At 52.2% G+C, this 448,346-nt stretch overlaps 18 protein-coding genes, 1 long non-coding RNA gene and 2 pseudogenes across 29 annotated transcripts; 11 read left to right on the top strand and 10 right to left on the bottom strand.

The window, feature by feature from the left end:
* Window positions 1-9,666: 9,666 nt before the first annotated feature.
* On the bottom strand, window positions 9,667-19,375 carry SERTAD1 (SERTA domain containing 1). Of its 2 annotated transcripts, XM_088671262.1 has the most exons (4): window positions 18,735-19,375; window positions 18,392-18,536; window positions 15,010-15,134; window positions 9,667-11,515 (listed from the first exon to the last, which is right to left on the bottom strand). In XM_088671262.1, exons 3-4 carry the CDS (start codon window positions 15,069-15,071, stop codon window positions 10,780-10,782), a joined length of 798 nt encoding a protein of 265 aa, XP_088527388.1. In that variant the 5' UTR covers window positions 15,072-15,134; window positions 18,392-18,536; window positions 18,735-19,375; the 3' UTR covers window positions 9,667-10,779. The 2 variants fall into 2 exon arrangements, with proteins under 2 accessions (XP_088527388.1, XP_034974430.1); XM_035118539.3 differs by lacking the exons at window positions 15,010-15,134; window positions 18,392-18,536; window positions 18,735-19,375 and adding an exon at window positions 13,691-13,786.
* Window positions 19,376-23,193: 3,818 nt separating this feature from the next.
* LOC118086640 (cell division cycle 7-related protein kinase pseudogene) lies at window positions 23,194-25,766 on the top strand (annotated as a pseudogene). Its single transcript, XR_015950357.1, has one exon. The product of XR_015950357.1 is annotated as a cell division cycle 7-related protein kinase pseudogene (transcript).
* A 3,226-nt stretch (window positions 25,767-28,992) lies between these two features.
* LOC132592273 (uncharacterized) lies at window positions 28,993-32,916 on the bottom strand. The gene is made up of 2 exons (XM_060275440.2): window positions 32,576-32,916; window positions 28,993-30,696 (listed from the first exon to the last, which is right to left on the bottom strand). The coding sequence occupies exons 1-2, from the start codon at window positions 32,692-32,694 to the stop codon at window positions 29,742-29,744; spliced, it is 1,074 nt and encodes a 357-aa protein (XP_060131423.2). The 5' UTR covers window positions 32,695-32,916; the 3' UTR covers window positions 28,993-29,741.
* Window positions 32,917-35,895: 2,979 nt separating this feature from the next.
* BLVRB (biliverdin reductase B) lies at window positions 35,896-47,403 on the bottom strand. Its single transcript, XM_035118543.3, has 5 exons — window positions 47,283-47,403; window positions 40,450-40,611; window positions 40,264-40,353; window positions 37,848-37,979; window positions 35,896-36,802 (listed from the first exon to the last, which is right to left on the bottom strand). The coding sequence occupies exons 1-5, from the start codon at window positions 47,365-47,367 to the stop codon at window positions 36,639-36,641; spliced, it is 633 nt and encodes a 210-aa protein (XP_034974434.1). The 5' UTR covers window positions 47,368-47,403; the 3' UTR covers window positions 35,896-36,638.
* A 1,164-nt stretch (window positions 47,404-48,567) lies between these two features.
* SPTBN4 (spectrin beta, non-erythrocytic 4) lies at window positions 48,568-157,839 on the top strand. 2 transcript variants are annotated; one of them, XM_035118507.3, is made up of 37 exons: window positions 48,568-48,704; window positions 53,776-54,034; window positions 56,223-56,374; window positions 56,956-57,129; window positions 59,571-59,662; window positions 63,256-63,336; window positions 63,464-63,579; window positions 66,316-66,428; window positions 69,005-69,192; window positions 72,482-72,599; window positions 73,899-74,057; window positions 75,032-75,334; window positions 78,880-79,030; window positions 85,580-86,453; window positions 87,516-87,653; window positions 91,005-91,385; window positions 92,922-93,297; window positions 101,823-102,025; window positions 107,854-107,944; window positions 110,466-110,627; window positions 119,827-120,090; window positions 125,156-125,380; window positions 128,105-128,194; window positions 129,219-129,497; window positions 130,749-130,879; window positions 133,564-133,768; window positions 135,410-135,787; window positions 138,660-138,904; window positions 141,629-141,767; window positions 142,008-142,092; window positions 143,679-143,875; window positions 146,952-147,601; window positions 148,295-148,376; window positions 148,547-148,830; window positions 150,638-150,811; window positions 152,391-152,433; window positions 154,701-157,839. In XM_035118507.3, the coding sequence occupies exons 2-37, from the start codon at window positions 53,860-53,862 to the stop codon at window positions 154,863-154,865; spliced, it is 7,683 nt and encodes a 2,560-aa protein (XP_034974398.3). In that variant the 5' UTR covers window positions 48,568-48,704; window positions 53,776-53,859; the 3' UTR covers window positions 154,866-157,839. The 2 variants fall into 2 exon arrangements, with proteins under 2 accessions (XP_034974398.3, XP_088527373.1); XM_088671247.1 differs by lacking the exon at window positions 48,568-48,704 and adding an exon at window positions 52,963-53,031.
* A 3,998-nt stretch (window positions 157,840-161,837) lies between these two features.
* Window positions 161,838-177,288, top strand: SHKBP1 (SH3KBP1 binding protein 1). 2 transcript variants are annotated; one of them, XM_035118520.3, is made up of 18 exons: window positions 161,838-162,026; window positions 162,219-162,272; window positions 163,135-163,180; window positions 164,052-164,125; window positions 165,264-165,322; window positions 165,608-165,688; window positions 165,917-166,087; window positions 166,383-166,473; window positions 166,599-166,789; window positions 167,335-167,450; window positions 168,698-168,785; window positions 169,544-169,660; window positions 171,209-171,379; window positions 171,700-171,855; window positions 171,950-172,046; window positions 172,952-173,130; window positions 174,788-174,920; window positions 176,402-177,288. In XM_035118520.3, exons 1-18 carry the CDS (start codon window positions 161,962-161,964, stop codon window positions 176,778-176,780), a joined length of 2,268 nt encoding a protein of 755 aa, XP_034974411.1. In that variant the 5' UTR covers window positions 161,838-161,961; the 3' UTR covers window positions 176,781-177,288. The 2 variants fall into 2 exon arrangements, with proteins under 2 accessions (XP_034974411.1, XP_034974410.1); XM_035118519.3 differs by having other exon boundaries at window positions 176,399-177,288.
* A 9,046-nt stretch (window positions 177,289-186,334) lies between these two features.
* Window positions 186,335-193,564, top strand: LOC148685502 (uncharacterized). The gene is made up of 3 exons (XR_015950394.1): window positions 186,335-186,464; window positions 189,619-189,732; window positions 191,632-193,564. It is a non-coding gene; the product is annotated as an uncharacterized LOC148685502 (long non-coding RNA).
* Window positions 193,565-197,375: 3,811 nt separating this feature from the next.
* On the top strand, window positions 197,376-252,705 carry LTBP4 (latent transforming growth factor beta binding protein 4). Of its 3 annotated transcripts, XM_088671249.1 has the most exons (33): window positions 197,376-197,566; window positions 200,883-200,953; window positions 205,564-205,741; window positions 206,999-207,153; window positions 218,780-219,010; window positions 222,476-222,708; window positions 226,734-226,839; window positions 227,143-227,217; window positions 227,437-227,559; window positions 228,758-228,922; window positions 229,268-229,444; window positions 229,881-229,967; window positions 232,324-232,455; window positions 235,053-235,178; window positions 235,270-235,395; window positions 239,405-239,530; window positions 240,582-240,707; window positions 241,119-241,244; window positions 241,343-241,468; window positions 241,773-241,898; window positions 242,144-242,266; window positions 242,358-242,489; window positions 243,356-243,487; window positions 243,617-243,742; window positions 243,941-244,084; window positions 244,223-244,447; window positions 245,444-245,518; window positions 245,676-245,804; window positions 246,843-246,992; window positions 248,308-248,460; window positions 249,834-250,220; window positions 251,227-251,376; window positions 251,497-252,705. In XM_088671249.1, exons 1-33 carry the CDS (start codon window positions 197,391-197,393, stop codon window positions 251,643-251,645), a joined length of 4,866 nt encoding a protein of 1,621 aa, XP_088527375.1. In that variant the 5' UTR covers window positions 197,376-197,390; the 3' UTR covers window positions 251,646-252,705. The 3 variants fall into 3 exon arrangements, with proteins under 3 accessions (XP_088527375.1, XP_034974402.2, XP_034974403.2); XM_035118511.3 differs by lacking the exons at window positions 197,376-197,566; window positions 200,883-200,953; window positions 205,564-205,741; window positions 206,999-207,153 and adding an exon at window positions 208,667-209,239; XM_035118512.3 differs by lacking the exons at window positions 197,376-197,566; window positions 200,883-200,953; window positions 205,564-205,741; window positions 206,999-207,153; window positions 241,773-241,898 and adding an exon at window positions 208,836-209,239.
* A 236-nt stretch (window positions 252,706-252,941) lies between these two features.
* On the bottom strand, window positions 252,942-263,151 carry KCNK6 (potassium two pore domain channel subfamily K member 6). Its single transcript, XM_035118535.3, has 3 exons — window positions 262,696-263,151; window positions 255,581-255,976; window positions 252,942-254,040 (listed from the first exon to the last, which is right to left on the bottom strand). Exons 1-3 carry the CDS (start codon window positions 263,003-263,005, stop codon window positions 253,805-253,807), a joined length of 942 nt encoding a protein of 313 aa, XP_034974426.2. The 5' UTR covers window positions 263,006-263,151; the 3' UTR covers window positions 252,942-253,804.
* Window positions 263,152-272,871: 9,720 nt separating this feature from the next.
* YIF1B (Yip1 interacting factor homolog B, membrane trafficking protein) lies at window positions 272,872-278,068 on the top strand. Of its 2 annotated transcripts, none has more exons than XM_088671261.1 (8): window positions 272,872-272,944; window positions 273,062-273,267; window positions 274,220-274,324; window positions 274,535-274,613; window positions 274,764-274,821; window positions 275,370-275,525; window positions 275,784-275,877; window positions 277,390-278,068. In XM_088671261.1, exons 1-8 carry the CDS (start codon window positions 272,902-272,904, stop codon window positions 277,543-277,545), a joined length of 897 nt encoding a protein of 298 aa, XP_088527387.1. In that variant the 5' UTR covers window positions 272,872-272,901; the 3' UTR covers window positions 277,546-278,068. The 2 variants fall into 2 exon arrangements, with proteins under 2 accessions (XP_088527387.1, XP_034974438.2); XM_035118547.3 differs by having other exon boundaries at window positions 272,872-272,950.
* A 509-nt stretch (window positions 278,069-278,577) lies between these two features.
* Window positions 278,578-282,484, bottom strand: LOC118086655 (uncharacterized). Its single transcript, XM_088671263.1, has 4 exons — window positions 280,573-282,484; window positions 280,280-280,413; window positions 280,096-280,176; window positions 278,578-279,190 (listed from the first exon to the last, which is right to left on the bottom strand). The coding sequence occupies exons 1-4, from the start codon at window positions 280,901-280,903 to the stop codon at window positions 279,101-279,103; spliced, it is 636 nt and encodes a 211-aa protein (XP_088527389.1). The 5' UTR covers window positions 280,904-282,484; the 3' UTR covers window positions 278,578-279,100.
* A 483-nt stretch (window positions 282,485-282,967) lies between these two features.
* SPINT2 (serine peptidase inhibitor, Kunitz type 2) lies at window positions 282,968-294,831 on the bottom strand. Its single transcript, XM_035118538.3, has 7 exons — window positions 294,752-294,831; window positions 290,216-290,380; window positions 288,278-288,328; window positions 287,996-288,052; window positions 287,712-287,879; window positions 286,113-286,187; window positions 282,968-285,229 (listed from the first exon to the last, which is right to left on the bottom strand). Exons 1-7 carry the CDS (start codon window positions 294,819-294,821, stop codon window positions 285,063-285,065), a joined length of 753 nt encoding a protein of 250 aa, XP_034974429.1. The 5' UTR covers window positions 294,822-294,831; the 3' UTR covers window positions 282,968-285,062.
* A 3,017-nt stretch (window positions 294,832-297,848) lies between these two features.
* On the bottom strand, window positions 297,849-299,781 carry LOC148685501 (NSFL1 cofactor p47-like; annotated as a pseudogene).
* A 2,731-nt stretch (window positions 299,782-302,512) lies between these two features.
* On the top strand, window positions 302,513-309,243 carry PPP1R14A (protein phosphatase 1 regulatory inhibitor subunit 14A). The gene is made up of 4 exons (XM_035118545.3): window positions 302,513-302,771; window positions 307,031-307,111; window positions 307,975-308,007; window positions 308,797-309,243. The coding sequence occupies exons 1-4, from the start codon at window positions 302,550-302,552 to the stop codon at window positions 308,932-308,934; spliced, it is 474 nt and encodes a 157-aa protein (XP_034974436.1). The 5' UTR covers window positions 302,513-302,549; the 3' UTR covers window positions 308,935-309,243.
* A 5,741-nt stretch (window positions 309,244-314,984) lies between these two features.
* Window positions 314,985-317,303, bottom strand: LOC118086649 (cdc42 effector protein 2-like). The gene has a single exon (XM_035118540.3). It carries the CDS (start codon window positions 317,035-317,037, stop codon window positions 316,348-316,350), a length of 690 nt encoding a protein of 229 aa, XP_034974431.1. The 5' UTR covers window positions 317,038-317,303; the 3' UTR covers window positions 314,985-316,347.
* Window positions 317,304-324,584: 7,281 nt separating this feature from the next.
* Window positions 324,585-348,439, bottom strand: ZC3H4 (zinc finger CCCH-type containing 4). Its single transcript, XM_035118513.3, has 14 exons — window positions 348,006-348,439; window positions 337,932-338,148; window positions 337,281-337,394; window positions 336,397-336,613; window positions 335,622-335,764; window positions 334,773-334,869; window positions 334,442-334,581; window positions 333,229-333,342; window positions 332,420-332,531; window positions 332,020-332,129; window positions 331,442-331,809; window positions 330,871-331,136; window positions 329,729-329,980; window positions 324,585-328,867 (listed from the first exon to the last, which is right to left on the bottom strand). The coding sequence occupies exons 1-14, from the start codon at window positions 348,182-348,184 to the stop codon at window positions 327,366-327,368; spliced, it is 3,831 nt and encodes a 1,276-aa protein (XP_034974404.3). The 5' UTR covers window positions 348,185-348,439; the 3' UTR covers window positions 324,585-327,365.
* Window positions 348,440-348,610: 171 nt separating this feature from the next.
* On the top strand, window positions 348,611-372,239 carry SAE1 (SUMO1 activating enzyme subunit 1). The gene is made up of 9 exons (XM_060275443.2): window positions 348,611-348,819; window positions 354,922-355,033; window positions 363,425-363,598; window positions 364,147-364,289; window positions 364,567-364,666; window positions 367,079-367,184; window positions 370,572-370,716; window positions 371,615-371,684; window positions 371,968-372,239. The coding sequence occupies exons 1-9, from the start codon at window positions 348,656-348,658 to the stop codon at window positions 372,058-372,060; spliced, it is 1,107 nt and encodes a 368-aa protein (XP_060131426.1). The 5' UTR covers window positions 348,611-348,655; the 3' UTR covers window positions 372,061-372,239.
* Window positions 372,240-373,119: 880 nt separating this feature from the next.
* Window positions 373,120-375,952, bottom strand: BBC3 (BCL2 binding component 3). Its single transcript, XM_088672867.1, has 4 exons — window positions 375,798-375,952; window positions 375,329-375,536; window positions 374,051-374,322; window positions 373,120-373,757 (listed from the first exon to the last, which is right to left on the bottom strand). Exons 2-4 carry the CDS (start codon window positions 375,528-375,530, stop codon window positions 373,641-373,643), a joined length of 591 nt encoding a protein of 196 aa, XP_088528993.1. The 5' UTR covers window positions 375,531-375,536; window positions 375,798-375,952; the 3' UTR covers window positions 373,120-373,640.
* Window positions 375,953-389,742: 13,790 nt separating this feature from the next.
* Window positions 389,743-403,348, top strand: CCDC9 (coiled-coil domain containing 9). Its single transcript, XM_035118521.3, has 14 exons — window positions 389,743-389,985; window positions 390,167-390,271; window positions 390,866-391,021; window positions 391,129-391,386; window positions 391,468-391,551; window positions 391,669-391,848; window positions 393,087-393,286; window positions 394,031-394,077; window positions 396,234-396,372; window positions 396,521-396,614; window positions 398,156-398,513; window positions 398,701-398,883; window positions 398,981-399,045; window positions 402,767-403,348. Exons 1-14 carry the CDS (start codon window positions 389,743-389,745, stop codon window positions 402,785-402,787), a joined length of 2,133 nt encoding a protein of 710 aa, XP_034974412.3. The 3' UTR covers window positions 402,788-403,348.
* A 1,189-nt stretch (window positions 403,349-404,537) lies between these two features.
* C5AR1 (complement C5a receptor 1) lies at window positions 404,538-408,984 on the top strand. 2 transcript variants are annotated; one of them, XM_035118532.3, is made up of 2 exons: window positions 404,538-404,637; window positions 407,440-408,984. In XM_035118532.3, exon 2 carries the CDS (start codon window positions 407,459-407,461, stop codon window positions 408,554-408,556), a length of 1,098 nt encoding a protein of 365 aa, XP_034974423.1. In that variant the 5' UTR covers window positions 404,538-404,637; window positions 407,440-407,458; the 3' UTR covers window positions 408,557-408,984. The 2 variants fall into 2 exon arrangements, with proteins under 2 accessions (XP_034974423.1, XP_088528992.1); XM_088672866.1 differs by having other exon boundaries at window positions 404,588-404,637; window positions 407,337-408,984.
* A 5,506-nt stretch (window positions 408,985-414,490) lies between these two features.
* Window positions 414,491-433,321, top strand: DHX34 (DExH-box helicase 34). Of its 3 annotated transcripts, none has more exons than XM_088672865.1 (17): window positions 414,491-414,602; window positions 414,928-415,567; window positions 417,253-417,564; window positions 419,199-419,456; window positions 419,656-419,758; window positions 422,063-422,280; window positions 424,049-424,223; window positions 425,120-425,319; window positions 426,436-426,537; window positions 428,836-429,054; window positions 429,234-429,407; window positions 429,517-429,634; window positions 430,910-431,016; window positions 431,240-431,509; window positions 431,847-432,026; window positions 432,242-432,395; window positions 433,017-433,321. In XM_088672865.1, the coding sequence occupies exons 1-17, from the start codon at window positions 414,565-414,567 to the stop codon at window positions 433,145-433,147; spliced, it is 3,399 nt and encodes a 1,132-aa protein (XP_088528991.1). In that variant the 5' UTR covers window positions 414,491-414,564; the 3' UTR covers window positions 433,148-433,321. The 3 variants fall into 3 exon arrangements, with proteins under 3 accessions (XP_088528991.1, XP_034974405.3, XP_034974407.1); XM_035118514.3 differs by having other exon boundaries at window positions 433,014-433,321; XM_035118516.3 differs by lacking the exon at window positions 414,491-414,602 and having other exon boundaries at window positions 415,426-416,424; window positions 433,014-433,321.
* The last annotated feature ends 15,025 nt before the right edge of the window (window positions 433,322-448,346 follow it).

Here is a 448,346-nt window from a genome sequence, read left to right as displayed (position 1 = left end):
GGGTAGGGGCAACTCCAGGGGAGCAAACCCCCCCCCACTTTCCCTTCTCCCAAGTCTGCTACCTCCCCACCCTGCCCCCCAATTCCACCTTACCATAACTGGCTGCTGGGGACCAGGAGACCCCAAACACCCGGGCAAAGCACTCGCACATCTCTGCCTTGCTCTCCAGAACCCCAAGCTTCGTCCCACAGGGAAGCACCCACAGCACTGGGGCGGGGGTCGATGCCGTGTGCCGAGCTGCCAAGCACAGCGAAATGCCGCCCAGCCCCCCAACACACACTGAGGCATGAAAAGGGAGTCAGCCAGCAGGATTAGTGCAAGGCCACCATCAGCAGTTTGGGCAGCCTCTGAAAAGCATCCCCGCATTGTTGGACTCAGTGGACACCCGGCACAGACAAAAGGGAGGCCCCCCCACCCATGTCCCGTCTGCCCCTGGACGGGCCGCTCGGATGGGAGGGCAGTGAGCCAGAGGAAGCCATCCGAGCGCCGGCCTCTTTGTCCCCTGCGAAGTCCAGCAGTTTTAGACCTCCCTGAGACCCAGACTCCTGGGCCACCCAGTGGAGCAACAGTCCAGTCCCAGAGGTTTGGGCGATTTAGTTGTTTGAGTTAGAAATGTATACATCACTTGACTGTAAGAAGAAACCTCAAAGAGCTTTGCGAAGAGAGGAGAACATAAGGAGAGCCTGCTGGGTGGTGGGCTCTCCTTCCTTGGAGGCTCTTAAGCAGATATTGGACGGCCACCTGTCGTGGATGCTTTATTTGAGGTTTCTGCATTGCAGGGGGTTGGACTAGATGACCCCCTGGACCCCTCCTGATTCTACAGTTCCATGATTCTGTGGATCAGGCCAATGTTCCCAGCACCCTGTTCTCACACTGACCAACCAGATACCCCCAATGGAGGAGTGTGCCTTTGGGGGTGAAGTCAAACCACTGGAGAGTTACGGCACCTGCTGTGGCTGTAGAGACCGATAGGGGAGAGGTGTTTGGTTGCAGCCGGGATAGAGGAAGGCACCTGGTTGTGTTGCTGCAGATGCGCCAGGGCATTTCTTCTCTCTGTCCTCCCAGCAGTCATTCCTCCTCTGGTCACTGCTGTGGATACACGACCTGATTGCTCCATGAATTTTTCTAAAAGAACATTTAAACATTCAAAGATCACAAGCATGCATCAGAAATGGAACTTTTGGTGTTCAGTAAAGGAGAGAGTCCGTGTGGTGTTAAAAAAATGTACAGTAGTATAAACAGCAGCAATTGGGAAACACTGGCCTGCGAGTGTTTCAATTGGAGAACAGCCTTGACCAAAGGTGTCATGGGCTTTGAAGACACTCGAACTCAGGACGCAAGGGAGAAACGTGCTAAGAGGAAGGCACATTTGGCAGATCCACACCGTGATCAACTCCCGTGCAGAAACCCATGTCCCCACAGTGGAAGGAAGTGTTGATCCAGAATTGGCCTCCACAGTCACTTACAGACTCACTGTTAAAACTGTGTTTATGGAAGACAATCTTACTCGGCTACGAGGGATAGCAGAAGGAGAAGGAGAAGGAGAAGGAGAAGGAGAAGGAGAAGGAGAAGGAGAAGAAGAAGAAGAAGAAGAAGAAGAAGAAGAAGAAGAAGAAGAAGAAGAAGAGGAAGAGGAAGAGTATGTCAGATGAGGACCTGGGAGACATGGGTTCAAATCCCCACTCAGCCATGAAACTCACTGGGTGACCTTGGGCCAGTCACTCACTCTTAGCCGGACCTACCTCGCAGGGGTGTCGTGAGGATAAATTGGGGAGGGGAAAAGAATGTATGCTGTCTTGCACTCCTTGGAGGAAAGATGGGATATAAATGCAACAAATTCATTCATTCATTCATTCATGGAGGAGAAGGCTGCAATGATGTTCCACTACCAGTTGTTGGCAATCACAGGTGGGCAGGATCCTGCTTGTGGGCTTCTTCCTATTGGGGCATCTGGTTGGCTGCTGTGAGAAGAGGGTGGTGGACTCAAGGGGCCTCCGGCCTGATCCAGCAGCCTCTTTTTCTGTTCTTATGTAGCATTTTGCAGCCCGTCTCAATCGCCAGACATGGACATTGTCAGAACTATGGACTAGCCAGGGGTCAGCAAACTTTTTCAGCAGGGGGCCGGTCCACTGTCCCTCAGACCTTGTGGGGGGCCAGACTATATTTTGAAAAAAATATATGAATGAATTCCTATGCCCCACAAATAACCCAGAGATGCATTTTAAATAAAAGGACACATTCTACTCATGTAAAAACACCAGGCTGGCCGCACAAATAACCCAGAGATGCATTTTAAATAAAAGGACACATTCTAATGTAAAAACATGCGGATTCCCGGACTCTCCGCGGGCCGGATTTAGAAGGCGATTGGGCCACATCCGGCCCCCAGGCCTTAGTTTGGGGACCCCTGGACTAGCCACAGTGCAAGATTTGATTATTTGGAAAGAGGGGTGGCCGCTGTATGCTAATCGTAGAATCACAGAATGGTATGAGTTGGAAGGGACCCCAAGGATCATCTAGGCCTTGCAATGCAGGAATCGCCGCTAGTCAGCAAGGAAGTTCTGGAAACTGGCAACCACTGAAAAAGATGCAAGTTGGAAGGAGGGGTTGGGAGTTTGGTGGAACTGCAGGCCCCCTTGCACCCCATGGGTTGGGCCTGGCCTCCCAACAGCAGTGATTTATCCAGCACAAGCCACCCCCTGGACAGCTCCAGGACTTGGAGGGGGCTGAGTCAGTGTCCACAGTTGGGAGCAGAGCGCAGGAAGAGGCACCCAGACTCTCTGGGCCAAGGGTGAAAAGTAAGCCTGTTCCCAAGATAGCACAGGGAGCCGGAGCTATATTTGAGCCCTATTTGGAATAAGACTCCGGCGCTCCTTGCATCCGCCCCCCCCCTTCATGGCAGCAGGTCAAGCACCAGGAGGATCCAGAATAAACACCGGACATCCTCATCAGAGGGGACTTCCTTGAGGTGACGGAGAGAGCCAGAGGCCACGCCTGCCCGCCCCGCAGGAGAGCACAAGAGAATCCTGGACTGCATCAGGCCAATGGCCCCTCCAGTCCAGCCTCCTCTTCTCCCAGTGGCCGACCAGAAGCAAGAAGGATCCGAGCACAAGAGCCACTCTCCCCTCCTGTGGTCTCCAGCAACTAGGATGCAGAAGCACGATTCAAAGTGTTGGTGCTAACCTTTAAAGCCCTAAACGGCTTCGGTCCAGTATGCCTAAAGGAGCGTCTCCACCCCCATCATTCTGCCCGGACTGAGGTCCAGTGCCGAGGGCCTTCTGGCGGTTCCCTCACTACGAGAAGCCAAGTTACAGGGAACCAGGCAGAAGACTGTATGCTTGTGAAATATGGACCACTTATAAACACCATCTCCAACTCCTTGAAAGATTCCATCAATGGTGTCTCCGAAAAATCTTACACATCACTTGGGACGACAGGCGAACTAATATCAGTGTACTGGAAGAAGCAAAGATCACCAGTGTTGAAGCAATGATTCTTCAACATCAACTTCGTTGGACTGGTCATGTTGTACGGATGCCTGATGATCGTCTTCCAAAGCAACTATTCTGAACTTAAAAATGGAAAGCGTAATGCTGGTGGTCAACAAAAGAGGTTTAAAGACTGTCTCAAGGAAAATCTTTAAAAATGTAGTATAAACACTGACAACCGGGAAACACTGGCCTCCAGTTGGAGAACAGCCTTGACCAAAGGTGTCATGGGCTTTGAAGAAACTCAATCTCAGGACGCAAGGGAGAAATGTGCTAAGAGGAAGGCATGCTTGGCAAATCCACACCGTGATCAACTCCCGCCTGGAAACCAATGTCCCCACTGTAGAAGGATGTGTGGATCCAGAATTGGCCTCCACGGTCACTTACGGACTCACTGTTAAAACCGTGTTTATGGAAGACAATCTTACTCGGCTACGAGTGATCGGCAAAGAAGAAGACTCTTGAGAACCCCCTGAAAAAAAGCACTGAGCCTAGCCAGAGGGGCTGGGAGTCCTCCATGGTCCTCTCTTCCTCCTCCATGAATTTGTTTCTAAAGCCATCCATCACGGCCTCCTGCAGGCATTCATTGATTTCCATTTGCGAGGGCATCCCAGGCTCTCTCAATGCTGGGAAGCAGCGTCAGTCATGACTTTGTGGGGTAACTTAGACTCTCCCAACATGTTGCAGATGAAAAGAGTAACTGTCTTGCAACCTTCTCTCTTCTGGTCCCAAAAGGACTACGTATGGCCTAAATCCCACCTGCCTCATCCTGGCAGCAACCCCCAAGCACATGGATGGAAGTTTTGATCCATTTACTCTGCTTGTGATGGCCTGTCCTACACCAGCTTCAGAAACCCAAGAGGCATTTCCGTTAGAAGTGTGCATGTACACAAAAGCTCATAACAATAACAAAGTTAGTTGGTTATGAGTGCTACTGGAAGGAATCTTTTTATTTTGTTTCGACTACGGCAGACCAACACGGCTACCTACCTGTATCTAGGAAAAGCATGGCCACCTCCCACAATGGGTGGTTATTAGCAGTGCCCCTACAAGCTAAACAAGCTCTAGCTCTCGGAGGGGGGGGGCAAAAAATTTAAAGGGAAAAAAATGGATGTACATTTCCAAAATATAAGATAATAAGCAAATAAAATAAAACCTACATACAACAGTGTTTTGTGTTGTGGAGGCTCCTACGAGGTAAGTCATGGGCCCCGCCTGCTACGGTAGCCTGCTCCCTAAAATACCACTATCAAAATGCTTCAAGCCCCATGTTGGGTAATAATAATAATAATAATAATAATAATAATATATTACTTATACCCCACCCATTTGGTCAGGCCTCCCCAGCCACTCTGGGCAGCTTCCCACAGGCTATTAAAAACACAATAAAACATCAAACCTTAAAAACTTCCCTAAACAGGGCTGCCTTCAGGAGTTGGGCTAGATGGCCTCGTGGTCCCTGCCAGCTCTACAACTCCATGAATCTAAATTGGCCTCTGCTCCATGGAGACGCGTGTTCGAGAGAGATGGACCATGTCCCCTTGCTAATTTACAGCGCCCTTTGAAGAGCGTAAGAAGAGCCTACAGGATTAAGCCCCTGGCCCAGCTAGTCCCGCCTCTTGCTCTCACAGTGGCCAACCAGATACCTCACTGGGAACCCAGCAACCAGGAGGGCTGCCTCAGACTCCTGCGGGAGTGAGTTCCGTAGTTTAACTATGCAGCGCATGAAGAAGGACTTTCTTTTATCTGTCCTGAAGATGTGAAGGAAGTGATGCTCCTCAGTGTTGTTTTTTCCCGGGGGGGGGGGAAGAGAGGGATGATGCATACCCCTAACCATTTTGTGAATCTTTGTACTTTTGTCCATTAACTGTATTTATGTTTCCCGATTTGAACTATAAAAATGGTGATTGTTTTGAGTCAAAATGAGAGTGTTTTTTTTTTTAGAAAAAAAGCATTGCTCCCTCTAGTTCGGATTAAGTCTTACTTCTAGTCCAGATCGAGTGCAGAGAGGGCTCAGCACCGACCCAGCACTGCCCTCTTGTGGCTTGTTCCATAAACGCCGTTCCGGAGCTAGGCATCCCATCCCTCCTGTCTTTGCCCGCCCTGCCCCTCTCTCTGGCTGCCCTTCTGTTATTACTCCTCCATTCCTCTACTCCCGAGGAGCTCTGGAAGAAACAGGTGCCCCTCTTGCTCCTGGAAGAGGCTCTGAGCCTTTAACAGGTCCATAGCACTGCCCTATGAAAGCGTCATTCAGAAAGCGTCATTCAGAATTGCCGTTTGCACGACCCACGAAAGAAGACCACCGCAATAATACTGTACTCGAAACAGTAACAAACTGATTTATTCAAAGTCCAGTTGAATCTATTTACTTTAATTCCACCAAACGAATGGTCTTGATCTGGTGGTGCCATCTTTGCAAAGTCTGAGAGGCTGGGCAGAGAGGGCTCCGTTTTTGTTTTTAAATAGCTTTTATTTTTTTATCTATGTCCTTTTAAATTGTGATTGATATGAATGTGTATTCTGTTTTAGATTTTATGATCTATGTGGAAATTGTTTTCCATTTGGCTGTGTACTTTTTGATGTGTTTTGTTTATTGTTTATGACTTTTTATGTTGGTAATCGTGTAAATCTTGTCATGTTGTAAACCGCCTTGAGCATTGTTTTAACTATGAAAAGGCGGCATACACATAAAATGATGAATCAATGAATGTACACCTCCAGCTCCCCCTTTGCCCCCCCCATGCCTCTTAGCATCTCCCCAGGGAATCCCACCGCCCCCCAAGAGAACCACTCCTATAGTACAGGGGTGACCAACTCCCAAGAGACTGTGATCTACTCACAGAGTTAAAAACTGGCAGTGATCTACCCCCTTTTGGGGGGTTCAGGTCAAAGTTGTTGAGGTTTTTTTTTACGAAGGAAAGCCCTTTTTTGGGGGGGGGTTCATGTAAAAGTTGTTGAGCTTCTTTAGTTAGGAAGGAAGCGATAATGAGCTTTTTTTTAGGAAGAAAAGCCGTTTTTGGTGGTTCAGGTCATTTTAGGGGTGCAGGGCAAAGTTGTTGATGTTTTTTGGGGGGAGCCAAAGTTTTTTAGCTTCGGGGGGGGGAGCCACTGATCTACCGGTGATCTACCACAGACATCCAGTGATCTAGCGGTAGATCACGATCTAACTGTTGGACATGCCTGCTATAGTACATTCATCTTTCAGGTGCCCCAAGGACGGAGCGGGATGGATCAGCAGGGGCACTGGAAAAGGGGTCAGAAAAGTTGGGCAGCCAGGTGTATGAAGGCGCCTTCCTTTCCCTTTTTTCCCAGGTCCTGCCTCTATCCTCTATGCCCGCCCCCAAACCAGCGGGCGATTAAGGCAGGATGAGTCGGCCTCTCCACAGGAATCTAGGGCAACGGGGCAGGACCCATGGGGTGGGGGCAGATGCCAAGGGAACATGAGTCAGGCCAGCAGAGTCGACATCATTTCCTCCCTCCGCTTCCTGCCCAGCCCCAGACTTCAAAACACCTGCCCCAACATACGGCTCCTTGCCGTTCAATGCTGAAGTCTCCACCTGCCAGAGCATCACCCCCACCTTGAAAGGACGGGGAGACTCATATTCGCAGACAGCCCTGTTCAGGGAAGCTTTTCAAAATTTGATGGATTATTGTATTTAATATTTTGTTGGAAGCTGCCCAGAGTAGAGTGGCTGGGGAAACCCAGCCAGATGGGTGGGGTATAAATAATAAATTATTTTATTAATTTTTATTATTTATATTACTTCCCCTTGAGAAGTGGACATTCCACGCCCGCCCCCCACACGCCAGCGTTCACCTGACTCTGTGCTAAAGCCCCTTGCTCAGCACAGCAGTTATGGGGCACCCTCTCCACACACCCCCACGTCCTCTTTCAGTCCACAGAATTGGGACCTGACCCTGGAAGGGCAGAGTGGCTTCCTCGTTCCCTGGTCTCCGATCTCACAGCGGGGATTCGAGGGTGAGACCACCTTCAGCTGTAGCCCCACCTATTGGGAGAGCCCCCCCCCCCCCCGAGGCGCAGAGGATAAGTGCATAGTTAGAAAGCAAAGTGGGATGGAAAGAGACTTTCCCTCTTTTATTTGCACACCGCAGGATTCCCTCCCTGGGGGAACCCACCAAACCCCTTTGGAGAACTTCAGAAACTCCCTTATCCCCTGGCTTTTGATGACCGATGTCATGGTTCTTAATTGCTGTTGTATTATTTCCAGCTTTTGAAGGAGGAGCTCTCATGGAGAACACTAGCAATGGTTACATGGCCAAGCTCTGCCTCCACGGCCAGGGGCAGCAATGCTTCTGAATCCCAGTCGCTAGAGTCAGGAGGGGAGAGTTGCTCTTGCGTTCGAATCCTGCTTGGTTTCACATCATGGGACTCTGGTCAGCCATTGTGAAAACAGGATGCTGGACAAGGTGGACCACTGACCTGATCCCACAGGCTGTTCTTATTATTATAATTATAATCTTATTATTTATACCCCTACCCATCTGGCTGGGTTTCCCCAGCTACTCTGGGTGGTTCCCAACAGAAGAATAAAATCAGAATAAAACTACAAACATTAAAAACTTCTCTAAACAGGGCTGCCTTCAGGCCTAAAGACAGTCTATCACGATTCTTAGGAGTATTGAACTGCTGTGAGAACAGGATGCAAAACTGATCCAGCAAGCTGTTTCTTCTTATGAAAGCTACTGGGGAGGGGAGAGAATGCAATTTTGAATGCAGGATAGGAATGATTGAAGAAAGAGGGTGGCGTAACGGTCAGTGCCAGACTAGTAGAACCTGGGAGACAAGGGTTTGAATCCCACGGCTATGAAGCTCACTGGGTGTCCTTGGGCCAGGTGCTGTGTCTCAGTCAAACCTACCTCACAGGACTGTCCTGGGGGTAAAATGAGGAGGGGGAAAGTCCCGTGGAGAAAAAAGTGGGATAGAAACGCAACAGGCACAGTGTGATGCATGCCCGCAGATACAAAGCAACAGTGTTCTGTGTTGCCTACAAATGGGCCAGGCGTGTGCCCAGCCTTTGAGGGTCCCCTTCCCAAAAACCGCTCAGGGCTCTTTTGGAAAAAGACATTTAGAATGATGGGAGGAGCAGCTAAAGTTCTCTTTAACGACTTTTGCTATGCCATAAATCAGGCGTCCCCAAACTGCAGCCCTCCAGATGTTTTGGCCTACAACTCCCACGATCCCTAGCTAACAGGACCAGTGGTCAGGGATGATGGGAATTGTAGTCCAAAACATCTGGAGGGAGCCAAAGTTTGGGGATGCCTGCCATAAATCATTGCCCATCACACAATACAAAGACACTCCTGGGCTCAGGTGAGGCAAACTGATGGAGGAGCCTCACCCCCCCCCCAATGCCAATTAACAGAGCCTCCACATACAGGGGCGATATACCTGCAGGTGCCAGGTGTTGTAGGCAAATGAACCCCCCCCCTGCTGTCTTTGTAGCCTTGGTTGAGTGGGGGCTTCCTGGCGGCAGCTGGCTGGCAACTGTGCAAAAGACGTACTGGGGGAGGGGTTGGCACTGAGCTTGGTCTGAGTGAGCATTTCATGGAAGGGCCTGGAGGAGACAAATGCTATGGGATCCCAGCAGAAAAACCTGTTGCAGCCCAAGACCCACCCAGTTCTGGACACCACAACTTAAGACAGATATTGACGAGCCAGAAGGTGGTCAGAAGAGGGTGACCAAGATGATCGAGGGTTTGGAAACCAGGCCAGATGAGGAACGGTTGAGGGAGTTAATCATAAGAGTTGGAAGGGACCAAAAGGGCCATCTCAGCCTGGAGAAGAGAAGACTGAAGCGTTCACCTGACAGCCATCTTCAAATATCCAAAGGGCTGCCCCATGGAAGACAGAACAAGCTTGTTTTCTGCTGCCCCAGAGGGCGGTACCGGAACCCATGGCTTCAAATTGCAAGAAAGGAGCTTCCAGTTGAACATTAGGAAGAACTTTCTGGAGGTATGAGCTGTTGGGCAGTAGAAGGGCCTCCCTTGGAAGGCGCTGGCCTTTCCTCCATTGGAGTTTTTAAAGCAGAGGTTGGATGACCATTGGTCAGGGATTCCAGGGGGTTAGACTGGATGACCCTCGGGGGTCCCTTCCTACTAGGGTTCTACCTTTTCAGGTCCCTCAAGTGAAATGCACACACACACACACAGAGAGAGAGAAAGATAAATTTGGTCATTTAAAAAGTGATATGACACATAAACAGTACATGGGATTGCCATGTTTTGAGTCCTCGGCACTCAGACAATAAATTACCCTCCCAGACTCACAACCGTTTGCCGCTGAAGGCAGCTCTCAATACACCAAACATTTGTGTGTGAGCGCACATATGCAAGGATGCAGGTGCAAGGCAGCTCCGGGTCCTGCCTTTCTTGCCCTTGCCACCCAGAGGAGTCAGCCGAGGGGTGGAGGAGGAAATGGAATGACTGCATTCTGGAGAAGGCGGGGCGAGCTCAGCAAACAGGCCCTTCAGGACGACCGAGACTCAGGTGCTTCTCCTTTGCAAACAAGTCAGTCAACACCTCAGTCAAAATCTGACCCATTGGGGTTTTTTTGGGGGGGGAGAAGCCCCCCACAAATGGAAAATCCCATCCCCCTGCCCCTGGGAAGCAGGAGAGCCATTCCTGCCTTTAAAAGCCGTTGCAGAACCTTGTTGTATCAGATACAGTGGTACCTCGGTTTATGAACGTAATCTGTTCCGGAAGTCCGTTCTTAAACCGAAACTGTTTTTAAACCAAGGCCCTAATGAGGCCTCCCACCTCCGGTGCCCTTCCACCATTCAGCTTCCGATCGTAGACCGAGGTAAAGTTCGCAAACCAGGACACTACTTCCGGTTTTGCGGAGTTCGTAAACCAACTCGTTCGTAAACAGGACTGTTCTTAAACCAAGGTACCACTGCAATCTGTTTGAGCCTCTCGGAGGTGCCCAGATTCTCACGGAAAGCCGGACTCTGACCTCCAGGCATGTCAGGGGGGCCGCAGAGCCCGTTCCTTTGTGCGATTATCTCATACAGGAAGTTGAGGGAACAGCTTCTCAGAAGATGTAAACGGGGCCATTTTGCATCTTCATGCAAGGCTCTGGCTTTTTTGATGCAGTCGGTCTACCTGGAGGAAAACTCTCGAGCTGAATACAGCCTGATGCTAACTGCAATGCCCCCATTTCCCTATGTTGCCCACTTGCGACCCACCCACCAGAGGTGCCCCCACCCCAAGGTGAAACTCGGCTCCTACAGGAACATCCACTCTCCCCCCCCACCTCTCCCCACTGCCCCGGTCACAGCTCCTGTGCCTCCACCAGCATGTCCATGAGATAATCGAGGTCCGCCAAGCCTGGCCGCTCGTCCTCCGAGCTGGGAAAGGCCTCCTTGAAGCTGGGGAGGCTGGTGGGCGACCACAGCTCACAGTCGTACATGGTGGTGTCAATGTCTTCAAAGATGCCCTCCAGGCCGTCCTCCAGCAGGTAGGTGCTGGGGCCCAGGGTGTCCAGCAGCGGGGTGGAGGAGCACGGCTGCGACGTCCGTTCCGGCTCCGAGCAGAGCAGGCCTCCCTCGGGCTGGGCGGTGGGCGGGTGCACGGCATCCCCAAACCCTTCCAGGCCACTGAGGTCCTCCAGGATGGTGGAGAAGACCGAGAGGTCCATGCTGGAGAGGAGCAGCTCGTCCACGTGGGGGGCGAGAGAAGGCGGTGGCGGAGGCAGCCTCCTGCCAGGGTCCTGGAGGGCACAGGGCAGGGCGCCCCCAGGGCTCTCCCTGCAGACGGAGCTGCCAGCGGCGGCTGCAGGAGGGTCTGGCTGCTGGAAGAGGGCCCCCGCGGCCGGCTGCATCTCGTCCTGGATGCGCCGCAGGGTGTTTGCCACAAGCACCAGGTGCCGCAGGTTGGGCTCGCTGTGCTGGAGGCTCTGGTGCAGCTTGGAGACAGAGAGGCTGAAGAGGGAGCTGGTGGGGCCCGCAGACGGGGCGGCCTCGTCCCCCTCGATCCGCTTCCGCTTCGTGCCCTTGGCCAGCATCTTTCTGGAGAAGGGAAGAGAAGAGGGGAAGGGGGTCAGGAGGACTCTGTAGGGGAATATGCAAGGCCCAAGGCAGCAGATGGCACAGTCTCCCCAGCGTGGCAGCAGGAGTAGCAGCCCCTCCCCTTGAAACCCTGCCCACCTGGGCAGGGAGGCCCTGCCCCTTCCAGTGCAAAGCCTCCCCCCCCCCAAACACACACACCAGGCAAAAACTGGAGCAGGAGGAGCCTCACCAGCTCACCTGCCCCATTGGTTTCATAAACCCACCCCCAGTGCCCCCTACCCTGTCAGAAGCAAGATCCAGAAGAGAGGTCTGCACCAAGGAAGATAATAAATAGCACAACAAAAGTCAAAGCAGTAACAATCAATCGCACGTCCATTCAGAAACCGCCTGAAACTTATTTAGCATCAGTCTTTCTCAAGTTTGGGTCCCCAGCTGTTGCTGGATTTTCAACTCCCATCATTCCTATCAGGATCCAAGGTCAGGGATGATGGGAATTGTAGCCGAACAACGGCTTGAGAAAGGCGGGTAAAATGGATTCAGCAAAACTGGTGAACGGGGTCCAGCGATGCCAGAGTCTGTTACCCCTCCAGTGCCCCCTGCCACCCTCTTGCCTCTTAACTCCCCTCCCCCCCTGGTAAATCCCACCCCACCCCCAGGGGCCACTTTGAGAGCCTTGATCTAGATCAGCCTTTGCTAGCCAGCTGCCTTCCTGATGCTCTGGACTACAACTCCCATCAGCCCCCACCAGCCCAGCAGCATGACAGAGCGGCTGATGGATAGGAAAAAGTATCTGGGGGATCCCAGGACTCTGGGGAGAGTCCTGTATACCCGATATTCCAGCTGTATTCCATATTACTGCATTTTTTACAGGGCTGGTTTGAAAACGTCATTTATTGTTTAAGTATCTGTACCGATCTATAATTTTTTTTAAAAAAAAATGTCTGTGTGAGATGCTTCAAGAGGCCTGAAAAGCGGGGATTAAATTAGGAAATGAAATAATTAAACACACACACAAGCTGTGAGGCTACAGTGGTACCTCGGTTTACAAACACAATTGGTTCCGGAAGTCTGTACATAACCTGAAGCGTACTTAACCTGAAGCGAACTTTCCCATTGAAAGTAATGGAAAGTGGATTAATCTGTTCCAGACAGGTTCGCGGAGTACTGTGGTAAGAATTTTAGCAGATTTTTGCTTATTACAGTATTTTGCTTATTTTTGCTTATTACAGAACTGAAAATACTCAAACCAAGGCGTACTTAAACCGAGGTATGACTGTATTTGGAAGCTGGTTGTTGATTTTTAACCCCCCCCCCAAACAACAACAACAACGCAACACTATTTTTGGTTTTGGTGTGAAAATATCCAAGGCTCTGATCCAAGAAGTGCCCCCCCCCGCCCTCGCAGTTTATGGGGTGGATCCGATGCGAACCCTACTCAGAGGAGACCCACTGACGTTTAAAGAACACGGCCAAGTGAGGTCCGTTAATGTCAATGGGGCTACTCTGGAGTAAAGCCTACATACGGCGCCCATTAAGAAGAAAGGTATCTGAGTGAAGCTGTGAGCCGGGAAGGATCTCCACTTTGGACCCATCTCTCCGCCAGCTTGCAAGGAGGGTCGGATCCTTCCCCGCAGTTGAGGTGAGGGCGGGGTTGCCGGGGGGATCCACCTCCCGCCGCCAGGATGGGTGGGGTTCGCGGCGCCCAGGCCCCACCCGCGCAGGGCTTCCGTTCTGGATCCGGCCGCTCTGTACGCAGCGCTCCGCCCAGCTGGGCTCCGGGATCCAACTGCCCTGGAAGAGGGCAAGATCCGGAGCCCCCCCCCCGCCTCAGGAGATCCCTCCTCCCAAGTAACCGCCCTCCCCCAAACTCTCTGGGACGGGATCGGCCAAGTCTCGCCTGGCCCGGATCCCCGGCTCCCGTCCCGCATCTGCCCCGCGGTCGCATTTTGGGAAGCCCTCGCGCCCGCTGGTGTCCGTCCGGGCGGGGGCGCGCAGCTTCCTCCCAGTCGCGGGAGCGGAGAGTGACTCATGCGGAGGCGGCGGAGGCAGCTTGGAGACAGAGTCCCCGGCCGGCCGGGCAGCTCAGTCCCGGAAGCCGCCGCCCCCGGGATCCAGCCAGGATCCTACGGAGCGGCGGCCCAGCGAGGGACCCCCGAGACCCCTCGATTTACATACCCGGCTCTTCAGGGGCCAATCAGCGGGGTCTGGAACGCGGAGCACAGCCAATCAGGCGCCGGCATGCTTCCTCTCCGCGCTCCGGGCTGGAATCCCGCCGTCGCTGCCGGGAGTGAAGGAGACATTCGCCCTGCGGGGGCGGGGGGAAGGCGCCGGCGCTGGCCAATGGTAAGGCACGCAAGGCGCCTCATCTGCATACAAGGGGGCGGCGCCGGTCACGACTCATCGTTGCGGGGAAGGGGGCGTGGCGGGTTGGAACAAACAAGCCACAGGCCCCTCCCCTCCCCGCGCTGATTGGCTGCGGCGCAGAGGAGCCGGCCGTAGTCGCTCCGGATGCGAGACGTTCAGACGAGCGCGGAGAGGAAGGGGCGGGAAGAGGCTTTTGAAACGGAAACCGAAATGTCTCCTCACTTTTTGCTTAAAATATAAAGCTATAAAATTATCACTTTGTAGACCCATATGAAGGATTTTGTTTTACAGTCAAGCCGTGAATAAATTTTATTAACTAAATGAAAATTTCCAGTTTAAAAATAGCGCCCCCCCTTTTCCCCGGCGGGAGCTGTGGCTGTAAGGAAAGCTCTGAAAATGGTCCGCTACTAACGAGCCGGAGAACCCCACAAAATCATGCAAGTCAAGGGGGTCCAACCTTCAGAACACACGTGAGACGGCCCAGGCTACCAAGGGCATGCACAACCGGAAAGCTACCAAGCACTTGAAGGATGTGACCCTAAAAAAACAGTGTGTTCCCTTCCGTTGTTACGATGGTGGCGTTGACAGATGTGCCCAGGCCAAGCCGTGGAGCTGGGCCAGCCATCCCCAAACTCGGCCCTCCAGATGTTTTGGGACTACAACTCCCATCATCCCTAGCTAACAGGACCAGTGGTCAGGGATGATGGGAATTGTAGTCCCAAAACATCTGGAGGGCCGAGTTTGGGGGTGCCTGGGCTGGGCACAGGGGTGGGGGGGGGAAAAAGAGTGCTGAGTTCCTCCTGCACATGCTTAAAATGCTGAGAGCAATGCTGAACTCAAGGGTCTAGGTGTGGACTCTGGTTATTGAGCACATTCAAGTTAACAAAGCTCGCAAAATGCACAGGCGAACCTACAGGGCTCATGGTCACATTAACCCAGGGGTCAGCACCCTTTTTCAGCCGCGGGCCGCTCCACCAACCCTCAGACCTTGTGGGGTAGGGGGTAGACTATATTTGGGGGGGGGTGAACGAATTCCTATGCCCCCACAAATGCATTTTAAATAAAAGCACTCATGTAAAAACACCAGGCAGGCCCCACAAATAACCCAGAGATGCACACATTCTACTCACGTAAAAACACGCTGATTCCCGGATCGTCCGCGGGCCGGATTGAGAAGGCGACTGGGCCACATACGGCCCCTGGCTCTTAGGTAGCCTACCCCTGCATGAGGTCTCCTTGCCACATTGAGATGATCCTGTTATAAAATCATATGGGGGGGGTTGCAGGACACCATTACTAATGAACAGAGAGGGGTGACCGAACCTGACAGCTGCAGTTACCCAGAATCCCTCGCAACACCACCTTCTTCGCCTCTGCTCCACTCCAGAGACCCACACCCCTCCTGCTCGGATGCAACCCTGCCCTAAGGATCAGCATATGCAAACATCTCCCAACGATGCCATAAACTCACACATTCCCCCTCTCCACCTCCCCTCCGCCCAGAACAAAACAATGTTTCCAGAAGAAGGGGGGGGGGAAAGCCGCCCAAAATCCAAAGCGACACTTTTCTACTCAAGTTAATAATACAGCCTATTATATGTTCTCTCACCATGAAATCTCTATCCGCTGCCTCTGTATTAGAATTGCTGTTTTATATCTTAGAACTGTATATGTCAGGACTGCTACCTTTTAATTAGAAATCCCTGTATTAGATATGTCTTCCAGGTATATTTTTTGTATGAACCCTGTATGACCCCAACCCACCTGAACTTTGCCCTACTGCCACCCTATACCCATTCAAGGACACATGGACAACAGAAGGATTAACTGGGACAGTTTATTCAAACCTCCAGAAGTGTCACCCTTTACATAATCCCAGGGATCATCCTTGCGTGACCTGGGGGAAAACACCTGCCGGGCGGACTTCCACTCCACGGAAATCGCCAGGAACTGGCCCACCTCTGCACCCATCTCGACTGATTGCCCCTCCTGCCAAACAAAGGGAAACCCATCAACAACGGGAGGAGAACGATTGACATCTCACCACATGAAGAAATACCGGGTAGTCGTCTCTGCACCCAGTTAATCCCATCACCACCCATCCTCCTTGTCCTTCCCCTCCCTCCCAGTAAAGGGATTTTCACGTGGGGACAGGAGGGTATAAGAGGGAGCTTCACCATTTCCCGGGGTCCTTCCTATATTCTTTGAGGCAGGAACCCTACAGCTGTAGTTCTTTCTTTTCTGTAATAAAAGGATCAGTTTGTTTTTCCTGACAGCATGGTGTGGTCTCTGTCATTTTCCCGGCGGAGCTGAACTTAGTGCAAATTTTGGAGCTTCCGACCCGTGTCTGTCCTTCTTAAAAGGCAACGCATTTTGGGGTACATTTTTCATAACAATCCTCACAGAGAAGGAGCAAATTGTCCCTAAGCCAGAAGGGGAAATTGCTCAAAAGAAGAAGATATCTCAAAAGAAATAATAATAATAATAACAACAACAACAACAACAACAATAGTGCCCCCAAACCAAGAATGAATTGGAACGCAAAGCAAAGTGAGGAGTTATGGAAAGAAGCGCCAACTGTGCCCTGAAACCCCTTAAAAGCTCTAAACTGCAACTAAAAGCAACTCTTAACACGCTTGGAAGAAACTCTGCACATGCCTCGAGGCATCCCTAAAGGAAGCCCAGACTGTGGAGCAGGGGCAATACGCCACACCAAGAGCACCTCTTGTCCTTGAAGAAATCTGACCTTTTCTTTCAGGGGCAGGGAGCCCCCAAGGTCCTCCAGACGGCCCTGCAGCTGCACTCCACCTCCCATCAGCTCCTTAGGACCTACTGAAGATTGAGCAACCCCAAAGGGTTTGGTTATGACCTTTTTGTGTGTTTGAAAGAGCTCCAGGTGATACAAGCAGCCCACTTCCTTTTTAGTCCAAGGGGCCAGACTAGATGACCCTTGGGGGACCCCTTCCAACTCTACAATTCTGTGGCTGGGGCCAAGACCTGCCATGGGGTTTTCCAGCTGAGAAGGGGTGCTGCAGACCGAGCTCCCACCTCCCAAGCTTTCTAGCGTTGTACCCCCCACCCCCACCCTATTCCATCATTTGTAGGAAAGAAGTAGCAGCCAGCTAAGGGGAAGGGGTATCCCTGCCTGCTGAAAAGGAGCCCCCTCCAAAAGCCAAAAAAAATGGGGGGGGGAGCTTTTGTCACAGGGCTTTATAAAAACCCACAGGCAGAGTTCCTGGCATGATTAATGTCTATGTCACATTCTGCTAAACAAAAGTAAAGCGGACTGTATTGCCAGAGTGGTGCACGCTCTAGTTATCTCCCGCTTGGACTACTGCAATGCACTCTACGTGGGACTACCTTTGAAGGTGACCTGGAAACTGCAACTTATCCAGAATGCGGCAGTTAGACTGATGACGGGGAGCAGCCGCCGAGACTACATAACACCGGTTTTGAAAGACCTACATTGGCTCCCAGTACGTTTCCGAGCACAATTCAAAGTGTTGGTGCTGACCTTTAAAGCCCTAAACGGCCTCGGCCCAGTATACCTGACGGAGCGTCTCCACCCCCACTGTTCTGCCTGGACACTGAGGTCCAGCTCCAAGGGCTTTCTGGCAGTTCCCTCGTTGCAAGAAGCCAAGTTACAGGGAACCAGGCTGAGGGCCTTCTCGGTAGTGGCACCCGCCCTGTGAAACGCCCTCTCACCAGATGTCAAAGAGAAAACCAACTACCTGACATTTAGAAAACATCTGAAGGCAGCCCTGTTTAGGGAAGTTTTTAATGTGTGACATTTTAATGTATTTTAATCTTTGTTGGAAGCCGCCCAGAGTGGCTGGGTACAAATAAGATATTATTATTATTATTATTATGACCTGAATCATCTAAATCAGTGATTCCCAATTAACTAATTACTGAGGACCCCCTATTTTTCAAAAGCCAAGCCACAGACCCTCTACGTTTGAAAATACTACTATGGTAGTTACTTCTGCAAAGCAATGTGGGGTAGCCCCCTAATAAGCAAAGGATTTTAGGTTGGTACTAAAAAACAGACTAGGGCTGAGCAATATCTGGATTTCAACATTGTGATGTATCAGTAGCTAAACATCACGATGTTCCGATATATCACAGTGTCTGAAGTTAGAGATCAGGCTTGCGGCTGAGGGAAGCAGCACCAGGGAGATCAGGCGGGGGGGGGGGAGGGAGCGGAGTCACCTCCAGGGTTTGGGAGGGGATGGGGGGGACATCACGCCACCTTCAGTGGGGCAGCCAGCAAAGATGCTCGTCCTCTGTGGCTGCTGGTGGTTTGCTGCTAAGAAAAACTGCCTCCGGCCAGGGGAATGTAGTGCCATGGCGAATGACAAACAGTTAGTTGGGGGGGAGGCAAGGGATGGGGTAATGGACCCCCCCCCGGTGTGTTCTGCAGATCCCCAGGGGTCCCCGGACCCTTAATGGGGAACCACTGATCTAAATCATCCTCTCCTAAGCCCCCTCCCCCCAGCATCATTGGGCTACCTGCAGTCCCAGCTGGCATAAGTCATACGATGCTGAGACAGGCAGACAGTGGGAGGATGTACAGTGTTACTTCGGTTCTCAAACTTAATCCGTTCCGGAAGTCTGTTCCAAAACCAAACCGTTCCAAAACCAAGGCGTGCTTTCCCTTAGAAAAAGGAATGCAAAACAGATTAATCCGTTCCACTTTTAAAAACAACTCCTAAAGCAGAAATTTAACATGATTTTTCTCTCTCTAACGAGACCATTGATCCATAAAATGAAAGCAATAATCAATGTACTGTACTATAAAATAAAAAAGACAGTATGGTAGATGATGAAAATAAAATTTATTTTTTTCCCTTACTTGCTCTGATGTTTGGAGGGGGGACTTTTCTCCATTTCCACAGTTCACACAATCAATCAATCAGCTGAACTGGGTTCCACACAGTCACAAAAGCAAATGAACCGAAAAAGCCTCAAAAACCAAAATAAATAGCAAAACCAAAAGCGCCGAATACAGTGGTACCTTGGCTCTCAAATTTAATCCATTCCGGAAGTCTGTTTGACTTCGGAAACGTTCAAAAACCAAGGCGCGGCTTCTGATTGTTGCAGGTGCCTCGGAAACAATAGCCAACAGCCACATCGGACATTCGGCTTTTGAAAAACATTCAAAAACCCGAACACTCACTTCTGGGTTTTGGGGACCAAGGGGTTTGAGAACCAAGGTACCACTGTAGTCCAAAAAATCCTGGAGGGCACCAGTTTGAAGAAGGCTAGTCTGAAAAATACACAAATAGGACTCTATGACAGATTAGAAACAGGTTTTTTTTAAACATTCTGTGGCGGATCCTTCAATGCCGAGAGATGGTGAGAGGGGCAGAAATATTTTATTTTGCGTTTCTCAACATGGCTTCTGTTCTGCCCCCTCTCCCTCTTGCTTGGGATGTTCAGGAGTGGGCAGTTTCTTTCCCTCTCCTCCTTTCAGGGCTCTCAGGCTGGACAGGAAGCTTTGGCAACACCCAGAGGATCACAAGCGGGGAAAAGCATGTGACGTAAAGGCAAGTTAAGAAACGAAACTGAACTGTTGCTTGCCTAGGATCCAGGAAACGTCCTGCCAGCCAGCCTGCCTGGAAAAGCCCTTTTACCCACAAAATGTGCATGTGGCGGTTGGGTGACACCTCCAGAGTGAAAGGGGCATTCTGCAAGTGCTCAGAGGCACTGCTGTTGCTGTACATAGTCCAGGGCTTGGCTGGCAGAGTCTGAGAGCCCTTCTGTTCTCATTGAGCCCAGTTGCTTTCATGGAATAAATGGAAAGTGTCACTGTTAAGAAAGCCTGGTATAATGCAGCTGCCAGAGAAAACTCAGGTCCTCACCTTGAGCGGAGGCAGGAATTTTAGTCCCTCAAGACACAAGCTGCATTCATGTCAGCTACCTTCACCACCTACCAACCCAGGAGTTCGAAAGCATACCAGTGCAAGTAGATAGATAGGTACCGCTCTGGCGGGAAGGTAAATGGCGTTTCCGTGCACTGCTCTGGTGTCAGCGGCTTAGTTATGCTGGCCACATGACCCGGAAAAACTGTCTGCGGAGCGGACAAATGCCAGCTCCCTTGGCCTGTAAAACGAGATGAGCACCACAACCCCAGAGTCGTTCGTGACTGGATTTAACTGTCAGGGGTCCCTTTACCTTGACCTTCAATTTAATGCCCCTTCGGTGGGTGAAAGGAGCAGAATGCTAGAAGCAGCCTCTTGCGAGGGCATTTATAGCGTAGAAATTCACCTGTGCTGGGGTGCGGCACATGCAAGAGCCAGGAGGAAAGTTATCCACCAATAGGAGTTCTCAGCAATTCAGTTGCTCACCTCTCCTTCCTCCTTAAAATCTAAGCACCATAACAGCATACAGTGTGCAGAGGAGGGCAGCCAAGATGATCAAGGGTCTGTAAACCAACCCTGATGAGGAACGGTTGCAGGATCTGGGTATGTGTAGCAATGGAAAAGGGGAAATTGAGAGGAGATATGGTAACCAGAAGCTTTCTTATTGGGTATAGTGGGTAAAGAGATACTGAGACAAGATAAAAAAAAGTTCTTATATGCAACAACTGCAGCAAGAACTTTGTTAGCCCAAAGAGGGAAACAATAGGAGTTACCAACATAAAAAGAGTGGCAGATGAAAATGATGGACTTTGCAGAACTGGCGAAACTGACGGGAAGAATCCGGAACCAGTGAGACCAAGCATTCCAAAAGGACTGGAACAAATTTATATTATATTTGAAAGACAACTGTAAGCAATTACCATCACTAGCAGGGTTATCAGAAGATTTGTAAGTTGAAATTACTACCTATTCAGGTTGAGTAATATAATATCTTAGGCAGGCACCCCCAAACTGTGGCCCTCCAGATGTTTTGGCCTACAACTCCCATGATCCCTAGCTAACAGGACCAGTGGTCGGGGAAGATGGGAATTGTAGTCCAAAACATCTGGAGGGCCAAAGTTTGGGGATGCCTGATCTTAGGTAATGATATAACAAGAATAGGAAAGGAAGTGAAATGCAAAGATGTAGAATTTAAGTTTGTATATCACTAGATTGGGGGTGGGGGGGAGTCGATAGGCTCAGCTGGGCCAGAGAGTTATAATAAGAAGATATGATGTTACATAATGTAATTATATGTAAAACTAATAAAAATTATTATAAAAAAAGAAAAAGAGAGGAGATATGGTAGCCATCTTAAAATATCTAGAAGGCTACCCCATGGAAGAGGGAACAAGCTTGTTTTCTGCTGCTCTGGAGGGCAGGACCCAAACCAATTGATTCAAATTGCAGGAAAGGAGATTCCCACTAAACATTAGGAAGAACGTTCTGACAGTAATACCTGTTTAACAGTACTTTAAAACATAGGCAAGTTGAAATGCTAAAACAGATTAAATTTGCTTCAAGTTTTTAAGCATCTGGACAGGCTTGTCCAAGCAAGAATGGTTTTCGCAGGTGCCAAAAGAAATGTAGCGAGCACAGCTGCTTGATCTTAATAGGCAGGCCGCAGAGAGTTCCAAAGTGCAGGTGCTGCCACACTAAATGATCTTAGAAATCCGGTGGCATCTGTAGTTGTGCCAGTTCTGCCAAGTGGTCAAATGTGGGGTCAGGCAATCTTGCAAGGAGACAGTAGAAAGGGCTCGCTTGAAAGGCGGTGGACTCATCTTCCGGGGGCCGGGCATCTGTCAGGGATGCTTCAGCTTTACTGGGCCAAAGCAAACAAGATGAATTTTAACAAGGAGAAATGTAAAGTACTACACTTGGGCAAAAAATATGAAAGGCACAAATACAGGATGGGAGACACCTGGCTTGAGAGCAGTACATGTGAAAAGGATCTAGGAGTCTTGGTAGACCACAAACTTAACATGAGTCAACAGTGTGATGCAGCAGCTAAAAAAGCCAATGCAATTCTGGGCTGCATCAATAGGAGTATAGCATCTAGATCTAGGGAAGTAATAGTACCACTGTATTCTGCTCTGGTCAGACCTCACCTGGAGTACTGTGTCCAGTTCTGGGCACCACAGTTCAAGAAGGATACTGACAAGCTGGAACGTGTCCAGAGGAGGGCAACCAAAATGGTCAAAGGCCTGGAAACAATGCCTTATGAGGAACGGCTTAGGGAGCTGGGTATGTTTAGCCTGGAGAAGAGAAGGTTAAGGGGTGAAATGATAGCCATGTTCAAATATATTAAAGGATGCCATATAGAGGAGGGTGAAAGGTTGCTTTCTGCTGCTCCAGAGAAGCGGACACGGAGCAATGGATTCAAGCTACAAGAAAGAAGATTCCACCTAAACATTAGGAAGAACTTCCTGACAGTAAGAGCTGTTCGGCAGTGGAATTTGCTGCCAAGAAGTGTGGTGGAGTCTCCTTCTTTGGAGGTCTTTAAGCAGAGGCTTGACAGCCATATGTCAATAATGCTTTGATGGTGTTTCCTGCTTGGCAGGGGGTTGGACTGGATGGCCCTTGTGGTCTCTTCCAACTCTATGATTCTATGATTCAGCTGTGATTCCTGCATTGCAGGAGGTTGGACTAGATGCCCCTTGGAGACCCCTTCCAACTCTACAGTTCTATAATCCCTCCAGCCCTCAAACAGCTGGCTCTCAGGACTTCGAGCAACTGCCGATTCCAGGCCTTTGGGATTGGGGCCAAGTTTGCAAACACAGCCCCCATTTCTTTCCTCAGGTGTTTCCTCCCCCTCCAGTCTTAAGACTGTCCCACAGAAAAAACGATAGAGTTAATAAGAAATCAATCAACAAAGTTAAAAAAGAATGGGAATGTTTTAATAATTACTTAACAAAACAAGGTTCCAAATAATAAGACTTGGCTGAGTCTTGAATAATTTCACAGGTAGTGAAATATTTTCCTCTTCATTCCAATATGAGGATAAACAATTAAATACAGGGCAAAAAATAGGAATACAGTACTCGAACCTAAAATGTAATGAGGTAGAAGGAAGTCAACAACATAATAAATTGAAAAGGGATTCAATCCAAATCGAAGGTTATAATGTACAAAAAAACACTATTATTCGTTTGAATTATATGAAGTATTACTTTACAAGAGATAGGTATTTTCATTGTCTAAGTTGTCATTTTGAATTTTTTTCTTAGATACCGTATTTATTGTATTGTATGCTCGCCTTCCTCCCAGCACCGAGAAGGGCGGCGCGTCAGCAGCCTCGCCTAGCCAATCCCCCTCCGCGTTTTTCAAGGCGGCGGCTGGATTGGCTGATCCGACCGATTCGCACGGGCGCTGGGGATTGGCCGCCCAAGAGCAGGCTGCGGAAGGCGGCACAGTCAAGCGACGGACTTCGGCGCGCGTGCGTGAGGGAGGAGAAGCGAGAGACCGGCCCGTCTTTTCCTCGTTCTCAGACTGACAGATGAACAAAGAAGTCACTAAGCAGGTTATCAAGACTCGAGAACATCCTGTGAAAGGTACATGGTCTGAACACCCCGATGTGAGGGTAGTTTTTGTGATGGATGCAGATGAACACCCTCCCTTGCATTGTGAAGACTCTCGTATGAAATACGACCACAGCAAGAAACTGTCAGGAGCAAGTGCAGATATTGAACAGCTTTATCGAGCAGTGCCACAGCTTGCAAATTTGTTCAGAATTAAGGGGAAAATTGGTGAAGGTACGTTTAGTTCTGTTTACCTGGCCATAGCCCAGCTACCAGGAGGCCATGAAGAAAAAGTGGCTTTGAAGCATTTGATTCCTACCAATCATCCTGTACGAATTGCTGCTGAAATTCAGTGTCTTGTAATAGCAGGGGGGCAAGATAATGTCATGGGAGTTAGGTACTGTTTTAGAAAAAACGATCATGTGGTTATTGTTATGCCATACTTGGAAAACGAATCCTTTTTGGACATCTTGAACTCTCTCTCCTTTGAAGAAGTAAGAGATTATATGTTTAATCTCTTCAAAGCTTTGAAGCGTATTCATTACTTTGGCATTGTTCACCGTGATGTCAAACCCAGTAACTTCTTGTACAACAGGCAAATGAAACGGTATGCCCTGGTCGACTTTGGTTTGGCGCAAGGAACTCCTGACACAAAAATAGAACTTCTCAAAGTTATCCAGTCGGAAGCCCAGCAGGAGGGGCCTGAGAGCCTTCATGTTCAACGCTCTGTCTTTGGGGAGAGGAATTTCAATGTCCGCAGTTCTGCGTCTCAAGGCAATTCCAAACTCATAAAGCAGCCTAGGGTGACAGATATTGCAGCTAGAAAATTACTGGCGAAGAAGACAACTTCAGCTGTGACTAATGGCTTAGTGAAGAAAACTGCCAGCAGTTATCCAACTAACATGACCTGTGACTGTTATGGAAAAGATAGAGTCTGCAGTGTTTGTCTTTCAAGGTGTCAGCAGGTTGCTCAAAGGGCTGGTACACCAGGATTCAGAGCACCAGAAGTGTTAACCAAGTTTCCAAATCAAACGACAGCAATTGACATGTGGTCTGCAGGAATCATATTCCTTTCTCTGCTGAGTGGCCGGTATCCATTTTACAAAGCAAGTGATGATTTAACAGCTTTGGCACAGATTATGACTATTCGTGGATCCAGGGAAACAATTCAAGCTGCTAAAACATTTGGTAAATCAATACTGTGTAGTAAAAATATCCCAGCGCAGGATTTACGAATGCTCTGTGAAAGGCTGAGAGGAAGCAAAACCAGCTTTGACATCTCGACAGGTGATGGGCAGATCAACCTTTCTCAGGAACCTCCGTTACAAGCTGAAATCTTCAACATTTCAGAGCCTGCACTTCAGACATCTAAAAAGCACCTACAGTATCAGAAGCCAAATTGTCATGAACGTGATGGCCTGGTTATTAGAACTTCTGAAAAGCCAGCTGATCTGGAATGGGACAAAGTCCCTGATGAGGCCTATGATCTTCTGGATAAACTGCTAGACCTAAATCCTGCTACAAGAATAACTGCAAAGGATGCCTTGCTTCATCCTTTCTTCAAAAATATTAAGCAGTGAAAAGATGCTCGGCTCTGTACCACCAGAAGCATTGGAAGTCACAGTTTCCTTATCTTTTAACGAAATCAAAATCCTTAGAGGGACATTGTTTCCTCTAAATTGCTTCATAGCTACATCCAACTTGAGGAAACAAAACAAACAAAAACCTTGTCAGCTATTAAACATACTGAAGTCCAAATCAAAGGCAGACTGGAACAAATGTTTCCCCATGCTCTTACACCATACATTTCTAAATGATTTTAATTTTGTCGTGTCGCTGATGGTGCAATCTGCAGATGCACTGAACCTCCATGAACCAGCTTGCAACCCACAGTGGTCCCAGTCTGGCCTTGGAACGATACCTGCATGGGCTTCCTTTGGGCTGCCTTGTTCTTGACTTCTAGGAGCACCGCTTCTTCTTAATCAGCTCCTAATACCTGTACAAATGTGCCTTTACTACCGGTATGTGAAGGGTGCTAATGTGAGACTGTGATAGAGAAAAGATTCCCGCTGTACTTCTAGCCTCGCAGACCGATAAGTATACTTGAAAACTTGTCCTAGTCATCAAAACACTTTGGAGGAAGAAACAGACAATTCTGAAGTTTTGAGAGCCCACAACAGTAGTTTCTAAGGGCTTCGGACTGCAGCTTTTGAATGCATGCATTTTAGGTGGAACGAGAAGCAGCTGTAAACATGGTTACTCTAGTGCAGGCATTCCCAAACTGCGGCCCTCCAGATGTTTTGGCCTACAACTCCCGTGATCCCTAGCTAACAGGACCAGTGGTCAGGGAAGATGGGAATTGTAGTCCAAAACATCTGGAGGGCTGAAGTTTGGGGATGCCTGCTCTAGTGTGTCCTAGCCAACTTAAAAGACCCACGTTTCCCTTCTTTCCAGGAGCTGGCAGGTGGGGAGTGATGCCCCTGCAGATGCGGCCTCCCAGCCTCAGCCTTTCTGTCGCTTACTGGAACATTTCGGGCAGAATGGTGGTCAGGACAGGGCAGTGCCAGCACCCCGGTGGAGCCAACCTGCCACTCCTGCTGGTGCAGCCATGCCACTCTGTGCTTGCTGCTCCCTTGCCTCACCCACATCAGCATTACTGATGCCAGCTGGCCAGATCCGCAGTGTTGCCCCTCCCTGCCAGCCGTTCCTGTTCCCTATCCATGTCACTATCAAGACTGAACAATTTTCATATAATTAAATGGCCATTCAGCCTAATAAGGCTTAGTGCTTGCCGTAAAGATTTGCCCACCCCGCCCCCCGAATTTTTGGAGTTTAAGGAAAATATGGATTGTGTTCTTGTACTCTTTGAAAACTTCCACCTTTCCTCCCTGCTCTGCTAGCATTTGAGATGGGTACCAGTTGCTCCGCACTGTGTGCCATAATATCTACATATGCAAGACCTGTGTATTTGTCTGCTTGTCAAGCACTAGCTTACGTTATTTTGTATATGTACGATTGTCGGAACAATTTGATTTTCCTAGAATGACCAAAAGTAAACTTATTCCTTCAGTAGCACCTTAAAGACCAACTAAGTTTTTGTTTTGGTATGAGCTTTTGTGAGCTTCAGGTATCTGAAGAAGTGTGCATGCACATGAAAGCTCATACCAAAAGTTGGTCTTTAAGGTGCTACTGAAGGAATTTTTTTATTTTGCTTCGACTCAGACCAACACGGCTACCTACCTGTAACCAAAAGTAAACTTATATTTCATACACTAAAAAAAAGAAAAAAAAGATATTGTATCGTATAACTACATGAGTATATAAATCTTAGATTTGTAAATAATTTCATTATATATAAGTCAAGATCTATATCAGTCTAAGAATATCTGAAGAAGTGTGCATGCACACGAAAGCTCATACCTATGACAAACTTAGTTGGTCTCTAAGGTGCTACTGGAATGATTTTTTTTAAAGAATAATCATTGTAAGATTGCTTATTTTTTATGTATGCCTTTTTCTGTTTGTTTGCTTTTATGTATGTTTTTGCTAATGAAAAAACAAATTAAAAAAAAAGACGGCCCCACAGAAAGAGAGCTCTGTTCCTGCCCCACAGCCTGTGGGGTTTCTGAAAGATGAAGCCTCCCACCCCCAGCTCTGAATCCAATCTGCTGGAAATGGCAGGAGGGGAGTCGCCACTGCACTTGGGTCCTGCTTCTCCACTTCCCGTCATGGGTCTATGGTCGGCCACTGGGATGCTGGACTTTGGCCTGACCCAACACTCCCAGGTTCCTATGCTGACTGGATCTGGGTTGGTGAAGGAGGGCAGAGGGCAAAGGTGCAGGGCAAGGTTCCGGAGGTGCTCAGTTTCAGCTCTGAGCCACATGCCAGCAGGAGGCCAGGCTCCCCCCCACCCCCACTGCCTTTCTTGGCTGGAGGAGATTTTTGGGGAGTAGAAAGGGAGCTGCTCTACAGAAAACCTTTTGCCACCCAGCCTCCCAAGGTCTCACTCAAGGACTCCAGGAAAGAGAGCCACAACAAGATTACTGGGGGAGGGGGAACAATTTATTTGCAGACAAAAACAGGAACTTTACAAAAAAGTTACTTGCATAGACTATGGCTCTGGTGCCAGAACCTCTTTCGTTGCTAAAACATGCCAGGGACCAGGAGGGTGAATGACGTCGAGTCTGGAGCGAGAAGAGATGTAGGGAGACTGAATGTAGAATGTCTCTCTCTTCCTGGCACATTCAGGGCATGAATTTAGGCACAAGGATAAGTCAGAGGTGCCATGTATTGTACATATTGCACTTAAGAGGATTTCATATCACATTTTCCAAGGAACTAGCTGTATAAAGTCTTCTGGCACCATAGAAGTGAATGTATTTTAAAGCACTTTTGGCCCTCCAGATGTTGTTAAACTACCTCTCCCATCAACCCTAGCAAGCACAGTCAATGACTAGGGATTATGGGAGTTGTAGTCCTGCAATATCTAGAGCAGGTTTCTTCAACCTCAGCCCTCCAGATGTTTTTTGCCTACAACTCCCTAGCTAGCAGGAGCAGTGGTCAGGGATGATACAAATTGTAATCTCAAAACATCTGGAGGGCCGAGGTTGCGGAAGCCTGCTCTAGGGGGCCTACAGCTGATGCCAGAATGTGTTTGTCCTTAAGGTGGCATATGAAGGAAAGCCAGGCTGTTCCTCGTATTCACAGCTGGGGATGGAAGGAGAGGCATCTCACCCTGGAAGTTGCCCAGGAGCACACACCCCAGTCCTTTGCCTTCCCCTTTAACATATCAGGCAATAATTTACTACATTTATAAATAACTTATTACAGACATCAGCACTGACCTGAGAGCTTAACTTTTTTGGTTAGGTTTTAAAGAAGGAATGCAATATTGTGATATCTGCACCGCAGCGGGGTTGGGCTAGATGATCCATGGGGTCCCTTTCCAACCCAACAATTCTGCGATTCTATCAAAGCAACACAGCTTGTCTTCTTCAAGTATTTATCGAAGGTGGGTAATTCAGAAGTCTAGAAGGGACACTTGCAGCCTGATATTGCCAGTTCACTGTGGGGCTCCCAATCCATGACAGATTTTAATTTGCATCATGCTCACTGGAACAGGACTAGCGAGCCAAATCAGCCCACTCCAGGGCACCAAGTCAGAGGCTGGGCAAATGGTCCAAATGTCTGCCAAGGCAGGAATGAAGCTCAATAAGTTTCTTTCTGGGGTAGCCAGAGAAATGCAGAGATTAACAGATCATGGGTGCTCCCCAAATTCAAGATCCCAGGAAGAATGGCTCTTGGCACATCAGCAGTACATTTCCAGGGCAGACGACCACAATGCGCATGTGTTTGGGGAACCACAAAGCAGGTCTAGCCAAGCGTCAGAAGGCGGCGGTGGCAGCAGCAGCCCCATTGCTGGGATGCAGCCCCAGTTTGAAGAGGTAGTCAAGATGCAATTCCAGGGCTGCTTCAGCCAACTGGCCACATGCAGCTTGGAAGAGGTAGCAAAGGAGTCGTCCCCCCCCTGAATTGAGCCGGCAAGAGGAAAGGCTGGCAAAATATACCCACCAGGGGTGGCAGCAGCAACTTTGCTTCAAGGAAAATGGGCTTGAGTACAGAAAGAGAGTTGGACTCCAACTCCCATCAGCCACAGCTAATGGTCAGGGAATGATGGGAGTTGGAGTCCAACAACGTCAGGAGGGCCCGAGGTTCCCAATCCCTGAACTAGGGAGAAGCCACCCCACCCCACCTGAGACAATGCTTGCCCTGCTCCCAAACCCCTCCCTCCCTGGCTACTGAGAGTCTACCTGTCAGAGCTCTGACAGTGTGGGGTGGAGACAAGAGGCCAGGGCATTGACCCAGGAGAGGGGGCTGGTGATTTATGGGGTTTGGCGGTGCCCATGAGGCAGGAGCCAGAGCAGAATAAGAGGAAGGGTCAGAGACGGAGATGGGCGGGCAGGACGTGTCAGAGGAAGAGGCTGTTAAGGTGAAGGACGGGCCCATCAAATCCCCACCATCTCCTTCCCCCGTGGTCTCCTAGAACCAGGAGGGGCTTGAAGAGCAAGAATGCTTTCCATGGAGGAGAAGCTTCCAGTTGTGCCCACAGTTGCTGCTACCACCTCGCAGGGCTCAGACCTGGCGAGTTGCTGAAAGGGCACACTTTTGTCCATAAAGTTAACTCTCAGGCCTGGGCCCTCTTTGGCTGGGGCAACGACAAACGTTTCCGCTACTCTAATAGACAGGATTTATTGCACTTGCAGCAAATGAGAGTTTAGTCACTTGTTTGCACCCTTTCAAGTAGAATGGAAAATGTCATATTGCAAGGTTAAAAAAGCTAGTTGATTTAGTCCTGCAAAACCCACGGAAGTTGTGACCAATTGACCCATAAATTTAATGATGGCAGAACCTTGAAATCCGTGGGACCCGGAGTGGAGCCTTTCAGGAGAGGAGGAGGAGCTCCTGGTCGTAATGGTCGAGGCTCCCCATCCTGCTGCTCGCATCCTGACCGGGAAGAGGCGGTGCTTCAGCCTGGGGGGCGTCCTCAGCGGCAGCCTGGCCTGCCATGCCGATAACCGTGGGCTGCCCATTGCTCGGCGAATCCCACAGGATGCTCTCAAACTCTGACATGTCAATGTCCGCGAAGAAATCCTCTGCAGGGATGTTGCTCACATAGCTGGAGGCCAAGATCTCGAAGCTGCCAGGCAAGGGATCGCGGGGTTGCTCCTCGTGGCAGGGGGCACCCCAGGCCCCAGCCTCCTGCACTGGGCTGGCAGCTGCACTTTCAGAGGGCCAGGCGGAATCGGTTCTGGGGCCAGCCAGAGACAGGCAGGCGTCATTGCCAACCTCCTGTTGCTGCAGACTTTCCCAAAAATACAGGACTTCACTAGCAGTGCAGAGGAAGGAATCCAGGAGTGGGTCAGCAAGGCTGTCTTCACTGGTCACCTGTCCTGCATCTTGACAGGGGCTGGAGAAGGCAGGTGGTGCCCACATGCTGATGCCCACATCAGCTGCTCTTGCCTGAGCATTGCCCACGGCACTCAGAGGCTCATCTGTTGGCTGCATTGGCAGAAACGCTGTGCCTTCGCTCTCTGCTGGGGGACCCTGGCTTGTCTCTTGCCACGGTGGGGCACCCTGGGGTGCTGCCAGCCCGAGGCCCGTTTCCTGGCTCCCTCGTCTGGGGTCTTGGAGGTGCAGGATGGTGTTCTTGAGGAGGACGCTCTTGTGCAAGTCTCGCACGTAGGGCTTGATCACCGTGGCGTATTTCCCCTGTGCCGCGCGCAGGAAAGAGCAGCGCTTGTGGTCTGGGATGTGGCAGCAGCGGCGCTGCCTCCTGGCAGAAGCCCCGTCCTGCTCGAGGCGCTGGCATCTCAAGCTGCTGGGAGCCATTGTCTCCCTGGAGAGAGGGGGGAAGAAGGCACAAGTCAGGATGGAGCCAAGCAAGGTCAGGGCTCAGGAGACGGGGAGGCAAACCACACTGGCCACAGCACAGAGGTGGCGACGGTGTGCCAAGTGGTGGATCTTGTAGGCGGAGTGGGCCCTAAGCAGAAGGGGTGGTTCTCCCAGTGCTGCTACTAGCCACGATGGAGGCAGCCATGCTTCTGAATGCCAGCTGCTGGAAACTGCAGGAGGAGAGAGTTGCTCTCATGCTCAGATCCTGCTTGCCAGTTTCCCAGAAAAGGCACCTGGTTGGCCACTGTGAGACCAGGATGCTGGGTTAGATGGGCCATTGGTCTGATCCAGAGGACACATTCTTCTTAGGTTCTTATGGAACCTCCAGGCCCATCTAGATGCCTAGGCTCTTAGGGGTATTTTGCCACTGTGAGAACGGGATGCTGGGGTAGATGGCCTGATCCAGGCATAGGCAACCTTGGCTCTCCAGATGTTTTGGAACCACAACTCCCATGATCCCTGACCACTGGCCCTGTTAGCTAGGGATCATGAGAGTTGTAGTTCCAAAACATCTGGAGAGCCAAGGTTGCCTATGCCTGGCCTGATCCAACAATCATGTTCTTTTCTTGTTCTCACAGTGACCCACCAGATGCCCAATTGAAAGAAGCCCACAAGCAGACCTTAAGTACAACAGTGACCCCCCCCCTTTGGATTTCCCCCAGCAACTGGCACTCAAGAGGCATGAACTGCCTCCAGCACTGGAGGGTAGTAGAACACAGCCATCCTGGCTAGTAGCCCTCAGAAGCCCTCTCCTCCTCCATGAGTTTGTCCAATCCTCTTTGAAAGCCATCTAAATTGATGGCCATCCCTGCCTCCTGTGGCAGGGAGTTCCATAGTTTAATTCTGGGCTATATGAAGAACCCCTTACTTTTATCTGCCCTGAATCCTCCAACATTGGAGGTCAACAAATTCCAACTTTTTCGTGCAGTCCCCGTTTTCTCCACAATCCTGCACCTTCCTGCCCCCACCAAGGAAACTGGGAGACACAGACCAGGAGAGCCCAGTGTTTACCCCTCACGTGCAGATGGTAGAGTGTTGAATGGATGTGATCCCTGGAGGGGAAGGTTGTTTTTTAGGGTTTTTTTTTTAGGCTTAGGGGTTTGGTTTCTTATTTGGGGCTCAGACTGAGTGGAGACCTTGCCCTCAGTTTCTTGGGGAAACTCCTGCTTTTTGTGACTAGGCAGGTCCCAAAAGGAGCAGAGGTTTCGAAGTGGTGCCTGGATGGGTGGCTCCGGTTCCTAAAGGAGCCCTGGACTCAAAAAGGTGGCCAATTCCTGCAGGCCTAAACTGTGCCGCCGCCCCCCCCCCCAATAGCCAGGTAGCTGCCCAGGGTTCCCTCTCCATTGCGAAGTTGCTTCCTGGAGAATGATCCTCCCCTGTCCGCTCACGAGCCTCTGCCCATGACTCACCCCCGCCCCGAGCCATTCACACACCCAGGCCGGAGTTTTCGCCACCTCTCCCCTCCCCAGCCAGGAAATGGACGTGCAAACTCCAGCTAGCAGGATAGGTAAAGGGCGCGCAAAGGACACGCCTGCTCTCCCTGCAGAGATGGGGGCGCGAGACGGAAAATTGGGGAGTGGGGGGGGGCTGGCTGGGGAAACAAGCCTCAGCTCAGCCTAAATCCGAAGTCCGCGAGCCTCGCCGCGGACTAGAGAACTACCCCGGATTAAGTCATGGGAAAACCACGGGCACACTCTCCAGGGCTGCGAGGCGAGCCCTTTTCGGGGGTCTCCTCGCCAAGGTCATCTTACCCCGGAGTCAGCGAGCCAAAGGTTGCAGATCCCCTCGCTCTTTGCCCAGGAGGAGAAGGAGGGGCTGCTTACCTGGCCGGAGCCTCTGCCGAGCTGCGGGAGCGCCGAGTAGAAAACGCGGCACGTTTCGGGATTCTGTTCCGCGGCGATCTGCGTTCCCAGCAGCGGCTGGGGGCCAGCTCCGCGCCCATTGGTGGGCTGGTCGGGAAGCAGGCCCTCTCATTGGCCGGGGAGAGACCCTCACCTGGCTGGCAAGGTCCAGGTGCCGCCTCTTGCGCTCCAGCGGCGCTGCTTCGCTCCGGCTTCCAGGTGGCGCTGCAGCCTCCCTCGTAGGTCTCAAGTCCAGCGCCGACGCCACCCGGACGCCTGGGTTCATTGGAGCCCTGTGAGCAGCGCCGGATTGACGTATAAGCTAAACAAACTCTAGTTTAGGGCCCCGCTCTCTTGGCCCCCCCCCAAAAAAATATAAAGGGGAAAAAACCCCTGGATGAACATTTCCAAAATGTAAGATAAAAAAACAAATAAAATAAAACCTGTATCCAGCAACAGTGTTTAGTGTTGTGTCCGCTCCTAGGATGTAAGTCATGGGGGCCCTGCCTGCTAGCCTGCTCCCTAAAATATCACTTGTTTGCTCATTTCTATATATATAGGGTGCCCACATTCTGCATGGACTGGTTGCATGGCAACACGGGTAAAGGGCTTCTGATACCTATGAGGTCCATAAATTACCAAATAGCATATATTCAACACAACAAACAGCGACCATTTGTTGTTGACAAAGGACAGCTGGACATAGAAGGGGCCCCATTACCTTCAGGAGCTTAGGGCCTCATGAAACCTAAATCTAGCCCTCCCTGTGGGGGGGGAATCTAGTTCCACAAGTTTAACAGGCTGCTTGGAATTCCAGAGGGGCCGTGGGATAAGGAATGACCATAATAAAAAGAGGAGGCATCTTCCCACAGTGCAAATTCAATTAAATCCCCACCATGAGAGGTGAATTGCAGTTGATCAAAAAGCCTGTGCATTTGCGTTGAATAAAGGCAATGGCCGAAACAGGTATTTAAACCCAACCTGCACACTCCCCCCCATTATACCTCTGTGTACTGCAACGGGTTGGAGCCTTCAACCCAACAGTTCTGCAATTCTAGGCACCTGCTGGCAGAAACCAACCCTTTCATGCTTCGGATAAAGTGTCTCCTAGGCCAGGGGCTCAGTTTAGCTTTCCAAGGTCTTCAGCCCAAACCCGTAAGAGGAAGGGATGCAGGCCTAGGAACGAAGGAACTCTCTCCCAAGCCCCAAGCCCCAGCACTGGGGCCTCAGGTGCCCCTGTGTGTTTGTGTACTTATCATGTGGATCCAGTTGAAAGGCAGGTGATCCTCCAGGGCAGGCAGCCCACCCACCCACCTCCCCGTCCCAAACTCTCCCCACCCCTCCTCTGGCTAATGGCCTGTCCCAGAGACATGCTTGACCAGGAAAGCAGGAGGCTCAGATGGGGAGCAGCTGCAGGGCTGCTAAACAACACAAAAGCAAGAATCATAGGATTCTCTAGTTGGAAGGGACCCAAAGGGTCACTAGCCCACCTCCTTGCAATGCTAAGTTAATTCTCCCAAATACGTACTACAGTGGTACCTTGGTTCTCAAACATAATCCATTCCGGAAGTCTATACCCAAAACCAAAGCGTTCTACGGTAAAACCAAGGCACGTTTTCCCATAGGAAGTAATGCAAAACAGAATTATCTGCTCCAGACTTCTAAAAACCACCCCTAAAACGGAAATTTAACATGAATTTTACTATCTAACACAGGGGCAAGCACACATTCTACTTATGCAAAAACATGCTGATTCCCGGATGTGGCGGATTTGAAACTGTTATGTTATGTTTTTGTTTCGCAACTGACCTATTGAAGGGTTAACCCAGACTCCTGGTTAACTGACAGCAACATTCCATGGGAGGCGTGGCCTGCATGGGGTTTAAATGGAAAGGGGAACAGTTATGTCAGTTGGCGGTTGGGGGTTTTTTGTGGGGGAGCTTGGGTGGTTGTGGAGAAGGTAGATTTTAGAGTAGATGAAGTAGTGGATAGGTATTCTGTTATTTGATTACCAAGAACGTTACCTGTGAAATTAAGTTTGTACCAATGTTACCAGAAAGCAACCATTAAGATTCAAGCCAATAAATATCCATCTTTAAAGTGTCACATTAGTAATCGTCTATTTCATTTTCCAGCTAAGGTACCCAGGAACCCAGGTGGTGGGGAACTCTTTTAAACTGTCAAAACTTCCTTTTAGAGGAGAAAGGTTAGTTTGTGGCTGAGAGTGCACCAAGAAAGGGGGGGGGCTAAAGGAGGAGACAGGTTCTGAGTGATAATAAAGTTACCTCAGGAAGGAGGCTAGCTTTACAGTAAGGGAGGTTCTAGTGAAGGGAAACCCTTATCTGAGCGCACATAGGAACAGTCTTATTTATAGCCCCAAGTCTATATAGGTACCTGGTCACGTTTAGGCTGGAAGAGGACTCTCTTTTATTTTTGAAAACCCACAAGTGCTAGAGGGTTTAAAGAAAGGCTAGAGGGATAAGTGGGAGGTTTTATTTACCTCAGAAATCCCTGCTAGTGCTTTTAATAATTGAGAGGTCAGAGTTATAAGACGCAAAGTGAGAGGGACTTTCGTCGCACCGGACTATCTGCGGGTCGGATTTAAAAGGCAATTGGGCTGCATCTGGCCCCGGGGCCTTAGGTTGCCTACTCCTGATCTAACAAGACCATTGATCCACAAAATGAAAGCAATAAACAATGTAATGCAGTCACACAATCAATCAATCAGTAGCTGAACTGGGTTCCACAAAGTCACAAAAACAAAACAAAAAGAGCCACAAATACAAAAAACAAAATAAATAGCGAAAACAGACAGACCTCAGCATAATACTCAAATCGGAAGCGTAACACTCAAAATGGAGCATGTTCAGCTTCTGAGAAAAGTTCGCAAACTGGAACACTTCTAGGTTTGCAGTGTTTGGGTTCCAAGTTGTTTGAGTACCAAGGCGTTGGAGAACCAAGGCACCACTGTAGTTGCTGACACCTGCAGGAGGGAGAGCTGCCCTTGTGCTCAGCTCCCGCTTGTGGGTGTCCTGCGATGGGCATGGGGCTGGCCACTTTGAGAACAGGATGCTCGACTAGATGGCTATTGGCTTGATCCGGCAGGCTTGTCTCATGTTCTTAAGCCTCACAGGCCGCAAGTAGAAGGCGAGAGCCTTACCCACTTTCTCTGCCCACTCAGCCTTGCCGTCTGAAGTAACAGAGTGCTGCACCGCTTTCAAGGGTAACACAGGTGTAGAAGTTGCATCCAGACAACTCTTATCTGGCTCCAAGTGGTAACATCAGAACCCGAAGGATTGAAATAGGTCAAAATATACTTTTTATTTGACTAACTTTTGTTAACAAGTACGTAAGCTTTCCCGTTACACAGAACTCTTCAGCAAGGAAGAGGGAAGGAGGTTCCGCAGCCATAGAGAGAGAGAGCAAGGTTACTCATTAACATTAATGCAAATACTTTATGATTTAGCCACTCCCATTCCAAACCACTCTGCAATGGCTAGTAATCTTACCCTTTAAAACATCTATCAATCCTTTTTCAGCTAAATAACGTCTTACAATACAAAAACCTCACTGCTGCTGTTCTGCCTAATAGTTCTGTGCACTCCTGAAGCTTACACATCCCTGACCCCAATAAGAGACCTCTTGCACCAAGCAAGCAGCATCTCGCTCACCCCTAGGGACCCCCTAGCCTTGTTCCCTTCTCTTGGGATGTGGCGGGGAGAACACAGCAGCTCAGAATCACTGCACAAGGACAGCAGCAGGGGGAGAGCGGGAAGAAGCACAGCCGCTGTTTAACACAGGAAAACACAGGCAAGCAGCAACACCAGTCAAGGCGCCTTTGTGGCACGGAGGGTGCTGGGTGGGCAGCTCACCCCCCTCCATGGCTCATGTTAAGGGGAGAAAGGCACTCATTATAGCACACGAGGCAGAGAGAGGGTTGGGTGGATGGAGGGGGCGGCATCAGCAATGGAGAATTTCCCTTTTGTCAGTGGGATGAGGCTTCATCATTGAACTTCGGAGAGAGACAGAGAGAGGGAGGCCGGCCTCATTCCTTAGGGTAATGCCTGGAGAGGTAGACGTTCTTCCCATCGTACTCGGAGGTGGCCAGGCACTTGAGGAAGAAATGCCCGAGGTCGTGCTTGGAGATGACTCTGGAGCCGCTGGACGTGTCCACCGTCACGGTGTAGTCGCCTGTGAGCGGCTGGTCACCTGGAGGAGGAGGAAGAGAGCCCAGGTGAGCTGGCCCCAGGGAATGGAGCCTGTGAGGGATCTCCCCCCAAAGACCCCGGAGGCAACAGCGGGTACAGAAATCCCACCCACCCCCCAACGCAAATTAGGCTTAGGGAGCTGGGTATGTTTAGCCTGGAGAAGAGAAGGTTAAGGGGTGATATGATAGCCATGTTCAAATATATAAAAGGATGTCATATGGAGGAGGGAGAAAGATTGTTTTCTGCTGCTCCAGAGAAGCGGACACGGAGCCATGGATTCAAACTTCAAGAAAGAAGATTCCACCTAAACATTAGGAAGAACTTCCTGACAGTAAGAGCTGTTCGGCAGTGGAATTTGCTACCAAGGAGTGTGGTGGAGTCTCCTTCTTTGGAGGTCTTTAAGCAGAGGCTTGACAGGCATATGTCAAGAATGCTTTGATGGTGTTTCCTGCTTGGCAGGGGGTTGGACTGGATGGCCCTCGTGGTCTCTTCCAACTCTATGATTCTACGATTCTATGAAATTTTCCTTCCCCTCCTGCGCCTTCCTAGTTTCTTTGATGAATAAAAACAGGCGTGTAGTTTCAACGGTCACGGTGTTTCTTTTCATCTGTGTCCCGTGCTGCCACATTTTTCAGGGTTCCCCTGGTTTTTAAAAACATTTGGGGGTCAAGCTTCCTTGGTTGGGAACACAGAACCAGTGTGGTGCGGCGGTTAGAGTGCCAGACCAGGACCTGGGAGAGGAGGGTTCAAATCCCCCCACTCAGCCGTGAACAGAGCTCAATGGGTGACCTTGGGGGCCTCTCAGCCTCGCCTGCCTTGCAGGGTTGTTGGGGGGATTAAGTGAGATGCAAACCCCCTTGAGCTCCTTGGAGGGAACATGGCGGGATAGAAAGGGAAGAAAGAAAAGAAATGCCGATGGCCAGAGGGGTGCCTTAGACAGACACCCACCCACACCAAGGAGGAAGAGCTGCTCTCCACCTCAACACCTGGGCAGGGAAGCTGCGGAGCCCACCCTCCGACCCCCTCCCCACAGCCCAGAGACGCACCCGCGATATGGGGGGGCATGACGTAGACGCAGTCCAGCCCCGACTCCTTCAGGATCTGCTGCATCCGGATGTGGTCCTCTGTCACTGGGCGCAGCTTGGCCGGCACCTTGTCCAGGTCCCACATCAGGAAGGCTGCAAGCAAGGCCAGAAAAGGACAATGGAGAGCTGGGCGGCAGGATCAGACCCTGCAGCAAGTGCCCCCCCCGTCTCTCTCCCAGGGCGGGGGACAGAGGCCAAGGCTGCTCTCCACCCTGCACCCCCAGTCAGGGAAGGCTCAAGAGCTGCGGGGCAGAGAGGGAGAGTTTGCACCTGATCTTGGAGACCTGAGTTGAAACCCCACCTGGGCAAGAGTCATCCGCAAACGGGGAATGGAAAGAAGGGCAGAGGTGTGACTGTAAGAATTTGTAAGAGGCTTTGAAAATCTAAATTCAGGTAGGTAGCCGTGTTGGTCTGACGCAGTTGAAATAAATAAAAAAGTTTAAAAAATTGTTCAGTAGCACCTTAGAGACCAACTAAGTTTGTTCTTGGTATAAGCTTTCGTGTGCATGTGAGTATATGAAGAAGTGTGCATGCACATGAAAGCTTATACCCAGAACAAACTTAGTTGGTCTCTAAGGTGCTACTGGACATTTTAAAAAAAACCTTTTTTATTTATTTTGAAAATCTAAGTAATACTCAATGCTTTGGGAATCTTTAAGGGGATCTTAGAGACCCTAACCCAGCTGTCTCCAAACTCCATCCCCCCCCCATTGACCACTCAAACATTGGTCTTGGTGAAGATTTTTCTGCCTCTTGCAGTGTTTGCAATGTGCTGTGCTAGATGCTGGTGAACTGTATGTCTACAGACACACCACAGACCACCTAGGTGAAGGCTGTGGACTCTTGTTAGGGAACCCCAACCTTTAACACAGTCACCCCATCATATTGCGACTAAACTGCTGGCCCTGGCTCCTCTATGTATCTCATTGAAGAGTTGCAAGTTGCTGGCATCCGCCCTCGCTCTAACTATTAGGCACACTTGGCTTATCTCCTCTCTATGGCCCACTTGACCCCTGGGCTGGCGTCACAGGAAGACAATGCCAATCTGCCTTTGGGCATTTTCCCTGCAGGATGCAAGCAGAGAAAGGCGCCCCGAGATCTCCCCCTTACACAGGGGTTACGTTCCAGGCCCCACACACATAAGCAACATGCACCTACGTGGGACGAGGGTGATTTAAGAGGTATCGGAAAGACCTTTGCCTCCAGAGCACCAGAAAGGGCAGAGAGCAGCTCGTCTGAGCCCAAGGCAAGACAGCTTCCCACACAACAGCTGTTGAGTGAGGCAGTGAGACAGCACCAAGAGATCCCAGGAGCCATTTCGGAGCCCATAATTTCTTTTTTCTTTTAAACGTTTTTTCTGGACTTTTGGCTCACTGACGGCGTCTTTCCAGCTCTCTCCCACCATCTGATTTGATCAATTTCCTGTGCGGTCACATGCAAAAGTGTGGTTTTTTTTAATGTGTGTGTGGGGGTGCCTGTATTTTAAAAGATTTGGTTTTTAAAATATTGCTTTAATTCCTTTTTAACAATTGCCTTTTATACATGCTTAACTTTCTGTATCTCCTCTCTCTGGTTTTAATTTGCATAAGGTGCCAATCCAGGAAAAAGTCAGGAGATAAATAAACATCCTATTAGTATCTGTCATATTTTGGGCGCCATCTCCAACTCCTTGAAAGATTCCATCAACGGCGTCTCCGGAAAATTTTACACATCACTTGGGAAGACAGGCAAACCAATATCAGTGTACTGGAAGAAGCAAAGATCGCCCGTGTTGAAGCAATGATTCTTCAACATCAACTTCGTTGGACTGGTCATGTTGTGCAGATGCCTGATGATCATCTTCCAAAGCAACTACTGTATTCCAAAGTTATAAATGATAAGCGTAATGCTGGTGGTCAACAAAAGAGGTTTAAAGACTCTACAAGGCAAATGTAAAAAAGGTAGTATAAACACCGACAACTGGGAAACACTGGCCTGCGAGCGCTCCAGTTGGAGAACAGCCTTTACCAAAGGTGTCATGGGCTTTGAAGATGCTCGATCTCAGGACACAAGGGAGAAACATGCTAAGAGGAAGGAACGCTTGGCAAATCCACACCGTGATCAACTCTTGCCCGGAAACCAATGTCCCCACTGTGGAAGGACGTGTGGATCCAGAATTGGCCTCCACAGTCACTTGTGGACTCACTGTTCAAACAGTGTTTATGGAAGGCAATCTTACTCGGCTACGAGGGATCGCCAAAGAAGAAGAAAGATTTTGGGTGGGAACTGAACGGGACTTTCTGGAGGCCAAGCACGTGTCCTGCCATGGAGCTATCCTTCTACACACACACACACACAGCCCTGTTGGCTTAGAGACGTCCTGCCTGGAGCAGCTGACCTGAGAGACAAACCACCACTTTGCGGATGCCGTGGGATTTCATGGCCGCCACAATGTTCCGGGTTCCTTCAGACATCATGGTGGTGGGACCTGATGGGAGGGAGAGAGAAGAAGGAGAAGAATCAGCTGAGGGTTGCGGGAGGGGGCAGGGCAGGCGGGGGGAGGGAGGGGGGCAGCTTCGCTTACTGAGGTCATTGCGGGTGCCCAGGATAACGATCACGGCATCCTGCCCCTTCACGGCTCGGTCGACGTCCTCCGGGTTCAGGACGTCTCCCACCACCACCTGCGCTGGGTGGGGCTCCGGGGGCAGCCGGACCGGGTCCCGCACCAGCACCGTCACCTGGTAGCCTGGAAAGAGAGGCAGGATGAGGCCTGTGGGGTAGGAGGCAGCCAGGAAGGGGGCAGGAGGAGCCCAGGACTCCTGGCCTCCACTGTCAAGCTCTGGAGGGGCAGTGGGAAGGAAGAACAGAAGGAAAGCCGTAGAATCATAGAATTGTAGAGTTGGAAGAGACCCTGAGGATTGCCTAGTCCAGGCAGGTCCAATTCTCTAGAGACTGTGATCTACTCCCAGTATAATGAAACTGGCAGTGATCTACCCACAGGGTGGATAAAATCAATGATTTTTTTAAAAAAATAAAAAAAAAATCGGATTTTTTTATTTAAATCAGTTTTTTTTATTTAAATCAGATTTTTTTAAATAAAATGCTTTTTGAGGAAAATATATTACCATCCAAAGGTTATTCCATCATGAAATAAAGATTAGGTTTTTTTAATTATGTAGAATAAGGTTGTATATGTTTAATTTTTTTGGTAAATAAATTCCATTAATCCATTCACAATGTCATGCTCTTCCAGAGGTTTTTGTAAGATTATTGGGCAGTTTCTCTGCCTACAAGATATTATCACAGATGCTTGGTTTACTTTTGCAGTTCTCAAAACTGAATTTGACTCAGCAGAGATCACATGCCTCTTCCTCACAGCAAAAATGTTATAACATGAACAGAGTTGAGAAATAGACCTTAATCCTATTGTTCTACAAACCTATGAATACAGAAACAACCCCTTCAGTGCTAAGTTTCCAGAAGTTCAGTGAACAGAATAGAAACAACATTTTTCTGATTGTTTGGAGTGGACAGTATTTAAGTTTTTCATGTGTAGGCTGGGCTGACAGTCTAAGTTTCTTAAAATATATATATTTTGTTTTTGTTTAGCCAGATTAGTTAACAAACATGGATGTTTGTTTAAACAAATAACATATGCTGTAATGTTATTGTTTCAGTTGAATAAATCTATTTAATTTGTTATTATTAATGTAATGATTATTTTTCTCCTTCCTAAGTACAACAGAAAAGTTGTCCAAATACAGTATGAATGATTAACCTATTAAACTGGGGATAAAAAAACTAATATGAAAAGTTGTTATTCTAAAAATCTTCATCTACTTGCATATTAAAGTTGTACCAGCAAGAATTAGTCTTTATGTAGAAAACTATGATTTAAATCAAGCCTTACTGACTAGTGATTTAAATCGTGATTTAAATCAGATTGATTTAAATCAAATCTACCCTGTCTACCCATTGTCAAGCTTTTTGCGGGGAGAGTTGCCCAGAGTTGCTGAGCATTTTTTGGGGAAGGATTGGCAAAACTTCTTCAGCTTCTGTGCAAGGGGGGGGGGAGGATATTCACAAAATCGCTCATGCAACAGCCTGCCGCCCTCCCTGATTCCCCCACTCTGCCCCCGCCCCTGGGAATATAAGTTTTCTCAGCTGCGGCAGCGATGCAACATAGGGCAGCAATCCATCAGGCGAACACTTTTTTTAATTGCTGCAATTGACCTGGAACACACCCGCGATCTACCTGTCGATTGCGGTCGACCAGCTGAACATGTCTGGTCTAGTCTAACTCCCTGCTAAGCAGGACTATGCAGCTGTCTCATACAGGGACTGAATCTGCAGCCTTGATGTTATCGGCACCAGACTCCATCCAACGGGAGAGTCGAGACTTCACCAGGAAGGCCTCCTTCCACCTGCCTTGCCTCACCCTCCAGTTTCCGCTTCTCAATTTGTTTTGTATTATTTTATGCACTGCTACTTGCCGTTGTTCTTATTGATTATAGTTTAGAAATTATTTACTGTAATTGTTAAAGAGTGAATTTCTGTTTAATTTTTACAAGCTGATAATATTCTATTCCAATGGGTTGTTGAATGTTACTTTATTTGATATAAGTTGCTTATTTTAAAGATAAGTTTCATTATCGCATTTTGGTATTGGATTAGATGGTTATAAGGTCTACATTCTTTGTTTTTGCAGCTTGTAAACGACCTTGGGTATTGTAAAATAGAAAGACAGTATACAAATTGTAGTGTAGTGGGTCTTCAGTGATTTCAGCTCAGTGCAAATAAGAAACAGGAGGTGAGGATCTGGCACAACATCTCTTTACTTCAAAGAACAGGTAAGAGCCAGAACGCCGGGAATGGAGAAAACTGGGGCTTGTATAGTAACAGAGAACTAGCAGGGGATACATTTTGGCGGGAACCAATGGCAAGGATTCCCTCCGGCGGAAACCAATCCGGCAGTGGATCCAAATCCTGCACTCTGAACCAGCAAATGATAGACGTTCCCGCTGGAACTTGTACATTCAAATAAACTCTGTAATACACTACAATAAACTCTATATTACAGTACATACTTGGCTGTGCTATTACTTTAATACACAACACAAATTAAAAGTGAAGTGAAATGAAATCCAGTCCTGCTGAACCAGGCCAGTGCCCCCCCCCAAGTCCAGCCTCCTGTTCTCACAGGGGGGCCCCCAGGTGCCTCTGGGACACCTCCTGCAAGCCAGGCCAGATTGAGGTTTGATGAGGCCCTCAGCTCCTGAAGGGAATGGGGCCATTTCTATGTCCAGCTGTCCCTTGCCAACAACAAATGGTCACTGTTTTTGGTGTTGAATATATGCTAGATGGTCATTTATGGACTGAATAGGTAACTCAAGCCATTTGCACATGTTGCCCTGCAATCAGTCCATGCAGAATGTCGGCACCCTATATATAGAAAGGAGCAAACCAGGGATTTTTTTTAGAGAGCAGGCTAGCAGGCGGGGCCCATGACTTACATCATAGGAGCCTACACAACACAAAACACTGTAGGTTTTATTTTATTTGTTTTTGATCTTTTGTTTTGGAAACGTTCTCCCCCTCCCTTTAATTTTTTTTTGGGCCCCCAAGAGAGTGGGGCCCTAAGCTAGAGCTTGTTTAGCTTATACGTAAATCCGGCACTGGAGGATCCTAGCAGCAGAGCCCTCTCTCCTTCCAGCAGCTGGGACTGAGAAACGCTGCAGCCTCCCCTCTGGAGGCCGAGAGCAGCCGCCCTGGCAAGGAGGAGCCCTGGGCAAGGCAGCCCCCTCCACTTCTGCCCGCCCTTAGCTGATCTCCAGTCCAAGATGCAGGGGAAAGGAAGAGGCGATTCCCCTCTTTCTCCCTCTCATTTCCCTTTTTCTGCCTTCCAGGGACCGGCTCTGCTTGTGAACTGCTCAGGCAGGAAGTTGCTCCATCCCGGGGTGTAGCATGGGGGAGTCATGTCCCCAGGCACACAATTTTTGAGGGCAAACCAGCCGCCCCCAGCCCAGTGCTCCTCTCTGCCTGCCAAGCATGGGAATAACCAGGGGGACAGCTGCTCCTCGGATAAAGTAAAACAATAGAAATACTAAACTAACTGACCAATCATATTGATCCCCCCCCCACAATCCTGACTATGCTCATGCTCCCAAGGGCCATGTTGGCCAGCCAGGTTCCCCCTGCAGGGGTTGGCAGGCAGCTCTGGATGGCCCCATTTTGCTCCGGTGGGGGTGGGGTCACTTTGGCGGCAAGGGGGGGCACCAGCCCCCCCCTGCCCGGCACCAGCCCACCCACCCTGGGCACCAGAAACTGACGCTATGCCACTTGCTCCATCCTCCATTTTGTTCCTTGCCCACTTTTCTTTAACCCTGCAGGAGAGACTGAGCTTATTTAAGGAAGAGCTATATCCTCTTTGAATCAGCAGAAGCATTTTCTCTGTCCTTCCCCTGCAGTGCTCCTTTCTCCTTTTGGCACCTGACGGCCCCCCTAGTCACGCTAAAAGCAGGAAGGCAGCAGCCGGGGATTTTGACAGACAGTCAGAAAGAGCCACAAGCCCCACCTTTAAGCTATTCGCTCCTCAAATCCCTTCTTGCTTAGCTAGAAAAACTCTGGTTGGGAATTGGTCCATAGATTGTAAAAGACAACAACAAATATTGCACCTATGCATTTAGTTTTTATATTGCTTGTGCTGTTTTTAAAGTAGTATGTCCTTATTGCTCTGCTTAGTCCTACTTTCTTGACTTTGCTATTTAACCATGCTGGCATCTTCCCCCGGGCTTGCTTCGCCCCTTCCAGCCCGCACTCTGCTCTCCAGACAGGTTTTCCCAGTTGCATTAAGGGTTTTCACCCCTCTTCCCACACACACTGCCTCTCAACTTTCTTTCAGCTAATCCTCTTATTTCTTTCCTGAGAATTTTTTTCCTTTCATCAGGCTGAATTCAACATCTTAAATCAGTATTAAATTAGGAGTCTCTGCCTCTCCTCTCCTTGGTCCCCAGGACTATTGATTGCAAAGAGCCATTGTTATGTGTATGTCAGCATTTTGGAAAGTAGCCGAGGGCAAAGGCCGAATCCTGCTGCATGTGCTGTGCCAGGCCAAAGAGGAAGGCTGGGGCCCTTGCCCCAGGGTGACCCCACAGGCTGTGCTGGTGGGGCAGCGCTTTCAAGGGGAAGTGGGAAAGAGAACAGGAAGGTGGGAGGGGAGGGCGGCAGGACAAGATCTGAACCAACAAATTCAAATCGCAAGCAAGGAAGAACTTTCTGAGGGCTGGATGACCCTCTGCCAGGGATTCCTGGCTGAGAGTCCTGCACTGCAGGTGGCTGGGCTGGTGGATCCTTGGGGGTCCCTTCCAACTCTATGATTCTATGGTCCCATGAGGGTAAGCAAGAGGATCAAGGGTTTGGAAACTAAGTCTTATTGGTGAGGAATAGTTGAGGGCTTGGGGATGTTCAGAGTGGAGAACAGAAGATGGAGGGGAGCAAGGGAGGAGCCAAACCAAGGACTCAAATGACAGGCAGGGAGATTCCGTCTCAGCATCAGGAAGAACTTTCTGACAGCAGAACAGACTCCCTCCAGAAGTGGTGGACTCTCCTTCCTCGGAGGCTTTTAAGCAGAGGTTGGGTGGCCACATGCCATTGAAGAAGAAGAGTTTGGATTTGATATCCCGCTTTATCACTACCCTAAGGAGTGTCAAAGCCGCTAACGTTCTCCTTTCCCTTCCTCCCCCACAGCAAACACTCTGTGAGGTGAGTGGGGCTGAGAGACTTCAGAGAAGTGTGACTATTAGCCCAAGGTCACCCAGCAGCTGCATGTGGAGGAACAGGAAAGATTCTGAGCCTACCGCTCTTAACCACTACACCACACTGGCTCTCATTGAGATTCCTGCATTGCGCGGGGTTGGACTAGATGACCCTGGGACCCTTCCGACTCTACCATTCTATGATTCTTGGCCCACCTGATCACCCCAAGCATTAGCTTCTCGGAGATGGATTCCTCCCCAAAATAGTTCCCACAATTGTGGCAACCCAGGCTGGCCAGAGGAGCTTCCCCTGGCTGTCCTGGCACAAGCATTGGAACTGCGGCAGCAGGACCTCTTGGCAGCCACCCAGAGGATCGAGCGGAGGGAGCCCTGGCTGAGGGTTTCTGTCAAGAGAATATCAGGTTGAGCAAGATCCGATCAAGTCCAGGCAAGGTCTCCCCACCCACCTGCTGCTGTTGTTTGGGTTGTTGCCGTGCTGCAAAGGGAGCTTCTGCAGAATCCCAAGTTATTTGGGGTCCTTTTGGGCAGTGCGGCCACTGAAGGCCAAAAGGAGCGAGGCAGTGGGGGGTGGCCCAGTTGGTCAGCCCAGGGGCCAAGGAAGGGGACTTAAACTGGACACTCTCCTGGCCCAGGACACAAGGCCTTCCCATCCAGGGTTGTCGTTGCTGCACGAAGGAGCTCAGCCTTGCCTGGAAAACAAAAGTTCGCCCGCAAAGGCCCAGGCTCCTCTTGCGGCAGGGGCCGAATGTGCTCCTCCTCCCGGCCCTCCAGTAACACCAACAGCAGCAAGTCCCACCCGTCTCCTGGCCACTCCCGATAACAACCCCACCTTCTTCTTATCTCTCAGCGCACAAGGTGGGCGGGAACAGCTGGCTGGTTAAGGGGGTGGGGAAAGAAAAGAATTCTATTAGGAATACTGGGAAGCAGTGTGGCATAGTGGTTAGTGTGTCAGACAAGGACCTGGGAGATACACCAGAGTTCAACTCCTTCCCCACTCCTACTCAGCCACGAAGCTCAACTGGCACCCAGCCCCTGCTTCTCTCAGCCTTAGCCTACCTCACAGGGTTGTTGTGGGGATTAAATGAGGGGTGGGAGGGGTGGGAGAATCCTGCACACCACACTGAGCTCTTTTGAGGAATAAGTGGGGATATAAATGCAGTAAGGAAAGGATTGAATCCTGGGGGCTTTCCCCCAGTTGCAGGAGCACAGAGTCCAAGCCACCCAGTGGGTGCGCAAGGGGCAGCGACCGCCTCCCATCTCAGCCAAGAGGGCGCTTCTCTCTCTTTCCCCGACAAAGCCTACCCTGCAGGGCTCTCGCCAGGAGGACAAAAGCGGCGCAGCAATTTGGAAATTATTAACAACAGTTGGGGAGTTTGGAGGAGCCGGTTCGCGCTCTCCGCCCCGGCGCGAGTCGGCTGCAGCTGAGCTCCAACCAGCGGGGGCCGTGGACGGCTTCTGCCCGGCCCGTGGGCGGCAGGGTCCACCCACGGGCGCCCCGTGGGGCGGCAACAGGGCCACGTCGCCAGGCTGGGGGGCTGTGCAGGCGGGACGAGGTTTCCTCTCTCCGCCGCCCTCCCCCGCCCCCCGTGGAGAGAGAGAGACATGACAGCGCCCCCCCCCCCCCCGCTCCCCGTCCTCTCACCAGCCTCGACGGCTTGCGCCAGGGTAGCCAGGCCAGTCATGCCGGTGGCGCCGAAGATGGCGATCCTTTTGCAGGCTGCGGCCATGCCGGACTCCTTCTCTTTTCGGAACCGTCGGCCGTCCGCCTCCGCCCGCCCAGCCCCGCCAGCGGCCAGCCCTTCCGCCCGGAGCTCCGCCCGGGGAGGCAGGACGGGAGAGGCCGGGGGCGGCGCGTCGCTCGCTCGCTGAGCCTGGGGGCCGGGGCTCCCTCGACGGGCGCTACGGGAGTTAAAGAAAACGGGGCTCCCTGAAACAAGCCCCCTGGCCAGCTTTCTGCCTCGGCGTTGCTCTTGTGCTTTCAGACGGCTGTCATAAGAAATGCCAAGCAAGGGGGAGAAGCCCGCCTCTCTCTCCAGATCGCATGAGCCGGTGCGCAAAGCACAGGAGCACAGCTGGAGGGGGGAAGTTGGCGACCCTCTCCTCGCCCCCAAAATGCGGGGGTGAGGAGGTGAGTGTGAGCCCCCGCGAGGGCTGCTGGGAGATCCGCCCCACCATGCAAAGCGAGCCTAGCGCCGGTGGGTGGGGCGCGTTTCGCCAGCTTGCGGGTTCCGCGCTCGTGTGAAGCGTGACAGGCGCGGCTCGCTGGGCTTGGCGCCGGCCTCTCGGCAGCGGGGCGGCGGGCACGCCCTCCTCCACTGCCCCCTTCTCCCAAAAGGGACTCCCGGGCTCCCTTGTCGTAAACCACTCCGGCAAAGACCCCCAGCAGCCTCCTCCTCCTACCGACGACCCTCCGGTACCTGCCTCTCGGCCAGTGCCGGTGCGAAGCAGCCCTAGACGAGGAGAATCCCCGGCTGAATCAGACACTCAGCCCTCCCCACCGGCCCTCTCTTCATCAAAGACCCCCTTCTCCGCCCCCCCACTCTTTGCAGCGCGCGGCTCCAGGAGGAGGGGCCGCGATGCTCGCCGGTGCCCGGGCAGAGGGAGTGGGAGCCGCTCGGCCGGCGAGCCGAAGGACGGGCCCAAGGTGACCGCTCGCTCGGGCGCGCCCTTCTCGCCGCCGCCTGGGCCCCCAGCCCGGCGCGCCCTTCTTTGTGCCTTGGTCCCCCCGGGGCCGCTTCAGGTGGGGCCGGCCGGGCGCGCGCGCCCCCCGCGAGCATCTTTGGGTCCGCGCCCGCGTGCGCGCCTGTCTCCCTGCCTGCCTTCCTGGAAAGCGCTCCGGGCAGCGGCGGGGCGAGGCGGGCGGGCGCGGGACCGGGCCGGAGCGGAGCCCCGGGATTGGCTGCGGCGGCAGCGGATGATGCTGCGGGGCTGCGCCGGGGGCCTCCGCCGCCGGCCTCCGCCCGCCTCCTGCAGCCACTGAGCATCGCCGCCGTCGCCACAACCGGGCACCGGGCGCGGCAGGGCCGTGGGACGCTTCTCCGCGGCGTCGGGGCACCCTAGGGAGGTAAGTCGCGGGGGGCCCTAGTCATGCAAAGCGCTTCCATGCGAAGGGGATCCAGAAAGGGAGTTAGACACCCGACCCCCCCGCCACCCCAAAATCGCTCTGTTTCGGTGGGTGGTGGGGCTGGCCGGCTCTATACAGTATTTGGCGCTGGCCTTATCTTTGGGGACGGAGTGGGGTCTGGTCCTCCGTTTGGGGCCGAGAAGGGTCTTGGGGTGATGGTTTTGGTCTGCCCGAGGGAGGGCAGGGGCTGCAGGCTCTCTCCCCCCCACACATCCCGCCCCCCAGTTTTCTGCTCCCGGCGGCGGAGGAGAGGCCCTCCCGGCTGGACCAGCGCGTGCTTGGCGGCATGTCCGCGCGCCTCGGAAAGGCACCGGCGTCCCCAAAAAACTGTGGCCGCGAAAGGTCAGCGGACACCTCTCCCTCCCTGCCAGATAGAAGGGCAAAGCCGGAGGAGAAGGGCCTGCTCAGTCCTTGCCCCCCCCCGGCCCCAGCCCAGCAGGATCGGCGCCCAGAAGCACCTGCAGTTCTCGGGTCAGTGCCCAAAGATGGTGCTGGGATGGAGGTGCGTCTGCAGCGCTGCGGAAGGGGGGAAAACAAGCTGCTCTTGCCACCCCCTCTTCTCTGTGGCTCTGCCCGCCCTTTCTAGGGATTGTTCCTGCCCCCCGGATCCTCCAAGAAGCCCAAGCCCCACTGGGGGGGGGGCTCCTCTGCTGCGATCCTGGGTGGCTCCCCAAGGGTCGTGCAAGAGGATCGTGGGTCAGCCCTCCCTCTTGGGCCCAGACAATTTTGAGACTTCAGCGTTTTAAAAAGCTGAGCTTGAAGTTCCTGAAAATAGCAGTGCTTAGAAGCTGGGCTCTCTATTATTCTGGAAATATATGGGGTTTTAAAATAGCTAAATGGGTGAGCAGGCTGCATCCTACCCGCCAAATTCCCACAGGGATGATGTGGTTGGCCACTGTGAGTACAGGATCCTGGAGTAATGGGCCTGATCCAGCAGCCAGGCTTTTCTCCTCTTGGGCGGAGCCAGGATTTTGGTTGGGGGGGGGAGGACTTTGTTGGGCAGAACCAACATGATTGGTCATTCAATTTAAGTATGGTACTGGTATTTCTGTTGTTTTACTTGATGGGGAGAGCTGCCTCCCCCTTGGCTATGCCAATACTTTTCCAGTTCTTACAATTACTTACTTGCATCAACTGTTAGATAAGTTATTAACTGAAGTCAACACAATTAGATCTGGACTTTGGTCAACCTGGGGGGGGGGCCCTCCAGATTCTTTGGACTACAATTCCCATCAGCCCCAGCCAGTCAGGTCCTGCATGATGGGAGTTGTAGTCCAAAGCATCTTGGGTCTGCTTGAAGGCTGGCCAGGCCCTTTTCCCTTCACCCAAGGTGCCTGGAGCTGTTAAAATTGGCTGTTCGATGGGCAATTGTAGTGTGTGTGTGTGTGTGTGTGTGATATGGTAATACAATACAATACAGTATAATATGAAAAAAGAGCTTAGAGGTTTACTGTACAATCAAGCAGTATGCCATCTACAATCAAGCAGTACTGTACACAGTATAGAAATTTTGCTAATTAAGTAATAATTGGCAGCATGACTGTGAGTCCTGAGACAAATTACGATTCTTTATGACTTTAGACGAGCTTCAGACTGGTCTACCTTGCAGAGCTATTGTGAAAGCCTCTCTCTGCCATGCTCCCCCCTTGCCTCCCTCCCAATGCCTTCTCCTCCTGCCTCCTGGACATGCCTCTAGATCCCAGTTGCTGGAAACTGTGGGAGGGAAGAGGGGTTTTGTGCATGGATCCTGCTTGCAGGTTTCTGGCCAGCCACTGTGAGAAGAGGTTGCTGGACTAGGTGGGCCACTGGCCAGAGTCATCACTGTTGCCTTTGAGGCTTCCCTTATGTTGGACACAGTATTCCAGGTGTGGTCTGGCTAAGGTAGAATAGAGTGGGACTCTTACTTCCCTTGATCTGGACACTAGACTTCTGTTGTTGCAGCCTAGAATAGTGTTACCCTTTTTTTTTTGCTGCTGCTGCATCACACTGTGGACTCATGTTCAGCTTGTGGTCCACCAAGACCCAGAGATCCTTTTCACATGTCCTTCTAGTAAGCCAGGTGTCCCCCATACTATATTTGTGCATCTGGTTCTTCCTGCCTAACTGCAGAACTTGACATTTGTCCCTATGGAAATTCATTTTGTTAGCTTGCACCCAGTTCTCCAATCTGTTAAGGTCATTCTGTCTTCTGCGGCATTAGCTACCCCTCCCAGTTTGGTGTCACCTGCAAATTTGATGAGCACCCCCTCAGTTCCTTCATCCAAGTCATTCATAAAGGCGTTGAACAACAACAGGCCCAGGACAGAACCCTGCAGCAGCACCCCACTTGTCACTTTCCCCCAGGATGACGAGGAACCATTAATGAGTCCTCTTTGGGTTCAGTCAGTCAACCAGCTACAAAATCCACCTAACAGTTACCTCATTCACCCCACATTTTACCATCTTCCTCATGGGGGACTTTGTCAAAAGCCTTACCGAAATCAATATACACTATGTCCACAGCATTTCCCTGATCCAAAAAAGAGAGAGATTGGTTTGGCATGACTTATTTTTGAGAAACCCATGCTGGGTCTTAGTAATCACAGCATCCTTTTCTAAATGCTCACAGACCAACCGTTGTATTATCTGTTCTTGGACCTTCCCTGGTATAGATATCAAGCTCACTGGTCGGTAGTTACCTGGGTCTTCCTCCCCCCCCCTTTTAAGATGGGGACAACCTTTGCCCGCCTCCAGTCTGTAGGGACCTCACCTATTCTCCAAGAATTCTCAAAGATCATAGACAAAGGCTCTGAAATCAAGCTCCTTGGATGCAGATCATCAGGCCTTGGAGATTTGAATTCATTGGGGTCACGAAGAGTCAGACGTGACTAAATGACTAAACAACAACAAACAAGTATCTAGGTGTTCCCTTACTATCTATTTTCCTATCTTGGGCTGCAGCTCCCTCCTTACAATATTTATTCTGTTATCACCAGGTTGGGCAACGCTTTCTTTTTGGGTGAAGACAGAGGCAAAGTAGGTGTTGAGGAGTTCCGCCTTTTCTCTGTCACCCAAGAGCATTTCTCAGTCTTCCCCACACAGAGGACCTACCACTTGCCTGTTCTTCCTCTTACTTCGGACATAGCGAAGAAAACTTTATTATTATTTTTTACCTCTCTTGTAAGCCTGGGCTTATTCTAAGCTTTAGCCAGCCTGACCTTCCCTCTGCAACTCGTGAATATTCCTCCTTTGTGATTTCCCCTTTCTTCCATTTCTTATACATGCCCTTCTTCAGGGCTGTCTTTAGCAGGTGCGGCGCTGGGGTGCAAATTTCTGCCCAGTCTTCCTAAATTACCATGGATAGTGTTGGGGTGGCCATACTTGCGCACTGCCAGCCATATGGTTGGCCGGGTGCAGCTTCCATCCTAAGCCTTTGCGGGGATCACTCTCCTCCCGAGGAGGCTTGGGAGGGAAGCTGCTCGTCTGCCAGCCTTATGGTTGGTGGGGCACAGTTGTCAGGCGTCCAGGGAAAGGGAAGGCTGTTGGCAAAGCCGCCCAGCTCCCTCACCTGCTGGGGTGCCCCTGAGAGGCCGGCGCCCTGGCGCGATGCACCACTAAGCCCTATGGGAAAGACGGCTCTGCCTTTCTTAACTCTCAGCTCATCTGTAAGCTCCTTATGCAGCCGCACTGGTTTCCTTAGATGCCTCCCAGTTTTCTTCCTTCCTTTTCTTCCTTCGGATTCCTGGGTGCCCCCCATGAAATATCCCACTCCGTCTCTTCTGGGGTTCCCCTGCCTTCTCTCCACCTGGGCGTTGGCTCCTGGCCAGTGATGCAGACTGTCCAGCCTCCTCCCTCACCTTGGGAGCCAAATGGGCTGGGGAAGGGGATGGGGCAACCCGGATCCCGACTTGCCAGGAGGGCGAGGCAGAAAGCAGGCCTTCTCAGCCCAAAGCAAGGGAGTGGGAAGGGGGTTCCTTGCAGACAGCACTCCACGTTAAAGAACCAGCCCTGCAGAACCCTTGGAAAATAGTAACGGGCTACTGTCTGCTTTCTAGGGCAAAAGCTCCCCCTCCTCATTTCATTTCTTCTATTTCTATGCTGGTTTTCATTCAAACAAATCCCAAAGCGACTTACAAATAACCAGAACAGAACATCACAGCTATTGTGTGCATCATATTATATGATTAACGAATCATCCATAAAACCAGGGCTTTTTTTCAGCCGAAACTCCCCGTTCCAGCACCTCCCCTGCCGTTGCTATTCTAAGAGAACAAGGGAGGTGTTCATGGTGAGTTCTGGTTCCTCTTTTTCTAGAAAAATAGTCCTGCATAAAACATAATATATAAAACAGTATTTAAAAAAACAACAACTAAAAGTTAAGCGAAATCCTATTATGTTCGCATACTCCTCTCTCTTAGAACTCTTCCACCCGCTTCAGTTTCTCCAGTTCATTTAAATAAACCCATCCAGGGTCCAAGGGGGAAATAACTTACAGCAGGCATAGGCAAACTCAGCCCTCCCGATGTTTTGGGACTACAATTCCCATCATCCCTGACCACTGCTGCTAGCTAGGGATCATGGGAGTTGTAGGCCAAAAACATCTGGAGGGCTGACTGTCCTCCAGTTTGCCTATGCCTGACCTACAGCAACAGAGCAATACTTTAGCTCAGTGTTTCCCAACCTTGTGCCTCCAGCTGTTTCCGGACTACAATTCCCATCATTCCTGACCACTGCTCCTGCTAGCTAGGGATCATGGGAGTTGTAGGCCAAAAACACCTGGAGGCACAAGGTTGGGAAACACTGCTTTAGCTATAAAGCAGGATTTATGTCTCATGGGGTGCTGGGAGGAGCTGCTGCTTTGTACAGAGTTAGGCCCTTGAGGCTCCATCTGGCTCACTGTTGCTTACACTGACTGGCAGCAGCTGTCTGGCCTTTCAAAACTGTCCTCTCCTTGACTCTCAAACTCTGCCTCCTTCAAAACTCTGCCTTTGCATTGCGTCCTCTCAGTTGGTCTTCTGTGCCATCTCCGCAGGAGGGCTGGCCGGGGCTCCAGGCGCCCATGAGGTCCTTCTGCGCAGATCCGTAAAGGAGCCTTCCTCCCGGCGCCAGGGGCAAGATGGCAAATGTCACGCCAGCCAAGCTGGACAACCTGGAGGCGCAGCAGCAGCAGCAGCAGCAGAATAACAACACCCGGTGGGAGAGCACTGAACACCACCACCACCACCGGCCCTGGGATGAGGCCACGGCCACGGCCAAACTCTTTGAGTGCTCGCGGATCAAGGCCTTGGCCGGTACGTCTTGCGTGGTTCTTGCCGGCCTGCAAGGATATAAACGGTTGGACAAGGGGAGGCTGAATTGCAGGTGGCAGGCACAACATGGGTGAGCTTGGTTGGGATTTCAGACGCCCAGGGTTGGAAGGGACCCCCAGTGGACATCTAGTCCAACCCCCAGCAATGCAGGATGTGCCAGAGCACAGGGATGTGGTCTGACCCCCCCCTCCCCCCAAGATCCCGCAGGATTGCTCAATAAGAGACGGAGGCACAATTGCAGGGAGCAAGGAGGCCAGCTTTGTCGGAGTCAGGGGTACTAAAAAAACTGCTTAGCCCCACCCCCCACCCCCCAGTTCCCTAAACTCGTCGCCAGTGACCGCTTCCCTACCCTGCAAAGCGCATTATTCAGAATAGCGCCTCGCACAACCCGCTAAGGAAGATAACAGCGTGGTGAAATTCAAAATGGGAGCGATTAATTGCACATTAATTCCAAATCCAATAAAGTCTGCTTAATTAATTCCGCAAGATGCGTTCCCGATCTAGCACGCCAACGGGGCTGGCAGCTGAATCTGACTTTGGTACTGACGATGGGACAGTGCCCCCTTTGCTTGGGGGGGGGGGCAGCAGGCTAGCTTGCCTGGGGGGGGTGGAGGGAGAGCAGAATCTCGAGGATTCTTGGCGATTCCCCCAGTGCCAAAGGGTCTGTCTGTCCCTCCCGTCTCCCCGGCAGCCTCTGAATAGTGAGAGGCTCCTGCCCCCCCTGCCCAGCCTTATTCTGCCAACCCTGAGCCCCTCTGGCACCCAGAAGCCCCCCTCTCCCCCGCTTTGAAAATTGCTTGTGGGGCTCATATCAAAGACAGCCGCAGAATAGCTGGTGGAAGAATAAATAGGGAGGAGAGCTGGGTTCCACCCAGTTCAGCCTTGTCTACACTGACTGGTAGCAGTAATGCACATGGCGGCAGTTTCCTTCATCAATGAGAAGCTGCCTGCCTGCCTGGGAGGGTGGGAGGGGCCAGACAGACAGCCGAGTCAGCTGTCAATTTGCCGGGTCAGTTCATCTGTGAAGCTGGGGGGGGGGGAAGGGGGCTCTCTCTAGGAGAGGCAAGGGGGCTTAAGCTCACTTTGCTGGTGGCGCTGGGTTAGAAATCGGCCCCAGCATATCATTGGAGACAGACCCTTGCTGGAGTCTCCCTCATTGCCTGGGGTTGGGCTAGATGACCGCTTGGGGTCCCTTCCAAGTTCTTATTTTTATTTTTATTTACACGTTTAAAATTACACAAATCAAACACACTTTTCTGTTATGAAAGAAAAGAAGGAGAAAAAATAGAAGAAAAAATAGAAAATAAAGTTAAATGAAAAATCTCATTAAAGACATACAGTTTTTTAAGAAATACAAACCATCATCGACATTATTATAAACATATATTTCCAGTAAGAGCTCCTTTTATCTTCACCTTATCAATTTCTCCTCACTACTCTTATTTTCTTACCTATGCCTAATCTCTGGTTTTATTCCCTGACTTGTTAATGACTTCCTTCCACTTCTATGCCATGGGTAGGCAAACTAAGGCCCGGGGGCCGTTTCCGGCCCAATCGCCTTCTCAATCTGGCCCACAGACAGTCTGGGAATCAGCGTGTTTTTACATGAGTAGAATGTGTCCTTTTATTTAAAATGCATCTCTGGGTTACTTGTGGGGCATAGGAATTCGTTCACCCCCCCATATAGTCCAGCCCCCCACAAGGTCTGAGGGACATGGACCAGCCCCCTGCTGAAAACGTTTGTTGACCCCTTGTATGAAGTTCATAATTTCTCATTTCTAAAATTTCCTGCCTCTGTTCTTGTTCTACGAAAGACCATTCTCTTAACTCTGTGGGATTTAGTGTATGCTCAACCACGAGTCATTGTTGGAAATGTATTTCATCATGTTATTTTTAAAAACACCCCATTCTAAAACATCCCATCCCATTTTAAAAACACCCCAATGATTTCTGATGGATTCTGTTGGTTTTGCTAGTCCAAGATATTCACATCGCTGTTTTGACTCGGGTCCCTTCCCAGTTCTATGGCTCTGCAGCCGGCAAAGCGGGTGGTCTCCGGGCAGAGTCCTCTGGGTGATCTTGGGGTGGGTGCCCTGGTGGGCAAAGGGAGGGGACTGGGGGTACCCTGGGGGGCTCCGCCTACTCAGCTTGACCCCCCTCTTCCTGCCAGACGAGCGTGACGCTGTGCAGAAGAAGACCTTCACCAAATGGGTGAACTCGCACCTGAGCCAGGCCTCCTGCCGCATCAGCGATCTCTACACCGACCTGCGGGACGGATTCATGCTGACCAAGCTGCTGGAGGTGCTCTCCGGGGAGCAGCTGGTGAGGAGGGGCTTTGGGGCGAGAGGAGGCTAGGAGTGTCTTGGGGGGGGGCTTCGAAAGAGGAAAACATGGGCCCAGACCTGTGGATTTCTGTGTTGCGCTGATGAACGCACTCTGCACATGGTCAGGGGCGTTTCCTTCTTCACTCCGACGCCACTGGCTCCAGGATTTCTGAGGTTTTGCTCTGGGGGGGGGGCAGGAGAAGGGCCTGATGCGAGATGCATTTGCAATACAGAATGCACTCTGCAGATGGTCAGGGGCGTTTCCCTCTTTGCTCTAACCAGGTCTGGAGTTTCTGGCGTTCAGAGCAGGCTCTGGGGTTTTGCTCCGTGGGGGGGGGGAGAGAAGGACACAATGTGGGATGCGTTCTGTGTTACAAAAGAGAGTGCACTCTGCACATGGTCAGAGAATACCCTCCTTTGCTCTCACACCGCCGGCCTCAGAGTTTCTGGCCTTCGGAGCAGATTCTGAGGTTGAGTTCTGTGAGGGGAGGAGAAGGGCCTGAGGTGGGGTGTGTGTGGCTTTCGGGGGGGGGAAGAGAGTCTCTCCCACACACACCTGTCTGCTTCCGCCCCCGTCAGCCCAAGCCCACCCGTGGCAGGATGCGAATCCACTCCCTGGAGAATGTGGACAAGGCCCTGCAGTTCCTGAAGGAGCAGCGCGTCCACCTGGAGAACGTGGGCTCCCACGACATCGTGGATGGAAACCACCGCCTGACTCTTGGCCTCATCTGGACCATTATTCTGCGCTTCCAGGTAGGGCCCGGGGGGGGGCGAAGACCCCCGCCCATAGCTGCCAAGTCTCCCATTTTTCACAGGAAACCCCCGTATTTAAACCCGTTTCCCGCTGTTATCCCGAATAGAGAAAAATCCCGTAAATCCCCCGGATTTCCTACCTGCCAGGGAGGCTCCTTCTGCGCATGTCTGGACATGCGGAGAACCGATTTCGGGTGCCGCTCTGCCCATATCTGGGCACCGGAAGTTGCTTCTTCACATGTCCAGACATGTGTAGAAGCGACTTCTGGTACGACAATGCTGCTGATCCCGGATTTTTCTTACCGGGAGTTGGCGGGTATGCCCCTGCCGCACATCTGGGGCTCTGTGGGGCTCTAGGGCTTCCTGTTGGCCGCTGAGAGTGCGAATTGTGGCTGTTGGAACACACTACAGTGGCACCTTGGTTCTCAAACGCCGAAAACCCGGAAGGAAGTGTTCCGGTTTTCGAACATTTTTTGGAAGCTGAACGTCCGATGTGACTGTCGGCCATTGTTTCCGGGGCGCCTGCACCAATCAGAAGCTGCGCCTTGGTTTCCAAACATTTCGGAAGTCAAATGTTTGATTGTTTATGTGACTGCGGTAATGGATAAAAGCCCCCCATCCAAACAATGGCTATCATCAGTGCAGGTCAGAAAAAAACAGTAATTTTTATTTTTATTGTCCACCATACTGTCTTATTTATTTTATAGTACAATACAATAATTATTGCTTTCATTTTAGGATCAATGGTCTCATTAGAGAGTAAAATTCATGTCAAATTGCTGTTTTAGGGTTTTGTTTTGTTTTTAAAAAAGTCTGGAACGGATTAATCCATTTTGCATTACCAAAAAGCGTTTGAAGAACCAAAGTTTGAGCCTGCTCTGAATTGTTGGTATTTGTTTCCGTTCTTGTTCTTACTATGCATTTTGCGTTTACGTTTTATATTTTACTATTATTAAATTTGTATACTGCCCTCCATGCGAAGATCACAGGGCAGTTCACAACATAAAAACACAAAATGAAAACACAAAAGGCAAAAGAAGAACAACAAGAAGAACAATAACCCCGAACTGCCCTGTGCTCTTTGACTGAAGGGCAGTATACAGATTTAATAGATAATAGAACGATAGCACGTCCCCAGATTTATTTATTTATTTTACAGTGGTACCTCAGGTTCAGTACTTAATTGGTTCTGGAAGTCCGTACTTTTTTTTAAAAAAGCAATTTATTAAATTTTTCAAATAAACACTTTAAACAAAACAAAACATTCAACAACAAACACAAACACAACACACACAAATTTTCTCTTTTTTAACACCTGTTCATCTATCTCAAATTCCCAATGCTCTGCCGAGCTTTGACTTCCCTCCCTCCCCTCATCTGGTTTTCTTATCAACTCTTATCTCGCAGTTCCTTTACTCCTTCTACTTAAAGTCATTTCGTAGGATTTATTTCAGTCCTGCAAGTGTCTTTAAGCTTCTACAATTCCTCTCCATATAGTCCACAAATTTACTCCAGTCTTTTTGGAACTTTGTCTCTCCCTGGTTTCGGATCCTGCTAGTCAGTCTTGCTAATTCAGCATAGTCTATCATTTTTGTCTGCCACTCTTCAATCGTCGGTAACTCCTGAGTTTTCCAGGAAGTCCGTACTTAACCTGAAGCGTACATAACCTGAAGTGAACTTTCCCATTGAAAGTAATGGAAAGTGGATTAATCGGTTCCAGACAATGAAAAACACCCCCTAAAACAGCAATTTAACACAAATTTTACTGTCTAATGAGACCATTGATCCATAAAATGAAGGCGGTACCTTGGGTTAAGTACTTATTGGTTCTGGGGTGCCATTTGCACCCCGAAAAGTACTTAATCCGAGCGGCGATAGCACGTGTGCGTGAAGCGACGATAGAGCACTTCTGCGCATGTGCGAACCGCGCAGATCGCTTCTGCGCATGCGCGAACCACGCAGATCACTTCTGCGCATGCGCGCATGGCGGAACCCGGAGGTAAACACTTCCGGGTCCGCGGAGTATTTAAACTGAAAGTACTCAAACTGAAGCGTATTTAACCCGAGGTATGACTGTAGTTCCTATAATTTACACCCTGCTTGGTTGCCAAAATGAATGAATAAAAGAAAGGAACCTCAAAGCAATGAGAACAGGATTCGAACTATGAGCCACAGAAGGAATGAGAGGTGATGGTCTGGTGGTTGTGATGCAAGGGAGAGAAGACAGGGTTCTGCAAGGGGGAAGAAATGAGAAACGGGAGGCGAAGTCGGGGGGAAACAAATAAAAATTTATTATGTTTTGGAGTGCATATGTGAAATTCTTGAAATTTAATAAAATAGGAAGGAAGGAAGCTGAATGCGGTTTGCAAAGAGATAAAACAAGAAACGCCAAGGGCAACATGTTGCAAAAACTGAAACTGCTAAAACGTTGAAATTTGCAGATCCAGGTGATCAAAATAGAAACGGAGGACAACCGGGAGACTCGCTCCGCCAAGGACGCCTTGCTCCTCTGGTGCCAGATGAAGACGGCCGGGTGAGCAGTGAGCGAGGGCAGCTCCCCTTCTCTTTTTATTTTATTTTATTGAATTTATTTACAACACATACACACACACTTGTCAAACTAAACATGAGAATAATAGTACAGAATCAAAAGAAAAACAAACAGCAACAAAACAAAAAACAAATAATACAAAAAAGACATGATAACCTACGAAAACTTACACAAAACGAATAATCAATTATATATATATCAATTATATATATTATTATATATATTATTAATATTATTAATATATTATTCTTATATATATTATTAATATATATTATTTTATATATATATATCAATTATATATATAATTGATTTATAATGGGAATCAGTGTGTTTCTACATGAGTAGAATGTGTGCTTTTATTTAAAATGCATCTGGGTTATTTGTGGGGCATAGGAATTCGTTCATCCCCCCCCCCAAATAGTCCAGCCCACCACATGGTCTGAGGGACGGTGGACTGGCCCATGGCTGAAAAAGGTTGCTGACCCCTGGTCTATATCTTTAACATTCTTTTTTCTTTCTTTCACTTGGTGTTTACTCAAACCCTGCTAATGAGTCTAATTCTTTACAACACTTCTGCAAATATAATATAAATGTATTCCAGTCTTTTTAAAAGTCTTTGTTGCCTTTATCTCTTAACCTTGCCGTAAATCTCGCCATTTCTGCGTATTCCATCATTTTAAGTTGCACATCGAAGCTCAATCAAGACCTGCCAACGGCAGGCTTGCAGAGAGTCTCCCCCCCCCCTTCAATTCAGGAATATGCAGATTTTGTTAAGTAAAATAAATTGGAAACCTGCAGAGGCAGCTTTTGTGTGAAATGTGGCCTTGAAGAGAAAAATCCATCGAAAGCTAAGGGAACAGGAGCAGCACAAAATAAATCAGAGCTCAAAGCAGCAGTAAAAGCACATTAAAACAGACTTTTGTGGTTGCTGCTCTCACCTCTCCCCCCCCTTTCATCCTCTGGGGAGCTCTGGGCAACCGGGGAGATTCTTTAGGGAAGTTTTTTTTTAAAAAAAGATAATTTTTATTGGTTTTATATATGCATCAGCATCACACAAACAACAGATATTAAAAAGAAAAATAATATTTTTTAAAAAAGAAAAGAAAAGCAAAAAACAAAAAAAGAGAGAATACAAAAAACATGGAAATAAGAATACATACAAACAAATATCAACTTATTTCTATTTTTACAACCATTATTTCTTGAACTTCCCCAGATCCCTTCTAACTGATTTTCCTTTCCAAGTCATCTTTAGCAGTTTCTTACTCATTACTTCAAATATTAATCATCATATTGTTATTCCTTCCATTTTTACCTCAGTCCTTTAAATTTAATTCATTTATCTATTTTCCTCCCATCTTTTTCTTCTTTAGGGAAGTTTTAAATGTTTGATGCTGTATCGTGTTTTTAATATTCGGTTGGGAGCCGCCCAAAGTGGCTGGGGAAACCCAACCAGATGGGCGGGGTAGAAATAATAATAAATTATTATTTATTATTCTCAACAACAACCCTGTGAGGTAGCCTAAGCTGAACAACAGCGCCTGGCTCACTGCCACCCAGTGGCTGAGTGGGGGAATTGGAAGCTTTTGGGGTTTTTTTGGTCCATGCCTTTATTTATTAGCTCACCTCCTGGATATGTTTTAAGCGGCAGGGGGCATAGATTTTTTTTAAAAATAAGCATAGCCGGGGGTTGGACTAGATCAGTGATGGGCAACCTTTTGAGCTTGGTGTGTCAAAATTTGCCAAAAAAACGAACATAACTCGGGTGGTGTCTCACTTCGAGGAAGAAAACCATAATTTTGCGATATTTATAGTTTAAACAACAAAAATGTATAATTGTAATACATAACTGTATTTAATAAACCAAAAGCTAATTATTTAACCAAACCAAAAACCCCTTATTTATCACAACGTGCCCAGAATTGTTGAGCTTTTTTGGGGGAGCTGCTGACCAAAGTTTTGGAGGTTTTTGGGGGGGGGTGCAAAAGTTGCTTTGCTTTTTTTGGGGGGTGCTCCAAAGCTGCAACGCTTTTTTAGGGGGAAAGGGAACAGAAATAAACGTCGAATAATACCTTCGCTGGAACTAACACGCAGCACCGACATAGTCTGCCAAAGCGCCAAAAAACCCAGCACAGAACGGGTTAAAAAACGAACGCTGTTACACCCAATCATCGTCTGCCAAAGCGCCAGAAAAAAACAGCACAGAAAGGGTTAAAAAACCAATCTCTGGATCCGGTAATTGGGGGGGGGAATAGCAGTGTGAATGGGCTGATGGGGCGCGTGCCAGCAGTGAGGGCTCTGCGTGTCACATCTGACACGCGTGTCATAGGTTCGCCATCGCTGGACTAGATGATGCCTCGGGGTCCTGTTTTGTGATCCTCCTTGTGCCCCCAGTTAGAAGGGGCATTCCACTCACCTTTCTCCGGGGTGCCAGGCGAGGTTGCAGCCCAGATCTCCCTCCCAAAGATTTGATCCAAAATAAACATAAAACACTATCTAAAATCGATATTTTACTCCTTGACTGGGAGGTCAAGGAGGAAGAAGTCAAATCCGTAATGGTGAAATAGAACAGGGATCTCGGCTACAACATCTATATGGAAAGTTGGGAGAGACTCTGGAAGGAAGACATCAAATTTACAGCATGTTTTGATTTAAAAGAAAATTGCATGAAAATGCTTTACAGGTGGCATTTAATGCCTCTTAAGCTAGCCAAAATGCTCAGGTCTAGGACAAACATTTGTTGGAAATGCAGGGAGGCACATGGATCTACCTGTGGTGGAACTGTAAAAAGATCAGACAACTTTGGGAAATGATTTACAACGAGCTTAAGAAAATATTCAAATGCTCCTTCTCTAAGAAACCTGAAGCCTTCCTGCTAGGAATTCTGGGTAATGAAATCCCAAAAAAGTTCAGGAGAGTCTGCGTGTATGTTACAGTCGCTGCCAGAATTCTAATCGCGAAAGGCTGGAAGGGAGAGGATATTCTAAATTAGACTGGCAGAATAAAATAAGAGAGTACACTGAACTGGCGAGATTATCGGCAAGGTTAAGAGACGTTACAGATGAAAATTTATCAGAGTGGGATACATACAGAGTCTATGTAAAAGAACATCGTCCAAAGATCAATCCGTTGGCAGGTCTTGATTGAGCTTCGATGTGCAATTAGGATAATTTTATAAAATAAAATTGATAGTAAGTTAAACAACATACAGAAAGTAAAGTCTACTAAGCGCATATTTAAGGAATTTAATTTGGGAACGCAAGGGGAAGATCGGAGGTCTTGTCCAATTTAACCACAAATGGATGTACAAAAGCCAGTATTAGTTAAAGAACGAAGAATTGTTTATTTCTTATTTTGCCTATAACATCTATTGTATGTTTTTGTTATAAAGTTTTCAACCAATAAAGCATTTAGAAACTGGGGGGGGGGCGACAAAAAGCCGTTTCTGGTCTCCCTCCCTGGCCAGGTCTGGCAAGTCTCTCTACCTATGCTGCTTGCCAGGTGTGGGGCGGGAGGTGGAGTCGCCCGGTCAGGTGCAGAACGGCCTGCGCCCGCTGACTCTCTTCCCTGCGTAGGTACCCTGAGGTCAACATCCAGAACTTCACCACCAGCTGGCGGGATGGCCTGGCCTTTAACGCGCTCATCCACAAGCACAGGTGCGAGGGGCTGCCGGGTGCTGCACCCCCCTGCAGCAGAGGGACCCAAGGGGATTGTGACCCCCCACCCAGTGGGAAATGTAGTTTGTTGCACGGACTGACTTCTTGCACCCATTCTCTTTGCCAGGCCAGATATCATCGATTTCAAGAAGCTGACCAAATCCAATGCGGCCTACAACCTCCAGCAGGCTTTCAATACGGCCGAACAGCAGCTGGGGCTGGCCAAACTGCTCGACCCGGAAGGTAAGAGATCCCGGAATGATCCCTGGAGCTTCAGATCCATGGCAGAGGACATGCTCTCGGCATCCCAAAGGCTTCCGGCGGACATCCCTGACCGCCGTTCCCCTTAAGAGGAAGGCTTTGCTCCGAGGCCTTGGAGAGAGAGCCAACTTTTGCCAACCTGGTGACTGCTGGGGGGGGGCAGGTGGGAGTTTCAGTCCAAGACAGGTGGAAGGCAGGGAGGGACGGGACAGGGAACGCAGTGCTGATCTCACCCCCCCTCCATTTTTGCTCACCTGTCTCCTTCCCTCTTTCGGGGGGCACGATCCAACCCGGCAGCCCGGTGGGGGGTTGCGCTCCGCCATGGTGGCCAGGCCGGGGGGGGGGGGCGCAGTGATCCGGCCCCCCTCTCAGGTATGGCACCCACCTTGCTCCGCCTCTGGTGGAAGGGGGCGCAGGTTGTGGCGGATGATGGAGCGAGCCCTGGGTGAGACGGATTCAGTACTTGTTTAATTTCATATACTTTATACACTATTTGAGTGTTGAAAACCCCTCGGAGTGGTTTATAAAAAGGTAAACCGATAAAATTGCTACTAAAAACGATTAGCAATCCTAATTTAATAATTTTGAAATGTTAAAATCACAGACAGAAAACAGATTATGGCTTGCACCAACTTTCTAAGCATCTAGAGTGGTTTCAAAAAATGTTTTCAGTAGGCGCCGAAAAGAATACAGTGATGTCAAGAGGCAGGGAGTTCCAAAGTATAGGTGCTGCCACACTAAAAGTTTAATTTCCCACAAATGCGGAAGGGGTCTTTAGGTGGCACCTGTAGCAGTGCCAATTCCACCAATGGAAGTGGTTGATTGGGCACATATGGGGTAGTTGATCTCACAGGTAATCTGGTCCCAAGTTGTTAAGGGATTTGTATAGTGATCGTAACCCCTTGACCCCCCCTGGCCTGGTAGGATTCACATACAATCTCCTCCCGGCTGGCTGATCTTGTGGCCCCCAGCTCCTTGCATAATTAAGAAGGCTGGCATGGGGCTGGATTTGCGATTGTGGAAGGATCCCAGCACCCAAACATTTAAGGCTGGTGCCTTGGGCCCCCTGTTGCCTCCTGAGACCCCCTCAGGGCCAAATCCAGGCAGGTTCACCCCAGCGCCTGAGCTAGAAAGAGAGCCCAGGAGTTCGGGCTCTGGGACATGAGCTCTGCCAATAATCCGTTGTTTTCTCTGCTGCCTTACGGATCCTGCCGCCTCTCCTGTGCTTTGCAGCCTAAGCCCATTTTGAGCTGCTTACTCTAATCAGATCTCCCTGATCTAATTTGTTTTAATCTGAAATCATTCTAATCGGGCCTCTCTTTAACATTGCGTGTGGCTGCATTTAATTCTAGGCTCTCGCAGCCGCTTTGCTCGCAAGCCTTCCTTTCCAGCGATTTCCCTCTCTGCTTCTCTTGCTCTGCAAAATGCTGAATCGGTTGGTGCCGCTGCATTATTCGCCGTGGACTCAATTGGTCACCTTCTCGGCGGCGGTCAGGTGCATCTCTCCGCATCGCCATTGTGCCACCTGGGAGTGGCCTTGAGACGTCAGCACCACGCAGCCACCTCTCCAGCCCATCCTTCGCCATTTGGCAGAGGAAATCGTCCTCTCCCAACCTCAGCCGATCCCTTTTTTTTGGGGGGGGGGGTGTTACTCAGTTCTCCAGCATGACCTGTCCTTCCTTTCCTTGGTTCCCACTTCACAGAGTTGTGAAGTTGGAAGGGTCCCCAAAGCATCATCTAGCTCACCCCCAGCCCTGCTGCTGCGGGTATTACCTCCCAGCAAAGCCAGCGCTGGCTTAGATGAAGAGGAGGAGGCGAAGGCTGAAGATGTTTGGTGGGAGCAATGCCTTTGTGCACTGGCCACGTGAGGAACCGGGCATCCCGCTTCCCATCTGACAGCAGACCCCACCCCGCATTTTCCCAGGTTTCTCACCTAATACACCCCACCCCGTCCTTAATTTTGTGATTTCCCTGGAAGGTTGCCCCCCAACACCATCCCTGGCTTCTCTGCAGTCCTCCATCCCGGCTCCCATTAGTGATGCAGAAGAAGTCCCGCTCCTTTCTCTCAATCCATCACCATATTTTCTTTACCCCCCTCCCCCCAAAATGAACCCCCTGTACAGCTGAAGCCTCGCCAGAGACTGGATCCCAAATAGCCTGGGATCTGTTGGCCACTGATAAGCTGCTTTTAAAATAATATTTTCCCCTGCTAGCCTCACCAACCCAAATTATGCCCCTAAAGAAAATAAAATTTAAAAAATCTAGGCCACCCCCAGCAATGAAGGAATCTCAGCTAAAGAATCCCTAGCCACCCAACCTCTGCTTAGAAAGAACCATTGAACATCTCTTACTGTCACAAAGTTTTTCTATATGTTTAGTCAGGATCTCCTTTCTTGTAACTTGAAGCCATGGGTTCGAGTCCTACCCAGCAGCAGTGCAGGAGAAAACAAGCTGGCTCCCTTTTCCATGGGACAGCCCTTGAGATATTCGAAGATGGCTCTCCTATCTCCTCTCAGTCCACTCTTCTCCAGGCAGAACATACCCAACTCCTTCAACCGTTCCTCATCAGGCTTGGTTCCCAGGCCCTTCATCATCATCTTGGTTGCCCTCCTCTGCACACCTTCCAGCTTGTCAATACCCATCTTAAACTGGGGTGTCCAGAACTGCGCAGGGACCTCCACTTGCTCCTCTTCCTGCCCTCTCTCCTTCCCTTTGCAGATGTCAACATGGAGCACCCAGACGAAAAGTCCATCATCACCTACGTTGTCTCGTTCTACCACTACTTCTCCAAGATGAAGGCCCTGGCTGTGGAGGGGAAGCGGATTGGGAAGGTGAGTGGGGTGGGGAGGAGAAAGGAAGGAAGGAGGGAGGGAGGGAGGGAAGGAAGGAAGGAAGGAAGGAAGGAAGGAAGGAAGGAGGGATAGAGGGAGGGGGCGGCGGGAGGGAGGGAGGAGGGAGGCGGTGGGTTGGCTGTAACCTTGCCCCAGTGGCAGGGAGGGCTGAGTGCTGGACCTGTGGGCCACTTTTAAACTCCCTACGTCTGAAACATTCACACTGGACCTGGAGGAGATGGTTAGACAAAGGAAGGGGGGGGGAAGCACATAGCTTCCAAAGAAAGGCAAGGGGGAATTTATTTTCATTTCCTTTTTGTTATATAGTTTCATTCATTTTCAAAAATAGTGTTAATAGAAATTTGCAAAACTGGTACACCAAGATAGAAAAGAAGCACAGGTATTAGTCACAGTCATTTAATGGGAAGTAAAATAACAGCAGGACGCAGGTGGCGCTGTGGTCTAAACCAGTGGTCATCAACCCCCGGGCCATGGACCGGTACCGGTCCGTGGATCAATTGGTACCGGGCCGCCCAAGGAACATTAAATACAATTAAATTAAAATTATTAAATCAAAACAATCTAAATAAAATATAAACAATCAACGTCCCCCCCCCCTCAGCGGGCCGCAGTAAAATTACCAAACGTTGACTGGTCCACGGCGATAAAAAGGTTGGGGAGCACTGGTCTAAACCACAGAGCCTAGGGTTTGCCAATCGGAAGGTCGGCGGTTTGAATCCCCATGACGGGGTGAGCTCCCGTTGCTCGGTCCCAGCTTCTGCCTACCTAGCAGTTCAAAAGCATGTCAAAGTGCAAGTAGATAAATAGGTACTGCTACAGCGGGAAGGTAAACGGCGTTTCCGTGTGCTGCTCTGGTTCGCCAGAAGCGGCTTTGTCATGCTTGCCACATGACCTCGAAGCTGTTTGCGGACAAACGGCAGCTTCCTCGGCCTATAGAGCAAGATGATCACCGCAACCCCAGAGTCGTCCGCGACTGGACCTTACGGTCAGGGGTACCTTTAAAACCACAGCAGTAAAACAGATAACCATTTTTCTCTAAGACACACACAAAGGGCAAAATCACCTTTTATTAGAAATTCAAAAGCAGTGACAGTCCATTTTCCATGGAAGACAAAGAGACTAGATGGGACTGAGATATCATATGAAAACAGGATGGGAGTCAAATTAGGTTGACCCCAGCCCAAATACCCCTAGGACCTGGGAATCCACAAGCACATAAGAAGATTCTGGCTGCTGGATCAGGCCAGGGGGAGCCCATCTAGTCCAGCATCCTGTTCTCACAGGGGCCAAATGTCTCTAAGGTCCTCGGAATCTAGATAGACTGCCTCTGGACCTGGAGGCTCCGTAAGAACATAGCCATGCTGCTGGATCAGGTCGTCTCGTCCATCATCCCGTTCTCACCAGATGCCTGTGGGAAACTACCATCAGGATTCGAACATTGAGCTCTCCCCTCCCGTGGCATCCAGCAAAAGGGATTCAGAAGCACTGCTGCCCCTGAGCCTGCAAGCAGAGGGTACCCAATGTGGCTACTCTCCAGTAGTATTCAGTAGTGTTCTCTTTTAAAGACACCTGAGTTGGGGCCATCACTGCTTCCTGTGGGAACCTCAGGGTGAGGGTAGTCTGCTTGTGCTCTGCACCCGACCTTACCCCCCCTCCTTGTGTGGGAATGTTCAGGGTGGCAGGGGAGTATATGTTGTTTATTAATATCCTTCCTAACTTGCGCCAGCAAGTTTCTTTACGTAGCAGAGTTACATCCCCCTTTTTACATGCACAGTAGATAGCTGGTTGCAGGCTCGTGTGAGCCTCTCACTAATATACAATTCAGTCTGTCTCAGATTGAATTTCACGTTCCTGGTAAGTTCCATTGAATCCCTCTTAAAAGAATAACGATGCCACAATCTTATTCAAAGTCAATAAAAGAGGTTTACTCACATCAGTTCACATTTGGATTCCTGAAGGCAGACTTAGTTACAAATATGTACATGTGGATCTACCCCAAATGGGGGAATAATCCCAGTGCTAGAGCAATCCTAGCTAGAAGCTGGTCAAATGAAGAAGGAAGTCAAAAAGAGAGAAGGGTGCCACGTGACTTGTCCTTTTGTTACCTGGACAGGTGAGGTCATGCCCACTTCTATCACATGCAAAGGAAGGATGCTCCAGCCAGGAGGAACAAGAAGTTTTGACTGGCTGGACCATGGGTAGGCAAACTAAGACCCGGGGGCCAGATCCGGCCCAATCACCTTCTCAATTTGGCCCGCAGACTGTCTGGGAATCAGCGTGTTTTTACATGAGTAGAATGTGTCCTTTTATTTAAAATGCATCTCTGGGCTATTTGTGGGGCATAGGAATTTGTTCATTTCCCCCCCCAAAAAATATTGTCTGGCCCCCCACAAGGTCTGAGTGACAGTGGACCGGCCCCCTGCTGAAATTTTTTGCTGACCCTTGGGCTAGACGAACATCCCCCTGCATGTCCATTCTAGGAAAACAAGGAATGTTGTACGGTATTTGACTGCTCCCAGGGGATTGCATCCCACAGCCTGGTTCCTTTTCTGCAGGTGCTGGACCAGGTGCTGGAGATTGAGAAGATCATTGAGCGCTACGAGTCTCTGGCCAGCGAGCTCCTCGAGTGGATCGAGCTCACCATCGCCATCATCAGCAACCAGAAGTTTGCCAACTCCCTGGTGGGCGTCCAGCAGCAGCTGCAGGCGTTCACCGCCTTCTGCACCCTGGAGAAGCCAGTCAAGTGAGTGGGGGGCACAGGGTGGGGCAGGGGGAGCAGAGGGCAAGGAGGCTCCCGGGGCTGGAGGGAGGGGGGTCTTCAGTCGGGCAAAGGGGGCAGCAGGGCAGGGACTGGTGGGCAGGGACAGGGGGTTGCCAACCGAAGCCAGAGGTTTTTTTTTCTGGCCGCCACCCCCTTGACTCCGTAAAATACAAAATACAAACAACAAAATTAATAATAAATAAATAAATAATTTCTGCCCCATCCATCTGGCTGCATTTATTTATTTTATATTTACTTGTATATGTGCAGACAAACATTATTACAGTGGTACCTCGACATCCGAATGACTCGACTTACGAAGGTTTCGACTTACGAAGTCAGCAAACTCGGAAGTCTTTTCACCGTGCACGCGTTCTGCGCCTGCGCAGAAGCGGCGGGTGCGGCCGGCGCCTGTGCAGAAGCGCAAAACCGCGCTTCGCACATGCGCAAAACAGACGCTTCGACAACTGAAGGATTCGACTTACGAAGAGCGCCGCAGAACGGATCGCCTTCGTAAGTCGAGGTACCACTGTATCTCATATTAAAAGCTGGGACAGCCCTCTAGTGTACACTAGTGGCCAAAATTGTGGAACCTTCTGGGAAAAAAGTATTTCTGAGGTTTGGGGACACAGGGAGACACATACCCCTAAACATTTTGTGAATTTAACAGGAGAAGAAATTCACTGTATTTATTTTTCCCGGGGTGGTAATTTTTGAGTCAAAATGACAGTATCCCTAAACATTTTTTTACAAAAAAACCCCCACTGAGTTATACCATAAAATTATATATCAATGGAAAGATAATTTAATGAAGGATGCAACGCAATAACTTTCATGAAGGATTATTTATTACAATAGCAGTCATTAAGAAGAAACGTGAAACACAGAAAAAATGAGAAATACAGGTTCAATTGCTGTGTTGGAACTTGGCGATAAATAAGTGGGATTTGGGTTGCAGTTCGGGCACTTGGTCTCTAAAAGGTTCGCTATCACTGCCCTCTAGTCCCCTAGTTCTATCACTGAGATCATTTGCCGGAGCATCTCTCGTTGCTCCCCAAGTTGATAGGGCTCCTTGGATGGCAATGAGAAATCCAGCCTGTCGTGTCCTTGGTCCAGTCCGGTGGAACTCTCTTCTACTGGAGATTCAGTGGCAACTTTTAAACACCTGCTGAAAACTTTCCTGTTCTGCCCAGTTTATGCAGGCAATCTCCCACAATCTTGTTTTTAACTGTTTCTTTTTCCTTTTAAGTTGCTTCTGTGCTTTTAGTGTTAAGTTTGTGTTCCACCTTGATATGTTTTGTGCTTTAGTGGTATATAAATACTTTTATAAATGAATGAAATAAACAATCCCCGGTCCCCCGCCCTGTAAAAAGCATATTCAGGAGAGCAGTTGCCACGATCCACTAAGGAAGGTAAAAAATTACCAATGGAAATTGCATGCCCAGGCAACCTTGCCCAAACAAAAGTGTTTTCTGTAGGCCCTGGAAGCTAAGCAGAGGCAGCTCCTCAAGTCAATGGGCAGGGAGTTCAAGGGGGGGGGGAGAAAAAAGGCAATACCCGAATATAAGCCACTCCCTTAAAATTCTGCAGGCACTCACACCCATAAATGGCAAATATAGAAGAAAATCCCACGGGTACTAGAGAGGACTTGCAAGTTGGTTTAACACCTGTTTGTAGCACCGTAAATGCAAATAAAAAATCAATACTACACTGTAAAATACGGGGAAAGCGATGAAGGACATTAGAATTAATTGCACAACAGTCTCAAGCTCGCAGATCGGCAATAAAGCAGTGTTTTGTTCCGTTTTACCGTATGTCTGTTTCAGCAGCGATATCGTAAAAGCCAATTTTTGTAAGGTTGCGAATTTAAGCCACACTTTAACTTTTCACAGTCAGGATTTGGGAGGAAATTGTGCCTTATATTCAGACCAATACGGTAGGCAGGTCAGGCAGTCCTTCTTGTAAAGTGGTCCCGAGCTGTTGAGGCTTTTACCATATATACTAAAATAAACGCCTCATTTGCAAAATACTGTGCAGTGACTTGGTTTTGTGCCTCTGGGAAGCACAACAACAACAACAACAACAACAAAACAATAATAATTTATTATTTATACCCCACCCATCTGGCTGGGTTTCCCCAGCCACTCAGGGCTGCTTCCAGCAAAATATTAAAATACAATAATTCACCAGACATTAAAAGCTTCCCTAAACAGGGCTGCCTTCAGGTGTCTTCTAAAAGTCAGATAGCATCCTTAGCAAGGAAGGACAGAGCAAGTGCCCTTTAGGGCCTCTTTTGGCCTTCGGCACCCCACCCCTCATCTCCACAGCCAAGGAATAATCTCTTTATTGCATTTCTATTCCACCTTTGTCTCCATGGAGCGTACGTGGTTCTCCTCCCCCTCCTCTTTTAATCCCCACAACAGCAGCCCTGCGAGGTAGGTCAGGCTGAGAGGCAGCGGCTGGCCCCCAGTGAGCTTTGCGGTTGAGGGGGGATTTAAACCCTGGTCTCTTGAGGGCCATGGGAGGCTGATGCTCAAGCCACTCCTGGCCCTTGGAGCTGTGTGCCTCTCGAGGGGCAGCTGACATGGTCCCTGTGAGAATGTTCAGGGTGGCAGGAGAGGATATATTGTTTATTAATATCCTTCCTAACTTGCGTTGCAAGTTCCTTTACTTTGCAGAGTGCATTCCCCTTTACACAGCAGATAGCTGGTTGCAGGCTCGTGTGAGCCTCTCACTTTTATACAATTCAGTCTGTCTCAGATTGAATTGCACGTTCCGGGTAAGTTCCCTTGAATCCCTCTTAAAAGAATAAAGCCGCCACGATCTTATTCAAAGTCAGTAAAAGAAGCTGACTCACATCAGTTCACAGCTGGATTCCTGAAGGCAGACTTCGTTACAAATATGTATATGTGGATCTACCCCAAATGGGGAAATAATCCCAGTGCTAGAGCAGTCCTAGCTAGAAGCTGGTCAAACGAAGAAGGAAGTCAGAAAGAGACAAGGGTGCTGCGTGACTTGTCCTTTTGTTACCTGGACAGGTGAGGTCATGCCCACCTTCTATCACATGCAAAGGAAGGATGCTCCAGGCCAGGAGGAACAAGAAGTTCCCTCGCATGTCTTCTCTAGCATTACAAAGAATGTTGTACTTGACTGCCTCTCATGGATCACATCCCACAGTCCCTGCTCCCTTTGGGGGGGGTGTGTGTGTGGATGTGCTCCCTTCTCTCTCTGGGGCTGGAGGCTGGCTGATCCCTCTGTCCTTGGCCCGCAGGTTTCAGGAGAAGGGGAACTTGGAGGTCCTCCTCTTCTCCATCCAGAGCAAGCTCCGGGCCAATAACCGGAAGCTCTACATCCCCAAGGAAGGCAAGGGCATCTCCGACATCAACAAGGTGGGTCCCAAGAGGGTCTGCATTGGGCAATAAAGCAAACCGTCTAATTTGTCAGTGCCTAAATGATATCGAGCGCCAGAACCACTTGGCCACAATAAGGAAATTTGGTCCATGGGATGACTATTTTCCACCTTCCCATTTCAACTCTCTGGCACCTGATTTGCATAACCTAGCAATCCTAAAATATAGTTGCACTTTGGCTCTCGCAAGATTGAATGTAATGCCCTCAGCTGGACTTGAGGGACGATTCCAACAGATTCCACATTAAAAACGCTTATGTCTCTGTAGAGATGGCAGTCCTGAATCGGTGGCACATGCCCTTCTGGCTTGCACTCTTGATAAAGACTTGAGGAATGAGGTTATCACCCCTCTTTTATTGTCCATTCCAGGTCGCCCAACCACTGCCACAGTGTCCTCTCTCTTGGCAGATCAAGATGAGCAGATGACAGCAAAGGTGGCAAGGTTTTTAGCTGGGCTAATCAGAATAAGACCCACTATTTGACTATTGATTCAAAACCCTAAAATATATTTGATATAATTGACATTTTATTTTTATTCTTTGTATATCATATTGTTTTATCGCTGTGGCTGATGGCTGACACAAATAAAGATTCATTCATTCATTCTGTGAAGGGCAGGACGGCCTGGGGGAGTGCCGAGTCCAGGGGGGTGGGACCTAGCGGGTCTCGGTGCTTGCAGACCAAGTGCAGAGGAGGGAGACGAAGATGGTCAAGGACCTGTAAATGGTTCAGAGAGTTGGGGAGGCTTAGCCTGGGGAAGAAGAGGCTGAGAGGTGGAATGAGAGCCATCTCCCAATATCACTGCCCCATGGAAGGCAGAGCAAGCAGGTTTTCTCCTGCTCTGGAGGGCAGGACTCGAACCCATGGCTGCAAGTTACAAGAAAGTAGATTCTGACTCAATGTCTTGGATGCTTGATTTGAGATCCCTGCCTTGCAGGGGGTTGGACCATGTGACCCATGGGATCCCTTCCAACTCGACCATTCTATGACTTTGTCGAGATTCCCAGCTTGAAGGGGGTTGGACTAGATGGCCCTCGGGATCCCTTCCCCCTCCACAAGCCTATGATTCTATAAACCTTAGGAAGGACTTTCTGAGGGGAACGGACTCTGCGGGAAGCTGGCGGGATCTCCTTCGCTGGAGGCTTTTAGGCCGAGGTCTGAGCGCCCTCCATCTGGGATGCTTGGACGGTTGCTCCTGCATTACAGGGGGGCTGGACTGGATGACCCTCGGGGATCCCCTGCTGCTCTGTGACTCTGTGCCCCTTCCTCCTCTCGGCAGGCCTGGACCCGGCTGGAGAAGGCGGAGCATGAGCGCGAGGTGGCGCTGCGCAACGAGCTGATCCGCCAGGAGAAGCTGGAGCTGCTGGCCCAGCGCTTTGACCACAAGGCCGTCATGCGGGAGACCTGGCTGAACGAGAACCAGCGGCTGGTCTCCCAGGTAAGGCGGGCAGAGACACGGGGGGGGGGGGAGCCTGGGGATCAGGGGATCAGGGGAAGGGGAGAAAGGACCTCAGATGATAGAGGAATCCGCTCCCGTGTTGCATTATAAGAAAGAGGATGTGCGCTGCTTCCCTGCAGAATCTCTTCCTCTATACAGTGGTACTTTGGTTCTCAAACTTAATCCGTTCCGGAAATCCGGTCCAAAACCAAAGCGTTCCAAAACCCAGGCGCGCTTTCCCATAGAAAGGAATGCAAAACAGATTAATGTGTTCCAGACTTTTAAAAATGACCCCTAAAACAGCAGTTTAACAGGAATTTTACTATCTAATGAGACCATTGATCCATAAAATGAAAGCAATAATCAATGTACTGTACTATGAAATAAATTAGATGGTACTGGAGATGATAATTTTATATATATATATATATATATATATATATATATATATATATATATATATATATATATATAACCTGCGCTGATGATAGTCATTGTTTGGATGGGGGCTTTTCTCCATTTCCGCAGTCACACCATCAGTCAATCAGTAGCTGAACTGGGTTCCACACAGTCACAGAAACAAATGAACCGAAAAAGCCACAAAAAATGCAAAATAAATAGCAAAAACAAAAGCGCCAAACTTAATCCATTGCGGAAGTCCGCCTTACTTCCAAAATGTTCAAAAATCAAGATTGGTGCAGGCGCCCCGGAAACAGTCGCTGACAGCTGCATCAGACGTTTGGCTTCTGAAAACCATTCGACATCCAGAACACTTACTTCCGGGTTTTTGGCGTTTGGGAACCAAGGTACCACTGTATTCCAAATTGAGAAAGTGGGGGAGGGCTTGTGGTTTCCTGGTGCGTGAAAAGCATTCTGCACATGGGCAGACGCCTCACCGTTCTCCTTAGATCAGATTACATTGGCTGCCTCCTTACTACCTGGTCCATCCCTTCCCCCCACCTCCCTCTCGCCAGGACAACTTTGGCTACGACCTCCCTGCAGTGGAGGCTGCCATGAAGAAGCACGAGGCCATCGAGGCGGACATCTCCTCCTACCAGGAGCGCATCCAGGTGGTGGTGGAGCTGGCCCAGGAGATGGAGTCGGAGGGCTACTACGACAGCAAGCGCATCAACGCGCAGAAGGAGAACATTCTGCGCCAGTGGAGCCTCCTGACGGAGCTGGTCAGTGGCCGCCGAGCCCGGCTGGAGCAGAACGTGGCCCTGCAGAAGGTTTTCCAGGAGATGGTCTACATGATCGACTGGATGGACGACATGCAGGTGCCTGGGGGGGGGCAGGGGGGGCACTTGGCCGGCCCCTGTGAGGACAGGGTGATGGCCTGATCCAGCAGACTCTTCTCAGGTTCTTCCCCTTGCTTCATCTTAAGCAGAGGTTGGGTGGCCCCCTGTAGGAAATTCTTCAGCTGTGATTCTGGCCTTGCAGGGGGTTGGGCTGGTTGACACTCAGGGCTCCCTTTCAACTCTACAATTCTTTTTTAAAAAATATTTTTATTAAATTTTCTACAAAGGCAATAATAAAAAACAATAACAAAAGAAAGAAAATATATACACAAAAATAGTATAAAATCCATAAAATGGGATTCTTCGGACCCTGTGATATCCCCCCCCCCCAGTTCCCTAAGTTTTCACCTGTATATCATTTCTACTCGAAATTATTTTTTTTAACCTCAGATTTCCTGTACTATTTCTAAAATCCTGCCAATATATTAACCTGTTTACGAGACTTTTGCAAATACATAGTAAACTTTTCCCATTCTTTTTTTAAATTTCTCGTCGTCTTGATTTCTGAGCTTTCCAGTTACTTTCACCATTTCAACCTAGTCCATTAACTTGGTTTGCCAATCTTCTTTGGTCGGGACTCCTTCCTCTTTCCATCTTTGGGCTAATAGTATCCACGGCCATCATAGCATACATAAACAATTTTTTCTGATATTTTGGAATCTCTGCTCCTAGAATACCTAATAAAAAGGCTTCTGGTTTTTTTAAACAAAGGTTGCTCTAAACATTTTTTTTTGTTTCATTATAAATCATTTCCCCTTTTTTTTAACCACCTTGCATTTCCACCACATATGATAGAACATACCCTTATCGCCAAGTTTCCAAAACTTATTAGTGTCACCCTTGTAGGCGGTGAGCAGGAAAAAACTTAAAGATGTAGCAGAGTTCAGCAGAGTTCCCAAAAAATAGACCACAATCAATTGAATCCAGCAGAGTTGATTGAGCTTACTGATTCAGAAGGCAAATGGACATAATGGTCACAAATCCAATGCAATCAGGATTGGCCCCGTCCGTAAGAAATCCAGTTGCAGCACTTATAATAAGACTTAACCTTAAGCATACAGAACAGAAGACCAGAACAAAGTGATAGAAAGGGGAAGTGAGTGAGAGTGAGACCCAGGCTTCTCCTGGTCTGACTCTTATAGTCAATACGACCTTGACAGAAGAGATAAGAGGACCAGTTTAAACCATCTGTACTCAGCTTCCCAGCAGAAATGACCAAAACATCAGAAACCTCCTTCCTGTTTCTCACACACAGAAATAAACCTTCTAGAACGGTCCTGAATCAGAATAGCAAAGATCTCTACGCATCAGATTAATACTTTCTGTACTAAGAAATGAAAACTGACAAATAGATCTTGTTCTGTACATTTTTGCTCATTTAACCAGGGTTAGAAACCACCGGCACATCATTTTACACAATTCTACAATTCTGTGATTCGTTTATAACCGCAGCTTTAGGAGCAAGCAAGAAACAGGTTCTGCTGCTTCTCCCTGAGCTCCTGCCCCTGTTCCTTCCTTGAGAAGACCCCTTGCCCCTCCCCCCTGGGCACCCCCCTCCTAGCTTGACCAAATGCTCAAGACCACCAGCCACATTGAAGCTTAGAGTTCCTCCTGGACACAAGGCCACCGTTTCGACAGCCTACGTGATCCAGCATTGGACACCCCCAAAACCCACCCCGTGATCCTCCTTTCAGATCTTAGAATCATAGAAGGGTGGCGTGGGAAGGGAACCCACAGGGATCCTCTAGTTCAGCCCCCTGCAATGCAGGAATCGCGGCTCAGGAATAAAGAAGACTGGCAAGTTAAATTAATGGAATATGCTGAAATGGCAAAATTGACTATGAAGCTAAGAGGAAGAGATGACCACGAATTTAAGGAAGAATGGAAGATGTTTATTGGATATATACAGAAGCACTGTACATAGGTTAATACATTAGCAGGGTTTTAAGATGACTTGTAATTTTGTTATGAATGGATAATAGGTGATTTAAATAGGTTACAAATTTAACAATGGACATTCAGTATCTTGATAAAGAATGGAACCAAGGAAGGGATTAGAGGGAAGTCAATTTGTTCTGTTTTTGTACTGTTGTTGCTTTTTATTTTTGTTATTTTTGGGAAATCAGTAAAATAGTATTTTTTTTAAAGGAATCCCTGACAGATGGCCACCCAACCTCTCTGGAATAGCCTCCAAGGAAGGAGAGCCCACCACCTCCTGAAGGAGACTATTCCCCCGACTGGGTCATGTGTGGACTCTGTAGGCTGGCTGACTGCCCACCTGAGCCAAGGGATGCTCTTGCCTGCTGCAGGGCAGCCTGGGCGCATGCCAGGGCCATTCTCTCTCTCGCACATCCTGCAGCAACTGGCATCCTCCTGTTCTTTGGGGACATGGCCTGGCCCGGCCTGTGCTTGCTGCATTTCAGGGGGGTTGGACTCGATGAGCCCCTTCCAATCCTGTGACTAAGTGTCTGGCTGGTTTCAAGCAGGGCCCTCTGGGGGACCCCCCCCATCCCTGCTGCTGCCCGTCACCCTGTGGGAATGTTCAGGGAGGCAGGAGAGGATATATTGTTTATTAATATTGTTCCCAACTTGTGCTAGCAAGTTCCTTCACTTAGCAGAGTTTCACATTCCCCTTTTAAACGCACAGCGGTTAGCTGGTTGCAGGCTTGTTTAAGCCTCTTAATATTGGGTTCCTGGTAAGTCCCCTTATCTCCTTCTTTAAAGAATAAACACGCCACAATCTTGTGAAAAGATCTTGTGCTCAGATCTTTTAAACACACAGCGGGTAGCTAGTTGCAGGCTTGTGTAAGCCTCTCCCTATTAAGTTCCTGGCAAGTTCTCTTAAAAGAATAAACACATCACAATCTTGTTTAAAGTATATAAAAGAAGTTTACTCACATAATCAATTCACAGTTGGATCCCTGAAGGCAGACTTAGTTACAAAGTATATACATGTGGATCTATCCCAGGGATCGGCAAGCTTACCGGATGATGGGCCAGAGGGTGCGTGCATGCTATTTCCGGCGCTCCTCCGACCCGGACGTGCGCCGGAAAAAGCGTGTGCACATGCACGCGGGTGCCATAAACCCATAGGTCAGTCCCCGCACTGCTCCGCACCACGCCAGTAAGAGCAGGCGGCAGGGATGGCAGGGGTCACCATGGGCCGGTTAGACAACCCCCCTGGGACACTACAGGCCCATGGGCCTTAAGTTGCCGACCCCTGATCTATCCCATGTGGGTATAATCCCAGTGTCCTCTGTTGGCTAAAGCTAAAAAGCTGCTCCAACGATGGAGGAAGTCAAAGAGAGAGAGAGTGCTGCATGCCTTTTCCCTTTTGTTACCTGGACAGGTAAGGTCACGCCCACCTCTGGTCACATGCAAAGGAAGGATATTGCAGCCCAGGAGGAAACAGGAAGTTTTCGACTGGCTGGACAAAACATCCGTTTGCATGTCCACTCTAGGAAAACAAAGAATGTTGTATTTGACTGCTCACATCCCACACACACCCCTCTCCTTCCCGGCAGGCCCAGCTGTCGTCCAAGGAGTATGGGAAGCACCTGCTGGAGGTGGAGGACTTGCTGCAGAAGCATGCGCTGCTGGAGGCCGACGTCTCTGCCCAGAGCGAGCGCGTGCAGGCGATGAACGTGGCCGCCCTCAAGTTCTCAGAGCTGACAGGTAAGCCGATGGGGCAGGGACTCTCTCCTTCTGTTGCTGTCAGGGGCTGGACCGAAGAGGAATGGTGGAGACTGCTTTCCCTCCTCCTGAACCTTCCCGAGAAGAGGAGGATAGTATAGATTTACAACACTGGTTTCCAGAAGGTCATAGTTCAGAGGCTTCAGAGAGGAGAAGCTGGGAAATATTGGGAGAGCAGCAGAAGGAAGCAGCAGCACCAGGGGAGAGACAGCTGACAGACTCTGTGCCCTTGGAAAGCATTCCTGACCCTCCTTCTCCCAGGACCTGACATCAGTGCCGGATTTAGGTATAAGCTGAACAAGCTCTAGCTTAGGGCCCCACTCTCCTGGCCTCCAAAAAATTTAAAGAGGAAAAAAAGCTGGATGTACATTTCCAAAATATAATATAAAAAACGAATAAAACAAAATCTACCTACAGCAACAGTGCTTTGTGTTGTGTCGGCTCCTATGATGTAAGTCATGGGCCCCGCCTGCTAGCCTGCTCCCTCAAATATCCCTGGTTTGCTCCTTTCTATATACAGTGCTCCCTCGACCTACGAACTTAATCGGTTCCGAATGCACATTCGTAGGTCGAAAAATTCATAAGTCAAAAAGCGGTTTCCCATAGGAAAAAAAATATTCGGGAAAATTTGTAAGTCGAGGAAACCGCATTTAAAATTCGTAAGTCGAGGAAACCGCATTTAAAACCGCCAACGGTTTCCGTTTGTATCTAGAAAAATTTGTAAGCGTGCGGCCATTCGTAAGTCAAAAACATCGGATGTTGAGTAATTCGTAAGTCGAGGGACCACTGTATAGGGTGCCCACATTCTGCATAGACTGTTTGCAGGGCAACATGTGCAAATGGCTTTAGGTACCTATGAGGTCCATAAATTACCATGTAGCATATATTCAGCACAAAAACCAGCGGTAATTTGCTGTTGACAAAGGACAGCTGGACATAGAAAGGGCCCCATCAAGGAGCTGAGGGCCTCATCAAACCTCAATCCGGCCCTGCCTGGTGTGCATTGAGAGTAGGAGAACAGAAAGTATTAGAGGTTCCCGTCCACACACTTTTGCTGTGCAGAAGAGGTTGTTGTTGTTGTTGTTGTTTAGTCGTTTAGTCGTGTCCGACTCTTCGTGACCCCATGGACCATAGCACGCCAGGCACTCCTGTCTTCCACTGCCTCCCGCAGTTTGGTCAAACTCATGTTGGTAGCTTCGAGAACACTGTCCAACCATCTTGTCCTCTGACGTCCCCTTCTCCTAGTGCCCTCAATCTTTCCCAACATCAGGGTCTTTTCCAAGGATTCTTCTCTTCTCATGAGGTGGCCAAAGTATTGGAGCCTCAGCTTCAGGATCTGTCCTTCCAGGGAGCACTCAGGGCTGATTTCCTTCAGAATGGAGAGGTTTGATCTTCTTGCAGTCCATGGGACTCTCAAGAGTCTCCTCCAGCACCATAATTCAAAAGCATCAATTCTTCGGCGATCAGCCTTCTTTATGGTCCAGCTCTCACTTCCATACATCACTACTGGGAAAACCATAGCTTTAACTATACGGACCTTTGTCGGCAAGGTGATGTCTCTGCTTTTTATGATGCTGTCTAGGTTTGTCATTGCTTTTCTCCCAAGAAGCAGGCGTCTTTTAATTTCGTGACTGCTGTCTCCATCTGCAGTGATCAAGGAGCCCAAGAAGGTAAAATCTCTCACTGCCTCCATTTCTTCCCCTTCTATTTGCCAGGAGGTGATGGGACCAGTGGCCATGATCTTGGTTTTTTTGATGTTGAGCTTCAGACCATAATTTGCGCTCTCCTCTTGCACCCTCATTAAAAGGTTCTTTAATTCCTCCTCACTTTCTGCCATCAAGGTTGTGTCATCTGCATATCTGAGGTTGTTGATATTTCTTCCGGCAATCTTAATTCCGGCTTGGGATTCATCTAGTCCAGCCTTTCGCATGATGAATTCTGCATATAAGTTAAATAAGCAGGGAGACAATATACAACCTTGTCGTACTCCTTTCCCAATTTTGAACCACTCAGTTGTTCCATATCCAGTTCTAACTGTAGCTTCTTGTCCCACATAGAGATTTCTCAGGAGACAGATGAGGTGATCAGGCACTCCCATTTCTTTAAGAACTTGCCATAGTTTGCTGTGGTCGACACAGTCAAAGGCTTTTGCATAGTCAATGAAGCAGAAGTAGACGTTTTTCTGGAACTCTCTAGCTTTCTCCATAATCCAGCGCATGTTTGCTATTTGGTCTCTGGTTCCTCTGCCCTTTTGAAATCCAGCTTGCACTTCTGGGAGTTCTCGGTCCACATACTGCCTAAGCCTGCCTTGTAGAATTTTAAGCATAACCTTACTAGCGTGTGAAATGAGCGCAATTGTGCGGTAGTTGGAGCATTCTTTGGCACTGCCCTTCTTTGGAATTGGGATGTAGACTGATCTTCTCCAATCCTCTGGCCATTGCTGAGTTTTCCAAACTTGCTGGCATATTGGGTGTAGCACCTTAACAGCATCATCTTTTAAAATTTTAAATAGTTCAGCTGGAATATCATAACTTCCACTGGCCTTGTTATTAGCAGTGCTTTCTAAGGCCCATTTGACTTCACTCTCCAAGATGTCTGGCTCAAGGTCAGCAACCACACTACCTGAGGTGTACGAAACCTCCATGTCTTTCTGGTATAATTCCTCTGTGTATTCTTGCCACCTCTTCTTGATGTCTTCTGCTTCTGTTAGGTCCTTACCACTTTTGTCCTTGATTATGGTAATCTTTGTACGAAATGTTCCTTTCATATCTCCAATTTTCTTGAACAGATCTCTGGTTTTCCCCATTCTATTGTTTTCCTCTATTTCTTTGCATTGCTCATTTAAGAAGACCCTCTTGTCTCTCCTTGCTGTTTTTTGGAAATCTGCATTCAGTTTCCTGTATCTTTCCCTATCTCCCTTGCATTTTGCTTGCCTCCTCTCCTCCGCTATTTGTAAGGCCTCGTTGGACAGCCATTTTGCTTTCTTGCATTTCCTTTTCCTTGGGATGGTTTTCGTTGCTGCCTCCTGTATAATGTTACGAGCCTCCATCCATAGTTCTTCAGGCACTCTGTCCACCAAATCTAAATCCTTAAACCTGTTCCTCACTTCCACTGTGTATTCATAAGGGATTTGATTCAGATTGTATCTTACTGGCCCAGTGGTTTTTCCTACTTTCTTCAGTTTAAGCTGGAATTTTGCTATAAGAAGCTGATGATCTGAGTTACAGTCAGCTCCAGGTCTTGTTTTTGCTGATTGTATAGAGCTTCTCCATCTTTGGCTGCAGAGAATATAATCAATCTGATTTCGATGCTGCCCATTTGGTGATATCCATGTGTAGAGTCGTCTCTTGTGTTGTTGGAAGAGAGTGTTTGTGATGACCAGCTTGTTCTCTTGACAGAACTCTATTAGCCTTTGCCCTGCTTCATTTTGAACTCCAAGGCCAAACTTGCCAGTTGTTCCTTTTATCTCTTGATTCCCTACTTTAGCATTCCAATCCCCTGTAATGAGAAGAACATCCTTCTTTGGTGTCATTTCTAGAAGGTGTTGTAGGTCTTCATAGAATTGGTCAATTTCACTTTCTTCAGCTCCGGTAGTTGGTGCATAAACTTGGATTACTGTGATGTTAAAAGGTCTGCCTTGCATTCGTATCGAGATCATTCTGTCATTTTTGAGATTGCATCCCATTACAGCTTTTGCCACTCTTTTGTTGACTATGAGGGCCACTCCATTTCTACTACAGGATTCTTGCCCACAGTAGTAGATACGATAGTCACCCGAACTGAATTCGCCCATTCCCTTCCATTTTAGTTCACTGATGCCCAGGATGTCTATATTTATTCTTGTCATCTCATTTTTGACCACATCCAGCTTACCTCCACTCATGGTTCTTACATTCCAGGTTCCTATGCAATATTTTCCTTTACAGCATCGGACTTTCCTTTCGCTTCCAGGCATATCCGCAACTGAGCGTCCTTTCGGCTTTGGCCCAGCCGCTTCATCAGCTCTGAATCTACTTGTACTTGTCCTCCGCTCTTCCTCAGTAGCATGTTGGACGCCTTCCGACCTGAGGGGCTCATCTTCCAGCGTCATAACTTTTATATGCCTGTTGTCTTTGTCCATGGAGTTTTCTTGGCAGGGATACTGGAGTGGCTTGCCAGTTCCTTCTCCAGGTGGATCACGTTTAGTCAAAACTCTCCACTATGACCTGTCCATCTTGGGTGGCCCTGCATGGCATAGCTCATAGCTTCTCTGAGTTATTCAAGCCCCTTCGCCACGACAAGGCATTGATCCATGAAGGGGGCAGAAGAGGTAAAACCTCTTTTCAACTGTTTTGCAGAGTTTACCTTCTTTCTCTCATGGAAGTGGTGAACAATGACAAAGTTGTTGTTTTAAAGATGACTCACAAACTGTGAAGTCTCAGTCAAGAGGTTTTATTCCTGGACCGGGTACGAGCATTACAGTAGCAAAGATATTTTCAACTGTTAAAGTAAACAGCAATTAACAGTACGCTATCAAACAAAAGTCTTGTATTATCTCCCACACATCGGAAATTACAGGAACGGCCCTTCAGCAGAATTTACAGGCAATACCCTTCAGACAGACGTTTCCTATCATGCGTCTGCAAAAACGAAGACAAGCTAATGAAGCTCAGAGTGCCACTCCCAAATTTAAAGGAAAACTCTGGAACAGTGATGGCCAAACTAGACCCTCCAGCTGTTTTGGGACTACAACTCCCATCATCCCTAGCTAAGAGGACCAGTGGTCAGGGGTGATGGGAATTGTAGTCCCCAAACAGCTGGAGGGCCAAGTTTGGCCATCACTGCCTGGAACCTTCTAGAAACTTTCTCCTTGATTCTGGCAGAATGATTCCCTAACAGAAAGCTATAAGGCAGAAAGCTCAGATTAGCCGACATAGGGATGATGTAGAATAGGAGAGACAGAGGGGGTTGGACTTCATCTGGAGCAACGCCATTATTTTAGGGAGGCTACATTCCTTTGCATCTCTCTGTGAACTATGGAATAAATTACTTGGTAAGAAGTAATCCTCTTGTTTATCTGCTTACTGGCTGTAACTGGGGAGGGTTTGACTCTCTCTTTTGCCTCCTGCTTTGTCTCTCTTTTTTTTAAAAATACTTTTTATTAAATTTTATAGTTTTATCAGTCACAATCAACATTATTTCAAAAACAAAATGCAATATAATTCCCCAACCCCCTCCACCACCACCCCGAGACTTCCCTCAACTTCCTTTTCTGGGTCTTAAATACTTGCTTCCCCTGCTTGTTTTAATTTACCTTAATATTACAATCTTTAATTTAAATATTACTATATTCTTAACCTTTCTATAGCACATTTATTTTCATATTTCCTCTAACGCTTTATTATTTTCCAGTTTTCACCTCTTAATTTCTATGTTATTGATAGTAAGTGTTTAGTCAAACCCTGCTAGAGAGTCCATTTCTTTATAGTTTTTCTGTCAGTATAACATAAATGGTTCCCAGTCTTTTTAAAAGTCTCTATAGTCCTTGTCGCTAAGTTTTCTCGTTAACTTTCCCAATTCAGCATGTCCATCAGTTTTTCTTGCCATTCTTCTTTAGTTGGCATCTTGTTGTCTTTCCATTTCTGGGCTACTAAAATCCTAGCCGCCGTTGTTGCATACATAAATAACTTCTTCTCTCTTTTTTGGCAAGTCTTGACCCGTAACGCCTAACAAAAATGCTTCTGGCTTTTAAAGAAATGTGGTCTTCAACATTTTTTTTCATTTCATTATACAGTGGAACCTCTACTTACAACCACAATCCGTTCCAGAGGTCCGGTCATAACTAGAAACATACATAAGTAGAGGCGCACCTTTCCATAGAAAGTAATGGAAAAGTGAATTGATCCATTCTAGACGATGAAAAACACCCCTTAAAACAGCAATTTAACATGGATTTTACTGTCTAACAAGACCATAGATCCATAAAATGAAGGTAATAATCATTGTAAAGGTAAAGGGATCTCTGACCATTAGGTCCAGTCGCGGATGACTCTGGGGTTGCGGCGCTCATCTCGCTTTACTGGCTGAGGGAGCTGGCATACAGCTTCCAGGTCATGTGGCCAGCATGACTAAGCCGCTTCTGGCAAACCAGAGCAGCGCATGGAAACGCCGTTTACCTTCCTGCCAGAGCGGTACCTATTTATCTACTTGCACTTTGACGTGCTTTCGAACTGCTAGGTGGGCAGGAGGCCCCAGCGCTGCTCCACAGCCGGCCGGCCGCACTCCAGGCTACTGGCAAGGCCTCCGTTCGTTTCTAGAGGAAAGTTCATAAGTCGAAGACCTACTGGAGGTCGTAACTGGAATCATACATAAGTAGAGCCGTACTTAAGTCGAGGTTCCACTGTAAATCATTTCCCCAAAACTTTTGATTATTTTGTTCCACCACATATGAAAAAAGTGCCGCCTTTTTCTTTACACTTTCAACACTTCTTGGAGCTCCTCTTGCTTTGACTCTCACCCGCCCCTTCCTGCTCCCCCTTCCTTCCCCTGCAGGCTACCAGCCCTGCGACCCACAGGTCATCTGCAACCGGGTCAGCCACGTCCAGAGCTGCCTGGAGCAGCTGCAGGAGCTGGCGTCCAAGCGGCGCCAGGAGCTGGAGGCATCCCGCCAGCTGTGGTCCTTCTTCCAGGAGATGGAGGAGGCGGAGGCCTGGGTGCGCGAGAAGGAGCGTATCCTGTCCTCCCCTTGTGGCTATGGCAAGGACCTCAACAGCGTGGCCAAGCTGCTCAGCAAGCACAACATCCTCCTGGGCGAGCTGGGCGGGCGCCGCTCCCTGCTGCAGACGGCCATGCGCCGGGGAGAGCAGGTCCTGCTCCGTAGGCAGGGCGCGCCGGGCGCCATCCAGGACAAGACCCGTGAGGTGCGCCAGCACTGGAAGAAGCTGGAGGAGCTGGCGGCTGCCCACCTGCGGAAGCTGCAGGAGGCTCTCGGCTTCCACCAGTTCAGCGCCGACACCGAGGACCTGGTGGTGTGGCTGCAGGACACTTACCGCCTGGTCTCCAGCGACGACTTTGGCCACGACGAGTACTCCACCCAGTCGCTGGTCAAGAAGCACAAGGGCGTGGCCGAGGAGATCGAGCAGCACCGGGGGACCGTCCTGGCGCTGCGCACCCAGCTGGCCGCCCTGGCGCCGGAGTACCATGAGCTGGTGGACGTCCAGGTGCGCATCGTGGAGGTGGAGCAGCTGTACGGGGAGGTGGCCGAGGTGGCCGTCCTGCGCCGCCAGTGGCTTCAGGACGCACTGGCCGTCTACCGCATGTTTGGCGAGGTCAACGCCTGCGAGGTCTGGATCGACGAGAAAGAGCAGTGGCTCAACCGCATGGAGGTGCCCCAGAAGCTGGAGGACGTGGAGGTGGTGCAGCACCGGTAATGGCAGCGGAAGGGGGCGCCATGGCCGGGGGGGAGGAAACGGGATGGGAGGGCAGGTTGTTCAGAGAAAGCCTGGCTGTGGTTCAGGGGGCAGCACTTGCCTGGACCCTCATTTTGTCCCATGGCACCGTCCCTGCTGCTGCCCTTCATCGTGTGGGAATGTTCAGGGAGGCAGGAGAGGATTTGTTGTTTATTCATATCCTTCCTAACTTGCGCTAGCAAGTTCCTTGACTTAGCAGAGTTTCACATTCCCCTTTTAAACACACAGCGGGCTTGTGTAAGCCTCTCCCTATTAAGTTCCTGGCAAGTTCTCTTATATCCCTCTTAAAAGAATAAACACATCACAATCTTGTTTAAAGCATATAAAAGAAGTTTACTCACATCATCAGTTCACAGTTGGATCCCTGAAGGCAGACTTATTTACAAAGTATATACATGTGGATCTATCCCATATGAGGATAATCCCAGGGTCCTATGTTGGCTGGAAGCTAACAGAGCATCTCTAGCTAAAAAGCTGCTCCAATGACAGAGGAAGCCAGAGAGAGAGAGTGTGTGGCAGCATGACTTGTGCCTTTTGTTACCTGGACAGGTAAGGTCACACCTACCTCTAGTCACATGCAAAGGAAGTATGTCCCAGCCAGGAGGAAACAGGAAGTTTTCGACTGACTACTAGACCAAACATCCCCTTGCATTTCCGTTCTAGGAAAACAAGGAATGTTGTACTTGACTGCTACTTATGTATCCCATCCCACAAGTGGATGGATATGGGGTAAGGCCCCTCGCAGATAGACTGGTCCTGAGTGGTTATGGGCTTCATATCTCAATGGGTTTCTGATGGGATTCTGGAGGCAAGGAGAGCCAGGAAATGGCCTGATGGGGTGGAGGAACAGAGCTGTCCTCTGGGAACGACGCCACGGCCACCTCCTGGGATAGACTGGAAGGCCAGAGCTCCTGGGCTGGGGGCTACCCTGCTGCCCCCCTTTCTGCCCCCCTTTCTGCCCTTGGCTCCTGAGGCAGCTGCCTCCTGATGGGTCTCCCCCCCCCTGTCTTCCTCCGCAGGTTTGAAAGCCTTGACCAAGAGATGAACAGCCTGATGGGCCGGATCCTGGATGTCAACCAGATAGTGCAGCAGCTGGTGGACGGGGGCCACCCCAGCTCCTCCGAGGTCCGCTCCTGCCAGGACCACCTGAACAGCAGGTACAAAGCATCCCTTGCGCTGAAGGGTATGGGCAGCTTACCGGAGCATGTGCAGAGTGCCTTGCTCAGAGGAGGCTCAGCCAGCCACAGAGACTGAGCGTAGGGCTTTCCTGACTGGGGGGGGGCGGCACTGGGCTTTCTGTAGCCCAGATGTGGGCTGGCAGTAAGCAGGGCAAACTGGCACCATTAAGGGGTGCAGACTGGCTTCATTCGCCTGGCTGGACCCCTGAGATGGTAGAGTCCCCTCCCGCTCCCCCCACAAGCCTTGGGTCGGGGCTGCAGAAGGGGTGAGGGAGGCCTGTCCTTGGAGAGCCCCCCCCCTGTTCTCTTTAGAGGACTGTCCTGTGTCCCCTTTGCCACCTCCACCCTGGGGGGGCCTCGAAAGCAACCACCTCTCATTTGGCTCATTGCTGCTTCTCGTTTGGCTGCAACCCTGAGGGGCTCGTCGTTCTACGAAGATAATTGGATGTCCGTCCACCCCCCACCCTCTTCGCTGCAGCAAAATGTCACAGCGTCGCTGTGCGCAAAAGGGCACATGGGACCCCTGAGGGAGCCATCTCTCTCTGCCACCTGCCTCTCCCCTTGCGAGGACCCTGGAGTTGGGCCTGCTGGTGGAGAAACGCTGCGTGTGTTGCCTTTGCAAGCACCTTCCCAGTCCCCAATCCCCCCTTCCTCTCTCTTTCCCCTTTCTCCTGAGTGGGGCTTAAATCAAAGACCCCCCACAAAGCTGCACACAGGTCCCCAAAAGCCCCCAGCCCACAGAGGCATTGACTTTTGTGGACTGAAAAAAAGAGGAGAGAGAGAGAGAGCACATTTTTGCCAGGCTCCCCTGCTCTGGTCACTTGGAGGCTATTCCAACTCGCCAGAGGCGACCAGGTGAGAGTCTGCTGACCAGCTTTGCCTGATGCCCCTGCACTTGATCCCCTTCTTGATCAAGGGATGGGAAGAAAGGTTGGGGCTTTTGAGTTTGGAGAAAAGGCAAGCATGAGAGAAGTTTGCAAAATGAGTCCTGGCCTGGAGAAAGCGGAGAGAGGAAAGTTTTTCTCTTAACACTAGAACTCGGGGACATCCCATGAAGGTGGAATGAGTGAATGAATCTTTATTTGCATCAGTCATCGGCCATAGCAATAGAACAACAATACGCTATACAAAGAATAGAAATAAAAAGTCAATTATATCAAATACATTTTAGGGTTTTGAATCAATACTCAAATAGTGGATCTTATTCTGATTGCCCCAGCTAAAAACCTTGCCGCCTTTGCTGTCACCTGCTCATCTTGATCTGCCAAGAGAGAGAACACTGTGGCAGTGGCTGGGCAACCCAAAATGGACAATAAAAGAGGGGTGATAACCTCATCCCTCTATAAAGAGTGCAAGCCAGAAGGGCATGTGGCACCAATTTGGGACATAAGCGTTTTTTGTGTGGAATCTGTTGGAATCTCGCCCCCCCCCCCCCCAGTACAGCCGAGGGCAATACATTCAATCTTGCAGGAGTAAAAGTGCATCTGTATTTTAGGATTGCTCGGTTATGCGGATAGGGTGCCAGCAGGGGCGTTGCTAGCCGCTTTGGCACCCGGGGCGTCAAAGCAGAGGCACCCCCCGGGGGCGGGGCGCCGCTCCACAGCGGTGCCCCTCGCTGGCATGCCCCTCACCTCCGTCCAGGGAGAGAGAGCGCCGCAGCAGGAAGGGAGAGCGTGCATTGGCTGAGCAAGCCCTGCAGCGCTGTCACAGGCGCGGTAGCGGCTACTCTAGAGTAACGACTCCTCCAGGCGTTGTCTTTTCATTCTTTTATTTAGTGCTGATTATTTACAGTGCAGAACAGTACTATGTACATGTTGTCAGTTAGGGGTCAGAACCTCCGAATGGAGATTCGCGCGTTTTCTTCCAGCAAAGTAGTCTAGGCATACTGAATCTCCGCCCCCGTCGTTTCCTGCGCAGTTCCGGGGTCGGCGGGATCGGCCTTCTTCCCTTGCCTCCCACTTCCCTTCCCACACTGGACATGGGCTCCGCTACCTTGCCTGAGCCTCGGTCACCACTTCCTGAGTCTCCGCTGGAGACCTCTCCCTCTCCACTAGCACTCGCGCTGGGAGACGAGCTGCTACTTAAGATGGGAGGGACTTGCCTGTAACTTCTGTCCCTCACAAGCGCCTAGCGAGGTTTTCACTGGACAGCTGCCGGGACTGGCTTGCTCCCTCGGCCGACACGCGCTCTCCCTGCACGGAGTCGAGGGGCGGGCCGTCGAGGGGCGTCACAAGCGTCGCTTTGCCGGCCTGCCCCTCAACACCCAGGGAGAGTGTGCGGCAGCAGGAAGGGAGAGCATGCGTCGGCCGAGGGAGCAAGCCTCGCTAGGCGCTGCAGGGGCTTGCTCAGCGAAGGCACGCTCTCCCTGGATGGAGGCTAGGGGCGTCAAGCCACCCACAAGCGTGACACCACCTCGCGTGCATTTTGTGGCGGGGTGCGTGTTTTGGGGGCAGGGTGGGCAGCCATGATGGCACCCCTGGGATCGCGCCGCTTGGGGCGGCCCGCCCCCCCACCCCTATCTTCCTACGCCCCTGGGTGCCAGAGAGTCAAATTGGTAAGGTGGAAAATAGTCATCCCATGGGCAAAATTTCCTTATTGTGGCCAAGTTGTTCTGACGCTTGATAACATTTAGCTGCCGACAGATTAGACTGCTTGCTTTACTAAAACTCAAAGTGAGTAGCTGTTGTGGTGATAAACTGCAAGAATGAAGTTTTTGGTAGACAATTTTAGTTCAGCTGCTCTTGTGACAATCTTGCAGCACTAGGGATATTAGACCGGGGGGATTTGAGTTTAGACGAAGCCAAGAGTTAAGTGTCCTATGCTAGATCCGTAATTCTACCGAGGGAAGATCAGTCTCTAGGCGCAATGATGCATTTGGGAAACAGGGTGGGACAGAGAGAATTTGCCTTAAGATTGGACAGCTTCCGTAGATGCAAGGGGCATCCCATGAAGGTGGATTTTGAGGAATAGTTTATTCCAGGCTTCCTCAAACTCTGCCCTCTAGATGTTTCGGGACTACAATTCCCATCATACCTGACCACTGGTCCTGCTAGATAGGGATCATGGGAGTTGTAGCTCAAAAACATCTGGAGGGCTGAGTTTGAGGAAACCTGGTTTATTCACACAGCACAGAGTTAAACTGTGGAACTCCCTCCTGCAGGTTTTAAAAGAGGATTAATCCAATTAATGGAGGAGGAGAGGGCTCTGCTCCACCTCCAACCGTTGGGGGCTTCCTTGCTTTCTATGCTGGAAGCCCTGGAGAGCTGCTTGCAGAAAGCCCCACAATTTGCCCCCCCCCCAGGGCCTGATCCAGCAGGTTATTCTTTCCAGGTGGAACCGGGTGGTGGAGCTGGTGGAGCACCGCAAAGACCACCTGAACTCCATCCTGAAGATCCAGAACTACCTGCTCGAGTGCAACGAGATCAAGTCGCAGATTCGGGAGAAGAGGCGAGCCGTCGAGTCCACGCAGTACAACAGCGGCGACCTGGGCAGCGTCCTGTCCCTGCAGCGCCGCCTCTCCACCATGGAGGCCGCCCTGGTGGTCCTTGAACCCAGGCTCATCGAGCTTCAGCAGGAGGGGGAGCTGCTGGCCAACACCCACCCGGGCCAAGCCATGGAGATCCTCCTGCAGTTCGAGGAGATCAGCGAGGAGTGGGAGGCCCTCAAGCGGACCCTGCAGGGCTGCGAGGACTCGCTCACGGTGGCCAGCAGGTCAGCCAGGCTCAGAGGGGGGAGAAGGGAGGGTCCCGGGGGGGGGGGTGAGTCCTTGGGGGCAGGGGGAACGGAGGCCTCTGGAGAACATCTCAACCTACCTGGATCCTGAGACTTCTGAGACTTCTGAGGCCCTTCTTCGTGTGCCTCCTCGAGAGGTCCGGAGGCTGGCAACGCGAGAACGGGGCCTTCTCTGCAGTGGCTCCCTGTCTGTGGAATTCTCTCTCCAGGGTAGTTTGCCTGGCGCCTTCATTACACAACTTTAGGTGCCAGGCAGAAACGTTCCTTTTTAACCAGGCCTTTGGTTGACCTTATACTCTTTTAAAATGTGGGTCTTTTGGGTGGGTATTATTGGGTTGTTGTTTTAATTTTGATTATATGTATTGTGGTTTTTATGTTGATTATTTCTGTGAACCTCCCTGAGACCTCCGGGTATAGGGCAGTGTATGAATTCAATAAATAATTAGAAATAATAATAAAAAGAGAGCCTGTTGGGTCAGGCCAATCTAAGCCAGCATCCTCTTCTCACAGTGGCCCAATCATACCCTGTTTCTCATATTTTAAGACATACCCATAAAATAAGCCATAGCAGGATTTTTAAGCATTCAAGGAATAGAAGCCATACCCTGAAAATAAGACATAGTGATAGGCGCAGCAGCAATGCTGGCCATGGCAGGAGGAGGAGGAGGAAAAAAATAAGACATCCCTTGAAAATAAGCCATAGTGTGTTTTTTGAGGAAAAAAATTAATATAAGACATGTCTTATAATATGAGAAACACGGTAGAGCTGGAAGGGACCCCCAAGGCTCATGTAGCACCCTGTCCGGTGCAGGAAACTATTTGCCCAACACGGGCCTCGAACCCATGACCCTGTGAGTCGGAGTCTCAGGATCTACCGAGCTGTCCTGTTGGTATGCCAGTAAGATCTAAAAATAAAGATACCAAAGATTAATATTGATAATAACAAAAGTAATATCTCCAGAATTAAAATATTGCCCCTCAATGATACCCCAGCCCTAGAATCTGTGGGCGCCCTTAGAGGCAGGTCAAGTTCCCTTGAATCCCTCTTAAAAGAATAAAGACTCCACGATCTTATTCAAAGTCAATAAGAGAAGTTTGCTCACATCAGTTCACAGTTGGATCCCTGAAGGCAGACTTAGTTACAGATATGTACATGTGGATCTGCCCCATATGGGGGAATAATCCCAGTGCTTCTGCTAGCTGAGAGATAGCAGAGCAGTCCTAGCTAGAAGCTGGTCAAATGAAGAAGCGAGTCAAAAAAGAGAGAAGGGTGCTGCGTGACTCGTCCTTTTGTTACCTGGACAGGTGAGGTCACGCCCACCTCTAGTCACATGCAAAGGAAGGATGCTCCCGCCAGGAGGAAACAGGAAGTTTCGACTGGCTGGACCAAACATTCCCTCGCATGTCTTCTCTAGCATTACAAGGAATGTTGTACTTGACTGCCTCTCACGGGTCACATCCCGCACCAGCCCAGGTGTCCCCTGCCCCCCTCCTGACCCTCTCCTTCCCTGCCAGGCTGCAGCAGTTCATCCAGGACCTGGACAGCTTCCTGACATGGCTGGTGAAGACGCAGGCAGCCGTGGCCTCGGAGGAGCTGCCAGGCAACCTGGCGGAGGCTGAGCGGCTGCTGAACCACCACGCCTCCCTCAAGGAGGAGATAAACCGCTACGAGGAGGACTATGCCAAGATTCAGGCGGTCAATGATGTCCTGGCGCTGGAGGAGGCTGACCTGCCCTACCTCTCCCTGCAGCAGTGGCTGCAGAAGCTGGACGTAGGCTGGAACAAGCTGCTGGACATGTGGGAGAACCGGCGGGAGGTCCTGGTCCAAGCCCACATCTTTTTCCTCTTCCTGCGGGACGCCAAGCAGGCCGAGGTCTGCCTCTACAACCAGGTAATACTGGGCTCCCAAACACACAGTGCCTGGAGCTTTGCAAACAAACAAATCAAAAGAAATGTTATTGTGTTTATTTGCTGCATTTAAATCCCGCCTTTTTTCCCGGGAGCTCAAGCTGCTGTGCCCATGGCTAATGGATTCAGGTTGAATCCTGGCAAGACAGAAGTACTGTTGGGGGGGGGGGATAGGGGGCAAGCAGGTGTGGGGGACTCCTTGGTCCTGAATGGGGTAAATGTGCCCCTGAAGGACCAGGTGCACAGCCTGGGAGTCATTTTGGACTCACAGCTGTCAATGGAGGTGCAGGTCAATTCTGTGTCCAGGGCAGCTGTTTATCAGCTCCATCTGGTACGCAGGCTGAGACCCTCCCTGCCCACAGACTGTCTCGCCGGAGTGGTGCATGTTCCAGTTGGACCACTTGGACTGGGGGCAGCCGCCAAGACCCCATAACTCCAATCCTGAAAGATCTTGACTGGCTCCCAGGACGTTTCTGAGCACAACTCAAAGTGTTGGTGCTGACCTTTAAAGCCCTAAACGGCCTCGGCCCAGTATACTTGAAGGAACGTCTCCACCCCCATCGTTCTGCCCGGACACTGAGGTCCAGCTCCGAGGGCCTTCTGGCAGTTCCCTCACTGCAAGAAGTGAGGCTACAGGGAACCAGGCAGAGGGTCTTCTCGGTGCTGGCACCCACCCTGTGGAATGCCCTCCCACCAGATGTCAAGGAAATAATCAACTAACTTTTAGAAGACATCTGAAGGCAGCCCTGTTTAGGGGAATTTTTAATGACTGGTGTTTTAATGTATTTTTAATCTCTTATTGGAAGCCGGCCAGAGTGGCTGGGAAAACCCAGTCACATGGGCAGGGTATAAGTAATACTGTAAATTATTATGATTAATATGATGTCCCCCGTCCTCACAAAATCCCCACAACAACCCTCCCCACAACAACCCTGTGAGGTAGGCTAGGCTAAGAGATGCAGTTGCAGGCCCCCAAGGTCATACCCAGGGAACTTCATGGCCATGTGTGGGGATTTGAACCCAGGTCTCCCAGGCCCTAGTCCGGCACTCTGACCACTACACCACTGTCACCACCCCTGTCTCTCCCTGCCCACGGGCTGCAGCTTGGTGGTAGACATTGCCTTCCATGCAGAAGGTGCCAGGATCCGTCCCCTGTGGTGCTTCCAGGGAGGGCTGAGAGAGAGACCCCCACCCATTTGAGACCCCCAAGAGTGCTGCCAGTCAGTGCTGAGAGAATACGGAGCCTGCGTCCTGACTCTGCACAAGGCAGCTTCCTATGATCTGACTGCCCAGTGGTTCTTCTCGAGAAAAACGAGTAGTTCTGGGCACTGCAATTTAAGGATATTGACAGACTTGGGAGGGAGCATAAGAAGCTAAGGAGAGCTTGGCTGCTGGATGCCAGCGAACCTCCTAAACAGATTGAAAACCAGGTGTCTTTATCTATATTTGGTTTTAAAACCTTTTAAAACTTAATTCAAAGCATATAATTTTCCATTTAAACCATGTTTTCCCAGTGCTAACATCGTAGTGGATAGAGAATAAACAGTTGTGCCATCATGCAAAGACAGGTTTCTGTATTCTGTGAACGAGGAAGAAATAGCTATGGGCGCTGGGGCTTTCTGCCCCCATGGTTAGTGTCATCATTGCTTCACAGGAGATGGGGCTGAAACTGCTCAGTTTGGGAGTGTGTTGAGGTCATCAAGGATCTAGATGATCTTATGCCAGCCTGAGAACAAGTACTTAATTATCTGCTATTGGCAGCAACGTTAGGAAATCTTAGGGAACCGGTGGCAATCCAAATGGATTGGATCAATATTAAAATGCACTTATTAAACATGACGTACATGTCCTAGACCTAGGAGATGTAGGCTATGTTCTTGCAGCATCCTGTTCTTGCAGGGGTCTTGCAGGGGTCAAATACCATTAAGAACCTAGGAAGCGAGGTAGACTGCCTCTGGACCGGCAGGTTCCACGAGGGCCTAAGAAGAGCTTGGCTGCTGGACCAGGCTGGTGGCCCATCGGGTCCGACCTCCTGTCCTTGCAGTGGTTCTGCCCTCCTCCTGGGACAGCTGCTTCCCTCCAGAAGTCTGTTTAGGGAAGCTTTTAATATTTGATGAATTATTGTATTTTAATATTTTTCTGGAAGCCGCCCAGAGTGGCTGGGGAAACCAAGCCAGATGGGTACCGAAGGGTATAAATACTGTAATAAAATTATTATTATTATTATGACTGCAGCCCCACCAGCCCCAGCCAGCAGGGCTGAGCTCCTCCCGGCATCACATGCCTGGGGCTGATGGGAGTCCAAAACATCCAGAGAGCACCAGGTTGGCCAAGCCTCTTCTGGGGCATTGGGAACGGATGACCACGAACTCAAGCCCTCCTGCCTTGAATCCGCTGCGTAGAGATTATTCGGGCTCAGTTTTTCTGAGCAGCAAAAGCTCCTTTTGCAGATTTAGCAGGCAGCTTTCAAGTCGGCTTTCAGGCCCAAGTACAGTGGTGCCTCGCTTAACGAATGCCCTGCTTAATGAAATTTCCGCTTAACGAAATGATTTTTCGAGCGGAGGTTGCTTTGCTAGACGAATTTGTTTCATGAAAAATTCGTCTAGCGAATCGCGGTTTCCCATAGGAATGCATTGAGATTCAATTAATGTGTTCCTATGGGCAAAAAGAACTTCAAAAAAAATTCAATGCATTCCTATGGGATTCGCTAGACGAATTTTTCGTTATAAGAAAAGACCCGTGAAACGAATTAAATTCGTCTAGCGCGGCACCACTGTAGCAAGATTTATCTGGCTGCTTGGGACTTGAGGTTTGCAAGGAGGCCGTTTATCAATCAGCTGCTAATTGCTGGCAGGTAATTGTTTGACTTTTCATTCCCATTAATTAGGCGTTTGGGTCAGATGATGACCAGCAATTATGGTTAGTCGTAAGTTCTTTGTACAGAGGCTGTCAAATCACAAAGGAAATCTTCTGAGCATCACAAAGGGGGAGGTTCTCCTCCAGGGCAGCCCCTTGGAGAGGGGTCTTGCAAGAACTTTTCAGCCTGCATTTTTCAGGGAGGTTTGCACAGGAGAAAGACTGAGCCTGGAGGTTTTTAAGCGGAGGTTGGATGGCCATCTGTCATGGATGCTTTAGCTGAGATTCCTGCATTGCAGGGGGCTGGACTAGAGCAGGGGTCAGCAAACTTTTTCAGCAGGGGGCTGGTCCACTGTCCTTCAGACCTTGTGGAGGACCAGACTTTATTTTGAAAATAAATAAATAAACGAATTCCTAGGCACACTGCGAAGGGGGCAAGTAGTCCTCCTCCCCACCCCAGCCCCCTTCTCGGTTTGCCGCCTGCCTCAATCGCCGAAGGGCTGGCGGCTGTGGCGCGAAACAGGCTTTCTCCCCGCCTCATAGCTGCCAAGTCTCCCGTTTTCTCCGGGAAACCCCCGTTTTTCCGGCTGTCCCCAGCCGAAAAAACAGATTTTTTTGTTTTTCCCCTGTTTATTCTGGCGCGATGGCCATTTTGGAACTGGGCGGAGCATGCTCAGAAGCGACTTTTGATGCTGCTCTGCCCAGTTCCAAAATGGCTGCAGCGCGACTTCTGGTGCGGCAGCTATTTTGGAACTGGGCACAGCAGCATCAAAAGTCACTTCTGAGCATGCTCCACCCAGTTCCAAAATGGCCGCCGCGTTACTTCCAGTATGCTAATTTCGGTCCGGTCCCTTATTTTTCAGAGAGGAACTTGGCAGGTATGCCCCGCCTAGAGAAAGAGGGCACTGCGCTTACCTTCGCAGGGGTGGCCGCTGCCACCCCCACCGCTGCTTCTTCTTCTCATGAAGTGGGTAGGCAGAGCGAGCTTGTCTGCTCCGCTCTCTGGCCCACAGGAGCACCAGGGCAGCGGTGGAAGGAGGAAGAGGCCAAGTGGCAACAGCTCTGCCGATCAAACACTGCGCCTGGTTTACCTCAGTGGCGTTTGATTGGGAGAGACGCCGCCACTTGGCCTCTTCCTCCTGTCGCCATCGTCGGGAGTTGCGGCTTCACGGCACGGGCCTGATCTGGCCCGGGGTCGTAGTTTGCCGACCCCTGGACTAGAGGACCCCTGGTGTCCCTTCCAACTCTAAGATTCTATGATTCTATGACCCTGTGGTTACTAAAACAGAAGTCAGCTGGGTGGGCGCCTTAGCAGTCATCTAGGGCTGGATCTACACACAGGGGGGGAAACGCTATAGATAAGCCATAAATTAAATGGTTATAGCAAAAGAAAAAATACTCTTATGTAAAATCGCATAGACAAAGTTTTGTGCTCTACAGTGCCATCTGGTGCCACATGTTTATAATGCAGTTAGAGCATTGTAACATGGCTAATGTAGCTGAGTCCTAGGTCTTGCAAGCAGCTAATTACATTTTTAATTAATTTCCTAGTTTTTATGCCCCCCCCAAAAAAAACACTTGCAGAAAGAGTAAATGTCTCTGGCGGTTTGAAATGTCCAAGAAATAGAATTTTAAAATTTATGTTGCTGCTGTTGGAGAAAGATAAGCACCTCTTAATAATAATAATAATAATCTCCTATTCCCCAGACCAGGACTCAAGGTAGCTCTCAAAAATCAAAACAACACAAATAAAATACAAAAAACTAAAAAGTATAACATTTTATTTATTCCTTCATTTTTATTTTATTTATTTGTATACTGCCCCATGCCTGTAGATAAAAGGTAAGTATTAAAAAGTCACAGAATCATACAATCTTAGAATCATAGAGATGGAAGGCACCCGAGGGTCATCTAGTCCAACCCCCTCTTGCAATGCAGGAATCTCAGCTAAAGCATCCCTGACAGATGGCCATCCAACCTACGCTTAAAAACCTCCAAGGAAGGACTCTTAATAGAATTAAAAACAATATAAAAACAAATCTCTTAAAATACAGATAATAAAAAGATCATAGCACTATTAAAAGCCCTTATACGTAAATCCAGCTTATGGGGTGGCCCTTCCTGAGCCTCGGCTGCCCTCTCTCCCCCTGCCCCCGGCCCCTCCGGCCGTCTCTGGCTTTGCAAAGCGGAGCTAAACGGCGCATCCTTCTGCCCGGGCGCATCTCAAAGGCTCGTGGCTCCTGCAGCCGCCTTGCTGGCCGCACATGCTCTCATGCACCATTGAGCAGGCTTGGCTGTCACTTTGCAGCTGGGGCTCGGCGGGAGCTGGCGCCAAACGCCACGAAGCCGCCCAGGGAGGCAGGCGGTCAGGGGGAAGCAGAGAGCGCCTCGGGGGTCGCCCATCCCTCAGTTGCCTGGGGCTCAAGCGGCACCTTCCCCTCCCCCCCCACCTCCAGCTTTAGCCCAGACACCTTACTATAAAAAAATGAGCCTCTTCCACCCCCAGCCCTAGATGCCCCAAAGGGGCTCTGCCAGTCCATTAGCTGTCACTGATGTATTAAGCAGTTGGAGCCCAGGGGGGCAGCAGCATCCCAAAGACCCTCTTAGGGGCAAGAAGGGGATTCAAATGGCAAGAAAGGAGATTCCGACTGAACCTCCGGAAGAAATCTCCGATGGTGAGAGCAGATCTGCGGTGGAACGGACTCCCTTAGGAGATGGCCTCTCCTTCCTTGGAGGTTTTTAAGCAGAGGTTGGATGACCATTGGTCAGGGATTCCAGGGGGTTAGACTGGATGACCCTCGGGGGTCCTTTCCTACTATGTTTCTACCTTTTCAGGGATGTTTTAGCTTCATTTCATTTTACTTTCAATTTGTATTCTATATCACTTTACGCAAGGCAGCTGACAGCAAAACAGACAGCAAAGATCACACACCTATTTATCCGATACGGTAGAAGAAAGTATTTGAAATAAACAACTTAAATAAAGTAATGTTCAATAACCCATTAGCACATAATGTTATTGTTGTTGTTTAGTCGTGTCGACTCTTCGTGACCCCATGGACCAGAGCATGCCAGGCACTCCTGTCTTCCACTGCCTCCCGCAGTTTGGTCAGACTCATGTTGGTAGCTTCGAGAACACTGTCCAACCATCTCGTCCTCTGTCGTCCCCTTCTCCTTGTGCCCTCCATCTTTCCCAACATCAGGGTCTTTTCCAGGGAGTCTTCTCTTCTCATGAGGTGGCCAAAGTATTGGAGCCTCAGCTTCAGGATCTGTCCTTCCAGTGAGCACTCACTTATATTAGCGTATAATAAAGGTAAAGGGACCCCTGACCATTAGGTCCAGTCGTGACCGACTCTGGGGTTGCGCGCTCATCTCGCATTATTGGCCGAGGGAGCCGGCGTATAGCTTCCAGGTCATGTGGCCAGCATGACAAAGCCGCTTCTGGCAAACCAGAGCAGCGCACGGAAACGCCGTTTACCTTCCCGCTGTAGCGGTTCCTATTTATCTACTTGCATTTTGATGTGCTTTCGAACTGCTAGGTTGGCATATAATAGCAAACAGTAAAATTAAATATCAGCAAATAATAATGAAACAGTTTGCACTTAACTGTTACAAGAATTACTAAACTATACTCAGCAAGCCACAATGCATAAAATATCACAAAACATACAAAACCATGTAAAGGGATCAAATTGAAGAACAAGCACCCACAACTTGTAAAATTACGTATTTTTAGTTGTGATTCCTGCATTGCAGCATGTTGGACTAGATGGCTCTTGGAGGTCCCTTTCAACTCTGTGATTCTATGAATGCCATTTAGAACCCTTTATTTGCATGGGCAGGTCTTTCTCCCGTGTATCTGAAGGCCTCACAGCAGTCCTGCAGGACCCCAACATCGCCAGCCCTGGTGCAACCTACTTGCCCTGGGAACTCCCCTCTTCAGGGGAGGGGGGAGAAATGGGAGTCTGGGCCTCTGCTCTTCTCCTGCCTTGCTTACAATGGGGGAGGGGGCAGCTGCTTTCCCCCTTTGGGTAAGTGGGCCGAGATGTGGGCTCCTTGGCATCCTCCCTGCCGCTCGCACAGAGCAAGGCAGCAGCTGTCGCTCGCCTCCCTCGGCACAGATGGCCTCTGCGTGCAGCAGGGAAACTGGGGAGGAGGGCAAGGCAGGTGGGGTCCAGGCTGCCAGGGAGCCCCTGGGATCGTGCCGGGGGTGGCACAGAGGGTCACGGCCAGGGCAGGAGCTGGGGGGGGGACTGCTGGGTTCTCTTGCCATGGGACTTTTCAGCCGAGAGAAAAGGCAAGTCAGGGGTGGCATGGCAGGAGTTAATGATGCGCAGCCTAGAGGGAACTTGTCACCCTCTCTCCCAAGACGAGAACTTATGGATGTACCAGGAAGGCGAACACTGGAAGGTCCAGGACAGATGAAAGAAAGTCCGCCTTCACACAGAGTTAAACTCTGGAACTCCCTCCCACTGGAGGCAGCGAGGGCCCCAACCTGGGTGGCTTGAAAGGAGGATGGGGCAAATTCACATGGAGGCGGAGAGGGCATTTGAAGGCTCCTAGCCTCTTTTAAAGCCCCAAATGGCCTCGGTCCAGTATACCTGGAGGAGCGTCTCCACCCCCCCCCCATCGTTCAGCCCGGACACTGAGCTCCAGTACCAAGGGCCTTCTGGCGGTTCCCTCATTGCAAGAAGCCAAGTTGCAGGGAACCAGGCAGAGGGCCTTCTTGGTAGTGGCGTCAGCCCTGTGGAACGCCCTCCCATGAAATGTCAAAGAGAAAAACAACTACCAGACTTTTAGAAGACATCTGAAGGCAGCCCTGTTTAGGGAGGCTTTTAATGTTTAATAGATTACTGTATTTTATTTTTCTGTTGGAAGCCGCCCAGAGTGGCTGGGTTTCCCCAGCCAGAAGGGCGGGAAATAAATAAATAAATAAATAAATAAATAAATAAATAAATAAATTATTATTATTATTATTATTATTATTATTATTATTATTATTATTATTATTATTGCTGTGCTTTGGAGGCAAAAACGGTTCCAAATCCCAGCTTCTGGAAACCACAGGAGCGGAGAGTTGTGGGAGAGTTGATGCCCATAGAGTTGATGCCCATAGTGGGCATCTGATCGGCCACTGGGGGGGGGGCAGGATGCTGGGCTAGATGGGCTCTGGCCTGATCCACCAGGCCCTTATTGTGCTTTTATGTTGGTGTTGGGGCAGGAGGTTTCGGGACGTGACTCTTCCTCATTGCCCACAGTCTGTGTTTGTCACAGGACCCTCTCCTAATGGCTTTCCCTTTCTGCTCACAGCCCTGGGTCTTGGGGTCGGTGGGTGGGAATGGCAACTGACAGGCTATCTCCAGCAGCTGGAAGCCCCAGAGGCCCTCCTGCTGCTCTGGGGTCCTTCTCAACAGCCCCCGCTTGCTGTTATTTACCTGGCACTTCTTTCATCCTCGTTTCCGACTTTTTGTTTATTTCATAAAAGTTTTACGCCGCTCGACTGCGGAGAGAACCTCGAAGCAGTTAACGGAAAAGGCGAAGCGATAAAATGATGGGTACGGAAAAGCGAGCAGCGATCGTTTCGGACATTTGGCAAAGTTAAAATAGCAATAGACTGGGGTCCGATTGAAACTCTTGCCTCCTTTCTTGCAGGAGACCACCCTGGCGCACACAGAGCTGCCCTCGACGGTGGAAGGGGTGGAGAAGGCCATCAAAAAGCACAAGGACTTCACGACCACCATGGACCTCAACATGCAGAAGACCACGACAGCCCTCAAGGCGGGCGAGAGCCTCATCCGCCAGGGCAACATCTATGGCCAGAGGGTGAAGGAGAAGATGGACAGCCTCCGGGCAAAGTAAGGCACTGAGGGGGGATCCGTGGGGTGCTGAGAGCTATATATATGTGTGTATATTTTAAGATGAGAGTGACAAGCGCACAACTGCTGCTTGCTGGTCTTCACTATGGTTTCCTGCAGATCTCTCGGAGCACAAAATGTGTCTGCCTGAAAGTGGCTGCAGGAGCAGGGGCAGAATTAGTTAAACTGTGGAACTCACAGCTGCAGGAGGTGCCGATAGCCACCAACCTGGGTGGCTGGAAAAGAGGGTGAGACAAATTTACGTGGGAGAGGCTGATGCATGGCTCCAAGCCAGGATGGCTCGGCTCTGCCTCCACCTCCAGAGGAAGCATTGCTTCTCTTGGGCTCAGATCCTGCGTGTGGGGTTTCCCTAAGGGGCACCTGGTTTGTCACTGTGAGAAGAAAAGGGTGCTGGACTAGGTGGGAGCCCTTTGGCCTGATCCAGCAGGCTCTTCTGGTGCGCTTAAGTCACTTAAGTTAAGAGGCAGAGAATAAAACTGGACTACACTGCAGGGTTTCTTGTAAGCAGTTTGTGTGTGTGTTTGTGTGTGTTTGTGTGTGTACCACCCTATACCTGAAGGTCTCAGGGCAGTTCAAATAAAATATCAAATACATGAAATCAAAATAAAAACAACAACCCAATAACCCCCCCTCCCAAAAAAGGAGTCAGCATTTTAAAAAGGGTATAAGACAGGCACCCCCAAACTGCGGCCCTCCAGATGTTTTGGCCTACAACTCCCATGATCCCTAGCTAACAGGACCAGTAGTCAGGGATGATGGGAATTGTAGTCCAAAACATCTGGAGGGCCGAAGTTTGGGGATGCCTGGTATAAGATATAGATCAGGGTCAGCAAACTTTTTCAGCAGGGGGTCGGTCCACTGTCCCTCAGACCTTGTGGGCAGCCAGAGTATATTTATTTTTTTGGGGGGGGAGAACAAATTCCTCTGCCCCACAAATAACCCAGAGATGCATTTTAAATAAAAGGGCACATTATACTCATGTAAAAAAATGCTGATTCCTGGACTGTCCACAGGCCGGATTGAGAAGGCGATTTTCCTGCCCCCCCCAAAAACTTGAATCTGAAAGATCACCAGCTCCTATGGTCAGTGCCAGTTTCCTCCATGGCCTCGAATGAACAACCTTCCCAGCCCCACCTGGAGATGCCTTGGGTTCTTTGCATGCAAGCCAGGTGAGCTACGGCCCTTCCCTAAAAAATAAAACCAAGATTCCAGTCCTCATGGTTCCGAATCAAGAGATGGTTTCCAAAGGAGCACAGGAAGAAGCTGTCTTCTGCTGAGCCAGAACATTGATCCTTCTAGCTCAGTATTGTTATTGGCAGAACAGGTCAGTTGCCTCTTGGGAACCCTTTACATATGCAGAGTGAGCTGTGTTTGGCAAGTGAATCTTGGTTAGAGAGCAGGCTCATAGCTGTCAAGTTTTCCCTTTTCTTGCAAGGAATCCTATTCGGCATGAGGGAATTTCCCTTAAAAATGGGGAAAACTTGACAGCTATGAGCAGGCTTTGCCTGCTGCAATCACACAGACAAAGAGAGGTAAGAAAATAATAAAAGTTGTTTATTGCAGGAAATGCATAACTTGGATGTTTATTGTTTATTAATATCCTTCCTAACTTGCGCTGTAGGGACATGGGTGGCGCTGTGGGTTAAACCACAGAACCTAGGGGCTTGCTGATCAGAAGGTTGGTGGTTTGAATCCCCATGACGGGGTGAGCTCCCGTTGCCCGGTCCCAGCTCCTGCCCACCTAGCAGTTCGAAAGCACATCAAAGTGCAAGTAGATAAATAGGTACCGCTACAGCGGGAAGGTAAACGGCGTTTCCGTGTGCTGCTCTGGTTCGCCAGAAGTGGCTTAGTCATGCAGGCCCGGAAGCTATACTCCAGCTCCCTCGGCCAGTGAAGCAAGATGAGCGCCGCAACCCCAGAGCCGGTCACGACTGGACCTAAGGGCCAGGGGTCCCTTTACCTTTATCTTTAACTTGCACTAGCAAATTCCTTTACTTAGCAGAGTTACATTCCCCTTTTTATATGCACAACGGATATCTGGTTGCAGGCTCGTGTGAGCCTCTCACTATTATACAATTCAGCCTGGCTCAGATTGAATTGTATGTTACTGGTAAGTTCCCTTTAACCCCTCTTAAAAGAATAAAGACGCCACAATCTTATTCAAAGTCAATAAGAGAAGTTGACTCACATCAGTTCACAGTTGGATCCCTGAAGGCAGACTTAGTGGTGCCTCGCTTAACGAATGCCCTGCTTAACGAAATTTCCGCTTAACGAAAGGATTTTTCGAGCGGAGGTTGCCTCGCTAGACGAATTCGTTTTACGAAAAATTCGTCTAGCGAATCGTGGTTTCCCATAGGATTGCACTGAAATTCAATTAATGCGTTCCTATGGGCAAAAAAAAATATCAAAAAAAATTCAATGCATTCCTATGGGATTCGCTAGACAAATTTTTCGTTATAAGAAAAGACCCGTGGAACGAATTAAATTCGTCTAGCGAGGCACCACTGTAGTTACAAATATGTACATGTGGATCTACCCCAAATGGGGGAATAATCCCAGTGCTTCTGCTAGCTGAGAGCTAGCCGAACAGTCCTAGCTAGAAGCTGGTCAAACGAAGAACAAGTCAAAAAGAAGAGAGAAGGGTGCTGCATGCCTTGTCCTTTTGTTACCTTTTGGACAGGTAAGGTCATGCCCACCTTCTATCCCATGCAAAGGAAGGATGCTCCAGCCAGGAGATACAGGAAGTTTTCTCCTGGCTGGACCCCGCATGTCTTCTCTAGCATTACAAGGAATGTTGTCCTTGATTGTGCTCAGTGCATTGGATTGGAAGGTTTCTAGTTCTCGAGGAAGGCAGCTCTCTCAGAGGAGAACTGCAGGATGAACTCTCCTCTTGAGGTCTGAGAAAGAAGTGGGAGAAGAAGGAGGAAGTTGTGAAACCAGATGCAACCTGATCAGGACTAACAGTCTGACATCAAAGAAACAGAGAACTCAGCCCAAGAGGTTAAGGGTACAGGGATAGTTTGGGAATTTGGAAGTCCCGAATGCTATCTGTCTGAACCCCACTTCTGCAAGCTGGGTTGCACCCAGACTTCCAACAGTTGCCTACACTGACTGGCAGCAGCTGTCTGGGGTTTCAGACAGGGCCATTCCCAGGCCTGTTGTGTAGATGCTGCCAGGATCAGACTTGAGGTGCTCTATCACGGAGCTTCAAAATGAACCAGGAAAATCAGCCACAATGATCCCTGACTATTTCGACACTTCTATTTAGGTGTCCAAAGTGCTTGATTTTCTGGGGCATTATGCAAAAGTTGTGCCTCCCCCCTCCGCCGCCTGCCTGCCTGCCTGCCCCCCCCTCTCTCTCTGTGTGTGTGTGTGTGTGTGTGTGTAAGATCATAGCAAGGTCCAGCCCCTTGGCTTCATTCTAGATTCAATTTTTGCAAAAGCTGGGATTTTTAAAAAGCTTCCTCTGGGTCCATTGCAGCCTTGCACCTTGTATTTGAAAAGAATGTGAACCTCTGGGGTAATCTGGGCTACTTACCGCATACACTTATCATGGGGGGGTGGGCAGAGGAAAAATAGTATTAGCTGGGGGGGGAGACCACAAAACCTTTCATGAATCAGAACAAAGTCAAGTCCACTTTCCCTCACACAGCAGAGATCAGTCATGGAAATTTGTCTCGAGGTCTCAGCATATTTGGCGGGCGGGGGGGGGGGGAGGGGGAGAAGGGGCTTGGGATTTTGAAAACAACTGCCGCTGCCATGTGGAGCCAATTAAGGCCCCCGCCTTCCCCTAATGCAAAAGCAGCCACCTTCCTTTGAAGTCTCCCTTTCTGAAGGACCAGCTGCTAATTTCGCCTGACGTTTTAATTGGTGTCAGATCCTTAATATATTTATCTGCTCCAGATAGATAAACCAGCTCTGCGCTGTGTGTAATTGTTATCTGAGCTTAAATTGGGGTGGGGGTGGGGATGCTGAATATTGGAATTACGGCTATATCTCAAATGCGATGCCTGATCCTCCACGTCTTGGCATTTTTTTCTCTGGGATTTGGGGTGGGGGGGTGGGGGAGAGTGAGTCAGTCCCTCTCTGAATGGAAGTCACGCAAGTGGAGCAGCTTGCCTGTGCCCAAACTCACAAGCTGCCACTCGAGGAGAAGCAGGAAGGCTGAGCAAAGCTCAGAAGCGGTCTGGATCCGAGGTGCCATGAGGCAGCCCTCGCTGAGCCTCACTGCTCGTGGGTGGATCTGGTCCACGTGAAGGAAGGCTGTGATTTTTGCTGGTGGCTGGTGGACCCCATGGACTGCATGTGCCAGGAAAGAGGGCCTCTTGTAAAATAAATAAATAACTTAAGCCATGTTATTTTTCTCCAATGCCGATAGTCGTGTTTGTTTTATAAAAACCCTCCTGTGTCCTGTGGCTCCTTTATATACCGATTCATTTTGGCTTCCAAGAGCAAAGTGATAATTTTACAGGGAACCAGGCAAAGGGCGTTCTCGGTGGTGGCGCCCGCCCTGTGGAACTCCCTCCCATCAGATGTCAAGGAGATAAACAACTATCTGATGTTTAGAAGACATTTGAAGGCAGCCCTGTTTAGGGAAGTTTTGATGTTTGGTGTTTTATTGCGCTTTTCATATTCTGTTGGGAGTCGCCCAGAGTGGCTGGGGAAACCCAGCCAGATGGGCAAGGAATGAATGAATGAATAAAAAAAATATTATTTCTCCCGTTCTTAATTTTACTACTTTTATACCTCACCTCTCTGGGATGCAGGTGGCGCTGTGGGTTAAACCACAGAGCCTAGGGCTTGCCGATCTGAAGGTCAGCAGTTCAAATCCCCACAACTGGGTGAGCTCCCGTTGCTCGGTCCCAGCTCCTGCCAGCCTAGCAGTTCGAAAGCACGTCAAAGTGCAAGTAGATAAATAGGTACCGCTCCAGCAGGAAGGTAAACAGCGTTTCCGTGTGCTGCTCTGGTTGGCCAGAAGCGGCTTTGTCATGCTGGCCACATGACCTGGAAGCTGTACGCCGGCTCCCTCAGCCAATAACATGAGATGAGTGTCGCAACCACAGAGTCAGTCACGACTGGACCTAATGGTCAGGGGTCCCTTTACCTTTACCTCACCTCTCCACCAAGGAGTTCAAGGCTCTCCCTCGCCCCATGTTATCCTCCCATTTTATCCTCCCAATGAGGTCGGCTAGGCAGTGACTGGCCACCTAGGTCTCATCCAGGTAGCTTTCTGGCTGTGGGGATTTGAACCCTGTTCTCTCCCAGGCCCTGGTTTGACATTCTAACCGCTGCACCGCAGTGGCTCATTGCAAACCGGCCGCTCCATAGAAGAGCTTTGCAGAACCTGTGCAAGAGGTGGAACTTTACGAAACCAGAGTGGCAGCCGGAGTGTGGCTGGACCCTCGCTCCTTTGCCAGCCAACCAAGCAGGAGGCCATGAGGTTCGAACTGACGAAGGAGTCATGAGGTCTCAAGTCCACTGTCCAGCCTAGGCTGAACTGGGGAGCACAAAGCAGGGCTGTTTTTTCATGGGATCGTGCTCCTTCTTGGATCTCTCTTCTCCATGTTGGGTCACCCATAACAAGAGGCCATGACGGCCACCAACCTGGCCATTCAGATGGAGCCTCCATTTCCAGAGGCAGTGTACCTTGATACCAAGATGCTGCTGTCCCTGGGCAGTCCCCATACTGTCATTAATGAGAGTGAGAACGAGGCTTGGGCATGTGAGAGCTCTTCTTCCTCCCCTCCCTAACCATCCCCACAGGCAGCCCCTGCCTAACCCGTCTCCCTCCTCTTCCTCCTCCCTAGGAGCCAGCGCAACCTGCAGCTTGCCCATGCCTGGACGCAGCGCCTGAACGACCACCTGCAGTTGCAGCACTTCTTGCAGAACTGCCACGAGGTGAGGGGGCCCGGGAGGGGCAAGGCATTCCTTCCCGTCCCTGGGGTGCATGGAACAGTGTGGGGTATAAAAGACGCACCCGGCCACTCAGGTGGGGACCCTGGCATGATCTTCCTGTCCGTCAGGAGTGCCCTAGAAGGAGGGAGAGTGCAGCCTGCGTTCTGCAGTGAAGATTAAGCGGAAGCCTTCTCCTGAGAGGCTAGTCTTCTAGGTGCAGGGAGGCCCTTTTTATTTTTGCATGCACATTCAAACATGCTCATGGTCTGAGATGGCCATCAACCTAGGTGGCTTTAGAAGAGGATTGGCAGATTCATGGAGGAGGAGAGGGCTACTGATGGCTCCTAGCCAGGATGGCCCTGTTCTGCCTCCACAGCTTAGAGGCCGTGATTCTTCTGAACGCCAGTTGCTGGAAAACCCAGGAGGGAAGGGAGTTCTTGGGCTTGTGGTTTCCTGCTTGTGGCTTTCCAGTAATGGGAATCTTGTTGGCCATTGGTAGGAGACTGTGATGGCTGGGGAGGCATCAGAGAAGTGTGCGCCCCCCCCCCCCTTCATGGAAATGCAAGCTTCTTTTCCCTCCACAAGGATTCCAGCTGTCATCCAATTTGCATTTTTGGCCCCACTCACTAACACATCTCCATTTCTCCCTAATTAAGGTAGCTTTCATGTTCCCAGGGTGTTCCTCAGTTGTGCTAATTAATCCTGGGTAGGCACACACTCCAGGTTAATGATGTGTCCTGGGGGAAGAGGCTACCCCCCCAATACACACAGCTTGGACCTGAATGTGCCCACACAGAAAGCAGTGGCTCCGTGTTGCAAACGAATGTTTTGCCCGGTTCTTGAGGGCTGGGCAGGAGGGTGGCTGCCCCAAGGCCTGGGGGCCTCGTGGGAAGGGTGGGGCTGAGGAGTTGGTGTAGGTGGGTCTGGGTCCTGCCCCTTTGGCCTGCAGCCTCCCTGTCTGGTGAACACTGCACAGTGTTACACCCAGGAGGCAAGCATTCCCGCAGGGGCTGCTCTTTCCGCTTCTGGATTGGGGCCCTCTTCCTTGGCCTTCCTCGAGGACGCTCATGCCAGTGAAGTGTGCCTTGAGAGAAACATAAGAGTCTGACGGATCAGGCCAATGGCCCATCAGGTCAGGGGGTCAAGCAAATGTCTGAGCCTTCTCCCCTCCTGCGGTCTTCCAGCAACTAGTCTTCAGAAGCCCTGTCCTCTTGAAATCTGCACCCCAGATGCTGTGGGGTGGTGGGAATTTTGCCCTCTTAATTTTAAATGTTGTTATTTAAAGCCGTTGCCCAATTATTGACCCGGGCTGGACTCGGTGGGCCCTGGGAGCCTCACGTGGATGTGTGTTCTTCTGGCTTGAGCCAGCTGCCGTTTGAAATTGCCTCCAAAAGGGAGCTTCCAGGGGTGGAGTTTGCGCCTCTGCTGTTTGCGAAATGGGCTGAAGAGGAGCAAGGGCGATGGGGGGCGGAGAGAAAGAGCAGCAGCGGCAGCGGCGGCAGAGAGTGAGGAGGCTGCGGCTCAGCCTGCAGTAATCAAAGGGAGGGAGGGAGGGAGCGAGCGCCTCCCCCCCATCCTCCTGGCGAGGGGTCAACCGAGCTGGGCTCGTCCCTCCCTGCAGCTCTGACCGTCCTCCCGCTTCCCTCGCGGTCCCTGGACGGGGCTCCCCTCTTCTGCCTCCCACCTGCAGTGACCCACTTTCTCTGCAGCGCTCCGAGGCGCGCATCCCCAGCTGCCCCCCGCCGCGGTCCTAGGCGAGGTTGGAGGAAATGTTCCTGGGGAGGAGGCCTTCTCCCCCAAGAGAAAAAGGTGCCCCCCCTTCCCACGGGAGTGATGCGCTGACTTTGCCCTCTAGGCAGGGGTGGGCGGGGGAGGGAGATACGTTTTGAAGGGCGGCCCAGAAGAGTCAAGAGCGGAAGTTCGGGGAAAGGGTAGCGGGGGGGGGGAGCTTGGAGGGTGCCTCGGTTTGACCCGAAGGGGAGCCAAGCCGGGAGCAGGATATTAGCGTTCCCGCTTCCTCCGCCTCCCTCCGAAAGAGAGGACCCAGGCGTCCGGGCTGGCGGGAGGCTAACTGAGGTGAAGCGGGCTTGGGCGCACGTGAGCGCGCCCCCACTCGCCGCCCCCACTCGCCGCCCCCACCCCACTCCGCTGGGGGTGGGACCCAGGCGTCCGAGGCCCGGCCGCGCGGCTTTCCCCCATAGCCCATTCCCGTCGTCCTCCCTCCCTCCCGCTCCCTCCCTCCTTCCTTCCCGGTGACGCGTTCGGAGAAGGGAGGGAGGCGCTCGGCTCGCCCGCTGCAGCATCCCGGTCCGGTCCGGAGCGCGGGGCTGGGAGCGCGCGGGGTGACCGGTGGCGGGGGGTTCTTGTAGGCTGGAGTGGGGGGGGGAGGCTGGAGGCGCGCGCCCTGCGGCTGCGGCGGGAGGGGGGAGGCGGCCGAGTGGAGGTGGGTGGCTTTCCCCCCTCCCGCCGCCCGGCTGACGCTCGCCTCCCCCTCTCCCCTGCCCCCCTCCCTCTCCGCGTGCAGCTCGATGGCTGGGTGGCCGAGAAGGAGGCGCTGATGGCCGGCGAGGCGCCCCCCCGAGACAAGGACGCGCGGCACCAGCGGGCGCCCAAGCGATGGCTCCGGCACCGCGCCTTCATGGCCGAGCTGGCCCAGAATAAGGAGTGGCTTGCCAAGATCGAGAAGGTGAGTCCGGCGCGCCGGGTACAGCACCGCCGCGGGTTCAGCACCACGGACAGCGCAGCGACTGACTCCGCGCCCGAGGCAGGAGATGAACGGACGGCATCTCTGCCCCCCCCCCAAGTGCTTTCTCACGACTCACCGCCCCCCCCAGCAGCGCGTGCATGCGCGCGCCTCTCTCCCCCTCTGCACGTGTTGATGTACACATCCGTGCTGTGATGCGAAGCCCCCTCCTCCAAAGTCCGGGCTTTCTCCCGCCCCCTCCTTTCAGATCTGCAGTTTGGCCTGTGTCTATTGAGATGCGTAGGGGTGCGCGTTTGCTCCCCTCCCCCTGCCAAGCAGCACCCTTTCATCCCCTCCCTTGATCCCAGGGTCCTCCTGCCCCCATCTAGGGCCTGGGTGGTTCAGCCTGGGGTCTCCCCGGCTTTTGCCTGGTTTGAAGGGCCCTGGTTTTTTTTTGGGGGGGGGGTGAGAGTTGATGCTTTCTTCCTTGATGGCTGGCCACAGGACTCATCCAGCTCAACCACCAGTGGGGCCCAGCTCCAGAGCTTCTCTCCCTCCCCAAGAGACATATTGACCTAGGGAATCGGGGGTCCTTTTGATGCCCTGGTTTGTGGAGGAGGTGCAGAATTGGGGGGGGGCAGTCAGCCTGGAAGCTAAAAAAAACACAAGAAGCCCCTTTTCGTAATTTATCTGAACTGTTTTAATTTGTGTGAGTCCCAGTCTAGGGAAATGTGATATAAATGGTATGATTTGATAATGATGAGAGTTGCCCGAGGCCTCAAGATTCCAACTTTGCTCAGAGAGATGCCCTTTGGTGGGGAGGGATTTCCCCCTTGGATCAGTGGGTCAGTGAATGCTTTCCTTCCCCTCTGCTGCCTTTACCTGTGGGACGTGTGTTTTTGTGGGGGTCTGGGGTCATTTCCCCCACCTGAGGCCCCTGGAAGCAGTTTTCCTGCTTTCTCGCTATGGCGCTTTGTGGTCTGCATTGTGTGCCTTGATCTGGGGCGCAGGTCAAGATGTGGCTGGGCGTGTGGTCCTGTTTTGTGGCAAGGAAGTTGCTTGAGTTCTAGATCAAGGGGTGTTGGGTCTGGATCCTGTCTGGGGAGTCCCAGTCGTGGCCCTTCTGCTTGGAAGGCAGGTTGTGGTTAATCAGTGGTGAGTGAACAGCACTCTGCACATGTTCAGATGTGCTTTTGTCATTGCGCACGTTGAGTTGACTAACCTCAGACTGTGTCCCCCCGCCCCCATACAGTGGCAGCCGTGACCCCTGATGCCTGAGTTTTGTGTGAGGAGGGGCTTGTTTGTTTTGGTACAGGAGAGCATCCTCTGTTGTTGTTGTTGTTGTTGTTGTTGTTGTTGTTGTTGTTGTTGTTGTTGTTGTATGACGTGAGCCCCAGCTCAAGGGGTCCTGCTCAGACAGAGGTGGACCATCTCAGTGAGGACTTAGCTACTTGGCATTTAACTGTCTTGGGACCAAGGTTCATTCTGGAGCTGGTTCCTGGCTCAGACAGAACCTGTACGCAGTTCTCATGGGGGTGGTTGCCATTCTGCCCCCCTGATACTGAGATTTGGAGGGAGGCTGCATCTCAGCCATGGCTTGGGCAGGGGCGGCCTTTGGTCATACGATACCCTGAGTCAGGACAAAATTTTGGGTCCCCAAATATTTCTTATTTTCATGCCCCTCTCGTCTTCTGCTCTGCACCCCCTTGGCTTGGATCCCTGTGCAGAGCAACTGCCCACAGTGCCCTAAATCTGGCGTTGGCTTGGAGTGACCTGGGAACTGCCTCCTTTCTGACCTGCTTTCCATCGGCTGGCCCTTGGTTGGCCCTGTTGCCCAAAAGATCAGCTTGTTTCCAGAGTGGTGAGGAGAGTGAGGAACAGCTCCTTGCACGCTTTGTCCTTGGCATCTCCAGGGGCAAAGGTTTTGGGGGACTAGGAAAGACACCCCCCTCCGGTTCTTCCTGAGACCTTGCAGATGGACTGATGGTCTGTTTTTGTCCAAGGCAGCTCCCCATCAGGCCTCTCTCTCCAGCCTCCTGCTGGAAGGAAGCCTTTGTGGCCCTGAGGAGGTGATGTTCCTCCTCTCTTCCTGTGCCTCTTCCTGGCACCAAGGATTTCCCTCTTTTTCCGAAGCACCAGATTTAGTGGGGTTGCAGAGCAAGGAGTTTCCACAGGGCTGGCACCTTCCTTGTTAAGAAGTTCTTGGTGTGCCTTCCATTGTCTCCTGCCATCCAGCCCAGGGTAGCTGAGGGACCATATTTCCTCATACAAACCTGCCTGGGCTCTGAGATCTCCAGGAGAGGCCTCTCTCTCTCTCTGTCTGTCCCGCTGAAGGCTGTCCCGCTGATAAGGCTACATCGCCACCCTCACAGATCCACTTGGTGGGGACGCGGGAGAGGGCCTTCTCGGTGGTGGCTCCTTCCAGGCAACTTTGGAGCTCTCTCCCTGCAGAAGCCAGACTGGCTCACTCCTTGCTGTCTGCCTGCTGGCAGGTGGAAAGCTTCTTATTCCAACAGGCCTTTGAGAACTGATTTATTTTTTTTAAGAGAGAAGGGGGTTTTAACAGTGCCGTGTTGTTTTCAATATCTGCCTTTTAATAGATTTGGTTTTTTTATTAGAGTCCAATTACTTTTTAACGGTAATGTTTTTAGCTTTTTATATATTAGCTGTGTTGTTTGTGGGAGATATAAATATAACAGCAGCGATAACAATTTGTCCGTCATTCCTCAGTGCTGGTGTTTTCGGTGGCGATGCATTTTAAAATCCTCAGCCGCGGCTTTGCCAAGGTTGTTGTTGGCTGTTGTTGGCCCTCGGCTTGTGAGTGTGTTTTTACAGAGAAGCAACGCCTGCGTTCAGGGGGTAGAGAGCAAGCGAGTCTCCATCTGTGCCGGAGAGGCAGTGGGAGGGAGGCCTGCTGGGGCGACGACTCCTGCAACATTTGGGGCCTGATGGGCATTTTCTTGTTGGCAACACGCCACCCTGTGATCTCTCACAGCGGCAGCTGTGCAGATGGCGGCCTGGAAGCTTCTCGGAGGCCCAGGCTCCCGACCACATTGGGGGAGGGATATTGATCCATCCGGTTGGTGTGTGTGTGTGAGGAGGGGTGTTAGGGGAGGCGACGGGTAATTGCCAGGGGATCCGACTGAGAGCATGGGAGCCTCTGGCTTCTCAGGGGAGCAAAAGAGGCATTTTTGGGAAGGAGGAGAGTCAGCTGCTTGCGTTTGCTCTGCAGAGTTTCTGGAAGATCTCTCAAATCCATTGCGAAACGGTGCCTGCAGCCAGTTTTCGGACTTGGCAGGCCATGTTGAGAGGCCAGGAGAGCTCAGCATGGTTGTGGCCTGATGTGGAGCTTCCCACATCACCTCCCTCTTCTCTTCCCTGCCCCTGTTGGGCTGAACGTGGGGGCGCAATCGGAAGCAGGTGGGAGCTGAGCGAGAGCCCTTTTGCTATTGGCCAGGAAGGTGGAGGCGTCCTCCCTTGTAAAGGGTTACGGTTGCCATGGAGACACTCAAGCCTTGGTGGGGACCAGAGGGTGGCATCTGTGGCACTCCTGGGATGGCTATTGCAAGGGGGGCAGGAATGGTGTTCTGGGGGTCGTACCCCCCTGCTCTGCCCTGCCCCTCTGGTTCCTCCACAAAGTGAGGCCTCTCTGGATGATGTGAACGAGGCAGCTATTTCAGCCCCCATTGAGCGATGCTGGATTTTCACTGGGTGACGAGAGAGAATATGTTACCATATGGTATCTGACAGCCTTGAACATGCGCAGAGTGGATTTCTGCCGTCACTGAGCAATTAATCCCACCCAGCCAATGATTGTCCAGCCTTTCTACCTAGCTTGCCCCTTCATGAAACATTTAGGCCATCAAAACAGAATAACTTCCTACGTTTTGCAACAAGCTAAATCAATAATATAAGACAAGGCAGTTGTTTAGTTTCAGCTGGGAGTCAATTTTGACCTCCCCGAATGCACTTTGAGCCTTTCAGGTTTGTAAATGTTCTGTGAAGTACATGCACAGTTAGAAGGTACAACAGGCGGAATAATATACAACTGCAAAAATGTCTGCACTTAGACACAAACCCTTTTTGCTGCCACCCTGAATAAGAGCAAGAGGGGAAAAGTTTGTCCTTTTATTTGCAAATGTTTGGCAAAGTAAGCAAAGATGGCAACTGTTTTCTTACGCCTCTCATTGTGAGAAGTAAAGCTGGGTGGATCCCCTGATCCCGTTTGATTTTTATGGAATCTGCCTCCCATCAAGAGCATGTAGGGTGTGGGTTTACTATGTCTTTTAAACCTCCTGAGCTGTCAAATGTTTCAGAGAATTAGAGGACAGAGTTGTCCTGCCCCCCACCCCGTTGTTGTTTAGTCGTTTAGTCGTGTCCGACTCTTCGTGACCCCATGGACCATAGCACGCCAGGCACTCCTGTCTTGCACTGCCTCCCGCAGTTTGGTCAAACTCATGTTCGTAGCTTCGAGAACACTGTCCAACCATCTTGTCCTCTGTCGTCCCCTTCTCCTAGTGCCCTCAATCTTTCCCAACATCAGGGTCTTTTCCAAGGATTCTTCTCTTCTCATGAGGTGGCCAAAGTATTGGAGCCTCAGCTTCACGATCTGTCCTTCCAGGGAGCACTCAGGGCTGATTTCCTTAAGAATGGATAGGTTTGATCTTCTAGCAGTCCATGGGACTCTCAAGAGTCTTCTCCAGCACCATAATTCAAAAGCATCAATTCTTCGACGATCAGCCTTCTTTATGGTCCAGCTCTCACTTCCATACATCACTACTGGGAAAACCATAGCTTTAACTATACGGACCTTTGTCGGCAAAGTGATGTCTCTGCTTTTTAAGATGCTGTCTAGGTTTGTCATTGCTTTTCTCCCAAGAAGCAGGCGTCTTTTAATTTCGTGACTGCTGTCACCATCTGCAGTGATCAAGGAGCCCAAGAAAGTAAAATCTCTCACTGCCTCCATTTCTTCCCCTTCTATTTGCCAGGAGGTGATGGGACCAGTGGCCATGATCTTGGTTTTTTTGATGTTGAGCTTCAGACCATATTTTGCGCTCTCCTCTTTCACCCTCATTAAAAGGTTCTTTAATTCCTCCTCGCTTTCTGCCATCAAGGTTGTGTCATCTGCATATCTGAGGTTGCTGATATTTCTTCCGGCAATCTTAATTCCGGCTTGGGATTCATCTAGTCCAGCCTTTCGCATGATGAATTCTGCATATAAGTTAAATAAGCAGGGAGACAATATACAACCTTGTCGTACTCCTTTCCCAATTTTGAACCAATCAGTTGTTCCATATCCAGTTCTAACTGTAGCTTCTTGTCCCACATAGAGATTTCTCAGGAGACAGATGAGGTGATCAGGCACTCCCATTTCTTTAAGAACTTGCCATAGTTTGCTGTGGTCGACACAGTCAAAGGCTTTTGCATAGTCAATGAAGCAGAAGTAGACGTTTTTCTGGAACTCTCTAGCTTTCTCCATAATCCAGCGCATGTTTGCTATTTGGTCTCTGGTTCCTCTGCCCTTTCGAAATCCAGCTTGCACTTCTGGGAGTTCTCGGTCCACATACTGCCTAAGCCTGCCTTGTAGAATTTTAAGCATAACCTTGCTAGCGTGTGAAATGAGCGCAATTGTGCGGTAGTTGGAGCATTCTTTGGCACTGCCCTTCTTTGGAATTGGGATGTAGACTGATCTTCTCCAATCCTCTGGCCATTGCTGAGTTTTCCAAACTTGCTGGCATATTGGGTGTAGCACCTTAACAGCATCATCTTTTAAAATTTTAAATAGTTCAGCTGGAATATCATCACTTCCACTGGCCTTGTTATTAGCAATGCTTTCTAAGGCCCATTTGACTTCACTCTCCAAGATGTCTGGCTCAAGGTCACCAACCACACTACCTGGGGTGTATGAGACCTCCATATCTTTCTGGTATAATTCCTCTGTGTATTCTTGCCACCTCTTCTTGATGTCTTCTGCTTCTGTTAGGTCCTTACCACTTTTGTCCTTGATTATGGTAATCTTTGTACGAAATGTTCCTTTCATATCTCCAATTTTCTTGAACAGATCTCTGGTTTTCCCCATTCTATTGTTTTCCTCTATTTCTTTGCATTGCTCATTTAAGAAGACCCTCTTGTCTCTCCTTGCTGTTTTTTGGAAATCTGCATTCAGTTTCCTGTATCTTTCCCTATCTCCCTTGCATTTTGCTTGCCTCCTCTCCTCCGCTATTTGTAAGGCCTCGTTGGATAGCCATTTTGCTTTCTTGCATTTCCTTTTCCTTGGGATGGTTTTCGTTGCTGCCTCCTGTATAATGTTACGAGCCTCCATCCATAGTTCTTCAGGCACTCTGTTCACCAAATCTAAATCCTTAAACCTGTTCCTCACTTCCACTGTGTATTCATAAGGGATTTGATTCAGATTGTATCTTACTGGCCCAGTGGTTTTTCCTACTTTCTTCAGTTTAAGCTGGAATTTTGCTATAAGAAGCTGATGATCTGAGTTACAGTCAGCTCCAGGTCTTGTTTTTGCTGACTGTATAGAGCTTCTCCATCTTTGGCTGCAGAGAATATAATCAATCTGATTTCGATGCTGCCCATTTGGTGATATCCATGTGTAGAGTCGTCTCTTGTGTTGTTGGAAGAGAGTGTTTGTGATGACCAGCTTGTTCTCTTGACAGAACTCTATTAGCCTTTGCCCTGCTTCATTTTGAACTCCAAGGCCAAACTTGCCAGTTGTTCCTTTTATCTCTTGATTCCCTACTTTAGCATTCCAATCCCCTGTAATGAGAAGAACATCCTTCTTTGGTGTCATTTCTAGAAGGTGTTGTAGGTCTTCATAGAATTGGTCAATTTCACTTTCTTCAGCACCGGTAGTTGGTGCATAAACTTGGATTACTGTGATGTTAAAAGGTCTGCCTTGGATTCGTATCGAGATCATTCTGTCATTTTTGAGATTGCATCCCATTACAGCTTTTGCCACTCTTTTGTTGACTATGAGGGCCACTCCATTTCTGCTACAGGATTCTTGCCCACAGTAGTAGATATGATAGTCACCCGAACTGAATTCGCCCATTCCCTTCCATTTTAGTTCACTGATGCCCAGGATGTCGATATTTATTCTTGTCATCTCATTTTTGACCACATCCAGCTTACCTCCACTCATGGTTCTTACATTCCAGGTTCCTATGCAATATTTTCCTTTACAGCATCGGACTTTCCTTTCGCTTCCAGGCATATCCGCAACTGAGCGTCCTTTCGGCTTTGGCCCAGCCGCTTCATCAGCTCTGAATCTACTTGTACTTGTCCTCCGCTCTTCCTCAGTAGCATGTTGGACGCCTTCCGACCTGAGGGGCTCATCTTCCAGCGTCATAACTTTTATATGCCTGTTGTCTTTGTCCATGGAGTTTTCTTGGCAGGGATACTGGAGTGGCTTGCCAGTTCCTTCTCCAGGTGGATCACGTTTAGTCAAAACTCTCCACTATGACCTGTCCATCTTGGGTGGCCCTGCATGGCATAGCTCATAGCTTCTCTGAGTTATTCAAGCCCCTTCGCCACGACAAGGCATTGATCCATGAAGGGGGCCCCCCACCCCACCATCCTGCTAAGATAGAATCATAGAACCGTAGAGTTGGAAGGGACACCAAGGGTCATCTAGGCCAACCCCCTGCAATGCAGAAACCACAGCAATGGCATTCCTAAGAGATGGCCATCCAACCTCTGTTTAAAAGCCTCCACGGAAGGGGAAGAGTCCCACCTTCCAATCCACTCTTCAAGCAGCTCTTACTGTCAGAAAGTTCTTCCTGATGTTTAGTCGGAATCTCCTTTCTTGTGACTTGAAGCCATGGGTTCGAGTCCTACCTTCCAGAGCATGGGTAAACAAACTGGTTCCCTCTTCCTTGTGGCAGCCCTTCAGATCACTGAAGATGGCTCTCCTATCTCCTCTCAGTCTCCTCTCTTCCAGGCTAAAAAAACCCCCATCTCCTTCAACCGTTCCTCATCAGGCTTGGTTTCCTGACCCTCGATCATCTTGGTCACCCTCCTCTGCACACCTTCCAGCTTGTCAATATCCTTCTTAAATTGTGGCGCCCAGAACTGAACACAGGATTCCAGGTGTGGTCTGACCAAGGCAGAATAGGTCCATTTATTTTTCTCTTGTTTCGTAATGGCTGCTTGGTTACAATTTTGTTCAGAGTTTATTCCTGGTTTTAGAGGTTTCCCCTGAGGAAGAAAGTTTGCATTCGTGAAACACGTTGGGCTTTAATAAATTCTGGGGCTTCTGAGACTCTTGTTTCCCCTTGGCTGCCTTCTCACGGTGCTTCTGTGGGAGGGAGGCCATTTCACAGGCCAGGTGGCTACCATGGCAGGCTCTGATCCCTTGCTTTGCCCTCCACTGGCAAAAATGGCTCTTTTGGTGAAAGAGATGCCATGGGCTCTCCAGTAGTCCCTGAGACAAAACATGGAGCTCCCTTGTCTGATATCTCTGCCTTATTCTGTGTGTAGCTGAGCATTAATACAGTCTGCATTTTTTTTTACTTATTTATTTATTGAAAGGTATTCACTGCTTGATTGTACAAAGAAACAACAACCCTCAAAGCAGTGTACTATATATATGTATATATGCACAAAAGCAGCTTTTTAAAACCATTATATCTTTTAAGGCGCCAGACGAAAATGTTCCGCTTCAACCAGGCCTTTGGCTGATTAATATTCTACAGCCTTTTAAATGTGCTTGTGGGAAGGGGGGATATAGTTTTGCTGTTTTGTTTTACTTATTTACTTGTTTTTATCCTGCATTTTATTCCGTAACACACCCACACACCCGGAGATCTTACGTTGAAGGGCATTATATAAACTTAATAAATAAACAAATCAGCAATAAATTAAGAACAGATTAAAACAGGCAATGTCATTCTACATATCCGGGAGGGCTTATCTAAGCAAAAATGTTTTTAGGAGGCGCCGAGAGGAGTACAGGGAAATTGCTTGCCTGGTATCCAGTGGCAGGGAGTTCTGGATCTCCAGGGCCTTGTCTTGCATGTGGAATTTTGCCCCCGACCCCAAATAAAATAGCAGGACAACTTGCGTGCTGTTGCAGGAAGTGTGTGCCTTCCCCAGATCACGCAGGCCAGGGGGAGGGATCCCTTTCTGCAAAGAGTGTTTGGGGTTCTTGGGACGCGCAGGCAAATGGCTCCCGGCTCTCTGTCCCCAGGAAGGCCAGCAGCTGATCGCGGAGAAGCCGGAGCTGGCCGAGACGGTGAAGAAGAAGCTGGGCGAGATCCGCCTGTGCTGGGCCGAGCTGGAGTCCACCACCCAGGCCAAAGCCCGGCAGCTTCTGGAGGCCACCAAAGCTGACCACCTGGTGCAGAGCTACGCCGACCTCGACAAGCGGCTCTTATGCATGGAGAGTCAGCTGCAGCTGGTGGACTCCGGCCCGGACTTGGCCAGCGTCAACAGCAACCTCAAGAAGCTCCAGGTGGGTCTCGAGGGGGCTGGGGTGGGGGTCTGGGGGGCCACGTGGCTGGCGGGGTGGGGCTCTGGGAAGAGGCAGGGGTTTCCAGGGGGCTGGCATGGATCCTCCTGGATGGGGTGGGGAGCAGATTGCCCTCTCCAGCGAAGCACACGTAATTCTGGCTATGCAGCTGTGATTCTGGGGAGGGAGGGTCTGCAGGCATCTGCTGTCTGCTCGTGAGCCCCCCCATCACCAGGAAGAGTCAGGCTAATCTCCCCATCAAACCCTTCCATACCACCCCTGCTTTCTAGAGGGGCACTGGGAAGGATGGGAGGGGGTTCTTGCAGAGCAGCCAGGCCAAGCCACGAGAATATAATAGGAGTCTGCTGGATCAGGCCAAGGAGCCCATCTAATCCAGCAGTGGCCAGATACCTCTAAGAATCGAGCTAGACTGCCTCTGGATCTGGAGGCTCCATCAGAACCTAAGTGCCTGGCTGCTGGGTCAGGGCAATGGGCTCACCTAGTCTAGCATCCTGACCTCACAGTGGCCGACCAGATGCCCGTGGGAAACCCTCGAGCAGGATCCGAGCACAAGAGCAGCCCTCTCCCTTTCCTGTGGCTTCCAGCAACTGGGATTCAGAAGCATGGCTGCCTCCACCATTTCATCTCCGCACCTCGGTCTCCCCGCATCTCCTGAACTCGCAGCGCTGGACAAACTTTGCATGCCAGGGATCCCATCCTGGCACAGGGAGACCCGTGATGCCCCAGCCGTGGTGGGCTTGTGCCTCCTTGTGTGCTGCCCCCGTGACCGTGGCCAGAGTTGGGGTCCTGCCAGCCTCGCTGTACCCTTTGGGGGAACGCTATGCTCACGGGGGAGATCAGCTGGGCCTGGGAGCTGGACCCCTTCAGCTCACACCCCTTCGCTTCCTCGTTTGAAAAGTTGTAACTCGTCTTTCCTGGGGGAAACAGTCCAAGGAGGCTCCAGAGATAGAATAAGGAAGCCATAAAATCCGAGTTAACAGGAATAATAAAACCCCGACTCCCCAAACACATAACAACAATGAGACAGAAATAGGTTCTGTAAACACAGCAGGAAGAAATCCGCTCAAATCCTGGTGGAGTCTGTGCACTCTGAAGAGGCAGCTCTGGCAAGCTAAATCTTGGCCGTTAGCAGGCGAGGCGAACCTTCCTCGAAGGGGTGGCGTTTCAGAGCCCGGGTTTGACCACAAAGGGTCCCCCTCCCCATTCCCGACAAGGTGGGCTTTGAGATAGATGGCCCCCAAGTGATGGCTTTGGCAAGCGTGCAGGTTGACATGGGCGACAACAGTTTGGCACAGTGGTTGGAGTGCCGGGCTAGGACCTCGGAGAGACCAGGGTTCGAATCACCATTTGGCCGTGAAGCTCACTGGGTGGCTCAGGCCAGTCACTGCCTCTCTCAGCCTTAACCTACCTTGCAGGGTTGTTGTGGGGAACAAAGGAGGAGGAGGAGGAGGACCAAGGATATGCCCCCTTGAGCTCGTTGGAGGAAGAAGGTGGGATACAAATTCAGGAAATAGAGGCAGGAAGGGCAGTCCTTCCGAGAACCTGGTGCTCAAAGTCCTTCCAAGGTCATCAGAAAGAAAGGGGGGGCGTTTTGAGGGGTCAGTTTCCCTCCCTGCCTGGTAGCTCCATTCTGAATCCGCTGAAATTCCTGAACCCCTTTTAAAAGACAGCCCCACACAGAGTGCATTGCAGTAGTCCAGAGGGGACGCAAGAATAGCCTGCCGTCCCCGTGGCCAGATCTGCGGAGGGTTAGAGCAGGCACCTCCGGAAAAAGAGGTCTGGCCCACCACCCAAACCTGAGATGTCCTGGGGCCCCCGATTCCAGAAGTACCCGCAGACCATAGACCTGCATCTTTAGGAGGGGCAGCAACCCCACCAGTCACAGGTAGGGTCCCCAGTCCTGGAGCAGCTCTGCCTTCTCAGGATTCAGCCCCATGATGTTTGCTCTGCTCCATTATACAGTGGTACAGTACTTTGGTTCTCAAACTTAATCCATTCCAGAAGTCTGTACCAAAACCAAAGCGTTCCAAAACCAAGGAGTGCTTTCCCATAGAAAGTAATGCAAAACTGATCAATCCATTCCAGACTTTTAAAAACAACCCCTAAAACAGCAATTTAACATGGATTTTACTATCTAACGAGACCATTGGTCCATGAATTGAAAGCATTAATCAATTTACTGTACTATAAAATAAATAAGACAGTATTGCAGATGATAAAAACTAAAATTAATTTTTTCCTTACCTGCACTGATGATAGTCATTGTTTGGATGGGGGGGGCTTTTATCCATTTCCGCCGTCACGCAATCAGTCCATCAATCAGTAGCTGAACTGGGTTCCACACAGTCACAAATTCGAATCCACCGAAAAAGCCTCAAAAACAAAACACAAAATAAAAAGCAAAAACAGAAGTGCCAACCTGAATCCGCTCCAGAAGTCCGTTTGACTTCCAAAATGTTCAAAAACCAAGGCACAGCTTCTGATTGGTGCAGGCGTGCCGGAAACAATAGCTGACAGTCACATCGGAAATTCAGCTTCTGAAAAACGTTTGAAAATCAGAACGTTTCCGGGTTTTTGCCGTTTGGGAACCAAAGCGTTTGAGAACCAAGGTACCACTGTAATCTCCAGACTCTGAACTTCTGACGGTCTCTTGAGATGTGCTGGAAGAGCGGGGGGGGGGGTGTCTGTATATTGATGGCCCCATACTCCACGTCCCCAGGTGACCCCTCCTGGCGTGAAGCTTTGAGGGGCTGTCCCTCCATACAAAGAAATGGCTTGCCAAATAGACAGCTAGCATCTCAAGGATGAGGGCTCCAGCCCAGCCTCCTTCCTGCCACGCAAGTTTTCTGCGTTGAAGGGAAGTGAGTGATCCTGTGTGGATCCCTCTGCGTGGAAAGCTAGTGCTGCAAGGAAGAAAGTGGGCCCTGGAGTCTTTCTCCCTGAGATGCTTCCTTTCTACGCTTTAGTCCAGGCATCCCCAAACTTCGGCCTTTCAGATGTTTTGGACTACAATTCCCATAATCCCTGACCACAGGTCCTCTTAGCTAGGGATCATGGGAGTTGTAGGCCAAAACATCTGGAGGGCCGCAGTTTGGGGATGCCTGATTTAGTCTCTTTTCAATCTCTCTCTCTTGGTGGCCATCACAACCTCCTGTTTTCAGATCTTGGGTAGGGCTTGGCAGCTGAATTGGGGGGGAGGGATGGGGCAGGAGAGAAACAGCTGCTGCTTTGGCTGCACAGGGGGTCTCTCGGGGGGGGGGCAGATCCTGCCCTAACCCCTTCTCCGCAAGGTTTTCTTCAAGAGAGGCTGGGAAGAGGGTAGGTGTTTTTTTAAAAGTTTTCCCTTTGATTTGTGGGTCCGTGAGACTGCACACACCCCTGCAGTGGGTGGGGTGGGGCTCTCTGTCAACACCAGGCAAAGCCAACCCTTTATTTAGCCCGGGGAGGGGCACTTCTGAATTTAAAAAGTCCAATCCCTCTTGCTTTACCGAGCTGAAAACTGGAGCCAGTGGTGGCTTAGTGGCGAGACTGCAGGAGAAGGAAGACCTGGGAGAGACCAGGGTTCAAATTCCGCCTCCACCCCTGGCTATGAAGCTCCCTGGGTGTGACCTCGATCTCATTCTCTGCCTCTCAGCCCAGCCTCCCGCACAGGGTTGTTGTGAAGATAAAATGGGGGGGGGAGGAGACCAGGTATGCTGCCCTGACCCCCCCTTGGAGGAACAGCTGGGAAAGAAATGCAATGAAGAGACAGTCGAGGTCAGAGACCCAAGCAGTTGCAGGGGGGGAGGAGTAGAGTGGGTGCCTCTCGGGGGTGGGGGTAGGGATGCTGCTTTCCCCTGGGGCTGTGGGGGGCCTGGGCCTTGCTTCCCCCTCCTCCCCTTGGAAGCCACGCGCCATCTGGGGAGGGTGAGGGGCAGCCCAGGGGGCTGGCCGGCCAGCCGCCTTCCCCCCCCTCACACCAACCTCTCCCTTTTCCCTCCCCAGCAGCCCCCGGCAGGGCAGAGGCGGCCATTGCTCATCACATCCTAGTGTGCGGTTTGTCTCATCACGCTGCATGGCGGTACGGTAGCCCTTTTCTTTGACTCCATCTGTCTCGCCTTTTTTGCATTTCTGCTTTCCTTTCCCCCCTTTCCCCAAGGAGATGATGGAATGGGAGGGGACGGACGCAGAGACCCATCTCCTTCCCCCTTTTCCCCTTGTTTCTCCTCCATCTGGTTTCTTCTTTTTCTCATGTTTCCCATGAACTTTCGCCAGCTGCCAAGAAACGCTTGCCTGCCTGCCTGCTCCCTCCCTCCATGGCGCCAAGCCTCCTTCCCAACGTGCTGCGCTTGGTAGTCTGGGCTCGGTGGGGGGCAGTGGTAGCACCGGGGCGGGGCAGAGGGACATGGGCCTCACTCAGGATGGTGGCCGGAGGCTCCCCTGGTGAATGGGTGCCAGGAGAAAAGGCTCTTGAAGGTTGCCATCTATACCACTCTTCCACCACCCCCAAGCATGTGGGTCAGCCATTGTTCAGCAAATGCACCGGCAATGGCCCTGATCCTGCCGCTGTGCAGACAGACAGGGGAGCTTGGAGGTCCAGGTTGCTCCGTAGGTGGAGGAGGGGACAGCCGCAGGCTTCCGTCGTCGTTCTCCGGGCATCTGATTTTAGGGGCCCTGGGATGAGCAGATCCCAGAGGGTGCTGAGGATTTCTGCTCAAGACCCTGCCTGCCCCATGGCTCCCAGGGAGGAGGGGGGATGCCGACAGCAAGTCAGGCTGGCTTGGGCTGGGAGTGCAGGTGTGCCCTGAGAACGGGGCGGACGCCTCCCATTTTGAGCATGCAAACAGGAGCCAGGGGCAGCCCTGGAGAGAGAGAGACCCAGCCCCATAGAAAAGAACCCGGCAGAGAGCTTGGAGGAGACGGGGTGTTTTCCCTCCTGCCTTTTGCCTGCACTTGCCTCTTCCTAGGCTTCCTGGGTGGGCGGCCACTGGCGGAGCCCCTCCTGGCCCAGCCCAGCCCCCTCCTGTTTCTCCTCCTCCTCTTCCTCCTCCTCCTCTCTGTCTTGCAGACGATGGAGACGCAGGTGGAGGAATGGTACAAGGAGGTGGGCGAGCTGCAGGCCCAGGTGGCCACCCTGCCCTTGGAGGCCACCAGCAAGGAGATGGTGGACGAGCGGCAGAACGCCGTGGGCACCCGCATCGTCCGCCTCATCGAGCCCCTCAAGGAGCGCCGGAGGATCCTGCTGGCCTCCAAGGAGGTGCACCAAGTCAGCCACGACCTGGAGGACGAGATCGTAAGTGGGGCACGGAGGGAAGGGGGCAAATCTGAAACCAGGAGGGAGGGAGGGAGCACTTCCGATTGTGGGGATGTTCAGGAAGGCGGGAGGATATATTGTTTGTTAATATCCTTCCTAACTTGCGCTAGCAAGTTCTATAACTTAGCAGAGTTTTACATTCCCCTTTTAAACACACAGCAGGTAGCTGGTTGCAGGCTTGTTTAAGCCTCTCAATATTAGGTTCCTGGTAAGTCCCCTTTATATCCCTCTTAAAAGAATAAACATGCCACCATCTTGTGTAAAGTATATAAAAGTAACTATGCACATCCCTGCAGGGAGGAGCGGCCCCAGGTGCATTGGGGGCTCACAGCCTTTGGGGTTGGGGGCAAAGGCTGCTTCCTGGGGGCTTTGGAGGTTGAGCTTGTATGATGGAAGCTGCAGAAGCTGCAATGGCACCACCAAACAAGAAGCACTGACCACGAGGGACGGTGGCCTTTGTCAGGACTGCCTAGTACAGAGATCAGCAAACTTTTTCAGCAGGAGGCCGGTCCACTGTCCCTCAGACCTTGTGGGGGGCCGGACTATATTTTGGAGGGGGAAAAAAATGAAAGAATTCCTATGCTCCACAAATAACCCAGAGATGCATTTTAAATAAAAGCACGCATTCCACCCGTGTAAAAACACGCTGATTCCCGGACCGTCCGTGGGCTGGATTAAGAAGATTGGCCCGGATCCGGCCCCCAGGCCTTAGTTTTCCTACCCATGGCCTAGTAGCACAGTCCTGTCACATCTTCCATGGAGGTTCAGTTCCAAGGATTCCGCAAAAATCACGTATACCCCCAAACCATTGGTGCCACCCTGGGGCTAGTGGGGGGGGGAGAGAATTCCTCCTACTCCCAGAGCCCGAGCCCCGAGTCAGATCAAGGCATTTTGCTGCCTGCGGCAAAGACCAAAATGGCACCCTAGGGGAGGATGTCCTGCTCCGTGCGCAGGGTCTGGGAAGCCAGGGATGCTCTTGCAAGATCTTCTGGGAATCTCCAGTGGCCCTGCAACATCTTGCGTGAGCATCTCGAGCAAGGCAGAGAGCCTTGCATAACCCAAGCAGACGCTACATGAACCGATCTCTCTCCGCCTTGCTGGGATTTAGTGTGGAAATGCTCAGGGTGGCAGGAGAGGATATATTGTTTATTAATATCCTTCCTAACTTGCGTTGCTAGTTCCTTTACTTTGCAGAGTGCATTCCCCTTTACACAGCAGATAGCTGGTTGCAGGCTCGTGTGAGCCTCTCGTTTTTATACAATTCAGTCTGCCTCAGATTGAATTGTATATTCCTGCATGGGCGTAGGCAGGGGGGCAGGAGGGGGCAATTGCCCCCCCTAGAAGCAGAGCCGCTGGCCAGCCTGCCCTGCTGCCCACCCAGTGCCGTCTCCCTTCTCCCTGGCTGGCTGTGGGGCGGGCGGAGGGCAAGCCCCAGAGCCGCGCAAGTAAAGCGTTTGGCTGGCTTTCCCTCCGCCCGCCCCACAGCTAGCAAGGGAGAAGGGAGACGTCCCTTCTAGCCAGCTGGCTGTGGGGCAGGCGGAGGGAAAGCCAGCCAAACGCTTTGCGCGGCTCTGGGGCTTGCCCTCCGCCCGCCCCGGCGATCGCAGAGGGGGAGGAGGGGATCGGAGCAGCCCGATTTCGGGCTGATCCTGGCGCCCCCTTGCCCCTGCCGTTCGAGGAGGGGGAGGAGGGGGTCGGAGCAGCCCGAAATCGTGCTGCTCCGATCCCCTCCTCCCCCTCCGCAATCGCTGGGGCGGGTGGAGGGAAAGCTGGCAAGGGAGAAGAGAGTTTTCCTTGCCCCACTGTGGCCCCTCCCCCGCCCCTTGGTCCCGCCCCTTGGTCCCGCCCCTTGCCCCCCCTAATTTTCATACTGGCTACGCCCCTGTGTTCCTGGCAAATTCCCTTGAATCCCTCTTAAAAGAGTAAAGACACCACAATCTTATTCAAAGACAATAAGAGAAGTTCACATCCCTGAAGGCAGGCTTAGTTACAAATATGTGCATGTGGATCAACCCCATATGGGGGGATAATCCCAGTACTGTACTTCTGCTAGCTGAGAGATAGCAGAGCAGTCCTAGCTAGAAGCTGGTCAAACGAAGAAGGAAGTCAAAAAGAAAGAAGGGTGCCGCGGGACTCGTCCTTTTGTTACCTGGACAGGTGAGATCATGCCCACCTCTAGTCACATGCATAGGAACGGTGCTCCAGCCAGGAGGAAACAGGAAGTTTTTGCCTGGCTGGAGCACTAAACATTTCCCCACATGTCTTCTCTAGCATTACAAGGAATGTTGTCCTTGACTGCTCTCGGTAGATGCCATCCCACAGAAGCAAGCTTTCAGGCTGCACAGGGCTCTTCCTCAACTGCTCTCCTGCAGCCACGTAGAACCAAGGGGCAAAAAAATCTGGGTTGTGCAGGCTACCGGGCTAGTTTTCCACTTGCCAGCCCCCGCCCCCACAAGCCAAGGCCAAGCAGCAGGGAGAGGAAGGTGGCCAAGTTCTCTTCTGGAAATAGAGCCGTTGGGAGTAAGGTGTCTCTTGTTGGAAGCGACGAGTCTCCCCCAAATGTGATGGGACCTCTTTGCACCTTTGCTTTTGGTTCCGATGCCAAGGGGGGCTGTCCCTCCTTCACTTCTGTTGATGATCCCCATTAGGAATTGTACTAATGGGGGGGGGGCACTTTTGTTTTTCTCCCTGACATGCTTCTAGATCTGGGTTCAGGACCGGCTTCCCTTGGCCACGTTGAAGGATCACGGGAGCAACTTGCAAACGGTCCAGCAGTTCATCAAGAAGAATCAGGTGTGGTGTGAAGAGGAAGTCATGGGGGGCAGAGTTTGTGGGAGGTGTTGGGGAGCCCCCTCTCCCCAGGATGGGGGGGGAGAGAACGATGGGGAGGCCCGTTTTGTCCTGGATGTTGCCATGGCAGCCTTCAGAAAAGCAGGGGCTGGTGGCCTAGGAGAGCCCCAAACTCAGAGGTGCCGCTACCATCTGAACAGTTCCTTCTGGGCCATAGAGAGACAGTGTGGTGTAGTGGTTAGAGCAGTGCCGGATTTACATATAAGCTGAACAAGCTATAGCTTCACGCCCCACTCTCTTGGGGCTCCCCAAAAGTGTCCTTCAAGACCTGCCTCTCAGGGCGCCCACAGACAAGGGTCGGATTGACGTATAAGCTAAGCAAGCTCTAGCTTAGGGCCCCCCTCTCTTGGGGGCCCCAAAAATATAAACTGGGTGTACATTTCCAAAATGTAAGATAAGAAACAAACAAAATAAAACCTACATCCAGCAACAGTGTTTTGTGTTGTGTGGGCTCCTGGGATGTAAGTCATGGGCCCCGCCTGCTCCCTTAAATATCCCTGGTTTGCTCCTTTCTATATATAGGGTGCCTACATTCTGCATGGACTGGTTGCAGGGCATCCTGTGCAAATGGCTTGAGATACCTATTCAATCCATAAATTACCATCTAGCATATATTCAACACAAAAAACAGGGACAATTTGTTGTGGACAAAGGACAGCTGGACATAGAAAGGGCCCCATTCCCTTCAGGAGCTGAGGGCCTCATCAAACCTCAATCCGGCCCTGGGTTAGAATGTTGGATTAGGAGACCCAGGTTCAAATCCTCCCCTTGGCCATGACCTTGTGGGCCGGTCCCTTACTCTCAGCCCAGCCTACCTCACAGGGATGTTGTTGTGGGGGTTAAATGTCTAAGGGGAAAGAGCCACGAAAGCCACCTTGAGCTCCTTGGAGGACCAGTGGGGTACCAGTGTAAACATTAAAAACCCTTGATAATAATTTGAAAGCCTCTCCCTTTTCCCGGTCGCCAGAACCTCCGCCGAGAGATCCAGGTGCACAAGCCCCGCATGGACGACGTCCTTGAGCGCGCCCGGGGCATCGCCACCATCAAGACCCCCGAGGTGGACCCCGTGCGGCTGCTGCTGGAGAAGCTCTCGGAGATGTGGGGCGCCCTCCAGGAAGAGGCCGAGCAGCGGCAGCACCTGCTGGACGCCACCTATCAGGTGGAGCAGTTCTATTTTGACGTGGCCGAGGTGGAGGCCTGGCTGAGTGAGCAGGAGCTCTTCATGATGAACGAGGAGAAGGGCAAGGTGGGGAAAGGGCAGGGGGAGCGGGGAGGGGCCTGGGGATGCCCACATTTTGGGCCGGGGGAGAGGCGGGTAGCTGCGTTGGGCAGGCCGAGTCCCCATCCCTTGGTCCGGGACGGGATAAATTCACGGGGCTTCTGGGAGGGGGGTTTGTGTGGGAATGTTCAGGGAGGCAGGAGAGGATATATTGTTTATTAATATCCTTCCCAACTTGCGCTAGCAAGTTCCATAACTTAGCAGAGTTTTAAACATTCCCCTTTAAACACACAGTGGGTAGCAGGTTGCAAACTTGTTTAAGCTTCTCAATATAAATTCCTGGCAAGAGCTCTTATTGCTCTCTTAAAAGAATAAACACGCCACAATCTTATTTAAGATACTGGTATATCAAAGTAGTTTACTCACAGCATCATCAGTTCACAGGTGGATCCCTGAAGCCAGACTTAGTTACAGAAGTGCAGTGGGCCCTCTAGCTAGGTTCCGCTCTGGATACGTAACTTTCGGGTTACGAACGCGGCAAACCCGGAAGTGTATACTTCCGGGTTCCACTGCCCGCACATGTGCAGAAGCGTTCAATCGTGCCACACACGTGTGCAGAAGCGGCACCTCTGCCTATGGACTTTTCAGGTGGCGGACGGACCCCCAGAACGAATTTAATTCATATCTGGAGGGTCCACTGTATATACATATGAGTCTATCCCATATGGAGATAGTCACTTCGAAAAGCCAACAGAGCATCTCTGGCAAAAAAGAAGAAGAAGAGAGCTGTTGCTCCAATGATGAAGTCCAAAAGAGAGGAGAGAGGGTGCTGCATGCCTTGTGCTTTTGTTACCTGGACAGGTAAGGCCACGCCCACCTCTAGTCCCATGCAAGAGGAAGTATGTCCCAGGCCCAGGAGGAAACAGGAAGTTTTTGACTCGCTGGACCAAACATTCCCCCGCATGTCCCCTCTAGGAAAACAAGGAATGTTGTAGTTGACTGCTACTTACGTATCACATCCCACCATTTGCTCTAGCGCTCGAATCCTGCTTACAAGTTTCCCACTGTGCAACCAGGACGTTGAGCTCTCTATGGTCCCCCCTTTGGCCTGATGCAGCATCCGGGCTCTTCTGATGGAACCTCCAGCCCCAGAGGCAGTCTATCTGGATTCCTCGGCCCTTAAGGATCTCAGGCCCCTTGTGTGAAGAGGAGGCTGGGCTGGGTGGGCTCCCCTCTGGCTCTCCCGGTGTCCTTACGCCCCTTCCTCCATCCTCTCAGGACGAACAGAGCACCCTCCAGCTCCTGAAGAAACACCTGATGATGGAACAGACGGTCGAGAACTACGCCGAGACCATCGCGCAGCTGTCGCGACAGTGCCGGGCACTGCTGGAGCTGGGGCACCCAGACAGGTAGGCTGGCTTTCCCCACCACCACCGCCTTCTCCACCCACCCCACTTCACCCTAGCCCCCTCTCCACTAGGGCTGGGCAAGATAGTGAAATATCCTCCATTTGAAGTCCATATCATGATATTGGTTTCATAAATTTTGACCTGGAAAAATACCATATTTTCCCATGTGTAACATGTCCCCATGTATAAGACGCCCCCTATTTTGGGGGAATCAAAATTTAGAAAATGGGGGGAGGTTGCCAAGGCTTGTTAATATTTCTTGGGGGGAATGCCTACAGTTGTTGAGCTTTCTTAGGGGGGGGATTGCACACAGTTCGTGACCTATATTTTGAGGGGATAATGTCAAAATTCGCTCCCCTGCTGGAATACAGCAAATAACCACAAAAAAAACCCTACAGTGGTACCTCGGAGGCGTTCGCTCGCCGAAGGCAAGCTTCTGCGCGTGCACGAAGCGGTGATACAGTGCTTCTGCGCACGCTACACAGATCGCTTCTGCGCATCCGACGCCGCGGAACCCGGATGTAAACACTTCCAGGTCCGCGGTGTTCGCTCTCCGAAGCATCCGTAAACGGAGGTAGTCATAAACCGAGGTTCCACTGTATTAGCTACCCGCCAATCGCACTCCTGATTGCAACAGCTGCAGCCAATAGACAGCAGCCCTTGACACAGCCACCAATTGCCCACCCAATCACCGCGGACCACCTTGGGCTCACAGCTACAACCATTCACTCATCGCCCCTCAGCATGACCCTCATATAAGTCGCTCCTAACTTTTGAGGCTGATTTTGGGGGCAAAAAACTGTTTTATACATGGAAAAAATATGGCGTATCACGAATCATGATGTCTCTGTGTGTGCTGTGCAAAAATCACTCTCCCTGCCTCATGCGGGGGGCAGCGAATCTGAAGGGCAGGTCCAGTGATGGGCAACCTTTTGAGCTTGGTGTTTCAAAATTCGCCAAAAAACCCGAGCATAACTCGGGTGGTGTGTCACTTCGAGACAAAAACCATAATTTTGCGATATTTATAGTTTAAATACGGTAACAAAAATGTATAATTGTAATATATAACTATTTAATAAACCAAAAACTAATTATTTAAACAAACCAAACCAAAAACCCCTTATTTATCACACAGTGCCCAGAGTTGTTGAGCTTTTTGGGGGGAGCTGCTGACCAAAGTTTTGGAGGGGTTTTTTTGGGGGGTGCAGCCCCAAAGCTGCTGTGCTTTTGGGGGGGGGGAAGAGAACAGAAATAAATGATGAATAATACCTTCGCTGGAACTAACACACATCACCGACATAGTCTGCCAAAGCGCCAAAAAACCCAGCACAGAACGGGTTAAAAAACGAACGCTGTTACACCCAATCATAGTCTGCCAAAGCGCCAGAAAAAACAGAAAAAACCAATCTCTGGCTACCAGCAACAACAACAACAAAAAAGGACCCGGGTTTTAACAGCGGAGGAGTGGGAGAACAAATGGGGGGGGGACAACAACAGCGCGAATGGGCCAATGGGGCGCGTGCCAGCAGTGAGGGCTCTGCGTGTCACGTCTGACACGCGTGTCATAGGTTCGCCATCACTGGGCAGGTCCCTGCAAGTCATGATGTGGGAAAAACCACAAAGCCAGCCAATAATAATAATAATAATAATAATTTATTATTTATACCCTGCCCATGTGGCTGAATGTTAAAAACAATACAGCATTAAATATTAAAAACTTCCCCAAGCCTCTGCACGGCTCCATCCCTATTTCAGACATCATGATATATCGGCATATTGCGATGTTTAGTTGGTGATGTATCACCATGTTGGAAACTACCGTATTTTCCCGTCTATAAGATGCCCCCGTGTATAAAAGGCCCCCTATTTGGGCGGACTGAATTTGAAGAAAATGAGGGGAGATGGCCCAAAGTTGCCGAGCTTTTCTTAGGGGGGGGGATTGCACGCGCGCCATCGCCCCAGCAGGGCGTTGCTGGGGGTTGGCAAAGTGGGCAGCCACTCCCCCCCATGCCACTGCTCCCTAGAGCGTGCGCCACCAACCAGCTGGCTGGCGGACGCGCAGCTTCTTCCCCCGCCACAATCTGCTGGCAGGCAGGAAATGCTCCCTAGATTGTTTCCCGCCCGCAGCAGCATCGGAGGAACGCCACTTCCTCTCATAGCTGCCAAGTCTCCCGTTTTTCGCGGGAAACCCCCATATTTTAAACTGTTTCCCGCTGGCATTCTGGATTGGGAAAAATCCTGTAAATCCCCCGGATTCCCTACCTGCCAGGGAGGCTCCATTTTGGGTCCTGGCGCTGCCCGGTTTCCGGTGCCCATACATGGGTAGCGCGGCACCGGAAGTCGCTTCTACGCATGTCCGGACATGCGTAGAAGCGACTTCCGGTGCCGCGCTACCCATGTAAGGGCACCGGAAATTGGGCGGCGCCGGCACCGGACGTTGCTTCTACGCATGTCCGGACATGCGTAGAAGTGACTTCCGGTGCCGCACCGCTGCTGATACCGCATTTTTCAGCGGGAGACTTGGCAGGTGTGCTTCTCCTCCACGCCACTATCCATGTATAGGACGGCCCCAGTTTTTGGACATGATTTTTGAGTCCAAAAACCTCACCTGATACACGGGGAAATGCGGTATATGTCGCCCGGCCCCCTGCTGCCCTCCCCTCTGACGGGCCTTTTCCTGGCAGCGAGCAGATCAGCCGGCGCCAGTCGCAAGTGGACCGCCTCTACGTCTCCCTGAAGGACCTGGTGGAGGAGCGCAAGGCCCGGCTGGAGCAGCAGTACTGGCTCTACCAGCTGAGCCGCGAGGTGGACGAGCTGGAGCACTGGATCGCCGAGAAGGAAGTGGTGGCCGGTTCCCCGGAGCTGGGCCAGGACTACGAACACGTCACGGTGAGACAAGGGGGCGGACGGGGCCCCTCTGCACTCGGGGAGCTGCCCCCTGGCCGCTGCCTCCTTCTCACTTTATTCGTATTTATCTCTTTCGTGAGAATATATTTGCTGCTTGATTGCAAAAAAAGCGGTTCAGAAGAGCAGCTTTAGTTTGATTTATACAGGCCTTATGAAATATCTTAAATATTTGTCCATTTATTTATTGTCAACAGATTTGTTGCAGATTTATGCCCAGCCGGATGGGCAGGGTATAAATCAGGCATCCCCAAACTGCGGCCCTCCAGATGTTTTGGCCTACAACTCCCATGATCCCTAGCTAACAGGATCAGTGGTCTGGGAAGATGGGAATTGTAGTCCAAAACATCTGGAGGGCCAAAGTTTGGGGATGCCTGGAATAAATAATAATAGATTTATTTATTTATTTATTTATTTATTTATTTGATGTAAGTCTTACAGACAGAAAAGCAAAGGCAGATATGTAAAAATTAAGGGTCGTGTTCAGCTAACTTTTATTTAGAGTAGACCCATTGAGACCAATAGCCATGACTCACTTAGGTCCATTAATTTCCATGGGTGTATTTTGAGCAAAAGTTATTTGACTGCAACTCTCTGTGTTGTATATGTCTTGCTATTGTTATTATTATCATTATTATTTTTAAGCCTAGTGCTTTTGCTTAACTGCAGTGAGCATGTACAGAGTGCCTTTCTCTTGCAGCTCTGCTCCGCTGGCAGCACAGTTACAGCATCCAGGGGACAGAGGACTTGCAGTTTCTCTGTCTAGTTCCCCACCTGGCCCCGCTTTGCACTTCAGCTGCAATTCCTGCATTACAGGGGGTTGGGCTGGATGAACCTGGGTGTCCCTTCCAACCGTACAATGTTCTTCTTCCCCTTCAGGTTCATTAAATGTTTGTGACTTTCGCTTAATTTATTTCCCCCAAATTTTGTTAATCTTTTAATTAAATGCTCTTATGTTCTTAGCACTTATTTGTACCATATTTTCTTTCCAATTTTATCTGACACTTGATTAGTTTCCAACTTGTTCTTTCTTGATCTTTACATTTGTTTTCTTAATTGTAAGTGTTTACTCAAATCCTGCTGATCAGTCCATTTCTTTACAGTATTTCTGTAGACACAGCATGAACGATTCCCAATCCTTTTTAATGTCTCTATTACCATTGTCTCTTGAATCTTCCCGCGAGTTTCGCCATTTCTGCATATTCCATAAGTTTGACTTGCCGTTAGGGCGGTTCATAAAAAAACCTTTTTTTAAAAAAAATGCCTGCTCCAAAGGTCTTACCTTACTACACTAGGGATTATATAAAATTTCATGCATATCAGTTAATATCTTGACCCTGCTCCACTGAACTGAAATTTCAGCCTTCACGTCATAGGAAAACGGCCAAGTAAACAGCTATTTTTGTGGAGGAGGGTCAAGATATTAACTGATATGCATGAAATTTCAGGAATAGCTATATAATCCCTAGTGTAGGAAGATAAGACCTTTGGAGCAGGCATTTTTTTAAAAAAGTTTTTTTAATGAACTTGCCATTCTTCTTTCATTGGTATCTTGTCCTCTTTCCATTTGGGGGCTAGTAAAATCCCAGCGGCTGTTGTACCATACGACTTTCCGATTCCCCGCAGCTGCTGCAGGAGAAGTTCACCGAGTTTGCCAGCGAGACGGGCAGCATCGGGAATGAGAGGATCTCGGCCGTCAACCAGATGGTGGACGAGCTGATTGACTACGGCCACGCCGACGCCGCCACCATCGCCGAGTGGAAGGACGGGGTGAACGAGGCCTGGGCCGACCTGCTGGAGCTGATGGAGACGCGGGCCCAGATGTTGGCCGCCTCCCACGAGCTGCACAAGTTCTTCAGCGACTGCAAGGACGTCCTCTCCCAGATCGAGGAGAAGAAGCAGCGCCTGCCAGAGGTCACGGCTCGCGAGGCCAAGACATCGGCCGGCACCCTCCAGAGAATGCTCAGCTCCTTCGAGCACGACGTCCAGGTCTTGGTGACGCAGGTGAGGCAGTGTGTGTGTGTGTGTGTGTGTGTGTGTGTGTGTGTGTGTGTGTGTGTGTGTAAGGGTGAGGCCCCAGGCACATCCTGTTGTGGTTGTTTAGTAGTTTAGTCATGTACAACTCTTCGTCACCCCATGGACCAGAGCACGCCAGGCACTCCTGCCTTCCACTGCCTTCCGCAGTTTGGTCAGACTCATGTTGGTAGCTTCGAGAACACTGCCCAACCATCTCGTCCTCTGTCGTCCCCTTCTCCTTGTGCTCTCCATCTTTCCCAACATCAGGGTCTTTTCCAGGGAGTCTTCTCTTCTCATGAGGTGGCCAAAGTATTGGAGCCTCAGCTTCACGGTCTGTCCTTCCAGTGAGCAGGTTTGATCTTCTTGCAGTCCATGGGACTCTCAAGAGTCTCCTCTAGCACCATAATTCAAAAGCATCAATTCTTCGGCGATCAGCCTTCTTTATGGTCCAGCACTCATTTCCATACATCCTGAATTCACATCCTACATTTATTTATTTATTTTGTTTATAATAATTTGTATTAGTTTTACATATAATCACATTGCGTAACATCATATCTTCTTTTTAAACCTCTTTGGCTCAAACTGAGCCTATTGACTTCCCGTCTAGTGGTATACAAACTTTAATTTTGCATCTTTGAATTTCACTTCCTTTCCTATTCTTGTTATATCATTACCTAAGATATTACATTACTCAACCTGAATACAGTGATACCTCGCTAGACGAACGCCTCGCACAAAGAAAAACCCGCAAGACGAAAGCATTTTGTGAGTTTTTTTGAGACTCGCAAGACGAAGTTTCCTATGGCCGTGCTTCACAAGACGAAGCAGGGAAGGAGCACGAACGGGAGAGTGGCCGTCTGGTTGGGCGCGCAAACGGCTGCTGGGGAAGGAGGGAGGGAGCCTCTCCCTGGCCCTCCTCCTGCTATCCCCTCCTCAGAGCCTTAAAAACTTCCGGCCGTGCCGGGTGAGTCGGCACCTTTTTTTGCGCTTTTTTTTGCCCATAGGAACGCATTAATTAAATTTCAATGCATTCCTATGGGAAACCGCGCTTTGCAAGACGAAATTTTCACAATACGAAATGACTCGTGGAACGAATTAATTTCGTCTTGCGAGGTACCACTGTAGGTAGTAATTTCAACTTACAAATCTTCTGATAACCCTGCTAGTGACGTTAATTGCTTACAGTTGTCTTTCAAATATAAATATAAATTTATTCCAGTCCTTTTGGAATGCTTGGTCTCGCTGGTTCCGGATTCTTCCCGTCAGTTTCGCCAGTTCTGCAAAGTTCATCCTCTTCATCTGCCACTCTTCTTTTGTTGGTATTCCATGCTGTTTCCATTTTTGGGCTAGCAGAATTCTTGCTGCAGTTGCTGCATACATGAAGAGTTTTTTTTTTATCTTGTCTCGGTATCTCTTTACCCACTATAGCCAATAAGAAAGCTTCTGGTCATTCGCATCATACCTTTAAAGCAGCGCATAGTTAGCCTATGGAACTCGCTGCCACAAGAGGCAGGGATGGCCACTGACTCGGATGGCTTTAAAACAGGATTGGACAAATGGCGTCTACTCCGGATGGCACGGTTGGAGGCAGCAATTATTCCGAATCCCAGTTGTTGGAATCCACTATGTAGATCATTTCCCAAAATCCCTTTACCTTTCTGCATTTCCACCACACATGGTACATAGTTCCCTCTCTTTCTTTACATTTCCAACACAAGTTGGAGCTGGTTCTGTACATTTTTGCTAGCTTGCTGGGTGTCGGGTACCAGTGACAAAGCATCTTCATGGAGTTTTCTTTCAAAGTTTAACGCGCTGTAAAATTTAAGTCCAGAGTTTTTCCCACCTCTGGAAGGAGGACATCAGATTCACGGCTGGTTATATGATCAAAGAAGACCTTCTAAAGGTGATGTACCAGTGGTACCTTACCCCAGCAAAATTGGCTATAAAAAAAAGATTAGTAGTAAATGTTGGAGGTGCAACCGTAAGGATGAGAATCTTTTCCACATGTGGTGGATGTGTCCCAGAATAAAAACATTCTGGAACATGATCCACGGACCACCTGTTGGGAACCACTGCACTACAGGGTCGAGACTGTTGCTCTTGAAATCTGCCCCTGCTGGTGGGTTTCCCTTTGGGTATCTCGTTGGCCACCATGAGGCCAGGATGCTGGACTAGACGGACCATTGGCCTGATCCAGAAGCTCTTCCTATATTGTTAGCTTCACGATGACTCTGCTTTAAACAGTCCTGGCTTCTCTCAAAGAATTATGGGAGCTGTAGTTTTCTAAGGGCGCTGAGAGTTTTTAGGAGACTCCTCTTCCCTGCCTGCTCGCCAAGCCATGCATCCTCAACAAACTGCAGTTCCCAGGATGCTTTGGGGGAAGCGGTGCCTGCTTAAAGTAGAATAATCACATCTTGAATTACATCTTGGGGGAGGCAGCAACACTTCCAAATACCAAACACTTCCAAATACCAGAAGGAAGGGGAAAGGTCTCAGGTGCTCGAATCCTGCTTGGAGGCTCCCCATCCTCAGCATCTGGCTGGCCACTGTGAGAACAGGATGCTGGACCAGATCTGGCCTAATCCAGCATCCAGTCCTTTCGTGTTCTGATGGAACCTCCAGGCCCAGAGGCACTCTATCTCGATTCCTATGGGGGATTTGGCAATGTGAGGACAGGATCCTGGGCTAGATGGGCCATTGGCCTGACCCAGCACACTCCCCTTATGAGACCGCGGCTTCCCTGCCCCCTTTCCGCCCAGGAGGAGAGAGCGCTGCCTGCCCCACGAGGCCCCCTTCCCTCCCAGGGGTGCAGTGAACCCCCTCTTGTCCCCTTAACCCCCCCCCTGCTCCCCGCCAGGTGCGGCAACTGCAGGAGGTGGCGGCTCAGCTGCGGACGGTCTACGCCGGCGAGAACGCCGAGGCCATTGCCACCAAGGAGCAGGAGGTGATGCGCTCCTGGAAGGAGCTGCTGGGCTCGTGCGAGGACTGCCGCCTCCAGATCACCACCACCGCCGACAAGATCCGCTTCTCCAACATGGTGCGCGACCTCATCTCCTGGATGGACACCATCATCTGCCAGATCGGCACGGGAGAGAAGCCCAGGTAATGATAATAATAATAATAATAATAATAATAATAATAATAATAATACAGTGGTACCTTGGTTCTCAAACTTAATCTGTTCCGGAAGTCCGTTCCAAAACCAAAGCGTTCCAAAACCAAGGCGTGCTTTCCCATAGAAAGTTACAGGTAAGTAGCCGTGTTGGTCTGTCGTAGTCAAAATAAAATAAAAAAAATTCCTTCCAGTAGCACCTTAGAGACCGACTAAGGTTGTTATTGGTATGAGCTTTGGTGTGCATGCACACTTCTTCAGATACTACTTTTGCAAAAGTCATGCAAAACCGAATACCGGTAATCCGTTCCGGACTTTTAAAAACAACCCCTAAAACAGCAATTTAACATGAATTTTACTATCTAATGAGACCATTGATCCATAAAATGAAAGCACTAATCAATGTACTGTACTATAAAATGAAGAAGACAGTATAAAAATAAAATTAACATGAATTTATTTTTGTTACCTGCACCGATGATAGTCATTGTTTGGATGGGGGGCTTTTATCCATTTCCACAGTCACTCACTTACTCAATCAATCAATCAATCAATCAGTAGGTGAACTGGGTTCCACACAGTCACAAAAACAAATTAAGCGGGGGGGGGGGGAATCAAAAACAAAAGTGCCAAACTAAATCCTCTCCAGAAATGTTCAAATACCAAGGCACAGCTTCTGATTGGTACAAGCGCCCCAGAAACAATAGCTGAGAGCCACATTGGACGTTCAACTTCCGAAAAATGTTCAAAAACTGGAATGCTTACTTACGGGTTTTTGGCATTTGAGAACCAAGGCGTTTGAGAACCAAGGTACCACTGTAATAATAGTAATAATTTATTATTTATACCCCACCAATCTGGCTGGGTATCCCCAGCCACTCTTGGTGGCTCCCAAAATAATACCGTAATAATAATAATAATAATAATAATAATAATAATAATAATAATAATAATAATAGCGACAAAACATCAAACATTAAAATTTTCCCTAAACAGATGTCTTCTAAAAGTCAGCTAGTTGTTTATCTCCTTGACATCTGATGGGAGGGCATTCCACAGGGCCGGCGCCACAGAAGGCCCTCTGCCCGGTTCCTTGTAACCTCACTTCTCACAGGGAGGGAACCACCAGAAGGCCCTCGGAGCTGGACCTCAGTGCCCGGGCTGAACGATGGGGGTGGAGATGCTCCTTCAGGTATTCAGGGCCGTCCCACCAGCTCTCGGAGAGCAACAGGCTGGAACATAGCTTTGCAGGGGGGCATATCCTCCTTGCTACATCTGGCATCCCATTGGACTGCCAGGTCCTGGCCTTTTCAAAAGCTGGGGGTCATTTAGACCTCTGCTAACAGGGAATGGTTGGAAGGCATCCCAAAGGACTTCTGGCCCAGTGCCCTGCGATGCAGGAATCAGATCCACCCCCAAGGGGTGCTACCACCCACTTCGGGAACCCCTGACTTAGAGGCAGGCAACAAGTCAAAGCCACCCCCAGTCCGAGATTCACGTATCAGTTAAACAAGCTATAGCTTAGGGCCCTACTCTCCTGGGGACCCCCCCCCAAAAAAAAATAAAGGGGAAAAAAACTGGATGTACATTTCCAGCTCTCCAGGTCCTGGATGAACTGCTGCAGCCTGGCAGGGAAGGAGAGGGGCAGGAGGGGGTGAGGGGGCGCCTGGGCTAGGAGCAGCCTCTTTCCACCTGGGGCCCTCACCCATCAAAGAACCAGAGGACCACAGAGTTGGAAGGAACCCCCAGGGGTCATCCACCCTAACCCCCAGCAATGCAGGAATCAACTCCAGATACAAAAGCAGCTGCAGAGGCCAGAGGCCAGAGGCCACCTGGATCTGTGAGTCCTTGAAGACCTGCCTCTCAGGGCGCCCACAAACCAGGGTCGGATTGACGTACAAGCTAAACAAGCTCTAGCTTAGGGCCCCCCTCTCTTGGGGGGGGGCCCCAAAATGAAAAGAGGAAAAAAATTGGATGTACATTTCCAAAATATAAGATAAAAAAACAAATAAAACAAAACCTACCTACAGCAACCGTGTTTTGTTGGCTGGCTCCTATGACGCAAGTCATGGCCCCGCCTGCTCGCCTGCTCCCTCAAATATCCCTGGTTTGCTCATTTCTATATACAGTGGTACCTCGGTTTATGAACACAATTGGTTCCAGAAGTCTGTTCATAAACTGAAGCGTTCATAAACTGAAGCGAACTTTCCGATTGAAAGTAATGGAAAGTGGATTAATCCGTTCCAGACGGGTCCGCGGAGTACTCAACCTGAAGCGTACTTAACCCGAAGCATGGGTGTAATTGGTTCCGGAAGTCTGTTCATAAACTGAAGCGTTCATAAACTGAAGCGAACATTGAAAGTAATGGAAAGTGGATTAATCCGTTCCAGATGGGTCTGCGGCGTTCGTAAACCGAAAATTCGTAAACCGAGTTGTTCATAAACTGAGGTTCCACTGTAGAGGGTACCTACATTCTGCATGAACTGGTTGCAGGGCAACATGGGCAAAGGGCTTGAGACACCTATGAGGTCCACAAATGACCATATAGCATCTATTCAACCCACAAAAAAGGGACAATTTCTTGTTGACAAAGGACAGCTGGACATAGAAATTCCCTTCAGGAGCTGAGGGCCTCATCAAACCTAAATCTGGCTCCTGTGAGTGGGTGGGTGGGTGCCTTCCCTCTCGCATCATCTCTGCCCCCACCCTTGCAGGGACGTCTCCACCGTGGAGGTCCTGATGAACTACCACCAGGGCCTGAAGAGCGAGATCGAGACCCACAGCAAGAACATTGCCTCCTGTGTGGACCTGGGCAAGACACTGGTGCTGAACAAGAGCCCCGCCTCCGAGGAGGTAGGCTCCGCCCCATCTCTGTGGCCAGGGGAGGGGGGCCCATCGGGCAGTGGGGTAAAGTGGGGGGTGCCCCCCTTCTCTGTTCTGCCGCACCCAAGGACCGCGTTGCATGGCAGGGGGGGAGACCTTTTCAGAGGCGCAGGGCCTGGGATTCTCTGGGGGGGGGGCCTGGGATTTTGGGGGGGGGAGGCAGGCAAGGTCTGGGCAGAGACGTGACCCTTTGTCTTCTCTCCGCTTCAGATCAAGCTCCACCTGGAGAAGCTGATGACCAAGAAGAAGGAGATGGTGGAAAAATGGGACCGCCATTGGGAGTGGCTGCAGCAAAGTGAGTCCGGGTGCAACGCCACCCCCTCCTCCCCCCCCCAAAAAAATATCCCCCTGCAGATCCTGCCCACAAAATCGTTCCTCCTCTCACGGTTTGCTTTGTAGCCCTCCAGGGGGAAGTGGGGGGCATCCTTTTCCCTCCCAACTCCCATCCTCACATTTTTTTGGGGGGGGGAGTCGATCCTGTGTTTCCCCATCAACACATACTATTTACTATTTATTTATACTACTATACTATTTATTTATTGACTAAATCATGTGAAATCGCATCCGACATTCAGGTTCCAAAGAACTTTTGGAAACCGGAACAATCAGTTCTGGTTTTCATTCAGAGAGCCAGTGTGGTGTAGTGGTTAAGAGCGGTAGACTCGTAATCTGGGGAACCGGGTTCGTGTCTCCGCTCCTCCACATGCAGCTGCTGGGTGACCTTGGGCTAGTCACACTTCTCTGAAGTCTCTCCGCCCCACCCACCTCACAGGGTGTTTGTTGTGGGGGAGGAAGGGAAAGGAGAATGTTAGTCGCTTTGAGACTCCTTCGGGTAGTGATAAAGCGGGATATCAAATCCAAACTCTTCTTCTTCATTCGTTCGAGAGCCAAAATGTTCGACTCCCGAGGCATTTGCTGTGTCATTAAAATAAAAGCAAATATCTGTCTACAGCAATAAGAAACATCAGAAAGCGAAAAGCAGAGCTCAATTAACCATTGTGGAATGGTGTCTTCGTAATCACCTGGCAGAATAGAAATGTTTTCAGGAAGTGTGTAGAAGTTGGTGTGGAAGACGCCTGCTGAATCTCCAGTGGCAGGGAGTTCCAGCAGACTGGGCCAAGGGGACTAAAGGCTCAGCTTCCCGTTGTCAAATGAGCCTCACCAACTCGGGGAACAAGGAGAAGCTAAGCCTTTGGGGTCATTGGCCGCGGTCTCTAGTGGCAGGGAGTTCCAGAGGCTGGGTGTAGAGGTCTCTTTCCCTCTCTCCCCCCCACAGTGCTAGAGGTCCACCGGCCTCCCTGTCCAGCCACAGGACTGGCAAAGTACGGGGTGGGGGCAGGTCCGCGCCCCCCTGCCGAAAAGGGGCCGGTCCCAGGAGTCCTAGGGAGGCCAAAGCAGGTGGGCACAGCTGGGCTGGGGGGGGCAGACGTGGCCCCAGTTCCAGGGGCTTCTGCTTGGCTTTGGTTGGGCTTTGGTGGGTGGATTCCTGCCCTCAATGGGTGAAGAATGCTGCAGCTAGGGTGCTGGCAAGAACATCTATTATTATTATTATTATTATTATTATTATTATTATTATTATTATTATTATTATCAGACTTTATATACCGCCCTATACTCAGGGTCTCTGTGCGGTTCGCAGAATAAAACCAAGATATAAAACCACAAAATGCAGAATAAAAGAAAAACAACAACCCAATACCCCCACGCAACAGCCTCGTGACACCCACTCATGACCGAGCCGGGTTCGAGGTTCTTGCAGCTGCCCGAGAATACCTGAGCCCATCCTTTCAGCAGCTGCACCGGCTGCCCGTCTTGTACCCGGCCAGGTTCAAGCTTCTTGCCTTGATTCGCAAAGCCCTGAGCTCTCCCCCCCCCCCGCAGTGCTGGAGGTCCACCAGTTCGCCCAGGAGGCAGTGGTGGCCGATGCCTGGCTGACCGCCCAGGAGCCGCTGCTGAAGAGCCGTGAGCTGGGCAACAGCGTCGACGAGGTGGAGCAGCTGATCCGGCGCCACGAGGCCTTCCGCAAAGCAGCTGCGACTTGGGAGGAACGCTTCAGCTCCCTGCGGCGGCTCACCACGGTACGGGATGGAGAGCGCCGGGCGAGCAGAGGGGGTCGGGTGCGAATGTCGCTTTGGGGAAGGTGGAGGTTCTTAAGCAGAGATCATATGGATTGCTGAGCTGGGTTTCCTGCTTTGCAGGGCTTGGACTAGACCATGGGTCAGCAACCTTTTTCAGCCATGGGCCAGTCCACCGTCCCTCAGACCATGTGGTGGGCCGGGCTGTATTTTTTTGGGGAAATGAACGAATTCCTATGCCCCACAAATAACCCAGAGATGCATTTCAAATAAAAGGACACATTCTACTTGTAAAAACATGCTGATTCCCAGACCGTCCGTGGGCCGGATTGAGAAGGCGATTGGGCCACATCCAGCCCACGGGCCTGAGGTTGCCTACCCCTGGACTAGACGATCCTGGAGTGTGCTACGTTTCAGATTCTGGGGAGGGGGAAGGTTCTCACTGGGGTCTGAAATGGACCCTCATTTGTTTTGTTTTTTATATCTAATCTTTATTGATTTTATACAATGAATCACAGTTACAACTCTCCATCAGTAATGTACCTAATGGGTTTGGGGAGGAAAATAAATAATAAAACAAAAGAAAAAGGAAAAAGCAGAAATAGGATAAGATCGTTCCCATATTGAGACTTCCCTCCTCCCCAACCTGGGTTCTCTGCGTATCTATATCAACTGCATCTATTTTACAATTATTCAATACTTCCAAGAGATATTTGACATTGCAGGAGTCATTCAAAGCCTGCAAAAGATGTTACATGTTGATAGTGATTTTTTTGTCTATATTTATCCCATTCTCTGTTGAATTTTTGATCTTCCTGATCCCTAACTTTCCCTGTTAATCTTGCCATCTCGGCATCCTCAAATAGTTTCATCTGCCATTCCATTTTTGTCGGTATGTTCTTTCCTTTCCAACATTGGGCTAACAACATTCTCGCTGCCGTGGCTGCATACATAAATAATCTCCTTAGGTCTTTTGGCATCACTACACCTATAATCCCCCGGAGAAAGGCTTCCGGTTTTTTGGGGGGAAAGGTTAATTTAAACTTTTTTTTTTAGCTTGTTGTAGATCAGGGGTTCCCAACAAAATTTTCTCGAGGACCCCTCATCGAGCCGCTATTGTGACAGGGACCCCCATTAATTCCTAATCCTAAAATTAAAAAGTGAGAGCCAAATTAAGAGTCTTTTTATATTTTATATTTATAGGTTTTTTACAGTTACAACAGAGTACTCCATCAGTATACAGTTAGTTTTAATTTTCAGTTCTTAATGAGATGAACCACTTTTTAACCAACGGTCCATTTTTAACTACGCAAACTGTAGCTTCCGCGAAAAACAACACTTTGTTTACAAACACTACTGTTTTGCAAAGAGGCAGCGCGCGCCAGGGAGGAGGGAGGGGAATGGAAAAGACAGGGTACCTGCGCAGTAGCGCACAAATGAAGCTGACGCGCACAAAGCATCTTGGGGAGGTGAGCGTTAGTAGAATGCGCGCGCTGCCTCTTTGCAAAACAGTAGTGTTTGTAAAGCGCTACCTAACGGCATACAGCAGAACTACTGCCTCTATCTAATTCTAGTTTTGCGCTAGACTCTGCTCATGCAGGAAGTGGCCAAAACAAAAAATATGTTATCATACGAAATATATTTAATATATTTTTTATTCTAATAGCATCTTGCGGACCCCTCTGGCATAGCTCGCGGACCCCTGGGGGTCCCCGGACCACCTGTTGGGAACCACTGTTGTAGATCATTTCCCAAAATCCCTTTACCTTTCTGCATTTCCACCACACATGGTACATAGTTCCCTCTCTTTCTTTACATTTCCAACACAAGTTGGAGCTGGTTCTGTACATTTTTGCTAGCTTGCTGGGTGTCGGGTACCAGTGACAGAGCATCTTCATGGAGTTTTATTTCAAAGTTTCACGCGCTGTAAAATTTAAGTCCAGAGTTTTTCCCACCTCTGGAAGGAGGACATCAGATTCACGGCTGGTTATATGATCAAAGAAGACCTTCTAAAGGTGATGTACCAGTGGTACCTTACCCCAGCAAAATTGGCTATAAAAAAAATTAGTAGTAAATGTTGGAGGTGCAACCGTAAGGATGAGAATCTTTTCCACATGTGGTGGATGTGTCCCAGAATAAAAACATTCTGGAACATGATTTACGAAGAATTTTTTTAAAAAATGATTAGGCATACTTGTCCAAAAAAGCCAGAGTTATTTTTATTAGGAATTTTCACAACAGACCTCCCAGAGGATAAAAAAAAGAGTCTATATGCAACCATGGCCACCAGGATCGTGATAGCAAAATATTGGAAAAGTAATATATTGCCAACAAAAGAAGAATGGCTCTTAAAATTAAGTGAATATTTGGAGCTGGCTAAACTCACAGAAATAATTAGAAATCAGTCAAATGAGAGAATTAGGAGAGAATGGGATGTGTTTATTAATTATATGAAAAAGGAGGTTTCCAGGACTTGGCTCAGCTTAGACTAAAATTCCACATGGAATCAAGATTGTTTCTCCACAGACTTACTAATGGCATACAGACAACCAGTAATATGAGATATTAAGAACCGTACAGGGATAGTGGGAAGTCAAGATATAAATTGGAATCAAGCAATAAGTCGGAAAAGGAGATACTATAAGTATAGAAGAGGAGGAGGTTACTAAATAGGAATAAGGACAGCTTGTATTCCTTACGAAGAGGTTGAAATGGAATGGGTTTGTTCGTTTGCTTTAGGTTTGCCTGGTTTTTTTCTTCTTCTTTTCTTTTATTTCTTCTTTTTCCTATCTTCTGTACAGTGGTACCTCTGGATACAAATTTAATTCATTCCGGGGGTTTGTGCTTACCCCGAAACATTCGCATCCAGAGGCACTTGTTCTGTCCATGCGCTCGGGGCGGAAACTTTTCCGTTACTTCCTAGTTTGCCGCATGCGTAGCCCGAAGGATGCGTATTCAGAGGTGTTCACAACTAGAGGTACCACTGTATATGTAAGATGTGTAATATGTGTATGTCAATTAATAAGAAGTCATCCAGCGTTTTCCCCAGGCTGACCTTCCTTTGTGCCCTGCCCCACAGATCGAGAAGCTGCGGGCCGAGCAGAGCAAGCAGCCCCCCACGCCGCTCCTGGGCCGCAAGGTCTTCGCCGACCCGGCAGAGCTGGGCCACAAGTCGCTCCTGCGCCAGCCCCTCCACGAGAAGGAGCTGCTGCTTCTCCGAGGCCGGGGGGAGGCCCAGGCCCTGGTCAATGGGCTGAAGCCGGAGACCCCCGAGCGTGGCGAGGCCAAGGTGGGCTACGTCCGGCACGAGCTGAAGCCCGAGCGCCTCCAGCCCCGGATTGACCGGCTGCAGGAGGCGCCGGAGGCCAAGGCACCTGGGGAGGGCAAGGCTGGTGCCACGGTGGAGGAATCCGCCCCCCGACCAGACTCTCGTCCAGAGCTGGCGGACACCAAGGGGAGCAGGCGGGCAGAGGCGCATGTGGAGCGCCACCGGGAGCGCCACGAGCGGCGGCTGGAGCGCCAGGAGCCAGTGGAGCAGCAGGAGGCGCCGTCGGCGCGTCACGAGCAGCCCGAGAGGCGTCGGGAGAGGCGAGAGCGGCGGCTGGAGCGCCAGGAGTCCAGCGAGCAGGAGGCGCCCCGGCAGGGGGCACGAGAGCGGCACGAGAGGCGGCTGGAGAGGCAGGAGTCCAGCGAGCAGGAGGCCCAGCGCAATGACCCCAAGGGAGGAGGGTGAGGAGCCACCGGGGGGGGGATAGGCAGGTCTGGGGGCCACAGGGGAAGAAAGGGCAGCTCAGGGCCCCACAGCCAGTGGGTCAGCTGAAAGCATTTGCTTAATTTTGGCAAGTGACCTTTTAATTAGGTTATTAAGAAGGGATGCAACATGGGGACAGCTGCACTGCAGCGGGTTGGGCTAGATGGCCCCTTCGGGTCCCTTCCAACCCTGCAATTCAACAATTCTTGAGCTGAAATTCCTACATTGCAGGAGGTTGGACTGGATGGCCCTCGAGGCTCCCTTCCAACCCTATAAATTGATGATTCTGTGACCTAGCAAGGCAGTGGAGGTTTCCCATGAAAGTCAGATAGCTAACTTCCAGATATTTTTCAGCTGTCATTCCTGCGGCATTGCAGCAGTGGGCTGGTCTAGATGATTCCTGGGGTCCCCTTCCAACTCTACAATTTGCAGCATTCAGGCTTGGGCAGCCCTGAAGGCGGCCTTGTTTAGGGAAGTTTTTAATGTTGGATTCTGTTTTTAATATTTGGTTGGGATGCTGATGAACACCCAGCCCAAACCCCCTGATGATCTCTCCCAGCGGCTGCATGTAGATGTTGAAAAGCATGGCCTGGTCACTCTCCCCTGGGACACAGCCCTCCTGAATCTCCCGGGGGGGCAGCCCCTCTGATACTCTTCCTGGTCACCCACAGCAAGGCGACGTTGGCAGACATCGTGGAACAGCTGCAGGAAAAGGAATCCACAGGGTCGGCGGCCTCGCCAGCGGTAGCCACGGTGAGTCCCCCCCCATTTTTGCTGTGCCCACCCCAGCCCCTGGCTGTGCCACCCATGGGTTCCTGGTCTGACATCACGTCTCCGAGAGCCTAGGTGACGAGACCCTCCTTGGGGGTCCGCCATCTTGGCCCCCAAGAGGTCAACCCGTCTCTCTCCCTCTTTTCCTGCAGCCTCGCGAGAGGGAGTCTCCGGCCCGCTTGCCCAACGGGCTGGACATGCTGCCCGACAGGACGCCCCGCCCCGACCGCCCCCGTGCCCGAGACCGCCCTAAGCCGCGCCGGAGGCCCCGGCCCAAGGACCCCAACGCCGCGCCGGGGGAGGCGCGCCGGTCCCGCTCCGCCCCCGCCCAGACCAGCACTCCGCCCCCGCCGCCCCCCACCCACACCGTCCAGCAGGAGGGCTACCTCCTCCGCAAGCTGGAGCTGGAGGGGCCCAACAAGAAAGCCTCCAACAGGTGAGTCGGGGGGCGGGGGGGGGGGAGAGGATCCTGCCAGTGCCCTGTGGGACTGGCAAAGGAAAGGGGTGGGAGCGGGTCCACATCCCCCTGCCAAAAAGGGGCCGGGCCCGAGAGGGGGCAATTCCAGGGGCTTCTGCTTGGCTTCCATGGGGCTTTGGTGGGTGGGTTCCTGCCCTCAATGGCTGAAGAATGCTCCAGCCAGGGTGCTGGCAGGAACATCATGTTGTTGTTGTTGTTGTTGTTGTTGTTGTTGTTGTTGTTGTTATCCTTACAGTGGTACCTTGGTTCTCAAATTTAATCTGTTCTGGAAGTCCGTTCCGAAACCAAAGCATTCCAAAACCAAGGTGCACTCTCCCACAGAAAGTCATGCAAAATGGATTAATCCGTTTTAAAGACAACCCCTGAAACAGCCCTTTAACATGAATTTTACTATCTAACGAGACCATCGATCCATAAAATGAAAGCAATCATCAGTGTAAAAAGGTAAAGGACCCCTGACCGTTAGGACCAGTCGCAGACGACTCTGGGGTTGCAGCGCTCATCTCGCTTTACTAGCCGAGGGAGCCGGCGTTTGTCCACCGACAGTTTTTCCGGGTCATGTGGCCAGCAGGACTAAGCCGCTTCTGGCAAAAACCAGAGCAGCACACGGAAACGCCGTTTACCTTCCTGCTGGAGTGGTACCTGTTTATTTACTTGCACTTTGACGTGCTTTCGAACTGCTAGTTTGGCAGGAGCAGGGACTGAGCAACGGGAGCTCACCTGGTCGCAGGGATTCGAACCACCGACCTTCTGATCGCCAAGCCCAAGAGGCACAGTGGTTTAGACCGCAGCGCCACCCACATCAGTGTACTGTACTATAAAATAAATAAGAAAGTATTGTAGATGATAAAAAAGTTATATTAAAAAAAATTCATTCTGCAGTCACACAATCAATCAATCAGTAGCTGAACTGGGTTCCACACAGTCACAAAAACAAATTACAGTGGTGCCTCGCTTAACGAATGCCTTGCTTAACGAATTTTCTGCTTAACGAAAGGTTTTTTCTAGTGCAGGTTGCCTCGCTAGACGAATTCGTTTTACGAAAAATTCGTCTAGCGAATCGCGGTTTCCCATAGGAATGCATTGAAATTCAATTAATGCGTTCCTATGGGCAAAAAAAAATTTAAAAAAATTCAATGCATTCCTATGGGATTCGCTAGACAAATTTTTCGTTATAAGAAAAGACCCGTGGAACGAATTAAATTCGTCTAGCGAGGCACCACTGTAACTGAAAAAGCCTCAAAAACAAAAATGCAAAATAAATAAAATAAGGAGCAAGAACAAAAGTGCCTAGTACAGTGGTACCTTGGTTCTTGAACTTAATCTGTTCCGGAATTCCATTTGACTTCCAAAATGTTCGAAAATCAAGTTGCGGCTTCTGATAGGTGCGGGTTCCCCCGGAAACAATAGCCGACAGACACGTCGTACATTTGGCTTCTGAAAAACGTTCAAAAACTGGAACACTTACTTCCGGGTTTTCGGCATTTGAGAACCAAGGGACCACTTTAGCAATTGCCCGGCCTCTTCGCCAATGATCACCCAAAAGCATCACACGAGCATCACAGAAATAGGTGGTCTGCAACAGGAATTTGAGGGGCTCAAACCCTGGGAACTTCTGCATGCCAAGCAGGTGTTCCCCCCCCCCAAACAACTTCTCCCCACTTGTGGGGGTGGGGGGGCTCCTGGGAGGTGCTGACCTCAGCTGGCTCTCTCTCTCTCTCTCTCTCTCTCTCTCTCTCTCTCTCTCTCTCTCTCTCTCTCTCAGGTCCTGGATCAACCTCTTCTGCGTCCTCAGCAAGGGGGAGCTGGGCTTCTACAAGGACTCCAAGGGGCGGGAGTCGGGCAGCACCCACGCCAACGAGCCCCTCCTCAGCCTCCTCAATGCCACAGGCGAGGTGGCCAATGCCTACAAGAAGAAGAAGAACGTCCTGAGGATCAAGTGAGCCTCTGGCCTGGGATGGGGGGGTGGGTGGGCATTCTGCTTCTTCCCTCCAAAGAGGGCAGGCAGGCCCCCAAGCAGTGGGGGGGGGGTTGCTGGGCAAGGTGCTGGAGACCAAGGGAGCCCCTCCTGGCTATGCCAAGGGGCAGGGCACAGATGGTGCCCTCCTGGGAACCAAGGTGCAGGAGGAAGGCGGGGGGAACAGGAGGTCAGAAGTCAGCAGTACATTACATGGAAAGTTGGGAGAGACTCTGGAACGAAGACATCAGATTTACATCATGTTATGATTTAAAAGAAAATTGCATGAAAATGCTTTGCGGGTAGCATTTAATGCCTCTTAAGCTAGCCAAAATGTTCAGATCTAGGACAAACACTTGTTGGAAATGCAGGGAGGTGGAAGGCACATGGATCCACATGTGGTGGAACTGTAAAAAGATCAGACAATTTTGGAAATGACTTATAACGAAAATGTGCAAATGCTCCTTCCCTAAGAAACCTGAAGCCTTCCTGCTAGGAATTATGAGTATTGAAATCCCCCAAAAGTTCAGGAGAGTCTTTCTGTATGTTAAAGTCACTGCCAGAATTCTAATCGCAAACGGGTGGAAGGGAGAGGATATTCCAAATTAGATTGGCAAAACAAGATAAGAGGAGAGTACGCTGAACTGGCGAGATTATCAGCAAGGTTAAGAGACGTTACAGATGAAAAATTTATCAGAGTGGGATACATACAGAGTCTATGTAAAAGAGCATTGTCCAGAGATCAATCTATTGGCTGGTCTTGATTGAGCTTTGGTGTGTAAATAGGATAATTTTGTGAAATAAAATCTATAGTAAGTTAAATAACATGTAGAAAGCAAAGTTTAAGCGCATATTTAAGGAATTTAATTCTGGAATGCAAGGGGAAGATTGGAGGTCTTGTCAAATTTAATCACAAATGGATTACAAAGCAAGTATTATTAGTTAAAGAATGAAGAATTGTTTTTTTATTTCTCATTTAGCCCATAACATCTATTGTACATTTCTGTTATAAAGTTTTCAACCAATAAAGCATTCAAAAGGGGGGGGGGAGGCAGCAGTACATAAGAACACAGGGGCCCATCGAGCTCAACATCCTGTTCTCAGTGATCAAATGCCCTAGGAATCTAGGAATCAAGACCTAGGAATCAAGATAGACTGCCTCTGGACCTGGAGGTTCCCTAAGAATTTAAGGAAAGCCTGGTTGTAGTCCGGCATCCTGTCCTCACAGGGGCCAACCAGAGGCCCATCATGGGAAACCCGCAAACAGGATCTGAACACGACTGTGCTCTTCCCTCTTGTGGTGTCCAGCAACGGAGATTAAGTGCATAGCCATTGTGCCTAGGAGCCATCGATAGCCCTCTCATCCTCCTCCCTAAATTTGCCTAATCCTCTTTTATAGCCATCTAGGCTGGTGGCCATCGCTGTCTCTTGTGGCAGGGAGTTCCATAGTTGCCCCTGAGTGGCAGTGTCGGGAAATGCGAGAGGGCCACTGGCTGGATCCAGCCCAAGGCTATTCCTCTGTTCTTGACTTCCCTAACCGGTGCTTCTTCCTCTCTTCCAGGACTAGCGAAGGTGGCGAGTTCCTCCTGCAGGCCAAGGATGAGGTGAGGTCTTGGTTCTCTCTCAGATGGGTGTTTATAATTTTCTTGATTTTTTCCAAAAAAAAGTTTATACAAAATCCTGCAAAAGACAGTGTTATCAAACAGGATCTGGCGGCAATAGATGTATCCCATACGTGATTATTTGTCTGCGGGCAAACACCGGCTCCCTCGGCCTGAAAGCAGAGATGAGCACCGCACCCCAAAATTGAAGTTGACTGGACTTAACTGTCCTATAGCAGAGACATAACAGTTAAACAAGGCAGGGTTATGAAACAGGGACCCTGTGAATACCAAGGCAATGTACAGTAATTAACTTATTCAAATGCCCTTAGTCCCTGTATCAATCATATTCATTTGTGGGCCAAGGGGATCCCAGACCATGTTCCTCCTGGCTTAGAAATGAAATAAGGCCAGATCCCCCAAAAAGGTAGAAAACCGTCCCTTTTCCTTTAGCCCCTGAAGTCCCTCAGCTGTTAGTTTTCCACTTTAGTGTAGCAAATAGGGAGCCCCATCTAATTTTTTCCAAAACTGTGCAATGGTTGTTCTAGCCGCTATAAGCGGTTACACTATAAAGTCTCCCTTATACCAATCTTGTCCCGTATAGATAAAAGGGCTAATTGAGAAGTTGGGATAATGTTATGACCAAATAGGTCCTTTTATGTAATCTGTTTAGGTGTTTAGCATAGCTGAGACCCAGTACACTCTAGGAAGGCACAAGTTAAGCTCGGACAACCAATACTGGATTTTCTCTATAATATTGTTTTATTGATTAACAAGCAATTCACATGTCAAGACAAGGAATATGGACTCAACCATACACACATCCCTTCATATCCCATACTCACCACCACTCTCCACTTAAGTGATCAGTTTCAGTAAGAGTTTTGGGTGACCAGATAGCGGGATCTCATCTGCCTCTGGCACACACACCAATCTGAAAAGTCTCATCTTTTCTTGCTGTTCAGCTGAATCTTGGCAGTCCTTCTTGTCCTTGGCATGTTCTTGGCATTTCATGATTCTTCTTGTTTGAACCTGGTGTTCTGTAGCTCCTGGCATATTACAACACTTACTGTTTGAGACTAGTGTTGTAAAGGCAGTCTTTTACGCCTCCTTGCATGTACCGTTCATATCATTTTGTTTTTGCCAGAACGTGCTCATTCCATTAGCTCTTTGATCAACACAGTTCATTAATAGTTCCTCAACAGCCTTCATTTCATGGTGTTCTTCAACCATTTTAGGCCCATGCAAACCATTCCATTCATTATAATAATGCGGCAGTTTCAGATCTTAATTAATTTGTGCAGCTGCCCAAAATTTTGGTACAGCCCCACCATAGATGGAGGTAGGGTCCCTATCTGAGCCTTGGTGGGTTTATGTCTTCCGGGAGTTGTGCAACTCTCCCTTCAGAAGGGTCAGCGGTGGTTGTGAGCTGTCCTGCATTGCAGAGGGCTGGACTAGATGTCCCTTGGGGTCCCTTCCAGCTCCCCAAACCTATGATTCCATGGAGGCCGCTGTGCTCTGACCTGAGATTCTACCTTTCCTTCCTTCCTTTTTTTGTACTATAATATTTTACTGAGTTTTTGTTTTACAATACAGTATATAAATACTTCCTCATTTTTCGTATTAATTTTGCTCATATGAGCTGGTCGACTTCCCCCCCTCCTGCCTCATGGTTACCTTAGTTTTCTATTATGTCATCGCATTTGTACGTCTTCCTGTTTACATTACACCATTTCCATTATCACATTTTTTAAAGAAAATGTAAAAAGGTAGAATCATCAACATTACAAGTCTTCTTAAGTCAGTCCTGCTAGTGTTGTTAATTGTTCACAATTGTCCTTCAAGTATTGTATAAATTTGCCCGTCTTTTTGAAAAGCTTGATCACACTGGTTTCAGATTTTCCCAGTCAGCTTCGCCAACTCTGCATATTCCAACATCTTCGTCTGCCACTCTTCAATTGTTGGTAATTCCTGTTGCTTCCATTTTGGGGGCTAATAAAGTCTTTGCTGCAGTAGTTGCATACCTAAACAATTTTTGTTTATGTATGCAACAATTTACTGGTACCCAGTAAAAATGGTTTTTTTAAAACAAATGTACCTTTGTACATTTTTCTTTAACTCATCATATACCAAATCCCATAAGGTTTACTGCAAGTCCACAACATATAATAGAAATTTCCCTCTTTTTCTTTATATTTCCAACATTCCTTATTTTTCATCTTATACAATTTAGCAAGTTTGGTTGGTTTTAACCCCCTTCCTTCCTTCAGGAGGAGCTGAAGACCTGGCTGGAGGCCCTCACAGCCTCCATCGCAGAGCACGCCGAGATCGCCCGCTGGAGCCAGGCCTTGCTGACCACCTCCTCGACCGACGAGGGCAACCCAAAACATCGGGACGCTGACCGCAGGGCCAGTACCTCGGGGCGCAAGAAATGAGGCTGCCCCTCTTGCCGCAGGGCCGTGAGGCTGCTGTGAGGAACTCCCAGAGAAGGAGGCGCCGGACGCTCTGTGCCCTCGGCCCACGCGAGGAGGAGAGCTTCCTGGGGCAGACTCGGGGGGTCTTTGGGGAGGGGCATGGCCAGGTGCCAAGGCACTCCAGGGGCCCCAAGGTGTGTGTGGGGGGGTGCCTGCTCGCTGGCCTCCCTCTGTTATCTGCTGAAGCAGCCAAGACTGTACAGACAGTGAATTGCTGGGGGGGGGGTGAGACTCCACCAGCTCAGAGGGGGGAGAGCTGTGCCCCGGACGGTCCCCAGAGCCTGCCACCCTTGCTCCTGCCAAGAGGCACCCAAGGGACCCTGGCAGATGCTCGGGAACGAGGAGGCTTCTCTGCTTTCCCATGGCTGGTGCCCAGGAACAAACAGCATCTTCTGCTTTCGTCCAATCTGTGTCCCGGGACCTCCCCCACTTTTCATACCCCCCCCATGCTCCAAAATGTCTGCAGAGTCCTCCAAAGGGGACCCGTGCCAGGCAGAATCAGAGGCAGGCCAGGTGAAGGCCATGTGCCACGGTAGGGGGGGGTTGCAGGGCTGCCCCCCTTTGCTGCCACCAGTGGGGAGAGGCAGCTCCCCCCCCCCATCCATCCCCAGGAGCTCAAAGTGACTGCTTGACAATGGCCCTCAAGGGAGGTGTGTCAAAGGTGGAGAGTGGCTGTTTCTGCTTTCTCTGCAAGAATTTCTCCTTCCAGTTTCTTGTCTTCCGATCAGCAACAAAACCTGCTCCAGTGGGGGCGGTTTTTTATGAGAGTTTGGGGGGGGGTTGCGTGGACATCGCTCCAGACCCCCCCCCTCTGCCTGCATCCGCCTCGCCGCCTGCTTCCTCAGCAATCAGACTCGTAGGAACTGCATTCGACGTGATGCGTTTCTGAAGTGCAGAGACGATCCCACGCCGCTCCCCTGCCCCCACCCGGAAAAATGTCTCGTCTGGGGTGCTGTGTGTGTGTGTGTCGGCCCCTGGCCAGTTTTCCATCTGTGTCTGGCTCTGCTCCCATCTCCCTCGTGAAGCCATCTGCCCCTTAGTTGCCTTTGCGCCTCTCTCTGCGCGCCGTTTCAATGCCCTCCGGACAGAAACCTCGGCGGAGGGTGAAGGGGCCGGGGGGAGGCTGCCTGCTCCCCCCTTTTCCAAAGCCGCCTGGGGCTCTGCTGCTCCTGCTGCCTCATCTTTGGGGCTCCGAGGGGGGCATCCGAGACAGAACAGGCTCCATCTTCCAAGGAGGGACCCGCGAAGGATGCGCAAACGGCGCCCAGACTTCGGAGCACAAACTCACGTCAGCAGCACAAGGGGGGGAGGGGGAGAGTCTGCGGACACCGCTTTGGCACTGCTCTTAACAAGCCATATCCCTTGCCATCACGACTTCTGCAATTGGGGAGGGGCACCTCGGGGAGGGGGCTCGCCCGTCGCAGCACGGAGGTGTGCTTTTATGCAATAAACAGCAGAGTCAGGAACTGCACCTGGAGACGGGCCCAGGAGACGCTGCCTTCACCAGATCCAAGCTGGGTGGGAAGGAGAGCTGGTCCCCAGCCACAAGAGGCCTCTGACAGGCAGCCTCTGCCCCAGAACAGCACATCAGCTTTGCCTGCGCCCTCAGAGAGTACAGACCCTTTAGCTTGTGATTCCTTCAGGGGTTGGACTAGATGACCTTTGTGTCCCCTTCCAACTTTATGGGACAAGGAGGTCAGCCTGAGAGGGAAGGGAGGATTCTGTGGGTCTTTACACCGCAGAGGCTGGACTGGTCCTGATGAGGGCTTTTCAAGCTGGATGTTTCACCCCATACCCTTGTTTGTCCCCCTGAAGACTTGATTTCAAGTCCGCCTGCCTGGCTTCCAGCTCTTCCCATTCAGTGCAGAGAGGCAACATCTGTCCTGGAAGCCAGTTGTGCAGCTCTGGCAAGCTGGGGGGGGGGAGAGATCAGTTTCAGCAGTTCCTATCCATTTGCCCTGGGAGCACAGGGAGATGCTGAAGTTGGTCCAGCTAGCTCCATCCGTATTTTGGATACCGACGGTGGCTCTCTGGAGATTTCAGACAGGCTCAGGAGGTGCCGAGACTAGAATCTGAAGCACTCTGTATCCAAAGCAGGTGCTTGACCACTGACCTATGGCCTTCCTCCCCAGTGTGTCCCATTCCCAGGATGGCCAGCAACCCCCTTAAGATCTCCCTCCCAGTGTGAAACGCCTTCCTACAAGTCCATCCACGCCTTCACAAGCTTTGACACCAGGTGGGGAATGGTGACGCTCTTGCCAGCCCAGAGGCCAACCTTCCCACTTCAGATTTGGGGCTGTGCTTTGTACATTCTTCAGGGAGCTGATGACCCTTTGGGTCCCTCCCAACTCTACAATTCTATCCTCCTATGAGCTGCAATGATTTGTGACCTTGGAGATTTGAAAACCCAAACTTTAAAACGTGACCCTTGTCCAGAGGAAGACATCTGGCATCAGGCCCCAAACATCTCTCAGCCCCGGGACTTGGTGTCGAGCTGCTCCCTGCCCCAAGTCCAGCCGCATGCTTGATCCGTCCGGGGCCGGCACGCTCACTAGCCAAGGCCTGGTGGAGCTCAGATTAATCGTCGTGCCTGTGAACACACCGTTCTGGGGCAGCTTTTTCCAATCGCGTAACGTTTCCAGCCTGAGACTCGGCCCGATCCAGCCTCCCTTGTCCCGGGTGTGTCTCCACGGCACCTCTCCTGGAGCTGGTGCACTTTTATCTGTTGAAGCTTCCGCATCCCCCTTGGCCTCCCCTAACCGTTCAGAAGCCTGTAAGATATTGTAATTGCTTTAAATAAGTTTTTTTTTGTCTTGTATAGAAAAAGAACCGCCAAAAAACTGGAGCATTTGGGGTTTTGCATTCTCTCATTTTGTTTGGCTGTAAATCTTTCTGAAGAACTGTGTTTTTCAAACAGAGACCAATTTGTAAAAGAGTTTAGATCTTGGTTGCATGAGATCCAGCGATCAACTTGCTTGCTGCCTCTTCGTGTGGGTCCCCACCACTTCCAGTCTCGAGAAGCCACGAATCCCCCACGCACCACAATGGGTGTTCTTCCAATGTGGCTGCAGCTGTCCTCTGCTCAGACTTGTCCACCCATGTCCAGTTGCACAGATATTAGTAGCTTTCTCTCTGCTCCCAGTGCGGATCCTGGTCGCCCCATGACCTTGACCAATGGGGAAAGCATGAGCTGTGCCACCTTGGTGTCCAATAAAGGGGAAAGGAGTGGTCCTAGACCCTGGCTGCAACCAAACTGTCTTTTGGGGTCCCATTTCTTTGCCAGGCTTCCATGGCAGCGTGCTAGCAGAGGCAGAACAGGCATGGGGACTCAGTGGCCCTCTACATGTGGTTGGGACTAGAATGCCCATTGACTGTAGTCCAACCCCCACTGTGTGCGAATGTTCAGGGAGGCAGGAGAGGATACATTGTTTATTAATATCCTTCCTAACTTGTGCTAGCAAGTTCCTTAGCAGAGTTTTACATTCCCCTTTTAATCGCAGAGTGGATAGCTGGTTGCAGGCTTGTATAAGCCTCTCACTATTAGGTCCCTTATAAGTTCTCTTCCATCCCTCATAAAAGAATAAACACGCCACAGCCTTGTGTAAAGTCAATAAAGAAGTTTACTCACACATTCAGTTCACAGTTGGATCCCTGAAGGCAGACTTAGTTACAAGGTATATACATGAGGTTCTATCCCATATGGGGTTAATCCAAGTGTCCCTCTGTTGGCTGAGCTAAAAACTGCTCCAACAATGGAGGGAGTCAAAGAAAGAGTGTGGCAGCATGTCTTGTCCTTTGGTTACCTGGGCAGGTAAGGTCATGCCCACCTCTAGTCACACGCAAAGGAAGTATGCTGTAGTCCAGAAGGAAGGAAGTTTCGACTGGCTGGACCAAACATCCCCTTGCATGTCCACTCTAGGAAAACTCTAGGAATGTTGTACTTATGTATCATATCCCACACATTGTGCTAGAACCAAGCCCTTGCTATTGCTCTGCATTTTCTGGGTGCCCCTCTCTGCTATGTTGGCGTGCCTCTTTCTTGCTAGGTGCTTTAAAAGAGGATTGGACAAATTCATGGAGGCAGGAATGCTTCTAAATACCAGTTGGTGGAAACCAAGGGAGGGGAGGAGGTTCTTGTGTCGGGGTCATGCTTGTGGGTTTCCCATACTGGGCATCTGCTTGGCCACGGTGAGTACAGGATGCTGGGCCACGTGGGCCAGGGGCCTGATCCAACAGGTTCTTCTTACATTCTTAATATAGGAATTTGCCTTCTACCAAGTCTAACCATTAGTCCATCTGTTGGTGGCAAGGAAGAAACAGTATATAAAAGGAGAATTCCTAGATGTCAAGATCAAAGTTTGGAGCAAGTACCCTTTGGTGAGAGAACCCTGGCAAAGATTTAAAATCACAAAGCATGCAGCAAGGTAAAGTGTAGAAATATGGGCTGTTAGACCTTTAAGAGATGCCCTTGTGAGTTCCTTCCAAAGTTCCCCTCTTCCCCAGCCTAAAAAAATACCGCACGTTTAGTGAGTTAATAATTGTTTACTTACGAACTCTCCAAAGGTCTGATTCATGTGCTTTTCCACACATTGGTCATAAAACACAGGCAGTAAAATTTGATTTAGTTGCAGTGGTGAAAGTTCCTAAATTATCGTTACACACAGAGCTTCTGAAGTACAGCAATAACTTGTTTGTCCATTTCCTCCCAAAGGTGAGGGGCAGTGACCAACTAAGCCTGGGCAGACAGTTCACTCTATGGCCTTAAACCCTTCATGCATTAATTAGACTTAAGCATGTTGGGTATATGATGCTAGTTATCCCACACCATCTGCCTCCGTACTGTCTACTGTTACCAGGAAATCCAAGTGGGACCAGGAAGGTTTGATTGCACAACCATACCCTGAGGCTGAGACAAAGGACCCCTTTGCCAACTGACTGGCAGGGTTTCAGACCAGCAGACCCTAAGGAGCCTACTTGTAGATAGGTAGCAGATGCTGCCTGCTGTGGACTGAACCCTCCACCCCGGAGCTGTTGCCCCGTCCAAAGACTGAACATGGGCCACTTGCTACCCTGCCCCACAGGGTGGCTGTAATTATGGATACTCAATGGGATGGTCTTTATAGGCTGCAGGATACAAAGAGAGCTGAGCTGAGGGCCTGAGGAGGAACCCTTCCAAGCTGTGCAGAGAAGGCTCTTCTTGCTGGTCCTCCTGGAAATATTAAGGACCATCACCACCCGGAAACACAGTCACTCAGGCTCAGGGGAAAACGGTGCCTGTGTAATCCAGTGTCATCGTGTTTCCTGCGCCAGAAAAACCCACCAGGTGAAGGTCTCCGAGGAGCCCAGGATATGCCCCCTGCTCTTTACATCCACCCACCCTCCTGAAACTGACATTCGGGATTTGGGGGAACTGTAGTTCCAGAGCTACAATCCCCAGCACCCTGATTCAACTACAGCTCCCGTGGTTATTTGGGGGGGTGGGGAGTCACATGCGCCAAATGAGTCTGCTCCCCCTCCTCTCCAGGGGGAGGATCTGCTAGGCTCTCCCTAGAGTGGCTGACGGCTTTGCTTAAAAATGGAAAGTGTAATGCTGGTGGTCAACAAAAGAGGTTGAAAGACTGTCTCAAGGCAAATCTTTAAAAAATGTAGTACAGTATAAACACTGACAACTGGGAAACACTGGCCTGCGAGCGCTCCAGTTGGAGAACAGCCTTGACCAAAGGTGTCCTGGGCTTTGAAGACACTCAAACTCAGGACGCAAGGGAGAAACGTGCTAAGAGGAAGGCACGCTTGGCAAACCCTCACCGTGATCAACTCCTGCCCGGAAACCCATGTCCCCACTGTGGAAGGACGTGTGGATCCAGAATTGGCCTCCACAGTCACTTACGGACTCCCTGTTAAAACCGTGTTTATGGAAGACAATCTTACTCGGCTATGAGGGATCACCAAAGAAGAAGAAGAGTGGCTGAGGAATCCCAGCCAGATGCACGGGGTATAAATATATTAGTAGTAGTAATAGTAGTCAATCCATCAATCATTACAACTGTTATTTTTTCCCCCTGGCCTCGCCTGCTCCGGGGTGTCTATTGGGAATGGGAGGATCCATGCCTTTGGTCTCTGGGCGAAGGGCGGCATACTGTAAAGGTAAAGGTAAAGGGACCCCTGACCATTAGGTCCAGTCGTGACCGACTCTGGGGTTGCGCGCTCATCTCGCATTATTGGCCGAGGGAGCCGGCGTATAGCTTCCAGGTCATGTGGCCAGCATGACAAAGCCGCTTCTGGCAAACCAGAGCAGCACATGGAAACGCCGTTTACCTTCCCGCTGTAGCGGTTCCTATTTATCTACTTGCATTTTGACGTGCTTTCGAACTGCTAGGTTGGCAGGAGCTGGGACCAAGCAACGGGAGCTCACCCCGTCACAGGGATTCGAACCGCCGACCTTCTGATCAGCAAGCCCTAGGCTCAGTGGTTTAACCACAGCGCCATGCTAGGGAGGGGACAGATGGACGTTCCCCCTGGGAGAGAGAGGTAGACTGTCTCTGGGCCTGTGGAGGCTCGTCGCCCCTTCGAGGGGATCCTTGACCTTTGACCCCCCGAGCCACGACCCTTGACCCCGGCTCGCCCCTCTTTCACGCCCTCAAACCCAATGGAGACGCAGAGCAGGCGGGCCCTCGAGCCCGACGCCCAATCAAAGCCAAAGAAGCCCCAAGCGACGCGGCAAATAGCGAGGCGGGACGAGGGGGACCTATGAGCGGAGGCGACCGCCGTTTGTTTACGCCAAGGGCTCCGCCCCGAGGAACCTCGCCCAACCGCACGTCCACCCCCCGTGGCCAATGGCGAGAGAGGGAGGGCGGGCTTCCCCGCCGCCGGGAGCCAATGAGGCGGCCAGGACGCGGTCCGCCCAATAGCTTTCGTAGGAGGGCGGGGTCTCTGCTGCAGGAGGCGGGACTGGAAAGGGCCTGCGTCCAATGGCGTCGCGGCGGAGGCGGAGCAGCGCGCGGAAGCGGCCCTGAGCCCGGAAGGGAGCCGGTCGCGGCTTCGGCGGCGGCGGCTGGTTATGGCGGCGGCGAGTCGAGCGGGCGGAGGGGCAGAGCTCGTGCAGCTGAACGTGGGCGGCCGGAGGCGAGTGGGGGGGGGGTTGGCGTCGCCATGGACGGGGGGAGGGGGAGGCCCTCGGAAGGCCAGCCAATGCGGTAGTTCTTATGGCGCCCGCAAGGACTGGCAGCCGCTTTCCTGCCCGGTGCCGGGGGAGTCGGGGACCTTCTGCCCGGCCTGCGCTCACGGCACTTCCGCCTCCTCCTCCTTTTTCTGCAGGTTCAGCACCTCCCGCCAGACCCTCACCTGGATCCCGGATTCCTTCTTTTCCAGGTGACCAGGAGGGGGGGAGGAGAAGAGTCCCTTCGATCGTTTTTGATCATTTACACCCCTAATAATAAGAGTGGCTAGGGAAAACCAAGCCGGATGAGGGGGTAATAATAATAATAATGTATACCCCTCCCGTCCGGCTGGGTTTCCCGAGCCACTCTGGGAAGCACCCAACAGAATAAAAACAGAATAAAACATCAGTCATTAAAAACTTCCCTAAAAGGGGCTGTCTTCAGATGTCTTCTAAATGTCAGATAGTCGTTTATTCCCTTGACATCTGATAGGGCATTCCACAGGGCGGGTGCCATCACCAAGAAGGCCCTCTGCCTGGTTTCCTGTAACCTCACTTCTTGCAGTGAGGAAACCGCCAGAAGGCCCTCAGAGCTGGACCTCAGTGTCCAGAATGGATGGGGGGGGAGACGCTCCTTCAGGTCTACTGGGCCTTTAGGGCTTTAAAGGTCAGCACCAACACTTTTAATTGTGCTTGGAAACATACTGGGAGCCAATGTAGGTCTTTCAGGACTGGTGTTATATGGTCTCCGGCTGCCACTCCCAGTCACCAGTCTAGCTGCCGCATTCTGGATTAGTTGTAGTTTCACCTTCAAAGGTAGCCCCACGTAGAGTGCATTGCAGTAGTCCAAGCGGGAGCCCCATTTCTGCAGAGCTGCCTCTGAACAGCTGAGGTCCCCGGTCTCCATGGTGAGAGGAGAGGCCACATGTTCAGTGGCGACAGGGGAAGCCAGCCTGACTTGTTCGCCTGGGCCACCTTGAGCACAGGCCTTCAGGGCAGTGCTGCCTCTCCAGCCTCGCTTGTCCTGATTCAGCAGCAGCCCTGAAACCTCACCTGCATCTGTTTGACTTGCAGCCTCCTCAGCGGACGGATCTCCACCTTGAAGGATGAAACGGGCGCGGTGAGTGGCTCTGAGATCCTTTTCCTTGCTCTGTTCCTGGAGGGTGGCACACAGTGTGGCTGGAGGGGTAGCTAACCTGGTACCCTCTTGGACTGCAGCTCCCATCATCCCAGACCCCCCTAGCAAGGGGGTGATGGGAGCTGGAGTCCAATATAGAATTTTAAAGGTGGAAGGGATCCCAAAGGGTCATCTCATTTTTTTAAAAATGTCCAGTAGCACCTTAGTTGGTTTCTAAGGTGCTACTGGACATTTATTTTTACTTTTTATTTATTTAGTCTGTCGTTAGTTTAACTTTTTGAATGTCTTAAATAATAATAATAATAATAATAATAATAATAATAATAATAATAATATAATATACCCCAGCCACTCTGGGCGGCTTACAACAGAAAAATAAAATAAAATAATCTATTAAACATTAAAAGCCTCCCTAAACAGGGCTGCCTGTTAAACGATTGTTGTTCATTTTTGTCAGTGATACTTTTATTATTTTATTTTTTGGGAAACTACTTTGAGGGTTTTTTTTGACAATCAGGTGATATATAAATGTTATGAAATAAATACATAAATTGTAAGCTGACCTTGGCAGCAGACCTCAATGGCAGCAGAGGATGTCAGCTGGGATGGTGCCCTCCCTTTGCAGCACACAACCTGTTTTTTTCTGTCTGCTACGCTGGCCTTCATCCCCCTTTTCACATCAGACTCTTTGAGCAGCTTCTCTTCCCAGGGCTGCAGTCACTGCGTGCTTCAAAACCTATTGAGGGGATGTTGCATGGCAGGAGAATCCCTTGGCTTGGCCTTTTTGGGACACACTGGAAGCTGCCTTGGTGCAAGTCTTCAGCCTAACACCCCTCTGCCTCTTTCCTCCTAGATCTTCATCGACCGAGACCCCGATATCTTTGCCCCCATCCTCAACTTCCTTCGGACCAAAGAGCTTGACATCAGGTGCAGTAGGAAGACCTCAGCAGCCTTTCTAGGCTGGGCATGGAGCCGGGGGGTGGTGGAGGGGGGTCTGTGTTGGCGCTCTACTGTTCTAGCACTTTATTCTGAAATTCCTTGGGAGGCAGGTTGTGCCAGATCAGGTCAATGGCCTATCAGGTCCAGCATCCCGTTCTCACAGTGGCTGACCAGATTATTGGAGGCAAATTTTCCCTGGTGGCGGACGACAGAACCACAAGACTGATGTAAAATACTTCAACAAGAGTTTTATTATGGCTACACAAACAACAAACACAAAGCATGTGGGTGTTCTCTCTCTGCAGGCAGTTGCAAACTGCAACTTCTTCTCTCTTTATTCACATCACCAGCTGTGCCTAATTAGCCAGGAAAACCACACACAGAACTCATAGAAAATGTCCTTAAAGTTATCTGCACCCGTTTCCTGTTTCGTGACGAATGATACCTAACACAGATGCCGCTTTTGGAAAACCCACAAGCGAAATCTGAGCCCTCTCCTCCCATGAATTTGTCCAGTCCTCTTGTAAAGTCATCCAGTGTGGTGTAGTGGTTAAGAGCGGTAGGCTCGTAATCTGGGGGACCGGGTTCGCGTCCCCGCTCCTCCACATGCAGCTGCTGGGTGACCTTGGGCTAGTCACACTTCTTTGAAGGCTCTCAGCCCCACTCACCTCACAGAGTGTTTGTTGTGGGGGAGGAGGGGAAAAGGAGATTGTTAGCCGCTTTGAGACTCCTTCGGGTAGTGATAAAGCAGGATATCAAATCCAAACTCTTCTTCTTCATCCAGGCTGGTGGCCATCGCTGCCTCCTGGGGAAGAGTGTTCCGCAGTTTAACTCTGCCACATGAAAAAGGGCTTCCTTTTTTCTGTCTGAAACTCCCAGCATTCAGCTTCACTGCATGTCCAAGAGTTCTAGAGTTAGGAGCAACGGAGAACAACTTATCTGTCCCCACTTCTTCCACACCATGCGTAATCTTATAAACCTCTGTCATGCCACCTCTTTCTTGCCAGTAACAAAAAATTGCGAATGCTTCAACCTTTCTTCCTAGCTCTCAGTTTCCCTCTGGTCTTTTTGGCAAATGGGGTGGGTGTCTGAGGCTCCCTGCTGACCTCTCGTTTTGCACCTCCAGGAGGACCAACGTTTCACTGCTCCTGCACGAAGCCCAGTTCTACGGGATCACACCACTAGGTATGCACAAAGGGGGATCAGACTTGCCTGGGCAGTACGGGGTTTGTTGTTGTTTTTGCAAAGTCTGAATTTTGGGGGTGGGTGGGCCTTGCACCATGTTGTGGTCCCAATTAGTTTGGTGCCTTTGGGATTTGTCACTGCTCTCCCCTGCTTTAATTTTCTGTTCCAGCCCCGCCCCCGCTATAGAGGCATCAGGGCTGGGTGTGCAAGGGGCCTCAGTGCCCCCCAGGGTCAAAGGCCACGGTGGACCAATCTGATTCTCTTCCTTCCTCCCCTTGGGTCTAGTGCGCCGCCTGCAGTTACGTGAGGAGCTGGAGCGCTCGTCCTGCGGAAGTGTCCTTTTCAATGGCTACCTGCCACCACCAGGTAGGAGGCAGGGCACACCTGGGGAAGGGGGGGGGCTTTGCAGGACTTTGGGTTTACTTATTTACAGTGGTACCTCTAGTTGCGGACACAATCCGTTCCGGGGTGCTGTTCGCACCCCAAAAAGTTTGCAACTAGATCGGCTGTCAGGGTGGTTGCTGGCTACCTTCAAGCAACGACACTCCAAACCATCTTGTCTTTAGTGCTCACCCCTCCTCCTCTCCTTCCCAGTCTTCCCTGCCAAGCGGAGGAACCGCCACAGCGTCACGGGAGCACAGCTGGCGGCCCGCACGGGGAACCTCTCGGAGCGGGGCCTGGTGCGCCGGAGCAACACCATGCCCCCCAACCTTGGGAACGCAGGGCTCCTGGGGCGGCTGCTGGAGGAGAGGGCCTCAGCCACAGGTGCGTGCCACTCTGGGGAGATGGGGGGGAAGAAGGGACAGGGGCTGCCAGCAGGAGGGAGTTTGGGTCTGGATCTCAGATGCTGTGGGGGGGGGGGTCTCCCTTGCCCCACCCTCTGTGCTGTCAAATGGGGGCAGCAGTGGCAACAACCAGGGAGCTGCGCACCTCCCATGTTCCCACTTTAGGGGTCAGTGGATCCCTGAGTGGGTGGCATGGTCCCCTATGGGGCACTAAGAAGCAAGAAGGCAGCAGGGGTCGCTCAGTGTCTCTCTTTGTGTGCATCCCTTTCCTCCAGGAGGGACGGGTGACCCTGGCGTGGTGCGTCTGGTATGCGGGCACCACAACTGGATCGCGGTGGCCTATGCTCAATTCTTCGTCTGCTACCGGTGAGTGACCCTCTTGGTCTTGGGCCTCCCCAGCCCGGAGGATCAGCTGGATGCCCTGGGGGCCAAGAGCCCCCTTCTTCCCAGGCCCCCCCACCCCCTTCCTGACTGCTCTCTCTGCCCCATAGGATGAAAGAGACTTCTGGCTGGCAGCTGGCTTTCTGCAGCCCTCGGCTGGACTGGGTCATTGAGCGGGTGGCGCTGAATGCCCGGGTGCTTGGGGGCTCCCTGGGCGACAACGACAAGATGGTGGCGGCTGCCTCCTGCAGCGAGATCCTCCTCTGGGCTCTGCAGCCCGACGGGAACGGCACAGAGATTGGTGAGGCCTGGCAGCACCTCCGGGGGTCGCTTCAGGGTGGGAACAGCCCCTCCGATGGGCACTTAGGTCCAGTCTCCGAGAGCTTCAGCCCCCAAGCCCTGCTGTCCCCTGGCATTGTCCCAGCCCCAAGCCCAGTGGGGTCTAGCAGGTGATGTGTGGGTGGGCACTAGATGAGATGTCTTTCCCCTCCCAAACTGGATATTGATATATCATTTTCATTTAGACCATAACATTCTGTAAATCAGGGGTCGGCAAGGCTTACCGGGCATGGGCTGGATCACTCCCGCGGAGATTCTCCGTGGGCCTGACAGGCACAGCGCAACGCCAGAAATTGTGTTTGCGCATGTCCGCAGCGCCGGAAATTGCTTCTGCACATGCCCAGACACCGAAAATCGCACCTGAGCAGAAGCTATTTCTGGTGCCTGGGCATGCACGCCTCCTGCCTCTGGTCGGGGGGGGGGCACTTTTGGACTTCCCCTTTGGCCCTCTTCTCCTGGTCTGATCCTGCGGGAAAGTTCCTCAGACTCTCTCTTTTTCCCTGCTAGGTGTCTTCCACCTAGGAGTCCCCGTGGAGGGTCTGTTCTTTGTGGGCAGCCAGCTCATCGCCACCAGCCACACAGGAAAGATTGGCGTCTGGAATGCAGTCACCAAACACTGGCAGGTGGGCAGGCGGCCCGGCTCTCGGTCTCGGGGTGGCAGGGTCTGCTATGGCTGCAGAATCCCTCTCCTGGAAGCCTCCTCCAGAGCTTGTCGGCAGCATCAGGGGAGAAAAAGGAGGTTGCCGGGAGGTTGGTGGGGGCGCAGAACAGAGCCCCCCCCCGAAAGCGTCTATTGATATATTTATTTTGTGAATTGCTTCCCGTGGGAATGTTCAGGGTGGCAGGAGAGGATATATTGTTTATTAATATCCTTCCTAACTTGGGACCCAGGTGGCGCTGTGGGGGACGCAGGTGGCGCTGTGGTTAAACCACTGAGCCTAGGGCTTGCTGATCAGAAGGTCGGCGGTTCGAATCCCTGTGACGGGGTGAGCTCCTGCCAACCTAGCAGTTCGAAAGCACGTCAAAATGCAAGTAGATAAATAGGAACCGCTACAGCGGGAAGGTAAACGGCGTTTCCATGTGCTGCTCTGGTTTGTCAGAAGCGGCTTTGTCATGCTGGCCACATGACCTGGAAGCTATACGCCGGCTCCCTCGGCCAATAATGCAAGATGAGCGCGCAACCCCAGAGTCGGTCACGACTGGACCTAATGGTCAGGGGTCCCTTTACCTTTACCTAACTTGCGCTAGCAAATTCCTTTACTTAGCAGTTACATTCCCCTTTTTACATGCACAGCAGATAGCTGGTTGCAGGTTCATGTGAGCCTCTCACTATTATACAATTCAGTCTGTCTCAGATTGTCTTCTCTAGCATTACAAGGAATGTCGTACTTGACTGCCTCTCATGGATCACATCCCACATTTCCCTCATCTCATCCATAGCCTCACAGATGCATCAATGCGGCTGTCCTCCTCTGGCTTCCCGTTTGCTGCCCTCAAAATAGAATCAGAGAATTGTGGAGTTGGAAGGGGAGCCCAAGGGCCATCTAGCCCAACCCTCTGCAATGCAAGGATTGCAGCTAGAACAATCACGACAGAAGGCCACTCAACCTCTGTTTCAAGCCCTCCTGCAAAGGAGAGCCCGTTCCCTTCCCAGGTTGTCTGTTCCACTGTCAAATGGATCTCCCCAAAGTTCTTCCTAAGATTTAGTCTGAATCTCATTTCTTGCAATTAGAAGCCATTGGTTCAGGTCCCGCCCCCTGGGGCAGCAGGAAACAAGATATTTGGAGATGGCTGTTAGCTTGCTGTCTGCCTCGTGTTCACCTCCTGGTTATTTTTCTTACCGCTCTTCTTCTCCCTCCGGCCCCCACAGACTCAGGACATGGTCCCCATCAACAGCTACGACGCGGCCGGCTCCTTCTTGCTTCTGGGGTGCAACAATGGGTCCATCTACTATGTAGGTGAGTGATGGGGAGGGGGCTCCTTGGCACGGAGGTCTCCTACACCCCTTTCCAGGGCCAACAGGGAGCCTGTGCTGCTACGTGGAGGGAAAAACGAGGGCCAGGCAGACAGGGCACCCAAACTCCATGCGGTTTCCACCAAGACCACATAACACCAGTCTTGAAAGACCTACATTGGCTCCCAGGATGTTTCCAAGCACAATTCAAAGTGTTGGTGCTGACCTTGAAATCCCTAAACGGCCTCAGCCCAGTGGGGCGTCTCCACCCCCATCGTTCAGCGCCGAGGGCCTTCTGGCGGTTCCCTCAATGCAAGAAGCGAGGTTACAGGGAATCGGGCAGAGGGCCTTCTCGGTAGTGGCGCCCGCCCTGTGGAACGCCCTCCCAGCAGATGTCAAAGAAATTAACAACTATCCGACTTTTAGAAGACATCTGAAGGCAGCCCTTTTTAGGGAAGTTTTTAATGACTGATGTTTTCATTCTAGTTACAGCCGTGTTGGTCTGCCGTAGTCGAAACAAAATAAAAAAATTCCTTCCAGTAGCACCTTAGAGACCAACTAAGGTTGTTCTTGGTATGAGTGTGCATGCACACGAAAGCTCATACCAATGACAAACTTAGTCTCTAAGGTGCTACTGGAAGGAATTTTTAAATGATGTTTTAATGTATTTTTATTTTTTTGTTGGAAGCCACCCATAGTGGCTGAGGAAACCCAGCCAGATGAGTTAATTATAAATAATATTTTTTATTATTATCTGCTTAGATGTGCAGAAGTTCCCACTGCGCATGAAGGACAACGACCTCCTGGTGACGGAGCTCTATCGCGATCCCTCGGAGGATGCCATCACCGCCCTCAGTGTCTACCTGACGCCCAAGAGCAGTAAGGGGCTCTCCTCCTCTTCCTCCTCCTCCTCCCCCCCCCTCTGCCTTCAGCGCTCGGCAAGGGGGATCCAGGCAGCTAGCCCTTCTGTCCCCTTCTCCTCTACTTGCTTCAGTAATGCAGCCCTCCCATCCTAGAATCATAGAGTTGGAAGGGACCCCGAGGGTCCAACCCCCTGCAATGCAAGAATCTCAGCTAGAGCCTATAGGACAGGTGGCCATCCAACCTCTGCTTAAAAATCTCCATGGAAGCAGAGGCCACCAGCTCCCCTTCCCAAACAGCTCTGACTGTCAGGAAGTTCTTCTTAATGTTTGGTCAGATTGGACCATGTGTTTGTTCTGCCTTGCAGGGCCTTGGAGCCCCTGGGGTTCCCTTCCAACTCTGCAGTTGGAATCTGCTTCATTGCCTTTTGAATCCATGGGTTTGTTATGACCAATTAGGTTCTTTTAATCTGTTTAGGTGTTTAACGTAGATGAGACCCAGTACACTCTAGGAAGGCACAAGTAAACCTCAGACAACCAATATTGGATTTTCTCTATAATATTGCTTTATTGATTCACAAGAAATTGACATGTCAAGAAAAGGAATATGGACTCAGCCATACATCCATTCATACACCTTTCATACTCACCACTCTTCACTCTTCAATGAATTGATCAGGTTCATTAAGAGCCACGGGTGACACAGACGGCAGCGCTGTCAAATGTCTGGCACACAACTTAGGCTGGAGGGCTTTGCCATATATCCACCTTATTGTTCATCTGATGCTTGGCATTACACAACTCCTTACTCCTTGTTTTTGGCATCTCATATCCTTGTCCTTGGCATCATCCCACAACTCTTATCTTACCAGCACCGAGGGCCTTCTGGCAGTTCCCTCATTGTGAGAAGTGAGGTTACAGGGAACCAGACAAGAGGGCCTTCTCAGTGGTGGCGCCCATCCTGTGGAACGCCCTCCCATCAGATATCAAGGAAGTAAGCAGCTGTCCTATTTTTAAAAGACATCTGAAGGCAGCCCTGTTTAGGGAAGTTTTTAATAGTTAATGCTGTATTGTTTTTAACACTCGATTGGGAGCCGCCCAGAGTGGCTGGGGAAACTCAGTCAGATGGGCGGGGTATAAATAATATATTATTATTATTATTATTATTATTAATTATACCTCGAAGGTCATGTTGTGTAGCCCATCTCCACGCCTCCTTGTGTGTGCCATACAAACTATACCATTCGTCACAGGTTCAAGTCCTGCCCTCCGGAGAAGGAGGAAGCAATATTGTTCTGTGTGACAGCCCTTCAGATACATCAGACTCTCCTTTTCCAGGCTAAGCATCCCCAACACCCTTAGCTGTTCCTCTGAAGGCTTCCAAACCCTCCCTGCGTTGTGTCCTGGAGAAGACCTGGGAGTCCTGGATCCCCTGCCCCACTCCATCCAGCAAAGCCCCCCCCAGTTGCAACCTGGTGGGGGTCCCCCTCCGGGTCCCCGTCCTCCATGGGCCGCCATGAGCCACAGAGTTCGGGTGACCCCCCGGGGGCGCTTTCTTGTCTCCCAGGCAACAGCGGCAACTGGATTGAGATTGCCTATGGCACCAGCTCCGGCACGGTCCGCGTCATCGTCCAGCACCCAGAGACAGTCAGCTCAGGGCCCCAGCTCTTCCAGACCTTTGCTGTCCACCGCAGTCCCGTCACGAAGGTGATGCTCTCCGAGAGACACCTCATCTCAGGTACCTCATGCTTGCAGGTGTCCCCTAATGACCCCCTGGTTGACCATTGTGGGAACAGGACGCCGGACTAGAAGGGCCCCCTTTGGCCGGATCCAGCAGGCGGGCCCTTCTTACGTTCCGATAAAACCTCCAGATCCAGAGGCAGCCTATCTGGATTCCGAGGTTCTATTAGGTATTTAGCCACTGCGAGGACAGGAACGCTGGACTGGATGGGCCGCTGGCCTGATCCAGCAGGCTCCTCTTACGGTCTCACAGAAAGGGCTCCCTGCAGCCTCGAAAGGCCTCCTTCCCCCCTCCACCTCTCCCTCTCTCCTTCCCAGTATGCGCTGACAACAACCACGTCCGCACGTGGACCGTGACCCGGTTCCGCGGGATGATCTCCACGCAGCCTGGCTCCACCCCACTGGCCTCCTTCAAGATCCTCGCCCTGGAGTCAGTGGACGGGCACGGGGGCTGCAGTGCCGGCACCGACATTGGCAAGTGGGGGCTGGCTGAGGGGAGGGAGGGTTGGGCCCGAGGGGGCTCCCCGCCATCGCCAGGCCTGTGACCCCCCTCCCCTCCCTCTCGCAGGCCCCTTTGGGGAGCGGGACGACCAGCAGGTCTTCCTCCAGAGGGTGGTGCCAGATGCCAGCAAGCTCTACGTGCGACTCTCCTCCACGGGCAAAAGGTGGGTCAGGGGAAGCCCTCCTTGGCGCAGCAGTGCAGGGATAACCTGCAGAACTTCCTCCCACAAGAGGCAGGAACCAACCAGGGTGGCGTGGGAAGAGGGCTGGACAGATTCACAGAGAAGGAGAGGGCTATCGAGGGCTACTAGCCGGGACGGCTCTGCGGTCAGAGGCAGGGATGCTTCTGAATCGTAGTTGCTGCAAAGTGCAGGAGGGGAGAGGGATACTCTTGTGCTCAGATCCCATGAGACAGAAGGACTGTTTTGTGGGGGGTGGGGGGGGGGACTCCCTGGTCCTGAATGGGGCAAGTGTGCCCCTGAAGGACCAGGTGTGCAGCCTGGGAGTCATTTTGGACTCAGCCCAGTACACCTGAAGGAGCATCTCTACCCCAACATTCTGCCTGGACGCTGAGGTCTAGCTCCGAGGGCCTTCTGGCGGTTCCCTCACTGTGAGAAGGGAGGTTAAGGCAGAGGGCCTTCTCGGTGGTGGCGCCCACCCTGTGGAACGCCCTCCCATCAGATGTCAAAGAAATAAGCAACTATCTGACTTTTAGAAGACATCTGAAGGCAGCCCTTTTTAGGGAAGTTTTTAATGTTTGATGAATTATTGTATTTTAATAGTCGGTTGGGAGCCACCCAGAGTGGCTGGGGAAACCCAGCCAGATGGACGGGGTATAAACAATAAATTGTTGTTGTTGTTGTAGTTATTGTTATGAGGGTCTTCTGGTTGGTCTCTTTGAGAACAGGATGCTGGCCTAGATGAGCCAGACTCTTCCTCTGTTCTTATGGAACCTCCAGGTCCAGAGGCAGTCTACCTGGATTCCTAGGTTCTCGGGGGTGCTTGGAGGCCGGACTGGATGACCCCCTTTGTCCCTGACCCCCCTTCTCCTCTCCCCTGCCCTCCGCAGGATCTGCGAGGTGCGCTCTGTTGACGGGTCCCCCATCACGGCCTTCGCGGTGCAGGAGTGCGAGGGCTCCAGCCGCATCGGCTCCCGCCCCCGCCGCTACCTCTTCACCGGCCACACCAACGGCAGCCTGCAGATGTGGGACCTCACCACTGCCATGGAGGTGGTGGGCCAGCCGGCAGGTGAGCCTGGCAGGGCAGGGGGCAGCAGGGGCAGCCGGGCTGGTCATCCCCCCCACAGGAGGGCACACTGGCCCAGGAGCTGCCTTGGTCCAGGGGAATTAACTGAAGAGCCACGTAGGGGTCTGGAGGCCGCGGGGAGGCCAGGTGCCATGGCCGGATTGTGCCAGGCAGTGTAAGGCACTTAGATTCTGGCCCTCTCTTGCTCCCTCTCTGGGCTGTGGCTTTTCTTGTAGAGTTTGAAGAGGCAATGCAAGGGGCACAGCTCTAGAATCCCTGACAGGCGGCTGCCCAACTTCCAAGGAGAGTCCACCATGCCCGGGGGGCACACACAGCCCCCGGAATGAGACGGACGTCTCCGGGCGTCTACCTGATGAAGCGCAGCCTGGGACGTTCACAAATCAGTCCCGGTGCGCACCAGCAACACATATCAAAAGGCGTGTGCCGACTCACTCAGCAGAGCATAGCAGAAACAATCATGGAGCGTGATTTATTAAGCAATCTATACAGGACAAAGCAACCATGGCATCCTCTCACTTCTCCAAGAGAGAGAGAGAGTAAAGAAAAGTACAAAAGTACAGCACAGCGGAAGAGAGATAAGACTGGCTTCTGTTCTCCCATTTTCCAAGCCTAGAAAGTAAACAGATGTCATGTAACAATCACACATCCAGCAACGGAGGAGTGAAATGCTAACATTCCCGAGATCACAGTCATGTAATTGTCTTCTTTGGCGATCCCTCGTAGCCGAGTAAGATTGTCTTCCATGAACATGGTCTTAACAATGGGTCTGTAAGTGACTGTGGAGGCCAATTCTGGATCCACACGTCCTTCCACAGTTGGGACATTGGTTTCCAGGCAGGAGTTGATCACGGTGTGGATTTGCCAAGCGTGCCTTCCTCTTAGCACGTTTCTCCCTTTCGTCCTGAGTTCGAGTGTCTTCAAAGCCCATGACACGTTTGGTAAAGGCTGTTCTCCAACTGGAGCGCTCGCAGGCCAGTGTTTCCCAGTTGTCAGTGTTTATACTACCTTTTTTAAGATTTGCCTTGAGACAGTCTTTAAACCTCTTTTGTTGACCACCAGGATTACGCTTTCCATTTTTAAGTTTGGAATAGAGTAGTTGCTTTGGAAGACGATAATCAGGCATCCGCATAACATGACCAGTCCAACGAAGTTGATGTTGTAGAGTTGGAAGGGACCCCCAGGGGTCATCTTGTTCTGCCCCCTGCAATGGAGAAATCTCCACTCAAGCATCCAGGACAGATGACCGTCCGACCTCTGCTTATAAACCTCCAAGGAAGGAGAGGCCGCCACCTCCCGAGGGAGACCGTTCCACCGCCGAACTGCTCTTTCCCTCAGAAAGTTCTTCCTGATGTTGAACCAGAATCTCCTTCCCTGTGACTCTTGAAGCCATGGGTTCGAGTCCTCCCCTCCAGAGCAGGAGGAAACCAGCTTGTTCCCTCTTCTGTGGGGATCTCCTCTCAGTCTCCTCTCCTCTTTTCCAGGCTAAACCCACCCACCTGCTTCAGCCGTTCCTCCCCAGGGTTAGTTTCCTACAGTGGCTGTGCCACACATCAACCCTTGGCACAGTCAGGCTGTTCACTTGCTGTGCCAATAAATTCCTCCTTCCATCTCTCCCCCCCCTTTTTCCTGCCTTCCTCAGACGCGGGCGGTCTCTCGGAGGAGGAACTTCTGCAGGAACTGGAGCAGTGTGACTTGGCTCTCTCACACTCCCTCGAGGCGAACCCGGCCAGGCCTTTCGCTCCCGCCAGCACTCCTTGGACTGCCAGCACCAGGTAGAGATTAGCAAAGGCATGCCTCTGCATGGAGGAAGGCGAGGGAGGGAGGGCTGAGAAAGCCGATCCCCAGCCAAACTTCCTTGTCGAGGGCTCACAATTCCAGGCTAGCAGCTCTTCCCGAGGGGCAGTGGAGGGCAGTTGCACTCCCGTGGGTCATGCGCTCTCCGTGGCATCGTTAAACCATGGAACTCCCTTCCACCGGAGGCAGTGGCAGCCACCAGCCTGGAGGGCTTCGAAAGAGGGTTGCACAAATTCATGGAGGGGGAGAGGGCAAAGGGCGGCTTTGAGCCAGGATGGATGGCTGTGCTGTGCCTCTTCTGACTGCCAGTTGCTGGAAACCTCAGGAGGGAAGAGGGCTCTGGTGTCTAGGTTTCCATTAATGGGCATCTGGTTGGCAGAGGCATACCCGGCTCCCTTGCCCCCTTGGCAAGGAGATGTCTCGGCGCCTCTCAAGCCAGGAGAGACCATGGAGAGGAAACTCAACCAGTTTGCTTTGAGTGGGCTTGGCGAGCCTGACCACCCCCTTGGTGTGCCCCTGCTTGCTGGCCACAGGGAGCACAGGATGCTGGACCCAATGGGCTCCCTTTGGCCTGATCCAGCTGCCAGGCTCTTCCTATGGAGGCCTATCGTGATAGCAGATCCTCCATTGCCCAGGAACAGCCTACCTCTGAATACCAGATAATGGGGAACAGTAGGGGAATACTTTCGCACTCGGGTCCTGCTTGGGGTTTTCTCTTGGAGGTGTCTGGTTGTGAGAAGAGGAGGCTGGGCGAGATGGGCCCTCGGCCTGATCCTGCAGCCAGGCCCTTCTTGCGCCCTCAGGGGACTCAGATTATATGGGCACAGATTATATCTATATAAGGTTCATTAATTTTTTCAAATATTTTTACAAGAACCTTCAAATCAAATAAGTTGACTTCCCATCCTTACTTCCACTGTGTTTATACTCAAAACTTTTTTACTGCATTATTTATTACAATTATTTTGTCGTTTTTCTTCCGCTGCTTTTATCTCAATTCCTGCCCACGATTTCATTTGGCAGTAATATTTTTTTCAAAATAGTCCACAGAAGGCCTCCATTCTTCTATAAAAAGTTCCTCACTTTGTTCTCTTAATTTCACTGTCAGCTTTGCCATTTCTGCAGAGTCCGTTACTTTCAGAAGCCCCCCTTCCTTTGTTGCAACCTTTTCTTCTTTCCATTTCTGCACTTACGATATTCCAGCTGCTGTTGCCACATATATAAATAGTTTCGTCCTCTTCTTTGGAGCTTCTGGTCTTCGGGGAACAGCCCATTTTAACGTCTTCTTCATTTCATTCCACAGCAAAATAAAAAAATCCCTTCCAGCAGCACCTTAAAGACCAACTAAGTTTTTTATTTTGGTATGAGCTTTCGTGTGCATGCGCACTTCTTCAGATACACTGAAATAGAAGTCCAGAGCATTCACCATAACCTGCCTGTGCTTCTTCTTCCCCAGCAGCCTCCAGTGCCAAGACTCGGACGGCCCCCGCGACAAGGCAGCCAGGGGCTCCCTGGCCCCCGCCTGCCGCTTCAGCCGCGAGAACCAGCCCCCCCTGGACTCCCCCCACCTGCAGCACGGAGACCCGGACCGCCGGCGCCTGGGCGGGAACTTTGTGGAGCGCTGCCAGGAACTTGCCCGCTCCTCTGGGCTGGCCCAGCCTGACCCCCGGTGGGTTGCCAGCAGCTACCCCAGGGAGCAGCAGCAGGGTGCCAAGGCCAGGCGGGGCGGCGGGGGGGCCACGGCGGCTCCGAGACCTCCCAGCCCAAGCCCCTCATCCAGCGAACCCCCCCTCCCACTGGCCCCGTCCAAAGTGCGGCTCAACGAGACCTCCTTCTGACCCTCCGCAAAAGGAGGCGTCTCTCTGACCAAAGACCCCCCCCCATGCAGCCGGGGGGGGCAGCCTTTGCTTCCGGCCTCCTGCGCCGCCGTGGGGAGGAGTGCAGGGCTGGCCCCTGAGCCCTCCTCTTCCTCCTGCCCCCCCAAAACGCTTGCACCTCCCTCCCCAAGTGACTTCCAGTCCTCTCAGGGTCTCCTTGCCCCTTCCCCCTCCCCCCCCCCCCGGCGCTGGGCGCTTTTCTCCCCAGCAAGGGATTTTGCACAGGTCTACAGCAGCATCCATGGGGGGGCCCTTCTCCTCCTCCATGGGGAAGGCCCAGTGGGTGGGTGGGTGGGTGCCGGTTGTCTCCCTCCCCCTGCCCCCACTGACAAGCCAAAGCTCAATAATGCCTCTCTTTTTTTTGTATCAGTCTGAGACTGGCCATGCAATAAAATGTGGAAGGCTGCCTCTGGGGGTGTCTTGGGGGTGGGCAGGAGAAAGGAAGAAGAAATAAAAGAAAAAGAAGGAATTCCAGCTTCAGAATACCTCCTTGTTTATTGTTACATTCATAGCAGGCAGAGGGCCTTCTCGGTGGTGGCGCCCACCCTGTGGAACGCCCTCCCACCAGATGTCAAGGAAATAAACAACTATCTGACTTTTAGAAGACATCTGAAGGCAGCCCTGTTTAGGGAAGTTCTCAATGTTGGATGTTTTATCATGTTTTATCATGTTTTGGGAGCCGCCCAGAGTGGCTGGGGAGGGCCGGCCAGATGGGCGGGGTATAAGTAATAAACTATTGCTATTATTTTATTATACCCCACCTTTTCCTCCAATGGGGCGCACATGATTCTCTCCCCTTCCTCCTTGAATCCCCACTTCAACCCTGCAAGGTAGGCTAGGCTGAGGCAAGACAGCAGCTGTCCCCCAAGGTCACCCAGGTGTTTGGCTGAAGGGCTAGATTTGAACCCTGGTCCCCCAAGGGCCTGGCCTGGCACACTAACCACTACACACAGAGGAACAACAAGCCCTGTGGAGCTGCTGTGAGGTCACAGAAGCACGTTGTCCTTGGCTTCAGCATGTTGAGATGGGCATGTGCAAGTCCTAGGCATGTGGGGCAGGATGAGGGGGCAGAAGGACACTCAGAGCTGAACGGGGTGTCTGCAGTGGAAGAGAGCACAAGCCCCTGGGGGCTTAGCGGGGAAGTCCAGGGAGAAAAGGCTGGAGCCCTTCACACAGTGCATGAATGAATCAATGAATCAATGAATGAATGAATATCTGTTTGCATCAGCCATAGCAATAAAACAACAATACGATATACAAAGAATAGAAATAAAAAGTCAGTTATATAAAATACTTTTTAGGGTTTTGAGTCAATAGTCAAATAGTGGATCTTATTCTGATTGCCCCAGCTAAAAACCTTGCCACCTTTGCTGTCACCTGCTCATCTTGATCTGCCAAGAGAAAGGACACTGGGGCAGTGGCTGGACAATAAAAGAGGGGTGATGACCTCATTCCTCAAGTCTTTATCAAGAGTGCAAGCCAGAAGGGCATGCGCCACCGATTCGGGACTGCCATCTCCACCGGGACAGAAGTGTTTTTTGTGTGGAATCTGTTGGAATTGTCCCTCAAGTCCAGCCAAGGGCAATACATTCAATCTTGCAAGAGTAAAAGTGCATCTGTATTTTAGGATTGCTTGGTTATCAAGATAGGGTGCCTAAGAAAGGTGGAAGGTGGACAATAGCAATACCATGGGTAGAATTTCCTTATTGTGACCAAAGTTGTTCTGGCACTCAATATCATTTAAAAGGGTAAAGGTAAAGGGACCCCTGACCATTAGGTCCAGTCATTTACCTTCCCACCGGAGCGGTACCCGTTTATCTACTTGCGCTCTGGTTTAACCCACAGTGCCACCTGCATCTCCACATTTAGGGGCACTGACAAATTGGATATCATTTAGGCACTGACAAACTAAGACTGTTTGCTTTACTAAAACCCAAAGCAAGTAGCTGTTGTGATAAACTGCAAGATTGAAAAAAAACAAAAAAAAACATTCCAGCAGCACCTTAGAGACGAACTAAGTTTGTCATAGGTATGGGCTTTTGTGTGCATGCACACTTCTTCAGATATCTGAAGAAGTGTGCATGAACACGAAAGCTCATACCTATGACAAACTTGGTCTCTAAGGTGCTACTGGAAGGATTTTTTTTTTTAAATTGACTACGTCAGACCAACACGGCTACCTACCTGCAAGACTGAAGTTTTTGATAGACAATTTTAGTCCAGGCACTCTTGTGACAATCTTGCATGGTTAAACTGTGGAACTCTCTCCCGCTGGAGGCAGTGAGGTCTGTCTGCCTGGATGCCTTTGAAAGAGGATTAGATCAATTCCTGGAGGAGGAGACGGTCCATGGCCAGCCTCTGCCTCCACAGCTCTGCATCCGAATCAGGCCAGTTGCTGGAGTCTGCAAGAGGAGAAGGGGGCGCTTGGGCGTGGAGGTTTCCCATTGGGGGCGCCTGGTTGGCTGGGGGGGGGGGATGGCTCTGGGTTCGATGAGCTCCTCACAGTCCTCGGAGGAGGGGGGTTCCTTCCCAGACAGCTTCCATGCTCTCTCCCATCACATTTCAGTGCAATTGGGGAAGACCAGACCAGACCTTTCTTGCCCATCCTGCCTGCTTGGCGTGATGCTGAGCGTGGGGGGCTGCGAAGGGACCGGTATATTTCCCCGGTTTCAGTTTTCCGTGTGAGAGTGGCGCCTGCCTTGGAGCTGGGGCGGGCGGGAGGGCTACCACAGCCCAGGGCGGGCAGGGGACCCCTTCTCGCAGCCCCCCAGCCCCACCAAGAAGACCGACTGGCTTATGTAAGCGTCTGCCTGTGACTCAACCTCGCCGCCGCTGCTCCTCCTGTCCCCACCCTGCTGCACCCGCTAGGCTCCGCTCCCTCCCCACCTCGGAGGCTTATGTAATTCCGGCAGAATGGCCGCGGCTGGCCTGGGGGCAGCGAAGTCCAGTGGTTGCAGCTGCAGGGAGAGATCTCGCCGCCTCCGGCTCTGCCTCCACCCCGCTGGCCCTCTGGCATCCAGAGAGCAGCCCCCCCACCCGGGACCCCTACATGCCGGGCTCCCTCCTCGCAGCATTTCTGCGATTCCTCCCTCTCCTCCCCACCCCTCCCCGCGCGTGTGTAAGAGAGGGAGGGGCATGAGTGGCATCTGCAGAGTTAACTGGGCTGCCTTAAATCCTCCTCCCTCCTCTCTCTCTCTCTCTCTCTCTCTCTCTCTCTCTCTCTCTCTCTCTCTCTCTCTCTGTCTCTGTCTCTCTCTCTCTCTCTCTCTCTCGGACCTATCCAATACTGGCTCAGCTCAGGAGCACAGTAGTAAACAGCAGAGTCCCTGACCATGTGCAGAGTGCCTTTACTCTTATCGCTGAGCAGGGGCGGATTTAGGTTTAATGAGGCCCTAAGCAACTGAAGGGAATGGGGCCCTTTCTATGTCCAGCTGTCCTTTGTCAACAACAAATGGTCGCTGTTTTTTGTGTTGAATATATGCTATATATTCATGGATCAATGCCTTGTCGTGGCGAAGGGGCTTGAATAACTCGGAGAAGCTATGAGCTATGCCATGCAGGGCCACCCAAGATGGACAGGTCATAGTGGAGAGTTTTGACTAAACGTGATCCACCTGGAGAAGGAACTGGCAAGCCACTCCAGTATCCCTGCCAAGAAAACTCCATGGACAAAGACAACAGGCATATAAAAGTTATGACGCTGGAAGATGAGCCCCTCAGGTCGGAAGGCGTCCAACATGCTACTGAGGAAGAGCGGAGGACAAGTACAAGTAGATTCAGAGCTGATGAAGCGGCTGGGCCAAAGCCGAAAGGATGCTCAGTTGCGGATATGCCTGGAAGCGAAAGGAAAGTCCGATGCTGTAAAGAAAAATATTGCATAGGAACCTGGAATGTAAGAACCATGAGTGGAGGTAAGCTGGATGTGGTCAAAAATGAGATGACAAGAATAAATATCGACATCCTGGGCATCAGTGAACTAAAATGGAAGGGAATGGGCGAATTCAGTTCGGGTGACTATCATATCTACTACTGTGTGCAAGAATCCTGTAGCAGAAATGGAGTGGCCCTCATAGTCAACAAAAGAGTGGCAAAAGCTGTAATGGGATGCAATCTCAAAAATGACAGAATGATCTCGATACGAATCCAAGGCAGACCTTTTAACATCACAGTAATCCAAGTTTATGCACCAACTACCGGTGCTGAAGAAAGTGAAATTGACCAGTTCTATGAAGACCTACAACAACTTCTAGAAATGACACCAAAGAAGGATGTTCTTCTCATTACAGGGGATTGGAATGCTAAAGTAGGGAATCAAGAGATAAAAGGAACAACTGGCAAGTTTGGCCTTGGAGTTCAAAATGAAGCAGGGCAAAGGCTAATAGAGTTCTGTCAAGAGAACAAGCTGGTCATCACAAACACTCTCTTCCAACAACACAAGAGACGACTCTACACATGGATATCACCAAATGGGCAGCATCGAAATCAGATTGATTATATTCTCTGCAGCCAAAGATGGAGAAGCTCTATACAGTCAGCAAAAACAAGACCTGGAGCTGACTGTAACTCAGATCATCAGCTTCTTATAGCAAAATTCCAGCTTAAACTGAAGAAAGTAGGAAAAAGCACTGGGCTAGTAAGATACAATCTGAATCAAATCCCTTATGAATACACAGTGGAAGTGAGGAACAGGTTTAAGGATTTAGATTTGGTGGACAGAGTGCCTGAAGAACTATGGATGGAGGCTCGTAACATTATACAGGAGGCAGCAACGAAAACCATCCCAAGGAAAAGGAAATGCAAGAAAGCAAAATGGCTATCCAACGAGGCCTTACAAATAGCGGAGGAGAGGAGGCAAGCAAAATGCAAGGGAGATAGGGAACGATACAGGAAACTGAATGCAGATTTCCAAAAAACAGCAAGGAGAGACAAGAGGGTCTTCTTAAATGAGCAATGCAAAGAAATAGAGGAAAACAATAGAATGGGGAAAACCAGAGATCTGTTCAAGAAAATTGGAGATATGAAAGGAACATTTCGTACAAAGATTACCATAATCAAGGACAAAAGTGGTAAGGACCTAACAGAAGCAGAAGACATCAAGAAGAGGTGGCAGGAATACACAGAGGAATTATACCAGAAAGATATGGAGGTCTCGTACACCCCAGGTAGTGTGGTTGCTGACCTTGAGCCAGACATCTTGGAGAGTGAAGTCAAATGGGCCTTAGAAAGCACTGCTAATAACAAGGCCAGTGGAAGTGATGATATTCCAGCTGAACTATTTAAAATTTTAAAAGATGATGCTGTTAAGGTGCTACACCCAATATGCCAGCAAGTTTGGAAAACTCAGCAATGGCCAGAGGATTGGAGAAGATCAGTCTACATCCCAATTCCAAAGAAGGGCAGTGCCAAAGAATGCTCCAACTACCGCACAATTGCGCTCATTTCACACGCTAGCAAGGTTATGCTTAAAATTCTACAAGGCAGGCTTAGGCAGTATGTGGACCGAGAACTCCCAGAAGTGCAAGCTGGATTTCGAAAGGGCAGAGGAACCAGAGACCAAATAGCAAACATGCGCTGGATTATGGAGAAAGCTAGAGAGTTCCAGAAAAACGTCTACTTCTGCTTCATTGACTATGCAAAAGCCTTCGACTGTGTCGACCACAGCAAACTATGGCAAGTTCTTAAAGAAATGGGAGTGCCTGATCACCTCATCTGTCTCCTGAGAAATCTCTATGTGGGACAAGAAGCTACAGTTAGAACTGGATATGGAACAACTGATTGGTTCAAAATTGGGAAAGGAGTACGACAAGGTTGTATATTGTCTCCCTGCTTATTTAACTTATATGCAGAATTCATCATGCGAAAGGCTGGACTAGGTGAATCCCAAGCCGGAATTAAGATTGCCGGAAGAAATATCAACAACCTCAGATATGCAGATGACACAACCTTGATGGCAGAAAGCGAGGAGGAATTAAAGAACCTTTTAATGAGGGTGAAAGAGGAGAGCGCAAAATATGGTCTGAAGCTCAACATCAAAAAAACCAAGATCATGGCCACTGGTCCCATCACCTCCTGGCAAATAGAAGGGGAAGAAATGGAGGCAGTGAGAGATTTTACTTTCTTGGGCTCCTTGATCACTGCAGATGGTGACAGCAGTCACGAAATTAAAAGACGCCTGCTTCTTGGGAGAAAAGCAATGACAAACCTAGACAGCATCTTAAAAAGCAGAGACATCACTTTGCCGACAAAGGTCCGTATAGTTAAAGCTATGGTTTTCCCAGTAGTGATGTATGGAAGTGAGAGCTGGACCATAAAGAAGGCTGATCGTCGAAGAATTGATGCTTTTGAATTATGGTGCTGGAGGAGACTCTTGAGAGTCCCATGGACTGCTAGAAGATCAAACCTATCCATTCTTAAGGAAATCAGCCCTGAGTGCTCCCTGGAAGGACAGATCGTGAAGCTGAGGCTCCAATACTTTGGCCACCTCATGAGAAGAGAAGAATCCTTGGAAAAGACCCTGATGTTGGGAAAGATGGAGGGCACTAGGAGAAGGGGACGACAGAGGACGAGATGGTTGGACAGTGTTCTCGAAGCTACGAACATGAGTTTGACCAAACTGCGGGAGGCAGTGCAAGACAGGAGTGCCTGGCGTGCTATGGTCCATGGGGTCACGAAGAGTCGGACACGACTAAACGACTAAACAACAACAAATATGCTATATGGCAAGTTCTGGATCTGGTCCTAATAGGTATCTAAAGCCATTTGCACATCACAAAATATGTTCTTTTATCAAAGTAATTGTTGAACTGAAATTCAACAATTACGAAGAAGTATATTAATAGTGAAATACAATTAAGAAGTATATTAATAGTGACGTGATTTATTAACTTAAAATTTTGGAAATGTACATCCAGTTTTTCTCTCCTTTAATATTTTTTGGAGGGCCCCCAAGAGAGCGGGCCCTATGCTATAGCTTGTTTAGCTTATACGTAAATCCGGCACTGATTGGGACACAAAGCGTCATGCAGTCCAGCCCCCAGCCTTGCAAGACTCATAATTTGGCGGGGGTCGGGGAGAGATTGGAGTTAAATGTTTCGCACTGGGGGGTTGTCTTCAAGGCACGCCAAAAGCCGCAGCACCTCCCTTGGGTGCCTGTGGAGACGAAGGCTGACAGGATAGAGCTTCCAGCACGAGAGGAAGTCTACCTCTGCCTGCCAGACCCTGGCGGCCGGTGACGTGTAGGGAGGGGAACAGTGCCCCCCTCGCCCTTCCCATCTGCTTGGCTAGTCTCGGGGTGCTGGACAAGAGGGGGCCAGCGCCCTCCTTCCCGGGGTCTAAGCCAGCCACAGCCCCCCGGGGCTTTTCGGATCTTCTGACCTGTGCGGCAAAGACAGAGCAAGAGTCGGAAGGATGAGGCCAATGGCCCACCTACGGTAGTCCAATTTCCTCCAGCGCGTCCAGTCAGTCAGCGGAATCGGGACAACAAGTGCCTCTCAATGCCACGTCCGCCTTTAGCGGAGTCTGATTCTTTAGCAGAGATTCCTGCATTGCGAGGGGTTGGACTAGAAGACCCTCGGGGGTCCCTTCCAACTCTACCATTCTACGGTATGTAAGAACGCCGTCGTTTAGTGTGGCAGCACCAAAGCTTCGGAACTCCCCGCCTCTGGACACCAGGCAGGCGCCTCCCCTGGACTCTCCTCCGCACCTTCTCAAAGCATCCTTGTTTAGAGCAGCCGAACCCAAAGGCTTAGAGAGTTGGAGGAGTTTAAGCCTGTTTACCTCTTCTTTTGCTTTAAAGTATTGCTGTAAGATTTTATTGATTGATTTCGTTTTTAAATCTTTTTGTAAACCGCTTTGAGCTTTTTTCCTTTCCTTTCCTTTTTTTTTGCAATCAAGCAGTGTATATATTTTATGAAATAAATGCAAATAAACCTCCGTCCTCACAGCAGGTGGCATTCCGGAGCGTTGCTGCCAGTCCGTGGAAACCGAGGAGCAGAGATATCCAAGCGAGGAGCAGCCAGGGCTCCCGCTCCTCCAATAAATTTTATTGCATTGGCCGAAGGCCATGACAAAGCCATACAATCAGTTTAAAACATCACTCGAACGGCTGCAAATAAAAACAGTGGCCATAGATTGCAAGATAACCGACAGCAGGAATAACACGCAGCTGCGCTCACTGAGTTTCAGCTCACACCTCCTCCTCCCCCCCCCTGACAATTTATTGCCCTTTTATCCCGTTCCCTCGCCCTAATATATATTTATTTTATTTTTTGCCGCCAGAGCCGAAAGGGCCACTCTACCTGTCGCTCAGCGGCCCCTGATCTCTTCCTGTGAGGGTGAACCTGCTTTCTGGCGCAAACGGGAGCATTAGAAAGCGCCTCCTTGGATCTGCGCCTAAGCGACAGCATAGGATGGGGAATCTGTTCCCCCTGAGGTTGCCTCCAGATGCAGAGCCAGGAAACCACCTGGTGGCCAGAGATGCAAATGGGCTCGCTGGGTGGTGCTGGCCAGCCAGGATCAGACCAGGCCGCTGCGGGGAGAGAGACCCTTTTTTCCGTGCCCCTATAACCCCAAAGCAGTGGGGCGATCCATGGCCGCGGGGGGCGGGAGGGGAAATGCCCAGCGCCTGAGCCAGATATGCTTTCTCTGCAAGTGGGCAAGGTTGGCACTGCAAGGGGGGATCTATCCGGCTGAAGCCCTGCCCTTATCCCAGCCCCACTTGGCGCTTGGGTGCTTTTTTGGCAGGGGCAAAGACAGAGGGAGCTTCTCTCCTGTTGCAACCCCAACGCCCGATTCGAGGAGATGCGCTGTGCGCCTGTGAAACAGGAATGCGCCTGCCCAATTGGGGGAGGGGGCAAGGGTTTCCCCCACACACCAGATGCGAGGATGTTTTTTTTCATCAGATCCCCCCAGGTCTAAGAGAGGGGTCTCCCCACTCCCTAGCCCCCATTAGGAGGCATCTCGAGGGCCCTGCTCGCGATGCAAGATGTAACTCCTGGAGGCGGTTGCCTAGCAACTGTCTCCGGCCGATGCAGAGGCGCTCAGCTGGCGAGGAGCAATCGTGGCGGGTTGGGGGGGCCGAGCAGGGGAGCCCCCGGTTCGCACCGAAGCTGCATCACCAGGAGGCGGAGGAGGCGGTGAGGGGCTGGCGGGAGCCACCTGCTGGGCCTGGGGTAAGTGAGCAGCCTGGAGGGGGCACAGCTGGGCTTCCCCCCCCCTCCCGCTGCCAGGCGTGGATAGGGCAGGGACTGGCATTTCAAGGATGGAGGAGGAGAGGCGAAGGCGTCGCGGCTGCCATTCTAGGTGCTTCTATAGTGTGCTTTGTGGCAGGGGGAGGGCTGCCATCTGGGGTGCGGTGGGGGGCTATGAGAGCAGCTTCCAGCTGGGGGGGGGTGCGCCAGGGTCTGGCTAGGGCTAGCGCCTGGGGGGCTGGCCAGCGGGCATGGGGAGAGGCTGCCAGCCCCGCTCCCCGCCCCATGCACCGTGCCATCCCCCGCCTGTCCTCCCCCTCCCCTCCAGGCGAAGATTCAGCGAGGAGGAGGCGAGGGCACCAGCCCGGTCCCCGGTGGTGCCATGGGCGGCTGTGGGCAAGCCGGGAGCGACGTGGCAGGAGAGGCCACCATTGCCACCACCATCGCCGCCACGCAGGTAGGGAGGCGGCGGCGGCGGCGGCGGCGGCGGCGGCAGCGCGCGGCAGCCAGCCAGCCAGCCTGACCGACCGCCAGCCGTGGGGACGGGCGCTGTGGGGAGAGCCGAGCATGTCCGGCGGAGCACAGCAGACGCCACAGCGCACACGGGCAGGCTGGGGAGGGACGCGGTGTGCGTTTTCACGTGGCCCTGCCGCTGCATCCAGCCCACGCCATGCGGGGAAAAGGGCCACGGGCAGCTCAGGACGCGCGGGCCTCCCGGGCGCCACGGGCAGAGGGGTGCGCGCGCCTCAGGGGCACCCACTCGCCACCCACAGGGCACCAGGGCCCCTGCCTTGGAGCATCACCAAGGGGGCGCGTGTGGGGTGCTTTCTTTGCCCCGCAGAGGGAAGGATGGCGCGTGTGCGCACAAAACAGGTGGGTGTCACTGGAGAAGGAGGAGCCCTCGTGTGGGCAGCAGAAGGCCTCCCCGTTGCACGTTCTTCTTCTTGCCACATCCTCGCCCAACGGGAGCGCAGCCTTACACAGCCGCAACAACGGGTGCGTGGAGGGCAGCGGAGAGCGGACCCCGCATCCGCAGACCGGATTCGCAGCGGTCACAGGGGCAGGACAACGGGCAGACTCAGGGTGGGTTGGGGGGGGGAGAAAGGATGGAGAGGCCGCACTTGCGATTGGGGCACCCAAACAGGCTGTGGGGCTGAGCCCTAGTTGTGTGTAGATGCCCCCAGCTCCACACGGAGTGAGGCTGAACAACACGCAGCAGCAGCAACACTAAATGCAGAGAATGGAATCCTAGAATTGTAGAGTTAGAAGGAATCCCCCAACAGCCATTCATTCCAGCCAGCCCCCTGCAATGCAGGAATCATAGCGAATAACAGACACAAATTTATTCTATTGATTAATTTTATTTCATGGAACTTAACTGCTGCCATATTGTGATTGTGAAATGCCAAATGTGGGTGTGGGTGTTTATTATGCACTCCCATCCCTGCGCTCAAACACACCTCTGCAATGATTGTCTCGCTGATGCACTGATTTAACAGCCCCCACAATCCCTTCCCCCAGTAACCCCCTGCTGAAAGCTTCTCGGGAGACTGCCCAGCCCTAGGGAAGACCCCCTGGGGAGCCTGCTCCACCTTGTCCTGGTGTTTGAAGTAGGGCATGAAGGCCCTGAGAAACGGGGCCTTTTCAGTGGTGGCTCCTCAAGGTATTGAACACGGCCTCTCCTAAGGAGGCAACCTGCCCCAGCACCACCACTTCCCTTTCTGCATGTAGCTGCTATGTGAAGGGAGCTTTAAGGCCTCTGCGTTTGATTGATCTCTTCGGTGGTGTTTTCAATTTCATTTTAATTGTGAGTTGCCTACAGTATATTTACCCCCTTGAAAGCAGTTTTGGAGGGGTGTGTGTGTTTAGGATGCCCCATCAATTCAGGCGGTGCTAGTGGGTGGGGCATCTGAACCTAAGTAGGGGAGGAAACAGAAAGTGGGGGATGGATGGATGGGGAAAGGGGGGGCACTTGTTGTTTTGGACAGCCACACAAGCAGTTCCCAAACTTGGGGGGGGGGCTGCTGCCCCTTCAGTTCGAAAAGGTCATCCTCATTGCCTCCTACCCTCTAAAAAACAACAACAACAATATTTAAATTAGTGGTTTGCATAACCCACTAAGGAAGATAATAACACCATAAAATCCCAAATAGTAACAAACTAATTGCACATTTATTCAAAACCCAACTCAGGCTATTTTGTTTAATTCCTTCAACAAAACAGATGGACTTGATCCAGGGATGCCAACTTTTCAAAGTCTGGTAGTCATTGGCACCTCCACCCCCACCCCGCTTTCCCCCTTAAGGGCCTCTGAGTGCCCCCTAGGTAATTCCCACTTGGGGAAACACTGAGTTACACCCTCTTAAGCTTCGTTCTGGTGAGCAGAGGAAGAGCGCCCAAGACTGCAGCACCCGCCATCCCAGTTTACAGGAAGGATGAGAAAGAGGCCACACGATAGGAGTTTTTAAAGTTGTGCGTGGCGTGGAGAAAGTGCAGAGGAAAAAGTTTTTCTTCCTCTCTCCTGACACTGGAATTTGCCAGCATCCAATGAAGCTGAATGTTGGAAGTTTCAGGACGGAGAAAAGAACATCCTTCTTTACCCACCGCAGAGCCAAACTCTGGAACTCCCTGCCACTGGAGGCAGGGATGGCCACCAACCTGGTTGGCTTTAAAAGAGGATGGGGCACATTCTAAACTGCCTTGGCCCTGTAGACATGAAGGAGTGTCTCCACTCCCATCGTTCAGCCTGGACACTGAGGTCCAGCTCCGAGGATCTTCTGTTGGTTCCCTCACTGTTGTTGTTGTTGTTGTTGTTGTTGTTGTTGTTGTTGTTGTTGTTGTTGTTGTTGTTCACGGAGGAGGAGAGGGCTATGGATGGCAGGATGAAGGCTCTGCAGAGGGAGCCAGCGCTGCTTCTGAGTCCCAGCTGCTGGGAACCACAGAAAGGGAGAGTGTTGCTCTTGGGCTTGGATCCTGCAGCTTGTGGGTTTTCCAAAATAGGCCGCTAATAATAATAATAATAACCCAACCAGAGGACCATATTATTATTATTATTATTACCCCGCCTATCTGGCTGGGTTTCCCTGAGTGAATGACTCTGATCGACTTCCAACAGAAGGTTTAAAATACATCAAAACATCAGTCATTAAAAACTTCCCTAAACAGGGCTGTCTTCAGATGTCTTCTAAACGTCAGATAGTTGTTTATTTCCTTGACATCTGGTGGGAGGGCGTTCCACAGGGCGGGTGCCACTACTGCCGCATTCTGGACTAGTTGTAGTTTCTGAGTCACCTTCAAAGGGAGCCCCACGTAGAGCGCATGGCAGTAGTCCAAGCGGGAGATAAGCAGAGCATCCACCACTCTAGCCAGACAGTCTGGAGACAGGGAGGGACTTAGCCTGCGTACCAGATGGTCAGCCAGTGTGAGACCAGGATGCTGGATCTGGTAGGCCATTGGCCTATGTCCCACCCATCTTCTTTTGACCTTCTTGCCTCCTTTGCCTGTTGCTCCAGCCTCCATCCCAAATGGGTGGCAGACGCAAAGGCTGTGGGTTCAGAGGAAGTCCTGGTGCCCAGTGTGGGCCCTAACAGAGCACTGCCTTGCCTTGCCAGCCTCCAGCAGAAGCTGTGGCCAACCTGGACTGAGCCAGAGGAGAACAGAGGCCCTGCTTCACCACATGAGGCACCCATGGGACTCTCCTCCTGCCGTTCCTGATGCAGTGCGTGGTAAGTCTCTCCCGGCCCCCAGCCCCCGGCCCCCTCCCACTGGCCCAAAAGGTGGAACATGATTCTGAAGAAGGAGCACTATCTGTGTGTGTTTTTGCTTTTTTTTAAAAAAAAAGTAAAATAATGACCTTTCTGTATCTGGTAGGGTAAGATGGAGGTCAGGATGTGGCCATCCAACCTCTGCTTAAGAATCTCCAAGGAAGGAGAGTCCACCCCCTCCCAAAAGAGACCATTTCGCCGCCAAACAGCTCTTACTGTCAGGAAGTTCCTCCTGATGTTGAGCTGGAATCTCCTTCCTTGTAACTTGAAGCCACGGGTTCGAGTCCTGCCCTCCACAGCAGGAGAAAACAAGCATGTTCCCTCTTCTATGTGACAGCCCTTCGGATATTTGAAGATGACTCTCATATCTCCTCTCAGTGTCCTCTTCTCCAAGCTAAACACACCCAACTCCTTCAACCATTCTTCATAAGGATAGATTACCAAACCCTTGATTATCTTGGTCGCCCTCCTCTGCACCCCAGGGACCCAGGTGGCGCTGTGGTTAAACCACTGAGCCTAGGGCTTGCTGATCAGAAGGTTGGCGGTTCGAATCCCTGTGATGGGGTGAGCTCCCGTCGCTTGGTCCCAGTTCCTGCCAACCTAGCAGTTCGAAAGCACATCAAAATGCAAGTAGATAAATAGGAACCGCTTCAGCGGGAAGGTAAACGGCGTTTCCATGTGCTGCTCTGGTTTGCCAGAAGCGGCTTTGTCATGCTGGCCACATGACCTGGAAGCTATACGCCGGCTCCCTCGGCCAATAATGCGAGATGAGCGCGCAACCCCAGAGTCGGTCACGACTGGACCTAATGGTCAGGGGTCCCTTTACCTTTACCTTACCTCATATCTCCTCTCAGTGTCCTCTTCTCCAAGCTAAACACACCCAACTCCTTCAACCGTTCTTCATAAGGATAGATTACCAAACCCTTGATTATCTTGGTCGCCCTCCTCTGCACCCCTTCCAGTTTGTCAACATCCTTCTTAAATTGTGGTGCCCAGAACTGGACACAGTATTCCAGGTCTGGTCTGAGCAAGGCAGACTAGAGGGGGACTCTGGACACTAGATTTCTGTGGATGCAGCCTAGAATAACATTAGCCTTTTTTGCTGCTGCATCACACTGTTGACTCATGTGAAGCTTGTAGTCTACTAAGACCCCGAGATCCTTCTAAAGGCAAGCAAGAAGAGATGAGATGGAGATGGAGATGGAGATGGAATGAGGATTAAATATGTAAATTAAAATGTAAACCACCTGTTCCGTGTGTGAGACAGAAATATGAGAGTAAACAGGCTGTGAAGACCTTTTAGCAGAGTAAGAACACACGTGCTTTTGCAGCTTTCTAGAAGCAAAGAATTAGTAAATTACACCTGTTCATCTCTGTTTATTTGTGGTTTCCTCACCTTGCCCTCTTTGTCCCTGTTGCCAAGAATGAACCACACGTTTTAGTAAGATAAACTTCAAGGTTTACTTACATTTCAATGCAGGCAGCAAATACATCAAAATAATATGCTGGTAAAATACTTCTTAGTTACAAAATACAAAATGTGTCACCAAAATGGAGTCTGGTCCCTGAGCAGAGCCAAGGATGTACGTTACACCTGCGTACATGGCTAGCTTGAAAGAAGAAAGAGTGCTCCTTTGTTAGAAATGCCCGCCAAAGCATTAAGGAGGTGACCTCATACAGTCTCTTCCTTATTTCCCTTTGGGCCATCTGGTTGGGTACTGTGAGGATGCTAGACTAGATGGGCCATTGGCCTGATCTTACGGAGCCTCCCAGTCTAGAGGCAGTCTATCCAGATTCCTAGGGTCTAATCTATGGGGCATTGGGGAAACTGGTTGCTGGACTAACCTTCTCTCTCATCAGCAGGTTGACCTGAAGCTGCGGGTGGAGAAGTTGAACGTGAGGATGGTGCCTGGCGCCGCTGGGCCAGGCGACGGCCCCAGCCCCCGGCTCCCGCGAGAGTCCAAGGAAGACCGGGAAGAGAAGGTCCTGGCCATGCTGGGCATTGTGGGCACCATCCTGAACCTCCTCGTGATCATCTTTGTCTACATTTACACCACCATCTGAGCCCCAGTGCCTCCTCTTCTGCCGTGGTGACGCAAGGCCACCCAGGCACAGAGAGATGGGAACTTGTGTGCAGCCAGAGGGCAGGAGTGCCTGGGCCGGTGCCGATCTGTGCCAGACGGGCCCAGGAGGGACTTTGCCCGCCTGCCTTTGCCGCCTTCAGGAAGTTGCTGACGAGACTTGGCTTTGCAGCTGCCCGAAGCTGCTGGGATTGTGACCACCCAGTGGGGCTGGGTGATGCCAGCTCTGCTTGACGCCCCCGTGGACTCGTGCCAGGCTGCCAGCTGTGGCACATGTGGGGACGATGCAGGGTGACCCTTTCCAGGGCAGTTGGCCCACCGATGCCAGCGCCTGCCAGAGGCCTCTTCTACCCTGCTGCCCCCACCCCTTGCAGCGGACGCTGAGTTGGGGAGGGGGGCATTGACTGCCTGGCCTTTGTGCCCCCATGCCTGTCACCTCTGAACACCAAGAAGCACAAGGAATTATATATCTCTCTCCCCCTACAACACCTGCCCTCGCAAGCTGCCCACTGCCACAGAGGGCGACGAAGGTTAGGGGAGGGGAGCCTTGGGGGAGGGGCCAGGAGAAGCCCCTCCTCCCAAGGGTTCTAGCTCCCTGCCCCCTGCAAATTTGACAGCCTCCCCCACCTGTAGCCATTGAGGGCAGCTCCTGCAGCCGCCGACGCCCCTTCTGAGGTTGGGGTCCTGCAGCCTGGCGCTGAGTGTGCCCCCTTGCCAACTCAGCTGCGCCCCCCACCAGACTTCCTAGGGCTTCCTAGGGATCCTTCCCCTCCTGCCTGAAAGACCCTCAGTGCACGGGGGTGCCGTGGGGGAGGGCCTTTTTCTGGAATGGTCTTCCTTGTGCACCCCCAGCCTTAACACCCAGCTCCCCTCCACCCCGGAGGGGGGTGGGAAGCAACGCGACTCCGTTCAAAGTACATTCTGGAGCAGGATATGGGGATGCTTTTGGGGCAGAGAGGGCTCAGCCAGACCCCCTAACTCAAATGTGCTGTGTTAAGCTTCCTGGTGAAATTTCGCCCCTGGAACAGCGCCCCCTATGGGGCAGGTGGAGACCTGTGCAGGGTGGAGCCCAGAGGAGGCCTGGCACTCACTCCAAAGGCAGAGCAGGTGCCCCAGGGATGAGAGGAAATTCCCAGCAACTGGAAGGGGGCAGGGGCACTGTTCTGGGGTTGGTTTCCTTGCCAAGTTTCTCCCCCTTTTCTGGCAAGATGGGGTGGGGTGGCGTATTGCAGGGAACTCGGCCATAGCACCCCGTCCCATTTGGATTCTCCGGGGAGGGGGCTGGTACAGGAATTGCCCCCATCCGTACAAGACCCTGGGAGGGGCAGCCCCTTTGGCGCTTCCACACTCCCTGCGGGGGGGGGGGGGGGGCTGCGGTGTAGCCTAGACTTTTTGGAAGGTGCCCAAACCCAGGAATCTTTTCTTTAGAAAAACGAAACAGCAACCCCACTCGAAACCCCCTAATCGTCTTCTTCCTCTTCCCAAGCAAGTCTGCTGCTCGGACCAACTTCTGGGGTCTTCACCTTTGTGCCAGAGCAACACTATGGGGTGGGGTGGTTGGGGTGGGGGTGAGAGGTGGCAGTTCTTGACTCCAGCACGGTGCCAAGCAGGGAGGGAGGGAGGGGTTGTGATTTTCTAACAACCATGTTGTAATTGTGAAATTTTATATGCAACCGAGTTTGAAATAATCACAAGGAAATATTTATGGACGTAAAAGACGGGGTCTGCCCATGTGTTTGCCAGCAACTATTGGGGAGCCACCAAAGTTGTGGCTCCATCGCAAGGAGTGTGTGTTTGTGTGCTTGGGTTAGGCCTGTGTGTGTGTGTCTTCCTGGGTGAGCTGTCTAAGATGTTCCTCAAAACCAGCAGCTCCAAATCCTGGGTATTTGCCCTCTGGCTTGCAAAAATGGGAGAGGAAGCCAGGCGGGTCTGAGGCTGTTGCCACCACCTTCCCCACAACTGCTCTCCAAAGACGATGCCGTCAGGCCAGGTTCTGCAGCTTTGACCTTCGCAGAATGAGCTTGCTGCTCCAAGAAGCATCCCAAACAGGCTGAGCCCTCTCCCTCCAATCCTCTTGCTCCCAAGGCAGATTCTTGGAAATTTCCCAGGCAGGACCATTCTTCCTTTCTGGGCCTTCCTTGCCACAAGCCATGACCGCTTCTTCTTCTCTTCTTCGTTGGCGATCCTTCGTAGCTGAGTAAGATTGTCTTCCATGAACACGGTCTTAACAATGAGTCTGTGTGTGTCTGTGGAGGCCAATTCTGGATCCACACGTCCTTCCACAGTGGGGACATTGGTTTCCAGGCGGGAGTTGATCACGGTGTGGATTTGCCAAGCATGCCTTCCTCTTAGCACGTTTCTCCATTGTGTCCTGAGTTCAAGTGTCTTCAAAGCCCAGGACACCTTTGGTCAAGGCTGTTCTCCAACTGGAGCGCTTGCAGGCCAGTGTTTCCCAGTTGTCAGTGTTTATACTACGTTTTTTTAGATTTGCCTTGAGACAGTCTTTAAACCTCTTTTGTTGACCACCAGCATTATGCTTTCCATTTTAAAGTTCAGAATAGAGTAATTGCTTTGGAAGACGATCATCAGGCATCTGCACAACATGACCAGTCCAATGAAGTTGATGTTGAAGAATCATTGCTTTGATGCTGGTGATCTTTGCTTCTTCCAGTACACTGATATTAGCTTGCCTGTCTTCCCAAGTAATGTGTAATTTTTTTTTGGAGACACCATTGTTGGAATCTTTCGAAGAGTTGGAGATGGCGTTTATAAGTGGCCCATGTTTCACAAGTATATAGTAAGGTTGGTAGTACAATAGTTTTGTAAACGAGCATTTTGGTTTCCCTGCAAATGTCCCGGTCCTCAAACACTCTGCACTTCAGTCAGGAGAAAGTTGCAGCACTTTCAGAGCTCAGGCGATGCTGGATTTTGGGATCAATGTTGGCCCTTGTGGAAAGACCTGATCCTGCATCATGGGCGTTTCAGATACTCCTCAGCAAGGGAGCAAGCAGTGGGCTTGGGGTCATGGAACTGCAGTGGCATCACTCACTAAATGAGAGATTCTGAGCCTGCGACCCAGTTCTAGAGGTCCAAGTGTATCGAAAGGAAGTCAAGTCGAAAGGAAGGCAGCCACATGCCAAGTTCAAGGCAGCCCAGCCCTGGATCCCTCTCAGGAGCTGCAGGGGTGAAAAGGTGACCATTCAACACACCCAAGAACCATCTGCAATGCACAGAGTTGCCCGGCTGGTGTCCAGGGGGGTCCTTGCAAGCTTCAGAACAGAAGACCATAATAATAATAATAATAAAATTTATTACTTATACCCCACCCATCTAGCTGGGTTTCCCCAGCCACTCTGGACGGCTTCAAACAAAAGATTAAAAATACATTAAAACATCAGTCATAAAAAACTTCCCTAAACAGGGCTGCCTTCAGATGTCTTCTAAACGTCAGATAGTTGTTTATTTCTTTGACATCTAATGTGAGGGTGGTCCACAGGGTGGGCACCACTACTGAGAAGGCCCTCTGCCTGGTTCCCTGTAACCTCACATATTGTAGTGAGGGAACCACCAGAAGACCCCCAGAGATGGACCCCAGTGTCCGGGCTGAACAATGGGGGTGGAGACGCTCCTTCAGGTATACTGAGCTGAGGCCATTTAGGGCTTTAAAGGTCAGCACCAGCACTTTGAATTGTGCTTGGAAACATACTGGGAGTCAATGTAGATCTTGCAGGACTGGTGTTATGGGGTCTCGGTGGCCGCTCCCAGTCACCAGTCTAGGTGCTGCATTCTGGATTAATTGTAGTTTCGGAGTCACCTTTAAAGGTAGCACCACGTAGAGCGCATGGCAGTAGACCAAGCGGGAGATAAGCAGAGCATGCACCACTTTGTCAAGACAGTCTGCAGGCAGATAGTGTCTCATCCTGCGTACCAGATGGAGGTGGTGGACAGCTGTCCTGGACACAGAATGGGCCTGCGCCTCCATGGATAGCTGCAAGTCCAAAACGACTCCCAGGCTGCGCTCCTGATCCTTCAGGGGCACAGTTACCCCATTCCGGACCAGGGAGTCCTCCACACCTGCCCGCCTCCTGTCCCCCCAAAACAGTACTTCTGTCTTGCCAGGATTCAACCTCAATCTGTTAGCTGCCTTCCATCCTTCAACCGCCTTCAGACACTCACACAGGACCTTCACCGCCTTCACTGGTTCCGATTTGGGAGAGAGGTAGACCATGAGAAGAGCCTTCTGGATCAGGCCAAAGGGGGCCTATCTAGCCTGGCATCTGGTTCTCACCATGCCTCCCCCCCCCCCATGCACGACATGGAGAAAGCGGAGAGAAGCCGAAGGTTAGCAGCCTCAGGGCAGACAAAGGGAGGGGCTTCTTCACACAAGGCAGAGTGGGGGGCGGAGCAACACCACCCCCTGAAAGCACATAAGAATCCTGGGAAGTCTTGTTCAAGGTCCAGGATGCTGGGTTCTGTAGCACCGAGAGAGGAAACTACAGGTCCCAGGATTCTTTGGGAGAAGCCGTGCGCTTTCAGGGTTTGGAGGTCGCTCTGTAAATGGATGGTGCTCATAAACCCTGGAACTCCCTCCCGCAGGAGGCAGCGACTTGGGTGACTTTGAAAGAGGATCAGGTCAACCTAGTCAGGGAAGAAGAGGCGGCGACCGATCCCTGGCTCCTCGCCGCGGTGAGTGTGGGGAGACGCAGGGCTGCGCTGCTCAGCGCCTGCTTGGCGGCTTCTTCCCACCGGGGCATATTTTGACCCCCATGAGGACAAGATACTGGACGAGATGGGCCTCCTTTGGCCCGATCCAGCCTGTGCCTGGCCTGCCTTGGGTAGTTGGATTCCCGGGTCATGCTTTGCTTCTACGCTGCGCCTTCTGCTACAGCGATGCTTGCAGCAAACCTGCCGCGTTTCCTTGTCCAAATGAGCGAAGCTATGGAACTGCCTCCCACTGGAGGCAAGGGTGGCCACCCCCCGGGGGGGCTTCCCAAGGGGATTGGACACATTCACAGAGGAGGAGAAGGGTTTGGTTGGTTGGCTCCTAGCCAGGATGGCAGTAAATGCTTCTGAATCCTCAGGAGGGGAGACGGCTCTGGGGCTCGGATCCTGCTCTACCACTGTGAGAAGAGGATGCTGGGCCGGAGGGCCTCTCTTTGGCCTGATCCAGCAGCCTCTTCTCGTGTTCTCCCGCCCCCATTGCAGACGGCGGCAGAGGGCGAGAGAGAGAGAGAGAGAGACCCCCTCCGGGCAGAGCCCATCTCTGGCTCCCTGCGTCCAGGGAAGGTTCGGTCCAGCCGCCCGGGGGCGCGAGGGACGGGGCGCGCGCGCTCTCAGGGCGCCCAGGCCCGCCCCCTCCCCGCGGCGAGCCCACCCCGACGGCACCTGCGCTGCGGCCGGAGCCCCTCCCCGTCCGGCGGCCGGTTGGCTGGCTATTGGCTGCGGGGCCGGAGGGGCAGGCGGGCCGGGTTGGGCGCCCATTGGCGGCCGCCGAGCCCAGCGCCGCCGCTGCCTCTTCGCCGCGCCGTCGACGGCAGGATGCGGCCGCCGGCTCTGCCCGCGCTCTGCCTCCTCGCCGCCGCCGCCGCGCTCCTCCCGGCGGCGCTGGGCGCCCGCGGGCCGCGCCGTCGGGCCGCTCCCACCCCCGCCGGCGGCCCGCTCCCCCCGGAGAAGCGCAGGAAGAGCCCGGCGGGCCGGGCCCCGAAGGCGGCCAGGTGAGTCGGGACCCCACTCCCCGGACCTCCCACCCCACAGCCTGCCCTTTCCTTCCCCGACGGGGCCTGCCCGGGCAGAGGGCGCGCCGCCTAGGACCCCCGGGGGCTTGGACGGGCTCTCCCGGGAGCCCCGAGGGGCGTCCCAGCGGTGCCCGGCGCAGCTGCCGCCCGGAGAGGCCGAGGCGGGCTGCCCCGTGGCGCTGGCACCGCCGTCGCTGCACGCTCTGACCCCCGCCCCTTCGGGCCAGCCCGAGGCGCCTGGTCTTCTCATCAGGGCGGAGGGGGGGCGGCTTTGGCAGGGGCGGCGGCGGCTGGAGGCCCCATCTGGAAATGTCAGCGCTGGCCTGGAGCACCAGCCGTCCTGCCAGGCTCCCATCTCCCGCCGCGGCTCACGTGCTGGCGCGAAAAACGCCCCTGCGAGGTGGTCGCTGCTCCTCCCATTCCCCCCCCCCCCAGAAGGGAAAGCTGGAACCAGGGTGGAGCTCACCTTGGCAGGAGCAACTTGGGGCAACCCCTTTTGCCAGCACCCCCGTCTGAGGCTGCTGTGCTGACCCCCTTCTCCCTCTTCCTCCTCCTCCTCCTCCAGTTCTGCATCTCCCAGCAAAGACCCCTCCTCCTTCGAGGCTGGCTCCCCCCTTTACAGCTGGCACCAGCTCTTTCCATGAGCTCTGCCCACGTGGAGGCGACAAGGGCTGGCATCTTCTGCCTGAGGCTCTGTGGCAGACACTCTTCTTCCCAGGCATGCAGGCAGGGCCTCTCAAGCTGCTGGCAGGTGGAAACCCAGAAGGCCAAGCGGAGAGGGAGAGGCTCTCTGCATGTGCTCAGAGGTGCCCTCCTTCCTTTTTGGCTCTTCCTGTCCTCTGCCCCCCACTTTGGAGACAGTGTGGCCCAGGACAGGCAGGATACCACCAAAGGCACTTTGCGGAGGGTGTGTGTGCCTGGATGTGGGACATGAAGGCAAGTGCCTGCCCCATAGCCCCTCTCTGAGTGAGGGGGAGGCACCCCGCTCCCCCAGGCCCAAGCCTAGGCAAAGCAGTCCATCAAAGAAGGGGCCCTGTGGTCCTCCCCCCACCCTGTTCTCTCCCTCTTCCTCTGCTTCATGGAGCTCCAGAGAAACAATCTCCTTCTCCTGCAAATCCACTTAGTAACTTGAGTCCCGGTCAGGACAAGAATGTCAGGAATTAGAGGGGGGGAGAGAGAGAAGAAGAAGAAAGAGGAGTCTGGATGACACAGAGGTGGGTGTCCGGATGGGAATTGGGGAGGGGGGCAGCAGACTTTGTGGCCTTGCTGGAGGACCAGCCTTGGGAAGAGAGGGCGCTTCTGAACATGTGCAGAGTGCGTGGAGAGAGAGTGTGTGCTCCCTCCCTCCCCTCTCATGCAGGGTCTCCCACGGAAACTGGACGTGGTATGTTTCAGAGCAGACAGAAACTGTCTTCTTCACAGAGCATCCTTAAACTGTTGAGATGCCCAGCAGCTTGGAGGGCAAGAAAAGGATTGGACTGCTCCTCATAGAATCCTAGAATTGTAGAATTGGAAGGCTCCCAAAGGGTCATCCAGTCAAGGCATGCTGGCTGCTTCTTCCCTCCAGGAGCTATGGAAGTGGGTTCCTTCTGAGGACCCTCCTGCCTTGCCTATGGGGCACCCAGCAGGCAGAAGAGGGAAATGTGAAATGTGGTGGTGGGTGAGATGATCATCCAGGGAAGCTGAAGGTTGGGAGATTCGGGGCAGATAAAAAAAAAAGTCCTTCACACAGCACAGAGTTAAACTGTGGAACTCCCTCCCACAGAGGGCAAGGATGACTGCCAACCTGGAAGGCTTTCAAGAGGAGGAGAGGGCTCTCGAGGGCTCCTAGCCAGGATGGCTGTGCTCTGCTTCCAGGCTTGGAGGCAGCCAAGCTTCTGCATCCCAGTTGCAGAGGCGCTCTTGTACTGGGATCCAAAAGAGGCGCCTGGTTGGCCACTGTGAGAAGAGGATGCTGGGCCAGATGGGCCACTGGCCTGATCCAGGCGACTCTTCTCTTATCCCTTATGCTGAGAGCGTGTCCCCCTCACTATGGAGCAGCTTCCAGGCAGCAGGGCCTCCAGGTGGGAGAGCAGGAGTCCAAGGCAGGCCGGAGCTCCAGATCTGGACCCAGAGAAGGCCAAACTACAGCTCCCATCAGCCCCAGCAAGCACGGCCAGGCAGCAGGAGGATGGGAGCTGTGGTTCGGCAACACCCGGGCGGCTGCAGAGGAGCCCCAGTCCTTCTTCAGAAGATTTATGGAAGTTGACCCAGCCGCCGGTCACATGCGCAGCCGGCTGGGATTAGCCTTCCCTTGCGGGAAGGGGCCGTGGGAAGAAGCTACTTTCGGCTGAGTCAGGCTGCTGGGTCCATCGAGCTCAGCCCTGTCTGCACTGGCTGGCAGCCACTCTTCCAGGTTGCAGGCAGGGCTCACCTCCAACCCCATTGGGCGATGGTTTTGGGGGGGTGGTCTCTGGAGAGAGGCTCTCCTGAGGAGCTACATCTCTTCCCCAAGGAGGGAGGAGAGGCAAGATTTGACCCCGTGGGGTGGGGGTGGGGAGTCACTCCACTTCTGGAGATCCCAGGAAGTCACACGCAGGTGGGGACAGGTGGTAAGGGGGCGCTGCCATTGCATCCTCCCAGGGCCGTCTTAAGCATGTCTGGTGCCGTGGTGCGAAGATCTCTCCGGTGCCCCCCGCCCCGTTTCCAAGCGCTGCTGTCTGGTGGGTGCAGCAGCGCGGCACCCCCCCTGGCAGCTCGGCGCCCTGGCACCTTGCGCCACCCAGCCTTGCCTTAGAGCCGGCCCTGCATCCTCCCAAGATATTCCAGCTTGTGGTGGTCAATGGGTGCTGGGCCTATGTGCATTTGTTTTTAAATTGAGAGGCGCTGGGGCTCAAACCCACCCCAAAGCCACACGGTCCGGGCTTCGCTCCTGTAACGCCAAAGTTTTGGCACTCTCTTTCTTTGGGTACCCCCACCCCCAGGACTTAGTTTCTCTGCCCTTCCCCTCTGCCATCCCCAGGCCTTCCAAGAGGGTTTTTTTTTGGGGGGGGAGTGGCTAACTCCCCTCCCCACATCCAGGTTATGTACAGCTGCTGAGTTCCTACACCGTCTGCTAAAGTCATTCTGGCACAAATCACATGTGGATGTGTTGAGAGACCCTGGACCCCCTGCCTCCCCCTTTCTTCCTGCACCCCCAGTTAATCCCTCTGCCTTTTGGACTGGCTAGCAGTGTCTGTCCGTCCCCCTTCCTCTCATGACCCACTCCTGGCTCCTCCTTCACAACCTTTGTATCTCTCTCTCTCTCTCTCTCTAGGCCCAACCTCTGTGGGGAGGTCTGCTGCCCCGGATGGTCCCTCGCACCCAAAACTGGGAAGTGCACCAAAGGTACCGGGGGGGGGGGGAGTGGGGTAGGAGTGGAGAGAGACAGATTTTCATGGACAGGGATCCTCCCCCCTCCCGAAAGGCAGGCCTCATCCTGCATCCACTGTGTGTTGCTGCATCACCTCCCCACTGTCCTGGCTTGGGACTTGCATCTCGGCTGCATTCATAGAATCATAGAACTGGAAGGGGTCCGGGGGGGGGGGTCATCTGGTCCAACCCCCAGCCAGAGGTTCAGGGGGGGCATCTCAGGGGGCCCACTTTCACCTGGAGCTTCCTGTTTCCTTACATGGTGCATCATTTGGCTTTGGCAAATTTCAGACACAACAACAACAACAACAACAACAACAACAACAACAACAACAACAACATAATTATTTATTATTTATACCCCACCCATCTGGCTGAGTCTCCGCAGCCACTCTGGGCGGCTCCCAATTGAATATTAAAACAATACAGCATTAAATATTAAAAGCTTCCCTAAACAGAGCTGCCTTCAGATGTCTTTTAAAATTAGGATAGCTGCTTATTTACTTGACATCTGATGGAAGGGCGTTCCACAGGGCAGGTGCTGCTAACAAGAAGGTCCTCTATCTGCTTCCCTGTAACCTCACTTCTCGCAATGAGGGAACCGCCAGAAGGCCCTCGGTGCTGAATCTCAGTGTCTGGGCTGAACGGTGGGGGTGGAGACGCTCCTTCAGGTATACAGGACCAAGCCATTTAGGGCTTTAAAGGTCAGCGCCAACACTTTGAATTGTGCTCGGAAACATACTGGGAGCCAATGTAGATCTCTCAGGACTGGTGTTATGTGGTCCCGGCAGCCGCTCCCAGTCACCAGTCTAGCTGCCGCATTCTGGATTAGTTGCAGTTTCCGGGTCACCTTCAAAGGTAGCCCCACGTAGAGCGCATTGCAGTAGTCCAAGCGGGAGATAACCAGAACATGCACCACTCTGGCGAGACAGGGAGCAGGCAGGGAGGGTCTCAGCCTGCATACCAGATGGAGCTGATAGACAGCTGCCCTGGACACAGAATTAACCTGCGCCTCCATGGACAGCTGTGAGTCCAAAATGACTCCCAGGCTGCACACCTAGTCCTTCAGGGGCACAGTTACCCCATTCAGGACCAGGGAGTCCTCCACACCTGCCCACCTCCTGTCCCCCACAAACAGTACTTCTGTCTTGTCAGGGTTCAACACAAGACACAGGGAGGATTGGAGCCACCTGGAGAAGCTGCCCTGACAGAGTTTGCTCATATTGCAAACTGCCCTGTGATCCTCAGATGAAGGGCAATCTAGAAATGCAATAACTATTTAGTTATTCCTGCCTTGCAGGGGGTTGGAACAGATGACCCTTGGGGGTCCCTCCCAAGTCTACTTTTCTGTTTCTATGACGATACAAACAATTGCAATCTCTGGCTGGTCACTGAAGGAAGCTGCTTGGGTAGGAGGGCTCTCCTGGTCATAGAACCACAGAACTGTGGAGTTGGAAGGAACCCCAGGGCTCATCTAGTCCAGGCCCCAACCATGATGCTCTTAGGAAGCAGAGCTGGGCAGCAGAGAGGAGACTGGGCCCTGCAGATGACATCTCCCAGAGCCAGGGCTGGAGCCGGGTGCAAATCGCCTCCGTTAAGAATGTCCGCCCCAAAGCACCAGAGGTCTTTAGAGGCCTCCCGTTTATTTCCCCTTCCCTTCTCCCCAGGCTTCAAAGCATCTTGCACGCTTGGCCAGCAGGTGGCAGCAACGGCCTTTGCGCAAGAGTTCCCTGGGAAACCGGCTAGATACAGTGGTACCTTAGTTCTCAAACTTAATCTGTTCCAAAACCGAGGTGGGCTTTCCCATAGAAAGTCATGCAAAACGGATTAATCTGTTTCAGACTTTCAAAAACAACCCCTAAAAGAGCAATTTAACATGAATTTTACCATCTAACGAGACCATTGAACCATAAAATGAAAGCAATAATCCATGTGCTATATTATAAAATAAATAAGACAGTATTGTAGATGATAAAAGTTAAAATTATTATTTTTTCTTACGTGCACTAATGATAGTCATTGTTTGGATGGCTTTTTTTTATCCATTTCCGCCGTCACACAATCAATACTTCAATCAGTAGCTGAACTGGGTTCACACAGTCACAGAAACCAATGAACCGAAAAAGCCTCAAAAACAAAAACGCAAAATAAATAGCAAAAAACTAAAGTACCAAACTTAATCCACTCCTAAAGCCCGTTTGACTTTGAAATGTTTGAAAACCAAGGCGCGACTTCAGATTGGTGCAGGCGCTCTGGAAACAATCACCGACAGCCGCATCGGATGCTCAGCTTCCGAAATATTCAAAAACTGGAACACTCACTTCCAGGTTTTCGGTGTTTGGGAACCAAGGTACCACTGTATCTCCAACTCTGGCTGGCAGCAATGGGTCTTCAGGCTTTTCCCAGGAGACGCTGCCATGCATTGAAGCGGGGCCCTTCTGCATGCAAGGCAGGTGCTCTGCCAGTTGCGATGGCCCTTTGCCATGCGAGGCTTTGATCCCTTGACCTCTGGGGGCATGCCTAGAGTGTTCTGCTGCAGCACCCCGATTCCCCTGGGGGAGCCCCCTTGTTTCAGAGCTTCAGGGATTCGCCCACAGAGCAGCCGGCCAGGCTTGTGGGGGGAGCTCTCAGCACCTGCCTTGCCTTCTGGGCTGCCTCCCTGTGGGGCAAGAGAGGGGTGTGGAGCTCCCCTCCAAGTGAGGGGTTCCCCCCCCCACTTTATAGGAATCTGAGTCGGGCCCTGAAGGTCCACCCAGATGGTAGAATCATAGAATTGTAGAGTTGGGACGGGGGAATAACTCAGGCTCATCTAGTCCAACCCCCTACAATGCCATGCAGTGCTGTCTACCCCAAGGGTACCCTCCCGATTATTTCGTTTTATTTTATTGCATTGCATTTCTGCCCCCCCCCCTGAGCTCAAAGGAGCGGGTGTCATATGGAGGAGGGAGAAAGATTGTTTTCTGCTGCTCCAGAGAAGCGGACATGGAGCAATGGATTCAAACTTCAAGAAAGAAGATTCCACCTAAACATTAGGAAGAACTTCCTGACAGTTAGAGCTTGGCAGTGGAATTTGCTGCCAAGGAGTGTGGTAGAGTCTCCTTCTTTGGAGGTCTTTAAGCAGAGGCTTGACAGCCATATGTCAAGAATGCTTTGGTGGTGTTTCCTGCTTGGCAAGGGGTTGGACTGGATGGCCCTTGTGGTCTCTTCCAACTCTATGATTCTATGATTCCCTTTCTCCTCATTTAATCCCCACAATAACCCTGTGCAGTAGCTTGCTATTGATTGATTGATTGATTGAGTTTATATACTGCCCTATACCTGGAGGTCCCAGGGTGGTTCACAGAAAAGATCACAACATATAAACCGTATTTTTTCACCCCCATGTATTAAGATGACCCTTATTTTTTAAGAAACCCGAAATTAAGAAATGAAGTTGTTTAGCTTTTGGGGGAGTGGGGGGTGTCACTTCCGCCAATCGCTCACCCGCCCGCCCGCCATTGCTGATCGCACACCTCGCCACAGCCGCCAATTGCCTGCCTGCCTCGCCACAGCCGTCAATCACCCGCCCAATCACCACTGACAATCTCCTGGTTGTTGCTGACATTCATCACACGCCCAAGCACATTCACTATCCGTGTATAGACTACACCCAATTTCTGCCTACTTTTCTTTAGCAAAAAGCATTGTCTTATACATGGAAAAATATGGTAATCAGAAAAACAACAACGCAATAACACACACATACCCAGGTTAGGTTGAGAGAGGCATGCCCAAAGCCACTCAGTGAGCTTCATGGCTGATTGGGGTCTCATGTTGTTGGACTAGAACTCCTGAACTTTTGGGGATTCACAGAAACATCTAGACAGCCCCATGTTGGCTTCTCCAGGAGAGATCTGGGGAGGTGGGGTGTATTCTGCTCTGGTCAGACCTCACCTGGAGTACTGTGTCCAGTTCTGGGCACCACAGTTCAAGAAGGATACTGACAAGCTGGAACGTGTCCAGAAGAGGGCAACCAAAATGGTCAAAGGCCTGGAAACGATGCCTTATGAGGAACGGCTTAGGGAGCTGGGTATATTTAGCCCGGAGAAGAGAAGGTTCAGGGGTGATATGATAGCCATGTTCAAATATATAAAAGGATGTCATATAGAGGAGGGTGAAAGGTTGTTTTCTGCTGCTCCAGAGAAGCGGACACGGAGCAATGGATTCAAACTACAAGAAAGAAGATTCCACCTAAACTTTAGGAAGAACTTCCTGACAGTAAGAGCTGTTCGTCAGTGGAATTTGCTGCCAAGGAGAGTGGTGGAGTCTTCTTCTTTGGAGGTCTTTAAGCGGAGGCTTAAAGAATGCTTTGACGGTGTTTCCTGCTTGGCAGGAAGTTGGACTGGATGGCCCTTGTGGTCTCTTCCAACTCTATGATTCTATGATCCTAAGTGGGGCGTTCTGCATGCCCGGCAGCCCCTCTGCCCCTGGTTTGCAATGGCTCTTCCCCCAGGAACTGTGGGGAGCCATAGGATGGCTAACGAGGGGTGGGGGGCAGAAGGGGGTTCCTGATGGACCTGCTTTGACCTCTCTCTCGTCTTCCCCAGCCGTCTGCGTCCCTCGATGTCGAAATGGGGGCCAGTGCAGGGCCCCCCAGCGCTGCACCTGCCGCTCAGGCTTCTATGGCACCCGCTGCGAGCACGCTGCGGCCCCCGGCCCCACGATGACGCCGCAGCCTCCCCGGGCGCCCCTGCGCTCCATGGCCATCCGCTGGCAGCCCCTGACGTGAGTCGGAGCGGGCAGGGTGCCACAATTGAATCCTGCGCACGGTTCTGGTTGCCTCATCTCAAAAGGGATATTGCAGAGTCAGAAAAGGGTAGCCAAAATGGACAGGAGGGGAGCGGCTCCCCTTCAGGGAAGGGACATTGGGGAGCAAGAGGTGCGAAGGTCAAGAGAGTCTAGCCTAGGGGCCAGTGGTTGTAAATTAATAGGGACATCAGCAGACATGGATTAAACGCTTGCAAAAAGCAACAATAAGGATAATTTTAAAAGGGGAAATAGTCTGTAAGCATATATGTGTAATGTGTAGTGGTTGGAATGTTTAAAATATCTGTGCAGTATATCACAAGGTTAATTGTTTAGTAGTTGGAAAATTGGGTAAAGGGATCTGGAATGTAAGAAGATTTGGTTTATTTAAGGAACCAGAAGAACAGGTGGAGGGAAGTCCGAGGATTTGGGGGTGGGTAAATATGTTTTCTCTTTGGTTATTTTTTTAATGTTAATGAGAAATGTGTGGTGTAATATGGTATTGATACGATGTGTGTATATTGGATTTTTATAATTGAAAACTAATAAAATAATTTAACAAAGAGAGAGAGAGAGAGAGAGTCTAGTCAAGCCTCCTTTTCTCACCGTGGCCAACCAGAGGCCCAGTGTGGGAAACTTGCAAGCAGGATTCGAACACAGGAGCACTCTATCCTCCATTGCTTCCGATTGTTGAGGCAGGCCAGAGCCATCCTGCCTAACAGCCACAAATTTGTCTTTGGAACCCATCAAGGAGTGTGGCCTTCGCTGCCTCCTGGTGGGAGGGAGTTCCACAGTTTAAATGTGTTCTGTCTCCCTGAATCTCAGCTTCACCCTGTCTGTCCACAGGTTCTAGCATCATGAGAGAGGGAGAAAATGTCTTCTCCATTTTTTCCATGCCAAGCATCTCTTTGCAAACTTCTCTAAGGCTGCCTGCCTACAACAAATGTGCTCTGCCCTCCCCAGTCGGAGGCAGCCATGCTTCTGAATGCCAGTCACCGGCAACACAGGCTCTGTGTTCGAATCCTGCTTTCTGCTTTCCCTTTGGGGCATCTGTTCAGCCCCGGTGAGAACAGGAGGCTGGAGCTGATGGGCCCCTGGCCTGATCCAGTGGCTGCTTCTTCTGTGGGGCTGTGCTTGGAGGGAGAGGTCATGGTGCCAGAGGTAGGTCTGGGGTGTCCTGTCTTCTGTGGGGATTTGCTTCCTGTGTGTTGCTGACCTGAGACTCATTCCCCTCAGGCTGGCTGAGCTCCAGGTGGTTCTCCGGCGCCGGAAGACATTGGGCCCCTCTGAGAAGATGGCCACGATCCTGGCACAGCATCTGGCCTCCCGGCCGAGCGAGGACAACAATGGCCCTCCTGGACATGGCCCCCCAGCAACGCCAAGGCCCCAAGGTACTGGGCACAGGGGGTGGGGGGGAGGGGAGGCTGGAAGGCGCTGGAATGGCCACCTGTTCTGTGCAAGGATTGGGGCCCTCCTCTGCTTGGGAAGGAGGGGAGTGTGGAAGCTTGTGGGCTCTCTTGTGCTGTTTCTGTGGCCAGGAGAGAGCCGCTTTCTCCTGTAGCCCAGGGTGCGAAATCCTCAGTGCTGTGCAGAGTTAAGCTGTGGGACTCCCTGCCACAGGAGGCAGTAGTGACCGCTGCCTTGGATGGCTTTGAAAGAGCTAGAAGAAGGAAGAAGAGAAAGCTTTTGAGGGCTCCTAGCCAGGACGGCTCTGTTCTGCCCCCACACTGGGGAGCAGCACCGCTTCTGAATCACGGTTGCCGGAAGAGTTGCTCTTGCGTTCGAATCCTGACTTCAGGATTCCCTTTGGCCTGACCCAGAGGCTCTTCTTGGCTTCTTCAATGAGCCTCTGGCAATTGCGGAGAGGGAGGGCCAGAGCCCTGACGTTATTCTGGGTACCTCCTTCCCCCCCCGCCCCGTTGCCCCAGGCAGTTTCAGACGGGTTCCCATGTGCAGCGCAGTCCCCACCCCTCCGGATCCGGCAATTGTTCTGCACCCCCACCCACCCCCACTTCTGCCTGAGTTTTTCCAGATGACGTCAGCCTGGCCTGCGATGGGAGGGTGAGGCCTGGCTGGCTGGGGGGAGCGGGACAGATCTGCTTTCTCCCCCCCCCACAAGCCAGCTTCCTCCCTGGGGAGCCTGTTCGGAAGCCCCACCCCCTGTTGCTGCCTGGGAGTGCTCTGCTCAGCCACTCCAGAAGGGGGGGCGGGGGGCAATGCCTTTTACGCACCCCTCCCTCCCTCCAGAAGAAAAACACCCACCTTGTCACCCCCTGGACAACCTCATGTTTTTTTCTTGGGGGGGGGGAGATGAGCTCCTTCTCCTTCAAATGTGAAGCAAGCAATGTGAACTCAAGACTTGGGAAGATGGAGAACTTGGGGTGGGGTGGGGAGCTAGGGGGGCTGCGGCTCCTTTGGCACAGATGTTTGCCTCCTTCGCCCCCCACCCACCTGCGTTTGCTGGGAGTCTTTTTACGGGGGGGGGGGTTGAACAGCTGGAGCCAGTGGGGGGGGAGATTCCAAGGCAAAGCTTCTTTGAGTAGATCCAGCAGCTGGAGGAGGATGCGGGGGGGGCGCTGCTGCATGGGCCCCTCTCGGCGCATTTGAAGTCGGGGTGGGGGCCTGCCTTCATATCCTCGGTGAGGAGGGGGGGAGGGAGCAGAGGAGGAGAGAGTCTCCTCTCTTGGGGAGGGGGAAGAGACCTCTCGTCCCAGGAGCCAGCTGCTGAGGTAGGTTGGGGCAGGACTCTTGGGGGGGGGGGCTCCTTCTGAGCTGACAAGTGCAATGCTGAGCAAGAGCTGACTAGTTCTCCCTCGCAGGGGGGGGGGTGCTACTCGGGTTGCGAAAGGGACAGGACTGCTGGACGGCGGGGGGGGGCGGGGATGTGGCTGCTCTGGGAACTTCGGCAGAGGCTGCTGCTTTCCTGCTGGCACCCGGCTTTGGGGGGGCGGAGGCAAGGAGGGCGGCCCCCGGGTGGGTGCCAAGCCCAAGCAGCGACGCTCCATCTGGGCTGCGGAGAGAGCAGGCGAAGAGTTAACACTCCCATCCGTCGCCGTCCCTCGTAAACATTGTTATTGGCCCACCGCCCGAGGGCCCCCCCCGCCCACCGCCCACCCGACTGCTTTCAATTAGCTGGTGGGTCCGTGAGCTTCTGCGGTGGGTCGCCGGCTCCCCTGCCTGCTCGGCTCCTCCGCCCGTGGCGCCCTCTTCTGCGCGGGGCCATGATCCCCAGCCGCCACGGCCGCCGGCGCTCCTTCCTCCCGGCGGTCTCCCTGCTGCTGATGCTGCTGCTGCTCTGCCGGGACCACCTGCCTGCCTGTGCCCAGAGGGTCAAGGTCCTCTTCACCCCCATGATCTGCCGGGTGCACTGCAGCAGCGAGGGCCACTGCACCAACCGCTGCGAGAGGGGCAATGCCACCACCCTGTACAGCGGGGCGGACGCCGGCCCGGCCGAAGGGGGACCCGGGTTCCGTGTCTGTGAGTATTGCAGCAGGGGGACCTGGTGGGGGGCTGGCACAGATCAGGGGTGGGGCAGGCAGGGGGATGCAGCACTCTGCCTTGGGCAGTTGGGAGCAGGACCCCCGGCTGCCCCGATGGATAAGGGGTCAGCCTCTTCCATCAAGTGCCCTTCTTGGATGGCGTGTGCCACCCGGCATGCTCCGTGCCCAAGTCACAGCCTCCTGCGTGGTTCTCCCTGCTGTGCCAGGCACAGCTTTGCCCCTCACCTGGCCCTGTGTCTTGTTGCTGAGGTTTGTGGCTACCCCGCCCCCTATTTGGGCTAGGAGAAATGGGGGGGAAGGGGGCTTTCTGGTGCCCTGGCATCCTTTGGTCCTTTTGCAGGTTCACTGCCATGGGCAACGGCTTCCTCCCCTTCCTGGAATGTGGTTTCTGTTTCCCAGGAACAGAGAAGGGCAGAGCTTCTCCCCCCCCCTCCCTCTGCCACTTGACCAGATGTCCCCACTAGCTGGTTCCCCCCCCCCAGTGCAAGGATCCCCTCCTTCCCTCCCTCCTTCCCACCCACCTGCCAGCTGCTGCGCTGGCACAGGGTCACTCCCCGCTCCCTCTTCCCTGTCTAAAGCTGGGTGTTTGTGTGTGGAATTGACCCCAGGAAATGGGTCTGGGGGTCATGGCCTCTGCGGCTGCGGTCAGGCGGGCAGATGGGATTCTCCAGCTGCCCCTCCTGCGTTGCATCCCTTCCACCTCTACGGTCAAACTTTGCAGGGGGGGGGGCTGGGGGTGCAGATCTCTCCCTCCCTAAAACCTGATGTTTCTGGGAGTTATATGAGTGGCTGCTGAGTGACACCTTGCAGGGGGGGCAGGGACTCGGGAGCCAGGGGTTCGTTGTTGTCCGCCCCCACCTCCTAGAAGGCGCTGAGGGTTGGTGGGGGGCCTGCCTGCTTCCCCACCCACGTTAACCCTGCGAGCGCCTTCTCTTCCTGGCGCCCCACGAGGGTCTTCTCTTGACCCCCGGATGCCGGCAGAGGCTCCTTCGGGGGCTGGAGGGAGAGGATGCGGCCAGCTGGCACAGAGCCCTCCCTCCGCCAGATGGGCCCAGCTGCCTCTGGCGGGCAGCCAGGGGGCCTGAGCTCCATCCCCAGGCCCAGAGGAGGCAGGCAGGGGGTCTCTGCAGCCTCAGGGCCACCCTGTGCCTCAGTTTCCCTCTGCAGGCTTGGAGAGGGGTGTCCTGCACGCTGGAGGCTTGGAGAAGGGTGGGGGCTGTTGGGGGGGGCGCCTCCCCGTCCTCTCCTCCCTGTTGTGCTTTGTGATGCTCCACAGGCTGAGCGTGGGTGGGTGTGCAAAGCGAGGCGTGTCCTGGCGTGCCTCTCCCTCTCCCCGCGTGTCGTGCCTCGCTGGCTCTCCGGAGCAGCGCCTGGTCCTTGCGCGGGGGGAGGCAGCGGCGCCCCAGGAGGGGACACAGCTCATTGACGTAGTCTACAGTTCACGGGGGTGGGGTGGGAGGGCTCTTGCGCTCCTGCCTCCGCCACTCCCAGGAACATAGGAATCCGGCCAGCGGGTCCATTAGCTCAGAAGACACTGGCTGGCAGCAAGAGCTCTCCAAGGTTGCAGGCAGAAGAGTTTCTCTCAGCCCCCCCCCCCGAGATTTGCCCCATAGCTATGGCTCCTCCCTACAGCCTGTGGAGGGTCAGACCTGACCTCCCTGCCCACCCCCCAAAATTTCTCCTGCTCCTGAAGACACTTGCAGTTCACATACTACCACATTGTTTCTACCGTGGGGGCTCCAAATGCTGCTAATAATAATAATAATAATAATAATAATAATAATAATAATAGCCCACCCATCTGACTGGCTTGCCTCTGCCACTCTAGACAGCTTCCAACAAATATCAAAGCATAATAAAACACCAAAGATTAAAAACTTCCCAATACAGGGCTGCCTTCAGATGTCTTCTAAAAGTCAGATAGTAATTAATTTATCTCCTTGGCATCTGAATGGAGGGTGCCACCACCAAGAAGGCCCTCTGCCCGGGTGCCTGTAACTTCGCTTCTGGCAGTGAGGGAACCAGCAGAAGATCCTCAGAGGGGGACTTCTGTGTCTGGGCAGAACGATGGGGATGGAGGCGCTCCCTCAGGTACACAGGGCAGGTATGCCAGCCTTGCTCTGCAGCCCCATCCAGGGGCGTAGGGAAGGGGCAGTGGGGGCGGACTGCCCCAGGTCTCATCCCCGGGGGGTGACATCCCCTGGGCGGATCACCGCCCCACCCCCACCCCCCCAGGCGCCAATCACAGCATGACATGTGCGCTGCTTCAGGTGCCCAAGTGGCTAGCTCCGGTGGGGGCTGCCATTCTGCCAGAGCGCAACAGAGGGACTGAGGGGTCCCTGGCACAGAACCCCCTTATGGCATCGTGGAATTGCAGGGTTTGGGGGGAAGCCAAGCGTCCTCAAGTCTGACCCCCGCACTGCAGGAATCACAGCTGAAGAATCCCTGAATGATGGGGAATCTGCTCCTCTGTTGAGTGGCTCTTCCTCCTCCTCCTCTTCCTCCTCCTCCTCTTCCTCCTCCTCCTCCCCCACCACCACACCCTTTCTTGGCCAGGGGGATGTGCAGCTGAGGCCCTTTCCTGGTGAGCAAGAAGGCAAAGTCCTTGCCCTGATCCTCCTCTTCATGTGGTCCAAAAGGTTTCCAAAGGGGGTGGGGAGGGGCTAGCAGCGAAGCCTCTGTGCCGCCTTCTGGGGGTCTCACAGACTGAGCTGGCTGCCCTTTGCCTCATGGGGTCAGGCCTGAAAAGGAGTGAGTCGTGGGCATCCTGGAAGCTTTATGTCCCCCCTGGTCTAAATTTTGACCGTCAGAAGTAGACAGAGGACAGCCCGCTTTGGCAGCCAGGAGTCACATCCGGGGCTGGAATCCTTCTTCACGCAGGGCACAGTTAAACTAGGGAACTCCCTGCCACAGGAGGCAGAGGTGGCCACCAACTGGGATGGCTTTAACATAAAGTCTTGGAGGAGAGGGCTATTGATGGCCACGATGGCTCTGCTCTGCCCTCCATGGTTGGAGGGAACAAGGCTTCCGAATGCCAGTCGCTGGAAACCACAGGAGAGGAGAGCGCTCTTGAGTTCGAATCCTGCTTGCGAGTTTCCCACAATGGAATCTGGTTGCCACTGTGGGAAGCGACTGCTGGACTGTATGTCCCCCCCCCCCCCCGGCTCTTCTTATGGAACCTCCAGCTCCAGAAGCAGTCTACCTGGAATCCTGTGTTCTGAGGGGTATTTGGCTCCTATGAGAACAGGACTAGATGGTTCTGATTTCAGGAGGCTCCTCGGATGTTGTGTTCTGCCCCTGCCCCGGAGTGGCCCCCACCAACCTGGAAACCCCCTGCCCCAATGTTTTGAACTACAATTCCCACCAACCCTTGCAACTTAGAGCTGTGCTGGTGGGGACTGGTGGGAGCTTCTATCTGCAGGGGCCCTGTTTTGTCAAGGCTGTCTGGGTCACTCCGTCCCCCCCCCCCCAAAAAAGATAACATTTATTAAGGTTTCGAGTGTTGAAGTGCAAAGCTGGAGCAGCTAACGAAACGAACCAAAACTGACAAGCCAATAACGGAGGCAGGACCTGGGTGGAGGTCAAAACGAAAATGATGAGGAAAATATGCCCAAATAGCCTTGCAGAACGTAGCATAAATAGACACAGTCTCTTCTTTATGTAAGGAGAAATAAACACGGAGATAATATAAACTGGGCTCGAGGCTACAATTACAGCTTCCATATGTCCAGCGAGGCTGGAGAAAGATGGAGAGATGCAGTTGCCTGAACATCAGGAAGAACTTTCTGATGTCGAGAGCCGTGTGACGGGGGGATGGACCCCCTTGGAAGGTTGCAGACTCTCCTTCCTTGGAGGTTTCTAAGCGGAGCTTGGCGGGTCTTCTGCCGGGGGGGGGGTTCCATTTGTGGCTCCTGCATTGCGGGGGATCAAGCAGGGTAGAGCCCAAGCGCAACCCCCCCCCTCTGGTGGAGCAGGAGGGGAGGTTTTCATAGAATCTCAGGATGTTAGAATTGTAGAGTTGGGAGGTACCCCCAGGGATCATCTAGTCCAACCCCCTGGAAGGCAGGAATCGCAGCTGAAGAATCCCTGACATCCGAACTTAAAAATGGAAAGCGTAATGCTGGCGGTCAACAAAAGAGGTTCAAAGACTCTCCAAAGGCGAATCTTTAAAAATGTAGTATAAACACCGACAACTGGGAAACACTGGCCTGCGAGCGCTCCAGTTGGAGAACAGCCTTGACCAAAGGTGTCATGGGCTTTGAAGACACTCGAACTCAGGACGCAAGGGAGAAACGTGCTAAGAGGAAGGCATGCTTGGCAAATCCACACCGTGATCAACTCCCGCCTGGAAACCCATGTCCCCACTGTGGAAGGACGTGTGGATCCAGAATTGGCCTCCACAGTCACTTAAGGACCCATTGTTAAGACCATGTTCAAGGAAGACCATCTTATTCGGCTACAAGGGATTGCCAAAGAAGATCAACCTCTGCTTAAAAACCTCCGATGAAGGAGAGTCTCTTTTGAGGGAGTCTCACGGCTCTGGCTGTCACAAAGCTCTTCCTATTGTTTAGTTAAAATCTCCTTTCTTGCCGTTTGAATCCATTGTTTCAGATCCTGCCTCCTGGACTTTTTTACTTGGATTGTTTTGGTTCCAGAGAGCTTTGGAAAGGCAACATCAGCCGCCCCAGTCCTTGTGGGAGCCTTTTCGGTCAAAGGGACAGCGGGTGGTTGGGGCAGGATGGGGGGGGACGACACCTGTCCCTTCCTTTACCCTCAGCTCAGGTTGACGCTGGTGGGGGGGGGATGAGTGTCCTGCCTTGCAGGAGGGGTTCTGTGTGGTTCTCTCCAAGGACACAACTTGCAGGCTGCTTCCTGCCATGACAGCTTTTCCAGAGAGAACAAGGAGTATAGGATGCCGTTCTGCCGCTGAAGGACTCTGTGAGGCTCAGAAGCTTACACATTTCTGACGTTAAAAAGAGGGAGAGCTTGGGGCTGGACTCCGTTGTGCCTGGTCTGGCCTCAGAGAGCAGGGATTGGTTCGCAAGAGAAGCCCCCCCCCCGTGTTGCTTTCTTAATCTGCTCCGTCGCTGGTGCCCGGCTGGTCCTCCCGCCTCCCGCCCTGCCCTCTCCCCATGCCAACTTCACCCTCTGCCTAATCTGGCCTCCCTCTGACCGCGGCCCAGCTGGCTGGCCTGCAGACGTGCCCTCTCAAAGGCCTGGCAGGATCTGTCCCTTCCCAGCACCACCCAGACGGGCGCAGGGCAGCCAAGAACAACCGAGACTGTCTGGCCGGCCTCGATTGCGCCTGGGAATGTGGGGCAAGTGGCCCCCTCCTCCAAGAGATCTGGCTCCCGCCCAGCCCCGGAGATTGGGGGGGGGGCTCTGCACTGCAGGCCAAGTGGGCACGGGGTCCCGTTGCTCCAAGCAGGGAGCTGGCTCAGGAGTCCACAGTGCCAGGCAGTGTTGTGTGTTAAAGGACAACCTTGTTTTCCTGCATTCTCCACCCCACCCCCTAAATCAGCCCAGTTCACATCTTGCAGATGCGTGTGTCCCCCCCCCCCCAGGCCGAGTGTTTAGAAAAGCACATACCTCACTGTGACTCTGGCAAGCGAGCCAAGCCGCACGTTCTGGAAGAAGTCCATGTGCCCCCTACCCTGTCCCTCCAGGGGAAGGTGGGGTGTCCTGAGAGCAGAGACTTCCTGCTGACTTGGCAGCCCAGACCCCACAAAGGGGGAGAAGCCAAAGACTTTTCCTAACGCAAGCACACAGCTCCCAAACCCCAAAAGGCAGCTGGGCAGAAGACTTGCGGGATGAGGCTGAGTTTTGGCAAGCCAGATCGGGACACTGGAGTTGCCGTGCTGGTCCCATGTATAGCAGGAGCCTGGAAGTTCCCCCCAGACTCTCCCCTCAGAGACTCACACATGAATGGGGGCAAACAGGCATGTCGACCCCCAGGGAGCTGCAGGAATCTCTGTTGCATTGCAGTGGGTAGTGAACGTGCTTGTTATTTATTTCATAAAATTTAGGCACCGTTTGACTGTAAGACAAGAACATTCAAAGTCTCGAAGCAGTTTGCAAAAAGATCAGACGAGAAAAATCAAGCGTGGTTCACTTTAAAATGCACAAAACTTAAAACACAAAAGCCGATTAAAGTTGCCTCAGTTTTCTAAGCATCTGGGTTACGGTGCTTTCGGCAGGTGCCCAAAAGAGTAAGGTGAAGGCACCTGCGTTATATCAAGCGGCAGGGAGTTCCAAAGGTTACGTGCTGCCACTAAATGATCGAGTTCTTAAAAGCACAAATCTAAGCAGTCAGGTGGGGGCGCCTTTTGGGTAAGGAGATCTCGTCCTGCTGGGGCTCTTTCCCACTTGGGTGTGTCTAGGATCGAAGTCATTGTTTATTTTTTTTTAAAAAATTACATCCCACTTTAAGAATCTCGGAAGAGTCCTGCTGGATCAGGCCAATGGCCCACCTAGTCAAGCATCCTCGTCTCCCAGTGGCCAAATTTCCCTAAGAACCCAGGAATCTAGATAGACTGCCTCTGGAGCTGGAGGTTCCATCAGAAGAGCCTGTCTGCTGGATCAGGGCAATGGGGGCCCGTCTAGCCCAGCAGCCTGTCCTCACAGCAGCTGAGCAGATGCCCACAAGCAGGAGCTAAGAACAAAAGCAACTCTCCCCTCCTGCAGTTTGCAGCAGCTGGTACTCAGAAGCTTTTGTGGTCTCCTGCAAGGTGGCAATAAAATTAGCACACCGTAAATAAAAGGGATTTCCGGTGGCAGAGGCAGCGGCACCGATGGAAAGTGTTAAAAACCCAGGTTCTCCTGCCGCCTGGATAAACAAATAGTCATCCAAATAATGCGTGACGTGACGGGATCCTGACCTTATTTTCATGGCGCACTCCAGAAATGTGCTAAAAGTCTGAAAAGGGGCGCGTGCAGTGGAACAGCCTATGGGCCTAGCTTTGCCAAAGTACCATTGGTCCTGAAACTTTAAACCTAGCAGCCAGAAGTCATGAGGGTGAACCGGAAGCAGGCGAAAGGCCGATTCAATACCACACTTTGTCATAAGAGCACCAGGGCAGCGTTCCTTAATGAGCTTGATTGCATAATCCAGCCACGCATATTTTACTGAGCATTGCTGCCGAGGAATAGCGTCATTTACTGATCTGCTTTTTGGGTATGAAAAGTTATGAATCGTGCAGAACTCACCTTTTTAGGCACGATACCCAGAGGTAATACTATAAATTTAGGAAAAGGGGCTCCGGGAATGGACCTGCAAACCCTCCCTAAAAGGCGCTCTTTGGAAATCTTGTGGCATCTCACGTACAGACTTTGGGTTGGGGGGTGGTGGTCAATGTCGGGGTGCCTACCGCTGGGATATGGAACCTTCCCGGAAGCCACTCTCCAGGTATTTTGCCGCCTCCCTGTTCGGGAAGGTGAGGGGGGTAGGGAAAGGAGAGGGTTATTTGCAGGCATTATTTTTTGTGTGGCCGTGAACCTCCAGAGCCGACCTCTTTTCTTTCCTGGGTTGACCCTGAGCCACGAAAGCCTCGGAAAATTTTCTTACCCCGGAAGCATTTTTGTGGTAGGGTGAGAACCACTGCAAAGGCACCATTGTTAAATGCCCCACACAATTTCCTTGGCACCCTCCACCATGACCCTCCACCCCCCCCCCAGGGGGGAACCCTGGGTTTGGGGCGGAGCAGGTCCTCTTTTGCATCTGCAACCTCTGGACCCCCGGGGGGGGCACAATGTCGTCAGCTGCCCCCTCCCCTGAGCTGCGGGGTTGAGAGCGATCAGGGACCCTGGGGCTCTCTCTTCCTTCCCCCTCCACAGAGTGGTGTGTCCCCAGAGGCTTCCCCCCCCCCCCAGGGGAGAGTCTGCACCCTGGACTGAGAGTCGGCCTTTGCACACATGGGGGTCCAAAGAGCCAAGGGGGCCTCTGTCCTTGGAAGCAGCTGCACCTAAAGGGGAGGTGGGATTATTATTATTGTTGTTGTTTAGTCGTTTAGTCGTGTCTGACTCTTCGTGACCCCATGGACCATAGCACGCCAGGCACTCCTGTCTTCCACTGCCTCCCGCAGTTTGGTCAGACTCATGTTGGTGGCTTTGAGAACACTGTCCAACCATCTCATCCTCTGTCGTCCCCTTCTCCTAGTGCCCTCCATCTTTCCCAACATCAGGGTCTTTTCCAGGGAGTCTTCTCTTCTCATGAGGTGGCCAAAGTATTGGAGCCTCAGCTTCAGGATCTGTCCTTCCAGTAAGCACTCAGGGCTGATTTCCTTCAGAATGGATAGGTTTGATCTTCTTGCAGTCCATGGGACTCTCAAGAGTCTCCTCCAGCACCATAATTCAAAAGCATCTATTCTTTGGCGATCAGCCTTCTTGATGGTCCAGCTCTCACATCCATACATCACTACTGGGAAAACCATAGCTTTAACTATATGGACCTTTGTCGGCAAGGTGATGTCTCTGCTTTTTAAGATGCTGTCTAGGTTTGTCATTGCTTTTCTCCCAAGAAGCAGGCGTCTTTTAATTTCGTGACTGCTGTCACCATCTGCAGTGATCAAGGAGCCCAAGAAAATAAAATCTCTCACTGCCTCCATTTCTTCCCCTTCTATTTGCCAGGAGGTGATGGGACCAGTGGCCATGATCTTGGTTTTTTTGATGTTGAGCTTCAGACCATATTTTGCGCTCTCCTCTTTCACCCTCATTAAAAGGTTCTTTAATTCATCAAGGTTGTGTCATCTGCATATCTGAGGTTGTTGATATTTCTTCCGGCAATCTTAATTCCAGCTTGGGATTCATCCAGTCCAGCCTTTCGCATGATGAATTCTGCATATAAGATAAATATGCAAACTTATAACTTATTATTATTATTATTATTATTATTATTATTTAAACTTACACACCGTCCTATGCCTGGAGGTCTCAGGGCAGTTCACAAACAAGACCACAACGTACAAAATAAATAAATAAATAAAAACAACCCAAAAGAACGCCCCCAAAAAGATGTCAATAAGACCAACCAAAGGCCTGGTTAAAAGGAACGTTTTTGCCTGGTGCCTAAAGGTGTATAATGAAGGCGCCAGGAGAACTTCCCTGGGGAGAGCATTCCACAGACGTGGGAGCCACTGCAGAGGAGGCCCCGTTCTCGGGTTGACCCCCTCCGGACCTCTCAAGGAGGCGGGGTGAGAGTGATGGGGAAGGTGGAGGGATTTATTTTTTGTTACATTTATTTTATTGCGTTTATAGCCCTGCTTTTTCTCCAAGGAGCTCAAGGTCCTCCCTCTCCTCCTTTGACTCCCCACAACAACCCTGCGAGGGAGGCCAGGCTGGGAGGCAGCGGCTGGCCCCCAAGGACACCCTAGGACTGAGGGCAGAATTTCAAACCAGGTCCTAGTCCGGCGCTACCCACTAGGCCACACTAGCTCTCTCTTCCAACTAGGCGAAAAAGGAAAACACCCCACCGGATTCTGACTGCTGACCTGCTCTCTCTCTCTCTCTCTCTGCCCCACAGTCCTCTGCCCCCTCATCTGCCAAAATGGGGGTGTCTGCCTCAAGAAGGACAAGTGCCTCTGCCCCCCCAGGTGGACAGGGAAGTTCTGCCACATCCCAGCCCTCCCTCGGCCCCACGGACAGCAGACGCCCTCTCGCCGCGAGATCAACGCCCAAGCCGAGGGGGGGTCCCAGCCCATGGCCAAGTCCACCTACACCCTCCCCATCGCCAACCACCGGGAGGAGCGTGATGGTAAGACGGGGGTGGGGAGAGGGGGCGGCGTTGCAGCGGGTTGGGCTGGGTGACCCTGGGGGTCCCTTCTAGCTCTACCACCCTGTGATTCTAAGGGGAGTAAGTGAAGGGGGGAGACAGGATGGAGCCGAGTGGGCAGGAGGTTCCAGAACACAGTTAAGTCATTTTGGGGATTTTGCCTGCCTCAGATTCATAATCCCACCCGCCCCAAAAGCATTGATATAGTAAGAATGAATAATAATTTTTATTACTGTATTTCTTCCCCACCAATCTGGCTGGGTTTCTCCAGCCATTATTCAAAAGAGTATGTTGCATGACTCACCGAGGAAGAGGAAAGAACACCATGAAATTCTAAGCAGTAACAATTCATTGCATATTTCAGCAAGATCTAATTGAAAGCAGGGAGTTTCAGGTGTCTGAGAGCGCCATCCCCCAGGTCATAAGTATCTTATTTTCCCTTCTTTTAAAAATTTTAATTTGGGGGGGGGGTTGACAAGAAATTTTCTGCACCGGGTACCACCTGACCTTGCTACGCCACTGCCTCCTTCGGGAGTGGCACCACCCACTTTGGGAATCTCGGAGTTAAATGGTGGGGTTGTTGGGGAGGGGGAAACACACCCAGCTGGGAAGCCGGTGTGAGTCTGAATCCTGTGCTGCGCGGCTTCCCGTGCTGTGAGGACCCTTGGGTGCCAACAGTGCCATACTGCGTCAAGCGCAGCCAAGACCATTCTGGTTTGAGTTGGCAGGAGAGACACCCCCACTCCTTACAGCTCAGGGATAAGAACCCCAGAAGAGCCCATCTAGTCCAGCCTCCTGTTCTCACAGTGGCCAAATATCCCAAAGAGCCCAGCATTCGAGATAGACTGTGCCTGGACCTGGAGGCTCCATTAGAGCAGTGTTTCCCAACCTTGTGCCTCCAGATGTTTTGGGACTACAACTCCCATCATCCCTAGCTAGCAAGACCAGTGGTCAGGAATGATGGGAATTGTAGTCCGAAAACAGCTGGAGGCACAAGGTTGGGAAACACTGCATTAGAGCCTGGCTTTTTGGGCACGGCTCCTGGAAAAGGGATCTCTGCCAGCGAGGAAGGGACGGAGCAGACATCCAGCGACAGAGGAGATAAATGTTTGCTGGAGGGACGCCTGGAATTCTTCTCTTTGGAGGAAGGCAGAGGGACACATTGCCTGCTTGCAAATATTTGAGGAGATATCGGCAGGAATGGGACGTGTTGTCTCTCCTCCCTGGCCCAGCCAAAGCTGCCGAGACGCAGCTGGAGCCTCAGAGGTGCAGATTAAGCAGGAGGAAGAATTGGGCAGAGGAGAGGCCTCTCAAGGGCTGTGGGCTCGGCGGAGCCTCCATGGACAGAAGCAGTCTACCTTAGAGGCGCTGGAGGGAGGGTGGGGGAGAAGCAGCAGGTGGGGCTCTGCCTTGCTTCCCTGGCTGGGAGTTTGCGAGGGGAGAATTCTAATAATAATAAATTTTATTTATATCCCGCCCTCCCCAGCCAAAGCCGGGCTCAGAGCGACTAACATCATATAAATAAGACAATATGCATAATACAATATGCAGATAAAATAGCATTCAACATTCATTAAAATAATACCGTATACGGTAGAATAATATTAAATATCAGCACTTCCAAGATTAAACAGAAATCCACTCTGAACAGTTACAATAAGTAATTTTTAAACTCCAATCAATAAAACAACAGCAAGCCACAGGGGACAACAAAATGAGAAGCAGAGACTGGAGTGGGGGGGCAAGGCAGGTGGAAAGAGGCCTTGCCTGATGGAGTCTCTCCCCCTTGTAGAAGGTAGAACTGGAAGGGACACCAGGGGACATCTAGTCTGACCCCCTGAAAGGCAGAATCCAGGGCCGGATTTAGGTTTGATGAGGCCCTCAGCTCCTGAAGGTAATGGGGCCCTTCCTATGTCCAGCTGTCCTTTGTCCACAACAAATGGTTGATGTTTTTTGTGTTGAATATATGCTATATGGTCATTTATGGACCTCATAGATATCTAAAGCCATTTGCACATAACAAATCTGTACTTTATCAAAGTAATATTTATTTTATCTTATATTTTGGAAATGTACATCCAATTTTTTCCCTTTAATTTTTTTGGGGAGGCCCAAGAGAGTGGGGCCCTAAGCTAGAGCTTCTTTAGGTTATACGTAAAACCAGCACTGATCCTAACTTGTCTGCGCTGCGAAACAGACAGAGGCTTGGGGTGGATCTTGGTCACATCTGCAGAGGCTCCTTTCGTCAATTCAGGGTGGGCCGCCCCCCCCCCCCCGCCCCATGGAAAGCATATAATTCAGAATAGCTGTCTGGGCAACCCACTCGGGAAGATAACAGCACAAGAAGATCTGAAAACAAATTAATTGCACATTTGGTCAAATCCCAGTCAAAACAGTCTAGCTGAATGAATTCAGCACATGGATGGGCTTGATCCTGCAAGAGCAGTTTTAACTTCTGGCTGTAGGAGCTGATCCACCCTGGACCAGAGAAGGGGCAGGAAAGCCACCTCCATCCTTGGAAGGCTTCCTCCTCTTCATTGCTCCTGGGTGAGAAAGGCAAAGAGAAAACCACTTTCTGGGGAATTGGGAGGGGTCCCCAGCGGTCATCTAGTCTAGCCCCCTGCAATGCTGAAGACTCTCCGACAGGTGAGCATCCAGCCTTGGCTTAAAAACCTCCCGGATGCCAGGAAACAGGGAATTAAGTTCACATGTGGTGGGGGTGTAAATACGTACAATTCTTTCGGCAAAGGGTGTTTAATGAGATAACAGAAATCACTTGGTTAAAGCTGACCAAAAGTCGCATAATTATCAATTTACGATGGGATGGATATTATCAATTTACGATGGGTTCTCAGGCTGTGAAGGACTCTCTCACAAATTTATGGAGAGCTGCACAAATTATGGTAGCCAGGAAGTGGAAGGGGGCAAGCGGAATATAAAATGGAAGAATACTACAAAGAGGTGTGGGATATAGCTATTAACAATAAATTAACATGTGCCATTAAGGTAGGACGGGGAATACACAGAAGAAATGATTATGAGGAGATACGGAATTTGTACTGTTGAAACGGAAAGGGGTCAAGCCATTGCAAGAGGTGTTGAAATTTTGGGAGGTTGGATAGTGGCAATGGAATGTCCTCAGTGATGGGGTGCACATTTTTATTCTCATTTATTTATGATTATTACTTGGTTAAAATAAAATAAACCTCCCGAGGGAGTTCCTCCTGCTGTGGAACGGCTCTTCCTGTTAGAAATTTGGGGAATCGTAGAATTGTGGAGCTGGAAGGGAACCCTAGGGGTCATCCAGCCCACCCCCAGCAATGCAGGAATCCTTGGTTTGGGTCTTGCCTGGTTCCCAGGTATTTGGGGGTCCCTCTCAGTCCCCTCTTCTCCGGGCTCAATGGCCCCCGACTCCTTCAGCCTCCCTCTCTGCTTCCCCCCCCCCAGGTGTGGCCTCGCTGGCCAGCGTCCACGTGGAGCACCCTCCCGAAGCCTCCGTCACCATCCACCAGGTGGAGCGCGTGAGCGAGGAGCCGGCGGGGGACACCAACGCTCTCCCCCTCTCCCGCCCGGCCCTCTACAGCGTCCTGGCGCAGAGCAGCCCCCAAGACACCCCCAGCGGAGGCTATGGAGAGGGTGCCGGGTTCGGATACTGCTTCCGGCAGCTCCGCGGAGGAGAGGTACTACTTGGGGTGGGGTGGGGGACGAGGGGGAGGGGAGGGCGGAGGCAGCTGGGGCTGCTGCAGAACGCAGAGGACCAACCCCCACCCCAACTCACTTCCAACTCAGCCCTCTAGGGCAAAGAAATGGGGTCTGCTTATAAAACCCTCTGTGAATGGGGGCAATCTAGGGGTCCCCCACTGTTCCTTAAAGGGGCCAGCAGCACTTAAAAACATAAGTGGGGCCTTCAGGATCAGGCCAGGGGCCCACCTAGTCCAGCTTTGTATTCTCACAGTGGCCAAATACCGCCAAGAATTTAGGAATCCAGGTCATGTTAAATTGAATTTCAGAATGATATACAAAACAAGTATCAACCAAGGAACGAATGAATTTTTATTTTTATTTTTGATAACAACTTTTATTGATACATTTCTGTTGTTCAGTTTTCAAAACCAATAAAGCATAAAAATAGAACTTGGGAATCCAGATAGACTGCCTCTGGACTTGGAGGTTCCATAAGAACGGAAGAAGCAGGGGCGTCAACTATAGGGGCCCCTGGAGGGCCGAGCACCCCGAAAATGTTTGGTTGTGGCTGCCCAGCACCCACACCGCAGGGCCCCTGGCGTGAATTTGGGTGCCTCGCGAAGCTCTGGAAGTCATGTCCTAGGGCAACCGAGACCTTGGAGATGGGGTCGGAGGCCTTGTGATAACTGTAACCACTTGGAACCTGACTTCTGGCGCCACCAGAATCCAGGTTCTGGGGGTGCCAGGTGCGTGACCTCATGGCATCACGTCACACGCACTGGGCACCCATCACCTGGGGCCCAAGTTGGCAGAAGGAGAGCCTGGCCATTGGCCCATCTGGTCAACCAATGGGCAACCAAGTGCCTCCATAGGAAACCCACAAGCATTCTACCCGTTATCTGGAATTCAGAGGTAGACTGTCCCTGGGCCTGGAGGTTCAGTATCGGCCTCTGTAATAATAATTATATACCGGTATATATATACAGGGACCCGGGTGGCGCTGTGGTTAAACCACAGAGCCTAGGGCTTGCTGATCAGAAGGTCGGCGGTTCGAATCCCTGTGACGGGGTGAGCTCCTGTTGCTTGGTCCCAGCTCTTGCCAACCTAGCAGTTCGAAAGCACGTCAAAATGCAAGTAGATAAATAGGAACCGCTACAGCGGGAAGGTAAACGGCATTTCCATGTGCTGCTCTGGTTTGCCAGAAGCGGCTTTGTCATGCTGGCCACATGACCTGGAAGCTGTACGCCGGCTCCCTCGGCCAATAATGCGAGATGAGCGCGCAACCCCAGAGTCGGTCACGACTGAACCTATAATGGTCAGATGTCCCTTTACCTTTATATATATACAGTCGTACCTCGGGTTACGACCACCTCGGTTTGCGAACAATTCGGGTTACAAACTGCACAAACCCGGAAGTGTTTTCGCCGTGCGCGCGTGCGCAGAAGCGGCCCGCGCGGTCTGCGCATGCGCAAAGCACAAAAATAGCGCGTTGCGCATGTGCAAAATGGCGCTTCGGGTCATGTTCGGGTTACGAACTTTTCGGGGCGATCCGGAATGGATCGTGTTCGTAACCCGAGGTATTACTATGTGTGTGTATATATATATATATATATATATATATATACACACACACACACACACACACACACACACACACACACACACACACATACACCCACCCCCACCCTGCCCTTCACGGTTCAGAAAACCGGGCTCAGGGCAGCTAACAACAAATTTAAAACACTTAATTGTGGTACGACATAAAAACAGCATAAGATACAGTATAAGAGCACGAATAACAATAAAATTCAAAGTTCAAAAATCAATTTGGGGGAAATCCATCCAAGAAACATTAGATAGTCACCAGGGCTAGCTGGCTAAATTAGTCCTACTTGGGCCAGCAAGGAGGCCAGGGGAGAGTTAGCTATGAGGTCCCAGAGTGGGTAATCTTCATAAAAAGGGGAGGAGGGGGGAAGAGAAGGGGAATAAAAGATCAGGCTAAATTCAAATGGAAGGCCAGGCGGAATAGCTCTGTCTTACAGGCACTGCGGAAGGAGGTTAAATCCTGTAGGGCCCTAGTCTCATGGGACAGAGCATTCCACTGGGTCGGAGCCATCACTGAAAAGGCGCTTTCCCTGGTGGAGGATAGTCTGGCTTCCTTAGGGCCCAGAACCTCTAAACTATGGTTTTTCATGGACCTTAAGGGCCTTCTGGCGGTTCCCTCGTTGCGAGAAGCCAAGTTGCAGGGAACCAGGCAGAGGGCCTTCTCGGTGGTGGCACCCGCCCTGTGGAACGCCCTCCCATCAGATGTCGAAGAGAAAAACAGCTACCAGATTTTTAGAAGACATCTGAAGGCAGCCCTGTTTAGGGAGGCTTTTAATGTTTAATAGATTGTTTTATTTCATTTTTCTGTTGGAAGCCGCCCAGAGTGGCTGGGGAAACCCAGCCAGATGGGTGTGGTATAAATAATTTATTATTATTATTATTATTATTATTATTATTATTATTATTATTATTATTATTATTATTATACCAGGAGAGGCAGTCCCGTAAATACAAGGGCCCTAAGCCACAAAAGTCAAAACCAGCACCTTCAACCTGACCTTATACCAGAAGAGCATTTGGAAGTGTATTGCCTCTGGCAGCGGGGAAGAACTCAGCTGTCCTGGCTGTGGGTCGCGCCCCCCTCCTCCGTGGGTTTGTCTAAAATCCTCTTTTACAGGCATCCAAGTTAGTGGCCCTCTGTCTCCTGCGGGAGGGAGTTCCACAGTCCAGCTCTGCGCTGCCAGAAGGGAAGCACAGCTGTGAATTCATGTGAAGTGGAGACCGGGGAGAGGGGGCAGAGAGTGGCTGAGCCCCCCCCCCGCCACCTCTTTGGCAAGGGGGTCCGGTTGACTCATCTGCTTTGGCTGGAGGCAGCAGGTGCCGTTCCAAAGCCAGGAGAAACAGGAGTTTATGGGGCCCCTTTTGATGGGGGGGTCTCACCTCCCCCCCCTGACCGGGAGCAAAGCAGGGGGTGCCTGGAGGCCTCAGGCCCAGCAGGGCGAGGGTGGGGGGCCCTGCAAGCCCTGGTGGGTTTCTCTTTAGCGAAATGGCTGGATTTCAGCACTTTGGGTTGACAGGAGGCCAAGAAACTCCAGGAAAGAGCTTCTCTCGGAGGATTGTGTCGGGGGGGAGGGGGCCGCCATCTGTGCCAAAAGAGGGGATTGTGAAATGGCAGCAGCTGGACTGGCTGGAGGGGGGTGGGGCGAGTCTGAGGGGCACAGAGAGAAGAAGGAAAGAAGAAAGAAAGACGAGACCAAGGCAGAAAGAGTGAGAGAGATCGTAGTCGTCTTCTCTATGCCGATTACAGGAACACGGCGAGTTCCACAGTTTAACTCTGTGGTGCCGTTAATAAGGATTTTCTTTTGTTCTGTCCTGGAGAGGAAGATGAGACCCCTCTTGTCTTCTTTTAAGGCAAACCCGCTTTTAGGGCTTGAACAAGCAAGGAAAAAGGATGGGGCCTATCTTATTTTATTGCATCATTATCATAGCCTGCCTTTTTTCTCACCAAGGAGCTCAAGGAGGCAATCATGGTCCTCCCTCCTCATGTATTCCCCATAACAACCCTGTGAGGTAGGTTAGGCTGAGTGGGAAACTGACCCTAAGGCCACCCAACCAGCTTAATGGCCGAGGGGGGAGGATTCGAACCCTCTCTCTTAGTCTCTCCTAGTCTGACATTCTCACCACGACACCACACAAGGTTTTGCACACTTGTGAGCAGAGGTCATTGTGTATGTATGCCCTGGGGGATGTCATGGCTCGGGGGGGGGGAGCCCCTCTGCTCTGGGGGGGGCCTGCCCTATGGGGGACCCCCGGAGGGATTATCGTGGGCCAAACCATGCCTTATCCTACAGGTGTGGACCAAAAGGTGGGCTTTTAGGGCTTCTCTGGAACAGCCAAGGTCTGGACGACGCTGGGGGGTGTTCCTGGGTTAGGACCCCACCCCCACCCCCAACTGACTCTCTCCCTCCTCTTTCAGTGCAGTGCCCCCCTGCCCGGCTTGCGCACTCGAGAGATCTGCTGCCGGGGGGCCGGCCTTGCCTGGGGGGTCCACGAGTGCTTACCTTGCGCCAACGGCGATGTGGGTAAGGTTGCCAACTGCCCCCCCACTCTCTCTGAAGAAGGGGTGGCGGCTTGGGGGGGGGCTGAGATGGAGGAGATGCTCGCACCCTCCTGGGCCGGTTGGGGAGGGGTGCCTTTCTCTAGCACAAATTCTTCTCCCCCACCCCAAAACTCCTGCCCTTTTGGGGAGTGGGGAGTTGCACACTCCTTTAATGGGGCTTTTGGTGCAGCCCTGAAAGTGTCGGTGGTGGGGGTGGGTCTTGGTAGGGGAGCATCATCCGGGATCTAGCAAAGAGCTTCTCCAACCACCTGCTCTCTCCTCAAAGGGGACACCAGCCCAGTGAGGAGGAACGAAGTGGCCTGCCCCAAAGGCTTCCGCCGGCAGAATGGATCCTGCGTTGGTGAGTGGGGCTGGGCTGGCCAAGGACCCCTTGGTGGGGTGGGAGACTTTTCCACCCCCGGTTCCTCCTGGCTTGCCAAGGCAGAGCCACAAAGTCCATCCTCTGGCTCCCAGGCTTCCTCCCAGGGGGGGCCTTTGCTGCCCACCCACCCTGCCAGGACCGGCCTGGATCTGCCCCCTCCCGACCTTTTCTGACACCCTCTCCCCCCCCCATGGCCAGATGTGGATGAATGCACAGAGGGCAGCTTCTGCCACAACGGCGACTGCACCAACACCCGCGGCAGCTTTGCCTGCGTCTGCCACGAGGGGTACATCCTCGACTCGTCTCGAAGCAGCTGCATCTGTAAGTCAGCTACCCCTGGCACCGGCAGGGGGCATTGGGGGTGGGGTAGAGGTGGGATTCAGCAACTGGGATTGGGTAGCATAGCTGCTTCTGACCGAGGAGGCAGAGCACAGCCATTTTGACCAGCAGCTATTGACAGCCCGCTCCTCTTCCAAGAATGTGGCTAATCCTAAACCCTCCAAGTTGGTGGCCATCCCTGCTTCCTGTAGGAGGGAGTTCCATAGTTTAAATATGCGCTGCATGAAAAAGTCCTTTCTTCTACCTGTCCTGGGTCTTGTGGAAGGGAAGATAGAATCCCCGTGGCCCACGAAAGTGGGGCAAATGACAAAAGAATTGGCTGAGTGCCTGGAGTCAAAACATGGCGCTCAGCTCACCCACCACCAGGAGAGTATTTTCCGTAGCAGAGTTTAAACTCACAAAGTATATACACTGTGAAGTAAGTTTAAAATGCTTTACTCACAAAATGTTCCAAAGGTCAGATTCATGCATTTATTCAAGCAGCAGCAAAGAAAACAGAGGCAGAATACTCTTGGGTAGGAAATACAGAAAGATAGCTGCAAACACATGCTCTAAGCTTGGATCTTGCTTGGGCATGGCTTCCTTGGTCAGTTACATGGCAGAGAGAGAGAAAAAGAGAGAGAGAGAGAGAGAGAGAGAGAGAGAGAGAGAGAGAGAGAGAGAGAGAGAGAGAGAGAGAGAGAGAGAGGAGGAAGAGAAGGCTTCACTTCCTCCCTCATTGGATAAAGCTGAATCTAGGAATTTAACTCTGTGGTCTTTACCCCTTCATGCACCAACTAGCACTTATACATACAGTAGTTATGTTTGCCTGCAGATTCCCACAGAATCTCTGAGCATTCAGCTTCGTTGGATGTCCAGCAGTTCTAATGTTACGAGGAGAGGGGCGGGACTCTGAACTTTCTCCAGGCCAGACATAATTTTACAAACTTCTACGCTGTTGCCTCTCACTCGCTTTTCCTCTAAACTAACAAGCCCCAAATGCTGCAGCCTTTTGTCGCAGGAGAGTCCAGCCCAACCCCTGCTCATTCTGGCTGCCCTTTTCTAAAAATGAAAACCTCCTCTGACACTGCCATCTCCTTTTTGAGAGGAGGAGACCAGAAATGGGCACAGTACCTACAACACGCCCACACCGCAGATGTGCAAATTTTGACTCTCTCCTCCCCCCCGCCTCCCCCCACAGCCCACCATGTGATCTCGGAGGCCAAGGGTCCCTGCTTCCGCGTCCTGAGGGATGGCGGCTGCTCCCTGCCCATCCTACGCAACATCACCAAGCAGATCTGCTGCTGCAGCCGCGTGGGCAAGGCCTGGGGCCACGCCTGCGAGCGATGCCCGCCCTTTGGCTCAGGTGAGGGCACCGAGGGACGGAGGCAATGGTGAGACGTCCGGATGGGATCAAAGGCTGGAAGGGGAGCAAGCTTTGCCTGTGCTGTAACGGCAAAATAATGCTGCGTGACTGGGGTTGGGCTAGATGACCCCTGGGGGTCCCATTCCAATTCCACAATTCTATAAGCTTTCTCTTTGCTCATGCGTGCAGAGGACCTTTTGCCCAGTGCAACCAGCCCTAGCCTGGGATTAAGTGGGGGGAGGCTGTGAGGGCAATGCCCAGCAGGCTCCAGAGTGGAATGGGGGACGCTGAGGGTTTATCCCCCAAAAAAACCTCTCTTCACATTGATCTCCTTCTCTTTGTTAGACGGGTTCAAGGAGATCTGCCCGGCGGGGCCCGGCTACCACTACTCGGCCTCTGACCTGCGCTACGACACCCGCTTCCTTGGCCAGGACCTGCCCCGGGTGCCCGTCGGCCGCCAGCAAGGGGAGCGGGATCCGGCCGCCAGACCCCCCCTGGCAACAACCACAGCACCATCCGTCCGTATGTTCCCTGTGGGGGGAGGCCAGAGGCCCCCCCTTCCTGCTCTGTCCCTCTCCGCATGGCAGACCCTCCCTCTCGGGGCAGAATATGGGTGGCTTCTCTGACCTGGACCTTTGGGGGAAAGGAGAGCCTTGGCAGGCCATCCCTGCAAGGCGGGCCAGTTTGTGGAACTGGGGGGCAGAGGGCGGGCAGTTCTCCTGGTGCTGCCTGGCACAGCATCAGCCACCAGCTGCGACTCCCGCATTCCAGAGGGTTGGCACAGAAGACCCTTGGAATCCCTTCCAATTGTACAGTTCTATGTTTCTAAGGCTGGCAGAGTCTGTGCCAGTTTGGACGAGGTGGGCTGGTGCCGTCTCTCATCTTGCAGGGTTGGGCATTGCGGGGGGGTGTCCTTGCCCCCTCCCCTCCTCACACCAGCTCTCTCCCCGCCTTGCAGTTCGCTGGAGCCCCCCGCCCACCTCCTTGCCAGAGCGCCAGCCTCCCCGGCGTGTGCCAACGCAGTCTCCTGACCCACCTGTGCCAGGTAGGAAAGGGGGCAAGTAAGGGGGGAGGGGGGCATTGTGCCTCAATGTAGGAGCCAGAATGCAAGCGTTTAATAGACTCAGGGATAGCTCAGTCGGGAGAATGCGAGGCTCTTGATCTCAGGGCTGTGGGTCTGAGCCCCACATTGGGAGAAAGATTCCTGCCTTGCAGGGAATTTGACTAGATGCCCATTCTACAGTTCTTTGATTCTACACCAGATATCCCCAAACTTTGGCCCTCCAGATGTTTTGGACTCCAGTTCCCATCTTCCCCGACCACTGGTCCTGTTAGCTAGGGATCATGGGAGTTGTAGGCGAAAACATCTAGAGGGCTGCTGTTTGGGGATGCCTGTTCTATACTCTGGAACTCCCCGCCTATTGACACCCGTCAGCGGTGCCTTCGCTGCACTCTTTTGGGGCCTGCTAAAAACGTTCAGAAAAGCCCGCAGAGATGCTCTGAGAGCTTATGCCAGTCATAGGCCGGATCTACACTGATAGAGGCTGGAGCAGCTCTGCCTTCTCAGGATTCAGCCCCATGGTGTTTGCTCTGCTCCATTATACAGTGGTACCTTGGTTCTCAAACTTCATCCGTTCCGGAAGTCCGTTCCCAAACCAAAGCGTTCCAAAACCAAGGCTCACTTTCCCATAGAAAGTAATGCAAAATGGATTAATCTGTTCCGGACTTTTTAAAAAACAACCCCTAAAGCAGCAATTTAACAGGGATTTTACTATCTAACGAGACCATTGATCCATAAAATAAAAGCAATAATCAATTTACTGTACTATAAAATAAATAAGAAGTTATTGCAGATGATAAAAATTAAAAATAACTTTTCTTCTTACCTGCACTGATGAGAGTCATTGTTTGGATGGGGGCCTTTTATCCATTTCCACAGTCACACAATCAATCAATCAATCAATCAGTAGCTGAACTGGGTTCCACACAGTCACAAAAACAAATGAACTGAAAAAAGCCTCAAAAACAAAAACGCAAAGTAAATAGCAAAAACAAAAGCGCCAAACGTAATCAGTTCCCGAAGTCCATTCGGCTTCCGAAATGTTCGGGAACCAAGGTGTGGCTTCAGATTGGTGTAGGCGCCCCGGAAACAATAGCCGACAGCCGCATCGGACATTCAGCTTCCGAAAAACATTCGAAAACCGGAACACTTACTTCTGGGTTTTGGGCGTTTGAGACCAAGGCCTTCAAGAACCAAGGTATCACTGTATTTTAAAAATGCTAAGAAAAAAAACCTCATGTTATATAGCTCTCTTTTTCTTTTCTTTTCTTTATTTATTTGGTTTTTCATTTTTACAATCATATATCCAACATGCAACATAAACAAGAAGATTCCATAGAATCTCCTGGAATTTCCTCCTCGTCTTTGTGGATCCTATTCTTAATCATTTCCTCCTGCATCTTTTATACTAATCCAAATCTTTTACATCCCCATTATATCCAAAATTCACCATTAAGCTAGAAATCCTACTAACGATTTTAACTGTTTACAATGGGCTTTAAGAACATTATTTAGCTTGCAATGCAATTTCCCATTGGCTGCTGTGCAGCGCCCCCTGGTGTCACATTTTTACAACACATTTCAAACATGATAACTCACCTGTATAGGTGAGTTATCATTCAAACATGATAACTCACCTTCTGTTTCTAGTGTATCTGAAGAAGTGTGCATGCACACGAAAGCTCATACCAAAATATAAACTTAGTTGGTCTTTAAGGTGCTACTGAAGGAATTTTTTTATTTCACCTGTTTGGATTAGTCCTTATTCCGGTCTCATGGTTATTTTACCTTTCCGAGATTGTTCTTATATACTGTATGCTGTAAACTGGACTGATTAAGAAATGCAGTAGATCATCCCTCCCCAAACTTCAGAGCTTGGGAAGTCCAAACTGGGAAGAGATATAATATGGCATTGAATATTTGGCTGTTTGGGTTGTATTATAATTTGGAATGTTTTAATGTGGTTTTTCTTTGTCATGCTGGCCACATGACCTGGAAGCTATACGCCGGCTCCCTCGGCCAATAATGCGAGATGAGCGCGCAACCCCAGAGTCGGTCACGACTGGACCTAATGGTCAGGGGTCCCTTTACCTTTAATGTGGTTTTTATTGGATTGTTAAAATAGGGGAAAGTAATAAATGTTATTAAATATTATTAGTAAGTATTAGTAAGTATTATTATTTAATTATTTGTGTGTGTGCTGGACGCTGTCCAGTTGGCTGGGGCAACCCAGCCAGATGGGCAGGGCACATTTATCTATCTATCTATCTATCTATCTATCTATCTATCTATCTATCTATCTATCTATCTATCTATCTATCTATCTATCTATCCCCTCCAGACGCTGGGCAGGGCGTGTGCGAACGGCGCCCCCAAGTGTGTGGTCCCGGGCGCTGCATCCCCCGCCAGAGTGGCTACACCTGTTTGTGCGACCGCGGCTTCTGGCTGAGTCCTCAAGGGACGCACTGCGTTGGTGAGAGGTGGCGGGTGTTTTGGGGGTGGCAAGAGAAGCAGGGAGCTTGGAGGGAGAAGGCATGGAGAAGGCAACCCTTTGGGGACGCAGGGGCAAGTTCAGCTTCCAAAGCTGAGCACAGGGAGATTCGGGGTGGATAAAAGGTCGGACTTCTTCACGCCATGTATTGTTCATCTTTATATATTTCTTAGTTTTCAGTTTAAAGTTTTGTTTACCTGCTTTTTCTTTTGGGACTTTTAAAAGCCCATAATCTGCCAGCAATTAACAGGTGTTTTTTTTTTTAAGGTTTAGTGCTTCTTCAAATTATTGCCTGTCCTAATGATTTTTAGGATCAGATGCCTTATTAACTCCAATCTTTTTAATAAAAAAAGTAAACTATCCTATATAATAATGTCCAAGTTGTCCCTGCGTCCAAGCTGTCCCGTGTGTCCCTGGGGTACTGCGCATGTGCCCCAGGGATAGAGGGATTGGACAGCAGAGACTGCGCGCGCGCACTCTCCCCCCCCTCTGCCTCCTCCAACCGCCGCTCCCGCCGGACACCGCCTCACTGCAGGGCACGTCAGGGAAGCGAGGGTGGAGGCCGGCGAAGGCCTCCTCACAACCCTCCCTGGCCCGTGAGAGGAGCGGCGGTTGGAGGAGGCAGGGGGGGGGGAGTGCACGCGTCCTTCCTGTCGGCGGCTGGGGGAGAGGAAGGAAGGAGGAGAAAGCGCTCCTCCGTTCCTGTCCCCCTGCCGCGACAGCAAGGACGGGTCCCAGGGTTCGGAGAAGCGCTGCACAAGCGCTTCTCCGAACCGTGGGATGTTCTAGAGCCCGTTATTGAACGGGCTGAAATACACTAGTCATTAATATTTTAGTAGTGTAAAATTTTCATTTCACTATGAAAAATATTAGTTATAGTTTAAAAAGCAACTCTATGTTGTTATTATTTTCCTTTCAAAACCCATTTTCTCTGCTCCTCCCAGCCACCACAATAAATCCTATCTGCCTGGCGCTCCTTACAGCTCTCATGCAGTATATTGTTGAACTGTGGAACTCCCTTCCACAGGAGGCTAGACTGGATGGCTTTGAAATTCATGAGGGAGGAGAGGGCTATCGATGGCTCCTTGCCTCTGGAGCCAAGCTCACTCACCAACAGGAGAGTGTTCCCAGTAGCAGAGTTTAAACCAGGCACCCCCAAACTGCGGCCCTCCAGATGTTTTGGCCTACAACTCCCATGATCCCTAGCTAACAGGACCAGTGGTCAGGGAGGATGGGAATTGTAGTCCAAAACATCTGGAGGGCTGAAGTTTGGGGATGTTGTTGTTGTTTAGTCATTTAGTCGTGTCCGACTCTTTGTGACCCCATGGACCATAGCACGCCAGGCACTCCTGTAAATATATAAGCTGTGAAGTAAGTTTAAAATAATTTACTTACAAAATGTTCCAAATACATTTATCCAAGCGGCAGCAAGGAAAACAGCTGGAGGCAGAAATGCTTCTGAATCCCAGTTGCCGGAAGCCAGAGCAGGGGAGAGGGGCTCTTGAGTTCAAATCCTGCTTGCAGGTTTTCCAGAACAGGCATCTGATTGGCCACTATGAGAACAGGAGGGCCCGATCCTACAGGATCCTCTTGTGCTCTTAGGAAGCTTTGAGGGTCCGCAGGGCAAAGGCCACCCTTTGAAGAGGCAGGTGCGCATGGCATCAGAAGGCAGCCTCAGAAGAGGCAGAGGTGCCCGCCTCCCCCAGCATTGTGACCTCCCTGTGGCCAGCCAGGTACCCCAAGGAACTGGGTGCTGGAGGGGCCCACAAGCCCTGCCTGAGCCCCACAGCAGCCACCGCGACTGGCACTCAGAGGCGTTTTCTGCCTCCCTCACCAGAGGTGGATCTCGCCACTGCGGCACTTGGGGAAACCTGTGGCCCGTAAGCTCAGCTGTGGTTAGGAAAGCAGGCTGCACATGCTCAGAGGTAGCCTCTCCTGGGGGTGTTTTGCAGAGATCAGCTTTTAAAAAAAATAGCAAAAGCAAACAGAAAAACAAACAGAAAGAGGCATACATAAAAAAGAAGAAAAAGAGAAAGTAATCTTACAATGTTTGTTCTTAGACTGATATATATCTTGACTTATGTATACTGAAATTATTTAAAAACCTAAGATTTATATACTAATGTAGTTATACAATGCAATATCTAAGAAAAAAGGGGGGGGAGAGAAAAAGCAACCTCTTATACAATAAAAATACCTATCTATTGGAAAGTATTAGTTAATATAATTCAAACCAATATTAGTGTTTTTTGTACATTATAACCTTCGATTTGGCTTGAATCCCTTTTCAATTTGATATGTTGCTGACTTCCTTCTACCTCGTTCCGTTTTCAGTTCGAGCATTCCTGTTTTTTTACTTAATTGTACTTAATTGTTTATCCTCATTCTGGAATGAAGGAAGAATATTTTGCTATCTGTGAAATTATTCAAGGCACAGCCAAGTCTTATTGTTGAGATCAGCTTTGGCAGGTGGCTTCGGCTGAGGGGGGGGGGCAGTGGAAATGTGGGTCGGGACGAGGGCCCTGTGTCTCCGTGGCACAACTTCTTTCCTTCCCCCTTTCTCTCCCTCCCCGCCCCAGACGTGGACGAGTGCCGGAGGAGCCCCCGCCCCTGTGCCAACGGGCGCTGCGAGAACTCGGTGGGCAGCTTCAGCTGCAGGTGCCGGGCCGGCTACCAGGCGGACCCCTCGGGCTCCGAGTGCCAGGGTGGGTCTGGGGCAAAGAGGGGGGGGCTGGGATGGACTGCTCCCCACCTCAGCCTCGAAGCAACACTCTCTTCCTCCTCCTCCTCCCCCAGACATTGACGAATGTGCCAAGACCCCCCCGCCGTGTGCCAATGGGCGCTGCCAAAACACCCCCGGCTCCTTCCGCTGCTCCTGCCCCGCCGGCTATGTTCCCAGTTCCACCGGCTTCGAATGCAGAGGTAATGGGGAGGAGGGGTCCCTGCCTGTCTGGGAGGAAGGGAGAGGCTGGAGGGGAAACTGGAAGGGGGGGCAGGTGCAGGGGGCAGCATTTGGGGGTCCTGTTCATTCCCCCTGTTTTCCTACCCTTCTGGATCTCCCTCCCCTTCAGTATTAATGCTTTTCATGGTGGGGCTATGCGAAGATAAGGGAATTTGGGGACATAATATACAATGGTGACTGTGAGTGGCCGCCAAGACCACATAACACCGGTCCTGAAAGACCTACATTGGCTCCCAGTACGTTTCCGAGCACAATTCAAAGTGTTGGTGCTGACATTTAAAGCCCTAAACGGCCTCGGTCCAGTATACCTGAAGGAGTGTCTCCTCCCCCATCGTTCAGCCAGGACACTGAGGTCCAGCGCCGAGGGCCTTCTGGCGGTTCCCTCGCTACGAGAAGCCAAGTTACAGGGAACCAGGCAGAGGGCCTTCTCGGTAGTGGCACCCACCCTGTGGAATGCCCTCCCACTAGAGGTCAAAGAGAACAACAACTACCAGACCTTTAGAAGGCATCTTAAGGCAGCCCTGTTCAGGGAAGCTTTTAATGTCTGATGGATTTCTGTATTTTGATATTTTGTTGGAAGCCACCCAGAGTGGTTGGGGGAACCCGGCCAGATGGGCGGGGTATAAATAATAAATTATTATTATTATTATTATTATTATTATTATTATTATTATTATTATTATATAATGAACTCCAAAAGATTAAAGATCTTCCCGTTTCAAAAAAACCCCACCTGAAGTCTTTTTGTTAGCGCATTGATATACAAAAGAAAGCCGCAGAACCCTTTTCATGTACGTAACCACAGCGGCGAGGACTTTAATAGCAAAAAGATGGGAAAGGTGATGTAATCCCCACGAAAACTGATTGGCAAGCAAAGGTGATAGAATAGTCAGAACTTGCAAGGATGACTGGGAGAGTAAGAGGAAATTCTAACCAGAAATGTAGAAAAGATTGGGCAATGTTCAAAGAATATCTTAAAAAGTACGGTCATAACATAAGTCTCCTGACAGATTTGGATTGAATCTTGACGTCTAAGGAAATTATAAAAGAATCCCCCCCCCCCGATAATTAATCGAAAAGTGTGTATAGACTAAAGTATAAAAAGCAGAATGAGCTGAACCGGAAGTTAAAGGGTATGTAATGTCAAATGAGGTGTTGCTAGCCAGTGTCTATGGTCTGTTTATGTTGTTTTGTTTACGTTCTATGTAAATTGTTTTGTAATAAAGAATCTTTAAAATAAAATAAAATAAATTATATACCGCCCTATACCCAGAGGTCTCAGGGCGACTCACATAAAAAGATCACGGTATATAAAATAAAAGCAAAAGCAATAACCCAATAATACCCCCCTCCCCACCAAAAAAGGAGCCACATTTTAAAAGGGCATGGGATGAATTGGAACTGTGGAACTCCCTCCCACCCGAGGCCACCCAGCTAGATGGCTTTTTTTAAAAAAGGGTTGGACAAATTCATGGAGAAGAAAGGGCTCGGATCCTGCTTGCAGGTTTCCTGCAAGAGGCACTGGGTTACCCTCTGTGAGGAGGCTGGACCAGATGGGCCATTGGCCAGATCCAGCAGGCTCTTCCTGCGTTTCCATGGAGCCTCCAGGCCCAGAGGCAGTCTATCTCAATGTCCTCATTCCAAGGGGCATTTGGTTGTGATTGGGCACAGGAGCGACGGGCACAGCCCCTTGGCTGGCAGAGGGTGGGGGAGGGCGGCCCAGGCCCCTCACAGCCTCTCACCCTCTTTCTCTTTTTTAAAATAATTTTATATGGTTTTACAAATAAAAAATTATAAAAATAACATAACACGGATCCACAGTTAAGAGATCCCACCGAATCTCCGGACTTTCCACCTTCCCCTCCTTGGGTTCTGTTGTGTATTGAATTTGCAGGCACAGCACAGTAGCAGAGCAGCCAGGAACTAGTTAAGGGAGGTAGTGACTGCTTTTAATTAGCTTCCCCTGGGTTGGGTAGCCTAGCCCAAGTGCCTATATTGTATATCGCAGCAGGGCTGGGGTTTTTGTGTGTCTTTTTACTTGCTTGCTGCCATGAATGACCACTGGCTGGACTCACTATATAACAGGTTCTGTTACTAAATCTTTTTTACTGCATCTTTTTCAATACTCCCCCAAAAAGTAACTTTTTTATCTCCATAATACCCATTACATTACAAGTGTTATTGCAATCCTGCTAATGTTTTCATCTGTTTACAAGATAAATTATTTTTAATTCCCATTCCTTATTTTGGTCTTCTTGATTCTTTAGCTTTCCGGACAGTTTTGCAATTTCTGCATAGTCCAAACAATTTAGTTTGCCATTCTTCTCCGCTAGGGCCTTTATCTTCTTTCCATCTCTGAGCTAATAGCGTCCGTGCTGCTGTCGTCGCATACATAAAAAGTCTTTTCTGCTACCTTTCAGCACCTAGAATTCCTACTAAAAAAGCATCTGGTTTTTTTAATCAAAGTTATTTAAAACTTTTTTTTCAATTCATTATATATCATTTCCCAGAATGCTTTTATTACCTTGCAAGTCCACCACATATGATAAAAGGTGCCCTCATTTTCATGACATTTCCAGTAGATATTTGTACTGGTTTTAAACATTTTTGCTAGCTTACTGGGAGTCAAATACCAACGGTACATCATTTTCATATAATTTTCTTTCGATATACAGCACGCTGAAAATTTCAAATCCGTAAACAGATATCCCTTTACTAGTGACTGTTTGGTTTCAATATTTCCAACTTAATAAAAGATTTAGCAAGGACAGACAAAAGGGGTCTGCTGTAGAAACATCAAAATTAGAAGAAAACCTAATCCAATTGAGAGGAAAATATCGATCTAAGATGTATAATCTCTTCCTTGACTGGGAAGTCAAGGAGGAAGAGGTGAAATCAGTTATGGTCCATTGGGGCCAGGACTTTGGTCATAATATCTACATGAATGAATGGGAAAGACTCTAGAGAGGAGATATAAAGTTCACCGCATGTTATAACTTGAAAGAAAATGTGATGAAAATGTTTTATCGATGGTACCTGACCCTGGCCAAATGGGCCAAAATGTATTAAAAAACCTCAAACGTTTGTTGGAGATGTAAAAAAGGGGAGGGTTGGGACTCTGTGAGGATACGAGAGTTTTGGGATATAATATACAAACGAACTCAAAAAGATCTTTAAATTCTCATTCCAAAAAAAAACAAACCAGAAGCCTTTTTGTCAGGCATTATGTCCACTGAAATCCAAAAAAAACTTTAGAACTATCTTTATGTATGCAACTACGGCAGCCAGAATTTTAGTAGCAAAAAAAAACTGGAAAGGACTCAGTTCCTACAAAGCTTGACTGGCAGGTGAATATGATAGAAAACTTGGAACTTACGAAAATGACTGGGAGAATAAGAGGAAACTCAAACCAGAAAGTGTGTAAAGAATGGATAGCATTTAAAGAATATCTAAAACAATACTGTGAAAATGCAAATCTCCTGACAGGTCTAGATTGAATATTGAATATTAAGGAAAACTATGAACGTAGAACATTTTCTGGATATGTAACGGATATAATAGGAAACACGTCAAGGTTAAGAATACAGTATGTAGAAAGTGCAATGAGGTGAATCGGAAGTCAAAAGTGTGTGTGATGTTAGGCAATGTGTTGTTAGTGAATGTTTAGGGAAGTTTTTAATGTTTAACAGACCATTGTATTTTAATATTTTGTTGGAAGCCGCCATCAACAGAGTGGCTGGGGAGGCCCAGCCAGATAGGCGGGGTATAAATAACAATTTATTATTATTGTTGTTGTTATTTTGTTGTTGTTGTTGTTGTCATTGAGGTACTGTCTTTGTTTGTCTGTGTTGTTATATGTAAATTGTTTTGCAATGAAGTTAAAAAGAAAAAAGAAAGAACATTTCAAACCGGCTTTCCGCAGCCTTTCCCAAGCAGAAAGTTGAATGTGGCCCCATTCTCTCCCCGCAGACGTCGACGAATGCTCCCAGAGCCCCCCGCCCTGCGCCCGCGGCCGCTGCCAGAACACGCCCGGCTCCTACCAGTGCAGCTGCCCCTCCGGCTTCCAACCCGGCCCCACGGGCACCGAATGCCAGGGTGAGAGAGGGCGCTCCCTTGCCCCCCACCTTCCCACGGCAGCCAGCTTGGGGTCCACGGCCCTCGGCCCCCAAAGACCACCCTGCTCTGCATCAGAACATTGGGCCCACCTGCCTCAGTATTGCTTACACAGGCTGGCAGCAGCGGCCCTCCCTGTAGATGCTGCCACCAGGGTGGGAGCCTGGGCGCCTTCTGCATGCCAAGCAACTGCTCTAGACATGGAGCTCTTTTGCTGACGTTCCCCCAACCTGCTTCCTCCTGGGACTCAGCAGCAGAGCAAACGGGGGTCCCAGACAGAGCAAGTCGGGGGTCCCAGCCAGGGTGGATTTGATTTAAATCTCAATTTAAATCACTAGTCAGTAAGGCTTGATTTAGATCACTTTTTTTTTTACAGAAAGACTCGTTCTTGCTGGTATCTTCTTGATATTTACAAGCAGATGAAGGTTTCCTTTTTGGAATCATAAATTTTCAGGGTAGTTTTTATAGTTATATCAACAATTCCTGATTTGGTTAAACTATTAGAAATACCTAGACAGGTAATTTTAAAATTCTTGTGAGGTTTAATAAGTTAACTGTTCATATTTGGACAACTTTTCTGCTGTACTTGATTAGAAGGAGGTAAACAATCATTTCCTTAATAACCATTTCAACAATTTATTTCACTAAAATGATAACATTATAGCGTATGTATCCATGTTTGTTAACCAATGTGGTTAAACGTTTTTGTTTTTTTAAAAACAACTTGAGACTGAGTTTTAGCACACATGAAAAACTTAAAACAAATCCTTATTTGGACTATAGTGTAACTTAAATAGAAAACTATCTTTAGAAAGATTTTTCCTCCAAAAGCATTTTTTTAAAAACTGATATAAATTTTTTAAAATCTGATTATTATTTTTAAATCATTGATTTTTATCCACCCTGGTCCCAGCCAGCTAGCCCCCTCTCCCCATGTCCAATGGGGGGCTTCCAGACCACCCTGGGCCCCAGTCCCTTGGGAGGGTCGGGCGCAGAGAGGCGCCCCCAGACCTCCATCGCTGTTCTTTTGCAGACGTGGATGAGTGCCGGGAGACGCCCACCACCTGCCAACCTGGCCGCTGCGAAAACATCCCCGGGGGCTACCGCTGCACCTGCCCCATCGGCTACCAGCCCCACCCGCTGGGCACGCAGTGCGTAGGTAAGAGCGCCAAGGAGAACACAGAGCTCTGGATTTGTCCCCCAGGGGGACAGGAAGACGAGAGCACCCCTGACCATGCGCAGAGCTCTGGATTTGGAAACGGCTCCTCCGCAAATCCGGAGATGTTTGGTGTGGCGCAGGCAGCGGTTTGAGCATTGGCTCAGGGCCTGGAAGACCGGGGTTCGAATCCTCCCGCTCGGCCACAAAGCCCGCTGCAGGGGTGGTGGTGTCTTGGGCCAGTCGCTGCCGCTCAGCCTGGCCTCCCTTGCGGGCGGGGGGGGGGTGAGAGACTAAGGAAGGGACTGGGAGAACTTGGCTTGAGCACCTGGGAGGGTAAGTGAGTTACAAAGAAGAACGAATTGATCATGGTGAAATTCTGGTGTGTCTCTCTTCTCATCCAAACAAACTCAGATGTGGATGAATGCCAGCAGAGCCCCCCGCCCTGTGGGTCTGGGCGATGCGAGAACGTGCCCGGTGGGTATCGCTGCCTCTGCCCTGCAGGATTCCGCGCCAGCCTGACGGAAAACCAGTGCCTGGGTAAGAGGCGGAGAGTGGAGGCGCCTTGCTTGGGGGGGCCTTTGGGGTTGGGGTCATCCCCACGGGGCCCCTGACTCTCCCCATCTGCCCCTTTCCAGACATGGACGAGTGTGCCGCGGGAACACCCTGCGGGCCTCAAGGGCGATGCATCAACACGGAGGGCTCCTTCCGCTGCCAGTGTGGAAGAGGGTACCGCGCAGAGGGCACGGGGACGTCCTGCGTGGGTGAGGTGGGGCAGGGGACGGGTGACTGGGGCGGGGGGGGCGGGGGATTTGGCATTGGGCACCCCTGGGGAAAGACCCCACCCACCTCCACTGATTCCCTTGGCAGCATGTTCTGGTGTGGTCTGCCAGGGCAGGGCACGGGGCTGGACTGGATGACCCTCAGGGGTCCCTTCCAAAAACAAACTTCCACGGGGCAGCCTTTCTGGAGTTTGAAGGTGGCCCCCTGCTCCCTCTGAGCCTCCTCTCCCTCCCCTGGCTGAGCACCCCCAACTCCCCCCCCGCCTCTTTCTCTGCACCCCCCCAGATGTCAACGAGTGTCTGGAGGGGGACTTCTGCTTCCCGCGGGGCGAGTGCCTCAACACCGAGGGCTCCTACACTTGCCTGTGCGCCCAGGGCTTCACCGTCGCCCCCAGTGGGGCCTCCTGCATTGGTAAGGGGCCCCAGACCCCAAGGGCCACCTGGCGCAGGATGCAGGCTGGCACAGATGCGGCCTGGGAGATGGAGGGAGGCAGTAGTAGTATTATTATTTGTACCCCACCCACCTGGCTGGGTTTCCCCAGCCACTCTGGGCGGCTTCCGACAAAGATTAAAATTACATTTCTTCCTTGGGTGCTGGGCAGGGTGGATGGCCATCTCCTTGCCGCACTGACCCCCTCCTTCCCTCCCTCCCCATAGACATTGATGAATGCCTGCCGGGCACGGCATGTGCCGGGGGCCACTGCGCCAACACCGAGGGCTCTTTCGACTGCTACTGCCCGCCGGGCACCCGCAGCAGCGCCAACAAGGCCTCCTGCGAGGGTGAGGAGCGAGCGCCGGGGGGCGGCAAGAGGGAGACGGGGGGGGAGGGCCGAGGAAACTCTGCCATGGGCCTGACCTCCCACTCCCCTAGATATCGACGAGTGCCAGGAGTATGGGGCGGCCCTCTGTGGGACTCAGCGCTGTGAGAACACGCCCGGCTCTTACCGCTGCGTGGCAGATTGTCAGGCTGGCTACCAGGCTGGCACCACGGGAGACTGCATTGGTGAGTGTTGCTGCCAGGGCCCAAGCGGGGGTCGGGGGGTGGTCTGGAAGCCCCTATTTTGCTCTGGGGCTTGGTTGGGTGGCCATCTGCCATGGCTGCTTTAGCTGAGATTCTTGCCTTGCCGGGGGTTGGACTAGAGGACCCTTGGGGGTCCCTTCCAACTCTACGATTCTGTGATTTCTGAGGCTGCCAAGGAGCCCCCACCTCCTTTATTGCCAGGGGGGCCGGTATTATTGGGTTATTGTTTTTATTTTGATTTTATATACTGTGATCTTTTTTGTTAACCACCCTGAGACCTCTGGGTATGGGGCGGTATATAAATTCTAATTCTAATAATAATTCTAATTCTAATAATAATAATAATAATAATAATAATAATAATAATAATAATAATAGAAGGAGCAAAAGCTCTTTCCTGAAGTTGCCCCCCATCAAAGAGATCCCTCCGGACTTGCGAGGCTCTTGACTCCCATGAAGCTGAATGCTGGAAGATTCAGGGCAGGTGAAAGAAAGTCCTTCTTCGCCGAGCTGAACTGTGGAACTCCCTCCCACAGGACGCAGTGACGGCCACTGACCTGGATGGCTTTTTAAAAGGATTAGTTAAATTCATGAAGGAGGAGAGGTGGCTATGGATGGCTCTCAGCTACAATGGCTCTGCCTCCAATTTTTTCTGAGTCCCAGTTGCTGCAAACTGCAAGAGGGGAGAGTCCCCATTGCCCTTGAGAGCAGGATGTTGGACTATCTGTTCTGATGCAGCAGGCTCTGTTGACACTCTTAATTTTGACATCACGTTTCGTGGTCCTTTGGCGCCGTTCCTCTCCTTCCTCCCCTGCCCCACAACATGTCCTTATGGGGCCTTCTTTCAGACATCAACGAATGCCAGGAGTACGGCGTGAGCCTCTGCGGGGAGAAGCGCTGCGAAAACACCCTGGGCTCCTACCGCTGCGTCGCCAGCTGCCAGACTGGCTACCAAGCCACAGCCACCGGGGACTGTGTGGGTGAGTGCACAAGGGGCAAACCCATCAGATGGGAGTGGGGCCAGGCTGGCAAGGGGGTGCAAGCCTGTGATGAGGCTCCTTGGGGGTGGAGGGAGAGAGCGCTGAGTGGGTGGCCCTGGTTTCTTCCAGACGTGGACGAGTGCCAGAACAGCTCCCTCTGTGGCGCCCACGCCGTCTGCCACAACCTGCCCGGCTCCTTCCAGTGCATCTGTGACCAGGGCTACGAGAGCGCCAGGGACGGGCGCCATTGCCTGGGTACGTGGCGGGGGCGAGGGAGGGAGGCTGGCCTTGTCCCCATTCTCCACCACCAGCGTCTCATGGAGAAGGGGCTGCCTCCGTAGGGGACCTGGCTTGCTGCCGGGTGGGGGACAAGTGGCAGAGGGGGCCGGGCAGGTGGGGGCAGGCCCCCAGTGAGTCCCTCCCTCTTCACCCCCTCTTTGCTGCCCCCCACAGACATGAACGAGTGTGAGATGCTGCAAGGGGTGTGTGGAACTGCCCCCTGTGAGAATGTGGAGGGTTCGTTCCTCTGCATCTGCCCCCGGGCGGGCGAAGAATTTGACCCCATGATCGGGCGCTGCGTTGCTGTGCCAGGAGCCGGTGAGAGGCTTCGAGCTTGGGCTGGGCGGGGGGGGGGGATTAGGAGGGTCCTTTCTCCATAGGGAAGTCGCTTCACCCCCAGATCATCCTGGCTGCTCTTTCCCAGACCTCCTCCAACTCTCCTTCCGCCTTTTCCAGCACGCCCCCCAGGCTTTCCTCGGCGCCCCGAGGCTCCCCGGCCCGAGACCTGGCCCTCTGGAACCAGCGAGGGCACCCGCCGTGAATGCTACTATGACCCCAACGCAGCGCAGGCTTGCGAGAATGTCTTGGCCTGGAACGCCACGCGGCAAGAGTGCTGCTGCAGCCTTGGCCATGGCTGGGGGGTCGACTGCCACATCCAGGCCTGCCCCGCCCCAGGGACAGGTAAGGAACTCACAGAGGCGAGGATGGTTCCACTGAGCCCTAAGCCTGAGTGGGGATTCGAGCCCTCGTCTCATTTAATCCCCGCAACAACAACCCTGTGAGGGTGTTCAGTTTCTGTTAATTGGTTCTCATGGGAAACTTACAGATTCTTGCTTCACACAATTAACTCAAGGCAGTGTCAATTTACTATTGGCAGAAAGCCAAGGTCTGCCTGGCCTGGCAAACAGCTCTCTGATTGGTTAATAACCAGCACTGAACTCTGTTATCTAGGAATGCTAGCACAGTTGTTTCTTGTTGGGTGTTAGGAGTAGGAGTGCTGCGTATGGTTGGAGAGAGAGAGACAGAGAGGATTTATTTTGCTTTGCTTTGTATGCAGAAACTCTGCTGCTTTTATTTTCTTTTAATAAATCCTGTAAATAGTTATTCTGCGTCTAGCCGACTAGTCATTTCCACCTCGACTAGCTTCTGCGCTGTGCAGGAAAACTCTGCTACGTTTGGGCTAAAGCCACTAGAGCTATGCCTGACACTTCAAAATTCTAAGAGAGGGAGGCTAGGCTGAAGCAGTCACTGACCCTGTGTCACGCAGGGAGAGCTTCATGGTCTCTCCCATGTCCTAGTCCAGGGGTCCTCAAACTTTTCCAGCAGGGGGCTGGTCCACTGTCACCCAGACCTTGTGGGGGGCCGGACAATATTTGGGGGGGGGGGATGAACGTGGCGGAGGGAGGATGAGCGGCGTGCCACCCTGGGAGGGAGAGGGAAAGAACATGCGTTCTGGCGATCCCTGGACTGTCCGCGGGGCAGATTTAGAAGGCAATTGGGCCTGATCCAGCCCACCTTAGATTGCCGACCCATGTCCTAGTCTGACACTCCAACCACTAGGTCACACTGCCTGTTATGGGTGCAGGGGGGGAAGCTTCTGCAGGGTTCTGGAAGCGGGATGGGAGCGGAGGGTGCTTGGGCGCCACTGACAGGTCCTCTCCTCCTTCCGCCCCACAGCTGAGTACCAGGCCCTGTGTCCTCACGGCAACGGCTTCGCTGCCCCCAGCACCGGAAGCCTCTCTGCCCTTGCAGGTGAGATTTGCTGCTCTCGGGGGCTTTTGTCGGGGGGGACTTGTGCCTGGCCACCCTCCTGGGTCTGTCCTTGGCCCCAGAAAGCCTTGGGGTTTCTGGGCGCGGTGCCCTTGGTCCTGTGGGGCTCTGTCGCTGACCCTCTCCTTGTCCTGAGCAGATGTGGACGAGTGCTCCCTCTTCAACGCCCAGGTGTGCAAGGGGGGCGTCTGTGTCAACAAGATCCCTGGCTACGCCTGCTACTGCCCCAACGGCTACTACTACGAGACGCAGCACCTGGAGTGCATTGGTGAGAGCCTCTGTCCGCCTCTGAACCCCCTTCTGCCTGGGCAGCTCCTCTTGCCCCAATTATGCCCTTGGGGGACCCCACGGGTAAACAGGTCCCTCCTCGCACCCACTTGACCACCTGCATCAGCAGACCTGGCACTCTTGCAGGTCCCGCAGACGCCCACATTGGCAAGAAACCAATTAACACTGACACTTTGGAACTCCCTGCCTCTTGATATTAGGCCGTGCCACCTTCCCTGTGCTTGAAATGTTCCCATTTAGAGAAGCACGTGGGTGGCGCTGTGGGTTAAACCACAGAGCCTAGGGCTTGCCGATCAGAAGGTCGGTGGTTGAATCCCCGCGACGGGGTGAGCTCCCGTTGCTCAGTCCCTGCTCCTGCCCACCTAGCAGTTCAAAAGCACGTCAAAGTGCAAGTAGAGAAATAGGTACCGCTCCAAACAGGAAATTAAACGGCGTTTCCGTGAGCTGCTCTGGTTCACCAGAAGCGGCTTAGTCCTGCTGGCCACATGACCTGGAAGCTGTACCCCAGCTCCCTCGGCCAATAACACGAGATGAGCACCGCAACCCCAGAGTCGGTCACGACTGGACCTAATGGTCAGGGGTCCCTAATGGTCAGGGGTCCCTTAAAAAAAAAAAAGGTTTAGGAGTACTCTTATTTTGACTCATGAAAGTCACCATTTTATAATTCAGTTCAGGGAGGGGGATAAATACAGTAAATGGACAAAAGTACAAAAATTTGCAAAATGTTTAGGGGTATGTGTACCCCTGCGTCCCCTCAGAAAAAAAGCACTGAGCCTAACCCAGGTGTTTAGAAATTCTGTGCAAGTTTCAGTCTGTTTTAAGCCAATAGCTTTATTATATTTTTCTGGAAAAAGCTTAGCTGTTGTTTTTGCAATTGCTCGGTGTATAAACTTTAGGAACTAGGTAAATTGCAGAGGGTTGGATGACCCTTGGCGTCTTTTCCTGACTCTGCTATTCTATGATTCTGCAAAATTGAGCCCCTCATCTGCTTTTCTGCCCCCCCCTTGTCCCTCCCCAGATAACGACGAGTGCCTTGACGAGGAGGCGGAGCCTTGCGTGGGGGGGCGCTGCATCAACACCATTGGCTCCTACTACTGCTCCTGCGCTGCCCCCCTTGTGCTGGACGCTTCGCATCGCCGCTGTGTAACCAACGACAGCCAAGGCGCAGGTATGGGGCAGACCCCCTCCCCTCCCCACATCCACCGGCTTCCCCCCTCGGCTGTCTCTCTCTCCTTGACTCATCATGCCCTCCATCTGACTCCCTTCCTCCCTTCGATTCCTGCATTGGGATCCCTTCCAACCAGGCCCATCATACACATTGAGGTTAGTGGCGCGGGGCGCCAGGACACCAAGTTCTGGAGGGTACCAGGCGAGAGTCCGGGGAACACCAAACAAGCGTGGTGATTGAGCGAGGGCGCGTGTGCCGCTCCCGCCAAGCGTCAGCTCAGTTTTTTTCCCTTTTAGCCTGCAGGCACCGAATTCTGCGGGGTGCCAGAAGGCTAAAAGGGAAAAAATCAAGCCGGCGCTTGGTGGGAGTGGCGCATGCGCCCTCGCTCACTTGGCGCAGGCCCGCTCCCTCGGTGTGGTGCCTGCCGTGGGCACTGCGGCACGAAGCGGCCAGCTGAGCCAGGAGGCACTGTGTCCAGCCTCTGCCTCTTCCCCGCCAGAGGAGCTGCCCTCCAGACGCTGCCCGCCTCCTCCCGCCATAAAAAAAGTCAACTCTGGGAAAGTGGGGGCACTGGAGGGATCCTTGCACCACGGCGCCAGGTATGGTTAAGACAGCCCTGCTTCCAACTTTGCCGTTCCGTGATCCTTCTCCAGAGATCCCAGATTCATTCATCCAGAGCATTTTGCCCAACCCAACTCCTCATCTTGGTTTTTGGGAAAACGCAGGGATCAAGTTAGGGGAACAATTTAGGGGTGCCCTTAATGCAACACAGAACCCCCCTTCCCTCCCCACTTCGCGTCTAAGGCATTTAAGTGCCTGGGGGACCCTCTGCATCCCATTCACAGGTATGGGGGAATCTGGGAGGGTGGGCAGGTGTGCTGGGCCTCCATTTCTTGTAGAATTAAGTCTGTGAACCTGGAGGAAACAGTTCTGACCCCTTCTGGGCTCACTTCTTCCCCCCAAAGTTATGGGCCAGTGGCTGCAAAATCTTGTGGAGGTAGGTTCCAGAGGCTAACTTTTTTTTAAAGCCATCTTCAGCCTCACCAGTTTTTTTGCGGGTGGGATTCCAATGGAGGGCTTATGCTCCAGCTCAGCGGATCCCAAACTCTTTCCAGGACCTGCCTCCTTGATTCCGTAAACTCAGATCTGGTCATTTGGGCTCTCTGTGTTTACTCCTCCTCCACTCCGCAGGATCCCTGTGAACAGGATCTGCACAGGTTTGGGGCCTGGGGGGAGGGGGCGGGAAGAGGGCCTGGCATCCATTGATGCGCCTTGTGGCAGTTTCTCCATTTCTCCTGCACTCCCCGCCTTTCAGATGACAACCTGGCTGTGTGCTGGCAAGAGGTGGGGCCCGACTTGGTCTGCAGCCGCCCCCTCCTGGACCGGCAGGTCACCTACACAGAGTGCTGCTGCCTCTATGGCGAGGCCTGGAGCATGGACTGCGCTCTGTGCCCAGCCCCGGACTCAGGTAAGACCCATGGTGGGCTGGGTGGGTGGGGGGAAGGCATTGCAGCCTAAGTCCTGCTGGATCAGGCCCAAGGGGGGCCCATCCAGCCCAGCATCCTGTCCTCCCAGGGGCCAAAGGCAGTGGTACCTTGGTTGTCAAACTTAATCCGTTCTGGGAGTCCATTTGAAAACCAAAACTTCCTGCACTGAACCGGAAGATGTTTGGCTTCCAAAAAATGTTTACAAACCAGAACACTCACTTCCGGGTTTGCGGTGTTGATGAACCAATCTGTTCAGGAGCCAAGCCATTCGACAACCAAGGTACCACTGTACCCCTAAAGTTTAGTCCAAATTCATGAGTTCGAATGCTGCTTTAGTTGCAATTCCAACATTGCCTAGTGTTGGGCTTCCTCTTCCCCCCTTTGAGTCCCTTTGCGCTACAAGGGGGAGGCTTGGGATCAGTGCCGGATTTACGTATAAGCTAAACAAGCTCTAGCTTAGGGGCCCACTCTCTTGGGGCCCCCCCAAAAAAATTAAAAGGAAAGAAAACCTGGAGGTACATTTCCAAAATATAAGATAAAAAGCAAATAAAACAAAACCTACATACAGCAACTGTGTTTTGTGTTGTGTTGGCTCCTATGATGTAAGTCAGGCTTCCCCAAACTACGGCCCGCGGGCTGGATGCGGCCCGCAAGGCTCATTTGTGCGGCCCCCGGCATCCACTGCCGCCGCCCACTCTTACCGGTGCAGCGCAGCGTGCCTGCCCACTTCTGGGTGGCTGGAGCGTCGGAAACAGCTTATGCGCAAGCGTCATTTCCGGTGCACTTCCAGGTTGGAGGAGGCCCGTGCGCATGCACACAAGCTATTTCCGGCGCTCCTCCAACCCGGAAGTGTGCTGGAAATGGCGTGTGCGCACGCTTATGGGCACGCGCTCCCACACTCTCATCGGCATGGCAGGCACCGGCCTGAAGCTGGGTAAGTTTAGGGACCCCTGATGTAAGTCATGGGCTCCGCCTGCTAGCCTGCTCCTTAAAAATCACTGGTTTGCTCCTTTCTATATATAGGGTGCCTGCATTCTGCATGGACTGGTTGCAGGGCAACATGTGCAAATGGCTTGAGATACCTATTCAGTCCATAAATGACCATATAGCATAGAACACAAAAACCAGTGACAATTTGTTGTTGACAAAGGACAACAGGACATAGAAAGGTCCCCATTCCCTTCAGGAGCTGAGGGCCTCATCAAACCTCAATCCGGCCCTGCCTGGGACCCAATCCCATGTGTGCGCCCCCCCACAGGCCCATTTGCAGATGCTACCCCTGACCCTTGGGAAGGGAAAGGAGAGAAGAGGCCTTGTGACCCCCCCTGACCAACCATCTCCTCCCCCCAACCAGATGACTTTGAGACCCTCTGCAACGTCCTCCGCCCCCCCACTGGCTACGGAGCGGGTCCCCGCCCTGGAGGTGTGGGGCCGCCCTTTGAGTACGGCGGCCTGCCCTACGGCCCAGAGATCTTCGGTCCCCCACCGCCACGCCCCGGACCCCCCCGCCTGCCGGACTACGACCCCTTCCCCCGCGACTCCCTCTACGGCCCCTCGCCCTACGAGGCCACCGACTTCGAGGACCTGCCCTACGGCGAGGCCAGGCAGGAGGGCCCCGGCGAGACCCCCCGGGGGGTGTACCGGCCCCGCAGCCCCCCTGAGCCAGAATGGCACCTCCCCCCACCCCGCAGCGGCTCCAGCTCCTACCTGGAACGGCCAGGAAGGGCCAGCGAGGACTATGGTGAGTCGGGAGGGTCTCCCCCAAACTGGCATATGTGGCTGAATGTCACTGACTGATGGGGGGGGGAGAGAAAGCTGACCCTGCTGTGGATGAGTCCACTAGCCCATCTAATCCAACCTCCTGTTCTCACAGTGGCCAGGTACCCCTGAGAACCCAGGTAGACTGCCTCTGGACCTGGAGGTTCCATAAAAAGGGCCTGGCTATTAAATCAGGTCTGTTGCTCTCATATAGTCCAGGATTCTTTTCACAGTGGGTAGCCCACCCCACCCCCACCCCACAAGCAGGATCTGCACCCAAGACCCCTCTTCCCTTCTGCAGTTTCCAACAACTGGGAATCAGAAGCAGTTATTGCTCCTGACCCATGGAGGCAGAGCAATGCCGTCATGGCTAATAGCCACCTGTTGCCATGGATGTTGTCTAATCCTCTTTGAAAGCTATCCAGACATGTGGCTGCCGCTGCCTCCGGTGGGAGGGAGTTCCACAGTTTCACTTTGTGCCGAAGGAATTGCCCCCCCCCTTTTTTCTAAATCTGCCCTGGATCTGTTCATCGGACGCCCACAAGTTCTAGTGTTAGGAGAGAGGAAATCTTTCCCCTGCTCTCTTTCTCCAGGCCAGGCGTTAAGTTCATCTACGACTCCTTTGCCTTTTTTCCAGTGCTTTTTTTCTTTTAAAAAATGTTTAGGAGTACTCTCATTTTGACTCAAGAAAATCACCGTTTTAGAGTTCGAATCAGGAAAAATAAATAAATACAGTAAATGGACAAAAGTACAAAGATTCACAAAATGTTTAGGGGTATGCGTACCCCCAGGGAAAAAAGCACTGCTTTTTCCTAAGCTGGAAAGCCCCGTGAGCTGCGCCCCTTCCTCGCGGGGCGTCGTTCCTTTCCCTCGGATCCTTTGTGTGGCCCTTTCCTAACCCTACAAAACCCTTCCTGCGGGGAGGAGACCAGAACTGGGCACGTTTTTTCTTCCACTTGCCAATCTCTCCTGCCCCCCCCCTTCCCCAGGCCCCTTTGAGGAATTTGGGGGTCTCCTGGCGGAGGAGTGTGGGATCCTGAGCGGCTGCGAGAACGGGCGCTGCGTCCGTGTTGGCGACGGCTTCACCTGCGACTGCCACGAGGGCTACCGCCTGGACCCCGCCCGCATGGCCTGCCTGGGTGAGTCTGCCCCCCCGCACCCCGCCATCATGGCATGCCTGGGGGTGGGACCCCCAAGTGCCATCTAGCCCAACCCACTTTTGCCCATGCCAATATTATCTCTCTCTCCCTCTTCCGCAGATGTCGACGAGTGTGGCGAGTCAGAGCACCTCTGCCCAGGGGGGCGCTGCCTCAACATGGAGGGCTCCTACCGCTGCCTGTGCCCCCGTGGCACTGTGCCCACTGGGCAGCCCCCCCGCTGCGTCCCTGCCCCCCGCAGTCGAGCCTGAGCAAGGGGGGAGGAAGAGGCTGGGGGAAAGTATTTATTTACCTGTATACTGGGAGGGGGGGCAACCCAGGACAAAATCCTCCCCCCTCCCCAGCAAATGGAGGCTCCTCACCCAGGGAGACCCAGAGGAGGCAGCCTGGAAATGCACTTATATTTTTTGGGGGGGGGGAACAGTTCCAGTTTGGGCCAACTTTGCCTGCTGCATCAGCGCAGAAGTCTCAAAGTAGGATTTAATAGCCCATCGTTGAGGAAATATTTGTAGTTTAAAAAGAACCTGAACTTCAGGCATGCCTTACTCGGGAAAGGGGGGTGGCATTCAGCAAACTGAGCTTGTCCCCACCCCCCACCCCATTTAAACAGCCTCCATTCTGCCCCACTGGATTTGCCCCATTGCTCTTCTGGCTTTGGAAGATGTCTTTGTAAAGGCCAGGCCACTTTCCTTGCCAGCTGCGGGGGGCGGGTGGCACTGAGGCTATTTCTGCATCGCCTCTGCAAGGAAGAGAGGCACTCTGCACGAGGCCCTGTGCCCTCCTTTCCCCACACATCCCCAGCCCCCTGGGCCTTTAGATGCTGGAACCTCACAAATCTCGCCCCAGAGTCCGCCTGGGCCAAATTATCTGGTGCCCCCCTGGGCAACCCAGTCTGTTCGCCAAAGAAAGCCGGGATGCCTTACTGGGTGGGCTGCCACCCCCCCTGCTGGGATGTGGGGCAAGTGTCGTCGTCCCCCCCCCCATCCCAAAGCTGTAATGAGGGTGGGGAGAAGAACTCCCCTGGGGGTTGGTTTCGGAAAAATACATTCATAACTGGGTGCACATACCCCCTTGGTCTTGTAGCCTCCAGAACTGGCAGAGAAGGGCTTCAACCCCCCCCCCCATTGGCTCCAGCAGACTCCCAGCCAGCCCCACAGAGATCCAGACACCACCACCCTGAGGCAACAAGGGCCAGCCCCCTGTTTGCCTGGCTTAGGCCTCCCCCCTCGCCCACCCCAAGATGGGTGCTCCTGGGGCATCGCCACCCCCTCACTGCTGTTACTAGAACAATAAAGGTTTTCTACAAAAGGTGATGGAGTGGCTGTCCCTTGGGAAAGAGAGATGGGGGCAGGGAGGGGAGAGGGCAGGGTGTGGTTGCAGGGGGCAGGAAAGAGCCCAGTTCCAGGGCTGGGGGTAGACAAGGGCTGCAGAGCAACTGAGAGGTCTCCTGCTCTCAAATCAGCCAGGGGGTTTGTGTTTGTGTGTGTGACTCCAACCTGCCCTCCCCCATCCGCTAACTGCCCTGAAGGACACAGAAGCCAGACCCATCCGTTTAAATATTCTCCATTCATTCCACAAAGTATTAAAGTGTACATTAAAAGCAAAAGGGGAAAAAAGGCACTTCATATTGGTGAGTCGACTCCTATCTCCCTCCCACCCCAAAACCTGCCCCCCCCCGCTCCGTTTTCAGTCTTGTTTGTGGCCAATCCCACCCACCCACCCACCCACACAGCAGCAGGGTAGCTCAGCTCTTGCAAAGCTGGTCCTGGCTGGAAATGAGGTTCTGCAAGGTGGAAGCCCACGTTTTGTAGTTTAAATTAAAACTCAACAGCTGCTCTCTTCAAGTTGGGGGGCGGGCGGGGAGGAAAGGGTGTAAAGCAAGCCCGCCCCTCCCACAAAGGGGGGCAGGACGAGGGGCGACCCAATACCCACCCAGGGGCCTTGTTGAATCTGCTCAGGGCAAATCCAGGCAGCCTCAGGCAAGTGGGGGGCCAGCAACAGAGCATGTGCCATTTGGGGTGGGGGGCATGAGAGAGGCCCACCCTCAACGGCAGAATCTCGTGTCCCTGTGTGGAATCAAGTGTCCATGAGTTCCAACGTCATTCTTTGTTCTTTTTCAAATAAAATCACTACCCTAGAAATGTTAATCTGAAAGCCCAGATTAACAACATCGCCTCCCCATGTAGGTTTTGTTCAGGCCCTCCCTGGAGAGAAGGGCTTTCTCTCTCTCCCCCCTCCCCCCAAGAGACTGGCCAGCACCCAATAAATAGCACAGGGCCAAGGAGAAGGAAGCTTCGTACATGGGCAGAGGCTCAGCATACAGGGTGGGAGGGGGAGTAAAACAGGCACCACCACTCCCCAGGAAAGGGGGCTCTGTGGGGATTTACCCCCCCTGCAGCTTTGGGCCAGATCATCTGTTGATGGAGGAGTAGTTGGCCTGCCCCCCAGGGCTGGGCTGCACGGGGGTCTTCTCCGCCTGGCAGGGCTCCGAGGGAGGCAGGGGCTCGTCCAAGATGCGCTGGTGGTCTTCCTCGCAGGGCTGCTCCCGGGGGAGCAAGACCAGGTCAGAGAGGCCATGCAGCTCGGCCAGCCGGTGGAAGGTCTGGAGAAGCAGGAGCATGGCCATCAGCCCCAGGAGGAGGTAAACTGGAGGGGAAAGAAAGGGGGGGTAGCAGGGCGAGGCAGGCGGAACCAGCGCCCCCCTCCCCACAAGGGTTGGCACAAGGCAGAAGCGCCTGCCGTCCCACCCACCACTTGCTCTTCTGCACCCCCTCCCCGCTTGCCACTTTGGGGCTTCCTCCGGCCAAGGCTTGGGGCAGCTCAGAGGACCCTCGCCTTCCCTGAAAAAGACCATCGCCAGCTTTTGGATGCTGCGGCAAACCACTTGCCCCGGTGGGAAGCGCAAGAGGACTCTCCCCCTGTGGTTCCCGAGGTTTCAGAGGTAGACTGTCCCTGCGCATGGAAGCTCTGCAAGAAGAACCCAAGGGCCCACCTGGTCCAAAGTCCTGTTCTCACACTGGCCAGCCAGGTGCCTCAGTGAGAAAAGCAGAACATGACCCACTCTCCCCTCTTGCGGTTTCCAGCGACTAATATTCAGAAGCACGGCTGCCTCCAGCGGTGGAAGGCAGAGCAAAGCCATCTTGGCTGGGAGCCATCTCTGCTCCATGAATCTGCCCAATTCTCTTTCAAAGCCATCCGAGTCGGTGGCCGCCACTGGATCCTGCGGCAGGGAGTCCTGCAGTTGTAACTATCCTCACCCCCACTGCCGAATTTACGGTAGGTATAAGCTAAACAAGCTATAGCTCAGGGCAGGGCCGTCTTAACCATATCTGGCGCCCTGGTGCCGAGATCCCTCCGGCGCCCCCCGTGAGTGAGGCGGGCAGGAGGGGCGCGCGGGGAGCTGAGAGGTGCGGAGGAGGCAACCCCAGGCTCACGCTCCCTGCGTGCCTCCGGAGAGTGGCCTGAAGCCGCTCAAAAACTGAGAGGCGCAGGCCCAGGCTCCCGCTCCCCGCGCTAAGCTCCGGAGACACGTGGGGAGGATGAGCCTGGGGCTGCCGCGCCGCGCCTCTCAGCTGTTCAGCCGGCCCCAGGCCAGCGCTCCCTGTTCAGCTGGCCCCAGGCTGCCTGAAGCCGCTCAACAGCAGAGGTGCGCGGAGGCAGACACCAGCGTTCGGTGCCCCTTCCGCGCCCCTGATGGCCAGGCGCCCTGGTGCCTTGCACCACCCAGCCCGGGCCTAGGGACGGCCCTGGCTCAGGGCCCAAAAAAATTTAAAGGAAAAAAAAGCTGGATGTACATTTCCAAAATATAAGATAAAAAACAAATAAAATAAAACCTACACACAGCAAGTGTTTTGTGTTGTGTCGGCTCCTAGGATGTAAGTCATGGGCCCTGCCTGCTTGCCTGCTCCCTCAAATATCCCTTGTTTGCTCCTTTCTCTATATAGGGTGCCTATATTCTGCATGGACTGGTTGCATGGCAACACGTGCAAATGGCTTTAGGTCCATAAATGACCATCTCTAGCATATATTCCACACAAAAAACAGCGACCGTTTGTTGTTAACAAAGCACAGCTGGACATATCAAGGGCCCCATTCCCTTCAGGAGCTGAGGGCCTCATCAGACCTAAACCCGGCCCTGCTCAGCCCCGCTGCCCGCCTTGCCCTTGGCTGGCGCAGAGATGCTCACCGGTGATGGAGATCTTGTAGAGGGAGCGGAGGCGTTGGCCGGGCTGCTCCCCGGGGACGTAGTCGCCCAGGCCGATGGTGCAGAGGGAGATGAAGCAAAAGTAGAAGGCGTCCAGGAAGCTCCAGGACTCTTCCAGGCCGCTGAAGATGGAGGCGGGGATCAGGAAGAAGGCCACCAGCACCACCAGTGCCAGGAAGATGAGGTGCCCGCAGGAGAGCGCCCGCTGGTTGTGGCCCCAGCGCAGTGCCAGGTACTCCAAGGGGCCGGAGGTGAAGGTGCCCACCAGCCGCTGGGCAGTGGCCGTGAGCACCAGCATGGTGAAGGGGACACCCAGCAGTGCGTAGAAGATGCAGAAGGCCTTGCCCGCGTCCGAGAGAGGGGTGGTGTAGCCGTAGCCTGCAGGGAGGGAGGGAGGGAGAAGGGCAACGGCTGGCAGGAGGAGTCATGGAGGCAAGGAGGGGCACAGGGGTCTTAAGGGAACCCCAAGGGTCTTCTAGTCCAACCCCCCTGCAAGGCAGGAGTCCCAGCTCAAAATAAGCCCTCTAGCCAATGCTTAAAGACCTCCAGCTGAGGGGAGTCCGTCACCTTCAAAGGGAAAACTGATACTCTTTTGTTGAATTAATTCAACAAACAGCTTTTCAAAATCTGCCAGGTCTGCCGCCCCCTCGTCTCTTAGCAACCCCACCTCCAGGTAATTCCACTGCCCACTTTGGGAACAACTGATTTAAAAGGAACAGGGCGGTTTGGATATCTGACCTTGAACAGGATCACCAAAAGAGCAGAGTGGGGCTGAGGGTAGCTTCCAGGGGTCCTGGGGGAGGACCTGGGCAGATCAGATCAGATCATTGTTGCCCCACAGAAGGCAGATACGCATTAAGTCACCTCAGCAAAGACACCTGCTGCCCCTTTGACTTGCAAAACTAGGTTGCTATTGTTATTATTAAATATGAAGGAAGGAAGGAAGGCAGCCAGACAACTATTGGTCCTCCCAGTATGGTGCAGTGATTAGTGTCCGCCCAGCTAGGACCTTCGAAAGACCTGGGTTCAAATCCCGCCCCCCTCGGCCATGAAGCTCACCAGGTGACCCTGGGGGCCAGTGTCTGCCTCTTAGCCTGACCTACCTCACAGGGTTGTTGTGCAGTTTAAATGAGATTGGGGGGGGGAGACACATGTATGTCACTTTGAGCTCCTTGGAGGAAAAAGGTAAGATATAAATGCAATAAACACGAACTTTGGGGCAAGGGAGGCTGAGCTACCCTCGAGACTTGAGTGGGCCACATGATCCAGATGAGCCTTCTTCTCATAGCAACAGCAGGGGAAAGGCTTTGGGGCTTTGGCAAAGAGCTTCCCCCTCCCAGCAGCGTACAAAGGATGCTGACATGTGCGAGATAAAGGCCGATCATATGAGGAACAAACGGCTGAAGCAGGAGGCTATTTTTAGCCAAAGAAAATGGAGCCAAGGCTGCCAGGGGGAGAGGAGCCAAAGGTTTGCTGGCATCCAGGAGGCCCTCAAAAAGAAATCTGTTAGAATCATAGAATTTGTAGAGTTGGAACGGGGACCCTCAACGCTCATCCATCCCAACCCGCAGCAATGCAGGAATACGCAGCTGTCCCCTAGGGGGATTGAACCTGCAACCATGGCGTTCTCAGCACCAGGCTCTAAGCCAGGCATCCCCAAACTGCGGCCCTCCATATGTTTTGGCCTACAACTCCCATGATCCCTAGCTAAGAGGACCAGTGGTCAGGGATGATGGGAATTGTAGTCCAAAACCCCTGGAGGGCCGAAGTTTGGGGGTGCCTACTCTAAGTAACTGACAGAAAGAGCTGTTTGGCTGTGGAAAGGGCTCCCTGAGAAGGTGGTGGCCTCTCCTTCCTTGAAGGTTCTAAGCAGAGGTTGGGATGCTATCTGCCACAGATGCTTCAGCTGAGATTCCTGCCTTGCAGGGGGTTGACCATGAGGTTCTCTCAGGGCCGGCTCTAGGTAGAGTCCCGGTGGCGCGGGGCGCCGGGCCGGTAGGTAGGGTGCTGCGCTGCAAAGCCGCGCGGAAGCCATGCTGAGCCCTGCGAGGCCGGGGGCGCCGGAGCGATCCCCACCCCTCAGCGCCAGGGCGGCCGACCTGCTCGAGACTGCCCTGGATTCTCTTCCAATTCTACAATTCTATTATTCTAAGTACGGCAAAAATCCTATAATGTAATTAGCAAATCATCAGTTAAACACTTACGATCTACAAAACCAAAAGATATAAAGGACAGCTTCTTCTTCCCTTATGAACTTGCCTAGACTCTGCTTCTGACTTTTTGGGAGAGGGGGTTGTGCAGGGTTTTTGGTTCTTGTTTTTATGATGAATTTTGTTTTGTTTTTATCTTGTACTGTTATGTGGTGAACCAATGAGATCCACAGATGAAGGGCAGTATACAAAAGGAATCAATGAATAAACGAAACTCTATTTAACAAACCAGCAACTAAATGTCACAATTACAGCATGAGTCATATTACACAATTAACAAATCAATAAGGCGTTTATCATCTATAAAACCATATTGTCAAAATAGCAACTTTAAAAAATTCATACACCCTCTTTCTCTTACCTCCCCACCCCAAATGACTCATAAACTTTCATTCTATTCAGTTAATTTAAATGCACACAAACACACACATCACACAAGGGGACAAGAAATACCTCAACAGGGCTACACCTTAATTTATAAGCTTTTAAATCAAACCTGTGACCCATCCTTTTGACCGGTGATGCTGAAGACAGGCAGCCTCCAACAACAGGTGTGGGGGACTCCCTGGTCCTGAATGGGGCAAGTGTGCCCCCAAAGGACCGGGTGTGCAGAGTCATTTTGGACTTACAGCTGTCGATTGAGGCGCAGGTTAATTCTGTGTCCAGGGTGGCTGTCTACCAGCTTCATCTGGTATGCAGGATGAGACACTTCCTGCCCGCAGACTGTCTCGCCAGAGTGGTGCATGCTCTGGTTATCTCCCGCTTGGACTACTGCAATGCTCTCTACGTGGGGCTACCTCTGAAGATGACCCGGAAACTGCAACTAATCCAGAATGTGGCAGCTAGACTAGTGACTGGGAGCGGCCACCAAGACCATATAACACCAGTCTTAAAAGACCTACATTGGCTCCCAGGACGTTTCTGAGCACAATTCAAAGTGATGGTGCTGACCTTGAAAGCCCTAAAGGGCTTTGGCCCAGTATACCCGAAGGAGTGTCTCCACCCCCATCATTCAGCCTGAGGTCCAGCTCCAAGGGCCTTCTGGTGGTTCCCTCCCTACGAGAAGTGAGGTTACAGGGATCCAGGCAGAGGGCCTTCTTGGTGGTGGCACCCACCCTGTGGAATACCCTCCCATCAGATGTCAAGGAAATAGACCACTATCTGACTTTTAGAAGACATCTGTTTAGGGAAGTTTTTAATGTTTCATCTTTTATTCTGTTTTTAATCTGTTGGGTGCTGCCCAGAGTGGCTGGGGAAACCCAATTATTATAACAGCACAATCATAGCAATTCACACATTGTGCCAACCAGGAAGCCCCTGCCTTGTAAATGGGCAGCCAGCTCCACCCGATGAGCCGCACTGGATAGATGCCCTGGCTAGGCAATGACCCTCCTTTGATGCCCAGGCAACACCACTCTTGCCATCCCTCCCTCCCCTCTGCCTGTTCAAGGCAAGATGTGGCGCTGCCTCACCTCAGATGGGGAGAGGGGAGAGCCATGAACCCAGATAGGGCTGGCAGGGTACCAGTCCAGGGAGGCCAAGACGGCAGCCTTGCCCTGGGTGGGGCTGCTCCGTCCATGGGCTAAGCAGAGGCAGCAGCTGCAACACATCTGGCCTGCCTACTTGTCCAGCTCCCTCTTCCCTTGGGAGAGTCTCTCCAAGGAGATGCCAATCGCAAGAGGCCCTTAAGAGTAGCTCGATGGCAGGGATTTCAAGACCAGGAAAATGCAGAATTTTCTCACCCTGACAAAGCACAAAAAGGGCCATTTTCTGGGGGAAATTATGGCTCTCCTTCCCTGGAGGTTTCGAAGCAGAGGGTGGATGGCCACCTGTCAGATATTCTTTAACTGCAATTCCTGCATTGCAGAGGGTTGGACTAGATGATCAGACCAAAGGCCCACCTAGACCTGCCCAGCAGCACTGGTGCTTCTCAGCTGCTGGTGTGCAGGGGCCTCCCCTGCCCCTCACAGGGGAAGATGAGCAGAGCCGTAATCAAGTTTCTCAGCCGCTGAGAGCCCTGTTCTGCTCTCCAATAAATTTGTGTAATCCAAATTGATGGGCACCTTGACATCCCAGAGCAGCAAAACCCAATTCTGCAGTGTGTGAAGAGGTCTTTCCTTTTGCTCATCCTTGAATCTCTAAACCTTCAGCTGCAGTGAGTGACCCCTATGTGGGGTTCAAGTATGACCCACATTCTCCACTTCAGGCATAATCTCTGTCATGTCTGCCCCCCTTATTTGCCTTTCCCCCTAAATTAAAGGGATCCAAAAATAAGACCCTAAGAAGAGGCTGGCTGGCTGCTGGATCAGGCCAATGGCCCATCTTTTCACAGTGGCCAAATACCATAGCTGCCAAGTTTTCCCTTTTCTCGCGAGGAAGCCTATTCAGCATAAGGGAAAATCCCTTAAAAAAAGGGATAACTTGGCAGCTATGCCAAATACCCCTAAGAACCCAGGAATCCAGATAGACTACCTCTGGACCTGGAGGTTCCGTAAGACTATGAGAAGAGCCTGGCTGCTGGATCAGACCCATGGCCCATCCTGCTCTCCCAGAGGCCAACCAGATGCCCCTTATGGGAAGCCGCAAGGCAGAATTTGAGCACAAGAGCAGCCCTCTCCCCTCCTGCGGTTTCCAGCAAGTGAGACCAAGAGACAATTGCCATCTTGCTTAGTAGCCGTTGACAGTCCTCCTCCTCCTCTATGAATTTGCCTGATCCTCTTTTAAAGCCACTTGGGGGCCAAAATGAGGCCAGCTCCCTCCCAGGGGAGTTGCTCAAGGCCCAGGAGAGGTTCCCCATTTCCCAGCTCTACAGCATCCCCACGGAGATGTGGCAACCTCTCGAGAGGGCTGCGGTTGAGCGCTGAGAGACTTCCTGCAGAGAACACGCTGCCTGCTACTTTCCAAGATGCTCAGGTGTTTCCCCCTCCAAGAACCAAGAGCAGGCCGCAACTTCCCCCTGGCCTCTGAGACGCTGAAAGCTGTCGAGGGTCATCCAGTCCCACCCCCTGAAATGCAGGGATCCCAACTCAACTGCCCCAGCTGAGCCTGAGAGGCAACACGGATGGCTCCTACTGCTCTGCTGGCCCTGTCTCTCCCTCCACAGTCAGAGGCAGGAAAGCCCCCCCCCCCCCCCGCCAGCTGCTTGGGGGAACCAGGTGGGGTCACTGCTGGTCAGAAGGACAGAAGGAGAGCCTGCTGGGTCAGGCCAAAGATCTAGTCCAGCCTCCAGTTCTCACAGTGGCTGAGCAGATGGCCATTATGAGAAGGCCCATAGCTGCCAAGTTTTCTCTTTTATCGCGAGGAAGCCTATTCAGCATAAGGGAAAATCCCTTTAAAAAAGGGATAACTTGGCAGCTATGGAAGGCCACACAGAGCACGAGAGCACTCTGTGGCTTCCAGCAACTAGGATTCAGATATACATCATCAGTGCCTCCAGCTGTGGAGCCATCAAGAGGCCCCTTTTGTCTAATCCTCTTTTAAAGTTACCCAAGTTAAGGGCCATGACTGCCTCCTGCAGGAGGGAGTTCCCCAGTTCAACTGTGCGCTGCCTGGTCCAGCTTGCAGGCTTCTTCCCCAGAGGCCTCTGGTTGGCCCCTGTGGGGACAGAGTGCTGGAAGAGATGGGCACTTCTCCTCCCAAATGTCACCCCAGCCGCCTCCCTCTAGGAACTGGGCCTAGCTCTGCTGTCCAGGACTTCTGTACAGCTGGGGAGTGACTCAGTCCTTGTTCTGTCCACACCCACCAGGATAAAAACAGGATGTAGGGAACTTGGATCAGGAAGCTGTGCTGGCAGGCGACTCCTGGGCAGAGCACAGCCAGAGAGGGTCAGGCTCTCCCGCCCCACAGGCAGACACAGCTGGCTGCAGTTAACCTCTGCAACCCCCCCCACACACCTCCATTGCTCGCTTGCAGGAAACACTGGAAAAGAAGAAACCGTTTAGCCGCAAAGGGTAGCTACCAGAGCCTCTTGGAGGAAGCAGGAACAAGGAAGCTGAGCTGGAGAGGCTGGTGGAGTGGGTTGGGGGTCATGTCTTAAGCCACATGTTCAGCCCCACAACTGCCCCAGCATGGCAGTAATCCTGGCTAGGTAAGACCAGCACCACAGGGGGGGTTTGTAAGGGTTACCAATATTCCTCATGTTGGAGGACTAGCTGGTGCTACTTCTGGTACTGAGCTCCTAGAAGCAGGATATGGCCCTGTGGGTCAAGGTGCTGTGCGGGGAGAGTTCTCACCCCTGCAGGACTGCAGTTCCTCTATTTCAAGCCAGAAGCCCCCCATACAAATTTCCAGCTGGAAACCAGGAAGCTACATCACCATCCTGCAAGTGACCCCCCCCCAAAAAAACTCTCAGCCCCCCCCCTCCTTTAGCTGTGATTCCTGGAGTGCAGAGGGTTGGACTAGATGTCCCTTTGGAGTCCCTTCCAACTTTACAACTCTGTGTTTGACACCTTGTGCCCATGACCACAGTCTGCCTTATCCTGCCACCCCCTGCTGGCCCTCACACTTGGATGGACGTGCCCCCCCCCACTCCCAGGTTCCTATAGCTGGAAGGAAGACTCACTTCAGGATGCATTATTCCAGTGCGTGCTTACTCGAGAGTAAGTCACACTGAACTCTGCGGAACCTGAGCAAACAAGCGGACGGCTGCACGGTGCGATAAGCGCAAAGAAAACTTTCCCCTTATAACAGAGCAGGGAAAGCGGCGCTGAGCACCGGCGTCCCTTGGAGAGCGCAGGCGGCCCTAGCGGGGACAGGCGTAGGGGCCCCGCGGGGAGGGAGCCTCGCCTCGGAGCCCTGGCTGGAGTCTCCGAGGCGCAAAGGGAATGAGAGGTGAGCGCCTCCCCCCCGTCCCGGCCCGCGAGATGCGCGTCTCGCCCGGCGACTCACCGACGGTGGTGATCAAGGTGCTGGAGAAGAAGAAGGCGGAGGCGAAGTCCCAGTTGGACGGGGCGGCCGAGCCGTTGCGGAGCAGAGCCACGCCGTGGCGGTTGGCACTCAGGACGGCGCCCAGGAAGCTTTCGAGGGCGGGCTCGGGCAGGCAGGGGCTCTCCCGCAGGAAGGCGGCCTTGAGAGAGCGCAGCTCGGCGCGCAGCCGGCTCTCGTAGGGCCGCTCCACCGCCGAGATGATGAGCGCGCCCAGCAGCAGGTAGCCCACGTAGCCCAGCGCGAAGGCGGCTAGCAGGGCGCAGCGCCGCATGGCCACCCCGACGACAGCACCTGCCCGCTTGGCCGACGGCGGGGCACCGCGCGCAGCGGGAAGCGGCTCTCGGAGCGGGGTGGAGGCCGCCACGCGCCCCACTCCGTCTCGCTTGTCCCGGCGACGCGGCGAGCCAGCCTCTTAGGCGGCCCAGCCAAGCCCCTCCCGTCGGGCGGAGCCGCGCCCGCCTCGCGTTGCACCTGGCAGCTGCAGCCGGCGCCGCCCAGGGGAGGGAGCGCCCGGAGGGGCCCGGATCGGCACGCGGAAGCGCCTCGATGCGCCCCTTCCAGCCCTAGCCGAGCCGGAAGGCACAGCTGAGGAGAGTGGGGCGCTCTGCCTATTCTCAGAGACGCTGTTTATTTGCCCCTGGAGCAGCCGCCAGCCGAAGTGTTTCCCAGGGGGAAAGCGCCTTTCTCAGCCCTACCCGGCTGCTGCGGGGCGCGGGCTTCTGCTTCCCAACAGCTGCTTTGTCCCCGAGCGACGGCGACCCCCCCCCCGCACGAAAGTGGGGCACCGAGTGGCGTTGAGAGATCGCCTTGAGATTCTCGCGTGCAGTTACGAAGTCTTTCCGTTTCACATCCCACCCCAAATGAAGCGCGTTTTCAGGACGGGCAAGAATTTGCTCAATAGGAGGCTTGGCGTGGGCAGCGGGCCAGTATTCCCAGCAGGGCTGGTATTCCTGCAGGGAGGGTTTTTCTGGTGTCTTTCACTGGTGTGGGGAGGGCTTTTCCCCTTGAGGCTACAGCCAGTATTATCTAGAATTGCCTCTCCCTGGTGTATAAGGGAGTCATTGGAGCACCCCATAATTGCCTAACCTTGGAGACTTCAGCCAGGAAAACGGTCTGTAGGCCTGATCTTTATGTTGCAACAAGACTTCCCACTACCAAAAAGACGAAGCAGCCAAAATCCCCATTACATCAGTTTTTAAGAGTTTCCCATAATACATTTCCAGAAGCATCACAAAAAAAGTGTGTTCACAGGCAGAACCTGAGATCCAGGCATGCCCCTGTCACTCAAATACAGTCATTCATCCATACTCCATCCCAGTCCAAAGGATTCTTATCTCATTATGCATGATCAAGCTTTCTTTAGCACCTCAGCCCAGGACTAATTGCAGCCATCAGCAGCCATTAACACCCATCTACAGGTTTACCACTCCCATCAGCCCATCTCCCATTCCCACCCACCCCCACCACCCTCTGTATATATATAGGGTCTGACACTTCTGTTTCTAGTGTATCTGAAGAAGTGTGCATGCACATGAAAGCTCATACCAAAATATAAACTTAGTTGGTCTTTAAGGTGCTACTGAAGGAATTTTTTTATTTTGCTTCGACTCAGACCAACACGGCTACCTACCTGTAACTACCGGTATGTCTGAAATAGTACAGTAGAGCAATCCTGAAACCATTTTGACTCTCCCAAATGGATCTCAAATGTTTCTCTACAAGGAAGAAGGAAATGGGAAAGCCTCCCCATTGTCTCTTTGCTCACAAATCCTGTCTTAAGGGCATGTCTGTGTATGAATTGGGTGATCCTGTGACCTGGATTCAAGATCTGAGTATTTACCATTGCAAAAGAATGGCCAGGATGCCCGGGTTTTCTGCTGTAGACTGCCCCTTCAGTGCTGTATGTATAGTATTTGAGGGGTGGTCTTGAGCTACAGGGGAGGCAATTTTCAAATGTCTATATAAGGGCTTGCACACCATTGTTCTAGGTTCCTCTCCTCCCTCCCTGCGTGGGATGAGTGGGGGACCCTGTTACAACCGATTAATAAAAATAATGCTTACTAGCTGCTTTGTTTCTCAGTATTCTCTGGTTGGCCTCTGTTATTTTCTCCTACTGATAGAGAACCTACTTAAGGACTCTATATGGACTCTTACCGTAAATACCCCATAAGGGAAAGGGAGCAGTATTTTTCTTATAACATTGCTGAGCTCAGGAGCCCCACATTACAAGAAGGAAAAGTGCCATTTGAACTGCAGCACAGAGCAGGGAGGTGGGGGGGGGGGTAGCAGCAATGGACCGCGGAGGCAGGAGATAAGCAGGCCCTGCAGAGTGGGGTGACTGGCCCCTTGGCCACGCAGGAGAGGCCAGGAACAGATAATTCAGCCGCCAGACACGGCCAGGGTCCTCTTTTGCTGGGACAGCAGGGCAAGAAGGGTTTCCAGCGCGCAAAGCCCATTCTGGTCGAAGTGAGTCCGACAGTCCATGGTCTATTGACAGAGAGGACTTAGCTGAGGGGGAGACTAACTGCTCAACAAGGGGGCACAGGGGGCAGCTGACGGAGGAACACAAGCACAGCCTGTTCTTCTCAGCGCCCTGAACTGGGTCACAGCCAGGCTCTGGCACCGTCCTGCAAGTCACGCAGATCAGGGCCAGTCTGGACCCTCTGCCTTTTGCCATGCTCAGAGGCTGGGTCCAGAATAAAGGAAACTGGGCTGTGGGGCATTTGCACTCTGTCTGTGAATCTGTTGCTGGATGGTGTTTATAATCTTAGAAGCAAGAGGCAACTTGTTTAGAAACAGGCTGGCCAGATTAAAAGAGGCCCCAATTCTGGCATACTGCAATACACCGGAGAGTCAGGGAGGTGTAGGGGTAAAATGTTCCTCCTAAGAGGCCTGGGTTCAAATTGCCACTCATCCGGGAAGCTCACTGGGTTAGGTGACCTTGAGAGTGTCACCATCTTTCTGCCCAACCCACCTCACAGGGCTGTTGTGCAGAGGTAGAAGAAGGGGAGAACCATGTACAGTTCAGTGGAAGATGGTAGAATAAAAATCTTATAAATGAACACTGTTGTGAAAGACCCGCTTAACATCTTAACCTTTCAAAAAGGGAGTTGTTTTACATCTGTCACGGCAAAAATGAGTCTTGTGACGCTTTCATCGCTAATCAATCTTTTATGGCAGCGGTCCCCAAACTAAGGCCCAATCACCTTCTCAATCTGGCCTGCGGATGGTCCGGGAATCAGCGTGTTTTTACATGAGTAGAATGTGTTCTTTTATTTAAAATGCATCTCTGGGTTATTTGTGGGCCCTGCCTGGTGTTTTTACTTGAGTAGAATGTGTCCTTTCCTTTAAAATGCATCTCTGGGTTATTTGCGGGGCATAGGAATTTGTTCATATATTTTTAAAAAATATAGTCCGGCCCCCCACAAGGTCTGAGGGACAGTGGACCGGCCCCCTGCTGAAAAAGTTTGCTAACCCCTGTTTTATGGCATGTTCCGGTCCATGAAAGCTCATACCATAATCAGTTACTTGTCTTTGAAGGTGCTACAATACAGTGGTACCTTGGTTTAAGTACACAATTGCTTCTGGAAGTCTGTACTTAACCTGAAGCGTACTTAACCTGAAGCGAACTTTCCCATTGAAAGTAATGGAAAGTGGATTAATTTGTTCCAGACAGGTCCGCGGAGTACTTAAACTGAAAGTACTCAAACCGAAGTGTACTTAAACCAAGGTATGACTGTATTCAGCTTAAATACACGGCTCTTCAGTCGCTTCCCAGAGATGGTTGAATTGCTTGGCTTTCTGAGGAAGGGCAGCCAAGGAGAATGTGGGTGAAATATTATTTTTCTTTTCTTTTTAAAATGTGTGCTCGGCACTTCTTAATGATGTATTCTGAATGAGGGAGAAAAACTTCCCTCCATCCAGTCTCCACACCCCAGACAACCTCTGCCATATCCAAGGTGGATTATAGAAAACATCCCAGCAGGAACTCATAAAACACAGCAAGGGAAGAAAAACAAATAATGCAAAACCCCAAATCATCACCACCACCACCATCATCATACAAAAGCCTCAGCAGTCAACCCTAACACACCTTTCTGAAAAACTGGGCTGGACCTGGCACCTGAAAGCCCAAATGTTTGGGGGCTGCCTGCCAAGCTCCACTGCATAAGGCTGATGCCAGAACAGAGAAGACTCTCCCCACACCCCGTCCTTAGGAAACGCCCATCCAGTAGTGTAACTAGGCAGGGTTGGGGGGGGGGGAGCTGTAAGGCAGTATGCTGTCTGCTGGGCATTGTGGTGGGCATCTGGGTGGCAGGGGAGTTGTAGGGCAGCACGGAGCTTCAACTGGTGCAAAACTACCACCCATTCCTCAAAAAGCCAGCTATGGAGTTTTGGCAGCTTCCCTTAAAAAAGCTCAACAACAGGGATGTCTTTAAGAAAGCAGGGGGTGCTATGCCACTGCACCCATCTAATCATCAGGGCACGTTGCAGAATGCCCAGGGGAGGTGGTGGTGGGGAGACATACAGGGTCAGGTGGTCCTGAAACAGACCATGGACCTGGATCGGCAGCCAGTGCAGCTCTTAAAAGCGCTGAATGGGCCGGTTTCAGCCAACGTTTTGCACCAGTTGAAGCTCCTGAACACTTTTCAGGGGTAGCCCCAAGTTGAGCGCGTCACAGTAGTCAAGTCTGGAGTGTATGAGAACCTGAACGGTTGTAGCTGAGGCCAACCTCTCCCTTGGGAAGAGTGCCGCAGGTGTACCAGCTGGAGCTGGCAAAAGGCTTGCACTCCATTCTGGTGGTGGACTGAGAAGGAGGCACCCATAGCTGAGAGCAGTAGGAGCAGTAGGGCATGTCGCTCAGGCCTGGAGAGCGACAAATGAGACACACTCCATGCCCCACCTGGAAGGACCTGGTATCCATCTCCTCCTCTCTCCCCTCCTGCACGTGAACTGGATTTCACCTGTGATGATGGGATGTCACCAGTGTCCCTTGCTTGGCATAGAGAACTGCCTGCTGTTCCCAAATCCCCACCTCTTCATGCCTCTCGGAGCATGTGGGTTTCTCATCCGTCTTTCCTGGTAGGAAACAGCTTCTGGGTAAACAACAAGAAGTGGGGAAGAGGTGAGCGGCTTGTTCCAGAAGCCTTGCTCTCGGGGAAAGGCTTGGTGGGGAGGGCTCAGCAAAGCCAGGCAGAACTCAAGGGCGGCCAAAGGCTGCTGGGTGGCGGCTCAGGGAGCAGTTAAGTCCGGATTTCTGACCAAGTCATGCACTTTGGCTTAAAAGCATCACACTTGCCCTGGTCAGGCAGGGTATAGGGCAGTATATAAATATATAGACCCCGGGTATAGGGCAGTATATAAATTCAATAAATAATAATAACAACCAGGCCCAACACTTTCTGAGAGGGGTCCGTCCTCACATCTACTCTCATCTGGAAATAAATGAGTTTTGATCAGAAGGTCAGCGGTTCGAATCCCCATGACGGGGTGTGCTCCCGTTGCTCGGTCCCTGCTCCTGCCAATCTAGCAGTTGGAAAGAAAGTGCAAATAGATAAATAGGGACCACTACAGCAGGAAGGTAAAGGGAATTTCCGTGCACTGTTCTGGTTCGCCGGAAGCAGCTTAGTCATGCTGGCCACATGACCCGGAAGCTGTATGTCGGCTCCCTCGGCCAATAAAGCGAGAAGAGCACTGCAACCCCAGAGTCGTCCGCAACTGGACCTAATGGTTAGGGGTCCCTTTACCTTTACATTTCATTTGTATACCAGACTTCATCTGTAGATCTCAGGGCAGGTCACAACATAAAAACCATAAATATATAATAAAACAAAATACATAATATAAACAAGAACACAGAGATAACTGGAGGATCTGGGTCAATCCCTATGGGGAGAAGCAGCCCTTGAGGTCCTGAGCCACTTAAGGCTTTATAGGCCAAAACAAGCACTTTGAATTGGGCCTGGAGACTAATTGGCAGCCAGAGAAGTTGGGCCAAGAATGGTGAAATATCTTCAAACCATCTTGCCCCAGTGAGCAACCTGGCCACCAAATTCTGCACCAGCTGAAGTTTCTGAACCACCTTCAGAAGCAGCCCTATGTATAACTAACTGCCTCCATCTTATCTGGATTGAGTTTCAGTTTGTTGTCTCTCATCCAGTCCATTACTGAGGCAAGACACTGGTCCAGCATTTCCACTGCCTCACCTGCAGGTGTAAGGGAGAAGTAGAGCTGTGTGTTGTCAGCAAATTGCTGACAGCAAACTCCGGATGACCCCACACAGTGGGTTCGTGTAGACGGGATAAAATCAAACCCTGAGGAAACCCATGTTGAAGGCTCCACAGGACTGAAACATCTTCCTTGGAAACGTCCATCCAAATAGGACAGGAGCCACCACAAAGCAGTGCCACCCACCCCTAATTCAGACAGCCGCTCCAGAAGGATACCATGGTCGATGGTATTGTTAAAGGAAAATTCCTGGCTCACTTGGATTTGCCAAAGAAAGATATCAGCCAAGAATATTGGAGCAAAACAGCAGCCTGTAGGCCTGGTCTTTATTCAAGGAACTGTTGCAACAAGACTTCCAACTACCGAATGGAAGAAGCAGAAAGAAAGAAGCCCCAAACAAAGGATGGCTCCCTTTTCCAGAAGTTCCCCCTTTTACCCATAACACCCTTAGTGAAGCATCATACATACATCATATATACATCACAGCTATGTCATAATCTGGGAGGGGTCTCCTGGCAGAAACCTGAGTACTGTATCAGGTTTTCCCCCATCCCTCCCTTGACCTCTACCTCATACCCATTAAGTGAAAGAAAAGGTGAGTACAGTATGTACATGTTCCTGTTCTCCTGATCAAGTTAATCACACTCCTTTGTCTTGACCAAGATCCTACCGGTAACAAACTGAGGTTGGGTTTACTATTGTTTCTGGAATGGCTACCTATCTGGCACTCAGGGGCCAGGATGCCAGCGATTATCACCCAGGCAAGGAGGCTGCTGAGTACATGGTCTCAGGTTTGGGGGGTTATGGCTTCCCCTGCCCATGTCCCAGGCTCTCCCCTTGGTAGCCATTCCTTTCCTGAACAGAACCAAGTTGGAATGGTGCAAATCTGATACTGGAGCGATTTTATATGACTTTCTATGACCATTGAGCCAGTACATACGATAGATACATTTATCAGTGAATTGTTGCATTTGGTAATGTGCAGCAGAGGCCCTATCAATAGATAGGAAAAAACTGTGTGATTAAGTGTTTTGTGGAGACATTTGGAGGAGCGATTGTGTTGATTTTGGTAGTCGGGGTGTGTGTGTATAATGTCTGCTGGAGGGGCAACCTCCCAAAAAACCTTTACATAAATTAACTGCTATAAGAAAAAAACTGTTCCTTTTCCCTTATGGTGATTCCAAGAGCCCCGTATAGAGTCCTTTATTGGGTTCCCTATCAGTAGGAGAAAATAACAGAGGCCAACCAGAGAATATTGAGAAGCAAAGCAGCTAGCGAAGCTTGATCTTTATTAAACTGTTAAACTACCGACAGGGAATCGACTTAAGGACTACCCCATAAAGGATAATGTTATAAGAATTTTAAGCTCTTAGAAATGTTCATAAATGTACAATGCAAACATGCACATAAATATATAAACCAATGACTGAAAACAGTACAGAAAAAGTCCTGAAACAATTTTGTCCCTCGCAAATTGACCTCAAATATTTCTCTGCAATGTCGAAGGAAAATGGAAAAGCCTCCCCATTGTCTTTTTGTTAAGGGTATGTCTGCCTATGAACAGGGTGAGCCTGTGACCTGGCTCAGGAACTACCGTGTTTCTCCTAAAATAAGACACGTCTTATATTTATTTTTCCTACAAAAAAACACATCGCGGCTTATTTTCAGGGGATGTCTTATTTTTTATTAAGCATGGTACAGCATTGTTACCGGTAAGTACCGGTATGGTACGGGGCTTTCTTGCGCCACCCGCTGAGCCCACTGCTGGGTCCCTGGGCTTGACGCGGTGCGGCGCGGTGCGACTGGGGCTGCTGCCGACACCTGCCGGCTGCTGCGGCTTCGCGCGCCGCCCGCTGAGCCCACTGCTGGGTCCCTGGGCTTGACGCGGTGCGGTGCGGTGCGGTGCGGTGCGGCTGCTGCCGGCTCCTGCGGCTTCGCGCGCCGCCCGCTGAGCCCACTGCTGGGGCCCTGGGCTTGACGCGGTGCAGCGCGGCGCAGCTGGGTCTGCTGCCGGCTCCTGCGGCTTCGCGCACCGCCCGCCCGCTGCCGGGTCCTGGGGCCCGTTCAGCCGGAGCTCGGTGCGTCGCTGTGCTGGGGCTCCCACTGGGCTGGGGCGCGGTGCGCGCTGCTGCGTTTGCCGGCTCCTGCTGGGTCTGGTAGGTACCCCCCCCCCCAAGACGTCTTATTTTCGGGGGATGTCTTATATTTTTTGCTTGTAGAAGATCGTGGCATGGCTTATTTTAGAGGCACGTCTTATTTTAGGAGAAACACGGTAAGTATTCATCATTACAAAAAGACTGGCCAGGCTCCCCCAGGTAATCCAATCAAGTGACCATTAACAGGTAACCTGCCAGACAGGAGATAAACAACACACTTGGATTTCTGTTTTTGTTGTTGTTTAGTCATGTCCGACTCTTCGTGACCCCATGGACCATAGCACGCCAGGCTTGTTATAAGGGGAAACTGCTCCTTTATCCCTTATGGGATATCCAAGAGTCCATATAGACCACCCCTTTTGTAGACCACCCCTTTTGTGATGTATGTATCATGTATCTGGGGGGTGGTCTTGAGCTCCAGGGCGAGCAATGTAAAATGGTTCTGGGTCCTCCTCCTTTCTCCTGCGTGAGGTGAGTGAGGACCTGTTGCAACAGTTCGACACTGACAACTGGGAAACACTGCCCTGCGAGTGCTCCAGTTGGAGAACAGCCTTTACCAAAGGTGTCATGGGCTTTGAAGAAACTCAATCTCAGGACGCAAAGGACAAACGTGCTAAGAGGAAGGCACGCTTGGCAAATCCACACCGTGATCAACTCCCACCCGGAAACCAATGTCCCCACTGTGAAAGGACGTGTGGATCCAGAATTGGCCTCCAGTCACTTACAGACCCATTGTTAAAATCGTGTTTATGGAAGACAATCTTACTTGGCTACGAATGATCGGCAAAGAAGAAGAAGAGCAACAGTTCAATAAAGATCAGGCTTACTAGCTGCTTTGCTTCTCAATATCCTCCGGTTGGCCTCTGTTATTTTTTCCTACCGAGAGGGAATCGGCTTAAGGACTCTATATGGACTCTTGGATACCCCATAAGGGGTAAAGGAGCAGTTTTCCCTTATAACAAGCCTCTTCAGCCAGCCAGGCTATGCTTCTGCGCCCGGGGATTCCCATGTTCTTTGTGCCCTTGAAGCACCTCAGCCTAGGGCTGGCGTGGAGTTCCTCCTTGGTAGATGTGGGCCTGGGGGCCTTCTGGGCAAGCGATGCTCTGGCGGCTCTGTCCTGGAGCCAAGGGGTCTGGGCCTTCCTTCTCCGCCCGGCACCTGGCCATCATAGCTGCCAAGTTATCCCTTTTTTTCAGGGATTTTCCATTATGCTGAATAGGCTTCCTCGCGAGAAAAGGGAAAACTTGGCAGCTATGCTGGCCATGGTTCCCGCTGCTGCCGGGCTCCAGCCAGGCCCTTCCCGGCCCCGGAGGCTCCTGGGCGTAGGGCCTTGGCTGCCATACCAGAGCCTCCCTCCCTCCAATCCAGCTCCTTCCTCCAACTCCCCTCAGGACTCCAAAATCGCTGCAAAGGCTTCTGGGATGGAAGTCGCAAAGGCTTCTGGGATTACCAGCCTCTCTTTCCGCGCCCTTTTTCGCGGCGCATGCGCTTCCCCCTCAAGTAAACGGCTGTTTTCCCCCAGTCACGTGAGCCGCTCGCTATTTCTCTCGTCCCCTTGGCAACGACGCGCCCTCCTCCCTCCCTACAGCGGTTTCGACGCAGAGGCGCATCGGCCTTCGCGTCACGGCGCCCGCGCGCGCTCGGCCACACGCGTCCCGAGATTGGCTCTTGCCGCCGCCGCCGGCGCGCGCTGATTGGCCGCGGGGCGGCCTCCAAGTGCGCCTGCGCAGCGCGGCCTGCTTTCTTCCTCCTTCCCTCGCGGCGGCCCTGAAAGCGGCCCGACATGGAGCGCGCCGGCGCCACGCCGGGAGGAGCAGCGCCCGGCCGTATGCGTGGGTGTCACGTGGGAGAGAGGGGAGGGGTCCCTCCCCCGGGCGACACAACAGCCCCGCGAGGTCGGCCTGTCGCCCCCTGACGCCTTGGTTTCTCTTTCCCCCCGGCAGCCACGAAGCGCCGCCCGCCGGCCTCCTCGCCCGCCCCGCTCGGCATCTCGGCCTCCAGCCCGGCCCTCAGGACGGACCCGCAGCGGCTTTTCGAGGACACCAGCGCCTCCGCCTCCTCGGCCTTCCTCTCGGAGCCCGTCTCCAGCTTCGCCGCGGCCTACGGGAGCAGCCTGGCCAGCCAGGGCAAGGAGATCGTGGGCAGGAACGTGAGTGCAGCTCCGGGGCATGCGCAGACGCGCGACGTCAGGGGAGGGATCCCCAGGGGTCCTCTAGTCCATCCCCAGGAGCTCTTCTTAAAACCCACGCGTTAATAACCCGAGTCCATAACCGGTTGAGATCGTCCCCTCCGCCCTGGAGCGGCAGGAAACAAGCTTGGTCCTAGAACCCATGAATCATACAGTTGGAAGGGACCCCCAGGGGTCCTCAAGTCCAGCCCCCTGAGCTCTCCTTAAAACCCTCCCATAAGCTATAGCTTAGGGCCCTACTCTACTCTATTGGGACCCCCCCAAAAAAATTAAAGGAAAAAACCTGGATGTACATTTCCAAAATATAAGATAAAAAACAAATAACATAAAACCTGCATACAGCAACAGTGTTTCATGTTGTGTAGGCTCCTATTTGTGATGTGCAAATGGCTTGAGATACCTATTAGGTCCATAAATTACCATATAGCATATATCCAACACAAAAAACAGCAACCATTTGTTGTTGACAAAGGACAGCTGGACATATCCAGGGCCCCATTACCTTCAGAAGCTGGGGGCTGTGTCTAACCTAAATCCCTGCTCCCATTATTAATCCCAGACCATAACTGATTCAGGTCCTCCCCCTCTGAAGTGGCAGGAAACCAGCTTGGCCCCTTTTCTTAAAACCCAAGAATCATACAGTTGGAAGGGACCCCCGGGGGCCATCTAGTCCAGCCCTCTGCCATGCAGGAATCCCAACTCATTGCATCCATATTATTGATTGCATGGCATTTATTCCGAGGAGTGCAGGGTGGCAGCCGTGGTTCTCCTGGCCTCCTTGCTTAAATCCTCGCCACAACCCTGCGAGGTAGGCGGGGCAGAGAGAGGCAGTGATATGCAACAAAGGAAATCCCCTTGAGACACTTTGCTCTCTGCTCATGCTCTGTTTCTGCCACTTCTCCTACCCTCCCAGATTGACCGCTTTGTCCCCGTGACCAAGCTGAAGTACTACTTTGCTGTGGACACTGTCTATGTGGGCAGGAAGCTGGGGCTGCTCCTCTTCCCTTTCCTGCACCAGGTGAGCTGCAAAGGGCCCCGGCTAAGGCAGAATGGGGGGCCGCCGGGAACTGCGGAGGATTGGCCTGCTCAAAGGGGCCCCCTGCTATGGCTTTGAGGCTCAGGCCAGGGCGCCTTCCCCTGTGCCACCCCGACCCCTTTGGCCACCCTGGTCTCTTGGCAGCAGGGAGCCCGTTGGTAGCCTGTGGGGGTTCTTGGCTGTCTTTGGCAGGATTGGCAGGTGCAGTACCAGCAGGACACCCCTGTGGCCCCCCGCTTTGACGTCAATGCTCCTGACCTCTACATTCCAGGTACGGCAGGTCTCTGTGGGTCCCTGGGGTGGCACCAGCCCTGAGGTGGCTTGGGGGGAGAAGCCCCTGGGGAGAGAAATGGTGGAGGCCTTGCTTTGGCAGGGCTGAGCCCAGTCTCTCCCATGGCTAAGGAGCCCTTTCCCTCCGCAGTCATGGCGTTCATCACCTACATCCTGGTGGCGGGTCTGGCGCTGGGGACCCAGAACAGGTGAGATGTTTTAGGGATCACATTTCTGCTGGCATTCCTAGGGAAGGCAGGGCAAGGCAGCTCCCCAAAACGCTGCTGAGCTGCCCAGGACCCCATCCTCATTTCCTTGCCAGTTCAGCCCAAACAGGCATGGCATCCTGCAAAAAATCCCAGGATGTGTAGCTTGTGAAGGATGCTGAGAGTTCTAAGGAACTCTGGGGACCCCGTAGCTATGCGAGGGGATAAGGGGGTCTCGCAACAGCAATCTTAGAATAGTCCTCTATCTAGTCCAACCCCCTGCACTGCAGGAATCACAGAGTCCCTGACAGGGGGGCCACCCAACCTATGCTTAAAAACTTCTAAGGAAGGAGAGCCTGCCGCCTTCTGAGGGAGTCCGTTCCACTGTGCACCCGCTCTTACTGTCAATAATATTAAGTTTAGTTGGAATCAGGGAAGAGGCATGAGATGGTCTGGGGCTGTGAGCGCCTTCCTGTAGCCCTGGAGGCCTGGGCAGTTTGGGTGGCCAGGGAGCCCCCTCCTCAACACTCTCCCTCACCCACCCCTTGCAGATTCTCCCCTGACCTGCTGGGCTTGCAGGCGAGCTCAGCCCTGGCTTGGCTCATTGTCGAGGTGATAGCCATTCTCCTCAGCCTGTACTTGGTCACTGTCAACACGGACCTGTCCACCATTGACCTGGTGGCCTTCTCAGGGTACAAGTATGTTGGGTGAGTAACCAGGAGGCGAGGGCAGCCTGCTCCAGGCGGGGGGTGCGGTGGCTGAGCTCCTTTTAATGTTTGAAGTTTTATTGTTTTTAATATCCTGTTGGAAGCCGCCCAGAGTGGCTGGGGAGGCCCGGCCAGATGGGTGGGGTATAAGTAATTTACTTATTATTATTATTATTATTATTATTATTATTATTATTATTATTATGGGCTGGGGAAGAGCTGGGCTCTGGGCCTGACACATCTCCCCTCCTGTGACAGGATGATCGTCGGCCTCCTGGCTGGGCTGCTCTTTGGGAAGACGGGTTATTACCTGCTGCTGAGCTGGTGCTGCGTCACAATCTTTGTCTTCATGGTAAGAACTTCCAGGAAGTGTGTGGCGGTGGGTCGTTCCCCAAATTCTTCTGCACTTGTTTAGCATTTTACACAGCAGGAGCAGGCCTCATTTCAGGCTCTGCGTTGGCCTCTAGTAGCAGCAGCCTTTTACCAGCTTTGTGAATGGATTTAGGGCAGGGAGGCTGGTTCTGCCACACTGGGAGCAGAGCTGAGGGAGTGCCACAACTATGGCGTAGCACAAGCGCAGAGCGGAAGGCAAGAGGTGGGGGGCAGGTGCTGAATGTTGGCCTCGCACAGGGCACCGCTGAAATTTGAAAGGCCAGAGTCTGCCCCTGACTATGGCCCTTCCTGGACAAAGACAGCCTGACCCTGTAGTCTATGCATTGGTAACCTTGAGGCTAGATTACTGCAAAGTGCTCTATGTAGGACTGCCCTTGGGCTCAGTCTGAAAGCTCCAGCTGGTGCAAAATGTGACAGGGGCCTCTGGTTGAGAATGCATGACTCCTGTTGAATGGTTTCCCTGGCTACTTAATGCAAGAAGAGCCCTGCTGGATCCGGCCAAAGGCCTGTCTGGTCCAGCATCCTCTTCTCACGGTAGCCAACCAGATTCCCCAAAGGGAAACCCTCAGTTAGGAAGGAGCCACGCCCTCTCCCTTCCTGCCGTTTCCAGCAACTGGACTTCTGAAGCATTGCTGTGGAGGGAGAGCAGAGCCGTCGTAGCCGGTAGCCATCAGTCGCCCTCTTCTCCGTGAATTTGTTCTTTCGGAGCCGGGTTCAAGGTCCTTGTGTTGATCTAGAAAGGCCCTGAAGCCGTCTGTCCCAGCTCAGTCACTGAGACCACCTGCAGGAATGTCATTGGCCATTCCCCAAGTTGGAGATACTCACTTGATAACAACAAGCAACTGGGCCTTTAGCGCCTAGTCCTGTGGAACGCTCTGCCACTGGAGATTCAATAGGCACCTTCTGTGCCAGCTTTAAAAAACCCGCTGAAACTTTTTCTGTTCCGCCAGTTGTATGCCAGCGACTAAGAATACATCCTTCCAGAATAGTTAATTGCTGCCTGTTTGTAACTTTTTTGGTGGGTTTTATTGCATGGCTTTATTGCTGCAAACCCCTCCAAGGTAAAATAAAAAAAATCCTTCAGTAGCACCTTAAAGACCAACTAAGTTTTTACTGTATTTTAATATGAGCTTTCGTGTGCATGCACACTTCTTCAGATACTGAAGAATTAGATACTGAAGAATCAGATACTGAAGTATCTGAAGAAGTGTGCATGCACACGAAAGCTCATACCAAAATAAAAACTTAGTTGGTCTTTAAGGTGCTACTGAAGGAATTTTTTATTTTGCTTCGACTCAGACCAACACAGCTACCCTCCAAGGTGTAAAAGCAGTATGCAGATGGCCTTTAAATAAAACAGCCCCTGTTGCAAGAACCGTCCATCCTGCTTGGAAAATCCCCAGGAAGGCAGGGCCTCCGTGTCCCTCCCTGCACTTTGGCCCTGATTTGCCTTTTCCTCTGGCTTTTCCAGATCAGGACCCTGCGCCTGAAGATACTGTCGGAAGCAGCGGCGGAGGGGGTGCTGGTGCGGGGAGCCAAGAACCAGCTGCGCATGTACCTGACCATGGCTGTGGCCGGCCTTCAGCCGCTCATCATGTACTGGCTCACCTTTCACCTCATCTACTGACGGACGGGTCTGCTGAGGGGGCAAGGGTGGGGGTCCCTACTCCCTGTGGGGGGTCTGTGCAGCAGGCTGGACATAGACCTGGCCTGGAGCCACCGTGGCTCTGGCTTCAGCGACCTCGGGGTGTGTGGATGTTGTCAGGGCTGGGTGGGCAGCAGGAGCCTGTTTGTAGATGGGGAGGGGGCTCCAGCAGGGGTCCCAGGCAGACTTCCACTCAGCTCCCTCTGTCTGGGGGCAGCATCCTTTTCCCACCCCCCACCCCCTTTGCATGCAGGCCGGAGCCTTTGCGATCACTGCACACCACCGGAGAGCGCATGGTATTCTCCGCCCGTGCGCCAGGTTTTGCTGCTTGCGAGCGACTCAGTATTACTAGGGAGGGGGGGGAGGCTGCCAGAGGGGGTTTCATGGAGCAGCCACCCAACACCCGCCTGCCCCCCCCCAGCCCACAAGCTGCTTGCTTCTCTGTTCAACTTCGCAGCCTTTGGTGCTGTACACACAACAACAGGCCAATAAAGAATGAATCCTGTGCTGGGGGTCGCTCTCTGCTGCGTGGTGAGGGTGGGGGGAGGCAGAAAGTGGGGCTTTCTTTCTGGAGCAAGAAGGCTCTTGCAGGCTGTGGTGGATCCTCTCAGCAGAGCATGCAGCTTGGGTCGCTCAATCAGCCTGCAACACTGTGCCACTGCTCACTGGGTGCAAACCAGGGAGGAGGGGTTGGGGGCATGGGGGGCGGGCAACACAAGGGCTTGGCCCTCACAGAAGAATGGCAGCCCTTCCCACCCTCTTCCTTGTAACTAACTCCTCACCCTCTGCCACGGTCCCTGTTCCACCTGTGGGGCCTGGGGCTGAATTGTGGTTCTTCTCACATGGAGAGAAGGCGAGGCTGAATCTGTTCAAAGCAACATCCTCCTTTGCCCGTGGCATTTGCCCACCTGTTGCCCCCTTCAGCTCAGCCACCCCCCTTCACAGTCTCACACCTCTCCTGGGGCCCGGATGGATGCGTTCCAGGTCTGCAAACTAACACACCCTCACAACTCCTTGCCACCAAAAGGATTTAATTATTTTACTCTGCTGAAGTTTCACCTTCCATTTTCTTCCATAGACATTCCAGTGTGACAGAAAAGGCAGCTCCCTTTATTTGTCCCAATAGTGCAAAAAGCAGGAAAAAACCCTCCATGAGAACATAAGCAGAGCCTGCTGGATCAGACCAAAGGGGGTCCATCTAAGTCCAGAATCCTGTTCTCAGGTGCCGCTCCTCTTCTGTGAATTGGTCCGATCTTTGAAAGCCATCCCAACCCAAGTTGGTGCTCTTGCTGCCAGCAGAAGAAAGCAAAGCATGTCTGCATACAATGCAAGGCCTGCCTTCCAGCCCCCTGATGCTCCAACCTTCAAAATGCAAAGCCCTTCCCCTGCTGAACCATCACCAGGGAACATAACATGCTTGACAATCTGAAAGCAACCCCTTTCATTAGTCCTGAGCCAAAGGAAGGGGCTGCTCCATAGCTGGGCTCCGGTGGGGCTTAGGCAAGTCTGCAGCAAAGAGCCCCGGTGTGTGCAGGGCTCAGTGGCTTCTCTCCTTCTTCTTCTCCTTGTGGGCCTTCTTTTCTTTCTTGGGCTTCTTCAACTTCTTCTGGCGGCCAGTGCCAGGTCCCTGCAGACGTGGGGGGAAGCAGAATATCTTAACATTTCCTACCAGCTGCAGCAGGAGAGGCCCCAGCAGGCAAAGGAAGTTTGACCAGGAGCCAGCCCTCAATCCAGGGGCGGGTGTGTTGAGGGAAGCCCGGTGCAGCAGGGGTGGGGGGAGGGAATGGATAGGGCTAGTCAGGAAATTGGGACAGGAGGGCCTGGCATGCTCTGGTCCATTGGGTCACGAAGAGTTGGACACGACTAAACAACAACAAAACAGAAGATAAGAGAGCCTGTGGACACTCTGCTTTCACTGACTCTCAAAGGCCAGTTGGCATCCATGCAGGAGGTTTTCACATTGCCCAAAGAATGGAGCCCTAGAAAGGTAGAGTTGGAAGGGGCCCTGGCGGCAAACCCTTTGCAGTGCAGGAATCTTGCCCCATGTGAGCCTTGGGAAGGGGTCAAAGCACCCAGCTTTGGGGGGGGGGAGCTGTTGGCTTGCTGCCTGCACCCAAGCGTTGCCCAGAGTCCTGACATGGAGGGAGCTATTGCTTGTCACCTAAGACAGAATGACGCCAGTATCACCAGGAAGTTTAGCAGCCAAGCATCTCCACACCCAAAAGCACACAGAAATGGCAGTATGCATGACCCTCACAAACTCTCAAAACCTGGGCAAAGAGGCACATCTTAACCTGGACCGGAAAGGGTTGGAAGTCAAGAGTCCAAAGGCCACCTAGCCCATCCCGCCCCCCTCCTCACGGGGGACATGATGGGAGACCCAGGGCTGGAGCATTTCTAGGCTTCCATGGACGCGCCCCTCTCAGGAAGGTGGGGGGGGGGAGGCGACAAAGGTCTGCGAGAGGAGGGGGTCAGGCCTCTTTCTCCTAGACGGGGGTGTCCCTCTGCCAACCTCCCGCCACCGCCTCTTGCCTTGCGCTCCTGGTCGCTGTCGCTGGAGGAGCTGCTGCTGCTGCTGCTACTGGAGTCGGATGCAGATCGGGGCCCGCCTTCCTGCAAGGGGGAAGCGGGAGTGAGAGGGGGGGTCCCGTTGCTGGGGGGGGTCTCCGCCAGTTGCTCAAGCGGGGAATTGGAGGGGAGGGACCCCCCAACTCACCGCGAGGCTCTTTCCGGCGCCCTCGACCGCGGGAGGCGTCCCAGACGGCTGGGCAGCCGCAGGCGCATCGCCGCTGCGCGGGCCCGGCTTCATCTCCGCGACGGCATCGGGCTTCGGGGGATCGGGCCCCAGCGCTGCAGGCAGAGGAGAGAGGGAAAGAGCCGCCCCAGGGTCACACACGGGGCCTCACCTCGAGGGGACCCAGGCGTCCTGGCCTTGGGGACACCCCGCCCCCCGCAAAAAAAAAAAAGAGAGAATCCAGCCGTCTTGAGAGGCAGCCCACCCCGACTCACCTGCCGCCAGGTCGAAGTCCATCGTGCCAGGTGCGCACTTGCTCCGGTGGACGACGGCGGGACGCTTTCCCGAAGGCAGGCGGGGCGAGGCACCGCCCGGAGAGGAGGGACGCGGCGCGCTTGCTCGGAAGCCGCCCCAGAGCGTCCGTCGAGCGCGGGGGACGGGCCTCGGGACCCAGCCCGATGCATCATCCTCGGTGGGCGGGGCTGCGTCCGCCCCGTCGGGGGGGGGCGCCCGGGGCTTTTCCGGGCGCAGAAGCACAGAAGTGGCCAAGAGACGGGGAGGTGGGTCGCCGGAGGCCGGAGCTTGGTGGGCAGAGGGCACACACATCCCCTGCCCGCCTGGCCAGAGGTCCTGAGCTTAGAGACAGTGTTATAATAAGAAAAAACTGCTCCTTTTCCCCTTATGGGGTATCCAAGAGCCCGTATAGAGTCCTTCTGTAGGTTTTCTATCGGTAGGAGAAATTACAGAGGCCAACCAGAGAATATTGAGAAACAAAGCAGCTAGTAAGCATGATCTTTATTAAACTGTTGCAACAGGGTGCTCACAACCACATGCAAGACAGCAGGAGGCAGGAGGAACCCAGATCAATGGTGTGCAAGCCTGGCCTTATATAGACATTTGAAAATGTCTGTAGCTCAAGGCCACTCCCCCAAAACATCATACATACAGCACTGAAGGGGCAGTCTACAGCAGAAAACCTGTATGCCAGCCCAGGATACCTGATAATGGTCACTGATTGCTTTTACTTGGGCATGCTGGCCATTCTTCCGTGATGGTAAATACTCAATTCCTGAATCCAGTTCACAGGCTCACCCTATTCATACACACCCTTAAGACAAGATTTGTGAGCAAAGAGACAATGGGGAGGTTTTCCCATTTCCTTCCTCCTTGCAGAGAAACATTTGAGATCCATTTGGGAAAGTCAAAATGGATTCAGGATTGCTCTCCTGTACAATTTCGGACACGTAGTTTATATACTTATGCATGTGTTTGCCTGGTACATTTATGAACATTTATTTTATATATATGAGGCCTTAGAATTCCTGTAACAATAGGATGCTCTGACATAGCATTGTAGAGCTGAAAGAGACAAAAAAAAAAAAAAAACCCTCCAAGAAGGAGAGCCCACCGCCTTCCAAGCTCACCTGTTTCTGTCCAGCAGCTCTTACCATCAGAAAGCTCTTCTTCCTCATGTTTCGAGACAATAGCTTTCCTTGTTATGTGAATCCTTTGCTAAGGGTCCTGCGCTCTGGGCAGCAGAAAACGGGCTCACTCAGTGCAGTGGGGCAGGTACAGCCCTGCATGCTACAGTGTTTTGTGCATTGGGGGGTTGGGGTGCCTGTATCTTTAAGGGCTCCCCCCCCAGTGGTGCAACAGGCCAGCTGGTTGACTTGCAGAGCAGCTGCTTCCTGCTTGTTCAAGCCTTAGGCAGGAGGGGGTTAATTCATCACAAGATGGTTCTCTGTGTGCCCCCCAGGAGGAAAGCATTAGGATCCTCTTTGTTCTCCCCTCCATGCTGCTGTTTTGGGGGTGGTTTCCAAGAGGAGAGGGGGAGATAGTTGCTCCCTCTGCTTACTAAAAACCACACACAGAGAGAGCCACTGCTTCTAAGCTGTGTGTCTAGAGACCAGGCCTTTTCTGTTCCAAGCAGGAAATGTTCCCTTGCACCAGCTTCATTGTAAAGCCCCACTTGAATGTGGGGCTTTTGGTGGGTGTGGGGCGGGGGCAGGCTAGAGTTCTCATCCAATGACAGCCCCCTCCTTTGGGCAGAGTAATATGACAGAGGCCAGAGAGGCTTGTGCTGGCAATAAAATAAAATATTATTATTTATACCCTGCCCATCTGGCTGGGTTCCCCCAGGCTCTCTGAGCGGCTCCCAATAGAATATTAAAAACACGATAAAACATCAAAATAGGGCTGCCTTCCCTAAATAGGGCTGCCTTCAAATGTTTTCTAAAAGTCAGGTAGTTGTCTATTTCCTTGATATCTGGTGGGAGGGCGTTCCACAGGGCGGGTGCCACCACTGAGAAGGCCCTCTGCCTGGTTCCCTGTAGCTTTGCTTCTCACGATGAGGGAACCGCCAGAAGGCCCTCGGAGCTGGACCTCAGTGTCCGGGCAGAATGATGGGGGTGGAAACGCTCCTTCAGGTATACTGGGCTAGACTCCCCTCTTCACAGCAGGAGTCACCCCAGATGAACAGACAGAACAGGCCTGGAGCAGGAATGGTACCCGGGCAGCTGCCCCGAATGGCTTTGTCCTTTTGGGGGGGGGGATGCAGAGAGAGGCTAGGCTTTTAGGCTCCCCCCCCCCGGTGGGGTACGGGGGGGGGGGGGGAAGCTGCACACATACCTCCCCCCTCGCTGTCCAACACAAGATGACTCCAACCGCCGCAAGAGTTTGATCTGTTTTATTCAAAGACCTTCCAGACTTTAAAAGGCAATTAAAAGAACAATTCCAAAAAATTCAACACAATCAAGTTTCAATTTTTTAAAAAAGTATAAAAACCCACTCAATGCTACACACAAGTTGGATTTTGCTCAGAGAGAGGCACACCCTGGCTGCTCACCAAGGGGCGGGGAGCTGCTTCGGCTTGTCTGGAGGCGAGGAAGGGTCCCGGTCCGGCAGAACAAAAGCAGCCTCAGAGCGAGGGAGGGAGGGAGTCTGCCTTGCAGGGCAGTCGCTCCAGCTCCTGGGGGCACGAGGGGGGGGGAAATAAGTGGGTGTCAGTTCCTTGTTTTCTCCAAAGGAGGAGGTCCAGCAGCCTCATCTCCCAGGCAGGCAGGCAGGCAGGCAGGCAGGCAGGCAGGCAGGCAGGCAGGCAGGCAGGCAGGCAGGCAGGCAGGCAGGCTCCACGATTCTCAAGGAAGTGGCCTGCCTGTTTCTCCCGCCTGCCAGCCCTGCAGCTGGAGCCTGATGGTGCCTGAAAGATCAGGAAGAGGCAGACCTGTTCAGTGAAGCCTGTCCCAGAAGCACAAGATGATTTCAAGGCCACAGAGGAGGACCAAACTGAAAACCTGCCTCCCATTGTTTTTTTTCTCCTGAAGCTCCTGCTGCTGCAATGACTCTGTGGCAGGGACCAGAGGCCACACCAGGAAAGCACACCTGGGAAGGCCAGGAGAGAGAGGAGAGGCTGGTTCTGCCCCCAGAAAGGGGACAGGATGGAGGGATGGATGGGGAAGCTGCAGGCAGAAGGAAGAGAAGGCGGCTACAGCAGCAGCAGTTCAGACAAAGAGCAGGGCAGAGAGGAAAGGCCTCTCCGGCAAACGTAAAACTAGAACTCACTTCAATTGATCCAAAACAAAAGGGGAGGACAAGGCAGGAGCAGCTCAGGTAGGAGCGGAAGGGGCCAAAGCAAAGCAGGCCTTGAAAGGGGGGAATCAGCCTGCCTGCCTGGGGAGTGTCTTTCTGCGGAGAGCAGGGCCAGTCCCCTTTTGGGCAAGCAGAGCACCCAGTGGGGTCTGTCTGGGGTTGTGAGAAATGGCTGGAGTCTCCCTGGAAGCAGCAACAGCAGCCACCATCGCTTCCCACCCCCTCGCAACAAGAGGCCATAAAGCAGATGGCAAAGTCCACAAAAATACAGGCCGCTCCCTGCTCCTCACCCCTACACCAGGGCACATCGTGGCACACCAAAGACCGTGCCCAGGAAGAAGCAGGGCATTCCTGACCCGACAGAGACTTTGACCTCTCTCTCCCCCCCCCCCCAACTCTCAGGAGCAGCGCTGTGAACACTGGGGCAGGGGAATGAACATTCAGTGGGAGACGCTTCGCTCCCTCCCCTACAAAGCAAAATTTTGTACCATTGGGGAGGGGGAGAAGAGGGCCACCCCCCCCCCGCCTGGCCAATTTCTCCCTCTCTACCTTCACATCTCTACCCTGCAGTGAGGAGTCACAGCTTCATGGATTTGGAGACTCCAGCGTTGTGCTCCCCCACAAAAAAAAACTCCCACCATTCGCTGTAACAACTGGGCTTCACCGCCTGTGTTGAGAATCTCCCACAGACAAGATCCACGGGAATCTGGGAACGGCAGCGGATCCCAAGGCTGGGGAAGCGCCCCCCAACTTGCACTGCTTGCAGACTGTGGCATTGAGGAGGGGGGCTGTGATAAATGGGGGAGGGGGCAGGCCCTGCATCTTGGGGCTCTCCCATTTGCCCAGGCACCCTTCCCTTCCATGTTTGGGGCACAGGCCTCCCCCATGCTTCAAGTAACCTTTCCGGGGAGTTGGGGCCCCAGATATACCCCCCCCCCGCCCGTGTTCCTGCTCCCGGCGGCTGTGCTTAGAAGAGAAGGGGAGAGCAAACTTGGAGAGACAACCAGCGTCATGAGAAAGGAGCCCCCTCCCTGGGAGAGATTTATAATCCAAGTGTGTTCTACAAAGCTGGCCCCAGAGAGGGGACGGGTAGGGCGGGGGGAGAGCCCCTCGCCTCCATTATTTACATGCAGCTGGAGCCCCAGCCGGCCAGAGGGAGCCCGCCTGCCCCTGGCACTCAGAGGGTGTAGGCGTTGCTCATCAGGTACTCCTTGTCGTCCAGGGTGGTCCATACCGGCCCCAGGCTCAGCTGTGAGTTCCTCCGGCAGATCTTGACCAGGAAGAGCACCATGGAGCCCAGAAGGGCGGCCACCATCAGGGCCAGCAGCACCGCCAGCACCACCGCTGCGGAGGGGAAAGAGTTAAAGTGTCAGGGGAAGTTATTGTGAAGCTGCCTGTGTTACTTGGATCCGAGATTGGATTAAGTTAGAAAATACAGATCTGTTAGATCTGGAAGGACATGATAACAGATTTGGGTGGCATGCTTATTTGTGGTATAACAAAGGGAAAATACACAAAGGATTTCATAATCATACTAGCTGGCCCTTTCACGCGTTGCTGTGGCTTAGTCTGTGAAATGGGCCCTCAGAGTCTCCCAGTGGGTGGGATTTTGGGTGTATGTTTGATTTTGTTTGGTGGGGTGGGTGGGGAGTGGGTGGGATTTTGGGTGTGTGTTTGATTTTGTTTGGTGGGGTGGATGGGGAGTGGGCAGGAATTTGGCAGTATGGTGGATGTCCACTGGAGGGGGCAATTTGTTATACACAAATCCAGGTTTCTACCTGTCCTAGGTGTGTTTATGGACAATGTAAGTGGATAGAGACACTCTCACATGCGCTCCCGATGTTGTAGGTAAATATGAGGACGATGGGGTAAGCGGTTGTGGCGAAAGGTTCATTGGAACAAACATGCACCCTCTACATTTTTATATATATAGATAGATGGTACGTTTAAGTTAAGTCTGCTGCAACTGGATTTCTTATGGACAGGGCCAATCCTGAATATATTGGATTTGTGACCATTGTGCCCATTTGCCTTCAGTAGCAGCAAAGCTCTTCTGGATGAAATGCAATGGCCTCTGGTCTATTTATTGGGAATCCTGCAATGCGTTTTAAGTTTTTACTCTGCTAACTATATGTCAGAGTTCTGCTCTGGATGAATATTGAGGAGAGTCAGAGGCCTGGGCCCTGCGACCCCCCTCCCCCCACAACTCCCCCCTCCAGGCACCTACCTCTGGTGGAGTGCATCATGGGGTCCGGGAAGAGGTGGCTGTGCTGGTTGGGTTCCAACGGCTCTTCCGTTAAGTCTGAAAATTGGGGAGACACATCAGAAGGTGAGGTGAGCCCTGTGGCTGTATCAGGCCCAAGGGGGAAACACAGGATGCTCCAATAGGGAACCCCAAAGCAGGATCTGAGCACCAGAGCAACACTCTCCCCTCCTGGGGTTTCCAGTGACTGGCATTCAGAAGCATGGCTTCCTCTGGCTGTGGGGCAGAGCAGGGCCCTCGTGCCCTGGAGCCACGCAGAGCCCTCTCCTCCAGGACAAAAGGCAGCTGGTGAGAAGGGGCTGGGCCAGGGAGCCAAGGGCCAACCGTGCTGGTTTTGACCTCTAAAGCCTTAAATGGCTCAAGACCACAATACCTCAAGGAACGCCCTCTTTCCATATGGACCTACCCGGACCCTGAGATCATCTTCTGAGGCCCTTTTTCGTGTGCCTCCTCCTCGAGAGGTCCGAAGGGTGGCAACACAAGAACGGGGCCTTCTCTGCTGTGGCCCCCCATCTGTGGAATGCTCTCCCCAGGGAAGTTCGCCTGGTGCCTTCATTACACACCTTTAGGCACCAGGCAGAAACGTTCCTTTTTAACCAGTCCTTTGGTTGACCTGATCGACATCCTATACCCTTTTAAAATGTGGCTCTTTTTTGGGGGGAAAATTAATGGGTTATTGTTCTTATTTTGATTTTATATATTGTGATCTTTTCCGTGAACTGCCCTGAGCCCTCTGGGTATAGGGCAGTATATAAATTCACTCAATCAACCAATGCTCCAGCAGGAGAAGCCACGGGGAGTTGAGTCCTCAGAGTCCAGCCCAAATGAAGGCCTGGTGAGGACGGGATCGGGGCCTTCCTGGCAGGTCTCTGGAGGGGAGAAGTGAAGGAAGGAGCTCACTTCTCAAACACCTCTGAGCAGCAGCCGGGGGCCCCTGTTGCCAAATCCAGGAAACCTTGAGTCTTAATAAACCGGATGGCCCACATTCAAGGCTTTGGCAAATGGCCCTCCTGGAAAAGGCATCCCACAAACTAATAGGATCGAAAGGGCAGAGCTTGAACGACCGGTTTTCTTGCTATATGACAAGGCATGACAAGATACGCCTTCGACAAACACTGAGGCGCATTCAGAGCCACCAGGACAAACACCTGGCTCACCTGAGACAATGTAGAACCTCTAATCTCCATTAGGATGGGACTCCCAGGCAGAGAACGCTTTTATTTCTATAAATCTTTATTCTTTGCAAAGGGAACATACTCTGGAGCAGTGCTGGATCTGTGCCCTTTTGTCCCTCCATAATGTGATGCTTCCGTGGTTTAAATTTTTGATTCCCTTTCTCTCTTTTTGTCAAGTTTGCCCTTTTTTCCTTGGCTAACAAATCAATAAAAGTTTTAAAAAGAAGGGAGTGAGGAGTCTCTACAACTTTTCCTTGGATTTTGGGGACGGGAGGGAATGTGTGTGTGGGGGGGGGGGAACGTGCCCTTCCACCCTGGGCAAGGAAGCTTCCCACAAAGGAGCCCTTGGGGGTGGACTGACCTGGGCGCCCGGCCTGCCCCCTCTTACCTCCGTCTCTGGCGCACTGGAGGCAATGCTCCTCGTAGTCGTAGTTGTTCTTGTTGCCCCCGCAGCCGCCATAGATGAACATCTTGCAGGTCCGGGTCTCAAGGTCAAAGTGCCAACGGGGGAAGGCTCCGCGGCAGCGGCCTACCTCTGGGGGGGCAGCACAGAACTCTGGGGGGGGGGAGGAAAATGAGACTCGAAGGTGCCCTTGGAGAGAGGCCAGAAGTGGCGGGGAGCTGGAGCCACCTCTCCCCCGTCAGCTGCCACCCCTGCCCCGCCCCAGTTACCTTGGAAGCCCTTTCGGTCGTCTCCCGGCAGACGGCGGTGGCCGGATCCGGACGCGGCTGTCAGGGAGGGAAGGCAGAGCAAGTCAGTCCAGAGCCCACGCTTGGCCCCTTTGGCAAACTCCTAGACGCCCCTGCGAGGAAGGCCACCCATTCACGGGGCGTAGGGTGCCATGAGTCTCCCTGTGCAATGAGGGGCCAGGCACAGAGCTCCCTCCCAGCCCCTGGGGGAAGGCAGCCTCTGCCCCACCCCGAGACCTTCTCACCCGGCTCCTGGCTCCTTACCCTTGCTGGTGGGTCCTGCTGCTTCTCCTTCTGTGTCCCCCCTGCTGCCATCTGAAAGCCAAGAGAGTGTGTCAGGCCGTCGCAGCCAAGACTCCCCAAGGTGGGCACTGAGCCCGGGGGGAGACTGCGAGGCCACAGCAGTGTCTGCTCTCCTCCCAATCCGTGAAAAGGAGGAGAGGCTGAAGGAGCGTCTCCATCCCCCCATTGTTCAGCCCGGACACTGAGGTCCAGCTCTGAGGGTCTTCTGGCGGTTCCCTCCCTGCGAGAAGCAAAGTTACAGGGAACCAGGCAGAGGGCCTTCTCAGTAGTGGCACCCACCCTGTGGAACGCCCTCCCACCAGATGTCAAGGAAATAGGCAACTATCTGACTTTTAGAAGACATCTGAAGGCACCCCTGTTTTTAATGTGTGGTGTTTTATTGTATTTTTAATATTCTGTTGGGAGCCGCCCAGAGTGGCTGGGGAAACCTAGCAAGATGGGTGGGGTAGAAATATTATTGTTGTTGTTGTTGTTAAGCCAGAAAGTCCACCTCCCCAGAGGTGCCTGGCAGACTTTGGAAGAAACATCCTCCATTTCATTCAGGGATCTCTAAATCCGGCACAGGGGACCTCCAGTCCAGCTGGGGGCTTGCAAATCATCGCGGTTGTTGTGGTTGAATTTTTTTTACTATACTTTTCCGTGTATAAGACTAGGGTTTTTTCTGATAAAATAATGTTGAAAATTGGAGGTGATCATATACATGCATAGTGTAGAGTGGAAATTTTCTTAATTTTGAGTCCCCCCAAATAGGGGCGTCTTATACATGGGAAAATATTGTATATCCCGCCTTTATCCCTATCCTACCTTTGTCTCCAACAGGGACTCAACACGGCTTACAGATAAAGTGGAACTATAATGATGAAACAATTAATAGAATAAAAAGTGTGTCTGTCTGTCTGTCTATCTATCTATCTGGCATGGGTCAATTCAATGTCAGTTGTCTCCCAGCTCCATCTGGTACGCAGGATGTCCGCAGACTGTCTGGCCAGAGTGGTGCATGCTCTGGTTATCTCCCGCTTGGACTACTGCAATGTGCTCTATGTGGGGCTACCTTTGAAGGTGACCCGGAAACTGCAATTAATCCAGAATGTGGCAGCCAGACTGGTGACTGGCAGTGGCCGCTGAGGTCCTGAAAGACCTACATTGGCTCCCAGGACATTTCCAAGGACAATTCAAAGTGTTGGTGCTGACCTAAACAGCCTCCGCCCACTCCCCATTTCAGATTTTATTTGATTTTATATTTGTATTCCACTTTTCCAACAACAAATGTTGAATTTAAGCAGCTCATATTAGCGTTTAAAAAAACAAACCCGTAACAACAATCTTATAAAGCATACAACCATTGCACTGATTTTTTAAACTGTTCTTATTGGTGGAATTGTTTTTAAATGTTTGTACGTTTCTACATATGGATTGTTGTAAATTGATTTTTAAAACCCTTGTTTTATGATTTGCAGCTGTTTTCATTTGTGTGTATATCATTGCAACCTGCCCTGGGACCTTTGGGTGGACAGTGGATAAGAAATAAGACAGTGGATAAGAAATTATATATGCACATATAACAATTAATACAATTAATTTTAGTTGTAAACAACTAAAACCTTTGGCAGGATTAGAGTAATGCTCGTAATATTAAAAAAAGTTGATAATATTCTTTTAACAACTCAGAGGAAGTAAGATAAGCAGGTGGAAAATTGGGTTGATAATGGTATAAGCATGGAAGGGCAGAGGGAAGCCAAGGGATTCAAAGAATCCTAAAAGAGGAGGTGATTGATGTGTTTGGATTTAAATGTTAAGTAAAATTTAATAAAAATATTTTTAAAAAACAATACAATTCTGTAAAGTCCCAGATGGTTCATATGCACCAGAATACACCCCCCACCCCCCCACCCCACTCACCTGCAGCGCAGATCTGGCGACACTTGTCGACCGAGACAAAATTGTTGGCGTTTCCCCGGCAGCCGCCATAGATGAACTCCTGGCAGGCCTGGCTGGAGGCGTTGAACCACCAGCGGGGGAAAGCAGCACGGCAGCGCCCCACCACCTTGGGCAGGTAGCAATCGTCTGGAAGGAAGCAGAGGGGAGCAGCATGCTGAGTGGCTCTTGCAACCAGAAGGGGACTTATCCAGATGCTCAGGGGTAGGGGTAGGGGTTAGAACAGCGCCGGATTTACATGTAAGCTAAAGAAGCTCTAGCTTAGGGGCCCTCTCTCTTGGGGCCCCCCAAAAAGTTAAAGGTTAATGTACATTTCCAAAATAAAAGATAAAAAAACAAATGAAATAAAACCTACATCCAGCAATGTTGGGTCGGCTCTGCTCCCTCAAATATCTCTGGTTTGCTCTATATAGGGTGCCTACATTCTGCATGGACTGGTTGCAGGGCAACATGGGCAAATGGCTTGATATACCTATTCGGTCCATAAATTACTATATAGCATATATTCAACACAAAAACCAGCGGCAATTTGTTGCTGACAAAGGACAGCTGGACATATCAAGGACCCCATTACCTTCAGGAGCTGAGGGCCTCATCAAACCTCAATCAGGCCCTGCCTGGAACCCAATCCCATGTAACACCCCTCGCAGGCCCAATTGCAGATTCCCCCCCTGACCCTTGGGAAGGGAGGAAGAAAAGAGGCCTTGTGACCCCCCCACCAACATTCTCCTTCTCCCCCCCCCCTAACCAGATGACTTTGAGTCCCTGGCTGCAACGTCCTCCACCACCCCACACTGGCTACGGAGTGGGTCCCCGCCCGGGAGGTGGGCTCCCCTATGGCCCAGAGATCTTCGGCTCCCTGCCGCGCCCGGACCCCCCCCCCCCAGGCCTGCCGGACTACAGATAGACAAACAAACAAACAAACAAACAGACAGATGATAGATATTGCTGTCTTCCTCTCTCCCTGACTTCTCCAACTGCCAATCTCCAACTGACACCCAACAGCCAACACAATCGGCCAACTGGCACCCATTTCTGGAGCCCTCCGTGAACCAGAGTCACGGCCTCCACAGGAAAGGTGCTGTTTTTAAACAGGATTCCACTACATTTTGGGGCGGGTGATTCTCATTTGCTTCTCACACAGATAAGTCAACTTTGCGCAGCTACCCAGAGAGTATTTGCTTGATGTTTATGTTACCGGAGTTCTCTGCTTGCTAGGTAACTTAGGAGTTAAATGTAGATCTACCGGTAAATATGGACCTGGGCGTCCCTTTGGAGTTAATCCGTTCTCAGACTCACAGTGTTTTTGTTTTTATAACGTTGCTAGTTATTAAAAGATAAAAGCTCAATAATAAAGGAAGGGAGAGCGCGGAAGGGAAGCCGGCATTCAAAGCTTTGCTCGGGATGCTACGGCACAATGAGAGAGAAAGTGCACCTCTGAGCATACGCAGACTGCCTTCCCTTAGCCCAGCCCCCAGGATGACGCTTCAGGCAAAACTATCGGATGCTCATCCCCACCAGGCCTCCTCCGTTTGTGGCAAAGCAGCAGCAACCTCAAGAGCACTTTCTCCAACCACTGGCAAAACCCTTCACAAGGAGAGCCGCCCTCGACTATGGTGGCACCCCAGTCTGCCCCGGGGGTGGGGGTGGGGGGCAAGGGGAGTCAATTCCTCCCTCCATGTGAAGCAGTGGGGGGGGTGTCCCTTTGCACAGAGGCCAGGCCACATCTGGGAGAATTCTCCCTTGGCAATGACAATGGGTAGATCACAAGCAATTACTGGGAAAAATGTCTCTCGATGTCCAAGGAGACAATATTAATTTAACAGCTTAAAACTGTAATAAGTCCTCTTCTTAGGAGATGCTGGAAGAATTTAGGGGGCGTCTCTTAGGATTATTATTGACATATTTATTTGTACCCCACCTTTTTCCCTGACAGGAAATCAAGGCGGCTTACGGATGAAAACAAGAACAGCTCAAGTTCTCTGACAAACTGGCCCAACAAGGAATGGCAAAAAAAAAAAGGACTTGTGGAAAATTCAGATCATAAAATGAAATTGGCCCAAGGCCTGAAGCACAAAGACTCTTTTGTAACTGAATCTCACAGCTTCATTATGCAAGTGGCCAACCTAAGAACTGAAAATGACACCCTTCACAGCAGAAAACTTTTTGGCTAACTTAAAACTGTTTATCGCCTTCTGTACAAACAGAAGTTTGGGGGAAAGAATTTGCGCTGTTCGGTTGTTATTTTGCATGTATTGCCTTAGAATCACCTTCTGAGGATGGGATATTCCAGCATTTATCCGTGCAGTATGTTGCTGTTCTATGTTGAAAGACTTTGATTTTTTTTAAAAGCAAACTGCTGGACTATGCTGAAATGGCAAAACTGACTGGGAGACTCTGGAATCAAGAAGATAAGGACTTTAAAAAAAGAATAGGGAAAAATTATAGTGTACTTAGGAGACCATTGTAATCAAATAAAAACACTAGCTGGACGGTAAAAAAATCTTGGAAGGAAACGGAAAATATGGACAATTTAGAGAAATGAAAAATGTGGAGAATGTAATGAGATGCAGGGGGTAAGTCACGAGATTCAGAGAATCCCATATATGGATATGGTAGAAGTTTTTCCTTTTTATAATTGTGGATTTTGTTTTGTAAAAAAATAGTTACAAAGAAAAAAAATTTTTTTAAAAAATTAAGAGATGGGGGGTAGTCCTGTTCTGCTCTTCTGCAGGTTTAAGGAAGGTGAGCGGGGCATGGAAGGAATAACCAAGACCCCAAAGTGGCACATGGAGGAAGTTTCTAGTGGAGGCGGAAGGATGCAACACTTAGCAGGGTTGTTGTAAGAAAAACTTGCAATGTTAAGGATTTGTACCTTTTTGTATTTAATTTAAAAAATTGTGATTAACGGAAGGAGTGAAACATAAATGGGAAAATGTTTAAATGCTATGAAGTAATAATGAATTATGGAAACCATGAGACTGGGGTGGGAGGGAATCGGATCTCGATGGAGCAAATATGTCATGAGTACAATAAGGATTTGTTTAAATGTAATAAAATGGGAACTTAATAAATATAAGAATAATAAAAAGGAAGGATGCCCTGTGCAGGACGGTGCCCCCTCCCCACCAGGAAGTCTTGTCTCCGCCAGGCAGGCCCCCATGGCCTGGTGATTCAGGGAGAGCAGCTCAGATGACCTCACCACCAACAGGCTGAACCAGTTTGGCTGCCCAGCCCTGCGGAACCCAGGTTCCCTTCCCACCTGGCCAGGCCAGTTCAGGAGGAGGTGGAGGAGGCAGCCTGGAAGCCTGACCCAGAAAGGCTGTTTTCTTTCGCCCACAAAGCAGTGAAGGTAGGTTTCCATGCTCACAGGTACACTCTCTCCCTCTCCAACAAAATACAGTAAAGAGCTCTCTGGACCAAGCTCAGCGCAGCCAGAGCGCAAAGCCCAGCCACGGAATGAGCCACGGGGGATCTGTCCTTGCGCTGCAGGGGGTTGGACTGGATGACCCCTGGAGTGCCCTCCAACACTCCAATTCTGTGATCTTGCCCCCTTGGGTCCAGGGAGCACAGCCTAAAAAACTCATCCTTGGGTGTCAGGGAGGAAAGGGGGGGGGAACCAGCCAGGAGGCGGACAGAAGTCCTATCCCACATAATTCCCAAACTGGCCTGTCAAGAGTGCCAGGGGGCACAACAGTCGGCCCATTGTGCCCTCACTGCCTCTGCCAATCCACACATGGGACCCAAGTCCTCCCTCCAGCGAGGGGTAAACACACGAGGGGGCAAACCCAGCCAGATGTATAAATAATACATTATTATTATTATTATTATTATTAACAACAGACACGATCTGGGCAGCAGGCCAACCTCCTGGAGCGGCCCAGGGCGAGGAGGGCAACTCAGACCCCTGGCACAGACCCCCCCAACCAGCCCCTCTATCCAGGGCTATAAGCGGGGTGGGGTCTCTCTCTTCCCGGCCCTCCCACCTTCCACGCCTCGCGCAGCATTCGCACCTGCCCCCTGGCATAGAGGAACTGAACCAGAAACAATGGGCACACGCGGGGGGGGGGCTTGGCAAACACACCTGGGCAGAGGCAGTCCCGGGCAGAGAGATCACTTCCTCTTCCTCCTCCCGGGGAGGGGGAGGGGAACCTGCTCACCTTCGCTGGGAAGCCGCGCCCCGCCTTTCCCCTCCCTCCCTCCCCCCGGGGGGCGACACAGGGGGCTTTCCCCTACCCCAATGGGGCCCCATAGAGCCACAGGGGGACCACCGCAGAGGCAGGGAGGGAGGGCCGGTCAAGGATGGGAGCCCCCCCCAAAAAGACAAGGGATCGGGCAGCCATTGTCCCTCGGGGAGGGGGAGGGGCCCGCAGAGAAGCCCCGCCCCCTTCCGCGGCCTGGGGGGGGCGGCGGTTGACGGCGCCCCCCCGGAGGGAGAGAAAGAGATAGAAAGCAAGAGGAACTTTCTTCCTGTGATTCCCGACCCCCCCTCCCTCTCACCTGGCAGCGCCTCGGCGGCGGCGCCCAACACCATCGCGGCCATCAGGATCAGCCCCGCGCTGCGCCCCATCCTGGCTGCCTGCGAAGCCCCAACTGCGCTCGCCGCGCCCGCCGCCCCCAGACCCCGCAGGTGAGCCCCGCCCCCCGGGCACGGGCCACCAACCGCCGCGCCCGACGTCACGAGGGAGCCGGCCACGCCCCTCGGCGCACCTGCCCCGGGGCGGGGGAGCCGAAGAGGCCACGCCCTCCGGCCGGGCTCCGGATGCTGCCGGCCCGTGTCCGGCGCGATCGGCTCCTGCTGCCGCAGAGCTGGTGGGGGGGGGGGAGAAGGCGGCGCCCGGCAACAGCACTCCGGGATCCCGGCGGTGGGGCCGGCGCGCCTCCTGCGTCGTCGGCCGGGACAGGCAACGCCAAGGGTGCGCGGGGGGGGGGGGAGCAGCGGATAAAATATTCTTCTTTCTCTTTGGCGATCCCGCGCAGCCGAGTAAGATTGTCTTCCATGAACAGGGTCTTAACAGGGAGTCCGCAAGAGACTATGGAGTCTCCATGGAGACCCTGTCCGGGAAATTCCGGGCATATGGCAGTCCTCGTTTACATGTTGGTGGTCAGTTTATTTGTTCAGCCTGGGTTATATTCCACTTTGGAGATGGGTTTCCCATCCGGCTATGGTGAGTCTGATTTTTCTTATTCTTCTTTGGCAATCACTCTCATGGGCGTCCATGAACACGGTCTTAACAATGAGTCCGTAAGTGACTACTTGTTGTTTAGTCGTGTCTGACTCTTTGTGACCCCATAGACCAGAGCATACCAGGCACTCCTGTCTTTCACTACCTCCCGCAGTTTGGACTCAGACTCATCATGTTTGTAGCTTCGAGAACACTGTCCAACCATCCTGTCCTCTGTCGTCCCCTTCTCCTTGTGCCCTCCATCTTTCCCAATATCAGAGTCTTTTCCAGGGAGTCTTCTCTTCTCATGAGGTGGCCAAAGTATTGGGGCCTTAGCTTCAGGATCTGTCCTTCCAGTGAGCACTCAGGGCTGATTTCCTTCAGAATGGATAGGTTTGATCTTCTTGCAGTCCATGGGACTCTCAAGAGTCTCCTCCAGCGCCATAATTCAAAAGCATCAATTCTTCGGCGATCAGCCTTCTTTATGGTCCAGCTCTCGCTTCCATACATCACTACTGGGAAAACCATAGCTTTATGGACCTTTGTGGGCAAGGTGATGTCTCTGTGACTGTGGAGGCCAATTCTAGATCCAGACATCTTTGCACAGTGGGGACATTGGTTTCTGGGTGGGAGTTGATCACGGTGTGGATTTGCCAAATGTGCCTTCCTCTTAGCACGTTTCTCCCTTGCGTCCTGAGTTCGAGTGTCTTCCAAGCCCATGACACCTTTGGTCAAGGCTGTTCTCCAACTGGAGCGCTCGCAGGCCAGTGTTTCCCAGTTGCTGGTGTTTATACTACGTTTTAAAAGATTTGCCTTGAGAGTCTTTGAACCTCTTTGTTGACCACCAGCATTACGCTTTCCATTTTTAAGATCGGAGTAGCGTACAGAAGTATATCTGGTTATGTAAACTTTGGGATGTGCGCGCGGCGAGCCCAGAAGTATTTTACTGGGTTTCACCACACAAGCATGCACAGAAGCAGTCCCTCCAGTTGCGGAAACCTCGGGATCCTACTGGAGCTCTGGAACGGATCCTGTTCACAACCGGAGGTACCACCGTAGTTGCTTTGGAAGACGATAATCAGGCATCTGAACCACATGACCAGTCCAACGAAGTTGATGTAGAATAATCATTCCACACTGGTGATCTTTGCTTCTTCCAGTACACAGGCATTAGTTCACCTGTCTTTCCCAGGTGGCTTCCAACATCAAAGAGGCCTCTGTGAAATCTTTTTTTTAAAAAAAATATGTTTATTGGTTTTCCCATGTCACCCGCTATAACAATATTTCTCTAACAATTTTCCATATTTTCCCCTCCCCTCCCCTCATATTCCCATTTTGTTTCATTTCCATATTCCCCACCCTGTGTGTTGTTTCCCAAAATTTTCCCAATACGTATAGTCTTACTTTTTGTTATATACAATTGTGTTTGTTTATTCAAACCCTGCCAGTGACTCCTATTCTTTATGTTGAGTCTTCATATATGTTGTAAATGGTTCCTATTCTCTTTTAAAATCTTTGTTATCCGTTTCATGTAATTTTTCTGTTAATTTTGCCAGTTCTGTATATTCCATAAGTTTCCCTTGCCATTGTTCTTTCTTTGGTATTTCTTCTCTCTTCCAAGTTTGTGCCAATATAATTCTGGACATTCGAGGAGAGGAGATCCCCTTTCGGAACTGGTAAGTGGTGACCCTTCTCTGTGGAAACGCAGGAACCTGCCTTGTACCGAGTTCGAGCATCAGTCCACACAGCCCAAAGGAAAGCAGAGCCGGCCACTGGGCATCGTCTGAGCTGCAGGAGTTGCCAGAAGGAGGCGTACAAAGTACAACCCAGTCAGATGGGCTGGGTACAAATAATAAAATTAGCAGAATGAAAGACAATATGAGAAATGCAATTAATGTAATAGAGTACAGTGCTACCTTGGTTCTCAAACTTAATCCGTTCCAGAAGTCCATTCCAAAACCAAAGTGTTCCAAAACCAAGGCGCGCTTTCCCATAGAAAGTAATGCAAAATGGATTAATCCGTTCCAGACATTTAAAAACAACCCCTAAAACAGCAATATAACATGAATTTTGCTATCTAATGAGACCATCGATCCATAAAATGAAGCAATAATCAATGTACTGTACTATAAAATATATTAGACATTATTGTAGATGATAAAAATTAAAAAAATTTTTTTTTACCTGCACTGATGATAGTCATTGTTTGGATGGGGGGCTTCTACCAATTTCCACAGTGTCACACACACACACACACACACTCCATCCATCCATCCATCCGTAGCTTAACTGAATTCCACACAGTTACAAAAACAAATTAACCTCAAAAACAAAAACACAAAATAAAGAGCAAAAACAAAAGCGCCAAACTTAATCCATTCTGGAAGTCTGTCTGACTTCTGAAATGTTCAAAAACCAAAGCGCGGCTTCTAATTGGTGCAGGCACCCCAGAAACAATAGCCAACAGTCGCATCAGACTTCAGCTTCCGAAAACTGGATCTAGATGCTAGTGACGAAGGAGCTGGCTTTGGCTTCGTTTTTCTCTTGCTGCAACAGGGATCTTGCGCCCATCACCTGGGGGGCAGCGCTGCCCAGTTTCTGCCCTTCTGTGAAAGCCCTGAAGGCTTTTTTGTGAAATCCTCTTTGTGATGGTTCTCCAAGTTGACTTGGCCACCACGGGCGAACCAGAGAAGCTCCACAGGAACCTCCCCTTTGTGGAGGGATTCCAGAAACTGGGAGTTGGGCGGCTCTTGGTAGCCCCTCATCTCTCCACTGTTCCACAGCTTCAGGACCACGGGCACATCCTGGGCAGCGTTCTGCCTCATCTCTGGTGCAACCTAAGCAGACTCCTCCTCAGGAGCAGCTCCCAGGCTCCCCTCCGCCTGCAAAGGGGTTTGGTCTGCTGCCTTAAGTCCAGTCAAAGGCGACTCTGGGATTGCGGCGCTCATCTCGCTTTCAGGCCAAGGGAGCTGGCGTTTGTCCACAGACAGCTTTCCGAGTCATGTGGCCAGCAGGACTAAAACCCTTCTGGCACAACAGGACACCGTGATGGAAACCAGAGCGCATGGAAACACCGTTTACCTTCCCGTCACAGTGGTACCTATTTATCTACTTGCATTGACGGGCTTTCAAACTGCCAGGTTAGCAGGAGCTGGGACAGAGCAACAGGAGCCACATGACCCAGAAAGCTGTCTGTGGACAAACGCCTGAAAGCGAGATGAGCGCTGCAACCACATAGTCGCCTTTGACTGGACTTAACCATCCGGGGTCGTTTACCTTTACCAGGGCCGTCTTAAGCCTATCTGGCGCCCTGGTGCAGGGATCCCTCGGGCGCCCCCGCCACCACCCTTCCCTCCGGGCGGGCTCGTCCCTCTTTGGGGAGCGGGGAGCGCAGAGAGGCAGGAACCAGGCGAGGGGCTACGCTGGGCAGGGAGAGGCCCCGAGAAGGAAGAGCCCGCCCCGCTCCAAGGCGCCGAGGGCACCATGCGCGCTCGGGATAGACAGGGCCGCCGCCGCCACTGCTCCCTGGCCTGCCCGAGCTTCCCTCACCTCACCCAAGGAGCAGCCGGGCTGCGAAGTGAGCAGGACGCTCAAGGGCAAGAGCACGCAATGGAGGCAGCCGGGCAGCTGCCGCAGAGCCGGCGGTCGGGCCGACCTCCACCCAGCAGCCACCCAATAGCAGCAGTGGGCTGGGTCCTGCCCCAGTGGGCGGGCGGGATGGAGCCACGCCCCGGCTGCCGCCTCTGGAGCCCGGCCGCTGGCCTGGTGATGTGCCTGGGCTGGCGGCAAGGACCCCCCCCCGCCCCAGGCCGGGCGCCAAGTCGCAGCTGCCGGAGGTCCAGTGCGGCATGGTGGCCGGCGTGCAGGGAAAGGGGACACCACCAGCAAAGCCGCGCAGGTCCACTACTCGCTGGGGTACCCCTGAGAGGGGGGCGCCCTGGCGCAGTGCGCCAGTAGCCCCAATAGGAAGGACTGGCCTGACCTTTACCTTTTTCCAGGCTCTTGGCTGCTCTGTCGACAGCCATGGCTCCAGGCTCTTTGGCCCCTTAGAACAAGTCTTTAAACAGCTCGTTAGGGCTCTTCTTCCCCAGAGGATCAACAATCTGCTGCCCCCAGTATAAAATCTTTCTCCTTCCTCCTCCTCCTCCTGAGAATGGTCAAGGTCTCAGAATGACGTTACCCTGTGGTCACTGGGTGCAGTGCCTGGGGTAACAGAGCTAGCAGCTAGCTGTGGGAATGTGATGATGTCTTCTGGACAAGGCAATCTGCAGATTCCTGCCCACCAACTCCAGGAAGAAGTGTGGTTGCTCCTCCTCGGCCCCAGTCACGAATTCCCTCGTGTTATTCATTGAAAGAGAATTATTTGAAAATGATTCATAGATGGTGTTTATCTCCAAGTAGGTTGGCTAAGATTTATAACACAGAATCAGATCTGCGTTGGAAGTGTAAGGAAGCAGAGGGAACATTCTTCCACATGTGGTGGATATGTAAAAAGGTAAAAGTGTATTGGGAAATGATTTATAATGAATTGGGAAAAATGTTTAAAATTACTTTCCCACCCAAAAAAACCCCAGAGTCCTTTTTGTTGGGGATAACCCAGACTGAAATTCCTAGGTGTCAGGAAATTGTTATTTATGATGTTATTACGATAAAAATGGGGGGGGGGAATGAAAATTATTTAAAAGAAAGAAAGAAAGAAAAAGGTTATTTATGTATGCAACAGCTGCGGCCCGTGTTTTGTTAGCCCCAAAATGGAAAGTGAGTGAGGTCCCAACTAAAGACAGATGGCAACTTAAGTTGACAGAATGTGCACAACTTGCAGATTTAACATATAGAATAAGAGAACAAGAAGAACATTTTTCGCTCCATAAGACGCACACGACCATAAGACGCACTCACCCTGTTCCCCCTATTTTAAGACGTAGTCATAAAATAAGCCATAGCAGGATTTTTAAGCATTCAAGGAATATAAGCCACACCCCGAAAATAAGACATAGTGATAGGCGCAGTAGCAATGCCGGCCGTGGCACGAGGAGGAGGAGGAGGAGGAGGGGAAAAAATAAGACATCTCCTGAAAATAAGCCATAGTGTGTTTCTTTGAGGAAAAATACATATAAGACGATGTCTTATTTTCGGAGAAACACAGTAGTTTTTAGAGGAGGAAAACAAGAGGGAAAAAAATTCTGATTCAAATGTTGTACTAAACTATTTAATAAACAACTGGTCCCGCCACCGCCTCTTGCTGGGGCAGGCACTGAAGGCACAGCTGGGAGAGGTGCTGCGTTGTCCTCTTGCGAGCGGAAGAGGCGGCAGAGGGATGAGTGGTCCGAAAGGGCTGCTTTGGGGCTGCTCATTCCTCCACTGCCACTGGGAGCCATGGCGCCGGCGGTAGAGGCATCCCTCCGCTTGCGACTGCATCGGCAGCCGAGGGATCCCGCTGCCGCCCAGTGCCTCGGCTCCATAAGGCGCACAGACATTTCCCCTTCCTTTTTAGGAGGGAAGAAGTGCATCTTATGGAGCGAAAAATACGGTATGGGAAACTTTTATTGAATAGAAGGACAATAACTGTGTTGTTGTCGTTTAGTCGTGTCCGACTCTTCGTGACCCCAGGGACCATACAATAACTGTATGCAGCTCAATTCGCTGGCAGCTCAAAACGCTGGCAACATCAACAGAGTAAATAATTTCTGGTGGATGTAAAAGTGGAAAATTGATTTGAAAGGTTATAGTAAAATTTGCAGGGTTGTATGATATGTAAAATGAACCATGGAAAGAGAAGAAGGGAAGTCACTGGATATTTCAAAGTTTGTAAAATGTTTATTTGGAAATGTAAAATTGAAAATTCAATAAAAATTATTATAAATAATGATAAGATTAGTCGCAGTAGTCGTAGTGCAAGGTGCCATCCAACCATCTGAGGGACTCCAGATTTATGCAGGTTTTTTTCCTTAGCCTTTTCTTACTATGGAAAATCCCACGAGGCAGCGGAGGTTGAGGATGCGAGTTTTATTTATTTCTCCTAAATGGGCTCTAAGGAAATATTTGGAGTCATTAAGAGAGCCAAGATGGCTTTTGGGATTGTTCTATGTACTAAAATAAAGTAATTTTATCAGGGAATATTTCCTAAAATCTGAAGGGTGAAGGATTGCTTTTCTGTGGACTGTGTGTCTGCTATTTGTGCACCTCGAAATTTTATAACAGCTCCCTTCCCAGGTTGAGGAGCCCCATCTGCCCCTCACTTCCCTCTGCAACCCGTGGGCGTCACATTGGCAAGAGCGACGAGAACAGGCAGAAGAGTTATGCGTCTCCCTCCCTCCCTTCCTTCCTGCCCAGCTGTCTGCTGGGGGGGGCGGGGTGCTGTGTGGTTCAGAAGTGGGTCGGTGAGACCCAAGCCTCTCCAGGAGGAGGCCCCCACCTCCCGGGCTGCCCCCCCTACTCTCAAGACCCCCCCTCCCCCTCCACATTCGCTTCCCACAGGGCAGAACTCAGCTGCTGTGAGCAATTCTGGGGGTGGGCAAAGCACCGAGACACACACCCCCGCTCTCAAGACCCCCCTCCACATCCCCTGGAGTGGTCTCACCGCCTTCCCCCATCCCCAAATCATCCTTTGCTGTCTACTCCAACCCCGGCTCCCCCCACCCTTCCCAAGGGCTGGGTGCTCATCACACCAACCTCTCGGCTCCCAGTTCAGAAGGACCCAAGGGCCAAAAAGTCATTTTTGCACATTCCCTGTTGAGGAATCTCTTGCCACGAGATGATGGACAGCCTTAAAAGACAAATTCATGGAGGAAAAAGAAATATATTGGGGGGGGGAGTGCATGGAGCCTCCATGTTCAGGGGCAGCCTACCTCCCAACAGAGCAGGCTTCTCAGCGGCATCTGGCTGGAGACTTTCACACTCAACGGGACGCTGAGCCTTCGGGTCCGAGGCGGCCGGGCCTCTCTCTCTGGCGGTGCAGCAGCCTGTCCTGGACGGGGCCGGCCGGGAGGTGGCGCTGGGGGGCCGTCGGCCCCGTCCGGGCCCGCCGGGGGGCGGGGCGCCACGGAGCCCTCCGCCCCGCCCCGCCCGCCCCTCGTCCTCTATAAGGCGCCGTCGGGCGGCGAGCGCCCCGTCGGGCAGCGGCGGCGCGAGCGATGGCTGCGAACCGGGTGGGGAGGCGCCTGGGACGGGCTTCGCCGGCGCGCCCGGCCGGGCTGTCTCCGGGGGGCGGCCGCGCGGCGGAGAGGACGCCCAGCCCCGGCATCCAGCGGCGCCAGGCGAGGGTCACCGTCAAGTACGACCGGCGGGAGCTGCAGCGGCGCCTCGACACCGAGAAGTGGATCGACGGCCGCCTGGAGGAGCTCTACCTTGGACAGGTGAGGGGGCCGGAGGGAGGGGAAGCGAGGGCTGCAGGGAGGGAGCAGGGGGGATGCCCTCCCCGTCGGAAGCCTCTCGGGGTTCCTCCGCCGTGGCTACTGATGCTGCCCCGCCGCTCCTCTTGCAGACGCGGCCTCGACAGAGGGAGAAGGAGGGGCAGAGATCCGGGCTGCCATCTGGGGGAAAGAGGCGCATCTGGTGAGGGGCTGGAGGAGGGAGTCTTCTGCTGCTCCGCTGCCCTCCCTGGAGAGCGAGGGGCCCAGCAGGATGCGACGCGTGGGCTTAGCATCCGAGGAGTGTCGTGTTGGAAGGGAACTCGAAGGGTCATCGAGCCTAACCCGCTGCTTCCAGTTCCAAAGGAGGGTCACGCACAGGAAGAAGGCTTTAGGGTCAGGCCAAAGAGATGCTCCCAGTTCAGAAGTTGCCGAGAGGGGACCTTGGGCAACAGGAGAGTGGCAGCATAATCCTCTCACGGAAGAAGCAGGTCTCATTTAGCCTGCGGAATTCCCAGCCACTGCGTGGGCTCTTTGTGGGTCACCAGGAAGGAAGTCGCTGTTTCCAGGGAGTGTGGGGCTCCGGTGCCTCAGGATGGAGCTGCTTGCCCAAACCCAGCTGCCTCCACCTTCCTGGTCATTGCTGGGGCAGCTCCCTTGGCAGAGTGTGAGGCTTGTGGGTTTGAGCCCCCCTTTGGGCAAAAGATTCCTGCATTACCAGGGGTTGGATTAGATGACTCTCGGGGTCCCTTTTTACACTACAGTTCTAGGATCCTTTCTCTTCCTGTGCTAGGGATCTGTGAAGGGACCCCAGCCAGACCTGCTCCTCTCTTGTCCCAGATGCCATCACCCTGCTGTGGGGCATCCCTGAAGTGGGAACAGGTTGTCTACAGCCCCTTCTCCCTCCTGCCCCTCCCCCGGGGGGCTACAGCCTTTTCTCCGCCCTGTAGAGGGTGGCAGTGAGCTTTACCCCCTTCCATTTTCTTCTCCTGCCACCCCAATATTTCTATGCGACTTTCCGATGGGCAGAATCCCCATTAATCTCGCCAAATCCCTTCCTTGATCTTTCTTGATTACTTGCCCTAGGGCAGGATTAAGGCGCTGCCCAAGACATATGGTGCCAGGATGTGCAATGGGGGGAGAGGGCCTGCCCCTGAGTCAAGCTCACTGCCTCCCTCTACAGGGCTGGGGGAAAGCCTTTTTGTGCCCCAAACCCAGGAGAGCACTGCCCAGTCCCAAAAAGATGGGGCAGCCAGTCTGATTCTGGCAAAGGAAGATGGCCTGCTATGTTTATTTATTCCTTGCATTTATTTCCCACCTTTTTCTCCAAGGAGCTCAAGGTGCGGCACATGGTTCTCCATTATTATTATTATTATTATTATTATTATTATTATTATACTGCCTTATACCCGGGGTCCCCAGGGCGGTTCGCAGAATAAAATCAAAATATAAAACCACAAAATACATCATAAAAATAAAAACAACAACCCAATAGCCCCCCCCCGAAAAACACATTTTAAAAGGGCATGGGACGTATCCCTGCAACAACCCTGTGAGGTAGGCTAGGCTGAGAGATTCAGTGATTTGTCCTCCAAGCTCACCCAGTGAACCTAATGGTTGAGTGGGGATTTGAACCCTGGTCTCCCAGGTTCGAGTCCAACCACTATGGGACACTGTCTTTCTCTGCACCTTCTCCTAACCTAATGGGAATCCTTTTCTGCTCTGATTTGGCTGGAAAGTCTGGATCCTTCCTCTCTTCCTTGGTGATCCTTCTTTCATCCAGGCCTTTCTTATCCTGTGGAACTCACAACACACACCCCCACCCCACCCCCACATGCACAGGCCCTTGCCCACCTGCCATGGGGCTGGTCTTGTTTGCCCATCCTCTCTCTCTCTCCCTCCTCTGCTGCCACCCCACCTCAGCCCAGTTCCTCTTGGAGGGGCCTCCTGCCTGTTCTCCCCCCCCCCGGTATTCCAGAGCAATGAAAGGAAGAATAAGAACTCAGGTCCCTTCCCAGACCCCTCTGGAAGTATGCAAGGATGCTGTGGAAGGGGCTGCCCCCTCCTGCCCTGTGATTAATAAAAATAGCAACAATAATAATTAAGACCATTTTTGTGCTGCTCTTGGAGGCGACCTGGAGCTATTGACTTTGCCTTTATTAATTGAATTAATACACTGCCCTTCATCCCAAGCCCACAGGGCGGTTAGTTGGTGGGGATCTCCTCCTGCCCCCCCCCACGAAGGGGCTGCTTTGGGGTGGCTTGAGGGGGCAGACCTCAGCTGGTCCCACAAAAGAGTGGCTTTTTGAGAGGAAAAGAGTGCATTCCTGCAGCCTGAGGCCTGGGAGGGAGCGAGGGGGGGGGCGGAGAGGAGCCAGACCCATCTATAAAAGAGGCGCCCGCAACCCTTCCATGAAAGGAAAGTTTCCAGCCCGGCTGGCTTGGCGCATCCCAGGGGAGTTGCAGGACTCAGCTGGCCGGCTAATTCTGCAGCCGCACAGCAGTGAGGGGGAGCACAGCAGCGTTTGCCCCCGCCTTGCCTGCAGACCTCCCCCTGAACCCCTTTGCTCAGGTCAGGATGCCCTGGGAGCTCCAGCTGGGGGGGGGAGGGTGCAGCTACTGGAGCAAGCGATGGGGAGATCTGGTTCTCTGCTGGTCGCCCTGGCTGAGCCCAGTTTGAAGCGCTGCTGCTCATCTCCCTTTCGGGCCCCGATGGGCTGGGTTGTGTTCCAGGACTGTCTGCAGGCGTGTCAACAGCTCAGGCCTCCGATCAGATCAGCCTCCGATCAGGAGGCCCTGCAGTGCAGGTCTGTCCGGTTGGCCTGCAGAGGAGGAAGGAGGCCGCCTTTCCCGGCAGGGCCTGATCCCTACGGGATGCCTGATCCTTACGGAATGTGCCACAGGCTCCCGCCTTGACAAACAGGTCTTGGAAAGGGCTGGAGGTAGTCGTCTGCCTTTAACTGATCTTGCCCTTTTATTTTTCAGGGATATTTTAATGTTTGGGCTCTGGTGTGTGTGTGTGTGTGTGTGTGTGTGTGTGTGTGTGTGTGTGTGCATAGCATGGTTCCACTTTGCAACCCACCTTGATAAGGCTTTTGACCCTTTAAGCCAGTATAAACGAAGATAATACTGGGCATGTTATACTGGGTATGATAATACTGGGTATGGAGCTGGGTATGTTTAGCCTGGAGAAGAGAAGGTTAAGGGGTGATATGATAGCCATGTTCAAATATATAAAAGGATGTCATATAGAGGAGGGTGAAAGGTTGTTTTCTGTTGCTCCAGAGAAGCGGACACGGAGCAATGGATTCAAACTACAAGAAAGAAGATTCCACCTAAACATTAGGAAGAACTTCCTGACAGTAAGAGCTGTTCGACAGTGGAATTTGCTGCCAAGAAGTGTGGTGGAGTCTCCTTCTTTGGAGGTCTTTAAGCAGAGGCTTGACAGCCATATGTCAAGAATGCTTTGATGGTGTTTCCTGCTTGGCAGGAGGTTGGACTGGATGGCCCTTGTGGTCTCTTCCAACTCTATGATTCTAATGAAAGCGAATAAAAACTGACCCACTCCTCCATGGGCAGCAGGGCCAGGTGCTACTGGGTGCCATGGCACAAGCAGAGCGTGGCCTGGTGTGGCCTCTTCTGCCTTCCCCAGCCCCCTCTGCAAGACCCCTCTTATAAAGCCCAGGGCTTGAGGAAGGCAGAGGGGCAGTTGCACTTTGGCCTGATGTGCTGCTTCTGAAGGGAGAGTTTGGGAGTGGCGCTAATGGCCAGGTCTTTGCAGGAAGGATGCTGGGAAAGGGGGCATTTGGGAGGAGGAGATAGGCCAATTGTGATGGAGATGAAGCCTATAGCTTCGGAGATGGAGCTGCCGGTGGTCTCTGCTCTTCCCAGAGCGTACAGGGAGGGCTCTCGGTGGCTAATAGCTATGCTCTGCCTGTCTGGTCAGAGGCAGTGGTGCTTCTGAATCCCAGCTGCTGGAAACCATGGGGGGGGGAGAGAGCTGCTTTTGCACTCAGGTCTCGCTTGTGAGTTTCCCATGAGGGCGTCGGGTTGGCCACTGTGAGAACAGGCCGCTGGACCAGATGGGTCTTTGGCCCATCTCCTAGCTAGCTTGCTTGCTTGTGATCTTCATAAATGGTGGCTCGTCCCCCTAGTCCACAGTCCTGTAAAGGGGCTGGTCCCTGGTGAAGCCTTGCTTGTGCACAAGATCCCTTTCCTGAGGTTTTGGGTCACTTCCTAGCTTGATCCTCTGGCATTCGTTGCAGGAAGCAGAGATGCCGGACGAGGTGAACATCGACGATCTGCTGGAGATGGCCACGGATGAGGAGCGTGCCAAGAAGCTGCAGGTTGTTGCAGGGGGCTGCTGCCGTCTGGGGAGGGGGCTCTATCTCAGTACCAGGGCACCTGCATGGCTTGCAAGAGGTTGCGCATCCTAGCCTGGCAGCGTCTTCCAGTAGGGCAGGGAATCAGCCCTGTGTCCCAAAACCCTGCCGAGTCTTTCCCAAGTCAGCGTGGAGACTGAGCTGGGTGGAGCTGTGTTCTCACCCAAGTTGAGGCAGGCCGCCATGTTCCTGTGCCCCAAATTTGGAGAGAGGGAGCTTTGCGCAGGAAACCCCCTCTGGGTGAGATCCCTGAAAGAGCCACCTCAGAGCATCTGCCTTCTGCGTGGAAGGTCACAAGGCTGCAGGTCCAATCCCAGGTGGGCTGGGCGAGAGGTGCTGCCAGCCAGTGTAGATGGACTCTGTATAAGGCGGTCCTCTCCCAAGGCCGGTGGGCGGGGTCCAGCGCTCCTGACGATAAGATTTCCAGCCTCTGCACATTTGTGAGCAAGCGAGTTCTGCCTCTGGCCTGGGTGCAATAACCAGGGGGCCGCGGGGGGGAAGGGCATTTGTGCAATCGATAAGCACACCTGCCATGTTTCCATGCCAGCTAGAAAGAAATACAGATTGTAATAAATCGAAACCGAAAGGAAGGGCATCCTTTGCACTGCGGAACTTTATCCAAGGGGAGATGAGTTTGCAGCAGGCAGAGGGGCCAGGGGGACTGGGCAGGAGGGAGGCTTCTGGGGAGTCGGGTTTGCCACTGCACTGAGAGCAAAGAGGAGTGGGATTTTCCTCCTTCCTCCCTCCCCAAATTCCAAGGTCAGAGAAGGGAGGCTGAGATGCAAGGCAAGCTCCCCCAGCCGTTCCTCATTCTCTTCTCTTTGCAGAGCATATTGGAGTCCTGCCACAAGGACACAGAGGTGGGTGCCTTTGCTCTTTGACCCCCCAGGGATCTTTCTGGCTTTTACCCTGAAAGGGGGAGGGAAGGAATTAGCTGCTCCCCCCTCCCAAGAGCACCTGCCGGATGTAGCTTCTCCCAGCAGGAGTGGTTGTCTGTGGAGGAGGAGGGGGGGGGATGTAGCTCCCATCGCTGGCACAAAGCCCTCCCCATCCAGATACACAACAGAGCCTCCTCCCTCCCTCCCTCCCTCCTGGTGGCTGATGGGATGGCTGCTGGATCCTCCCGGGGATTCCTGGCGTTCCAATCCCAGCTGGTCATTCCTAAGAGCATCCCCTGCCTCTGCCTCCCCCACTGGATCCCTTCTGCTGAGAAGCATGGAGCCAGCCCTCCTTCCCCCCTGCCTCCCCCCAGGGCCAGTCGCAGGGCTATCCAGCCTGGCTGCTCTCAGGGCAGGGAGCTGGGGAGCAGCTTCCGGGGGGGGCACTGTGAGAAGAGGACACTGGACAGGGTGGAGCCCCTTTGGCCGCAGCCAGGCTCTTCTGATGTCCTGATGGAACCTCCAGGTCCAGAGACAGTCTACCTGGACTCCTAAGTTCTTTTTTGGGGAGGGATATTTGGTCCCTTTGAGAAGAGGATGCTGGACCGAATGGGCCCCTGTTCTGATCCAGCCGCCAGGCTCTCCTTGGGAATGTTTTCCCCTCCCTTGCCGGCTGTTTTGACCCAACGGTTGGCCCACCCTCCCTGGCCTCTGGCCCTCTCTCCCGACCGGACAGAGAGAGGCAGACTCACCCCTTCCTTCCTGTCACAGGACTTCATCCAGGAGCTGCTGGGGAAGCTGAGGGGCCTCCGGACAGAGCACGTCCTCCGCCGGACCAGCCCCGACAGCGGAGGCGGCAGCCGGGAAAGAGTGGAGCAGGGCCCTGGGAGCCCGGAGGAGCGAGTGTGAGAGCTGCCTGATCTTGCGGAAGGCTTTGCCGAAAGCCTCAGGGGTGGACTCCTGGGAGAGGGCGGGGGGGGGGCTGCAATATAGAGGTCAGGCTGCTGGCAGCAGCAACGGCAGGGTCCCAATGGTGTCTCGATGACGTGCATCGCCCCCTAGTTGCATCTGGCTGCAGGGACGTCCCCCAGCCCCACAGCTGCTGCACCCCGGCGCCCCCCCAGCAGCATCTTGGAACGCCCTCCTCACCCACTTTGTACAGTGAACAGTCTTGTCTGCTTTCCTTGTATCCTGTAATAAAGTACTCTGTCTCAAACAGCTCACAGGTCAGCTCCTGCCTTGGCTGTGGAGGTGGGGGGTTTTGGCGGGGAGGGGGTACCTGTCGCACATCTGCTGCTGACATTGGCTGCAGGGATAGACAGCCTGTGGCTGTCCTAAGCCATCAGGGAAACATGCAGTTGGAAGGGACCCCCCAGGGCCCTCTAGTCCAGCCCCCTGCGATGCAGGAATTGCTGCTTTGAAGCCTGTTTTGGGGCTCTTGCCTCCAGCTCTGCTTCTCATGAACCAGAGTCCGTCCATGCCCCCCCAATCTCTACCAGGAGCAAACTCTTGGGCTCCTCTCCAGTTCGAAAATGCCAGCGTGGCTGGGCTCCAAGGATGGCTCCTGTTGATGCCTCTGTGACCCCCTGCTGTCCTCCCCCTTTGGAGGCCGTGAGCATGGCCTCCGGTGGCCTTTGGGGCTGGGGGGTAGCCCTACCCTCAGCCCAGCGGAGGCGCCTTACGTGGGCCAAGTGGCCGTCTCCGGGAGGCAGCCTCTCCCAGCTGCCGATCTTGTTTACAGCGCAGGATAAACAGCTGCATGCAAAACATCCCTTGGATGGGAACAACAAGCCTCCTCCGCTACCCTCTCCTGACCCTCCCAGGCCACGTCTTCCTGGAGAGAGAGCTGGCCTCGTCTCTTTGCTTTAAAACAGGCTTCTCCTGCCCCAGTTGTCTTCCCCATAGACTCAAAGAGATGGAAGGGACCCCAATTTCGATGCAGGCATCTCTGGGAGGTGGCCAACCCAACCTCTGCTTGAAAACCTCCAAGGAAGGAGAGTCCACAACCTTCCGAGGGAGTCTGTTCCACTGTCAAACAGCTCTTGCTGTCACCAAGTTCTTGATTCTTAGACGCTCCTTCCTTGTAACTTAAATTCATCGGTTCAGTTCCCCACCTCCAGAGCAGGGAGAAACAGGCTTGCTCCTTTTTCCATGCGGCAGCGCTTGAGATATTGGAAGACGGCTCTCATATCTCCTCCAGGCTAAACACCCCCAACCCCTTCAGCTCTTCCTCATAAGGCTTGGTTTCCAGACCCTGGATTATTTTAATTGCCCAGATTAAAATGTGTTGCCCAGAACCGGCCACAGTATTTCAGGTGGGGCCTGGCCAAGGTAGAAGAGAGTGAAACTGAGGTCCCTTGAGCTGGACACTCGACTGGCATTCACTTCCCCACACTCTCTGATGCGCCTTCATAGCTGCACAATTTAAGAATTAGAGAGGGGTCTTGGGGGTAGCCGCCCTTCCCTCCCTCCCTCCCTCCCTCCCTCCTCTCAGCGCCTTGTTTTTCTCAGTTCCTCTGGCAACCCCCAGCGCAGCAGGGACCTGGGGGGCAGAGGGCCTTTTATGGTCTGCTTAGCTTGCAGCCACGACAGCAGACACCGTTTAACTACCAGGTTTAATGACTGGAAAAGAACACTCTTTCAGGCTGTCCTTCCAAAAACAATGACTTAATGCGGCCCTTTCGCCCCGTTTGGCAGGAGGAGGTGGAGAGCCCCATGGCGGCCTCCCTGGCTCGGCCCTTTCCTCGCTTGCAGTGGAGATACAGTGGGGCATTCATGTCTTCACCGCTTCCCTCCTGCCTGCCCCCCTCCCCAAAGAGAACACGTGCCTATTGTCTTCTTCTCCCTCAATGGTGCTCTGTGGTTTGCTGTGCCAACCTGTGCCAGCCTCTGCCCAGAGGCCTCTTGCCGCATCGCAGGCAGCTGGAGAGAAACTCGCCTCCCACCTTCAAGGTGGCAGACTCTCCAGGGGGGTGGCTTTTAATAATAATAATAATAATAATAATTTATACCCCACCCATCTGGCTGGGTTTCCCCAGCCACTCTGGGTGGCTTCCAGCAAAACATTAAAATACAATAATTCATCAAATATTAGCTTCCCTAAGCAGGGCTGCCTTCAGATGTCTTCTAAAAGTTAGGTCGTTGTTTATTTCCTTGACATCTGATGGGAGGGTGTTCCACAGGGCGGGCGCCACTACCGAGAAGGCCCTCTGCTTGGTTCCCAGTAACTTGGCTTCTCGCAGGGAGGGAACCGCCAGAAGGCCCTTGGAGCTGGACCTCAGTGTCCAGGTTGAATGAAGGGGGTGGAGATGCTCATGCAGGTACACTGGGCCTTTGAGGCCATTTAGGGCTTTAGAGGTCAGCACCAACACTTTGAATTGTGCAGAGCTCTGGTGGCCCCCCAGCGATGAGGCTTCCGACGCGACTCCTGCATTTGCAGGGAGCCTGACGAGAGCCACAACAAGCCTGATTCTGTGCCCTTGGCTGGGTGCTGAAAAATGGATGCTTGGCCACCTGGAAGAGATGGCAGGGAAGGAGGAGAGACTGTAAGCGGGCAACTTAGCCTGCTGCTTCTTCTGCCCCCCCCTTGTGCAGGGAGTACAGGCTAGCCTGACCCCCTGCTGCTGTGGGTAGTGAGCCTCTTCTTTGCCTTGGTGGAGAAAGGCACCAGGCTCCCCACCCAGCCTTGGCTCCAGTTGCACCCAGCCCAGCTGATGGCTCCTTGGGGAGCCTGGCTCTGATCTCCTTATTTGGGAAGAGGCAAAGGATGGCAGTGGGGGGCTCTCTTGACTGCCTCTGGCAGATTCAATCTTCTTTGGTGATCCCTCGTAGCTGAGTAAGATTGTCTTCCATAAACACAGTTTTAACAATGGGTCCCTAAGTGACTGTGGAGGCCAATTCTGGATCCACACGTCCTTCCACAGTGGGGATATTGGTTTCCGGGCGGAAGTTGATCACGGTGTGGATTTGCCAAGCGTGCCTTCCTCTTAGCATGTTTCTCCCTTGCGTCCTGAGTTCGAGTGTCTTCAAAGCCCATGACACCTTTGGTCAAGGTTGTTCTCCAACTGGAGCGCTCGCAGGCCGGTGTTTCCCATTTTCCAATGTTTATACTACATTTTTTTAGATTTGCCTTGAGACAGTCATTAAACCTCTTTTGTTGACCACCAGCATTACGCTTATCATTTATAAGTTTGGAATAGAGTACAGTGGTATCTCAGGTTAAGAACTTAATTCGTTCCGGAGGTCCGTTCCTCAACCTGAAACTGTTCTTAACCTGAGATACCACTTTAGCTAATGGGGCCTCCTGCTGCTGCTGTGCTGCCGCTGTGCAATTTCTGTTCTCATCCTGAAGCAAAGTTCTTAACCCAAGGTACTATTTATGGGTTAGCGAAGTCTGTAACCTGAAGCGTCTGTAACCTGAGGTACCACTGTAATTGCTTCGGAAGACAAGAATCAGGCATCCGCACAACATGACCAGTCCAATGAAGTTGATGTTGAAGAATCTTTGCTTCGACATCTTTGCTTCTTCCAGTACACTGGGGCTGTGGAGGGTGTCACATACTTGGCCCCAGCCCCAAGGGGGCGACCTCAGGAAGGGGCAGCCCACCAGAGGCGGTGGCAGAGTGGCTGCTGCAGAGGCCGCTGGGCCTCTCTGCCCTTTCAGGCTCTTGCAGGAGCCCTGGCAAGCTGGAGGCAGGGATGCTACCTCTGGGTGGGTGGGGGAAAGGGTTAACCTGCACCCCAGCACCAGCCTAGGAAAAGGGGATGTGGGCTGGCAGGCAGCAGTTTGGAATTCATTCACATTCACACACAAACACACACACGGGACTAGTTACAGGTAGGTAGCCGTGTTGGTCTGATGTAGTCGAAACAAAATAAAAGCATTCCTTCCAGTAGCACCTTAGAGACCAACTAAGTTTGTCATTGGTATGAGCTTTCGTGTGCATGCCTTCGTATCTGAAGAAGTGTGCATGCACACGAAAGCTCATACCATTGACAAACTTAGTTGGTCTTTAAGGTGCTACTGGAAGGAATGTTTTTATTTTGTTTCGACACACACAGGAGGCAATGGTGGCCACTGACTTGCATGGCTTTGAACCACATAGCTGGAGGCAGCAATTAATCCCAGTTGCTGGAAACCAGAGAGGGGAGTTTGTTCTTGTGGGTTTCCCGTAATGGGCATTTAATCAGCCACTGGGTGCCCCCCCCCGCGCGCTCTTCCGATGTTCAGCTGATATCACTTGTCCAGGACCTCCCTCTCTTGCACCCTCACTTCCATACATGGTTTCCCCGACTCGCTTTCTGAATTTGCAACCTGGCGGCTGATGATCGCTCAGCCGACCCTCTTGCTCGACTCCGGCTGTCGCAGAAAGAGTTAATGAGCCGCCTCCTCGCTGGATGAGTGGGCAGATGCTGCCCCCTGGTGGCTGAAGGAGGTGATGCGCCCCGCCTGGCCATTTCCATCCTGGGCTCAGGAAGAAAAAACCCTGCGCTTTCAACTGTGTCAGCCCCCCCCCCAAATCAAGCAAGTCTCGGGGTGCAGGGAAGAAGGTTTGCACAAAGCAAAGGAAGGACGGCTCTGAGGCAGAGCTTCACTAGATGCTGGGGACGCTTAAGGCCAGACACTCCAATTTTTCTATTGCAAAGGCTTTTGAAAATGCAAATCACATCCCCCTGTGTTATGCAAATCACCCTGACACTCTGCTAACAGATGGGATCAGCCCAGGCATGGAAGAGGAAGAAGCTAACCCTTTCCCTTTTCCATGCAGGCCTGAAGAAAATCCCACTTCTGGATCCAGGGTTAATTTCTCCTTCCACACCTGCTACAGACCCCTTTAATTTTCAGCCCAAACACCTGATGAAATTTGCATTGAAAAAACCCCACATTTTTTAAACAATGCAAGCAGCTAGTGGGGTCCCCCGCCAATTGGGAATGGGATCTTTTATTCATGATCGGTCTGAAGGTGGCAGGTAACACCAAACTATTCGCAACCAGAATAAAAGCAGACCGGGAGGAACGCTCCATGCTGCACAGTACAGCTGGTACAGTAGACGGGCAGTTGCCTTGTGATCCGGGACTCGGCCAAAGTGATGCTCACTGGGGCAAAATAACCACATTGTACAGGTTCCTGGGAGCTCAGATATCATCACTGTAGGAGATCTTGGGGTCACAGTGGATAGCTCAGGGAAAGCATGAACCCTGAGCGCAGCAGCTTTGAACAGGGCTAATTTCATATTAGGGAGCATTAGGGAAGGGATCAAAAATAACACTGCCAATATGATATGCTTCCTATTCATCCTGGGACAAAGTGAGTGGGGTGCCACCTGGTTCTGTCCTGGGCCCCGTTGTTGTTCAATGTCTGTATAAATTACTTGGATGAAGGAATTAAGGGGGTGCTCATCAAATTTGCAGGTGACACCAAACTGGGAGGGATAGCTAATGTCACAAAAGACAGAATCGGGATTCAAGGCAACCTTAACAGATTGGAGAACTGGGTGCAAGCTAACAAAATGAATTTCCATAGGGACAAATGTAAAGAACCTTAGACAGGAACACTTAGGCAGGAAGAACCAGGTGCACCAATATAGGATGGGGGGCACCTGGCTTACTAGCAGGACATGTGGAAAGGATCTAGGGGTCTTGGTGGAACACAAGCTGAACATGAGTCCACAGTGTGATGCAGCAGCAAAAAAGCCCAAATGCTAGAAGTCTAGTGTCCAGATAAGGGAAGTCATGGTCTCACTCTATTCTGCCTTGGTCAGTGTCCAGTTCTGGGCACCACAATTTAAGGAGGATGTTGACAAGCTGGAAGGTGGGCAGAGGAGGGTGACCAAGATGATCAAGGGTCAGGAAACCAAGCCTGATGAGGAACGTTTGAGGGTGTTGGGTATGTTTAGCCTGGGAGAGACTGAGATGGAAATATGAGAGCCATCTTCAAACACAGGTGAAACTCAGAAAATTAGAATATCGTCGAAAAGTACATTTATTTCAGTAATGCAACTTATTATTATTTATTTTTCTTTTAATTTTTACAAATGCTTTCTTTTGGAAATTCCACAGTAATAAAACAAATAGTTACAATAATACAAAAATAAACATCGCTATTACATTTCATTAATTACATTCCGTTTATAATTGACCCGCCTAACGACAAATAATTACAATTACAACAAATAAAGGCTTGACATATCTTGCTTTGCATGTCATGCATCTATCTCATATATTGGTTTCACCTTTTAAGTTGCATTACTGAAATGCACTTTTCGATGATGTTCTAATTTTCCGAGTTTCACCTGTATCTAGAGGGCTGTTACATGGAAGATGGAGCAAGCTTGTTTTCTGCTGCTCCAGAGTCAGGTCTGAACCGAAGGCTTCAAGTTATAAGGAAGGAGATTCTGACTAAACACTGGGAAGAGCTTTCTGACAGCAAGAGCTGCTCCACAGTGGAACAGTCTCCCAAGGGGGAGGGGGTGGGCTCTCCTTCCTCAGAGATTTTAAAGCAGAGGCTGGATGCCCACCTGCCAGGGAAGCTAGAGCTGAGATTCCTGCATTGCAAGGGGTTTGACTAGAGGACCCTTGGGGATCCCTTCCAACTCTACCATTCTATGACAATGCCCTTAAACAAATCTCAGTTATGTTGGAATGCTTTGAGCACGTCTGTAGACCTGAGAAAAGGGCCACCCAAACGGTGAGGGGGCTGGAGCACTTTCCCTTTGAGGCAAGAGGACAACATTTAATGCACAGAATCCACCTGTCCCAAAACATTGCTCTGGGTCCCAATATAGGATGCCATCGAAATAAAACAATCCTGGAGACGGGGGAGGTCTGCCCAGTGGCTCATTAAGTCATGATAGCTATGCAGAACCTCCATATTCAGAGGAAGTCTATCTCCACATAGAGGACAAATGCCAAGGGGGGTGGGGAGGCTGTTGCCTTTGTGTCCCCTGTGCCTTTGTGTCCCCTGTGGCTGGGCCAGGTGGACCTTGGCCGTGGCCTGAGGTTGGCAGCTGCAAGGTGGTGCCTCCTTGCCATCCCTTGGGTGGGACCTGGCGTGGTTGGAGCTGCTTCTCCTCTGGCGTTGCAGGAGGCAACAGCAGCTGGCTGCCCCCCATTCTCTTTCAGCAAAGACCCCCCCTCAATTCAGCTCCTGGCCAAGCCCCTGCCTCTCCTTGCTGCCTGCCTGGGCCCTTGAGCAGGCAAGAGGGGCTGCCTCTCCTTGTCATCCCAGGACTCCGCAAGTCCAGCCCCTCTGGGGACAGTCAGCAGGAAGGCCACAGCCACACTGGTGGAGCTGGAGAGGGGCGCGTGGGCAGGCAGATGCTCTACAGGGCTTTGGGCGCAGGCCGCTGGTATTCCTCCATGATGCGCAGGACGTCATCCAAGATGGAGGGCCCCAGGTCAAGGTCGAGGCGCAGCAGGGACTCCGAGCGAGGCAGGGCGGCGGCTCCCCCACAGGGGCACTCCTGGCTGGCCACCTCACGGTACCTGCTGTCCCCCAGAAAACAGCTGCCTTCTGGTGGGGGCCCCGAGAAGGAGACGGAAGAGGCCAGCGGCTCGTAGTGAGGGGCAGGTGTGGCGGAGAAGGAGAGGCCTTCGGCAGTGGCGCTGCTGCTGTGGAAACAGCCCTCGGCGCAGCCAACTGACATGGAGCGCCCCTGCCCCCCGCCACTGGGCATCTCTTCCAGGTGGAGGCGGGGCGGCTTGGGGGGTGCCTGGTCCTGGGCCCCGCTGAAGGCAGGCAGGGAGACGGCACTCTTCAGGAGGGTACGGTAGCCCCCGCCCCCCGGGGAGCCCCCGCAGCGGCCCAGGCGGGGCAGCAGGTCGTACTTGCCCTGCAGGAAGGAGAGCTCCCCAAACATGTCGCCCTCCCCATCCAAGCCGATGTGGGCACTGTGGCGGAAGTCGCCCAGCGGGGGGCTGATCATGTCGCTGGAGAGCACGTCCCGCAGGCGCAACTTCCGGCCCCGCTTGGGGGTCGAGGTCTTCAGGTAGATGGGAGTCTTGGCTGGCATCTCCAGGGGACGCAGGGAGTGACCCTCAGCGGCTGGGCTGGCTGCGCCCCGAGGTCAGAGGCCACAGCTCTTGTTGGCCTCTGCTCTTCTCCCAAGAGGCTCCTCGGAAGGGCAGCTGAGGATGGTGCCTTTTCTCACAGGACTGACAGGTGCCCCTTCCAAGGCCACCGGAAGGTGGCAGCGACTCCTCCTCCGTGGTGCCAGACACCTCTCTTGGGTGCGGAGCTCCTCTGCTCAGCCGCCACGTGCCCTGGGAGGCATTTTGCGCCCTGCGGGAGGAGCAAACAGGCACAGGTGAGCCTGGCAGAGGCCACAGGGATCTCTCGCCAGTGCCAATCTGGCAGTCTGCACACATATCCCCTTCCTTGTGCCTTTCTGGCCAGGGGACATTCCCAGGCCAGAAGTCCATGGTCCACATCCTGCTCCCATCCCTGCCAGCAAAATCTAGGCAGCCACATCAACCTGCTTCCCGCCCAAGCTGGGCAAGGAGGGGATGGGGAGCAAGATGCTGGGGATCATGGGGGAGCCGGGCAGGGGAGGCACAGGCCTGACTCTTCCCCCAGCAAATCTGGGGCTGAGCCCTGTTATGGGGGGAGAGTAGGGATGCGGGCGGCGCTGTGGTCTAAACCACTGAGAATCTTGGGCTTGCCGATCCTGTGACGGGGTGAACTCCCATTGCTCTGTCCCAGCTCCTGCCAATCTAGCCGTTCGAAAGCATGCCAGTGCAGGTAGATAAATAGGTACCGCTGTGGCGGGAAGGTAAATGGCGTTTTCCTGCGCTCTGGCACTCATCCTGGTCCTCCGTGCGCCAGTAGTGGTTTAGCCCTGCTGGCTACATGACCCGGAAAGCTGTCTGTGGACAAACACCGGCTCCCACGGCCTGAACGCAAGATGAGCGGCGCGACCCTATAGTTACTTTTGACTGGACTTAACTGTCCAGGGGTCCTTTACCTTTACCTATGGAGAGAGTGGAGGCCGCTGGTTTCTAAGGCTCTCCTCCCAGCCAGGCAGTCGAGGAAGAGAACCTGCCAAAGCACAGCCCCCCTAGCCTCTGGTGCCCAGCCGAAGGCCACAACCTGCCCTGTGTACCCAGAGGGCTCCCTCAGGCCAAGAGGCTCCAGCAGGAGCCCTGGGCAGAGGGGGGCAAGCTTGGCCTTTTGATGTGGCCTGGAGCTGGCAGGGGTGGAGGTAAAGGGCTTCCTTCCCCCAGTGGGACAGAGAGTCCTGCCTCCTCCGGCTGCTGGGCTGCTCTGCCAGGCAGCAAAAGTGGCTTGCCTCAGCCTCATCCCCCCTTGGAAGGTCAAGGAGCGCCGACCCCAAAAAAAGGCCGGGGGGGGGCAGCCTGCTGTCCTTGCAAGGAGCCACTGTGTATTCTTATTGCTGTTTGGGATTGAAAATGGTATCCTAAAATACAGAGGGGTGAATGTTAATGAACGACTGTGTGCAAATGTCTCAAATGAGCAGGCAGACAAACAAGGACCCCTGCCTGTCCCCTCTTTCTTCCTCACCTCCCCCCCCCCCCGAGAGACTGAAAGGTCATCCAGGGGGGGGGCGGTCAAGGGAAGAGCTGGAAGGAGACCCCCCGAGGGATGGTGCATCAGACTAAGGTCAGGGCCAGGGGCACCCCCTGGCTGGTCCCAGAAGCATTTGGAGCGATTTATGGACCCACTTGGTCCAAAGCACTTCAGCAACACCAACAACTGAGATCAATAGTGCGGCAGCCAAGCAGGAAAACTGTCCTGCCCGTCCAAGGGGGTCAATGAGCAGCCATGAATGATCTGCTGCCACTGCCCGCCCCCCGGGAGCCTCTTGGCCATGCCCACCGGCTGGCTCAGGGAAGAAGCTGGCTTTCCTCACTCGACCCCAGTGCCAAGGCTGCTCCCCAAGGGCTCCCCACAGAGCCTCCTGCTCCCCCCCCCCAAGAAGACAGGGAGACCTCAGAGATGCCTTGCGAGGGACAGGTATTGCACCGCCCAGAAACAAGCAGCCTCCTGCTCTGCAAAGGGCACCCTGGCACCTCAGAAGTGCACCCAAGGGCCCCTCCTCAGGAGGTGGGAACCGGCTGGTCTCCCATGGCGAGGAGGAGGAGGAGGAGGAGAGGAAGCCTCATTGCTCCACCGGCCAGCCTGCCCCTCCCTCCACCTCCTTGCCAGGGCTCAAGGGCAGCGCTCAGAGATGCCTCCCCAGAGCAGCCCTTGCTCCCTTATGTAACAGGCTTATCACGGAAATCGGTATCCTCTGCCCTTCTTCTGATCTTGCTCTCTGAATAGCTGCTCCCTGACAAATCCCAAGTCTGGATGAGGCCCTGGCTCCTCTGGCAAGTGGCACAAAACAAAGAGAGGAGGACGGCCCCCTGGAGCTTCTGCACCTATCCTGCTGCCCCCTCCCAAGCAACAGCCCTCCCCAAGGGGGCAGGCAAGGCTTGACCCCCCCCACCCTGCCCATCTCTGAATACGTGTGTGGGGAAGGGTGCGTTCGCCAAAGGAGGCCTGACCTCACCAGAAAACTCCTGCCCAAAGTTTGCCACCCGATGAGCAGCGACTTCCAATGAGCCCCTTCCCCGTGCAAGGCTCACTTGTGGACCCAGAGAGAGATGGGGAGAGACACGCTCACTGCCTGCCTGCAGCAAACCGAGTGCCCAAGCTCTGAGCTTCTCCCCATGTGTAAAGGGAACCGGGAAGAGCAGCAGGGGTCTGTGGGGGCAGGGAAATGCGCCACCTCTGCTCTGCTTTCGCCCAGATGTTTTGGATGACAACTCCCAGCTGCCTGGCCGGCATGTGGCCAAGAGGGGCCGGGGGGTGCTGGGAGTTGGAGGCCGGGAAGTCAAGGAGTCAAAGGACCAGACCAGATGGTGTGGCTGCTGTTTCTGCCCCACCCCCCAATAATTCCACTAGCTAAACCTCCTTGCAAGGGGCTTGTGAAAGGGACCCCCTTCCTCCTGTTTCATGCCCCCCTGCAGCCTGCCAACCTCCTTTCCCTCCTTGCATCCAGGACTGAGGGCCCCCACCATGTCTCCCTTCTTCCCAGGCTCCCCACCCTCCCAGCTCCATCCTACGATGATTACACTTGCCTGGAGCTGCCCAGCACCTTCTTGCTCAGCGCTACACCGAGGGAGCCTGTGAGAACACCCAGCCCCGGTCCGAGGAGGAGTCTGAGCCGGCCTCTGACGTAAAGCCAAAGCCCAGCTTAGGCCGCCTCGTTCGTCCTCTCCTCCCCGGAGGGGCTGCAGACAAGCGCTCCGCCCAGCCCAGCCCAGCCCAAGTTGAGAGGCTCTGTCCACATGGAGGGAGAAAAAGACAACATCACCCCTTTGCTGCACAAATCCATGGCAGCAACTTGGGACTTTCCGTGGCCCTGGGGAGGAGCATCAGCAGAGAAGCAGGAAAGGGACAGGATGTGGCAGCTGGTCCAAGAGGCCAAAGGGCAACAGCGGAAGAAGCACAGGCGAGAGAGAGAGAGAGAGAGAGAGAGAGAGAGAGAGAGAGAGAGAGAGAGAAGCTTATAAAGTTATGCAGGGCCTAGAGAAAGTGGAGGGAGAAAAAAAAATTCCCACTCTCTCCTACAGTGCCGGATTTACGTATAAGCTAAATAAGCTATAGCTTAGGGCGCCACTCGCTTGGGGGGGGGGCCCAAAAAAATGTAAAGGAAAAAAAACACTGGATGTACATTTCCAAAATATAAGATTAAAAACATAAAACCTACATCCAGCAACAGTGTTTTGTGTTGTGTAGGCTCCTATGATGTAAGGAATGTTATTAATATACTTCTTCTTAACTGTATTTCACTATCAATATGCTTCTTCTTAATTGTATTTCAGTCAAACAATTACTTTGATAAAATACATATTTTGTTATGTGCAAATGGCTTGAGATACCTATGAGTTCCATAAATTACCATATATTCAGCACAAAAACCAGCGGCAATTTGTTGTTGACAAAGGACAGCTGGACATAGAAAGGGCCCCATTACCCTTCAGGAGCTGAGGGCCTCATCCAACCTCAATCTGGCCCTGCTCTCCTAACACTAGCAGACATTCAATGAAGCGAAATTTTGGACGATTCAGGACAGATAAAAGAAAAGGCCTTCTTCACGCAGAGCAAGGACCTAGATGGCCTTTAAGAGAAGACGGAGGGCTATGGAGGCCGTCTCCCCATGGCTCTGCTCTGCCTGACACATCCACATTCCAGCCACAACAGAGAGGTTGGGTAGTTAAGACACCTCAAACGACTGTGGCCCAGAACAGTTGGTCACGGAAGCAACTGATGGGAGAGGGTCGCGGGTTAATCTGAAGAAGCTGCACCCAGGACCCGAGGTGAAACATAAGCGTCGTGCAGTTAGCTGGGAGCAGCCAGACCCCCAGTGCTGCTCAATTCAACGGAGAAAGGGAAAGGGACAATTAGGTCCAGTCGCGAACGCCTCTGGGGTTGCGGCGCTCATCTCGCTTTATTGGCCTCCATGCCCTCACTTCCTTTGCTCTGGGACTCTAAAAGGCAACTATTTAAACCATTTATTAAATTAAGTAATTCACCTGTGATGGGTTAACCACGGTTAACCGCGATTAGCCAGCTGCTCCGGAAGAAAAACATTTTAAAAAGCCAGATGTGAAAGATGTTAACGATCAATCGATGGACTGGAAATCAGCAGCAACTATGCTTTGATTTGAAATGTCTTAAAAGACATTTAAAGGCTGCAACCTGGACTGTGAGGCAGGCTTGCCAGAAGCCAGAATACTAACCACTCTCAAGAGCCAAGAAAAGCGTGGGGCAGAGGTGTCTGGGTGTGGGTGGGCAGCTCCACCCACTGACCCCTGCAGCCAAAAGCCAGGCCACACCCACCCTTTCGAGGAAGTGCAGCGCACACAGATTAGCGCAGGGCAAAGTGTTCTGGCTAATCAGCCCCAGGCAATAAAGCCTCTGAGTTCCTGACCCATTTTCACCCTAAGCCGATTCACAGCTATTTATAGTGCACACACACACAGAGGCTCCCAAGGTCGCCCGTCAATGGACTGTGTCCCCACTGAGAGAGGAAAGCACAGGCACTCAAAAGCCCAACCCAAAATGACCAGGCAACCAAAATGATCAAGGGAACAGAGTGGCAACCCTTTGAAGAGAGGCATTTGGGACCTTCCCTGTTAGGAGAAAAGGCAAGTAAGAGGCTGCAACATGACAGAAGTTTTAAAAATGGAGAAAGTGGATAAAGAGCAGCTTTCCTCCCTCTCTCACAAGGCTAGAACTCACAGAACCACAGAGCTGCAGAGTTGGAAGGGACCCCAAGGGTCATCCAGTCCAACCCCCTGACAGGGGGGCCACCACCTTCTGAGGGAGTCTGTTCCACTGCTCCTCATGGACAGCAACGCAGTGGCGGAGCAAGCCGATTGGGCGCCTGGGGTGGTGCGCGTGCCCTGCGCCCAGGGACGGGGCCAGCCGAGGCAGGACGCTCCGTGGGGCCTCCGAGGAGTATGCCTGCCTCCTCCCACTTAGCTGCCCTACAGCTGGGGGGGAGGAGGCAGCGGGCAGACCATTTGGGCAGTAGAGCCGGCGCGCACCCAAGCCACCGCGTCTCTCCCAGGAGACATGTGGCTCAGGTGCGCCGCTGCACCGCCTTTTGTCACCCCCCTCAGTGGTGATACCCGGGGCATTCTGCCTCCACCGCCCCCCCCTTCCTCCGCCCCTGCAGCAATGAAGCTGAATGTTGGAAGATTCAGCTGAGATAAAAGTACTTATTCAGGCAGCGCATGAACTGGGGAATTTGGCTCCCACAGGAGGCAGTCCAGGCAACTCCCCCTTTTTGTGGGAGTTGCGTTCCTGGACCCCGTGTGTGTAGGAGGAGCGTGTCAATTGGACGCATGTAAAACAGTCACTGCCTGCCATAAACATCAACGTGGATGGTTTCAAAAGAGGGTTACACGAATTCAGAGGGCTACCAAGGGCCACTAGCCACAATGGCTAAGCTCTGCCTCCAGTCAGAAGCAGGAACGCTTCCAAATCACGATTCCTGGAAAGCACAAGGAGAGCGCAAACTCTGTGCTCAAATCCTGCTTGCAGGCTTCTCACGGCCATCTGGTTGGCCCGCGAGAACAGGATGCTGTGGGCTTCTCAGGCTTCCCCTATTTCTACAGGTGCAGGTCCATCAAGCCCTGCGTTGCAGAGTATTCAAGCTTTGTGCTGCCCCCTGACATAAGCAGGCAGGCAGCAAGGAACGTTCTCCACACAAGGAGGAAAGAGAGAAGAGAGCAGCGACCGAGGTCTGCAGCTGGTGGCCAGACTGCCCATAGGGCCAGGATCTTCAGCCTCCTGTCTTCAATGGGAGGCGTTCTTCCGCCTCGCAAGGACCTTTCTTTACAGACCTAAGCCGCAGCAGAGGGTTAGTTTCAATGCTTGACATTCCTGGTGCCTGGAAGAGTGGGCAACTGCCATTTCCAGGCCATGTATGCAAGCAAAAGGGGCAGGATCACGCCAGCCCACACTCACCTGACGACTGCCCCCTACACTACCTGCTGGCGTGAGCCCAACCTACCCTCAGGGAGAGTTTGTGAGGAGCCAGCTTGGCAACCCAGGGACTGCGAGGTGTCCAGAGTGCCTCCAAAGGGGATGCTGGAAAATATTAGACCAGGCATCCCCAAACTTCGGCCCTCCAGATGTTTTGGAAAACAATTCCCATCATCCCTGACCACTGGTCCTATTAGCTAGGGATCATGGGAGTTGTAGGCCAAAACATCTGGAGGGCCGCCGTTTGGGGATGCCTGGATTAGACAAATTAACAGAGAATAAGGCTATCCATTACTTCTTCTGGTCATGGCATCTATGTGCTCCCCCCAGTATCAAAGGTAGCAGGCCTCTGAATAAAAGTTGGAGATTGGAAGCCCAAGGAGGCTGACACATCAGCGCCCAAAGGGCAGAACAGGACCCTGGACCAGGCCAGCCGGCCGGTGCTGTTCTGATCTTGAGATGGAGGTATGTCAACTTCTGTGATGCTATGCCCTTGATGGAGGCTGCAGACCCATCCTGGGCTCTACCTAGCAGGCCACTGAGGGTCTACGCTGGCCCCTGCAGGAGGGACCCCAGTTTGACCTGGGGGGGGAGGGGTGTTTTGGCCTAGACAAAAACCCCTCCTTCCTGCTCCACATTCTCCAGCCTCTCCTGGTCTGCCTGGAAAAGGTCGCATTTGCTTCCTTTCTCCAAGTAGCAGTCTCCCCTGTGCAATGACACTGCACAGCACAGCACAGCCCCCCAGGACAAAACACAACTGGTGCAGGATGTGTGCTAAGTGGTTGCCACTGTAATCTCAGAGCAGAGGACCGGTGGGCTGGTCACTCAGGAGTTAGTTTGGAAAATCCAAGAATGACAGATGCCAAGCTTACCAGACAGCCTTGCCACCTTCCTTTCGCAAATGGCATCCTCCTCCTCCGTTACCTTATACCACACCATCCTGGGACCCCCCTCCCCCCACGGTCTCTTCCAAGCATCCTTTGGCTGAAAAACTGCACGGGGGGGGGGGGTCATTTCTGTTACAAAGGGATTCCACACCAGAGCCAAACAACAGCAGCCTTTAAAATCACTGCATCATTTAATGTCAGCAGTACAATGATAGGAGACTTGAGTCTGGATGACATTGTTGGAAGACAAATGTGTGATACAAAAGAAAGTAGAGAGCCATGCAACCAAAGATTCACTGTAAAAATACTGGTACAATATATACAAACCCCATTTCAAATAGTATTTACATTTTATAGCATGTTTATAAAGCTCTGGTAGACGACCAGTTTCATCAATTAAGTTTTTTTTTTTTTTTGCCATTTGTGTCTATTGAAGTGATTTTACAGTTTTTACAAAAGATCTTTTTTTTTATACAAATGTCACTGAGCATCTCTATCTAAATAAGCTCGCAAGACAGAATACTTCACAACGAACCTCCCCGGTTAAAGTTACACTCAAAAACTTTACACCAGTTTGAGAGCTATAGCTGCACCAAGGAGCCCTGGAAATGAGAGTTTGGGGAGGTTGCTGAGAATTTCATTCTAGTTCACTGTCCCTCCCACAGGACCCACAGCAGCTACCGGTAGACCTCAATGCTTGTGCACAGAGTCAGAACGGTGAAATGGTTGCTAAGTTTGTAGAACGGACAATGGGCTTAACGGTCTTGGCTTTCACCAAGGAAAAGTGGTTTAAGTTTGGAGTGAGATGGAGCACGTCCCTCCCCTTCTTAAACCAGTTCCTCCAATACACTGTGGCTTTTATGCTCCCGGGCAAGAGCCAAACTACATCTCCATTAAATGAATGTGCCTGAAACAGGAGGATTTGCAGCGGCACAGGTATGGGGGAACGACCAAGCTTTCAAGGTGTCCTGATGGCCCTTTTTAAAGTAAACACTGCCAAGTTCAGCACTCACAACGTTCCCAGCAATGCAAATGCCTTAAAGCTGTTTTCCCACCCCTAAATACTTTTTTCTGCGACACCCCACTTCCCATATAAACAGCAGCAGCCCCCATATATACTACAAGGTAGGGAGAGAAGACCTTACAGCTAGTCAGTTTCAGCTAAGACACGCTCCGCTCATGGTGTTTACCGCCTTCACCACTCAAGACTATGACCTCTATGCAGGGGGAAGAGACCAACTTGTTCCAGATCTTTGGGGGTGCTGTGTGCTGAGCATGGTTGCAGGATGCTTCCTTCGACCACGCTGGGTCGCTAGGACAGACTCAGTCAAAGCAGAGGGGAACCCTCGGCTGCCTCTTCTTCCTTGTTCCCTGGGCAGGTTCCTCGTGCAGAAAGGGCACAAGCACCTCGTCTCTGCCAAGCTGACGAGAGCTTATGCTTTTTTCAGAACACTGCACATAGCTGCGAAATACCCTTGCTGTTGAGAAATACTTTTTCCAGGCCAGCATCCAGTCTCTCTCCTGCCTTCAAGTGCAGATGGGCGAGAAGAAAGACCACAAAGAGCAGCAGCCCCACCTGAAGGAGGACCAAGAGGTGACAGGTGCTTCTTTCTACAGGATCAGGCCAAATAGCTTTGCATGCTTTAACACAAAGGCGACGAGATGCCAACCTCAAGACGCTGGCAGGGAAGAGTCAGGGCTACTATGCAGGGCAGGAGGGCTACGAAGCAAGTGCAGGCCACAAACTTCTCTTCCCTTTGAGAAGAGATTTTGGCTGGGCTTTAAAACAGCCAGCAGGCAAGTCGACTGTGATGAGCTCTCAATAGCAGACATTGCAATCTCTGGTTCTTGCTCCTGGTTCTCCTCGGCTGCCTCTGAAGCACCAACTCCAGGCACCTGCTCTTCTGATGCTCCCAAAAGGTCTGTCCACCTCCAGCAACATTTCCACTTCTAAAGCCACGTGGAATCTCGAGTTATTCAGGCTGGGTTTTAAGTGAACCTGCTCTGCAGCAGAGACACTGGGCCCTGGCCTGCTCTAGTTACCCCATTCCACCTCCATAACACGGCCTGCGAAACTGGAGCTACATAATCTACGAGCCATTTTGGAGCTCTGGCAGTGCCTGCTTATTAAGACAAGTGCAGAAGACAGACAAGTGGAATCAAAGGGATATTAATAATTTAATTTCAATACTACAAATTCTGTTTTGGTAGAAAGCATCACTTTTTTTTTGAGAGGCCGCCCAAACACCCCAGATGTAGCGCCCTGTTCTAGTTCATCTGGATCTGGATCCAGCAACCTCCAGGAAATGGCAAACAAGTACTTAAAATCCAACACAATTACAAAAATAATCCAACATGGTTATTTCTCCATGGTAATTTTCAACGCACTAGATTTTTTTCTTCTTCTTCTTAAAAAAAAGGCTATGATACACTTATTTTGTTACAGCTAAGAAATGAAGATACATATATTCTACAGATCAGCATGGCTGACAGCATAATCCCTTTACGCAACAGGAAAGAACCACCTTTCTTTCACCAGCCTCTCCTCCATCCCACAGAAAACACCTGAAGAGGAGGAGGAGGAGGAGGAGAAGCAGGAGGGGTTCGGACGTAGCCCACTGTGCAAAGGAAGGGCTAAGGGCTGGAGGGATTAGCTGGCCCAGGTTTCCAAAGAAGATTTGAAGACAATGAATGATTTCAGGTGAGCCTCAAACAAAGGCCCAGGGCATCAGACAATACTGGCTAGTACTACTTAAGATACTCTGATTACTTGTTTACAATGCAGCTTGGATATTACACGCTACAGCACTGAGCAAAACCCAAAGGATGTATATACAAGTTATATGGCTGGGGGGGGGGAGGTGGATTAATGGAATAAAAAGAAAATAAGAGAACAAGTTTCGAACACTGCTGCTTCTCTCGGGCACAAGGCTGTAGGGGCAAGTCTTTAATACTACTGGCAGAACGGGGAGGCTGTGGGGTCAAAGCCTTTAAAAACATCCTTTAAGGAGCCGGCGTCCTGTGGGTCCCCCTCCTGCGCAGGGCTGTTTCCAGCAAAGGGGCTGCCTGCCCCGGACTTGGCCCCCTGCTTCACCATGCCATAGACAGCGGGTACCGGAAGGTTGTGGATGCCAGGCTGTGCAGCAGTCTCTGTGGCAGCAGGCGTGGTGGCGGCGGCAGTGGTGGCCGTGGTGGTGGTGGCGGCCTTGGGCCGCGGCCGGTTGTAGCTGTTGTACCTGTCGGTCGACGGTTCTGCGCTTGGCTTCTCCGCTTCCACCTGGTCCAGGGCCGACCGACGAACAAACAAGGGCTCCTTCCCTCTGGCGCTGCCTTTGCTATTGCTGCCGCCGCCGTCGGAGCCCTTGGCCGCAGGGCTGCCCTCCCCAGCTGGCTCCGCAGCCTTGCCGCCTGAGCCCGGAGTCCTTGGGTCGTAGAGGCTGATCCCGCTGAGGACACTGCTCTGGCCGGTGCCCCTGCTCAGCCCTCCCGCTGTCAGCAGCCGGGGATCGTAGGGAGCGATGCCGGGGGCTGCCTCCGAGGAGGCAGCAGGGCCAGCTGCTGACGCACTGGCAGCATCTGTTGGCTTTGAGGGTGCTGGCTCAGAAGCCTTTTGCAGCCTGGGGTCAGCAGGGGCTTTGCGCATCCGGGGGTCACTTGGCTTGTCACTCTGGGTTGGGCTGCCTGCTGCGTTGACCGTCTTCAATATCCTCGAGAGCAGCTCAAAGTCCGGGAGGCTGGAGCCAGAGCCGGCTGGAGCTTCTGCTGGGGCTGCCGCCCGCTGTCTGGGGTCGGAGAGACTGGTGGAGTTCTGAGGCCGGTTCAGGCGCGGATCAAGAGCAGGCAGAGCCTGCAAAGCCGCCGGGACGGGAACGAACTCTTGCTTGGGGACAGGCAGCGGGATGAGGTCCTCGGGGCTCCACAGCACCGTGCGGGCAAAACCGGGCATGACCAGGACAATGTCTTTCTTGATGTGGCTGAACTGCTGCAGCTGGCCCCGAGGGTCCCTCAGGGTGTGATTTGGCAAAGGATCCAGGGGAATCGTGACCGGCTTGTCCCTCAGGGCCCTCTCCCCTTCTTCCTCTTCCGGAACTGCCACACCCTTCTGCCCCATGGAGGGGCTGGAATGCAGAGAGTCTGCTTTAGGGGCAGAGGGGGGAATGTGCCGGGCCAGCCTGGGATCTGTGGGCCCAGCGTCCCCCGCACCAGGCGGAGCGGAAGGCTCCACGCCTCGAGAAAGCCTGGGGTCGCGCAGGAGGCGAGGGTCGGCCGGCCGGCTGCTTCCCGGGGGCTGGCTTTTCTGGAGGCGAGGGTCGCTCCTGCTCAAGGCGGGGCCAGCGCCACTGGGAGCATCTTCGTGGGGCCGGCTGGAACTTTGCTGCCGCAGAGTCTTGAGGATGGAGCTGACACTGCTGCTGCCATCATCCTCGTCGCTGGAGTACCAATTGCCAGTATCGCCTGTGGGGGGGGGGAGCAGAGAGAGGGGGCAATAGAATGAGTCATGAGGCAAACCTGGAGTATCACTCCTGGCTATAGTATCCACCAAACTGGGGATAACTGACAGATACTTGAAACTGGAAAACGAAAACCTTGCCTGGCTGAAGCAATTAAGGCAACATTAAATGCAAACTGCCATCCCAAGCAAAAAGTCTTCCTTTGTTTAGGTTTGATAAACTGCTAGGAGCAGCTACAGAGGATGGTGTCTGCCTCTCTGTCTGCCTCTGAGATAGGCACAACCCAGGCTTCAGAGGTCAGTTGGGGTTCTGGACTAGACCAGACTCAGTCATGAATGGCAGCTGACTGTGTCCTCAGCTTAAATGAAGAGGCCACTTCCTTCTCACCAGCTGCAGCTCAAGAACCCCAGGAGGAGGGGCTCTTAGAGAGGGATGGGCAACCTCTGGCCCCAACCACAGGCCCCTGCTCATCACCTGAGGTCATGTGACAGGGTGGGACAGGGCAGATAAACCTGCAGAAAAAAGCATCACATTCAAAAAGTCTCAAATTCTGCCACTGGCAAAGAAGGAAGACTTTGGGGAGGGTGACAGGTGAGTGCCTGGTTTTTCCTTTGCAGGCTGCAGGTTTGAAGCTGAGTCACCTGACATCCTATGACAGGAGGTGACTGACAGGTAGGCAGCCTTGCCCAACCGTGAAAGGGGTCCATGGAGAGGGGGAGTTTTCTGGGGGTCCACTTTCCCATCTCTGATCTAGGAGGACACCAAGAAAGCCAGGCTGAACGATCAGAGCAGCTTGCCCCCCCTCCAAGAACTAGCGTTGCCGCTCCAAGCAAGCCTGGAGTCAGGGCCTGCCAAAGCCACTTGCCTTCCTCGTGATCCCGATCTGGCTTGTAGCCTTCCGCGTGCCGCCGAGCCCTCTCTTCCTCCTCCTGCTGCTTGTGCTGGATGCGCAGGTACAGAGCCCGCTGCGTGGACGGCAGGAAGTCGGGGACGTTGGCGGGAGGCTTCTGCAGTCGGGGGATCCCTCCATCGCAGAAGGGGTCTGGCTCCAGGGAAGGGTCGGGGAAGATGTTTTCCCCAGGCAACTCGTCCATCTCATCATAGTTCCCGTAGCCCTCTGTCAGGGAAAGCACAGGCAAGGAGGCCATGAGAAACAAGGGCAGGGAGAGCAAGTACAGCCATGCTAGGGATGGAGGAGCCTCCATGAGCGGCTGCCTCCCAGCAGACTGTGGCCCTGGGGGTCTTAGGCCTCTCCAGGCTGCAGGGGCCAAAGGGCCCATTGGACTTGATGCTCTAGCGGGTCTCATTTTCATATGGAAGCTGCCTTGAGTCCCATAAAGGGAAAAAGTGGGGGAAGGTAAAAAAAGGTAAAGGACCCCTGGACAGTTAAGTCCAGTCAAAGGCAACTATGGGGTCATGCCGCTCATCTCGCTTTCAGGCTGATGGAGCCGCCGTTTGTCCACAGACAGCTTTCCGGGTCATTTGGCCAGCAGGACTAAACCGCTACTGGCACACGGAGGACCGTGACGAGTGACCAGAGCGCACAGAAACACTGTTTACCTTTCCACCGCAGTGGTACCTATTTATCTACTTGTGCTGGCTTGCTTTCAAACTGCTAGGTTGGCAGGAGCTGGGACAACAACAGGAGCTCACTCCATCGCTGGGATACGAACCGCTGACCTTCCGACCAGCAAGCCCAAGAGGCTCAGTTAGACCACAGCGCCACCCGTTCCAGTGGGTCTCATTTTCATATGTAAGCTGCCTTGAGTCCCATAAGGGGAAAAGGTGGGGCATAAATATTGATAAAATAATAATAGGCCCACAGCTTTACTCTAGCCACACTGCCGACACTCACATATTTTTAACTGCTATTTTTAAATGAGTAAATAAGCACAGATGTTGACTTATTTTCACATGCTTTCTTTTAAATTCCTGCAATGGTATTGTTTTGCCACTGGGAGGGAGGAAGGACAGGATATAAATGTGTTAAAAGGAAGGATCAAGTACCTGGGCCACCCATCAGGTTGGGGTCCATCTCCAAGCCTTCTGGATGCGGGTAGAAGCCGTCATAGAAGTCGGGTGCTGGTGGACCAGGGGGCATCTCCTCAGGCCCAAAGGGCATCATTGGGGGCCCGGGGCCCATGGGAGGGCCAGGGTTCATCCCGGGGCCCATGGGCATGTCAGGACACATGTCAGGGCACATGTCAGAAAGCATGTCGGGGGGCATGTCGGGAGGCATGTCGGGGAACATAGGCGGAGACATGCCTGGGTGCCTAGAGGAAAGAACGCAGCGAGGGTCAGCAAAATGGCTGAGGAGGAGAAGAAGGAGCCTTTCCAAAGAAGGCTCACTTCAGCATGGGAGGAGGCAGGTCAAGGCAAAACTGCTGCATGTGGCTCCCTGCCAGGCAGCAGGATATTGAGGAGCGTGGCCTGGAAAGCGGAGCCAGCCCACAATCCCAGGCCTCGACCTGAAGCACTATGGCTGCCACCAGGAGGGAGGGGGAAGCCCCAGGCGTACCCCCGCTTCCTTGCCCTTCACCGGATCCCCAGTATGCGCTGGAAGGAAGGTAGCACGTACCTCACACCCAGCTTCTCTGCTAGCTGGCCGGTGGGCCTCACCACAATCTCAAAGAGGGAGGGAATCTTCTTGTACATGTCCTGCTGCTGCTGCAGCTGCTGCGGCGAGAGGGGCTCATGCATCGGAGGCGGCATCTGTGGTGGTCCTGGGGGCGGGAGGGGGGGCGGTGGGGGTGGTGGAGCAGGTGGCCCGCCAGGCATGGGCCGGCCATTGGGCGACGTTGGAGCTGGCGGCCCCGGCGGCCGAGGGGGGGTGGGCAGCAGCCCTACCCCGGGAGGCGGCTTGGGCAAGGGGTTGATGCCTTGCTTCTTCAGCTCCTCCACCTCCTTCTCGTCTTCTGCTCCTGCCTCAGCATCGTCCGCCAACATCTAAGGGGCAAGTGGAACAAGGCCGTGGGTGAAGAAGGCAGGGGCCGCCTCGGGTGGTAAGGCAGGAGGAGTCTCCCGTTATCCCCACACACCGACTGCATGGCTCCCGAACCATCCCTGCCCCCCACAACCGCTAGTGAGAAGGCACTGCCCTCGGCAAAGGGCTTCCACAACCGGAAGCAAATCTCAGCAGCCCCCCAGCCCACGCACCTTGTCCAGAAGCTCCCGCGTCTCGTCTGTGAGAGGATCGTGGGAGAACATGCAGTCGTCTCCATTGATGCAGTTCCCAGTCGTATGAAACAGCTTGCAAGGGAAGTCCCGTGCGAGGCATTAAAGAAAGTAAATCACGCAAAGGCACAGAAATAACACACCCCAAGGACACCAGGCCAGGCTTTGCCCCACCCACAGACTCAGGGCTCTCACACCCAGGAAGGGGGGCTGATCTCCCTAGAGCAACTCTGGCCCAGCTCAAAAACTTCTCTTGAAGCTTAACCGTTGTCCACAGCATGGAGAGTCAGATCAAACCTCCCCACCTACCCTTTGATATTAGCTTTCCTCTAAAAATGCAGGACTCAGAGGAGGCAAATCTAAGAAACCCCGGAAAGGATATCATGCATGTAGGGACAGTTTTCAGCTCTGGCACAGTAGCCGGTGATGTAAAACTTGCAGAGTTCCCGCTTCTTTGGCAGCTCAATGTCATGGCTGAAGTTGCAGTGTTCGCCCTGCCAGGAAAAAGCAGAAAGTGCAAAGAGGAGCTGATTTTTGCAGTTTGACACCTGGGCACAAAGGATGTCTAGCAGCCCCACCCCCACCCCACCCCACAAAAAATCAACCCCAGAGGTGAGATGTTATGTTTCTGATTTGAGTGCCACATTTCCGTTTTGTGTGTTATGCTGAGGTCTGTCTGTTTTTGCTATTTATTTTGCTTTTTTGTGACTGTGTGGAACCCAGTTCAGCTACTGATTAATTGATTGATTGATTGATTGATTGTGTGATTGCATACATTGTTAATTGCTTTCATTTTATGGATCAACAGTCTCGTTAGATAGTAAAATTCATGTTATATTGCTGTTTTAGGGGTTGTTTTTACAAGTCTGGAATGGATTAATCCATTTTGCCTTACTTTCTATGGGAAAGCACGCCTTGGTTTTGGAAAGCTTTGGTTTTGGAACCGACTTCCGGAACGGATTAAGTTTGAGAACCAAGGTACCACTGTACTGTACAAGCCTCTGATGCAAGTGGACTCTAGTCCAAGAAGGCTTATGCCATAACAGGTCCATGAGCCTTTAAGGTGCCACCAGACAGATGCCTTGCTGTTTTTGTTGCAGCAGACTCTGATGGCACATACTCCTGCAGACCTTGTGCATGGTCACCATGTCATCACACAGCCATGAATGAAAGCTGGTCCTGAACACTTACCCAGGTGCATCTTCCCTCCACAAAATATTTGCAGATGACTTTTCCTTTCTTATCCGATTGCTGGTGAGATTTATCGTGGTCGTTCCGCCGATAATTCCCGCCTCCGCCTCCATCCTATGCCAATCACAAGACGCTTTATTTACCAATGTTATTCATGCAACATTCATGCAAAGTCTCCTAAATTTAGAACATAGCAATCTTAATTTTAGAACAAAACAATCTGTAAATATTGCCTGCTGCCACCCAGTCTTGCTGCAACAATTTTGTATAGTCATTTGAGGGTTTTCCCCAGCCTGCCTTCTCAGAAGTCTGGTTGCTGATGCAAATAGCTTCCTTTTTCTGCCCCATCCAGATTGTGTAACCATTGCTCCCTTAACTCTGAACTTGCAAACTATGCTTCCAACAGTTTCTCTAGGAACATGAAGTGCCTTTGCTATCTTTTTGTATCCTGCTCCTTGTTTGTGAAGGGCGATGTTCTCTTCTCTTACCTTCTTGGACCATTCTCTTGACTTAGCCATATTTCTATCATGCAGCCAAATTTGACACTGCAACCCCCTAGTCAGCTCAGGTATTTCATAATGGAGCCCTTGATCAGTTGTACCAAGTGTGCTTGAGACAACACCTGCTGTATTTGTGTTGCTGTGAGGGGTTCTATACAGGGGGATGAATAATAGTGAGACTGGAGAAGCCAGTGTAAGTTGCAATTTCAGCTGAATTTGGGGAAACCATGAAGCATCTGCTGCATTGAGCTATTTCAATTGCTTTTGTTTGATTTGCTCATTGCAAACAGCTGAAAGTCTGTAAATTTTGATACCGGTAATACAGTGGAACCTTGATTTTCGAATGTCTCGGAAGCTGAACAATTCAGAACCAGAATGCCGAAAACCTGGAATTGCTTCCGTTTTTGAACACGCCTTGGAAGTCAAAACGGCTTCCAAGGCGCATTTCTCTATTTTTTCAATGGATTCTGCCAACCGCTCACTGATCCTCGGTTTTCGAATGCTTCAGAAGTTGAATGGACTTCCAGAACAGATTACGTTTGAAAACCAAGGTTCCACTGTAAACTTGATTTGCAATGGCGGTTGAATAATTTTGATTGCAACTGCATCTAGACCAATCAGGCTTTTGGCCCCATGGAAGCAGAAGGGGCCTGATCCAGGCACACAAACTTTAGGGGAAGGCTGAAGGAACTTGGGTCAGGGAAGTCGCTCACCCCCATGTCCTCATCGTAGTAGTCGTCCTCTTCATTCATTCCACCTCCTTTGCCCATGCCTCCTCTCCCCCGGCCTCTTCCTCGGCCCATCCCCTTGCCTCCTCGCCCTCTGGAGCCACGGCCTCGGCCACGACCTAAGCCTGGAACATGTCAAACAACATCTTTTTCTTAAATGGCAACAGATGACACACCATCACACCATACACACAGGCAAGTGGATCACACAGTGCCAGCGCAAACAAAAGGGAAATGAGGCCTGTGATGGCTCCAGCCTGCCGGCCAGAGGGGTAACTGGAGTCTTGGACAATCGCAAGACCCCCGGCCTACCTACCTCTTCCCCTTCCTTCCTTGCTCCTGCGATACTGGTTCAGCTCTTTGGAATAGTCGTCATACTCATCTCCCCCTGCAGGCTCTTCTCCTTCACAGTACTGGCATTCAGAAAGAGGAGAAATCAACAAAGTGGGGTTTGGCTCATGAAATGCCACACAAGGAGTATCCAACAATGAAGGAATAGAGAGAATAGAATCTAACCAAAATAAACACAACTCTGTATATAATGAAAGTATAACACGGACTGTATGTCCCGATGCAATTAAAAAGGTAAAGGTACCCCTGACCGTTAGGTCCAGTCACGGACGACTCTGGGGTTGCGGTGTTCATCTCACTCTATAAGCCGAGGGCGCCAGCATTTGTCCGCAGACAGCTTCCGGGTCACATGGCCAGCATGACTAAGCTGCTTCTGGCAAACCGATGCAATTGGTATTATGCAACTGGACAAAATAATGTCCTCGCAATGTACATTGTAATAACAGCATGACATGTATTATTTAGCAATGTATCTGAACCAACTTGAAGATGACATGCGAAACGAAGACCATACCCAGGCGTCTCATCAGCCGGAGTCCTTCATGTTATCTAGATGATTCACTACAGAGTTGAACTCCTGAACTCGGTTATACTGAATAGCAATTTGCAAGACTGCATATATATTTTGTCAACTTCTCTGCAACTGTACACATAGGCCTCAAGTGGATATTATTTTGGGTCATTATACCAATTGCACTGGGACATTCAGTATGTATTATACTTCCATTGTATACAGTTGTGTCTGTTTTGATTAGATGCCACACAAGGAAGCAGGAAGCTGGGCCAGCTGCAAGCGCCGGCCGTGCCAGCTTACCTCCATTTCCTCTTCATACATTTCCTCCTCCTCCTCCTCTGGGTGCTCCCCTCTTCCCCTGCCACGGTTGCCTCTGCCCATGCCTCGCCCTCGCATCCCGCCTCTTCCACGACCACGGTAGCCTCGGCCTCGGCCACGACCCCCTGTGGACACAAGACAAACGGAACAAAAACGGATCAGACTCTGGGGCATAAAGAGATGCTGCTTCCAGCTTCCTGCCAAGGCTCCCTGTAAGTAGGAACAGCAGAACATTTTGCATCTGTCTATCAGGAACAGCAAAATTCCCATGCAATGGGACACAACCATGCCTCCACGATTCTGTGGACCAGAGGACACAACACACCCGGGGGGGGGGAGAGATATGTTTTCTTGCCTTTCTATGACTAAGATCTCAAAGGAAAGAAAAGCAGCCATGCTGTGGCAAGGGGCCTCAGTCCCAGGGGAGGATGCTGCATAACCAAGGAGCTAACACACCTTCGGTACCAAAGTCAATCTGACTCAAAACATGCAGTTGGCCTCTGGGGAACCCAACAGGCAGAGACAGTTCAGCTCCTCCCTTTTGACAAAAAGCAGGCAGGAACGCAACCCTGATGCCAACCTGTTTTCTGAGTTTGAACCCAGAACAAAAATATGCACTGAGCCTGAAGTGCCATTTAAAAAGCCAAGTTTAATCCCAGAATGCTGACTGACTTTCAGGATGGGTGTAATTTTTGTACTGGGGAGCAAACACTTTTCCAGCACCTGGAATGAGGGCGAAGCACAGGCAGGTGCGTACCTCTCCCCCTGTGAGACCCCTCCTTGGCTCTCCGGTATTGGTTCAGCTCCTTGGCGAAGTCATCATAGTCTTCTTTGCCCATGTCCTCGTCATCCTCTCCCTCATAGTCACAATAGCCCTCGTTCTCATATTCCTCGTACATGGGGTAGTTCTTGCTTTCCATTTTGGAATATCCCTTTTTGGGGGCACTGTGAGATGACGGATACTGCTGATGAGACTGGAAGTGAACGCACACAGGGTTATTACCAGGCATAAGTTGATCACCATCACCAACCATCTCAATGAGATGTACAATGAAAACAGCAAATGCATTTAAAACAGGGAGCCATAGGCACTCCTGGCAAAGACACATTTAGCCAACAGGGAAAGCCACCCGTCTCCCGACAGAAATTCTGTTCCACACTACAGGGGTAGCCACACCAAAAGCCCTGGCCTAAGTTCCTGTGGAGGAGGGCTGCTGAGATCTTGGGGACTTGCAAGAGAAGCTCTCCCATGGACTGCAGGAATAAGGCGGTCTCTCACATAACCTGGTCCTCAGATGTGTATAGGGTCTTGAGGTACAAATGGGCTCCTTATGCATCTTCTAAACCAGCCTCTCCAGAGGGTCATCCCTGATCACTGGCCATGCTGGCTGAGGCTGAATTGTAGTCCAAAAAGTACGGAGGGCACCACATTGGGGGGGGGGATCTCCCCCAAACCACCCTTTCCAGGAGCAGACATCACCTAGCTGCCCGCTTTCTCCTCTAATACAGAGGCCTCCACTGCCACCTGCCACCGTTCTGCCACAAATCCAACTGGCCCCTGTTGCGTGGGAGCCTTTGCTTAACTGCAGGGCGGGACTTAGACCCCAGCCTGATTCCTGGTGAACTTCCAAATGCACTTACCGAGGAGGAGTAGAGAGGGCTGTACTCCCTGTACTTTCGATGCCCCTTCTCGCCGGGGCTGAAGTCTGAGTCCTCACTGTAGTCTGAGAAATCATCACTTGAAGAGGCATGGCGCTGCAAAGGAGGGCAAGGCTGTTACTTACAGGCAACTCCCAAGATCGTGCTCTTTTTATTCACCCAGCTCTGGCTACTGCTTAAAAGGCAGCTCTGGTTCTTCTCGTTGCGAGAAGCCAAGTTACGGAGGGCACATGCACACTAGTTTACATGATTTTTCAGATACTTTGGTATTTCTACATGCAAGTCTAACTGTTGCTGGTCCCTCGTATCATTTGTTCACCTTAGAAGCAGTTGCTTTTAATCTCTTCTAGCCTCCAAACATTTCTTCCACCTTTGATTCTAGTTTATCACTGATAACTTCTCATCTCATTCATGCAGTTCTGTGGCCCCCTCACGCTTCTGAAGACCAGCATGCCATTGACACAGCAGGCTCTGGGCCCCACCAAGATCCTTGTGAAGAAATGTAGGAGACATCCTGCTTGGCATCCCCTTTACGTCCCCAGCTCTCTGACCCCAGACCAGGGCAAACATCAAAGGACAGGCTGAGGAGGGGTCTGAAACTGATATTCTTGAAGCTTGCCTGGCCTCACCCACCTTGTGCTTGGATTTCCTTTTCTTTTTGGACCTCCGCTTCTCTTTCTCGCGCTCTTTCCGACGCTTCCTTTTCCTCCGGTGAGTCTTCTCTTCATCCGAGTCACTATGGTGCTTCTCGTTTTTGTCCTTTCGACTCTTCTCGCGGGACTCTGAAGCATCATGTGGCTCCTCGCCCCCGTCATCTTCCAGCTCCCCTTCTTCCAGCTCCCCATCCTCCCTGTAAAGACACACAACTGGAATCATTTGGATGGAAGGAGCAAGGCAGGTAACAGGTGAGTTTCAAAGCGGAAAACTGTGCTAAGTAGCACGTCGCTTGCCTGTCAAAAGGTCGCAGGCCTGATCAGTGCATTGGAAAAGAACCAAACCAGTCCTGCTTCCTCCCAGAACAGATCCTTATTCTGCAGAGTATGTGCAAAAATGAATACAGCTCCAGCCCCAAGACCAGGCTTCCTGAACCTCAGCCCTCCAGATGTTTTGAGACTACAATTCCCACCATCCCTGACCACTGGTCCTTCTAGCTAGGTATCATGGGAGTTGTAGGCCAAAAACATCTGGAGGGCCGAGGTTGAGGAAGCCTGCCCAAGACTATATTCCGGGAGAGGATACAAACACACACATGCATGCACACACCAGCAAAAGCAACCATCAAGTGCCTGGCTACGTATCTGACTATGCAAACACATTTGTGGCTGGAAACCTCAAAGTTAAATAAAAGCAAGAGACGTGGCTATTGCAACTGCTTGGTATCTACACAGAAACGAAGAGCTGCCTTTTTACATTGCCACCGCAAGGCAACACATTTACTCCTCCCCAGCCCTAGAATACAGCAAAGTGGCAACGCAAGAAGAGCTGAGAAAGCCCAGAGCTGAGCCTAAAGCTGAAGTGCCACTTCCCTCCTGTGCAAAGACAAAAGTCACTACAACTTCCATTCCCAGTCCAAAGCCAGAAAACCATTTGCCGAGGAACCCCGCACTCTTCTGCAAGACTGAAAGGATAAACAACGAACGTATTTCTAAAGTAAGTCCCCTAAACGGCTCAAAGGACTTCATGCATGACATGCTTTCATTTTATAGTGTTTACTGAAAACGGTTTGCCATTTTTATCACCTCCATAATACAGATATGGGGGCTGACCCAAGGTGGCCTGGTGGCGAGACCCGGTGTGAGCAGAGAACCGGGGATTCAGCTGATAGGTCGTGCTCACCATCCCTCTGCCACAACAGCTTATAAGCTTTCCTTACATGCGACCAAATTCCTGAGTGGGAATCTTATTTATAAAGTGAAACCAACATCTCCTGAACGCTTGAGCCCTTCACCAGCCATTGAAAAGGGCTCGCCTCCTACTTGGAATGACACACAAGCTTTTCTTTGGTCTTGGCTGCCTACTGCGGTTTGTGCACAGGCACCACCAGTGGGGAAAGGTCAGTGGGTGCCCTGAAGACCACCACTCTGAGCACCACCAGCACTAGCCCATCACTATGGCAGAAGCCCTGCAGGCACCAGGCCAGCCAGTCACTCCGAAAGCCAAACTCCTAGGCTGGCACTCTCCAGGCCACGAACGGTTTAGCTGCTACAGTCAGTATCCATGAGCCAAGCACAACAGTGAGACCCAAGGACATACAGCAAATTATAGACCAAGACACAAAACTAGCAATGGGGCCGGCTTCACATATGGCATTTTTAATGGACGTCATCTTCATTTAAGAAAAGAAGCCCATATCTGTGTAGACCACCAGATGTGGAAATCGCAACCACGCCCACTTTTCTGCTAGAAGGTTGGACTCACGAACTTCACACCCGCTTTGCACTTAAAACTAGAATACTCGCTACATTTTGACTCAGGCTATTTCAAATAAAGAACCACCTCAATTTGCCTATCTTATGATAGTCCGTGTTCTGTGCTTGTAAACTGAAGGCAATAGGTAAAGCATGTGGTTTATCTGACTTCCAGGGTTAAGAAACTGAGCAGGCACTCGAGGAAGCGATGTGTTTCGCGAAAGGAAGCGCTGCCGGGGTAGACAAGCTCACATCCTTTCTGGCGCGAGCCAGCATTACTTGCAGGGAGCTACCGGTGCTACCTGAGTACAGCAAACAGGATTGTTCTCCTGATCTCAGGGGGCAGTGGGGGAAGAGAGGGAATAAAGAAAAATAGGCTTGGATGAGGGTTGCCTGCTCCTCAGGTATATTCATGCCACACCTCAGTGAAGCCCTCTCTTCCTCCACCTCACACTAAAAGTCTGCTGCTAGTCAAACTGCCTCTGCAGCGCACAGGGTGGAAGCCAGGCTGCTTCTGCCGCTGCAACAAAAACTATTGACTTTCTCCCCAGAGCCTGCCAGCCAGCTGACAAGGCCCTGTGCACAACTCAGCCCCTTGGCTGTCCTCCCTCAGGGGCCTCCTCCTCTCTGTGAGCAGGACAGAGTGATGCGGTGCTGACTGTGGTGTGTGGCCAGCCAGGGCAAAGCCAGGCAGTGCCGCCACCTCCAGGCTGTGTTTGCATCTCAGACAGGGAACAGTTTGAAGCTGGCAGCAACCTTCAGAATTATTTGCAGCTCCTCCACAACTGGAAGCGTGTGCAATAGGGGCTTCCAAGACCTAAACAGAGCCAAATCTGGCACTGCAATTTACTAGTTATAACTGTTCCAACTCTCAAAATAACTCAGAAGAAAAACGGCACCCAATACCTCACATCCCCACAAATGAATGCTTGGGAGAGAGGGGTTTTGGACAGCCTAAAGTTGTGTGGGGGTCACATAAGGGAAGCCTTGACTTTCAGGGCAGCTGGACTTCATCCCTGCCATCCACTTTCCAATGGCAGCACTGATCCCTTCACCTAAACCTCTTCCACCTTGGCATAAATAAACAGCTTTCGCCTTGACCATGCTTGGCCTGGTAATAGGAAACGCCTTGAAGGCTTCAGCATGCAAGATACATGTGCAATCCCATGCATATTTACCCAGAAGTAAGTCCTACTGTGTTTAATGGGGCTTACTCCCTAGTAAGTGTGGTTAGGATTGTAGCCTTATTCTGGCAGTCAAAATGATCTAAAACGTGGTGGCTTAATGCTGTGTGAAAAGCTATTAATCAGCAACTCTGAGTAAAGTAATTATTACTAAAAGCTACAGGGCTCTGTCAACTTCATAGTAGAGTTTGCCATACGTGTTCACTCTGGCTATAGGGCAAAGCAGCATGGTTGCCATGTGACACTGGGGGAAACGCTAGCCTTGTGGCTGGCCCACCACAGCTCTTGGGGACTTTCCTCGGGAGCCAGTCCCTTTGCTACCTCTGCAGCAGAATGCTGAGCTTCATGCAAAGTATTACATCACAGTCACCCTGTGTGACCTCACAGATCATGTGACCAGAGCCTGCTGGAGACAACAGACCCTTCCAAGGCCTGGATCAGAACAGCACAGAAGCTTCTCCTGGAAAGTCCATGTGGGGAGGGAGTGCTCATGCTTCAGCAGGTGTTTGGTGCCAACAGTACAAAACCCAGAGCACGGCAAAGGCAATGTGCTTGAAAAGATCACATCTGCCAGAGAAAAGGCAGAGAAAGAATACCAGGCTGAGGAAAGAAGCCATGGCAGGAGAAGGCTCTGTAATGGCAGGGATCAGCAGACAAAGACACCTCTCAGAGGTCAAGAGAAGGAGCTGGCTTCAACAGGCCCACGGGGGCCATGGGGGGCTCCGCCAGGCATATATACAGGGAGGTGCCTGGCACAGAACGGAAAAGTGGGAGTGGGAACAGGTGCCGAAGGACGGCAGCAGGCGATGAGCCTGAAGAAAACACCGGACGGAAACAAAAGGGAAGCCACTGAACCTGACACATAACTTTGAATGAAACATGACAGGGATCGATCCAACACAGAGACGTAAAGAGAGAAGCCACACTGTCAAGGCAATGAGGCAGAAAGGGAATTTTAGGAGAATATTCTAAGTTGATTAAGGAACAGAAACACTGCAGGACAGAGGGCCTCAGAGCAAGTGGTATGTGGTTTTGCTTTACTGGACCGTTTGCAGAAATATCAAGCTCTTATTTAATTACTGCAACTGAAATATGTTAGTTCTCTATAATGAGAATGCTTTCTGCTTTCTTACTTTGTGTCTGAAACTTAATAGAAATAGTAAGACCTTTTCTGGTCAAAAATCAAGACCAGTGTCTCTGCTGCCCCCTGATGGTGGGAAATGTGAAAGTCATGGGAAAACCACCTTGGGTCTAAACTTTGGATTGAACAAACACAATGTTAAAATGAAATTGATATTGTTCCCCTGACCTGCTTACCAGTGTTAGAAACCCAGATATATGAGCTAATCACCAAATGGCACCTTGAACCTAGGTTACGGTTGCCACAACGGTATGTCTACGCACGCACGCCCCCAATTAAGTTTGTTGTTATTATTTCATTTCTATACCACTTTATAATCTAATGAAAAAATAGCAAAGCAGTTTACAACACATTAAAATCAAATAAAACAATCCAGAATAAAACATATTCAAGCTTCAAGAAAAATACTTCAGATCCTTTTCAAAGTGGTATTTTGCTTGCCCAATATTTATTTATATAGCTGCCCCATAACATGAGGACTTGTAGGAAGCCAGTGTGGTATATGACCTGGGAGATCAGGGTTCAAATCCCCACTCAGTCCTTAAGCTCACTGAGTGACCTAAGGGCAGCCACAGCCTCCACCTACTTCACAGGGTCACTGAGGGATTAACCATGTCCTCTTTGGAGAAAAAGGTGGGATATAAAGGCAATGAACAAGCTCTTCTGCTTACCTGCTTAAGAAAGCTGGAGGGCCAAGCCAGATGGAGAAGTCAGTCGCCAACCTGGCACGCAAAAAGCGCCTGGATAATTTCTAGCACTGCTGCTTACCTAGGAGACTGCTGAAACCTAGGGTTGTGCTCAACTTTACTCATGCTCAGAGTAGACCCACTGAAACTAGCAAACTAACAAGTTTGTTAATTTTAATGAGTCTACTTCAAGGGAACACAGATGGACCCAACATCAGCCATAACCATAATGGGTGTAACTTGGGTTCATTAATTTGGAAGGATCTACTGTTGAGTAGAACTTAGCTGCAATTATGGAAGCATTCTACATCATCAGCTAAAATCTGTGCAGGCTGCAGGTCCACAGCAAAGGTCATCCACAGCTGGGCCTGAGATTTCACACACTGGAGCAGGAGGAGGTGTGGGAGAGAACACCAAACAGTAATTACCCAGTGAATGATTCCTATAAGAGCAAAACTGGGGAGGAGCTGGGGTGCTGTGAACCATGAATTCAGAAAAGCCAGGATGTTTCCTGGAGTGAGGAACTCCATAACAACAAAAAACCTCTTGGCCAATGACATTTTAAGGAAATCTAACCAGCCACGGGGAACCCTAGTCAGCAGGTGGAACACGAGTACCTGCCCACTACAGTATAAATGCACTTTCTTCAGCAGGCAAAATAACATTCTCTGGCATTACTATACAAAACCTTAATGCATCTTAGGAATGTCTTCCTTCTACCAAGTGAAACCAGTGGTCTCTCTCTGTGTGTATTGCCCACACTGACTAGCAACAGCTCTCTTGGGTTTCAGACCTGGACTATTCCCAGCACTGCTTGGAGATGCAGTTGGGGATTAAAACAATGACCTTTCTTCACCCAAAGTATGAACTCAGAATGCCGGGGAAATGCTATGAAGAAACTTACTAAAAAATCTGGAATAAGGCAGACTTGCAGCTTAGCTCTCCCAAAACAAAATGGGACCTATAATCGGTGCGACAAAGCACACGCCTTGGGGTAGGAGTCGGCCCTAGGGGATTTAGCAGGAGTGGGACCTACCCCTAAGTACGCACTCATAATATAAGGCAGGCACCCCGAAATTTCGGCCCTCCAGATGTTTTGGACTACAATTCCCATCATCCCTGACCACTGGTCCTCTTAGCTAGGGATCATGGGAGTTGTAGGCCAAAACATCTGGAGGGCCGCAGTTTGGGGATGCCTGATATAAGGCATGACCTCAACACTGCAGGAGTAGGAGTTCGAGTTCCTTTTCTGGTTTAGCAGCATACACTGCAGGGTGAAGACACCGGAAACTTTTGTGGAGGATTTCCTAATGCTAATTCCTTAAAGCTAGAGGGAACTGTATTTTCAAAGGCGATCAAGACAAACGACGTCTTTAATTCAGGCAGGCAGCTAACTTGGACCTCTTTGAAAAACCCACCCTCCAGCTAGGGGGTGGGGAACGATGAGACTTAAACATTTTGGAATTATTTCAGTGGCCTCAACCTGCCCAAAAGCACAGCTTTAAGCCCAATATCATGTCTGCACCTTTCAAAACAAGAGCCTGCAGCAGAACCAGGTGCTATGGACTGACGAGCCAAACAAAGCACAAGGGCATATCACAGAGGAGAGTGGAACCCGCAGAGTTGGCTATTAAAAGATCCCTTCGTCAAGAGAGGCTGCCCTGGAAGAATGCAGGACACCTTCTTCCGAAGGAACTGGCCAGCTTCTTTCTCCTACTACCAAAACTGCTTTCAAGGTTCCCTGGGCAAAATAATAATAATCAGAAGACAGTAAAAAACCACCACCACGACCACTAACTACTCTGCGAGTCACTCTTGGCTGCATTAAGCACTTTATGCACCTGCCAAATATTTCATTTAAAAGGTCATTTCCAGGGCTGCAGCCTATGCTTCACAAAGGAGTTAATATGCAATCTTGCTCTGTAATGGAAATTAGCTTCCAGTTTAAATGAACAGCCACGTTTCCTCCCCCATCTTCCTTGCTGGTCATACTGTTGACTTGCATCATTCTAAGCTGACGTCATTCCCCCAAGAATGCACAAGAGTTTCAACAGGGGGCAGCCTCCTATGTTTCCAACAATGGGAGAGAAGCAGAAATTCAGCAGGTGTCCTCAGCGGCAGGAGAAGAAACTCTTATCTGCAAAAGTTCTCCCTTTCCATCAAACTACTAAAGGCACAAGAACACTTCCCTTAAAAATGTGTTGACTGTAACCAGCATAAAATGCTGATACAGAGTTTGTATTTTAATCCCTTCCCACTTAACATCACGCAAAACAGCAAGAGGATCAGTGCCTAGGACTTAACACTTTCCAAGTGTGCACACCCTTATTCTGTCTTTCTCCAACTCCCAGCCTAATTTTGTCAATAGGAAGAATTTAAAAAATCTAGCAGATCTTACAAAGCACTGCCAGACCTGCCTCATTGGCTTATTGTTGGCAGTGCTGAAATAATGCACTTAACTCAGAAGTGCCACGTAAATTCTTACAAATTGAGGAATATAGAGTTCAAAGTTGAAGCAGGTCTCTGTTGCACAACTCTTGGTAACACATCAGGCCAACCCTTGGCTGCCTCATTCAGCCACCTCAAACTCCCTGAACATGAATTCAGGCTGCCCAGGACACGATCAACAAGCACAAGTTCAACCCATCTCAGAGTTTGCAGCTAGATCAGTCACAAGTAGAAATAAAATGGCTCAAGCTTTTAGTTGGCAGAAATGTGGGCTTTTGTAAGTCACTGGCTAAATTTGTGCTTTAAGGTCCCCACCAGAGCTACCAACATATGGACTAAACCACCTAACATATTCTGACCACCAGAGCTGGGCCAGTGATGGGGAAAGGAACCCTTTTCTCCTGTTAGTTTGACTAGGAAATTTCAACCAGACCAACAGCAGTGGTACCTCTGCCACCAATGTCACGGAGTGAATACAGCCAAACCATGCAGCAAGAGCCGGGGCACAAAGAGAAAAGGAGTATGTGACTGCAGCACTAGCAGCAGATGAATCCAACTAGAGGGGTGGGTCTAGGGACATATCCCAGGCCCTGCCTGCTTGAGGTGGTCAGGGCAGAAAGGGGTTGGAGAGACCATTTTGCGGTGCCAGCTACAGGTAGTTGAGGCCTAATGGTTCAGGGTCCTCGGTGCTTTGCATCCAAAGCTGCCAACATTCATTTCCCCAAAAACCCTCCTTTTCAGGCCTTTGCTGGCAGTAGCTTTCTCCCTAATAACTACTACTACTATTTTTATTTTTATTCCGCCCATCTGACCGGGTTGCCCCAGCCATTCTGGGTGGCTCCCAACAAAATATTAAAAACACAATAAAACATGAACCATTAAAAACTTTCCTGAACAGGGTTGCCTTCAGAAAGTCCTATAATTGTTTATCTGTTTGACATCTGATGGGAGGGTGTTCCACGGCGAGGGTGCCACTACAAAGAAGACCCTCTGCCAGGCTCACTGTAGCTTCACACCTTGCAGTAAGGGAACTTGGAGCCAGACCTCAGTGTCCAGGCTGGACGATGGAGATGGAGACGCTCCTTCAGGTAGATCTTCTACCTCCTCTCCACCAATGGAGGTCGGGGAAGAGGCAGCCTATTTACCAGCCCACCCACTACCTGCCAGTCAGAATCAGGGGGCATTGCATGCTAAGGTGATTTTTTATTTAAAAAATCTCTAAACTTAACACTTCACTGTGATAATTGCCTTTAAACTATCATTTGCTGCCGAGTGTCTGGGGCAACTCAGTCAGATGGGCAGGGTACAAGTAATAAATTGTTACTTTTATAATTATTGTCACCCCAAGCAGAAATTTCACTCTGTTCTTTAGTGGACCAATTAGTAGTTTCCTTGTTTTGTAGATGTTTTCTAGCACATGCGCACAAAAGTAATTTTTTTGGTAGTGCAGGAAAGCACAAGCCAATGCTATTTTGCATAAACTAGTGTGTGGCACTTGTGGACTGTTTCCCGTTTCATCAAAATAAACAGGACAAAACCCTGCGCTCGCTATGGGACCAAGTGTATGGCCTTGTTTTACATGAAGAACAAGAGCGACGGGATTTGGAAAGCGCTGGGTTATGGGATAAGGAGTCTAATGTACACAACACAGTTACTGTCATTTGGATTCACTTGTCTTGTGTGAGGCACAAACATGAACTTTGCACAGAACATGTACGGTAGTTAACAAAAGGACGATGGAAACAGGAAGAAAAGGGCTGCTAATAAGGTGCTTACACTGTACATGGTTATTGCTTAGCAAATGAGGGAGAGGGTGGTAGTGTTTGATGACTTTGGGGACTCTGTGATTTGTTACATTTTGGAACTGCTTATCCTTTTTGGAAACAACTTTGCAAACCTGCACTAAGTGCAGCGTGTGTCCACTTTCCAGATAGCCGGATGAAGAGGGAGTCTGCAGACCAAGTGCCTGGGTGGCATCCCAGCTGGAGCTCCATAGCCCTTTGCTGGTGGGGGAGGAGGGCGGAGGGGCCAGCCCCTCACCCTGCAAATCTTACTGCAGGGCTTGGGCCATCTTTAAAAATACAGTCATCAGAAACATCTCCTTTTTTCTTTCCAGGATGGGTGTGTGCTTTTGTGAGTACTTTCCTAAGTTAACGGGTCACACATGGAAGGTGCACCAAGCAGCCCAACAGAAAGGGACACCGTTCTGCTCGTTTCCTTAAACGAAATGCTTACTGACTTCTGGCCTTTTGTTTGTGGTGGGGAAAGAAAGGAACAAGGTACAAATTGAATTATTCAATAAAAGAGATTACTTACCAACCCAACCCCTGCATCACATGAAAGAGAGAACTCCACAGGGAGGGAGGAAGAGGAAAGGGAGGGAGGGAGGAAGGAAAGGAGGCACGCGCCCGTGTGCGAGCATACACACGTGCGCGCGCACGCTAAGGTAGACCCACGGCGACCCTGTGCTGCCCACCTGCCCTCGAGGGAGGGGGGGGAAGGGAAGGATGGAAGAGGTTCCCCCTCTGTCTGTCAAAATGTTGCCCCACCCCACCCCCGCAGGCTCCCTCCATCCCTCGTGGCGGGGCGCCCAAAGGCCCGGGAGGGGGGCGCCCATCAAGGCCGGCCGGGCCCGCTCCCCCCTCGGGACCTGCTGCTCCTGCTCTTCCTCCTGGCCTGCCCCCCTCCCCCCTGGGCTCGCGGGAGACGCGGCCAGGCCGGGATAGGGGGGCTCCTGCGCTGCCCTCCCCCGCCTCCCCTCCCCCCGCTCGTGCCCCCTCCCTTCCCCCCCGCTAGAAGAGAGAGAGAGAAAGAGAGAGAGAGAGAGGCGGGTACTGGACCTTTCGTCCGGGCCGGGCCCGTGGTGGTGTTGTTGGAGCGGCCGGGCGCTGGCGCCGCCGAGGCCCAGGCTGCTGCCGTGGTGGTGGCTGTGGAGGAGGGAGGCGGCGGCCGGAGAGGGGGACGGGGGCCTGGCGTGCGGGCTGCTGGGCGGGGGCACGCTGGGGCTCTCCACGGCCATGGGGGGCGGCCGGGGCTCGGAGAAGGAGGGACGGGGGCACGGGGCGAGCGGGACGGCGCCCGCGGGCGAGGGAGCCAGCCGGGCGGGCGGAGGAGGAGGAGGCAGAGGCGCACCGGGACGGGGCACAGTCACTGTACTCGGCGGGCCTGAGGCGCCGCGCTCCGCTCGCGGGCTGGGCTGGCGGAGGCTGCCGGGATGGCGAGCTGCTTCCGAGGCTGCACCACACAAAATGGCGCCGGCTTGCTCGCCCGCCCGACACTCGCCCAGCGCCCGCCCTCGCCCGCACACACGCAGCAGCCAGGCGGCGCCCGACACGCCCGACGCAGCGCACGGAAAGGGGGGGTGGAGGGCGGCGGCGGCTTCGCCCGACGCCTAGCGGAAACGCCCGAGCGCGGCCGGAAGGCGGCGGGCGGGGCCAGCGTGGGCGGGGAAAGGGGCGGGGCCCGGCGGCGGCAGCGGCGAGTCGAAGCCATGGTGGAGAAGGAGGAGAAGGACGAGGCCGGCCGAGCCGCCGCCGCCGCCCCGGGCGCAGGGGCCCCCGCTCCGCACTCAGCCAGCACCGCCGCCATCAGCGAGGAGGAGGCGGCCCAGTACGACCGCCAGATCCGCCTCTGGGGCCTCGAAGCGCAGAAACGGTAAGGCCGAAGAGCCCTGAGGAGGCCCGGGGCGCTCCTTCGCAGGGGCCCTTCTGCCCCCCAGGCTCCCCTCCGGAGCTCCGCTGTGCAGGACCCCAACGGGGCAAAAGGAGTCCTCCCGAGGAGCACGAGGCCGTCTCGGAGAAGGCCCGGTCCCAGGGCCGAATGGACTTAGCAGCTCTACAAGCAAGAGCTGAGGGCCCCACTCTGGGGGGCCCCGCAAAAAAAAATTAAAGGGGGAAAAACTGGATGTGCATTTCCAAAACAAGATAAAAATAAAAATAATTTATTATTTAGTCCCCAGCCACTCTGGGCGGCTCCAAACCAAACATTAAAAACACAAGACAGCATGAACATAAGATATACCCTGTGTCTCCTAAAATAAGACATACCCATAAAATAAGCCGTAGCAGGATTTCCAAGCATTTGCGCAATATAAGCCATACCCCGAAAATAAGACATAGTGATAGGCGCAGTTCTGGAGGGTGCCAAGGAAGAGGCTAGGCTGGACATGTAATTAAAAATAAGACATCCCCTGAAAATAAGCCATCCTGGGGGGTTTTTTGAGGAAAAATAAATATAAGATGGTGTCTTCTTTTCGGAGAAACACAGTAAGATAAATAAATAAAACCTACATACAGCAACAGTGTTTTGGGTTGTGTAGGCTCCTAGGATGTAATTCATGCCCCCCCCCAATCATTTTAAGTTAGAACTTAATAATTATTTTGTATCAATTTCACTCTTCATCTACTTCTTAACTGTATTTCAGTTCAACAATGACTTTGATAAAATACATCTTTTGTGATGTGCAAATGGCTTTGGATACCTATGGGGTCCATAAATTACCATATCACATCTATTCAACCCAAAAAACAGCAGCAATTACCTTCAGGAGCTGAGGGCCTTATCAAACCTCAATCGGGCCCTGGGGAGGATGATTGGGCCCCTTGGCGCTCCTTTGCAGGAGTCCTTTGGCCACCCAGGCTCGCCTCTGGAGCTCCTGGCAACCCCATTTGCTTTCCAGAGCAAACGGATGAGGGTCCTCCTTCCTGGGAGCACAAGACCATCTCGGAGAAGGCCAGGTCCCATGGCATTCCTGTCAGGATCTCCTACTCACGAGTAGAACCCTGTAGTACTCTTCCTCCTGGTCGATCGTTCGGTAGCTTCAAAAGCTTTCTCCAGCCTGAACATCACAGCGACTGATGCCAACTGACATCAGCACACTTACGGCTCTGCAGAGTTTGCACAATTGTGTAACAGAACTCAGTAGCACAGCATTTGGCTAATCCACGTTTATTTACATATAAACACACTCGGAGCACTGCAACATAGCTCCCTCTCTCTCTAGCATCAGACAGCAAAGCGCAATTTAGTGGTTTTTTTGTTTACACAGTAACAAACATCCTGTTTCAGTCACGTCCGACTCTGTGGAATGAAAACATACACCATCGGTAGTCAACAATCCCATGAATGCAAACACGGGGAATGAATCTCCAACAATTCCTTCCTTCTCCCGGGTGGCCCTTGTCAGGCAGGAGGAGAGGCGGCTTCAAGCAAAGCTGCAGGCGCATCTTTAGGATTCAGGGCAAAACAGCAAGCACAGCTGTGCCACTGGTGCAAAGCGGGGGGGAGCAGTGCCGGATTTACGCATTATTATTAATTTATTTATTACTTAGTATTATTTATTCCCCGCCCATCTGGTTGGGTTTCCTCAGCCGCTCTGGGCGGCTCCCAACCAAATATTAAAAAAAACAATACAGCATTAAACATTAAAAACTTCCCTGAACAGGGCTCTGCCTTCAGATGTCTTCTAAAAGACAGATAGTTGCTTATTGCCTTGACATCTGATGGGAGGGCGTTGCACAGGTGTATAAGCTAAACAAGCTCTAGCTTAGGGCCCCACTCTCTTGGGGGCCCTGAAAAAGATTAAAGGGGCTAAAAAACTGGATGTGCATTTCCAAAATATAAGATAAAAAGCAAATAAAATAAAAACTACATACAGCAACCGTGTTTTGTGTTGTGTCTGCTCCTATGATGCAAGTCATGGCCTTGCCTGCTCCCTAAAATATCACTGGCTTGCTCATTTTTCTCTATAGGGTGCCTATTTTCTGCATGGACTAGTTGCAGGGCATCATGTGCAAATGGCTTTAGGTACCTATGAGGTCCATAAATGACCATATCGCATGTATTCAACACAAAAAAAATTCGACCATTTATTGTTGACAAAGGACAGCTGGACATAGAAGGGGCCCCATTACCTTCAGGAGCTGAGGGCCGCATTAAATCTCAGTCTGGCCCTGCCCAGTCCCATGGCAAAATCCCTCCCTTGGGAGCATTTTTCCTTCTCCCTGATGGCGGCTTAAAACAAAGCTCCATGCGCATCCCTAGGATTCAGGACAGAAGAGCAAGCATAGCTGCGCCAGTGGTGCAAAGCGGGGGGGAAGCCACCGATTTATTTGAAAGGTCTGGGAAGCACAGAGGGACTTCTGCTGCCCTGTCATTTCATCATCATCATAATTTTGTTTGTATACCGCCTTTCCATAAATGAAACTACGCTCACGGCGGCTTACAACATGACAAGATTTACATAATTGCAAACATAACAGAAGTCATAAACAATAAATGAAACACATCAAAAAGTACACAACCAAATGAAAACCATTTCCAGGTAAATCATAAGATCCAAAACTAAAGATACAATAATAATATCAATAACACCAACAGCTCTCTCAGCCCCCCGTAAACAATACTCCAGCCTATTTATTAGTTATTTATTTATTATTGAATCCATATTCCTCCACAGAGGCCAGGGCAGCTCACAGCAGAAAATATAAACACACAAAACACGGGATGAAGGCAAAACAAAAGCACCTCCCTTTCCAAATGCGTAATAATAATAATCATAAATTTCATTTATACCCTTCCCGGCCAAAACTGAGCTCAGAGCGGCTGCATAAGCGCTACATCGTGTGGCTCCTCCAAAAACACGGTCTCAGAACGAATCTAGATCTAAGGCATACAGGGACTGTGGAACTCCCTCCTACCAGGCTCAGCGGCGGCCTCCCTGGCAAAGCAAGGGCCAGTGCTGCCTGTGGTCTCCCTCCAACACTTGCCAGGGGCTCCTGCTTGGGGGCATCTGGCCAGCCGCTGTGAGGGGACGGGGCAGGAGCGGCCGGATTCAGCCCCGGCGCCCTGAGTGGGACGGCCCTCTTTGGAAGGGGCGTCTTGCCAGGCAAGGCCAAGGCCCTCTGCTCTCTGGGAGGGACCCCCACCTGAGCCTCCTGGGGCTTCCCCAGCATGGGGGCCACCACAGAGAAGTCTTGCTGCCAAGGGAAAGCTCCTTAGGGGGCATCTTGGGGGCCTGCATGCTATGAAAGACAGCTTTAAACCAATGGATTGGAGCGTAAATACCCCACAAAGAGCCCCCAGGTCACATGGAGACCCAGCTGCCACAGAGCCGCACCTTCCAGGCAATCGGGGGGGGCAGACTTAGGGGGGCTTACCTGTTGCGGGGCTCCCAGTGCGCCACTCCTGCCTGCCCCACACTGGCCTTGGCTCCTGCCAACAGAGGCCACCTCCTGGGGGTTCGGGGTGCTGCCCCACCTCAAGGTGGCTGGATCTTGCCAGGCCCGGCAGCCCCCCTGCTGCCACTGCCGGCCTGTTGGGGGGCAGGTGCCGAGCAGGCCCCTGTTTTCTGGCCCCCATTCGGAGCTCCCCTTTCCTAGGAGGGAGCGAGGGGGTGATGGCCACCTTTCTATCTCCCCTCAGGAGTGCTGCACTGGCCATGGGGAGGTCTTACCACACAAGCTGCCCCCCTGGGCTTCTGTTGTTTCTGGAGCGGCAGCCGCCTGATTTGGGGGGGTGTTCCCTCCCCATCCCATCCCCCACCCAACAGCCACAGAACCTTCCGGGCCCCCGCATTCCGCCTCCTCAGTGAGGGCCAAAGAAAATGGCCGCTGGGGCTGGTTGGGCTTGTGAAGGGCCCCAGGCGAGAGGCTGGCGTTGAAACCCAGGTGGATAAAAATTAATGATATTTTTAAAGCAAAAAAATCAGATTTTTAAAATTTTAAATTGGATTTTTTAAAATAAAATGCTTTTGGAGGGAAAACCTTTCTAAAGATAGCTATCTATTTAAATTACATTATAGTGGTGTGCTTTGGTCCATGGGGTCACGAAGAGTCGGACACGACTAAGCAACTAAACAACAACAACATAGTCCAAAGGCTACTCATCAGGAAATAAGAATTTGTTTTTAGTTCCCATCTCAAAAATAGAAGAAGGGAAGTTGTTTTGGTGAGCTGATGCCTTAAGACAGGAGTCAGCAAACTTCTTCAGCAGTGGGCGGTCCACTGTCCCTCAGACCTTGTGAGAGGGCCAGACTTTTTTTTTGAAAAAAATGAGCAAATTTCTATGCCCCACAAATAACCCAAAGATGCATTTTAAATAAAAGCACACATTCTACTCATGTAAAAACACACTGATTCCCGGACCGTCCGTGGGCTGGATTGAGATGGCGGTTGGGCCGGATCTGGCCCTTGGACCTTAGGCTGCCTACCCCTGCCTTGAGAGTGACCCTGAAGGGCTCTTCTGCAGTGTCTGGGTCCGATGGCCGTTCCTCTCACCAAGATGCTCCTCATCCGAAAACTGGAGTGGCTCCTTCAGAGCAACTGCCCGGGAGGTTTATCCCATTTAATCTTTTCAAAGGGGGAGTGTGATACCAGGATTCTCCCTGGCTATCATAAATCACCGCATGATCATCTCTGGAGGTTCTCTTATTGTTTTCCTTTTGGATTAATAATACTTGATTGAAACTTGATTGAATCTTGTGCCCTTGCGTGCTGCTTGTTTTGTATTGGACATCTCTGGAGGTTGGCATTTGGGGAAATTCAAGAGGGGAGGAGATAGGAGTGAGGGGCAACCCCCTTTATTCTAATAAGGAAAGTGGCTACTTGGAGGATTTTAGGCAGAGATTTGAGTGGTCATCTGTCAGGGATTCTTTAGCTGCAATTCCTGCATTGCAGGGGGTTGGACTAGATGACCCCCAGGGGTCCCTTCTAACCCTTCCATTCTATGGTTCTAATTATGAATTTCACCCTCAGCAACACGTACTGCCTGTTTTCACATTGCAACCCTGAGCGTATTTCCCCCCCAGGCTGGAGCTTCCTAGGCAGCCAAATTTTGAGGATCCAGCGGCTAACATTAAACAACTTAATATCCCTATGATTTATAATGAATTGAAAAAAAATCTTCAAGGTAACCTTTGTTAAAATACCAGAAGCATTTTCATTAGGTATTGTAGGTCAAGAAGAATCTCTTTATGTATGCGACAACAGTGGCCAGAATTCTGCTAGCCCAAAGATGGAAAAGCGATGAAATACCAACGAAAGAACAATAGCAAGAAAAGTTGATGGAATATGCTGAAATGGCGAAGCTAACTGAGAGACTCAAAGATAAGGACAGCGATGGCTTCAAAAAAGATTGGGAACCTTTTATGATGGATATACAGAAATAGCCTAATGCATTGAAATGAGCTCACTTGCAGGATTGGAGTAATACACTTACAATGGATGAATATAAATGGAAAATATAAATAGGAGATTAAAATATTAAGAACACTGACAAGGTACAACTTTAATTTTAGCACATAAGGCATATAAAAGTATAAGCAGAAGAAATAAATATGCTATAAACCAGAAAGGGAAGTTGGGGGAATTCGAGGAGGGGGTGTAATTTAAAATTTAAAATGTAATTTGAATTTTCGATTATGCTAAAACGTCTTAATAAAAATAACAAACAAACCACTTAATATCCCCAGCAGTGAAGACAGGAGAGAAAAGCCGCAAAAAAAAAAGAAGGAATAGCAGGGATAAAATTAGCCATTGAACCCTCGTGGCTTTGAAGATCAAAACCGCTCACGTTAATTTGATCATTTGGCAAAAGGATCCAGTCCGCTGGCTTTGGATTAACCCTTTCACCTCCATCCTAGGCCACTTCCTTTTGACCAGCACCTTGTGCCTTTGGGGGGGGGGTGAACTGCCTCATTGCTGCCTCCTTGAGACTATGTGCATCAGGACACTGATGTCTTCCTCTTGTATTCTGCAGCCTGCGGGCATCTCGGGTGCTGCTGGTGGGCATGAAAGGCTTGGGGGCAGAAGTGGCCAAGAACCTAATCCTGGCAGGAGTCAAAGCCCTGACGATGCTCGACCATCAGCAGGTGAGTCTTGCCCAAGGGGCCAGGAGCGGGTCCGGGGGGGGGGCTCCTCCCTTGGGCTCCCTGTCGCCCTGTGTGTCCCCTGATCCTAGAATGGGAAATAGGATATATGGGATCTTTCCCCTTTGTACTCAAAAGCGCATGTGCATAAAATTATTTATTTCATGAAATTTAAACACTGCTTGATTGCGAGGGTGGGGGTGGGGACCCTGAAAGCGGTTTACAGAAAAGATAATAAAATTTACCCTACAAAAAATTGCAGTGATCATTTAAAACACACACAAAGTTTAAAACAATGATAGATTGAAACAAATTAAAACTCACTTCAACTTTCCGAAGATCTGGGTAGGTTTGTCTGAACAACCAAGTTTTTGGCAGATGCCGAAAAGAATAGTGAGGGTATGATGTCAAGAGGCAGGGAGTTCCAAAGTGTAGGTGCCGCCTCACTAAATGATTGAGTTCTTACAAATGCAGAAGAAGTATTATGTGGCACCTGTAGGAGTGCCAATTCTTTGAATCAAAGCAGTTGAGTCGGCCCATGGGAGGCAAGGGGATCTCACAAATACCATATTTTTCTGTGTATAACACGCCCCCATGTATAAGACGACCCCTATTTTTGGAGGCCAGTGTTGTTGAGCTTTTGGGGGGGATCACCGCTGCCAAACGCTCTACAGCAGGCACAGGCAACCTCAGCCCTCCAGATGTTTTGAGACTACAATTCCCATCATCCCTGACCACTGGTCCTGTTACCTAGGGATGATGGGAGTTGTAGTCCCAAAACATCTGGAGGGCTGAGGTTGCCTAGGCCTGCTCTACAGCCTGCATGCCAAATCACACACATTGTTGTGGCAACCAGTTGTCAGCACGCTCGCTGCCAAAAGCCCACCTGCACGCTCAACACAACCGCAGCAGATTTAACACATGCCTAAACGCTGCCATAAATAGCCACAGCCAATCATCAGCAGGCCTTTACCGCAGCAAGCAATGACACACCCAGTTGCCACTGCCAATCATCTGCTGGGTGCTGCCACCAATTGCCCATCCCCCCTCTGCTAACAGTGTATAAGACGACACACATTTTTTGCCTATTATTTCAAAGGAATAAATACCGTCTTATACACGGAAAAATACGGTAACTGGTCCCAAGTCCATACGGGCTTCATATGCTAATTGATGCTGTTGTTGTTTAGTCGTGTCCAACTCTTCGTGACTCCATGGACCAGAGCACGCCAGCCACTCCTGTCTTGCACTGCCTCCCGCAGTTTGGTCAGACTCATGTTGGTGGCTTCGAGAACACTGTCCAACCATCTCATCCTCTGTCGCCCCGTTCTCCTTGTGCCCTCCATCTTTCCCAACATCAGGGTCTTTTCCAGGGAGTCTTCTCTTATGAGGTGGCCAAAGTATTGGAGCCTCAGCTTCAGGATCTGTCCTTCCAGTGAGCACTCAGGGCTGATTTCCTTCAGAATGGATAGGTTTGACCTTCTTGCAGTCCATGGGACTCTCAAGAGTCTCCTCCAGCACCATAATTCAAAAGCTTCAATTCTTTGGCAATCAGCCTTCTATATGGTCCAGCTCTCACTTCCAGTCTTCAGTCTTGTCAGCAATCGTGCTGCTGCGTTCTGCGCCAACTGTGGCCTCCAGATCAAGCACAAGGCAAGCCCCACGGAGAGTGCATATGTGGCAGAGAGAGGGTTGTATGTCGCAAGCCGGGAGATGGAGACTTTCCCAGGAAAGGAACGTCCTTGCTTGGGACCCCTGAGGCCACTCGAAAGAGGAAAATCCCCTCCTAGGGAAAGGTAGGGGGGGCATTCCTCCTTTCCTGTGGGGTTTTTACTTCTTCACATGTGCAGAATGAGAACCAGTGCCCCTTGGCCAGAAACATCCCAGATTGATTTCCTTGTTGGCAGTGCTGCATCCATCATGCTTTCATTTTTATCGCACCCAGGGAAACTTCATCTGGAGCAAAAAACCTGCCCCCCCCCAGCTACAGCTCTGGTCCCACCTTCTTTCCTCCAAAGGGCTTAAGGGGGTGTACATGTTTCTTCCCCCCAATCTAATCGCCACAACAACCCTGTGAGGTAGATTCAGATACGTAGCCGTGTTGGTCTGACACAGTTGAAATAAAAAAATTAAAAAATAGTCTACTACAGGGGTCAGCAACCTTTTTCAGCTGGGGGCTGGTCCACCATCCCTCAGACCGTGACGGGGGCCGCGGACTATATTTTTTTTTGGGGGGGGGGTGAACAAATTCCTATGCCCCACAAATAACCCAGAGATGCATTTTAAATAAAGGGCACATTCTACTAATGTAAAAACACGCTGATTCCAGGACTGTCTGCGGGCCGGATTGAGAAGGCGATTGGGCTGCATCCGGCCCCCAGGCTTGTAAGTTGCCTACCCCTGGTCTAGTAGTAGCACCTTAGAGACCAGCTAAGTTTGTCATTGGTATGAGCGTTCGTGTGCATGCACACTCCTTCGGATACACTGAAACACAAGTCACCAGACCCTTACCTTGTATATATAGTGGGAGGGTGGGGTGGGGTTTTTCTCTGGAGGGTAGTAGGAGATGGGTGATTGACTCAATGCGTATGGTAAACCTGTTAACGACTGCAATTAGTCCTACAGGAAAAAGCAAGGGATAGTATGCAGCTGACCAAAAATAGCTTTAGCATGTGGAATGAGACAAGAATCCAATATCTCTATTCAGACCACGTCTCTCCCACGTTTTCAGTTTAGTGTTGTTGTTGTTTAGTTATTTAGTCGTGTCCGACTCTTTGTGACCCCATGGACCATAGCACGCCAGGCACTCCTGTCTTCCACTGCCTCCCGCAGTTTGTCAAACTCATGTTTGTAGCTTCGAGAACACTGTCCAACCATCTCGTCCTCTGTTGTCCCCTTCTCCTAGTGCCCTCAATCTTTCCCAACATCAGGGTCTTTTCCAGGGAGTCTTCTCTTCTCGTGAGGTGGCCAAAGTATTGGAGCCTCAGCTTCAGGATCTGTCCTTCCAGTGAGCACTCAGGGCTGATTTCCTTCAGAATGGATAGGTTTGATCTTCTTGCAGTCCATGGGACTCTCAAGAGTCTCCTCCAGCACCATAATTCAAAAGCATCCATTCTTCGGCGATCAGCCTTCTTGATGGTCCAGCTCTCACTTCCATACATCACTACTGGGAAAACCATAGCTTTAACTATACGGACCTTTGTCGGCAAGGTGATGTCTCTGCTTTTTAAGATGCTGTCTAGGTTTGTTATTGCTTTTCTCCAAAGAAGCAGGCGTCTTTTAATTTCATGACTGTTGTCACCATCTGCAGTGATCAAGGAGCCCAAGAAAATAAAATCTCTCACTGCCTCCATTTCTTCCCCTTCTATTTGCCAGGAGGTGATGGGACCAGTGGCCATGATCTTGGTTTTTTTGATGTTGAGCTTCAGACCATATTTTGCGCTCTCCTCTTTCACCCTCATTAAAAGGTTCTTTAATTCCTCCTCACTTTCTGCCATCAAGGTTGTGTCATCTGCATATCTGAGGTTGTTGATATTTCTTCCGGCAATCTTAATTCCGTTTTGGGATTCATCTAGTCCAGCCTTTCGCATGATGAATTCTGCATATAAGTTAAATAAGCAGGGAGACAATATACAACCTTGTCGTACTCCTTTCCCAATTTTGAACCAATCAGTTGTTCCATATCCAGTTCTAACTGTAGCTTCTTGTCCCACATAGAGATTTCTCAGGAGACAGATGAGGTGATCAGGCACTCCCATTTCTTTAAGAACTTGCCATAGTTTGCTGTGGTCGACACAGTCAAAGTAATAAGTTGTAATTCAGCCACTTCTCTTTCAAGTCTATTTCTGAAATTATTTTGTAATAAGACAGCTGCTTTGAGATCTTGTATTGTATGTCCTGGGAGATTGAAGTGTTCTCCTACTGTCCTGTGAGGTAGGTTAGCCCTTGTGAGTGAGTGGCCCAAGGTTACCCAGCGAGCTTCATGGCCAGATGAGGGTTTGAGCCCTGCTCTCCCAGGTCCTAGTCTGACACTAACCACTCTGCCACCCTGTCTCTCAGTCTTCAGGGCTCCTGTGGTGTTCTCCTGTGGATCATTTCCCGCCCGGTCTCTTCCTGGTGGCACCAGCCAAAACCTTTCCTTGTGTGTATTTTCTGCCTATCAAGGGCTGCAGCCGACATTAGTTCTACTGGGGGTGTTAGCCCTTCTTGGAGTAGAGCCGTTGAAATCATTGGCTGTGGCTTGAGAACTTTAATTTAAGTGGGTCTTCTCTTGAGCATGACTAACACATAATACAACACAAATCAGTCTAGAAATACACTTGCCCCAGATGAGAGATGCTCATAATCAGGTGTAAGTCAAGTATTGAAAAAATCTGGAGTTTCAAATACTTTAGAAATCAGCAGCAACAACAAAATAGGCATGAGGGAGAAAGCATTTGGAGGGGGAGACCCAATTTAGCGTGTGATTTACTTACACAATTGCACCTTGCATGGGTGGCAGGAAAACAAATAAGAAATGGAGAGCGAAGGTGGGTGGATGTGAGACAGTTAGAAGGGGCTCTTAACGAAGATCTCTCAACCTTCCTGGAGCCCCATAAGTAACGGCAGAGGGTTTTAAAAGCTCTTTCTGTGCTGGGTTTTCCTGCTGCAGAAAGAGTTTCTTAGGCCCTCCGCCTTGTTTGTCGGGCTCTGGGAAGGTTCCATGAGGCCTCGGGAAGGCTGTGATGTGCTTCTGCAATATCTTGAGGTGCCTTTGCAAGATGTCAGGGGGCTCTGCGAGATCTTGCAGGAGCCTCCCACAGTTTCCAGAGCCCAGTAAGGTAAGGATGGTCCTGTGGGAGGGCCGTTCTGGGGGTCTTCCTGACTTTGCATGATTTTGCCTTTGCACACAAACTCCTGGTATGTAACCCCTTTGCAGTACTTTTTCTGGGGGTACACAAGGGCACACATACCCCTAAACATTTTGTGAATCTTTGTACTTTTGTCCATTTACTGTATTTATTTTCCGTGATTCGAACTATAAAATGGTAACCTTCCTGAGTCAAAATGAGAGTACCCCTAAACATTTTTAAGGGGAAAAAAGCACTGCCCCTGTGTAAGTTTTGGGTGTGGAAAACAGGCTTAACTCTACAGAGCAGCGCTTGCGACTTTGGGCCACAAGGTGGAGCTCCTTCACACTGAAATGAGGATGCAAACCGGCCTCTTAGCCAGAAGATGAGCAAGAATTTGTAGAGAAGGAAGTGTGCGAGGATCAGGGTGGGGAGAGCCAAAGTACATGGCCGGCACATGTGGTCCCCTCAGAGAAAACAGCAAAGAGAGAGCCTGCTTTTTCCCTTGCTTGAGCAGTCCTCAAGCTGTTCTAACTCTTCTGTCGCTCCTGTGGTTCTGATGGCTGCATGAGTTTTCAGCAGCTGGAAGTTTCCCCATTCTGCGTTTGCACAAAAAAACTGAGCCTTTTTACTTCCTGCGCAGCATTGAACTGTGAGAGAGAAGCCCTGCCAGAGAACAATGCGCCAGCTCTCCATTTGCCATGGCTTCAACTGATTGCCACCCCTCCCAATTGCTCTTAAATCAATCGCTAGGGACAGATCAAGTGGCAGCAGCTGGGAGACCAGACACTTGCTTTGCCAGAGTGTGCAGCTGGATTGGACGGGGCTTTATCTGGGTCTCGGCTCCACCTGGATGTGGAGGAACTGAATTAAACTCCCTCCCCCATTCCTCTTTTGTGCTACATAAGCTCTTGATATAAAAGGTACCTCCCAGGAGCTCTTTGGTATAGAGGCAATAAGTATTCATGGAGGAGAAGGCAATTGATGGCTACTAGCCGGGATGTGTGCGCTCTGCCTCCACGGTCGGAGGCAGCAATGCCATAGTGACTACTGACCAGCGACTCATTTTTCCTTCCTGGGTAAGGTTCTCGAGCAGATCCAGGTGCTCTTGGAGGAAAGTGATTTTCTAGATCCATTTCGATAAGGTTTAGGCCTGCTTTTAGCACAGAAACTGCTTCGGTCGCCCTGTATGCTGACTTCTGTCAGGAATGGATAGAGACAGTGAATGGCTCCTTGTTAATTCTCCTTGGCTTCATAGTGGCATCAACCATGGTATCCTTCTGGACCCACTCACTGGATCATCACCTTGTCGTGGTGATGAGTGGGCTTGCACGTTCCTGCGATCCTTGTGAGTGAAGCCGTCTGGAGTCTCGTACTCCCAGTAGGGTCACCCAAGGCGGTCACCTTACTCCAGGCATCCCCAAACTGCGGCCCTCCAGATGTTTTGGCCTACAACTCCCATGATCCCTAGCTAAGAGGACCAGTGGTCAGGGATGATGGGAATTGTAGTCCAAAACATCTGGAGGGCCTTACTCTATGCTTGTGAAACACAGACCACTTATAGACGCCATCTCCAACTCCTTGAAAGATTCCATCAACAGTGTTTCAGGAAATTTTTTACATATCACTTGGGAAGGCAAGCGAACTAATGCCAGTGTACTGGAAAAAGCAAAGATCACCAGTGTCGAAGCAATGATTCTTCAACATCAACTTCATTGGACTGGTCATGTTGTTCAGATGCCTGATGATCGTCTTCCAAAGCAACTACTCTATTCCGGAATTGAAAATTGAATGCATAATGCTGGTGGTCAGCAAAAGAGGTTTTTAAGATTTTTCTCAAGGTAAATCTTAAAAAATGTAGTATAAACACCAACAACTGGGAAACACTGGCCTGCGAGCGCTCCAATTGGAGGACAGCCTTTTCCAAAGGTGTCATGGGGTTTGAAGACACTCGAACTCAGGACGCAAGGGAGAAACGTGTGAAGAGGAAGGCACGCTTGGCAAATCCACACCGTGATCAAATCCCACCTTGAAACCTATGTCCCCACTGATGAAGGATGTGTGGATCCAGAATTGGCCTCCACAGTCTCTTATGAACTCACTGTTAAGGCCGTGTTTGTGGAAGACAATCTTGCTCGGCTATGAGGGATCACCAAAGAAGAAAGAATCCTTCTGGAGCGGCTGTCCAAGTTAGGGCTGGCTGGCACCTATTTGCAGTGGTTCCAGTCTTGCTTCGATGGTCATTTCCAGAGGGTGCTGCTGGGGGGGGGGTGTTCTTTGGCCCGATGGAGCCTTCAATGTGGGGTTCCTCATGGTTTGATTTATCCCCTATGCTATTTAACATGAAACCTCTGAGTGGGATTATCCAGAGCAGGCTTCCTCAACCTCAGCTCTCCAGATGTTTTTGGTCTACAACTCCCATGATCCCTAGCTAGCAGTACCAGTGGTCAGGGATGATGGGAATTGTAGTCTCAAAACATCTGGAGGTCCAAGGTTGAGAAAGCCTGATCCAGAGGTTTGGAGTTGTCAGCAATATTCTGATGCCACGTAGCTCTACTTCTCTTTACATCTGGGGGTGGGGCGGTGGAAGTGCTGGACTGGTTTCTTCCCTCGGTAATGGACTGGCTCGCTTGGCACCTTCATAATACACCTTTTGGTGCCAGGTAAAAACCTTCTTCAACCAGGCCTTGGGCTGATTAACATCTGATACCCTTTTACATGTGCTTTTTTGGGGGGGTTGTTAGCTTGTTTTGGTTCTTGTTTTTGTTACGTATTTTGCTTCTCTTTTTTTAGCTTGCATTTTCATGTAAACAAACCACCCTGAGATCTACAGAAGAAGAGCAATAGACAGATTTGATAAATAAATAAATGACAGAACTACAGCAGGGGAGCCCCGCTTTTAAACCACGAAGCTCACTGGGCAGCCTGGGGTCAATCGCTGTGCCTTCGCTTTGTCTGCTTTAGTGCATTCTTCTTGTTGTTAGGATAAAATGGGGACGGGAACCTTTTATGCATCCTTGAGCCTAAATAAGTGAATGAAATGAGCTTCTGCATGTTGCACAAGGCTTAGAACAGGAGGCCCTGTAGTTACTACCCGGTACTACTATTATTATTTATTAACTTTATAGACCACCCTTCATCAAGAGGCCACAGAGCAGTTTAAACCATAAAACACCAGTTACTTAATATAATAACAGTAAAGGGCAGCAATACCCCCTCACCTTCTTCCCCGTCTTCCCTCCCATGGTTTTCTAGCTTGCATTTTCATGCAAATGAACCACCCTGAGATCTTTCTTCCCTCTCGGGGTTCTGCTTTCCAGAGATAAATTGCTAGAAGTCCCTGGTGTGAAGTACCTGGTAGAAGTTCCTACCTCACAGGGTTGTTGTAGGAGGGGAAGAACCATGTACGCCACTTTGAGCCCCTTATTTATTTATAGATGCAATAAATAAATAAAACCTTTTGCTGTGTGGCTTCAGGTGAGGTCCAGTTGTCCTGGTGCTGCTGTTTAACCCTGGGAGGCCTGGGATTTTGGCCAGCTCCGATTACTTCCTTCTCCCCTCCCAGGTGTCACTGGAAGATACGCAAGCTCAGTTTCTGATTCCTGGGGGGTCCGTGGGCAAGAACAGGGCGGAAGCCTCGCTGGAGCGGGCTCAGGACCTCAATCCCATGGTGGATGTGAAAGCGGACCCTGGGAATGTCGAACAGAAGCCCGAAGAGTTCTTCACCCGCTTTGACGTGGTGAGTTTTGGCGGGAGAAGCCAGCGAGGGAAGACAGTCCGAGTTAGTGGCCTCAGCTCAGGCTTCGGTGGGCACCAAAGGCACCCTTTGAGCCACCATTTTCACAATGCCTCTGCTCCCAGATTGCCCTCTCTGGTGCTGTCGAGGGGGGGATCTTTAAGCAGAGGCCAGCCAGCATGTAGGGGAGAGGAGATGACAATGAAGGCCTTTTCTGTCCTAGATTTCCTAGAAAGTCTCTGTCCCATAGGCCATTGGGCAGCCTGGGCGACATGAGAACGAAGCCTTTTCTGCAGTGCCTCCTTGTTTGTAGAATGCTGTCCCCAGGGACGTTCGCCTGGCGCCTCCATTATACACCTTTAGGCGCCAGGCAAAAACGTTCGTCTTCAACCAAGTCTTGGCCTGATGAAATCTGTGGCCTTTTAAACTGTGTACAGAGGGGCTATTGGTTTTTTACATAATACGTTGTGCATTTTGTGTTTTTATGTCGTAATAATTAGAATAATATGCTCAGGCAGCTGATCTCTGGCCCTGTGGCTTTCACCTTCCAGGTCTGCGTGACGTGCTGCTCCCAGGAAGTCCTGGTGAAGATCGACCAAATATGCCACAAGAACGGCGTCAAGTTCTTTGCGGGAGATGTCTTTGGCTACCACGGCTACATGTTTGCCAACCTGGGCGAGCATGAATTTGTGGAGTGAGTCTGCCTGGGGGCTGGTAATGGGGCTGGTAATGGGGCCTTCGTGGGGAAATGCCTTTCATGGGGCGGGGGGGGGGGGCTTTAGGCCTGTCAGGTGCTACTTGGGGAAACCTCTCTAGAGTTTGGCCACTGGAGGGAGGCAGAGAGCCATCCTGTGCCCACTGTCCAGGTGCCAACTCTTCACCTGTTGAAACTCAGGCCGTTGTGGAGCAGGAGTCCTCCACCGGCTGGAGGGAGGAGGGCTGCAGTGTTAAATTGCTTCCATGCCTTGCAGGGAGAAGACAAAGGTTGCCAAAGCCAGCCAGGGAGTGGAGGATGGGCCGGACGCAAAGAAAGCCAAGCTGGACTTCACAGAGACCACGCTAGTGAAGAAGGTGTGTGCTGGGAGAGCTCTTTGGCCATTTGGAAACAGAGGCAGGAACGGATCTGTGCCTTGCTTCCTTCCCCTCCCCCCCCCCAACTCCACGTAATGCAATGGCCATATAGCTGCGTTCCTGGTCTTCGTCCCCAAAACTCCTCTGAGCTGAGTCTGCCTTTTCTCCTCCTCTTCCCTCTCCCTCAGGCAGGTCTGTTGTTGCCCCAGTGCAGCCCTCAGTCAGTCAGGTGCTTCTCATTCTTTGCTTGGGCTCCCAGTCCCAGCATTCCCCTTCCCACAAGAGCCAGGCAATGGCTAAGTCCGAGGGGGGGGGCACGTGGCCTTTCAGGTGATGTTGGACTAGAATTCCCAATGTTCCTGACCATCGGAGTCTCAGCATCACAGCTGTCCTATCCCTAAGTTAAAAGATGCCGAGATGAGAAGGAATAGTTCGGGGGGGGGGAGTGAGCCTCTTGTGAAAACAAAACCCCCTCTAGCCCTGGGATTGGGCAGATTATGGCCTCAGCATCAGATGAATGCCACTGTACAAAATGATAAAGGCAAGGATGTTGTGTCCTGTTGCTCACTATATGGACAAAAGCAAGGGCCTTCTGGATCCTAAGTGCCATGTAAGGACTAATCCTTCTAGGAAGCTCTGCGCTTCAGCCAGGCTGGGCAGACTCTGCCTGGAGCAGAGGAGGCCCATTGAGTCGAACTTGCCTCTGCCCTATATAGCTAGGTTTCTAGGGTTCGTATCTTGGAAGCATTTTGGGATTCTTCCTTAAGGAGGGGCAGGGAGGCCCACGGAAATGGTGGGCTGTGTGAGAGGGGTAGAGCTGGGGTGGTGGTGGGTGCATGTGGTTGTCGGGGGTCCTTTAGGAGAAAGGACGGGTTATAAATTGTAGCAAATAAAGAACTGGTAGTTCATTGATAGTTACCTGTTAGCAGGCACCGCAGTCCGTGCCCAGGCCATTCATAATCTAAGCTGTCTGCAGTCCGCGCCCATGGATTTCTAGAGCCTCTTTCTGCAACTGAAGAAGCAGAAACCAGGTTTATGGCAAGTTCTATGTCTTTTAAATACATAAACCTGCCGATTTCTGAGCTTGCATGGCAAGCTGCTAGATATGAGCTACTGGTCTGAGTCACATAAGCTACACCATGGCTTAGTGACGCTCCCAGCAGAATAGATCACAGCTGCTTTGCTTCTCCTCATGGGCTGTGACCAAGGTTTGTAAAGGACAGCCAAGCCATGAGCCTGTGTTCGGATAGCAAAGATAAGCCAAACCATGGTTGGGGAGGGGCAAAGCAGCTGCTTTCTCCTCTCCTCAAACCAAGCCTCTGTGTGGGCGGCCAGGTGTACAGCCTCCTAACACCTGGTTATACCACCACAAGGATTGGAGGATGGAAGCAAGAGTGTCAGGCACGGCTCAGAGCTCCAAGGGCCACTGCTTGCCTCGCAGGTCGTGGCCTCCAGAGATCAGTTTGGGGTGCTCTTTTGCAGAGCTCTGCTCCCTGTCCCTGGTGCCTTTGTGCAACTGAGCTGCTCCTGGAGGTTTCTGTGTGCATCCTAGCGGCCCCACAGCCCCTTCCTGAATGGGCAGGGCATGCTTCATAAGTCATGAGTTGGCCCAGCGTGGTGTCAGGAGGTGGCTCTTCTTACTGCTTGTCAGATCAGGCCCCATCTTTCCTCAACCCCCTGCCCCAGGGTGGGTGTCAGGATCAAGCCAGTGATAACTCACACGGTGCCAGTGAAGTTAACTCTTTTTATTCAAAGAGACAAAACAGCTCAGGAGGCAAGGCCTCCTGGTAGATCTTGCCACAATGAGGCAATTTCAAGGACTGGAGAGCCTTCCCACAGGGGAGTCCTTATTGCCTGTCTTTGCTCTGCCTTCTTCATACCTCTTTGGCTTCTGGGAGACCAACAGGGAGGGGAGCTGGTCACAGCATGAGGGAGAGACCCCCTGGCTTCTTCAACAACTTGCTGCATCTCTGTCTCCTGCCTCTGATCCTGGTCTGCTCTCTGCCACAGCCTCTTCCTGATCACCAAACCCTGTTGCCTCTTCAGCTTGTAACCCTCCTCCTCCTCCTCCCTGTCTGCCCGCTCTTCTCCCTCTGACCAGGCATCGTTTTCCTGCCACCACGTCCTGGGCTCTGAGCCTTCTTCCCAGCCAGTGCCTCCCGCTACTACTCAGCTGTGGGGGTCTCGGGGGGGGGGGGAGCCGGGCAGTTCAGAAGGAGCAACTGTGGAAAATGAGGATAGAAATGTAGCGCCTGCTGTCTTAATGCTGGAAATAATGGCTGTGCCACCGAAAGAGCCATAATGGGAGGAAGAGGGAATGTGGCTGCAATGAGGTGCTGGAAGGGGCATCCCTTGGTGGCGAAGCCAAGCAGCTGCACACGGGACTCTGGACTCTCTGTCCTTTCCCCCCAGTGTGTGAATTTCTGCCTCCTGAAAGAGGCCTTGACTGTCGACTGGAGCGGTGAGAAGGCCAAGGCTGCCCTGAAGCGCACGGCCCCCGATTACTTCCTTCTTCAAGGTGAGATGCCCCTTTGGAGGCCAGCGTGAGCGTTTATGGGGGGGGGGAGTGTGTGTGTGAGCAGGAGGTCAGTTGGTGTTGCAGCTGGTCACCTGACTGCTCTTAGGACCACATGACTCCTGGTCCCCAGCAGACAATGGGGCTGTGTCCCACTTGCCGGCACGTGAGCCCCTTGCGCTCCCAAGGAGAGGTCTACACGTGTGCAGCCGAGGCGGGGGGCAGAGGGGCTTGGGGGGGCTGTCTCTGGAACAGGCCCGGCATTCATCCCTGGGACAAATCTGCTTGGTGGCACAAGGACCCACCTCTTCAGCGGGGCCTGAGGGGGGTGGGCATGTGCCTCGTGGGTGGGCGGCCATGGGCTCCACCTGGTTCCCTGCCAGGGCAAGGCTGCCGGGCTCCCAAGCAGCAGGCACTCTGCCCCCTGCCACCATCCAAGGCAGGATTGTCCTGTTCTTCCGAGGAGGAAATGGGAGCCCTCTTCCCAGCCAGTGGTGCTTCATGTATATTCTTATTGATCCGCCTTGCTCTGGGTAAGAGGCCTAGTTCTTGGGGCAGCATCTCTGGATTGTGCAAATCAAAGAGCTGCTTTGTGTTCTTGGTTGCGCTCGAGTCCGTGTTGCTTCTGAAGCCCATTTTTCTCCTTTGCCCTCATGGTTTGCCCCTCCCCATCCCGAATGGGGGGAGCTTTAAGGCCTTTGTGTGGGCCTTGTGTGTGCAAGCAGCCCATGTTGGGCTTTCGCGAGGGGAGGGGTGCTGAGACATTCCCAGGGGCAGCGGGAGAGAGGGGTTGTCAACAACCCCACCAGGAGAGGAAGTTCCTTAGGGGAGATTCCCCCCCCCCCAAAAAAAAACCTTCTCTGCTTCCTTGGCTTTTCTCAAACACAGCTCCTTCCCCTCCCTCCTGTCAGAGATTCTTCAGCTGGGATTCCTGCATGGCAGGGGCTTGGGCAAGATGACCCTTGCGGTCCCTTTCAGTGCTCCTGTTCTGCGATTCCTGCTGCTGCTATTCTACTAATGCTCGGGATCAGTGCAACAAGATTCTTGCATCTTGGGGTTTAGCTCCACAAAGTGGAGGAATTCTGAATTAATCGGTGTTGGGGGGGGTCTGGGGGGAGGAGGAGGAGACAGCAATGGCATGTTTGGACAGGGGACCACGTGGGCTGTTGTTGCCAGTTTCATTTGGCTGGCAAGGACCCCCTTCTTCACCTGGGCTGAGAGCATGAGGGAGGGAGCGTCAGCGTCAGGAGGTGGGCCATTTCCTCTGAGGGCTAGTTGGTGTTGATGCCAACTTCTTGTCTGCGTGTGATATAATTGAGGATTGTGAGCACTTAGGATAACAGCAGCTGGATAAAAATACTTGCAGGGTTAGCCAGTCCCCCTCTTCCTGCCACCCCGGAGTTCTGTTTCTGTTGCTTGGGTGCCATGCAGAGTGCCTGGCCTGCTGGGTTTCTCCAACATGCCAGCTTATTTCTCCTTAGTGAGGCTTTGCTATCATAGAATTGTAGAATTTTACAGCTGGCAGGGATCCCCAAAGGTCATCAAGTCCAACCCCCTGCAATGAAGTAATCTCATCTCAAGCACGTGTGACAGATGGTCATCCAACCCCTGCTTTAAAACTTCAAAGGAAGGAGAGTCCACCACCTCCCGAGGGAGTTCATTCCACTGACAAACATCTCTTACCATCAGAGAGTTCTTCCTGATGTTCAGTTGGAATGTCCTTTCTTGTCATTTGACTCCATGGGTTCGGGTCCTACCTTCCAGAGCAGCAGCAGAAAACAAGCTTGCTCCATCTTCCATGTGACAGCCCTCTAGATATTTGAAGATGGCTCTCATATCTCCATCTCAGTCTCTACCAGGCTAAACATACCCAACACCCTCAAACGTTCCTCATCAGGCTTGGTTTCCTGACCCTTGATCATCTTGGTCGCCCTCTTCTGCCCACTTTCCAGCTTGTCAACATCCTCCTTAAATTGTGGTGCCCAGAACTGGACACGGTATTCCAGGTGACGTCTGACCAAGGCAGAATAGAGTGGGACTATGACTTCCCTTGATCTGGAGCACTGTATTTCTGTGGATGCAGCCTAGAATAGCATTTGCTTTTTTTGCTGCTGCATCACACTGTGGACTCATGTTCAGCTTGTGCTCCACCAAGCCCCCTGGATCCTTTTCACATGTCCTGCTATTAAGCCAGGTGTCCCCCATCCTATATTGGTTCTAAGTGCAGAACCTGACATTTGTCCCTATTGATATTCCTTCTGCTGGTTTGGGCCCAGCTCTCCAATCTGTGTTGGTCATATTTAGTCCCGATTCAGTCTTTGGCGGCATGAGCTGCCCCTGCCCCTTGGTTCCTGTTGCTCTGGCTTTGCTGACCTATCCCTGCTGGGTGATCTCACTTCTCTTCCAGCAGGGCAAGAAGGGAATTGGGCGGGCCAAGTAGGCTATGTTTGCTGATGGGTGGGGCTTTGCCCGAGGCCAAGTCTGACCTTGGTGCAGCCACCAGCCAAATTCGGCAGGTGGGTAGGGCTGTGACTTTGCAAAGTGCCCTTTGAAACAGCTTCCCCTCCTTTCAGAGGAGGAGAGAGCCCTGCTCTGTGTCTCCTTTAAGAGGGAGGCCAGCAGTATTGCAGAATTACAGCTGAGCCCAAATGCTAAGCAGCAATAATTCCCTCCCCCAACACACACATCAGCTGATATGAAGGGAAATTAATCCTGCCGAGATCCTGTGCACCAGAGAGATCCCTAAAGGAACTGAACAGGATTGCTGTCCTCTCCCATCATCTGGTGGGAGAAGCCGCCCAGCTTAGCGGTGGGCTCTGGCGCATGTGCAACCAATCACTCAGCAGATTGCTCTGACTTTGCCTTGGCTGAACCCACGTGCAGCCTCTGCAGACTGGAGACAGTCTGTGCAAAGGCCTTTCCTTCTGCCAGCACCACCCCTTCTGGGGGGTATAAAGGGGGTCTCCAGAGAGCAGCCCTGCGGAGGAGGAAGAGGCTGCCTGCTGGCCCTTGAAGGGGCTGCCTTGGCCTTCGGGAGCAAGTGGGCTTCGCACGTGGTGTAAATAGGACCGTCTGTATGTTCTTTGCCCCTTCACATACCTGTCTGGGTGGAGGGAAATAGCACAAAGTGGGAGCTGGGCGGCGGGGACTCTGGAGGTGGCTACCCCTTGGATTCAAAAGAAGGGGTCTCCTTGCCCACCCAAGCCAAGGGAGAGTTTGGTCGTTTTGATGCAAACCTGCCCCAACAGGGCCCAGCAGAGCAGGAGACAGCAGCAGGCATGGTGTGGGGTCTGGGTGGGGGGTGTTTGGGAAGCGCTGCCAGCTCCGGGGTCTCACCCGGATCAGTCCTGTGACAGGTTGCGATGCTGTTTCTGCCCCCGCCTCTTCCAGTGCTCCTGAAATTCCGGACCCTCAAGGGCAGGGACCCTTCCCTGCAGAGCTGCTCAGAGGACGCCGAGGTGCTCCTGCAGATGCGTGCTGATGTGCTGGCCTCTCTCGGAGTCGGGGCTGACCTGCTCCCGGATGACTTTGCCAGGTGGGTGGGAGGAGGGACTGCCTTGGGGGCCAGGACCCCTGAGAACGGACCCCCACCGCTAGGCTTTGCTGCTGTTTGTCGTCAGCACTCCCCTGAGTCAGCCCCATGTCCCCCATGGCACATCCGAGTGGTAGAACCTTAAATGCCCGGGCTGCACTGCCCCATGTCCAACGTTTTGGGAAGGGTGGTGGCTCAACCCTCTTTCTCTAGGAGGGTGGTCTGGACCCTCTGAAGGCTCACATGCTTCTGCAGGGCTACTGCAGGGACCGGCTGTGCTGTTCTGAGCGCTGGCCATTCCGCTCCATGGGGCTGAGGGAGCGGCTGCCGGAGAAAAGCTTGCCTTTCTCTTGTGCGAGTTCAGGCCCTTAATTCTGAAAGGGCGCCTCAGTTGCTGGGCAATCCCAGGTGCCGCAGTGCTGCACTGCTGCTTGTGGGGATAGAGGGGGCAGCTCTGTGACCTTGGACAGGGGGGGGGGAGGAGAAGAGAGCGGCGGCTGCTTTCCTCCTGGAGGGAGGGGGCAGCAGAAGGCCCTCTTGTGCCCCTCAGGCGAGGCGAGGCTTCTGAGCCCTCCACCACATTGGCATGTCCCTGCATGCGACCCACCAGGGGTTACGGAGAATGTCGGGAGAGGAAGAATGTGGGGGGCGGGCGGCTGGGGACTATGTTTAGCAAGGCTGTCTGGAGCATGGGAGGGGGGCACCCTGCCCAGCCCCCTGAGGACTGTGTGGAATGCCCATTGACAACACCAGACTGGGATTGGGTTGCCCAGACTACACTGGGCTGTGTGGCTGCCCTCTGCCAAAAATGCTCCCCTTGGCATGTTGCTTCTGTGGGGGCTCCGCAAAGAGGTGTTCCCACAGGGCACCCCCCCCGACACACCCCACTTCTCTCTCTCAGCTCCTGCTGCTCCGAAGTGGCTCCCGTCTGCGCTGTGGTCGGAGGAGTGCTGGGCCAGGAGGTGGTCAAGGTGAGGCAGGTGGCCCTGGATTCCCCACATGGGGGGAGCGGCTCTTGCTTGCAGCCCCACCCACAAGCAGCACAGCTGCAGGGAATATCTTGTGTCTCTTCCCCCTGCCCCCCAACTGTGAACATTCCTGGAGAGGGGAGTGGGGAGGGATCCTGGCTGCCCCCTTGGCCCTGCCTGGGCCCTGGCAGCATGGGTCTTCAAGGCACCCTCTCTCCCCCCCCCCAAGCTCTGCCTCTTTGCTCACGCTGCCTTTTCCTCCTCTTCTCCCCCCTCCCATCTCCAGGCCCTCTCTCAGCGGGATGCTCCCCTCAACAACTTCTTCTTCTTTGACGGCATGAGGGGCAACGGGATGGTGGAGTGCCTGACCCCCAACTGAGCTTGAGCCGCAACCCCAGAGCCGTTTGTAGTCCTGGAGCAGGTGCCCACAGCCCCATGTGGCTCTTTCCTCTGTGGCACCTCTGGCCTTGGGAGATGGAGGGGGGCTGTTGCTGATGCCCCCCTTCCTGCATTGCCATGGATGTGTTATTTAGCACTCAATAAACTCTTTTTTAGCAATGTTTCTCTCCTGCAGCGAGTTTGACTGGAGCCTATTTGTCTTTAAATGGGGAGGGGTGGGGGACCCCCTCTGTTCCTGTTTGCTCCAGGGTGCCCTGGACTATTCTTGCCTGGCTGGGCACAGGAGGCGGTTTGGTGGCAAGGCGATGGCCTGTGCCCAGCAGCTGTTGGGGCTGTAGGTGATCCCCCTGCTAACCTGGCCAGGTGCTCTTCTGTGGCTTGGCAAAGCCGGGCATGGAGGTCCTGCCCAGGGCCTCCCGTGGCACGGGCCTCTGTTCCTGGCGCAGCAGCAGCGTGAAAGGGTGTGGCTGCTTTGTGGTCAAGCAGCCAGATGGTCAGCAGAAAACCCGCCCTGCTATTTGAGGAAGCGAAGGTGAGGCTGGCCGCAGGAAGGTGAGGAAGGCCGCAGGTCCTGCTGGGCGGGGTTGTCTTTGGGGTCAGCTCTGCATTCCTCCCCCAGAGCTGCACTCCCTGGGGAGAAAGGTCACCTTGGCGCTTGCCAGGCGGGAGGGGGGCTGGGGCTTCCACTTATAGCTCGAAAGACCTGGGCTGATCTCCCCCTGGGCCCTGAGCAGACCACCTTCAGCTCTCACGATCTCTTCCGAAAGGCTGCTCTGGTTTCCCTTGGCACTGCCCTCTTGATGTCAAGAGCTCAGTCAGCCCCACTGACCAATATCCCACAGATGCTGTGGGAGGACACGGTCTGATCCAGTGGGGTGCCTTCCCCTCTCCCAGTGGGGTGCCTTCCCCCCGCCTCGACCGAGAAAGCCTTCCCCCTGCTGTAGAGTCGCTGCTGCCCGACCGGACCTTGGTGGGCATAACCACTTCCTGGGTCCTCTGTTTACAAGCAGAAATTACATGTAGGCCTTGACAATACAACTTCTTAGTCCAGTTTTTATTGAAAAGGAAACATACAAAATTCTGCCTCCCCCCTCCCCAAAGTACAGACCCCGGACCCGCTCCCCCCCCTCAAGTATCTACAGGCAGCACCAAATTCTCCTGTACAAGCTCTGGATTGTCCACAGGATGTATATACATACAGCAGCTTCCACTGTACAGCCCCCACCTCCCCCTATGTACAAGATGGCCACGCCCCCTATTTACAGCTTGGCCTGCCCCCCAGAAGGAAACAGGACCCTGTGCAATTATCTCCCCCACCCACCCGCCCGCCCCTGCTGTACAGGCTCCATTGAACAGTATTGACATAGTGCTAACTTGCTTGGCGTCCCAGCTGAGCAGCTCTCCTTAAGGCACTGCTGGGCTGGGGGCAGAAGGAAGAAGCCCTACCCGCCCCTCTCAGTCACAGCACCCGGCGGAGGTGGCCTGGGTGAAAGCGATGGGTGGCGGCTCCAGTCCCGGCTGGTTTCCCCCCCTGGCCAGCAGGAGGACCACGAGGAGACGCTAGTTGGGGCGCAGGCCGGCCATGCCCTCCGCCGGCAGGTTGTACAAGATGCCCAGCAGCTGGAAGACGAAGTGGGAGACGTGGCCCCAGAGGGCGCCCTGCGGCCGGCGCTGCTCCTGCGGGGAGAAGATAGGGCTCAGGTGAGCAGGGCAGGGCAGGAAGGCAGCTGGAGCCCCTCTTGCGGCGGGACGGACACTGCCCTGCTCCGGCTGCCGCGGCTCCCGTACCCGGCCTTTTTCCATCCCGCGCTATTTTTAGGCGATGAGTCAACGGCGGCGGCGGCGCCTGCCCAGCTCCCTGGGCAAAGCAACGGCGGGAGGCGCGGACGAGGCTTGACAGTCGGGCAGCCCCAGGCCGCCTCGGGAGCCCCCCCCCCCGCGCGATACCAGCATCCCGGACACCGACTTACCCTGTGCTCGTACTCGCGCTGAAACTGGTCTCCCAGGACTCGCAGGCGAGCCCCGATCGCTCTCTCCACGCCGGGCGCGGGGGTCCTGAGCAGGGCTCCGCTGGACGGGGGCTCCCCCGGGCCGTCGCGGGGGGCGGCGGGCGGCGGCGCGTCGCCTGCGGAAGGAAGGCAGCGGCGATGAGGACGGCGAGGCGGGGAGGGGAGCAGCAAGCCGAGGAGCCCCTGCTTTCCCCCGGCGGGCGGGAGGGGGCCGTTTCCTGTCTCCTTGGCAACTGCGGAGGGAAAAGGGATCATTCCAGGACACAGGCCCCCCCGGTTGGTTGGTTGGCTGGCTGGGGCGAGCATCGCTGCGGGGAGCTCGCCCGCAGCTGCCTCTTGCCCTTCAGCCCACCACCCCGTGAAACTTGGGAAGGGGGGGCAATGTTTGCAAGGGGGCTGCCACTCGCTGCTCTCCACCAGGGATGCTCCTAGCTCCTCCTCGCAGCGCTTGGCTGGGGGCGGCCCCTCCCATAGTCTGCCTCCCCCCCCTCAACACACGCATTTTTTTGATGAGTCAGCGTTTCCACACCAGGCTCAAGGAGGGCAGGGCGGTTGGGGGGCCACCCCCTGCGTGCAGTGCGGCCAAGTGGGGCGGGACCAAAGCAGACTGAGGGGCAAACGGGGTACCCGCAAGACCCCCGCCCTCCGTGTCAGCCCAATGCCTGCCACATGCACAAACGCTTCCTGGGTGTTTAGGGGTGCGGAAAGTGGTCTGGTATCGGTGGGGAAGCAATAAAACGAGTCCGGAAAACAGGCTGGCGCCCGATCTCGGTGCCTCGCCTGAGCCCCTTCCCACGTGCTCGCAGCCACCGCGTGTTGCCCGCAAGGAGACGCAGCGCTCCGGAAGGAGGAGCGCCCGTCGCGGAAAAACAAAGGTCTGTCCTTGACAGGCGGGGGCGCGGAAAGGGGCTGGGCTGTGCCGGTGGGGAGGAGGAGCGGGGGGTCTGACCCCTCTTCCGCGGACACCTGCGGCTGGGAGACAAGAGGGGCTGAGCCGCGCCCCTCTTGCCCCGCACCCCGGGGACGCGTTCGCCCTTTCCTTGCGGGACAGCTCCTACGGAACAACCACCGCCCTGGCTGGGACCCCGAGAAGGACCTGCTCCGCAGCCGCGTCGGGCGGGGGGGGGAAAGGTTCTCTGCCCATGCTCAGAGGCGCTTTGTGGTTTCAGTCAGCCCTCCTCCCCCCGCCCGACCAACAGGCTCCCCTCCCACCTCGGAGCCCCCTCCCCAGACACTCACCTCGCGTGGCCCCGGAGCGTATCCGCAACGTCTCGTGGCCGATCCCGCAGCGGCAGAGGCCGTTCAGCCGGGGTGGCGAGGCGAGGGGCGCGCGGCAGAGGGGGGGCGGCAGGGCCACTGTCCCCCCCACAGGGAAGGTTGGGCTCCCGGACACAGCTGCTGTCGGCTCGGCGCGGCTCCCGTCCTGCAGTGGTCTGGCCATGGCGCTCTGCGGGGCGAGCGGAGAGGGGACGGTCGGTGGGGGCGGCGGGCGGAGCAGCCCCCGCGCGCCTGTCTCGTGTTTGTAAACAAACCGCGCCGTGCCAGCTTCGTGGGTGGGGGGCCCGTCTCCCTTCCTACCGCCCCGCCCCAAGCTCGGAAACGCCCCGATCCGGGCTGACGCCCCCCTGCAGCCACGTGCGGGACCGCTCGCCTCCCTCCTCCCCCGACGGGACGGGTCCCTCCGAGGGCATCCGCACGCCGCACTTACTGCAGCTGCATGAACCCTCCGGGGGCGGATCGGGGGTCTCTGGGCAGCGCAGGGGCTCCGTCGGCGGCGGCGGCGGCAGCGGGCGAGGCAGGAGAGCGACGCCGGCGAGCTGGAGCGGCGGCGGCCAGAGACTCTCTGCCAGGCGAGCGGGCAGTGGCAGCGCGCCCCGGGAGCCGCGCCCCGCCCCCGACCTGACGTCACCGCGCCCCGCCCCCTCCGCCGCCTCCAGGAGGCAAGTTCGGGCTTGTGCGGGAGTCGGGGATCCCCCGGAGGGGCGCGGCCGGACGGCCGGCAGGACCCGCTAGCCGCAAGCGCCCTCCCCCCGGCCCGACCCGCCCTCCGTCACGTTCCCTGCTCGACCCATTCCTCGAGCGAGCAACTGAGGCTGGCCCGGGTCCTGCTTGGTGGGCAAACGTCTGCCCCGCCTCCCTCGGAGTAAACAAACACTGAGGAACCCGCAGTCGAAACCCGCCTCCCCGCGGACTAGCGCCATGCGGAGTGGCTGCAGCCAGAAAATTAAACGGCGCGGGAGAGAGAGAAGAGCTTTCCTCCACTTCAGGTGCCACAACTGAAAACAGGCCTCCATATGTTTTGCAAACAGGAAGTTCCAGGTTCAAAAATGAGGGGGGGCACCTCTCTCCTGGTACCCTGGCAAGCTGCTCCCCCAGCCAGATCAGACCACCCTGCCCCCGGTAGAATCATTCCTGGCTGAAGCCTGCTGGGCTGTCTTCAAGGGCAGCCCTGGGCAGAGTGCCTTGCAGTAATCTAACCTGCAAGGGACTTAAGGCACTGAGGGCCAGACAGAGGCTGAGCTCTCCAGCAAACGGTGCAGCTGGCAAAGCAACTGGGGTTGGGGAAAAGGTGCTCCTGGTCAGATCAGAAGGTCTGGAGCCAGGTGTTGCCCACCCATTGCTTGAAGTGAGGGGGCAACCTTATCCAAAAGAGGCTGAACGCTTCTCCCAATACCTTGCTCAGGGTCACCTCCCCATGCCCTCCCCCACCAGGCATCAGAGCATAAGCAGAGAGCCTGCTGGATCAGGCCTGTGGCCCATCTGGTCCAGCATCCTGTCGTCACAACAGCCGGCCAGATGTCCCAAAGGGAAGCCCACACGCAGGATCCAAGCACAAGAGCCCTTAGTCAACCAGTTACAAATCCACTGACGGGGTCCCATACTGAGTCATAGAACCACAGAATCTTGGGGAGCTTTGTCAAAAGCCTTCTTGAAATCAAGATAGTGTTCACAGCATTCCCCTGATCCACCAAGCTTGTAACTCTATCAAAAAATGAAATGAGATTTGTCTGGCATGACTTGCTTTTGGGAAACCCATGCAGGGTCTTAGAAGTGATTGCTGGATCAGGCCACTGGCCCATCTAGTCCAGCCTCCTGCTCTCCCAGTGAATGACCAGGTATCCCAAAGGGAAACCTGCAATCAGGATCCAAACACTAGGGCCCTCTCCCCTCCTGTGGATTCCAGCCAATGGGATTCAGAAGCATGGCTGCCTCTGACTGTGGAAGTAGACCAGAGCCATCCTGGGAACTAGGCAGGGGGCCTTCTCTGTGGTAGCGCCCACCCTGTGGAATGCCCTCCCATCAGATGTCAAGGAAATAAACAACTATCTGACTCTTAGAAGACATCTGAAGGCAGCCCTGTTTAGGGAAGTTTTTAATGTTTGATTCTATTTTTAATTTTCTGTGGGGAGCCGCCCAGAGTGGCTGGGGAAACCCAGCGAGATGGGCAGGGTATAAATAATAAGTTGTTGTTGTTGTTGTTGTTGTTGTTGTTGTTGTTGTTGTTGTTGTTGTTGTGGCTAGAAGCCCTCAAAAGCCCTCTCCTCCTCCATGGATTTCTTTAATCCTCTTTTAAAACCACCCAGGTCTGTGGCCATCACTGTCTCCTATGAGAGGGAGTTCCACAGTTTAACTATCAGGGCTCCTCTTCCATGGTGAGCAATCCAGGACAAGGCCTGCGACTCTTAGAAAAGGGGAAGGGAAACTCCCAAGGCTTGTAAGGTAGCATGGGGGGGGGGGGCTTTAGGAGGAGAGGAGGCCTCCTTGGCAAGGCAAGCCAGGCAGCCTTTGTTGAAGTAGGGGATTTCCAGCAGCCGACCCTTTGTGGAGCTGTGCTGTGGGCCTCTTCCCCTTGCTGGGCTCTGGGTCAGTGGGTCATCCCCACAGCTGAGCAGGAGGGAGGGGAGGGGAGGCATTTTCTAGCTGAACCTTTTGGCCTGGCCTATGGCGGGGAGTGTCATCTATGGCCTGTCAATGCACACTGTGTGTGTGTGTGTGTGTGTGTGTGTGTGTGTGTGTGTCTGCTTGCACATTAGAGCAGAGTGTCATGTATGAAGATGTTGGTGGAACATATGTGTCACTCACAGGTCCTCGCTATGATTCTGACTCACAGTGACATAGGGGCCTGAGTGGAGGTCCCATGGCAAAACAGGCTGACAAGAGTAACATTATTATTATTATTATTATTATTATTATTATTATTATTATTATTCACAGTCCTTCCTGACTCCAAGATGTGGGGGGTGGGGACATTGTGGCATTATGAGGCCTCTGGGACGTGGGTGGCGCTGTGGTCTAAACCACTGAGCCTCTTGGGCTTGCGCCGATCAGAAAGTTGGCAGTTCGAATCCCCACAACGGGGTGAGCTCGCATTGCTCTGTCTCAGCTTCTGCCAACCTAGCAATTCGAAAGCACACCAGTGCAAGTAGATAAATAGGTGCTGTTGTGGCGGGAAGGTAAACGGCGCTCTGGTTTCCGTCACAGTGTTCCCTTGCACCAGAAGTATGGCTGCCCCCAGCTGTGAAGACAGCCATTGAGAGACTTTTCCTCCTGGATGATTTGCCCAGTCCTCCTTTAAAGCCATCCACTGGTGGCCATCCTGTGGGAGTGAGTTCCACAGGTTGAAATCCCAGCGGCTGTGCAAACTCCCACCAAAGTGAGGGAGCCCCAACGTCAAACTAGAGGATTTGGGGTGGGGGTGGGGGACACAAGCCCGACTCCAAGCAGCAAATTTCAGATGGAATCAGATGATGACCAAATGGGCACAACGAAAGTTCCTAAAATGATGAATGGCTTCGAGAGAGTCAGTGTAAACATAAAGGGGTCCTCTTTCCTCATCATCCTCAGGACCAGCCGTGAAGCTGGTTCCCCTTCACCTGGGAAGGTCCCTGCCGCCACTAAGAAAATGACCTCGCCAGGGGCTCCTCCCGGAGACACCTGTTTACATGAGAATGAACGGGAGCGCCTTTGAGCATGCAAAGAGTGCTTAGTAGCTTGAGTGAGCTGGATCTCCGCGGGTGGGCAGCGTGGGCATGGGTAAGGTGGCCCGAATGCCAAGCGGGCGAGCAGGGGGGGGGGCTTGAGTGGCGCCGCCCCCTCCCGCTTCCCTGCGCTGCTGCTGCTGCTCCTCCCCTGCCCCCCCCCGTGCCCTCCGGTGGAGGGATCCCGCCGCGTGGCTGGCTGAACAGAAGCGCCGCGGAGCCAACGAGCGCCCCGTCGCCGGGACGAGCAGGCGGGCCGCGGCCAATGGCAGCGCGAGGCGTCGGGCCGTCGGAGCGCCTTCGCCGCTGTCTCTATTGCCTCCCTCCCTCCCGCGCTGACATCACTGGCTGTTTATTCCTCCTTCGCCGAGAGCGGGGGGGGGGGAGCGCTGGGCTGGCACATGCGCTCGGCCGGGCATGAGTAACGCTTCGCTGTGGCTGCTGCGGCGCAGGGCGAATTTGCCCAGTGACAGCCACTCAGCAGATGCCCGCCTCGCGATGATGTCACCCCTGGGGGCGGCAGGAGGGAGGCGGGCAGCAGGCAGCGCTAGTTCGACGGAGCGGACGCGCGCCAGGACCAAAAGCGCACGGCGGCCCTGCGCGTTTCGCAGACCGCTCCTGTTGCAGAGGCCCGCGCACTATCGCGGAGAGGGGAGGGACCCACCTGCTGCCGGGATCCCGCCCCGCGCCACCACTTTGTCCTCCTCCTCCGCACCCGTGGCCCAAGCGTCTGGTTGCCTCCTCTGCGGCCTCCGAGGTTTCATCCGCTCTTGTGGAACCTCCAGGCCCAGAGACAGTCTATCTCAATCCCTAAGCAGGGAGGGGCATTGGGCCACTGCGAGTAGAGGGTGCTGGACTAGGTGGGCCACTGGCCTGATCCAGCAGGCTCGTTTGGCGTCCTTACGCCTCGCCTGCTGGTTCCCCTCCACGCAGGAGAGCCTCGCAAGAGCAGGGCAGGGCTGTGCGCATCCCGCTTCCCAGCTCGAGGCTTCGGGGAAGCCCAGAGAAGTCAATCAAGCCCGTGGTTCTCTTTCTTTTTTTCTTATCCCAGAACGAAATAAGAACACCCTGGGGTTCTAGACCTCAAGAACCGTCCCGGGCGCCCGCAGGAGGGCTGGCGCGCCGCAGCCCGAGGGCAAGTGGCGAGCGGGGCGTGTTTCTCGGCCCCGGAACATCGACGAGGAGTTCTTTCCTTAGCAACGCGCTTTCAGCATTTTCATTCCCACCCTCTCTGTCTGTCTCCAGCCAGGCAACAGCTCCCTGTGAAGTCGGCCGCCCTGGTTCTCTTTGAGCCTGGATGAGGCCCAGGCGGCCCGAGGGGGCGTCCGAGCACCAGCCCGCCTCTGCCCTTGCCCACGCACCGGGGCTTACATCCCGCGGTCCAGGGGGCTCTCATCCCCGGGCCGGACTCCCTCGCTCTTCCCAGCGTGGCCCCGTCTCCCTGCCTCAGTCCTCCCTCGGGATAATGGGCGCAAGAGGGGCAGCAAGGCGAGAGACAAGGCGCCAGAACTGGGGCCGTTTCGTAAGCTCGTCCCGCGCATTGCAGGGGGCTAGGGTGGATGACCCTCGGGACCCTTTCAACTCTACAGGCCCACGTGTCCAGCCCAGAAGCGTTTGGGCTCCCCTGCGCGGGGGTCCTTCGTGTCCCCCAACCAAGGCTCCTTGCCTGGCTCTCGGGCTCCCCACTCGGGGAGAGTCGGGACGTCCCCACGTGCCCATCCCAAATGCTCCTCGGCGCTCCGCGCAATGCACGGGGCTGGGGGGGGGGCGAAGGGGGCGCCCCGTCTACTCGCAAGGAGCCCCCCCCCTGCGCGGGTTTGTTTTGCAGCAGGGGCAGCGGAGCGTGTCTAACCCCCCGTCGGTTCCGCTCGGCTGCCTGGACACCCCCGCCCCCTGCCTTCCCATTGGCTGGCGGCGGCGGCGGCGCGCAGCCACTCAGCGCCGAGTAGGCGCCTGTTTCCAAAGGAAGAGCGCCACGCGCGCCGCGCGGAGCCACGGCAACACGGCCTGGCCGGGCAGGCGAACGGGCAGGCGCGGCAGAGACAGGGCACGGGCGGCAGCCTGGGGAGGCCCGGCCTGGCTTGCGCGCCCCCGATGGGTGGGGTTCCCCGGGCACGCCTGCTGCGCCTCGGCCGGCCTCCGTTTCCCTGCGTGGGGCTGCTGCGTGGGGAGCCCGGGGCTCCTTCGCCCCCTCTGTCCCCCCAACAGGCCCTGACGGTGCAGCCCCCTCGCCCCATTTCACAGGCGGTGAAGCGAAGCAGCCAGGCTACCGCTTGGCCAAGGGGAGCGTGGCACGGCGGGGCTGGACTAGATGACTCTGGGGGTACCTTCCAGCTTCTATGAGCCTATGATCCATGGGCGCCAAGGCAGCACCCCAGCTCTGCCCGTCGGTGGCAGCTTTCTGCGGGGGGGGGGGAGCAGGATGGTGGCGCAGGCGATGCCCAGATGTTCAGGGCCCGAAGCGCTCCGTGGGCCACGTGCGGACGCAGCTGCGCGTCTGAGCTGCCTCCTAATCCTGGGCAGGAGGGCTGAGCCGGGGTTGAGCGAGGTGACCTACAAGCTGCCCTCTAAGGGGAACGTCAGGCGCTGAACCACAGGCCCCACGCCGAGGCAGGTGCGGCGGGCTGACTTTCGCCTTACCCGGAGACCGGCCTGTCTGGCGGGGCTTTGGGGAAGGAGGGGAAAACTCTCCTCCCCGGGAGGTCCTTAAACCGAGGTTCGACGGCCATCTGGCAGGGATTCTGGAACTGTGATTCCCCCATTGCAGTGGGTTCGACTAGATGACCACAGGGGTCCCTCCCAAGTTCCAACCCTTCAGTACTGCCATTCTTTCCCAGTGCAGCGGCCACACTGGGCCTAGGAGTGCCCGAGGGCCGCCCCTTCGCCTGCCCCAAAGGCGTCGGTTGCTTTTCGGTGGTCGGGGGTGGGGGGCACAACTCCGTAGTGGGGAGGGGGTTGCTGGCCTTGAGCCCCTGAGCCTCTTTCGCTCCCCACCCGAAGTGGGCAGAGACCAGCTGCTGCCTCGGCTCCCGGGTTGCTGGTGCAAGGCTGGCCCTCGGGAGATTAGGATCCCCGCAAGGGGCTGGAGGGAAATCCCCTGACCTCATCCCGGGGATTCCCCCTCCTTCCTGCCCGCTGCCCTCCCCGCCCCCACTGACCGGCTTTACCCCTCCTCCCCACCCAGATGGAGGGATGGCAGCTGGCAGGACTCAAAAGTTAAGTTTCGCGCCCCCCCAAATAAATAAATAAATAAAAGTGCCAGAAAACACATCGCACGAGAGCGAGGGAAGGCGTTTTCTGCTCCCTCCTCCTCCTCCGCCCTCTCGCCTCGGCCCCGTCGCAACAACAGCCGCTGCCGCCGCCGCCGCCGCCGCGTTTGGGTCCGTCCCTTCCAACCATCTCTTGCACTAGGGCTGGCGCAGCCAATCAGCGCCCGCCATCCCAGCAGGAAAAGCAACTGCCATGGAAACAGCATCCGCGGCTGGCGGAGGCAGCAGAGCATCAGCATCCGCGGCGGAGGAGGAGGCGGCGCCCTAGCGCCCAGCCCAGTGCCCAGGAGGCTGGCGGGGGCACGTCTGGGGCACTGGGGCACTGGGGCCCGGGCAGCCGCGTCAGGCGCCGGGAGGAGGAAGGCCAGGGCCGGAGCGCAGCACGAGAGCGCGCGCCGCCGCCGCCGCCGCCGGAGCCTGAGAAATAATACATCACGGGGCTCAGCAACAGCCACGGGGGCAGCCGAGCCCAACGCGCGCGCCAATGAGCGGAAGGCGCTGCTGCTGGGCCGGAGCCTGTCCGGCTTGGCCTCGGTGGCTGCAGCTGGGTGGAGTCTGCACATGCTCAGAGGCAACCGGTGCCTATAAGAGCGCAAGGAGACCATGCTGGATCATGGCCGAACAGTTGCTTGTGGTTTCCCAGCACAAGAGCCTTTCTCCTCCTGCTGTTTCCAGAAGCATGGCTGCCTCTGACCATGGAGGCCAAGCGAGCGTGGCCCCTCTGGCCAGAAGCTACCGAAAGCCCCCTTCTGCACTGGGATGGTTGAGCCCTGCCCTCCTTGGTTGCAAGTCTCAGGGGCCAGATTCAGACGCAGTTGAGCTGGGAGGGCAAGTTAAGGGAGCGAGCGCCCATCCTACTCAGCCCCAGGCTCTTCCTGGCGCCTGGGACCCTGCAGGTGGGACACGGCTCCTTTTCCTAGACCCCAAAGGCAGGGCCGGCCCATGGCAGTTTGGCACCTGAAGCACAAATATAGTATGGGGGACATGAGTCCACAGTGTGATGCAACAGCAAAAAAGTGAATACTATTCTAGGCTGCATCCACAGAAGTCTAGTGTCCAGATCAAGGGAAGCAATTGTTCCACTCTATTCTGCCTTAGTCAGGCCACACCTGGAATACTGTGTCCAGTTCTGGGCACCACAATTTAAGAAGGATGTTGACAAGTTGGAAGGTGTGCAGATGATCAGGGGTCTGGAAACCAAGCCTGATGAGGAATGGTTGAAGCAGCTGGGTATGTTTGGCCTTGTAGAGACTGAGAAGGAGATATGAGAGCCACCTTCAAATATCTCAAGGACCGTCACATAGAAGAGGGAACAAGCTTGTTTTCTCTTGCTCTGGAGGGTAGGACTCGAACCCGTGGCTTCAAGTTACAAGGAAGGAGATTACGACTCAACATCAGGAAGAACTTTCTGAAAGTAAGACCTGTTTGTTGGCAGAATGGACTCCCTCAAGAGGTTGTGGCCTCTCCTTCCTTGGAGGTTTTTAAGCAGACCTGAGATTCCTGCATTGCGGGGGATTGGACTAGATGACCCTTGGGGACACCTTCCAACTCTACAATACTATGATTCTGTGAAGCAAATACAAAATCATGCCCAGGAACAAGGGGTGTGTGTGTAAAGATCTGCATGGGATCTGCTGTCTCTGTGGATTCTGCCGCCTGAGGCACTTGCCTCACCTTGCCATGTGGGTGGGCCAGCCCAAAGCGGCCTCTTGCCCAGCCCCTGCCCTCATTGCCCCCCAAGCAAGGCTCAGAGAAGCCACTGCCCTTCTCTCCCAGGGTGTCAAAGGTGCTTCCGGACTTCTCCTCCTAAATGGCCTCGTCCGTGTACGGTGGTACCTCGGTTTCCAAATGTCTCGGAAGTCGAACGTTTCGGCTTTTGAACGCTGAAAACCCAGAAGTAACTGCTTCGGTTTTCGAATGCTTTTCAGAAGCCGAATGTGCCACGAGGATGCTTCCGTATTGAGTTTTCCGGACGTAAATGCTTCCGGAAATGTACACTTTGCTTTTGGAACGTTTCGGAAGTCGAACGGCCTTCCGGAGCAGATGATGTTTGAAAACCGAGGTACCACTGTATCCCTCACGGAACGTCTCCACCCCCATCGCCCCTCATCTGAAGGCGGCCCTGTATAGGGAAGTTTCTAATGCTCAATGTTTTATTGTCTTTTTATATTTTGCTGAAAGCCACCCAAACTGGCTGGGGCGACCTGTAAGATGGGCAGCATTTTAACAACAACAACAATTCTCAGAATCATAGAATCATAGAACTGGACGGGATACTGAAGGTCTTCCAGTCCCACCTCCTGCAATGCAGGAATCTGAGTTTAAGCATCCAAGGCAGGTGACCATCCAACCTCTGCTTAGAAACCTCCAAGGAAGGGGAGGGCGCCACCTTCCGGTGGTCCACTGTTGAGCAGCTCTTACTATCAGAAAGTTTTTTGCATACAGTATATTTATCTACTTCCTGTTGCTAAGGTGGAATCTCCTTCTTTGTAACCAGGCAGTGGAGCGCCCTCCCATCAAATGTCAAGGAAATAAATCTGACTTTTAGAAGACATCTGAAGGCAGCCCTGCTTAGGGAAGTTTTTAAGGTTTGATTTTTCGTGTGTGCTTTTAATTCTGTTAAGAGCCGCCAAGAGTGGCTGGGGAAGCTCCATCAGATGGGCGGTACAGATTAAGTACTATAATAAATTGTGGTTGTGGTTGTTATATTATTAATATGATTTTATGAAATAGGTAAATAAAGGACCCCCTTCCCCTGCATTCCCTGCTTGGCAAATTATTATTATTGACTTGAAGCCATGGGTTTGAGTCCTACTCTTCACAGCAGGAGAAAACAAGCTTGCTCCCCTTTCCATGTGGTAATACTTGAGATATTTGAAGATAGCGATTACGTTTCCTCTCCGTCTTCTCTTTTCCAGGATAAACATACCCAGATCCTTCAACCGTTCCTCATAAGTTTGGGGCACTGTCATGCAGTGGTTCCGCTCCTTCCTCCTGGGCCGTGTTCAGAAAGTGGTGGTGGGGGATGAGTGTTCAGACCCCTGGGCTCTCACTTGTGGGGTGCCTCAGGGTTCTGTCCTCTCCCCCATGCTTTTTAACATCTATATGCAGCCGCTGGGAGAGATCATCAGGGGGTTTGGGCTGGGTGTCCATCAGTATGCTGATGATACCCAGCTCTACCTCTCTTTTAAATCAGAACCAGTGAAGGCGGTGAAGGTCCTGTGTGAGTGCTTGGAGGCGGTTGGAGGATGGATGGCGGCTAACAGATTGAGATTGAATCCTGACAAGACAGAAGTACTGTTTGTGGGGGACAGGAGGCGGGCGAGTGTGGAGGACTCCCTGGTCCTCAATGGGGTAACTGTGCCCCTGAAAGACCAGGTGCGCAGCCTGGGAGTCATCTTAGACTCACAGCTGTCCATGGAGGCACAGGTCAACTCTGTGTCCAGGGCAGCTGTTTATCAGCTCCATCTGGTACGCAGGCTGAGTCCCTACCTGCCCACTGACTGTCTCTCCAGAGTGGTGCATGCTCTAGTTATCTCTCGCTTGGACTACTGCAATGCGCTCTACGTGGGGCTACCTTTGAAGGTGACCCGGAAACTACAACTAATCCAGAATGCGGCAGCTAGACTGGTGACTGGGAGCGGCCGCCGAGACCACATAACACCGGTCCTGAAAGACCTACATTGGCTCCCAGTACGTTTCCGAGCACAATTCAAAGTGTTGGTGTTGACCTTTAAAGCCCTAAACGGTCTCCACCTCCATCGTTCTGCCCGGACACTGAGGTCCAGCTCCGAGGGCCTTCTGGCGGTTCCCTCACTACGAGAAGCCAAGTTACAGGGAACCAGGCAGAGGGCCTTCTCGGTAGTGGCACCCACCCTGTGGAATGCCCTCCCACTAGAGGTCAAAGAGAACAACAATTACCAGACCTTTAGAAGGCATCTCAAGGCAGCCCTGTTTAGGGAAGCTTTTAATGTTTGATGGATTTCTGTATTTTAATGTTTGATGGATTTCTGTATTTTAGAATTTCTGTTTTGTTGGAAGCCGCCCAGAGTGGCTGGGGGAACCCGGCCAGATGGGCGGGGTATAAATAATAAATTATTATTATTATTATTATTATTATTATTATTATTAGTTTGAATAATTGAGCTATAACAATAATAATAATAATAATAATAATAATAATAAAGACATCTGAAGGCAGCCCTGTTTAGGGAAGTTTTTGATGATTGATGTTTTACTGTATGTACTTTTAATCTTTTGTTGGAAGCCACCTAGAGTGGCTGGGGAAACCCAGCCAAATGGGCGGGGTATAAAATAATAATAATAATAATAATAATAATAATAATAATAATAATAATAAATTACTTAGATGCCGCTTTCCCACCCCAAGCTGCACACAAAACTGCTTACAGCAAACACTGAAAACAACCAAACAAACACAAGAGCATTGGAAATACAAATATATAAGACACAGAGCATGTCAATACATTCAAAAATGACCAAAACCAGCAATTTGGCAAACACAGAATGAATTCTACATGACAAAACAAAGCAAACCTCTCCCCCCCCCCCAATCTTAGGCACAAGTACATAAATATTAAGCAAAATAAGAACTATACAGCAGCCTTAAAGTCACAGGAGGAGGGAAACCCAGCTTGGAAAAATAGTCCACTGAAAATCAAACCCTGCCTGTATACAGTATTTATCTACTCAATCCATACCCCATGTTTTCCCCCAAGGAAAAAGCAACCCCGTGAGGCTGAGAGGCACAAATTCTGGCCCAAATTATTGGAGCCAGTGAGCTCCAAGTGGAGATTCGAACCCTGGTCTCCCAGGTCCTCATCCAACACTCTAACCCAGTGATGGCCAAACTTGGCCCTCCAGCTGTTTTGGGACTACAGCTCCCATCATCCCTAGCTAACAGGACCAGTGGTCAGGGATGATGGGACCTGTAGTCCCAAAACAGCCGGAGGGCTGAGTTTGGCCACCACTGCTCTAACCACTACATCACATTGCCTCTCGTATAATGATGTTGCTTACTGATGTGCCACAGGTGTCCCGCTTCCCAGAACTCCATGGAATATGGGGGGGGGGGAATCTCCGGCGCACTTTCTTGGTGGGGGTGGGGGAGCAGATCAGGTGGCAGCCAAGAAAAGCGGCCTGCGCCAGCCTCTCCGCCAGCCGCCTTGCCCTGGCGCAGAAGGAATCCTTGCCGGCGGATGCTGCCATCTTGTGGTCTGGAAAGGCAGCGCCAGGCAAGACTCACCTGGGAGTGTTGTTAATATTATTTGATTTTAATAATAATAACAATAACAATAATTTTTTCCAGCCACTCTGGGCAGCTCCCATCCCAAACAGAATATTAAAAGCACAATAAAACATCAAACATTAAAAACTTCCCTAAATGTCACCCTTTATCACACGCTCAGGGCGGTTGACAGGATAAAATACAAGGTAATACACAAGTAAACAGTTAAAATGAAAACAACAAAACAACAACACCCCCTTCCCACAAACACATTTAAAAGGCTGGAGAATATTAATCAGCCCAAGGCATGGTTGAAGAGGAACGTTTTGCCTGGCGCCTAAAAATGTATTGTTATTATTATTATTTTGGGTTAGGACATTGTGGTTCTAAAAATATATAATTTGGGGTTTAGGACATTGTGGTTCTTTTCTGGGCCACGCTTTCAGAATAAAAATTTGCTTGTGCCACACCAACTTTTTTATTGATAAGAAAATGAAACGGAACAACTGCTTTATAATACTATTCCTGGGACATCCAGAAATTATAGAACATTGCAGCTACCTAAGAATGTGATTCATTCCCCAAATATATTGATAAAGGGATCTTCCCCAGTGCTGTGTTTGATCACAACCAGGGTTGTCCTCAGTCTCACTTGATCCTTTTGCTCCCCTTTTGAAAAGACATCTGGCCATATTTTTCAAATAAAGAAAAATATTTTGATGCTAGACTGTACAGCACTAAAATCTTTAAATGTTTCTTTGTTCTGGGATTCTCCTGCCACACTTGCCATATTCCCTGCCACGCCAGTGTGACGCAGTCAAACCTTTGAGAGCCACTGGCTCGTTTATTTGTGCCCATGCTCCCTTCCACCACTTTGGATGAATTACAGTATTGTTATGTTTATTATTGAGAGCATTTTCCCCCTGCTCCTTTTCAGCCGAAAAAGCTTCCGGAACAGTTAAAAATGAAGTCAAAACAAGATGCTCCCTGCATTGTGGGCTTACAATCTAAAACGCAACCACACAAAGAAACAACGGCATACAAGGAAAAAGGAACTGGGAGGGAAGAGGAAAATCTTTTAAAACAATCTATGGCTTCTTAAATGTGACTGGGGAGGTGGCGGTTCATTGCTTTTTGTTATTATGTTTTTATGTTGACAACCACCCTGTGACCTTCGGATGATAGGCAGTATTTAAATTTAATAAATACATGAACAATTACAATAAGGTAAAGGGACCCCTGACCATTTGGTCCAGTCGTGACCGACTCTGGGGTTGCGCGCTCATCTCGCATTATTGGCCGAGGGAGCCAGCGTATAGCTTCCAGGTCATGTGGCCAGCATGACAAAGGCGCTTCTGGCAAACCAGAGCAGCACATGGAAACGCCGTTTACCTTCCCGCTGTAGCGGTTCCTATTCATCTACTTGCATTCTGACGTGCTTTCGAACTGCTAGGTTGGCAGGAGCTGGGACCGAGCAACGGGAGCTCACCCCGTCGCAGGGATTCGAACTGCCGACCTTCTGATCAGCAAGCCCTAGGCTCAGTGGTTTAACCACAGCGCCACCTGGGTCCCTACAATGAATCAAAGCAAAATCTCTGGCATAAATTTCGAAAGGGCTGTCCCCACAATGACCAGTTTGCCCAGTTTTGTTGTGAAACTAATGCAACGGAGGAGCCCCGCTGCTCCCCACCGCTGACTCCCTCGGAAGGCGGGGCGGGGACTCTCCTTCCGCGGAGGTTTCGGATGCGCACCAGTCTGAGATTCTTGCCTTGCAGGGGGTTGGGCTGGATGACCCTCGGGGTCCCTTTCCAACTCTCCATATCTAAGGTTGCTCTCAACACCACTCCTGAGAGGTCGGTCGACACTTCTGCCCCCTGAGGCCGAGGTGAGGCCACTGAGGCTGCGACCGATCCGCCCACGTTGGACGGGCGCCGGTCCCAGGATCGCGGCTCCTTTGCAGCAGCGAGCGCTCCAAAGCCGAGGGAGAAGCTCCTCGCCCAAACCCAGCGCCTGCTGCCCCCCAACCTCGCTGCGGGGCTCCCCCCTCTGCACCCCATCAGCAGCTCCGAGCCTAGGCGCAGGGGACGCGGAGGATCGCGCGCGGGAAGGTGCGCAGCGCAGCCTCCGCGCCTTTCTGCGCAGCCGCCTGTTCCGGGAATGGGGAGGGTGGAGCGGGAATCACGTGACGAGCCCCTTCCCCCCCCGCCCGTGGGAAGGAAGCGGAAGAGGGACCCACGTGGGGGCGGGGAGGGCGGAGCAGAAGAATTTCCGCGTCTCCTGGCGGAGGAGGGCGGCAGAGCTCGGACGCCTGGGTTCCCCAGACGGGCGGAGGCGCGGACCTCGGACGGTCAGGTCCCTTCTCCGGACGCGGCGTCTCCGGACGCCCTTTCGAGCGCGATGGTAAGGCGGAGGAAGGGCGGGGGGGGGAGAGCGGCGCCTTCGCCGCCGAGGCTCCTGCGGGCCGGACCAGCGCCTGTCCCGGGCCAGGCCGGCGCCTCCGCGTCGTCTCGCCCTCCCCGACGGGGCGCAGCCGGAGGAGGAGGAGGAGCCCCCTGAACTATCTTTCTCTCCCCCCGCCCAGTCCGCTTCCTTAGACCTGAAGTCGAAGGAGGAGAAAGACGCCGAGCTGGACAAGCGAATCGAAGCCCTGCGGCGCAAGAACCAGGCGCTCATCAAGCGCTACCAGGTGGGCCGTGTAGACGCAGCAGCTGGATCCGGATTAAGGGGCATCGCCTGGGCGGGTGGGGCGGACAGGGGAGTCTGGCTCTCTGCACGTGCACAGAGTCCCTCGGGCGGCTAATCCGGGCGGGAGGAAGAGGCGTTGTCCGGCTAAGCTGCTTAGCGAGGCCCAGGCGCCTTTGCTTCGCTTGACCTTGCCAGGGGCAGCCATGCAATGGCAGAGCTGGAAGGGGACCCCAGGGGTCCTCTAGCCGAACCCCCCCTGCAAATTGCACAGCAGTCGTGCCTAAAAAAATCCCCAGGGACGGGGGGGGGCACGGCCCCTCTGCTTCAAGGCTTCCTGAGAAGGGGAGTCTACCACCTTCCAAGATCATGCAGAGATATGGAGGTCATCTAGCCCAACCCCCCTGGCAGGGAACACAGTTCAAGAACCCCTGGCCGGAAATGCCTTCCAAGGGAGCCCCTCCCCCCGGACTCTTCTTCTCCCTCCGAAGATGCAGAAAAGCAGCTGTGGAGGGGGGTCCCCCAAGAGGCCTGTGATTTCTTGGGGGTGGGCTGCTTGCCTCCCCACCTAATGCACTTTTCTCTCTCCCCCCCCCAGGAGATAGAAGAAGACCGCAAGAAGGCCGAGCAGGAAGGCATTGCCGTGACAGGGGTCCATCGCCACCCCCGCTCTGCGGAGGGGGAGGGCCCAGAGCGCCGACGGGGGGAACTGGATGCCCCCACCCTGACGGTGCAGGTCTTGCTGTCCCCGGAGGTGAGGGCTGCGTGGGTGCTGTGGGGGGGGAGGCAGAAGGGTGGGGGGCATGGCTAGGGAGGGGGGGCAAGGGGGCTCCTCCATCACCCTTTTCTGTCTCCCCACAGGAGAAGCGCCGGGTCAGCAGCGACAGGAAGCCCTTCCGCTCCAGCCCAGCCACCCCCTGGGGCTCCGTCCGAGGCACCCCCTACCCTGGCCCCCGCTCCCCACGAGCTGAGGGACCCCCGGAGCAGCCCCGATGGGAAGGGGCCGGCCCGGATGGCCCAGGGGCCAGCAAGCGGGGGAGAGGGCGAGGGGTCCGCGGACAAAGGGAGAGGGGCCGGGGGGGCCCTGCTGGCGACGCCGGGCCTGACCGGAGGTCTAAGGTGAGGGGTCTCGGGCCTTGGGAGGGGGGTGGGAAGTGGGGAGACCGGACCGCCCTCTCTGAGCCCCTCTATCTTGAGCAGGAATGGGAAGAGCGTCGCCGGCAAAACATTGAAAAGATGAACGAGGAAATGGAGAAGATTGCAGAGTACGAACGCAGTCAACGGGTGAGTCTGGGGGGTGGGGAGGGGAGGGGGCTTGTGCTGTCGGGAGGTGGGATCCGTATGGGCAATGAGCCTCTGGCCTGGCCTGGACCTGGGGGTCTCCCCCCTCTCTCTTCCCAGCAGGACGGTGCCCAGGAGAAGAATCCCGTCCGGAACTTCCTGGATGACCCTCGGCGCAGTGGCGCCTTTGCCGAGACTGACCGGCGGGAGGGCAGCCGGCGCCACGTCCGCAATTGGGGGGGCGCTGACTTTGAGAAGGTCAAGACGGGCATTGAGCAGGGCAAGCAGTGGTCGCCCCCGGTATGTGGCCTAATTCTTTCATTGAAATTCTACTCAATGTTGATCCAGAGTAGATTTCAGTGGAGTGAGCAGAGTGACAACTTAAACACGTTGCAGGATCCTCCCAAAATAGACCAGAGGCCATTGTATTTCATCCAGAAGAGCTTTGCTGCTACTGAAGGCAAATGAGCACAATGGTCACAAATCCAAAACATTCAGGATTGGCCCTGTCCATAAGAAATCCAGTTTGCAGCAGACTTAACTTAAACTTGCCATAACTTATAATAAGTCTTAACACTAAGCATACTCTGTACAGTTGTAACTTGGTTCTCAAATGCCTTGGTACTCGTATGCTTTGGCTCCCAAATGCCGAAGACTAGGTTTTTTTTAATTGAAAAACTACATTCCAAATTGTGGGTCAATTTATACACGGATACAATCTCCCATCATTTTCTCAATTTGGAGTCCCCCCCCCAAATAGGAGGGACATGGAGGCGTGTTATACACGGAAAAAATGGTAAGTGTTCTGGTTTTCGAACGTTTTTTTGGAAGTCGAACATCCAGCGTGGCTTCTGCTCGAGTGCAGGAAGCTCCTGTAGCCACTCAGAAGCCGCACCTTGGTTTTTGAATGGTTTTGGGAGTCGAACGGACTCCTGGAACGGATTAATTTTGAGAACCAAGTTTCCACTGTACGGAACACCACCCCAGAAGGAAAGGAGCTGCCGGGAGGCGGAGAGAATGTGTTTCTGCCCCAGGGATGTGTATGTGCCATGTGGCCCCCTGGCCCTCTGTGGGGCCCCTCCCTTCATTGGCCCTGGTTCATGCTCTCAGCAGGGGCATTTGGCCGCCATGGAAGTCTTCCTGGTCAGCTGCCGGGGGGGGGGGAGATGTCTGAAAGTAAAATGGGCATCTGATGTTGTGCCCGCTTTCGACCCCACCCGTGGCATGCGGCCCTTGGGAGATGCGACCCCCAGAAAAGGAATGTGGCCCTCTCCAGGGAATGGTTCCCTGCCCTGGAATGAAGGGGTCTGGCTCGGTGCCCCAGACCCCCATTTGCAGCTCTCCTGGTTTTGGGGGCTGCATCTTTGCAGCAAAGGGTTCCCTCCACCCATCTGCTCCTCTTTGCCCTTGGTACCTGATCTCCCTTTCTCCATCTAGAATCATAGAACTTTAGAGTGGGTCCCCCCAAGGGTCATCCAGCCCAACCCCGGGCAGCGCAGGGGTCTGACCTCTGCTTGAGAACTGGCTCTCCCCGGCAGGGTCGTGGTGGTGCCCGGCGCCGGGGGGTTCCGGTTGCGTCCGATTTGGACATGACACTCTCCATGACGGGCCGGGAGCGTGCCGAGTACGTCCGGTGGAAGCAGGAGCGGGAGCAGATTGACCAGGAGCGCCTGGCCAGGCACAGGCAGCCCACGGGGGAGTGGCGCCGCGAGTGGGACGCACAGAAGATGGAGGACGCGTAAGTTGGGGGGCAGGGGGCACGGGAGGAGGGGCTTTCCTGGGAGGGGGAATCCTGGTCTGGCGGGTGGGGGGCAGATTGGACTCTCACTTTCAGTGGGGGGACGGGACTGGGTGACCCTGGGCACCACTCACTTGCAGAGCAGGGAATGCAAGGGGAGGGGGGGCCCTTTAGTTACCTGTTTCATAATATTATAATTAAAAAATAAAGCTCCAAAGCAGTTTACAAAGCAATAAAATCATCCCTAAGAAAAAACCAGCGATTAAACATTGCAGAAGGCAAAGAAGATTCCTTGCGATCTCCACTTGGAAGTGGGGGGGGGGGATTGGCTGGGCAGAAGCGCCTTTTTGGAGGGGTTTGGTGCCTTCCAAGTTGCAGGGAACCAGGCAGAGGGCCTTCTCGGTAGTTGCACCCGCCCCGTGGAACGCCCTCCCATCGGATGTCAAAGAGAAAAACAGCTACCAGATTTTTAGAAGACATCTGAAGGCAGCCCTGTTTAGGGAGGCTTTTAATGTTTAATCGATTATTTTATTTTTTTGTTGGAAGCCGCCCAGAGTGGCTGGGGAAACCCAGCCAGATGGGTGGGGTATAAATAATAAAATGTTATTGTTATTGTTATTGTATTCCAAGGGCTCTGAGCAGCCTCCTAGAATCACAGAATTTGGACCCCCAAGGGTCATCCAGCCCAACCCAACCCCTGGCTGATCCTCCTCACTGTCCTCCTCCCCCCTTTCCCTTTCCCAGGTTTAAAGAGGGTGCCAAGCCCAGCGGTCCAGGTGGTGGCAGGCATGGTAAGGAGAATTTTTGAAGGGGCTTTGGGGCGACCCTCTGGGCGGGCTCCTGGGTCCAGACCCGTGCGACGAGCTTAGGTGCTTCAGGCACCGCTCACGCTGAGGTTCCCGCTCTCACTTAAATATATAATAATACACTAGTCTCAGATCTCCACCCTGGGCCCCCTTTCCCCCTCTGCTTCCTCAAGGACCCGCTGCACACTCTGCTCCGCTTCAGGACAGATGTATCCTTCCCCTTTCTTGCTTTCCTTTGATCTCACTGGAGGTCTCTAAGCAGAGGTTGGGTGGCCACCTGTCTTGCCTGCGTTTCAAGGGGTTGGCTGGCTGATCCTCGGTTCCCTTCCAACTCTCCCATCCTAGGGGGATTCCTGCCTCCTGCAGACCCTTTTCCCTGCCAGCTCCTTCTCCTGTTTCTGGCCAAGGGGGGGAGCAGCTCAGAGGCCAGCCAGGAGGGCCCCCCCCCAAAATGAATCTCCTCCTCTGGGCGTGCCCGGGGCTCCTCCAGGACTCCTGCTTTGGGGAGAGGGAGAGAAGGGGGCGCTTAGGGGGCACGGCTTGGCAAGGGTTAAGAGCTGCATTCCTAGAGGGGACAGGAAGTCAAGACTGGAGGGGCAGGTCCTCCAGAGCAACAGCCCCTCCCTTCCAGCCAAGTTCCTATAGGGCAGGCCTATCCAACTCCCAAGAGACTGTGATCTACTCCCAGTATTAAAAAACTGCCAGTGATCTATCTATTGTCATTGGAGGGAGGAGGAGCGTGTGTGGGGTGGGTGGATCGCCCAGTGTTGTTGAGCTTTTGGGGGGAAGATTGCACAGAGTTTTTTAGCTCCCCCCCCATTACTTTTTGTGCATGGTAAGGATCCTGTGACCTACCAGGATCAGCTGGGGATCTGCTGGTTGTACATCCCTGTTCTATGGCACCTCCCCACCCAACAGGCTCAACAACTCTGGGCAGTCTCCCCTCATCTTGTCACAGTATATTTGTTTATTATCCCGTATTAAATTGCCGCGTTGGCTCTTTGCAATAAACTCGTGGTTTTTGGGTTGCGGTTTGGGCACTCGGTCTGTAAAAGGTTCGTCACCCCGGTCTATATGGAGACATCAGTCTCGGCGTTTCCCGCCTTTTGCTACAGTTCTTGCAGGGACGCATCCTGCCTTTGTTCCCCAAGGAACTGGGAACTATTCTGACCCCCAGTTTGTAAATTCACAGTTTCTTCTTCTGCCTCTGGGGTTTCTGCTTGCGAGGTTTCTGTCAAGGCTGCCTGCAACTCCGAGGCTTCTGGTCTCCCCCTTGTGACCACTTTTATTTCTTGAACCTGCCGGGCTAAATCCTTCCCTATGAGAATCGGATATTCCATTTTTCCCAGATCCCGAATCTGTACTCCCTTTAAAGTCCTGGTACTGAATGGGCACCTTAGCAAGTTTGGCCTCAAACTTCCACTCCTGTGTCCCTTAATCCTTTAAAGACTTCTTTATTTATGACAGAGGTCACCAATCTAAGGCCCATGGGCCAGAAGCAGCCCGGGAGGGTTGCTTAACCGGTGCATGAGCCACCCCCGAACCAAGCCACCTGTTCGGTGAGTCCCCACGCGCTGCGCTAAACCGGCACAGCGTGGCGCGGGGACTCTCTTCCGTGGCTCCAGAAATTGCTTCTGCGCATGCCCAGATGCCGGAAATTGTGCCTGTGCATGTCCGCAGCTCTGGAAATCGCTTTTGTGCAGGCACAATTTTCGGCGTCTGGGCATGCTCAGAAGCGATTTCCGGTGCTGCAGACATGCGCAGGTGCAATGTTCGGCGTCGTGCTGCGCTGGTCTGACCCACTGAGAATCTCCGCAGGAGTGATCCGGCCCATGCTCAGTAAGCCTTGCCGACTCCTGATTTATGGTAACAGTCTCCTATAAACACACTTTATATTTCAGCCTGACTCCTATTCTATCTCCCTCCCCAACTCCCAACCTCCCTCCTCAACCACCTCCACTCAACTAACTCTCTCCCTCTAAAGCCTCTCTTTTTGAACCCTCCCTCCTGGAACCACGGCCAATCAGAGGCTGCCGTTCTTTAACCATTTGCTGGCAGGAGAACCATCACAATCCAGAGGCAGCCCTCCTTGGCTGCTCTCTGCCCTCCTGATTCCTTCCTTCCTTCCTCTTCCCCTACAGATGAGCCCAGGCGGCCCCCCAAACCCCCCACTTTCGGGCAGTTCCTGGCTGAACCGCAGCCGGAGCGACGCAGGAAGGGCCGTGGCCGCGGAGCAGGCAGGCGAGGAGGAGGGGGAGCGGGACCCCCCAAGCCCTACAGGTGAGGCTGGTCTCTGCGAAGATCCGGAGATCCGTGGGGCGGACCCAGGACACCCCCTGCTTCTCCCCCTGGGGGTGGTGGGGGGTGGCACCTCCGTCCTGGTTCAGCTATCGGGGCGAGTCTTAACTCTGGGTCTCTCTCCTGCCAGCATGCATGATGATCGCTGGGAGGGGCAAGAGGAGGAGCCGGCGGCAGATCGAGCCCCAGAGCAGGAGGAGGCAGGCAGGGCTGCTGCCCAGCAGGTCAGATGGGTGGGGAGGGATTTTTGGGGGTGGGGTCTTGGTCTTTCACCGGCTTCCCCTAAAGAGTGGCTCTCAAACTCTTTTCTCTTCAGAATAAAAATCGTTTTGGCTCCCAAATGCCGCAAAAACCCGGAAGTGACTGTTCCGGTTTGCGAACTATTTTTGGAAGCCGACTGTCCGACGGGGCTTCCTATTGGCTGCAGGAGCTTCCTGCAGCCAATCGGAAGCTGTGATTTGGTTTCCGAACATTCTGAAAGTCAAACAGACTTCCGGAACGGATTCTGTTCGACTTCCGAGGTCGGACTGTAGACTACACTGCACTGAAATGCTGAAATGTTTCTCTGCTTGCTCTTGACTCTTCCTGCCACGTACTTGGAGAGCCAGTGTCCTAAAGTGAAAACGACATCTCTCGATCGTTGTCGCTGCCACTAAGCAGCACAGGACCATGGAAAGACAGGACTGTTGGGGCTGGAAGGGATCCCAAGGTGCCATCTAGTCCACCCCCTGCAAGGTAGGAATCTCAGCTGAAGCATCCGTGGCTGATGGCTGTCCAACCTCCACTTAAAAACCTCTGAGGAAGGAGTTATTATTATTAATTATTATTATTATTATTATTATACCTTCCCATCTGGCTAGGTTTCCCCTTCCAACGCCATCAACTAACGTTGAGTCAGAATTTTGCCATTTCTGCCATGAATGCTTTAGTAAATATTCCTGTATTGTAGGGGGTTGGGCTGGATGACCGCTGGGGGACCCTTTCCGGCTCTACAGTTCTGTGCTTTACGAATTTGAAGCCATGGGTTCAGGTCCTGAAATAAACGATAAATTGCAAGAACTCAGGCCACAAGAAGATGGATTTCAAATAAATCTTCACAAGGTTTAATTGATGTGATGCGGAGTTTAAATAGGAATCAATCCCAATATTGAAGGCAAATTAAGGTAAATTCCAGTAAAAATCAGGACATGGCCCTGTTTCGACTATTCTTCGTCAGCTGGAATATTGAGAAATTTGAAATAAATCTTAGAATAATTCTCCTTATAATAAAAATTCATTCAGATCTCTAAACATAAAGTTTTATCATATGTAAAAGACAGAGACTATGTTTAAATGAACATAACAGGTATATCTGTGAGTAACTAACCTTACATCAAACTTACATTCTGTTTTCTAAATAAAGAGTTAAATTGCTTATAGTGTACAAAAATAGCTTGTCTGTGCTTTAAATGATAAACCATCTTAAAATAATAATCCTTATTTCAGGAATACATGTAATTTTCTAAAGACAAAGTTATATTACTTATAATAAACAGAGGTAGCTTATCAAAGATTCACAGGTCAAAGTGTACCAAGTATGTTTGCCTTGCTAGCTCAAATTGTTTGTAGCATTTAAATGAAAGAGGAAATGAGGTTGTAGCAAAATGAAAGAGACAGTAGAATGGGTTCAGGTCCTGCCTTCGGTGCCCTTTTTGGCCTCTCTATGTGGTTCTTTGAAGTGTTCGGCCTTGGCCCGCTGACCCCTGGCGTTGTCCTCCTTCTGCAGGTGGGGCCCCCCACCTCCCCCAGCCCCAGGGAGAAGGAGGAAGAGGAGGAGGAGGAGGAAGACCAGTGGGAGGACGTCAGCGAGGGAGAAGAGGAGGAGGCCGAAGGCAGCGGCAGCCAAGGCCTCTCTGCTGAGGAGCCGGAGGACGGCGAAGGGCCTGGCTTGCCTCCCCGGCCCCCGGGGCGAAATGGCCAACTCTCTCTGACCATGCCTGCCCCTGATGCAGAGACCCCCAGCGCAGAGGGGAAGCCGCTCACCCCCTTCTCGCCGGCCGAGGGCTACTGCCCCGTCTCCGACTGGGGAGAGGAGATGGAGCTGAGTTCCCCCCAGGCCAACCCCACCCAGAATCCCCTGGCAGGTGAGGAGCCAGGAGGGATGGGGTGGGGGGTCCGGTTCTGGGATCCTGGGTCCCAGGCCCTGCTGTTTCCATGGGTCAGAACTCGGTCTGGGTCCTCCCAGCGCATAAAGTAACTGAGGGGGCTGGGAAATCCTCTCTCTCCCCCTCCAGCTTGTGCAGCCATTGCTTCTTCCTTCTCGTTTTGCAGGGATGAAGGCCTCAGACCCTCCAGCCAAGCAGGGCTCCCCCCAAGCAGAAGGGGCGGCCCCTCCTGGACCCATAGCGGCCCCCTCAACTGTGGCAAGAGAGGAGAAGGAAGAGGAGGACCCCGAAGTCGTGACCCCCGGAGGAGGAGGAGGAGGAGAGGCTGCCCAGGAGCTTGGAGAGCCAGGTGCTGCGAGGGGCAAGCGAGGACCCCCCCCCCACTCCTCTCTGCCAGACATGGCTCTCCCTGGGGGACTGAAGCCCTTTCCTCTCTCTCCCCCCAGGCGCTGCTATGGATCAGGGTCCGGCAGCTGCGTCCGGCGCGGTGGAGATCACCGGTTTCCAGCGGGTGCGTTTCTGTAAGCTGCCCCCCAGTGGGCTCTAGCGGCAGCCCTCCCTGCGGGGCGGCCCTGGCATGGGGAGCGAGGACCTCTGTCTCCCTGCCCTGGCTCTGCAGCGCCACCTCCTGGCTGCTCCCTCTTCTAGCCCCCCCTTGCATGCACACCCGTCCTCCTCTCTGCATGGCTGGCCTGATCGCCCACTTCCTAGCAGCAGTGCCTCTCTGAGGTTTCAGGCTGGGGGGGCGGGGGTCTCTCCCAGCCCCACCCGCAGATGCTGTCGTTTGAGGGCCAAAACTATGGACTTTCTGTCTGCAGGGAAGGAGCTCTGCCCCAAACGGTGGCCCCCCGTGGGCTGTTGTTTTAGGGGGTCTGCATCACCCTCCTCCCTGGGCATTAAAGGCAAGGCCCCCCATGGGCACAGCTGAGCGGCTCGGGGGGGGGCGTTCCTGAAGTGGCTCTTTTGTGCATTATTTATTTCGTTTCTATACCGCTTTATATACCGTTTTAATGAAACAATCTAGAATCAAACATTTCTGAAGAAAGTCAAATGATATGTTGCATCTTTTCAGATTACGGACGCGCCCAACCCGGAAGTCCCGGAACGGGTTATTTTCGGTTTCGGCGCATCCGTAACCTGCGCACATGCGCAGAAGCGCCACATTGCATCGCGCATGCGCAGATGCGGCACTTTATGTTGCGGCCTTTTCATGTTGCGAACGGGCCGCCGGAACGGATCCCGTTCGCAACATGAGGTTCCACTATATACAGTCAAAGCAACATGCCGTATTTTTCGTGTATAAGATGACCCCTATTTTTTGAGCCCAAAATTAAGAAATAAATTTATTTATATATTTAATTGCAGCATTCCATGTATAAGACAACCCCCAATTTTAACTTGAAACTTTTGGGGGGAAATATAGTCTTATATACGGAAAGAAAACTAAAATATTATCTTAAAGATATCAAAATAAAACATTACAAAGGAGGTGAACTACTACACATATTTGACACAAACCAAGTTAACATTTTTTTAATAAAATACTTTCTTTAAAAAAACATTGCTAAGTGAAGTCAGATATAAAATGCACACTTAAAACAGCATGATTAACAAGGGGGGGGGGAATTCCCCTCGGAATGAGGGGAATTTTGCTCCTTCCCTTCCCTGGCAACATTCAACCGGCCTAGGAAATGGGCACAGCTGCCTTTCTGCTGGGCCAGGAACGCAGAGTGCTCCCCTCTCCCCCCCCCCGAGCCCCTGGGTGCAAAGAGGCTGGCCAGAGCTGGTGGGAGTGAGTGGGGTTCAAAGTGAGGAGGGGCTGCAATTCTGGGAAAGAAGGGCAGAACAGGAGGAGGCTGGAGAGTCCCTGTAGGAATTCCCCCAGTCCTTCCCTGGTGGAATCCTGGCCGCAATTATTTAAAGCAATTATTTAAAGCGGGGAGGAAGTAGATTCTTAAGACACACAAATAGGAAACCACATTCAGGGATTGCATCGTATTTATTTTTATTAACCCCAAGGAGCTCAAGATGGGTTCCCCTTCGCCCCATTTAATCCCCACAACAACCCAGCTGAGGTAGGCTGAAAGAGTGAGGCCCGCCTCCCCCCGTGAGCCTCAGAGGTGGAGGAGGGATCTCTAATTTGGTCCACAAGGTCCTAGTCCTCATGTAATCCTCACGACGACCTTGTGAGGTGGGTTGGGACAGAGGCAGTGACTGGCCCAAGGTCGCGCCCAACCAGCTTCCTGGCCGGGGGGGGGGGATTTGAATTTTGGTTGTCTAGATTCTACCCTGACGCTTGGAAGGGGGGGCTGGCCAGAAGCCCCTTTGTGGGGAGGGGCTTGGTGCATTCCAAGGGCTCTGAGCAGCCTCATAGAATCACAGAATCGTAGGGTTGGCAGGGATCCCCAGGGGTCATCTAGCCAAACCCCCTGCTAAATCCAGGTCTCCTCCAACCTTTTAGTGTTGACATGCAATAATTTCACAATTATCTGTCTATGTGTTTCTAATAGTATCACCAAATCAGTAATTTTTGATATAAATGTAAAAACTACTCTGAAAATTTATTATTCCAAAAGTGAAACCTTCATCTCATCTGGTTGTAAATATTAAGATTATACCAGCAAGAATGAGTCTTTCTGTAAAATTTTTTGATTTAAATCAAGTCTTACTGACTTGTGATTTAAATCAATTTGATTTAAATCAAATCCACCCTGAGCAATGCTTCTGAAGACCCGTTGCTGAGAGCCGCAGGAAGGGAGAGTGTTGGGTCTTGTGGTCAAATCCTGGCTGCAGGTTTCCCATTGGGGCACCTGGTTGGCCGTTATAAGAACAGGAGGCTGGCCCAGATCCGGCAGCCAGGCTCTTCTGATATGCTAATAGAACCTCCAGGTCCAGAGGCAGTCTATCTTGGTTCCTAGGCTCTATGGGGCATTTAGCCACTGCGAGGGCTGCATGCTGGACCAGCTGGGCCAAGGGCCTGATCCTGCAGGCTGTTCTTTGGGGGGGGGGCAGGAGCTACATATCGTTGCTGGTTGGGGAAAAGTGCTTGTCTGTTTCTCTGCTTCTGTTTGCAGCATTAAACCTTTTCTCTTTCTCTCTGACGCTTCTCTTTGGGCTCTTCTCCTCTTCTATGCATGCAGCCCCCACTGCCTTGGGGTGACCCCCCCCCCTGCTTCTCTGTCTCATGATTTGCCAGCTGGGTTGATTAATGGGCTGTGGCAGAGGGGAGACCCCCTCCAGTAGGAGTTTCTTTGGGGGGGGGCAGAGAGCAAAGGGATGCTGCTGCATGTTTGGGAAGGGGAAGGCAGTTGCCTTGGGCCCGATGGGATGTTCCTCTCCTCAGTTACAACTGCGTTGTGGGGGTTGGACTGGATGACCCCCCAGTGTCCCACCCAGCCCTGCAATTCCATGTTTCTTCAGCTGTGCAGTTGGCCTGTTTAAACGGGGATGCTGCCCTCTGCTGGGAAAGCAGGGCACTGCAAGACAAGCCCATTCAGGTCATACTTATTAGCCTGCAGGAGGATAATGCTTATTATTACGGTATTATTATATTTTATTTTTATTCCCCACCCATCTGGCTCCCAACAGAATTAATGATAATACTTTTTACCTGGGAAGAGGAAGTGGCCATTGTTTCTTGCACCTGATTTTCAAGATTATTTGGCTTTGGCAAGAGCAGAGAGCAGGGCTTCCTCTTCAAAAAATTTCCGCAAAGACCCACAGGGGATTGAGAGACTTCAATGGCTCTTGAGAATTCTTTTGGCGTTTTTGCCGCTGGTTTGTAGAATTGTGGGCTTAGAAGGTGCCCATAGTCCATCTTGCCCCGAACCTCCTGCAATGCAGAAATCCCTGGCAGGTGGCTTGCTCCATTTCCAGCCTTTCAGATATTTGAAGAAGGCTCTCGTATCATGATTATTTCATTATTCACTTTTGGCGTGGGCTGCTTATTTTGGGCCCGTCCCAATCAAAACAAAGCACGAACTCCCAGCGAGACTAAAACGCATGTTAAATTTCAAGGCAAGAGCTAAGAAACACCAAATGGCGTGCTGGTGTTTTTTGTTTGTTTGTTTGTTTTAATGGGTCGCTTCATCTCCACTGGCCCATCCCTTCTCTGCCTGGCTCACCTGCGCCCAGGTGTGTGCACGTGTGTGCGCATGTCGGGAAGGGTCTCGGGTGGGGCCTGTCCTCCCCTCCTGCTTGTGACTGACTCTCTTTCCCTCCCGTCCCCCCAGGAGCAGACGGAGGAAGCCTGAGGCCCAGGAGGACATTACCTGTCGCTCTGATCACCAAGGGGTTGTGGGGCAGATCCTGAGAGTTTGGAGCCAGAGCAGCTTCCTCCATGGAGGGGGTGGGATCTGGAGCCCTCCCCCCCCTCCTGCTTGGACCACTCCCTTGCACAGCCTCCAATGAGTGGGGGGACGCCAGCCCCTGCCCTTCCCTGCACCAATCAATGCCTTTTGCTGCTGTTCACGCAAGTCAACCTGGCAGGCGGGGAAAGTGCCCCCCCTCCACCTGCATGTGACCCCTGCCAGATGAGGCAACATTTTTCAGGGGGAGGATTTGCTTTGCACCCCTTGCAGTCCCTGTCATCGTTCCCCCTTCTGTGCATCGCTCTTTATGCCATTTCCAGGATTGGGGGGCTCTGAGGGTGGGGAGAGCAAGGCCTCCAGTCTGGCACGGGGTAGCAGCGGCAGCAGCAGCTCCTTGTATATCAGGAGGGGCTGCCCCCTCTGCTGGAGTGAGGGCTGTCTGTGGGGCTGCCCCATATCATGTGCAAATGAAAGGGTTTCCTGTCAATAAAGCCTTTCCTGCGATTGCCTGCTTTGTCCTCCCTTGCTAGAGTGAATCTGGGTGTGGGGGTTCTCAGGAGGGAGGGGTCTTCCTCTCCAGGGGTTGGGGTGAGGGTGTCGTCGGATGCCTTGGGCTGGATTCAGTGTGTCCTCTTTTTAAATAGTTACTGCATCTCTTGGGTAGGAAACTGTAGGGTGAGAATCTCCCCAAGTATGGCTATGGGCTCACTGGCCGCTCTGAGACTTAGAAAGGCTGCAAGGTCCAGCCCCCTATTTTCCCTAGGAGAGGGGCTGGAAGGTGCCTGTAGGAAGCCCACCCAGCTGCAACTTGCCCTTCCCTCCCCCCCTGCTTTCCAGTGGTAGAGTAGATCTGAGCATGGAGGTTCTACCTTAGCCGCTGCAGGTAGGCAACCCCTCCCAAGGGCTCTCTCCTGACCCACTAAGGGAGATGATAACACAGTAGAAGTCTAAACAGCAACAAAAACTGTGGAGTTGGAAGGGACCCAAAGGGCCATCTAGTTCAACCCCCTCTTGCAATGCAGGAATCTCAGCTAAAGCATCCTTGACCATCCAACCTCTGCTTAAAAACCTCCAAGGAAGGAGAGGCCACCGTTGTCTGTTCCCCTCCCGAAGGGCTCTTCCCATCAGAAAGTTCTTCCCGATCTTGAGTCGGAATCTCCTTCCTTGTAACTAGAAAACATGGGTTCGAGCCCTACCCTCCGAAGCGGGAGAAAACGAGAGCTTCCTCCCTCTTCCATGCGACAGCCCTTGGGATGTTTGAAGGTGGCTATCATTTCTACTCTTGCCTCCCTCTTTTCCAAGCTAAACATCCCCAACTCCCTCAACCTTTCCTCATACATAAGGCTTGGTTTGCAGACGCTTTGCCATCAATTGAAACTTCGATGGAAATCATGTAACGGAAGAGATAAGCTTGTGAGAGCAGCTTTTCGAAGACACTCTTTTCGGAGAATCGCTGCCACTTCCTGCGCCCCGTGGCGCCCGCGCTGCTCTTAGCGCCCCCACCCCAGGTAATCCCACCGTCCCCCAAGGGAACCGCTATCTAACCCCCCCCCAAGTCCCTAAAAAGGTCCGGGGGGGGGACTGGTGCCGGGACAGCAGATGGAGGAGCAGCGACCGGGCGTCGTCTGAAGGCTCCTCAGGGGGAGAAACTGAGGCAGCGAGTGAAATTTAGCGAATTTTGTAAACCAGATCCCGACTTCCTCTTTTTGGCGGTATAAACGGGGAGGAAGCCGGTCAGCAGCCGCCCCAGAAGCAGGAGAGAGGGAGCGGGTGCCTGGTTCTTGCTCCGCAGGGTGAGTGTGTGAGAGATCGCCCCCCCCCCCAACCCGGTCACCCCAAAGGGAAGCGGGGAGAGCCGCCTCGGATCTGAGCGGTGCTGATGAAAAGCTCCTGCGCGCAAGCAGAGCGCAGAGGTGGCAGTCTGCCATGGCGGGGAGCTGGGAGAGGCGTGTTTAGGGAAGGGGCTCCTGCTGCTGTACCCCGATCTATTTTTGCACCCGGAGTTATTCCCCCCCAAAAAAGTAATTTGGCTCCGGGTAGTTCGCGATCCGTTCCCCTGTCAAGCCAGGAGCTGCTGCCCCCCCCACCCTAGTGAACCCCCCAAAACAGGTTGTATCGCAATGCTGGGGGGGGGGGAGCCGCTGCCCCTCTCTCCCTCCCTCTCCAACGGGGTTTGAGTGCTTCTCATTCCCTTTATGTTTGATGCCTTTGGGGGTTCCTTCAAGGAATGAGGTCCGGTAGTGGTGGTGGTGGTGGTGATGATGATGATGATGAAAGGAGCTGCAGGCCTGCCACAATTGCGGAGTCCCAGGTTGCCTCAAGTAGGCTGCCAAAGCCCCCGTGAAGACCCTGTTGTCTTCTCTGCCTGCCTGCCTGCCTCCGGGTCACACGATTCTGCTTCTGCTGCAAAAACAGATTGGGTAATAATGCCCCCGGCAAACGCAACTTCTCTCCCCCCCCCCCCTCCGCGCTCCGATTCTCTGCCCCCTCCCCATCTGCTCTTCGGTAATGGGCGCGCTTTGCAGGGTCTATGGCGCGTGGGAACAGGGGGAGCCCAGGAGGGCCCGGCTGGGTTGAGGGCTGGCAAAGGGGGGGGGAGGGGGCAAAAGGGGAAGAAGCCGGGGAAGAGAGAGAAAGAGGGCGGAGGACAGAAGCTCGGAGGAAGAGTGGAAGTTGTGACACTGAGGCTGAATTCCTCGTAACTTATTTGCACCTGCAAAAGGTTCTCATCTGCCTTCTGCGGAAGCAGTCATAAAATGCAGCCACGCAAAATCAAGCCTGATACCTTCTAGCCAAAGGTTCAAGACGACTAATATTGGAATGTTTTTTAAATAAAAAAAATCTACACCCTGGGTCTCTAATTCTCAGCCTAGCCTATCTCGCAGGGTTGTCATGGGGATTAACTGGGAGGAGAAGAAACACGCGTCTGCCACCTGGAGCTCCTTGAGGAAAAAATGCGAGAGGGATTCGAGGTCAGACTTGCACCTCCCCAGCCTGCGCTTGGCCCCATTGGCCGCCCCTAGATGTCCTCGGGACCCCCACCCTCTCCGTCCCCCCCTTCTGGGCGACCTCTCCTGGTCTCAAGCAGCTCCACTCACAGCTTTCCAAACAAGGCGCGCCTCATTCCAGGAACTTTGGTTGCCCATTTTTCTGTGCAGCCACCAGGATTCTCTCAAGTGCCTGTCGCTTTTCCACCCGGGGATTGCGTCTGTGAAATCCCAGGAGCCCTGAAACGCTGCTGCTCCCCGTTTCAGAGGAGGCGCCTTCCTGAGCTCCCTCCGGCCAGCTGGTGGCTCTGGCAGCAGCAGGGAAGCGACATTCGGGGCAAAGGGGGCGACGGGAGGCTGGAGGGCGAGGATGGGGGGCTGGACTGGGAGGCATCCCGGGCATTGCCTTGGCGCAGGGAAGAGAACATGGTTTAATTTGCGGCATGTCTGCTTTGCGGGCAAAAAGGCAACGGGGGTGGGGTGGGGGTCTCTCTTGATGTTCGTACCCGGACAGACAGACCCTCCAGGGGTGGACCGTGGATGCTCTGAACCCTGGTGCAATGCTCTGAACGACTGGAAGCAATTCCTGAATTATAGGAGCCCAGCTGTTCCGGAAGAAACCAGCCTTAAATGCGGTGCCTCCCTGAAGCAGCTTAAATCGACTTCATATCAGAATTCGCCAGAGAATAAGACCGCGGAGTCAAAACGGGTTAGGGCTTCCCCGGGGTGTCGTTTCCCCCCATCCGTCCCCCCCCACACTAAGGGTCATGTGGTCCGACCCGCTGCCCAGAGCTTGACTCACAGAACCCCCAAAAGATGGTCCTCTGACCTCTGCTGCCATATAGTCTCTTCAGTTTATGTTGTATTTTATTATTGCGTCCCGAAGCTTCATGAGTAAAATTTGCAAGATTTCCCCCCCCTTCTATTTGGAGGCTCTCTCTGCTTTTGTTGCAAAAAAGTAAGTTTCTTACCCAGCACCTAAAATAGCCTAGCGCTGTACGGAGCAGGACCTTAACAACGACGCCACTATCTTTATTATAAAGAAAATATGCGCTGTGTAATTAACTCTGCAATAGACAACTAATACAAACTGATTTTTTTTAAAAAAAACTCGGCAGCTACAGCCGGGAAGAGGGGGCTGTTCCCAAACGTTGGAACTCCCTTCCTAGGAAAGCAACACTGGTCTATTAATATGTTTGTTTTTACTTGTGTCCCGGCCTGAGGAAAACAAACAAACAAACAAATAAAATTTAGGGTCACCTGCATAATCAGAGCTTTGGGCAAATGTTCTCTCGTTCTGTAGATGTTCCTGTACGCAAAGGTAACCTTTTGGGGAGGGGACCAGGCTGGAGAGGGGACACACATTGAGTCCAGCCCCAGCCTTGTGGATATGAGCACCACAAGTGCATTGCAAGGGGCCGGACTATCTACGATTCTGTGGTTCTTCAGCTGCTATTCCTGCATTGCAAGGGGTTGGACTGGATGACCGCTGGGTTCCCTTTCAGTTCTACAGGTCCATGATTTCCAAGAGGCCGGGCTTTGCCTAGGCTAGAGAGGGCTCCCATCTCTGGCCCTGACTCTTCTCTCCCACCTGCCCGCCCCCTGCAGGACTCCCCGCGGCTCAGCGATGGACGACTTCACCGACTTCTACACGGAGTACAACGGTTCCGACCCGGACCCCTCCGACTCGGGCCCTCTGGTGTTCGAGGAGCCCGGCCTGGGCGCCCTCCTGTGGGTGGCGCTGACCCTCTACGCGCTCGTGTTCGTGGTGGGCGTGCTGGGCAACGGCGCCGTGGTCTGGGTGGTGGGCTTCCAGATGCGGCGCACCGTCAACACCACCTGGTTCCTCAACCTGGCCGTGGCCGACTTGCTCTGCTGCCTGGCGCTGCCCTTCCTGGCCGCGCCACTCGCCTCCGACCACCGCTGGGCGCTGGGCGACTTTGCCTGCAAGCTCTTCCCGTCGCTCACCATCCTCAACATGTTCGCCAGCATCAACCTGCTGGTCCTCATCAGCATCGACCGCTGCTGCCTGGTGCTACGGCCCATCTGGTGCCAGAACCACCGCTCGGTGCGCCTGGCCTGGGGGTCGTGCGCCCTGGCCTGGCTGCTGGCGCTGGCGCTCACTGCGCCCACCTTCTTCTCCCGCAGCACCTACACGTATTACGACAAGAGCACGTGCCGCACCAGCTACGCCGCTTTCCCCGGGGATCCCCGCGTGACCGAGGTCTCCGTGGCTTCCACGCGCTTCGCGCTGGCCTTCGCGCTCCCGCTGGCGGTCATCTGCGTGTGCTACGGGCTGCTCCTGCACCGGGTGCGCAGCTCCCGCTTCGGGCAGCGCTCGCAGAAGACCCTCAAGGTGGTGCTGGTGGTGGTGGTGAGCTTCTTCGTCTGCTGGGGGCCCTACCAAGTGGCTGGCCTCATCCTGGCCTCCGAGCCCGCGGACAGCCCGCTCGCCCGCTCAGTGAACAAGGCGGACCCCCTGATCGTGAGCTTGGCCTACGTCAACAGCTGCATCAACCCGGTCATCTACGTCCTCGCGGGCCACGACTTCCAGAGCAAGGTGCGCCGCTCCGTCAAGGCGCTTCTGCGCAACGTCTTCAGTGAGGAGTCCACGTTCGGACGCTCCTTCGCCGACGGCCACGCGGGGACGCAAGACACGTGCGCAGCGGCCACCACGGAGGACCGCAGCGACCCCAGCGACCGTAGCGCCAGCACCGCCGTGTGAGGAGGGGGCCACAACAAAGGAGACCCTGCTAGGGCGCTCTGTCTGCGCAACGCCCATCCTCTTACTTGCTTAGCTCTGGGAGGGGGGCAGCCCCACCCAGGCAGTCTCTGCAGGCTCCTAGACCCCTGAGACCATTCGCACGCACCCCCACCTTCACGGGGGAACTCCCTGTCCATTGACATCAAGCAGGCTCCTTCCCTGTGCTCTTTTCGGCGCCTGCGAAAAACATTCTGGTCAGACAAGCCGACCCAGAAGCGTAGGAGGTGGATTTTAACCTGTTGGAGTATTTTAACTTTTGTATGTTTTAAAGTACTGTTGTACATTTTTCTCAGTTTTCTTATCTTTTTGTAAACTGCTTTGAGGCGTGTTTTTTTTAAAACAATCAAGCTATGCATGCACTTTATGAAATAAACAAAACAATCACAATAGATTTACCAAGCCACCCTCCTCCTTTATTTGTGCGCTGTCTTTCCATAGTTCAAACGTTGCTCAACTTACTATGCGTGAAAAGATCGACAAAATTACAAAAATTACCAATGGAGCCATAATAAGTGATACACGAAAACCTTTCAAGACAAGTCTCTGTGTTTTTTTGGACTGGGTGACTCCAAGGGATGGGGGGCACAACCCCTTTGATGCCCTCCTCCAGTTTGCCCACAGATGCGCAGAGGAAACTGTTTAGTAGGAGAGGATATATTGATTAAATATTATCCTTCCTCACTCACACTAGTGACTCAGTAGCAGAGTACATTCCCCAGTTGGTAGATTCGTTTGAATCTCTTGAGTTAGCAATCCAGTCTGGCTTGTCCAGATTGGGTTATTCCTGGTAATTTCCCCTTTTATCTCTCTTTAAAATAATAAAGACACAACAGTATTCTATTAAGAATAACAAGACGTTTACTTACGTTCAGTTCACAGTAGGTTCCTTAAAGGCAGGCTTTAGCTTGTAGTTACAGAAGAGAGAGCGGGTTTATCCCATATTGAGGGGATTGAGCCCATGTGCTGCTGGCTGAGAGCCAGCAGACAGCAAAAGACATCAAGATGGAATAAAACAAAGAAGAAGGTAAGATGTCTGCTTGACCAGCCCTTTTATGGGGTCTCCCAGGGTCACACCCGCCTACCTGGTCACACGCAGCAGGAGGATGCTCCAGACCAGGTGGGACAGGAAGTCCTCCTGGCTGGAGTAACATCCCCCTGTGTGTCCACTCTGGGCAAACAGGAAGTGGTGCACTTGACTGTTTATGTTACATCCCACAATTTTCTCTACTGTGTGTCCCTCCCCCCTGCCCCACCTTTTGCCCCCCCCAGGTGCCTGTGTGTGCATCCCCTGCCCACTGACTATCCCTGTGGATATATAATTGGGAGAAATTCACCTTGAGACAGACGATGAGCTTTGCTCACGAGGCTCAGGTGAGAGCTCTTGTTTATTTCTGTTCATGAGCTCAAGGTGGCCCACATGGTTCCACCCTCTCCTCGTTTAATCCCCACAACAACCTTGCAAGGTGCGTTAGGCTGAGAGAAGACACAGACTGGCCCCCAGGTCAGCCAGTGGGAGCTTCATGGCGGAGCTGGTGGGTTCGAACCCTTGCCTCTCCCAGATCCCAGTCCCGCCCTCTAACCACTGCACCACCGCTGCCTCTCTTCAAGGCTCTTTCCCTGGAGTTGGCCAGGCATTCCTGCCTCACTCTTTTTCTCCAGTCCAAGTCAGGATGCCTGGGGTCATGTCAGATAGCAAGAGGGTCAGAGTGGGGCCACTAAGAAAAAAAACCCCTATGCCAGGCATAGGCAAACTCAGCCCTCCAGATATTTTGGGACTACAACTCCCATCATCCCTGACCACTGGGTCCTGTCTGCTTGACCAGCCCTTTTATGGGGTCTCCCAGGGTCACACCCGCCTACCTGGTCACACGCAGCAGGAGGATGCTCCAGACCAGGTGGGACAGGAAGTCCTCCTGGCTGGAGTAACATCCCCCTGTGTGTCCACTCTGGGCAAACAGGAAGTGGTGCACTTGACTGTTTATGTTACATCCCACAATTTTCTCTACTGTGTGTCCCTCCCCCCTGCCCCGTCCTGTTAGCTAGGGATGATGGGAGTTGTACTCCCAAAACACTTGGAGGGCTGACCTATGCCAACGCTAAGGCGGAGGTTCAAAGAACCAAAGAACTAAAGAATACCTGATGGATAAAAGAAGCTCAAGAGATCCAGCACTTAGCCGACACTCATGATGCACAGAGTTTCTTTAAAGCCATAAAGCTTCAAAGCAAAGCCGTAGCTAGGTGATATTGAGCCCCTGGCAGAACTGTCCAGATTGCAACCCCCCCCCCCCAGCCACAGACAAATTAGCTCTTCTTTCCACCTCTCCTCAACGCCCCCCCTTCAATTCCTCATGCATTTCACCTTGTAATGAATTCTTTCACAGAAAAGCAAATATTTATTATTTCTTAATAAAAGGTTTCAGCAAAGAAAATGACAATCTTATGTGAGTTGACAGTTTTTTAAATGTAATTCAGTTGTAAAAGAATGCACAGATAGGCCTAAATGAAACATACAAACAATATCAAAGCAACTACAGTACTCTATTCCGAACTTATAAATGGAAAGCGTAATGCTGGTGGTCAACAAAAGAGGTTTGAAGACTCTCTCAGGGCAACTTTTTAAAAATGTAGTATAAATACCGACAACTGGGAAACACCAGCCTGTGACCACTCCAGTTGGAGAACAGCCTTGACCAAAGGTGTCATGGGTTTTGAAGACACTTGAACGCAGGACGCAAGGGAGAAACATGCTAGGAGGAAGGCACGCTTGGCAAATCCATACTGTGATCAACTCTCGCCCAGAAACCTATGTCCGCACTGTGGGAGGACATTGGGATCCAGAATTGGCCTCCACAGTCACTTACGGACTCCCTGTCAAGTCCGTGTTCATGGAAGACAATCTCTCTCTTTCGAGGCTCTTTCCCTGCAGTTGGCCAGGCATTCTTGCCTCACTCTCTAGTCCAAGCCAGGATGCCTGGGGTCATGTTGGGTAGCAAGAGGCTCAGAGTGGGGCAGGCAACATGTCTCTGGGGGCCTCGTGGGGCCCTCATCCCCTGAGATGGAGCAAGGTCCCTGTGACAAAGCCCGGTTCCTCACGCCCCTCGCTCTGCAGAAGAACAGGAGGACAGCCTGCAAGGCCAGGACTGTCACCCATCTAGTCCAACCTCCTGTTCTCCTAGTGGCTGACCAGAGGCCCCTTTCGAGGGGAACCTGCAAGCAGGGTCTAACTAACCCCTCCTGTGGTTTCAACAGAGGTGGAGTGCAACTTGTTTGGTTGCTGTGGGTGACACTCTGGTTGTGCAATGTCGTTTCTGGTGTGGAGAAGTTCAGCCGAGAGGTCACGTCACCACAGAACATTTCCTCTTTTTCAGAGGCCTGTTTTGATGAGGCAGCAGAATTTATTTTCTTCTTTTGCTGTTCTGGCAGGAAATGGAAGCGTCACTCCATCCACGCACATGAAGTCACCCCAAACTCTGCCTTCCCCAGGGGGAGAAAAGCCCTGATTCCCCCCCCCTCACCGATCCCCCTAGTTCAGCTGCCACCATCATCACCACCATCATTTTATTTGTATGCTGCCTTTCCACAGTTTAAACAATGCTCAAGGCGGCTTACAATCTGACAAGATTTACATAGTTACAAACACAGCAAAGTAGTCATAAAAATAAACAAAACACAGCAAAGACTACATAACCAAACTGAACAATTTCCACATAAAAATTAGTATCAATAAAAGCAACCCCCCCCCGACAAAACTTTCCCCCAAATACTCCAGTCCAGCAGTTCTTATGAAGCCCCCACCCCGGACAGGTGGAGAGTGTCCAGCCATCCTCTTCACATGCAAAAAACGGGCTGCCCACCTGAGAAAGGTGAGGGACCTGGGCAACTGACTCTGGCGTCCCCTTGGTCAGAAAGAGCCAGGGGTCACCCTTTCTGTGGGATTGTTGTGGATAAGAGGAGAGGATATATTGATTAAATATTATCGTTCCTCACGCTAGTGAGGTCCACAGCTGCCTCTGGGTCATGCAGCCATCTTCCCTTGTTGCCCTTCTTGTTGTTCTTCTTCGTTTCATTCTGACACTGGTGTATTTTGCTGTCTGCTGGCTCTCAGCCAGCAGCACATGGGCTCATTCCCAGTTGGGATGAACTCAAACTCTCTTCTGTAACTACAAGCTGAAGCCTGCCTTCAGGGATCCAACTGTGAACTGGATGTGAGTAAACTTCTTATTACTTTTAAAGAAGATTTGTGTCTTTATTCTTTTTAGGAGGGATAAAAGGGGTAATTACCAGGAATAACCCAATCTGGACAAAACCAGATTGGATTGCTTAAGCAAAGAGACTCAAACTAATCTACCAACTAGCTTCCTGCTATATACTGGGGGATGTTTTGATGGACCTAATAGGTATCTATTCTAGAGCCATTTGCACATAACAAAATATGTACATCCTAGGAGCCTACACATACACAACATAAAACAATGTTTTTTTTTATAATATTTTTTATTGAACATTTTTTCAACAAACATACAACAAACATACAAAATACAAAATACAAAAACATATCAAAAACATCAAAATACAAAATACAAAAATATAACAGAAAAATATATCATTTCTCATCCATTATAATACTCATTGTCTTCAGGCTTCCCCAATTCCCTACTATCTGTTTTCCATTTTTTTAAACTTCTATAGCAGTTTCTAAATCATCTTCTTTCCCATCATGCAATCCCTTTAAAACTTCTAAGTTAATTCATCTTCATATCATTTACCCTAATTTCAAACTTTAAATCTTCTATTGTTTCCCTAATGCCTTAACCTCTTTACTTTCCTGGATTTTCAAACTCTAATTATCGAATACATTCCCTATATACATTTTAAATTTCTTCCAGTCCTTTGAAACTTTGTCATTTGTCTGGTCCCGGAGTCTTCCTGTCAATTCTGCCAATTCCATATAGTCCATCATTTTCATTTGCCATTCCTGCTTCGAAGGCAATTCTTCTTTTTTCCAATATTTTGCTAATAAAATCCTAGCGGCTGTGGTGGCATACATAAACAGATTAACATCATCCTTGGGGATTTCTTCCCCAATTATTCCAAGCAAAAAGGCTTCCGGTTTTTTCGAAAATGTGTTCTTAAACATCTTTTTCAATTCATTGTAAATCATTTCCCAGAAGCCTTTTATCTTAGGGCATGTCCACCACATATGGTAGAATGAGCCAACATCCTGTTTACATTTCCAACATTTATTGTCGCTTTTGTGGTACCACAACATAAAACAATGTTGCTGTATGTAGGTTTTATTTTATTTGTTTTTTATCTTATACGTATTCTGGAAATGTACATCCAGTTTTGTTTTCCTTAATTTTTTGCCCCCCCCCGAAAATGGGGCCCTAAACTAGGGCTGATATGTAAATCCGGCACTGCCCACAACAGTCCCGCAGGGTGGGCCGTTGCTCCTATTGCCATCGAGGGACGGTCTTTGAGGACACTCCTGCAGCAGGGCGGTCCGCGGATTCCCCAAAAGGGAAATGCAGGCGATTCTTCCCCAGTTGGCCTTTTTGGGCACCGGGGGTGGAAGGAAGGGAAAACAGGCTCCGGTTGTCCAGGCTGCCTGTGAGACTCCTTTTCCGCCCCGTCGCATCTCTCCGCCCAGTCTCTTTCCCCTCCCCGAGGTTTGAGCCTCAGGCGCGGTCCAACGGGGCTCCCCTGGACAAAAGCTTCTTCACTCCAGCCCCCTCCCCCTGCACGCGCCCCCAGCCCTAATCTAGCCGTGGGGCGCACGTGTACAGCGCCCGTCTGCACTCAGCAGAGACCGCGAGCAAAGCGCCCACGGAGTCTCCAAAGGAGCCCGGCAGTTGCCCGTGCGCGCGTTTCTCTACCCGGCTTCTAGATCTATAGGGTACGGGAGGCGGGCATGACGCGCATCGGGAGCGTCGGCTGCCCGTGTGCTTGCCCGCGACGAGCAACTGCGCATGCTCAGCCGCCTGCCTGCCACCCTCGACGTGCCAAGGCAAGGGAGACGCGTGTAAAGAGAACGTGGGAATGCAGGGCTGCGGGCAGGACGGGGGGAAGCGCCCGGGGAAGGGTCTCCGGCCGTTGGGTGGCCCGAGGGGAGGGGAGCGGGAGGCGTCGGGGGTTTTCCCGGCTGCGTGTCCGTCAGGTCTCACGATCCCGCCCCTTCCAGACAGCCCTGTTTAGGGAAGCTTTTAATCTTTGGTGAATTATGGTATTTTAATATTTTGCTGGAAGCCGCCCAGAGTGGCTGGGGAAACCCAGCCCGATGGGCAGGGTATAAATAAATAAATAAATAAATAAATAAATAAATATTATTCCAGGTTCATCCTCCCGGGCGCCTGTGAGAAGAGATCCAGGATGTCGTCGGAGCCCCCCGAGGGGCACTGGGGCTGCCCAGCCCTCCGCGCCCGCCTGGAGGAGCTATACTTTCCCCGCTCGAGCAGCGATGAGCGCACCCAGTTCTGGACCTTCTTCGAGCGGCTGCGGCGGCGCTTCCCCAGTGCAAAGGAGCCTCGGGAAGGAGCCCCCCCGGCTGAGCCCGGCCCTGGAGTGACGATGGGGTCCCCGCAGCCCTACGACCCCCGACTGCGCACCAACCTGCGGGCACCGCGTCGGGAGGTGTCTGGCATGGCTCCCGAGTGCCTGCGGGAGCTCCGTGCAGCCCTCGCGCACTTCTGGGACTTCGGCCAGAAGCAGAGCTTCTCCCGCCTGGCACGGCTGCAGCGGGAGCGTGCCGCCCTGCCCATCGCGCGCTACCAAGAGCGGCTGCTGGCGGCCGTGGCGAGCAGCCAGGTGGTGGTGGTGGCTGGAGACACGGGCTGTGGCAAGTCCACGCAGGTGCCGCAGTACCTGCTGGCCGCCGGCTACAGCCACGTGGCATGCACACAGCCCCGGCGCCTGGCCTGCGTGGCCCTGGCCCAGAGGGTGGCCTACGAGAGCCTCCAGCAGTACGGCGAGCAGGTGAGGGAGCATGGGCAGAGTGCCCTTTCCTCTACTGCATCACGTCCAGTGGGTTCCAGGTGGGCTCCTGGAAGAGGGCTGGAGCTGAGGAGCATGAGGACCCCAGGAGCATGTGCAGAGTGCACTATACCAAAACACTTTTTCTGTGCAACCAGGACAGGGGCCGTGAACAATGTTACAGTGAATTGTTGTCGCTTGTCTTCGCTTCCCCCAACCCACTGCCCTGCTCACAGCAGGGAAGAATATTTCTATGTTATGAACGGTCTGCCACCATTAAGAAAAAGAGGTCGGAAGAGGCCAATATACAAAGTGTGAGCAGAAAGTTCGGTGAATCGTCACAGAAATCGGACAGTAAGAAATATACGAAATATAGGAATATTCGAACATACATGCCTTCAAAGTAGGCCCTCTCTGATACAATGCACCATTGACAATGTATGTGGAACTGTTGGAAACTTCTGGAGAAGTCCTCTTTTCGTACTGCTTTCAGTTCCCTCATCACAGCTGCTTGGAGGTGTGAAGTGCTGGAAAATCTGTGCCCTTTCAGTGCAGATTTCAGTTTTGGAAAAAGAAAGAAATCCGGTGGGGTCAGATCGGGAGAATAGGGAGGGTGGGACAACTCAGTAACCTCAGGAACGATTTCACGCAGAATATGCAATTCTTCCACCATCATTCGGATGGACAAATGCCGATCCCACATCAGTAACTCACGGACTCGGTCGACCTTTGCTGCCGTTCTGCTTGCCGCCGGTCTGCCAGACCGAGGGTCGTCTTCGATGGTTTGCCACCCTTCACGGAAACGCTTAAACCACTCATACACTGTCTTTTGAGTTATAGCTTCATCTCCGTACGCAATGGTGAGCATTTCGTGGGTTTCCAATGCCAATTGTATGTTTGAATATTTCTCGCTGTCCGGTTTCTGTGACCATTCACCGAACTTTCTGGTCATGCCTTGTACATGTGCACTGTCCCTGGATCAAGGGACTTCCCTTCTTTAATTAACCCGGCTCACGGTTGTCCTCTGAACTAGCCAAATGCTTAACTGAGAATCCATCGCAGTCAGTCCATCATTTGAAAATTAAGTCTTGAGAGCCATCTTGCCCCCAAAGGGCAACTAGACATTCCGTTTTGGCGTCTGCAACCTTGGTTTAAGGAGTCATTTCGCACCTAGCTTACATATCTGAGTTTCTAACACTGGGAGCTGGGGAGCTGGAGGACGCAGGAGCATGTGCAGAGTGCCTACGGTCCGAGGCACCAATGCTTCCAGATCTGGAAACTGCAGGAGGGGAGGGTGTTGTTTTTGCTTTCGCATTCTGCTTGTGGGCTTCCCATAAGGTGCTTCCCTCCTCCTGGTGAGGACAGGGTGCTGGGTGAGGCGGGCAATGGCCTGATCCAGCCCTGCTCATGGGCTGACGAGGTTGTTGAAACCCGCTCTGCTTGTTGAGCTGGTGAGCCCCTGGGGGTCTTGTGTGCCCCTAGACCAGGCATCCCCAAACTGCGACCCTCCAGATGTTTTGGCCTACAACTCCCATGATCCCTAGCTAACAGGACCAGTGGACAGGGATGATGGGAATTGTATTCCAAAACATCTGGAGGGCCGAAGTTTGGGGGTGCCTGCCCTAGACCAAGCCCCTCCCCCTGGCCTTCCTGGATGCTGACCCCCCCTCTTTCTCCCCTGCCGGCAGGTTGGCTACCAGATCCGTTTTGAGAGCACTCGCTCGCCGGCCACGCGGATCGTCTTCTTGACGGAGGGGCTTCTCCTGCGCCAGGCCCAGCGGGACCCCTCCCTCCCTGGCTACCGGGTGCTGATTGCGGACGAGGTCCATGAGCGCCACCTGCACAGCGACTTCCTCCTGGGCGTCCTGCGCAGGATCCTGCCCACCCGCCCCGACCTCAAGCTGGTGCTCATGTCGGCCACCATCAACATCCGTCTCTTTGCGGACTACTTTGGGGGGGCTCCCGTGGTGCAGGTCCCCGGTCGGCTCTTCCCCATCACGGTGAGGGGGAGGCCAGGGGGGAGTGGCGGGTGGGTAGGTTGTGGCTGCTTCTGGGGTGGGGCGGCTCTGTGGCTCATTTGCCTCAGTATTCCTGAAGGAGCGTCTCCACCCCCATTGTTCAGCCCAGACACGGAGGTCCAGCTCCGAGGGCCCTCTGGGGGTTCCCTCTCTGCAAGAAGTGAAAATAATAATAATAATAATTTATAATAATAATATTTATACCCCGCCCATCTGGCTGGGTTTCCCCAGCCACTCTTGGCGGCTTACAACAGAATATTAAAATACAACAATCTATTAAACATTAAAAGCTTCCCCAAACAGGGCTGCCTTCAGATGTCTTCTAAAAGCCTGGTAGTTGTAACTTGGCTTCTCGCAACAAGGGAACTGCCAGAAGGCCCTCGGCGCTGGACCTCAGTGTCCGGGCAGAACGATGGGGGTGGAGACAGGGAACCAGGCAGACGGTCTTCTCAGTGGTGGCGCCCACCCTGTGGAATGCTCTCCCATCAGATGGGAAATAAACAACTATCTGACTTTTATAACACATCTGAAGGCAGCCCTGTTTAGGGAAGTTTTTAATATTTGATGTTTTATCATGTTTTTAATATTCTGTTGGGAACTGCCCAGAGTGGCTGGGGAAACCCAGCCAGATGGGCAGGGTATAATTATAATTATAATTATTATTATTATTAGTACTATTCCTGGGGACCAGGGGCTCTGAACAGGCTGCCTGTTCAGAGCCCCTGGTCCCCAGGAATAGTACTACTTACCGGCATTTGGGCCGGTTCCCACCGCGCCGATCGCGCGGCGGGCCGGAGGACGGGGGAGCGCGTGCCTGTGCGGGCCAGCGGGCAGGGGAGGGCGCTTACTGGCGCGGCGGTGCGCTTCCAGGGTGGAAAAAGCACCGAAAATCCGTTGTGCGCATGCGTATGGGCCTCCCCCGACCCGGAAGTGCACCAGAAATGACCTCTTCCGGGTCGGGAGAGGCCCATACGCATGCGCACAAAGGATTTTCGGCGCTTTTTCCCCGACCCGGAAGAGCGCTGCCACGCTGCGCGCCGTAAGAGTGGGCGGCGGGGGCGGGCGGCGGGGGTCGTCGTGGGCCGGATTGGCAGGCCAATTGGGCCGCATCCGGGCCCCGGGCCGTAGTTTGGGGACCCCTGGGCTAGATGGCACAATTCTCAGTTTTTCATGTGCGGTTGGGGTGGGGAGGTTTTGCTCTCTCCTCGAACCCTCACCCTTTGACTGCCTCTTCCACAACTTCCTAATTTGTGCCCTATCTCCGGAAACAGCCCCTGTGTTTTCCCAGCTTCACTTCTGTAACGTTGAGGGCTAGAAACTTGCCTTGTGTGGCAGTGGTTGTGTCGTGGTTAAGAGTGCCGGAGGCCTGGGCTCTGATCTCCCCATTTGGGCGTGAAGCTCTCCGGGAGTGTCCTTGGGACGCTGCCTCTCTCGGCGTGACCTACCTAGCAGGGCGGTTGTTGTGGGGATTCCACGAGGAGGGGAGTGTGGCCCCTCGGGCTCCTTGGAGATGGGCTACGAAGGGAAGGAACGGCTGCCTGGCTGGGGAAGGGCCAGACAGGCCCAGCCCAGGCCTGCAGCATCTCACGGCTTGCCTCCTCCCCCCCCCCGCACAGGTCCTGTACGAGCCCCTCCGCCCCGAGGAGGGTGCTAGCGGGCGCAAGGAGAGACTGGACCCCCGCCCCTTCCTGCGGGTGCTGCAAGCCATCGACCACAAGTACCCTCCCGAGGAGAGGGGAGACCTGCTTGTCTTCCTCAGTGGCGTGGCTGAGATTGGGGCTGTCGTGGAGGCGGCACAGACCTACGCCACTCACACCCAGCGCTGGGTGGTTCTCCCTCTCCACAGCACCCTGTCCGTGGCCGAGCAGGACAAGGTGGGTGGTGCCAGGGCATTTTTTTTGGGGGGGGCTCCCTGAAAGAGGGGGGGTGTTGAGTGCCTGCCTGGGGGACCCTTTTTAAAAAATCAGATTATTGAGGGCTCTGCCCCCAGGTCTCCCCACCCCGAGGCTCCCTTGGCACACGCGGGTCGTTCCCTGTGGGCCCTGGAGATGCAAAATGCCCTCTGCCTTGCAGGTATTTGACTTGCCTCCCCCAGGAGTCCGGAAGTGCATCGTTTCCACCAACATCGCCGAGACCTCGGTGACCATCGACGGCGTCCGATTCGTCGTGGACTCGGGTAAGGGGCGGCCGCTTCTGCCCCGGGCTCTGGGGGGCAGCCGGTTTGAATGAATGAATGAATCTTTATTTGCATCAGCCACTGGCCACAACAATAAAACAATACAGTATACAAAGAACAGAAATAAAAAGTCAGTTATATAAAATACTTTTTAGGGTTTTGAGTCAATAGTCAAATAGTGGATCTTATTCTGATTGCCCCAGCTAAAAACCTTGCCACCTTTGCTGTCACCTGCTCATCTTGATCTGCCAAGAGAAAGGACACTGGGGCAGTGGCTGGACAATAAAAGAGGGGTGATGACCTCATTCCTCAAGTCTTTATCAAGAGTGCAAGCCAGAAGGGCATGCGCCACCGATTCAGGACTGCCTGAATCTACAGAGACATAAGCGTTCTTCATGTGGAATCTGTTGGAATCGCCCCTCAAGTCCGTCCCTCAAATCGAGGGCAATACATTCAATCTTGCGAGAGTCAAAGTGCGTCTATATTTTAGGATTGCTAGGTTATGCAAATCAGGTGCCAGAGAGTCGAAATGGGAAGGTGGAAAACAGCCATACCATGGGTAGAATTTCTTTATTGTGGCCAAGTTGTTCTGGCACTCGATATCATGGGGGCAGCCAGTCCTTTGTGGAGACGCTTGCTGAGCCTGTCTGTGGGTCTCTGGGAGGGAGAGGTCTGAGGAAGGCTGTGGACGCAAGTGGGCCAGCTCTTGCAGCTGCAGCATGAATTTGGAAGTTGCCATATTGGCATCCTGGCATCCTGGCACCCTTGAACCTCAGCCCCCCCTCTCTTTTCCAAGCCACTTTCTAGCCCTTAAGGCGGAGAGATTGTGGGCCCAACCAGGTGAGCCATCTGAAGTTCTGCAAGAACACCCAAAGACTTGGGGGGCAGGAAGATTGCCTGGGGCCTAGGGATTCCAGAAACACCTTTATTAGGCCAAGCAGAATGTTTGTTTTTAAAAAAATCACCTTTATTATACATCAATTTACATCAGTTTACATACAACTTAGACAATACATACATTACACACCACTACCTAGACACACCGTACACTAACTTCCGATTCTTCTCATTATACTGTGTCACATTTTGTTAATCTATGCACATCTCATTATTCATATTTTTCCTTCCCATTTTTTATCAGAGAAATTTTACTATGTACTTTCTCTGTATTTCAAGATTCATTCTAGCCTGTCAGGAGGTTGACATTGTCACAGTAACTTTTAAGATACTCTTTAAATATGATCCAGTCTTTATTAACTTTCTGTATTGAATTTCCTCTCATTCTCCCTGTCATCTTTGCAAGTTGTAAATATTCTATTATTTTCGCTTGCCAGCCCTTTTTTGTTATCACCTTTCCAATTCTTTGCTATTAAAATCCTAGCCAACCGGAATGTTACCGTGTGCCAAGCGGCAAGAACTTCCTCTTCTGAGGAACTCGAAAGCTTGCCCACAACGATTCTGTGGCATTTCGGTTGCCCTAGTAAAAGTAAGGTAAAGGGACCCCTGACCATTAGGTCCAGTTGTGACCGACTCTGGGGTTGCAGCGCTCATCTTGCCTTATTGGCTGAGGGAGCCGGTGTACAGCTTCCAGGTCATGTGGCCAGCATGACAAAGCCGCTTCTGGCGAACCAGAGCAGCGCATGGAAACACTGTTTACCTTCCTGCCGGAGCAGTACCTATTTATCTACTTGCACTTTGACGTGCTTTCGAACTGCTAGGTTGGCAGGAGCTGGGACCGATCAACGGGGGATTTGAACTGCCAACCTTCTGATCGGCAAGCCCTAGGCTCTGTGGTTAAACCCACAGCGCCCCCTAGTAAAAGTATCTCCCTGGTATTTCTGAACGTGAGAACCCAAGTGCAGCCTGCAGGATCAGGCCGGAGGGGACCCATCTAGCTCAGCCTCTTCTCCCCCCACCCCAGTGGCCAACCAGGTGTCTGATATGGAAAGCTGGTGATCAGGATTCGAACACAGCTCTCCCCTCCTGCAATTCCCAGCCACTGACATTCAGAAGCATCGCTGCCTCTGACCGTGGAGACAGAGCAGATCCGGCCTGGCTAGGAGCCATCAGTAGCCTCCATGAATCGAAATCTTTGCACCCCTTGATTGTAGCAAAGATAAAATAATAAATTTTCAGGAAAAATTCACACTAGTTTAGGGCATACAGAAAGTACTGGAACGGGTTAAAATTCACACCAGCTTACTATTATCGTATTAAATAGACTGGCAGGTAAACTGCCCCCCAGTGAATGTGACATATGGGGCAACGGGGCTCCCTTGAACCTTCCTGCTCTCTCTCTGGCAGGGAAGGTGAAGGAGCTGAGCTATGACCCCAAGGCTAAGCTGCAGCGCCTGCAGGAGTTCTGGATCAGCCGCGCCAGCGCCGAGCAACGCAAGGGCCGGGCGGGCAGGACAGGGCCGGGCGTCTGCTTCCGCCTCTACGCCGAGTCTGACTACGATGCCTTTGCCCCCTACCCGGTGCCAGAGATCCAGCGGGTGGCGCTCGACGCCCTTGTTCTGCAGGTGGGCAGAGGAAGGGGGTGCCCAGCCCCTTCGCTCCAGGGGGGCAGGGACCCACTTTTTGTTTAATTTTTTTTTCAATTTTATGCTACAGAATTAAATTAACAACATCAATTAGGATTCCCCAAATCCTTTGACTCCCCTCCGCCTTCCATGGTTACCCTTGTCCATCTTATTTCAACTGCTTCACCTATAATAAATAATAAATTATTATTATTATTGTTTAGAAGACAATGGAAGGCAACCCTGTTTAGGGAAGTTTTTAATGTCTGATGCTTTAATGTATTTTAAATCTTTTGTTGGAAGCCGCCCAGAGTGGCTGGGGAAACCCTGCCCGATGGGCGGGGTATAAATAATAATTTATCATTCATAATATTATTTTCTCCATTTTTCTTAAATATTTCAATTTTACCTTAATTTTTAGTGCATTACAAGCATTACTCAAATCCTGCCAAAGTTTTCAGAGCTGGGACCCCCATTTAAATGGGCGGCTCCCTGTCACGGCCTCCTCAGCTGTGATTCCTGCACTGCGAGGGGGTGGACTAGAGGACCCTTGGGGGTCCCTCCTGCCTCTGCAATTCTGCGACCTCAAAAGAGAGACTCCTTCACTGGAGGATTTTTGAGCAGAGGTCCGGTGGCCCTCGATTCTTTAGCTGAGATTACTGCAGTATTTTGGGGTTGGACTAGAAGACCCTCTGGGGTCTCTTCCCTCTCTACAATTCTGGGATTTCAGTGATGGCATTTGTGGGTTTTTGGGGGTGAAATGGCTGTTCTGACCAGGGCCGGATTGAAGTTGGATGAGGCCCTCAGCTCCTGAAGGGAATGGGGCTCTTTCTATGTCCAGCTGTCCTTTGTCAACAACAAATGATCACTGTTTTTGTGTTGAATCTATGCGATATGGTAATTTATGGACCTCATAGGTACCTAAAGCCCTTTGCACATGTTGCCGTGCAACCAGTCCATGCAGAATGTCGACACCCTATATATAGAAAGGAGCAAACCAGGGATATTTGAGGGAGCAGGCGGGGCCTATGACTTACATCATAGGAGCCGACACAACACAAAACACCTTTGCTGTGTGTAGGTTTCATTTTATTTGTTTTTGATCTTTTATTTTGGAAATGTACATCCATTTTTTTTCTTTTAACTTCTTTGGGGCCCCCAAAGAGAGTGGGGCCCTAAGCTGGAGCTTGTTTAGCCTTGGCCCAGTATACCTGAAGGAGCGTCTCCACCCCCATCGTTCTGCCCAGACACTGAGGTCCAGCTCCGAGGGCCTTCTGGCAGTTCCCTCCCTACGAGAAGCGAAGCTACAGGGAACCAGGCAGAGGGCCTTCTCAGTAGTGGTCAAAGAGATAAACAACTACCTGACATTTAGAAGGCATCTGAAGGCAGCCCTGTTTAGGGAAGTTTTTTATGTGTGACATTTTAATGAATGTTAATTTTTGTTGGAAGCCGCCCAACATTATTATTATTATTACCTAAATCTGGCACTGGTTCTGACACATAGCGAGTGGGAAGGCAGGCGACGTTCCCCATAGTTGGTAAAGCGTGAGACTTAATCTCAGGGTCGTGGGATCGAGTCCCCCGTCGGGTGGTAGATTGCAGGGGGTTGGGCTGGATGACCCTCGGGGACCCCTCCCAGCCCAACAATTTTGCAATTCTTCATCCGCCTGGGCTCATGCCGCTTGGGGGGCGGGGGAGGAATTTGGCATTGGGGGGTGGAATGTGAAGGAAGCCTCTCTCCTTGGCTCTGTTGCCCCCCCCCCCCCAGATGAAGAGCATGGGGCTGGGCGACCCCCGCGCCTTCCCCTTCCTGGAGCCCCCCCCGCCAGCCAGCCTGGAGACGGCCGTCAGCTACCTGAAGCAGCAGGGGGCCCTGGACCCAGAGGAGAACCTCACGCCCATCGGGAGCCTGCTGGCTGAGCTGCCCGTGGATGTGGTGATTGGTGAGTCTGGAAAGGGGGGGGTGACATGGAATGGGGGGGGGCATGTCTGTGCCAGTCACCCACGGGAGCCTCTGCCGGATGCGCAGAGTTTGTGCCTTGGGTTTGTGCCTTGTGCTGTGGCGTTTCGGAGTGAGCATGTGCAGAGTGCCACGGGGAGACTGCCCCTGGGGGGGCACTGAGAGTGGGCGTATCTCCCCCACTCCCTATGCCAGGAATCTTATTCTGGGTGAGAGCCGGTGGTGTGGTTAGAGTGTTAGGCGTAGTTCAGGGGAGACCAGAGTTCGATTCCCCCTACTCAGCCATGAATTATTTTATTTTATTTTATTTATTATACAACATTTAAAATACACTTAAACAATACAATACTGTATATACAAAACATACATTACATACATTACCTTAATACCTAATGTAGACGCACCTTACACATTTGACTTCCAAGTCTTCGCAATGTGCTATTTGACCACTTATTGTCCTATAGGCATTTCATTTTAGTTATTCTTCTTTTCCAAATCTTTTTTTCCCTAACCAGAGTTTGCTATGCATTTTCTCTGTTTCCTAGATTCATTCTGTATCTATCGGGAGATTTGCCTTATCTGTATAATTTTTAAGATATTCCTTAAATATTACCCATTCGCTTTATTTTATTTTGTTTTATTTATACTTTTCAAGTTTATACATTTCACTAATTTTACACATTTCACTAATTATCGGCCATGAACTTCTTACTGGGTGACCGGGGGGGGGGCAGTCCCTGCCTCTCAGCCTAGCCTACCTTGCAGGGCTGTTGTTGTGGGGATTAAATGAGGAACGTTGGAAGAGACGCTGCCTGGGTGGCTTTTGGGGGGGTGAAGTAGCTTTTGCTCTCTGGCTGAGGCTGCTCCATTTTTCCACAGGGAAGATGCTGGTTCTGGGGACCCTCTTTGGCCTGGCGGCCCCCACCCTATCGGTCGCAGCTGCGCTCAGTGTTCCCTCCCCCTTCCTGCGCAGCAGCAGCGGGCGCAGCGACCCGGACTGTGCAACCGCCCGTCGGCCTCTGGAGAGCCCCCTGGGAGACCCCCTGACGCTGCTCAATGTCTTTGATGCCTGGGTGCAGGTGGGTGAGAAACACTCTGTCTCTGCCTGATCTGGTAGGCCCTTCTTTTCTTCTTGTGGAGCCTCCAGCTCCAGAGGCAGTCTATCTGGATTCCTGGGTTTGGGGGGGGCATTTGGCCAAGGGGAGAAGAGGATTCTGGACTGGATGGCCCCCCTTTGGCCTGATCCAGAGGGTCTCTTCCTGGGTTGTTGTTGTTGTTTTTTGTATAATTTTTATTAAATTTTCTGTTTTGCATTTCAGAAAATCCGTTTAAACAACCTTCCCTTAAACAACCTTAAACAAACTTCCCTTCTTCTGTTTCCGTGGTTCATTTTGCATATCATAAATCCCTGTGTATTTTACATAAACTAAAACCATTCAGTATTCCATTATTGGGACCCAGGTGGCGCTGTGGGTTAAACCACAGAGTCTAGGGCTTGCTGATCAGAAGGTCGGCGGTTCGAATCCCTGCAACGGGGTGACCTCCCGTTGCTTGGTCCCAGCTCCTGCCCACCTAGCAGTTCGAAAGCACATCAAAGTGCAAGTAGATAAATAGGGACCGCTCCGGCGGGAAGGTAAACGGCGTTTCCATGCGCTGCTCTGGTTCCCCATAAGCAGCTTTGTCATGCTGGCCACATGACCCGGAAGCTGTCTGCGGACAAACGCTGGCTCCCTCGGCCTATAGAGCGAGATGAGCGCCGCAACCCCAGAGTCGGACACGACTGGACCTGATGGTCAGGGACCCCTTTATTCCATTATTACATCCATCAAAACTTATTTATGTTGTTGAATTTATCTTAATGCGGCCCATGTTTGCAGACGTACATAATTCCCCCCCATATATACAATAAACGGTTTCCAATCTTCTCTAAACGTGTGTTCCTCTTGTTCTCTTATTCTATATGTTAAGTCCGCAAGCTGCGCATATTCTGTCCACTTAAGTTGCCAATCCTCTTTAGTTGGGACAGTAGTGGCAAGCATAAATAACTATTTTTGACACCTGGGAATTTATTTCTGAATTATCCCCAACAAAAAGGACTCAGGACTCTTCCTGAGTTTTGGCCTTCTGGCCTTTGTCTCTGCATCTGTCTGTCTTGGTCCGTCCTGATGGAGTCAAACGTCCTTGTTGTCCGGCAGGAGAAATCAGACAATCGGAGTGGATCCCGCCGTTGGTGCCGCCGGCGGGGCCTGGAGGAGCACCGGCTCTACGAAGCGGCCAACTTGCGGCGCCAGTTCCAGGTAGGTGTGAATCGGGGGGGAGGGGTTGGTCTAGATGGCCCCTGGGATGCCCCTTCCGAGCGCGCACAATCCTTCTGCGTCCAGGGCAGCTGTCTACCAGCTCCATCTGGTCTGCAGGATGAGACCCTCCCTGCTTGCCGACTGTCTCGCCAGAGTGGTGCATGCTCTACACCAGGGGTCGGCAAAGTTTTTGTGGCTTGGGCTGGTTCACGGTTTGGCAGACGCCACGGTGGGCCAGAGTGCGCGCACACACACACGCGAACGCTATTTCCAGCGCTCCTTCCGGCGCGGAGGGGGCATGCGCCAGCCAGCGTCACAGAAAGTGGTTCCCCCCTCTGCTCCTCGCCGGTTTAGTGCGGTGCATGGGAGCCGACCGAGCGGGCGGTGAGGGTCCATGGGCCAGTTAAACGACCCCATGGGCCACAAGCTCTACACTAGTGGCCGCCTACGGTCCCCCTGGGGGGGGGGCAGCAATTTGTACTTCCCATGAAACCCTCCAGCAGGATCACTTTCAGAAAGTGTGGCAGCCCCAGTGTGAATCGGAGAGAGATTTCAAAGCTTTGCAGGAGACACTTTCCATAAACTCTGCTTCTGGGCTCCCTTGACTTTAAGCAGAATAGGGAGCTGAAGAGATGCTAAACAGCTCTATGCGTTTTTAACTCCGTTTGGAACAATAATGTGCTAGACTAGTCCCCTAAATGTTCTGGGTAAATTAGAGTATTAGAATCATAGAATCATAGAGTTGGAAGAGACCACAAGGGCCATCCAGTCCAACCCCCTGCCAAGCAGGAAACACCATCAAAGCATTATTGACATATGGCTGTCAAGCCTCTGCTTAAAGACCGCCAAAGAAGGAGACTCCACCACACTTTTTGGCAGCAAATTCCACTGCCGAACAGCTCTTACTGTCAGGAAGTTCTTCCTAATGTTTAGGTGGAATCTTCTTTCTTGTAGTTTGAATCCATTGCTCCGTGTCCGCTTCTCTGGAGCAGCAGAAAACAACCTTTTATATATTTGAACATGGCTATCATATCACCCCTTAACCTTCTCTTCTCCAGGCTAAACATACCCAGCTCAGGCTCTGTCGCCAAGTATTACAACTTGGCGACCTCCTTCCCAAGCCTGGGAAGCCTCTGCCCGGCTTAGGGAGGGAGGCACAAGGCTCACATGCACAACTTTGGGGCATCACAATAATGACACCCACCCCCAAAACATCACCCTCGCAAGTTGGCACCCCTGCCCCCAACTGTTCCCCTATGAAACATTTAACCACATGCCACTGGTTTAGAACTTGCTGCTGTAGGTTTGGGAGGGTCAGTCTGGATCAGGGGTCAGCCAAGTTTTTCAGCAGGGGGCCGGTCCACTGTCCCTCAGATCTTGTGGGGGGCCGGACTATTATTATTTTTGGTGTGTGTGTGGGGGAAATGAACGAATTCCTATGCCCCAGAAATAACCCTGAGCTGCATTTTAAATAAAAGCACACATTCTACTCATGTAAAAACACCAGGCAGGACCCACAGATAACCCAGTCAAAGTTTTAAATCATACATCTTAATTGACTTCCCTCCACTGCCCCTCCTGGTTCCATTATTTTGTGCTTATTCACACACGTCCATAAAATCTTACATTCTTCACAGTCCAATTTTAGAAACCTCGTTCATGTTGTTACAAGTGACCTTTAAAAGTTCAGCTAACGTAAAAGCCTGAACACAAAGCTTACAAAGTATGCATTGAACATCCCTCCCCCCTTTTTTATTAAAAACGAAGAACAATGTCATTTTTCTTTCTTGGGTTTCAGATTATCTAATATGTCCTGCATGGTTCATTAATTTGTTTTTCCAATCTCCTTTATCTTTGGCAGTGGCTTCTTCCTTCTATAGGGATGGTCTGGTCTTGGCCTGGCGGGAACAAATTCTTTTGCACAGAAAATCCATTAAGTCCTGTACCTTTCAAAATCATAGCTTCTGGTTTTTTGGTTTTTTAAAAAAAACAAAAATCATTTCCAACATTCTCTTCAAACCTTTATATGTCACTTACCAGGCCTTCTGAATAACTGTACATTGCCACCAGGTATGGCAGCCTCTCATACCTTTTGCCCGCCCTCCCTGCTTCGTCTCCATCACAGTCAAAGGCTCCCAAATTAATTCAGTATTTTTTAATATTCTATTGGGAGCCACCCAGAGTGGCTGGGGAAACCCAGCCAGATGGAAGGGTTATAAATAATAAATTATTATTATTATTATTATTATTATTATTATTATTATTATTATTATTATTATCCTCCTCCTCCTCTGCCAGGAGCTACTGCGGGACCACCGGCTGCTGGAGCCCCCCGCCCGGCCCAGCGACACCCATGCCCGCCAGAGCCGCCACCGCAAGCGCCGGGAGTTGCAGAGGATCAAGCGGGAGCACGATCGGGGGGAGGGGCGGCGGAGGAAGGTGCTGCGTCTGGAGGAAGAGGGGGGCAGCTCTTCCTCGGGTGGGGAAGGGGAGCCCGAACGCGGCCTCGACATCCAGGTGAGGGGGTCCGGAGGGGGTACCTCTGGGGTTCAGCTCCTTCCCCTTGGGGGCCCAGCAGCTGGGCTCTTCCTCTGTTCCGATGGAGCCTCCCAGTCCAGAGGCAGTCTACCTCGATCCCTAGGCCCGTGGGGATGTCATGCCCTGATCCTCCTACTCCTACTCCCCCCCACAAACAGGATGTCAAGTTCCAGCTGCGCCATGACGTTGCCGAGCTGCGGGCAGCCTCTTCTGTGGCGCAGGCTTTGTCGCCCGGCCGGCTAGCCCTCCTGCAGCTGGTCTTGGGGCGCGGCCTCTACCCACAGCTGGCCGTGCCAGACCCCTTCAACCAGACCCGCAAGGACTCTGACCAGGTGAGCGCCTGGGCCTTGTGGGTGGGAGGGAGCTGGGAGGAGTCGCTGGGCGAGGAGGGGCCTGGGGAGCCAGCCCCCTCGCTGAGACCCCCTCCTCTTTGCTCCCCAGATCTTCCACACCAAGGAGAAGGTGGGGGTCGTCCTCCACCCCACCAGCATCTTCTCTGCCTCCCCAGAGCTGCTGCAACCAGCACAGGAAAGGGGTCCAGAACGTGGGGGGCAGAGAGGTAAGAGGGGTGCCCCCTGCCCTCCCTCCCTCCATCGGAGGCTCTCAGCATCTTTCCCCCATTGGGCTCCTGCATCCTGGGCAAGGGAAGACCCTTGGGGAGGGGGCAGAGTGGGGGGCATGATCCTGTACTGGGTGGGAATGAGCAGACTCAGCCATGGGGGAAAGTTGGAGCCAGGGGTGCGAGTGCGAGTTTGATTGAAGCGGGAATTGAAGTGGGTGGCTGATTCCTGGAGGTTTTAAGGGGGGGAGGTGTTCCTTCCAGCTCTGCAGTTTTTAAGCAGAGGCTGGGCGCCCACCTGCCATGGATGCAAAGCAGAGGTCCCTTCCAGGCCTACGGTCATGTTGTTCTAAGCGCTGACTCTGTCGGCCCCAAGGGCCTCCTGTCTAGCTCAGCCTCCTGTCTGGGGGAATGTTGTGGATAGTAGGAGAGGATATATTGATTAAATATTATCCTTCCTCACTCGCACTTGTGAGTCCGTAGCAGAGCACATCACCCAGTATATAGCAGGAAGCTGGTTGGTAGATTTGTTTGAATCTCTTAAGTTAAGCCAGGCCATAGGCACACTCGGCCCTCCAGATGTTTTGGGACTACAGCTCCCATCATCCCTAGCTAACAGGACCAGTGGTCACGGATGATGGGAGTTGCAGTCCCAAAACATCTGGAGGGCCAAGTTTGCCTGTGGCTGAGTTAAGGAATCCAGTCTGGCTTTGTCCAGATTCGATTGTTTCTGGTAAATTCCCTTTTATCCCCCCCTAAAAAGAATAAAGACACAGCAGTCTTCTCTTAAAAGTAACAAGAAGTTTACATTCAGTTCACATTATGGTCCTGAAGGCAGGCTTTACCTTGTAGTTACAGAAGAGAGTGTGAGTTCATTCCATATGGGGATTGAAGTCATGTGCTGCTGACAGCAAAATAATAGCAAGATGGAATAAAAGAAAGAAGAAGGGAAGATGGCTGCATGACCAGCCCTTTTATGGGGTCTCCCAGGGTCACACGCAGGGGGAGGATGCTCCAGACCAGGTGTGACAGGAAGTCCTCCTGCCTGGAGTAACACCCCCCCCCCCCTGCGTGTTCACTCTGGACAAACAGGAAGTGTTGTATTTGACTGCTTATGTTACATCCCACTCTATCCTCAGCCAGATTTGTGACGGAGGCAGAGTCAGGGTTTGTGTGCTGGATGCCGCCCCTCTGTTATGGTTGCCAAGGGACCCCCCCCCCCGGGTTGGTGCTGAGTGTGGGGCAGCCTATGAAACTCTCCTTCCCTCTTCGCAGATGCCAAGGAGGGCCTGAGCAGCCGCCACCAGATCCTGGCCTTTGTCTCGCTGCTTGAGACAAACAAGCCCTACCTGGTGAACTGCCTCCGTCTGCCAGCTCTTCAGGTGATCATCCTCCCCCCCCCCCAAGTGAGGGGGACCCAGGCGTCCTAGCTCTCTCCCCTCCCCTGAAACACCCGGGAGGCTTTTTGGCAGAGCTCCGGTGGTTATCTGCTGGGGGTGCCACAGCTGTGCTCCTGCCTCGCAGGGGGTTGGACTGGATGACCCCCGGGGGTCCCCTGCGATTCTGCCACTCTGCAACCGGCGCCTCTCTCCACCTGCCTCACAGTCGCTGCTGCTCTTGGCTCGCTCCGTGGACACGAACGGCGACTGCACCCGCCTCGTGGCCGACTCGTGGCTGGAGCTGCGAGTTCCTTCCCCGGAAGCGGCCCTCCGCCTGCTGCGTGCGGCCCTCCGCCTCCGGGCTTCCTGGGAGAAGGTCCTGGACCGGCAGCTGGAGAGCCGAGGGGCCCGGGGGGAGGAGGCCGAGGAGGGGCGGCCCAGCGCCCGGCAGGTGCGCCAACTCACCCAGGAGCTGCTGGACTTTCTGAAGGCCGAGGTGCGTTGGGCGGCCCTGCGGGGCGGGCAGAAGTGGGTGGGTGGGTGGGCCGGCTGGGCCAGTGGGGCAATCTGTGGCTCCTGGTTTCCATGCAGGCAGGAGGCCTCAAGTGGCTGGAGACTGCAAGAGGGGAGGTCGGATCCTGCTTGTGGGCATCTCCCTAGAGGCACCAGGCACAGCAGGTGGGCTCTTTCTTACTGAGCCTCCAGATCCAGGAGCAGGCAGAGGGCCTTCTTGGTAGTGGCGCCCTCCCTGTGGAATGCCCTCCCGCCAGATGTCAAGGAAATAAATAATTATTAAATAAATAATAATTATTATTATTCTGCTGCCCCTTCAGGTGCCCTACAGCCTGCGGCGCCTGATGCCCCTGGAACAGCAGAACCTCTATGTGGGTCCTCAGGTGGCTTCTGCCGGAGGGGAGGTACCTCCCGGCCTCTTCCAGGGGCTGGAGGTGGCCCCTGACGAGGAAAAGGGCGGCTGCAGAGTGGGCAGCTTCTTGACGTTCAACTGCCTGGCGGTGAGTTCAGGGGAGTCGTAGAGTCGGGAGGAGGTACCTGGAGGCCACGTAGCCCAAACCTCTGCAGTGCAGAAATGCGCTTTGTACTCTGGGGGTGGGCGGGGACAGGCCAGGTGGCAGGTTGGAGCCTGGTTGTGGGGCGCAGAGCCTGCCCCTCCCTTGCCTGGGGGGGTTGGGTGGGCTCCAACCCCTCTTGGCCCCTCCGTCTCCTGCAGGGCACAGAGGGAGACCTGTACAGCGACTGCCTCCGCAGCTTCTGGACCTGCCCTCGCTGCGGCCTCTACATGCCCTTCACCCCGATGGAGCGCCTGGCTCACGAGGAGGCCTGCCAGCCCCCAGGCCAAGAGGGGGAGCAACCCAGCCAGGAAGGTGAGCCCCCCCCCGGGGGGAGCAGGGGGCAGTTGCTGGGACATTTCCCCAAAGGCTTTGCAGTTTGGGGGCTTCCAATGGGGCGGTTATACTTTCTGGGGGGGGCTGGGAGGGACTTTGTTCTCTGCGAGGCAAGAGCTCCAGTCCTTCGTCCCACGAGATTTTTCACAGTGCGGTTTGCAGAGAGGGTGAAAGGAGCGCCAGAGACAACTCTTGGAAACATTCAAAGGGCAAAATCAGGAATAAACCAAAAACAGATCAGGATGTGCACCCGCACTCGACACGCCTGCGGAGCCCTCGTCTAAGCAAGGAGGTTTTGGGGCAGTGCCGCGGAAAGGCCTTTGTGATGTCAAGAGGCAGGGACTTCCCAAGTTGTTAAGGGCTTTTTATATACCAGTGGCAACCCCTTGAACCCGGGCTGGGTGGCAAAGGGGCAACCAGTACAGATCACTGAAGTGCTTTGTGCTGGCAAGGCCTCACTCTGATCAGCAATCGCGCTTCAGCAGCCTTCTGCACCAGCTGCGGCCTCCAGACCAGGTGCAAGGGAAGCCCCACATTGCACGTTTTTGGGCTGTTGTGTTTTGTGTGAGTTTTCACAAGGTTCTTGCTCCTCCCCAGAAGAAGAAACGGTGACCCCATCGGGCGCCTCCGCCCTGCAGCGCCCGTACCACTGCCCCGCCTGCCAGCAGAGCCTCCTCCTCACGCCCACTGAAATCCTGCGCCACCGGAAGCAGCACCAGGCGCCCCCCTGAGATCAGCGGCGCTGGCGGGGGCTTCTCGAGGTCGGGGGAGCTTTCCCTCAGCCTCATGGACTGACCCCCTGCCCCTCTCCTTCCTACTTGAGCTGCGATGAGCCTGGACTTTTTTTATGGGGGGTAGGGGGTATCCTGGAAGAGTGTAAATAAAAACGTGCGGTTTTGATTAAAGAACTGGGCTCTGCCTTGTGGCTTCTAGTGGGGCGCCACCCTAGAGCAAAGGCTACCTGGATTTCCCCAAGTCCAGGAGTCCTGGGTTCAGTAGCAATAACGGCACCAGTGGAGATACACTTGGGTCTTTCCTAAGAGTAGCCTGCTGGATCGGGGCCTGTGGCCCATTGTTAACACCTTGGGTGAAGCATCATGCACACATCACAGGTACATCATACAGATGTCACAAACAAGGAGGGGTTTTCTGGCAGGTTTGCCCCCAACTCTCCCTTGCCCACCACCTTACCCCCATCAAGTGATACAGAAGGAATATCTACAAGTTTCTGTTTTTCCTGGTCAAGGTAATCACACTCCTTTGTCCTGACTGAGAACGTAATTCATTGTCTGTGGGATGGCTACCTTTCTGGCACTGCTGAGTACCTTTGAGGAATTATGGCTGCCCACATCCTAGGCTCCCCCCTTGGTAGCCATTCCTTTCCTGAACAGAACAAAGTTGGAATGGCGCAAATCCGATACTGGAGCGATTTTATGCGACTTTCTAAAGTTTTCCCAGTGAGCCAGTATCTTTACATAAATTCCGGTAACACCATCTAGGCTGGCATCCTGTTCTCACAGCGGCTGAACAGTTGCCTGTGGGAAACCAGCAAGCTGGATCCAAGCGCAAGAGAAATGCTCCCCCCCCCCCGGGGATTCAGAAGCATAGCTGCGTCTCACCTGTGGAGTGCAGAGCCGAGCCATTGTGGCTGGTAGCCCTCCATAGCATGAATTCCCTCCTGCATGAATTTCTCCTCTTCTAAAGCTACCCAGGTTTGTGGCCATCCCTGCTTCCAATGGGAGGGAGTTCCTTTTGAAATGGCCATTCTTTGAGTTTCTCTGCTCGTTTCCAGGCTGTTTGCAGCGAAAGGACGGGCCCTTGCCTCTCCTGCGGCCACAACTGAAGCCGTTCCTCAAGGGAGGGTGGGATGTTGGGCTTTGGGGGAGCATGTCTCTTCCCCACCAGCAGAGTGGGGATGTTCAGGAGGCAGGAGAGGATATATTTATTAATATCCTTCCTAACTTGCACTAGCAAGTTCTATAATTTAGCAGAGTTTTACATTCCCCTTTTAAACACACAGCAGGTAGCTGGTTGCAGGCTTGTTAAATAAGCCTCTCAATATTACTTTCCTGGTAAGTCCCCTTTATATCCCTCTTAAATGAATAAACATGCCACCATCTTGTGTAAAGTATATAAAAGAAGTTTAATCATACCATCAGTTCACAGTTGGACCCCTGAAGGCAGACTTAGTTACAAATCCCCAAACTAAGGCCCGGGGGCCGGATGCGGCCCAATCGCCTTCTAAATTCGGCCCGCAGACAATCCGGGAATCAGCATGTTTTTACATGAGTAGAATGTGTCCTTTTATTTAAAATGCATCTCTGGGTTATTTGTGGGGCATAGGAATTCTTTCATTTCCCCCCCAAAATACAGTCCGGCCCCCCACAAGGTCCGAGGGACTCTGTTGAAAAAGTTTGCTGACCCCTGGTCTATCCCATATAGAGGGATAATCCCAGTGACTGCAGACTAGCAGTCACTGCTCCTCACAAGATGAAAGGAAGGTTGAGAAGAGTCGAAAAAGGGAAGTGGGCTGTGTGCCTTGCCCTTTTCTTTACCTGGGCAGGCAAGGTCATGCCCACCTCTAGTCACATGCAAAGGAAGTATGTCCCAGCCAGGAGGAAATGGGAAGTTTTCGACTGGCTGGACCAAACACCCTCTTGCATGTCCACTCTAGAAAAACAAGGAATGTTGTACTTGACTGCTACTTATGCATCACATCCCACAAGCAGAATGTGATCTTGCATTCAAGGAAGGAGTGCCCCCCCCCCCCCCCGTGAGCATCTCTCCGTTTGCTAGATTGCAATACACTCCGCCCACCTGAACTGATCCGTTCAGCGGAAAGAAACTGCATCTGTTTCAGACGTGATGCTGTAGCATCATTTCTTCCAGAGTCCTGCTGGGAAATATTTTTGGTGGCTGGAAACTTTTGCTGAACTCCCTTGCTGACATGCAGTGCAACTCCACTTTGGTGCAGGAGATGGCGCTGCTGCTGCACTATTGAAACAAAGCAACATCCTCCCCCCCCAAGTCTCTTCAAACTTTGAGCATCACAGGCTCAAAGCTGAGCTGCGAAACTGGCCCTTGAGGAGCGCTGTGGCTTCAGGGAGGTGTCTCCCAAAAAATTTACACATCACTTAGGAAGACAGGTGAACTAATGCCAGTGTACTGGGAGAAGCAAAGATCAACAGTGTCGAAGCAATGATTCTTCAACATCAACTTCGTTGGACTGGTCATGTGCGGATGCCTGATTAGTGTCTTCCAAAGCAACTACTCTATTCCAAAGTTATAAATGATAAGCGTAATGCTGGTGGTCAACAAAAGAGGTTTAAAGACTGTCTCAAGACAAATCTAAAAAAATGTAGTATAAACACTGACAACTGGGGAACACTGGCCTGCGAGCGCTCCAGTTGGAGAACGGCCTTTACCAAAGGTCTCATGGGCTTTGAAGACACTCGAACTCAGGACGCAAGGGAGAAACGTGCTAGGAGGAAGGCACGCTTGGCAAATCCACACCGTGATCAACTCCTACCCGGAAACCTATGTCCCCACTGTGGAAGGACGTGTGGATCCAGAATTGGCCTCCACAGTCACTTACGGACTCATTGTTAAAACTGTGTTTATGGAAGACAATCTTACTCAGCTACGAGGGATTGCCAAAGGAGGAGGAGGAGGATTCAGGGACCCTGAGGGTCATTTAGTCCAACCCCCTGCAATGCAGGAATCTCGACTCATGCATCTATGACTCCAACCTGTGAGTCAAAGCAAGAAAGGAAAAGAATAGTAGAGAGGAGGGAGCGAGAGCAGAGGCCCTAAATTGCATTATGACTCCAGAGACAACTGTCCTTCCTTAATACATTATCCAATAGTGTCTTTCCATAGGAATCTGCAAGAAGGGCCTGGCTGCCAATCAGGCTCCTTTAACGTGTCTGATGAATGGAGGCAGGGATGACCGTCCTCTCTGATGGATTTAACTGACAATCGGGCAAATTCACGGAGGAGCAGAGAGCTATCCATGCCTCCTGGCCGTGGAGGCAATCAATGCTTCTGAATCCCAGTGGCTGGGAGTTGCAGGAGGAGATAGTGTTGCTCTTGCGCTCGGATCCTGCTTGCGGGTTTCCCATAATGTGAGAACAGGAGGCTGGACTAGAGGAGCCGCTTTGGACCTGATCAAGCCAGCTCACTCATTTCCCCCCAAGGAAGCTGCTTGCTGCTGGGGAGGCCCCCTCCTCCCTCCCTCCCTCCCTCTACGCCAGGAGGACCCATAAAACATAATGGATTGCAGCTGAGATTAAGGGCAGGGGCATAACTCACGACCCAGCCATGCCGCGGCTGACAGGTTTAAACATGTGCCGGGTTAAATCTTCAACAGGGAGAGCTCTGCGTCGGCAGAGGAATCGACGGAGGAGGGATGGGGCGGGCAGGAAGGTGGCTGGGACAAGTCCCTGGTTCTGCAGCCAAGAGAGGAGCAAGGGGGCATGTGGGGGGTGGAGAGGTTCCAGGGGGCTGGAGTGGGGGCTGCCATTGGCTTAAACCGTGGAACTCCCTTCCACTGGAGGCCACCAAGGAGAAGAGGACTATTGATGGCCTCTAGCCAGGGATGGCTCTTCCCTGTCTCTGCGCTCAGAGGCAGCTATGCTTCTGAATGCCAGTTCCTAGAAGCCACAGGAGGGGACAGGGCTGCTCTTGGGTGCAAATCCTGCTCATGGGTTCCCGAAAAGAGACATCTGGTTGTCCCCCATGAGGACGGGAGGCTGGACTAGATGCTTTCCTGGCGTGATCCAGGAGCAGGGCTCTCCTTAGCCTCTTGCGATCTTGTTCCCCAAAGGTTTGCAGTGGGTGGAACAAGCCTTTTCCTCTTCCTCCATCCTTCTGCCAATGGCTGCCAGTTTTGGGACGCTGCGAAGAGTCCTGTGGGATTCCCAGCGGAGCCTCTGGGTGGCCGGCCCCTGGGAGAACAGGGCCCTGGACTAGTCAGGCCCCCTTTGGCCCCAAACAGCAGGCTCTTCTCACCTTTTATTCTCTCCCAACAACCCTGCGGTGTAGGCCATCCTGTCTGAGGTTACGCTTCAAATTTTACTTATTTATTAAATTTTAAACATAGATGGATGAGGTGGTAATGATGATGATTTTAATTTTATGTGCTGCCCTTCATCCAAAGGTCTCAGGGCAGTTCACAAGATAAAAATACAGGAGGAATTGCGGATCACCAAACCCAGACCCCTTTGTAGCCCCAATGAATCTCTGCACCCCAAGGAACCGAGGGTGGCCACTCAAGTGCCTTGCTTCTTGCCCTTTTGCTTCCCCTCTTGAGATAAGCCATCAGAGCCAGAGAAGTAGCCTCCCTCCCCCTCCTCAGCTCACCTGCCATTAAGAGTGGAGGCAGAAGGCCCGCCTCGTAAGAAGGGAGTGTTAATGCTTTATGGCTGGCCCATAAATGTGGCATAATGCACCTTCCCCTGGCTGGTGCTGTTTATGGGCCAGGGTGGCACTGTGCATACTTGAGACCTCTGGGGAAGGAGTGTTGGGCTGGGTGCCAAGGCCTGGTGGCAAAGGAAGGCAGCCCAGGGAGGAGGAGGAGAAGGAGCAGCCTCTCCTTCCCCCTGGCCTAGCGGGGAGGGTGGAGAGCTGTAGAAACACTGGGGGTGGGGGGTTTCCTCTCCATCTTCTCCTTCAGGAGAGGCTTGGGCAACCAGCCCCAGCAATGCCAACCCTCGTGGGGGGGAGAGGAGAGGAGGCTGCAGAAGCAGGTGGGCTGTGCAGCAGAGGCTCTAGTGGGACCCGGATGATGATGATGATGTAAATACTTAAATCTCGCTGCTGGTGTGGAGGCACAAGCCAGAGCCAAAGAAGTCAGACCTCACCTGGAGTACTGTGTCGAGTTCTGGGCACCACAGTTCAAGAAGGATACTGACAAGCTGGAACGTGTCCAGAAGAGGGCAACCAAAATGGTCATAGGCCTGGAAACGATGCCTTATGAGGAACGGCTTAGGGAGCTGGGCATGTTTAGCCTGGAGAAGAGAAGGTTAAGGGGTGATATGATAGCCATGTTCAAATATCATGTCATATAGAGGAGGGAGAAAGGTTGTTTTCTGCTGCTCCAGAGAAGCGGACACGGAGCAATGGATTCAAACTACAAGAAAGAAGATTCCACCTAAACATTAGGAAGAACTTCCTGACAGTAAGAGCTGTTCGGCAGTGGAATTTGCTACCAAGGAGTGTGGTGGAGTCTCCTTCTTTGGAGGTCTTTAAGCAGAGGCTTGACAGGCATATGTCAAGAATGCTTTGATGGTGTTTCCTGCTCGGCAGGGGGTTGGACTGGATGGCCTTTGTGGTCTCTTCCAACTCTACGATTCTATGATTCTAAGGGGCTCAGCTGGAAGCCTTGTGGCCAAACCAAAAGTAGACGCTGTGTTACGCTTTTGCTGCAGCCTGGATTTCTGAGAGCAGCACCTGGGTATGCGCCCCGAGGAGGTTCTGTGGCTTAAGAACAGGAAAACCCCATATTATTGGGAGTATTCTTGGGTTATTGCTTTTATTTTAATTTTATATACTGTAATCCTTTTATGTGAAACACCCAGAGACCTCTGGGTATAGGGCGGTATATGAATTCTAATAATAATGATGATGATGATAATAACAATGAGCCTGGCTGCTGGATCAGGCCAAAGAGGACCCGTTGAGTGCAGCATCCTGTCCTCACAGCAAAAGAGACCCAAGAACCAAAGATCTCATGAAAGGCCACCATGAGCCACACCCTGGAGGGGCAGCTGCTGTTCTGGTTGCTCTTGGCAGATGGACTGATTTATCTTGCAGAGCTTGAGCACAAGAGCCCTCTCCTCTCCTGCGGTTTCCAGAAACTGGGGTTTGGAGCTTTGCTGTCTCCAGTGATGCTGGAGCGAGGAGTGCAGAGGAAAAAAAAGCTATTGTGCATCTGCACAGCCATATGCCTTCATCTGCCCCAGCCGCAACACAACCTGTCTCTCCCCTATTGGTCTCTCTACAGCCACAGTAGGTGCTGTGACTCTCCAATGGTTCGACTTCACCCCCAAAGGAAAAATCATGGGGTGCGGATTTACTCTGCTGCCCAGTACATCGGGGTGCCACTCCCTGCAGGTCCCTCCGGTCAGCAAAAGGAGGAGTCTCCAGCCAAGTTAAAGAAGCAAAAAGCGGTCAGTAGACCTGATCTTTATTTGCTGCAACAAGGTTCAATCACACAAAGAGTAGGATCCCGGAGCATGGGGTTGCGTGAACTTTTAAGGCCTCTTCCCATTTCCCATAATACATTTTTCAACAGCAGCATCAATACATCACAAATATGTTACAAAGTCGGAGTGTTTGGCATGGAGAAACATGAGCCCATCAGCCACCCCTGTCAATAACCCCAGTTCCCAGCACCTTTTAATTATCCTCTTCCCCCCAAAACAATAATAGTATTTACACATCCCCCTGTGCTTCTGCTTTGAAAGTATCAGGATTCAATCTGCCATCCCGATGGGTTTCTGTCTGGGGCAGGGGTTCCCAACAAAATTTTCTCGAGGACCCCTCATCGAGCCGCTATTGTGACAAGGACCCCCATTAATTCCTAATCCTAAAATTAAAATGTGAGAGCCAAATTAAGAGTCTTTTTATATTTTATATTTATACGTTTTTTTTTACAGTTACAACAGAGTACTCCATCAGTATACAGTTAGTTTTAATTTTCAGTTCTTAATGAGATGAGTTAAATCTGTCCTTTGAGTCCATTATTTCTGAAATATTAGGTTCCAAACTTGAAACTTTCACTCTGAAATCCGACCGCATGTTGAGCCGATTCCTATACAGTATTTGTTTTTTCATGAAACACATGGAAGAAAATGCTTGCTCACACCGATATGTGGTTGCAAATGGAAGGATCTTTTTCATTGCCTTATCTCCAAGTTTCTTGTAGTCCTTGCGGCATACAGCAGAACTACTGCCTTTATCTAATTCTAGTTTTGCGCTAGACTCTGCTCATGCAGGAAGCGGCCAAAACAAAAAATCTGTTATCATACGAAATATATTTAATATATTTTTTATTCTAATAGGATCTTGAGGACCCCTCTGGCATAGCTCGCGGACCCCCTGGGGGTCCCCGGACCACCTGTTGGGAACCACTGGCCTAGAGGGTATGTGCTGCCCTCAATCCCTCCTGTCTCCTATTGTGTGGCTAAATTCACACCTTGTGGAGGGGGGAGGAGTACGTGATCTTATGCCTAAGGGATTATGGAAGCAGGGGGAGCCCTGGATCCCCCTCTTCCAGAGGAGCCATTAGCCTTTGGAACCAAGGAAATCCATTGGAGTTTCTACAGTTTCCTATATTGGATTGTCAGAGGAAACAGTATGTACAATTCATGGTATCTGCTTATTGCTACAATTTTATAGACGGCTTTTCAGAGCTGCTTTGCTGTTGTGTATGTATGGTGCCTGTGTCAATGGTCATTGTCCTGGCCTTAGTTCAAGGCTGTGGTGGGGACTTGGGATTTTTTTTTGGGGGGGGGGGTTGTTTAACTGCCCCCCCCAGTCCTGGTTCAACAGCACACACTATTGCAGGCATCCCCAAACTTCGGCCCTCCAGATGTTTTGGACTACAATTCCCATCTTCCCCGGCCACTGGTCCTGTTAGCTAGGGATCATGGGAGTTGTAGGCCAAAACATCTGGAGGGCTGCAGTTTGGGGATGCCTGCTCTATTGTCTCCCGAGACTGAAGGATGCCAGCAACTACTTTCTATAGCTGTCAAGTTCTCCCCTTTTTAAAGGGAAGTTCCCTTATGCTAAACAGGCTTCCTCGCGAGAAAAGGGAAAACTTGACAGCTGTGCTACTTTCTCCAACTGTGGAGGCAGAGTCTTGGTTAGTAGTCATCAATAGCCTCCTCCTGGTCCTTCATGAATTTCTCCAATCCTCTCCTAAAGCAGGCGTGGGCAACCTTGGCTCTTCAGATGTTTTGGAACTACTACTCCCATGATCCCTGACCACTGGCCCTGTTAGCTAGGGATCATGGGAGTTGTAGTTCCAAAACATCTGGAGAGCCAAGGTTGCCTATGCCTGTCCTAAAGCCATCTCCGTTGGTGGCCATTGCTGCCTCTTGTGGGAGGCAGTTCCACAGGTTAACTGAGCGGCAGGAAGAAGTCCTTTCTTCTGTCCGCTCTGGCTCTCCCAAGGTTCTGCTTTGTTGGGGGCCCATGAGTGCTGCAAAATCTTTTGGTGCTTCTCAGAGGCCTCTCTCCTGGCAAAGGGTGGGTCAATCACAGCCTCACCAGCTTCCCTCCCTCCATGAAATCCTTCTTCTTTGGTGATCCCTCATAGCCGAGTAAGATTGTCTTCCATAAACACAATTTTAACAATGAGTCAGTAAGGGACTGTGGAGGCCAATTCTGAATCCACTGTCCTTCCACAGTGGAGACATTGGTTTCCGGGCAGGAGTTGATCACGGTGAGGGTTTGCCAAGCGTGCCTTCCTCATCGCACGTTTCTCCCTTGCATCCTGAGTTTGAGTGTCTGAAAAGCCCAGGACACCTTTGGTAAAGGCTGTTCTCCAATTGGAGCACTCGCAGGCCAGTGTTTCCCAGTTGTTGGTGTTCATACTACATTTTTTTTTTTAGATTTGCCTTGAGAGAATCTTTGAACCTCTTTTGTTGACCACCAGCATGACGCTTTCCATTTTTAAGATCGGAATAGAGTAGTTGCTTTGGAAGACGATCATCAGGCATCCGCACAACACGACCAGTCCAATGAAGTTGATGTTGAAGAATCATTGCGGGTGATCTTTGCTTTTTCCAGTACACTGATACAGTATTAGTTCCCCAGTCTTCCCAAGTGATGTGTAAACTTTTTCAGAGACACCATTGATGGAATCTTTTGAGGAGTTGGAGATGGCATTTATAAGTGGTCCATGTTTCACAAGCATATAGTAAGGTTGGTAGTACAATAGCTTTGGTTTCCCTGCGAATGTCCCAGTCCTCAAACACTCTGCACTTCAATCGGGAGAAAGCCGCACTCGCAGAGCTCAGGCAATGCTGGATTTCGGCATCAATGTCGGCCCTTGTGGAAAGATAACTTTTCCAGGTGGGAGAAGTGATTGACATTTTCTAATGAAATACACAGCACATTTGTCTTGGTTAAAGGCCCTTTTGTCCCTGGACGTCCCTGTTCCCATGGATCAAGTCACTGAGGCTTTTCAACTTGTCCTCTGCACCTTGTGTGTGTGTGTGCTTTTCTTTGGCTCCCCCCATTTTGTGGGGAAGGAGCTCCAGAGACCCTTTTCTGAAGCCTTGCCAGAGGGGCAAGGTGACCGAGACCCACACTACCCTGTCCTCTCCCTAAAAAAAAAAAATACCTGCAAGGACCAGCCTAGGGCTGCCCCACTCTCAGCCCCCTGGCCAGGCCAGCTCCCTCCCCATGACCCGAGAGTGGCTTTGTCACGTTCCTCATGTGCTGCAGCGATCAGATGGTGGTTTACACTCAGGTAACACTCATGCATCTTTAATGGATGCCTGGTGAATAATTCAGAGCAATTGATTTTATATTAATAAATTCTCAGGAGGCCAAAAATCTCCTGGCAGGTGATGGGGTTGGGGTTGGGGTGAGAAGGCTGGAGCCCAAAGTGTCACAGTCTGTCAAAAACTGAATCATAGAACTAGAATTGGAATGTACCCCCGGGGGTCATCTAGTCCAACCCCCTCTTGCAATGCAGGAATCTCAGCTAAAGAGTCCATGACAGACAGCCATCCAACCTCTGCTTAAAAACCTCAAAGGAAGGCCACAACCTTTCCTGGGAGACCGTTCCACTTTTGAACAGCCTCCTACCCTCAGAAAGTCCTTCCTGCAGTCCCAATCTCCTTTCTTGTAACTTGACGCCATGGGTTCGAGTCCTGTCCTCCAGAGCAGGAGAAAACAAGCTTGCGCTATCTTCCATGGGTAGATCTAGTGCAGCTCACTGCAGTGTGGGAATCACGGGCTATAGGAGAGCTAGTGGACCCTCAGGCTGCAGCGCAGAACATGATCTCCATGGCAAGGATATTAAGGGCCCACAGGAGGAGGAGGTGGAGGAGGAGGAGGAAGAGGAGGAAGAGAGGGTTAGGGCCATTCCTGCACTTCCTTGGGAATAAGTCCCACTGCAAGCAAGGGGGCTCCCCATCCCCTATCCCCCAAGGGCCCTTGGAGTCAGCCTGCTGGGCTTCGGGTGCCCCTGTGGGGGGGGCAGAGCGGGGCGCCCCCTCCTGGCTTTCCTGATGGCAGCCGTGCGAAGCCATCCTGGCTTGCGTTTCAGGCACCGTAATAGGCTGCATTTTAATTGACATAATTAAAAGCTACTCTGTTCATCTCATTTACAACGTATTTGTAGGGGAGGATAATTATCCCGAGCGCTGCCTAGGGGGACATTAGAGGCGGCAGGCGGGGGCGCAGCTCTCCCAGTGGAGGCGCTGCCGCTTCCTGCGATGGTGGGGGGGAGGCATCGTTCCCCAGGCAGCAGAGCCCCTCCTCGTTCAGGGCTCACTAGGGGCCCAGCAGGCCAGGGTTCGCCTTGGGAGCACTTTGGCCTTTTTCAAGGGGGGAGCAGTGGAGGGGGGGGGCTAGGATCAACGGCTGCAAATTGGACCCCAGCAGGAAACCGCCACTGGACCTCCCGGGGGGGGGGAGAAGTGGGTCCCTCAGCACAGATTGGGGTGCTCAGTATCTGAACGGATAATTCGCCCCCCCCCCCGCGAAGTTAGGCTGGAGAATTTCCGCCCTCCCCTCCGGTGGGCGGGGTTTGCGGGACCGAGCCAGGCTTATCTGGAGCGGGTACCACCCACCTGCTTGGGTTGGCGTCTGATCCGCCCTCCGGCCAGGTAGGACAAAGGACAGCCGGCCGGGGGGTGGTGGTGGTGGAGTTCAGGCCAAAGAAAGGAGGCTGAGCATTGTGCCCAAACCTCTTTGCTCTTTCCTCCGTGAATTGTTTGCTTCCCTTGCACTGCCCATAAGAACCTGCAACTGGATCAGGCCAGCATGAGCATCCTCTTCTCACAGTGGTGAGAACCCAGGAATCTGGATAGACTGCCTCTGCAGCTGGAGGTTCTATAAGAACCTAAGAAAAGCCTGGCTGCTGGATGAGGCCAGCGGCCCATCTAATCTTCTCACAGGGGCCAACCAGATGATGCCTCTGTGGATCCCAGCTCAAGAGCCCTCCCCGCCTCCTGTGGTCTACAGCAGATGGCATTCAGAAGGAGCTGGGGGGCGGCCCCCCGAGGCAGGCAGAGGCTGGGGATTGCAGGCAGGATCGGGCCCTTCGGAGCTGCTCCCAGCAACCAAAGCAACAAACTGGGCGCAGGGCCAGCCCCTCCATCTCGGAACTGGGAGAGGAACCCAGGAGTCCGGGACTCCGCCACCTGGGACTTCCTCGCGCCCCCTCCCTGCTGCCGGTATGTGTTTGTGTCAGGATCCAGGCTGTGGGTTCTCCCGGCGCTTCTCCTTCGCAGAGGATGGTTTGGAGAAGTCAAACTGAGCTGCTAATTAAAGCCGAGCCCTCATCGACGGCTCCTAATTAAAGATAAGCGAGTGCGCGGCGCTCCCTGTAATTACGGCCCCGCCGCCGCAGCCGGGAAAGCGATCGGAGGCGGCGCCCGGCCGGGATGCGAGGACGGAGGCGGCGGCGAGGAGCTCCCGGCTCGTGACCGCCGTCTCCTCCCCTGGACCAACCGGCAGAGACCCTCCACCTTCTCGCTGCGCATTTGCATCTCAGAAATTAAATAAGGCTCGGCTGCCTATAAAGGAGCGGGATTAATTTAGCCGCAGCCATGCTAATGAAAGCAGAGCATCGGATGCAATAAAAACGGGGGATTTCGCCGTTTAATTAATCAATAAATCTTGTCACGCCATTTTTGGGGGGCGGGGGTGGGATGGAGGAGTCCCAAAGCTGCTGATCTTGTCGAAACCAGCAGTCTGCGAAGAAGAACCTGAGGCTTGCAGGGCAAGGCAAGGCAGCAGACCCGGGGGAGCGGGCCTCGCTTGGCCCCAGAGACAGGCTCCTTTTGCGTCCGCAGGGTGATAGGAGGCGAGAAATGCCCGGGTTTTGGGGGGACGGACGGACCGGGGAGCAGATTCAGGAAGTGGCCTGGGCTGCTGAAAGACCTTGGGAATCAGTCGCTCTGTCTCTGGCTTCACCTACCTGGCAGGGCCGTTGTGGGCATTAAGCGAGGAGGGGAAGAGCCACGAACTCACCTTGAGCTCCTGGGAGAAAAGGGTGGTCTATAACTGCAATAAATAAATAAATATATACATCCCTGCAAGGTCTTGCTCCTGGGAGAGGCCCAGGGTGAAGGGAGTCAGAATCTGGCCCTGTTGGAGCTTGTGGGGGCAGCTAGCTGCAAGGCCCTGCATTTGGGGGGGGTTGGACTAGATGACCCTTGGGGTCCTTTCCACAATACTATGATCCTGTAATGCATCTCCAGGTGGGTGAATGGCTTTTCTTGGGAGCCAGCCCATTGCTCTGCCTAGCCCAGTGCAGTCTAACTTGACAGGCAGCAGCGCCTCTCCAGCAGGGCTCCTTCCCCAGCCCTCCAGGAGGCAGCCCAACCTTTGGCCTGGGGAGCAGGTGCTCGGCCACCACTGAGCTCAGATCAGGGGGGTTCTTCATTCCAGCTTCTGTGTGGTGCTAAAGGAAGAGAACGGGAAGCTTCTTGGTTGCCTGGGCATCTGGCCTTGTCCTGCCTGGGACCAAAGGCAATAGCCATTTGGGGGGGGTAGCTGGGTTTTTTGCCCCAGGTGAAGCCTCCAGGGGGGGTGTCATTGAGGCTCCTAGCCAGTGCCGGATTTACATATAAGCTAAACAAGCTCTAGCTTAGGGCCCCACTCTCTTGGGGGGGGCCTCAAAAAAGTAAAGAACAACAACAAGCCTGGAGGTACGTTTCCAAAATATAAGATAAAAAAACAAATAAAATTAAACCTACCTACAGCAACCACGTATTTGTGTTGTGTTGGCTCCTAGGATATAAGTCATGGGCCCTGCCTGCTCCATCAAATATCACTGGTTTGCTCCTTTCTATATACTGTATAGGGTGCCGACATTCTGCATGGACAGGTTGCATGTCAGACTGCAGTCTTTGTAAATTGTGTTTCTAAAGGAACAGCAACAGTGTTTTGTGTTGTGTAGGCTCCTGTTTGTTATGTGCAAATGGATTAGGTGCATAAATGACCATATAGCATGTATTCAACACAAAAAACGGACAATTTGTTGTTGACAAAGGACAGCGGGACCCATTACCTTCAAGGGCCCCATTACCTTCAGGAGCTGAGGGCCTCATCAAACCTCAATCCGGCCCTGAGCCCAGCCTGTGTGTGTGTGTATGTGTGTGTGTATACACAAATGCATGTGGTGGATTCCAAATTGGTCTTTGACTAGGGTGAAATTAAGTCCAATTTTGCCCCTGCAAAGGCAGGTATTATTATTATTATTAATAATAATAATAATAGTGCATATTATTGTTTGTACCCTGCCCACCTGGAGAGTGCAATTCTCTGGGGTGCTGCAGCAGCATGAGCCCCCATTCTGAAGTCCAGTGGAAGGTGAGAGTTGGGGTGGGGGTGCAACATGAGAATGGCCCTTTTCTGCATATGTTTAGGCACCAGGTGAAAACTTTCCTTTTCAACCAGGCCTTTGGCTGTTAAACAATATCTGGCCTTTAAAATGTGACTTTTAATGGACAGCTACAATAGTCAACAAAACAGTGTTTGGAACACGTTATAAGCATGCAACACCAGATGGTGCTGTCGAGCACAAAACTTTTCTATGTGATTTTAAACGGCATTCCCCCCTTTTGTTATAACAATTTAATTTATGATTTATTTATAGCGTCCCCCCTCCCCTCAGTGTGCAGATCCACCCTTTGTGTGTTTGTGAGGGGGGGGGCATTATTGTTTTTTCTTCCTTGTCATGTTATGCATTCTGTGCTTTTACATTGTCAACCACGCCGTGGTCTTTGGATGAAGGGCAGCATTTAAATTTAATCATAGGATGCAACTCCTAGGGGCCAAGGGGTCTTCGGCCCCCCAATTAAATATTGGAGGGCCCCCCAAGTTGATGGCCATTGCCATTTGGATGGTGCGCTTGCACCGTGTCATGTGATTGATTATGTGGGGCGGAGCCCTACCTCCCCCCACAATATTTTATTCAAGTTGGCACCCCTGAATTTAATGGATAATCATCACCGCCATTCCTGCTTGCCTGCTTGCACAGCGGCAGCGCCTGTCTGAGTAAGCTGAAATTGGAAAGGTCCGCAGCCTCCCGGACCCGCAAGATTGATGAGGCAAAGAGAAACATTTGCAGCAGCTGCAGCAGCAACCCAGAAATGTGGCCTTGCATGTAAAGGTCACAGCTGCCAAGAAGAGCTGTCCGCCGGCGGAGGCAGGGAGTGCGGGACCTTTACAAGCCATTAGCTCCTCCAGAGGTCCAGGAACCACCACCCTGTTTTGGAAAGGGAGGCGGACAACTGCGGCTCCGCTTCTGGTGGTTGCACGTCGCTCTGGCCTCAACCCCGGCGCTCGGCTTCCCCCGAGACATGCGCGCACACGTCCGGCGGAAAAGCCGGGGATTCACTGCCGGGGAGCCCATGGTGGGGGGTGGGGGAAAGCGGAGGGATAAACAAGCCTCTTGACCCACCGCCCTCCCGAGAGGGGGCAGCTGGGCCAGCCTCGCAGGGGTGGCGCTGTTGTTGTCGCCACCGCAGCCGCCCACGCTCCGGAGATGCACTTGGAAACCGAATGGAAAAAAGGGGAGGGGGAGAGCAAGCAAGCCCCTCCCGCGCAGCTAAAGAGCTCTCCCGTTCCTCCGCACGCCAACCCTGCGAGGTAGGCTCAGTGGTAGGGCAGCTGTATTGTATTCAGGCGGCCGTCCGTTTGCTATTTAGTCAACAAAAGATTATCTCAAGGCAAATCTAA

This window comes from Zootoca vivipara, chromosome 6 (genome assembly GCF_965207765.1).
Source record: "Zootoca vivipara chromosome 6, rZooViv2.hap1.1, whole genome shotgun sequence".
Classification (NCBI taxonomy): Eukaryota; Metazoa; Chordata; class Lepidosauria; order Squamata; family Lacertidae; genus Zootoca; species Zootoca vivipara.
Note: the sequence above shows the minus strand (reverse complement) of the source record. Positions and strands in the feature narration are given on the sequence as shown.

What these genes read in the sequence shown, in the direction of transcription:
- LOC118086649 (XM_035118540.3), bottom strand. Translation starts at nt 317,037, where the DNA reads ATGCCAGCCAAGACTCCCATCTACCTGAAGACCTCGACCCCCAAGCGG.
- SAE1 (XM_060275443.2), top strand. Translation starts at nt 348,656, where the DNA reads ATGGTGGAGAAGGAGGAGAAGGACGAGGCCGGCCGAGCCGCCGCCGCC. An exon ending in TCTTCACCCGCTTTGACGTG is followed by an intron (nt 363,599 to 364,146) that starts GTGAGTTTTGGC and finishes TTCACCTTCCAG; the next exon opens with GTCTGCGTGACGTGCTGCTC. An exon ending in TGGGCCAGGAGGTGGTCAAG is followed by an intron (nt 371,685 to 371,967) that starts GTGAGGCAGGTG and finishes TCCCATCTCCAG; the next exon opens with GCCCTCTCTCAGCGGGATGC.
- C5AR1 (XM_035118532.3), top strand. Translation starts at nt 407,459, where the DNA reads ATGGACGACTTCACCGACTTCTACACGGAGTACAACGGTTCCGACCCG.
- SPTBN4 (XM_035118507.3), top strand. Translation starts at nt 53,860, where the DNA reads ATGGCAAATGTCACGCCAGCCAAGCTGGACAACCTGGAGGCGCAGCAG. An exon ending in GCGGATCAAGGCCTTGGCCG is followed by an intron (nt 54,035 to 56,222) that starts GTACGTCTTGCG and finishes TCTTCCTGCCAG; the next exon opens with ACGAGCGTGACGCTGTGCAG. An exon ending in TCCAGGTCTTGGTGACGCAG is followed by an intron (nt 135,788 to 138,659) that starts GTGAGGCAGTGT and finishes GCTCCCCGCCAG; the next exon opens with GTGCGGCAACTGCAGGAGGT.
- KCNK6 (XM_035118535.3), bottom strand. Translation starts at nt 263,005, where the DNA reads ATGCGGCGCTGCGCCCTGCTAGCCGCCTTCGCGCTGGGCTACGTGGGC. An exon ending in CACCTTGATCACCACCGTCG is followed by an intron (nt 255,977 to 262,695) that starts GTGAGTCGCCGG and finishes CCCTCCCTGCAG; the next exon opens with GCTACGGCTACACCACCCCT. An exon ending in CTACAAGATCTCCATCACCG is followed by an intron (nt 254,041 to 255,580) that starts GTGAGCATCTCT and finishes TTTCCCCTCCAG; the next exon opens with TTTACCTCCTCCTGGGGCTG.
- SPINT2 (XM_035118538.3), bottom strand. Translation starts at nt 294,821, where the DNA reads ATGGGGCGCAGCGCGGGGCTGATCCTGATGGCCGCGATGGTGTTGGGC. An exon ending in CCAGTGCGCCAGAGACGGAG is followed by an intron (nt 286,188 to 287,711) that starts GTAAGAGGGGGC and finishes CCCAATTTTCAG; the next exon opens with ACTTAACGGAAGAGCCGTTG. An exon ending in CATGATGCACTCCACCAGAG is followed by an intron (nt 285,230 to 286,112) that starts GTAGGTGCCTGG and finishes TCCCCTCCGCAG; the next exon opens with CGGTGGTGCTGGCGGTGCTG.
- BBC3 (XM_088672867.1), bottom strand. Translation starts at nt 375,530, where the DNA reads ATGGCCAGACCACTGCAGGACGGGAGCCGCGCCGAGCCGACAGCAGCT. An exon ending in ACGCTCCGGGGCCACGCGAG is followed by an intron (nt 374,323 to 375,328) that starts GTGAGTGTCTGG and finishes TTCCCTCCGCAG; the next exon opens with TTGCCAAGGAGACAGGAAAC. An exon ending in AGCGCGAGTACGAGCACAGG is followed by an intron (nt 373,758 to 374,050) that starts GTAAGTCGGTGT and finishes TTCTCCCCGCAG; the next exon opens with GAGCAGCGCCGGCCGCAGGG.
- LTBP4 (XM_088671249.1), top strand. Translation starts at nt 197,391, where the DNA reads ATGCGGCCGCCGGCTCTGCCCGCGCTCTGCCTCCTCGCCGCCGCCGCC. An exon ending in AACTGGGAAGTGCACCAAAG is followed by an intron (nt 200,954 to 205,563) that starts GTACCGGGGGGG and finishes CGTCTTCCCCAG; the next exon opens with CCGTCTGCGTCCCTCGATGT. An exon ending in GCAGAATGGATCCTGCGTTG is followed by an intron (nt 227,218 to 227,436) that starts GTGAGTGGGGCT and finishes CCCCATGGCCAG; the next exon opens with ATGTGGATGAATGCACAGAG.
- BLVRB (XM_035118543.3), bottom strand. Translation starts at nt 47,367, where the DNA reads ATGGCCGCAGCCTGCAAAAGGATCGCCATCTTCGGCGCCACCGGCATG. An exon ending in AGTGGTGGTTTGTCTCTCAG is followed by an intron (nt 37,980 to 40,263) that starts GTCAGCTGCTCC and finishes CCTTGCTTGCAG; the next exon opens with CCTTCCTGATGTGGGACCTG. An exon ending in CATGCCCCCCCATATCGCGG is followed by an intron (nt 36,803 to 37,847) that starts GTGCGTCTCTGG and finishes CTCCTCCTCCAG; the next exon opens with GTGACCAGCCGCTCACAGGC.
- YIF1B (XM_035118547.3), top strand. Translation starts at nt 272,902, where the DNA reads ATGGAGCGCGCCGGCGCCACGCCGGGAGGAGCAGCGCCCGGCCGTATG. An exon ending in TCTTCCCTTTCCTGCACCAG is followed by an intron (nt 274,325 to 274,534) that starts GTGAGCTGCAAA and finishes TGTCTTTGGCAG; the next exon opens with GATTGGCAGGTGCAGTACCA. An exon ending in TCAGGGTACAAGTATGTTGG is followed by an intron (nt 275,526 to 275,783) that starts GTGAGTAACCAG and finishes CTCCTGTGACAG; the next exon opens with GATGATCGTCGGCCTCCTGG.
- SERTAD1 (XM_088671262.1), bottom strand. Translation starts at nt 15,071, where the DNA reads ATGTGGCCCAGTCGCCTTCTCAATCCGGCCCGCGGACGATCCGGGAAT. An exon ending in GGGAATCAGCGTGTTTTTAC is followed by an intron (nt 11,516 to 15,009) that starts GTGAGTAGAATG and finishes TCCCTTCTCCAG; the next exon opens with AAAGATGCTGGCCAAGGGCA.
- DHX34 (XM_035118514.3), top strand. Translation starts at nt 414,565, where the DNA reads ATGCTCAGCCGCCTGCCTGCCACCCTCGACGTGCCAAG. An exon ending in TCTTTGATGCCTGGGTGCAG is followed by an intron (nt 425,320 to 426,435) that starts GTGGGTGAGAAA and finishes GTTGTCCGGCAG; the next exon opens with GAGAAATCAGACAATCGGAG. An exon ending in TCCGTCTGCCAGCTCTTCAG is followed by an intron (nt 431,017 to 431,239) that starts GTGATCATCCTC and finishes CCTGCCTCACAG; the next exon opens with TCGCTGCTGCTCTTGGCTCG.
- SHKBP1 (XM_035118519.3), top strand. Translation starts at nt 161,962, where the DNA reads ATGGCGGCGGCGAGTCGAGCGGGCGGAGGGGCAGAGCTCGTGCAGCTG. An exon ending in GGAGAGGGCCTCAGCCACAG is followed by an intron (nt 166,088 to 166,382) that starts GTGCGTGCCACT and finishes CCTTTCCTCCAG; the next exon opens with GAGGGACGGGTGACCCTGGC. An exon ending in CAGTCACCAAACACTGGCAG is followed by an intron (nt 167,451 to 168,697) that starts GTGGGCAGGCGG and finishes CGGCCCCCACAG; the next exon opens with ACTCAGGACATGGTCCCCAT.
- LOC132592273 (XM_060275440.2), bottom strand. Translation starts at nt 32,694, where the DNA reads ATGGGCGCGGAGCTGGCCCCCAGCCGCTGCTGGGAACGCAGATCGCCG. An exon ending in TCGGCAGAGGCTCCGGCCAG is followed by an intron (nt 30,697 to 32,575) that starts GTAAGCAGCCCC and finishes CCCTCTCTCCAG; the next exon opens with GGAGACAATGGCTCCCAGCA.
- PPP1R14A (XM_035118545.3), top strand. Translation starts at nt 302,550, where the DNA reads ATGGCTGCGAACCGGGTGGGGAGGCGCCTGGGACGGGCTTCGCCGGCG. An exon ending in AGGAGCTCTACCTTGGACAG is followed by an intron (nt 302,772 to 307,030) that starts GTGAGGGGGCCG and finishes CATTCGTTGCAG; the next exon opens with GAAGCAGAGATGCCGGACGA. An exon ending in AGCGTGCCAAGAAGCTGCAG is followed by an intron (nt 307,112 to 307,974) that starts GTTGTTGCAGGG and finishes TTCTCTTTGCAG; the next exon opens with AGCATATTGGAGTCCTGCCA.
- LOC118086655 (XM_088671263.1), bottom strand. Translation starts at nt 280,903, where the DNA reads ATGTGTGTGCCCTCTGCCCACCAAGCTCCGGCCTCCGGCGACCCACCT. An exon ending in GCGCCGGAAAGAGCCTCGCG is followed by an intron (nt 280,177 to 280,279) that starts GTGAGTTGGGGG and finishes TCCCCCTTGCAG; the next exon opens with GAAGGCGGGCCCCGATCTGC. An exon ending in ACAGCGACCAGGAGCGCAAG is followed by an intron (nt 279,191 to 280,095) that starts GCAAGAGGCGGT and finishes CCACGTCTGCAG; the next exon opens with GGACCTGGCACTGGCCGCCA.
- ZC3H4 (XM_035118513.3), bottom strand. Translation starts at nt 348,184, where the DNA reads ATGGCCGTGGAGAGCCCCAGCGTGCCCCCGCCCAGCAGCCCGCACGCC. An exon ending in AAACTGTCCCTACATGCATG is followed by an intron (nt 332,130 to 332,419) that starts ATATCCTTTCCG and finishes AATGCCTCGCAC; the next exon opens with GGGACTTCCCTTGCAAGCTG. An exon ending in GCAGAGAAGCTGGGTGTGAG is followed by an intron (nt 331,137 to 331,441) that starts GTACGTGCTACC and finishes TCTTTCCTCTAG; the next exon opens with GCACCCAGGCATGTCTCCGC.
- CCDC9 (XM_035118521.3), top strand. Translation starts at nt 389,743, where the DNA reads ATGGGGAGGGTGGAGCGGGAATCACGTGACGAGCCCCTTCCCCCCCCG. An exon ending in TCCAGGTGGTGGCAGGCATG is followed by an intron (nt 394,078 to 396,233) that starts GTAAGGAGAATT and finishes CTTCCCCTACAG; the next exon opens with ATGAGCCCAGGCGGCCCCCC. An exon ending in CCAGGAGCTTGGAGAGCCAG is followed by an intron (nt 398,884 to 398,980) that starts GTGCTGCGAGGG and finishes CTCTCCCCCCAG; the next exon opens with GCGCTGCTATGGATCAGGGT.